This window comes from Aulonocara sp. 'chitande type north' Nkhata Bay, linkage group LG20 (assembly GCF_057382095.1).
Source record: "Aulonocara sp. 'chitande type north' Nkhata Bay isolate Kocher_YH1m ecotype deep benthic linkage group LG20, A_spYH_male_GT1.1, whole genome shotgun sequence".
NCBI lineage: Eukaryota > Metazoa > Chordata > Actinopteri > Cichliformes > Cichlidae > Aulonocara > Aulonocara sp. 'chitande type north' Nkhata Bay.
Genome location: NC_141363.1, coordinates 7,403,600 through 7,943,991, shown reverse-complemented (window position 1 = coordinate 7,943,991; position 540,392 = coordinate 7,403,600). Strand labels below are relative to the sequence as shown.

The window sequence follows — 540,392 nt, the reverse complement described above, 5'->3', positions numbered from 1 at the left end:
AGTGAGGTTATTAAAATAGGCTGTTCTCAGCTATTTTTAAAGCTACATTTTAGTTAGTTTTTAGTTAGCGAACCTTTAGTTACTGTGGCCAAATACATATTTCATTTTTTAAAGTAAACACATTCTCAGTCACTCGCAGTCAGACATTGAGCAAAAGCACATGTTCGGTAGCTAATCCTTGTATTTACCCTGACTAACAAAATATCTCTGCTGAAGTCACTGAGATGGTTTATATGAGAAACAGAAATCAGAATCAGAATCAGAATCAGAATACTTTATTGATCCCTGGGGGAAATTATTTTTTGTTACAGTGCTCCATTTTAAACCAACATTAAGACAAGACAGACAATACGCTGACTAAGAATAGTACAATATATACATATATATACATACATACATACATAAGTCACTTATAAATAAATATTTGGAAAAGAAACATGTGTAGTTGTAGCTGGCCTGATCAGTCACTAGGCAATGTTGCCGTTACTGTACCTTTAGGAGTTACACAGTCAGAGCAACATGCTGGACTCTTCTTTAGCTCCTCTGCAGAGCCCATTATTAAATGGGCTCTGTGAGGATGAAGCTGTGAGGATCATTGACCAGAATGCGTCCCTTTAACAAACTGATGAAACCAGCTGTAACACAGGACTTGTTGTTTTGTTTTTTTAATGCAGACCAGCAAATGCGTTCTAGGAAGAAAGAGTCAGCTGATTCATTTGCTACAATATAAGAGGTATTAGCAGTTCACCCTCCTTCTTAGCGTATGGCACAGTTTTTAAAAGTAGAGGCAGAGTTTCTGTTTAATGCTGTGCAAGCTCTGCCACACTCAGCTGTTATCCATCAGTATTTAGCAGCCCGACTGGGCTTTTTAACAGTCTTCACTTTTACAGAGTTTTTGTATAGTAGCAGTCTCTCTGTGGGGTGAGGTGGCAAGCGGTTCCTTTTTGCTTTCACAATGCACGCAGCCATCGGACTGAAACGGTCAAAACCTCCAGATGTGGCGGGCACCGCCAGCAGCTTCTTGGCGAGGCCTTGGAGCTTCGGGAATCGAGAAGCACATTTCCAGTACTGAAGAGTAGAGTTGCTTTCCCACAGCGGTTCAGACAGGTACACGTCGAACTCTGACATCTTTAGAGTCTTTGCAGGAGGCTGAAGGAAGTTGAAGATGGACTTCCTCTTGAGGTCGTTTTCACTGATTTCAGGACAGTTGTTGTCTGAGCTGCCAGCACAAGTGTCCATCACGCCATCTGTCTGGCTTTCTTCTTTCACATCGTGCTCCAGCCCACTGCCTGTCTGATCTTTCTCTGCCTCAACAGTAGGAAATGTTGAGGCTTCCATGTTTTCTAATGTGGACTCAACAATGCTGCGAGCCTCAGATTTTGACGGAGGTGTTAGGAAATCATTCTGTTCATCCTGGTTGTCATCAGAAAACGGCTGCAAAAAAAATGGTTGTTTTAAATGTACACACATTTTTTTCCTATATCTACTCAACACGCATATTCAATTAAATATAAATCTACAGAAGTCCGCTATGCTTCTGGCCTAATTTGGTACCTGCAGTTTGATCCTAGGATCCAGCACAGCAGCTAGTATCATGTCCTTCTGGTGAATCACTGGCTGGAAGTGTGTGTAGAGGCCTGTGCGCAGGGCCTTGCAGAAGTGGGTGTAGTTGGTGACACAATTCTCCAAGGTTTTATCAAGTCCAATGAGGGACGGTATGATGAGAGACATAGTCACACCATTTCCCTGCAGGACCTACGATAGATAAGACACAAACATGGCATCCACAGTGAAGACATCGTGGACAGCGGAGAATCTCCCGGTGGTGGAGCAGACTGGGACAGAGTTCCACTGATGAAAAAGAGAGTCACGATGGATATTATAAGAATTAAATAAAAAAAGATTCAGACCAAAAGATTTGTGATCTACACAATCCAAGCTGATCAACGATAAGCTCAGTATTTTCATTTAATATATTTTTCATCTGCTTGAATGTTTCCTGCTTCACACAGTGCTCAACCTGCTAGATTTTTGTTTGTTATTCATTTATTTTAAATGTCTAATCTTATCTTTGAATCAAACATTCATACATATATACACTGTGTTCATTATAATAACATACATATATACTGTCAGACACCACTCTGACATTCCATTCATGCTCAGCTGAATATTAAAATGGACAAATATGTGTCATCTCTGCATACGCTATGATCATTATAGAATGACATGAAATATTAAAACTGAGCTTAATCTTCAACATAAGCAGTAGTCATATAAATTCATATACTCTTAAGCACAAATGGTGAAAGTTTTTCTGCAGAATAAGTAGCCTATTAGTTGTATCTGTATTGCGGTGTTCTGATAGTATGGCTTCTTATACTGAAGAAATGGATCTAAATAAATAACTAAATAAATCCTCCAGCACTCGTTATTGTCACCTATTGCTAATGTTTTGACGCTGCCAACCTCTCATACGCTGTAAGAATTTAATTCAACTGTTTATCACAGAAAAAGTGTGACTTGTAGGACACGTAACACTAGCGGGCATAATGTTAGCTTAATAGTCAGCTCAACAGCTGTTGTTAGCTCCGGACAAGTGACTACAACAGTAGCGATGAGCCCCGATGAACGGATCCGGGGGCGGATGGGCTCGTACATAAATGGATCGATCGGGGCGGGATACGGTGGGAAACGACAGATACCTTAAACTTGAAGACAGCCCAAGTAGAAGGATCGCTAAAGTCTGCTAAAAAAAGAAATCGCAATGCAAGTTGAACAAACTTGCAAAGACACAATATCAAATTGAACCCATTCTGGTACAAAATGACATCATAATAGACTGTCCTTTGAATGTCACGACGTTCGGCGATAACGTCACTTGAACTCCTTTGAAGACAGTTCTGGGGGCGGAGTCAGAGCCTATAAATATCCCTCGAGTACATACCTTGAACCCATAGATCGCTATAGTTCTGAACTAACAGTTTCCACTTGCGAACACTTTGTCTCATTGAGTAGATCATTTTTCAAACACAGAATAACACGTCGTATAAACTAAACTAAATACATTCATTTCAAAATGAGCTCCCTAAGCTACTTTGATATGCAGATGCTCAGAAATGAGATAGAAAATTACAAACAAGCTGAAAAACTTCAGCTTGAGGAAATCCAAGAAAAGAATTGTAGGATTTCAAGTCTTGAGGCATCTTTGAAAGAAGAGCAGGGACTGGTTGCAAAGATGAAAGAGGAGTCCAAAGAAATGCAGGTGCTCAGAAATGAGATAGAAAAGTACAAACAAGCTGAAAAGCTTCAGTTGGAGGAAATCGATGAAAAGAATTGTAAGATTTCAAGTCTTGAGGCATCTTTGAAAGAAGAGCAGGAACTGGTTGCGAAGATGAAAGAGGAGTCCAAAGAAATGCAGGTGCTCAGATATGAGATAGAAAATTACAAACAAGCTGAAAAACTTCAGCTTGAGGAAATCGATGAAAAGAATTGTAAGATTTCAAGTCTTGAGGCATCTTTGAAAGAAGAACAGGAACTGGTTGCGAAGATGACAGAGGAATCCAAAGATGAAAAGATGGAAAAAATGGAAAATGTTTTGCTGGAAACCAAATCCCAGCTAAGGTCCGCAGAGTCACAGAATGTAGATCTCACAAACAAATATGAGGCAAAAATTCGGGCTCTTCATAAGGCAATCAAACACCTTGAAAATAAGTGTGCCACTGAAAAAACGATGCGGGACAAGAAAGAAAAGGAGGTGGAATCTCTGGTTGTCCTTAAAATCAAAAATGAGCAGGAAAAACAAGAACTCAAGATGAAGCTAAGCAAGACGACTGAGGAAAAAAATGAAACACTTAAAGAACTGCAGAAACAAAATGAGCAGCTTCAGACTGAGATTCAGAACAATGAGAAGTACATTCATCGTAATGACTTCCTTGAAAGAAGGATAGACGAGCTTCTTACACTACCTGGGGAGGTGTACTGCCGTCAACAGAAAGTTAAAAGTGTGGAAGAAGAAAAAGAGAAACTACAGGCTGAACTTAAAAAGTGTCAAAGACAAAATGAGGAGTATAAAGCGGGAAAGCGCTGGGCAATAGATGAGAAAAACCAACTGACAAAGAAAAATGATGAACTGAAAGTACGTCTTAGGGAGAAGGAATGTAACAACATAACGTTGAGGAAAGAGTTAAAAGCTAAAGTCCTGGAATCTGAAAGTCAGATAAAGGAGCTGGCAAGGCAACGTTTTACTATCGACCGTCTGGAAAACTGCCTTGAGGTTAAAACTAAGCAAATAATTATATTTGAAAATGAGACGCAGGAGTCTGGGAAGAAAATTTCATCCCAAGAAAATAACATAGCCCGTCTGAAAACTGCTCTTAGCAAAGCAGAAAACGATCTGGAACTGGAGATAAAGAGACGTGAAAATCTTAGGTCTGATAAAGTGCTCCTTTCTGAGACAAAGTTCTGCATTGAGAACGAACTCTATACAGCTAGAGACACTATAAAGACACTTCAGAATAAAATCAAAGAAAAGGCTCAAGAACTCCAAGAGACAAACGTAGACCTTGCCAATGCTAAGACCAGCTATAATGCTGTAAAGACTGAGCTGGACATTATCAAACTGCAGCAGGCAGAACAAAAGAAAGAACACGAGAAACAGCTTAGCTCTGCAAATGACAACCTCTTCACAGTGAAGTCAAAGTTGACGCAAACTGTGGAGGACAAAGAAGAGGTTGAGAAAGCTCTGACAAAGTCCAAACACACAGTATTTAAGCTTGAGCAAGTAATAGAAGAACTGGAAACTGACATTGGCATTCAACGACAAAAGAATGCAGTACAGAAAAAAGAAAATGACGATCTGCTGCAACAGCTGAAGGGACTTTATGACACGCTCGGCCGCACTGTGCAAGTCGAGAAAAAAGCCTCCCCAGAGCAGCAAAGAAAGGATGGGGATGAACAAATAGCCCGGAAAAAGGTGAGATTTGACCTGAGTAATGTGGAATACTTTCCATCCAAAGGCGACAATGAGCTGAAAGAACAACAGAAAGAAATTAGAGACCTTAAGGGTAAAAAGGGTAACAAGCTTACCACATATGACAGTAAGCTAAAAGCAGTGCATGGCCTGCTACCTCCTATTTCCACTAGGGCCCGGTCTAAAACTGTAGACAACTCAAAGAAGCAGTCTGAGTCTAGGAGCTCACTCAACCTCAAGTCCACTGTTACTCCCAAGGCAGAAGAAGAAATGTTTCATCCCCATTCACCTGAACTTACTTCCCAGTCAACTCTACGTAGAGTATACAATCCTGGTGCAAAACTACTCAAGCGCCGGCCTTCAGCCAAACCCAACCACATCTAAAAAATCCTCCTACCAGTTCTCACACTGACCCCAAAGAAATAATCAGCTTTTAAGCTGGTTAAAAAATATCTATTTCTTTGTTTCCAAAGTCAAAATAAATCACAAAGAGACAATATCAGAAAAAAATTTAATACCCGCCCATCCTGAGGGTATATTACATCCGTAGCCCAGGAGAGGCTGTATTTGCTATAACATCATAAATGTAAGACAATAAGGACATCTCTGCATGTGTGAGGAAGTGACATGCATTTCATCTATGTCGCTTCATCACCCCCAACCGGTCGAGGTAGATGGCCGCCCCTCACTGAGCCTGGTTCTACTGAAGGTTTCTTCCTATTAAAAGGGAGTTTTTCCTTCCCACTGTCGCCAAGTGCTTGCTCATAGGGGATCTTCGGATTGTTGGGTTTTCTCTGCATTATTGTAGGGATGTTAACTTGCAATATTATATAATATTGCAAGTTAACATCCCTACAATCTCTGCGTTATTGTAGGGATGTTACCCTAAAGTTTTAAAATTGGCACAAATAAAATTGATGTGAACTGAATTTTTCTTTTGATGTGTACAAGTGGTTGTATTTGAGTACTTTTGATCTGCTTTTATTCACTACTACGCACACACTGGCTTCAAAAATACAAAGTGATGGCAGTCCCCATGAAAAGGGAATTTTGGCTTCATTTTTGTACAGTGGCAGGAAGTGGAGTGAGGTTATTAAAATAGGCTGTTCTCAGCTATTTTTAAAGCTACATTTTAGTTAGTTTTTAGTTAGCGAACCTTTAGTTACTGTGGCCAAATACATATTTCATTTTTTAAAGTAAACACATTCTCAGTCACTCGCAGTCAGACATTGAGCAAAAGCACATGTTCGGTAGCTAATCCTTGTATTTACCCTGACTAACAAAATATCTCTGCTGAAGTCACTGAGATGGTTTATATGAGAAACAGAAATCAGAATCAGAATCAGAATCAGAATACTTTATTGATCCCTGGGGGAAATTATTTTTTGCTACAGTGCTCCATTTTAAACCAACATTAAGACAAGACAGACAATACGCTGACTAAGAATAGTACAATATATACATATATATACATACATACATACATAAGTCACTTATAAATAAATATTTGGAAAAGAAACATGTGTAGTTGTAGCTGGCCTGATCAGTCACTAGGCAATGTTGCCGTTACTGTACCTTTAGGAGTTACACAGTCAGAGCAACATGCTGGACTCTTCTTTAGCTCCTCTGCAGAGCCCATTATTAAATGGGCTCTGTGAGGATGAAGCTGTGAGGATCATTGACCAGAATGCGTCCCTTTAACAAACTGATGAAACCAGCTGTAACACAGGACTTGTTGTTTTGTTTTTTTAATGCAGACCAGCAAATGCGTTCTAGGAAGAAAGAGTCAGCTGATTCATTTGCTACAATATAAGAGGTATTAGCAGTTCACCCTCCTTCTTAGCGTATGGCACAGTTTTTAAAAGTAGAGGCAGAGTTTCTGTTTAATGCTGTGCAAGCTCTGCCACACTCAGCTGTTATCCATCAGTGTTTAGCAGCCCGACTGGGCTTTTTAACAGTCTTCACTTTTACAGAGTTTTTGTATAGTAGCAGTCTCTCTGTGGGGTGAGGTGGCAAGCGGTTCCTTTTTGCTTTCACAATGCACGCAGCCATCGGACTGAAACGGTCAAAACCTCCAGATGTGGCGGGCACCGCCAGCAGCTTCTTGGCGAGGCCTTGGAGCTTCGGGAATCGAGAAGCACATTTCCAGTACTGAAGAGTAGAGTTGCTTTCCCACAGCGGTTCAGACAGGTACACGTCGAACTCTGACATCTTTAGAGTCTTTGCAGGAGGCTGAAGGAAGTTGAAGATGGACTTCCTCTTGAGGTCGTTTTCACTGATTTCAGGACAGTTGTTGTCTGAGCTGCCAGCACAAGTGTCCATCACGCCATCTGTCTGGCTTTCTTCTTTCACATCGTGCTCCAGCCCACTGCCTGTCTGATCTTTCTCTGCCTCAACAGTAGGAAAAGTTGAGGCTTCCATGTTTTCTAATGTGGACTCAACAATGCTGCGAGCCTCAGATTTTGACGGAGGTGTTAGGAAATCATTCTGTTCATCCTGGTTGTCATCAGAAAACGGCTGCAAAAAAAATGGTTGTTTTAAATGTACACACATTTTTTTCCTATATCTACTCAACACGCATATTCAATTAAATATAAATCTACAGAAGTCCGCTATGCTTCTGGCCTAATTTGGTACCTGCAGTTTGATCCTAGGATCCAGCACAGCAGCTAGTATCATGTCCTTCTGGTGAATCACTGGCTGGAAGTGTGTGTAGAGGCCTGTGCGCAAGGCCTTGCAGAAGTGGGTGTAGTTGGTGACACAATTCTCCAAGGTTTTATCAAGTCCAATGAGGGACGGTATGATGAGAGACATAGTCACACCATTTCCCTGCAGGACCTACGATAGATAAGACACAAACATGGCATCCACAGTGAAGACATCGTGGACAGCGGAGAATCTCCCGGTGGTGGAGCAGACTGGGACAGAGTTCCACTGATGAAAAAGAGAGTCACGATGGATATTATAAAAATTAAATAAAAAAAGATTCAGACCAAAAGATTTGTGATCTACACAATCCAAGCTGATCAACGATAAGCTCAGTATTTTCATTTAATATATTTTTCATCTGCTTGAATGTTTCCTGCTTCACACAGTGCTCAACCTGCTAGATTTTTGTTTGTTATTCATTTATTTTAAATGTCTAATCTTATCTTTGAATCAAACATTCATACATATATACACTGTGTTCATTATAATAACATACATATATACTGTCAGACACCACTCTGACATTCCATTCATGCTCAGCTGAATATTAAAATGGACAAATATGTGTCATCTCTGCATACGCTATGATCATTATAGAATGACATGAAATATTAAAACTGAGCTTAATCTTCAACATAAGCAGTAGTCATATAAATTCATATACTCTTAAGCACAAATGGTGAAAGTTTTTCTGCAGAATAAGTAGCCTATTAGTTGTATCTGTATTGCGGTGTTCTGATAGTATGGCTTCTTATACTGAAGAAATGGATCTAAATAAATAACTAAATAAATCCTCCAGCACTCGTTATTGTCACCTATTGCTAATGTTTTGACGCTGCCAACCTCTCATACGCTGTAAGAATTTAATTCAACTGTTTATCACAGAAAAAGTGTGACTTGTAGGCAGTGTTGGGACTAACGCGTTATTAAGTAACGCGTTACAGTAACTACGTTATTATTGTGGTAACGAGCACGGTAACTAGTTATTATGCCAAAATCAGGAACGCGTTACTCGTTACTGGGATTTAGATAGGGTCGTTACTCGTTACTTCGTGTGGTGGCATCGCGGAGTTAGATTCAGTAACATTAGCAAGTGGTGGAGGCAGCAGGTGGATGAAGGAAAAGGGACGCAGAAGGAAAAGAGACCCGAGGCGGCCGCCGGTCCAAGTGTGAACTGAACTTCAGGTAAGAAGTTATGACCTGCAGTCTCTCTGGGTCAGATATAAACCAAGCTTAGGTGGAGTTTATTTTCGTTATTCTGACTTTTTCCGTACTGCGTGCTAGCTAGCATGACGGAGTTTCTATACAGCTGGGTGGTGCTATGAAGTTAATGATGTTGAACCTTATTTTGTTCATAAGTTATTAGAGTTGCCAACCGTCCCGTCTGGTATTCAGAGAAAATATTACGCGTTTCTTATTGAGGTGAAAAGGAACAGTTTGTCCCGTAATTCAGCTACAATGAAAAAGGCACAAAGCTGGAGTTATTCTGTGTCTTTACGCTGCACAGCTGCCTCTTCTTCTCTCATTCCCTCCCCCTCCCTCTCCCGTTTCTACTTCAATCATGAAAACTGATCAATGATCAGCTGATCGGCTCTCTTGTTTGTTTATCGCCCACTTTGCGCCGAAAGAGGAAACCAGCGGATGTCGCGCTAAACAACAGCAGCACGTTTAAGCTTGATCAGCTATTGTTAGAATTTATTTAATATTAATTTCTAGTATCAGCTGATGTTTGCTGGAGCCACAGCTGTAAAAAAAAGCTGCTGGTCATGATATGGTTTGGTTATCTGGTGAGAGGGAAACATGAAGATGAAACCAGGAGATGTCCTTACTGGATCATCAGAGCTGAGCAGGTGATGGAGAAACAGGTTTACCTTTTAGATGACATGAATGAGTTGAAGGGAAGTTATGAACTGTTTCTGAGAGACAAATAACCCCAGGATCCTTTTTTAGGTAGCTGACAGCTGGTAACTGTGCAGGTGCGGATCTAGCAAAGTGTGGCCAAGGGGGCATGTAGGGCATTAACAGGGAATGGGGGGCACAAAGAAATACTTTTCTTTCTTATTCTCATTTAAAATGTCTAGCTTTTAAAAAATAATTATCTGAATCTTACAACAAACGATTGATAGATTGATGCATATATACCATCAAAACAGTGTACATCACTGTCACAACAGTGTTTGTTTTCATTCAAAGGCTTTATGATTTTTCCTATAATGGTGGGCCAGTTTCTAGTCAAAATGCCCGGGCCAATTTTCTTTCCCAGTCCAGCCCTGTATGCAGCTCATCTGCAGTCTGGTGTTACCTACATCTTCCTATTCAGAAGGCAGAATTTCTGAGTTCTGAGTACAATCGAAAGCACCACGACTGCAGTTTTTGTGTTGGATGTAAAAGGCGCACATGACTCTGTGACGTAGGCTAGAATCATGGCAGCAGTCAATGACGGTCCAGGCGTGGGATTTCTCTCGTGGAAATATGCACGTTATCATATCCTTTCTATTGGTAGGTGGCACAGTGCACTTGTGGCAAGTAAGCAAGCTAGAAGACTGGCAAAGTTATGGAAGAAACACATTAACAAGAGAATTCTGAGTAAAACCAAAGTTACTTTCCCTAGTAACTAGTTACTTTGAAAGTAACGAGTAACTTGAAGTAACTGAGTTACTTTTGAGAGAAGTAACTAGTAATGTAACTAAGTTACTATTTTAAAGTAACTTACCCAACACTGCTTGTAGGACACGTAACACTAGCGGGCATAATGTTAGCTTAATAGTCAGCTCAACAGCTGTTGTTAGCTCCGGACAAGTGACTACAACAGTAGCGATGAGCCCCGATGAACGGATCCGGGGGCGGATGGGCTCGTACATAAATGGATCGATCGGGGCGGGATACGGTGGGAAACGACAGATACCTTAAACTTGAAGACAGCCCAAGTAGAAGGATCGCTAAAGTCTGCTAAAAAAAGAAATCGCAATGCAAGTTGAACAAACTTGCAAAGACACAATATCAAATTTAACCCATTCTGGTACAAAATGACATCATAATAGACTGTCCTTTGAATGTCACGACGTTCGGCGATAACGTCACTTGAACTCCTTTGAAGACAGTTCTGGGGGCGGAGTCAGATCCTATAAATATCCCTCGAACATACCTTGAACCCATAGATCGCTATAGTTCTGAACTAACAGTTTCCACTTGCGAACACTTTGTCTCATTGAGTAGATCATTTTTCAAACACAGAATAACACGTCGTATAAACTAAACTAAATACATTCATTTCAAAATGAGCTCCCTAAGCTACTTTGATATGCAGATGCTCAGAAATGAGATAGAAAATTACAAACAAGCTAAAAAACTTCAGCTTGAGGAAATCCAAGAAAAGAATTGTAGGATTTCAAGTCTTGAGGCATCTTTGAAAGAAGAGCAGGGACTGGTTGCAAAGATGAAAGAGGAGTCCAAAGAAATGCAGATGCTCAGAAATGAGATAGAAAAGTACAAACAAGCTGAAAAGCTTCAGTTGGAGGAAATCGATGAAAAGAATTGTAAGATTTCAAGTCTTGAGGCATCTTTGAAAGAAGAGCAGGAACTGGTTGCGAAGATGAAAGAGGAAACCAAATCCCAGCTAAGGTCCGCAGAGTCACAGAATGTAGATCTCACAAACAAATATGAGGCAAAAATTCGGGCTCTTCATAAGGCAATCAAACACCTTGAAAATAAGTGTGCCACTGAAAAAACGATGCGGGACAAGAAAGAAAAGGAGGTGGAATCTCTGGTTGTCCTTAAAATCAAACATGAGCAGGAAAGACAAGAACTCAAGATGAAGCTAAGCAAGACGACTGAGGAAAAAAATGAAACACTTAAAGAACTGCAGAAACAAAATGAGCAGCTTCAGACTGAGATTCAGAACAATGAGAAGTACATTCATTGTAATGACTTCCTTGAAAGAAGGATAGACGAGCTTCTTACACTACCTGGGGAGGTGTACTGCCGTCAACAGAAAGTTAAAAGTGTGGAAGAAGAAAAAGAGAAACTACAGGCTGAACTTAAAAAGTGTCAAAGACAAAATGAGGAGTATAAAGCGGGAAAGCGCTGGGCAATAGATGAGAAAAACCAACTGACAAAGAAAAATGATGAACTGAAAGTACGTCAAAGGGAGAAGGAATGTAACAACATAACGTTGAGGAAAGAGTTAAAAGCTAAAGTCCTGGAATCTGAAAGTCAGATAAAGGAGCTGGCAAGGCAACGTTTTACTATCGACCGTCTGGAAAACTGCCTTGAGGATAAAACTAAGCAAATAATTATATTTGAAAATGAGACGCAGGAACCTGGGAAGAAAATTTCATCCCAAAAAAATAACATAGCCCGTCTGAAAACTGCTCAACAGCTGAAGGGACTTTATGACACACTCGGCCACACTGTGCAAGTCGAGAAAAAAGCCTCCCCAGAGCAGCAAAGAAAGGATGGGGATGAACAAATAGCCCGGAAAAAGGTGAGATTTGACCTGAGTAATGTGGAATACTTTCCATCCAAAGGCGACAATGAGCTGAAAGAACAACAGAAAGAAATTAGAGACCTTAAGGGTAAAAAGGGTAACAAGCTTACCACATATGACAGTAAGCTAAAAGCAGTGCGTGGCCTGCTACCTCCTATTTCCACTAGGGCCCGGTCTAAAACTGTAGACAACTCAAAGAAGCAGTCTGAGTCTAGGAGCTCACTCAACCTCAAGTCCACTGTTACTCCCAAGGCAGAAGAAGAAATGTTTCATCCCCATTCACCTGAACTTACTTCCCAGTCAACTCTACGTAGAGTATACAATCCTGCTACAAAAATACTCAAGCGCCGGCTTTCAGCCAAACCCAACCACATCTAAAAAATCCTCCTACCAGTTCTCACACTGACTCCAAAGAAATAATCAGCTTTTAAGCTGGTTAAAAAATATCTATTTCTTTGTTTCCAAAGTCAAAATAAATCACAAAGAGACAATATCAGAAAAAAATTTAATACCCGCCCATCCTGAGGGTATATTACATCCGTAACCCAGGAGAGGCTGTATTTGCTATAACATCATAAATGTAAGACAATAAGGACATCTCTGCATGTGTGAGGAAGTGACATGCATTTCATCTATGTCGCTTCATCACCCCCAACCGGTCGAGGTAGATGGCCGCCCCTCACTGAGCCTGGTTCTACTGAAGGTTTCTTCCTATTAAAAGGGAGTTTTTCCTTCCCACTGTCGCCAAGTGCTTGCTCATAGGGGATCTTCGGATTGTTGGGTTTTCTCTGCATTATTGTAGGGATGTTAACTTGCAATATTATATAATATTGCAAGTTAACATCCCTACAATCTCTGCGTTATTGTAGGGATGTTACCCTAAAGTTTTAAAATTGGCACAAATAAAATTGATGTGAACTGAATTTTTCTTTTGATGTGTACAAGTGGTTGTATTTGAGTACTTTTGATCTGCTTTTATTCACTACTACGCACACACTGGCTTCAAAAATACAAAGTGATGGCAGTCCCCATGAAAAGGGAATTTTGGCTTCATTTTTGTACAGTGGCAGGAAGTGGAGTGAGGTTATTAAAATAGGCTGTTCTCAGCTATTTTTAAAGCTACATTTTAGTTAGTTTTTAGTTAGCGAACCTTTAGTTACTGTGGCCAAATACATATTTCATTTTTTAAAGTAAACACATTCTCAGTCACTCGCAGTCAGACATTGAGCAAAAGCACATGTTCGGTAGCTAATCCTTGTATTTACCCTGACTAACAAAATATCTCTGCTGAAGTCACTGAGATGGTTTATATGAGAAACAGAAATGTTACTGGCCTGATCAGTCACTAGGCAATGTTGCCGTTACTGTACCTTTAGGAGTTACACAGTCAGAGCAACATGCTGGACTCTTCTTTAGCTCCTCTGCAGAGCCCATTATTAAATATGTGCAAACAGCAGCATGTTTCTGGCTCCCTCCACACATGGTCAAGGTCAGGTTTATTGATCGAGCACATTTCCAACAGCCCATGCTGCACAACTTGCTTTACAAACTAGAATGCAACTAAAACAAGTAAAATGCACTACAATGACGCAATAAAATATAAATGAATAATAACACTAAAATAAAATAGAATGCATTTAAATTACTTATTGGCAGCTGATTTGACGCAGTTTCAACTGAAGATGAATCAATGAGAGGATTAAAAAAAAAATGTTCTCACAGTTTTCTTCAGTCGCAAACTGTCTTTAATATCAGACATATTCCAATATTCCAGTTTCTAGCAGATATCTCAGTTTCTTGATAACACAGCTGATACATACTCCAATGTTTAATGCAAGCAAAAACTTTTTGAATGCTTCTCAGAGGAGATCACAGCACTCATAACACTGGTTTTAATTTTCAACACATTATCGGTCTTTACCGCAGTAAAATCAGGTAGCTGTCATTCAATGCCAACATCAGCCTACCTGACAAAGCCAAACTAAATGAAGCTTTTCCATCAACTTCCATCAGACATTATAGTTTATCCAAGCAAAATGTTTTCTTTTTAAAAATCTATGGTTTTGAGGAAAACAACAGCATCTATGAAAGTACATGAATTATTGATTAGGCTATTTGAAAATGGTGAAAGACAAGTCTGATAAAAAGCTGAAAAGATGCTGACACTGTTGTGTTTCACGTTAGAATGAATGAAACAAAACTGTAATGCCTGAAAGAAATGTACAGTGGATTTCTCATTTGACTATAAAATATAAATGACTTTTGGGGTGGAGGGACTGAATAGCCAAATTCAATATAAAGATCTATTGTTCCATCACGTTTGGCAGCAAATATCTCATTTATCAGTGCATAGTGGAAATAAATAAGCATTCAACCTCTGATTTGACATTTTATTACTGTCTTAACAAAAGTTGCAGTCAGAAAACATGAAATTCTGCAAAAGAACGATACAAGCTGAACTCATTTTGGTTTGAAGTGAATCAGATGCCATTCATTCACCGACTCCATTTCTAATTTGCCATTTCCCAATCCAGTAGAGAGCTCTGACTTGAATCATGTGTGGAAGGGACAAAGTACAACTCTGAGCAGCACCGTACAGCACGCAGAGACAGTGTGCATCTCTATCGCTGCTGCAGGTATGAAGCTGTGAGGATCATTGACCAGAATGCGTCCTTTTAACAAACTGATGAAACCAGCTGTAACACAGGACTTGTTGTTTTGTTTTTTTAATGCAGACCAGCAAATGCGTTCTAGGAAGAAAGAGTCAGCTGATTCATTTGCTACAATATAAGAGGTATTAGCAGTTCACCCTCCTTCTTAGCGTATGGCACAGTTTTTAAAAGTAGAGGCAGAGTTTCTGTTTAATGCTGTGAAACCTCTGCCACACTCAGCTGTTATCCATCAGTGTTTAGCAGCCCGACTGGGCTTTTTAACAGTCTTCACTTTTACAGAGTTTTTGTATAGTAGCAGTCTCTCTGTGGGGTGAGGTGGCAAGCGGTTCCTTTTTGCTTTCACAATGCACGCAGCCATCGGACTGAAACGGTCAAAACCTCCAGATGTGGCGGGCACCGCCAGCAGCTTCTTGGCGAGGCCTTGGAGCTTCGGGAATCGAGAAGCACATTTCCAGTACTGAAGAGCAGAGTTGCTTTCCCACAGCGGTTCAGACAGGTACACGTCGAACTCTGACATCTTTAGAGTCTTTGCAGGAGGCTGAAGGAAGTTGAAGATGGACTTCCTCTTGAGGTCGTTTTCACTGATTTCAGGACAGTTGTTGTCTGAGCTGCCAGCACAAGTGTCCATCACGCCATCTGTCTGGCTTTCTTCTTTCACATCGTGCTCCAGCCCACTGCCTGTCTGATCTTTCTCTGCCTCAACAGTAGGAAATGTTGAGGCTTCCATGTTTTCTAATGTGGACTCAACAATGCTGCGAGCCTCAGATTTTGACGGAGGTGTTAGGAAATCATTCTGTTCATCCTGGTTGTCATCAGAAAACGGCTGCAAAAAAAATGGTTGTTTTAAATGTACACACATTTTTTTCCTATATCTACTCAACACGCATATTCAATTAAATATAAATCTACAGAAGTCCGCTATGCTTCTGGCCTAATTTGGTACCTGCAGTTTGATCCTAGGATCCAGCACAGCAGCTAGTATCATGTCCTTCTGGTGAATCACTGGCTGGAAGTGTGTGTAGAGGCCTGTGCGCAGGGCCTTGCAGAAGTGGGTGTAGTTGGTGACACAATTCTCCAAGGTTTTATCAAGTCCAATGAGGGACGGTATGATGAGAGACATAGTCACACCATTTCCCTGCAGGACCTACGATAGATAAGACACAAACATGGCATCCACAGTGAAGACATCGTGGACAGCGGAGAATCTCCCGGTGGTGGAGCAGACTGGGACATAGTTCCACTGATGAAAAAGAGAGTCACGATGGATATTATAAGAATTAAATAAAAAAAGATTCAGACCAAAAGATTTGTGATCTACACAATCCAAGCTGATCAACGATAAGCTCAGTATTTTCATTTAATATATTTTTCATCTGCTTGAATGTTTCCTGCTTCACACAGTGCTCAACCTGCTAGATTTTTGTTTGTTATTCATTTATTTTAAATGTCTAATCTTATCTTTGAATCAAACATTCATACATATATACACTGTGTTCATTATAATAACATACATATATACTGTCAGACACCACTCTGACATTCCATTCATGCTCAGCTGAATATTAAAATGGACAAATATGTGTCATCTCTGCATACGCTATGATCATTATAGAATGACATGAAATATTAAAACTGAGCTTAATCTTCAACATAAGCAGTAGTCATATAAATTCATATACTCTTAAGCACAAATGGTGAAAGTTTTTCTGCAGAATAAGTAGCCTATTAGTTGTATCTGTATTGCGGTGTTCTGATAGTATGGCTTCTTATACTGAAGAAATGGATCTAAATAAATAACTAAATAAATCCTCCAGCACTCGTTATTGTCACCTATTGCTAATGTTTTGACGCTGCCAACCTCTCATACGCTGTAAGAATTTAATTCAACTGTTTATCACAGAAAAAGTGTGACTTGTAGGACACGTAACACTAGCGGGCATAATGTTAGCTTAATAGTCAGCTCAACAGCTGTTGTTAGCTCCGGACAAGTGACTACAACAGTAGCGATGAGCCCCGATGAACGGATCCGGGGGCGGATGGGCTCGTACATAAATGGATCGATCGGGGCGGGATACGGTGGGAAACGACAGATACCTTAAACTTGAAGACAGCCCAAGTAGAAGGATCGCTAAAGTCTGCTAAAAAAAGAAATCGCAATGCAAGTTGAACAAACTTGCAAAGACACAATATCAAATTGAACCCATTCTGGTACAAAATGACATCATAATAGACTGTCCTTTGAATGTCACGACGTTCGGCGATAACGTCACTTGAACTCCTTTGAAGACAGTTCTGGGGGCGGAGTCAGATCCTATAAATATCCCTCGAGTACATACCTTGAACCCATAGATCGCTATAGTTCTGAACTAACAGTTTCCACTTGCGAACACTTTGTCTCATTGAGTAGATCATTTTTCAAACACAGAATAACACGTCGTATAAACTAAACTAAATACATTCATTTCAAAATGAGCTCCCTAAGCTACTTTGATATGCAGATGCTCAGAAATGAGATAGAAAATTACAAACAAGCTAAAAAACTTCAGCTTGAGGAAATCCAAGAAAAGAATTGTAGGATTTCAAGTCTTGAGGCATCTTTGAAAGAAGAGCAGGGACTGGTTGCAAAGATGAAAGAGGAGTCCAAAGAAATGCAGGTGCTCAGAAATGAGATAGAAAAGTACAAACAAGCTGAAAAGCTTCAGTTGGAGGAAATCGATGAAAAGAATTCTAAGATTTCAAGTCTTGAGGCATCTTTGAAAGAAGAGCAGGAACTGGTTGCGAAGATGACAGAGGAAACCAAATCCCAGCTAAGGTCCGCAGAGTCACAGAATGTAGATCTCACAAACAAATATGAGGCAAAAATTCGGGCTCTTCATAAGGCAATCAAACACCTTGAAAATAAGTGTGCCACTGAAAAAACGATGCGGGACAAGAAAGAAAAGGAGGTGGAATCTCTGGTTGTCCTTAAAATCAAACATGAGCAGGAAAAACAAGAACTCAAGATGAAGCTAAGCAAGACGACTGAGGAAAAAAATGAAACACTTAAAGAACTGCAGAAACAAAATGAGCAGCTTCAGACTGAGATTCAGAACAATGAGAAGTACATTCATCGTAATGACTTCCTTGAAAGAAGGATAGACGAGCTTCTTACACTACCTGGGGAGGTGTACTGCCGTCAACAGAAAGTTAAAAGTGTGGAAGAAGAAAAAGAGAAACTACAGGCTGAACTTAAAAAGTGTCAAAGACAAAATGAGGAGTATAAAGCGGGAAAGCGCTGGGCAATAGACGAGAAAAACCAACTGACAAAGAAAAATGATGAACTGAAAGTACGTCAAAGGGAGAAGGAATGTAACAACATAACGTTGAGGAAAGAGTTAAAAGCTAAAGTCCTGGAATCTGAAAGTCAGATAAAGGAGCTGGCAAGGCAACGTTTTACTATCGACCGTCTGGAAAACTGCCTTGAGGATAAAACTAAGCAAATAATTATATTTGAAAATGAGACGCAGGAACCTGGGAAGAAAATTTCATCCCAAAAAAATAACATAGCCCGTCTGAAAACTGCTCAACAGCTGAAGGGACTTTATGACACACTCGGCCACACTGTGCAAGTCGAGAAAAAAGCCTCCCCAGAGCAGCAAAGAAAGGATGGGGATGAACAAATAGCCCGGAAAAAGGTGAGATTTGACCTGAGTAATGTGGAATACTTTCCATCCAAAGGCGACAATGAGCTGAAAGAACAACAGAAAGAAATTAGAGACCTTAAGGGTAAAATGGGTAACAAGCTTACCACATATGACAGTAAGCTAAAAGCAGTGCATGGCCTGCTACCTCCTATTTCCACTAGGGCCCGGTCTAAAACTGTAGACAACTCAAAGAAGCAGTCTGAGTCTAGGAGCTCACTCAACCTCAAGTCCACTGTTACTCCCAAGGCAGAAGAAGAAATGTTTCATCCCCATTCACCTGAACTTACTTCCCAGTCAACTCTACGTAGAGTATACAATCCTGCTACAAAAATACTCAAGCGCCGGCTTTCAGCCAAACCCAACCACATCTAAAAAATCCTCCTACCAGTTCCCTACAATCTCTGCGTTATTGTAGGGATGTTACCTTGCAATATTATATTATATAATATAATAAAGGTTTAAAATTGGCACAAATAAAATTGATGTGAACTGAATTTTTCTTTTGATGTGTACAAGTGGTTGTATTTGAGTACTTTTGATCTGCTTTTATTCACTACTGGCTTCAAAAATACAAAGTGATGGCAGTCCCCATGAAAAGGGAATTTTGGCTTCATTTTTGTACAGTGGCAGGAAGTGGAGTGAGGTTATTAAAATAGGCTGTTCTCAGCTATTTTTAAAGCTACATTTTAGTTAGTTTTTAGTTAGCGAACCTTTAGTTACTGTGGCCAAATACATATTTCATTTTTTAAAGTAAACACATTCTCAGTCACTCGCAGTCAGACATTGAGCAAAAGCACATGTTCGGTAGCTAATCCTTGTATTTACCCTGACTAACAAAATATCTCTGCTGAAGTCACTGAGATGGTTTATATGAGAAACAGAAATGTTACTGGCCTGATCAGTCACTAGGCAATGTTGCCGTTACTGTACCTTTAGGAGTTACACAGTCAGAGCAACATGCTGGACTCTTCTTTAGCTCCTCTGCAGAGCCCATTATTAAATATGTGCAAACAGCAGCATGTTTCTGGCTCCCTCCACACATGGTCAAGGTCAGGTTTATTGATCGAGCACATTTCCAACAGCCCATGCTGCACAACTTGCTTTACAAACTAGAATGCAACTAAAACAAGTAAAATGCACTACAATGACGCAATAAAATATAAATGAATAATAACACTAAAATAAAATAGAATGCATTTAAATTACTTATTGGCAGCTGATTTGACGCAGTTTCAAATGAAGATGAATCAATGAGAGGATTAAAAAAAATGTTCTCACAGTTTTCTTCAGTCGCAAACTGTCTTTAATATCAGACATATTCCAATATTCCAGTTTCTAGCAGATATCTCAGTTTCTTGATAACACAGCTGATACATACTCCAATGTTTAATGCAAGCAAAAACTTTTTGAATGCTTCTCAGAGGAGATCACAGCACTCATAACACTGGTTTTAATTTTCAACACATTATCGGTCTTTACCGCAGTAAAATCAGGTAGCTGTCATTTAATGCCAACATCAGCCTACCTGACAAAGCCAAACTAAATGAAGCTTTTCCATCAACTTCCATCAGACATTATAGTTTATCCAAGCAAAATGTTTTCTTTTTAAAAATCTATGGTTTTGAGGAAAACAACAGCATCTATGAAAGTACATGAATTATTGATTAGGCTATTTGAAAATGGTGAAAGACAAGTCTGATAAAAAGCTGAAAAGATGCTGACACTGTTGTATTTCACGTTAGAATGAATGAAACAAAACTGTAATGCCTGAAAGAAATGTACAGTGGATTTCTCATTTGACTATAAAATATAAATGACTTTTGGGGTGGAGGGACTGAATAGCCAAATTCAATATAAAGATCTACTGTTCCATCACGTTTGGCAGCAAATATCTCATTTATCAGTGCATAGTGGAAATAAATAAGCATTCAACCTCTGATTTGACATTTTATTACTGTCTTAACAAAAGTTGCAGTCAGAAAACATGAAATTCTGCAAAAGAACGATACAAGCTGAACTCATTTTGGTTTGAAGTGAATCAGATGCCATTCATTCACCGACTCCATTTCTAATTTGCCATTTCCCAATCCAGTAGAGAGCTCTGACTTGAATCATGTGTGGAAGGGACAAAGTACAACTCTGAGCAGCACCGTACAGCACGCAGAGACAGTGTGCATCTCTATCGCTGCTGCAGGTATGAAGCTGTGAGGATCATTGACCAGAATGCGTCCTTTTAACAAACTGATGAAACCAGCTGTAACACAGGACTTGTTGTTTTGTTTTTTTAATGCAGACCAGCAAATGCGTTCTAGGAAGAAAGAGTCAGCTGATTCATTTGCTACAATATAAGAGGTATTAGCAGTTCACCCTCCTTCTTAGCGTATGGCACAGTTTTTAAAAGTAGAGGCAGAGTTTCTGTTTAATGCTGTGAAACCTCTGCCACACTCAGCTGTTATCCATCAGTGTTTAGCAGCCCGACTGGGCTTTTTAACAGTCTTCACTTTTACAGAGTTTTTGTATAGTAGCAGTCTCTCTGTAGTGTGAGGTGGCAAGCGGTTCCTTTTTGCTTTCACAATGCACGCAGCCATCGGACTGAAACGGTCAAAACCTCCAGATGTGGCGGGCACCGCCAGCAGCTTCTTGGCGAGGCCTTGGAGCTTCGGGAATCGAGAAGCACATTTCCAGTACTGAAGAGTAGAGTTGCTTTCCCACAGCGGTTCAGACAGGTACACGTCGAACTCTGACATCTTTAGAGTCTTTGCAGGCAGCTGAAGGAAGTTGAAGATGGACTTCCTCTTGAGGTCGTTTTCACTGATTTCAGGACAGTTGTTGTCTGAGCTGCCAGCACAAGTGTCCATCACGCCATCTGTCTGGCTTTCTTCTTTCACATCGTGCTCCAGCCCACTGCCTGTCTGATCTTTCTCTGCCTCAACAGTAGGAAATGTTGAGGCTTCCATGTTTTCTAATGTGGACTCAACAATGCTGCGAGCCTCAGATTTTGACGGAGGTGTTAGGAAATCATTCTGTTCATCCTGGTTGTCATCAGAAAACGGCTGCAAAAAAAATGGTTGTTTTAAATGTACACACATTTTTTTCCTATATCTACTCAACACGCATATTCAATTAAATATAAATCTACAGAAGTCCGCTATGCTTCTGGCCTAATTTGGTACCTGCAGTTTGATCCTAGGATCCAGCACAGCAGCTAGTATCATGTCCTTCTGGTGAATCACTGGCTGGAAGTGTGTGTAGAGGCCTGTGCGCAGGGCCTTGCAGAAGTGGGTGTAGTTGGTGACACAATTCTCCAAGGTTTTATCAAGTCCAATGAGGGACGGTATGATGAGAGACATAGTCACACCATTTCCCTGCAGGACCTACGATAGATAAGACACAAACATGGCATCCACAGTGAAGACATCGTGGACAGCGGAGAATCTCCCGGTGGTGGAGCAGACTGGGACAGAGTTCCACTGATGAAAAAGAGAGTCACGATGGATATTATAAGAATTAAATAAAAAAAGATTCAGACCAAAAGATTTGTGATCTACACAATCCAAGCTGATCAACGATAAGCTCAGTATTTTCATTTAATATATTTTTCATCTGCTTGAATGTTTCCTGCTTCACACAGTGCTCAACCTGCTAGATTTTTGTTTGTTATTCATTTATTTTAAATGTCTAATCTTATCTTTGAATCAAACATTCATACATATATACACTGTGTTCATTATAATAACATACATATATACTGTCAGACACCACTCTGACATTCCATTCATGCTCAGCTGAATATTAAAATGGACAAATATGTGTCATCTCTGCATACGCTATGATCATTATAGAATGACATGAAATATTAAAACTGAGCTTAATCTTCAACATAAGCAGTAGTCATATAAATTCATATACTCTTAAGCACAAATGGTGAAAGTTTTTCTGCAGAATAAGTAGCCTATTAGTTGTATCTGTATTGCGGTGTTCTGATAGTATGGCTTCTTATACTGAAGAAATGGATCTAAATAAATAACTAAATAAATCCTCCAGCACTCGTTATTGTCACCTATTGCTAATGTTTTGACGCTGCCAACCTCTCATACGCTGTAAGAATTTAATTCAACTGTTTATCACAGAAAAAGTGTGACTTGTAGGACACGTAACACTAGCGGGCATAATGTTAGCTTAATAGTCAGCTCAACAGCTGTTGTTAGCTCCGGACAAGTGACTACAACAGTAGCGATGAGCCCCGATGAACGGATCCGGGGGCGGATGGGCTCGTACATAAATGGATCGATCGGGGCGGGATACGGTGGGAAACGACAGATACCTTAAACTTGAAGACAGCCCAAGTAGAAGGATCGCTAAAGTCTGCTAAAAAAAGAAATCGCAATGCAAGTTGAACACACTTGCAAAGACACAATATCAAATTTAACCCATTCTGGTACAAAATGACATCATAATAGACTGTCCTTTGAATGTCACGACGTTCGGCGATAACGTCACTTGAACTCCTTTGAAGACAGTTCTGGGGGCGGAGTCAGAGCCTATAAATATCCCTCGAGTACATACCTTGAACCCATAGATCGCTATAGTTCTGAACTAACAGTTTCCACTTGCGAACACTTTGTCTCATTGAGTAGATCATTTTTCAAACACAGAATAACACGTCGTATAAACTAAACTAAATACATTCATTTCAAAATGAGCTCCCTAAGCTACTTTGATATGCAGATGCTCAGAAATGAGATAGAAAATTACAAACAAGCTGAAAAACTTCAGCTTGAGGAAATCCAAGAAAAGAATTGTAGGATTTCAAGTCTTGAGGCATCTTTGAAAGAAGAGCAGGGACTGGTTGCAAAGATGAAAGAGGAGTCCAAAGAAATGCAGGTGCTCAGAAATGAGATAGAAAAGTACAAACAAGCTGAAAAGCTTCAGTTGGAGGAAATCGATGAAAAGAATTGTAAGATTTCAAGTCTTGAGGCATCTTTGAAAGAAGAGCAGGAACTGGTTGCGAAGATGAAAGAGGAGTCCAAAGAAATGCAGGTGCTCAGATATGAGATAGAAAATTACAAACAAGCTGAAAAACTTCAGCTTGAGGAAATCGATGAAAAGAATTGTAAGATTTCAAGTCTTGAGGCATCTTTGAAAGAAGAACAGGAACTGGTTGCGAAGATGACAGAGGAATCCAAAGATGAAAAGATGGAAAAAATGGAAAATGTTTTGCTGGAAACCAAATCCCAGCTAAGGTCCGCAGAGTCACAGAATGTAGATCTCACAAACAAATATGAGGCAAAAATTCGGGCTCTTCATAAGGCAATCAAACACCTTGAAAATAAGTGTGCCACTGAAAAAACGATGCGGGACAAGAAAGAAAAGGAGGTGGAATCTCTGGTTGTCCTTAAAATCAAAAATGAGCAGGAAAAACAAGAACTCAAGATGAAGCTAAGCAAGACGACTGAGGAAAAAAATGAAACACTTAAAGAACTGCAGAAACAAAATGAGCAGCTTCAGACTGAGATTCAGAACAATGAGAAGTACATTCATCGTAATGACTTCCTTGAAAGAAGGATAGACGAGCTTCTTACACTACCTGGGGAGGTGTACTGCCGTCAACAGAAAGTTAAAAGTGTGGAAGAAGAAAAAGAGAAACTACAGGCTGAACTTAAAAAGTGTCAAAGACAAAATGAGGAGTATAAAGCGGGAAAGCGCTGGGCAATAGATGAGAAAAACCAACTGACAAAGAAAAATGATGAACTGAAAGTACGTCTTAGGGAGAAGGAATGTAACAACATAACGTTGAGGAAAGAGTTAAAAGCTAAAGTCCTGGAATCTGAAAGTCAGATAAAGGAGCTGGCAAGGCAACGTTTTACTATCGACCGTCTGGAAAACTGCCTTGAGGATAAAACTAAGCAAATAATTATATTTGAAAATGAGACGCAGGAACCTGGGAAGAAAATTTCATCCCAAGAAAATAACATAGCCCGTCTGAAAACTGCTCTTAGCAAAGCAGAAAACGATCTGGAACTGGAGATAAAGAGACGTGAAAATCTTAGGTCTGATAAAGTGCTCCTTTCTGAGACAAAGTTCTGCATTGAGAACGAACTCTATACAGCTAGAGACACTATAAAGACACTTCAGAATAAAATCAAAGAAAAGGCTCAAGAACTCCAAGAGACAAACGTAGACCTTGCCAATGCTAAGACCAGCTATAATGCTGTAAAGACTGAGCTGGACATTATCAAACTGCAGCAGGCAGAACAAAAGAAAGAACACGAGAAACAGCTTAGCTCTGCAAATGACAACCTCTTCACAGTGAAGTCAAAGTTGACGCAAACTGTGGAGGACAAAGAAGAGGTTGAGAAAGCTCTGACAAAGTCCAAACACACAGTATTTAAGCTTGAGCAAGTAATAGAAGAACTGGAAACTGACATTGGCATTCAACGACAAAAGAATGCAGTACAGAAAAAAGAAAATGACGATCTGCTGCAACAGCTGAAGGGACTTTATGACACGCTCGGCCGCACTGTGCAAGTCGAGAAAAAAGCCTCCCCAGAGCAGCAAAGAAAGGATGGGGATGAACAAATAGCCCGGAAAAAGGTGAGATTTGACCTGAGTAATGTGGAATACTTTCCATCCAAAGGCGACAATGAGCTGAAAGAACAACAGAAAGAAATTAGAGACCTTAAGGGTAAAAAGGGTAACAAGCTTACCACATATGACAGTAAGCTAAAAGCAGTGCATGGCCTGCTACCTCCTATTTCCACTAGGGCCTGGTCTAAAACTGTAGACAACTCAAAGAAGCAGTCTGAGTCTAGGAGCTCACTCAACCTCAAGTCCACTGTTACTCCCAAGGCAGAAGAAGAAATGTTTCATCCCCATTCACCTGAACTTACTTCCCAGTCAACTCTACGTAGAGTATACAATCCTGGTGCAAAACTACTCAAGCGCCGGCCTTCAGCCAAACCCAACCACATCTAAAAAATCCTCCTACCAGTTCTCACACTGACCCCAAAGAAATAATCAGCTTTTAAGCTGGTTAAAAAATATCTATTTCTTTGTTTCCAAAGTCAAAATAAATCACAAAGAGACAATATCAGAAAATAATTTAATACCCGCCCATCCTGAGGGTATATTACATCCGTAACCCAGGAGAGGCTGTATTTGCTATAACATCATAAATGTAAGACAATAAGGACATCTCTGCATGTGTGAGGAAGTGACATGCATTTCATCTATGTCGCTTCATCACCCCCAACCGGTCGAGGTAGATGGCCGCCCCTCACTGAGCCTGGTTCTACTGAAGGTTTCTTCCTATTAAAAGGGAGTTTTTCCTTCCCACTGTCGCCAAGTGCTTGCTCATAGGGGATCTTCGGATTGTTGGGTTTTCTCTGCATTATTGTAGGGATGTTAACTTGCAATATTATATAATATTGCAAGTTAACATCCCTACAATCTCTGCGTTATTGTAGGGATGTTACCCTAAAGTTTTAAAATTGGCACAAATAAAATTGATGTGAACTGAATTTTTCTTTTGATGTGTACAAGTGGTTGTATTTGAGTACTTTTGATCTGCTTTTATTCACTACTACGCACACACTGGCTTCAAAAATACAAAGTGATGGCAGTCCCCATGAAAAGGGAATTTTGGCTTCATTTTTGTACAGTGGCAGGAAGTGGAGTGAGGTTATTAAAATAGGCTGTTCTCAGCTATTTTTAAAGCTACATTTTAGTTAGTTTTTAGTTAGCGAACCTTTAGTTACTGTGGCCAAATACATATTTCATTTTTTAAAGTAAACACATTCTCAGTCACTCGCAGTCAGACATTGAGCAAAAGCACATGTTCGGTAGCTAATCCTTGTATTTACCCTGACTAACAAAATATCTCTGCTGAAGTCACTGAGATGGTTTATATGAGAAACAGAAATCAGAATCAGAATCAGAATCAGAATACTTTATTGATCCCTGGGGGAAATTATTTTTTGTTACAGTGCTCCATTTTAAACCAACATTAAGACAAGACAGACAATACGCTGACTAAGAATAGTACAATATATACATATATATACATACATACATACATAAGTCACTTATAAATAAATATTTGGAAAAGAAACATGTGTAGTTGTAGCTGGCCTGATCAGTCACTAGGCAATGTTGCCGTTACTGTACCTTTAGGAGTTACACAGTCAGAGCAACATGCTGGACTCTTCTTTAGCTCCTCTGCAGAGCCCATTATTAAATGGGCTCTGTGAGGATGAAGCTGTGAGGATCATTGACCAGAATGCGTCCCTTTAACAAACTGATGAAACCAGCTGTAACACAGGACTTGTTGTTTTGTTTTTTTAATGCAGACCAGCAAATGCGTTCTAGGAAGAAAGAGTCAGCTGATTCATTTGCTACAATATAAGAGGTATTAGCAGTTCACCCTCCTTCTTAGCGTATGGCACAGTTTTTAAAAGTAGAGGCAGAGTTTCTGTTTAATGCTGTGAAACCTCTGCCACACTCAGCTGTTATCCATCAGTGTTTAGCAGCCCGACTGGGCTTTTTAACAGTCTTCACTTTTACAGAGTTTTTGTATAGTAGCAGTCTCTCTGTGGGGTGAGGTGGCAAGCGGTTCCTTTTTGCTTTCACAATGCACGCAGCCATTGGACTGAAACGGTCAAAACCTCCAGATGTGGCGGGCACCGCCAGCAGCTTCTTGGCGAGGCCTTGGAGCTTCGGGAATCGAGAAGCACATTTCCAGTACTGAAGAGTAGAGTTGCTTTCCCACAGCGGTTCAGACAGGTACACGTCGAACTCTGACATCTTTAGAGTCTTTGCAGGAGGCTGAAGGAAGTTGAAGATGGACTTCCTCTTGAGGTCGTTTTCACTGATTTCAGGACAGTTGTTGTCTGAGCTGCCAGCACAAGTGTCCATCACGCCATCTGTCTGGCTTTCTTCTTTCACATCGTGCTCCAGCCCACTGCCTGTCTGATCTTTCTCTGCCTCAACAGTAGGAAATGTTGAGGCTTCCATGTTTTCTAATGTGGACTCAACAATGCTGCGAGCCTCAGATTTTGACGGAGGTGTTAGGAAATCATTCTGTTCATCCTGGTTGTCATCAGAAAACGGCTGCAAAAAAAATGGTTGTTTTAAATGTACACACATTTTTTTCCTATATCTACTCAACACGCATATTCAATTAAATATAAATCTACAGAAGTCCGCTATGCTTCTGGCCTAATTTGGTACCTGCAGTTTGATCCTAGGATCCAGCACAGCAGCTAGTATCATGTCCTTCTGGTGAATCACTGGCTGGAAGTGTGTGTAGAGGCCTGTGCGCAGGGCCTTGCAGAAGTGGGTGTAGTTGGTGACACAATTCTCCAAGGTTTTATCAAGTCCAATGAGGGACGGTATGATGAGAGACATAGTCACACCATTTCCCTGCAGGACCTACGATAGATAAGACACAAACATGGCATCCACAGTGAAGACATCGTGGACAGCGGAGAATCTCCCGGTGGTGGAGCAGACTGGGACAGAGTTCCACTGATGAAAAAGAGAGTCACGATGGATATTATAAGAATTAAATAAAAAAAGATTCAGACCAAAAGATTTGTGATCTACACAATCCAAGCTGATCAACGATAAGCTCAGTATTTTCATTTAATATATTTTTCATCTGCTTGAATGTTTCCTGCTTCACACAGTGCTCAACCTGCTAGATTTTTGTTTGTTATTCATTTATTTTAAATGTCTAATCTTATCTTTGAATCAAACATTCATACATATATACACTGTGTTCATTATAATAACATACATATATACTGTCAGACACCACTCTGACATTCCATTCATGCTCAGCTGAATATTAAAATGGACAAATATGTGTCATCTCTGCATACGCTATGATCATTATAGAATGACATGAAATATTAAAACTGAGCTTAATCTTCAACATAAGCAGTAGTCATATAAATTCATATACTCTTAAGCACAAATGGTGAAAGTTTTTCTGCAGAATAAGTAGCCTATTAGTTGTATCTGTATTGCGGTGTTCTGATAGTATGGCTTCTTATACTGAAGAAATGGATCTAAATAAATAACTAAATAAATCCTCCAGCACTCGTTATTGTCACCTATTGCTAATGTTTTGACGCTGCCAACCTCTCATACGCTGTAAGAATTTAATTCAACTGTTTATCACAGAAAAAGTGTGACTTGTAGGCAGTGTTGGGACTAACGCGTTATTAAGTAACGCGTTACAGTAACTACGTTATTATTGTGGTAACGAGCACGGTAACTAGTTATTATGCCAAAATCAGGAACGCGTTACTCGTTACTGGGATTTAGATAGGGTCGTTACTCGTTACTTCGTGTGGTGGCATCGCGGAGTTTCCACAGATTCAGTAACATTAGCAAGTGGTGGAGGCAGCAGGTGGATGAAGGAAAAGGGACGCAGAAGGAAAAGAGACCCGAGGCGGCCGCCGGTCCAAGTGTGAACTGAACTTCAGGTAAGAAGTTATGACCTGCAGTCTCTCTGGGTCAGATATAAACCAAGCTTAGGTGGAGTTTATTTTCGTTATTCTGACTTTTTCCGTACTGCGTGCTAGCTAGCATGACGGAGTTTCTATACAGCTGGGTGGTGCTATGAAGTTAATGATGTTGAACCTTATTTTGTTCATAAGTTATTAGAGTTGCCAACCGTCCCGTCTGGTATTCAGAGAAAATATTACGCGTTTCTTATTGAGGTGAAAAGGAACAGTTTGTCCCGTAATTCAGCTACAATGAAAAAGGCACAAAGCTGGAGTTATTCTGTGTCTTTACGCTGCACAGCTGCCTCTTCTTCTCTCATTCCCTCCCCCTCCCTCTCCCGTTTCTACTTCAATCATGAAAACTGATCAATGATCAGCTGATCGGCTCTCTTGTTTGTTTATCGCCCACTTTGCGCCGAAAGAGGAAACCAGCGGATGTCGCGCTAAACAACAGCAGCACGTTTAAGCTTGATCAGCTATTGTTAGAATTTATTTAATATTAATTTCTAGTATCAGCTGATGTTTGCTGGAGCCACAGCTGTAAAAAAAAGCTGCTGGTCATGATATGGTTTGGTTATCTGGTGAGAGGGAAACATGAAGATGAAACCAGGAGATGTCCTTACTGGATCATCAGAGCTGAGCAGGTGATGGAGAAACAGGTTTACCTTTTAGATGACATGAATGAGTTGAAGGGAAGTTATGAACTGTTTCTGAGAGACAAATAACCCCAGGATCCTTTTTTAGGTAGCTGACAGCTGGTAACTGTGCAGGTGCGGATCTAGCAAAGTGTGGCCAAGGGGGCATGTAGGGCATTAACAGGGAATGGGGGGCACAAAGAAATACTTTTCTTTCTTATTCTCATTTAAAATGTCTAGCTTTTAAAAAATAATTATCTGAATCTTACAACAAACGATTGATAGATTGATGCATATATACCATCAAAACAGTGAACATCACTGTCACAACAGTGTTTGTTTTCATTCAAAGGCTTTATGATTTTTCCTATAATGGTGGGCCAGTTTCTAGTCAAAATGCCCGGGCCAATTTTCTTTCCCAGTCCAGCCCTGTATGCAGCTCATCTGCAGTCTGGTGTTACCTACATCTTCCTATTCAGAAGGCAGAATTTCTGAGTTCTGAGTACAATCGAAAGCACCACGACTGCAGTTTTTGTGTTGGATGTAAAAGGCGCACATGACTCTGTGACGTAGGCTAGAATCATGGCAGCAGTCAATGACGGTCCAGGCGTGGGATTTCTCTCGTGGAAATATGCACGTTATCATATCCTTTCTATTGGTAGGTGGCACAGTGCACTTGTGGCAAGTAAGCAAGCTAGAAGACTGGCAAAGTTATGGAAGAAACACATTAACAAGAGAATTCTGAGTAAAACCAAAGTTACTTTCCCTAGTAACTAGTTACTTTGAAAGTAACGAGTAACTTGAAGTAACTGAGTTACTTTTGAGAGAAGTAACTAGTAATGTAACTAAGTTACTATTTTAAAGTAACTTACCCAACACTGCTTGTAGGACACGTAACACTAGCGGGCATAATGTTAGCTTAATAGTCAGCTCAACAGCTGTTGTTAGCTCCGGACAAGTGACTACAACAGTAGCGATGAGCCCCGATGAACGGATCCGGGGGCGGATGGGCTCGTACATAAATGGATCGATCGGGGCGGGATACGGTGGGAAACGACAGATACCTTAAACTTGAAGACAGCCCAAGTAGAAGGATCGCTAAAGTCTGCTAAAAAAAGAAATCGCAATGCAAGTTGAACAAACTTGCAAAGACACAATATCAAATTGAACCCATTCTGGTACAAAATGACATCATAATAGACTGTCCTTTGAATGTCACGACGTTCGGCGATAACGTCACTTGAACTCCTTTGAAGACAGTTCTGGGGGCGGAGTCAGAGCCTATAAATATCCCTCGAGTACATACCTTGAACCCATAGATCGCTATAGTTCTGAACTAACAGTTTCCACTTGCGAACACTTTGTCTCATTGAGTAGATCATTTTTCAAACACAGAATAACACGTCGTATAAACTAAACTAAATACATTCATTTCAAAATGAGCTCCCTAAGCTACTTTGATATGCAGATGCTCAGAAATGAGATAGAAAATTACAAACAAGCTAAAAAACTTCAGCTTGAGGAAATCCAAGAAAAGAATTGTAGGATTTCAAGTCTTGAGGCATCTTTGAAAGAAGAGCAGGGACTGGTTGCGAAGATGAAAGAGGAGTCCAAAGAAATGCAGGTGCTCAGATATGAGATAGAAAAGTACAAACAAGCTGAAAAACTTCAGCTTGAGGAAATCGATGAAAAGAATTGTAAGATTTCAAGTCTTGAGGCATCTTTGAAAGAAGAACAGGAACTGGTTGCGAAGATGACAGAGGAATCCAAAGATGAAAAGATGGAAAAAATGGAAAATGTTTTGCTGGAAACCAAATCCCAGCTAAGGTCCGCAGAGTCACAGAATGTAGATCTCACAAACAAATATGAGGCAAAAATTCGGGCTCTTCATAAGGCAATCAAACACCTTGAAAATAAGTGTGCCACTGAAAAAACGATGCGGGACAAGAAAGAAAAGGAGGTGGAATCTCTGGTTGTCCTTAAAATCAAAAATGAGCAGGAAAAACAAGAACTCAAGATGAAGCTAAGCAAGACGACTGAGGAAAAAAATGAAACACTTAAAGAACTGCAGAAACAAAATGAGCAGCTTCAGACTGAGATTCAGAACAATGAGAAGTACATTCATCGTAATGACTTCCTTGAAAGAAGGATAGACGAGCTTCTTACACTACCTGGGGAGGTGTACTGCCGTCAACAGAAAGTTAAAAGTGTGGAAGAAGAAAAAGAGAAACTACAGGCTGAACTTAAAAAGTGTCAAAGACAAAATGAGGAGTATAAAGCGGGAAAGCGCTGGGCAATAGATGAGAAAAACCAACTGACAAAGAAAAATGATGAACTGAAAGTACGTCTTAGGGAGAAGGAATGTAACAACATAACGTTGAGGAAAGAGTTAAAAGCTAAAGTCCTGGAATCTGAAAGTCAGATAAAGGAGCTGGCAAGGCAACGTTTTACTATCGACCGTCTGGAAAACTGCCTTGAGGTTAAAACTAAGCAAATAATTATATTTGAAAATGAGACGCAGGAACCTGGGAAGAAAATTTCATCCCAAGAAAATAACATAGCCCGTCTGAAAACTGCTCTTAGCAAAGCAGAAAACGATCTGGAACTGGAGATAAAGAGACGTGAAAATCTTAGGTCTGATAAAGTGCTCCTTTCTGAGACAAAGTTCTGCATTGAGAACGAACTCTATACAGCTAGAGACACTATAAAGACACTTCAGAATAAAATCAAAGAAAAGGCTCAAGAACTCCAAGAGACAAACGTAGACCTTGCCAATGCTAAGACCAGCTATAATGCTGTAAAGACTGAGCTGGACATTATCAAACTGCAGCAGGCAGAACAAAAGAAAGAACACGAGAAACAGCTTAGCTCTGCAAATGACAACCTCTTCACAGTGAAGTCAAAGTTGACGCAAACTGTGGAGGACAAAGAAGAGGTTGAGAAAGCTCTGACAAAGTCCAAACACACAGTATTTAAGCTTGAGCAAGTAATAGAAGAACTGGAAACTGACATTGGCATTCAACGACAAAAGAATGCAGTACAGAAAAAAGAAAATGACGATCTGCTGCAACAGCTGAAGGGACTTTATGACACGCTCGGCCGCACTGTGCAAGTCGAGAAAAAAGCCTCCCCAGAGCAGCAAAGAAAGGATGGGGATGAACAAATAGCCCGGAAAAAGGTGAGATTTGACCTGAGTAATGCGGAATACTTTCCATCCAAAGGCGACAATGAGCTGAAAGAACAACAGAAAGAAATTAGAGACCTTAAGGGTAAAAAGGGTAACAAGCTTACCACATATGACAGTAAGCTAAAAGCAGTGCATGGCCTGCTACCTCCTATTTCCACTAGGGCCCGGTCTAAAACTGTAGACAACTCAAAGAAGCAGTCTGAGTCTAGGAGCTCACTCAACCTCAAGTCCACTGTTACTCCCAAGGCAGAAGAAGAAATGTTTCATCCCCATTCACCTGAACTTACTTCCCAGTCAACTCTACGTAGAGTATACAATCCTGGTGCAAAACTACTCAAGCGCCGGCCTTCAGCCAAACCCAACCACATCTAAAAAATCCTCCTACCAGTTCTCACACTGACCCCAAAGAAATAATCAGCTTTTAAGCTGGTTAAAAAATATCTATTTCTTTGTTTCCAAAGTCAAAATAAATCACAAAGAGACAATATCAGAAAAAAATTTAATACCCGCCCATCCTGAGGGTATATTACATCCGTAACCCAGGAGCGGCTGTATTTGCTATAACATCATAAATGTAAGACAATAAGGACATCTCTGCATGTGTGAGGAAGTGACATGCATTTCATCTATGTCGCTTCATCACCCCCAACCGGTCGAGGTAGATGGCCGCCCCTCACTGAGCCTGGTTCTACTGAAGGTTTCTTCCTATTAAAAGGGAGTTTTTCCTTCCCACTGTCGCCAAGTGCTTGCTCATAGGGGATCTTCGGATTGTTGGGTTTTCTCTGCATTATTGTAGGGATGTTAACTTGCAATATTATATAATATTGCAAGTTAACATCCCTACAATCTCTGCGTTATTGTAGGGATGTTACCCTAAAGTTTTAAAATTGGCACAAATAAAATTGATGTGAACTGAATTTTTCTTTTGATGTGTACAAGTGGTTGTATTTGAGTACTTTTGATCTGCTTTTATTCACTACTACGCACACACTGGCTTCAAAAATACAAAGTGATGGCAGTCCCCATGAAAAGGGAATTTTGGCTTCATTTTTGTACAGTGGCAGGAAGTGGAGTGAGGTTATTAAAATAGGCTGTTCTCAGCTATTTTTAAAGCTACATTTTAGTTAGTTTTTAGTTAGCGAACCTTTAGTTACTGTGGCCAAATACATATTTCATTTTTTAAAGTAAACACATTCTCAGTCACTCGCAGTCAGACATTGAGCAAAAGCACATGTTCGGTAGCTAATCCTTGTATTTACCCTGACTAACAAAATATCTCTGCTGAAGTCACTGAGATGGTTTATATGAGAAACAGAAATCAGAATCAGAATCAGAATACTTTATTGATCCCTGGGGGAAATTATTTTTTGTTACAGTGCTCCATTTTAAACCAACATTAAGACAAGACAGACAATACGCTGACTAAGAATAGTACAATATATACATATATATACATACATACATACATAAGTCACTTATAAATAAATATTTGGAAAAGAAACATGTGTAGTTGTAGCTGGCCTGATCAGTCACTAGGCAATGTTGCCGTTACTGTACCTTTAGGAGTTACACAGTCAGAGCAACATGCTGGACTCTTCTTTAGCTCCTCTGCAGAGCCCATTATTAAATGGGCTCTGTGAGGATGAAGCTGTGAGGATCATTGACCAGAATGCGTCCCTTTAACAAACTGATGAAACCAGCTGTAACACAGGACTTGTTGTTTTGTTTTTTTAATGCAGACCAGCAAATGCGTTCTAGGAAGAAAGAGTCAGCTGATTCATTTGCTACAATATAAGAGGTATTAGCAGTTCACCCTCCTTCTTAGCGTATGGCACAGTTTTTAAAAGTAGAGGCAGAGTTTCTGTTTAATGCTGTGAAACCTCTGCCACACTCAGCTGTTATCCATCAGTGTTTAGCAGCCCGACTGGGCTTTTTAACAGTCTTCACTTTTACAGAGTTTTTGTATAGTAGCAGTCTCTCTGTGGGGTGAGGTGGCAAGCGGTTCCTTTTTGCTTTCACAATGCACGCAGCCATCGGACTGAAACGGTCAAAACCTCCAGATGTGGCGGGCACCGCCAGCAGCTTCTTGGCGAGGCCTTGGAGCTTCGGGAATCGAGAAGCACATTTCCAGTACTGAAGAGTAGAGTTGCTTTCCCACAGCGGTTCAGACAGGTACACGTCGAACTCTGACATCTTTAGAGTCTTTGCAGGAGGCTGAAGGAAGTTGAAGATGGACTTCCTCTTGAGGTCGTTTTCACTGATTTCAGGACAGTTGTTGTCTGAGCTGCCAGCACAAGTATCCATCACGCCATCTGTCTGGCTTTCTTCTTTCACATCGTGCTCCAGCCCACTGCCTGTCTGATCTTTCTCTGCCTCAACAGTAGGAAATGTTGAGGCTTCCATGTTTTCTAATGTGGACTCAACAATGCTGCGAGCCTCAGATTTTGACGGAGGTGTTAGGAAATCATTCTGTTCATCCTGGTTGTCATCAGAAAACGGCTGCAAAAAAAATGGTTGTTTTAAATGTACACACATTTTTTTCCTATATCTACTCAACACGCATATTCAATTAAATATAAATCTACAGAAGTCCGCTATGCTTCTGGCCTAATTTGGTACCTGCAGTTTGATCCTAGGATCCAGCACAGCAGCTAGTATCATGTCCTTCTGGTGAATCACTGGCTGGAAGTGTGTGTAGAGGCCTGTGCGCAGGGCCTTGCAGAAGTGGGTGTAGTTGGTGACACAATTCTCCAAGGTTTTATCAAGTCCAATGAGGGACGGTATGATGAGAGACATAGTCACACCATTTCCCTGCAGGACCTACGATAGATAAGACACAAACATGGCATCCACAGTGAAGACATCGTGGACAGCGGAGAATCTCCCGGTGGTGGAGCAGACTGGGACAGAGTTCCACTGATGAAAAAGAGAGTCACGATGGATATTATAAGAATTAAATAAAAAAAGATTCAGACCAAAAGATTTGTGATCTACACAATCCAAGCTGATCAACGATAAGCTCAGTATTTTCATTTAATATATTTTTCATCTGCTTGAATGTTTCCTGCTTCACACAGTGCTCAACCTGCTAGATTTTTGTTTGTTATTCATTTATTTTAAATGTCTAATCTTATCTTTGAATCAAACATTCATACATATATACACTGTGTTCATTATAATAACATACATATATACTGTCAGACACCACTCTGACATTCCATTCATGCTCAGCTGAATATTAAAATGGACAAATATGTGTCATCTCTGCATACGCTATGATCATTATAGAATGACATGAAATATTAAAACTGAGCTTAATCTTCAACATAAGCAGTAGTCATATAAATTCATATACTCTTAAGCACAAATGGTGAAAGTTTTTCTGCAGAATAAGTAGCCTATTAGTTGTATCTGTATTGCGGTGTTCTGATAGTATGGCTTCTTATACTGAAGAAATGGATCTAAATAAATAACTAAATAAATCCTCCAGCACTCGTTATTGTCACCTATTGCTAATGTTTTGACGCTGCCAACCTCTCATACGCTGTAAGAATTTAATTCAACTGTTTATCACAGAAAAAGTGTGACTTGTAGGACACGTAACACTAGCGGGCATAATGTTAGCTTAATAGTCAGCTCAACAGCTGTTGTTAGCTCCGGACAAGTGACTACAACAGTAGCGATGAGCCCCGATGAACGGATCCGGGGGCGGATGGGCTCGTACATAAATGGATCGATCGGGGCGGGATACGGTGGGAAACGACAGATACCTTAAACTTGAAGACAGCCCAAGTAGAAGGATCGCTAAAGTCTGCTAAAAAAAGAAATCGCAATGCAAGTTGAACAAACTTGCAAAGACACAATATCAAATTGAACCCATTCTGGTACAAAATGACATCATAATAGACTGTCCTTTGAATGTCACAACGTTCGGCGATAACGTCACTTGAACTCCTTTGAAGACAGTTCTGGGGGCGGAGTCAGAGCCTATAAATATCCCTCGAGTACATACCTTGAACCCATAGATCGCTATAGTTCTGAACTAACAGTTTCCACTTGCGAACACTTTGTCTCATTGAGTAGATCATTTTTCAAACACAGAATAACACGTCGTATAAACTAAACTAAATACATTCATTTCAAAATGAGCTCCCTAAGCTACTTTGATATGCAGATGCTCAGAAATGAGATAGAAAATTACAAACAAGCTGAAAAACTTCAGCTTGAGGAAATCCAAGAAAAGAATTGTAGGATTTCAAGTCTTGAGGCATCTTTGAAAGAAGAGCAGGGACTGGTTGCAAAGATGAAAGAGGAGTCCAAAGAAATGCAGGTGCTCGGAAATGAGATAGAAAAGTACAAACAAGCTGAAAAGCTTCAGTTGGAGGAAATCGATGAAAAGAATTGTAAGATTTCAAGTCTTGAGGCATCTTTGAAAGAAGAGCAGGAACTGGTTGCGAAGATGAAAGAGGAGTCCAAAGAAATGCAGGTGCTCAGATATGAGATAGAAAATTACAAACAAGCTGAAAAACTTCAGCTTGAGGAAATCGATGAAAAGAATTGTAAGATTTCAAGTCTTGAGGCATCTTTGAAAGAAGAACAGGAACTGGTTGCGAAGATGACAGAGGAATCCAAAGATGAAAAGATGGAAAAAATGGAAAATGTTTTGCTGGAAACCAAATCCCAGCTAAGGTCCGCAGAGTCACAGAATGTAGATCTCACAAACAAATATGAGGCAAAAATTCGGGCTCTTCATAAGGCAATCAAACACCTTGAAAATAAGTGTGCCACTGAAAAAACGATGCGGGACAAGAAAGAAAAGGAGGTGGAATCTCTGGTTGTCCTTAAAATCAAAAATGAGCAGGAAAAACAAGAACTCAAGATGAAGCTAAGCAAGACGACTGAGGAAAAAAATGAAACACTTAAAGAACTGCAGAAACAAAATGAGCAGCTTCAGACTGAGATTCAGAACAATGAGAAGTACATTCATCGTAATGACTTCCTTGAAAGAAGGATAGACGAGCTTCTTACACTACCTGGGGAGGTGTACTGCCGTCAACAGAAAGTTAAAAGTGTGGAAGAAGAAAAAGAGAAACTACAGGCTGAACTTAAAAAGTGTCAAAGACAAAATGAGGAGTATAAAGCGGGAAAGCGCTGGGCAATAGATGAGAAAAACCAACTGACAAAGAAAAATGATGAACTGAAAGTACGTCTTAGGGAGAAGGAATGTAACAACATAACGTTGAGGAAAGAGTTAAAAGCTAAAGTCCTGGAATCTGAAAGTCAGATAAAGGAGCTGGCAAGGCAACGTTTTACTATCGACCGTCTGGAAAACTGCCTTGAGGTTAAAACTAAGCAAATAATTATATTTGAAAATGAGACGCAGGAACCTGGGAAGAAAATTTCATCCCAAGAAAATAACATAGCCCGTCTGAAAACTGCTCTTAGCAAAGCAGAAAACGATCTGGAACTGGAGATAAAGAGACGTGAAAATCTTAGGTCTGATAAAGTGCTCCTTTCTGAGACAAAGTTCTGCATTGAGAACGAACTCTATACAGCTAGAGACACTATAAAGACACTTCAGAATAAAATCAAAGAAAAGGCTCAAGAACTCCAAGAGACAAACGTAGACCTTGCCAATGCTAAGACCAGCTATAATGCTGTAAAGACTGAGCTGGACATTATCAAACTGCAGCAGGCAGAACAAAAGAAAGAACACGAGAAACAGCTTAGCTCTGCAAATGACAACCTCTTCACAGTGAAGTCAAAGTTGACGCAAACTGTGGAGGACAAAGAAGAGGTTGAGAAAGCTCTGACAAAGTCCAAACACACAGTATTTAAGCTTGAGCAAGTAATAGAAGAACTGGAAACTGACATTGGCATTCAACGACAAAAGAATGCAGTACAGAAAAAAGAAAATGACGATCTGCTGCAACAGCTGAAGGGACTTTATGACACGCTCGGCCGCACTGTGCAAGTCGAGAAAAAAGCCTCCCCAGAGCAGCAAAGAAAGGATGGGGATGAACAAATAGCCCGGAAAAAGGTGAGATTTGACCTGAGTAATGTGGAATACTTTCCATCCAAAGGCGACAATGAGCTGAAAGAACAACAGAAAGAAATTAGAGACCTTAAGGGTAAAAAGGGTAACAAGCTTACCACATATGACAGTAAGCTAAAAGCAGTGCATGGCCTGCTACCTCCTATTTCCACTAGGGCCCGGTCTAAAACTGTAGACAACTCAAAGAAGCAGTCTGAGTCTAGGAGCTCACTCAACCTCAAGTCCACTGTTACTCCCAAGGCAGAAGAAGAAATGTTTCATCCCCATTCACCTGAACTTACTTCCCAGTCAACTCTACGTAGAGTATACAATCCTGGTGCAAAACTACTCAAGCGCCGGCCTTCAGCCAAACCCAACCACATCTAAAAAATCCTCCTACCAGTTCTCACACTGACCCCAAAGAAATAATCAGCTTTTAAGCTGGTTAAAAAATATCTATTTCTTTGTTTCCAAAGTCAAAATAAATCACAAAGAGACAATATCAGAAAAAAATTTAATACCCGCCCATCCTGAGGGTATATTACATCCGTAACCCAGGAGAGGCTGTATTTGCTATAACATCATAAATGTAAGACAATAAGGACATCTCTGCATGTGTGAGGAAGTGACATGCATTTCATCTATGTCGCTTCATCACCCCCAACCGGTCGAGGTAGATGGCCGCCCCTCACTGAGCCTGGTTCTACTGAAGGTTTCTTCCTATTAAAAGGGAGTTTTTCCTTCCCACTGTCGCCAAGTGCTTGCTCATAGGGGATCTTCGGATTGTTGGGTTTTCTCTGCATTATTGTAGGGATGTTAACTTGCAATATTATATAATATTGCAAGTTAACATCCCTACAATCTCTGCGTTATTGTAGGGATGTTACCCTAAAGTTTTAAAATTGGCACAAATAAAATTGATGTGAACTGAATTTTTCTTTTGATGTGTACAAGTGGTTGTATTTGAGTACTTTTGATCTGCTTTTATTCACTACTACGCACACACTGGCTTCAAAAATACAAAGTGATGGCAGTCCCCATGAAAAGGGAATTTTGGCTTCATTTTTGTACAGTGGCAGGAAGTGGAGTGAGGTTATTAAAATAGGCTGTTCTCAGCTATTTTTAAAGCTACATTTTAGTTAGTTTTTAGTTAGCGAACCTTTAGTTACTGTGGCCAAATACATATTTCATTTTTTAAAGTAAACACATTCTCAGTCACTCGCAGTCAGACATTGAGCAAAAGCACATGTTCGGTAGCTAATCCTTGTATTTACCCTGACTAACAAAATATCTCTGCTGAAGTCACTGAGATGGTTTATATGAGAAACAGAAATCAGAATCAGAATCAGAATACTTTATTGATCCCTGGGGGAAATTATTTTTTGTTACAGTGCTCCATTTTAAACCAACATTAAGACAAGACAGACAATACGCTGACTAAGAATAGTACAATATATACATATATATACATACATACATACATAAGTCACTTATAAATAAATATTTGGAAAAGAAACATGTGTAGTTGTAGCTGGCCTGATCAGTCACTAGGCAATGTTGCCGTTACTGTACCTTTAGGAGTTACACAGTCAGAGCAACATGCTGGACTCTTCTTTAGCTCCTCTGCAGAGCCCATTATTAAATGGGCTCTGTGAGGATGAAGCTGTGAGGATCATTGACCAGAATGCGTCCCTTTAACAAACTGATGAAACCAGCTGTAACACAGGACTTGTTGTTTTGTTTTTTTAATGCAGACCAGCAAATGCGTTCTAGGAAGAAAGAGTCAGCTGATTCATTTGCTACAATATAAGAGGTATTAGCAGTTCACCCTCCTTCTTAGCGTATGGCACAGTTTTTAAAAGTAGAGGCAGAGTTTCTGTTTAATGCTGTGCAAGCTCTGCCACACTCAGCTGTTATCCATCAGTGTTTAGCAGCCCGACTGGGCTTTTTAACAGTCTTCACTTTTACAGAGTTTTTGTATAGTAGCAGTCTCTCTGTGGGGTGAGGTGGCAAGCGGTTCCTTTTTGCTTTCACAATGCACGCAGCCATCGGACTGAAACGGTCAAAACCTCCAGATGTGGCGGGCACCGCCAGCAGCTTCTTGGCGAGGCCTTGGAGCTTCGGGAATCGAGAAGCACATTTCCAGTACTGAAGAGTAGAGTTGCTTTCCCACAGCGGTTCAGACAGGTACACGTCAAACTCTGACATCTTTAGAGTCTTTGCAGGAGGCTGAAGGAAGTTGAAGATGGACTTCCTCTTGAGGTCGTTTTCACTGATTTCAGGACAGTTGTTGTCTGAGCTGCCAGCACAAGTGTCCATCACGCCATCTGTCTGGCTTTCTTCTTTCACATCGTGCTCCAGCCCACTGCCTGTCTGATCTTTCTCTGCCTCAACAGTAGGAAATGTTGAGGCTTCCATGTTTTCTAATGTGGACTCAACAATGCTGCGAGCCTCAGATTTTGACGGAGGTGTTAGGAAATCATTCTGTTCATCCTGGTTGTCATCAGAAAACGGCTGCAAAAAAAATGGTTGTTTTAAATGTACACACATTTTTTTCCTATATCTACTCAACACGCATATTCAATTAAATATAAATCTACAGAAGTCCGCTATGCTTCTGGCCTAATTTGGTACCTGCAGTTTGATCCTAGGATCCAGCACAGCAGCTAGTATCATGTCCTTCTGGTGAATCACTGGCTGGAAGTGTGTGTAGAGGCCTGTGCGCAGGGCCTTGCAGAAGTGGGTGTAGTTGGTGACACAATTCTCCAAGGTTTTATCAAGTCCAATGAGGGACGGTATGATGAGAGACATAGTCACACCATTTCCCTGCAGGACCTACGATAGATAAGACACAAACATGGCATCCACAGTGAAGACATCGTGGACAGCGGAGAATCTCCCGGTGGTGGAGCAGACTGGGACAGAGTTCCACTGATGAAAAAGAGAGTCACGATGGATATTATAAGAATTAAATAAAAAAAGATTCAGACCAAAAGATTTGTGATCTACACAATCCAAGCTGATCAACGATAAGCTCAGTATTTTCATTTAATATATTTTTCATCTGCTTGAATGTTTCCTGCTTCACACAGTGCTCAACCTGCTAGATTTTTGTTTGTTATTCATTTATTTTAAATGTCTAATCTTATCTTTGAATCAAACATTCATACATATATACACTGTGTTCATTATAATAACATACATATATACTGTCAGACACCACTCTGACATTCCATTCATGCTCAGCTGAATATTAAAATGGACAAATATGTGTCATCTCTGCATACGCTATGATCATTATAGAATGACATGAAATATTAAAACTGAGCTTAATCTTCAACATAAGCAGTAGTCATATAAATTCATATACTCTTAAGCACAAATGGTGAAAGTTTTTCTGCAGAATAAGTAGCCTATTAGTTGTATCTGTATTGCGGTGTTCTGATAGTATGGCTTCTTATACTGAAGAAATGGATCTAAATAAATAACTAAATAAATCCTCCAGCACTCGTTATTGTCACCTATTGCTAATGTTTTGACGCTGCCAACCTCTCATACGCTGTAAGAATTTAATTCAACTGTTTATCACAGAAAAAGTGTGACTTGTAGGACACGTAACACTAGCGGGCATAATGTTAGCTTAATAGTCAGCTCAACAGCTGTTGTTAGCTCCGGACAAGTGACTACAACAGTAGCGATGAGCCCCGATGAACGGATCCGGGGGCGGATGGGCTCGTACATAAATGGATCGATCGGGGCGGGATACGGTGGGAAACGACAGATACCTTAAACTTGAAGACAGCCCAAGTAGAAGGATCGCTAAAGTCTGCTAAAAAAAGAAATCGCAATGCAAGTTGAACAAACTTGCAAAGACACAATATCAAATTGAACCCATTCTGGTACAAAATGACATCATAATAGACTGTCCTTTGAATGTCACAACGTTCGGCGATAACGTCACTTGAACTCCTTTGAAGACAGTTCTGGGGGCGGAGTCAGAGCCTATAAATATCCCTCGAGTACATACCTTGAACCCATAGATCGCTATAGTTCTGAACTAACAGTTTCCACTTGCGAACACTTTGTCTCATTGAGTAGATCATTTTTCAAACACAGAATAACACGTCGTATAAACTAAACTAAATACATTCATTTCAAAATGAGCTCCCTAAGCTACTTTGATATGCAGATGCTCAGAAATGAGATAGAAAATTACAAACAAGCTGAAAAACTTCAGCTTGAGGAAATCCAAGAAAAGAATTGTAGGATTTCAAGTCTTGAGGCATCTTTGAAAGAAGAGCAGGGACTGGTTGCAAAGATGAAAGAGGAGTCCAAAGAAATGCAGGTGCTCGGAAATGAGATAGAAAAGTACAAACAAGCTGAAAAGCTTCAGTTGGAGGAAATCGATGAAAAGAATTGTAAGATTTCAAGTCTTGAGGCATCTTTGAAAGAAGAGCAGGAACTGGTTGCGAAGATGAAAGAGGAGTCCAAAGAAATGCAGGTGCTCAGATATGAGATAGAAAATTACAAACAAGCTGAAAAACTTCAGCTTGAGGAAATCGATGAAAAGAATTGTAAGATTTCAAGTCTTGAGGCATCTTTGAAAGAAGAACAGGAACTGGTTGCGAAGATGACAGAGGAATCCAAAGATGAAAAGATGGAAAAAATGGAAAATGTTTTGCTGGAAACCAAATCCCAGCTAAGGTCCGCAGAGTCACAGAATGTAGATCTCACAAACAAATATGAGGCAAAAATTCGGGCTCTTCATAAGGCAATCAAACACCTTGAAAATAAGTGTGCCACTGAAAAAACGATGCGGGACAAGAAAGAAAAGGAGGTGGAATCTCTGGTTGTCCTTAAAATCAAAAATGAGCAGGAAAAACAAGAACTCAAGATGAAGCTAAGCAAGACGACTGAGGAAAAAAATGAAACACTTAAAGAACTGCAGAAACAAAATGAGCAGCTTCAGACTGAGATTCAGAACAATGAGAAGTACATTCATCGTAATGACTTCCTTGAAAGAAGGATAGACGAGCTTCTTACACTACCTGGGGAGGTGTACTGCCGTCAACAGAAAGTTAAAAGTGTGGAAGAAGAAAAAGAGAAACTACAGGCTGAACTTAAAAAGTGTCAAAGACAAAATGAGGAGTATAAAGCGGGAAAGCGCTGGGCAATAGATGAGAAAAACCAACTGACAAAGAAAAATGATGAACTGAAAGTACGTCTTAGGGAGAAGGAATGTAACAACATAACGTTGAGGAAAGAGTTAAAAGCTAAAGTCCTGGAATCTGAAAGTCAGATAAAGGAGCTGGCAAGGCAACGTTTTACTATCGACCGTCTGGAAAACTGCCTTGAGGTTAAAACTAAGCAAATAATTATATTTGAAAATGAGACGCAGGAACCTGGGAAGAAAATTTCATCCCAAGAAAATAACATAGCCCGTCTGAAAACTGCTCTTAGCAAAGCAGAAAACGATCTGGAACTGGAGATAAAGAGACGTGAAAATCTTAGGTCTGATAAAGTGCTCCTTTCTGAGACAAAGTTCTGCATTGAGAACGAACTCTATACAGCTAGAGACACTATAAAGACACTTCAGAATAAAATCAAAGAAAAGGCTCAAGAACTCCAAGAGACAAACGTAGACCTTGCCAATGCTAAGACCAGCTATAATGCTGTAAAGACTGAGCTGGACATTATCAAACTGCAGCAGGCAGAACAAAAGAAAGAACACGAGAAACAGCTTAGCTCTGCAAATGACAACCTCTTCACAGTGAAGTCAAAGTTGACGCAAACTGTGGAGGACAAAGAAGAGGTTGAGAAAGCTCTGACAAAGTCCAAACACACAGTATTTAAGCTTGAGCAAGTAATAGAAGAACTGGAAACTGACATTGGCATTCAACGACAAAAGAATGCAGTACAGAAAAAAGAAAATGACGATCTGCTGCAACAGCTGAAGGGACTTTATGACACGCTCGGCCGCACTGTGCAAGTCGAGAAAAAAGCCTCCCCAGAGCAGCAAAGAAAGGATGGGGATGAACAAATAGCCCGGAAAAAGGTGAGATTTGACCTGAGTAATGTGGAATACTTTCCATCCAAAGGCGACAATGAGCTGAAAGAACAACAGAAAGAAATTAGAGACCTTAAGGGTAAAAAGGGTAACAAGCTTACCACATATGACAGTAAGCTAAAAGCAGTGCATGGCCTGCTACCTCCTATTTCCACTAGGGCCCGGTCTAAAACTGTAGACAACTCAAAGAAGCAGTCTGAGTCTAGGAGCTCACTCAACCTCAAGTCCACTGTTACTCCCAAGGCAGAAGAAGAAATGTTTCATCCCCATTCACCTGAACTTACTTCCCAGTCAACTCTACGTAGAGTATACAATCCTGGTGCAAAACTACTCAAGCGCCGGCCTTCAGCCAAACCCAACCACATCTAAAAAATCCTCCTACCAGTTCTCACACTGACCCCAAAGAAATAATCAGCTTTTAAGCTGGTTAAAAAATATCTATTTCTTTGTTTCCAAAGTCAAAATAAATCACAAAGAGACAATATCAGAAAAAAATTTAATACCCGCCCATCCTGAGGGTATATTACATCCGTAACCCAGGAGAGGCTGTATTTGCTATAACATCATAAATGTAAGACAATAAGGACATCTCTGCATGTGTGAGGAAGTGACATGCATTTCATCTATGTCGCTTCATCACCCCCAACCGGTCGAGGTAGATGGCCGCCCCTCACTGAGCCTGGTTCTACTGAAGGTTTCTTCCTATTAAAAGGGAGTTTTTCCTTCCCACTGTCGCCAAGTGCTTGCTCATAGGGGATCTTCGGATTGTTGGGTTTTCTCTGCATTATTGTAGGGATGTTAACTTGCAATATTATATAATATTGCAAGTTAACATCCCTACAATCTCTGCGTTATTGTAGGGATGTTACCCTAAAGTTTTAAAATTGGCACAAATAAAATTGATGTGAACTGAATTTTTCTTTTGATGTGTACAAGTGGTTGTATTTGAGTACTTTTGATCTGCTTTTATTCACTACTACGCACACACTGGCTTCAAAAATACAAAGTGATGGCAGTCCCCATGAAAAGGGAATTTTGGCTTCATTTTTGTACAGTGGCAGGAAGTGGAGTGAGGTTATTAAAATAGGCTGTTCTCAGCTATTTTTAAAGCTACATTTTAGTTAGTTTTTAGTTAGCGAACCTTTAGTTACTGTGGCCAAATACATATTTCATTTTTTAAAGTAAACACATTCTCAGTCACTCGCAGTCAGACATTGAGCAAAAGCACATGTTCGGTAGCTAATCCTTGTATTTACCCTGACTAACAAAATATCTCTGCTGAAGTCACTGAGATGGTTTATATGAGAAACAGAAATCAGAATCAGAATCAGAATACTTTATTGATCCCTGGGGGAAATTATTTTTTGTTACAGTGCTCCATTTTAAACCAACATTAAGACAAGACAGACAATACGCTGACTAAGAATAGTACAATATATACATATATATACATACATACATACATAAGTCACTTATAAATAAATATTTGGAAAAGAAACATGTGTAGTTGTAGCTGGCCTGATCAGTCACTAGGCAATGTTGCCGTTACTGTACCTTTAGGAGTTACACAGTCAGAGCAACATGCTGGACTCTTCTTTAGCTCCTCTGCAGAGCCCATTATTAAATGGGCTCTGTGAGGATGAAGCTGTGAGGATCATTGACCAGAATGCGTCCCTTTAACAAACTGATGAAACCAGCTGTAACACAGGACTTGTTGTTTTGTTTTTTTAATGCAGACCAGCAAATGCGTTCTAGGAAGAAAGAGTCAGCTGATTCATTTGCTACAATATAAGAGGTATTAGCAGTTCACCCTCCTTCTTAGCGTATGGCACAGTTTTTAAAAGTAGAGGCAGAGTTTCTGTTTAATGCTGTGCAAGCTCTGCCACACTCAGCTGTTATCCATCAGTGTTTAGCAGCCCGACTGGGCTTTTTAACAGTCTTCACTTTTACAGAGTTTTTGTATAGTAGCAGTCTCTCTGTGGGGTGAGGTGGCAAGCGGTTCCTTTTTGCTTTCACAATGCACGCAGCCATCGGACTGAAACGGTCAAAACCTCCAGATGTGGCGGGCACCGCCAGCAGCTTCTTGGCGAGGCCTTGGAGCTTCGGGAATCGAGAAGCACATTTCCAGTACTGAAGAGTAGAGTTGCTTTCCCACAGCGGTTCAGACAGGTACACGTCAAACTCTGACATCTTTAGAGTCTTTGCAGGAGGCTGAAGGAAGTTGAAGATGGACTTCCTCTTGAGGTCGTTTTCACTGATTTCAGGACAGTTGTTGTCTGAGCTGCCAGCACAAGTGTCCATCACGCCATCTGTCTGGCTTTCTTCTTTCACATCGTGCTCCAGCCCACTGCCTGTCTGATCTTTCTCTGCCTCAACAGTAGGAAATGTTGAGGCTTCCATGTTTTCTAATGTGGACTCAACAATGCTGCGAGCCTCAGATTTTGACGGAGGTGTTAGGAAATCATTCTGTTCATCCTGGTTGTCATCAGAAAACGGCTGCAAAAAAAATGGTTGTTTTAAATGTACACACATTTTTTTCCTATATCTACTCAACACGCATATTCAATTAAATATAAATCTACAGAAGTCCGCTATGCTTCTGGCCTAATTTGGTACCTGCAGTTTGATCCTAGGATCCAGCACAGCAGCTAGTATCATGTCCTTCTGGTGAATCACTGGCTGGAAGTGTGTGTAGAGGCCTGTGCGCAGGGCCTTGCAGAAGTGGGTGTAGTTGGTGACACAATTCTCCAAGGTTTTATCAAGTCCAATGAGGGACGGTATGATGAGAGACATAGTCACACCATTTCCCTGCAGGACCTACGATAGATAAGACACAAACATGGCATCCACAGTGAAGACATCGTGGACAGCGGAGAATCTCCCGGTGGTGGAGCAGACTGGGACAGAGTTCCACTGATGAAAAAGAGAGTCACGATGGATATTATAAGAATTAAATAAAAAAAGATTCAGACCAAAAGATTTGTGATCTACACAATCCAAGCTGATCAACGATAAGCTCAGTATTTTCATTTAATATATTTTTCATCTGCTTGAATGTTTCCTGCTTCACACAGTGCTCAACCTGCTAGATTTTTGTTTGTTATTCATTTATTTTAAATGTCTAATCTTATCTTTGAATCAAACATTCATACATATATACACTGTGTTCATTATAATAACATACATATATACTGTCAGACACCACTCTGACATTCCATTCATGCTCAGCTGAATATTAAAATGGACAAATATGTGTCATCTCTGCATACGCTATGATCATTATAGAATGACATGAAATATTAAAACTGAGCTTAATCTTCAACATAAGCAGTAGTCATATAAATTCATATACTCTTAAGCACAAATGGTGAAAGTTTTTCTGCAGAATAAGTAGCCTATTAGTTGTATCTGTATTGCGGTGTTCTGATAGTATGGCTTCTTATACTGAAGAAATGGATCTAAATAAATAACTAAATAAATCCTCCAGCACTCGTTATTGTCACCTATTGCTAATGTTTTGACGCTGCCAACCTCTCATACGCTGTAAGAATTTAATTCAACTGTTTATCACAGAAAAAGTGTGACTTGTAGGACACGTAACACTAGCGGGCATAATGTTAGCTTAATAGTCAGCTCAACAGCTGTTGTTAGCTCCGGACAAGTGACTACAACAGTAGCGATGAGCCCCGATGAACGGATCCGGGGGCGGATGGGCTCGTACATAAATGGATCGATCGGGGCGGGATACGGTGGGAAACGACAGATACCTTAAACTTGAAGACAGCCCAAGTAGAAGGATCGCTAAAGTCTGCTAAAAAAAGAAATCGCAATGCAAGTTGAACAAACTTGCAAAGACACAATATCAAATTGAACCCATTCTGGTACAAAATGACATCATAATAGACTGTCCTTTGAATGTCACGACGTTCGGCGATAACGTCACTTGAACTCCTTTGAAGACAGTTCTGGGGGCGGAGTCAGAGCCTATAAATATCCCTCGAGTACATACCTTGAACCCATAGATCGCTATAGTTCTGAACTAACAGTTTCCACTTGCGAACACTTTGTCTCATTGAGTAGATCATTTTTCAAACACAGAATAACACGTCGTATAAACTAAACTAAATACATTCATTTCAAAATGAGCTCCCTAAGCTACTTTGATATGCAGATGCTCAGAAATGAGATAGAAAATTACAAACAAGCTGAAAAACGTCAGCTTGAGGAAATCCAAGAGAAGAATTGTAGGATTTCAAGTCTTGAGGCATCTTTGAAAGAAGAGCAGGGACTGGTTGCAAAGATGAAAGAGGAGTCCAAAGAAATGCAGATGCTCAGAAATGAGATAGAAAAGTACAAACAAGCTGAAAAGCTTCAGTTGGAGGAAATCGATGAAAAGAATTGTAAGATTTCAAGTCTTGAGGCATCTTTGAAAGAAGAGCAGGAACTGGTTGCGAAGATGAAAGAGGAGTCCAAAGAAATGCAGGTGCTCAGATATGAGATAGAAAATTACAAACAAGCTGAAAAACTTCAGCTTGAGGAAATCGATGAAAAGAATTGTAAGATTTCAAGTCTTGAGGCATCTTTGAAAGAAGAACAGGAACTGGTTGCGAAGATGACAGAGGAATCCAAAGATGAAAAGATGGAAAAAATGGAAAATGTTTTGCTGGAAACCAAATCCCAGCTAAGGTCCGCAGAGTCACAGAATGTAGATCTCACAAACAAATATGAGGCAAAAATTCGGGCTCTTCATAAGGCAATCAAACACCTTGAAAATAAGTGTGCCACTGAAAAAACGATGCGGGACAAGAAAGAAAAGGAGGTGGAATCTCTGGTTGTCCTTAAAATCAAAAATGAGCAGGAAAAACAAGAACTCAAGATGAAGCTAAGCAAGACGACTGAGGAAAAAAATGAAACACTTAAAGAACTGCAGAAACAAAATGAGCAGCTTCAGACTGAGATTCAGAACAATGAGAAGTACATTCATCGTAATGACTTCCTTGAAAGAAGGATAGACGAGCTTCTTACACTACCTGGGGAGGTGTACTGCCGTCAACAGAAAGTTAAAAGTGTGGAAGAAGAAAAAGAGAAACTACAGGCTGAACTTAAAAAGTGTCAAAGACAAAATGAGGAGTATAAAGCGGGAAAGCGCTGGGCAATAGATGAGAAAAACCAACTGACAAAGAAAAATGATGAACTGAAAGTACGTCTTAGGGAGAAGGAATGTAACAACATAACGTTGAGGAAAGAGTTAAAAGCTAAAGTCCTGGAATCTGAAAGTCAGATAAAGGAGCTGGCAAGGCAACGTTTTACTATCGACCGTCTGGAAAACTGCCTTGAGGTTAAAACTAAGCAAATAATTATATTTGAAAATGAGACGCAGGAGTCTGGGAAGAAAATTTCATCCCAAGAAAATAACATAGCCCGTCTGAAAACTGCTCTTAGCAAAGCAGAAAACGATCTGGAACTGGAGATAAAGAGACGTGAAAATCTTAGGTCTGATAAAGTGCTCCTTTCTGAGACAAAGTTCTGCATTGAGAACAAACTCTATACAGCTAGAGACACTATAAAGACACTTCAGAATAAAATCAAAGAAAAGGCTCAAGAACTCCAAGAGACAAACGTAGACCTTGCCAATGCTAAGACCAGCTATAATGCTGTAAAGACTGAGCTGGACATTATCAAACTGCAGCAGGCAGAACAAAAGAAAGAACACGAGAAACAGCTTAGCTCTGCAAATGACAACCTCTTCACAGTGAAGTCAAAGTTGACGCAAACTGTGGAGGACAAAGAAGAGGTTGAGAAAGCTCTGACAAAGTCCAAACACACAGTATTTAAGCTTGAGCAAGTAATAGAAGAACTGGAAACTGACATTGGCATTCAACGACAAAAGAATGCAGTACAGAAAAAAGAAAATGACGATCTGCTGCAACAGCTGAAGGGACTTTATGACACGCTCGGCCACACTGTGCAAGTCGAGAAAAAAGCCTCCCCAGAGCAGCAAAGAAAGGATGGGGATGAACAAATAGCCCGGAAAAAGGTGAGATTTGACCTGAGTAATGTGGAATACTTTCCATCCAAAGGCGACAATGAGCTGAAAGAACAACAGAAAGAAATTAGAGACCTTAAGGGTAAAAAGGGTAACAAGCTTACCACATATGACAGTAAGCTAAAAGCAGTGCGTGGCCTGCTACCTCCTATTTCCACTAGGGCCCGGTCTAAAACTGTAGACAACTCAAAGAAGCAGTCTGAGTCTAGGAGCTCACTCAACCTCAAGTCCACTGTTACTCCCAAGGCAGAAGAAGAAATGTTTCATCCCCATTCACCTGAACTTATTTCCCAGTCAACTCTACGTAGAGTATACAATCCTGGTGCAAAACTACTCAAGCGCCGGCCTTCAGCCAAACCCAACCACATCTAAAAAATCCTCCTACCAGTTCTCACACTGACCCCAAAGAAATAATCAGCTTTTAAGCTGGTTAAAAAATATCTATTTCTTTGTTTCCAAAGTCAAAATAAATCACAAAGAGACAATATCAGAAAAAAATTTAATACCCGCCCATCCTGAGGGTATATTACATCCGTAACCCAGGAGCGGCTGTATTTGCTATAACATCATAAATGTAAGACAATAAGGACATCTCTGCATGTGTGAGGAAGTGACATGCATTTCATCTATGTCGCTTCATCACCCCCAACCGGTCGAGGTAGATGGCCGCCCCTCACTGAGCCTGGTTCTACTGAAGGTTTCTTCCTATTAAAAGGGAGTTTTTCCTTCCCACTGTCGCCAAGTGCTTGCTCATAGGGGATCTTCGGATTGTTGGGTTTTCTCTGCATTATTGTAGGGATGTTAACTTGCAATATTATATAATATTGCAAGTTAACATCCCTACAATCTCTGCGTTATTGTAGGGATGTTACCCTAAAGTTTTAAAATTGGCACAAATAAAATTGATGTGAACTGAATTTTTCTTTTGATGTGTACAAGTGGTTGTATTTGAGTACTTTTGATCTGCTTTTATTCACTACTACGCACACACTGGCTTCAAAAATACAAAGTGATGGCAGTCCCCATGAAAAGGGAATTTTGGCTTCATTTTTGTACAGTGGCAGGAAGTGGAGTGAGGTTATTAAAATAGGCTGTTCTCAGCTATTTTTAAAGCTACATTTTAGTTAGTTTTTAGTTAGCGAACCTTTAGTTACTGTGGCCAAATACATATTTCATTTTTTAAAGTAAACACATTCTCAGTCACTCGCAGTCAGACATTGAGCAAAAGCACATGTTCGGTAGCTAATCCTTGTATTTACCCTGACTAACAAAATATCTCTGCTGAAGTCACTGAGATGGTTTATATGAGAAACAGAAATCAGAATCAGAATCAGAATCAGAATACTTTATTGATCCCTGGGGGAAATTATTTTTTGTTACAGTGCTCCATTTTAAACCAACATTAAGACAAGACAGACAATACGCTGACTAAGAATAGTACAATATATACATATATATACATACATACATACATAAGTCACTTATAAATAAATATTTGGAAAAGAAACATGTGTAGTTGTAGCTGGCCTGATCAGTCACTAGGCAATGTTGCCGTTACTGTACCTTTAGGAGTTACACAGTCAGAGCAACATGCTGGACTCTTCTTTAGCTCCTCTGCAGAGCCCATTATTAAATGGGCTCTGTGAGGATGAAGCTGTGAGGATCATTGACCAGAATGCGTCCCTTTAACAAACTGATGAAACCAGCTGTAACACAGGACTTGTTGTTTTGTTTTTTTAATGCAGACCAGCAAATGCGTTCTAGGAAGAAAGAGTCAGCTGATTCATTTGCTACAATATAAGAGGTATTAGCAGTTCACCCTCCTTCTTAGCGTATGGCACAGTTTTTAAAAGTAGAGGCAGAGTTTCTGTTTAATGCTGTGCAAGCTCTGCCACACTCAGCTGTTATCCATCAGTGTTTAGCAGCCCGACTGGGCTTTTTAACAGTCTTCACTTTTACAGAGTTTTTGTATAGTAGCAGTCTCTCTGTGGGGTGAGGTGGCAAGCGGTTCCTTTTTGCTTTCACAATGCACGCAGCCATCGGACTGAAACGGTCAAAACCTCCAGATGTGGCGGGCACCGCCAGCAGCTTCTTGGCGAGGCCTTGGAGCTTCGGGAATCGAGAAGCACATTTCCAGTACTGAAGAGTAGAGTTGCTTTCCCACAGCCGTTCAGACAGGTACACGTCGAACTCTGACATCTTTAGAGTCTTTGCAGGAGGCTGAAGGAAGTTGAAGATGGACTTCCTCTTGAGGTCGTTTTCACTGATTTCAGGACAGTTGTTGTCTGAGCTGCCAGCACAAGTGTCCATCACGCCATCTGTCTGGCTTTCTTCTTTCACATCGTGCTCCAGCCCACTGCCTGTCTGATCTTTCTCTGCCTCAACAGTAGGAAATGTTGAGGCTTCCATGTTTTCTAATGTGGACTCAACAATGCTGCGAGCCTCAGATTTTGACGGAGGTGTTAGGAAATCATTCTGTTCATCCTGGTTGTCATCAGAAAACGGCTGCAAAAAAAATGGTTGTTTTAAATGTACACACATTTTTTTCCTATATCTACTCAACACGCATATTCAATTAAATATAAATCTACAGAAGTCCGCTATGCTTCTGGCCTAATTTGGTACCTGCAGTTTGATCCTAGGATCCAGCACAGCAGCTAGTATCATGTTCTTCTGGTGAATCACTGGCGGGAAGTGTGTGTAGAGGCCTGTGCGCAGGGCCTTGCAGAAGTGGGTGTAGTTGGTGACACAATTCTCCAAGGTTTTATCAAGTCCAATGAGGGACGGTATGATGAGAGACATAGTCACACCATTTCCCTGCAGGACCTACGATAGATAAGACACAAACATGGCATCCACAGTGAAGACATCGTGGACAGCGGAGAATCTCCCGGTGGTGGAGCAGACTGGGACAGAGTTCCACTGATGAAAAAGAGAGTCACGATGGATATTATAAGAATTAAATAAAAAAAGATTCAGACCAAAAGATTTGTGATCTACACAATCCAAGCTGATCAACGATAAGCTCAGTATTTTCATTTAAGATGGCGCCGGTGAGGTCGGCTGCCGTCACGACTGCTCCGACCACTTTTTCTTTGTCTTTGTTTTTTAAGTTAGTTTTCAGCGTTTCTAAATCGGCAAAATCATCACCATTGGGTACATTAGGTATGACAGTGACACTCTTGTTTCTATTGGTATACAATGTACTCACAATTCGAAGTTTTTAACTCCGGATCCGAGCTGGCCGAGTGAGATCTCGAGGGAGAACAAAGGGAAGCGGCGGCGGCCTAGAGGGAAGCGAGCCGGCGTCAGGAACAGGCTGAGAGCTCGTGCACACCGCACACCTCTGCCTAGCATCCTGCTCGCCAACGTCCAGTCACTGGAGAACAAGCTTGACGACCTCAGGGCCAGGATAAAGTTCCAGAGAGACATTCGGGACTGCAATCTCCTCTGCTTCACCGAGACATGGCTGAACCCAGCGGTGCCGGACCACGCCATCCAGCCGGCCGAGTTCTTCTCGGTTCACCGCATGGACAGGACACGGGACTCGGGGAAGTCAAGGGGAGGCGGCGTGTGTTTAATGGTGAACAACAACTGGTGCAACAGTGCGAACGTTGTTCCTCTCACACGCTCCTGCACACCAAATCTGGAACTACTGTCCATCATGTGTCGTCCTTTTTATCTACCTCGGGAATTTACATCGGTCATTGTAAGTGCCGTTTATATTCCACCACAAGCGGACACGGTCACCGCCTTATGCGAGCTGCATGAGGCACTCACACAGCACCAGACACAACACCGGGACGCTGCGCTTATTGTGATGGGGGACTTTAATAGCGCCAACCTCAAACGCGCAGCGCCGAACTTTTATCAACACATCACCTGCCCCACCAGGGGTGAAAGGACACTGGACCACTGCTACACTACGGTCAAGGACGGCTACAAGGCACAATCCCGCCCCCCGTTTGGCAAATCTGATCACGCCGCCATCTTCCTCATGCCAAAATACAAACAAAGGCTGAAACAGGAAGTTCCGGTTCAGAGGAAGGTCGCGCGCTGGACGGATCAATCGGTGGCCGCGTTACAGGACGCACTCGATGACGCAGACTGGGGCATGTTCAGAAACAGCTCCGACGATGACGTCAACGTGTTTACGGAAGCGGTTGTGGGATTCATCGGGAAACTAGCGGATGATACCGTGGAGACAAAGACTATCACAACGTTTCCCAACCAGAAGCCGTGGGTGGATAAAACCATCCGCGACGCTCTGAGATCCCGCACCGCTGCCTACAACACGGGACTCATGACGGGGGACATGGACCCGTACAAAGCCGCGTCATATAACGTGCGGAGGGCGGTGAAAGAGGCGAAGCAGCGCTACGGGAGGAAACTAGAGTCACAACTCCAACAGAGTGACTCTAGGAGCCTGTGGCGTGGACTAAGGACAATAACGGACTATAAAGCACCAACAACCGGTATGACGAACGCGGCCGTGACTCTGGCAGACGAGCTGAACACTTTCTATGCTCGCTTCGAGGCTGCAGCTAAGGTCTCCAACAATGCTAGTGTTAGCGGCGCTAACGGCTGCAGACAGGAAGATACTGCCAGCACCGGAAACGTGCTTGTCATCTCCGAGCATGAAGTAAGGAGAGCCTTCAAGAGAGTGAACACCAGGAAAGCAGCAGGACCAGACGGCATCCCAGGTCATATCCTAAGAGACTGCGCATACCAGCTAGCTCCTGTGTTCACTGAGATATTCAACATCTCTTTATCTCAGTCGGTGATCCCCACATGCTTCAAAGAGTCCATCATTGTTCCTGTCCCGAAGAAACCCCACCCTGCTTCTCTCAATGACTATCGCCCTGTAGCCCTCACCTCAGTAGTGATGAAGTGCTTTGAACGCCTGGTCAGAGACTTCATCATTTCTTCACTACCAGACACACTGGACCCACTACAGTTCGCTTACCGTCCAAATCGTTCCACAGACGATGCCATCTCTCATCTCCTCCACACATCACTCACTCACTTGGACACTAGAAGGGGGAATTATGTTAAAATGCTCTTCATAGACTACAGCTCTGCATTTAATACCATAATTCCCTCCACACTCACCACCAAGCTGGAGCATCTGGGACTCAGCTCATCTATGTGTCAGTGGATCTCCAACTTCCTAACTGGCAGACCACAGGCAGTAAGGATGGGCGGACATGTCTCAGCCTCCACCACTCTCAGCACTGGAGCCCCCCAGGGGTGTGTTCTGAGCCCCCTGCTGTACTCTTTGTACACATATGACTGTGTGGCCACTACCAGCTCCACCACCATCATCAAGTTTGCTGACGACACCGTCGTGGTGGGCCTGATCTCTGATAACAACGAGACGGCCTACCTGAAGGAGATTAGGAATCTGGAGAACTGGTGCCAGAGGAACAACCTCCTTCTAAACGTCAGTAAGACAAAGGAGCTGATAGTGGACTTCAGCACTAAGCAGGAGAGGAACTACCAGACCCCCGTCATCAACGAGTGCCCAGTGGAGAGAGTGGACAGCTTCAAATACCTCGGAGTTCACATCACGCAGGACCTGTCATGGTCCTGTCACATCAACACCGTGGTGAAAAAGGCCCGACAGCGTCTCTACCACCTCAGACGCTTGAGAGACTTCCAACTGCCCTCCAAGGTGCTCAGGAACTTTTACTCGTGCACCATAGAGAGCATCCTGGCGGGAAACATCTTAACCTGGTTCGGGAACAGCACCATGCAGGACAGACGAGCTCTACAGAGGGTTGTGCGGTCAGCTGAGCGCACCATCCGCTCCGAGCTCCCTGACCTGCACTCAATCTACAGCAGGCGGTGCTGGACCAAGGCCAGGAAGATCGTGAAGGACCTCAGCCATCCCAACAACAGACTGTTCTCTCTGTTGAGGTCAGGAAAGCGATTCCGCTCCCTGAAGACCAACACAGAGAGACTGAGGAGGAGCTTCTTCCCGCAGGCGATACGGTCTCTCAATCACACCACCACACAGTACTGACCCACACATATGGTTCTTACACACACACTGGACTTTCTGGACATTGTTTTTGCACAACACTGGTCACTATATTCTTCATTTCCAGTTAATACTTGTACAGCTGCTGTTATTGTGTATATATTTATTTATATTTAGATTTCTTCATACATTCTTATATAGTTCTATATTGTGTATTGTGTATTTTGTTGTACAGTTATTTTATTTTCAACTTTAATTTATATATTTTATCTTATTCTTCCCAGTTAAATTTACCCTTCATTCTAATTTGTGTTGTACAGTTATTTCATTTTTAACCTTAATTTATATTTTATTCCTTCCTAGTTAAATTTACCCTTTTTAATTTTGCATATTTATTTCCTATCTTATTCATAGCCTTTCCTTTTTTTGTTTTCTTTAGGTCACGAGCAGTTGTCCAAGCATTTCACTACATATCGTACTGTGTATGACTGTGTACGTGACAAATAAAATTTGAATTTGAATTTGAATTTGAATTTAATATATTTTTCATCTGCTTGAATGTTTCCTGCTTCACACAGTGCTCAACCTGCTAGATTTTTGTTTGTTATTCATTTATTTTAAATGTCTAATCTTATCTTTGAATCAAACATTCATACATATATACACTGTGTTCATTATAATAACATACATATATACTGTCAGACACCACTCTGACATTCCATTCATGCTCAGCTGAATATTAAAATGGACAAATATGTGTCATCTCTGCATACGCTATGATCATTATAGAATGACATGAAATATTAAAACTGAGCTTAATCTTCAACATAAGCAGTAGTCATATAAATTCATATACTCTTAAGCACAAATGGTGAAAGTTTTTCTGCAGAATAAGTAGCCTATTAGTTGTATCTGTATTGCGGTGTTCTGATAGTATGGCTTCTTATACTGAAGAAATGGATCTAAATAAATAACTAAATAAATCCTCCAGCACTCGTTATTGTCACCTATTGCTAATGTTTTGACGCTGCCAACCTCTCATACGCTGTAAGAATTTAATTCAACTGTTTATCACAGAAAAAGTGTGACTTGTAGGCAGTGTTGGGACTAACGCGTTATTAAGTAACGCGTTACAGTAACTACGTTATTATTGTGGTAACGAGCACGGTAACTAGTTATTATGCCAAAATCAGGAACGCGTTACTCGTTACTGGGATTTAGATAGGGTCGTTACTCGTTACTTCGTGTGGTGGCATCGCGGAGTTTCCACAGATTCAGTAACATTAGCAAGTGGTGGAGGCAGCAGGTGGATGAAGGAAAAGGGACGCAGAAGGAAAAGAGACCCGAGGCGGCCGCCGGTCCAAGTGTGAACTGAACTTCAGGTAAGAAGTTATGACCTGCAGTCTCTCTGGGTCAGATATAAACCAAGCTTAGGTGGAGTTTATTTTCGTTATTCTGACTTTTTCCGTACTGCGTGCTAGCTAGCATGACGGAGTTTCTATACAGCTGGGTGGTGCTATGAAGTTAATGATGTTGAACCTTATTTTGTTCATAAGTTATTAGAGTTGCCAACCGTCCCGTCTGGTATTCAGAGAAAATATTACGCGTTTCTTATTGAGGTGAAAAGGAACAGTTTGTCCCGTAATTCAGCTACAATGAAAAAGGCACAAAGCTGGAGTTATTCTGTGTCTTTACGCTGCACAGCTGCCTCTTCTTCTCTCATTCCCTCCCCCTCCCTCTCCCGTTTCTACTTCAATCATGAAAACTGATCAATGATCAGCTGATCGGCTCTCTTGTTTGTTTATCGCCCACTTTGCGCCGAAAGAGGAAACCAGCGGATGTCGCGCTAAACAACAGCAGCACGTTTAAGCTTGATCAGCTATTGTTAGAATTTATTTAATATTAATTTCTAGTATCAGCTGATGTTTGCTGGAGCCACAGCTGTAAAAAAAAGCTGCTGGTCATGATATGGTTTGGTTATCTGGTGAGAGGGAAACATGAAGATGAAACCAGGAGATGTCCTTACTGGATCATCAGAGCTGAGCAGGTGATGGAGAAACAGGTTTACCTTTTAGATGACATGAATGAGTTGAAGGGAAGTTATGAACTGTTTCTGAGAGACAAATAACCCCAGGATCCTTTTTTAGGTAGCTGACAGCTGGTAACTGTGCAGGTGCGGATCTAGCAAAGTGTGGCCAAGGGGGCATGTAGGGCATTAACAGGGAATGGGGGGCACAAAGAAATACTTTTCTTTCTTATTCTCATTTAAAATGTCTAGCTTTTAAAAAATAATTATCTGAATCTTACAACAAACGATTGATAGATTGATGCATATATACCATCAAAACAGTGAACATCACTGTCACAACAGTGTTTGTTTTCATTCAAAGGCTTTATGATTTTTCCTATAATGGTGGGCCAGTTTCTAGTCAAAATGCCCGGGCCAATTTTCTTTCCCAGTCCAGCCCTGTATGCATCTCATCTGCAGTCTGGTGTTACCTACATCTTCCTATTCAGAAGGCAGAATTTCTGAGTTCTGAGTACAATCGAAAGCACCACGACTGCAGTTTTTGTGTTGGATGTAAAAGGCGCACATGACTCTGTGACGTAGGCTAGAATCATGGCAGCAGTCAATGACGGTCCAGGCGTGGGATTTCTCTCGTGGAAATATGCACGTTATCATATCCTTTCTATTGGTAGGTGGCACAGTGCACTTGTGGCAAGTAAGCAAGCTAGAAGACTGGCAAAGTTATGGAAGAAACACATTAACAAGAGAATTCTGAGTAAAACCAAAGTTACTTTCCCTAGTAACTAGTTACTTTGAAAGTAACGAGTAACTTGAAGTAACTGAGTTACTTTTGAGAGAAGTAACTAGTAATGTAACTAAGTTACTATTTTAAAGTAACTTACCCAACACTGCTTGTAGGACACGTAACACTAGCGGGCATAATGTTAGCTTAATAGTCAGCTCAACAGCTGTTGTTAGCTCCGGACAAGTGACTACAACAGTAGCGATGAGCCCCGATGAACGGATCCGGGGGCGGATGGGCTCGTACATAAATGGATCGATCGGGGCGGGATACGGTGGGAAACGACAGATACCTTAAACTTGAAGACAGCCCAAGTAGAAGGATCGCTAAAGTCTGCTAAAAAAAGAAATCGCAATGCAAGTTGAACAAACTTGCAAAGACACAATATCAAATTGAACCCATTCTGGTACAAAATGACATCATAATAGACTGTCCTTTGAATGTCACGACGTTCGGCGATAACGTCACTTGAACTCCTTTGAAGACAGTTCTGGGGGCGGAGTCAGATCCTATAAATATCCCTCGAGTACATACCTTGAACCCATAGATCGCTATAGTTCTGAACTAACAGTTTCCACTTGCGAACACTTTGTCTCATTGAGTAGATCATTTTTCAAACACAGAATAACACGTCGTATAAACTAAACTAAATACATTCATTTCAAAATGAGCTCCCTAAGCTACTTTGATATGCAGATGCTCAGAAATGAGATAGAAAATTACAAACAAGCTAAAAAACTTCAGCTTGAGGAAATCCAAGAAAAGAATTGTAGGATTTCAAGTCTTGAGGCATCTTTGAAAGAAGAGCAGGGACTGGTTGCGAAGATGAAAGAGGAGTCCAAAGAAATGCAGGTGCTCAGATATGAGATAGAAAATTACAAACAAGCTGAAAAACTTCAGCTTGAGGAAATCGATGAAAAGAATTGTAAGATTTCAAGTCTTGAGGCATCTTTGAAAGAAGAGCAGGAACTGGTTGCGAAGATGAAAGAGGAGTCCAAAGAAATGCAGGTGCTCAGATATGAGATAGAAAATTACAAACAAGCTGAAAAACTTCAGCTTGAGGAAATCGATGAAAAGAATTGTAAGATTTCAAGTCTTGAGGCATCTTTGAAAGAAGAACAGGAACTGGTTGCGAAGATGACAGAGGAATCCAAAGATGAAAAGATGGAAAAAATGGAAAATGTTTTGCTGGAAACCAAATCCCAGCTAAGGTCCGCAGAGTCACAGAATGTAGATCTCACAAACAAATATGAGGCAAAAATTCGGGCTCTTCATAAGGCAATCAAACACCTTGAAAATAAGTGTGCCACTGAAAAAACGATGCGGGACAAGAAAGAAAAGGAGGTGGAATCTCTGGTTGTCCTTAAAATCAAAAATGAGCAGGAAAAACAAGAACTCAAGATGAAGCTAAGCAAGACGACTGAGGAAAAAAATGAAACACTTAAAGAACTGCAGAAACAAAATGAGCAGCTTCAGACTGAGATTCAGAACAATGAGAAGTACATTCATCATAATGACTTCCTTGAAAGAAGGATAGACGAGCTTCTTACACTACCTGGGGAGGTGTACTGCCGTCAACAGAAAGTTAAAAGTGTGGAAGAAGAAAAAGAGAAACTACAGGCTGAACTTAAAAAGTGTCAAAGACAAAATGAGGAGTATAAAGCGGGAAAGCGCTGGGCAATAGATGAGAAAAACCAACTGACAAAGAAAAATGATGAACTGAAAGTACGTCTTAGGGAGAAGGAATGTAACAACATAACGTTGAGGAAAGAGTTAAAAGCTAAAGTCCTGGAATCTGAAAGTCAGATAAAGGAGCTGGCAAGGCAACGTTTTACTATCGACCGTCTGGAAAACTGCCTTGAGGTTAAAACTAAGCAAATAATTATATTTGAAAATGAGACGCAGGAGTCTGGGAAGAAAATTTCATCCCAAGAAAATAACATAGCCCGTCTGAAAACTGCTCAACAGCTGAGGGGACTTTATGACACACTCGGCCACACTGTGCAAGTCGAGAAAAAAGCCTCCCCAGAGCAGCAAAGAAAGGATGGGGATGAACAAATAGCCCGGAAAAAGGTGAGATTTGACCTGAGTAATGTGGAATACTTTCCATCCAAAGGCGACAATGAGCTGAAAGAACAACAGAAAGAAATTAGAGACCTTAAGGGTAAAAAGGGTAACAAGCTTACCACATATGACAGTAAGCTAAAAGCAGTGCATGGCCTGCTACCTCCTATTTCCACTAGGGCCCGGTCTAAAACTGTAGACAACTCAAAGAAGCAGTCTGAGTCTAGGAGCTCACTCAACCTCAAGTCCACTGTTACTCCCAAGGCAGAAGAAGAAATGTTTCATCCCCATTCACCTGAACTTACTTCCCAGTCAACTCTACGTAGAGTATACAATCCTGGTGCAAAACTACTCAAGCGCCGGCTTTCAGCCAAACCCAACCACATCTAAAAAATCCTCCTACCAGTTCTCACACTGACTCCAAAGAAATAATCAGCTTTTAAGCTGGTTAAAAAATATCTATTTCTTTGTTTCCAAAGTCAAAATAAATCACAAAGAGACAATATCAGAAAAAAATTTAATACCCGCCCATCCTGAGGGTATATTACATCCGTAACCCAGGAGAGGCTGTATTTGCTATAACATCATAAATGTAAGACAATAAGGACATCTCTGCATGTGTGAGGAAGTGACATGCATTTCATCTATGTCGCTTCATCACCCCCAACCGGTCGAGGTAGATGGCCGCTTCTCACTGAGCCTGGTTCTACTGAAGGTTTCTTCCTACTAAAAGGGAGTTTTTCCTTCCCACTGTCGCCAAGTGCTTGCTCATAGGGGATCTTCGGATTGTTGGGTTTTCTCTGCGTTATTGTAGGGATGTTACCTTGCAATATTATAATATTGCGAGGTAACATCCCTACAATCTCTGCGTTATTGTAGGGATGTTACCTTGCAATATTATATTATATAATATAATAAAGGTTTAAAATTAGCACAAATAAAATTGATGTGAACTGAATTTTTCTTTTGATGTGTACAAGTGGTTGTATTTGAGTACTTTTGATCTGCTTTTATTCACTACTACGCACACACTGGCTTCAAAAATACAAAGTGATGGCAGTCCCCATGAAAAGGGAATTTTGGCTTCATTTTTGTACAGTGGCAGGAAGTGGAGTGAGGTTATTAAAATAGGCTGTTCTCAGCTATTTTTAAAGCTACATTTTAGTTAGTTTTTAGTTAGCGAACCTTTAGTTACTGTGGCCAAATACATATTTCATTTTTTAAAGTAAACACATTCTCAGTCACTCGCAGTCAGACATTGAGCAAAAGCACATGTTCGGTAGCTAATCCTTGTATTTACCCTGACTAACAAAATATCTCTGCTGAAGTCACTGAGATGGTTTATATGAGAAACAGAAATGTTACTGGCCTGATCAGTCACTAGGCAATGTTGCCGTTACTATACCTTTAGGAGTTACACAGTCAGAGCAACATGCTGGACTCTTCTTTAGCTCCTCTGCAGAGCCCATTATTAAATATGTGCAAACAGCAGCATGTTTCTGGCTCCCTCCACACATGGTCAAGGTCAGGTTTATTGATCGAGCACATTTCCAACAGCCCATGCTGCACAACTTGCTTTACAAACTAGAATGCAACTAAAACAAGTAAAATGCACTACAATGACGCAATAAAATATAAATGAATAATAACACTAAAATAAAATAGAATGCATTTAAATTACTTATTGGCAGCTGATTTGACGCAGTTTCAACTGAAGATGAATCAATGAGAGGATTAAAAAAAATGTTCTCACAGTTTTCTTCAGTCGCAAACTGTCTTTAATATCAGACATATTCCAATATTCCAGTTTCTAGCAGATATCTCAGTTTCTTGATAACACAGCTGATACATACTCCAATGTTTAATGCAAGCAAAAACTTTTTGAATGCTTCTCAGAGGAGATCACAGCACTCATAACACTGGTTTTAATTTTCAACACATTATCGGTCTTTACTGCAGTAAAATCAGGTAGCTGTCATTCAATGCCAACATCAGCCTACCTGACAAAGCCAAACTAAATGAAGCTTTTCCATCAACTTCCATCAGACATTATAGTTTATCCAAGCAAAATGTTTTCTTTTTAAAAATCTATGGTTTTGAGGAAAACAACAGCATCTATGAAAGTACATGAATTATTGATTAGGCTATTTGAAAATGGTGAAAGACAAGTCTGATAAAAAGCTGAAAAGATGCTGACACTGTTGTATTTCACGTTAGAATGAATGAAACAAAACTGTAATGCCTGAAAGAAATGTACAGTGGATTTCTCATTTGACTATAAAATATAAATGACTTTTGGGGTGGAGGGACTGAATAGCCAAATTCAATATAAAGATCTACTGTTCCATCGCGTTTGGCAGCAAATATCTCATTTATCAGTGCATAGTGGAAATAAATAAGCATTCAACCTCTGATTTGACATTTTATTACTGTCTTAACAAAAGTTGCAGTCAGAAAACATGAAATTCTGCAAAAGAACGATACAAGCTGAACTCATTTTGGTTTGAAGTGAATCAGATGCCATTCATTCACCGACTCCATTTCTAATTTGCCATTTCCCAATCCAGTAGAGAGCTCTGACTTGAATCATGTGTGGAAGGGACAAAGTACAACTCTGAGCAGCACCGTACAGCACGCAGAGACAGTGTGCATCTCTATCGCTGCTGCAGGTATGAAGCTGTGAGGATCATTGACCAGAATGCGTCCTTTTAACAAACTGATGAAACCAGCTGTAACACAGGACTTGTTGTTTTGTTTTTTTAATGCAGACCAGCAAATGCGTTCTAGGAAGAAAGAGTCAGCTGATTCATTTGCTACAATATAAGAGGTATTAGCAGTTCACCCTCCTTCTTAGCGTATGGCACAGTTTTTAAAAGTAGAGGCAGAGTTTCTGTTTAATGCTGTGAAACCTCTGCCACACTCAGCTGTTATCCATCAGTGTTTAGCAGCCCGACTGGGCTTTTTAACAGTCTTCACTTTTACAGAGTTTTTGTATAGTAGCAGTCTCTCTGTGGTGTGAGGTGGCAAGCGGTTCCTTTTTGCTTTCACAATGCACGCAGCCATCGGACTGAAACGGTCAAAACCTCCAGATGTGGCGGGCACCGCCAGCAGCTTCTTGGCGAGGCCTTGGAGCTTCGGGAATCGAGAAGCACATTTCCAGTACTGAAGAGTAGAGTTGCTTTCCCACAGCGGTTCAGACAGGTACACGTCGAACTCTGACATCTTTAGAGTCTTTGCAGGCGGCTGAAGGAAGTTGAAGATGGACTTCCTCTTGAGGTCGTTTTCACTGATTTCAGGACAGTTGTTGTCTGAGCTGCCAGCACAAGTGTCCATCACGCCATCTGTCTGGCTTTCTTCTTTCACATCGTGCTCCAGCCCACTGCCTGTCTGATCTTTCTCTGCCTCAACAGTAGGAAATGTTGAGGCTTCCATGTTTTCTAATGTGGACTCAACAATGCTGCGAGCCTCAGATTTTGACGGAGGTGTTAGGAAATCATTCTGTTCATCCTGGTTGTCATCAGAAAACGGCTGCAAAAAAAATGGTTGTTTTAAATGTACACACATTTTTTTCCTATATCTACTCAACACGCATATTCAATTAAATATAAATCTACAGAAGTCCGCTATGCTTCTGGCCTAATTTGGTACCTGCAGTTTGATCCTAGGATCCAGCACAGCAGCTAGTATCATGTCCTTCTGGTGAATCACTGGCTGGAAGTGTGTGTAGAGGCCTGTGCGCAGGGCCTTGCAGAAGTGGGTGTAGTTGGTGACACAATTCTCCAAGGTTTTATCAAGTCCAATGAGGGACGGTATGATGAGAGACATAGTCACACCATTTCCCTGCAGGACCTACGATAGATAAGACACAAACATGGCATCCACAGTGAAGACATCGTGGACAGCGGAGAATCTCCCGGTGGTGGAGCAGACTGGGACAGAGTTCCACTGATGAAAAAGAGAGTCACGATGGATATTATAAGAATTAAATAAAAAAAGATTCAGACCAAAAGATTTGTGATCTACACAATCCAAGCTGATCAACGATAAGCTCAGTATTTTCATTTAATATATTTTTCATCTGCTTGAATGTTTCCTGCTTCACACAGTGCTCAACCTGCTAGATTTTTGTTTGTTATTCATTTATTTTAAATGTCTAATCTTATCTTTGAATCAAACATTCATACATATATACACTGTGTTCATTATAATAACATACATATATACTGTCAGACACCACTCTGACATTCCATTCATGCTCAGCTGAATATTAAAATGGACAAATATGTGTCATCTCTGCATACGCTATGATCATTATAGAATGACATGAAATATTAAAACTGAGCTTAATCTTCAACATAAGCAGTAGTCATATAAATTCATATACTCTTAAGCACAAATGGTGAAAGTTTTTCTGCAGAATAAGTAGCCTATTAGTTGTATCTGTATTGCGGTGTTCTGATAGTATGGCTTCTTATACTGAAGAAATGGATCTAAATAAATAACTAAATAAATCCTCCAGCACTCGTTATTGTCACCTATTGCTAATGTTTTGACGCTGCCAACCTCTCATACGCTGTAAGAATTTAATTCAACTGTTTATCACAGAAAAAGTGTGACTTGTAGGACACGTAACACTAGCGGGCATAATGTTAGCTTAATAGTCAGCTCAACAGCTGTTGTTAGCTCCGGACAAGTGACTACAACAGTAGCGATGAGCCCCGATGAACGGAACCGGGGGCGGATGGGCTCGTACATAAATGGATCGATCGGGGCGGGATACGGTGGGAAACGACAGATACCTTAAACTTGAAGACAGCCCAAGTAGAAGGATCGCTAAAGTCTGCTAAAAAAAGAAATCGCAATGCAAGTTGAACAAACTTGCAAAGACACAATATCAAATTGAACCCATTCTGGTACAAAATGACATCATAATAGACTGTCCTTTGAATGTCACGACGTTCGGCGATAACGTCACTTGAACTCCTTTGAAGACAGTTCTGGGGGCGGAGTCAGAGCCTATAAATATCCCTCGAGTACATACCTTGAACCCATAGATCGCTATAGTTCTGAACTAACAGTTTCCACTTGCGAACACTGTCTCATTGAGTAGATCATTTTTCAAACACAGAATAACACGTCGTATAAACTAAACTAAATACATTCATTTCAAAATGAGCTCCCTAAGCTACTTTGATATGCAGATGCTCAGAAATGAGATAGAAAATTACAAACAAGCTGAAAAACTTCAGCTTGAGGAAATCCAAGAAAAGAATTGTAGGATTTCAAGTCTTGAGGCATCTTTGAAAGAAGAGCAGGGACTGGTTGCAAAGATGAAAGAGGAGTCCAAAGAAATGCAGGTGCTCAGAAATGAGATAGAAAAGTACAAACAAGCTGAAAAGCTTCAGTTGGAGGAAATCGATGAAAAGAATTGTAAGATTTCAAGTCTTGAGGCATCTTTGAAAGAAGAGCAGGAACTGGTTGCGAAGATGAAAGAGGAGTCCAAAGAAATGCAGGTGCTCAGATATGAGATAGAAAATTACAAACAAGCTGAAAAACTTCAGCTTGAGGAAATCGATGAAAAGAATTCTAAGATTTCAAGTCTTGAGGCATCTTTGAAAGAAGAACAGGAACTGGTTGCGAAGATGACAGAGGAATCCAAAGATGAAAAGATGGAAAAAATGGAAAATGTTTTGCTGGAAACCAAATCCCAGCTAAGGTCCGCAGAGTCACAGAATGTAGATCTCACAAACAAATATGAGGCAAAAATTCGGGCTCTTCATAAGGCAATCAAACACCTTGAAAATAAGTGTGCCACTGAAAAAACGATGCGGGACAAGAAAGAAAAGGAGGTGGAATCTCTGGTTGTCCTTAAAATCAAAAATGAGCAGGAAAAACAAGAACTCAAGATGAAGCTAAGCAAGACGACTGAGGAAAAAAATGAAACACTTAAAGAACTGCAGAAACAAAATGAGCAGCTTCAGACTGAGATTCAGAACAATGAGAAGTACATTCATCGTAATGACTTCCTTGAAAGAAGGATAGACGAGCTTCTTACACTACCTGGGGAGGTGTACTGCCGTCAACAGAAAGTTAAAAGTGTGGAAGAAGAAAAAGAGAAACTACAGGCTGAACTTAAAAAGTGTCAAAGACAAAATGAGGAGTATAAAGCGGGAAAGCGCTGGGCAATAGACGAGAAAAACCAACTGACAAAGAAAAATGATGAACTGAAAGTACGTCTTAGGGAGAAGGAATGTAACAACATAACGTTGAGGAAAGAGTTAAAAGCTAAAGTCCTGGAATCTGAAAGTCAGATAAAGGAGCTGGCAAGGCAACGTTTTACTATCGACCGTCTGGAAAACTGCCTTGAGGTTAAAACTAAGCAAATAATTATATTTGAAAATGAGACGCAGGAGTCTGGGAAGAAAATTTCATCCCAAGAAAATAACATAGCCCGTCTGAAAACTGCTCTTAGCAAAGCAGAAAACGATCTGGAACTGGAGATAAAGAGACGTGAAAATCTTAGGTCTGATAAAGTGCTCCTTTCTGAGACAAAGTTCTGCATTGAGAACGAACTCTATACAGCTAGAGACACTATAAAGACACTTCAGAATAAAATCAAAGAAAAGGCTCAAGAACTCCAAGAGACAAACGTAGACCTTGCCAATGCTAAGACCAGCTATAATGCTGTAAAGACTGAGCTGGACATTATCAAACTGCAGCAGGCAGAACAAAAGAAAGAACACGAGAAACAGCTTAGCTCTGCAAATGACAACCTCTTCACAGTGAAGTCAAAGTTGACGCAAACTGTGGAGGACAAAGAAGAGGTTGAGAAAGCTCTGACAAAGTCCAAACACACAGTATTTAAGCTTGAGCAAGTAATAGAAGAACTGGAAACTGACATTGGCATTCAACGACAAAAGAATGCAGTACAGAAAAAAGAAAATGACGATCTGCTGCAACAGCTGAAGGGACTTTATGACACGCTCGGCCGCACTGTGCAAGTCGAGAAAAAAGCCTCCCCAGAGCAGCAAAGAAAGGATGGGGATGAACAAATAGCCCGGAAAAAGGTGAGATTTGACCTGAGTAATGCGGAATACTTTCCATCCAAAGGCGACAATGAGCTGAAAGAACAACAGAAAGAAATTAGAGACCTTAAGGGTAAAAAGGGTAACAAGCTTACCACATATGACAGTAAGCTAAAAGCAGTGCATGGCCTGCTACCTCCTATTTCCACTAGGGCCCGGTCTAAAACTGTAGACAACTCAAAGAAGCAGTCTGAGTCTAGGAGCTCACTCAACCTCAAGTCCACTGTTACTCCCAAGGCAGAAGAAGAAATGTTTCATCCCCATTCACCTGAACTTACTTCCCAGTCAACTCTACGTAGAGTATACAATCCTGGTGCAAAACTACTCAAGCGCCGGCCTTCAGCCAAACCCAACCACATCTAAAAAATCCTCCTACCAGTTCTCACACTGACCCCAAAGAAATAATCAGCTTTTAAGCTGGTTAAAAAATATCTATTTCTTTGTTTCCAAAGTCAAAATAAATCACAAAGAGACAATATCAGAAAAAAATTTAATACCCGCCCATCCTGAGGGTATATTACATCCGTAACCCAGGAGAGGCTGTATTTGCTATAACATCATAAATGTAAGACAATAAGGACATCTCTGCATGTGTGAGGAAGTGACATGCATTTCATCTATGTCGCTTCATCACCCCCAACCGGTCGAGGTAGATGGCCGCCCCTCACTGAGCCTGGTTCTACTGAAGGTTTCTTCCTATTAAAAGGGAGTTTTTCCTTCCCACTGTCGCCAAGTGCTTGCTCATAGGGGATCTTCGGATTGTTGGGTTTTCTCTGCATTATTGTAGGGATGTTAACTTGCAATATTATATAATATTGCAAGTTAACATCCCTACAATCTCTGCGTTATTGTAGGGATGTTACCCTAAAGTTTTAAAATTGGCACAAATAAAATTGATGTGAACTGAATTTTTCTTTTGATGTGTACAAGTGGTTGTATTTGAGTACTTTTGATCTGCTTTTATTCACTACTACGCACACACTGGCTTCAAAAATACAAAGTGATGGCAGTCCCCATGAAAAGGGAATTTTGGCTTCATTTTTGTACAGTGGCAGGAAGTGGAGTGAGGTTATTAAAATAGGCTGTTCTCAGCTATTTTTAAAGCTACATTTTAGTTAGTTTTTAGTTAGCGAACCTTTAGTTACTGTGGCCAAATACATATTTCATTTTTTAAAGTAAACACATTCTCAGTCACTTGCAGTCAGACATTGAGCAAAAGCACATGTTCGGTAGCTAATCCTTGTATTTACCCTGACTAACAAAATATCTCTGCTGAAGTCACTGAGATGGTTTATATGAGAAACAGAAATGTTACTGGCCTGATCAGTCACTAGGCAATGTTGCCGTTACTGTACCTTTAGGAGTTACACAGTCAGAGCAACATGCTGGACTCTTCTTTAGCTCCTCTGCAGAGCCCATTATTAAATATGTGCAAACAGCAGCATGTTTCTGGCTCCCTCCACACATGGTCAAGGTCAGGTTTATTGATCGAGCACATTTCCAACAGCCCATGCTGCACAACTTGCTTTACAAACTAGAATGCAACTAAAACAAGTAAAATGCACTACAATGACGCAATAAAATATAAATGAATAATAACACTAAAATAAAATAGAATGCATTTAAATTACTTATTGGCAGCTGATTTGACGCAGTTTCAACTGAAGATGAATCAATGAGAGGATTAAAAAAAATGTTCTCACAGTTTTCTTCAGTCGCAAACTGTCTTTAATATCAGACATATTCCAATATTCCAGTTTCTAGCAGATATCTCAGTTTCTTGATAACACAGCTGATACATACTCCAATGTTTAATGCAAGCAAAAACTTTTTGAATGCTTCTCAGAGGAGATCACAGCACTCATAACACTGGTTTTAATTTTCAACACATTATCGGTCTTTACCGCAGTAAAATCAGGTAGCTGTCATTCAATGCCAACATCAGCCTACCTGACAAAGCCAAACTAAATGAAGCTTTTCCATCAACTTCCATCAGACATTATAGTTTATCCAAGCAAAATGTTTTCTTTTTAAAAATCTATGGTTTTGAGGAAAACAACAGCATCTATGAAAGTACATGAATTATTGATTAGGCTATTTGAAAATGGTGAAAGACAAGTCTGATAAAAAGCTGAAAAGATGCTGACACTGTTGTATTTCACGTTAGAATGAATGAAACAAAACTGTAATGCCTGAAAGAAATGTACAGTGGATTTCTCATTTGACTATAAAATATAAATGACTTTTGGGGTGGAGGGACTGAATAGCCAAATTCAATATAAAGATCTACTGTTCCATCACGTTTGGCAGCAAATATCTCATTTATCAGTGCATAGTGGAAATAAATAAGCATTCAACCTCTGATTTGACATTTTATTACTGTCTTAACAAAAGTTGCAGTCAGAAAACATGAAATTCTGCAAAAGAACGATACAAGCTGAACTCATTTTGGTTTGAAGTGAATCAGATGCCATTCATTCACCGACTCCATTTCTAATTTGCCATTTCCCAATCCAGTAGAGAGCTCTGACTTGAATCATGTGTGGAAGGGACAAAGTACAACTCTGAGCAGCACCGTACAGCACGCAGAGACAGTGTGCATCTCTATCGCTGCTGCAGGTATGAAGCTGTGAGGATCATTGACCAGAATGCGTCCTTTTAACAAACTGATGAAACCAGCTGTAACACAGGACTTGTTGTTTTGTTTTTTTAATGCAGACCAGCAAATGCGTTCTAGGAAGAAAGAGTCAGCTGATTCATTTGCTACAATATAAGAGGTATTAGCAGTTCACCCTCCTTCTTAGCGTATGGCACAGTTTTTAAAAGTAGAGGCAGAGTTTCTGTTTAATGCTGTGCAAGCTCTGCCACACTCAGCTGTTATCCATCAGTGTTTAGCAGCCCGACTGGGCTTTTTAACAGTCTTCACTTTTACAGAGTTTTTGTATAGTAGCAGTCTCTCTGTGGTGTGAGGTGGCAAGCGGTTCCTTTTTGCTTTCACAATGCACGCAGCCATCGGACTGAAACGGTCAAAACCTCCAGATGTGGCGGGCACCGCCAGCAGCTTCTTGGCGAGGCCTTGGAGCTTCGGGAATCGAGAAGCACATTTCCAGTACTGAAGAGTAGAGTTGCTTTCCCACAGCGGTTCAGACAGGTACACGTCGAACTCTGACATCTTTAGAGTCTTTGCAGGCGGCTGAAGGAAGTTGAAGATGGACTTCCTCTTGAGGTCGTTTTCACTGATTTCAGGACAGTTGTTGTCTGAGCTGCCAGCACAAGTGTCCATCACGCCATCTGTCTGGCTTTCTTCTTTCACATCGTGCTCCAGCCCACTGCCTGTCTGATCTTTCTCTGCCTCAACAGTAGGAAATGTTGAGGCTTCCATGTTTTCTAATGTGGACTCAACAATGCTGCGAGCCTCAGATTTTGACGGAGGTGTTAGGAAATCATTCTGTTCATCCTGGTTGTCATCAGAAAACGGCTGCAAAAAAAATGGTTGTTTTAAATGTACACACATTTTTTTCCTATATCTACTCAACACGCATATTCAATTAAATATAAATCTACAGAAGTCCGCTATGCTTCTGGCCTAATTTGGTACCTGCAGTTTGATCCTAGGATCCAGCACAGCAGCTAGTATCATGTCCTTCTGGTGAATCACTGGCTGGAAGTGTGTGTAGAGGCCTGTGCGCAGGGCCTTGCAGAAGTGGGTGTAGTTGGTGACACAATTCTCCAAGGTTTTATCAAGTCCAATGAGGGACGGTATGATGAGAGACATAGTCACACCATTTCCCTGCAGGACCTACGATAGATAAGACACAAACATGGCATCCACAGTGAAGACATCGTGGACAGCGGAGAATCTCCCGGTGGTGGAGCAGACTGGGACAGAGTTCCACTGATGAAAAAGAGAGTCACGATGGATATTATAAGAATTAAATAAAAAAAGATTCAGACCAAAAGATTTGTGATCTACACAATCCAAGCTGATCAACGATAAGCTCAGTATTTTCATTTAATATATTTTTCATCTGCTTGAATGTTTCCTGCTTCACACAGTGCTCAACCTGCTAGATTTTTGTTTGTTATTCATTTATTTTAAATGTCTAATCTTATCTTTGAATCAAACATTCATACATATATACACTGTGTTCATTATAATAACATACATATATACTGTCAGACACCACTCTGACATTCCATTCATGCTCAGCTGAATATTAAAATGGACAAATATGTGTCATCTCTGCATACGCTATGATCATTATAGAATGACATGAAATATTAAAACTGAGCTTAATCTTCAACATAAGCAGTAGTCATATAAATTCATATACTCTTAAGCACAAATGGTGAAAGTTTTTCTGCAGAATAAGTAGCCTATTAGTTGTATCTGTATTGCGGTGTTCTGATAGTATGGCTTCTTATACTGAAGAAATGGATCTAAATAAATAACTAAATAAATCCTCCAGCACTCGTTATTGTCACCTATTGCTAATGTTTTGACGCTGCCAACCTCTCATACACTGTAAGAATTTAATTCAACTGTTTATCACAGAAAAAGTGTGACTTGTAGGACACGTAACACTAGCGGGCATAATGTTAGCTTAATAGTCAGCTCAACAGCTGTTGTTAGCTCCGGACAAGTGACTACAACAGTAGCGATGAGCCCCGATGAACGGATCCGGGGGCGGATGGGCTCGTACATAAATGGATCGATCGGGGCGGGATACGGTGGGAAACGACAGATACCTTAAACTTGAAGACAGCCCAAGTAGAAGGATCGCTAAAGTCTGCTAAAAAAAGAAATCGCAATGCAAGTTGAACAAACTTGCAAAGACACAATATCAAATTGAACCCATTCTGGTACAAAATGACATCATAATAGACTGTCCTTTGAATGTCACGACGTTCGGCGATAACGTCACTTGAACTCCTTTGAAGACAGTTCTGGGGGCGGAGTCAGAGCCTATAAATATCCCTCGAGTACATACCTTGAACCCATAGATCGCTATAGTTCTGAACTAACAGTTTCCACTTGCGAACACTGTCTCATTGAGTAGATCATTTTTCAAACACAGAATAACACGTCGTATAAACTAAACTAAATACATTCATTTCAAAATGAGCTCCCTAAGCTACTTTGATATGCAGATGCTCAGAAATGAGATAGAAAATTACAAACAAGCTGAAAAACTTCAGCTTGAGGAAATCCAAGAAAAGAATTGTAGGATTTCAAGTCTTGAGGCATCTTTGAAAGAAGAGCAGGGACTGGTTGCAAAGATGAAAGAGGAGTCCAAAGAAATGCAGGTGCTCAGAAATGAGATAGAAAAGTACAAACAAGCTGAAAAGCTTCAGTTGGAGGAAATCGATGAAAAGAATTGTAAGATTTCAAGTCTTGAGGCATCTTTGAAAGAAGAGCAGGAACTGGTTGCGAAGATGAAAGAGGAGTCCAAAGAAATGCAGGTGCTCAGATATGAGATAGAAAATTACAAACAAGCTGAAAAACTTCAGCTTGAGGAAATCGATGAAAAGAATTCTAAGATTTCAAGTCTTGAGGCATCTTTGAAAGAAGAACAGGAACTGGTTGCGAAGATGACAGAGGAATCCAAAGATGAAAAGATGGAAAAAATGGAAAATGTTTTGCTGGAAACCAAATCCCAGCTAAGGTCCGCAGAGTCACAGAATGTAGATCTCACAAACAAATATGAGGCAAAAATTCGGGCTCTTCATAAGGCAATCAAACACCTTGAAAATAAGTGTGCCACTGAAAAAACGATGCGGGACAAGAAAGAAAAGGAGGTGGAATCTCTGGTTGTCCTTAAAATCAAAAATGAGCAGGAAAAACAAGAACTCAAGATGAAGCTAAGCAAGACGACTGAGGAAAAAAATGAAACACTTAAAGAACTGCAGAAACAAAATGAGCAGCTTCAGACTGAGATTCAGAACAATGAGAAGTACATTCATCGTAATGACTTCCTTGAAAGAAGGATAGACGAGCTTCTTACACTACCTGGGGAGGTGTACTGCCGTCAACAGAAAGTTAAAAGTGTGGAAGAAGAAAAAGAGAAACTACAGGCTGAACTTAAAAAGTGTCAAAGACAAAATGAGGAGTATAAAGCGGGAAAGCGCTGGGCAATAGATGAGAAAAACCAACTGACAAAGAAAAATGATGAACTGAAAGTACGTCTTAGGGAGAAGGAATGTAACAACATAACGTTGAGGAAAGAGTTAAAAGCTAAAGTCCTGGAATCTGAAAGTCAGATAAAGGAGCTGGCAAGGCAACGTTTTACTATCGACCGTCTGGAAAACTGCCTTGAGGTTAAAACTAAGCAAATAATTATATTTGAAAATGAGACGCAGGAGTCTGGGAAGAAAATTTCATCCCAAGAAAATAACATAGCCCGTCTGAAAACTGCTCTTAGCAAAGCAGAAAACGATCTGGAACTGGAGATAAAGAGACGTGAAAATCTTAGGTCTGATAAAGTGCTCCTTTCTGAGACAAAGTTCTGCATTGAGAACGAACTCTATACAGCTAGAGACACTATAAAGACACTTCAGAATAAAATCAAAGAAAAGGCTCAAGAACTCCAAGAGACAAACGTAGACCTTGCCAATGCTAAGACCAGCTATAATGCTGTAAAGACTGAGCTGGACATTATCAAACTGCAGCAGGCAGAACAAAAGAAAGAACACGAGAAACAGCTTAGCTCTGCAAATGACAACCTCTTCACAGTGAAGTCAAAGTTGACGCAAACTGTGGAGGACAAAGAAGAGGTTGAGAAAGCTCTGACAAAGTCCAAACACACAGTATTTAAGCTTGAGCAAGTAATAGAAGAACTGGAAACTGACATTGGCATTCAACGACAAAAGAATGCAGTACAGAAAAAAGAAAATGACGATCTGCTGCAACAGCTGAAGGGACTTTATGACACGCTCGGCCGCACTGTGCAAGTCGAGAAAAAAGCCTCCCCAGAGCAGCAAAGAAAGGATGGGGATGAACAAATAGCCCGGAAAAAAGTGAGATTTGACCTGAGTAATGTGGAATACTTTCCATCCAAAGGCGACAATGAGCTGAAAGAACAACAGAAAGAAATTAGAGACCTTAAGGGTAAAAAGGGTAACAAGCTTACCACATATGACAGTAAGCTAAAAGCAGTGCATGGCCTGCTACCTCCTATTTCCACTAGGGCCCGGTCTAAAACTGTAGACAACTCAAAGAAGCAGTCTGAGTCTAGGAGCTCACTCAACCTCAAGTCCACTGTTACTCCCAAGGCAGAAGAAGAAATGTTTCATCCCCATTCACCTGAACTTACTTCCCAGTCAACTCTACGTAGAGTATACAATCCTGCTACAAAAATACTCAAGCGCCGGCTTTCAGCCAAACCCAACCACATCTAAAAAATCCTCCTACCAGTTCCCTACAATCTCTGCGTTATTGTAGGGATGTTACCTTGCAATATTATATTATATAATATAATAAAGTTTTAAAATTGGCACAAATAAAATTGATGTGAACTGAATTTTTCTTTTGATGTGTACAAGTGGTTGTATTTGAGTACTTTTGATCTGCTTTTATTCACTACTACGCACACACTGGCTTCAAAAATACAAAGTGATGGCAGTCCCCATGAAAAGGGAATTTTGGCTTCATTTTTGTACAGTGGCAGGAAGTGGAGTGAGGTTATTAAAATAGGCTGTTCTCAGCTATTTTTAAAGCTACATTTTAGTTAGTTTTTAGTTAGCGAACCTTTAGTTACTGTGGCCAAATACATATTTCATTTTTTAAAGTAAACACATTCTCAGTCACTCGCAGTCAGACATTGAGCAAAAGCACATGTTCGGTAGCTAATCCTTGTATTTACCCTGACTAACAAAATATCTCTGCTGAAGTCACTGAGATGGTTTATATGAGAAACAGAAATGTTACTGGCCTGATCAGTCACTAGGCAATGTTGCCGTTACTGTACCTTTAGGAGTTACACAGTCAGAGCAACATGCTGGACTCTTCTTTAGCTCCTCTGCAGAGCCCATTATTAAATATGTGCAAACAGCAGCATGTTTCTGGCTCCCTCCACACATGGTCAAGGTCAGGTTTATTGATCGAGCACATTTCCAACAGCCCATGCTGCACAACTTGCTTTACAAACTAGAATGCAACTAAAACAAGTAAAATGCACTACAATGACGCAATAAAATATAAATGAATAATAACACTAAAATAAAATAGAATGCATTTAAATTACTTATTGGCAGCTGATTTGACGCAGTTTCAAATGAAGATGAATCAATGAGAGGATTAAAAAAAATGTTCTCACAGTTTTCTTCAGTCGCAAACTGTCTTTAATATCAGACATATTCCAATATTCCAGTTTCTAGCAGATATCTCAGTTTCTTGATAACACAGCTGATACATACTCCAATGTTTAATGCAAGCAAAAACTTTTTGAATGCTTCTCAGAGGAGATCACAGCACTCATAACACTGGTTTTAATTTTCAACACATTATCGGTCTTTACCGCAGTAAAATCAGGTAGCTGTCATTCAATGCCAACATCAGCCTACCTGACAAAGCCAAACTAAATGAAGCTTTTCCATCAACTTCCATCAGACATTATAGTTTATCCAAGCAAAATGTTTTCTTTTTAAAAATCTATGGTTTTGAGGAAAACAACAGCATCTATGAAAGTACATGAATTATTGATTAGGCTATTTGAAAATGGTGAAAGACAAGTCTGATAAAAAGCTGAAAAGATGCTGACACTGTTGTATTTCACGTTAGAATGAATGAAACAAAACTGTAATGCCTGAAAGAAATGTACAGTGGATTTCTCATTTGACTATAAAATATAAATGACTTTTGGGGTGGAGGGACTGAATAGCCAAATTCAATATAAAGATCTACTGTTCCATCACGTTTGGCAGCAAATATCTCATTTATCAGTGCATAGTGGAAATAAATAAGCATTCAACCTCTGATTTGACATTTTATTACTGTCTTAACAAAAGTTGCAGTCAGAAAACATGAAATTCTGCAAAAGAACGATACAAGCTGAACTCATTTTGGTTTGAAGTGAATCAGATGCCATTCATTCACCGACTCCATTTCTAATTTGCCATTTCCCAATCCAGTAGAGAGCTCTGACTTGAATCATGTGTGGAAGGGACAAAGTACAACTCTGAGCAGCACCGTACAGCACGCAGAGACAGTGTGCATCTCTATCGCTGCTGCAGGTATGAAGCTGTGAGGATCATTGACCAGAATGCGTCCCTTTAACAAACTGATGAAACCAGCTGTAACACAGGACTTGTTGTTTTGTTTTTTTAATGCAGACCAGCAAATGCGTTCTAGGAAGAAAGAGTCAGCTGATTCATTTGCTACAATATAAGAGGTATTAGCAGTTCACCCTCCTTCTTAGCGTATGGCACAGTTTTTAAAAGTAGAGGCAGAGTTTCTGTTTAATGCTGTGAAACCTCTGCCACACTCAGCTGTTATCCATCAGTGTTTAGCAGCCCGACTGGGCTTTTTAACAGTCTTCACTTTTACAGAGTTTTTGTATAGTAGCAGTCTCTCTGTGGTGTGAGGTGGCAAGCGGTTCCTTTTTGCTTTCACAATGCACGCAGCCATCGGACTGAAACGGTCAAAACCTCCAGATGTGGCGGGCACCGCCAGCAGCTTCTTGGCGAGGCCTTGGAGCTTCGGGAATCGAGAAGCACATTTCCAGTACTGAAGAGTAGAGTTGCTTTCCCACAGCGGTTCAGACAGGTACACGTCAAACTCTGACATCTTTAGAGTCTTTGCAGGCGGCTGAAGGAAGTTGAAGATGGACTTCCTCTTGAGGTCGTTTTCACTGATTTCAGGACAGTTGTTGTCTGAGCTGCCAGCACAAGTGTCCATCACGCCATCTGTCTGGCTTTCTTCTTTCACATCGTGCTCCAGCCCACTGCCTGTCTGATCTTTCTCTGCCTCAACAGTAGGAAATGTTGAGGCTTCCATGTTTTCTAATGTGGACTCAACAATGCTGCGAGCCTCAGATTTTGACGGAGGTGTTAGGAAATCATTCTGTTCATCCTGGTTGTCATCAGAAAACGGCTGCAAAAAAAATGGTTGTTTTAAATGTACACACATTTTTTTCCTATATCTACTCAACACGCATATTCAATTAAATATAAATCTACAGAAGTCCGCTATGCTTCTGGCCTAATTTGGTACCTGCAGTTTGATCCTAGGATCCAGCACAGCAGCTAGTATCATGTCCTTCTGGTGAATCACTGGCTGGAAGTGTGTGTAGAGGCCTGTGCGCAGGGCCTTGCAGAAGTGGGTGTAGTTGGTGACACAATTCTCCAAGGTTTTATCAAGTCCAATGAGGGACGGTATGATGAGAGACATAGTCACACCATTTCCCTGCAGGACCTACGATAGATAAGACACAAACATGGCATCCACAGTGAAGACATCGTGGACAGCGGAGAATCTCCCGGTGGTGGAGCAGACTGGGACAGAGTTCCACTGATGAAAAAGAGAGTCACGATGGATATTATAAGAATTAAATAAAAAAAGATTCAGACCAAAAGATTTGTGATCTACACAATCCAAGCTGATCAACGATAAGCTCAGTATTTTCATTTAATATATTTTTCATCTGCTTGAATGTTTCCTGCTTCACACAGTGCTCAACCTGCTAGATTTTTGTTTGTTATTCATTTATTTTAAATGTCTAATCTTATCTTTGAATCAAACATTCATACATATATACACTGTGTTCATTATAATAACATACATATATACTGTCAGACACCACTCTGACATTCCATTCATGCTCAGCTGAATATTAAAATGGACAAATATGTGTCATCTCTGCATACGCTATGATCATTATAGAATGACATGAAATATTAAAACTGAGCTTAATCTTCAACATAAGCAGTAGTCATATAAATTCATATACTCTTAAGCACAAATGGTGAAAGTTTTTCTGCAGAATAAGTAGCCTATTAGTTGTATCTGTATTGCGGTGTTCTGATAGTATGGCTTCTTATACTGAAGAAATGGATCTAAATAAATAACTAAATAAATCCTCCAGCACTCGTTATTGTCACCTATTGCTAATGTTTTGACGCTGCCAACCTCTCATACGCTGTAAGAATTTAATTCAACTGTTTATCACAGAAAAAGTGTGACTTGTAGGACACGTAACACTAGCGGGCATAATGTTAGCTTAATAGTCAGCTCAACAGCTGTTGTTAGCTCCGGACAAGTGACTACAACAGTAGCGATGAGCCCCGATGAACGGATCCGGGGGCGGATGGGCTCGTACATAAATGGATCGATCGGGGCGGGATACGGTGGGAAACGACAGATACCTTAAACTTGAAGACAGCCCAAGTAGAAGGATCGCTAAAGTCTGCTAAAAAAAGAAATCGCAATGCAAGTTGAACAAACTTGCAAAGACACAATATCAAATTGAACCCATTCTGGTACAAAATGACATCATAATAGACTGTCCTTTGAATGTCACGACGTTCGGCGATAACGTCACTTGAACTCCTTTGAAGACAGTTCTGGGGGCGGAGTCAGAGCCTATAAATATCCCTCGAGTACATACCTTGAACCCATAGATCGCTATAGTTCTGAACTAACAGTTTCCACTTGCGAACACTGTCTCATTGAGTAGATCATTTTTCAAACACAGAATAACACGTCGTATAAACTAAACTAAATACATTCATTTCAAAATGAGCTCCCTAAGCTACTTTGATATGCAGATGCTCAGAAATGAGATAGAAAATTACAAACAAGCTGAAAAACTTCAGCTTGAGGAAATCCAAGAAAAGAATTGTAGGATTTCAAGTCTTGAGGCATCTTTGAAAGAAGAGCAGGGACTGGTTGCAAAGATGAAAGAGGAGTCCAAAGAAATGCAGGTGCTCAGAAATGAGATAGAAAAGTACAAACAAGCTGAAAAGCTTCAGTTGGAGGAAATCGATGAAAAGAATTGTAAGATTTCAAGTCTTGAGGCATCTTTGAAAGAAGAGCAGGAACTGGTTGCGAAGATGAAAGAGGAGTCCAAAGAAATGCAGGTGCTCAGATATGAGATAGAAAATTACAAACAAGCTGAAAAACTTCAGCTTGAGGAAATCGATGAAAAGAATTCTAAGATTTCAAGTCTTGAGGCATCTTTGAAAGAAGAACAGGAACTGGTTGCGAAGATGACAGAGGAATCCAAAGATGAAAAGATGGAAAAAATGGAAAATGTTTTGCTGGAAACCAAATCCCAGCTAAGGTCCGCAGAGTCACAGAATGTAGATCTCACAAACAAATATGAGGCAAAAATTCGGGCTCTTCATAAGGCAATCAAACACCTTGAAAATAAGTGTGCCACTGAAAAAACGATGCGGGACAAGAAAGAAAAGGAGGTGGAATCTCTGGTTGTCCTTAAAATCAAAAATGAGCAGGAAAAACAAGAACTCAAGATGAAGCTAAGCAAGACGACTGAGGAAAAAAATGAAACACTTAAAGAACTGCAGAAACAAAATGAGCAGCTTCAGACTGAGATTCAGAACAATGAGAAGTACATTCATCGTAATGACTTCCTTGAAAGAAGGATAGACGAGCTTCTTACACTACCTGGGGAGGTGTACTGCCGTCAACAGAAAGTTAAAAGTGTGGAAGAAGAAAAAGAGAAACTACAGGCTGAACTTAAAAAGTGTCAAAGACAAAATGAGGAGTATAAAGCGGGAAAGCGCTGGGCAATAGACGAGAAAAACCAACTGACAAAGAAAAATGATGAACTGAAAGTACGTCTTAGGGAGAAGGAATGTAACAACATAACGTTGAGGAAAGAGTTAAAAGCTAAAGTCCTGGAATCTGAAAGTCAGATAAAGGAGCTGGCAAGGCAACGTTTTACTATCGACCGTCTGGAAAACTGCCTTGAGGTTAAAACTAAGCAAATAATTATATTTGAAAATGAGACGCAGGAGTCTGGGAAGAAAATTTCATCCCAAGAAAATAACATAGCCCGTCTGAAAACTGCTCTTAGCAAAGCAGAAAACGATCTGGAACTGGAGATAAAGAGACGTGAAAATCTTAGGTCTGATAAAGTGCTCCTTTCTGAGACAAAGTTCTGCATTGAGAACGAACTCTATACAGCTAGAGACACTATAAAGACACTTCAGAATAAAATCAAAGAAAAGGCTCAAGAACTCCAAGAGACAAATGTAGACCTTGCCAATGCTAAGACCAGCTATAATGCTGTAAAGACTGAGCTGGACATTATCAAACTGCAGCAGGCAGAACAAAAGAAAGAACACGAGAAACAGCTTAGCTCTGCAAATGACAACCTCTTCACAGTGAAGTCAAAGTTGACGCAAACTGTGGAGGACAAAGAAGAGGTTGAGAAAGCTCTGACAAAGTCCAAACACACAGTATTTAAGCTTGAGCAAGTAATAGAAGAACTGGAAACTGACATTGGCATTCAACGACAAAAGAATGCAGTACAGAAAAAAGAAAATGACGATCTGCTGCAACAGCTGAAGGGACTTTATGACACGCTCGGCCGCACTGTGCAAGTCGAGAAAAAAGCCTCCCCAGAGCAGCAAAGAAAGGATGGGGATGAACAAATAGCCCGGAAAAAGGTGAGATTTGACCTGAGTAATGTGGAATACTTTCCATCCAAAGGCGACAATGAGCTGAAAGAACAACAGAAAGAAATTAGAGACCTTAAGGGTAAAAAGGGTAACAAGCTTACCACATATGACAGTAAGCTAAAAGCAGTGCATGGCCTGCTACCTCCTATTTCCACTAGGGCCCGGTCTAAAACTGTAGACAACTCAAAGAAGCAGTCTGAGTCTAGGAGCTCACTCAACCTCAAGTCCACTGTTACTCCCAAGGCAGAAGAAGAAATGTTTCATCCCCATTCACCTGAACTTATTTCCCAGTCAACTCTACGTAGAGTATACAATCCTGGTGCAAAACTACTCAAGCGCCGGCCTTCAGCCAAACCCAACCACATCTAAAAAATCCTCCTACCAGTTCTCACACTGACCCCAAAGAAATAATCAGCTTTTAAGCTGGTTAAAAAATATCTATTTCTTTGTTTCCAAAGTCAAAATAAATCACAAAGAGACAATACCAGAAAAAAATTTAATACCCGCCCATCCTGAGGGTATATTACATCCGTAACCCAGGAGAGGCTGTATTTGCTATAACATCATAAATGTAAGACAATAAGGACATCTCTGCATGTGTGAGGAAGTGACATGCATTTCATCTATGTCGCTTCATCACCCCCAACCGGTCGAGGTAGATGGCCGCCCCTCACTGAGCCTGGTTCTACTGAAGGTTTCTTCCTATTAAAAGGGAGTTTTTCCTTCCCACTGTCGCCAAGTGCTTGCTCATAGGGGATCTTCGGATTGTTGGGTTTTCTCTGCATTATTGTAGGGATGTTAACTTGCAATATTATATAATATTGCAAGTTAACATCCCTACAATCTCTGCGTTATTGTAGGGATGTTACCCTAAAGTTTTAAAATTGGCACAAATAAAATTGATGTGAACTGAATTTTTCTTTTGATGTGTACAAGTGGTTGTATTTGAGTACTTTTGATCTGCTTTTATTCACTACTACGCACACACTGGCTTCAAAAATACAAAGTGATGGCAGTCCCCATGAAAAGGGAATTTTGGCTTCATTTTTGTACAGTGGCAGGAAGTGGAGTGAGGTTATTAAAATAGGCTGTTCTCAGCTATTTTTAAAGCTACATTTTAGTTAGTTTTTAGTTAGCGAACCTTTAGTTACTGTGGCCAAATACATATTTCATTTTTTAAAGTAAACACATTCTCAGTCACTCGCAGTCAGACATTGAGCAAAAGCACATGTTCGGTAGCTAATCCTTGTATTTACCCTGACTAACAAAATATCTCTGCTGAAGTCACTGAGATGGTTTATATGAGAAACAGAAATGTTACTGGCCTGATCAGTCACTAGGCAATGTTGCCGTTACTGTACCTTTAGGAGTTACACAGTCAGAGCAACATGCTGGACTCTTCTTTAGCTCCTCTGCAGAGCCCATTATTAAATATGTGCAAACAGCAGCATGTTTCTGGCTCCCTCCACACATGGTCAAGGTCAGGTTTATTGATCGAGCACATTTCCAACAGCCCATGCTGCACAACTTGCTTTACAAACTAGAATGCAACTAAAACAAGTAAAATGCACTACAATGACGCAATAAAATATAAATGAATAATAACACTAAAATAAAATAGAATGCATTTAAATTACTTATTGGCAGCTGATTTGACGCAGTTTCAAATGAAGATGAATCAATGAGAGGATTAAAAAAAATGTTCTCACAGTTTTCTTCAGTCGCAAACTGTCTTTAATATCAGACATATTCCAATATTCCAGTTTCTAGCAGATATCTCAGTTTCTTGATAACACAGCTGATACATACTCCAATGTTTAATGCAAGCAAAAACTTTTTGAATGCTTCTCAGAGGAGATCACAGCACTCATAACACTGGTTTTAATTTTCAACACATTATCGGTCTTTACCGCAGTAAAATCAGGTAGCTGTCATTCAATGCCAACATCAGCCTACCTGACAAAGCCAAACTAAATGAAGCTTTTCCATCAACTTCCATCAGACATTATAGTTTATCCAAGCAAAATGTTTTCTTTTTAAAAATCTATGGTTTTGAGGAAAACAACAGCATCTATGAAAGTACATGAATTATTGATTAGGCTATTTGAAAATGGTGAAAGACAAGTCTGATAAAAAGCTGAAAAGATGCTGACACTGTTGTATTTCACGTTAGAATGAATGAAACAAAACTGTAATGCCTGAAAGAAATGTACAGTGGATTTCTCATTTGACTATAAAATATAAATGACTTTTGGGGTGGAGGGACTGAATAGCCAAATTCAATATAAAGATCTACTGTTCCATCACGTTTGGCAGCAAATATCTCATTTATCAGTGCATAGTGGAAATAAATAAGCATTCAACCTCTGATTTGACATTTTATTACTGTCTTAACAAAAGTTGCAGTCAGAAAACATGAAATTCTGCAAAAGAACGATACAAGCTGAACTCATTTTGGTTTGAAGTGAATCAGATGCCATTCATTCACCGACTCCATTTCTAATTTGCCATTTCCCAATCCAGTAGAGAGCTCTGACTTGAATCATGTGTGGAAGGGACAAAGTACAACTCTGAGCAGCACCGTACAGCACGCAGAGACAGTGTGCATCTCTATCGCTGCTGCAGGTATGAAGCTGTGAGGATCATTGACCAGAATGCGTCCCTTTAACAAACTGATGAAACCAGCTGTAACACAGGACTTGTTGTTTTGTTTTTTTAATGCAGACCAGCAAATGCGTTCTAGGAAGAAAGAGTCAGCTGATTCATTTGCTACAATATAAGAGGTATTAGCAGTTCACCCTCCTTCTTAGCGTATGGCACAGTTTTTAAAAGTAGAGGCAGAGTTTCTGTTTAATGCTGTGAAACCTCTGCCACACTCAGCTGTTATCCATCAGTGTTTAGCAGCCCGACTGGGCTTTTTAACAGTCTTCACTTTTACAGAGTTTTTGTATAGTAGCAGTCTCTCTGTGGTGTGAGGTGGCAAGCGGTTCCTTTTTGCTTTCACAATGCACGCAGCCATCGGACTGAAACGGTCAAAACCTCCAGATGTGGCGGGCACCGCCAGCAGCTTCTTGGCGAGGCCTTGGAGCTTCGGGAATCGAGAAGCACATTTCCAGTACTGAAGAGTAGAGTTGCTTTCCCACAGCGGTTCAGACAGGTACACGTCAAACTCTGACATCTTTAGAGTCTTTGCAGGCGGCTGAAGGAAGTTGAAGATGGACTTCCTCTTGAGGTCGTTTTCACTGATTTCAGGACAGTTGTTGTCTGAGCTGCCAGCACAAGTGTCCATCACGCCATCTGTCTGGCTTTCTTCTTTCACATCGTGCTCCAGCCCACTGCCTGTCTGATCTTTCTCTGCCTCAACAGTAGGAAATGTTGAGGCTTCCATGTTTTCTAATGTGGACTCAACAATGCTGCGAGCCTCAGATTTTGACGGAGGTGTTAGGAAATCATTCTGTTCATCCTGGTTGTCATCAGAAAACGGCTGCAAAAAAAATGGTTGTTTTAAATGTACACACATTTTTTTCCTATATCTACTCAACACGCATATTCAATTAAATATAAATCTACAGAAGTCCGCTATGCTTCTGGCCTAATTTGGTACCTGCAGTTTGATCCTAGGATCCAGCACAGCAGCTAGTATCATGTCCTTCTGGTGAATCACTGGCTGGAAGTGTGTGTAGAGGCCTGTGCGCAGGGCCTTGCAGAAGTGGGTGTAGTTGGTGACACAATTCTCCAAGGTTTTATCAAGTCCAATGAGGGACGGTATGATGAGAGACATAGTCACACCATTTCCCTGCAGGACCTACGATAGATAAGACACAAACATGGCATCCACAGTGAAGACATCGTGGACAGCGGAGAATCTCCCGGTGGTGGAGCAGACTGGGACAGAGTTCCACTGATGAAAAAGAGAGTCACGATGGATATTATAAGAATTAAATAAAAAAAGATTCAGACCAAAAGATTTGTGATCTACACAATCCAAGCTGATCAACGATAAGCTCAGTATTTTCATTTAATATATTTTTCATCTGCTTGAATGTTTCCTGCTTCACACAGTGCTCAACCTGCTAGATTTTTGTTTGTTATTCATTTATTTTAAATGTCTAATCTTATCTTTGAATCAAACATTCATACATATATACACTGTGTTCATTATAATAACATACATATATACTGTCAGACACCACTCTGACATTCCATTCATGCTCAGCTGAATATTAAAATGGACAAATATGTGTCATCTCTGCATACGCTATGATCATTATAGAATGACATGAAATATTAAAACTGAGCTTAATCTTCAACATAAGCAGTAGTCATATAAATTCATATACTCTTAAGCACAAATGGTGAAAGTTTTTCTGCAGAATAAGTAGCCTATTAGTTGTATCTGTATTGCGGTGTTCTGATAGTATGGCTTCTTATACTGAAGAAATGGATCTAAATAAATAACTAAATAAATCCTCCAGCACTCGTTATTGTCACCTATTGCTAATGTTTTGACGCTGCCAACCTCTCATACGCTGTAAGAATTTAATTCAACTGTTTATCACAGAAAAAGTGTGACTTGTAGGACACGTAACACTAGCGGGCATAATGTTAGCTTAATAGTCAGCTCAACAGCTGTTGTTAGCTCCGGACAAGTGACTACAACAGTAGCGATGAGCCCCGATGAACGGATCCGGGGGCGGATGGGCTCGTACATAAATGGATCGATCGGGGCGGGATACGGTGGGAAACGACAGATACCTTAAACTTGAAGACAGCCCAAGTAGAAGGATCGCTAAAGTCTGCTAAAAAAAGAAATCGCAATGCAAGTTGAACAAACTTGCAAAGACACAATATCAAATTGAACCCATTCTGGTACAAAATGACATCATAATAGACTGTCCTTTGAATGTCACGACGTTCGGCGATAACGTCACTTGAACTCCTTTGAAGACAGTTCTGGGGGCGGAGTCAGAGCCTATAAATATCCCTCGAGTACATACCTTGAACCCATAGATCGCTATAGTTCTGAACTAACAGTTTCCACTTGCGAACACTGTCTCATTGAGTAGATCATTTTTCAAACACAGAATAACACGTCGTATAAACTAAACTAAATACATTCATTTCAAAATGAGCTCCCTAAGCTACTTTGATATGCAGATGCTCAGAAATGAGATAGAAAATTACAAACAAGCTGAAAAACTTCAGCTTGAGGAAATCCAAGAAAAGAATTGTAGGATTTCAAGTCTTGAGGCATCTTTGAAAGAAGAGCAGGGACTGGTTGCAAAGATGAAAGAGGAGTCCAAAGAAATGCAGGTGCTCAGAAATGAGATAGAAAAGTACAAACAAGCTGAAAAGCTTCAGTTGGAGGAAATCGATGAAAAGAATTGTAAGATTTCAAGTCTTGAGGCATCTTTGAAAGAAGAGCAGGAACTGGTTGCGAAGATGAAAGAGGAGTCCAAAGAAATGCAGGTGCTCAGATATGAGATAGAAAATTACAAACAAGCTGAAAAACTTCAGCTTGAGGAAATCGATGAAAAGAATTGTAAGATTTCAAGTCTTGAGGCATCTTTGAAAGAAGAACAGGAACTGGTTGCGAAGATGACAGAGGAATCCAAAGATGAAAAGATGGAAAAAATGGAAAATGTTTTGCTGGAAACCAAATCCCAGCTAAGGTCCGCAGAGTCACAGAATGTAGATCTCACAAACAAATATGAGGCAAAAATTCGGGCTCTTCATAAGGCAATCAAACACCTTGAAAATAAGTGTGCCACTGAAAAAACGATGCGGGACAAGAAAGAAAAGGAGGTGGAATCTCTGGTTGTCCTTAAAATCAAAAATGAGCAGGAAAAACAAGAACTCAAGATGAAGCTAAGCAAGACGACTGAGGAAAAAAATGAAACACTTAAAGAACTGCAGAAACAAAATGAGCAGCTTCAGACTGAGATTCAGAACAATGAGAAGTACATTCATCGTAATGACTTCCTTGAAAGAAGGATAGACGAGCTTCTTACACTACCTGGGGAGGTGTACTGCCGTCAACAGAAAGTTAAAAGTGTGGAAGAAGAAAAAGAGAAACTACAGGCTGAACTTAAAAAGTGTCAAAGACAAAATGAGGAGTATAAAGCGGGAAAGCGCTGGGCAATAGACGAGAAAAACCAACTGACAAAGAAAAATGATGAACTGAAAGTACGTCTTAGGGAGAAGGAATGTAACAACATAACGTTGAGGAAAGAGTTAAAAGCTAAAGTCCTGGAATCTGAAAGTCAGATAAAGGAGCTGGCAAGGCAACGTTTTACTATCGACCGTCTGGAAAACTGCCTTGAGGTTAAAACTAAGCAAATAATTATATTTGAAAATGAGACGCAGGAGTCTGGGAAGAAAATTTCATCCCAAGAAAATAACATAGCCCGTCTGAAAACTGCTCTTAGCAAAGCAGAAAACGATCTGGAACTGGAGATAAAGAGACGTGAAAATCTTAGGTCTGATAAAGTGCTCCTTTCTGAGACAAAGTTCTGCATTGAGAACGAACTCTATACAGCTAGAGACACTATAAAGACACTTCAGAATAAAATCAAAGAAAAGGCTCAAGAACTCCAAGAGACAAACGTAGACCTTGCCAATGCTAAGACCAGCTATAATGCTGTAAAGACTGAGCTGGACATTATCAAACTGCAGCAGGCAGAACAAAAGAAAGAACACGAGAAACAGCTTAGCTCTGCAAATGACAACCTCTTCACAGTGAAGTCAAAGTTGACGCAAACTGTGGAGGACAAAGAAGAGGTTGAGAAAGCTCTGACAAAGTCCAAACACACAGTATTTAAGCTTGAGCAAGTAATAGAAGAACTGGAAACTGACATTGGCATTCAACGACAAAAGAATGCAGTACAGAAAAAAGAAAATGACGATCTGCTGCAACAGCTGAAGGGACTTTATGACACGCTCGGCCGCACTGTGCAAGTCGAGAAAAAAGCCTCCCCAGAGCAGCAAAGAAAGGATGGGGATGAACAAATAGCCCGGAAAAAGGTGAGATTTGACCTGAGTAATGCGGAATACTTTCCATCCAAAGGCGACAATGAGCTGAAAGAACAACAGAAAGAAATTAGAGACCTTAAGGGTAAAAAGGGTAACAAGCTTACCACATATGACAGTAAGCTAAAAGCAGTGCATGGCCTGCTACCTCCTATTTCCACTAGGGCCCGGTCTAAAACTGTAGACAACTCAAAGAAGCAGTCTGAGTCTAGGAGCTCACTCAACCTCAAGTCCACTGTTACTCCCAAGGCAGAAGAAGAAATGTTTCATCCCCATTCACCTGAACTTACTTCCCAGTCAACTCTACGTAGAGTATACAATCCTGGTGCAAAACTACTCAAGCGCCGGCCTTCAGCCAAACCCAACCACATCTAAAAAATCCTCCTACCAGTTCTCACACTGACCCCAAAGAAATAATCAGCTTTTAAGCTGGTTAAAAAATATCTATTTCTTTGTTTCCAAAGTCAAAATAAATCACAAAGAGACAATACCAGAAAAAAATTTAATACCCGCCCATCCTGAGGGTATATTACATCCGTAACCCAGGAGAGGCTGTATTTGCTATAACATCATAAATGTAAGACAATAAGGACATCTCTGCATGTGTGAGGAAGTGACATGCATTTCATCTATGTCGCTTCATCACCCCCAACCGGTCGAGGTAGATGGCCGCCCCTCACTGAGCCTGGTTCTACTGAAGGTTTCTTCCTATTAAAAGGGAGTTTTTCCTTCCCACTGTCGCCAAGTGCTTGCTCATAGGGGATCTTCGGATTGTTGGGTTTTCTCTGCATTATTGTAGGGATGTTAACTTGCAATATTATATAATATTGCAAGTTAACATCCCTACAATCTCTGCGTTATTGTAGGGATGTTACCCTAAAGTTTTAAAATTGGCACAAATAAAATTGATGTGAACTGAATTTTTCTTTTGATGTGTACAAGTGGTTGTATTTGAGTACTTTTGATCTGCTTTTATTCACTACTACGCACACACTGGCTTCAAAAATACAAAGTGATGGCAGTCCCCATGAAAAGGGAATTTTGGCTTCATTTTTGTACAGTGGCAGGAAGTGGAGTGAGGTTATTAAAATAGGCTGTTCTCAGCTATTTTTAAAGCTACATTTTAGTTAGTTTTTAGTTAGCGAACCTTTAGTTACTGTGGCCAAATACATATTTCATTTTTTAAAGTAAACACATTCTCAGTCACTTGCAGTCAGACATTGAGCAAAAGCACATGTTCGGTAGCTAATCCTTGTATTTACCCTGACTAACAAAATATCTCTGCTGAAGTCACTGAGATGGTTTATATGAGAAACAGAAATGTTACTGGCCTGATCAGTCACTAGGCAATGTTGCCGTTACTGTACCTTTAGGAGTTACACAGTCAGAGCAACATGCTGGACTCTTCTTTAGCTCCTCTGCAGAGCCCATTATTAAATATGTGCAAACAGCAGCATGTTTCTGGCTCCCTCCACACATGGTCAAGGTCAGGTTTATTGATCGAGCACATTTCCAACAGCCCATGCTGCACAACTTGCTTTACAAACTAGAATGCAACTAAAACAAGTAAAATGCACTACAATGACGCAATAAAATATAAATGAATAATAACACTAAAATAAAATAGAATGCATTTAAATTACTTATTGGCAGCTGATTTGACGCAGTTTCAAATGAAGATGAATCAATGAGAGGATTAAAAAAAATGTTCTCACAGTTTTCTTCAGTCGCAAACTGTCTTTAATATCAGACATATTCCAATATTCCAGTTTCTAGCAGATATCTCAGTTTCTTGATAACACAGCTGATACATACTCCAATGTTTAATGCAAGCAAAAACTTTTTGAATGCTTCTCAGAGGAGATCACAGCACTCATAACACTGGTTTTAATTTTCAACACATTATCGGTCTTTACCGCAGTAAAATCAGGTAGCTGTCATTCAATGCCAACATCAGCCTACCTGACAAAGCCAAACTAAATGAAGCTTTTCCATCAACTTCCATCAGACATTATAGTTTATCCAAGCAAAATGTTTTCTTTTTAAAAATCTATGGTTTTGAGGAAAACAACAGCATCTATGAAAGTACATGAATTATTGATTAGGCTATTTGAAAATGGTGAAAGACAAGTCTGATAAAAAGCTGAAAAGATGCTGACACTGTTGTATTTCACGTTAGAATGAATGAAACAAAACTGTAATGCCTGAAAGAAATGTACAGTGGATTTCTCATTTGACTATAAAATATAAATGACTTTTGGGGTGGAGGGACTGAATAGCCAAATTCAATATAAAGATCTACTGTTCCATCACGTTTGGCAGCAAATATCTCATTTATCAGTGCATAGTGGAAATAAATAAGCATTCAACCTCTGATTTGACATTTTATTACTGTCTTAACAAAAGTTGCAGTCAGAAAACATGAAATTCTGCAAAAGAACGATACAAGCTGAACTCATTTTGGTTTGAAGTGAATCAGATGCCATTCATTCACCGACTCCATTTCTAATTTGCCATTTCCCAATCCAGTAGAGAGCTCTGACTTGAATCATGTGTGGAAGGGACAAAGTACAACTCTGAGCAGCACCGTACAGCACGCAGAGACAGTGTGCATCTCTATCGCTGCTGCAGGTATGAAGCTGTGAGGATCATTGACCAGAATGCGTCCTTTTAACAAACTGATGAAACCAGCTGTAACACAGGACTTGTTGTTTTGTTTTTTTAATGCAGACCAGCAAATGCGTTCTAGGAAGAAAGAGTCAGCTGATTCATTTGCTACAATATAAGAGGTATTAGCAGTTCACCCTCCTTCTTAGCGTATGGCACAGTTTTTAAAAGTAGAGGCAGAGTTTCTGTTTAATGCTGTGCAAGCTCTGCCACACTCAGCTGTTATCCATCAGTGTTTAGCAGCCCGACTGGGCTTTTTAACAGTCTTCACTTTTACAGAGTTTTTGTATAGTAGCAGTCTCTCTGTGGTGTGAGGTGGCAAGCGGTTCCTTTTTGCTTTCACAATGCACGCAGCCATCGGACTGAAACGGTCAAAACCTCCAGATGTGGCGGGCACCGCCAGCAGCTTCTTGGCGAGGCCTTGGAGCTTCGGGAATCGAGAAGCACATTTCCAGTACTGAAGAGTAGAGTTGCTTTCCCACAGCGGTTCAGACAGGTACACGTCGAACTCTGACATCTTTAGAGTCTTTGCAGGCGGCTGAAGGAAGTTGAAGATGGACTTCCTCTTGAGGTCGTTTTCACTGATTTCAGGACAGTTGTTGTCTGAGCTGCCAGCACAAGTGTCCATCACGCCATCTGTCTGGCTTTCTTCTTTCACATCGTGCTCCAGCCCACTGCCTGTCTGATCTTTCTCTGCCTCAACAGTAGGAAATGTTGAGGCTTCCATGTTTTCTAATGTGGACTCAACAATGCTGCGAGCCTCAGATTTTGACGGAGGTGTTAGGAAATCATTCTGTTCATCCTGGTTGTCATCAGAAAACGGCTGCAAAAAAAATGGTTGTTTTAAATGTACACACATTTTTTTCCTATATCTACTCAACACGCATATTCAATTAAATATAAATCTACAGAAGTCCGCTATGCTTCTGGCCTAATTTGGTACCTGCAGTTTGATCCTAGGATCCAGCACAGCAGCTAGTATCATGTCCTTCTGGTGAATCACTGGCTGGAAGTGTGTGTAGAGGCCTGTGCGCAGGGCCTTGCAGAAGTGGGTGTAGTTGGTGACACAATTCTCCAAGGTTTTATCAAGTCCAATGAGGGACGGTATGATGAGAGACATAGTCACACCATTTCCCTGCAGGACCTACGATAGATAAGACACAAACATGGCATCCACAGTGAAGACATCGTGGACAGCGGAGAATCTCCCGGTGGTGGAGCAGACTGGGACAGAGTTCCACTGATGAAAAAGAGAGTCACGATGGATATTATAAGAATTAAATAAAAAAAGATTCAGACCAAAAGATTTGTGATCTACACAATCCAAGCTGATCAACGATAAGCTCAGTATTTTCATTTAATATATTTTTCATCTGCTTGAATGTTTCCTGCTTCACACAGTGCTCAACCTGCTAGATTTTTGTTTGTTATTCATTTATTTTAAATGTCTAATCTTATCTTTGAATCAAACATTCATACATATATACACTGTGTTCATTATAATAACATACATATATACTGTCAGACACCACTCTGACATTCCATTCATGCTCAGCTGAATATTAAAATGGACAAATATGTGTCATCTCTGCATACGCTATGATCATTATAGAATGACATGAAATATTAAAACTGAGCTTAATCTTCAACATAAGCAGTAGTCATATAAATTCATATACTCTTAAGCACAAATGGTGAAAGTTTTTCTGCAGAATAAGTAGCCTATTAGTTGTATCTGTATTGCGGTGTTCTGATAGTATGGCTTCTTATACTGAAGAAATGGATCTAAATAAATAACTAAATAAATCCTCCAGCACTCGTTATTGTCACCTATTGCTAATGTTTTGACGCTGCCAACCTCTCATACGCTGTAAGAATTTAATTCAACTGTTTATCACAGAAAAAGTGTGACTTGTAGGACACGTAACACTAGCGGGCATAATGTTAGCTTAATAGTCAGCTCAACAGCTGTTGTTAGCTCCGGACAAGTGACTACAACAGTAGCGATGAGCCCCGATGAACGGATCCGGGGGCGGATGGGCTCGTACATAAATGGATCGATCGGGGCGGGATACGGTGGGAAACGACAGATACCTTAAACTTGAAGACAGCCCAAGTAGAAGGATCGCTAAAGTCTGCTAAAAAAAGAAATCGCAATGCAAGTTGAACAAACTTGCAAAGACACAATATCAAATTGAACCCATTCTGGTACAAAATGACATCATAATAGACTGTCCTTTGAATGTCACGACGTTCGGCGATAACGTCACTTGAACTCCTTTGAAGACAGTTCTGGGGGCGGAGTCAGAGCCTATAAATATCCCTCGAGTACATACCTTGAACCCATAGATCGCTATAGTTCTGAACTAACAGTTTCCACTTGCGAACACTGTCTCATTGAGTAGATCATTTTTCAAACACAGAATAACACGTCGTATAAACTAAACTAAATACATTCATTTCAAAATGAGCTCCCTAAGCTACTTTGATATGCAGATGCTCAGAAATGAGATAGAAAATTACAAACAAGCTGAAAAACTTCAGCTTGAGGAAATCCAAGAAAAGAATTGTAGGATTTCAAGTCTTGAGGCATCTTTGAAAGAAGAGCAGGGACTGGTTGCAAAGATGAAAGAGGAGTCCAAAGAAATGCAGGTGCTCAGAAATGAGATAGAAAAGTACAAACAAGCTGAAAAGCTTCAGTTGGAGGAAATCGATGAAAAGAATTGTAAGATTTCAAGTCTTGAGGCATCTTTGAAAGAAGAGCAGGAACTGGTTGCGAAGATGAAAGAGGAGTCCAAAGAAATGCAGGTGCTCAGATATGAGATAGAAAATTACAAACAAGCTGAAAAACTTCAGCTTGAGGAAATCGATGAAAAGAATTCTAAGATTTCAAGTCTTGAGGCATCTTTGAAAGAAGAACAGGAACTGGTTGCGAAGATGACAGAGGAATCCAAAGATGAAAAGATGGAAAAAATGGAAAATGTTTTGCTGGAAACCAAATCCCAGCTAAGGTCCGCAGAGTCACAGAATGTAGATCTCACAAACAAATATGAGGCAAAAATTCGGGCTCTTCATAAGGCAATCAAACACCTTGAAAATAAGTGTGCCACTGAAAAAACGATGCGGGACAAGAAAGAAAAGGAGGTGGAATCTCTGGTTGTCCTTAAAATCAAAAATGAGCAGGAAAAACAAGAACTCAAGATGAAGCTAAGCAAGACGACTGAGGAAAAAAATGAAACACTTAAAGAACTGCAGAAACAAAATGAGCAGCTTCAGACTGAGATTCAGAACAATGAGAAGTACATTCATCGTAATGACTTCCTTGAAAGAAGGATAGACGAGCTTCTTACACTACCTGGGGAGGTGTACTGCCGTCAACAGAAAGTTAAAAGTGTGGAAGAAGAAAAAGAGAAACTACAGGCTGAACTTAAAAAGTGTCAAAGACAAAATGAGGAGTATAAAGCGGGAAAGCGCTGGGCAATAGACGAGAAAAACCAACTGACAAAGAAAAATGATGAACTGAAAGTACGTCTTAGGGAGAAGGAATGTAACAACATAACGTTGAGGAAAGAGTTAAAAGCTAAAGTCCTGGAATCTGAAAGTCAGATAAAGGAGCTGGCAAGGCAACGTTTTACTATCGACCGTCTGGAAAACTGCCTTGAGGTTAAAACTAAGCAAATAATTATATTTGAAAATGAGACGCAGGAGTCTGGGAAGAAAATTTCATCCCAAGAAAATAACATAGCCCGTCTGAAAACTGCTCTTAGCAAAGCAGAAAACGATCTGGAACTGGAGATAAAGAGACGTGAAAATCTTAGGTCTGATAAAGTGCTCCTTTCTGAGACAAAGTTCTGCATTGAGAACGAACTCTATACAGCTAGAGACACTATAAAGACACTTCAGAATAAAATCAAAGAAAAGGCTCAAGAACTCCAAGAGACAAACGTAGACCTTGCCAATGCTAAGACCAGCTATAATGCTGTAAAGACTGAGCTGGACATTATCAAACTGCAGCAGGCAGAACAAAAGAAAGAACACGAGAAACAGCTTAGCTCTGCAAATGACAACCTCTTCACAGTGAAGTCAAAGTTGACGCAAACTGTGGAGGACAAAGAAGAGGTTGAGAAAGCTCTGACAAAGTCCAAACACACAGTATTTAAGCTTGAGCAAGTAATAGAAGAACTGGAAACTGACATTGGCATTCAACGACAAAAGAATGCAGTACAGAAAAAAGAAAATGACGATCTGCTGCAACAGCTGAAGGGACTTTATGACACGCTCGGCCGCACTGTGCAAGTCGAGAAAAAAGCCTCCCCAGAGCAGCAAAGAAAGGATGGGGATGAACAAATAGCCCGGAAAAAGGTGAGATTTGACCTGAGTAATGTGGAATACTTTCCATCCAAAGGCGACAATGAGCTGAAAGAACAACAGAAAGAAATTAGAGACCTTAAGGGTAAAAAGGGTAACAAGCTTACCACATATGACAGTAAGCTAAAAGCAGTGCATGGCCTGCTACCTCCTATTTCCACTAGGGCCCGGTCTAAAACTGTAGACAACTCAAAGAAGCAGTCTGAGTCTAGGAGCTCACTCAACCTCAAGTCCACTGTTACTCCCAAGGCAGAAGAAGAAATGTTTCATCCCCATTCACCTGAACTTATTTCCCAGTCAACTCTACGTAGAGTATACAATCCTGGTGCAAAACTACTCAAGCGCCGGCCTTCAGCCAAACCCAACCACATCTAAAAAATCCTCCTACCAGTTCTCACACTGACCCCAAAGAAATAATCAGCTTTTAAGCTGGTTAAAAAATATCTATTTCTTTGTTTCCAAAGTCAAAATAAATCACAAAGAGACAATACCAGAAAAAAATTTAATACCCGCCCATCCTGAGGGTATATTACATCCGTAACCCAGGAGAGGCTGTATTTGCTATAACATCATAAATGTAAGACAATAAGGACATCTCTGCATGTGTGAGGAAGTGACATGCATTTCATCTATGTCGCTTCATCACCCCCAACCGGTCGAGGTAGATGGCCGCCCCTCACTGAGCCTGGTTCTACTGAAGGTTTCTTCCTATTAAAAGGGAGTTTTTCCTTCCCACTGTCGCCAAGTGCTTGCTCATAGGGGATCTTCGGATTGTTGGGTTTTCTCTGCATTATTGTAGGGATGTTAACTTGCAATATTATATAATATTGCAAGTTAACATCCCTACAATCTCTGCGTTATTGTAGGGATGTTACCCTAAAGTTTTAAAATTGGCACAAATAAAATTGATGTGAACTGAATTTTTCTTTTGATGTGTACAAGTGGTTGTATTTGAGTACTTTTGATCTGCTTTTATTCACTACTACGCACACACTGGCTTCAAAAATACAAAGTGATGGCAGTCCCCATGAAAAGGGAATTTTGGCTTCATTTTTGTACAGTGGCAGGAAGTGGAGTGAGGTTATTAAAATAGGCTGTTCTCAGCTATTTTTAAAGCTACATTTTAGTTCGTTTTTAGTTAGCGAACCTTTAGTTACTGTGGCCAAATACATATTTCATTTTTTAAAGTAAACACATTCTCAGTCACTTGCAGTCAGACATTGAGCAAAAGCACATGTTCGGTAGCTAATCCTTGTATTTACCCTGACTAACAAAATATCTCTGCTGAAGTCACTGAGATGGTTTATATGAGAAACAGAAATGTTACTGGCCTGATCAGTCACTAGGCAATGTTGCCGTTACTGTACCTTTAGGAGTTACACAGTCAGAGCAACATGCTGGACTCTTCTTTAGCTCCTCTGCAGAGCCCATTATTAAATATGTGCAAACAGCAGCATGTTTCTGGCTCCCTCCACACATGGTCAAGGTCAGGTTTATTGATCGAGCACATTTCCAACAGCCCATGCTGCACAACTTGCTTTACAAACTAGAATGCAACTAAAACAAGTAAAATGCACTACAATGACGCAATAAAATATAAATGAATAATAACACTAAAATAAAATAGAATGCATTTAAATTACTTATTGGCAGCTGATTTGACGCAGTTTCAACTGAAGATGAATCAATGAGAGGATTAAAAAAAATGTTCTCACAGTTTTCTTCAGTCGCAAACTGTCTTTAATATCAGACATATTCCAATATTCCAGTTTCTAGCAGATATCTCAGTTTCTTGATAACACAGCTGATACATACTCCAATGTTTAATGCAAGCAAAAACTTTTTGAATGCTTCTCAGAGGAGATCACAGCACTCATAACATTGGTTTTAATTTTCAACACATTATCGGTCTTTACCGCAGTAAAATCAGGTAGCTGTCATTCAATGCCAACATCAGCCTACCTGACAAAGCCAAACTAAATGAAGCTTTTCCATCAACTTCCATCAGACATTATAGTTTATCCAAGCAAAATGTTTTCTTTTTAAAAATCTATGGTTTTGAGGAAAACAACAGCATCTATGAAAGTACATGAATTATTGATTAGGCTATTTGAAAATGGTGAAAGACAAGTCTGATAAAAAGCTGAAAAGATGCTGACACTGTTGTATTTCACGTTAGAATGAATGAAACAAAACTGTAATGCCTGAAAGAAATGTACAGTGGATTTCTCATTTGACTATAAAATATAAATGACTTTTGGGGTGGAGGGACTGAATAGCCAAATTCAATATAAAGATCTACTGTTCCATCACGTTTGGCAGCAAATATCTCATTTATCAGTGCATAGTGGAAATAAATAAGCATTCAACCTCTGATTTGACATTTTATTACTGTCTTAACAAAAGTTGCAGTCAGAAAACATGAAATTCTGCAAAAGAACGATACAAGCTGAACTCATTTTGGTTTGAAGTGAATCAGATGCCATTCATTCACCGACTCCATTTCTAATTTGCCATTTCCCAATCCAGTAGAGAGCTCTGACTTGAATCATGTGTGGAAGGGACAAAGTACAACTCTGAGCAGCACCGTACAGCACGCAGAGACAGTGTGCATCTCTATCGCTGCTGCAGGTATGAAGCTGTGAGGATCATTGACCAGAATGCGTCCTTTTAACAAACTGATGAAACCAGCTGTAACACAGGACTTGTTGTTTTGTTTTTTTAATGCAGACCAGCAAATGCGTTCTAGGAAGAAAGAGTCAGCTGATTCATTTGCTACAATATAAGAGGTATTAGCAGTTCACCCTCCTTCTTAGCGTATGGCACAGTTTTTAAAAGTAGAGGCAGAGTTTCTGTTTAATGCTGTGAAACCTCTGCCACACTCAGCTGTTATCCATCAGTGTTTAGCAGCCCGACTGGGCTTTTTAACAGTCTTCACTTTTACAGAGTTTTTGTATAGTAGCAGTCTCTCTGTGGTGTGAGGTGGCAAGCGGTTCCTTTTTGCTTTCACAATGCACGCAGCCATCGGACTGAAACGGTCAAAACCTCCAGATGTGGCGGGCACCGCCAGCAGCTTCTTGGCGAGGCCTTGGAGCTTCGGGAATCGAGAAGCACATTTCCAGTACTGAAGAGTAGAGTTGCTTTCCCACAGCGGTTCAGACAGGTACACGTCGAACTCTGACATCTTTAGAGTCTTTGCAGGCGGCTGAAGGAAGTTGAAGATGGACTTCCTCTTGAGGTCATTTTCACTGATTTCAGGACAGTTGTTGTCTGAGCTGCCAGCACAAGTGTCCATCACGCCATCTGTCTGGCTTTCTTCTTTCACATCGTGCTCCAGCCCACTGCCTGTCTGATCTTTCTCTGCCTCAACAGTAGGAAAAGTTGAGGCTTCCATGTTTTCTAATGTGGACTCAACAATGCTGCGAGCCTCAGATTTTGACGGAGGTGTTAGGAAATCATTCTGTTCATCCTGGTTGTCATCAGAAAACGGCTGCAAAAAAAATGGTTGTTTTAAATGTACACACATTTTTTTCCTATATCTACTCAACACGCATATTCAGTTAAATATAAATCTACAGAAGTCCGCTATGCTTCTGGCCTAATTTGGTACCTGCAGTTTGATCCTAGGATCCAGCACAGCAGCTAGTATCATGTCCTTCTGGTGAATCACTGGCTGGAAGTGTGTGTAGAGGCCTGTGCGCAGGGCCTTGCAGAAGTGGGTGTAGTTGGTGACACAATTCTCCAAGGTTTTATCAAGTCCAATGAGGGACGGTATGATGAGAGACATAGTCACACCATTTCCCTGCAGGACCTACGATAGATAAGACACAAACATGGCATCCACAGTGAAGACATCGTGGACAGCGGAGAATCTTCCGGTGGTGGAGCAGACTGGGACAGAGTTCCACTGATGAAAAAGAGAGTCACGATGGATATTATAAAAATTAAATAAAAAAAGATTCAGACCAAAAGATTTGTGATCTACACAATCCAAGCTGATCAACGATAAGCTCAGTATTTTCATTTAATATATTTTTCATCTGCTTGAATGTTTCCTGCTTCACACAGTGCTCAACCTGCTAGATTTTTGTTTGTTATTCATTTATTTTAAATGTCTAATCTTATCTTTGAATCAAACATTCATACATATATACACTGTGTTCATTATAATAACATACATATATACTGTCAGACACCACTCTGACATTCCATTCATGCTCAGCTGAATATTAAAATGGACAAATATGTGTCATCTCTGCATACGCTATGATCATTATAGAATGACATGAAATATTAAAACTGAGCTTAATCTTCAACATAAGCAGTAGTCATATAAATTCATATACTCTTAAGCACAAATGGTGAAAGTTTTTCTGCAGAATAAGTAGCCTATTAGTTGTATCTGTATTGCGGTGTTCTGATAGTATGGCTTCTTATACTGAAGAAATGGATCTAAATAAATAACTAAATAAATCCTCCAGCACTCGTTATTGTCACCTATTGCTAATGTTTTGACGCTGCCAACCTCTCATACGCTGTAAGAATTTAATTCAACTGTTTATCACAGAAAAAGTGTGACTTGTAGGACACGTAACACTAGCGGGCATAATGTTAGCTTAATAGTCAGCTCAACAGCTGTTGTTAGCTCCGGACAAGTGACTACAACAGTAGCGATGAGCCCCGATGAACGGATCCGGGGGCGGATGGGCTCGTACATAAATGGATCGATCGGGGCCGGACACGGTGGGAAACGACAGATACCTTAAACTTGAAGACAGCCCAAGTAGAAGGATCGCTAAAGTCTGCTAAAAAAAGAAATCGCAATGCAAGTTGAACAAACTTGCAAAGACACAATATCAAATTGAACCCATTCTGGTACAAAATGACATCATAATAGACTGTCCTTTGAATGTCACGACGTTCGGCGATAACGTCACTTGAACTCCTTTGAAGACAGTTCTGGGGGCGGAGTCAGAGCCTATAAATATCCCTCGAGTACATACCTTGAACCCATAGATCGCTATAGTTCTGAACTAACAGTTTCCACTTGCGAACACTTTGTCTCATTGAGTAGATCATTTTTCAAACACAGAATAACACGTCGTATAAACTAAACTAAATACATTCATTTCAAAATGAGCTCCCTAAGCTACTTTGATATGCAGATGCTCAGAAATGAGATAGAAAATTACAAACAAGCTAAAAAACTTCAGCTTGAGGAAATCCAAGAAAAGAATTGTAGGATTTCAAGTCTTGAGGCATCTTTGAAAGAAGAGCAGGGACTGGTTGCAAAGATGAAAGAGGAGTCCAAAGAAATGCAGGTGCTCAGAAATGAGATAGAAAAGTACAAACAAGCTGAAAAGCTTCAGTTGGAGGAAATCGATGAAAAGAATTCTAAGATTTCAAGTCTTGAGGCATCTTTGAAAGAAGAGCAGGAACTGGTTGCGAAGATGACAGAGGAAACCAAATCCCAGCTAAGGTCCGCAGAGTCACAGAATGTAGATCTCACAAACAAATATGAGGCAAAAATTCGGGCTCTTCATAAGGCAATCAAACACCTTGAAAATAAGTGTGCCACTGAAAAAACGATGCGGGACAAGAAAGAAAAGGAGGTGGAATCTCTGGTTGTCCTTAAAATCAAACATGAGCAGGAAAAACAAGAACTCAAGATGAAGCTAAGCAAGACGACTGAGGAAAAAAATGAAACACTTAAAGAACTGCAGAAACAAAATGAGCAGCTTCAGACTGAGATTCAGAACAATGAGAAGTACATTCATCGTAATGACTTCCTTGAAAGAAGGATAGACGAGCTTCTTACACTACCTGGGGAGGTGTACTGCCGTCAACAGAAAGTTAAAAGTGTGGGGAAGAAAATTTCATCCCAAAAAAATAACATAGCCCGTCTGAAAACTGCTCAACAGCTGAAGGGACTTTATGACACACTCGGCCACACTGTGCAAGTCGAGAAAAAAGCCTCCCCAGAGCAGCAAAGAAAGGATGGGGATGAACAAATAGCCCGGAAAAAGGTGAGATTTGACCTGAGTAATGTGGAATACTTTCCATCCAAAGGCGACAATGAGCTGAAAGAACAACAGAAAGAAATTAGAGACCTTAAGGGTAAAACTGGTAACAAGCTTACCACATATGACAGTAAGCTAAAAGCAGTGCATGGCCTGCTACCTCCTATTTCCACTAGGGCCCGGTCTAAAACTGTAGACAACTCAAAGAAGCAGTCTGAGTCTAGGAGCTCACTCAACCTCAAGTCCACTGTTACTCCCAAGGCAGAAGAAGAAATGTTTCATCCCCATTCACCTGAACTTACTTCCCAGTCAACTCTACGTAGAGTATACAATCCTGCTACAAAACTACTCAAGCGCCGGCCTTCAGCCAAACCCAACCACATCTAAAAAATCCTCCTACCAGTTCTCACACTGACTCCAAAGAAATAATCAGCTTTTAAGCTGGTTAAAAAATATCTATTTCTTTGTTTCCAAAGTCAAAATAAATCACAAAGAGACAATATCAGAAAAAAATTTAATACCCGCCCATCCTGAGGGTATATTACATCCGTAACCCAGGAGAGGCTGTATTTGCTATAACATCATAAATGTAAGACAATAAGGACATCTCTGCATGTGTGAGGAAGTGACATGCATTTCATCTATGTCGCTTCATCACCCCCAACCGGTCGAGGTAGATGGCCGCCCCTCACTGAGCCTGGTTCTACTGAAGGTTTCTTCCTATTAAAAGGGAGTTTTTCCTTCCCACTGTCGCCAAGTGCTTGCTCATAGGGGATCTTCGGATTGTTGGGTTTTCTCTGCATTATTGTAGGGATGTTAACTTGCAATATTATATAATATTGCAAGTTAACATCCCTACAATCTCTGCGTTATTGTAGGGATGTTACCCTAAAGTTTTAAAATTGGCACAAATAAAATTGATGTGAACTGAATTTTTCTTTTGATGTGTACAAGTGGTTGTATTTGAGTACTTTTGATCTGCTTTTATTCACTACTACGCACACACTGGCTTCAAAAATACAAAGTGATGGCAGTCCCCATGAAAAGGGAATTTTGGCTTCATTTTTGTACAGTGGCAGGAAGTGGAGTGAGGTTATTAAAATAGGCTGTTCTCAGCTATTTTTAAAGCTACATTTTAGTTAGTTTTTAGTTAGCGAACCTTTAGTTACTGTGGCCAAATACATATTTCATTTTTTAAAGTAAACACATTCTCAGTCACTCGCAGTCAGACATTGAGCAAAAGCACATGTTCGGTAGCTAATCCTTGTATTTACCCTGACTAACAAAATATCTCTGCTGAAGTCACTGAGATGGTTTATATGAGAAACAGAAATGTTACTGGCCTGATCAGTCACTAGGCAATGTTGCCGTTACTGTACCTTTAGGAGTTACACAGTCAGAGCAACATGCTGGACTCTTCTTTAGCTCCTCTGCAGAGCCCATTATTAAATATGTGCAAACAGCAGCATGTTTCTGGCTCCCTCCACACATGGTCAAGGTCAGGTTTATTGATCGAGCACATTTCCAACAGCCCATGCTGCACAACTTGCTTTACAAACTAGAATGCAACTAAAACAAGTAAAATGCACTACAATGACGCAATAAAATATAAATGAATAATAACACTAAAATAAAATAGAATGCATTTAAATTACTTATTGGCAGCTGATTTGACGCAGTTTCAACTGAAGATGAATCAATGAGAGGATTAAAAAAAATGTTCTCACAGTTTTCTTCAGTCGCAAACTGTCTTTAATATCAGACATATTCCAATATTCCAGTTTCTAGCAGATATCTCAGTTTCTTGATAACACAGCTGATACATACTCCAATGTTTAATGCAAGCAAAAACTTTTTGAATGCTTCTCAGAGGAGATCACAGCACTCATAACACTGGTTTTAATTTTCAACACATTATCGGTCTTTACCGCAGTAAAATCAGGTAGCTGTCATTCAATGCCAACATCAGCCTACCTGACAAAGCCAAACTAAATGAAGCTTTTCCATCAGCTTCCATCAGACATTATAGTTTATCCAAGCAAAATGTTTTCTTTTTAAAAATCTATGGTTTTGAGGAAAACAACAGCATCTATGAAAGTACATGAATTATTGATTAGGCTATTTGAAAATGGTGAAAGACAAGTCTGATAAAAAGCTGAAAAGATGCTGACACTGTTGTATTTCACGTTAGAATGAATGAAACAAAACTGTAATGCCTGAAAGAAATGTACAGTGGATTTCTCATTTGACTATAAAATATAAATGACTTTTGGGGTGGAGGGACTGAATAGCCAAATTCAATATAAAGATCTACTGTTCCATCACGTTTGGCAGCAAATATCTCATTTATCAGTGCATAGTGGAAATAAATAAGCATTCAACCTCTGATTTGACATTTTATTACTGTCTTAACAAAAGTTGTAGTCAGAAAACATGAAATTCTGCAAAAGAACGATACAAGCTGAACTCATTTTGGTTTGAAGTGAATCAGATGCCATTCATTCACCGACTCCATTTCTAATTTGCCATTTCCCAATCCAGTAGAGAGCTCTGACTTGAATCATGTGTGGAAGGGACAAAGTACAACTCTGAGCAGCACCGTACAGCACGCAGAGACAGTGTGCATCTCTATCGCTGCTGCAGGTATGAAGCTGTGAGGATCATTGACCAGAATGCGTCCTTTTAACAAACTGATGAAACCAGCTGTAACACAGGACTTGTTGTTTTGTTTTTTTAATGCAGACCAGCAAATGCGTTCTAGGAAGAAAGAGTCAGCTGATTCATTTGCTACAATATAAGAGGTATTAGCAGTTCACCCTCCTTCTTAGCGTATGGCACAGTTTTTAAAAGTAGAGGCAGAGTTTCTGTTTAATGCTGTGAAACCTCTGCCACACTCAGCTGTTATCCATCAGTGTTTAGCAGCCCGACTGGGCTTTTTAACAGTCTTCACTTTTACAGAGTTTTTGTATAGTAGCAGTCTCTCTGTGGTGTGAGGTGGCAAGCGGTTCCTTTTTGCTTTCACAATGCACGCAGCCATCGGACTGAAACGGTCAAAACCTCCAGATGTGGCGGGCACCGCCAGCAGCTTCTTGGCGAGGCCTTGGAGCTTCGGGAATCGAGAAGCACATTTCCAGTACTGAAGAGTAGAGTTGCTTTCCCACAGCGGTTCAGACAGGTACACATCGAACTCTGACATCTTTAGAGTCTTTGCAGGCGGCTGAAGGAAGTTGAAGATGGACTTCCTCTTGAGGTCGTTTTCACTGATTTCAGGACAGTTGTTGTCTGAGCTGCCAGCACAAGTGTCCATCACGCCATCTGTCTGGCTTTCTTCTTTCACATCGTGCTCCAGCCCACTGCCTGTCTGATCTTTCTCTGCCTCAACAGTAGGAAATGTTGAGGCTTCCATGTTTTCTAATGTGGACTCAACAATGCTGCGAGCCTCAGATTTTGACGGAGGTGTTAGGAAATCATTCTGTTCATCCTGGTTGTCATCAGAAAACGGCTGCAAAAAAAATGGTTGTTTTAAATGTACACACATTTTTTTCCTATATCTACTCAACACGCATATTCAGTTAAATATAAATCTACAGAAGTCCGCTATGCTTCTGGCCTAATTTGGTACCTGCAGTTTGATCCTAGGATCCAGCACAGCAGCTAGTATCATGTCCTTCTGGTGAATCACTGGCTGGAAGTGTGTGTAGAGGCCTGTGCGCAGGGCCTTGCAGAAGTGGGTGTAGTTGGTGACACAATTCTCCAAGGTTTTATCAAGTCCAATGAGGGACGGTATGATGAGAGACATAGTCACACCATTTCCCTGCAGGACCTACGATAGATAAGACACAAACATGGCATCCACAGTGAAGACATCGTGGACAGCGGAGAATCTCCCGGTGGTGGAGCAGACTGGGACAGAGTTCCACTGATGAAAAAGAGAGTCACGATGGATATTATAAGAATTAAATAAAAAAAGATTCAGACCAAAAGATTTGTGATCTACACAATCCAAGCTGATCAACGATAAGCTCAGTATTTTCATTTAATATATTTTTCATCTGCTTGAATGTTTCCTGCTTCACACAGTGCTCAACCTGCTAGATTTTTGTTTGTTATTCATTTATTTTAAATGTCTAATCTTATCTTTGAATCAAACATTCATACATATATACACTGTGTTCATTATAATAACATACATATATACTGTCAGACACCACTCTGACATTCCATTCATGCTCAGCTGAATATTAAAATGGACAAATATGTGTCATCTCTGCATACGCTATGATCATTATAGAATGACATGAAATATTAAAACTGAGCTTAATCTTCAACATAAGCAGTAGTCATATAAATTCATATACTCTTAAGCACAAATGGTGAAAGTTTTTCTGCAGAATAAGTAGCCTATTAGTTGTATCTGTATTGCGGTGTTCTGATAGTATGGCTTCTTATACTGAAGAAATGGATCTAAATAAATAACTAAATAAATCCTCCAGCACTCGTTATTGTCACCTATTGCTAATGTTTTGACGCTGCCAACCTCTCATACGCTGTAAGAATTTAATTCAACTGTTTATCACAGAAAAAGTGTGACTTGTAGGACACGTAACACTAGCGGGCATAATGTTAGCTTAATAGTCAGCTCAACAGCTGTTGTTAGCTCCGGACAAGTGACTACAACAGTAGCGATGAGCCCCGATGAACGGATCCGGGGGCGGATGGGCTCGTACATAAATGGATCGATCGGGGCGGGATACGGTGGGAAACGACAGATACCTTAAACTTGAAGACAGCCCAAGTAGAAGGATCGCTAAAGTCTGCTAAAAAAAGAAATCGCAATGCAAGTTGAACAAACTTGCAAAGACACAATATCAAATTGAACCCATTCTGGTACAAAATGACATCATAATAGACTGTCCTTTGAATGTCACGACGTTCGGCGATAACGTCACTTGAACTCCTTTGAAGACAGTTCTGGGGGCGGAGTCAGAGCCTATAAATATCCCTCGAGTACATACCTTGAACCCATAGATCGCTATAGTTCTGAACTAACAGTTTCCACTTGCGAACACTTTGTCTCATTGAGTAGATCATTTTTCAAACACAGAATAACACGTCGTATAAACTAAACTAAATACATTCATTTCAAAATGAGCTCCCTAAGCTACTTTGATATGCAGATGCTCAGAAATGAGATAGAAAATTACAAACAAGCTAAAAAACTTCAGCTTGAGGAAATCCAAGAAAAGAATTGTAAGATTTCAAGTCTTGAGGCATCTTTGAAAGAAGAGCAGGGACTGGTTGCAAAGATGAAAGAGGAGTCCAAAGAAATGCAGGTGCTCAGAAATGAGATAGAAAAGTACAAACAAGCTGAAAAGCTTCAGTTGGAGGAAATCGATGAAAAGAATTCTAAGATTTCAAGTCTTGAGGCATCTTTGAAAGAAGAGCAGGAACTGGTTGCGAAGATGACAGAGGAAACCAAATCCCAGCTAAGGTCCGCAGAGTCACAGAATGTAGATCTCACAAACAAATATGAGGCAAAAATTCGGGCTCTTCATAAGGCAATCAAACACCTTGAAAATAAGTGTGCCACTGAAAAAACGATGCGGGACAAGAAAGAAAAGGAGGTGGAATCTCTGGTTGTCCTTAAAATCAAACATGAGCAGGAAAAACAAGAACTCAAGATGAAGCTAAGCAAGACGACTGAGGAAAAAAATGAAACACTTAAAGAACTGCAGAAACAAAATGAGCAGCTTCAGACTGAGATTCAGAACAATGAGAAGTACATTCATCGTAATGACTTCCTTGAAAGAAGGATAGACGAGCTTCTTACACTACCTGGGGAGGTGTACTGCCGTCAACAGAAAGTTAAAAGTGTGGGGAAGAAAATTTCATCCCAAAAAAATAACATAGCCCGTCTGAAAACTGCTCAACAGCTGAAGGGACTTTATGACACACTCGGCCACACTGTGCAAGTCGAGAAAAAAGCCTCCCCAGAGCAGCAAAGAAAGGATGGGGATGAACAAATAGCCCGGAAAAAGGTGAGATTTGACCTGAGTAATGTGGAATACTTTCCATCCAAAGGCGACAATGAGCTGAAAGAACAACAGAAAGAAATTAGAGACCTTAAGGGTAAAACTGGTAACAAGCTTACCACATATGACAGTAAGCTAAAAGCAGTGCATGGCCTGCTACCTCCTATTTCCACTAGGGCCCGGTCTAAAACTGTAGACAACTCAAAGAAGCAGTCTGAGTCTAGGAGCTCACTCAACCTCAAGTCCACTGTTACTCCCAAGGCAGAAGAAGAAATGTTTCATCCCCATTCACCTGAACTTACTTCCCAGTCAACTCTACGTAGAGTATACAATCCTGCTACAAAACTACTCAAGCGCCGGCCTTCAGCCAAACCCAACCACATCTAAAAAATCCTCCTACCAGTTCTCACACTGACTCCAAAGAAATAATCAGCTTTTAAGCTGGTTAAAAAATATCTATTTCTTTGTTTCCAAAGTCAAAATAAATCACAAAGAGACAATATCAGAAAAAAATTTAATACCCGCCCATCCTGAGGGTATATTACATCCGTAACCCAGGAGAGGCTGTATTTGCTATAACATCATAAATGTAAGACAATAAGGACATCTCTGCATGTGTGAGGAAGTGACATGCATTTCATCTATGTCGCTTCATCACCCCCAACCGGTCGAGGTAGATGGCCGCCCCTCACTGAGCCTGGTTCTACTGAAGGTTTCTTCCTATTAAAAGGGAGTTTTTCCTTCCCACTGTCGCCAAGTGCTTGCTCATAGGGGATCTTCGGATTGTTGGGTTTTCTCTGCATTATTGTAGGGATGTTAACTTGCAATATTATATAATATTGCAAGTTAACATCCCTACAATCTCTGCGTTATTGTAGGGATGTTACCCTAAAGTTTTAAAATTGGCACAAATAAAATTGATGTGAACTGAATTTTTCTTTTGATGTGTACAAGTGGTTGTATTTGAGTACTTTTGATCTGCTTTTATTCACTACTACGCACACACTGGCTTCAAAAATACAAAGTGATGGCAGTCCCCATGAAAAGGGAATTTTGGCTTCATTTTTGTACAGTGGCAGGAAGTGGAGTGAGGTTATTAAAATAGGCTGTTCTCAGCTATTTTTAAAGCTACATTTTAGTTAGTTTTTAGTTAGCGAACCTTTAGTTACTGTGGCCAAATACATATTTCATTTTTTAAAGTAAACACATTCTCAGTCACTCGCAGTCAGACATTGAGCAAAAGCACATGTTCGGTAGCTAATCCTTGTATTTACCCTGACTAACAAAATATCTCTGCTGAAGTCACTGAGATGGTTTATATGAGAAACAGAAATGTTACTGGCCTGATCAGTCACTAGGCAATGTTGCCGTTACTGTACCTTTAGGAGTTACACAGTCAGAGCAACATGCTGGACTCTTCTTTAGCTCCTCTGCAGAGCCCATTATTAAATATGTGCAAACAGCAGCATGTTTCTGGCTCCCTCCACACATGGTCAAGGTCAGGTTTATTGATCGAGCACATTTCCAACAGCCCATGCTGCACAACTTGCTTTACAAACTAGAATGCAACTAAAACAAGTAAAATGCACTACAATGACGCAATAAAATATAAATGAATAATAACACTAAAATAAAATAGAATGCATTTAAATTACTTATTGGCAGCTGATTTGACGCAGTTTCAACTGAAGATGAATCAATGAGAGGATTAAAAAAAATGTTCTCACAGTTTTCTTCAGTCGCAAACTGTCTTTAATATCAGACATATTCCAATATTCCAGTTTCTAGCAGATATCTCAGTTTCTTGATAACACAGCTGATACATACTCCAATGTTTAATGCAAGCAAAAACTTTTTGAATGCTTCTCAGAGGAGATCACAGCACTCATAACACTGGTTTTAATTTTCAACACATTATCGGTCTTTACCGCAGTAAAATCAGGTAGCTGTCATTCAATGCCAACATCAGCCTACCTGACAAAGCCAAACTAAATGAAGCTTTTCCATCAGCTTCCATCAGACATTATAGTTTATCCAAGCAAAATGTTTTCTTTTTAAAAATCTATGGTTTTGAGGAAAACAACAGCATCTATGAAAGTACATGAATTATTGATTAGGCTATTTGAAAATGGTGAAAGACAAGTCTGATAAAAAGCTGAAAAGATGCTGACACTGTTGTATTTCACGTTAGAATGAATGAAACAAAACTGTAATGCCTGAAAGAAATGTACAGTGGATTTCTCATTTGACTATAAAATATAAATGACTTTTGGGGTGGAGGGACTGAATAGCCAAATTCAATATAAAGATCTACTGTTCCATCACATTTGGCAGCAAATATCTCATTTATCAGTGCATAGTGGAAATAAATAAGCATTCAACCTCTGATTTGACATTTTATTACTGTCTTAACAAAAGTTGTAGTCAGAAAACATGAAATTCTGCAAAAGAACGATACAAGCTGAACTCATTTTGGTTTGAAGTGAATCAGATGCCATTCATTCACCGACTCCATTTCTAATTTGCCATTTCCCAATCCAGTAGAGAGCTCTGACTTGAATCATGTGTGGAAGGGACAAAGTACAACTCTGAGCAGCACCGTACAGCACGCAGAGACAGTGTGCATCTCTATCGCTGCTGCAGGTATGAAGCTGTGAGGATCATTGACCAGAATGCGTCCTTTTAACAAACTGATGAAACCAGCTGTAACACAGGACTTGTTGTTTTGTTTTTTTAATGCAGACCAGCAAATGCGTTCTAGGAAGAAAGAGTCAGCTGATTCATTTGCTACAATATAAGAGGTATTAGCAGTTCACCCTCCTTCTTAGCGTATGGCACAGTTTTTAAAAGTAGAGGCAGAGTTTCTGTTTAATGCTGTGAAACCTCTGCCACACTCAGCTGTTATCCATCAGTGTTTAGCAGCCCGACTGGGCTTTTTAACAGTCTTCACTTTTACAGAGTTTTTGTATAGTAGCAGTCTCTCTGTGGTGTGAGGTGGCAAGCGGTTCCTTTTTGCTTTCACAATGCACGCAGCCATCGGACTGAAACGGTCAAAACCTCCAGATGTGGCGGGCACCGCCAGCAGCTTCTTGGCGAGGCCTTGGAGCTTCGGGAATCGAGAAGCACATTTCCAGTACTGAAGAGTAGAGTTGCTTTCCCACAGCGGTTCAGACAGGTACACGTCGAACTCTGACATCTTTAGAGTCTTTGCAGGCGGCTGAAGGAAGTTGAAGATGGACTTCCTCTTGAGGTCGTTTTCACTGATTTCAGGACAGTTGTTGTCTGAGCTGCCAGCACAAGTGTCCATCACGCCATCTGTCTGGCTTTCTTCTTTCACATCGTGCTCCAGCCCACTGCCTGTCTGATCTTTCTCTGCCTCAACAGTAGGAAATGTTGAGGCTTCCATGTTTTCTAATGTGGACTCAACAATGCTGCGAGCCTCAGATTTTGACGGAGGTGTTAGGAAATCATTCTGTTCATCCTGGTTGTCATCAGAAAACGGCTGCAAAAAAAATGGTTGTTTTAAATGTACACACATTTTTTTCCTATATCTACTCAACACGCATATTCAGTTAAATATAAATCTACAGAAGTCCGCTATGCTTCTGGCCTAATTTGGTACCTGCAGTTTGATCCTAGGATCCAGCACAGCAGCTAGTATCATGTCCTTCTGGTGAATCACTGGCTGGAAGTGTGTGTAGAGGCCTGTGCGCAGGGCCTTGCAGAAGTGGGTGTAGTTGGTGACACAATTCTCCAAGGTTTTATCAAGTCCAATGAGGGACGGTATGATGAGAGACATAGTCACACCATTTCCCTGCAGGACCTACGATAGATAAGACACAAACATGGCATCCACAGTGAAGACATCGTGGACAGCGGAGAATCTCCCGGTGGTGGAGCAGACTGGGACAGAGTTCCACTGATGAAAAAGAGAGTCACGATGGATATTATAAGAATTAAATAAAAAAAGATTCAGACCAAAAGATTTGTGATCTACACAATCCAAGCTGATCAACGATAAGCTCAGTATTTTCATTTAATATATTTTTCATCTGCTTGAATGTTTCCTGCTTCACACAGTGCTCAACCTGCTAGATTTTTGTTTGTTATTCATTTATTTTAAATGTCTAATCTTATCTTTGAATCAAACATTCATACATATATACACTGTGTTCATTATAATAACATACATATATACTGTCAGACACCACTCTGACATTCCATTCATGCTCAGCTGAATATTAAAATGGACAAATATGTGTCATCTCTGCATACGCTATGATCATTATAGAATGACATGAAATATTAAAACTGAGCTTAATCTTCAACATAAGCAGTAGTCATATAAATTCATATACTCTTAAGCACAAATGGTGAAAGTTTTTCTGCAGAATAAGTAGCCTATTAGTTGTATCTGTATTGCGGTGTTCTGATAGTATGGCTTCTTATACTGAAGAAATGGATCTAAATAAATAACTAAATAAATCCTCCAGCACTCGTTATTGTCACCTATTGCTAATGTTTTGACGCTGCCAACCTCTCATACGCTGTAAGAATTTAATTCAACTGTTTATCACAGAAAAAGTGTGACTTGTAGGACACGTAACACTAGCGGGCATAATGTTAGCTTAATAGTCAGCTCAACAGCTGTTGTTAGCTCCGGACAAGTGACTACAACAGTAGCGATGAGCCCCGATGAACGGATCCGGGGGCGGATGGGCTCGTACATAAATGGATCGATCGGGGCGGGATACGGTGGGAAACGACAGATACCTTAAACTTGAAGACAGCCCAAGTAGAAGGATCGCTAAAGTCTGCTAAAAAAAGAAATCGCAATGCAAGTTGAACAAACTTGCAAAGACACAATATCAAATTTAACCCATTCTGGTACAAAATGACATCATAATAGACTGTCCTTTGAATGTCACGACGTTCGGCGATAACGTCACTTGAACTCCTTTGAAGACAGTTCTGGGGGCGGAGTCAGAGCCTATAAATATCCCTCGAGTACATACCTTGAACCCATAGATCGCTATAGTTCTGAACTAACAGTTTCCACTTGCGAACACTTTGTCTCATTGAGTAGATCATTTTTCAAACACAGAATAACACGTCGTATAAACTAAACTAAATACATTCATTTCAAAATGAGCTCCCTAAGCTACTTTGATATGCAGATGCTCAGAAATGAGATAGAAAATTACAAACAAGCTAAAAAACTTCAGCTTGAGGAAATCCAAGAAAAGAATTGTAGGATTTCAAGTCTTGAGGCATCTTTGAAAGAAGAGCAGGGACTGGTTGCAAAGATGAAAGAGGAGTCCAAAGAAATGCAGGTGCTCAGAAATGAGATAGAAAAGTACAAACAAGCTGAAAAGCTTCAGTTGGAGGAAATCGATGAAAAGAATTCTAAGATTTCAAGTCTTGAGGCATCTTTGAAAGAAGAGCAGGAACTGGTTGCGAAGATGACAGAGGAAACCAAATCCCAGCTAAGGTCCGCAGAGTCACAGAATGTAGATCTCACAAACAAATATGAGGCAAAAATTCGGGCTCTTCATAAGGCAATCAAACACCTTGAAAATAAGTGTGCCACTGAAAAAACGATGCGGGACAAGAAAGAAAAGGAGGTGGAATCTCTGGTTGTCCTTAAAATCAAACATGAGCAGGAAAAACAAGAACTCAAGATGAAGCTAAGCAAGACGACTGAGGAAAAAAATGAAACACTTAAAGAACTGCAGAAACAAAATGAGCAGCTTCAGACTGAGATTCAGAACAATGAGAAGTACATTCATCGTAATGACTTCCTTGAAAGAAGGATAGACGAGCTTCTTACACTACCTGGGGAGGTGTACTGCCGTCAACAGAAAGTTAAAAGTGTGGGGAAGAAAATTTCATCCCAAAAAAATAACATAGCCCGTCTGAAAACTGCTCAACAGCTGAAGGGACTTTATGACACACTCGGCCACACTGTGCAAGTCGAGAAAAAAGCCTCCCCAGAGCAGCAAAGAAAGGATGGGGATGAACAAATAGCCCGGAAAAAGGTGAGATTTGACCTGAGTAATGTGGAATACTTTCCATCCAAAGGCGACAATGAGCTGAAAGAACAACAGAAAGAAATTAGAGACCTTAAGGGTAAAACTGGTAACAAGCTTACCACATATGACAGTAAGCTAAAAGCAGTGCATGGCCTGCTACCTCCTATTTCCACTAGGGCCCGGTCTAAAACTGTAGACAACTCAAAGAAGCAGTCTGAGTCTAGGAGCTCACTCAACCTCAAGTCCACTGTTACTCCCAAGGCAGAAGAAGAAATGTTTCATCCCCATTCACCTGAACTTACTTCCCAGTCAACTCTACGTAGAGTATACAATCCTGCTACAAAACTACTCAAGCGCCGGCCTTCAGCCAAACCCAACCACATCTAAAAAATCCTCCTACCAGTTCTCACACTGACTCCAAAGAAATAATCAGCTTTTAAGCTGGTTAAAAAATATCTATTTCTTTGTTTCCAAAGTCAAAATAAATCACAAAGAGACAATATCAGAAAAAAATTTAATACCCGCCCATCCTGAGGGTATATTACATCCGTAACCCAGGAGAGGCTGTATTTGCTATAACATCATAAATGTAAGACAATAAGGACATCTCTGCATGTGTGAGGAAGTGACATGCATTTCATCTATGTCGCTTCATCACCCCCAACCGGTCGAGGTAGATGGCCGCCCCTCACTGAGCCTGGTTCTACTGAAGGTTTCTTCCTATTAAAAGGGAGTTTTTCCTTCCCACTGTCGCCAAGTGCTTGCTCATAGGGGATCTTCGGATTGTTGGGTTTTCTCTGCATTATTGTAGGGATGTTAACTTGCAATATTATATAATATTGCAAGTTAACATCCCTACAATCTCTGCGTTATTGTAGGGATGTTACCCTAAAGTTTTAAAATTGGCACAAATAAAATTGATGTGAACTGAATTTTTCTTTTGATGTGTACAAGTGGTTGTATTTGAGTACTTTTGATCTGCTTTTATTCACTACTACGCACACACTGGCTTCAAAAATACAAAGTGATGGCAGTCCCCATGAAAAGGGAATTTTGGCTTCATTTTTGTACAGTGGCAGGAAGTGGAGTGAGGTTATTAAAATAGGCTGTTCTCAGCTATTTTTAAAGCTACATTTTAGTTAGTTTTTAGTTAGCGAACCTTTAGTTACTGTGGCCAAATACATATTTCATTTTTTAAAGTAAACACATTCTCAGTCACTCGCAGTCAGACATTGAGCAAAAGCACATGTTCGGTAGCTAATCCTTGTATTTACCCTGACTAACAAAATATCTCTGCTGAAGTCACTGAGATGGTTTATATGAGAAACAGAAATGTTACTGGCCTGATCAGTCACTAGGCAATGTTGCCGTTACTGTACCTTTAGGAGTTACACAGTCAGAGCAACATGCTGGACTCTTCTTTAGCTCCTCTGCAGAGCCCATTATTAAATATGTGCAAACAGCAGCATGTTTCTGGCTCCCTCCACACATGGTCAAGGTCAGGTTTATTGATCGAGCACATTTCCAACAGCCCATGCTGCACAACTTGCTTTACAAACTAGAATGCAACTAAAACAAGTAAAATGCACTACAATGACGCAATAAAATATAAATGAATAATAACACTAAAATAAAATAGAATGCATTTAAATTACTTATTGGCAGCTGATTTGACGCAGTTTCAACTGAAGATGAATCAATGAGAGGATTAAAAAAAATGTTCTCACAGTTTTCTTCAGTCGCAAACTGTCTTTAATATCAGACATATTCCAATATTCCAGTTTCTAGCAGATATCTCAGTTTCTTGATAACACAGCTGATACATACTCCAATGTTTAATGCAAGCAAAAACTTTTTGAATGCTTCTCAGAGGAGATCACAGCACTCATAACACTGGTTTTAATTTTCAACACATTATCGGTCTTTACCGCAGTAAAATCAGGTAGCTGTCATTCAATGCCAACATCAGCCTACCTGACAAAGCCAAACTAAATGAAGCTTTTCCATCAGCTTCCATCAGACATTATAGTTTATCCAAGCAAAATGTTTTCTTTTTAAAAATCTATGGTTTTGAGGAAAACAACAGCATCTATGAAAGTACATGAATTATTGATTAGGCTATTTGAAAATGGTGAAAGACAAGTCTGATAAAAAGCTGAAAAGATGCTGACACTGTTGTATTTCACGTTAGAATGAATGAAACAAAACTGTAATGCCTGAAAGAAATGTACAGTGGATTTCTCATTTGACTATAAAATATAAATGACTTTTGGGGTGGAGGGACTGAATAGCCAAATTCAATATAAAGATCTACTGTTCCATCACGTTTGGCAGCAAATATCTCATTTATCAGTGCATAGTGGAAATAAATAAGCATTCAACCTCTGATTTGACATTTTATTACTGTCTTAACAAAAGTTGCAGTCAGAAAACATGAAATTCTGCAAAAGAACGATACAAGCTGAACTCATTTTGGTTTGAAGTGAATCAGATGCCATTCATTCACCGACTCCATTTCTAATTTGCCATTTCCCAATCCAGTAGAGAGCTCTGACTTGAATCATGTGTGGAAGGGACAAAGTACAACTCTGAGCAGCACCGTACAGCACGCAGAGACAGTGTGCATCTCTATCGCTGCTGCAGGTATGAAGCTGTGAGGATCATTGACCAGAATGCGTCCTTTTAACAAACTGATGAAACCAGCTGTAACACAGGACTTGTTGTTTTGTTTTTTTAATGCAGACCAGCAAATGCGTTCTAGGAAGAAAGAGTCAGCTGATTCATTTGCTACAATATAAGAGGTATTAGCAGTTCACCCTCCTTCTTAGCGTATGGCACAGTTTTTAAAAGTAGAGGCAGAGTTTCTGTTTAATGCTGTGAAACCTCTGCCACACTCAGCTGTTATCCATCAGTGTTTAGCAGCCCGACTGGGCTTTTTAACAGTCTTCACTTTTACAGAGTTTTTGTATAGTAGCAGTCTCTCTGTGGTGTGAGGTGGCAAGCGGTTCCTTTTTGCTTTCACAATGCACGCAGCCATCGGACTGAAACGGTCAAAACCTCCAGATGTGGCGGGCACCGCCAGCAGCTTCTTGGCGAGGCCTTGGAGCTTCGGGAATCGAGAAGCACATTTCCAGTACTGAAGAGTAGAGTTGCTTTCCCACAGCGGTTCAGACAGGTACACGTCGAACTCTGACATCTTTAGAGTCTTTGCAGGCGGCTGAAGGAAGTTGAAGATGGACTTCCTCTTGAGGTCGTTTTCACTGATTTCAGGACAGTTGTTGTCTGAGCTGCCAGCACAAGTGTCCATCACGCCATCTGTCTGGCTTTCTTCTTTCACATCGTGCTCCAGCCCACTGCCTGTCTGATCTTTCTCTGCCTCAACAGTAGGAAATGTTGAGGCTTCCATGTTTTCTAATGTGGACTCAACAATGCTGCGAGCCTCAGATTTTGACGGAGGTGTTAGGAAATCATTCTGTTCATCCTGGTTGTCATCAGAAAACGGCTGCAAAAAAAATGGTTGTTTTAAATGTACACACATTTTTTTCCTATATCTACTCAACACGCATATTCAGTTAAATATAAATCTACAGAAGTCCGCTATGCTTCTGGCCTAATTTGGTACCTGCAGTTTGATCCTAGGATCCAGCACAGCAGCTAGTATCATGTCCTTCTGGTGAATCACTGGCTGGAAGTGTGTGTAGAGGCCTGTGCGCAGGGCCTTGCAGAAGTGGGTGTAGTTGGTGACACAATTCTCCAAGGTTTTATCAAGTCCAATGAGGGACGGTATGATGAGAGACATAGTCACACCATTTCCCTGCAGGACCTACGATAGATAAGACACAAACATGGCATCCACAGTGAAGACATCGTGGACAGCGGAGAATCTCCCGGTGGTGGAGCAGACTGGGACAGAGTTCCACTGATGAAAAAGAGAGTCACGATGGATATTATAAGAATTAAATAAAAAAAGATTCAGACCAAAAGATTTGTGATCTACACAATCCAAGCTGATCAACGATAAGCTCAGTATTTTCATTTAATATATTTTTCATCTGCTTGAATGTTTCCTGCTTCACACAGTGCTCAACCTGCTAGATTTTTGTTTGTTATTCATTTATTTTAAATGTCTAATCTTATCTTTGAATCAAACATTCATACATATATACACTGTGTTCATTATAATAACATACATATATACTGTCAGACACCACTCTGACATTCCATTCATGCTCAGCTGAATATTAAAATGGACAAATATGTGTCATCTCTGCATACGCTATGATCATTATAGAATGACATGAAATATTAAAACTGAGCTTAATCTTCAACATAAGCAGTAGTCATATAAATTCATATACTCTTAAGCACAAATGGTGAAAGTTTTTCTGCAGAATAAGTAGCCTATTAGTTGTATCTGTATTGCGGTGTTCTGATAGTATGGCTTCTTATACTGAAGAAATGGATCTAAATAAATAACTAAATAAATCCTCCAGCACTCGTTATTGTCACCTATTGCTAATGTTTTGACGCTGCCAACCTCTCATACGCTGTAAGAATTTAATTCAACTGTTTATCACAGAAAAAGTGTGACTTGTAGGACACGTAACACTAGCGGGCATAATGTTAGCTTAATAGTCAGCTCAACAGCTGTTGTTAGCTCCGGACAAGTGACTACAACAGTAGCGATGAGCCCCGATGAACGGATCCGGGGGCGGATGGGCTCGTACATAAATGGATCGATCGGGGCGGGATACGGTGGGAAACGACAGATACCTTAAACTTGAAGACAGCCCAAGTAGAAGGATCGCTAAAGTCTGCTAAAAAAAGAAATCGCAATGCAAGTTGAACAAACTTGCAAAGACACAATATCAAATTTAACCCATTCTGGTACAAAATGACATCATAATAGACTGTCCTTTGAATGTCACGACGTTCGGCGATAACGTCACTTGAACTCCTTTGAAGACAGTTCTGGGGGCGGAGTCAGAGCCTATAAATATCCCTCGAGTACATACCTTGAACCCATAGATCGCTATAGTTCTGAACTAACAGTTTCCACTTGCGAACACTTTGTCTCATTGAGTAGATCATTTTTCAAACACAGAATAACACGTCGTATAAACTAAACTAAATACATTCATTTCAAAATGAGCTCCCTAAGCTACTTTGATATGCAGATGCTCAGAAATGAGATAGAAAATTACAAACAAGCTAAAAAACTTCAGCTTGAGGAAATCCAAGAAAAGAATTGTAGGATTTCAAGTCTTGAGGCATCTTTGAAAGAAGAGCAGGGACTGGTTGCAAAGATGAAAGAGGAGTCCAAAGAAATGCAGGTGCTCAGAAATGAGATAGAAAAGTACAAACAAGCTGAAAAGCTTCAGTTGGAGGAAATCGATGAAAAGAATTCTAAGATTTCAAGTCTTGAGGCATCTTTGAAAGAAGAGCAGGAACTGGTTGCGAAGATGACAGAGGAAACCAAATCCCAGCTAAGGTCCGCAGAGTCACAGAATGTAGATCTCACAAACAAATATGAGGCAAAAATTCGGGCTCTTCATAAGGCAATCAAACACCTTGAAAATAAGTGTGCCACTGAAAAAACGATGCGGGACAAGAAAGAAAAGGAGGTGGAATCTCTGGTTGTCCTTAAAATCAAACATGAGCAGGAAAAACAAGAACTCAAGATGAAGCTAAGCAAGACGACTGAGGAAAAAAATGAAACACTTAAAGAACTGCAGAAACAAAATGAGCAGCTTCAGACTGAGATTCAGAACAATGAGAAGTACATTCATCGTAATGACTTCCTTGAAAGAAGGATAGACGAGCTTCTTACACTACCTGGGGAGGTGTACTGCCGTCAACAGAAAGTTAAAAGTGTGGGGAAGAAAATTTCATCCCAAAAAAATAACATAGCCCGTCTGAAAACTGCTCAACAGCTGAAGGGACTTTATGACACACTCGGCCACACTGTGCAAGTCGAGAAAAAAGCCTCCCCAGAGCAGCAAAGAAAGGATGGGGATGAACAAATAGCCCGGAAAAAGGTGAGATTTGACCTGAGTAATGTGGAATACTTTCCATCCAAAGGCGACAATGAGCTGAAAGAACAACAGAAAGAAATTAGAGACCTTAAGGGTAAAAAGGGTAACAAGCTTACCACATATGACAGTAAGCTAAAAGCAGTGCATGGCCTGCTACCTCCTATTTCCACTAGGGCCCGGTCTAAAACTGTAGACAACTCAAAGAAGCAGTCTGAGTCTAGGAGCTCACTCAACCTCAAGTCCACTGTTACTCCCAAGGCAGAAGAAGAAATGTTTCATCCCCATTCACCTGAACTTACTTCCCAGTCAACTCTACGTAGAGTATACAATCCTGCTACAAAACTACTCAAGCGCCGGCCTTCAGCCAAACCCAACCACATCTAAAAAATCCTCCTACCAGTTCTCACACTGACTCCAAAGAAATAATCAGCTTTTAAGCTGGTTAAAAAATATCTATTTCTTTGTTTCCAAAGTCAAAATAAATCACAAAGAGACAATATCAGAAAAAAATTTAATACCCGCCCATCCTGAGGGTATATTACATCCGTAACCCAGGAGAGGCTGTATTTGCTATAACATCATAAATGTAAGACAATAAGGACATCTCTGCATGTGTGAGGAAGTGACATGCATTTCATCTATGTCGCTTCATCACCCCCAACCGGTCGAGGTAGATGGCCGCCCCTCACTGAGCCTGGTTCTACTGAAGGTTTCTTCCTATTAAAAGGGAGTTTTTCCTTCCCACTGTCGCCAAGTGCTTGCTCATAGGGGATCTTCGGATTGTTGGGTTTTCTCTGCATTATTGTAGGGATGTTAACTTGCAATATTATATAATATTGCAAGTTAACATCCCTACAATCTCTGCGTTATTGTAGGGATGTTACCCTAAAGTTTTAAAATTGGCACAAATAAAATTGATGTGAACTGAATTTTTCTTTTGATGTGTACAAGTGGTTGTATTTGAGTACTTTTGATCTGCTTTTATTCACTACTACGCACACACTGGCTTCAAAAATACAAAGTGATGGCAGTCCCCATGAAAAGGGAATTTTGGCTTCATTTTTGTACAGTGGCAGGAAGTGGAGTGAGGTTATTAAAATAGGCTGTTCTCAGCTATTTTTAAAGCTACATTTTAGTTAGTTTTTAGTTAGCGAACCTTTAGTTACTGTGGCCAAATACATATTTCATTTTTTAAAGTAAACACATTCTCAGTCACTCGCAGTCAGACATTGAGCAAAAGCACATGTTCGGTAGCTAATCCTTGTATTTACCCTGACTAACAAAATATCTCTGCTGAAGTCACTGAGATGGTTTATATGAGAAACAGAAATGTTACTGGCCTGATCAGTCACTAGGCAATGTTGCCGTTACTGTACCTTTAGGAGTTACACAGTCAGAGCAACATGCTGGACTCTTCTTTAGCTCCTCTGCAGAGCCCATTATTAAATATGTGCAAACAGCAGCATGTTTCTGGCTCCCTCCACACATGGTCAAGGTCAGGTTTATTGATCGAGCACATTTCCAACAGCCCATGCTGCACAACTTGCTTTACAAACTAGAATGCAACTAAAACAAGTAAAATGCACTACAATGACGCAATAAAATATAAATGAATAATAACACTAAAATAAAATAGAATGCATTTAAATTACTTATTGGCAGCTGATTTGACGCAGTTTCAAATGAAGATGAATCAATGAGAGGATTAAAAAAAATGTTCTCACAGTTTTCTTCAGTCGCAAACTGTCTTTAATATCAGACATATTCCAATATTCCAGTTTCTAGCAGATATCTCAGTTTCTTGATAACACAGCTGATACATACTCCAATGTTTAATGCAAGCAAAAACTTTTTGAATGCTTCTCAGAGGAGATCACAGCACTCATAACACTGGTTTTAATTTTCAACACATTATCGGTCTTTACCGCAGTAAAATCAGGTAGCTGTCATTCAATGCCAACATCAGCCTACCTGACAAAGCCAAACTAAATGAAGCTTTTCCATCAACTTCCATCAGACATTATAGTTTATCCAAGCAAAATGTTTTCTTTTTAAAAATCTATGGTTTTGAGGAAAACAACAGCATCTATGAAAGTACATGAATTATTGATTAGGCTATTTGAAAATGGTGAAAGACAAGTCTGATAAAAAGCTGAAAAGATGCTGACACTGTTGTATTTCACGTTAGAATGAATGAAACAAAACTGTAATGCCTGAAAGAAATGTACAGTGGATTTCTCATTTGACTATAAAATATAAATGACTTTTGGGGTGGAGGGACTGAATAGCCAAATTCAATATAAAGATCTACTGTTCCATCACGTTTGGCAGCAAATATCTCATTTATCAGTGCATAGTGGAAATAAATAAGCATTCAACCTCTGATTTGACATTTTATTACTGTCTTAACAAAAGTTGCAGTCAGAAAACATGAAATTCTGCAAAAGAACGATACAAGCTGAACTCATTTTGGTTTGAAGTGAATCAGATGCCATTCATTCACCGACTCCATTTCTAATTTGCCATTTCCCAATCCAGTAGAGAGCTCTGACTTGAATCATGTGTGGAAGGGACAAAGTACAACTCTGAGCAGCACCGTACAGCACGCAGAGACAGTGTGCATCTCTATCGCTGCTGCAGGTATGAAGCTGTGAGGATCATTGACCAGAATGCGTCCTTTTAACAAACTGATGAAACCAGCTGTAACACAGGACTTGTTGTTTTGTTTTTTTAATGCAGACCAGCAAATGCGTTCTAGGAAGAAAGAGTCAGCTGATTCATTTGCTACAATATAAGAGGTATTAGCAGTTCACCCTCCTTCTTAGCGTATGGCACAGTTTTTAAAAGTAGAGGCAGAGTTTCTGTTTAATGCTGTGAAACCTCTGCCACACTCAGCTGTTATCCATCAGTGTTTAGCAGCCCGACTGGGCTTTTTAACAGTCTTCACTTTTACAGAGTTTTTGTATAGTAGCAGTCTCTCTGTGGGGTGAGGTGGCAAGCGGTTCCTTTTTGCTTTCACAATGCACGCAGCCATCGGACTGAAACGGTCAAAACCTCCAGATGTGGCGGGCACCGCCAGCAGCTTCTTGGCGAGGCCTTGGAGCTTCGGGAATCGAGAAGCACATTTCCAGTACTGAAGAGTAGAGTTGCTTTCCCACAGCGGTTCAGACAGGTACACGTCGAACTCTGACATCTTTAGAGTCTTTGCAGGCGGCTGAAGGAAGTTGAAGATGGACTTCCTCTTGAGGTCGTTTTCACTGATTTCAGGACAGTTGTTGTCTGAGCTGCCAGCACAAGTGTCCATCACGCCATCTGTCTGGCTTTCTTCTTTCACATCGTGCTCCAGCCCACTGCCTGTCTGATCTTTCTCTGCCTCAACAGTAGGAAATGTTGAGGCTTCCATGTTTTCTAATGTGGACTCAACAATGCTGCGAGCCTCAGATTTTGACGGAGGTGTTAGGAAATCATTCTGTTCATCCTGGTTGTCATCAGAAAACGGCTGCAAAAAAAATGGTTGTTTTAAATGTACACACATTTTTTTCCTATATCTACTCAACACGCATATTCAGTTAAATATAAATCTACAGAAGTCCGCTATGCTTCTGGCCTAATTTGGTACCTGCAGTTTGATCCTAGGATCCAGCACAGCAGCTAGTATCATGTCCTTCTGGTGAATCACTGGCTGGAAGTGTGTGTAGAGGCCTGTGCGCAGGGCCTTGCAGAAGTGGGTGTAGTTGGTGACACAATTCTCCAAGGTTTTATCAAGTCCAATGAGGGACGGTATGATGAGAGACATAGTCACACCATTTCCCTGCAGGACCTACGATAGATAAGACACAAACATGGCATCCACAGTGAAGACATCGTGGACAGCGGAGAATCTCCCGGTGGTGGAGCAGACTGGGACAGAGTTCCACTGATGAAAAAGAGAGTCACGATGGATATTATAAGAATTAAATAAAAAAAGATTCAGACCAAAAGATTTGTGATCTACACAATCCAAGCTGATCAACGATAAGCTCAGTATTTTCATTTAATATATTTTTCATCTGCTTGAATGTTTCCTGCTTCACACAGTGCTCAACCTGCTAGATTTTTGTTTGTTATTCATTTATTTTAAATGTCTAATCTTATCTTTGAATCAAACATTCATACATATATACACTGTGTTCATTATAATAACATACATATATACTGTCAGACACCACTCTGACATTCCATTCATGCTCAGCTGAATATTAAAATGGACAAATATGTGTCATCTCTGCATACGCTATGATCATTATAGAATGACATGAAATATTAAAACTGAGCTTAATCTTCAACATAAGCAGTAGTCATATAAATTCATATACTCTTAAGCACAAATGGTGAAAGTTTTTCTGCAGAATAAGTAGCCTATTAGTTGTATCTGTATTGCGGTGTTCTGATAGTATGGCTTCTTATACTGAAGAAATGGATCTAAATAAATAACTAAATAAATCCTCCAGCACTCGTTATTGTCACCTATTGCTAATGTTTTGACGCTGCCAACCTCTCATACGCTGTAAGAATTTAATTCAACTGTTTATCACAGAAAAAGTGTGACTTGTAGGACACGTAACACTAGCGGGCATAATGTTAGCTTAATAGTCAGCTCAACAGCTGTTGTTAGCTCCGGACAAGTGACTACAACAGTAGCGATGAGCCCCGATGAACGGATCCGGGGGCGGATGGGCTCGTACATAAATGGATCGATCGGGGCGGGATACGGTGGGAAACGACAGATACCTTAAACTTGAAGACAGCCCAAGTAGAAGGATCGCTAAAGTCTGCTAAAAAAAGAAATCGCAATGCAAGTTGAACAAACTTGCAAAGACACAATATCAAATTGAACCCATTCTGGTACAAAATGACATCATAATAGACTGTCCTTTGAATGTCACGACGTTCGGCGATAACGTCACTTGAACTCCTTTGAAGACAGTTCTGGGGGCGGAGTCAGAGCCTATAAATATCCCTCGAGTACATACCTTGAACCCATAGATCGCTATAGTTCTGAACTAACAGTTTCCACTTGCGAACACTTTGTCTCATTGAGTAGATCATTTTTCAAACACAGAATAACACGTCGTATAAACTAAACTAAATACATTCATTTCAAAATGAGCTCCCTAAGCTACTTTGATATACAGATGCTCAGAAATGAGATAGAAAATTACAAACAAGCTAAAAAACTTCAGCTTGAGGAAATCCAAGAAAATTACAAACAAGCTAAAAAACTTCAGCTTGAGGAAATCCAAGAAAAGAATTGTAGGATTTCAAGTCTTGAGGCATCTTTGAAAGAAGAGCAGGGACTGGTTGCAAAGATGAAAGAGGAGTCCAAAGAAATGCAGGTGCTCAGAAATGAGATAGAAAAGTACAAACAAGCTGAAAAGCTTCAGTTGGAGGAAATCGATGAAAAGAATTGTAAGATTTCAAGTCTTGAGGCATCTTTGAAAGAAGAGCAGGAACTGGTTGCGAAGATGACAGAGGAAACCAAATCCCAGCTAAGGTCCGCAGAGTCACAGAATGTAGATCTCACAAACAAATATGAGGCAAAAATTCGGGCTCTTCATAAGGCAATCAAACACCTTGAAAATAAGTGTGCCACTGAAAAAACGATGCGGGACAAGAAAGAAAAGGAGGTGGAATCTCTGGTTGTCCTTAAAATCAAAAATGAGCAGGAAAAACAAGAACTCAAGATGAAGCTAAGCAAGACGACTGAGGAAAAAAATGAAACACTTAAAGAACTGCAGAAACAAAATGAGCAGCTTCAGACTGAGATTCAGAACAATGAGAAGTACATTCATCGTAATGACTTCCTTGAAAGAAGGATAGACGAGCTTCTTACACTACCTGGGGAGGTGTACTGCCGTCAACAGAAAGTTAAAAGTGTGGAAGAAGAAAAAGAGAAACTACAGGCTGAACTTAAAAAGTGTCAAAGACAAAATGAGGAGTATAAAGCGGGAAAGCGCTGGGCAATAGATGAGAAAAACCAACTGACAAAGAAAAATGATGAACTGAAAGTACGTCAAAGGGAGAAGGAATGTAACAACATAACGTTGAGGAAAGAGTTAAAAGCTAAAGTCCTGGAATCTGAAAGTCAGATAAAGGAGCTGGCAAGGCAACGTTTTACTATCGACCGTCTGGAAAACTGCCTTGAGGATAAAACTAAGCAAATAATTATATTTGAAAATGAGACGCAGGAACCTGGGAAGAAAATTTCATCCCAAAAAAATAACATAGCCCGTCTGAAAACTGCTCAACAGCTGAAGGGACTTTATGACACACTCGGCCACACTGTGCAAGTCGAGAAAAAAGCCTCCCCAGAGCAGCAAAGAAAGGATGGGGATGAACAAATAGCCCGGAAAAAGGTGAGATTTGACCTGAGTAATGTGGAATACTTTCCATCCAAAGGCGACAATGAGCTGAAAGAACAACAGAAAGAAATTAGAGACCTTAAGGGTAAAACTGGTAACAAGCTTACCACATATGACAGTAAGCTAAAAGCAGTGCATGGCCTGCTACCTCCTATTTCCACTAGGGCCCGGTCTAAAACTGTAGACAACTCAAAGAAGCAGTCTGAGTCTAGGAGCTCACTCAACCTCAAGTCCACTGTTACTCCCAAGGCAGAAGAAGAAATGTTTCATCCCCATTCACCTGAACTTATTTCCCAGTCAACTCTACGTAGAGTATACAATCCTGCTACAAAACTACTCAAGCGCCGGCCTTCAGCCAAACCCAACCACATCTAAAAAATCCTCCTACCAGTTCTCACACTGACTCCAAAGAAATAATCAGCTTTTAAGCTGGTTAAAAAAATATCTATTTCTTTGTTTCCAAAGTCAAAATAAATCACAAAGAGACAATATCAGAAAAAAATTTAATACCCGCCCATCCTGAGGGTATATTACATCCGTAACCCAGGAGAGGCTGTATTTGCTATAACATCATAAATGTAAGACAATAAGGACATCTCTGCATGTGTGAGGAAGTGACATGCATTTCATCTATGTCGCTTCATCACCCCCAACCGGTCGAGGTAGATGGCCGCCCCTCACTGAGCCTGGTTCTACTGAAGGTTTCTTCCTATTAAAAGGGAGTTTTTCCTTCCCACTGTCGCCAAGTGCTTGCTCATAGGGGATCTTCGGATTGTTGGGTTTTCTCTGCATTATTGTAGGGATGTTAACTTGCAATATTATATAATATTGCAAGTTAACATCCCTACAATCTCTGCGTTATTGTAGGGATGTTACCCTAAAGTTTTAAAATTGGCACAAATAAAATTGATGTGAACTGAATTTTTCTTTTGATGTGTACAAGTGGTTGTATTTGAGTACTTTTGATCTGCTTTTATTCACTACTACGCACACACTGGCTTCAAAAATACAAAGTGATGGCAGTCCCCATGAAAAGGGAATTTTGGCTTCATTTTTGTACAGTGGCAGGAAGTGGAGTGAGGTTATTAAAATAGGCTGTTCTCAGCTATTTTTAAAGCTACATTTTAGTTAGTTTTTAGTTAGCGAACCTTTAGTTACTGTGGCCAAATACATATTTCATTTTTTAAAGTAAACACATTCTCAGTCACTCGCAGTCAGACATTGAGCAAAAGCACATGTTCGGTAGCTAATCCTTGTATTTACCCTGACTAACAAAATATCTCTGCTGAAGTCACTGAGATGGTTTATATGAGAAACAGAAATGTTACTGGCCTGATCAGTCACTAGGCAATGTTGCCGTTACTGTACCTTTAGGAGTTACACAGTCAGAGCAACATGCTGGACTCTTCTTTAGCTCCTCTGCAGAGCCCATTATTAAATATGTGCAAACAGCAGCATGTTTCTGGCTCCCTCCACACATGGTCAAGGTCAGGTTTATTGATCGAGCACATTTCCAACAGCCCATGCTGCACAACTTGCTTTACAAACTAGAATGCAACTAAAACAAGTAAAATGCACTACAATGACGCAATAAAATATAAATGAATAATAACACTAAAATAAAATAGAATGCATTTAAATTACTTATTGGCAGCTGATTTGACGCAGTTTCAACTGAAGATGAATCAATGAGAGGATTAAAAAAAATGTTCTCACAGTTTTCTTCAGTCGCAAACTGTCTTTAATATCAGACATATTCCAATATTCCAGTTTCTAGCAGATATCTCAGTTTCTTGATAACACAGCTGATACATACTCCAATGTTTAATGCAAGCAAAAACTTTTTGAATGCTTCTCAGAGGAGATCACAGCACTCATAACACTGGTTTTAATTTTCAACACATTATCGGTCTTTACCGCAGTAAAATCAGGTAGCTGTCATTCAATGCCAACATCAGCCTACCTGACAAAGCCAAACTAAATGAAGCTTTTCCATCAACTTCCATCAGACATTATAGTTTATCCAAGCAAAATGTTTTCTTTTTAAAAATCTATGGTTTTGAGGAAAACAACAGCATCTATGAAAGTACATGAATTATTGATTAGGCTATTTGAAAATGGTGAAAGACAAGTCTGATAAAAAGCTGAAAAGATGCTGACACTGTTGTATTTCACGTTAGAATGAATGAAACAAAACTGTAATGCCTGAAAGAAATGTACAGTGGATTTCTCATTTGACTATAAAATATAAATGACTTTTGGGGTGGAGGGACTGAATAGCCAAATTCAATATAAAGATCTACTGTTCCATCACGTTTGGCAGCAAATATCTCATTTATCAGTGCATAGTGGAAATAAATAAGCATTCAACCTCTGATTTGACATTTTATTACTGTCTTAACAAAAGTTGCAGTCAGAAAACATGAAATTCTGCAAAAGAACGATACAAGCTGAACTCATTTTGGTTTGAAGTGAATCAGATGCCATTCATTCACCGACTCCATTTCTAATTTGCCATTTCCCAATCCAGTAGAGAGCTCTGACTTGAATCATGTGTGGAAGGGACAAAGTACAACTCTGAGCAGCACCGTACAGCACGCAGAGACAGTGTGCATCTCTATCGCTGCTGCAGGTATGAAGCTGTGAGGATCATTGACCAGAATGCGTCCTTTTAACAAACTGATGAAACCAGCTGTAACACAGGACTTGTTGTTTTGTTTTTTTAATGCAGACCAGCAAATGCGTTCTAGGAAGAAAGAGTCAGCTGATTCATTTGCTACAATATAAGAGGTATTAGCAGTTCACCCTCCTTCTTAGCGTATGGCACAGTTTTTAAAAGTAGAGGCAGAGTTTCTGTTTAATGCTGTGAAACCTCTGCCACACTCAGCTGTTATCCATCAGTGTTTAGCAGCCCGACTGGGCTTTTTAACAGTCTTCACTTTTACAGAGTTTTTGTATAGTAGCAGTCTCTCTGTGGTGTGAGGTGGCAAGCGGTTCCTTTTTGCTTTCACAATGCACGCAGCCATCGGACTGAAACGGTCAAAACCTCCAGATGTGGCGGGCACCGCCAGCAGCTTCTTGGCGAGGCCTTGGAGCTTCGGGAATCGAGAAGCACATTTCCAGTACTGAAGAGTAGAGTTGCTTTCCCACAGCGGTTCAGACAGGTACACGTCGAACTCTGACATCTTTAGAGTCTTTGCAGGCGGCTGAAGGAAGTTGAAGATGGACTTCCTCTTGAGGTCGTTTTCACTGATTTCAGGACAGTTGTTGTCTGAGCTGCCAGCACAAGTGTCCATCACGCCATCTGTCTGGCTTTCTTCTTTCACATCGTGCTCCAGCCCACTGCCTGTCTGATCTTTCTCTGCCTCAACAGTAGGAAATGTTGAGGCTTCCATGTTTTCTAATGTGGACTCAACAATGCTGCGAGCCTCAGATTTTGACGGAGGTGTTAGGAAATCATTCTGTTCATCCTGGTTGTCATCAGAAAACGGCTGCAAAAAAAATGGTTGTTTTAAATGTACACACATTTTTTTCCTATATCTACTCAACACGCATATTCAGTTAAATATAAATCTACAGAAGTCCGCTATGCTTCTGGCCTAATTTGGTACCTGCAGTTTGATCCTAGGATCCAGCACAGCAGCTAGTATCATGTCCTTCTGGTGAATCACTGGCTGGAAGTGTGTGTAGAGGCCTGTGCGCAGGGCCTTGCAGAAGTGGGTGTAGTTGGTGACACAATTCTCCAAGGTTTTATCAAGTCCAATGAGGGACGGTATGATGAGAGACATAGTCACACCATTTCCCTGCAGGACCTACGATAGATAAGACACAAACATGGCATCCACAGTGAAGACATCGTGGACAGCGGAGAATCTCCCGGTGGTGGAGCAGACTGGGACAGAGTTCCACTGATGAAAAAGAGAGTCACGATGGATATTATAAGAATTAAATAAAAAAAGATTCAGACCAAAAGATTTGTGATCTACACAATCCAAGCTGATCAACGATAAGCTCAGTATTTTCATTTAATATATTTTTCATCTGCTTGAATGTTTCCTGCTTCACACAGTGCTCAACCTGCTAGATTTTTGTTTGTTATTCATTTATTTTAAATGTCTAATCTTATCTTTGAATCAAACATTCATACATATATACACTGTGTTCATTATAATAACATACATATATACTGTCAGACACCACTCTGACATTCCATTCATGCTCAGCTGAATATTAAAATGGACAAATATGTGTCATCTCTGCATACGCTATGATCATTATAGAATGACATGAAATATTAAAACTGAGCTTAATCTTCAACATAAGCAGTAGTCATATAAATTCATATACTCTTAAGCACAAATGGTGAAAGTTTTTCTGCAGAATAAGTAGCCTATTAGTTGTATCTGTATTGCGGTGTTCTGATAGTATGGCTTCTTATACTGAAGAAATGGATCTAAATAAATAACTAAATAAATCCTCCAGCACTCGTTATTGTCACCTATTGCTAATGTTTTGACGCTGCCAACCTCTCATACGCTGTAAGAATTTAATTCAACTGTTTATCACAGAAAAAGTGTGACTTGTAGGACACGTAACACTAGCGGGCATAATGTTAGCTTAATAGTCAGCTCAACAGCTGTTGTTAGCTCCGGACAAGTGACTACAACAGTAGCGATGAGCCCCGATGAACGGATCCGGGGGCGGATGGGCTCGTACATAAATGGATCGATCGGGGCGGGATACGGTGGGAAACGACAGATACCTTAAACTTGAAGACAGCCCAAGTAGAAGGATCGCTAAAGTCTGCTAAAAAAAGAAATCGCAATGCAAGTTGAACAAACTTGCAAAGACACAATATCAAATTGAACCCATTCTGGTACAAAATGACATCATAATAGACTGTCCTTTGAATGTCACGACGTTCGGCGATAACGTCACTTGAACTCCTTTGAAGACAGTTCTGGGGGCGGAGTCAGAGCCTATAAATATCCCTCGAGTACATACCTTGAACCCATAGATCGCTATAGTTCTGAACTAACAGTTTCCACTTGCGAACACTGTCTCATTGAGTAGATCATTTTTCAAACACAGAATAACACGTCGTATAAACTAAACTAAATACATTCATTTCAAAATGAGCTCCCTAAGCTACTTTGATATGCAGATGCTCAGAAATGAGATAGAAAATTACAAACAAGCTAAAAAACTTCAGCTTGAGGAAATCCAAGAAAAGAATTGTAGGATTTCAAGTCTTGAGGCATCTTTGAAAGAAGAGCAGGGACTGGTTGCAAAGATGAAAGAGGAGTCCAAAGAAATGCAGGTGCTCAGAAATGAGATAGAAAAGTACAAACAAGCTGAAAAGCTTCAGTTGGAGGAAATCGATGAAAAGAATTCTAAGATTTCAAGTCTTGAGGCATCTTTGAAAGAAGAGCAGGAACTGGTTGCGAAGATGACAGAGGAAACCAAATCCCAGCTAAGGTCCGCAGAGTCACAGAATGTAGATCTCACAAACAAATATGAGGCAAAAATTCGGGCTCTTCATAAGGCAATCAAACACCTTGAAAATAAGTGTGCCACTGAAAAAACGATGCGGGACAAGAAAGAAAAGGAGGTGGAATCTCTGGTTGTCCTTAAAATCAAACATGAGCAGGAAAAACAAGAACTCAAGATGAAGCTAAGCAAGACGACTGAGGAAAAAAATGAAACACTTAAAGAACTGCAGAAACAAAATGAGCAGCTTCAGACTGAGATTCAGAACAATGAGAAGTACATTCATCGTAATGACTTCCTTGAAAGAAGGATAGACGAGCTTCTTACACTACCTGGGGAGGTGTACTGCCGTCAACAGAAAGTTAAAAGTGTGGGGAAGAAAATTTCATCCCAAAAAAATAACATAGCCCGTCTGAAAACTGCTCAACAGCTGAAGGGACTTTATGACACACTCGGCCACACTGTGCAAGTCGAGAAAAAAGCCTCCCCAGAGCAGCAAAGAAAGGATGGGGATGAACAAATAGCCCGGAAAAAGGTGAGATTTGACCTGAGTAATGTGGAATACTTTCCATCCAAAGGCGACAATGAGCTGAAAGAACAACAGAAAGAAATTAGAGACCTTAAGGGTAAAACTGGTAACAAGCTTACCACATATGACAGTAAGCTAAAAGCAGTGCATGGCCTGCTACCTCCTATTTCCACTAGGGCCCGGTCTAAAACTGTAGACAACTCAAAGAAGCAGTCTGAGTCTAGGAGCTCACTCAACCTCAAGTCCACTGTTACTCCCAAGGCAGAAGAAGAAATGTTTCATCCCCATTCACCTGAACTTACTTCCCAGTCAACTCTACGTAGAGTATACAATCCTGCTACAAAACTACTCAAGCGCCGGCCTTCAGCCAAACCCAACCACATCTAAAAAATCCTCCTACCAGTTCTCACACTGACTCCAAAGAAATAATCAGCTTTTAAGCTGGTTAAAAAATATCTATTTCTTTGTTTCCAAAGTCAAAATAAATCACAAAGAGACAATATCAGAAAAAAATTTAATACCCGCCCATCCTGAGGGTATATTACATCCGTAACCCAGGAGAGGCTGTATTTGCTATAACATCATAAATGTAAGACAATAAGGACATCTCTGCATGTGTGAGGAAGTGACATGCATTTCATCTATGTCGCTTCATCACCCCCAACCGGTCGAGGTAGATGGCCGCCCCTCACTGAGCCTGGTTCTACTGAAGGTTTCTTCCTATTAAAAGGGAGTTTTTCCTTCCCACTGTCACCAAGTGCTTGCTCATAGGGGATCTTCGGATTGTTGGGTTTTCTCTGCATTATTGTAGGGATGTTAACTTGCAATATTATATAATATTGCAAGTTAACATCCCTACAATCTCTGCGTTATTGTAGGGATGTTACCCTAAAGTTTTAAAATTGGCACAAATAAAATTGATGTGAACTGAATTTTTCTTTTGATGTGTACAAGTGGTTGTATTTGAGTACTTTTGATCTGCTTTTATTCACTACTACGCACACACTGGCTTCAAAAATACAAAGTGATGGCAGTCCCCATGAAAAGGGAATTTTGGCTTCATTTTTGTACAGTGGCAGGAAGTGGAGTGAGGTTATTAAAATAGGCTGTTCTCAGCTATTTTTAAAGCTACATTTTAGTTAGTTTTTAGTTAGCGAACCTTTAGTTACTGTGGCCAAATACATATTTCATTTTTTAAAGTAAACACATTCTCAGTCACTCGCAGTCAGACATTGAGCAAAAGCACATGTTCGGTAGCTAATCCTTGTATTTACCCTGACTAACAAAATATCTCTGCTGAAGTCACTGAGATGGTTTATATGAGAAACAGAAATGTTACTGGCCTGATCAGTCACTAGGCAATGTTGCCGTTACTGTACCTTTAGGAGTTACACAGTCAGAGCAACATGCTGGACTCTTCTTTAGCTCCTCTGCAGAGCCCATTATTAAATATGTGCAAACAGCAGCATGTTTCTGGCTCCCTCCACACATGGTCAAGGTCAGGTTTATTGATCGAGCACATTTCCAACAGCCCATGCTGCACAACTTGCTTTACAAACTAGAATGCAACTAAAACAAGTAAAATGCACTACAATGACGCAATAAAATATAAATGAATAATAACACTAAAATAAAATAGAATGCATTTAAATTACTTATTGGCAGCTGATTTGACGCAGTTTCAAATGAAGATGAATCAATGAGAGGATTAAAAAAAATGTTCTCACAGTTTTCTTCAGTCGCAAACTGTCTTTAATATCAGACATATTCCAATATTCCAGTTTCTAGCAGATATCTCAGTTTCTTGATAACACAGCTGATACATACTCCAATGTTTAATGCAAGCAAAAACTTTTTGAATGCTTCTCAGAGGAGATCACAGCACTCATAACACTGGTTTTAATTTTCAACACATTATCGGTCTTTACCGCAGTAAAATCAGGTAGCTGTCATTCAATGCCAACATCAGCCTACCTGACAAAGCCAAACTAAATGAAGCTTTTCCATCAGCTTCCATCAGACATTATAGTTTATCCAAGCAAAATGTTTTCTTTTTAAAAATCTATGGTTTTGAGGAAAACAACAGCATCTATGAAAGTACATGAATTATTGATTAGGCTATTTGAAAATGGTGAAAGACAAGTCTGATAAAAAGCTGAAAAGATGCTGACACTGTTGTATTTCACGTTAGAATGAATGAAACAAAACTGTAATGCCTGAAAGAAATGTACAGTGGATTTCTCATTTGACTATAAAATATAAATGACTTTTGGGGTGGAGGGACTGAATAGCCAAATTCAATATAAAGATCTACTGTTCCATCACGTTTGGCAGCAAATATCTCATTTATCAGTGCATAGTGGAAATAAATAAGCATTCAACCTCTGATTTGACATTTTATTACTGTCTTAACAAAAGTTGCAGTCAGAAAACATGAAATTCTGCAAAAGAACGATACAAGCTGAACTCATTTTGGTTTGAAGTGAATCAGATGCCATTCATTCACCGACTCCATTTCTAATTTGCCATTTCCCAATCCAGTAGAGAGCTCTGACTTGAATCATGTGTGGAAGGGACAAAGTACAACTCTGAGCAGCACCGTACAGCACGCAGAGACAGTGTGCATCTCTATCGCTGCTGCAGGTATGAAGCTGTGAGGATCATTGACCAGAATGCGTCCTTTTAACAAACTGATGAAACCAGCTGTAACACAGGACTTGTTGTTTTGTTTTTTTAATGCAGACCAGCAAATGCGTTCTAGGAAGAAAGAGTCAGCTGATTCATTTGCTACAATATAAGAGGTATTAGCAGTTCACCCTCCTTCTTAGCGTATGGCACAGTTTTTAAAAGTAGAGGCAGAGTTTCTGTTTAATGCTGTGAAACCTCTGCCACACTCAGCTGTTATCCATCAGTGTTTAGCAGCCCGACTGGGCTTTTTAACAGTCTTCACTTTTACAGAGTTTTTGTATAGTAGCAGTCTCTCTGTGGTGTGAGGTGGCAAGCGGTTCCTTTTTGCTTTCACAATGCACGCAGCCATCGGACTGAAACGGTCAAAACCTCCAGATGTGGCGGGCACCGCCAGCAGCTTCTTGGCGAGGCCTTGGAGCTTCGGGAATCGAGAAGCACATTTCCAGTACTGAAGAGTAGAGTTGCTTTCCCACAGCGGTTCAGACAGGTACACATCGAACTCTGACATCTTTAGAGTCTTTGCAGGCGGCTGAAGGAAGTTGAAGATGGACTTCCTCTTGAGGTCGTTTTCACTGATTTCAGGACAGTTGTTGTCTGAGCTGCCAGCACAAGTGTCCATCACGCCATCTGTCTGGCTTTCTTCTTTCACATCGTGCTCCAGCCCACTGCCTGTCTGATCTTTCTCTGCCTCAACAGTAGGAAATGTTGAGGCTTCCATGTTTTCTAATGTGGACTCAACAATGCTGCGAGCCTCAGATTTTGACGGAGGTGTTAGGAAATCATTCTGTTCATCCTGGTTGTCATCAGAAAACGGCTGCAAAAAAAATGGTTGTTTTAAATGTACACACATTTTTTTCCTATATCTACTCAACACGCATATTCAGTTAAATATAAATCTACAGAAGTCCGCTATGCTTCTGGCCTAATTTGGTACCTGCAGTTTGATCCTAGGATCCAGCACAGCAGCTAGTATCATGTCCTTCTGGTGAATCACTGGCTGGAAGTGTGTGTAGAGGCCTGTGCGCAGGGCCTTGCAGAAGTGGGTGTAGTTGGTGACACAATTCTCCAAGGTTTTATCAAGTCCAATGAGGGACGGTATGATGAGAGACATAGTCACACCATTTCCCTGCAGGACCTACGATAGATAAGACACAAACATGGCATCCACAGTGAAGACATCGTGGACAGCGGAGAATCTCCCGGTGGTGGAGCAGACTGGGACAGAGTTCCACTGATGAAAAAGAGAGTCACGATGGATATTATAAGAATTAAATAAAAAAAGATTCAGACCAAAAGATTTGTGATCTACACAATCCAAGCTGATCAACGATAAGCTCAGTATTTTCATTTAATATATTTTTCATCTGCTTGAATGTTTCCTGCTTCACACAGTGCTCAACCTGCTAGATTTTTGTTTGTTATTCATTTATTTTAAATGTCTAATCTTATCTTTGAATCAAACATTCATACATATATACACTGTGTTCATTATAATAACATACATATATACTGTCAGACACCACTCTGACATTCCATTCATGCTCAGCTGAATATTAAAATGGACAAATATGTGTCATCTCTGCATACGCTATGATCATTATAGAATGACATGAAATATTAAAACTGAGCTTAATCTTCAACATAAGCAGTAGTCATATAAATTCATATACTCTTAAGCACAAATGGTGAAAGTTTTTCTGCAGAATAAGTAGCCTATTAGTTGTATCTGTATTGCGGTGTTCTGATAGTATGGCTTCTTATACTGAAGAAATGGATCTAAATAAATAACTAAATAAATCCTCCAGCACTCGTTATTGTCACCTATTGCTAATGTTTTGACGCTGCCAACCTCTCATACGCTGTAAGAATTTAATTCAACTGTTTATCACAGAAAAAGTGTGACTTGTAGGACACGTAACACTAGCGGGCATAATGTTAGCTTAATAGTCAGCTCAACAGCTGTTGTTAGCTCCGGACAAGTGACTACAACAGTAGCGATGAGCCCCGATGAACGGATCCGGGGGCGGATGGGCTCGTACATAAATGGATCGATCGGGGCGGGATACGGTGGGAAACGACAGATACCTTAAACTTGAAGACAGCCCAAGTAGAAGGATCGCTAAAGTCTGCTAAAAAAAGAAATCGCAATGCAAGTTGAACAAACTTGCAAAGACACAATATCAAATTTAACCCATTCTGGTACAAAATGACATCATAATAGACTGTCCTTTGAATGTCACGACGTTCGGCGATAACGTCACTTGAACTCCTTTGAAGACAGTTCTGGGGGCGGAGTCAGAGCCTATAAATATCCCTCGAGTACATACCTTGAACCCATAGATCGCTATAGTTCTGAACTAACAGTTTCCACTTGCGAACACTGTCTCATTGAGTAGATCATTTTTCAAACACAGAATAACACGTCGTATAAACTAAACTAAATACATTCATTTCAAAATGAGCTCCCTAAGCTACTTTGATATACAGATGCTCAGAAATGAGATAGAAAATTACAAACAAGCTAAAAAACTTCAGCTTGAGGAAATCCAAGAAAAGAATTGTAGGATTTCAAGTCTTGAGGCATCTTTGAAAGAAGAGCAGGGACTGGTTGCAAAGATGAAAGAGGAGTCCAAAGAAATGCAGGTGCTCAGAAATGAGATAGAAAAGTACAAACAAGCTGAAAAGCTTCAGTTGGAGGAAATCGATGAAAAGAATTCTAAGATTTCAAGTCTTGAGGCATCTTTGAAAGAAGAGCAGGAACTGGTTGCGAAGATGACAGAGGAAACCAAATCCCAGCTAAGGTCCGCAGAGTCACAGAATGTAGATCTCACAAACAAATATGAGGCAAAAATTCGGGCTCTTCATAAGGCAATCAAACACCTTGAAAATAAGTGTGCCACTGAAAAAACGATGCGGGACAAGAAAGAAAAGGAGGTGGAATCTCTGGTTGTCCTTAAAATCAAACATGAGCAGGAAAAACAAGAACTCAAGATGAAGCTAAGCAAGACGACTGAGGAAAAAAATGAAACACTTAAAGAACTGCAGAAACAAAATGAGCAGCTTCAGACTGAGATTCAGAACAATGAGAAGTACATTCATCGTAATGACTTCCTTGAAAGAAGGATAGACGAGCTTCTTACACTACCTGGGGAGGTGTACTGCCGTCAACAGAAAGTTAAAAGTGTGGGGAAGAAAATTTCATCCCAAAAAAATAACATAGCCCGTCTGAAAACTGCTCAACAGCTGAAGGGACTTTATGACACACTCGGCCACACTGTGCAAGTCGAGAAAAAAGCCTCCCCAGAGCAGCAAAGAAAGGATGGGGATGAACAAATAGCCCGGAAAAAGGTGAGATTTGACCTGAGTAATGTGGAATACTTTCCATCCAAAGGCGACAATGAGCTGAAAGAACAACAGAAAGAAATTAGAGACCTTAAGGGTAAAAAGGGTAACAAGCTTACCACATATGACAGTAAGCTAAAAGCAGTGCATGGCCTGCTACCTCCTATTTCCACTAGGGCCCGGTCTAAAACTGTAGACAACTCAAAGAAGCAGTCTGAGTCTAGGAGCTCACTCAACCTCAAGTCCACTGTTACTCCCAAGGCAGAAGAAGAAATGTTTCATCCCCATTCACCTGAACTTATTTCCCAGTCAACTCTACGTAGAGTATACAATCCTGCTACAAAACTACTCAAGCGCCGGCCTTCAGCCAAACCCAACCACATCTAAAAAATCCTCCTACCAGTTCTCACACTGACTCCAAAGAAATAATCAGCTTTTAAGCTGGTTAAAAAATATCTATTTCTTTGTTTCCAAAGTCAAAATAAATCACAAAGAGACAATATCAGAAAAAAATTTAATACCCGCCCATCCTGAGGGTATATTACATCCGTAACCCAGGAGAGGCTGTATTTGCTATAACATCATAAATGTAAGACAATAAGGACATCTCTGCATGTGTGAGGAAGTGACATGCATTTCATCTATGTCGCTTCATCACCCCCAACCGGTCGAGGTAGATGGCCGCCCCTCACTGAGCCTGGTTCTACTGAAGGTTTCTTCCTATTAAAAGGGAGTTTTTCCTTCCCACTGTCGCCAAGTGCTTGCTCATAGGGGATCTTCGGATTGTTGGGTTTTCTCTGCATTATTGTAGGGATGTTAACTTGCAATATTATATAATATTGCAAGTTAACATCCCTACAATCTCTGCGTTATTGTAGGGATGTTACCCTAAAGTTTTAAAATTGGCACAAATAAAATTGATGTGAACTGAATTTTTCTTTTGATGTGTACAAGTGGTTGTATTTGAGTACTTTTGATCTGCTTTTATTCACTACTACGCACACACTGGCTTCAAAAATACAAAGTGATGGCAGTCCCCATGAAAAGGGAATTTTGGCTTCATTTTTGTACAGTGGCAGGAAGTGGAGTGAGGTTATTAAAATAGGCTGTTCTCAGCTATTTTTAAAGCTACATTTTAGTTAGTTTTTAGTTAGCGAACCTTTAGTTACTGTGGCCAAATACATATTTCATTTTTTAAAGTAAACACATTCTCAGTCACTTGCAGTCAGACATTGAGCAAAAGCACATGTTCGGTAGCTAATCCTTGTATTTACCCTGACTAACAAAATATCTCTGCTGAAGTCACTGAGATGGTTTATATGAGAAACAGAAATGTTACTGGCCTGATCAGTCACTAGGCAATGTTGCCGTTACTGTACCTTTAGGAGTTACACAGTCAGAGCAACATGCTGGACTCTTCTTTAGCTCCTCTGCAGAGCCCATTATTAAATATGTGCAAACAGCAGCATGTTTCTGGCTCCCTCCACACATGGTCAAGGTCAGGTTTATTGATCGAGCACATTTCCAACAGCCTATGCTGCACAACTTGCTTTACAAACTAGAATGCAACTAAAACAAGTAAAATGCACTACAATGACGCAATAAAATATAAATGAATAATAACACTAAAATAAAATAGAATGCATTTAAATTACTTATTGGCAGCTGATTTGACGCAGTTTCAACTGAAGATGAATCAATGAGAGGATTAAAAAAAAATGTTCTCACAGTTTTCTTCAGTCGCAAACTGTCTTTAATATCAGACATATTCCAATATTCCAGTTTCTAGCAGATATCTCAGTTTCTTGATAACACAGCTGATACATACTCCAATGTTTAATGCAAGCAAAAACTTTTTGAATGCTTCTCAGAGGAGATCACAGCACTCATAACACTGGTTTTAATTTTCAACACATTATCGGTCTTTACCGCAGTAAAATCAGGTAGCTGTCATTCAATGCCAACATCAGCCTACCTGACAAAGCCAAACTAAATGAAGCTTTTCCATCAACTTCCATCAGACATTATAGTTTATCCAAGCAAAATGTTTTCTTTTTAAAAATCTATGGTTTTGAGGAAAACAACAGCATCTATGAAAGTACATGAATTATTGATTAGGCTATTTGAAAATGGTGAAAGACAAGTCTGATAAAAAGCTGAAAAGATGCTGACACTGTTGTATTTCACGTTAGAATGAATGAAACAAAACTGTAATGCCTGAAAGAAATGTACAGTGGATTTCTCATTTGACTATAAAATATAAATGACTTTTGGGGTGGAGGGACTGAATAGCCAAATTCAATATAAAGATCTATTGTTCCATCACGTTTGGCAGCAAATATCTCATTTATCAGTGCATAGTGGAAATAAATAAGCATTCAACCTCTGATTTGACATTTTATTACTGTCTTAACAAAAGTTGCAGTCAGAAAACATGAAATTCTGCAAAAGAACGATACAAGCTGAACTCATTTTGGTTTGAAGTGAATCAGATGCCATTCATTCACCGACTCCATTTCTAATTTGCCATTTCCCAATCCAGTAGAGAGCTCTGACTTGAATCATGTGTGGAAGGGACAAAGTACAACTCTGAGCAGCACCGTACAGCACGCAGAGACAGTGTGCATCTCTATCGCTGCTGCAGGTATGAAGCTGTGAGGATCATTGACCAGAATGCGTCCTTTTAACAAACTGATGAAACCAGCTGTAACACAGGACTTGTTGTTTTGTTTTTTTAATGCAGACCAGCAAATGCGTTCTAGGAAGAAAGAGTCAGCTGATTCATTTGCTACAATATAAGAGGTATTAGCAGTTCACCCTCCTTCTTAGCGTATGGCACAGTTTTTAAAAGTAGAGGCAGAGTTTCTGTTTAATGCTGTGCAAGCTCTGCCACACTCAGCTGTTATCCATCAGTGTTTAGCAGCCCGACTGGGCTTTTTAACAGTCTTCACTTTTACAGAGTTTTTGTATAGTAGCAGTCTCTCTGTGGTGTGAGGTGGCAAGCGGTTCCTTTTTGCTTTCACAATGCACGCAGCCATCGGACTGAAACGGTCAAAACCTCCAGATGTGGCGGGCACCGCCAGCAGCTTCTTGGCGAGGCCTTGGAGCTTCGGGAATCGAGAAGCACATTTCCAGTACTGAAGAGTAGAGTTGCTTTCCCACAGCGGTTCAGACAGGTACACGTCGAACTCTGACATCTTTAGAGTCTTTGCAGGCGGCTGAAGGAAGTTGAAGATGGACTTCCTCTTGAGGTCGTTTTCACTGATTTCAGGACAGTTGTTGTCTGAGCTGCCAGCACAAGTGTCCATCACGCCATCTGTCTGGCTTTCTTCTTTCACATCGTGCTCCAGCCCACTGCCTGTCTGATCTTTCTCTGCCTCAACAGTAGGAAAAGTTGAGGCTTCCATGTTTTCTAATGTGGACTCAACAATGCTGCGAGCCTCAGATTTTGACGGAGGTGTTAGGAAATCATTCTGTTCATCCTGGTTGTCATCAGAAAACGGCTGCAAAAAAAATGGTTGTTTTAAATGTACACACATTTTTTTCCTATATCTACTCAACACGCATATTCAATTAAATATAAATCTACAGAAGTCCGCTATGCTTCTGGCCTAATTTGGTACCTGCAGTTTGATCCTAGGATCCAGCACAGCAGCTAGTATCATGTCCTTCTGGTGAATCACTGGCTGGAAGTGTGTGTAGAGGCCTGTGCGCAGGGCCTTGCAGAAGTGGGTGTAGTTGGTGACACAATTCTCCAAGGTTTTATCAAGTCCAATGAGGGACGGTATGATGAGAGACATAGTCACACCATTTCCTTGCAGGACCTACGATAGATAAGACACAAACATGTCTTCTATTAAAGACCCCGTTCACATTTCTTCTTAGCCTGATTATGGGATTACTGAACAAAAGGTTACACATGTAGATTTGGAAATTCCATTATAGAGAAACTTGCTCTGTTACCTGTAAAGCCTCCTCAAAGGGCTCAAGAAGACCTAGAATGTCAATCACTTGTTCCCTCTTAACCATGACCAGTGGTGGGGCGCTGGCTGTGTCACTAGCCTCTATGCGTGCCTGGGCCAGGAGAGTCATGATGGAGCTCCAGACAGACTCCTGGACCATTCGCCGTAATGATAGCATCATGGAGTTCCAACGACAGTTGCTAGAGGAAGGGCACAAAGACACATTGTACTCCTTCATCAAAACCTAATTTAAAAGAAAAAAGAGAAAAAGGGCAAAAATAATCTTGTTAACAGAGCTCAGGTCTGCATCTTTTCTGTAAAACATTTGCCACATTACACTAAATAATGTAAGCAAGAGGAAACATCTCTTAAATTCTGTTTTTCTCCCTCGCAATGAAAATGAATATATTGAAACCCAGCTTTAAATACCTTGGAAATAACATTTAAATCCTTTAGTCTCATACCTCGCTCCAGTAGGGGCTGCTCTTGAAGAAAGCCACCACATTGTGGACCTGTGAGAGCAGGTTCTCTACTACTCTTGAATTTCTTAAGGCATCCCTAATCACTATCTGCAGTGTCCTGGCAGCACATGTAGTCCTTGTCCCCATCTGCAGCTCGGAAAAAGGGGACTCTGCTTCAGACATTTGGTCTGACAGAAAGGCCAGCACTTCATCTCCATCCGGTTCTCCTCTATTGGACGTGCACATAATCTTGTAGTCGCAGAACAAGTTGTTTGTAGCTAGGGCTTCTTTAGCCTGGTTGGCAAGGACGTAGCCGATGCTGCGAGGAAAGATCCCGTAGCTGAGCAGCACACCTTCGAGCTCCCTGGACACACAAGTGCTGAGGTTTTTGTGGCTGACATGACGGAAGGCCACAATAGGACGGCGGAGCTGCCAGGAATCACTGATAAAGTGAAGCTGGACAACAACAATGGGATCCTCTACTGGCAGGGTTTGAGCCCCTGCCCAGAGATCAACGGTGACATGAATGGCACTTTCACCATCTTTCATTGTGGCAAGGCAGGATTTAAGATCACGGATGAGCTGAGGCTTGATGGCTCGTTCCACCTCGTCATAAAGCTGCAGGGCCACTGCGCGCTGGGATAGCTTGTTGTACTCAGGGCTGATCGTACTCATGAAAGACCTGAAGCCAGCCCCTTCAACAAAGCTGTGCGGAATAAAGTGAATCATACATTTAATGATATACAGTAAATATTAATTCAATATATAAAAGCCTTTACAAAGTTTTCAACATAACCACAGAGTGACAAGAAAATTGCATTGACTTAAGGATTACCAAACCTCCTTCAGTGAATCACAAACCAACACTATCTCAACTATCAGCAGAAGAACTCACCTGAGGGGCAACATGTCCTCAGCAATCATCCTTAGTGCTGCATCAGCAAACTTTTTCTGATCCACCTGCACGGCTGGTGGTGCGGTGCCAGAGCTGGGACTGGATTTTGAGCAGGGGAGAAAAGAATTGCTGAGGGAGGAAGACTCTCTCTTTGATGTAGACCTCTGCGGAGGTGGAGCAGCAGTCTTCTGCTTGGCTTTATGGTGCTCCTTGTCCTGCATTGACTTCTCAGGCCTGAGCTGCAGCAGAGCAAAACGCACAATAGGTAAACCAAACTTGTCGGATGAGAACAGCTTGTGTGAAATCCTGAAAGATTTAGGTATTTATGAATTCCTAAATCTTTTCTTCAGAAATACAGCTATAGCAAGCTCACCACTTCAGGAGTTACTGGTTCGGCATCTAAAACAACGTCACATTTGAAATCCACCTGTAACACATCATGTAATATTAATTCACAATTAACAATATCAAAGTTTACTGTAACTTAAAACTGCAGGAAAAATGGTAGTTTAGTGACATTAAAAACAAGCAGCTTTGAATTTTTTGAGCTGGCTATGTCCCAGTATAAAATCTATCTAACAATACTGGCATATCTCATCAGTTATAAATGAAAATGAAGCCTTAAAAAGTATGAACTACATCCAATAAGCACTGTACCTCTCCATCCACAAATTGCTGAATATCAATGGAAATGCTTTGAGCAGCATCTCTAAAGAAGCCCAGCTCTGCTTTACGTTTGATGGTCGAATTCCAATGATTCTTCACAGAATTGTCAGACCTGCCAGAAAAAAATAAATAAATTGCATTTTGACTGCTAACCATATTTTAAAAATTCAGTCATTGCTAGCTAACTGGCCCACCTTCCTGGGAGCAGCCTGGAAATCTCAGTCCACCGGTTTCCCAGAATGGAGTGGGCTTTATAGATGATGAGATCCTCTTCATCAGTCCAGCAGCTCTTACTGATCATTGGGTCGAGGTGATTGTGCCAGCGATCACGGCACTGCTTCCCCAATCGACCCTTTAGATGCTTTGAAATTAGAGTCCAGTGCTTGGTGCCATACTTGGCCACAAGCTCTACTATCTATCCAGAGAAAAATACAAAAGTAAAAACAGAATTTAAATAACAAAAAAAGGAAAATATCCAAACTAAAACCATGTTTTTCATTTTCCCACCTTTTCATCTTCCTCTTTGGACCAGAAGCCTTTAATTAAGTCAGGATCCAGATATTTTCGCCAGCGGTGCATACACTGGTATTCTGTTCGCCCCTGTACAAGGAACAAGACATGTCACGCTGTATTAAGTCAGAATTCACTGCTGTTATTCATCTTATTCTTGAACAATGTCTGCATGTACCAAAACTTACTGGTAAAAAACTAGCAATAGTTTTCCAATCTTTTTTTCCAATGTTGCAGACCAGAATTTTGAGATTTTCATCCTAAATGTCAGAGAAAATAAGTCCAAACACAGTACATGGGTTACCATCAAAACATTACAACGACATTTACAGATACTGAGTTAGCCAGGTAGTTAATTAATATGAGCCAAAAAACAACCAACAATATGACATTAGTAACAGTAACTGAATAAATTATGTGAAAATCAAGATGCTGTAGGAAGAGAAAAGGTTGTCCTGAGACTTCTTTCAACTTACCTCTTCCTGAGTCCATTTGACTTGACACCTGGTACCATCCTTATTTTCTACTAAATCTGAGTCAGTGTCAAAGCATAGATTATCATCTCCCTCATCGTCCATGCTGCAAACACAAAGATAACCAATAACTCAAACATAAATATTTTACTTTATTTAAATTTCCCAGTGCAAGTGCAAAGACACTGAGCTCAGATGTCTCAGCGATGAACACTGACTATGACATGGTTGACATTAAACCCAAACAAATAACTCCAGAGCCATCATTTACAATACACTCAGTACTGTCTGCAGCATATGCAGCAGAGTACAATTCACAGTTGAGCAGACTGTGATCTTAAGGACAAGTTAACAAACAATGACTTCATTGCCATTTTCAATAGATCTCTGAAATACTCCATGTAAATAGAGAATATGAATTCATATATAGATATCTGAATTTATGTTAATCCCTAAAGATCCAGTATCAACTGAGATCTACATTTTTGCAAGTCAATACCAAAATCTATTGTAAATGTAACAGATATTAAAAATGAAGGCACTAAGAATGAAGTATGCAAGTGTTGGCATATTTGTTGTTTGAACTTTAAAAATCACATAAGATGTGTCAAAGTTATTAAAGAAAATAAACTACAGAGCAAATTAACAGCAAAATCTTTTTCGAAATACATATCTAAGTCACGTCAGCTAAAGAGCTGTCTAATAACTATGGTTAAAAAAAAGAAAAGAAAAAATATCCAGTGAGCAATTGTTCTTAGAGCAAAATTGCCTTGTTGATACTAGAGGTTCAAGTAGAATAGCCAAACGGTTTCAAGCTGATAGGAAGGCAACATTAACTCAAGCACCCGCTACAATTGGGAATGCAAGCATATCAAACCTTGAAGCAGATGGGCTAAGGCAGCAGGCCACCACATGAGGTGCCACTCCTGAGAGCTAAGAACAGAAAACTGAGGCCAAAACTGGACAGAAAATTGGAACAATGTTGCAGCATTCAAAAATTATGGTCAGAATAAAGTATTCACATGAAATGATGCTTCCTGCTTTGTATTACCTAAGCCTTTTTCTCTTAGTACCTACTTGACTTCACTCAGTTAAGGTTGATTTCAATTACAATTGAGTACCACCTCAATGTGCTACGGGTCGTTGCAGTAATGTCACCGAAAGTCCCATGATGTTGTTTGTATGCAACACAAACACAATGCAATAATGGAGGACGTCGAGACAACGGTATATCTGCTGCTTGGTGTATGCCTTTTAAAAATGGCGGCTCTGTGAAAAAGTCGCGACACCACTGACTGACCGATCATTGGCATGCAGTCAGTTGCTGTTACATTTTCAGATCGACTCAGCTCACTTGGAACCCCAGCCGAGCAAGTACTAATAAAGTACCTGGTATCAGATACTACCACCTAATGGAAAACCCTAAAAACCAGGTCAAGTTAAGCTGAGTAGGTACTAGTGGAAAAGAGGCATTAGTACCAACTGAGAACTATTTAAATGCCACAGCCTACCTCTGTATTTCTGCTGACCATGGCCATCCCTTTATGAACACAGTCTACCCATCTTCTGATGGCTGCTTTCATAAAGATGACCAAAAAGCTCAAATCATCTCAAACTGTTTTCTTTTTTTCCTCTTAAAAAAAGGGAGTTTTTCTTTCCTAATGTCACCAAAGTGCTAGCTCATAGAGGGTCACATGACTGTTGCAGTTTTCTTCGTTTCTTCTGTATTATTGTATGGTCTTGACCTAACAATATAAAGTTCCTTGAGGCAACTGTTGTTGTGATTAAGGGCTATATAAATTAAACTGAAGTGCATTGAAATCAAATGGCCTCCACAATTTCCAGACATCAATCCAACAGACAACCTTTTGAATGTGGTGGAATGGGAACCTCGTCGATGTGCAGCAGACAAATATGCACTAACTGTGTGGTACTTTGTGCTTCCAATTCAATATAAACCAAAATCTCTGAGGAATGTTTCCAGCATCTTGTTGAATTTGTGCCAGAAGGAATTAAGGCAGCCGAGGAAAAAAGGGGGTCTAAACCAGGACTAGCAAGGTGTACTCAAAAAAGTGCCCTAGAAATTTCATTATCTGTCTCTAAAGCAAGCAACCCATCAGTGATATTTTGCAATTTAAATAGAGCAACTGTTTGATACAGAAGTAACCTTAATGTCAAAATTAATTAAAGAAAAAAGTAAGTAACACAATATAGTCGTCTGTAATGCTCTTAACCTAAGCAGTCACCATTGGGATATCTAATAATAACTACAGTGTAAATGGGTTGGAATGAATTTCATTCATTTATTGAGTACATTTCAAATATAACACACATTGAGTAATTATTTATTGACTGGTAAAGTTGATTTTTGAGTCTTAATTCTACCCTCTCTCTAAGGAAATTATCTGGATTACAGCTGCTCCAAGACAGTAACAGTAACAGACTACACTATTTAAATAATACAATATGTTACAGAGTTTACAAATTGAAGAAATAACACTAATATGTAAAATTGCTCAATTACACAATATCAAAATATCAGCACATTATCACAGATCTAACTGCTGTATTTCACCTGCTCTCCAGCAACCAGTTAAACAAGCATGCATGCTATTCAGCTAAGAGCTAACAACTTCCCACAGCTAAGTAGCTAACATTAGCTTCTGCCAACCCAACAATTAAATCGCCGTGAAAACAAATTGTTACCTTATATAGCTACAACAGTACATTGTGCGACTCTCGAAACAAAGTTATTGCAATTGATCGAACAAAAATATAACGCAAAGCTGCAGAACTTACATTTAAACTTGGTTGCAACTTCAAGCTAACTCTCTGATAGCAGATCCAGTGAGCACACTTGAGAAAACGTTAGCTGTTAATTTAGCAAGTAGAGCGCCTCTAGCGGCGCTTGTGCGGGATAAAAACAAGCCTGCCCAATGCAACGCTTTCATCAGGAGTGGAAGTCGTAACAGGCACATTTAGCCGACACGAAAGCAGAGATAACGCGGACATGTTTAAATAAATCTAACATTGTGTAAGTGCTTCTGGAAAACAGTCGCGTTCAGCCCTTCCAGCTCACAACTTGACGGCATTGGAGGAAATCACAGTTTCACTCACTGCCATAAACACAAACAAGCTCTGCAACTGCGTGATAAATATAACGACAAATAAAATATTCTTTTGTGAAACATTTCCAGCTATCGCAGAGTATCATATACCTATATATTGCTTGTTTGTTTATTTTTTAAAGACACCAAGAATATACACACACATGCACATTTCTCACACTTACCTGCGCGATATAACTCCTCTGTCCCTTCAGTCCCCCGGTCCCGATGAAGACCCGAAATTAGCAACCACAATAAATCATTGTTTCCATGTAATATATGCTTAATGCGGTTTGTATTGGTTATCTACAGACAGTAACAGGGAGCTGCTGGCGTTTTATCAGTTGAAATTTAGCCGGGACGATATACTAAAGGTCTGTTCAAGAGCACCACTGCTGCAGAGCTGCTACACACATTTCCCGGAAACGACCCATGTGAGCTGCTGCTAACGGCTGCTCAAAAGACAGGCTGGTTACACTGCATGCACGACTTCGGCTTTAACATTTGTAAAAGGACTTTAAGAAAATAAAAAGCCCACATCAAAACATTAATGTACCACTGAATATATTCTAACGTAATAATAACTTCCTCATAAAACCTTTAGTGGGGCACTTGGTAGGCTAATTGTTATGCAGCTGTTTCAATAACGTTCTGCCTGTAATGTCTTTAAAATGGCAAATACTACTTGTGCTTGCTAAAAATGGACATTTTAAGATAAGAAAGCCTCCTTTTAAAGTTATAATAACGTTTTGATGATTACCATTGCCATTTATGTAAATGTATATAACGCACATTGTTATCAAAAGATAGCGTCAAAATAATAAGAGATTAACTTCATCCATTATTAAATTAATTTCATTTTAAGATCCATGTAAATACCTTGTCTATGGCAAGAGTTTAAGTCCCCTATTTATGGGGATAATTGTTTTGTTTATGTCATGGCGTTGTATTATATCTTAAAATCTCTTATTCATTTTCAATTCAATTCAGTTTTATTTTGTAAGGTAAAGACTCTACAATATATATATATATTTTTTAAAACCCTCAACAATCACATGACCCTCTATGAGCAACCACCTGGTGACAGAGGGAAGGAAGAACTCCCTTTCAAACTACAAGCAGCACCAGAATCAGCCTGTCCTATGAATACATATCATGCAACTATGTTTTACTGTATGACCGGTTCTTATTTGTTTATACACCAGTTTCCACAGGAAGCATACAAGTGCTCCACAAATTCATGTTAAGCCTTTTCCTTATTTTTATCAAGTATGTGCTTTTACAAAGGTAGATGCTCAAAATAAACATGACCAAATTCTAAACCTTTGGCTTTGGCTGTCCTCAATATGTTTACCCCAGACAGCCAGGCAGATCTGGGAGAAGCACAGAAGCCCTATCCACCAACAGTTCGAATATTCTGCTTACTAGAGGTAGCCTATCCAAAGAAAGTTGGCTTAAAGGGAGAGTGAAGAGAGCTAAAATGATTTATTTCATAGCCCAGATGAACCCAGGACCTACACCAAAGCCCAGGATCAGATTAATAAAGATTATTTTGAATTGTGAACCAGGTAAACCGCTCTATAAGACTGGAACGAAGTAAAGATGGAGGCTGAAATTAGTGTTTTTATTTTTTAATTTAAAAAAAGGCGTGATAATAAATATCATTATTTACGGCATGTTTATGTTGTTTTATCCTCCCTAATATTTATTTATTGGTTATCAATTTACCTAAAGCAAGTTTGATGTCTACACCCTTATGAGGATGCCGGTGGATGATAAGGTGTCGTCCAAAATTCACCCTTTGCAGCAGTGTTGCTCAGGAACAACTGGCTCCTCATCGTTGGTGCAGTTTCACACTGTGTGTTTCCTATAATTTATAAAGTTTATATGTTTGCAGTGTTGAATTTAAAAAAAACTGTTTCAGTGTTTATGTTGGATCCTGTATTTTCAGCTTAAGGTCACACTGAAATCCAAAGAAGACTCTGGGACACGACAGGTTCTGTTGTCCACATAATGATACTGAGAACCATACAAGTTGCAAACATGTTTCTGTGTGTACACTGCACCCCTTTGACTTCTGCTTGAGTGAGCAGTGTTCACGTGCAGTGTTGGTGATTTTTGACCACTAAGTGGGGCACTTCTACCAAGGTGATGGCGAGCTGTTAATAACTCTCAACTTTCCTCAGTGAGGTGAACATGTTTCACTGTTGGATTAATAATTTATCTGTTAATCTCACCTGAAAAATTGAAAAAATAATGAGTCTCTGGTGGTTAATGTGACCACAGCTTGCAGCGCTTCACTTAGATAAGTTTGTGGTGATATAATAAAAAGCATAAAGTGATGAAATCTGAGAAGTTACGATCGGTGATGAAAAAGAGACAAAGCCTCCATCATATACAGATGACTCACCCAAGGCTGTCAGTTAAAGCTTGTTGTATATGAAATCTTTTGGAGAATAAATGAATATCCAGAATCAATGAAAGACTTCCTTTGCTCTTTTAATTATTCACTGTTATATCAGTTTGATAAACGCAGTTATTGTTTTATTATGTTACATTGCTTTGTTGATACCAATTGTTTATTGTGCAGCTTCTAACTGTGTTTTTAGTTTTTCTTGGAAAGCACTTTGTTAACTTGCTATAAAAGTGTAATATCTGGATTATCTGGATAACAGTATGTCGTATATTACATATCTATTACATAACCAGTTTTCCAACATGTCATCGCTTACACTGAAATTACAATACTATGGCATTTCCCTCTTTACAGTCATGGACATTCCCACTTTGAATACATGTGGAAGCTGAGTGCCGTTGTGGCTCAGTAGCAATAACCAGAAATAGGAAAGCACAGCAGAGTCTTTACTTTACCTATGAAGCCCAGGGATGGAACTGGAGACAATCCTATTCTATATTTAATTTTGTTTCCTGATTTTTTTGTCTTTTCCCAATGAAAACATTTTGACATGTCCACTTAGGTAGAAGCTATAGGCCTGTAAAAGCCATCTTCTTCTCCTGCTTTGCAAAGTGAGAAATGTCTCCAATCTATCTGCATCTCCTCAGTTCAACAACTGCAAGTTTGTTTGTTTGTTTGTTTGTTTTTCCACTGTCATAACTGCTCTCTCACAACTGAAAAAGAAAGCAGGCAAAAACAATCAACCAATGAGAATCATTGGATCGATGACGAGTTGAGCAGAGTTATGTTTATGTAATAAAATAAAATGTGGTGCCAAAAGGACTTTGAAGCAATTGTGTGGTGGCGCATGTCATTTCAAACGTGTTGCACAATAACTTCCAGTCTGTATGACTTTCACCTGTGCTTTGTCTTTATTCATGTCTAAGTAGAAGTAATATTGTATTTACCAATCCCAAACGTAAGAGATGTGGGCTTTTAAATTTAATTGCATGGAAAGATAATCAGAAATTATTATATTCGGACTTCAAAAATAGCAAAATTCCAAATCATATCCAAGCTGTTTATTAAAAAAATAATGTCTTCTGTATAAAACTTCAGTACTACCTGCTGAGTGTGTTTTCTGCTTCTGGATTTAGAGGTTGCCTTTAGGATCTCTTTATGGATGAATACATTTTGTTGAAATATAGTCGCACCAAAACATAAATTCAGCACAAGAAGCTATCACTGTCTTACAGTAAGGAAACTGTTGCTTTAAAGGAGGGTGACCATGACTGCTGATTGATTGCATCACAGACTCTGGTCCACTGAATCCCTCATTTGTTATACAGGTCTGTTCTACTTTTGACCTTTTTTTAAAGTCTTCAATCCCACGTTAACCTCTGATTCAATCTTTAGTAGATAAACCCTGTCGCAGGTCACCACCAGGAAGAGCTTGACATTTTTACATGCTGGTCGACGACTGAAGTGAATGATCAAAAACATAGTTCGGTCACGTTAAACGATGCAAGCAAAAGAACACGTAAATATTTTGGCAAATATTTGAGTTATTAACACGCATAGGTGGATTTTTGCTAATGTTGGTTTCGGTCACGTATGGCGCCGCTGCTGGCAGCGTGACCCAGCAGTTCCTGTGTTTACAAGATCTGATGGTGAGCGGCAGCTCGGCACACAGCTTTACAACTTTAAAGGTCTGACCAGAATTTGACCCCTACGAGCAATAGACCATTTGTAGATTTAGAGGAAAAAATGACAGCTGTCACTCCAGAAATCATGCGGGTACATGAGTGTATTTGGTTTCACAGTAAAGCATGTGATACACCATTTGTTAAGATGAAATATTGAACAAGATTAACAAGTTTTTAAGGAGGTAAATATCAGCGTGCTATGTTCAGAAACCAGAATACATACACAAACAAGACTTCAGGCGTATATGAATAGAATTATAAAAACAGAATGCAAGGACATGTTATTGACTGTACATTTTTAACTGTATCACCTACAACTGCCATCACCAACTTCACAGCCAAGTCAGAGAGGCACTTCACAGTTTACACTGATATAATCACAGTAGTACTGTAATAATCCTGCTGCAAAGCTGCTGCTGTATATTTACAGTACTCGACACCGTATTTCCACAAAGACATGGCAACTTTTTTAACCTGTTATATAAACCAGTGAAGCTAAACTTATATCTACAGACAAAAGAACAAATGAATACTTTGATCATGACTACTGTATAATCCTCATAATAAACGACTATATCGTGCACACAGAGCCATAGCTGACTGACTGACTGAAGTTAGTCAAAGGTACTGCATCAGTGCATCATTAGCAAATCAGTGTGGACATTTAGTACATTTGCAGCTATGATCACCGCTGCAATAACTAGTAGCCAGTGTTTCGCACCCAGCTATGCCACCTTCACTGTTTTATCACTGCGAATAGCATGGCTCGTATTACTTTTCAACATTTTTTTCTCCTTCTTTGGTCAAAGATTTTTTTTAATCCTTTTTTTGGTCTTTAAGGAGAAACATGCTGCATAGAATCATCAGTAGCACCGTGTGACAAAAAGATAAAAACAAATGAAGAAAACATGCCTTTGCTTAGGCTGCTGCCCCCGCGACCCGACCCCGGACAAAGCGGATGACGATGGATGGATGGATGGAAAACATGCCAAGTGTGCACTGATAACTGATGTTAAAAAGCAAAACACTGCACTAGAATTGTTACTATCTAACCTGTTAAGAGTAAGAAAGTTTTTTTTAAAAAATATATGAATTTCTTCTTGTAGTATTTTTTCTTTCTTTTTTTTATTATTCCCTGTTTTAACTCAGTGCTGGACTCCATGATTATTATCCGTTGCTAAATTTAAAAAAACATGTTCATCAGGATCTACTTTCTATAAAAACAGGCTCAGTGAGCAACAATGCTAAGTCTTGATATAGACACACAAAGATGGTGTTTTGTGCAGGTACAATATGCTAAAGCCTTTAAAAAAATACAAAGAAAAAGAAGTTTTGTCTTTATCCGGACTCATGTGTTCTTCATTTCTCTACAAATAACTGAAATAAAGGCACTTCTTGTTACATTTTAAGGACACTCCAACTGCATAACTTGTTTGTGTATATCCTAAACACGGGACCCCCCCAAACAAGACGTTTTACATATTTCGAACTTGAACTTATTTCGAACAGTGTCTGCATTGCAGACTTGCCCTTTCTGCTACATACTCGCTTCACTGCAGCGGTCAAACATGACCGATGTCATGTGGGATTCCTGCTGTGTTACATGAGGAACACTTATCTTTGTGAGAAAACTTTTAATAATAATGAACAAGATTTCTGCGCTAAAAAATCATTTAAACAGTTAGCTGCGATTCATCTGTCCGGATGTCACAGAAAGCTGTCCTCGGTGCCGACAAAGGAGAACCCATTAAAGGCGTTGCTGGAGCTGGTGCTGGGATTGAACTCTGGGGTCTGACTCACTGAGTTAGGAACCATTTCTCTGGTGAACTCAGGATCAATATGTTGAGTGTCAGCTGGGCCCCTCTGAAAGATGAAACAATTTTAAGCGTAAATAAGGATGACTGCTATTATATGCATTATATACAATGCATGACAAGGTGTCCTAAATGTAAAACTAATATACAGCGATGCACAGGCCCATTTGTCTAACTTAAGTCTAACTAGTGAACACTGATCTAGAGAAACTTCTGAAAGCTGGTGTTAAAACCAAGTTTAAATAGTAATCGATTAAATGATGCATGTGAGTAAATTCAGATCAGCTTACTCGTTGACATCAATATACTGAAAAAGCCTAGAAGCACAATAAATGATCCTTATTTTCATTAAAGATATAAAGTATAATATGTTTCTATTTCATATGTAAAGTGATTGAGAAGCAAAGCCACACCAGTCTTTGCAACAAGTAAAAGAGTTTCAACTACATAATGACTAAGAGTGCAAAAGGTCAGAGGGATTTCCTTGCATTAATCTTTAGCTAGATAATAACATAAGATGGGATAAAGAGATTCAGGGACAGATCTGAGAGGGTTTTACTGGCTGATCGCTCTGAAACATTTGTGGTGAGTGGAAAGAAAACAGAACACCAGCTAAGGTGGAGATAAGTGGTTAATAAAGTCACATATGACGAGGCAGGCACACAGAAAAGACACGAGCAGGCGGAGCAGCAACTCACCACATTAGGGTTGTAAGGAGGGGTGATTCTCTTGTGGTAAAGGTCGTCCCAGTTGATCGGAGTGAAAAAAGTGTGGTTCTTTATTTCTAACTATAAATAAAAGAAAGAAAAAACTTCACATGCTTAACTTTTTCATGCCTTTCATAAAAACAAAATCACACATATAGTGAATCATGTAGAACAAAGCCAATAGCTGCTACATGCAAGGTAAATGTTATCAGAGGGCTTGGGTGTGGAGCTCTCTTTAAAAGAAATCCAAAACTCTTAAATAAAGACTACACCCAGCTTTTATTTGCGCCAACATTTATTGCAGTTATCCCTATTCTAAGACTAGGCTTATATCCTGTCTGGGAAAGCATCTGTTTTAATATGGAGCAAAGACCGAAAGACTTACAAAGTCTGCGATGGCTCCCAGGCGTCTGTGCTGGTCTTTCTGGAGAAGACCCATCAGCAGAGAGCAGGCGGCCTCAGACTTTCCCGGAGGCAGCATCAGCGGCTTGTGAAGGATCCCATCGTACATTTCACCAATATCACGGCTGTAGAAAGGAGGCTGAAAAGAAGGGATGCAATAAATATCATTCATATGTAACATATCAAGTTTCTTTTTAAGGGAAACGAGAGAAAAAATGTTAGCAGTTTCTACCAGGAAGTCATCATGGCTGCGTGCCCAGTAAATGACAAAGGGAAAAGAATTCCTCATAAAATGTAACTCAAAATTCAATCAGTCTGTGTCTTTAAGATGTTTAACAAAACACACCTTGTCCAAAACCTTTCTTTGACCATTTACGACAAGGTCTACTAAAAACTGAGGTCAAATTTGGATCCACATATAGGAGGATGGTTTTAACCTTTAACTACTTTTTTCTGTGAGTACCACCAAAATAATGTGTCTTACTTTTGCGGAAGACTACTTCTTGGTAAAAAATTAACAACAGTACAGTACTGCCAAAACTCATAATCCATAAACCCTAAACAAATACGCATACCAGACTGAAGAGCATCTCATACAGCACGGCTCCCAGGCACCACCAGTCCACTGTCCTGTCATACGGTTCCTTACGAAGAATCTCTGGCGCCAAATACTTTAGACACATGATAGAGAAAAAAAATGAAACGATCCAAACTTTGGGTTATCAGGGAACATTTGCTTCCTACAAACTATTGTTCACCCATAGTCTGCATGCTTGTGTTTATATAATGCAATCTTCTTTATCTGGTCCACCTGTTCAACTGTTTGCTAATGCAAAGATCTTATCAGCCCACCAGTAACTCTTTGCCTTTAGGCATGTAGATATGGTCCACATGATCTGCTCACATTCAAACAGAGCACCAGAATGGGGAAGAAAGGTGATTTAAATGGCTTGACATGGTTGTTGGTGCCAGACAGGCTGATCTTTCAGAAACTGCTGATCTGCTGGGATTTTCATGCAAAACATCCAATGAGCTGCAGCTCTCTGGGTGAAAATGCTGTGTTGATGCTGGAGGTCAGAGGAAGGCTACGGTGAGTCCAATAACCGCTTGTTACGAGCAAATTACGCAAAAGAGCATCTCTGAACACACAACACATTCAAGCTGATGGGTTACAGTAGCAGAAGACCACACCCACCAGGTCCTGCTCCTGTTAGTAAAACTGAGCCTACACAGAAAAACCTTTTTTTTTTTTTTGCGACAAATTGATTTGGATTGTAAACAACATGAAAACATGAATCCATCCTGCCTTGTATCAGTGGTTCAGGCTGTTGGTGGTATAATGGTGTGGGGGATATTTTACTGGCACACCTTGCACACCTTAGTAGCAACTGAGCATCGTTTAAATAGCACAGCCTGCCTGAGGATTGCTGCCCACCATGTCCATCCCTTTATGACCACGTGTGTAGTCATCTTCTGATGGCTGCTTCCAACAAAATAGTGAGGCATGTGTCAGAGTCCAAATAATCTCAAACTGGTTTCTTGAACATGACAATGAGTTCACTCTATTCAAATGGCCTCCACAGACACCAGATCTCAGACCAGTAGAGTGCTTTTGGGATGTGGTGGAACAAGAAGATTCATGGATCATGGATGTGCAGCCGACAGATCAGCAGCAGCTATGTGATCAAGTCATGTCAATAAAGACCAAAGTCAGGGTGCAGGTTTAGCTCAGTGTGTTGAGCAGGCGACCACATCACAGCCATGCGGCTGAGAGCGACTGGCCCTTGTCCGACCCGCGGCCCTTTGCCGCATGCCCCCCCCCCCCCCCCCCTCTTTCTGTGCCTCTGCTTTCCTGTCTTTTCTTCACTGTGTCTATCAAATAAAGCTGAAAAAGGCCAAAAAATTAAATATACAAAAAGACCAAGCAATGTGAGTAATGTTTCCAGCACCATGTTGAATGCATGCCATGGAGATTTAAGCCAGTTCTGAGGGCAGAAAAAGGTGTCTAGCCCAACAATAGCAATGTGTAACTAATAAAGTGGCCAGTGAATGTGAATTTAAAATATGCTTCGTAAACGTTTACTGAAAAAGTTTTTTACTCACTTCTGGAGTGCCACAGAAAGTCGAGGTGGTTGCCTCTGGCTCCACACCCTCCTTGCACAGCCCAAAATCTGTCAGCACCACATGGCCCTGCGCACACAAAACAGTGAGTGACAAACACAAATAAAGCCTTTTTCCCCTTTAAAGTGTTAAAGCAAATGGGCTGATCCTGACTCACCTGACAGTCTAAAAGTATATTTTCTGGCTTCAGATCTCTACAATGAACAAGAACAAATCAGACCGTCAGTGCAAAAACATATTATTACTTTGTATTTTCAATTTTTGATAAACGATAGGTTTCAATAAACGTTCGAGCGTCTCTTTAACCTGTAAACAATGTTGAGAGAGTGAAGGTAGCCGATGGCGCTTGCTACCTCAGCCGTGTAGAATCTCGCTCTGGGTTCTGAGAAACACCGCTCTCTCTGCAAGTGGAAGAACAACTACACAAAGAGAAAGACGGGCGGAAAGAAGAAAATAAAATTATATTGAAAATTTTCAATGCATTGAGAGATGAGACACTTCCAAAGTCTCAGGAAAAAGCTCGGTATAAAAAAGGTTTTGACTTGCTTTGCTTTTTGAGTGCTGCAACAGCAAACAAGAGGAAAACAACAACATGACATCAACTATGTCTCATACCAGTTTCAGTTTAGGCTTCATCATTACAAATGTGGACAAATTTGCACAATAGGTGAAATAAAAACCATCTGATCAGTAGACGGAAATATGTTAAGATTTTAGATAAGACATTTTCTAATCTGTGGGCTTTTGTTTCAGTGACGGGAAGGTTCACTCTTGTACCTGTAGGCTGACTATGATAACACTATAAAACTAGCAAGAATTGAAAGCTTGTGGAAATCATCTGTTGTACTGCACTTTGTCTAATCTTTACTGTTTTAGCAAGAAAAAAGCGAATTTGTAGCAGTTACACAAAAGAGAACAAAAATAAGCTAGAGGTAGATTGTTTGTGATGACAGCAGTACTTCGTACACTGATGATGCTTGTTACAGTAAACAAATAAATCTAATTGCTTCCTGTCACCCAGGAAATTACTAATATATCCTGTACAAGTGGAAACAGTTTGTGTCATAAGTGTACTGAACACGCTATACGGGCTGCAAGGCATCGGTCTTGTTGACAGTGACCTAATTTATTACAGAGAGCATCTAATGTCATTGCTTTTTAACTTAGCACCTTTAATTGAAACAGTCCAACAAACCATGAAGCTACAGTCTACAATCTTTAATGTTAAATTCAGCTCATTTAAGAGACAACTCAAAACATTTTTATTTAAAAAAAAGATCCAGGTACTTTTTTAAAAAGAAATCTCTGAAAACTCTGATATTCACCACGCTCCAAGCCACTTTCTGACAAAGTCTAATGAACTATGTAAGTGGAAACGATTTATTTATGTATGTTAGCGCATGTACCTCTCCGCCATTTACATAGTCCAGGACAAAGTAGAGCTTCTCTACAGTCTGAAACGAGTAGTGAAGCCGAACCAGAAACGGGTGTTTGAGGCTCTTCAGCAGCACGTTTCTCTCTGCCATGATGTTCTTTTGCTAAAGAGGGAAAAGGAGAAAAATAAGTTCTGGAGCTTTTCTGCTCCATGTTTTTTGACAAAAAGGCCTTAAATCATTTTATTTCACTATAAAATTTGAAATGCACGTACGAACATAAATAAATATTGTTTATAATTCACAGAATATATTTGCAGTGATGATGCATAAATAATACAAAGAAAAAGGAAAATAAAGGAAACATGTTTAACACACATCCTGTGTAATTTATTTAAAAAATGGCTGTAATTCATAAACAGTTAATGTAAAGGTTTTGAAAACCCGAGAGTTTGCACTTTAATCACATTTTGATAGTCCAAATTAAAATCCAATGTGATGATGTAGATACTAAAAAAAAGCATGAATAACGTGATTGTTTTTTGCCCTGGAGTTACTGCGCTCACATGCTTCTGGACCAAAAGAAGCACATCAATGACTTCTTTTCATGCTGCTAACTGAAATCAGTTGAAATATGTGTACTTTTTTTTAAATTACTCATTAAACATTATTTGAGCCCCTTTTTAAAGTAATTAAATCAGTGATGTGCAAGTTATCTTTCACACTATGAAAAGCTTATTTCATTACATTATTTTATTTCATTTAATGTCACTTTATGACAAAAAGGGATGACTGAGGAAGAAGGTTGCCAGCGAGCATGGTCAGTAATAACAATCAGTTTGTCTAATCAGCAATTATGCTGTCTAACAAACACCTGGCCTGGCTTTTTTTTCTGGAGGCAATAAAATCTGTTCTTTGTACAGAGCTGTAGATTAGATAAGCCTGAGACCCTGTTGCTAGGTAAAAACTCTAACAACTATCAAAGATCCTCACTATCACAGAGGGAACCCTTGGACAGTTATTTTCCATTGTCACCACCTTATCCTGACACAATTCCAAAATGCATTTCAACTAAACGCGGATTACTGGACCTATAAAACACATTAACACAGTGACAGCAGAGCCCACCTCTTTTTTCTTCAGGATGATTTTCTTCTGCAGGACTTTGACAGCGTAGAATTTGCTGTCGGCTTTATGCTTGGCAAGCAGGACCTGTATGGAGGTTCACTTGTTAGTGCCTTGTTTAGCAAACAGTCTGCACCACCATCTCAGCATTCTGCTTTCAGGATATTACATGAAAGTAGCGCACGCAGCACAGATATGTCGTCTGTGGAACCAGATAATACCGAGAAATCTGATAAGTTTGTTGACACAAAGAGCAAAAAGGCCCGAGGTGGACATGAAGCCACAAAAACGCCTATTTTTTAAGATCTTTAGGAGTTGAATGTCCATATTTATTATGTTCCACTGGACGACGCTCAGGAGACCGAAAGAGGCCTCAGTGGATTGTACAGTTAATGATTCATGAAGAAAGGAGCACATTTCGATTAGACAGTAGTCAGCAGGTAGACTCTCACTGACCCCCGCTGCAATGTCAGCAACCGCACGCTATGTAGTCTCTCTCCTTCTTTCTAACGCCCTCTCACTTGTCTCACAAGGTCAGCACAGTAAAACCCTTATTCATTTGCATTAATACCATTAATACCTTCAACTGGATTTGTTATTTATTAATAAAAAAGGAAAAAATTTACTCGAGGAGCCGCTGCAGCCGCTGCACCTCCTTCAGTGAACTGAAGGAGGTAGAACAAGGAAATGACCGAGAGGAAAAAAAGCCAGGAGATGTATTAAACAGCAGAAAGATGGATCTATAAATAAGTAATTGTTTCAGTGTTACCTTTCCAAAGGTCCCTTTGCCAATGACAGCCAAGAAGTCAAAGTCAGTGGGCCTGGCACTGAAACAAGAAGGTAATGTATTAAAATTACATAATAACTTCTGAGATACTTTATTACTAACAGGATATAAATCGTGGATATAATGCTGGTAAGAGTTTCTCCTCATACAGCAACATCTCCTTAATAAAATACAGACTGTAGATAATTAAAGTTTCTGTTTGAGGTGCTTCGATCTGACATTAAGAAAGTTAATGGGGAGGTGGAGCTACATGCAGGTTAGTGAGTTACTGACTTTGGGTTTGCTGAAGGTCCCAGGTTAACATCATCTTGAGGAGAGGAAGGTGGTGTCCGCAGCTGGAAAAAAAAAAAAGATTGATTCAATTGATTTATAAATAGGCTTCAGCAGCAGGAAAAGGATACATGTCACGATGTATTCGATTATCGAATGAAAAATACAGAAACTAAGGAGTTCGCAGTAAAATCTCGACGAGGTAAGGTCATGTCTAGCACCTTTGAAACACCAGAGCCATTCAAAAAACTTTAGAAGATCAAATTAAAACCAAAAAGATGAAACGAAGAGAAGAAAAGGCAGAAATGATCCCAGTAGTAATATTAAAAATAAAAACAGCAAACACAATGTTGGCACAGCTACCTGCTGGTTAAAAGCAATCATGAATAAAGGGGCTAGCTGGTTGTGGCATTAAGCACCATAGCAGCTGTGCATTTAGCTGCTATGGTGCTTAATGCTCATCCTGCTTAGTTTAAGATCTGTGCAGTGCACTAGCTGACCGGATCTACTGGGTTTGTATCCATTAAACATCTCAGATATGTATTTAGGGCCCCAAGCCTTTTAATGATTTATTAACAACCAGTAATACTTGTAATTCAGTTCTATATGTTACTGGAAGCCAGTTCAGGGAGCCGAAAATAGGTGTGGGCAATTTACAATTTTCAGGAGCTCAGGAGCAAAGCTGCTCAAACGTATTTTAAGGAAACTTGTGGGATATATCTAGAGAGCAGTTATTACAAAAAAAGTTTTGTAATCCATCCAAATTCTTCCGCTTATCCAACTCAGGTTGAGAGGCGGGGTACACCCTCGACAGGTTGCTAGTCTGTCGCAGGGCTAACACAGAGAGATAGACGACCGCTCACACTCATATTCACACCTACTGGTAGATTTTTTACCACTTAACCTAACCCCCACTCACTGCATGTCTTTGGACTGTGGGAGGAAGCTGGAGTAATTGAAGAGAACCCACACAGACACAAGGAGAACGTGCAACACTCCACACAGAGATGCTGGATTCAAACCCATAGTCCTTCTTGCAGTGAGGCAACAGTGCTAACCACTGTGCTGCCAGACACCGTTAAATTACTGCTAATTATTGAGTATAATACATATTTTCTCTGGTATGAATTTTGTTCTTGAAAAAACTTATTGCACTTTTTGGTTGAGACAAACTCTTGAAGTGGCAGTGCTGGAGGGCTTGTTAGTTTGTCTACAGCAGCAAACAGAGTCTGAGTATTTCAGGTGTTTTCATTAATAATGTTAGTAAAGTAGGATTAACTCAAAGATGTAGATACAGACACTGATTAAAAATGTCATTGTCAGTCTGAAGACTGCTTCTGCTCAGTTTTCTTGTAGTTTCTCTTTTGATCTGCTACCATTATAACATTTTTCCACAGTGCTTTCTGTTTACCAGAAACAGTGTTAACCTTGACAGGTGCAATGTTGTCAAGAACCCTGAGAATGTTAGAGTTACTGCTTGAGCTGGTCATCCACAGACTCTGCTATTGCACTATTACATCATACCAATGGTTTGCATAAATAAAGTACTAGTGTTTTCATTGAAATTCCTCTTTCTAATAGTTTTGAATGTGGCTTGGTGGACTGGGGTGACCATCAAAGAAGACACAAAAATGGTCAGACAGAACTACATCCAAAGCATTAGGATCAGACTCGTAACGGAGCTGATCTTAAGCCCAGACACTACAATTTTCAGGTCTTTTTGATGATTTTGTATATGAACACTGAAATACCAGAAAAATGTAAAAGGATCAAGATATGTTCAACATTATGCACCACCATTTAGTAAAGAAGAGAAAATATAATTCTCTGTAAGCCGTATGTTTGATCTGGTCAAGATTTCATGCCCTTCCTGATGCAACACTCCCCAGTTACCCAGGCTTGGGACCAGCACTGGGAGTACTGTGGCTTGTGGACTCCTGGACAGAATTAACAATGAGTAGATCAGAAGGAAAGCTCAGGTTCAGTGGTGTGAAAACAAAGTTAGAGAGGCAAGGCTGACTCTGGACATGTGCATAGGAGGGATAGTGGGTATATCAGATTAAGGATTAAGTGGAGCTGATGAGCAGGAGGAAAAGAGGAAGACCACAGAGGAGGCTCATGCATGCATTGAGGAAGGATATGCAGAGGGTTGGTGAGACAGGGGAGAATGCTAGGGATGGGGTGAGACTGCGGTAAAGGGAGCAGCCGAAAGTTATAGTAAAGAGGAAGATTGACACTTGGGTCTTGCGCTCTTTTAAATAGCAGTCTATTCAAGTCTGATCTATTCAGGTTTAAATTATGTGGATTAGGATTTTGTGAAAATCTACTCTGGAAATTAAAAATCCAGAACCAGAGGAAAAGACATACGTGAGGTTTGCCTCATTTAAACAGGGAAACCCATCAAAGGTTAAGAGCAACACAACAAATGCATAGATTTGTCTCGTCCTAAGTGATCACATCAAACAAATGGCACTGCTAGAGATCATGTGCTGAATCTCTAAAATATTGATTCAGTGTGACCTGATCAAATACGACGCGACATGAAAGCCAAAGACACTCCAGATGTCGATATCAGTTCACTCATTAGACATCTGCTAAACAAAGCAGGACTGGACTGCAGGCGCGTTTCCCTTTCACCCAACAGAGTAAAATAAAAGCATCATGATAAAATTACACTCACATTACAGTGTGCCATGGTTACTATACTCCACTCCCATCAGTGTTTGACAGACCTGCTAGGAGAGGAGAAATATTCACATTCAGTGGGCTCAGCAGCTTTTGTAGGGGTAAAACATATTCAATATTTATAGGTAAAAAAAAATCTACTCATCTGCTCTGACTCAGAGGAACGTGGTCATCTAACCTCCGTAACCTGCGCAGGTGTTAACTCACCTCATGTGACAACAGCCTGAGGATCAAGAGGAGCTGGTAGTTCTGGTTTGTACTGAAGAGGATGCTGGAACAACAGAAAGACTGTGATGGGCCTCGTGTTTGTGTAGTGTGTGTCTGTGTGTGTGCTTGCATTACTAATGTTATGAAGGGAACACATTTTTACAGCGTTAGGAGACGCAAAAATAAAATCTGTAAATTTTACTCTTAACATTAGGGTGAGGGTTATGTTTCGTAAACTAGAGGTTATGGCAAGTTTTCAGAAAGTTATTGAAAGTCGGTGCGATGTCCTCTAAAGTGATGGAAACATGACCCTGTGTGTGTGTGTGTGTGTGTGTGTGTGTGTGTGTGTGTGTGTGTGTGTGTGTGCGTGTAGCGTGTCGGTGAACATGTTTATATGCTAAATATTGTTGTGTCTTTTTTCATATCTGTCAAAACATATGGGATGACCAAGATCTCTCTCACTCACACACACACACACACACACACAAGCACATCCATCTAAACACACACACATAAAACAAAAGTCCCATTGATCTGAGGTCATGCTTTTCCTAGGAACCCTAGGCCTGTTTATCTATTTATAGGCAAATGAGGTGCTGAATGTCACATTACATTTGTGCAGATGCATTTATTGTAGTTTGTATATAATAATATTTTAAGGCCAGTTAGTAACCGAATCCGTGCAGTTTCACACCCCAAAAAATAACGATTTTATGCTACATTAAATAATCTACAACTAATGAAGAACTCTCATAGACACAGACTGTCACTTACATAATGCCTTTCTAGTCAGTTTGAGCACTAAAAAAAGCTTCTTACCACAAGTCTTTAAACTTGATCACACACATTCACACGGTGCTTTTACTAACATTAACGCACTCGAACATTTCGACATGCAGAGTGGACGAGCCGGAGTTCGACCCAAAAGTTTTCCAATTGGCCTGATCCACATCCAGCTCAAAATTTTAGCTGTTAAAAAGTGTCCAGTTTGCCAAATTTTAACTTTAAGAGTGTGTTTCCACATTAAGATTGATATGAAGAAAGCACTCTATTGTTCATTTAAATGTAACCCAAAAAAAGTGAATAAATAGACTGCAGTTTGGCTATAACAGCGAACTTAATGCATTATTTAATAATGACACATTTGGTAAGGACGTGACAGGAGGTTAAAATGATGCACATTGACAGTTATGATAACCTCTTAATCTGCCACTAAAGCTACACTCAGCAAAACTACAACTCTGTTCAGAGATTAATCCTCAGAGCAAACCAGAAACTAACTCACAGAAAGACTCGTGTTCGCAAAACTAAAAGCTGGATAGAAAACTGAATCATACAAGAATAAAAACCTATTACAGAGCCTTCTTAGAAAACTGTGACTTTCCTTTAAAGAAGGGAAAAGCTCAGCTACAAGTCAGTGATCTGAGTGAGAGTTGGGACTAAAGACAACATGTAGAGACTTCCTAACGGGGCTATCAGTACAGTATCATCAGTAACCTTGATCGATCACACAGATCACATATGGACGTGTCTAAATATCCAGCAGGCTGAGGTTGTTAGCAAGTTTTACAAGCAGACCTGTGCAATAATGATGAGCACCACAGTGACGCTCCACACTATCTGTGCACCTGTTATTATTACCCCGGATATAGAAAATGACCCGAGGAATAAATCACGCAGAATAGGTCAGAAATGATCAGCTCACCTGTGTGAAGGATGAGGTGATCCGTGCTCTGCGCGCTTCACACTGACAGGACTCCAAACAGAGCGCAGTCACAGTGGCAGCTTGAGGCTGATCTCAGGTCAGCGCATCTGCTTTTCACACGTCATGAGGGGACGTGGGCAGGACTCCACAGAGTGAATCATTGATGAAATGTTAGCGAGCTTAAAATAACAAGGCGGTGCAAGGGCGCAAACTTTCAGCGACCCTGCGTGCGTGTGCGTGTGCGCAAATAGCAAAATTTCCGGAAATTGCTGTGTGGTTTCAAAATAAGGTATGTAAGATATAAAATAATGTAAGACTGATATGTTTTTTAACCTTCCAAAGTTATTTGTCAAGAAAAAAGGTGAAACAGCGGTCACATTGTTATAGATACTTCACGTATGTGGTTACATGAGTACATGAACCCTAACTTTAGCGTCATGTAAAGCATGCGTACTAGGGGTGCCAAAAAGGGATTTCCGATTTTTCTGTGTGGGTTTTTGTTTGTTTGTTTTCTCATGTGTAATTTCTGCGCACGCACTGTTAAATAAACTGTGTTTTAAAACTCATTTGTTTTGTAAGCATCTATCACAGATTGTAGGCCAATAAAATCATTTCGTTTAATTAGGGGTAGATATTTTTAGCGCAACACAACTCTTGTACATGGCTTGCTGGGCTATAATCTGTCAAACATATCTCTCACGAATGATATCAAGTCATTTTGAGCCTGAAAGAACATCGATGTCACAAGGTACACGTTGCAATCCATTTTTGCTCAGGTGACTTTTATATATCCTTAGTGTATCAGCAGCATTAAAAAATGTATTTTTCAAGAGAGATGTGGCCAAGAGGGCAGCAGAAAGTGCAACAAATACAACATCACAGTTCCATAAAGATATCTTAAGTGGGCAAAAATTGCTGTAATGATTATTATGAAAGTGCCATGACGCAGAGTCATAAAGACACTTGCCAGATATGTCAGTTGTGTATTTTATAACACCTTCATAAATGCTGTTGACTACAGTCTGTTTACTGTATGAGTAAATATATTCCTTATTTAAAAAAAACCCACTTTGAAACATGAGGAATCGCTTCTTGTCAGTCAGCCGACAGAAGCTCAAATTCAGTCCATGGGAATCAGTTATAAAAACTCATCAGTTAACTGCAAATCCAAGTTAAATATATTAAAAAAGTTAAATATATAGACAGTCAAGTCTCTTGGTTTCTAACAATGAAAGTGCTATAGTTTTGTCCTTACAAGGACTTTTAAAGCTTTGCTATTAACTTTTTTATTTATATGTAGCCATAGTAAAGTCAGTGAATGTGGTCAAACTGACACATAATGTTAAAACTACACAGATTTTTCTTATGTTCATCATCTCTTTTGAACGTTTTGAAAATATACTAAAAAAAAATGCCAGTTCCAAACAGGTTGGGACAGGGCAGGGGTGACTCAATTTGAAATGGTGGAACAATTTCAGAATAATGGTCCTCAGCATAAAATTGCAAAGGCTTTGAATATCTCATCATCAACATCATCATCAAATATCGATTTTCTGGTTTGTCCCTTCCACACAGAGATTTTTCCATGTTTTGATGTTATTATATACTGTAGATGATGAGAAAAGATCTTTGGTTCCTCAGACACCCACAAATGCAGGTAATAGCTCTGTGATGCAAAGAAGAAGGCATGGAAACACTGGGCCAAAGATCTGAGGCAAAGAGGAAAACTGTTGTTAAAAGAAGCGGGGATGCTGTACACTGATAATCATGGCCCCATTTAAATTTACTGCACTCATATGTGACCTGTGACCCATTAAGATAATCTAGCTTCTGAAACAGCCCCATATAGTTCATAGACTGGTAACACTTTGGCCGTTACCTCATTTTTTGAGGTTGTCGAGTGGCTCTATGCCCGGTTAGTGGGGCATAGTCACACAGTCCCACAGTTTGAGAACAACTAAAAACAATGAAACTTCGACAGACTGCAGAATAAGTCAGTAGACTCTACTCCCAGCAAGGTTTGTCACTTTAGATGTGTTTTAACACACGTGAAAGAACATTTGAATAAAAGTGTGTCATCTTCCCCCCAAAACACTATGTTATATAAAGATGTTACATGACAAACTAAACTAAAAAAGTATTTATGAAGTATTCATTGAACTCCCCGGGCTTTATAAATATCCAAGTCATTTTCTTTTAAGGTTTTATGATAGTGGTTTCAAACTCATTCTACATTGTGGGCTGGGCCAGAGCGATTAAATGATACATGTGTAAAGTTCATCGCTCTGACTGCCCTGTAATTAAATATTTAGATTATAAAGTTTTCATTAATTACCAGAAAATGTACTTGTACTTTTGTGTGGTATGGATGGTGGGTGAAGTCTGTATTAATCAGAAAAGCTGACTTAAAATACAGTAAAAAGTTTGAAATATACTCAAAATATATCCTTCAAATTTTCTAAAGCTGTCCAGTGGGAGACATTGGAGTGTTTGCCGGGCTGATTTGAACACCCGGGCCTTATGTTTGACACTCCTGATTTATCATATCTTTTTTTTTTTTTTTTTACTGTACTGTGGGTTCAGGTTTCCATATCATGCTTCTGAATACTGAACTGCAACAAGCTTTCAATATTAAAATGCGCACAGAGCTGAACGTTTAACACAGCTCAACACTAGTTTCAGTGTAATGGGACTTTTCTTTTGTTTAACTCTGCTGCTCGTACAGAAAACATGGGTTAATGTTAAAACCAAAAGTCCTGACTTTGCTTAGCGCCATCTTCTGATATTATTAAGAAAAAAATAAGACCTGGTCAACTGCTGCTCCTTCCTGTATGAAACATTTGTTACCCAGCAGTCAACTGAGTGCTTTGTTTGTTGTCTTGCTGCTGCAGGTTATCAGCAGCGCCTGCTTTCTGGCCTCTGCAGTGGAACAAGAAGATAAGTAGTGAAAGCAGAAAGGGCGTGGAGGGAGTTATCGCCACCATGGCCAAGTGCTGACAACAATACGATCAACAGGGGGATGTGCCTGTAGGCATAGTCAGTTTATAGTCAGTACTGTGCACACAGAATACCTGCACACACACAGGAAATGCAGGATTTATCATCTGTAGCAGGAGGCAAGAGACAGAGACATTAATCAGACAAGACAGGTGTGGATGTTTATTAATTCATATGGTTTAAATGACATTTGTGACCCAAGATTATCTTGACACGCACACACACGCACACAAATCCCACCAGAGAGACATACAAAGAAGTGATATTTAAGATTCCAGGAGCCCTTAAAACATTCAGCTTTCGTCTCACAATATCAACTCCATACAGTGTTTTAAACAAACCCTGACATCAAATGTAAACATTTCTGAGAACACAGTTCGCCCGGCGCTTCCTTCACATGTAAACTGCAAGAGCGCTCCATTGGCTAGATACCAAATACGTGTTTATAGTGCAAAAGGTGGATTTTTTGCACTCTCTAGTGACCGAGTGTGGGAATATCCATGTGTAAAATCCATTTGAATTTCACAGTTGTGCTAAAATCCCAATGCAAAGAGTCCGTTTCATCTATTTATAACAGCTAAAAAATAATTTCAGACGTTTTGCATATAGAGATAAAAATTCAAACACTGTCGTTTGTTTTCTCTGCCTCGGATTCGAGAGCTGAGGGTCGACGTTTTAAAAGTTACATTTCGTCCTTCACTCGAGCGCTCACATTTTCGGTGCAGCGCGCAGAATTTTGAGGCAGTGAACATAAAGAACTAATACTCAGGAATAATCAGTGAAATGAGCAAAGGCTTCCTCTGCGACTCAATCACAAATCTAAACAGTCTGAACAAAGCAGCTCATTTGATTTCCTTTTTTTTAACATTACAGTGCAACAATTTGTCTAATATATAAGGAACTGTAATATTAACTGTTGCTGAATACAGCACTTCTGTATCAGCTTCTTTATTGCACAAAACATGAAGCCTATAAGAGCCTCACAGACCAGCCTCACTTACTGCATCAAAATCCTTTTACTTACTTTTTTTTTAATGTGGAACCCTTTCTTGTCTTTTACCCAACCTTTTTTTTTTTTTCCCTTCATTTCCATTAGTTGATACAGTATTTCAGGATGATTTCTTTTCAACCTTGATACATGTTCCTTTCACTTTTACTCGTCAGACATTGCAAACTGATGGGTTTTGTCACAATCCAGGTAAGAGTTCTCATCACATCTGGCCACGTGTGAACTTCATCTTAAGGTAAGTTGACCTCTTTGGAGGTTTCAACTATCCTTGTACATCAATAGGAACTATTCTAACTTAGGAAGTAAACGTACAGTATCAGTACTTATATCAGCTGCATTGGTGTAGGCAGGAACTGGATGTTAATCTTCCTTGTACAGGAAAACAAATAAAACAGTATGTCTGTTTAACAAACATCTGTTACATGACATCACCTATTTTTTCCCCTTCACACCACTGAGAGCAGCGGGTGTCTGCAGTTCTCTGCCCATCCATGTGTCCATAAGTTTGTATACCTTAAGATGGACAACTTTGTTCATCTTAATCAAGGACATGATACCTTTTGAAGGTTTTCGGGGATTGTCTTTAAATTTGGAAGTTCAAGCACGAACTGATTAGAATTTGGTAGTCGGTGTTTAAAAGTCGCTGAGAGCTTTTGGCTTAATTCACACTGTGATATCATTTCTCACAATAGCTTAAAAGGATATGTTATTTATAAAATTATAACATTTTTATGTTCAAATAGTAAAAAAGTTACCCGCAGAGAGACATGGATGTAAAGTGCGCTTTGGTAGGCAGAGAAATGCAACTGTGGGGTTTCCAGCCGTTCCCGCTGGCTTATAATTCAAATTCAGTATAAAGTATGTGGGTTGAAATGTTGAGATTTAGCACAGCACACACAGACGTACTGTGGCTAAGGGATATTTTTTGAGGGGTTTTGGGTGAACCAAACCCATCAGTTTCTGTTTTCCTACATGTGCTCCATCCTCATATCCATGACAGTCCTCCATTACTCTCCAAAAGTATTCATATTTTCTAATCAACCTGAATCTTCTAATCTCAGCTCTGTTTCTCTTTACCCTGATTGGACCTCACCCCCCCACCCACCCCCCTCCCTCCTCCCTCTCTCTGATGGGTACAGGACACCGAACACATGGAAAAAGGGGTCAGGGTCTTTTTCCCTGCAACAGAATGAATTTGGCACATGATGATTGGCGGCACAGCGCTGCCGCTGAGTGAGGGCGGGATTCACTTCAGTCCCTCGTCTGTGCTCTTGAACATGAGGATGGCGTTGGAGATCTTGAGGGCGGGGCCTAGCTTAATGCTCATGATCTTCACAATGTCGGTCTGGGTCAGCAGCAGGAAAGCCTCCCCGTCGATCATCTAGAGAGACACAAATGTGGAGATAGTAAGTGGAGAAGAGTTTGTTCCATCTGGTCAAATATCAAATTATAGTAGCCCCTAGCAGTGAAATCCACTCAGAAATATTATACAGCTGCAAACATGTAAGAGTGCAAGACAGTCTAAACAGCATCAGTAATGAATGACATGTTTACACGTCACCAGTAAAGACTGCAAATCTTTATTCATCCTTCAGTTATTAATCCACCTCTGGTCTCACCTCTTCTTTGAAGAGACGAGCCTGTTCTTCACAGCCAATTAAATTCTGGACAAATCTGAAGACCTGCGGCACAGATGCAGCGGATTTCAGGTAATCGTATAAGTCAGAGAAAGAATGTAAATAATTATAGAGGCGAACGACATTTTCCCACCTCCTCGACGCTCCATGCAGCCACCTGGCTGGCGTGAATGCCCTGAACGCCGGGCAGCAGCTTGCAGTGCTGTTCCCAGCACAAAGACAGAGTGCGGTCTGATTGGTTGCTCAAAGCTGACATGAACAGTGATGGATACACTCCCTGTGAGGACATGTCTGTGCACAGAAACATACATACACATGATGAAACACGTGATTGTACAAACATGGAAATTTGAGGGGAATACGAGATACATGAGCTGACTGGATGTTTGTTGCAACTGTTGCCTGTCTAAATACTGTATCTAGAATCTTATAAAGACAACGTGATTGTAAAATTATCTTAAAAGCATTAAGTAATTATATAAGATAAATACGTTGACAACCATTTAATTTTGGGTATCATAGCAGAAAAAGCAACGGTTAATTCATTTCTATTAGATTGCAAGGCTCAGTGGAAGCTCTAAAAACTTCACCGGTGAGTTACAAAAGGTCTGCCGGCCTTTTCACAGTAACAAATACAGCATATCAAACAATTAACATGCAAATCTTCTGATTAGATTATTAGTATTTCTTGTTTTGAGGTGAGGTGCTGCGAAAACAAAAAAACAAACAGTGCAACTTACTCTGGTAGTCCCTCTGTTGATTCTTTCTGTATTTGGGAGGACGACCAATCCTGAAAATACAGAAAATGAATGCGAGAAAAAACAAACATGCACACAAATACATGGACACCACTTTACCTGCCACGGTAATGAGTCTTCTTAGTCCTCTGACCAAAGAAGAGGTTTCTCTTGCACTCTGAGTCTGATAGGTCAGCCTTCAGCCTACCCTGGTTACGCTCAGCCAACGGGCAGCCGGATATGCAGTGATGGGCGGTGAAACGACCGGTGACATGGCCTGAGCCGTCACACCCTGGAGTTGGACACTTCCTGTTTCAAAGACAAAAATGGAGATATGCTTTCTGTGCATTTTAGCATCTAAAAAAATTCTAATTTAAAAAAAAAAAAAGTTGGGACTCTGTGTAAAATGTCAACAAAAACATGGCCCCGTCCCAACTTTTTTTAGATCATTGACTGATAATGTCAAATTCAAAATGATGATCCACTTTCTCAGTTCAAATATTTGACTTTTTTTATTCTGTTTTCATTTAGGTTTTACACATCATCCCAAGTTTTTGGAAAAATCATGCATTTAATGACAGAATGACAGAGCTGAGTTCAGGATTTACCTGTTGTGGAAGCTGTATTTGTTGGTTCTGGGCTGACTGATGGGTTTACAGGGAACAGAGGAGGTGTAGGTGGACTGGCCTGTAGCAGGAGGCTCCCTCACACCTACATATATACAAACACAGAGGAGAACATTCACATACACTCATAGGCTGACATTCACAATCACGGCATTGATTATGCCTTAAAGAAATCATGTAAATAACAAGTGGAAAACCGTGAGGCTTTAAAAAGATCCACTAATGTCCACATGAGACTGGCTTTACAACAGAAAAAAACCATTTGGTCTATAAAGTCACCCATTTAACTTGTATTAAATCTTAAAGTTATGGATATGCCTGACAATGTAGATTAAATCATTACCTAAGAACAGTTTCTGTTAATCCAGTTTTCTTATTGTTAGGTAAAGTTAGCATGCCATTAAATATCACAGTGAATTACACTTGCTATGTAAGCTAGCTTGTCAGTGCTAGCATTAGCCAATATCGTAGCAGCACTGCCTTCAAAGTTCAACAAAATATTAAAATAAAGTTTCAGAACAGTCCGTAACACAATACTGATGTCACTGTGGCCACTTCTATCTTTTATATACAGTCTATAGAAGATAGCAATAGGCTTAGAATTTTTGACCTCCAGTTTTAAGTGAAGAAAAAGGAGTCACATGAGGCTGGTTGCTACCATGCGGTTGCTGTGTTTTAGTGTCCCGTGGAGGGATTTTAAGCGGGTGACCGGTGGCCTCGCACCAGCCTGCTGGATGGATGTCTGGGTGATCTGAGTCTACCCACTCATCATAGACGTGACTCCAGCCATCATAATGGATCTGAACAAGAAGAAGAGAGCGGGCTGTAATAGATATAAATACTCCACATGTACTTGAGCTCAAAATGTACAGAAATCAACAGTCAACTGCAAAGACGTATGACACAGTAATTGGACATGGAAGATCTTATTCCTGCAGACCTATCCAAACTGACAGGCACACATTAAACATACTTTATTGTTTCTTCTGTTTACTTCTCTTAGTCGTTGTGCTGTTATTTCTGATGACTGATCCGATCATCTACACACACACAATCCACTTTATTGATCTAGTCTTTTATCTCTGTTTGTCTTCTTCACCTCTGCAAAATCCTTGTTCAAGCTGTTCCTGACGAGGCAAGATGGTTTAACCCATGAGACTGGCACCTTCTGCTTGTTTTCCAGGTTTGATTCACTGCATCAGTTAGATTGCAGGTTGCGCGAGCAGCACCTTGGTTTATCTGGATGCTGATGGTCAGACCGAAGGGATCATATGCTTGATTGTCAGGATGGTCGGTCTTTGAAAGCGGAGCTCAGAGAGGTTGAAAAGTGGTCCACCAAGATGATATTTGATCTCCAGACTTGTTTATTGTTTTATTTATTGAAGCACAGCTGCTGAGCATAAGGAAAAAGTACTGGAGCAGGAATCTATATCTAATTTACTCTGATGATTGATGAAACTTGATTTCTTTTATTGTCATCAAACCAGTCTTGACTCCTTTTTTTATAAAGCTGATACTGGGATTATGTTTAATTGTGTTGCTTCCAGCTCTTTGACTGATTCTTGGGATCTTTTAATCTTTAGGAATCGATCAATCAATTAATTTTCTTCAAGAAAATGGGTTCAAGTAATCATTCCACAACATTAAAGAACTATACAAAGTTGTACCTTAATGCGATGCGTGTCCACCTCCTCAACTGTAGCCACTCTTATGAGACCGGGACTTCTTTTGTCCACGGCCTCCAGTTTCATCTGAGGCTGAAAGCTGTGAGGTGACCGCTGGAGCAGAGGATGATGGGATTTCACATTCACGTTGACAACAAAACAAACTAGACATATTTTCCATTAATCTGTGACTTTACTGTTCGTAATGCTAGCTCTTCTTTACTTTTTATCTGCATTCTCACCACTTTAAAGGCATCAGCAGCCACTGCTTTGGATCCTGTCTCCTCCAAGTATCGAGACCAGGAGAACCGGCCCTGGTCTGGATAATCTGGTGCAGGAAAAAACTTTCACCAACGTAAACAGCCATAAAACCTTACACGGTTTTGCCTGACTTTATATATCACTTATTAAAAAACAGCTTTTGTAAGTTTTAAGCATAGATACATATGTCAGGTACTAACTTTTAACTGTCACATGTTCATCCTCAGTTTAACGGTAATGAAAGAAAAAAAAAAGAGGGCAAGTGTACAAAAAAGTAACTGAGCAGAACTCATGATGAACCCATGATATGACAATGAGCACGGATAAACTACTGATTAACAGGGATCACATTCCTCACCTTGGGGTGGTGTTAGAGGGAGGTTCCTTTCTTGGCACCAACCAATAGGATGAATGTACGGACTGCTGGAATCACACCTGCATGTTGTGACACACAACAATATGCACAATTTAGGTTCAATAGAAATTTCTGTGAACTTACAGGAAAATTAAGACTGAACTGATGAGAGATTATGCTGCAGGAAATAAATCAGCATCTAGCTGTTGAAGAAAGTGAAACTTTTAAATCCTGAAAGATTTGTGTTTCTCTCTGTTGAAGTGATCTAAAGACACTTGTTTAGTAGTATTGTATCCATAGTGACATTGATGTAAAGGTGGATTTGTTGTACTGCTCTGAATCTCTGTGAAGATTGTGTTACAGCAATGTCAGTGTTTGCACGACACTTTTTTTCTGCATTGCTCTGTAAACAATCTGAGCTGACTGTGTTGAATATTGAACAACAGTTACTTTTACTGAAACACAGGAGCGAGAAAAGAGAGAGGTGAAAAAACGAGAAAGCAGCACGCATCTGCTGTGTGCTGGGAGAAAACTGGCACATGCGCTGAAACGAGTGAGCCAGATAAAAGTCCAGCTTGTTACGCTTTGTTTAATGGAGGCATTATCTTTATGCTAATCAATACACCGTGCTTATGCAGCTCGGCTGCTGTAGTCTGAATTGCTGCGATATGTACTGAAAAAGAAATCGGATACATGGAAAACATATTAGATGTTCACACTGAGAAAAGTCCAAGGGTTTTGGATTTTTTTTGCAGACAGACGAACCTTTACTTCTGAGCAAGGTTGCCACTCTAAAATGTTCTGAAATGAACATTTCACAAACGTAATTTTATAATCTGAAATGGTCACATATCACCTATGACACAGCATCAAACAGCTGTACAGTCCTAATAAAGGTATGAATTTCGTTCCACGGGATTCAGAACTTTTTGCAAACTCTAGCAGCCATCATTAATCTGCCTTAACAATGCCAACTGCTCCCCTCTTGATTAAACTCAAACCTCCAGCTACACCAGCAGAATAGAGATATTATAATTACCCTTTTGTATGACAGCACGAAATATCTAAATAGCTGTATTCTCACCGATACTGCTTCAGATTTATATGAACATATCAAAAGCCCAATCACAGTATCATTTTAGAAATCCTTTAAATCATTTCCCAAAAGCATTCAGATAGATGCTACGACTCACCAGTAGTCATATGTGTCATCCCAGTTGTCAAAATGAACCAGGAAGCGGTCATCCACCACATCGGTGATGGTTGCTACACAGATCAGGGAGGGGTTCATACGATCGACGGCCTCCAGCTTCATTCCTATCTCGAAACCACACTTCACATCGATCTGGAAAACCAGGGGAAGCGTTACCTTCTTTGGTGTGCTGTTGAGCCACTTGTCAAGATTTTTAGATTATGATCTCCATGCATTTGGTATTTACATAAAAATTATCCAGGACCTTATTAAACAAAACAGTTCAGTTTGTCTTCAGTGCTGCACGATCATGATCTAAGGTGCACATTTCTTAAAATAAGCTTTTCATTATAATAGCTGAAGTTGGGAATTTTCCTTGCACTGAATCAGTCACCTCATCCAATATGTGTGTGTGTGGTTAAAACAGCCAGCATATATTATACTGCACAGAGATGGTTACCCTTCCGGGACTGGCAAAAAGTTCTTTGGGAGCCACTTGTGCTTTAGTCATTCTCAGATAGTTGGTCCAAGTAAACTCCTCCTCTTTACAGCCTGCAGGAAGCACAGAAATACAGAAAGGAGTCACATGTTGGAAGATTTAGAGGATTTAGAGGAATTGTTTTCACATCTGTGTGCTTTAAATGTAAAAATGCCAGGAGAGACTCAGCCGAGCTCAGTAAAAACACTAGATCTCATTACTTAATCTGCACCAAAAGAAACCATGCGCTCTAAACTTCTTGTGTCAATAAAACACACACTGGGATGGCAAATATTTTTTAAGAATTTATTTAGTGTAAGAATAAGTATGACCTCTGACCTTTGGGGGTGTGCAATTTGTGCCCTGTGCTCTCACACCAGCCTGCAGCGTGGATGTCGGGAGAGTTGGCATTCACCCAGAAGTCATGACAGTCAGAGTAGCCATCAAAATGAAGCCGCAGCCGGTAACCGCAGACCTGACATGACATATCAGAAGAGGAGACACCTCAGTGAACTCATTCTGCATCCAAAGCATTCTGTGAATACATGAAAATGATCCTAAATAAGAAGCCTGGCGGCGACGGTCAACTGGCTCACCTCAGCCACAGTGAGGACAAAGTACATGGACGGATGCTGCGGGTCGATGCCTTCCAGCTTCATCCCCTGTTTGAAGCCGTTCTTCACTGTCGGCACTCTCTGGGACTGGAACATGAAACAACAGCAAAAGTTTCCGTACAACAAGGAGATGGAAGCAAAGTCTGCATAAAAGATTTTTCTGGGGAAACTGAGTGACAGCAAAGAACAGAGAAACCATCCGAAAAACGCTAGAAAAAATAATAAAATAACAGGGATTATGTCTTCATCTTAATGTTTTTTACTCTTTTATTCCAAGATTAGGTTTTTCATCACTGTTATACAAACCTTTAGATTATTTTAAAATCAAACTCCAACATTTAGTACAGAGGTGTCAAACGTAAGGCCCGGGGGTCAGAATCGGTCCGACAAACACTCTAAGACTCCAATCCAGTCTGCTTAGACAGGTTTGGAAAATGGCATAAATTTTGGACTTTTAACTGTATTTTTAAACATTTTATAACTTAACCGATGAAGACCATGGACATTTATACCACATCAACATAACTACGTAGTAGGTAAACTATTCTGCTGGATACACTCACAGCTCAAAAAAAAGAAGCAAGTTCTTTGAATTAACATACACTTTCTGTTTTGGAATAGTCTCAGCAATGAGCTTTCTTTTGTGTAATTTTCAGCACTTATTTCTTACAATTTAAGCCCAACGAGCTGCGCTGACAGATTTCTTTCATTTGATACAGCAGCGTTTCTTTATTGTGTAGAAAAACGGAGACGTACTGCTGAAATTGCACTTGTTTTCTTACACTGAGATACTTCAGAGATTAAAAGTGTAACTAAAGTTCTTTACACTTACAGAAAGGAGAGTTTCATTGATTTGGCCCGCTTCACTTCAAAGTGGGCACAATGTGAAATTAGTTTTAAATCCTTGATTTAATATATGAACATATGGCTTTGGCGACATAAATTACTTTGTCCCTCTCTTGAGAGTGCTACACTCAATTTTGCTCCGAGCAATAGATTTGATTGCCTACTACGGTTACTACGGATGTGTGTGTGTGTGTGTGTGTGTGTGTGTGTGTGTGTACATACCTCTTGGAAAAGCTTGTTAGGAGCAGCAACAGCTTTGGTCTCCTCCAGGTACTGAGCCCACGTCCACTGCTCTGTCTTACTGTCTCCACCTTCAGCAAACAGACACCATCATTTATTACATTTATAAAATTATTTATTACAATTTACAACTAATGGAAACAGTCAGAAGAAGATAATTTAATGGCATGTCAGCTGCAGCGGAATTTAAAAAATCTAAGCCTGCTGTGAAACTCCAACATTATGTCTTCTATACACTCGATACATTTTCGACCTTGCATGTTTTTTTTTTTCAAATAAATTGAAACAGGAAAGGGTATGTAATGAAAGGATAAAGAAGGACACACAGCTTCTGGATGAAGTAAAGAGATGATGTGATTTTATGTGATGTAGTGTTGCAGCTTAGTAGTAATAGTATCCAGTGAAAGATGATATGCGTCCAACAAAACCACTGATGCAAGAAATAAATGCTCCAACCTCCTCTGATGTGTCGGCCATCTGCTTTAGAATCATCCATTTTCTCATCCTTAAAAAGAAAACACGAGAAAGCACACAACAGGAAACGGTGAGATGGTAGTCACGCATAAAAGCAACTTTAAAACTGAAATAGCAACGCGGTTCCACCGTGCCCTCGATGTCCGAGTCTTCCTCAGATGGACTCAGGTACTCCTTCCTTTTCCTCTTCCTCATGGGCTTCAGGTGATCGGGGTTGAGGGAGACTCTCCCGCCTGCCGGCACTTTCTCCACGCCAATGCTCCTCCTGAGGCGCGGGGAACGAAAGATGAGCTTATGCATGTGGAGCGAGGCGCGTAAACATAAAGGCCGAGCAGCGGGGCACATACTTGTCAGTGATGGGGTCTCTGCGGAGCTCTTCTGTGTAGGTCCGCTGAGCTCTGGGATTATGGTTCTGTTGTCCTGGATCAACCTGGACTTCAGCTTTGATCGGCACCAACCTCTCTGGCTCCAGGGCCACGCCCCTCCCAGAGCTGGCAGGAGTCGACGCATCTGTCACAGACAGGGCTGCAGGTGAAAACACGCCCGTCTGCATCTTTATTGAATATTCTTTGACTTTTCAAAGTTTCTCAGCTGGATTTTAAATGTCTACAAAGAAATCTGCAGCTGCAACCTCTTCACTTGTAAAGAGAAGCTCTGCTACAGCTGATGTAATTACCACTCATTTATGCTTAATACACACACACACACACACACACACACACACACACACACACACACACACACTGATGACTGAGCCCATGCTGTTTAGTACTTCAAATAAAAGTGCAGGCTGTTTAAACACGTGTAACACAAGAACTAGTTTAACTCACTGTTATATTTGAAATATCACATATAAAAGCTGCTTTGGTTATCAAATATGTGCTAAAATATAACAAACACATGTGGCTAAGTAGTATAAAAATCTGTTATCCTAGAGGTGACCGGTTCCAAACTGTTTTCTGCTCTGTGTGTGCAAAATGTAAATGATTCACCAGAGTGCAGTATTTGTGTGTCTGTGCCTGATATTACTATGACCTTACGTAACCACGAGTCTACCTGGCTTGTCTGGAACTCTTTCTGCGTCAGTGGATCTCCCAGAAGTCCCTGCTGCAGGTTCAGCAGTGCTGCTGGCAGTGCCCGGGGTGATCAATGTGCTCAGAGCTCCTAAGTCACTCACACAGAACTACAAGACAAATACACACACACACATGCATCAGTGCACCATCTGTCAAAATGTGTCCGTGTCTTTACAAACTGTATGCTGCTTTAAAAAAAAAAAAAAAGTATATACATGTATATGTGTATATATATATATATATATATATATGTGTTATTCAGGACTTTGTCAAAAAAGAAATAAAAACAACTTTCAATGACTTTTTTTAAACCACAGCAAAGCTTAATATCGCTTTACCTTAAGGTTGCTACTGGGCAGGATGGCCATTCCCTCCTTCAACTCTAGGACATGGACAATGCTACAAGCTCCGCCCACCTGTGCTGTCAGTGCAGGCGTTGCCATCTCATTGGCTCTGCTTCCTTTACCTGGGTTACCCACTGCAACAGCTGGAGTCACCTCCACCTTCTGATGGGCAGGAGCTGAGTAAAAAGATGCACTCGGAATAATAAAGCACAAAGTGATGTAGTTCATTGTCATCTGCTTTACTCACTATAAATGGTAAAGGAAAAACAGCGCTCTGTTGCCGTGACAACCAGGCAAATAGTATTTGTTTGTTTCTGTAGATTTGCAGACAGGCTTGGTTATCAGCACTCTTCACAAAACTGTTAAACAGCTGCTAATATCGTCACTCAGTTTTCACACTCAGTATTACTGCACATTTCTCTGACATGAGAAACTGCAATAGAAATCAGGATCTGCTGGTTATTAGTGTTATATTATTGTTATTAGTGATTAACACGTTTGTAAAAGACCCGGGGGCACAGACCCGGCCTCAGAGAGGGTCACAAGCTAATGTGCGTCTAACGCCAAGTCAGATAAATGGGAGGATTGTGTCGGGAAATAAATTGTGTCTGTTTTTTATTTTTATATCAGTTCATTAAAGTATTTTTTCCCCCAAAACTTTGTTATGGTTTTTATTTCAGTAAGTTTTTATTTTAAGTAACAACAACAGTCTTGGTTTATCTAATACAGAGCAGAGATTTTGGAAGCAATCAAACTGTTTTCTTAATGTTGTTGTTATTTTGGACAAACACAGTTTTAATTACCTGATTATCTCTTTTGTTAATAAAATTAAAAAAGTAAAAAACTTCCACGGCTTTGGTGAGCTAGAGCTAACGTCTCAGAAAGTGTTGCTCTGTCCGGCCAACACATCAAAACTTAAAGGTTTAATATTGAACATGGAAACTCTGAATTAAAAATTATGCATTAAAACTTATTAATTATGAACAGGCACTGGAAGATTTGTCAGGATTTGCACATGCAGTGAGGAGTGGCTGAGTGAACTCTATGTACTACCAGTCAAAAGTTTGTACACACCTTCTCATTTAATGTTTTTTCTTTATTTTCATGACTATTTAAACTGTAGATTCTCACTGAAGGGATCACAACTAAGAATGAACACATATGGAGTTATGTAGTAAACAAAAACGTGTGAAATAACTTGTGTTTTATATTTTAGATTCTTCAAAATAACCGCCCTTTGCTTCCATTACTGCTTTGCACACTCTTGGCCTTCTCTCAATGAGTTTCATGAAATGGTTTTCCAATAGTTTTGAAGAAGTTCCCAGAGATGCTCAGCATCTTGTTGGTCCTTTTGCCTTCACTCTGCGGTTCATCTAATCCCAAACCATCTCCTGTGCCTTCAGTTTTGAATAAGTTCCCCAACAGTGTCACCAGCACAACACCCCCACACCATCACACCTCCTCAATGCTTCACAGTGGGAACCATACATCTAGAGACCATCAGTTCACCTTTTCTGCGTTGCACAAAAACACGGCAGGTGGAACCAAAGATCTTAAATTTGGACAATGAGACCAAAGCACTGGTCTAATGTGTTTTGTGCTAATTTTGATAATTGTATTTCAAACAAATCTCTTCTGCTTGTTGTTGCTGCTTGTATTAGTTTCTTAGCAGCTATTTGACCATAAAGGCCTGATTTGCGAAGTCTCCTCTGAACAGTTGATGTACAGATCTGTCTGCTACTGGAACTCTGTGTGGCATTTATCTGGGCTCTAATCTGGGTTGCTGTTAACTTGTGATTTCTGAGGCTGGTCAGATGAATTTATCCTCAGCAGCAGAGGTAACTCTTGGTCTTCCTTTCCTGGGCCGGTCCTCATGTAAGCCAGTTTCATTGTAGCGCTTGATGGTTTTTGCAACTGCACTGCATTCAAAGTTTAGTTATTTTCCGGACTGTCTGACCTTCAGTTCTTAAAGTAATGAGAAGGTGTGTCCAAACTTTTGACTGGTAGTGGATGTAGCATCTTTAACAATCCTTAAACCATCAGCTGGGCCCGATTCCAAGAAGCAGGCTTAGTAAACAACTTTGAATTTGTTAACCCTAAATTGAAGGAAACACTGTTTTCCCCCCCTGAACGACAGGTAACTTCAACTCTGAGTAGTTACCATGGTTACCAAGTTTCTCTCTCTGACTCCTCCCCTCTTGATATGCACAGTTTAATTTCTCCTTCATAAAGTCGCTGTCAAAGTGCACAACGCAGCAAATTCATTCACAGAAGAGGGCATGGTTAGTTCACTGTTTTCTGTACGTAACATAACAGCGATTACATCTTAGACTTATTGTCAGTTCAGATTTAAATCTATAGACTCGGTCTTTCTAAAGCTGAATCTCTGTGAACAGTAATGCAGCTGTCACACTGTCAGTCAGTTTGCCCACACTTTAAACATTTGCTGCAGCAATCACTGTTTAAGTTATCAATCATGTGTTGTTCTGTAATCAGTCACATTGATGGAAAAATGGCTGAGAATATCTGATTGAAGATGAGCGTGAAATGACTAAAACTGAGTTCAATGGTTTTTTTACAGTGACGTTTAAGGATGCACTCAGATAACCATCATGGATTCAGACTGGATCAGGTCTGGATCCAGCTCATCTCCTCCAGATCCATTCATTGTGGCTTAATTTGTCCCGATACAATCTGTATTCCTTATTTAAAGAGCCTCACCCTCCCAGAATTACACTAAAATATCTCAAATCTATCTGAACATCATGTAAACAGCTCTATAAAAGCTGAGACATTTCTAAAAACGTGTTTGTCCATGCTAACATGCAAAGTCTTACTATCAGGCTACCAGTAACTGAGTAAAACATCTCTACTGTTGCCGTAAGAGAGCCATCATCTATCACTGAAGGCTGATATTACATAAAATTACGAACGCTTACACTGGGGAACATTAAAGCACAGTTTTTCCTCTAAATTTAATTAAAAACTTTTATCCAGTAATGGCAGACATAATGAAATCCTCTGTGAAAAATGAAATTCTTACAGCGCATCAGTACATTAAATTTTTACTGAATAATTATTGGGGAAAAATGTAATGATTATAAACTGCTGCAATAACTGTTTTTTTTACTGAACCAAAACTGACTTGAGGGCAGACTGTCTGTTGCCGTCTGGGTTACTAATCTCACAGGTCCATCAGTAAAGTGTGGCTCGTCTGTTTCTCCAGATTTTTATCTTCCCGGACATCTCCTAGATTTTGTCCCTGTCAGGTTACAGCTGAATCATTAGGGTTAAAAATCAGAACTATAGCTTCATCTAATGAAAGTTTGCTAAATAAACACCGCAGTCAGTACAGAGAAGTTAGATATTTCATATCGAACATTTATATTGTGCATGATGATGACAGAACGGCCCGTGGCTCAATAAAATGACTCTTTCCGCACTTCTAAAAGGACTAAAAGGAGGCTCTCTTGTTTACCTGTTGCCGTGGTGAATCTGCCCTCCTAAAGTAAAAGAGGTCAATTTTAACATTTTCATTTAAATGTATCCAGCTAATGATTTTATTAGACTGAGATTTAAAGCGGATGACTTGTTCAATGAAAAGAAAAGATAAGTTTTTAATTAACAATTCAATTTTCATGGGGGGGGGGGTGTATCACAAATGCATCAATAAACCTGACCTGAATTACTGACAGAATGATCTGAAGCCATTTAGTAAGTCTATGAAGGTTTTCTGGAAATGAAGACTCAGAGTTGATTATTAAACTCACAGCTTTGTGAACAGTGACCTAATAAGATGAGTTGCATCTTTTGTGTATATATTTCTATGTGATGTTATTAAGTCAACCATTAAAATGACCCTTGTTTTGTAATGTGATGCCTGTGAATTAGGTTAAACATTGCAGGTGTAAATTCTGAACTATGACCTTACAATTTGCCTGGTAAATTATTACACTGCTGGTTACTTAAAGGCTCACTTCTCAATTCGTTTTTCAGTCTAATGAGATCAGAAGACACGATCAGTGTTTTCCCCAACAGTGCTTTAGTAGAGTATGTATCTGTGAACATGCTTACATATGAGTTCACCTGGTAGCAGGAGAGCAGTGGTGGTGTGGGGCTGAGGCCGAGCCTTCTTGGTCACACCATCACCCCCGCAGATGAGGATTGTCTCTGTGGGAGGCGAAGATGACGGATCCATAGGGGTGCAGTCCGGTTCTTTGGCTGGAGCCTCCATGTTCACTTTGGCACTCATGACGGCGTCCCAGTGTGTTGTGCTGGAGCACTGGGAGACACAGCGTGAGAAATAGCACAAAGTAATGCTGTCTGGTTATCGGGTAACAGCTTTAACATTGTGTGTTAAAGATTTATAGAGGAGACTGTACCCAAAACCTGAGGAGGGAGTGCCACAGTATGGACGGGAGAGTAATCCCGCCAATTTAAGCTTTCATTTTTATGTTGTTTCTTGTTTTTAAATATATTTCTTTATTGGAATATGTCAGATTTAGAGGCATATGCAAAATTCAAATCTTAAATTATTATAATATTATTTTCTGCTGTCTTGAAACATCTCTTTTTAATTTACCACATTAGCACCGCTTTTATCATTCAACAAAATACTATTTATCCAAAGTACAGGACAGAGTTTAAATTTTACTTTAAAATTTAACTACATTTCACCCTCCAAAAAATCTTCCTCTAAAAGTGTTTCCAATAAGGCAAAACAGCCATGAACTTTTATAAGCCATGCATTCCTTTCAATAATAAAAGAATAATGGTGACACACCAATATTTACGCGCAAGCTCCCAAGTCTACACACACACACACACACCGACAGAGACTAAAATACAGCATTTCAGTTAAAATGGCGGAGGATCTGAAATCCTTGAGGCAAAAAATGTGCTAAAGCAGAGGCTCAATTCCTGTGAAAATCCCATTTAATGAAAAAAGCAACCTTATCGCCCATTCCGGCAATATCTTTAATGAATGAGCAACATTTTCTCCTCATAACAGCGTTAAGTGTGCCGGGTATTTTTTAAACCTTGGCGCAACTGCTTTAAATTTAAAATTAGTATTTAAACCTGCTACGTCAAAGATCCGCGAGCCATTATCAAATGTATATATTAAAGATGATAAGCTTTGTGCTTGATTACATCTCTGACGCCAAAAACGGTTTACCTCGGTGAGGGGAGAAAAAAAAGAAACAACAGACTGGCGGGTTTCTTTTTAAACCCAGTGTGACTAAAATATGCTTCTGCCTTCTATAATTAGAGGAAAGTTCTAAAATTTGATTTTAATTCGTGTTTTCAGATTTCAGGAACTGAAATTTGGCTTACCAGCTCTGATCTCCTGCGGCTCCGGGGCTTGGACTGCGCATGCGCGGGACCACAGTACAGTCACCGCTCGTTGGCTATAATTTAACGCCAAAAGAAAGACTTCCAGTGCGTCGCTCCACTTTCAGTAATGGTCGATAGGTGGAAAAAAAAAGTGCTCCCTCGATTAGCTGCAAAAGCGTAAAATAGCTGCTGTAACGATTTTTATTTAGCATGCGAGCGAAATGTTCCCGCTTACATCCATAAATACGCGCTCTGCTCATTTCCTCCACAACTGCAGCCTATAATGAGCGAGCGTTTATTATATAATTAGCAGGATATAGGTCATGTCAATACTGCAGTCAAGGTTTTTATAATCCAGACAACAACGTCAGGCAGCAAGTTTATTTTTTAATGAAGATCTTTTATTGAACATAGCATAAAAAAGGACTTTTTCCCCATTAGATCTCATACATGTTGGGGGAGAAAAAAAAGTCAGTTCCACAAGATGGAGAATGTGGCTGAGTTCAGCAAGTCTGATGTTTACAGACTCACAGGAGTTCTGAACACATGGACCTTTCAAGCACAAAAACAGTACTAGCTGCAAACTTTAAATAAGGCTTTCCAAAACCCTTAAGTCTGTTCTGAAGCTGGGGAGGGAAAACATTACCAGGGAAGCAATCGGCGCAATGGAAGAATCTGAGGAAAAACAGGACGCTGCAAAGGAGTCTAGTCAAACTGAAAATCAAAAACTAAAATAAAGGCCCTTAATAGATTACCTGCTTAATGTTACCAACCTCCTCCCCCCAAAAAGCTACCAAAAGATTGCTTTGTGCTGATTACTCTATGTACAAGTAGTTAAAAGGGATCAAAATAATCCATCTACAATGCAAGTTACTCAAAAGTGAAGTCCAAACCCTCATCTTTAAATTAAGAAGTTCTGCACTACAAGCTCTTACATCCTGAATATGCATCGTTTAACACGAAGACAGACTGATTCCTCGAAGAATGTGACCGAATGTGCAGGTCAACTCAACTGCTCCAGTCCTGGAGCCTACTCTTCAACAATCATGCGAGCTTGAAAGAGTACGACACAAAATAATTACCAATCAAAGATGGATGCTTCAGACATAAGAGGCCTGGAGACACAAGGAAAGCAAACTGTCAGACTACCAACCAAAACAAACAGCTGCAAACTGAATAAAAGAACATTTAAGACAACTTAATATTCACTGACCAAACAAACAACTTGAAATGAAAGCAGAACAGTAAGAAACCTAAATTTTACCAAATCAGGCACCAGTCACAGAGACATCAACTTCCTCAGGCTATAGTTGTAGAGCCCAGCACCCATTTTCATTAATCCAAAATTCTTAATTTTATTTGTAAACTTTATTTTTTTAATTTTTATTTTTTTAAAGGGAGCAGATCATCTGAAACAAGTTCAAAAAGCATCGGCTGTATTGTGGTTGATGGTCTAATAAACTCCTGCTTTAACAAGTTAAAAGACAAATGTACATTTGAAGGGGGGCGTCAGAAGCATAAACCAGTTATTAAACACTGCTCAGTATGTACAGCATAATGATCAAGCTAAACAATAAGAAAACCTCTCCCTTCTCTACACCCACTAATCCTGAGAAGCTGATCTAGACCGTGAACGAGACCTGGAGCGAGACTTGGAGCGAGACCTGGAGCGAGACTTGGAGCGAGACCTGGAGCGAGATCTGGAGCGAGACTTGGAGCGAGACCTGGAGCGAGACCTGGAGCGCTTTTCTCTGGACTGGGATCGGCACTCTTCCTCTTGTGGAGATGGGGAGCGAGAGGCAGATTTGGCCACATGCTCTTCTTTTCCATTCTCTACTGGAGAGGGTGAGCGGCTGCGGGACTTCTTCTCAGCAGACCGTTCCTTTGATCGGCTACGAGAATCCCTCTCCGACTTTACCTTAGAGCGGCTCTTTGAACGAGACTTGGACTTGTGCTCGGGGGAGTGAGACCGAGATTTGCGAGAGCGTGAACGAGATTTGGATTTGTTGGATCTGTTGGATCTAGAACGAGATCTGCGAGAACGTGATTTGCGGTCTCCTGACTTGGAGCGAGACTTTCTCTCAGACCTGGAGCGGGAATGATGCCGTCTCTTATTGCTGCGGGAACGAGACCTATAGGAACAGAAGCAAAGCTCAGTACAGCCCCACCTTACATGACAGCAATGTCATGACAAAATGTCATACTGAACATACAGAACTTATCAATACCAATAATTTAATTTAAATCTCCATGTTACGGTTCCAAGATTACATTGATCCTAACCTCGAGTGGGATCTGGAGCGACTCTTTGAGCTCCTGTGGCTTCTGCTTCTCCTGCTACGGGAGCGACGACGACTGCGAGATCTGAAGATGACACAGCACGATTTAAAATTTATTTATTTTTTACATCAGTTTCTTGTTAAATAAACAAAATGTACCAAAGCGAGGCTCATCTTAAAGCAGTCAGCAGTAAGAAATTTGCTTACCTGGAGCGACTGCCAGAGTAAGACCGACGTCTGCGAGGACGGTCTTCCACCAGGCGAATTTTCCGCCCGTTGATGTCAGTACCATCCAGCTTGTCCAGAGCCCTCTTCATGTCGGAATAAGTCCGGAACTCAATCACTCCCTCATTGGTGCGTTCCTTGTGGGCATCTGCATAGGTCACCTCTCCTGCCTGACGCATGAAGTCCTGGTGGACAGGAAGAGGATGAGGTGCCGATTATTGATTTCATTCCAAGCACTTCTACAATACACTTTCCCTTTATCTGAAGATTCCCCTCTCTTATTTTCAAATATTTACCTTGAGGTCCTGCCAACTACAGCGGCTGGATAAGTTCTCCACAACGAGGCGGTACTCTGTGCGGACTGGCGGTCCATATTTGTCCCTGCCAGAGCGGCTGCGGCTGCTGTAACCGCTACCTTTATAAAAAAACAACAAAAAAAAAAAACGACAGCACACACAAATAGTTAGAACCCACTAAACCAAACAAGATTCAAAGTACTACTGCTCTGGGCTATCAAATGCACTCAAGGCAGTGAGTTTCCAGATTATTGTCCTTGGGGTGGGGGTGGGGGGGGTTAAATTTGTACAAATAGTCAAAGGGGTTTCTTTGATCTCATTTTCAAACAGCTTCAGTTAAGTGCTCTACAAGCAACTGCATGGGCTCTTTAAAGTTTGTATTTTTCAACATTTGGAAGCTGTTTTCTGCTGCAAAGAACACCACTGCATCTGTTTCCGGCAATACAAAAAACACAAATCAGCATCTGTCTTACTCCAGTACATCACTGTGATGCTATAGCTGCATAAAACAAATGGACAGTGATGTTCTTTCAAGACCTGTGTATCCTGTAACACAAACAGAAAGGAGGCATCCACAAAGGCTGCAGTCAGGGACACTGTTCAAATTGATTACGGTGTTAAAAACACACCGATCTTTTGAAAATTGGCATCTTTTTATTTAACCGGATGTCAGTCTGAAATTCTTTTTTCCAGTTTTGATCTTACAACATTTCTTTAGATTGTAAGGTCTGTAAAGGTGCCGATCCACTTATGTTTGCTGTCAACATAAAAACCAATGGCAATCCTCACCATCACCCCTGGTCTATTGGCAAAAGGCTGCTGTCATCATGGCTTCCGGTTAGGTCAGCCAAGGATCAAGGGGGGGCAAAGGTCACACACACATTGTAAGGTGAAAGCCAAGGCCAAACGGGACAGGCAGTCATCTTAGCCAGTCATCTTTAGCCTCAATGGACTCTCAGCCTCAGCCCGCAACTGGACTCTTTCAAATTGAAACATCAAGGACTTTTGTTAATGTTGAATATAAAAAAAAATTTATATATAGACCAAAGTTAAAACACATTTCACATGAAAACGTTAGTCTACTCCTAATGACTACACTAACTAGGTAGCTATGTATGTGGTGATTTGTGTTCAGCTTGTTTTTTTCCCCCTCTGGTGCAAACAAACAAAAATAAAAATAAAAAAAGACACCTTCACATGGCTCGCCCAAATGACAGTTATGGTTCAAGTGAATTTTACAATGTATGAAAAGAAAACTATGTTATTTAACAACACTAAACTCTAGACTCAAAACTGCTCTTTAAATCTCACAGATTGTTGCCCCTTGCAATCAAATAGCATGTAGCTCGTGATGATAATCACTATGGAGGAGCAAAAACCTGCAGGTCACTACCCCTTGGGTGACAGACTGAGAACTGTTCAGCAGGGTGATATAAAATTAAACTGGACTCCCTGATTTGTAAGAATGAAGATAAACCATGGTTGCATGTAATGAAGTTACTGCGTGATATAATGAACAACATCTCTACTGACAGTCCTACAACTTTGCATGCAACCTGCGCCTTAAAGAGCTACCCACGTGGCTGGCTATAACCCATGAGGGGTACCTGGAAAAACCTGATCGAGGGCCAGCTGAGTATCTAAACCTATGCGGCAAGTCTGTTAAAATTAGCGTAACCATGAATCATTCAAACAGCTGTCTGTGCAGTCCACGTCGACACCTCACCCCAAGGGGAAGGGGAAGAGAGGGTATCTTGTAATAGACTGCACTTACTGCGCCCACCACCCCAGTAACCCCCACCGTAGCCATCTCGGTCTCGTCGCGGGCCCCGGGCATGCTCGACGATCACCCGCTCCCCACACAGCTCCTTCCCGTTTAGCTCGTAAACGGCGTCGTCGGCGTCCCTATTATCTTCGAACTCCACGAATCCATACCTGCAAAAAGAAAGGGTTTAAAAGCATGAGTATGAAATGAGCGTTACCCGCTTACTTCCACGAATTAGCGTTAGCATACGTTAGCACAGCGACGTGCAAAGTATAAAGACGCCATGTTGGCCACGCGACATTTGCTAAACGTTCATGAATGAAGTTAAAGAAACAAAACGTTTTACATTTATAAGGACAATACTAAATGTCATACATCGACATATTGCGTTTTAGAATCAAACTTAACTTCTAAAAAATATATATCTATCTGCGTAAAAGAGTGAAATGCCCCCCGAGTCCGTGCGTCGTTCGCATGAATGGCTAGCTTTAATGCTAACTACGACATGCTCGTTGGACTCTGGCTTACAAAATTCCGCCGAAAACTTACCCGTTCTTTAAATCAATCTCCATTAGCTTCCCATAGCCGCTGAAAAACCGCTGAATATCTTTTTCGCGGACATGATAGCTTAGTCGTCCGATATAAACTCGAGGCATTGTGATTCGCCTAGAGTGACTGTTCTTCACTACTGCTCCGAAATTGCTGAATGCTACTGCCGTTAGCTCTCCGCCAGCAACCGGTCGGCTGTTTCGCCAAACCCAGCCAATAAGCGTGAAGCTAACGATGATCAATTTCCGGAACAGAACTCCAAATTAAAAGCTACCGTTTATCACAAAACCGCAGACATTACGCGCACGAGAGGAAAATACTAGTTAAATCCTATGTAAAATCTGCCCTAGTCATTTCCAACTAGAGGCATTTTGTAACTGTAGTTTGCAGTGGGTACATACAGAGATCATCTTAACTAATTCAAAAAAGGGTACAATTTTACTTGTAAAAAAAAACAAAGAAAAAGAAAACACCCGCAGTCACAAAAACTAGGTAGTTAAAAAACACATGCAACTAAACAGTAAATTGTTGGAATAGTAAAGTCTCTATTGCAATAAAGTTGAATTAGAAAAATTCCCGTTAACAGCCAGACACAGAACCAGCCTTACTGATCAGTTTATTCACTCCGTTGGTATTACAATTTCTGATGCATATGGTCCACAGCTGCGTGACGGAATATCTCTATCATTTATAATTTCTGTTTAAAGCCTCTGTGTTGGCCTTCCATGTGGATGCCCAGGTAGTCATAGTCCTCCACCACATCAGTAGCCTGTCCCAGGATACACACGGTTCGTGTCCTTCTGAAAGTCAAGTCACCAACTTCTTTGGTCTTATTCACATTCAGAAGTCAATACTTTCTCAATGACCACTCCACAAAACCATTAACCTCTGCTCCTCATCACTTAAACATCCAGCTGCTGCAGAATCTGAGTATTTCTTTAGGCGACATCACCTGGAGTTGCACTGATTGAAAGTCCGAGTTGTACAAAGTGAAGCAGAACTGAGACAGCATAGCCTCAATGGTTTGATAACTATTGGATAAATTGGCCAACTATATCTATAGCATCCATATTCTGACTCCAAATGATAGTATAAGTGCAAAGTTTGTGAATTTAAATTAAACATTCATGGTTTGGCTGTATAAAATTGTTGAAACACATTTAGAATATGGCAAGTGGTAGAGATTAATGAGTGCTTATCTGATAGGCTATGTGCTTAAGTCTGGCTGATTTATGTGACTTATACATCAGTGATTGATGCATTTGCCTGCATACTGGTAGTTTAAGCACAGCTAAAAACAAAAAACAATTATATAATATAGTGACATTTGGGCCTGCAGAGGAAACCTAACTATGGCACCAACCTGACATATTATCCTGCAGTCAGGTTCAAAATAAATCTGCAACTCGACATGTAATCACCAAACTCAAGGACATTGTCTTCAGTTACCATGGTTATCAGCTGCTCATGTTTTAACCTTGTGGGTCTGTGTTTGTATCATTACAGCAAACCGTAGGCCTCACAAGGACTGTCAATCACATCTGAGCAAGTCACACAAATAAGACTTAAATATTTTAATGGGACTTGAAACAATGGCCATATTTAGAAATGGGAGGGGGCCATAATGACGAGAGCCAAGGCCGTTCACTGATCATTACGACCTTTTTCCATTGTGACAGTGAAAACATGACGTCATTATCATGACTGACAATTACTAAACGGGCACCGTCATTAATGCAAGCAGAGAAAGTAGTGGAGAGAGAGAGAGTAGAATATTTTATTTTTGTAAAAACCAGGTTTTAAAATGATTCCAGCGAGACCTTTATATTCACATTCCTCTCAAAACAATTAGATTGACACTCCTTGATAGACTCTGTTAACCACACTGCAAAATAGGAACCTGAAGGAGGAAACGATCTGAGGTGCCTGCTCAGAAGTTGTAGTTTATTATTACTTTATTATTTTAGTGACTGGCATTAGCTCATGAATCCTGCTCATCGGAGAAAAAAAAAGAAAAAAAAAAGAGAAAAATCGAATCTTTATTTTCAAATTGACTTCATCAAACCTCAAGTGGCTGACAAAATGTTCTAATCAAATAGGTACACAAACTGCTCATCAGTGCCACAAAAGCACTCACAAACATACTGTATAATAATTTCTACTCATCTCATAAACAGCCTCCTTTATTAGAGTACTCTTAATGTTGCTCTCCCCTTCATTAGCCCCCAAGTCTTCTAGTTTTGTGTCTCCTGCTACAAAATGATCAAAAGCAGGTCCTGTGTTAGGAGCCTCACACACTAGTTTCAGTGACATGTTCCTGTATGTACTCCAGCCCGGTGACTGGTTTGTCTCTATAAGCTTGAGTAGAAAATCCTGGACTGACAGTTTTTTGTATATATCATTTAGGACCAGACCAGAAACAAGAACACACCCTTTAGTTGAGTTCAAGAAAAAAAGAAAAAAACCCAGAAGTGACCAAGTCAACAATTCGTTGGTTCTGTTACTGTAGATGAACTTAGCTTATCTACAATTTGGCTAATCTGAAGAAATATTAACGTCTGGCGCATGTAAAGTGGAAAAATAAACAAAAACTAAACTTCAAGCTGTGTTAAATCAAGGGTTTTTTGGAGGAATCAAGAATCACAGCAAATAGGAAACAGGAAAAAAAAAAACCCTAAGAGCTGGAGGGTCCATCAACCAAACAAATCAAATGCATCCAGCAGTGTATGTGTCAAACATCTGTTGCTTATCAGGTGCCTGAACCCTATCTTTCATCTTTAGACACTCTCACTCCCTGTCAGGTCAGGCCATGACACAACCAAAATGACAGCCAAACCCTCCCGCAGTTCAATTCAGAGAGTCCTTTTAGCAGATCAAGCGGGCGCCCGACCCCAGCTTCGGCCCTTCTGATGGGGAAAGATTGGACCGTGAGAAGAGGTGGGGGAAGCCCAGTTTTAATGGCCTTTAGTTAGCTTTGGCGCGGAGCTGCGCCCTCTTGCCCGTCACAGCCTGGAAACCGGTCTTGATACTGGCGACGGAGCAGCGGGAGTGGCACGTCTCACACTGCAGGAAATAGAGACGAGTGTCCTTCTGCAGGATGGTCTCCGGTGAGCGGCAGGTGTGACACGTCACATATTCCTCTGCAGGGGTGAGAACAGTCCACTCAACATTACTGTTCACAAGCAGGGGCTGTTTAATTTTACCCCCATCAATGGAACTTCACTGTAAAGAACACGTCGTTCCTACTTACTGATATATCTTCTCAACACATTTTCTATCTGTTTCTGTTGAAATCTGCCTTTGATCACAAGCTGGTTATTTCCGTCAATGGAGCCGCTGTTGACAGAGAAAAACGCTAATTAAACTTTTACTTAAAGTGAACACACAAAAACAAAACGTGCCACAAACTTAGCTTGAGAACTGACATCACTTAAAATACAAAAAGCGTACCTCGTTCCCAGCTCAGCCAATAGAAAAGCGAGGAGATGTTTAGGCTGACGATGCAACCTGTGATTAATCGCATGAAAAAAGAAAAAAAAGAAATCAGTTTGTGGATTACACATACTACAAGTGTCACTGAAATGCGTCTGTCAGTAAATATAAAAAGCTACACGAGGCTCACAGTTTGCAGATGTCTGTGAAATTGACAAAGGAGGTTTTCTTGGTTCCCACTCGGACCACCTGGGGAGGCTTCATCACAAACTTCCTCTTCTCCCCAGCCACCATGTCGGGGTTCTTCTCCCTCATGATGTTGAAGACTCTGTTCAGGAGCTGGAATAGAGACGATACTGTGACTTTGTTTTGTTTTTGTCTATGTTCATAAAGTTTTCAACACAGAATATAAAAGGACAGAAATTGAGAGCCCTGTGGGATCAGCTGAGGATAAAAATAAATAAAAAAGGAAAGCAGTGTGTAAATCTGTGCTTTTTATAAACACTGTTCTCAGACCGGTAAATCCAACTTTGTAATTTTACAAACCGTTTCACTCATTTCCTCATAGAACAATAAGTGGGGGATTTTAACAACTCTATTCAAAAAGTACATTTAATGCCGTTAAATATTCAGTGCAAAACTTCAACATAAATGTAGATCAAAGCACCAAATTAGTGGACACTAACTTGGTGCTTTGTCCTACATTATCAGGCCATATTTCACTTTGTTGCAATCCTGACTAAGGAATTTTCATTTTCTGACGTGAACCTTTGAAAGTAAACAAATACCAAAATGAACACATTCATAAAGAATGTGGTCCAGTGTTTCACTATCTGTTTGACAAAATAAACAGGAAATATTAAATGTTGAACTGCTGTCTTAGAAAATCATTGCAATCAAAAAAATAATTTATCATTTTGAAGTGTTTCTTTTGCCTCTTAGGAAGGTTGGCAGGGATAGGTATCCGTTTATAACCCCGCCAGTCTCAGGTAATGTTTCATCAGATTTTTTAACCCTGCTAGTCTCAGGTAATGTTTCATCAGACTTTCCTTTTGGACACAGGCTCTATTCAGGCAGAAACGGTTTGCAAAGTAATTCCAGTTTAACAAATCTGTGGGGATGGAGCTCACAAAACCAAATGGGCTGAGGTCTTAATATCAGGACATTTATTAATGAGAGAGAGAGAAATACAACAATCTATTATGTCTATGTGTACACAGCCTCACACAGTACAAAACAACCGAAAACAGTCTAATATTTATCCCACTTTACAGGAAATAACTTCACAAACAACTATGATAACTCTTTTTCTGCCTTTCCTGAATTGTTTCTAACTTTCTCATTTCACGTATCATCCTACCTCGTCGTAGGTGTAGTCTCTTTCCGAACCAGCCCAGGCCGGTCCTGTGGAAGAGCTGAAGGAGATCCCATCACCATTCTTGCCATCATCATCATCCACTGCTGGGAGAAGAAAAAGAAAAATGACATTATGGGTCAAACATTATGATCCATGTCCCTTTTTTCAGTCCCTAGTTTCAAAACCATGTGATTTCATCGTACCGTCGTCTTTATCACCGGAGTCGTTTTCATCAAAATCTACTTTCTTTGGCTTCTTCTTTTTGTTAGGGAGCATCAGATCCAGGTTGTCCTCCTCCATAGCTTCCGTCTGCTCGCCTTCAATTTTCAGCTCCTGGTTTGGACAAGCGAGAAGTGAAACTCAGCACGTGAAAGTTATTGGTAAGCCAATCAAAATCAGTAGAAGCAAAAAGTTAAAAGTAATGCAAAATCAGCAAATGTTTAATCAATGGCTGACCTTCAATCCCTCCTCCATATCATTTTCAAACACTTTCTTGGGTTTCTTCTTCTTTTTCTTCTGGTTGAAGAAGTTTAGGTCGTTCAAGTCATCCGACGGCTCTGGAAAAAAAGAAAAAAAAAAAAACCCTCTTCGAGCTCATAACTCTACACAACATAGTTGCGAACTGATACCGCACCTTAAATAGATCTAACCTTTCTTCCTGCCTTCATCTTCATCTAGATCCACCTCCTTGTCATCTCCAGCCTCTGGTTCTGCCTCCTTTGTCTCCACCTCCTTAGCTTCTTCTCCCCCCGTCCCTTCTCCTCCGTCCTCCTCCAGCATGAAGGGCTTCTTCTTCTTCTTTTTCTTCTTAGTCATGTTGGGATCGAAAATCATCTGAAAAAAAGAGTGAAGGAAAAAAATCAAATCAAAATAAATATTGAAATGCTGTCCAGCTTCATTTAGTACGGACACTTTATGGCTGCTTTAAATATACATAACATTGACTAATCCAGCATAAGTACAATTACCAGTGAGAATTACAAGATATATATATTTATGAAAGTCATGTTTCATCAGATTTTTCTTTTGAGTGGCAGTGGGAGTTTGTTTGAACATTTTACGCTTGTGAAATTTAGTTTTCAGTTATGAAAACTGGACTGTGGAAAGACGCTATTTTTTCCATTTTAGGCCAAAAAAAAGTAACATGAAGTCATATCAAGGATTGAACAAAGAAAACAACTTAACAGATAACAAAATGTTGCATATCATCTTTACAGACAGAGGCTGGACTCTTGAGTTGATCCAGTGTACACTGAGTGTGTCAGTACACTATTAAGAAACCCTACCTACTGCTGTAGGTTTCTTAATAAGGCTTGAGGTAAAGTAACCCTCCAGAATTTTTAACTAACATATTGCACAGACTGCCCCCATTCAGTTAGAAAAATAATAATAAAAATGTCGTACTATTAACATTAAGCAGCGGTAATTCTGGTATTTTGGTTTTATTTTACAGCCAGAGGAGCTGTCCTTAAGGACAAACCGAGGTACAGATAGCTTTTGGTCTCCAGCAGAAAACGTTAACAGTTAGCTCCGCAGCTCTGGTAACGGGAAGCTAAGGCTACATAGCTAGCTTCCACTCTTCTCTGAGAGTCCGGCGGAAGCTTCGACAGCTCGAATTGATGAGCCACGCTCAGAATATATAACGTATATGCTCCGATAAATAGCTGTATATCAATATACTTGATGACTTTCTTGATATTCCGGCTGGCTCGGGCCGTGCTAGCCCGACTGCAGCAGCCATGTGAGCGCTACTGCGGACAGAAAGGGAGGGAGCAGGAGAGTCGAGGCCCAAAGTCATCCCCAGCACCGATATGCGCCTGAAACTCAACGAATTCCGTCCAGCAGTTCTTCACACCTACACGGATTAAACAGCATCTGACTCGGAGTGCCTTACCTCGTCTCCTGACATGTTTGCGTGCTGAACAATGAAATAAAAATGCCTCTTCTTTCTTCTTCGATCAGTCCCACACCGCTTCGCCCAAAATTTCTTGCATCAGCGTATGACTACAGTGCGCAAGCGTGAAGTCGCCAAATCCCGACGTGCTCGTGGTGACACCCCTTTCTGCGCTTGCGCATTGACAGTTTTTAAGGAACGTTCAAGATCGTGACTCAGAAATAATAAACTGGTGCTAAATATGCACGTTGTCGTTTTTATATAGTTCATTTTTTACAATTATAATAGTAAAAACTTTCATTTGTCAACAACAAACTAGTCATTATAACATTACGATAGAAAATAATATTTAAGTAAAAAAAGGACAGAACATCAGCGAGAATAGTACCAGAAAAAAGGAAAGAAAATCAACTTAAATACAATTAAATAATACAGTAAAAATAAACTTGCAAAACAAATTAAAGAATTGTAAACAGCATTTCCTACATTATCAGGCCATATTTCACTTTGTTGCAATCCTGACTAAGGAATTTTCATTTTCTGACGTGAACCTTTGAAAGTAAACTAATACCAAAATGAACACATTCATAAAGAATGTGGTCCAGTGTTTCACTATGGGAACGGGAAATATTAAATGTTAAATTGCCGTCTTAGAAAATGATTGCAATCAAAAAAACAATTTATCATTTTGAAGTGTGTTTCTTTTGCCTCTTAGGAAGGTTGGCAGGAGGTATCTGTTTATAACCCTGCCAGTCACAGGTAATCTTTCATCAGATTTTCCTTTTGAGTGGCAGTGGGAGTTTGTTTGAACATTTCCTCTTGTCAAATTTAGACAACTGATATAAAGCATAGGTAAACTTGGCTATAACACCTGCTATCAACACTGTATAGTCGATTCTTTCTTTACAACCTGGAGCATATCTTGTATTATGTATTTCCCCTTCTGATCTCATAATGATTGTCATAAAGTCACAATGACTGTATACAGCCACTGATTATTATGTAAATATTTGCCGCTATGTAGCTAATGTGCTTTATCCAGAATAATAGTTGTACTTTAAGGGAAAATCATTGAGATCTGATAAACAGGCACCATTTTTCAAAACTACAAAAGATCAGTGAAACGGCAAATTGATTTTCCCTTTAGTTAAACTTTGTTGAATGAATATAAAAGCTGCAAATTTTAAGATTTAGTGCCTTTGGAACAGACCAGTTACTTCTCTCGTCTTTGTCTTTAAATCGCCTTTAAAAAGATTTTGTTAATATTTGTTTTTTGGTGTTATTGTGATGCAGAAAGAAAAGAAAAAAGCTCCAGCTACACAACCCGGAACAAGATGCTGATGTGGTGGAGGACTATAAGTACCTGGGAGTCCACATGAACAGCTGAAGAGAAGATCAGCACAGATCTCAGTTTCCAAAGGAAGCTGAGATGCTGCAATATGCGATGCGACATCATGGAGATTTTCATCACGTAGATGTGACGAGCACAGTGGACTTTACTTTGTTCTGCTGGGGGAGCTGGCGACACCAAAAGAATGAGCAAACTGATCAGGAAGGCTGGCTCAGTGACTGGCCATCCTCTCCTATACTTACCGAACGGCCGCTCCCTCAAGAGACAGATACAGGAAATATTTCATGCCACCACAAGATATCTGAATGGTAGTAAGGCATCTGCCAGAAAATAATAAATTATTATTGTTCATTTTGTCTGTTAAAAAAGATTCTGTCTTCATTGTTTTATTTATGGAGTGATTTTAGAAATACTCTGTAGCAAAGCTTTAGTTACCAATTTAATATTAAACTAAAAGTGTACTTGCTGAGGTTTTTCTTCACTCACACTTTGTTTCTTTCTCTGGTGATCTGCTTAACTTAGTCATTTGACCAAAAACCAAAACAAAACGCATGAACAGACAATGCTTCCACCACAATGAAAGAATTGAAAACCATTTAATGATTCGCAAATAATATTCTCATCTGGATAAATAAAACATAGAAATGCAAACATGCTTATCCATTTGTCCTCGTGTTACGTTTTCTATGTAAAAAATGTACATCATGTTGCTGAAAAACTAAAGGAATTCAACTCTTTTAAACTCTGAAATGCATGTGTTGCAGATTGGCTATAATCTAATCTTTTATAAACCACCATCTCCCTCTGGATGCAGTTAATAAGGTGTGACAATAGTTTAATATTACTAGTTTCTTTTTTTTTCCTTTTTCTTTTTAACATACATTTTGAAATGAAAACCTTTATGAGTGGGACACAGACAGAGGAGGATGAAAGTGGTAGGTTAAACATCTCTCTTACTAGCCCTGCGGTGTGACCTGTGTCGTGATTTCCCCACCGTTGCATGCTTCACGCAGCATCAACCAAAGCGCTCAATGGCAGCAGTAATGCAGTGTACTTAAAAAAACAAAACAAACAAAAAAACCAAAACACACACAGTCAGCTGGGATATTTACACCAAAGAACGAGAACCACTGATGGGGTTGGGAGGGTAAGGGGAGAGGCAAAGAAGGAGTGAGCGGCAGTAGGTCGAAGAACCCAACCTGAAATGAAAGAAGAGGTTTGGATTCTGGCAAACACACACAGCTCAAAGCTTCTTCAGCCAGCACACACTCAGCTGCACCTCCATTTCCAGAGCAGTTAACAAGACGAGGAAGCAACGGGTTATTTTGTCAAGGAAAACAAAAAAACAAACAAACAAAAACACAAAAAAAAAATTGCCACAAATAGGTAAACGGGAGAGTGAGAAATCGATTTTTTAAGCATTAATCATCCTTGAAAATCCCCCCCAAAATCATCCAGCGATGTTAACAATGACAACAGCTTGGTGAATAACTCCATCTACTGCACCATCCAGCTTATAACACCACCCTGCAACATGAAATCTGTGGCCACCAGCATGGCACACGACAAGGACCACAAAGTGCTGCATTAAAGTTGAGGGTAAAAATATTAGGTGACTTTGTCCAGTATAGCAGACCCTCACGGACTCATTTGTACTGAGCACCTTGGGGGTCTCTAAAGGGGAAAAGGAAAAGAAAGACTACAGCATTGTTGCTTTTTTTTGTTTTGTAGTGTTACACATAAAGTAGACAGTCCACTCTTCTCAGACACACAGAAACACTCAGACACAACATCCCATCAGTCCATTCGTTTCCCTCTTGTTCCTTTCCTCTCCGATGCAGGTGTGATGTGGCGGATGCTGCATTTACATGGCTTCCATCGCCCAGCGCTGCAGGTCCTCCATGTCGTCCTCGTCCTCCTCTTTCCTGGCTGTGGGAGGGAGGACAGAAATAAAAGATGTGATCTGAGGATCCTATCGAGATCTCATCAAATCCTCATTCAGCATTAATCACTATTAAGTACTATTGTAATTCATTATTACCCAATACTGCTGCAAGAACACTGACGGGGACTAGAAAGAGACAACACATTTCTCCCATACTGGCTTATCTCCACTGGCTTCCTGATAAATCCAGGATTGAATTTAAAATCTTCTCCTCATGTTCAAGGTCTTGTATAATAATTCCATTCGAGCACTTTGCTCTGAGACACTATCTCTACTTTTAATATTAGGCTTAAAACTTTCTTTTTGATAATGCATACAGTTAGGGCTGGATAAGCTAACTATGAAACCTTTGGGGCAAGTGCCTGCTCATAAGGGATCATCTGATTGAGGGTTTTTTTCTTTATTATAGCAGCACCTTTAGCTGACGATAAAGATAAAGATCCTATGAAATAAAGCTCCTTGAGGAAACTGCTGTTGTGATTCGGTGCTATATAACTAAAAATAAAACTATAGCAGTCACATCACTGAAAGTTAGTAATTAACAGTTTGTACATCCTGCGAACAGCGTAAAAATGCAATGCAAATGGTTACACCCCAGAGTTCTTACCAGGTCTGGAAGGTAATGAAGTCGAAGGCACATTGGGGAGAGGGGCGGTCTCTGGTCCACCGATCTCGAGCAGATTTTTGTCCAGCTCTTCCTGTTCCAGCTCGTCCAGCTCGGCAAGCAGCTCATCCTGAGAAGCAAAGAAATTCACCCCAAGGATGAAGACCAGCAACAACGTATTCATACCAGCAAAAGCAAAAAGATAATAACTAATAATTAGACTCGGCTATACTGGGTTAACCCAACATCATTATCAGTGCAACATTCATATGCCAAACACAGGATAATAGCAACTGTCTAAGAGATAAGTAATGATATTTCTGAGTCAGGCGTATGAAAACATGCTTATGTCATGTACAGTAAAATCCCATCATCATTAAGAAGGAAGCCTTAGATAAGCAAAGATGCAAAAGACATTCTGATGGACTGCTGCCCCAGTCCTGTGCTCCAATCAAGCTCCAGATGATTACAGAAGCTGTCTTAAAAAAATTGTTAATTTCATGTATCTCAGGCTTCTTGTTCGGCTCCACACACAGGTGCTTGCTTGTTTCTGGCTTAGTAACTTGTTTTGTTTCCATCTGGGACACTTGCCTCACCCTGACGACTGTGGCAGGTTTAGTAGAAACTGCACCATGCATAGACTACTCTGTGTACAAACAACAGATCTCGAGGTGGTACCAAAGGTTGAGGTTTTTTTTCTTTTAAATGAGGGTGTAGTCGTTTTTTGTCTCCTGTGCTGTTTTGTGAAAAAAGACATTAAAAAAATGTTTAAAAAGAATCTATTAAAACCTTTTAGGTGCAACTCCACCTTCTCCATCCTGGTTAAAGCACACTTTAACGTGCCTACAAGCCAGGGTCATAACAGTGTGTATCTGCAGTTATCAATACGTTACTGTGGATGCAAGTACAGATTAACCCTCCTGCACCATTTCATTTTTTTTGATTTAAGCTTAGAATTGAGTCTTTTTTCTTTAATCATCACTACCCGTTTTATTTGGGTACGCTCTCAATTTATGTATTTTTGGTAATAAAATCTGTGAATAAAATGAGGCACTTGCACACTTAGAATCAGATATACCACACAAATGTAAACATAAAACAGCTGAAGAGCTTCACCTACCTCATCAAACTCCTCACCAAAGCCCACAGGTTTAGAGATGGCGTCAGAGATTTCTTGGGCCAGTTCCTGCTGCTCTGTAATGTCCTGCATCAGTTCATCCACTTTGTCAATGTCCCTGAAATAAGAAGGAAAGACTGTGAGCAAAAGAGAATTCACTCATATAGGTTTTATAAAAGAGGCTATTTAATCTAAATATGACGATTAGATGTCTGAGTAGTTCTACGGCAAAAACTAAGGAGGATGTCAGGCATCTAATATACATGGCAGTGAAACCCACATACACTTTTTTATGGTTACATTTTACAGATACTGACTGAAATAAATGCATAAAAGAAAGGATTACTGCATCTTGGTGAAATTATATGCATTTCATTATCAGCAAAACCTCCTTGTAATATTTCTGATCATTTCAGAACTGACTGAATCTTCTTTACGCTTGCTTTAGTCTCAGTAACAAAAAGGAAGTTGCAAAAATAATCTGTGCAGAGAGGTTTCGTCCCAGTCCAATCGATCACGCCTTGGTGCTCGCTCTTACATGTTTTCATGAGCAGACTTCATGGCCTTGGCAGCGAAGCCCATGTTTTTGAGCACTTCAGTGTTGGTGTTGGCGTTCTCCAGAGCCTCCCGCTGGAATTCAATGGTGGACAGCGTCCCATCGATCTGCTCGAGCTGCTTCTCGTACCGCTTCTTTCTTTTCAAGGCCTGAAGTGCCGCTGAGGATCCAAAGACAGGGAGTGGGGTGGGGAGAGTCAGAATGAACAAATTGGCCTTGAAACACCATTTAGTGACAATGGAGAGAAACAGTGAATAATGGTACTTTAACACAGCAAATATTTGTGATACTACCCAATCAGGCTGTCATTCCTGTTAGTCAGCACTACTCTGTGAACCTAGATAATTCACTGCTAATTATTCGACCACATTAGTGACACTTTTAGCAATACGAAAGACAGTCAAATATAGCCGGCGTGAAGACTAATGGAAAACCTGGAGAGTAATTAATCAGATAAAGAGGTCAGATGACAACAACCCCTGAAACCTGATAGGCTATACTGATCTTGTCAGAGAAGGTTGTGCTACGCTGAGTCATTCTGTGAACTTTTTTTTTTAGTCTTTTTTTTAATTTTTTTTACTTAATACATCTGGTGGCTCCATTAACTGTTCATCCATTTTTCTTCTTCCACTTATTCAATTTAGGTGTTGCGAGGAGGGGACTGCGGGCTGGCTGGAACTTATCCCAGCTACCTTAGAATGAGAAGCAGGGGTACACCCTGGACAGGTTGCCAGTCTATTACCGAGCTAACACAGACAACCATAAATCATCAATTGACCTAATATCATGCATGTCTTTGGACTGTGGGAAGCGATGGAGAACCCGGAGAGAACATGGAAACTCCACACTGGCTGGATTTGAACCTGCGATCTTCTCGTTGGGAAGCGACACCGCTAACCATCCTGATCTAAATTAAATTTACTCTGATCCCTAGAAATGTGCTCGATGTCAACAAGAACAATACACATGTACAAATCTATATGGTTGGCTCCACGTTGTGGTAGAACATGGTCAACTTGTATTACAGTTAACGTATAATGAGCCCCAAGCTGTGATCGGCTCACGTAATCATCTGTAAGGAGACTGTGGGACCTGCTGGAGGTCCACAGGTCTCTATACGGACATCTGATCAAGATGCAAACACGCCCACCTCTCTGACACTTATAACACGTGCTCAACCCTTGTCCTGGCTAACTGGGTCGATATCTTTATTGCCGCTATATTTGCAACATCATACCTAACAGTCTATATACACACACCACACCTTCAACCAGGTCTCCTGATTTTTAAACAACCACCTATGAGTCAAAAGAAAACTCGAATATCAGCAAAGGCCAAGGCTAGCGTCCCCGCGGGGCCATAAGTTAACGGTGATCACATAATGAAGTCAGTCACACAGCTAGACAGCCGCCCATCCAGACTGGCAGCCATGGCCGTGGTAAAGACGCTGGATGAGGCTGCCAGCAGTTACGACACCTCGGGAAAGTTAGCCAACTCAGCTAACGGGCTAGCTAACGGTTAGCTTGAGGTTGCTGACAACAAAAATCTAACAAGCAAGAGAAGAAACTACGGGGGAAAAAAACCCCTCGCGGCGTCTCACCTCTTTTGTTCTTTGTGCCGTTTTTCTTTGCGGTCTGCAGCTCCTGTTCGATCTTCTTCTCTAAAAATTCCTGTTTCTTGGTTAGCATCTCCTCCGTCTCCCGGAGTTTTTGGATCGCCTCCTGTGGACTCGGTCCCTTTCCCGATTTTCCTCCTCCTCCAAATATCTTGCCAAACACCGACATGTCTGGGATATTACACAGCGCTTACTATAAAGACAAAACACAAATGCGAGATATCTTATAAAATAAAGCTAAAGCTACGTCTCTGCTAAGCTACTCGGACACTTCGCCTTAACCTGGACCCTGGAAGGGTTGTTGATGTTTTTCCACTTCCTGGATTAGGCCCACTGACGTCATTCTGCCCGGCGAATGAGGGGCGTTGCCTGTTGGTTCTCTGTCGCCATCTGCCTGACAACTGCTTTTAATCCTCTTTAATTCTTCAATCACTCTTCTTTAACAAGGAATATATTAATAATAATAACAATAGTTTTTCCTCTTTCGAGTTTAGCAGCTGTTGTGCTTTCGTACTTAATGAAACGTCCCAAAATAACAAGTAAAGGCAGTATTTTTGCAGCTGTATAGATTTTTTGTCCTGCTATTCAAGTATCAAAGTATTAGCAGTTACAGGGATATGCACACCATGCTTCCCAGATTGCATTCTTAACTGAAAGGGAAAAAAACAGAAACCTTTCACAGAGCCAGACAGTTGGGGGGGGGTTATGTATTTTAATTCATTATGATGCTACATCATCCATGGTGGCTGTTTATTTTCTTCCTTTAGTACAGTATGTTAATAACTTTGCCAGTTATCCTTTGAGTCTTTTTTAATTTTTATTTACATACAAAAAGAGTATCCAATTACTGTGTGATTACATTGTTGTGACTGTATCTGCAGGTGTGGTCTGAAGCGCTGATGCCTTTGTTGTTTTTAAATCCTTTAATGTAGTGTGTATTCACAGGTCAGTCCTCTCACAGCTGCCCACATCCAGACATATCTGACCCCCTCCCCTCCCCATGCAAATAAGCAGATATTCATTGTTTTTTTTTTAACTTTTGAGGAAATGAATCAGCCGAGACGGTCATGTGATGGCCAAGATAATACAGCTGTGTTATCTCACAACCACCAGAACTCAACAGGACAAACGGAAAAGGTGACAGCAAAGGAAACAAAAAAAACACACACACACACACAAACTGATAACCAGACTCAAGATGGTCCCTTTTGGAAAAGACAGTATTTTTTTGTTTGTTGGTTTTGCTAACATGGATTTTTCAACACTCAAAAAAATAAAATAATCATAATAAATTCAGGTCATTCCATGCAAACTACAGAGTGCACAAGTGAGAATAGCGCATTTGAATATTTTAAACAACAGAAGCAAAGTGTCTACACGACAACACAAGAGAGGAAGAAGAGAAACAAACAAAAAAGGCAAACAACTGCTGTAATACACCAGAGGGCGCAAAGTCAATGCACCATGGGCAAAATTCAATAGAGTGGTCAGAACTTGTGTTACATACTCTGATGTGCATGGATAAGTAAGAGTCTGTTTTGCATGACCTGTCCAGAGCTTTGTAGCCAGACATTAGCCTTTTTATTTATTTTTTTCCTGTTCAGCGTAACTCTGTGTGCAAACCTGAGGAAGTAATTAACAAACAAACAAAAAAACAAAACAAGAACCAAGCATGAAGATGTAAATTACAGCTTTGTTTCTGAAACAAACAAACCAAAAAAAAAAAAAAAAAAAAAAAAGCCAAAAAATAAAATATAAATCACCATACAGAACACTTTCTCTGAAGTCATAATTGTGAATTTACTGAGTCATGATTTTAATGAATTTCTACAGATTCCTTGGTCTGGATTACACCAAATCATCCAATTCAATCATTCAATTAGATTTTCAACAAACACCCCCATTTTTGCTGAATACAAGAAATCCGTTTGGATTATTTATTTATTTATTTTTAAACCAGCCCTCTTCACAGCCTGTGAGCCTCACCGTCTGTGGTCTCCTCGCATAAAAACAGTCACACAGTCCGACACATCATTGCTCCTGCAGGAGGCAAAATAAACACACACACACACACACACACACACACAGACATGCTTTTTCTTTTCTTTTTAAAACCCCAAACTCTTTAGAGGACAATACATGAAGCTTGAGTCTAGAAAGGGGGGAAAAAAAAAAAAAAAAAAAAAAAAAAAAAACAGTCTTTCACTGATCAACTGTGTTCACCTCTCCTTGCAGATTAATAAGTGGAAGAGATTATCAGAAGAGGGTTAGAGCTTTTAAACGGACAACGTGTGTGAGCAACTTATGAAAACTTGCGAATCAATGAAAGACTAGACATTCAGCCAGCGTGAAGCCACTTAAACACACGACTAACTGTTACCTGTGCAAGTTAGGGAAGATCATTTAAGGAAGAGAGATGGACGGAAAGAACAGATCAAAGAAAAAAAAAAAAGAAAAAAAAAAAGGACCTGTGACAAAAATGCTCGCACTCATGGTTTAACTTGGGATAGCCTTCTTTCGTTTTCTTTTTACACCAAACCATCATGATATTGCCTTAAATGTTTAAAAGAAGGAAAGAAACAGATCAACATAAACCCAGAAGACATCCCAGTCGCCGTTGCTGACACGCGTCCTCCCAAGCACGCGGTCTATCCGTCCGTCTGTCACTGTGCTCTGTCCGTCTGTGTCCCTACAGGGCCAGCTTGCCAATGATGACTCCAATCACAAAGAAGAGCACGCAGAACGCCAGCACGCGGGTGCTTAGGCCTTCGTCCCTCACGGCTGTGGTGGCCATGGTGGAGGAGGAGTGAGCGGGGGCCAACGGTGTCACCTTTCTCTTCCGCAGACCGTCATCCTCCTGTGATGAAGACAAGGAGTCAGAAATACAAATACGCGCTTATAAGTTAACTTTTAATTTGTTAGAATTTGTCACTCCGCTTCTCAATGATAGCTTATCAAAAATCTGATATTTATTTTTATATGTCATTACTGGATTTTTAAACAATGTTTACACCAGGATCATTTTCCATCATTTAACAAAGAGCCAGCATAGTGAACAGTTTTGCTTTTCTGTTGCAAGCAGCTATAACACTGCTGCCTTCAAGTGCTGTCAGAATTTTTTAATTATTATCAAACTACAGAAAACAAAACAAACAAACAAATGAAGAAAAAAAAAAAATCACGGATAACAACAATACAGATATCAAAAGGACAAGGAAGCTTGCGGGAAATTTTATGCCTGAATATAAAGCTTTACATACAAAACATACAATTTTCACAAATGCGCAATGTGTCCCCCTCTCCATGCATGGCATTTGTCCATAACATAGCCAAACTTGTCCCATACTTTTGCAAGCGTGTCTGGAGTCACTGCAGCCACTGCTGTTGCTATGATACACCCAGTATGATGATTGTATATCATATATGACTGTATGTTTGTTCCCACACTCCTCCTAGACGACTGATTTAATTTTCCTGAAACTACCTATGGTTTGTAGTATGTTGAGTGATTAAAACTACAACATCAAATAAAAATTACTTTTTCTTTTTCAGTGTATTTGTATTTGGAAACTTCGTGACCAAGGCCGGTTCATAAATGTATGTTGTTTTTACGCATCTAAATAAAACATAATGTTTAGGTTTATATCCATGTTACAAGGACACTTTAATGGTCACCAGAGGGTCTAAGTTCTAAGAACTGGCAAGACTTTACTTGCCATCTGGTGTGTCTATACGATTGGACAGCATTATTTGAGAGAGAGGGAAATCTTCCTGGATATTTGCATTGCTGGGAATGGCAGGTGTGGTTGTTCATTCCTTTAAGGTAAAGTACTGACTTGCCTCCGGAGTAATTCCATTTTAATTTCTGTTTCCAATTAAAATCCCCTATTATTTATATTAAAGAGAGGGTTAAAGTGTAACTTCTAGCAAAACTTTGCTACAGTGATCGTGTAGAAGTGTAGTTTTAAACATTTCTCAAAATCACCTTTACTCGCAATTTTGTAGTAATTAACCTATTCAGGTTTATGATTTATAAGCTGGTAAACATTTACACATAACAGAAAAGACATTCATAAGAATCAGCGTAACGAGCTGACAATGATATGAGCCATACCACATACAGGATGGGGTCACTGCTGTCTAGGGACAATTCTCTGGACTCGAGCAATGACAAAAATACTTTGAGAAAACTCAGGCAGTCATTGAGTCATTTCATTCTCTGCTTCACGTTAATGTAGTGCAGCACTAGTTGCACTAGTCAAAATATATTTCCTGGAATAAAACATTTTATTTCAGTGTTTTGTTTTGTTTTTTATTTCAGACTTGGTCTTGTTCCTCCTATATTTAAGAGTAAACTCCACAGCAATGCTTCTTCTGTTAGCACAAGAGAAGACGAGCTAGAGCAGAAAATACAAGTCTGACTGGAATATGAGACAGACACACAGGCTCTTATTTGTTTTAGCGCGTCTCACCCTGATCTGTTTGTTTTCTTCCCGTAGCCTCTGCACTTCCATCTGCAGTCGCTTGCACTCCTCCATGATCTTCTTCACTTCTCCATCATCCAGCGAAGCACTGGCTGACTTGGGCAGGACAGAGTGCTCAGTCTTAACAGAGGCAGAGGAAGACACAGTTTTGATGATTTCACTCTCATGCTGTGGAGAGAGAGTGAAGATGGGGAGTGGTCGGTGGGATGAGAGTGGAAGAAAAAAAAGGAACGAGGGGACATGCAAAGACAAAGCATGGAGATTAAAGTGGAAACAAATCACAAAACAAAATAAATCACGAGATGGGTGATACAGTGATGTGTAGCTGATGAATACAAGACAAAAAAAAAAAAAAAAATGCTGACAGAAGGAAAAAAACTAAAAACTACTACTCCACTGAAACAGAAATTAAATGGTTTAGTCTGATTTTATTCTTTGAAGGGGACCTATTGTGCTTGTTTTCAGCTCCATACTGTTATTCATTGTTGCTGCTAGAGCTCGACATGATTTACAAATTGAAATATTTCTTATTCATCTTATACTTGGCCTTGGCACAGTCAAACAGTTGATCCAGTCTGAAACGAGCCCTTTTAGTTCCTCACCTTTTAACGCTGCACTCTGTTTTAGCTAACCTTCTTTTGATTGGCTGCCTCCTCTCAAACAGAAGGTTTGGGCAGCTTGGTGGGGTTCCCGTGCTTTCAGCCAGATTACTGCTTACAACTTTTCTGTCACAACAGGTCCCACTAAATACTCAGTCAGCATATAATCTGTTACTACAGACAGCTATTATTATGTACTTAAATCAATGAAGTACACAGTGGAACAACCGTTTGTGGAGCTCATTTGGGGTGTGAAAAAATGTGATTGAATGTTTAAAGTGATGTGGCAAATGTTGAAGTGAAGAGAAACACTTACAGTTTTGTCATTTTCTAGAGGCATCTCAAATGCACATCTCAACTTTGAATCCATCAGCTCTTCAGGCTTTGCCTCCTTCCACTGTTGACAAGAAAATGAAAAAGGGAACCTTTAGATTTTTCTTTTCTTTTGTATCACAACTTCATTTTTCACTAATATCCATACTTCAAAGTAAATTCTCAACAGAAATGACCAACTTTACATTTTCAGGCTTAGGGAGCTGCATAAAAATGTATACATTTGTCAAACAGTTTTAAAAAAAGCTTTTGCGGAATGAGACAAATACATTGAGTGAGCTACACTATTCAAGTGTTCAGCTGAAGATAGACTTTTGGAAGACACAGATGCCACTAACGCAACTAAACAAAACAAAACTCAGGGCCGAGAGGCAATGTAAGAAATTTAAACCCTTCAGATTCTCCAGTAATAAAGCACCCCCCCCCCCGAAAAAAAAAAAAAAAAAAAAAAAAAGGAAAATAGTATGCTCAGGTACTCACAACTCCTTCCATGTCAGTCATGTCATATGGAGCCAGCATGGACTGCACCATGAATTTGTGTTTACTCTTTTCATTGGGGTCATAGTCAAAAGGCTGTAGCATAACTGTGGGCAAAAACAAAGACAGAATGAAGAAACCAGGATTTGCCTGTCTCATAAACCAATAGAACACAGAACACATTACATGTTGAAAATGGAAAAAAATGTACAATGTCAAGAAAAATATTAGCCATTTTGAATTTGAAGAAAATCGCTGAATTTGAAGAATTTGTAGCAACATGTCTCAAAAAAAGTTGGGACAGAGCCATGTTTACTGTGGTTTACCATTCCCTCTTTTTTTAACAACAGCCCATAAAAACCAGAGGAAATGGGACCAGTTGCTGGACTTTCAGGGGAGTAATAGTGTCCCATTCTTGTCTGTTATAAGCTTCTTGCTGTTTTTGGCTGGTAAAAGGTCTGGACTGCAGACAGGCTAGTTCAGCACTTGGACTCTTTTACTAGAAAGTTATGCTGTTATGATAGCTGCAGTATGCTGTGTTTTATTGTCTCGCTGAAATATTCAAGGCCTTCCTTGAAAAAGACGACCTCTAGATGAATATGTTGCTCTAAAGCTTGTATGTACCTTTCAGGACTTATTGTGTCTTTCAAGTAGTACAAGCTAGAGCAGGGTGATAAGACCAAAAATATTTATCACGATATACTAGGGCTGCTCGATTATGGCAAAAATGATCATCACGATTATTTTCACTGAAACTGAGATCTCGATTATTTGACGATATTTATTTAACCCTTTAAGACCTACCATAGAACCAAGTCCGCCAGAGCTTATATTATTATTTTATTTTTTTTATTTATTTTTTTTTACATGCTGTAGTGCCATTTGTGGGAGCATTTCAAGTTGCTATACATCAATACAACTGTTATAGCCCATATTTTAATAATATGTATGCATTAAGTCCATAGTAACTACATTAATTGCAAAAAAGTGCAATAAACTACAAAAAAATTGAAAATCGTTTTTGTTTGTTTTTTAACATATATTTCTACTTGGGGAAATTTAAGAGGTTTATCCCTCAAAAAGTTAAATACAAAAAAGTTGCAAAAAATAGTTTACAACAACAGGAAATTTATTTTGAGTGTCTTCATAGTTTTATTTTGGAGATACAGCAATTTTTATATATTGCAGGAAAAACAAAAAACAATCCTATGATGCAAATTTGCAAAGAAAACAGCATGTGCATCAAAATAAACTATTTCCAGCAGTGCAATTCGAGTTCTAAGCATCCCAGAAACTACCGTAAATGTCGGGCTATAAGCCGCTACTTTTTGCACAAGCTTTGAACCCTGCGGCTTTTAGTCAGGTGCGGCTTTTCTATGGATTGTCCATGATTTTTGTCATATCGTAAGACGATTTGTTTTGTTTGTTCCGCTGTTGTACGGCACTACGTTGCCTGGCGGAAGGATCGGGGTTCAAGAGTGGTATGTTAGTCACATGTCCGTCCGCCAGGCAACGTAGTGCCGTACGAAGTAGCGCGAAAAACAAACTTCAAAGTAGTGCTACGCGTTCAGCGGGAGTCGTGGATGATGAGCGGCGATAAACTTGCGAAAAGCAAGTTATGCCCAACTCCACCGGTGGATTCTGACAGCGTGGAAAAGTGTGAAAACATCCATGATCACCAACGGATTTTGAAGGGCTGGACTGCTGCATGATGGAGAGGAGGACACCGCCACGGCCCTTCAGAGGGTGTTAGACTCTGACACTGACAATGAGGATTTCTTTGGTTTTGAAAGTGACAACGAAGGAGAGAAGCGGAGAGTGGATGACGAAGCCATCCTGAGCCTGTTTGTATCCGACACTGGAGGAGAGGACTTTGGTGGTTTTAGTGCGCAGGAAGAAGAGAAAGATGGTGGTGAATGACTGACTTTTCTTTTTGTCAAAGCTGTGTCACTGCACCTGAGCCTAAAAGGTAGTCCGAATCTATTTTTCTGGTGTGCTGTAAGCTACTGTTATGTACTACATGTGCAAATATGTACCCATAACTTGTTTTTCAAAATATTAATAAAAGTGATGTCTCCAAACAGCCATCTCTTTCCTGACAATTCCCTTTGTGCATATTCTCTTACATATGATAAGTCAACATTGAAACACCTGCGGCTTTTAGTCAGGTACAAAACAGGATTTTCCCCTGATTTTAGCTTGTGCGGCTAATATTCAGGTGCGCTTTGTAGTCCGGGAAATACGGTATTCAGAAAAGTATAGAGTCAAACATGACTTATAAAAACACCAGTATAGGCTTTTAAGGCCTACAAGTAAAAAACTACATTTTCCGCGAAAATGATGTCACTTCCGGTTTCGGACAGGAAATGGCGGATATGCGATAGTTCGCGTTGACGTCTTTTTCAATGTGGGAAGTGTTACGAACAGCTGATCGGATCGGCAAAGCCTGTTTCTGGAATATTATGTTTTTGTTCCTGCAAGTGCTTTTTATGCAATTTTTGCAAAGCTATATGTAGAAGGAAACTGTGACCTAGGACAAGCTGATGACATAAGATATAAGTACAAGTCCTCCGGTTTCATATGCAAAACAAATTATTGCGTTAGCTTACGCGGTTCTACAGGGATTTAAAGGGTTAACAATAACAATGTATTGAATAATGACTTTAAAAAATAATATAAAATAGTGTGCAAATACTGATAACAGTGCAAATGTTTGCAATATAAAAAAAATAAATGAAAAATGTAAACATCTATGTTTAGTGAACTTTGCAGTGTTGCTCTGTGGTGCAGCTATGACACCGTAGCAAAGTTTACACACTATGTCTACTTGATCCACGTCTGACTCCGCAAATCCATAATGTTTCCACACCACTGAAGTTTTTTTTACCTCTTTTCAACCAACGGCAGTCACTCTCCTCTCCAAATAAATGCTGCTTAGCTTTCCAAGCTTTCCTCGGGTCCTCTTAATTGTTGTGATGCTGTTCGAAATGCAGAGAGGTGCGCTCGATTTGCCACACAGAGCAGCGCGAGAGTAAAGCACGAGGGAGGGGCTAATAATCGGCTCAGTCATTTTTAATGATCGTTGAAAGCCCAGATCGTAATCGTGATTAAAATTCGATTCATTGAGCAGCCCTACGATATACATTTGAAAATTTGCGATAATGATATAACTGACGATATAATTGACACTAGACAAAATACTTTACAACTCCACAACTTAATAATGCAAAAAAAAAAAAAAAATCCCATCAATGTATTTTCACTTAAAGCAGCTGTTTTTTTGCATTTAAGTTATATAAAAATTGCAAATTCTTTGCTGACAGTTTAACCAAAAGGCATTTCCAGGGGAAATTGGCCGACATATCCTCAGCATAACCATGCATAATATCCAGAAAACTTAAAAAGAGGTTATACACACACACACACAATACGGTAATATTATGTTGAAGCACAGTACGTATCACTCCGCGAGGCTCCTGCCTACGGTAGCCGTAATGCTCCGACAATCCATCAAGCAGTGCGGCTTCGTAGCTTAGCAAAGTCGTACTAAAACATTTGACAGATTTTCGAGCGCCGTGTAGCACACAAAATCATTTCGAGGTGAGTAAACACAACCCGAATTCATACATACGGCACACGGGATTATAAGGGGCACTCTCGATTTTCAGAAAAATCAAAGGATTGATTTTAAGTGTGCCGTATTTTCCAAAAAACACGGTAATAACGATGGCCCGCTAGCATGCTCTACCAAAAATAGTGCTTTGTTGTGTATCTGATGGACGAAAGTTAAACCAGTTCCACACCACTGAAGTTGCAGCATTTTTACAAACCAATTCTGGTTCATCCGTTTCATTAAATGATCCGCTTTCACCCTTCTCATTCTCTGTCGCCGCCGTGCTTTTTCCGCCATGTGCGTATGAAAACAAAGGCACTGCGCATGCGTGTTTTACCCATATTCTATCGGGAGATTTCATTTTCTTATCGTTGCCCAACATTATACCGGTATTACCGTGAACAGTATAATATGGCACAGCCCTAGTACAAGCTTCCAATTTTATAGGGACAAATACACCCCATATACCAGTAGAGCCTTATATAAGCACTTTTTGCTTTAGTTCAAAGGACGTGATGTCTTTAAAAAAAAAAAAAAAAAAAAAAAAAAAAAGATTTATGTGTTGCTGCCATCAAATTCGAACTTAACTCATCTTATTCATGAGGTAGTAAAATGTCTCATGTCTAAACATTTGACACTTTTCCATCTTATGCTGTGGATAAAATGTTTTCAAAAATTTTAACTTTGAGTACCACCCTCCAAAAAAATAAGAAACAAAAATGAAAGAATAAAAAAAGAAAATGATGCAGGAGACAGAAACCACTTTAGTTGTCAGAAACAAGTCTTTTTTTTTTTTTTTTTTAATTTAAATATAATAGTTATGTGCAGATTAGACAGATTATTGGGAAAGTCATAAGGAGGCATGTGTGTAAAATGTCTCCAAGCATGATGTAATTATAAACTCAGGTAGTGACTGCAGTATCCATTACAGGTAGTGCAGGCGCGACCCTTTATTTGCGTGCTGCAACACAATACATGGTTGCTGCTAGTTCAGCACTACGGTTCCATATCTGACGCTGTTAAATGTAAGTATATTACACTTTATCTAGCACTTAAATTATGACAACTCAATATAGTTTTACTTCTATTAAGCCCAATAAGCTAACATTAATTACAGAGTTAGGCAAAAATGGATCAGTATAAGCCTTTGAACTTCTACATTAGGTTCACAGCTTTACCAACTTTTCTGGATGGCAAAAAGATGCAAAGATCCTTACCAAAAACATTTATGGAGGTTCCAGCGTCAATGATGCCACTGTTTGGGCGCACACAGTATCTGCGAGGTGCGGTCGTCTTGACTTTGAAACACACATTTCTGTCTGTGGGGTTGGTCAGCTTCAGGGTGGCGGTGACAACATCTGTAAATGGGCCTGAGGATGAGAAAGAAAGAAATGCAGTGACTTGAGTGTGTGTGCAAGCATGTGGGTGAATTTACACGTCTCGTAGTTTGGGTATAGATGCAGCATTTGTTTGTTACTTGGGCTCCTAAGAAGAAAGAAAACAGGGTGGGTGCACAAAGATTCTCCCAGGTAAAAGTGCAAATATACACAATGTAAAAATCCATTTCTGCAAACATCAATATCAGAGCAGATTTTTTTTAGCGGTTTTACAGAGCCTGCCACAAACAGAGCAAATTAAACATTAAAACAGTGGTGAGATCAGCAAAGTGTGCACGTGTTTATAATTCATACCACGCCCTCAGCCAAACGTTGGATGCTGCAGAAAAATTACTAGATGGGTGTCTTAAGTGCTAATGTTTTCCTTTTGTCTCTGTAGCAATTAGGTCTCTCACACGTTTCTTGACAGCTTAAGCATGGTTTTGGAAACTGATGTTGATGCAAGTGTGCATCAGTAACAGAGTGGGTGTATGGATCTTCTCCAAAGCCCTGCAACAATCAATCAGTGAACAGCCCACTTCAAACTGATACCACCACCCTAGGCCCTCACTTGACCCATTTCTGCAGCAAAAATGACACACCAAGGTAATTATCCAAGAAAATAATCATTACCGCTGGCACTGCAGCTCAGTCCGTAATTTCATAATCATTGTGCTTGGATACAGAAAAGCTGTAAAGGAATTCGGGTTGCACAGTGGGAGAAAACGCCAAATCTCCTGCCGGCTAGCTTATAATATTGTGAAATAGCATGGTAATAAGGATAAGCAATGACACCCTGATCGTGGAAAATGCTAGAATAGGGAATTCTTTGCAGTCGGGCAGTAGAAACGACACCGAAGGGGAGGTTAACTGAACCATTAGATCAAATCGAGGTGTTTCCAATGCTGTCAGAGTATAAAAGAGAACGTATGACAAGCAAATGAGAGAATTAGAGAAACGGTGCGGCGGGCCTGCCCTGACGCTGCAATGACAGCTAGCAGTTTGCCTTGTTGCTAGTGAGATTAGCTGGATGCTACTCCGGCGAGCTAGTTAGCACCGTCGCACAGTGTCGTTTCACCTGTCACCGCACAACTGTCGTACACACAATGTAGACTACAGCTAACAGCTATATCCCTCACGTTTTACCACAGCATATACAACGAATGGCACATTCAACTACTCAGTAGTGCAGAAATCGAAATACTGGCTCTCATTTACAACGTCTCCTGTGTTAGCTACCTAAGCTCGGCCCTGCCCTCCGCTTCTTCGGTTACCTCTGAATTTCAGTTCGTGTTGTGGCTCCAGCAACAGGACTTGTTCTGGTCTGGCCATGTCCCAGGGCTTCTTCCTGTCGTGACGGCGAGGACAACAATATTTTTTTTTTATCGCAGTTGGCCCGCAGAGGTGAAGCAAGCTGGCTCCCGAAGAAACAACCCGGCCGCCCTCGGTTTTTCTACGGGAGGGTAAATAAAGAGGGGGGATTTATACACGCACAAACACACACCGCCACTCGAACTGACAGGCTGGCTGACTGACTGCCACCGACAGCTGCTGGAGGCTAAAAGGTGCTACTGCTAACTTTACTAGCAGCGGAGACGAGGAAGGAAAAGGCTACGTCACGCTGTGGGCGGGACTAGCAGGTGACGTGAGCTGGTTTTTGTTAGTGCTGTCAAAGAAAGTCCAACGTTTAACAGCTCAGGACTGAGATAAGACAGCACTATGAACACTTCAGCCACAATAAAGATTTTACATTAAGGCCTAAAGCACTGCTACACATTCCTTAAAATGTTATGTTTTAATCTTATATAGTTTTAATAGTGAAAAATACAAACCATACCAGTATATGGAAGAAATTTCAGATCCTTTTTGCCATAGACCTTTAAAGAGTCCTCTTCTGGTTGCTCCCAGTAGGGGCCACCACAGCAGATCATCTGTCTTCATCTCGCTGTCTCCCTTGAATTCTTTCTCATACCAGCCATCTGCATTTCCTCCTTCACTTCATCCATGAATCTTCTCTGTGGTCTTCCTCTTTTCCTCCTGCCTGGTAGCTCCATATTCAGCATCCTTTGCATTAATACATATTTATACCTTCTCTGCACATATCTAAACCATCTCAACTTGCCTCTCGTTAGTGTCATATCTTCAAACCATGCAGTATAACAAGTCTCACAGCCACCTTTGAAAATAATGCCAACCAAATTCCTCCAATAGGTCTGCGTAACCCCTCACCATAGGTAGACTTTGAATTAGGTAACACCAATTAATTCAGCCAGATTTGACAACCCACAGGAAAAATATGGAGAGGCTGGTCTGTGTTTTTCTTGGCTTGGTTTTTTTCCCCCTCCACATTTGTGTCCTATGTTTTTCCAAATAAAGTTCTTGCTGAGGGCCCCAGTTAGACTTATTCCAGCTCCTATTTTATATCTGTATCTGAATGGACTTAATTTAGCTCAAATTCAGATCCATCAGATATGAGTTTTCCCTTGCTGTGATTTTCTACCACCTTATCACATCCATTCTCATTACATCATGCTCTGCAACACCTTTCTTGTAGAAAATAACCAGCATATGGTTTTGGAAGCTGCTTTCACTCCATACTTGCTCCGACGGTGACTTTGGCATCAGCTTAAACTTTGCTTAGGTTGGTGAGACCAGCAGAAAAATATTAGTCCTTTATTTATCCAGGTAAAAAAAAAAAAAAAAAAAAAAATCAAAAAAAAATCTCATTGAGATTAAAAATCTAATTTCCAAGAGAGTCCTGAAAAAAAAAAATAGGAGAAAAAAAAAAGCAAACTCTGCTAATGTCAAAGCTTAAAATTAATAAAAAGAAATTTTCACTAAGTAAAATGTTGAGTTTTTGGATACGGAGAGCTGGAGAAAACTTTTTTTTTTTTTTTTTTAAAAAGAGTACAAACAACAAACATGTACTAGAAAAGTCTTGTGCATTGCTTCCATACACACCGCTTCAAAACACACCTGGTAAGTTCTGAAAATATAGAATCAACATGTCAAGTTTAAGTTTAGGTGCTTAATGATTAAAAAAAAATATATATATAGTTTTTAAATTATCAGGGCACTCATTAGGAGGCTGCAATATTTCCTTTTTGACTGAGACCATGGAAACTGAGCTGAGTAGGCTTGGGAGTTACTTAATCCAGAATAAAACTAGGTAATTTTACCTTTAGATACTCACATCGGTGATACATGCAGGAAAATCATTTACACCAGGAGTGTCAAACATAAGGCCAGGGGACCAGAATCTGCTCAGCAAAGACTCCAACCTGGCCTGCTGGAAGTCTTTGAAAATTGTGCAGGAGGGCATAAATCCTGCACTTAAATGTATTCTCAGAAATTTTCTTTTTCCTACCGAAGACGACCTCCTCCACAGCCACACTCTAAGTAATAGATAAGTGCCAAAGTTAAGAGGTTGTCTGAATTAAAAAAAAAAAAAAAAAAATCAATGTGTCCACAGTCAAATAATAAAAATCGAAAGTTTTTAACTGAATTTTCTATTTCATAATTACAGGCCCGTCTAGGCAATGAGCTACCAGAACTTTGTAATTTTACACATTTGAGTCCGAAGAGTCATGTTGACACATTTCTTTATCACGTATAAGATATCTCAAGCAGTAAATATGCATTTAAGTTATTTTTATGGGCTAAAAGATTCTCTCAAGTACAGCCCTTTTAAGATCAAAGTGGGCGCACAGTTGGCGACCCATTGTGCTTTTCTACTTGTGCTACATCCTTTCATATTCTTTTCTTCCTGCCAGTCACTCTTTGAGATCATTATATTACACATGTACTTTGAGTAGCAGTAGCAATAAATGAATAAAGAGATAAAAAAAAACCCAAAAGGAGCTAAAGAATTTATAGAGCTAAACTTGAAATAGCAAATATGTTTGATACAACAGTGCATTCAGATCATACTTCTGATTGTAAAAGCTGCAAGACAAAGCATCTCTAATTTTTTTTTGCTGCGGTGGGGGCAGGAGTAGGGGGGCGGGAATAAATAAATAAATAAATATCAGCACTGTTAAAGATTAAGCGATTTGGTCCGATACGTTACTGATTTTCACAACGAATGTAGATCAGTTTTTGGTTGGGAGCTAGAGACACAGGTAGATGTGCAAAATGTTCACTGCCATGAGGATTGTTGTTTTGCGAAGCACAACAGTCATAAGAATCGATAAGCTTGGATGCACTTTTGTCTAATAGGGTTGTTGATTTCTATCCCCTGAGTTGCGTAGAGTGTAATGACAAAAACATGACAAAGCAGTTGCTGTTTGCACCAAAAAAAAAAAAAAAAAAAGAAAAAAAAAAAGAAAAAAAAATTCTTTATTTCATAGAGCTCCTTTTCAGAAAGTAGACCCATATTTGATGTACACATTAAATGAGACTAGGGCACTGAAATGAGAGATGCTAATACTGTACAGGCTGCCTCTGCTGTGCAAGGCTAGGCAGGAGGACCCCCTCCCCCCTCAGCAGAAAAGAAAAACAAATTGTTCTTTTTTTGGCCATTTTTTCTTTTTTTTGCAAAAACAAGAACGATTTGTGTAGAAACAAGCAATGTTTTGCATCTGTCACCTCCCACTTATAACCCTTCAGTGTGTGGAAGAAAAAAAAAAAAAAATCCCAAACAACTTCAGTTGAAAGGATTAAGTTATAGCAATATGCACACCATCAAGTGTACAATTTGTCAAGGTTCATTTGATTCTAATAAAATACTTTAGAACCCATATAGATTTCATATTTATCTTTTTGGGGGTATATGGATCAAAAAAAAAAAGAAAAAAAAAGACATTAAATCATAAAGATGGGCTGGAAGGTAAAGGGTGGAAAAAAACCCCAAAAATAACCCAAGGAAAAAAAAAAAAAAAAAAAAAAAAAAAAAAAAAAAACCAACCAAAAAACAAAAACCCAACCACCCCAAAAAACAAAACTCTACTAAAGCTACAAATGGTCATCCACCATCTCCAAGGAAAGGAGAGGCGAAAGAAATAGACTGAGAAAGAGAGAGGTGGGGATAAAGAAAGGGAGAGAATGTAAGAGCGAGGGAGGCAGGGAGAGGATTGGCCAAGCTATACAGCGCAGTATGACACCCACTTTAGCTCATTACACACGTACAGTCGTGATCAAGGCACAGGGATCTTCTAAAAGTTTTTTCCTCAATAAAGTTGTACAAAATAATACATTTTACAGTCTGTACAAGAATAATAGTTCAGCAGTAAAGTAAAGACAGACATACAAGGGAGGAGAGGAGGAATGGTGGAGGGAGGAATGGCAGGGAGGTGCAAGCACACAGGTGGGGGCAGAAAAAAAAAAAGTCCCATTTTGTTGTGTTTTTAATATTCCAAGATTAATATATCTTATTTTCTCTTTAAAATGAAAGACCACTGCCAGGAAGGTAAAAGTGCAAATGGAAAAGGTGGCGGTGAAGAGGGTGGGCGAAAGATGGAGAACGTGTAGAGAACGGGTGACAAAAGGATGACAAAGAGTTGAGATAAAGAAAGAGCGCACAGGGCACAATGGCACAAAAGTCTACACAGAGAAAAACAGCTGTGGAGACTGTATAACAGGATGAGAGTTCTCTTTAACTTATATGGTACTGTACTGTTGAAGGATGCCCGTCGCCCTCTATTGAAAGTCCCATAGAAGTTGGCATTTCTGGTTCTTTTTGTTTTAAACTCAATATATCCTCCTCACGTGATGCTCCGATACCAACAAGACAAAGTCAGGTGGCTAAACAGTTCTGTAGAGAAGCCGCTGGCGCCCCGGTCAATCACGGCCGACACCTCCCATCAGAGAAACTCAAATCGCAGTTGGCTCCCATCCCGTTTTAGTGAACACCTGCTCGAGTGACGTCTCACCAACACACCCGTGGTCTGGTTAAGTCTGTGGTAACGCTGCTCCTCTGGGCTCGGCTGAGCTTCGCCCGTTTAATCTCAAAAAGCACCGACCCAGATAAATAGCCGGCATCTCAACGAAATGCGAGCAGGTACGTGCGTTGCCAGATTGACCCCCCTGTTGTGCAGTCCAGTAAAAAGCAGGTGAGATGTGTTGTGTGTGCGCAAGCAGAGCCACTGGATTTAAAGATGTCTCTAAGTGAAAGGAAGGTTTGGTGTACATGGTTTGAGTCAAAGTCCTGAGCACAGTGCTTGTTTTTTTTGTTTTTTGTCTCTCTTAAATACAGTGTTCAGTTGATCTGCTGTGATATATTCATTCTCCATTTGCAGTAATTCATCTCTTTCCCAATTGCACTGAAGTAGTAGCTCTTAGTTTTCAGCCCAATCAGGGGAGAAAACCCCCCCCCCAAAAAAAACCAAAACGAACAAAACTCAAGCTGCAGCTCCAACCCTCGCTGCAGGAAACTCAGTCCGGACTGGGCCACTTTTTTTCTGTTTTTAGGAAGGTGAAGGTAACGTGACGATAACATTATGTCGAAAGGTGAGGAGCTGGGAGTATGGCTGAAAGTCAAGACTGAAGTCTGTTTTACGTGTAAGCCCCTCAAACCCATCCGTCAAAAATTCTGCATCAGGTAGAGAGTTTGCATCAGGGGAATTTCTGGGTTCACGGCGTGTTTACTATAAGTGTGTGTTTTGGCCCCTGTTGTGTCACAAGAGCTCTCATACTTCTGCAGAAGAGTTCAGAGACGCAGGTTCAGGGATTTCTTTTACGTCTTCCATAGTCCGATCTGGTTTTATCTTTTTGGCCTAACACCTTTCCTCTCCCATCACAACAGCTCGTACTGCCGCAGGTGCATCCGCTGGATGATGTCTCGACAGTCATTAAAGACGCGGCGGATGTTCTCTGTGTCGACGGCGCAGGTGAAATGGGGGTAACAGTAGTGCCTTCCATCTCCACTTGCTGTGCTGATCCTCTGTAGAAGAAAGGAAAAGTTACAAAGCAGCTAAACAACTTTTGTGCAGCAGAAATGTCTCCAAATTTTATTAAAGCATAACCCCCGCCCCTCCACTGCATACATTTAAAAACAAATCCCATGAAAGACAGCTACGCACTTACCAGGAACTCATCTCTGATGAAGTACTTTGCCCTTGTAACACGCGGATCTTCTCCAGGTTCTGGCGTCGCTGTAAGAGGAGACAGAGGCCAGTGACTAACTTCTCACCATATGCAATTTCACAGGTAGACAATTTAAACATGACAATGCAACAACTAGTAAGGAGGCACTACAACTCTATAGCAGAATGTGTAAGACGTAAAAAGAAGCTTTCCACCTCACAGAGCAAGCGCTTCACTACAAAAATCTTCTAGGTGTATCCAGGATGACCCCTTGTGGTGAATGATATCAAAGGTATCCTTTCAAATTTCTGGATGAGTTGTTGCATCGAATTTTCCATTTTTTTAAATGATAAATTTCATTGATGAAAATAAAAACGTGTTTTCACGTCGGTATAATTTATTGTACTTAATCTTAACACACACACACACACACACACACACACACACACACAGCTCAAAATCAGATGCTGTAATAAGGCAGCTCACCATCATCAGGTGTGGTGTAGCGAGCAAATTCTGGGAAGTATTCTTCGATTTTGGACTTCCCTGCCAACACCTTCTCTGCAAGCAGGTCCTGTTTATTTAGGAACAAGATGACAGAAATGGTCCGCAGCCACCTGAGGAAGACGAGAGACTGAAATAAGATCACACTGAAATATAAAACTGTTTCCAAGTGTGAAAAGACAAAGTTCAGTCAGCCAAAATAAGCCATAACAGGGGCCAGCAGATAACAGTTCGCTTAGGACTTGCTCAAAGTGTTCTAGCTTCGAAACCATGTTTGATAAATAACTTGCCTACCCTTGAGAGGCTGAAGTGCTGCGAAGGCTTTCTGATTTCCTATGCTGTCAACTTAATCTCGGGATTCAATACAAAACAAACCACAAGTCCACAGGATGACAGGTTTGGCGTCTTTCCTCACCTGTTGTTCCAGATATTCTTGAAGAGGTTGAGGGCCTCCTGTAAACGGTTGGTCTGATTGTCCTCTCGGATCACCATGTTGTAACTGCTACTGGCCACCACAAAGATGATGGCTGTTACGTCTGAGGAAGAGGGAGGAACAGCGATAAATCAGACACCGTGAGAGAAAAGGATACGAGTCAAGGGAAGTGAGAGGAAATAAACACCACTTACCATTAAAGCACTGAATCCATTTCCTGCGCTCATCCCTTTGACCGCCGACATCAAACATACTGTACAGATATAAATGTAAACATGGAAAATGCTGCCATCATGTGGAGAAAATGCATATGTACAGCTGATTTGTGTTTATATCCTCAGACACTGTAGATTACCTTTGAAAGAAACTGTTACTCTCCACCCTTTTTTACTTACTGGAAATTAACTTTGTCCACTTGGAATCTCGTCTCAAAGATCCCTGAAGTCAGTACTCTGCACCTCAGCAAATCCTGGTGAACAGGAGTGACACAATGTAACAACAAGGCTTTTATGTGCCAGATTAGAGTGACAAACCTGGAGAAACACTCACAAGATACAAATCCAACATATGGAATATTTGGACAATATACTGAATTTCAAAGTGAAAAATAAGAGGATATAACACATTTGAGTTTGGCACCAAAGGAGCAAAAGCATAACTTTAATATGTGACAGGGACCAAAATGTTAAAGTCCCTTCCTCATAAAATACTATTCAGGGGAAATAGTTGTATAGTTAAATGTAGGATATTATTAACTTTGTAGTGGAAGAAGTTCACCCACCTGATCTGTTGGAGTGTAGTCACTCTGTTTCACAATGTCGATCTTGTCTAGAAAGCTGAAAAGACGAGAGACACAAAAGGCAAGAGAACAGTTACCGAAGTAATACTATAGACCACACAGTGGTTTCATATTTGTAAGACTTGTACAGGTGTGCTCAAGGAGTCAAATGAGACAAAAAAAAAAAAAACAAAAAAAAACAAAAACACAAAAAAAAAAAAAAAAAACCACTGGTATAATACCAGGCATGACTGTGCACTTTTTCCTCCAGCAACACTTAAGTATCATCTCTCATGTACATCGCCACAGCTGTGGTATTATATGAAATACAAAACCAGTTTGCCAGAGAGGCTGTCCGTGTGGTTTTGAGCCCGACATACTGAGACTTAAAGTCTCCAATAGAGAGAGATACCAATAAAACCAACTTTTGAATTTAATTGTATTTTTCTACAGCAGATGACCTTGAAGGTAGAAGCATCCTCACTGCTCACTCAATATGCAGGGAAAACACTGAAGCTGTTGTCCAGTATGCCAAAATGAGTCAATGTGAAAGCAGGGAGTGAGCATAGCTACAAGTGATCATGACAACTCAAAGGGCAGAAGACGATAGATTCAGGTTACACCCAGCTTGAGGAAACTAAGATCTTATGGAGAAGAGTACAGTGCATTCAGTAGTTTTAATATGTATAGTATTTAATGTAGCTTTTTCCTCATTTGCAAGAGAAGGTGGGCCTCCTGCAACATCTGCAATTATTTCACATTTGAGTAAAAAGGATGACCAAGAAGTGCTATGTTAAAGATCAGAACAAGCCGCAGGCAGCATTCAAACATCTTGCCAATGACAGCAGGTCATCAATATATCATGGAAGACATGGATGAACTAGGAAACAGGAAGAGGAAGTGGACAGTGAGAGAATCTTTGGGATTCTTTGAAGGTCCGAGCAACCACCAGCCCCATCCGGAGAGGGAAGAAAGAAAGAGAGAAAAAAAAAAAAAAAAAAAAAAAGTGTCCAGAAGGTAAGATGAGAGCACACACACAAGAGTGGAAGAGGTAAAGAAACAGAAGGAGAGAGACAGAATGAAGGTGTAGTGGCGTCTGTCTGACATTACAGAGCAGATTTCAAAAATAGCTCCCCAGCGCCCTGGCCTGCAGCACGGTTACCATGGAGACCCAACCACAGGCACTATTAATAGTCTATCAGCACCCAATCTCGTGCAGCTGGAGTAGCACCAGAAAGAAGACAGACTGATGGAGAAAGGGGGAAAAAAGGAGGAGAGAAGGAAAGAAAGAGCAGGATGAGTTTGTGTTGTGTGCAAGGAGGAAGGAGGAGGGATCACAGACTGGACTGTACCACTTGAGTGAGGAAATCAACTTTTTAAAGATCAAACCGATCTAAAGTTCTCAATGACCGGATGCATTATTCACCAGGATGGATTTATTAGTAAAAAACAGTCAAGACTACAGGGTCATAGTCAAGAGCTGAGCAGCGAAGGTATCCTCCTCAACCATCACCCCCCCCCTCCTCTAAGCATCCTCTGATCTGTAGATGACTCAGCCTCCGCCATGTTTGCTCCCAAACCCTGCAAACTGCAGCTGTTACACGACTCCTTCACTATACATTTTCTTTGTGGTTTTACCTGCTTTTGTTTGGAAAAAAAATATAAACTGGACAACTCTGACCCATAAAAAGTACATTTAGGACCCCCCTTAATCACTTAACGTATGCACATCCAGATTTTAAGATTTCAACCAGTGACTCCTGTCTCAGCTCCCTTTTAAAAGTCATCCACCTTTGTTAGGATGACTCCATACTCCTGACAGGTTATGATAACTTTGCTGTTTTTATTTGTAGCAGATGCAGAGTGCTCCAAGTCTCGTCAGTGATTTTTAGAAGTCCGCAGGTATTTAATGTATCCCAAAAATATGACCCTTTAAGTTTTATTTCAGTGTTTACCAGGACATGAAAACTGCATGTTTAGAAACACCACTCGAAGACTAAGCTGTTTTAATAATAGTGATGCACTGTATCAGTCTTAATTCAGCAAGAGACTCGTTTCCCTTTATGCTGAAGAGCTTTGATATTGTCGGACTTACTCCTAATCGAGATGATTTCTAGCTAGTTTTCCCTCATTAATGCACTGAATCAGCATCGTCAAATCTAATCTTCTCCACTACACAATTGCATGCCAGCATTTTCACATACGACCACACTCGTCATTTACATGTGTAAGGGTGCGTTGGTGCCTGCACATTGGGAAAATGAGAGGAAACAGAAGGAGGGCGTTTCTATCTGCTGGGTTGATTTTAAATTAGAGCTTCATGCAACTTTGTTTATAGACTAGCTACTTTACCTCTTTTCCTGAACTTTGAGTCAGTGTGTGTTGTTGAAAACATGCAGTGTGTGGTGAGGGTATGGAGAAGGGTTCAGAAAAACAGAATCAAGTCTTTGTTAAGACTCAAAACAAACGTGTCACAGTCAAGTCAAAACATTTGGTTGAGTTGCTCATCTCAAACTCGAGTATGAGCACCGGTTACAGTATTGAAGTCCATAACTGTATGTAGAGGTGGTATATGCCGATATTACCTATGAGCTTTCTCCTCTTGATGGGAAATAAACTCTGGATCTCATTGCATTTAGTTTTTAAATCTTTTTTAAAGCACAGTTAATATTATGTAGGGTGCATAGTGCTTCCCTAACGAGTAGATTTTTTGGCAATCTCTTAGGGAGCTAGAGCATTCATACTATCCGGTCTTCAAGTCTGATATTATTAGCCGTTTCTGGGTCCAAGCTACACTTTAAACAAATATAGCAGCATCACAGAGTTACAATTTTGCCTAAATTCTTTCCTCTTTAATAAAATGATCAATGTGACTGCTCTACCAGGTGTAACAATTAGGTTTAACATCCAGGCATTCACCATAACAGAGCTAGCAGGGAGCTACAGATGGAAACCATGGATTGAGATTTCTGAAAAAATTAAAACTTACAGCTCTGCTATCACAGCCGACAAAAATGAAGACAGAAAACTAAACAACAATGTTTGCAGGGTTACTGAAGTTGGGCTAGCTGGTATATAATGTTGTTCTATGTCACTGCTAGCTACACAGCTATGATTTGCATAATATAAACACATTAGTACACTAAAGTTGGAAGATGAATGCCAACTTTTTTCCACTCAATAGAAGATCATGTGATGGTTCCCGATGGTTAGGGATAAATGCAATTGCATATCAGGAAGGTGTAAACAGACTAAACTTCAGTCAGGAGAACAACTGAGATAATCCATTCAAAATATGAGGTTGGTCATTAATATACTACTGCATGGGGCTTTAGTTACATCATAAGGTTTTAAAAGCTGAGCTTTAAAAATGAATAGTGGTAATAAAAGTGACAGAGGTCGACAGTGATCACTGAATTTTTTGTTTTGGGGGGCTTGCTCAGATGACATTGAATAAGATACAAACCAAAACCCAAACCAAAAATAGCCTTAATAAACGCAGAGTAGTTTGGACCTGGAAGCAGGGTTCATACATCATCACTTAACAACCGGATTGACGAGGCTAGGGCTCACATTGCTATCATCTAGTTTTGAGTCCTTAGTTGTCATTTAATCTAAGGAAATAATTTAGCCAGATTTAAGGAAATTAAGGTAAAATGCACTTTTCTATAATACACGGTCTCATTGCCATATAGGAGTCATGAATTGAAAAAACCCAACTAGTATGCCTTACCTGCCATGAAACCGCTTAGTAGCGCACATGCTGGGATCAGGATGAGCATGTCTACCCCAGATTTCACCCTACTTATGCTTTAGTCATAAAACCGGAAGTATTAGAACAAATACGAAAACATACTTCAGTCTCTACTTCTTTGTCAATAATGCAACTGTTCATCCTGCTTGTAACCGGCTTCCAGCAGGACCTGACACCATCTCAAGCTGAAAGGAGCCGCTCTGCTATGCAACTTCTAGGATGCCCCAAGTACACAACATTTGCCTCAGATTACTAGTAATAAGCTTCTGTAACTCAAAGCAAACAAAACAATAAATAAAAAAAAAAGACAATTAAAACTACACCAACTATAAGATAACCACACAAAATGGCACCACATGCACAGTATCAATAAAAACTAGAAGTTATCCCTCACAGAATCCTCACATTTATAAATCACGTCACCATGAAGTTGAACTTAAGTTACTTACTACTGTGCACAGTCGATTAGCTGGTACTCATTGGATCTCTCATAGCAAGCCCGGACACCTTCGTCTTGCCACAGTGTCTTTGCGTGATCGTAAAACTCCTGAGAACAAGAAGATTTGGGGAGGGGGGGGGGGGGAGATGAATCATACAGGCAGAACAGGAGAATTGAAGCATCAGCAAAAGTTGGACATTGTTAGTAATCATGTTTATCATGAAATTACAAAAAACAAGTTCTGTGTCACTGCAGTGGAAATGCGAGACAACATTAGAACCACTGCATGATTAAACAGGATTGAGCAACAGCTCATGTGCTTAAACATGTTTCAAAGTAGGCGATTGTGTGTATTCCTTGTGCATGTTACACTGAACATGACATGAAACGGGGGGGGGGGGGGGGGATGTGTATGTGAGGGCACCTCCTGCCCAGCGTTTCTGTTGACACCATATGCAGTGTACGTTGTGCCTGGGCGATGTCTGTGTGCACATCTTTAAAAAGGTAAATAAGGGTGCAGATTCCTCACAGCAGACAGACTTTGTGACATGCAGATATCAAATCAATGAAGCATTTATCTTTTTTGCACTCTTAACACCTTTGCCGATTTCATTTTAAGGAAGTAAAAAGTTGCAGAAACAACACCACCTCTGTGTGTCACTCACTGACCACTTTGAGCACACCCGTTAAACCTGACTTGAACTGTCCGGAGCATTGTACATGCATGCTTCTTAACTGGCTTCATGGTGGCTGGTGGTGTGCTGGATTGCATTACACGGCATGTTCCCAATATTTTGTCCACTCCATTAACATACATGAAGAAACATTAGGCAATGTCAAGCACTCCGGTACACCACCAGCCACTATGTGAAGCCAGTAACAAAGCTGACTTGTCGCTTCTTTAATAACATCAAAAACTGAAAGGGTGCAAGCTTTGTGAAGGTGGAGTTGATGTTTGAACTGTTGCTCAGGCTTACAGTAGATTTTACGAAATGAAGTGGCAACACTATGAGAATCATTGTGATAAAAAGGACCATTTTATAACTGCAGCATCCAAACCCTTCATCCTTAAAAAACACGCAATACATATTTAGCACAGTTTTTAAAAATGGATCATTCGGTCTGCTGCTCCTGAACCTCTCATCAATGTCACAGAAACATGGCCATTAGTCAGGTGACTCTGCTCCTAGATTTAAAAAGGAACAAGTTTGATTTCCTTAGAGTCTTCCAATCCCTATGAGCACACTGTTGAGCATTTTGACAAAACCCTGTGTCTCCACATTCCTGATCAGGGAGGTTTTCCTCATGTACAACAGCATGTTCCCCGTGTGTGTGTGTAGCTATATGCACTGAAGCTACTGAAATTTACTTGTGGCTGTAAGGTGGTAACACCTGTTATTGCTGACATATCACCCCAAAATAACTTAACACAAACAGCACAACTAGTTTTTCTGCCGATTTAGATGCCCACTCTAAACACATATAGTATATTCTCCTTCATTACAGCCAAATTCATTATATTGCTCATTTACATTTTTTTTTTTTTTTTTTTTTTTTTTAAATACCAGCATCTGTGCTGTGATATTGACATTTAATATGAGAGATGCTGCTTCTCTTACTGCAGATTTCTAGGCATCACTAGATTGTGATATGAAATATGTGACTGTTTGATCAATAACTGCAGCTAGTTGCTAAACTAAGAAAAAAAAAATCAAATTTGATGCACTCATTTAATGAAAATAAAAAAGTTGGGGGGGGGGAATTAAGAGCAGACCAACTGCAGTGACTCAAAAGGTATTTTCTATGTGCAGAGCCATTTTTAGCTCATCTATAAACTAAACAAATGCAGGTCAAATATATCTGGTTTCTCCTACACTACAGGAACAAAGGTATTGAGTCACCTACACTTTACACCTACAGGAGCTGTTCAGCCTTGGAAACCCATGCCATGTAGCTCCTGGTGCACAGTTTGTGTGCTGATGTTAATGCCAGAGTTTGGCTGTTACTGAGTCAGCGGAGTGTTAGAGCCTCAGGACTTGACGACCCTGCTCTGCCACTTTGAAGCAGAGTTGCTGTGGTTTCTAAACACTTTGACTTTGCAATAATACTACTTCGAGTTCATGGTGGAATATCTAGGAGGGAAGAGATTTCATGAACTGATTTGCTGCAACAGTACTATCCCTAATATAGCACCATGCTCGAATTCAGCAAACTCTTTAGACTGGCTCTTTCAGCAGTGTTTATAAAGTCAGACTGCATGGCTAGGTGCTTGATTTATACATTTGGGGCGATTGTGGCTCAAGAGTTGGGAGTTCGCCTTGTAATCGGAAGGTTGCCGGTTCGAGCCCCGGCTTGGGCAGTCTCGGTCATTGTGTCCTTGGGCAAGACACTTCACCCGTTGCCTACTGGTGGTGGTCAGAGGGCCCGGTGGCGCCAGTGTCCGGCAGCCTCGCCTCTATCAGTGCGCCCCAGGGTGGCTGTGGCTACAATGTGGCTTGCCATCACCAGTGTGTGAATGTGTGTGTGTGAATGGGTGGATGACTGGATATGTAAAGCGCTTTGGGGTCCTTAGGGACTAGTAAAGCGCTATATAAATACAGGCCATTTACCATTTGAATTTGAAATTTAAAGTGTTTACCAAAATCTACATAGTGTACTAGAGTGGGCAATAGACAAATGGCTGTGTTGCACATAAACACTGGAATTTGCTGTGCGTAGCCATATGTAGGAAGTCATCCAATATTTACTTAGACAGCAAGTCAACGGCACATTCCTCTATTAATTTACACTATGGGCTGCAGAGATGAGACATTAACAAATGTGTGATTCAAATTGCAAACAAAATTTGCTCTTCACATTTTACAAATGAAACACTCATTCCATAAACTCAGTTAAAGTTAAGAAATCTGACTTGGTAACAATTAGTGCAGCCCTCAAGTCATCATGTAATGGAAAAGTAAATGGGTTGGACTTATCTTATCCCAATCATCCAGCAGGCAGTCTACAATAATGTACCTGACAAAAATAAGGATCTCCAATCATTTTCAATCTGCACTGGATTCAATTCCTCGTCTCCATTAAAGTCCTAAACCGGTTTGACCGTGGTAAACGGCTTTAAACTATTAATGTTGGAATTCACCTGTTCACAAACCTGCATGCGTCACGTGTGGGCACGTCCGTCCTCGTAGCTCTTTACAACTTTACCAGCACTCTGCTTGCTGAATTAACTGTAATACTCCCTCCTTTAAATTAAAAATGAAATCTAACCTAAACATTTATAGTGGCAGGCGCACAAGGGCACTGTTAAAGCCAGTTTAAAAGCAACTGACTTCCTGCAAACTGATTCCCGTTTCATCCTGATTTACCATTAGTCTTCATTTCGAGATAAATTAATAATGTCACAGTCCTGACTGGAAGTGATGATGTGCCTATGACGCTCACCACCACACACACTTTTCACCATCATGTTTTATAACTTGGAAACTATGCCATGCTTGTCATAAACAAGTCATCCAACCAAACAAGTAAAACGACCATAAACAAATAATTGCTTCCCAACAGCTCAGAATGCATGGAATTCATTGGGCAGCGGGGTGATTTAGTGGTTGACGAGAGTGGCTCGTAGGTTAAATCTCTCAGATTTGAGTCCTCTGACAGCTGATTTGTCTTAATGAATTGTTGCAGAGTTAGATTTGCTGTCTGCTTACAAACTACAAATCACTCAGGGTAAGAGTGTGAGCTCAGTGCCACTATGTAAATAAATGGGTGTCTGGTGAGGATCGTTACTTGACTGAAACACAGCTGCCCCTTTAGTTTCAATATTTCCCACCCCTATTTATCATTTATGAACTTTATTCAAAATAAACAGAAGTAAAAAAAGCTTCTTCTTGAAAAAGTCATACAAGACTGAGTGACCTTAAACCTCAAGCCCAACAGGTGGCTGTAGATAAACACTGACTAATGTCCACACTAACATTTTAGTGTTGAGTGCATAACTTACTTCCCATGCATTGCACTAGCCCTCAGACTTTTGCAAATGCTGCTGAGCTCCAGCACTGCAGTGCAGTGCTAACTACTACACCACCAGTGCATGGCGGCATACCAAGTGTCAGTTGTCTTAACATACACATTTTCAAGACGGACAAAGACTCCCAAAAATAATACCACTGTTTCACCTTAAACTGCTATAATCATATTAGTGTAGGTATTGTGCAAACCTTCATCTCTTGGGATAGACAATTAGTCAATGGAAATATCCCGCTGAGAATACCAAACCCACACAGACATTACCAGTGGATTCATTAGTAAACCCCAGTGTCTATAACAGTCTCTGGACACAGTCTTTACCTGTTTCAAGAGATCCTCACCTGTGACACTGGGAGTAATTCCTACCATGATCTACTGAAGTACAAACACACAGCTGAAAAGGCCATGGCCCTGCTACAGATCCATTATACAGACTTTAAAAATAATAACACAAATTTAAATAATAAAAGTCCTAAAATGTACCTTACACATCTATCCCAATTTCTGAAGCAACCCAACAAACTCAAACAAGTATATAAGGTCAACTCTACAATTCTTAGTAGAACATAAACTGGGGCAATGAACTATGAAAACGTGAGCCATGAGTTCAATTTGAAAGAGTAAAGCTGGAAAATTACTGTCATTATAAAACAGTTCTGAAGATCAAAGCAAGGCAAACAAGAAAAACCGCTAAATAAATTACTTAAAGAAAGCTACATGTCAAAGTGTGGGTTGATATGTATTTGGTGATATATTGCTACTCACAGATGGAAAATCAAAGTCTTTCTGATTGACAAAGTTGAGGATGTATTCAATCCGGCACTGGTTTTCAGGACATGCCAACTGGACAGGTGGGGTTAGGGTACTCATAGCTGTTACTATGGTCTGTAGAAAAGAAACCCAAAGAAAAACGATAAGACAACACGACAGGTTACGGCCGCATTTGTCTAAGCTGCTACTAAACCACCAACAGCACACTTACCTCGATAGCCTCTTTAATATTATTCTTAATGTCCTGGATTTTCTGCTTCTTCTCTCTGAAACAGAAAATGTTCAATGAGAAGCAGTAAATCGCAGAAATACTGCAAATGTCTTCAGAACAGGAAAAAAAGTGCATGCATATAAAAACTGTTTGACTGAGATGAAGTGCTCAAAACATGTAAAACGAGTTCTACTTTTGTCTGCAGGTGATTTGTTATATATAGAAAAAGTTAATATCCTAAAGATTTTGGATATTAATGTTTAGCATTTAACCTGCAATACATTGAGACCACAAATTAACCATAAAACAGCAATAATCTGAAACTGTTAAGAGGGAGCAAAATAGAGTAAATAAAAAGACAAGACGTAATTTAGCGTTAAAAAATAATTTAAGGCTAATGGTGACAGAATGATTACATTTGTTTTTTGAACCAGTCGGTGACATTTTGTCAAACAGACAAAACTGCATGATACAAAAGCAACTTCACATCCACTGAAAGAAAACAGCCATTCTCACAGCTTGCACTGCAACTCTGCCTCTCTTCAAACCACTATATTTACATCAAAAACATGTTTAGTTTTGCTATAAAGTATCATTTTAATGAAGCTTGGAGAAAAAAAAAGAAAAAAAGAGTTAGAGGTCCCTCTTACCCTGACCGGGTGCATTACAGTCCACTGTATTAGGTTTGTTTTTGGTCTGTATGGGTAAACAGACCTTCATTGACATGCATGCTAGCGAAATTATGTCTGTCTGCTGTAAATGATAGCTGTGTGTTTGAGACATTTGGACTGACAAAAAAAATGTTTCTAATAAAAGGCAACCAGAGAGCCAGTTAGTCTATCTTTCACCTTGAGCCTGCCAGGACAACAGTACATTGTGTTTACAATAGCTCCATGTCAGTGACAAGGGTGAAACGGTCCCCTTTACAAACTTATCTACACTTAACAGCCACAAATGTATGTATACAGCCAAAGCCATGACACCAAAAGCTAACGTCTGTTCACTAGCTTCAGTAACTTGGCATTTCTGGCACTCAGTTTTTGTGGTGAAAGAAAAACAAAAACATATTTTACAACAAACCACATGTGAGGTAACTGGGAAGAAAAGAAAAATAAAATGGGGGGGGGGGGGGGGGGGGGGGGAAGAGGAAGAGGTTATGAGGGGAACTGGGAAGGCACATTTACATTTTTAAACTGATAGTCAATGAAGACTGTCACATGGTTGTGTGATCTCTCCAGAGAGACTGCTTCCCTCTGTATGGTTAGAGAGAGATGGACTTAAAGATGTAACATATATGCAATATGTGCTACAGTGATTGCATCCAAAAAACATGTGTTCAACAAAAAAGAAAAGCGTTTAGGTGGATGATAGCCCATCTAAAGAGGGTTTGAAATCAATATCAATAACATTCTGTACTCTAGTGTGTTGCATAACATGGATTAATTAATAATCAACTGGCCATCTATACCAGGGGTGTCAAACATGAGGGGTGGTGGCCAGAACGGGGCCAGCAAAGTCCCCCCCCAAAAAAGAGAAAAAAAAAAAACAGACTTGTATGAAACTGAAATTCAGTAAGTTGTAAGAAGCCACATTAAGTTAACATGAAGACTGTATAGAAGTCTCACTTCAGCCCATTTTTAAGCTTGCTGTGTTGGTTTCATGGCCAAGGGGGTGGGGGGATAATAATAAAATGAACTGCTTTGATTCAACTTTAAGGCCCATCATCTGCCCCTCCCCCTCAATAAAAATGTCCCAAATACCCCAGTCCTCATTTTTGCCTACTTTCCAGTTCCAAATGCCTTGCCCAAGGGCAGCTAAGTCACGTTTGTTCAAAGAATATGGAGAGATGAGTCATCCATTCATCTATTTCCCAAATCACGCCGGCAATTGGAACTGCCAGTCTTCCGGTCACGAGACAATTACTCTGACATTACCATGATGCCACAACACTCAATCCATTCACCCCAAAATTCTTTTTATCACAGGCCTTATTGAACCCTTTAAGGCTCAAATCAGTATATTATGTCCTGCCTGAGGATGCAGGCAAATTAAAGCACATTATGCTTGTCATGTGAAGTCCGTTCTGGAACACCGTTTTGGTTTAAAGAGACCTTCATTGATGAAGGTGATTAATTCCAAAGGTGACGTCTGATCAGACATACACAGACAATAAACCTAACATGAAAATCCTCCAGTTTACTGCATCTGAGGACAGGAATGAGCCATACAGGTCTCAATAAACACGAGTCACATTTATGACTCCAATGGCACTCTACGGATTTGTTTCTTAATGAAGACAGATCTCACCCATGCAAGCAGAGACAGACACACTGACACACACTGTTCTGTGTTGTGGAGTCACACACTGGGTCATATGCCCAAGTTCGCCTTAAGTGCTGAAAATCTAGCCTAACCTCGCAAAGATACTTCCATCTTATCAATACATGACCACCACCAGACCAATACAAACATCTTATTTTACTCCTGAAACTGGTTAAGCAAAAGTTAAAGATGTGCTCCCAAAAACACTGAGGAGGGGGGGGAAGAAATGCAACACAAGGGTAGTCTTTAGAGTTTTCACACAGAGGGTTTAATTTGTTAGACCACTCCGCTAGATTAACCCTCAACCAAGTATGCTTGGTGATTCAGTTCAATCCCCCACCCCCACTCCAATCCATCAGAGGGAACAACTATCAGTTATATTGTTGGTCACCGTTGGAGTGACCTTAGGAGACCCTGACAGAAACTTGTGCAAGTACTATAAAAGTTCAGCTGCTGGCTAGCTAGCTCCAACTCCCATCTCATGTTCTCCTATCGGAAAGCTGACCAGGACACTGATCTAGTGGTCTTTCATATCATTCAGCCTTCTCTCTATTTTGTCTGGTGTTCAGACGGACTTCTGCCCTGGAGATCTCTTGCAAGAGTGCCACTACCCTGATCTTAAAATGAGCAGCATTGCTAACTACTCTTCAACATGGTGGCGCTAGCAGTTGAGGCACTGGAGAACAGCAAATTATTGGAATCATTTATCACAAAGCTGGCTTAATTTTACTTGTAGGTGAGCAGTTTTTAGGGTACTGACTGTCAGTTCTTTAAGCCGGCTTGGAGCACCTTACCCTTACATGCACGCTTCTCCTTACCTGGGCAGATTTCAAAACTTAAACTAGGCCCAGTCATAGCAGTCAATTTAGCTTCGACCAGAGGTGGTCAACAATGAGTGAGCTAAGTGGCATCATAATGTCTTTACAGAGAATTAGCTCACTAAATAATCGCTTTTAACCAAATCAAAAAATGTCTAATTTCTGCCAATACTAGCATATCAATAAATTAATAAATAAATTACTTCAATGCTCTAGGGCTATATAGTAGAAGATGAAACTACCTTTAGGATTCTATTGCACCATTTTACAACTGAATCAATACAAGTTAGGTCTACTAAAAGTTGACAAAGTATCCCACTATATAGTCAGTTCTCTTCACAGTGAAAAGCCTGCAGGCTGGTCAGCGACCCCTTGGAAACCTCCAGTTGGTAGCAAAAAGTGTAAATTTGCCAAATGGTTGGCAAGTGGTTGCTGGCTGTTGCTAGGTCAAAGTAGTTGCAAAGAGGTATACTTGTTTCATTAGAAACTTATGACCATTGACAGAAACTCTTACAGGGGTCTCTGTGGCGCTGAGGAGGAGATGTAGATTCAGCCTGGGATAAAAGTCTTCAAACCCACAAGCCAACATGAGCCTCAGACTTAAAAGAGCACTCAGCAGAATGCTGCTCATTCTCAGCCTCACTCTAGTACTCACTCTGCATTGAAGCCGTTGACATGTAGGATCCTCATCTGTTTCACTATGGTGCTCTTTCCCGACTCTCCAGCTCCTGAGAGAGAAAAAGTGAAAATGGATTATGTACCTTACTGATACACTTACATGCACTCAGTGTTGGGATAAAATGGGTGTTTATCTGAAATACCAGTTTACAGTGTAAGTACAACTTCCTTTATGTGGACACAAGCACTGTAGCTCACTACAAGGTTAAAGGTCCCAAACTGTTATGGGTTTGACTGAATAAGTTGCCTGCAAACTGACAATTAGTGCAGTGCCCGCTGTTACAGGCATGTTCGCACCAGTGACATTACTATGAGGTCACAGAGGTGTGAGAACAAGTGCAAATAAGGCCACCAATAAAGCACAACACTAGATTATTATCCAAGGGGCCAGAGAACAAAAGAAGACCTTGAGATTCCTTTTTAAACTACTTCAAATAATGGTTTAATTTTGAATAAAGTATAACATCTTGTTGTGTCTGCCCCTACAATCTCTTACCCTTTAAGCAACTATGACAAAATACAGAAAAAAAAAAGCAAAAAAAAAAAAAAAAAAAAAAAAAGCCCCAAAACAATTCGAAAGCCCATTTGTGTGTCCTGGGGAGAAAACATGTTAAGGTGTGCACAAAAGAGGAATATTCTGATCATTCAATATCACCCGGGATGGGAGACTTCATTCTGCAGCATCACAATGAGTCCCCCCCCCAAAAAAAAAGCCAGCACCAAGAACCATCTGACAAGAACAAGGGGTCCATCAACAGATGCTGTAACCCCCCACAGAGTCCTGATCTCGACACCATGCTCTCAGTTAGACTAAGACTAGCTAAAAGTATAACATATCACAATTCTCCTAAGATACTGCATGAAAAATTTGAATTGTTAAAAAATAAATACATAAATTAAATCCAATTAGGGTTTTTTGTGTTTGTATTCAGATGTCAACAATACGCTTGTCGTCACTTTATCTGAGCCTGAACCTTACTGTGTAATATTGTATATGTGTGTTATTCATTTTCGTTTCTCATTTCTATTTTAACAGACTGAAATTGATAGCATGCAGCACTACCGGGCCGTTAGTGGTAAGCTGCAGGTTGCCAGATGAATTGCTTGGAACTGCTATAAGAATGAAACTCAGTTTTTGCCCTGTAATGTCAAACCTACAGCATGCAAGGCTACATGAGGAATGAGCAAATTTAGTTACAAGACCCAATGTACACCAAGATGTATGCTTTTCCCGTTTCAGGCCTATTTATATAAATTTAAAAAAAAAAAAAAAAAAAAAAAAAAAAAAAAAAAAAAAGAGGCCTGAAACAGCAGTCTTGTCTTTGTCATCTTAGTTATTTCTGGTGTTCACTTACATTAAGGTAAAATTAAATTTACCTTGAATTAAATAAAGACAAATGTAAGTTACACCCCCCCCAAAAAAACAAACAAACAAAAAACCTAACGTACTTAAGGTAAAGCTTAAAACAGACTGAAGCACAAAGCCACAAGTACATCAGTTTGTTTGATTATTTAATATCTAGAAGATTAAATATTTATTAGGTGATTTTTTTTAACTATTGCTTGACATGATGAGTGACTGTTGAAGTAAATGTCTAAATACATAATTACATGTAAAACTTATTTTGGCATTCTACAGTATTACAGCAATACTGAATATTTCAAAGTAAAGTTAAAGGCGTAATAAGTGGCATGTTTGTACAGATGTCATTTATCTTAGGGCTCTTTTCTCCCTTTCTGTCCTACTTTGGACGAATGAAAAAAAAGTTAACTAAATACATTTCCAAGGTAAAAAGACGAAGTCTAAAGTAAAAAAAAAAAAATAACTTAGTCAGCTTTACATTAGCATCATCTGACAGTTTGCACCAGTTTAGGCTGCGATTCCCAGCAATGAAGTGCAACTGTTAGTCAAGCACATCAGAGAAGCCACACAAGTCTGGGACTTGTGCATTTTGATGGCTCAGCTTGCTACAGTATATATCATGAACTCGTAACATCATGAGCTCGACGATAACTGATGACCTCGTGTCACAGTGCTCCCTCCTTCTCTGCCCATTACCCGTCTTTTACCAGACTACATTGTGAAGCAATAAAATAAGGACAAATAAAGTACACTTTAGTTTGGAGAATGTTAACCACACAAATGATTTTAAAAAGTAGGTCATATATAGCCAAATGAGTATTATCCAAAATGAAAATCCCGACTGACTTTAACACCTTAACAATGGCCTTAAAAAAAAAAAAAAAAAAAAAAAAGGAACTTTTGCCGCCACATGTCCACAGTGAGCATATCTGCTAGTAGACCCTTTAACATTGGCAGTTCTATCACATTAAATCAGAGAAGATACACCAGAATGTCAGACATCAACCAGCCAGAAACAGAATGATAGAACAATACTTTGGTCCATTATGTGGCAGGATTGTTGAAGAAAATCAAGATTTTGCTCCAAACATAACATCCCAGTGCACTTCAAGCTGAGTAACACCCTCAGACCAAAACTGGTTCATCCCTAGGACAACACACACACACACACACACACACACACACACACACACACACACGCTAAACAGCATAGTGTATGCAGTGCAGTCAGGAATACTTGGACCTTTAAACAGGACAAACCAAACAACCACCTTACAAATGTTTAACACAACATAGGAGAGCCAGCTCAAGACTCAGCTGTACACTTGTACCTAAAGGAGAAGGACACCAGGGTTCACATTTTCATCCAAGACGGACGGTTTGACAGGGGAGTGAAAGAGGCCACCTAGGTCCACTTTGATTTGTTCATTGTTGAACACCAGCTATCACGACCTACAACACAGTCTCAACAGTCCTTCCCAGGCATTACAATCCCCACTCACACTTTGCCTCAGGTGACCTCAATAGCTCACATGATGGTGGGGTGGGAGATATGATATAAGAAATTTCATACCATGCCCCCAGTGACAGAATGACCCATGCCCTTTTATTTTTTTTAACACTACTGATCATGCGAGATTCCACATGATCAACGTTGGGTCAAGGACCATCTCCAAAGAGACAACCCCAACTAAGGGTTCAATACCTGGGACTGTCAGTCATTTTGGAAGTAAAGAAGCCTCTTGGATAAACTTAAAGCCCAGTTATGTTCTTTTCAAGCATTCAAGACAACCATGATCTGGATGACAGAGAACCTGCAGAAACATGAAATCTAAACTGCCATTAGGCCCTTCACAGCCACAGAAGTCATCAGCACTGAAACTCTTGCAACATTGCTTAAACTAAAACATCAGATTAGCTGCTAATATAGTTGTACGCTAACACAGCATTTAAAAAAACAAAACAAAAAACCAAACAAACAAAAAACAACAAAAAGAAAATGCTTGTTCCTTTGTTTTGCAAATACTGTGGTAGCATTAAAGATGCAATTGTTTTTGTCATGGCAAACTCATTAAATATTGCTTCACATGCAATGTGGCATCTAAAACCTGTTTACATTAACACCCTGAGAATTTAGGATGCTTTTTATAATGAAGTCTGACAAAGATGCCAAATTAAAATGTAGTAATTTACAGGATTAATGGTGTGCAGCAAAATGTGGTGGGTTCCACGTCAGGAAGCATGACTGTTCATCTGATGTAGTATCATGATGGACAAGAGCTGAACTGCATCTGGGGCACCCTGCAGTGTTCTGACAGAAAAGCTAGCTTGTGGGGTTGACCAGTATAAGCACAGAGCAATCCAGTAGTCTTTTTGTACTGCTACCCTTCACCCATTGTGTCTTATTTAACAGGTCTCGTTAACATGGACCTATTAAGGCTTTAATTAGACTGGGTGGTTAATCCAATCAAAAGCATACTGAGCAAAACACATAAATGATCTGCAAATTTAAACCTTGTGGGCACGCATGCTCAAAATTTTGCTCTGCCAATAGATGGTCAACATTTGTGTTTTAGCTAGGCTACAATACAAACCGACACTACAAATGCTGAAGAATCGGTTAGGTTGTGTGTCCAGCTTTAACTCGTAGACTCTTTTTGGTCAATTTACTGCCTGTCAAGCTGCAGAGATCATCTTATTACCAACAAAGCTAACACAAGGTCTAGTAGCAGGTGTGAACTGAGTGTCCCTTTTTTTATGCTTACTTACCTTTGCTCACCCTTAAAAAAAAAAAAAAAAAGTTTCCTTTAAGGGTCGCATTTAAATCAAGCTGATATTTTAGATCTGAAAGACCTAAAAATTACAGAAGGTATATTTGTTTTGTCCTTCTCCTTTCCAAAAGTCATCACAACTTCCTCCCTAATGCAAGTAGTGACATGTCATACAATATCCACCCTCAATAGTGATATGTTCAAAACAAATTGACCCCCTCCCCCAAGGGTCCGCCGCAAATTCTTAGAAGTCAAAACCCTGTGAATGGATATACGAGGAGGGTACAGATGAGAGCTTTGCAGGAAACAAAAAACACTCTTATATAATGAAAGAGACCCAGCCCACCTAAATTTCACTCACACAACCACATGTTGAGTCTTACACATATTCATTTCTTCATTAACCAAGTTTTGGTGTGCTTTTCTTTGAGTCACATTATCTTATGTTTGGGCAACACACCCACAAACTGGCATGTGATGTAAAGCTTCTGTTAGTTTGGCAAATTTGAGGCCTGCATGCATGCTTAGTGCTAGAAATGAGCACTGTTCAGCATGCTGCAAAGTCCCAGTTTAATACAACTGAAAAAGAAAAAGTGTTAAAGAACAAACATACATTACTTAATGATCAATTAGGACAGGCTGGTTCTGATTGATGTTGGTGCTCGTTAATCCTTTAACCACTGCAAGCAGTTTACCCCACCTTACAGGTTTGCCTCACTGCATACTCTAAAACCAGCCAATGGGCTGTGCTACAGCAGGTTTGGGGAGTTAGCATTGCAGAATGACAGTCTGACAGCAACATGCCAAAAACCCAGCACCGTATTGCATTTTTGGCCTTATGCAAGAGCAAAGTCACTGTTGACAATGTTTCCCAAAACAACATCCCAGAAAGTTTTGCAGGGAGGAAGCAGGGTCTCAACCGTCCAAACAGAGGCCTTGTCTGTAAAGCAGCAAGCACATAAGATCTGTAAAAATGTGTCAAACTCACCTAGAAGTAGTAGTCTGTGTGTTGCTCTGTAGATCTGTTTGTCCTTTTGGAGCTGCTTCTCTATCTTTTTGTTTGCTTCTCTTTGAGCCTTCTCCTCATTTCTCTGGTCTTCGGTCTTACTGTTGCCCAAACAACCCATCTTCCCGCAAGAAAAAAGAAAAAAGGGGGTCCAGGGGAGGAGGAAGAGGTGGTGGAAGAAGAAGTAGAGGAGGTGGTAGTGGAGGGGGAAGGGAAGGTGGGGGGGTAATGTAGAAAGAAAAATAAATCAGATAAACTAGTCTAGATGCCTCGTTTGACCCGCGGATTTGGCAGCAACGTTACCCACATTTACACCGTTTAAGGTCCGTGGCGCCCCTGTGTAGAGATTTAAAGTCCGTAACGCGTATTTTGCTGTCAGAGAAAGGGCAGGATACTGTTGCTGACGACACGGAGGCCGCCTTCTCAGTTTGCTGAATCCGGCTCGGGCTTTTCCCTTTTATATGCAGTAGTTTGTGTTTCGTTTTTCCAAACTCTTTCCCCCCCCCTTCAGCCGTGTAAGATAAAGACTTGTAATCCACAATGTCCACTATAAGACCCAAAAACGGCGGTTCACCTCAAACGGAGGCAGAAAAAAACAGCCTAATTTGCATCTCCAAAAGCCCGGGTCTTGCGTCTCACAGCTGCCCGTGACAAGGAGCCGAACTCGGCGTGTCCGCAAAGCTCGCCTGTGCTGTAGCGCCGCTCGTTACCACGTCGCTTTTCATGACAAACATTTCCATGGGTGTATACTTAGACTCTATATCTATTTTTCTGTCTCCCCGACGGCTGTCTTCGTCGGGGACCCAGCAGGACAGCTGTAAGGAAAATAATATTTACACCCAAACGAGCTACATGTGTGGCATTCTCGCTTCTTCCGTCGTCACCCGGCTCTTTTTCATTCTCTGCATCAAATCAGCCCCAAACTCACTGCGGTTGTCTTTTCGTCTTGATCCCTCGCCACCTCCAAATCCGAAATGATCCAGTATCCCCCCTCCGATTTGTCCTCCTTATATGTGATGGCTGTTCCTTGCTGTTTTCTCCTCCAAAGGGCCTTCTCTCTCTCTGCCCCTCGCTTTTGTTGCTGAAATGTTTTATCAGCCCCTCACATCACCACCAAGCCTCCAAAACTGCGCACCGATAGACTTTTTTTCTTAATTTCTGGCTCGACTCCGATGAATCCCTTCAAAAGAGAGAGGGGGGAAATAATTACAAAAAAAAAAAATAGGAGGGGGACAAAATAACAGAAAAAGAAAACGTGACCAAAGACGTGAAAATCCCTCGAAATGTATCCACGTTTCTTGCAGGTGAAAAAGCTACACCCGCTGTCAGGCTCGGCTTTTATAACCTACATACGGCCTATACATGTGCACACACGCTGTCATACAAACATACATTTATATACACATATGTAGATTCCTCTTGAATCCTAGGTGGGTAAACAGGCTACAGACTTGACACTACATGTGCATTTACATTCACAAAAAGTAGGACGCGGGGCTGTTGTAGCAGCACATTCCCACCGTGAAGGCCGCTCCCCTCCTGGCCGCTGGTCGAGGAAGGTGAAAGACGGGAATACCCGATTCTTGGAGGTTATTATTTTCTCCCTTTCTCTCTTGCTTTCTCTCTCCGAGAATAGTAGCCTACATTGAACAGATAGACAGCGCTTTTAGAGAGACGGGGTGGGGCCACACAACGCTCATTGAACCCTGGGAAGGAAGGACCGAGAGAGGAGGAGGAGGAGGAGGAGGAGGAGAGGCCGCTTCGCCTGGTCACGTGATCCGGGTGCGGAGCCGCGTTAGCGGCGTGGCTGTGCGGAGAGAGAAAAAGGCGCCCTCTTCAAGGAAAAAAGACCTGAGGTGGTTTGTATGCAGGAATAACAGCACAAGACCCCTCTGAGCAGGGCTACTCAAATCTTAGAAGACCACTAGATATGTTCTGTTACAGACATTTATTCACGGAAAAGTACAAGCACATCAGCAGCGGATTATACTGAGTTATACTATTAGGAAGACTGGTGCATTAAGTTACTTTCAAGACATAGGCTTAACACTATTATACCCATTTCTTAAAATCTGCTAAAATAGTTTTCCATAACTCACGATTTAAATAATCATTCTTTATCTTGTGAAATAAGCTGCCCTCACTTTAAGCTAATTCTGACTGGCTTTCTCTTGTAAAGCACGTGAGTGCAACAGGCGCATTCAGAATTTTTTTCATAGGGGTGGCCATATGGGGGCCACTAAAAATATTGGGGTGGCACACCAAAAACAGAAGAGTGCCGGGCGCAGTGGTGGGGAGAGGGTGACATCGTAAGGGACATACAAATGACAAAAATAATGCTCCAGCTCACTGTAGGGCACAGGTGTCGAACTCCAGGCCTTGAGGGCCGGTGTCCTGCAGGTTTTAGATGTGCCCTTGAGCCAACACAGCTGTTTTAAATGGCTAAATGACCTCCTCAACATGGCTTGAAGTTCTCCAGAAGCCTGATAATGAACTAATCATTTGATTCAGGTGTGTTGGCCCAGGGTGATATCTAAAACCTGCAGAAGACCAGCCCATGAGGCCTGGAATTCGACACCCCTGCTGTAAGGTGTCTTCCTCTCTCTTGCGCTCACATTTATTAAAATTATTACCAACACAGGACCCACCCTAGGGGGGGGGGGGGTAACAAATCTTGGGGGGTGGCCAGTGCTGCCCCCTGGCTCCCCATTGGCACACAGCTGTCTGCCTGAGATGACTATATTAAAGATATCTGTTCTTACTGACATCATATAAAGCCACAAGCAGAAGAAAACTGCGACTGCTTTTGACTTTGCACACACAATGACCTATTTTTTTTTAAACTGAGTATTTATTGTTTTAATAGTACTACACGTCAGAGAAAATAAGGGTCTCCTTTAATAACGCAGGTGGTGGAACTGTTTGACTACTTAGTGTCACTCCATAAATTCATGAGAAAAATAAAACAGCCACGTGCAATATTTTTTTTCCTATAAAATATTGTGAAATATAAGTATCAAGTGGCATACCATGCAAATCTTTAGTGAGGGATGAGGAGTCCCATAGTGTCCTCCAGATAAAAAAAACTAAAATCCACGTTTTTTTTTATTTAGAAATCGAAGATAATAAAGCCACAGATAAAAGTCACCTGTGGCAGAAGCTGTATTTTCAAACACAAATGAGTAGAGCCAGCTGTGCTGACATTAGCACTCTCTACTCCTAAAAGCTCTGACTGATACATACCAAAGTGTTCAGCTTCCTCTAAATATCCATTATTTATTGTATAACCTGTAACCAAACCTACACATGTATTCACTTCATATAATATCCCGATCGAGTCCTGGGCGGAGTCTTTATCCCTTCTCCATCTAGATCTAGAGATATCAAATAAAATGTGCTATAGCCTGTGATAGTGGATGTAATCTATCAGTTCTCTGCCATTGGAGCAACACGGCTCTCCTTTACCAATATTAAACACAATACTAAAATACCACAAGTCACAGCCAGCTAATCTAAAGGCTAAAAGACTTGGTTAAACCATGGCTTTGAACTTTTATGTCCTGGTGAACTTTGAAAAGTTAATGTACATGCTTCAAAACAAATGTCCAGAATCCAAACTGCAGTTAGGACTTTTAGACACTGGGTGGCAGCAGTTTTCAAAATCAGCAGGCAGGTTTGGGTTTAAGTCAATTGCTTCTGAGTTATCCCCATGACATTCATACACATTTGACTGTAGAGCACACCACACCAAATCAATTAACAATATTTACAACATTTTTGAGTTTTGGATTGTTAATTGCTGTTCATTTTGTATTCTCTGTTTGCTTTTGTTCCTTGAGTTTTGCTTTGAACCCTCATTTTAGAGTTCAGATTTTCTTTACCTCTTACTTTGCATTATTTATTTTTGTTACTTTATTCTAGTGCAGTCTAGGCTCCCTAGTTACATCTTGAACCTTTTTAAGTGTTTGTCTCTATTCTGTTCCCTTTCATCTACTTCCTGTTTTACTTCCAAGTCACAATTTTATTGTACACATTTTTAAAAAACTGCTATTTTTTGAGTAAGTGAATCATATTAAACATACTGAAAAATATCTAAGCCGTTTTCACTGGCTTCCTTCTTTCTACTGATTTAAAACTAGAACCATGAAACTTTACCAAGATGTACTCCATGACCATGTGGTAGCCTTTGGTAGTGAGTCCGTTGCAGACTGGGAGCTCTTTAAAAATATTTTGTCAAATTCCCTGAGGAGAAGTCTACCATCTGTTCAAGTACAATACAAAAAAAAAAAAAAAAAAGCCGCGCCACACCTTTTTGTTTTGACAACCATCTCTTTGAATATGCTAAAAGTCTAAAAGATGTGAAATCAAGTTGTGACTTCAAACTTGAAATCAATCACAATCTCCTGTTAACTGTGTCCCCATTCATTTGAGTCACTAACTGCAAACTAATAGTATATATACCACATGTTGTTAGTGTTTAGTGTTAAAACTGGGGTAGGCATATTGCTTTGCATGTCACTGGACAAAGAACTCACAATAACTTTTGTCATATTGTAATACAAATAGTCTAAAAGAGAACTAGACTCCTCCACCTTTTCTCTGTCCAGTTTTTCACACCATATCATGCGGGGAATATAAACTAGAATAAAGGCAGGATCTGCACGGTCCTATAGGTCCATTAGTCCTTGGACAAATGCACAGTTTCTTGTAGTTTTTTCTCCCTGCACCACCACCCTGATTTTAGATCAAACAATCAAGATATGATCTAACTACAGCGTTTCAATTTTAATTCAAGGGATTGAACAAAAGCATTGAGCTAACTTTTAAGGTGCTAAAGTATTTTTATACATAGTCACCAATTTTCAGAGGCTCAATACTATTTGGACAGTTGACTGACAAGCAACTGGTTGATAAAACATCTGGAAATGATACAGATTCAAACTTGTATTTGTTAGTTGTTCACTGGAATTCTCAATATTTGACTTACAAAGAGATGTCAGTGCAAGTGCCCATCCTCATGTGGGCTGAAACAAGTAAACCTATCAGAGAGACAGCAAAAACCTTCAGGAATAACCAAATCATGATCTAGTACATTATTTAAAAGAAGGAAGCCAAGCAAAGTATAGAGAAGGAAAGAAATAGCCCCTGATGCTAAGCATGTGACCAAACATGGTGGAGGTAATGTTGAATGGAACCAGGTCACTACTATGTATTGATGGTGTGACTGCAGATAGAGGTAGCAAGATGAATTATGTAATTAAGTGTACAGGGTTACACTTTCTACTCAGATTCAGCCACAAAACTGGCCAGAGAGCGCTTCACAATGGAAATGGATAATGATCCAAAAAGCATACTGTACAAGCAACACAAGAGCCTCTCAAAACAAACAAATAACAAAAAATGGGCTGGTCTTTAATAGCCAAGTCAGTCACCTGATTTCAAGCAAAAAGACAAAACTGAAGCAGACAGACCTACAAACAAAGGCCTAGTCTGTCAAAATCAGCATTTGGTGATGTCCATAGTTTCTAAACTTCAGGTAGTCATTGACTGGAATAGATTTTCATCCAAATTCTTATATTTAAAATGAATGTAGCTTGTTTACTTAATTTTGACCCTCTGATAATATGTGACTATGTATAAAAATGACTATAGCTGCTAACCAGTTAATACACCATATCTTTTAAATCCCCTTGAATTAAAGCTGAAAGTCCACACTTCAACCAGATCCTGATTCCTTTATTTAAAATCCACAGTCATACTGTACTGAAGCAAAAGTACAAACACTGCTTCACTGTCCAAAAACCGAAATGTCTCTGTATAATGCAGCCTTAATATCAAGGCAGGTGTGGGTTTATTTGTATTTTTAAGGCGGTAGAGTGAAGTGCATCAGTGATGTATGCTGGCAAATGATCTGTAAATGTTAGAGGAACTGAAGTGAGACTGTTCCCGGCAACAGATCAATATTGGCTCAACACCCATCGAAACCAGGGTGCTAAACTCAGAGAGTAAAACTCACTTTGAGTCAGAGTGCCATTTCTACCGATTTCTGTGCACGTCCTCTTGCGCACATGCTGAGCATGAATTATTATTCTGATCTTAAAACTAAAACCTAAGAAAGGTGAGAACATCTCAAATATATTTTCCTATCTCTTAAATAGCTAAAGACACATGCACACTCACATGCACTCACATCCCCACCCATGAACCTTCTAGGGCATGTCCGATGGCATCTCTTTCTAACTGCACTGTCATGAAATGTTAGCTGCACACTCAGCACTCATTGTCATCATGATCAATTTAGATTTACTGCTGAGGAGTAATTCAACCTTTTTTTTCTTTCTTTCTTTCTTTTTTCTTTTTTTTTACACTGTGTGCTTATCTGCACACATCTAAATATCTATAAACATACACAAAAGGGATTTATTACTATAGCTTGGTGTTGTAATGTAACGACAATTTAAAAGTTAGATGTTAAGCATTAACTGTAAGCATAGTCAAAAATCCCTCCACCATTCTCCTGTCTGGCTGCAAGAGATCCCACTACCACATTGTTAACAAAACATTTCATTTTATACAGCTGATATTTTCATTATTGGTTATTGCTTAGTCCATAAATTTTTAAAAAAAAAGGTCCAATACAATTTCCTAGAGAGGTGGCATCTCTTTTGTCTGAACACTCAAATGCCCTTATTTGAATCTTTACCATGTAAAATAAAGAAAAGGAAAGTTTAAAGTTTGCTTGAAAAAACAACTTGAGTGATTATTTAAAGACCAAAATGTGACCTCTATTCACAAATATCATTTCTGCTGCTTTGCTTTACACGGAGAAAATAAGATTCACACTCAGTACCCCGCTAAAACTCAGAGGATGCTGTATGAATTTGATTAAAATATCACACATAGATTGACCTGCTATACAAAGTGTTGATTCCTTGCAATATATAAACAAGAAGAAAACTGTGACATTTTAGGACAACAACTACTACTTTTAATGTTTTAAGTTATCTTTTTTTATTTAAGAAGCTGGTATTTCTTTTTTTTCCTGTTCTTATACACAGCAAATTCCTGCATTCCTGCAAATCCTTAAACTTTACAATACTGCAATTTAAATTAAATGAACATAATTTTACACTACATAATGCATAAACGCTGTTGCTTCCTCAAACCTGTGCCACGGTTAATTAAATGCTAATAAAGTGCTTTTCCAGTCTCACTCTACTAATAGTCCTGGAAGAGGCTATTTTAACACATTTACATTATTTATGTTGCCAAAACTATCATTTGAAACACAAAAAGATCATACTGGATTTTTCTCCCCCAGCCTTTCTCTTATATTTAGAACAAAGTTAATGTTATTGCATTGTAAGTCCTTGCATTGATCATCCCTCTGTAGTCACACCAGCTCTTTAATGGCCTCACATCCATGAATATTAGATACACTTCCCTTCACCCCTCAGTGCAAATATGATGAGCCAGCCTGACGCGGCTTTAAGGAAACAAACAACGAGATATGAGAGTATCTGTATGGGTTTCACATATATCAGATAGAGAAGATTCTGGGATACACTAGTTCGAATACAATGCAAGAATGAAGGCATGGATGCAACTTGCACATGCAGAAACTTATAATACTCCCCAATGACATCTTTCAGCAGAGTCACACAAAAATCACTGCTGCACTTTGGTGTTCGTCTGCTTTTGTGTAATTCTGCAAGCGTGTTTTACAGTGAAGCAACGATAGTGGATATTCTCCTGAGTGAGATTAGCTACAATATGAGGATAGTAACAGAGATGCTGGGTTACAACCCATTATGTCTGGGAGAGAGACAGAGAGAGAGAAAGGGAAAGAAGAGGGAGGTGAGGAGGAGGCGGAAAGGAGGGTGTGACAGAAACACAAGCGAAGAGCAAAGGGAGTCATTATCCGCACACAATATTTGAATCTGCTGTGTTTTTTAATCGCACTGCTTCTCGTCCTCGTGTTATTTTTTTCTTTGCTGTACTATAAGATACTTTGATTGAGGCAACATGAGTTCTCTTCTGACAAATATGTGAGCGGGCTGGAATTTCCCTCCACATAACTAAGTCACTTACTTATTTATGCGGACATCCAGCGAGTGAGAGCATCTGAAGGAGCAGTTTGGGTGTCTCTGACACACGGAGGAGGACATGGCGGGGGACCTTGTGGTTGGGATGCTGTATAACTTGTTACTACCCCTGCTCCTGCTCACTGGTGAGTTGATGTCTGTATGTTTATTTAATTTTTATTTATTTTTACTGCTGGTGTTGGTGGTTTTGTCCGGAGATGGTGGGGTTTATAGGGATATGTAATAGACGCGGTTTCAGATTTTTGGGTGTAAAAGTTTACATGGCAAGAATCTTCAGGTGTTTACTAAAGGTTGCATATCTGTTAACACAGCATAAGTTGGGTAAAAGCTACTGGTGAACCCTTGTTGCAGCATATTATCGAGACACAAAAACAATTTGTGAGAAGCAATGTGCTGCCAGATTAAACCTGAGGTAGACCGTGCTGATGAAAAACAGTTACTCCTATCTGAGCAGTATTTCTGTACCCACCATCGTGTAAACTGTTTAAGTGAAACATGCACATAACGGCCCTATGTGCTACAGGGTAAGGTTAACACTTAACCTGTGCTTGCTGCTTAGGAGCATTTTGATTATCATTTGTTGGTATTTCTGCTGGCATAAATGTTCTCATTTTGCTGTTATAATGTTGTTTAAAATGAATGTATCATATTTGAGGTTAGGTATGAGGTAGTCAGTATTAAGCAATATTCTTTAAGATTCTAACAAATCATCCAGCAGCAGTACCAAAATATTAGCTGAATTGTAGGGCTTTTTTAAATTAGTCAACTAAATTAATATTTATTCCTGTTCCAAAATATTTTAGGTCTACTTGTTGAACTCAGGTCTTTTCCAGCATAGAGCAAACCAATCGAAAACCATCAGCATCTTTAACCAGCTTTGTTAACTAAGGTTTCCTTGCTAAAACAAATATAATGGCTTATATTAATGGTAATAACAGCTTACCAGGGATTTTTCCTACACATAAGAAATCACCCCAGAAGTGTGTAACCTTTTTTTTTAAAACAACTTTAGGTTGGGGTTAATTTAATTATGCATAAAGTGCACCTTTGCTTATCAAATGGGCAAGAATAACAGGAAAATGATAGGGCTTCTGTTAAGTAGTATACACTCAGTGCTGTTACTATAAGCAGAGTAGTCATACTGATGTGGATAGACAACCCAGAACAACCCTTTCAGCCAGGTTTTATAAATTGTTATACTATAAAAAAAAAATCAAAGGTATACTAGACACAGTTTATTCTTTTAGCCTTTGTTTCATTATGTGTGTTTTACTGTTGTGATGTGTACCTGCTACCTTAGATGAAACATTACGAGTATTTTAGAGTTTACATAATAATTAACATTAAAAAGAAGCATGCTGTGCCTTATAAAAAATACTCTTTTTCTTTGAATTTCTCTCAGACCCATTGTGTTTTTTCCCCTCTGCTTCTCAGCTTCATCTTTCCGCTATAATGGTCTGTCACTGGTATATTTCCTGTTTTTGCTCATCTTACCGCTGCTGCCGAACCCGAGTCTGGTCACCATGAAAGGTGAGAGGGGCTCCAGAGGCTAATGATGTCATCTGGCATGTTGTTGCTCTGAATCATAATGTAAAGGTCTTGGTTCAAACTTGATTCAAATCTAAACAACATCAGTGATTCAGTCTTTTTTGCCTGAACTTTAAGCTTATAAGATTATTCCAGCATGTACCAGGTAATTGTAGAAAAACAATGTTCATTTCCTACAATCGTGGGTTAGAGAAAATGCTTTCACTTTAAGAAACATTTCTTGTGATGTGTTGTATAAAATTTGCGGTTCCACATATTTGTACACCAAATGCTCTGTGGCATTCAAACCTAATATTGATCTGGCATCTTATTTTAACGATTAAAATGTTTGGTTAAAACTGATAAAAATTAAGATACATTTTTAGAAATTTAGAATTAGCTTCATGACCCTGACGTCATTCACTCACCTTCTTTCTTGTGGCTTCTTTTAATTTTGGCATGTTGAGGCCGTTTAGTCAGTTCATGCTTCTGTTCAGTTCAGGCGATGATTCGATGGAACAGGACATCCACAGTTATACAGTCTCTGTGTGACAAATCATACTCCAAACAATTAGCAGTGCTTTGAGGTTTGGGCAAATACTTTTTTGTTTTCGCAAGGTCAGGCTGGTATTACTTGATCATTATATATAAATTCATATAACTAGGAATTTATATATTTGCTTATTTTAGTTTAGTCTCTATCTTAACTGCTTTTTGCATTGTTTTTTATGCCATTTAATTTTTTTAATTTATTTTACGCTAATTTATGTACAGTTTTGTGATGTTACTTACCTACTTATCATTTCAAACTTGTATTTTGTGTTTTCGCTGGTTGCCTTTCCCTTTTTTTTAAACTTAGTTTAAAGAGCAGACACAGTTTCACATGACGTATGTGCAAAAGTAGGAGAAATCAAGTAATCTGATGTGAAGTAAAAGAAATGTAAAGACCAGCGCAAGTAAATCAACCTGTGTGCGATGTATATATGTCTACAGCATGTGTGTGTGTCTGCCTTCTCTGTATTGATCACAGCATTCTGATGAATTAAAGTATATGTATCCCTCCCTCAAAGTACTTTGTAAAGGGGAAGTGGTTTGAATGGTCAAATCAATTATACATAGCCTGGTAATTACAGCAAGGAATTAAAAGATGTAATGTCAGCATTTTCACAGCATTTCTTCTTTCGCTCTTTTTCTATGCCTCCATATAAAAACTGTTTACCCTTCAGCTTCATAAATCCCCCTGCTATAATCTTACTGCGCTTGGACTAAGTGGTGAAGCCTGTGTACATCGTGTGTGTACGGCTCATGCGTTTCTGTGCACCCACCTATGCTGGAGAGAGTGTGTACGTGTGTGTTTTATGAAACAATGCTTTTAGTAAAAAGCGTGAACATCGACAACGCATTTGCTGGCTCAGCTAATGCTAAGCCACGTCAGCTATTAATGCTTTGTATCTCCAACCTTTTGATTACAAGAACTCTAGCCCTGAGACTATGAACTGTTTTATTTATTTGAATATACAGCCAAAATCGCAACACAGCAACTCACTTTTAGACTGTCATTAATATCTTTAATGACAGTCTAAAAGATAATAAATTCGGAACTTGTGCAAATAATGTTGTGACACGAATGTGATTTCAAAAATAGTGCCACAAAGCGATTTCATTGGATAAATAGCTGTACTAGACCAGTTGTGACAGAGCCAGGCGTTTCTTTGAGACTTGAGTGTCCAGTTTCTTTTAAAGAAACTGAAGTATGGACAGAACCAGTCCAATTTACTGCCAAGTGTCTGGGAGACAATATTCTGCTGAACAATGTCTGAAGAGAACCACAGGATGCATCCATTACTGTGTGTTTTTGTGTATATGTGTCCCAGAACTCAGAGAGTAACATGCCGGCTTTATTTAAGGGGAATAAAAATGATTATTGAGTTGAACAGGAGACAACAAAACACGTGGTGTACAGCAAAGATAAAAGCAACTTCTATTTTTATTGAAACCTACTTTTCTCTGCAACTACACCTGTGGAATTAATCCTACTTAATTTCAGATACAATTCTGGCTTCCAACAATTATAGAACAATATAATAGATTTAAAAAACTATTGCATAATATTCTGTTTTGCAACAGTTTGCTTGCTTTGCCTTTCAGGACATCTCTTTCTTTGACTTTTGTTTCTCTATAAATTTTATACCAGGGTGTCACAAATTTTGTCCTGCTCACATTTTATTTACATATTCATCTTTTATATTTGAATTACGGTTAAAGTTTGAAGAAAGTTGAATTGACTCAGTATTTTCAGTCTATGAGTAATTGTGTTAGTTATTTGTGATTTCATAAAAGATAAAAATAATAGATTTTGTCCTAATTTCATAAAGTTTTCTTGGTAACATTTAGAGGGAGAGAAATTGCTAATTATTAAAGATTAAAACATCAAAGTCACACCTCGGGACCTTTTCTATCAACATATATAGTGAAATACATCATTTGTTTCCTCGAGAGACAAATTTTGTATTTTTCCCTCTGTAATTCACCACAATGGATTTTAAATCAAACAATCACGATGCGATTGAAGATTTTCACCTTCAATTCAAAGGGTTGGAAAAAACGTGTATAGTTGTATCATTGTTGAGGTCCGCAATAAAGAGACACCTTCATAAATGGAAATACAAAGAATTTACAAAAAGATGCAAACCACAGGTTACAATGAAGAATAAGAGGGCAATGTTGCAAGAAAACATCTAAAACAGCCTGAACAGCTCTGGGGAAACAAAATCCTCGGACAGATGAAGCCAAGATTAACTTGTACCAGAATGATGGGGAGAGTAAGACGTGGAGCAGAAGACAAACTGCTCCAGCATACCACATTACAGTGGCTTGCAAAAGTATTTGCCCCCCTTGAACTTTTCCACATTTTGTCACATTACAGCCACAAACATGAATCAATTTTATTGGAATTCCACGTGAAAGACCAAAACAAAGTGGTGCACACGTGAGAAGAGGAACAAAAATCATACATGATTCCAAACATTTTTTACAAATAAATAACTGCAAAGTGGGGTGTGCGTAATTATTCAGCCCCCTGAGTCAATACTTTGTAGAACCACCTTTTGCTGCAATTACAGCTGCCAGTCTTTTAGGGTATGTCTCTACCAGCTTTACACATTTACAGACTGAAATCCTTGCCCATTCTTCTTTGCAAAACAGCTGCAGCTCAGTCAGATTAGATGAACAGCATTTGTGAACAGCAGTTTTCAGATCTTGCCACAGATTCTCAATTGGATTTAGATCTGGACTTTGACTGGGCCATTCTAACACATGGATATGTTTTGTTTTAAACCATTGCATTGTTGCCCTGGCTTTATGTTTAGGGTCATTGTCCTGCTGGAAGGTGAACCTCCGCCCCAGTTTCAAGTCTTTTGCAGACTCCAAGAGGTTTTCTTCCAAGATTGCCGTGCATTTGGCTCCATCCATCTTCCCATCAACTCTGACCAGCTTCCCTGTCCCTGCTAAAGAGAAGCACCCCCAGAGTATGATGCTGCCACCACCATATCTGACAGTGGGGATGGTGTGTTCAGAGTGATGTGCAGTGTTAGTTTTCCGCCACACATAGCGTTTTGCATTTTGGCCAAAAAGTTCCATTTTGGTCTCATCTGACCAGAGCACCTTCTTCCACATGTTTGCTGTGTCCCCCACATGGCTTGTGGTTGTGTACACAGGTGTTAAACTACAAACTATGTGATGGTCAAATAAATTATGGGCGTAACTGTTTGCACTACGGTAAACCATAAACCATTTCTAGCTCATTACACAGAACAAAAGACTTTGTTCTGAATTCTGTAATTGCACTTACTTTTGCTTCCTGCTTGCTACTGGTCTTAGGTCAAACTGGGCAGTTCCTGCGGCTGATCATCTACACGAGTTTGATGTTCCTGACCCTGCAGTGCTTCTTGCAGATCCCCTTCGCATACATTCCTCCACAAGGTGAAAACAAAACTCTGGTCACAATAAATGAGCAATTTTTATAATAAAATGTCACCAATCCTCCGAGCAGACCTCAAAGACAGCCAAAAAAATAATTTGACTATAAAACAGTGCAAAGAAATACCCAATTAAAACAGGAATAATGCTTTTTAACTTGATGGCTGTTTGGTTTTCCCCTTTTCTAACAGTTAGTGGCTTCTGGGATGGATTTCTCTACCATTTGGGAATTGTAAGGTGGGTAGCCTGTGTTGTTTTTTTTAAATGTGCTTATAAACAAATTGATGTATCATCTATTGGAGATCAGTGAAGATCAAATGTTAATGTATGTGTATTTTCAGATTTAGCTCGGTTGATCCTGGGAATATTGTACGTCTCCTGCTCCCAGACGTGGGCCTCTTGGTCTCTACGTTGTTCATACTGAGGCTCTGCAGGAAACTGCTACGCCCCGTGCCTCAGGTCAACCTCCATGAAAACGGAATCCCGCCCTCTGACCCTCAGGTAACCACTCGCTTGTCAACAGCTATAGTCACTATGACACAACATTACCCTTGGGGTATCAATCATAAGGCCCAGGGACCAGAATCAGCCCAGCAAAGACTCCAGTCTAGTCTGCTGGAAAGTTTTGGATAATATGAAGGAGTACAAAGATTTTGAACTGTATTTTAATACATTTTACAGCTTTTTCTGTTGATAAAGATGACTCACTTTGCCATTCAGTGAGTCATCAGTCAAAAAACATTATTACAAATACGGGGCAGTCTGGGGAATGAGCAACTAGACCTTTTTCTGTAATTTTACACATTTATTGTGTGCTTCTTTTTTCTTATATTAAGACATCTCAGGGATTAAATGTTTAGCTAAATGTCTTTACAATGACAGAATGGTGAGTTTCAGTGGTCTGAACCACTTCAGATCAAAGCAGGCTGTATGTGGCCCACAATGTTCTATTGGTTTGACTTCCCTGCATTAAGCTAACAAAGCGCTGATTGTTTCATGGATCTTTCAGGATGTGGAAACCTCTGACACGGAGTCAGAGGATGGAAGTGAAATCGAGGGTTCATCCTTTGACAGCTCAGAAGAGACTACTACCCTGCCGGTACAGTCGGGTCCACCACAATTTGTCCAGAAGCTCATAGTGTTTGCAGCTGGACTGAGGCTGCTGCTGTCAGCTATCATGAACACAGCAGGGAAGGTGGTGGTGACTCTGCTGCTGGGGTTGGCAGGTACAATACAGCAGCAGCTTTGTGCATGCCAGCTTACTATAGCTTAAAAATGGTGAGTATTGCCTAAATCACCTTTTTCTTCATGGCTTGTCATCTTTTATGTGTGTACAGGTATCATACTGCCCTCCCTTACCTCAGGAGTGTACTTCGGGGTGTTCCTGGGGCTGGTGTGGTGGTGGGTGTTTGGCCGCTCCATCAGCATGCTGCTCTTCAGCTCCCTGTGTGTGATGATGGCCATTTTCAGCGGAGGACACCTGCTGGTTCTGTATCTCTATCAGCTGCCACTTTCCCAGGAGCTTATACCACCAGAAGATGTTTATCCCAGGTATAGAAATAAGAGTAGATATTTAAATTATATCAGTCTGGTTCTTCTATTTCTTTATTTAAATTCTTTTTACTAAAAATATGCCTTACGTGGCACTTTTCTCTCTCTCCCTTTACTCTTCCCATTCATCTCCAGATTGTTTGGTATGATAGGAGTCATCAGATCCGACACTTCAAACCTGCACTCTCTTAGCGTGCACACAAACGTCAGCTGGCCAGACTTCCTCAACCCGTTGGTTCTTCTACTCCTCTACTACACACTAGTGGCTTTGCTGCACAAATGGGTTCATGTCACAGAGAAGGTGCGCGTGTGTGTGTCAGACTAAATATGTTTAGAGTCAAAAGTCATATGGGATAGGTTCGAAATGACAAACATGGGTTTTTTGTTAATTAAAATGAGAAAAATACACGCTCACACACATCAGAACTCGTGCAGGTTCCTGGGCAGAAGACAAGCCAGTGACAAAACACACACACAGACAATAATGCAGACAGCTGGGTTATTTTAAGTCACACAAGATCCAGTCACATGGGTGTAAAGTCCAATGAGGTTAAAAAAAATGTTTCTGGCTGGTGGATTTTAATAAGCAACACTTGCCTTTGCTGACGAGGGGAGAAGTTGCTTTTAAACACTAGAGTTGTGCATACATTATCTGCTCTTCAGCTATTGCAGTGACTTGAGCTTAGAAAACTACTGCTTTTATCATACCAGTAACACATCTCTGCCCCAACTTCCACAACTGTGTTGCCCAAGGAAGCAGATTTCCAGGTTCTACCAGCTTATCTTGGAAGGTTGCCACTCCCAACAGTACTACAAGTAGAAGTGCAAGTTTTACTATTACTTTGAGCGCTACTCTGCCATTGCTGGTCCGCATGGTTTTCACTTACTTGGCAGACTTTTGATAGTGATTGTGCTTCTCAGGATGAAGCAGATGAGGGTGAGAGTCCAGTAGAAAGTCCAGACGCTCCTCCAAGCTTCTCCAGGGTCATCTACATCTCAGGAGATAAGCAAGAGGTAACTTCATTATTGAATTTTGCATCCAACTATCGTTCTGGTTGGTACTTATATCAGTGATCCTGAATTCATGCTGAAAGCTTAATGGCTGTTAAATAAATTATTGGACATCACATAGTTTTATTACTACAAGTTGGTATTTAAACGCCTATTAAAGTCGAGATTTCCCTTTTTAGCTTTTAAGTAGCACAGATGAGGAAACCTATCTACCTGACGAGGTGAGGATGTTTTAGCATTTTCTATTTAGTACACTGAATTCTCAATCAGATGTGGACTCACTTAAAATTTCTTAGAGATTATCCTACAGTTTTGTTGTAACACACAGCATAATTTGCTCTCTTTCTTCAGCCAATGATTTTGATCAAAGGAAACTCCTGGCAAGATCTCCACACTGACAGTCTTGGATGTCCATTAGGAGGGGCAGATTACACAAACGGTTACCCTCTACCACATTATGAGGGCAAGGACTCACTGTCTCATGGTAATCACAGAAAACTTAAATACATATTTAATTAACTAAAACTATACGGTACACAAACTTGATAAAAAAGCAGAAGCTACTTTCAGCTGCTCTCTTATTCATAAGGGGTCACTGCATATAGATTTGGCAGATTTTTTAATGACAGATGTCCTTCTTCACACAACCCCAAAAAAGATTTGTGTGTCCTCCTTGGTATGGAACCAGGGAACTTTTTGTTTGTTAGGTAAATATGTAAACCACTATGATATAGAGTCAACTTTTATTTTTCACTAAACCCTTTCATTTCATTCTTTACTTTCCCTCCCTCTTTTGCCAGACACAGAAAGCGAGGAAGATGTGGAGGAGCAGACTGAGGAGGTCCATGAGAGTCTGACAGAGACCTTGCCTCCACCTTCAGGCCCAAGTGGTCTGGTCATTTTTGGTCAGCAGGTGCAAAAGCACAGCTACGTCAGCGGCCTTATCATCATGATGGTAGAGTACAAATAATCATGCTGGTTCATAAATGTGTTCTGTGTGGTGACTTTTTTTTAGCAGCCACAACCAGTATCATCACAGTGTTGAACAGGTGAAGACATTAGGTATAGGTCACATTATATTACAAGCAAAGATAAGGAGAATTTACACATTAGCTATGAAGTTTCAACCTTTAAAGAAACTGGTTTATTTGTTTTTTGAAACCACTTTTTTATACAGTTACAATACTTTAGACAACTGCAAGACTAATTTATATATACCCAGAGTCTACAGGTATTTTCTTTATTTTCTACCAAGGTTATTATAGTTAACTGTAACTAAGATAAAAATTAAATCTAGATGTGAAAGGCATTTTAGTTAGCTAAAATAAAATGAAAAACATGACTTTTGAAAAAATTTTTTTTACTATTACTATATTACTAGATCTTAGTAGTATTGTTAGTTTTCGTACGAGTTTTATCACAAATTGACTAATTAACATCTGACCAGTTGAAGCTAAAGCAGCCATATTTGGGTGAGTAAAGATTAGCAAGCAACTTTGCATAGTTAATAGCAGGCTCACTATGTCGTTATGAAGTTAACTATAACTATTATTCACAACATTAACAATATTAGCTAACTCACCCTAAGCGGCTAAAAAAGTTGTTTTTGTTATGATATCCACTGCATACAGATTTGGAGTATCACCTACAACAACTGGCTGACTTTCGCCATGCTTGTGTGGTCCTGTATAATTTGGATGATGAGAGACAGAAGGCGGTATGCCATGATGTCCGCCCCTTTCCTCGCCATCTATGGCACCGTGCTGGTGGTGCTGGGCTTCTTGAGCGGGCTCCGGCTGAGCCGGGCCGAGTTGTACCCGGGTCTGCCCCCGGCGGTCATAGTGGACTTTGACCTGAACAGCTATCACCCTGCACCCTGTGTCCACCTGGGAGCAAAGGTTAGCCATGACAGGGTAATAAGGAGCAGGAATGGACCTGATAAACTATTGTAATTTCCTTCTGTGGTTCTCGCTTCCATTAAAAACAATAAAGCTGTATTTAGACCTACCTTAGCTTGTAGGTTATATTGTTTTTTGTGTGTGTTACCGTTCAGTCATTTAAGAAACACGAGCCTTACTGTATACAGTAACCTTATGTACTTAGTAAAAATTACTATTGTATAGTAGTTTGGCTTTTTTTTTGTACACATTTATTATCTAATATAACTCTAATTCACTTTTTCTTCCTGACATTTATTTATCAGTGTGTTCATGTATTCCATCTAAAGTTTATTACCATAAGGAAATTTGTGTTTTTTTTAACCAGACAGTCTGAAGTCACTGAATTCAGTTTAAATCTTTCTTAAACAAGAATTTTCCAACAGTATTCACAGACTAGTGTACTTTGAAAACTTTTGACAGATTTTTTTAAAATAATTTTTTGTTCCCAACACAGGTCTGCTTCAGCTTAATATTTACTAAGTACACAAACTTGTGTATTTTGTGTTTATGATAAACTATTTTCACTGCAGGTCTTCTACACCTTCAGCTTTTGGTTGATGTTTCGTCAGCAGCTGAAGGAGAGACAGGAGGGGCAGAGCATGAAGGCAGAATCTCTGGATGAAGTCAAAGTCGTGCCACGTAATTTATCTTTTCATTGATTTTCTCGAGATTATATGTCAGAAGATGTTGGAGTAATGTAACTCCTACCTGGGCACTAATGAAAATCATCCTGACATCAACAAGACAAGTTTAATCATCAAGCTGTCTCTGTAATGCCCTCCCTTACCTCCTTCTCTTTCTCACTGTGTTTCTGCCTCCTTGTTTTGCACCTTGCCAGCGGAGGAAAATCAGCCATCTCCTCTGGTAGCGAAACTGATCTCAGGTGTAAAGGGGTTTCTGGTGAAGTACTGGATCCTCTTCTGCTGCTCTATGTTCTTTGTGGTCAGCTTCTCTGGAAAGGTATCTAATGACAGACTTAAACATCGTAGCATTGGCTAAGGCAGATTTTTACTAACAGAGGCCCTAAATATCACAGGAAGAAGTTTTTTAACAACTATTTTTTGCTTTGCTTCTCAATATGTTTTTTGCATTCTCATTACATGTAGTGCCCAGTGCTCACCAGATACTGGCTGTGAGCACTCTGGCTAACATGGTTATTGTAAGAACTCATCTTGCTACTGTTTCAGCCCATGGTGCTACATACGGCAACGTACAGCAGCTTTAGTAATGCTCATCTAACAGAGTTGTGAGATGAAGTCCCAGTTACATCCTGTAAAAATGAAGATGTTGTTACAGCGGCTTTCAGTAAAGGCTGCACAATCTTAATCTGCAGACATAGTCACAGAGAGTCTGTCTGTGATCAGTGAGGGAGCGGAACCAGCGCTTCCAGTCACCTTTGTAACTGCAACTCCTCCGACTTCCCCGAACATCAATGCACTCTCACCTCGTCCTTGAATGCACTGAAAATGCACCATACTGTATCATTATAAAGCAGAGCCTTTCTCTATAAGTCGGATATAATGCAAACAAAAATGTATTGCAAAAAGAGTTTTCCAAAAATATTTTCAAACTGATCTTTAGGAGCCTCTGTATGGTCAAAAACGAATATTATTATGATTAGTAGTAGTATTAGAAGTAATAGGTTTAAAAGTAGTTTTATTGTTATTCTTGTTGTTGTTTTTTCACATGTATTTCCTTCTTCAGTACTGTTGAATATCAGCATGTGTTTTGTCTTCTGCTAGTAAAACCTTATTTACGAAAAAGAAGATGAAAATGCTCCTTCCCATAGTCCCACACGTCATTGGATCCGTCTGTTTCTATAATCTCAGTCTGAATTGTTTCTGAGCCGTGCAAATAATAAGTAAATACTATTGTTTCATTCATTGTATCATGTTTCACTCATTCAGGTGGTCGTATACAAAATCCTCTACATTGTCCTCTTCCTCTTCTGTGTTGTTCTTTACCAGGTTAGTAACTTAGTTTTCTGTCCTCTAACTTAAAGTAGACTTATATCAGAGTATAGTTACTCAGCTCACAAAATATCTATCTATCTATCTATCTATCTATCTATCTATCTATCTATCTATCTATCTATCTATCTATCTATCTATCTATCTATCTATCTATCTATCTATCTATCTATCTATCTATCTATCTATCTATCTATCTATCTATCTATCTATCTATCTATGATTTTGAAATGGGTCACTAAGTGGAAAGTTAATCCACTTTTATAGTTAAAATGTTGTTGTAGAACACATAAAGCCAATATATTTTAGGTTCATCTTACACTATAATGTGTTGACTCCTAAACTAACATCAGTGAACCATTCAGCTGTTGTTTGTGCGTAAAAATGTTCGGAGTGGGTGTAGATCTTCCATAAAATGTAGAAAAGCTCACAAAGGCAGACTGTTTACTCTTCATCCATACTCTTTTCCAGTTAAAAGTATTGATTATGACTAATAAGCACATACACAGCCACTTTTTTTGCTCCAGTTTTACTGTTTTTTCTTGCCCATATTATGTTTCTGCTGACCTTTTAGAAAGATGGTAGGCACTTACAGGAAGGCCTAATGGCTTTGGACATGACATGTCTATTTAGACAACATCAGCAACGCCCGGTGTTTTACATACCAAGGCGATTCGAAGGATAAATGCAACACTGTCATTTTTAATGAAGATCTAATTTGGCTGTTCTGAACTATTTTGTTTAATTTTTATATATTAAATATATATATATATATGTATATATTTATTGTCCAGGTACACCCTGGACAGACTGGCAACCTGTCCAAGGTGTACCCTGCCTCTCGCCCTATGGTGGCTGGAATAGGCTCCATCCGTCCCTTACCCTGAAAAGGATAAGGGAAAGAGGATCGATGGATGGATATTTAATTGGTAATTATAAGACTTACAGGAGAAATTATAAACTGTGTTTTTTCTCTCAGATCCGTTATGATGTGTGGCGTCGACTCCTGAAGACGTTCTGGGCAGTGGTTGTTGGTTACTCCATGGTGGTGTTGATAGCTATCTACATGTACCAGTTCAGAAGCGTGTCTGGGCTATTCAGACAAATCATGGGGATGTCAGAGGAAGGGTGAGTCTCATACAGTATTGTGCAGAAGTCTTTAGAAACTTCTTGATTCTTTATATTTTGTTAGGTAAATGGGATAATAGATGCTGCAATTTATGGAAACATGTGCAAGCACATATGTAAATACAGTGAAAGACAGTCTCTGACGTGCTGAAACACTATCCGCTCAAAACACGTGAGGGCTATAGGTTTGAGCCTGCTGTCGGGGGTTATGGGGGGGGGGGGGGGGGGGGGGGGGGGGGGGGCTCTGGCATTTGTAGTTGTTGAGGGCTTGGATGCCTCTTCACACCTTCTGGCAGCTGGTCTGTGAGGAAGTTCTCTTTCCTCTTCCTGTAGGCCTCCTTGGCCTGTTTGATGCCCCTCCTTAGGTTGGCTCTGGCACAGAGAGCTGTCCCTCATGCTGAAGGCGCAATTACTAGTTTTGATCAGAGCCTGTACTTCACCCATCATCCTGAGTTTTTGGTTAGAAAAAACCTGGATGGTTTTGGTCACTGTCATATTCTCTACCCAACACTTGATGTAGAAAAGGATAGATTGAGTTTTTCCATAGTTATGTGTAGACACGACACTGGTTTATACCTTGAGTTTGGTCCTTTTTATGTTTGTATGATTCTTACGTCAGTGGCTTAATAAAGAGAAAACTTTCCTCTGAAATGGTCAGGTACAAGGAGTGGACCAAAAATGAATGAAAAAGCAGGCAATGTCCAAAGAAAAACATTGAAAGACCTTGAGAAAGCCCTGAGAACTATTGCTCAAGAGCACTTTAAAACATTGCAAGAAGGCCTGACTCCTAGAAAGCAAATATAAAGAAATGAGGGGTGTAGACTCGAGTCTTTTGTCTTGTACTATATACTCGTGGTAGGTCGTGAATTGTTACTCATTAATTTATTTTTGTTAGTGTTAGGAGCCATTTTGATATGAAGCAAGAAGCTTCTTTATATCTGTTTAATTTGTCTTTGTAGCAGACTTGGCTGTTTGTTATAAGGTTGTGTGTTTTTCTCCCATGTGATTCTCCAGTCTTCGTGACCTGGGTCTGGAACGGTACGACACGGTGGAGCTGTTTGCACGCATTCTGCTTCCTGCTACGTTCCTTTTGGCTTGTATCCTCCAGCTTCATTATTTTAACTTTGACTTTCTGACTCTCACTGACCTGGACAACGTACCTGTCAGAGAGACTTCAAGGTGAGACAGCAGGAATGTATGGAGGGAAAGATCCTGCTCAGAAAAAACATTCTGTCCTTTGATATCGATATGAACAAGAACATGTGGTGCGTTATATTAAAAGAAACTTAAAGAAATGAGGCAGTCATGTATGTCAAAATAGGATAAATCTACTTAGAAAATATAAAAAATACATTATTTTTATTATATTTTAAAAGTAATTATAGGTTTCCCCCTCTCTAGATAAATGAAATAACAATTTTTGTGGCTTTTTTGTATGAGGTGCAATAAAAAAGCTCTATGACTCCTTGAAAACACCTTAACAGATTTAAATTCTTCCCTTCAGGGTTGTCTTCCTGCACACCTGAGCCATTGTTGAATTGTAGCCAGAGACCTAACTCATTACCACGAATGATACTTGATGTAAAAGTCAGGTCAGTTTGGCACAGAAGTTAATGATTGTGTTCTGCAAGATTTTGAGGTTCAAGGTGAATTCGCAGCTGCTCAAGTGCTACTCGTCATAAGAGGATGTTAAAATTGTAGCATCACTGGGTACAGTCAGAAGATGCACAACAAAACAACTTTGAAGGGGAGTTTTTAGGTTTTTTGTTAAGGGAAATTTTAATAAGTCGTATGAAATGTTTACGTTTTGATTGCCTACTGACTATACTACATACTATGTGTCTCGTTTGTCCTTTTCTTCGTACAGAGAGGAAGAGCTCATGAATTCAGTCAATGAGATATCTGACACGTAAGTGTAGCAATTATCCTATTATAAATTTTTAATTGTACTCGCAGTTCAAATACTTTGATTGTTTGTACAAAGATCCACCACATTTGACCGCATCTCACACGGCTTATTCACTGCCTGTGGATAAAATCTGCATTTGAATCAAAATGAACTTTCTTTATGTGGTGAGAGCATTACATTATGTTTCAGTTACATAAAAATATTAAAAGTCGGGCAATAATAAAATAGTCTCTGGCTGTGCTTTGAGGTAACTGAAATATTACAAGTATTGTCATTATTCTCATTTTGTCCCAGGATTAAAGAAAACATTCAAAAGCTCCAGAAACGGTAAAACTTTTCATTGTTGTTTTATTATCTTCATTCTGTATTGTATTAATTTGGAACATAATTTGTTTGGATGAAAAGTTACTACGTATACTTGGATATATAACAACCTGTAAAACTGCCGATGGATTTGTTACTGAATTCCTGCAGTTTTTTAGTTAAATGGAACACCCTCATTGTGGTTGTCAGGCTTGTGAAGGAGCAGATGGGAAATGGTAAAAGTCAGGAGACTCTGGCCAGCATTGGACAGCAAAGCTCCTCAGAAAAAGGGGCAGAAGAGCAGGAGGAGGAGACAGGAGAAGGTAGTATCTGTAACAACAATGTTTTTCATTAACAAGCTGGCACAGGTTGTTGTTGTTTTTTCAATTTTACTCTCTGAAACTCGTTGGCTTCCTTTAACACATGCAAACACATGCAAACATTACTCTTTCAGTTTAGAGCATTTGGAGTCTATTCACATGTTCTGATGTTTCCTCTTCAGATAACTGAGATTGTACTGTTACTGTCTGCGGCTGCAGCATTGATATAATCCAGTGTTAATGATCAAATTATGTCTGATGCCCTTTCCTACCCTTGGTATCATCCCCTCTTCTTAGAAACAGTGCACAGCAGCAGTGAGGACAAGTGGATTGTGATTGTGGATCGGGCGAGCCTGCTGCTCATCCAGGGTCTGTCGGGGTTTCGAAGGCTCCAGGAGCTGAGCTGGAGGCTGATGGAGCTCCACAGCCTCAAAATTGTGTCGTCTGGCATCATCTGGGTATCGCTGCAAGAGGTGGGATGTTGGCTCTGATCATGCATGCATAAATTCTATAGGTGTGTAAATACAAGTTATTAAAGCAGCAACAAAAAAAATATGTCCAACAGTATTGATTTACTTAGTGCTGATGTTGATGAGGGTACATTTAACCTCCAGCTCTTCTTCTTCTCTGTACATAAATATGTTAATATATTTTGCACAGGTTTCACTGATGAACTTGCTTTTCCTGGTTCTGTGGGCATTTGCACTCCCATTCCCACGGTTACGACCTTTAGCATCAAACATCTCTGCTGTGTGGGCATGCGTCATGGTGGTGTGCAAGATGTTTTACCAGCTCAAAGTCATCAAACCTCTTGATTACTCCTCTAACTGCACTGCTGTGAGTTTTCTGTAATTATAAGTCTCTGGAGGTTGGATTAAGTGGCTCGTTTCTGTGTTATTGGGGTTTTTTGCGCTTGTATTCTGTGGTAGTGCAGTTATACTCACCTCACAGCAAGAAGGTTCTCTGGTCAAACCTGCTAATGCATGTTAAGTTAATTTGTGAATGTAACTGCCACTGTGTCACTCAGGATTGTAGTTATGTGGGATGCTATTTCTTCTACTATGCACAAACATTACAAACTTCAGTCACATGGTCCTGATGTCATCTCTGATACTGAGGTAGAAACAGGCTTTGATAATGAGTCTGACTACCTTGTCTAGGGTTTACTTCCCTCCAACAGCTCGGGCCTGGATGATGGAGCAGAGCTGAAGGGAAACATGGTGGAGTTGCTGAGGAGGTCTATTCTCTACATCGAGCCCGTTGACCCCGTCTACTGGTGTGGAGCACTGCGCAAGTGTGAGGGCAGGATCCTCCCCTGTCTCAGGGTGAGCTGATACATGTCAAAGTTTGGTATCTTAAAAAAATTGTGATGTGTTTCCAACATTTAGAAAAGAGTGCACCTGCTTTTAAAAGCTCTTTTAAAGTTGTCCAGATGAACAGAATCAACTTTTGGAGATTTACTTACCTGGATGATTGAGCATCTTTTAAAGTCATTTACTAGTCATGAAACTTCATTAGGGCAAAAATCTTTAAGAAATTTAGATTTCAGTTACTTAGCAGTAGTTTTGTTTAGAGAAAATAATACTTTGATATCCATACTATTATTATAGCATTAAAGTAATTATTGGTTGTTGTTTTTTTACTGTGGTAGAACCATCTGATGGTCCTGGGTCTGCTGGTGTTCGAGTCTACTGTCCACCGCCACCAGCTCTACTTTCGTCTCAATAACAGCCTGAAGCCTCCACCCTTCAGCATTATCTTCCAAGGCATCACCAGGCAGCACCTGGATCATGGCATCCTGCCATGCATCAAGTACTTCATCAACTTCTTTTTCTACAAATTTGGACTCGAGGTACTTCTTCAGGCTTGCAGTATTCATTCTGTTTCTCTTTAACTGAAAGTGCACATCTCTGACTTCTTACCATGCTTGTACTGCTTCTTAGATCAGTTTAATCGTTGCAGTCAATGTGATTGGTCAGAGGATGGATTTCTACGCCCTGCTCCATTCCTGCGCCTTGCTAGCCGTCCTGTCTCGGCGACGCAGGAAGGCGATTGGTGAAGTGTGGTCTAAATACTGCACGTTTACAGCGGGCCTCATGGTGCTGCAGTATCTGCTCTGCATCGGCATCCCTCCTGCTTTCTGTGTTGGTAAGGATCTTTCTAATAGTTTGTAGCAGTTTTGCTTCCATGTCTTGAAAAAAATATAAAAAAAGTTTCTAAGATAAAAAATGTAATCACCTAAATCACTTCAAAGGAAATATAAATATATATAAATGAAAATAATCTGTGCTATGCCTTTTATTCCATTTGCTTGGTAGATTACCCCTGGAGAACAGCTGTTCACCCTTTGTCTTCTAATGTGATTAAGTGGTTTTACATACCGGACTTTGCCATGAGACCCAATCCTTTATTCATATTCTGTGAGTTGATCTTCTAAGTTCTTATTTTGTTGATCTTCTTTTCCTCTTCTGGGTTAGGGTCTCCCATTTTTGTCCTTTTCCGTCTGCAGATGACTACCTCCTGCTGCTCTGCTCGTCTCTGCAGTGGCACGTATTTGAGGAGGAGAACCGAGCTGCAGTGCGACTGCTGGCCGGGGACAATGTCGAGATCAGCCGCAGTTTGGATCCTTGCTCCTTCAACCAGTTCATACCTGTTGACAACTTTCTTCACTGCAGGTCAGAATGTGTGATTCTTAATTGTTGTAGGGTTGATATGTCTGTTATCAGTATACTGACACTGTGTAATTCTGTTGTTCAGTTTATTTTCTTCTTATCTTTAACATGACTCACCCTCCAAATCTAAATTTAGTGTTGATCAGAGCAGGAAATAGCCTGAACTCCATAATCCAGCACTCTCATCAAACCGCTTTTTGTATTGTGGGTTAAACTGCATATGGAGAGTTGGGAGCCCATCACTCTGGTCTGTGGTCATTTTAGGAGCATTAAAGGGTTGAATTAGATTATTAATTTATGCGTGTCTCATTTCCAGGAACTTTTGTTAATGGGCTTTATTTCAGTCTTCAGATTTCTTGCTGTCCATAAAATATATTTCTGAAAATTCTCAGACAAAACCAAAAAAATTCCATGTGGAAAACACATTTGGAATTAGTAATTTATGTACAATTTTATATTAAAATAAATACAAGAAATTCGACTCCCTGTCAGCTTAGAAGATTGCAGATACAAGTGGCGGAAACAAGCTGGCCTGCCCCTTAGTGATAGGTTTTAGGCATTCAGGGGCTCAGATTAGAGCCGCCATTCCTCCACATTGAAAGGAGCCAGCTGAGGTGGTTCAGGCATCTGACAAGGATGCTTTTTGGTGCCTCCTGGATGAGGTGTTTTCCCCTACCGTGAGCAGGCTCCAAGGTAGACCCAGGACACGCTGGGGAGATAATCTCTCTGAGTTCGGCTGGAAATGCCTCGATGCTCCCCTGGATGAACTGAAGGAGGTGGCTTGAAAGAGGAAGGTATGGGCTTCTCTGCTTATGCTGCTGCCCCCAGGACTCAGTGCCGTGTATGTAGAAGTCTGAATTTTCTGATTATGATGACTACAAAATACATGAAGTAAGATTGAAGTCTTTGAACAAGTTCAGATTTAATCTAAATGATTGTCCTCCTTGCTCTGCACCGTTCTCTCACATACACTCTTCCTGGTCCTCTTCTCTGATTGTTGTAATCCAACTAATCATCCCTGCCACCTATATTATTGATTCATTAATTAATTATTCCCTATTTGTAAAATTGCAAGCAAGCCACATGAGCGATGATTTTGAGGCTCGGGCTCCTTTGTTTCAACACATATTAGGGACGACAAAATTATTATTTATATCTCTACTTATTTCTCTGATGAACTTTTGGGCTATTCGCAGACGACTGATCGCCTAATCAGAGGGAAAACCGTTTTAAAGCCCCGTCTGCCAACTTAAGAAATAAAGCCGTCATTACACATGTACTTTGGACAATGCTGGAAGATTGGATTCAGTTCGATTCTATGGAGCCGCCAGAAAAGTGTGCACAGAAGGCAGGAAACCTGATTTTGACTTACTGTAAATTCACCAGACAGACTTTGTACTAAGGAGCTAGCAGGTTAATGACTGATAAAAGAAAGAACTTGCTTATTTGTTTACACATAATAACACCACATCATGTTCCATTATGTTGATGTGCGTGAGTGATGTCAATGACCACAGGGAGCATCTGAGGCCTCGCTTCCAGACAGAAGCAACATTTAGTAAAGAGCTCATGATTTTTATTAAACATATAAACAGAAAACAAAACATAAATCATTGAATTCTCCCCTGTCTGTTCACATCCATGCATTTATTCATTGTACTACAACTGCACTGAATACTTTCTTATTGTCTGCAGTGCAAGTGTTAGTGTTATAACTAACTCTGTTTAGGCATGTGGTGTTCCCATGCTAAACTACATTAATTTTGTAAGTTACTATTAAATGTCCTTGTTTCCTTGGTGAGCTGAAAAGCCTGAAAATATAGAATACAAAATCTCTAATTTCCCCAGTCAAATTTTTGTACCACTCTGGATAGATAAGTATAAATAACTTGAAATGAGACAGCATAATCTCTAAACGTTAATGGTTATGAGTTTCCAAAGTGTCAGCCTGCACTTCAGAGCCTGTTGTTTAGATAGAGGGGATGAAGAGGTGGCAAAGTTCATGGTAGAAGTGCAAGGTGAAACGTAGTTATGCAAAGGCAGATCGCTCCTTCAAAAAGGCTGTAAAGAACACTAAATACTTTTAAAACGTTTCTAATTGTCTAGAGTTCTTGGACATTAAGTGTTTTTGTGTGCATTATAAGATAAACAATCGCTACCTCCGAGAAAAACGCTTTCCCTGGAAGTGGTTGAAGAGATTACATTGTTTTTAACTGTTAAACTACAAACCCGTTTATTCAGTTCATTCTTTTGTTAAAATCTTTAACAGTTTTCATCTAATTTTCTTTTCTTATTTACTTTTTCTACAAAATTTAAAAAACATTCTCTCAAACATTTGAAAAAGTAAGAAATGCATTCAATTAAATCCATAAGCCTGGACAATTACATCATAAGCCTGTACATTAAATATGGATAACGTGCACTTTAATAATAATTTTTTTGCTGTATCTTAATGTAAATACAGAGAAGGAATAAACTACTTGAAGAGTTTTAAATATGTGCTTTCCAAGGTTTAGTATAGTTTACTAAAACTAAAGTAAAAGCTGGAATTAGAAGGATTTTTTTTTATTAACTTAAATAAAAATAGAAACTAGACTCTTGAAAGATATCAAAACTAACTAAAACATTTCGTGAACTTGGAAATCAAATTAAAATAAAAAAAATAGTGAAAGTTTTAATATTTATTATTTTAATATAATTGATAATTTGATTTTATCACAATTTGCTTAATGAAGCAGTCATGGATGTGTTTATTGGGAGTCTGGATGTTGTGTTTTTATTGTATTGCCTGTACTGATTTTCCTAAATCCTGCCTCTAAAATATGCCCTCCTCTATGTGGCGTCTAAAAATAAAAACTAATAGAAAATACAAAACTAGATTAACTGTAGTGCTTACATATTTTTTATAGCGATGGTTTAGCTTTGTAATATTTGGCAGTATGATTTGCTTTCTTTTTAAACTGAAGATGTGGTCTCTGTTTTGTCCTCAGGTGCTATCTTGATATGGTGAAGGTGTTTGTTTTCAGCTACTTCTTTTGGCTGGTGCTTTGTCTCATTTTCATCACTGGCACGACACGCATCAACATCTTCTGTCTCGGCTACCTGGTGGCCTGTTTCTACTTCATGCTGTTTGGAGGCAGTGTGCTGATGCAGCCAGTCAGATACATCCTGCGGCTATGGGACTGGCTCATTGGGTACACCTGCTTTGTGATCGCCATGAAGAACCTGGTGTCTGTAAGCGACCATACCATAAAGAAGTTCAGAAGTTGTACAATTGTACAGAATAATTCAAGACATGCAGCTATTTTTTTTAAAATCATGCATTACTGATTAATGCCTCTTTTTCCTTCTTTCAGCTGGGTTCTTGTGCCTACCTGGACAGCCTGGTGAAGAACAGCTGCTGGCTAATTCAGGCATTTAGCATGTTTTGCACCATCAAAGGTTATGATGTCCGTAAGTGTCTGTAACAAGGATATTTAGTCACGATTTGTGTTAGGGAGAAAAGAATGTGCCAGAATTTCCGATGGTATATTTACACTCAAAGCCACTTTATTAGGTACTCCTGTTAAACTGCTCATGAATGCAAATATCTAATCAGCCAATCACATTGCAGCAACTCAGTGCATGACCTGCTGAAGTACAAACTGAAATTGTCACAGTGCTGAAACAATAATTATAAGCATCATTAAAAAAAAGAAAAAAAAAACACAACAGAAATACATGATGGAAAATTAGAGTTTTTATATTGACATTCAACATTTTTTAGATGTTTTACAACACTTTTTTACAGCTGTGTTATATTTTACTTTTTTTTTTATAGTTGCACTTTATTTGGAAGGTTAAAATTATCATTTTAATTAGCCAAAATAAAATGCAGAATTAAATATCCATTGGTATACATTAAAATTAAAATCAAAGTCATTATTCTACACAACACATGATGCAGAAATGTTTTCTGTCATGTAAAAGTTTGTTAAAATCTGCTGTAAATTCTTCAGACATATTTCTCCTACCCTGTGTGCCTTTCAGCTGATCCCGATGATGAATGTGAGCTGCCTGCAGGTGAAGCCGGCATCGTCTGGGATGCGATCTGTTTCACTGTCCTCTTGGCACAAAGGAGGGTCTTCCTCAGCTACTACTTCCTCTATGTGGTGTCTGACCTCAAGTCTTCTAAGATATTGGCCTCTAGGTCAGTGCTTCATTTTCAGGTTTAGCTCTATAACATACAGTAGTCTTAAAGCTTTACACATAAGGTCAGTGAGGTTTGAAAACTTGAAAGTTTTATATGTTTTGTTGGATAAATCTAGATTGAGTGTAACACTTAAAAAATAAAAGAAAACCAAAGACACAAGAATTCATGCGAAAGCTGTTTACGAGAGGTTTTTGGTAGCTCTCTCTTTCATGGATAAATCATTACACAGAATTCCTAATAATAATTTCCAGTAATTTTCCTGGAAAGAACAACGTGATTTGGTCCTAACTGCATGAAAATGTATTTCGGCATGTTTGTTTGAGTTGCTGTGGATTTACTAAGGCTTACAAGGCTATTCTAGAATGACCAAACTACAGTTTATTTTTTCTGTTTTTTTCTGTTCTGTTTTTACAACATAGTAGCTGTAAAAAGACATCACTAATCTCTTACTCTAACTCATTTTACATGGTGGGTCAGATACAACCCACTTTCATCCTGAGAGGGCCAGACCAGTGAAACTTTCTTTTCTTTGTGTTTGTATACAGAAGTTTATTTGCACATTTAATTGCTGAAATATCTCAATATAAGTAAAAAGAGCAGTTTCAACAGTATGTCTCAGTTTTGCTGCATAACTAAGAAGTGTTACTCTACTAAATGAAAGAAATCTGTTGCCAAGATCTGTATGATGTGTAAAACAAAATGTGTAAAGCATTGCCCAGACTGTCCTGTAATAATTGGACCGCACTGGAGTCTGCGCCAGGCCAATTTTGTCACACATTTTGGGCCTTATGTTTGACACCCCTGCTTTAGAGTCACAATGTAAACTTAGCTTGTTAATGTAAAAACAAACAAAGTAAAAGCTAAAACAGCAGTTAATGTCCCTGTCCATCTCGACCTTGAAGGGGCGCTGAATTGTTTGAGGCCAGAGTGAAAAAACAGGTAGCAGCCCGACTGGAGATGGAGAAGAAATCAGTGGAGGCTCTGAAGAAACAGTAAGAACACTTACACTGAAACCATTAATGGATCAGGTTTACAGTAAAGACCATCACACTTCCCCTCTTCCTAAGCAGCGAGTTATAAACTAACCTTTCAGCCTTCTTCCTATAGGATGGAGAAGATCAAATCTAAACAGAAGAGTCGACCTGCACCACCAGAAGAACCTCTTGCTGATCAGGAGCAGGTGACACCTGGTAACACAAGTGACTCTTTTTCAGTTTCTAATGTTAGCAAGGAAAACAGGCCAAATTCATACAGTAGAGTAGAGAGAGTATGGTGAGGGATGTTTGAGGAGGGGGTTTAGTCTGCTTGTTCTTTTTCTCTGTGATGGATGTGTTTACTTTATGGAAGCCAGTAAATATCATCAACACATAAACAAAACGAACTGTAAATTCCAGGTGATGACGAGAAGGCAAAGAGAGATGCAGGAAAATGGTGGAAGCCCTGGGTCTCTCAGCCTGGAGGTGAGCAGGATCCTTAATCAGTGTGAAAGAAAGAGAGTATTGGCAGAGGAAAGAGTGAAGACAATGCTGTTTCCTATCATTAGGTTGTGTGCTTCACTTCTTTTCAATTTAATCAGAGAAATGTTTTTAACCTGACAGTAAATGCAGCACCAGATTTTAGCCACTGACCTGCTTCTTTAGAGCAGATCAGATGCCAGTGGTATGTCTGTGTGTGCATGTAGTTTTGACACTGTTTTGTTTAACACAGTGGAAAACAATTGTGGCTACCACCTGTTTGAGAGTGACAGTGAGGAGGAGGAAGAGGAAGTTCCTGAGAAGACAGAGGAAGAGCAACCACCAAAGAAGAAATCTGCTTTTCAGGTTAGAGCCAGAATGATCTGAGCCAAAACTAAAAGCAATGGAGATACAGTTAAAGTATTTCACAATTTCCCCTTAAAGTGTTCGTTTTGAGTTTTGTAGCTGCAAAAACAATCTATGTTGTAAGATCAGTGGGTGATCTGTGCATCTTTGTCTTTAATTCTAGTTGGCCTATGAGGCCTGGGTCACGAGCTCAAAGAAGGCCTTGAAGGACCTGAAGAAGGAGAAGACAAAAATAAAGAAAGAAGAGAAGAAGAAAGCAAAGAGAGAGCTGCAGAGGCAGCAGGGTGAGAACGGATCATGTTGTGTTTACTAGTGCTACTCTTACTAGTAGACATGTATGGTAAAGGGGACTGTAACTATAAAGACATGCTGTATCACAAACAGTTTGATGATGGCTCTTGTTCTCCAGGCATTGATAAAGCAGAATCCAGTGAGGACGAACCAGATGAAAGTGTTGTGGAGGAGGAGGGAGAGGAGAAAAAAGGTATACACTTCTAAGGGATGGGAATGCCCTAGTTCCAAATGACCCTCTGCTTGTTGTTGCAATGAAAACAGGAAGAATTAAAAGCATGGAAAACCTTCACTCTAATTGGCTTACTGTGCTTTTACACATAACCTCTTACAGAAAACATCCTGCAGCGCATCATCAGCACGATAAAGTTCAGCTGGGTGTTCCTTCAGTCTCTTCTTGATGACCTGACGGAGGGATTGAACTCATTTTGTAAAGACAACCTGGGCATTTCCAAAGTGCTGCGCTTCGAGCGAGCCTTACTCAACCAGCAGCAAAAGAAGGTCAGCTGAGAGGATAAACACTTGATTTTAGTCAATAAGCAATGTAATTATAACAGAACAAGTTTCACAATTAGTCTCAAGGCTGATATTTATATTTAACACAGTTTTATGGGGGAAAAAACAACAACATTATCTGCTATTAGCAAGTTCAGTACATTCCAGGCAATCCCATAAGATGAACACTAAACACAAATGTCTTTAAATTTGTCTTTAAAGTGTTTTTGATACATCTTCAGTTTATTTAACCAGGATCCTTTATCCTAATGCACCTTTTAGCACTCTGTCTGTATTATCTGGCTCTGCAGGGTAAAGAGGTGAGTCAGGAGAGTGTGAAGCAGTTTTATGAAAACTGGAAGTCCCGTCAGAACACACTGTCGTCTCAGGACAATCTAGATAAATCCCTGTCAGCTCCCGGCTCTCCACCTGCCAGCCCTTCTTCACAACACGCGTACAAGAAGCTGAAGAACCAAGCCTCCAAAATTTCCTGGGGCAGCAGTGTTTCCAGGTACACACAGACAACATAGTCATAGTTTACCTTTCAGGCACACACACTGAGTCTCTCCCTCCTGCTTAACTTCAGCTGCATGACAGACGAGACGATGCTGGTGTCCCGGCAGCCAACGCAGGAGGAGCTGGATGAGCCTCCTGCTGTGTCACCTGCTGCTGACCAGCTCAGACGAAGGCTCTTTAAAGAGGCCAATATTGACATGACATCTTTTGACACTGAGGAACTTTCACCCAGGTGAATGGATGAGTGAACGACGTTTTAGACACATCCTTTAATCCTGTTGTTAGCTGTGATCTCTAACAGACAAATCTATCAGACAAAAACTCCAGTGCAGAATTCATAAAATTATTATTTTCCATTGAGAATAACTTCTTCCTGTTCTTCATCCCAGTCAGTAAAACTGCAAACACCACATAAATAACACGCATAATTGCAGGAAAGGTTTCATTTACCAGAAACAGCTTCAGATACAAGAATTGTCTTTCAAGATGTGATTCTATGATTCCTGAAAGTAAGATTTCTGATTCGCTTGTTTCTTAAAAGCTGTGAAGAACCAAAAGAACTTCATGAACAAGAGGAGGATGATGAGAAACAAACAGAAGTTGAGATGAAATGTGAAGAAGAACAAGAACAACGAGAAGATCCTGAGGTGGAGAAAGAGGAGCGGGATGAGGAATCGCTGCAAAGAGAAGAGGAAGAAGGTGTCAAATACCCAGAATGGACCTCGCTGGATCTCAGGGATAGCGATGGAGAGAAGAGTCTTGACCTCACAGAGTCTCCCAGACCTCTGAGTCAAGAAACGAGGAACCTCACTGCCAGTGAGCTGCTACTCAACAAGTTAGTAGACACAAAAAAATTTAGTATGCAGGACAAAAGAGATATAAGCTCCATCTCTTAAGAACTTTAATCTCCATCATTGTGTTTTTCCTCTTCCTCTCTTCTCTGTCCTTTCTGATTCTGAAGCATGTTTGAAAATGATGAGATCTCCGAGTCCGACAAGTTTTTCGTGACCTTGCCGAGGCCGCTGAAGCTGCTGTTTGCCCTCTATAACACCATGGTGTCCAAGTCAGAGATGCTATGCTACTTTGTGATCATTCTAAACCACATTGTGTCAGCTTCGCTCCTCTCCCTCATCCTGCCGATTCTCATATTCCTCTGGGCCATGCTGTCTGTGCCTCGGCCGACCAAACGCTTCTGGATGACAGCCATCATTTACACCGAAGTAGGTTTTCTTGTAAATACGTCAGATAAAATCTAAATGAAGCAAAGGTGTGTTTTTAGTTTCTTAATGCAAATACTAGATACACATATAATGCTTTTAATGGTTGATTTGTTGAGTAGTTTAATGTGCGTGCTGCAAACAGAACTCACTCACATCTCTTGTGTCTCTCTTGTTTGTCTCAGCTGACTGTTGTGGTGAAGTACTTTTTCCAGTTTGGTTTCTTCCCCTGGACCACCTCTGCCTACCGAGGCATCAACGCTGACCGGCCCTTCGCCCTGCCCAACATCATTGGGGTGGAGAAGAAGGACGGCTATGTCCTCTTCGACCTAATTCAGCTGCTCGCGCTGTTCTTCCACCGATCTATCCTAAAGGTAATGTGAAAACTAACCACTGTAAATCGTTTTTAAGCAGCTACTTTGAAATGTTCAAGTGCTGCCTGTGTCTATGTCTCTGCAGTGCCACGGGCTGTGGGACAACAAGGAGGTTGAGATGCCCGATTTCTTCAAGAAGCTGAAGAAGAAAGTGGACAAGAAGAAGACCGGAGCAGAGAAGATGGGCAGCAGGGAGCAACCACCACGCCGTCTGAGGTTCCTCCCCCTCCAGGCGTCCACCACCTCCTTATTCTGTAGACTGAAAAAAGGCGAATCTGCAGAATCTGGTGGTGAATATTCAGAAGATCCCTACATGTCTTGAATAAAGAGTCTCCATGTTCATTATCTCATTTTTGGAAGTTGTCATGTTGAATTCATTACCAGCAAATGGCTAGTTTTTCTCAATTTCTTTTAATTTGTTTATTTTTTAAACTGGAGAGATGAAGCCCAAAAAGCAGCAAAGCAAGAAAAAGAGACGGGAACGACATAAGGCTCCGCTGACAAGGAAGCAGAGGATCAGACAGCAGATCAGAGAGAGGATGCTACAAGCCAAAGCTGCCGCCATAGAAGTGTGAGTTGTCTGCAGTCCACTAAGTCTGTTTTCTGAGATGTTAGTCATTACTTTATTTTGGTAGATAATATTTTTCCATAGATTTATTTTTAGTGGAGAGGAGCTTCCCGTTTCTGTCTTACTCTGCAGTCTCTTCTCTTTCTGCAGCGGCCTTCACATCTACTTACCTATAAGGCAGTTTTTCTATGACATCATTCACCCAGATTACAGCCCTGTGTGTGACGTCTACGCCCTCATGTTTCTCATTGATGTCGTCAACTTCATTGTCACCATATACGGATACTGGGCTTTTGGGGTAAGACTACACAAACATATTAATATTTCTTATTATTTAAATCATAAATAAAATTTACTTGACATGTATGATTTATGACAATGAGGCTAATTTTCATCGCTCTGTAGAAATACTCTGCAGCGGCTGACATCACAGAATCACTGTCAGAAGACCAGGTTCCAGAGGCCTTTCTGGTCATGCTACTGATCCAGTTTGGTACCATGATAGTGGACCGAGCCCTTTACTTGAAGAAGTCTCTGCTGGGAAAGTGCGTTTTCCAGGTGGTGCTGGTGTTTGGCATACACTTCTGGATGTTCTTCATTCTCCCTGGTGTCACAGAGAGGTCATTGTTCAATAAATTCTTCTTCTTCTCATTTTTTACTCAGTAAAATAAAGTCAAACTCAATGAAGTGCTTTGTAAATAAAGTTGGCATTGTATGACTGACCTTTTCAAACATTCAACCACCAAAACAAATTTTTCTGTTCAGGGCTGGATAACTGTAATCTGGCATCGTAATCAAAAAATAATAAAGCTTTATTATTTTTTTCAGCTTTTTTGTAAAACAGTAAATCTTAGAATTTCATGGATAACAACAATACTTATATTTTATCATTAAAAAATTGATTTCAGTTTAAGAGCTTGCACATACTGGTGGATTAATGTCACATAAATCTTACATTCGACAGAGGCCTATTAAATTTGTTAAGCACAGTATATAAAAATAAAAATAAACAAATCTGATCCATGACAATAAAAGGAGCAAAGATCGATATCTCTTCTGTTTATTTGCTCCAGGAGGTTCAACAGAAACCCAGTTGCTCAGCTGTGGTACTTTGTAAAGTGCATCTACTTCGGCCTGTCTGCGTACCAGATCAAGTGTGGCTACCCAAACCGCATCCTGGGCAACTTCCTCACCAAGAACTACAACTACCTGAACCTCTTCCTCTTTCAGGGGTACAAAAACCGGCTAAACTGTAACTAAATAACCGCCAACATAAATACTTCAGACACGTTTTACACTGTGACTGGTTTGTTTGTAGCATGATCAAATTTTTATTTTAATTCAAAACGTTTTTCTCTCTCTCTCTTCTCCTCTTTCAGTTTTCGGATGGTTCCCTTCCTGACAGAGCTGAGGGCGGTGATGGATTGGGTTTGGACCGACACCACGCTGTCTCTCTCCAGTTGGATTTGCGTTGAAGACATCTACGCTAACATATTCGTCCTCAAGTGCTGGAGGGAGTCTGAGAAAGTAAGCAGGAGTGCTTAAGAAAGTAGTTGAAATTACTTTTAAAATCATTTTAGTCCCTGAACAAGTACAAAATAAACAATTAAATTACAGAAAAATGTGTGTTTTTCAGTGTAGACTATAGAAATTTCCATTAAATATATGAGAGAGTCTGGGCTGTGAGCTACCAGAACTCTTTGCTTACCTTTATAAATTTATGATGCAGGAAAATTGAGACGAGCTGTTGAAATGGCACGTCTTTATCCAGTGGACTGAATAACTTTTGATGGTAATCTATTCGTAATTCTTCCAGAAATTCCCCCACCCTCCGGGGCAGAAGAAGAAGAAGGTGGTGAAATATGGAATGGGAGGTTTCATCATCTTTGCTCTCATCAGCATCATCTGGTTCCCACTGCTCTTCATGTCACTGGTCCAGTCAGCAGCCGGAGTGACCAATCAGCCTTTAGACGTCTCCATCCAGCTCAGCATCGCAGGATACGAGGTCAGAATCGATACATCATATTTTGTGTTCATTATACTTTTTCTCCACAAAAAAATGTTATGGTTACTAATATTATTTATAAAGTTTGTGCTTCCTTCTAAGGTGAAACGGCAAAGTCACGGTGCATGGAAAACTAAATTCATATTTGCTATCATTAAACACAAGAAACATGACTTCCCTGCAATAGTGTCATGGTTTATGTGTATGTGTGTGGACATGTGTTAATTCTCTGCTGCATCTTTGTGTGTTCTCACAGCCTTTGTTCACTATGAGCGCCCAGGAGCAGAACTTGGTGCCTTACACAGAAGCAAAATTCAACAGGCTCACCAAAGTTTATGCGACTCATCCAGTGAGACACAGTTTATTCTACTGTAAATAGAAACAAATACATAAAGCATCAAAACTCCACTCAATCTGGTTTTTTAACAGAATACATTAACCTCGAAAACTATAAAACAAATTCATGAGCTCAGTCCTAGCTGTAATAATACCATCTATGACCACAGGAGGGAGCAGTCATTTCGGGTATTAGAGCAGAAAACCAGAACACCTGTAGAAATACATTACTGTCCAGCATTTCTTACACAATATCCATTACAAGAAGATATAACTTCGGGTGGTCAGATGACACTACACTTATTACATTCATTATTCATTATTAACTCTCTACATGGACTCACTGTGCCATATTGAAATAGAGTTTATGCTGTGTTTGTATTATATAACACTAGTTGATGTTGAAATATCATTATCCAAATTCACCAGAACACTGCAGCGGCATTTGCTGAAATAACCTAGGAAATCTAATCATCTCTCAATCACTCTCTCAGTCTGCCATGCAGTTCATCATGAACTATGAAGCTGAGGACATTCTTGTTGCTAAGATCAAGAGCGATGCCAGTTTACTGTGGACCATCAGCCCAGCCAGTCGAGCGGCCATGATCCAGGAGCTCAGCAACTCGTCTCACATATACATGACCTTACGCTGGACACTGCTCAGGTCAGGCTGTGTGTGTGTGTATCTTTCACCTTCAGATCATTTCTGCTTAGTATTTTTGTCAGCTAGTTGAGACAAAGAAAGAAAATTTATTTTTCTTAAAAGTAATTTAACCATCAAAGATATGGACACCGTCATAGCAAATTCACCCCAAAGTCAGAGCATGCAATGCTCAGGGAAGAAAAAAAAACCAATGACTACATCTCAAACTCTACAGACCTCAGTTAGCATGTTAGATGTTAAAGTTCATGACAGTAAAAATACAAATAGACTGAACAAGTATGGCTTGTTTGGAAGCATCTACTCTCTAAAAAGAACAAGGCGCCACAGTAAGAAGACTTCTGCAACAATGTCCTTTATTGTTACAATGAGAGAAAACCAAATGCATCAGCAAAAACTCCTCATACTAACTGTCAAGCATAGAGGAGGGGTGATGATTTGGGCTTGTTTTACAGACACAATCATTGAGCAAACCATTAACTCCTTTGTATACTTTGCTATCCAGAGGACTTCATGGTAGATTCAAATGTAAGGCTATTGTCCCAAACTGGGTTGTGCAATAGGACAATGATCCCAAGCACAGTAGCTAATCTACAAAATAAAAGAATTAGGTTGTTACAGTGGCCCAGTCAGTGGCTTCATAGTGTAGTGGTTAACTAAATTGTCGGACACATGTAAGATGGGAGGAGACATGTCTGTGTTGGTTTTCAGTAATGCAGGTCATGTTAGTAATAGCAGCCTTAAGACAGTGGGAGCAGACACAAATCCATGAGAGGAGCGCTTGTTGCAATGGGCCATTCAAAGTCCAGATTTCAGATTGAAATACTACGATAGGACCGTGAATGAGCTCAATAGAATACTTATTAACCTCAATATACTGAAGCAATGTTTACATTAAAAGAGTCAACCATAATTCCTCCACATGTGAAAGACCGCTAAAGTCATAGAGAAAATGAACTTGCTGCTAAAGGTGGGTTATACAAAGTACTGAACCAGAGGGTGTACTTACTTTTTCACATGACTGTAGTTATACTGTCATATCAACTTCAAAAATCTGGGAAACTAGCCCATTGTTTCTTATTACTTGATATTTTCTGCTAACTTTATTTAAGCACTTGCAATTTCACATCATTTGCCTGCACTTTGCACCAGTGCAAATAACACTTAAAATGACACCGGCAAATATGTTCCTCTCCTAAGGAATGCGTCCATATCAATGAATGCAGAGACCGTGGGAGAGCACACTGTGAAGTTTGACGACAAAACCTTGAGGGAAGGGATTGTGCGAATGCTTAAAGGCAACAGCAGCAGACCTGTGTGAGTCTCAGTCAAAACACAATCAGATGGTTTATGCATGCTTTATTATTGTGTTTTATTCAGGTGATGAAGTATTTGTAAATGTAAATCAAACAGAAATGTAGAAAATGTGGCTCTGCTGCTCTTCTTGTCCCTATAGCACATAGAAGGTTAAACATCAAACTAAATTTAATGTAAGGGAACTCAGGCAGCCCTGGAGAGCTCCAGTGTACAACATTAGTGAATGTTTTGAAATTTTTATGGTGTTAATCTGAGTTTTCTTGTCTCTCTAGGATTATTGATTCTCTGCTGCCTAAATTCATCAGGGGTCCCAAAGGACCTGAGTCCAAAATGGGAACCAGGATGAAAGTAGGTTAGTTACTCTTTGTATTTTTTACCTGATCAAAGCAGGTCAGTCTCATTCCTTGTTGTTGGTGTATAAAACATGCACTTTGCTTTAAACCCATATCATCTCTTAGACTTGACAGACCGTCCAGACCTTCAGGCGCTGGCTTTCTTCAGGCCCATGTCAATCCAGCTTCAGCAGGTCAATGGGACGTCAAAGAAGGAGGCAGATCAGTGGTGGGTGGTGGAAGAGTGCTCCCCAGTTGTCACGTCCTCCGAGCACAAATGTCAAAGCATCGAGTTAGTGGTGTTCAGCGATAAAGTCAGCCCCTCCAGTCTGGGGTTTTTGGCCGGACACGGGTAGGTAACAAGACATTTTAACTGCATCCTGACAGGAAATCTTTCTCATAGCTGTGGATTCATTTACACACAAAACCTGTCCTCTTTCCCTCTTCACGACAGCATCGTGGGTCTTTACATGTCAGTGGTGCTAGTCATCGGAAAGTTTGTCAGGGAATTCTTCAATGGGATATCCAGGTCCATCATGTTTGAGGAGCTACCATGTGTCGACAGAGTCCTGAAGCTTTGCACAGACATTTTTGTGGTTCGTGAAACGGGAGAGATGGAGCTAGAAGAGACACTGTTTGAGAAGCTCATCTTCCTCTATCGATCACCAGAGACCATGATCAAGATGACCAGAGAGAAGAAAGACAGCTAGGGCTCAGTGGCTTGTCAGAATGCCCATGCTTTACGCTTGTAACTTATGAAGGATGATTTCAAGTAAATAAAAAGAAAAGTACAAACGAAACATCAGCATGAATCTATTATTAGAAAATGGTCTGGCTTTATCATTAAGCTACCCTGCGTGTCCTTTCAATCATGGCCTCTGACGTTAAGTGACAGGACAAGTTGAGAAGTGTTTTTAAGCAGCTCAGTAAATCATTGCTAAAGATATGAAAGGTCAGACATCAAGATGTACCACAGCCAAAAACCTCTCATGTGACCATAAACTAGAGGTCATTAATGAGAGAGCTGCACTGTTCACTAACACTTCAATTCCTATCCAGAAAGCAAATTTGATGAATTTAAATGACCACCTACATGAAAATCTAAAAAATTAAGTGACCAAAGATCTATTATATTACCTGCCAGAAAAAAAACGTTACCCTATGATCTTAACTGCATTTAAGAGTAAAAAGCCCTATTGATTTCTTTTTAATGCAATTTGTTTTCATACCATTGGTTAACGCATGCTTTCGAATTACATTTTTTACTGGTATAAAAGATGGCATCCCCATCTGACTTCTAATGACTAATATACTCATGGATCCACACACATATACCTCTGTAAATACTACATTTCTGTGTATAACTATGAAGAGTACTCCATTGCTTTATATCAAAATAAAGTGTTTGACAAAAATCATGGTCTTATTGTGCAGTACTGTAAATACCACAATAGATTCACTACAACACTACAAGGGCAAGAACACAAGGAGACAAAAGAATTCCAACATCCATCTTTAATACAATTTTGATTACAAATGAAAAGGGGGCGGGGGGTGCAGTGTCATTCAGGTCCCCAGTCTAACACATCATCTTGATGTTAACCAGCTTTTATTTTTCTTCTCCACGGTGTGCAGGACAGGTAAGCTGCAGGACCTCACAACCCATGAGAAAAAAAAATATCTACATCATGGTCAAACATCCTGGAAGGAAAGCAAAGCAGAATGGAAACATTAATGAAAAGATCCTCATAAAATGTCTTCGTAAATCTAAAACATTCAGTGACTGTAAGGTTATAGTTAAACAAATTTGAGATCTTAAACTTAAGCTGTCAGCCACAAAGGACAGTACCCATGTTAGGAGCATGCCACGTGCTCCTAAACTCTCCACGCCTGATAAAACATCTACATTTCCCCTTCAGCAGAGTTTGTCACATTTGTTAAATGCTCCTGGAGCTCACCTCACCACAATAAAACAAGTTGGTGAAATGTTGCACCAAGTCATCTAGTTCAGAGTCCTGATAAGAATGGAAACCACCACAGCACATTAGCAATACGAGCTAATAGTGACCACTACTGAAACAACCAAATAAATGCACTCAAATGCTGAATTTTAATACTCAAAAAAACTTGTGTATTATAAATCTCAATGCATACTCACGTTTCCTAAACCAATATATTCCTTTATATTTTTGATTTATTTGTTGAGAGCATTTGACTTTGTCTGAATAAAATGAACGCTAAACTGATGCACTGTTAAATTGTTATGCATTCGACAATTCAAATACGAGGCCAGCTTCACCATAACTAGACAGGACAACGATATGGAGCTTAAATGTGTGTGCAACAGTAATAATAACCCAGTACACCACTATTTGAAGGAGACACTGAAAGCACCGTCACAGCCGCCTCTCCCTGACATTCACTCTATCAGAGGGCATGAGCTGTGATCAGAACAGCGTTGGTACCTTTAAAGCTGATGAACTTACATGCTGTTTTATTTTGAGGTTTGAGGACTCTGACGTTGGACTCTGCGGCCTTTATCGCCTCGGCTTTGAACTGCGGCTTGAGGGCAGCCCGCACCGCGTTAGCGCAGATAGCGGAGAAGCGGATGTAGCTGCAGAGAGGACACACAGGTTAGCCACATGCTAAATGCTACCGACAATGATTTGTCTGTAGAGGACAAGAACAACCTCTTCTTCATTAAGAAACCACATACTATCAGAGGAAGTCCCACCTGACTCGGTATTGAGGTAATGCTACTGCCATAAATTAAACGCATACGGTGGGGAACACTAACGTTAGTAAACTTAGTATATTAGCTATGTAGCTAAATTGAGAATTTAACACTAAAAACCAACATTTTCTTTGACAGAGCATTCTGTTCTCATTTTAAACCCCGTTAAAATAAAGCAATCAACATTTACCACAAGCCATTTCATTGTAACTACATATTTATTTTTATTTTAATACCTCAGGCCTGCCTGTCTCCAGTATGCGACCATCTTGGCTGTGTTGTAGCTTCAAGGACAGGTCGGATGTCTGCGTGATGACGTATTTGACAGGCGCAAGACGTTTTTCCTCCCAGCCAATAAAACAGTTTTTGGTCGTGATTGACAGCTGGTACTTTTATTTGTCCCGCCTTCCGTGGATGAACAAAGTACCTGGCTTTTTATTGTTTACTTTGAGTCGACAGTAAATTATAAAGTTAAATTTCAATAAAATAAATAAATAAGTGGTATGGTCTGTGAATTAACAAACCCTGTTTAAAAAAGTAATTATGGGACAGCTTGCCAGGGATTTTTCTGTAATTTCACACATTTATTTCTTTTTAAGCCTAAATATTGATAGATAGTTTATTGATCCCAGAGGGGAAAATACTGTGTTACAGCAGCTGGCAGGATAAAAACCAACAACAATAATGACAACCCCCCCAATAGTGCAGCCTTGAATAAATAACTAATATAGTTCATGTAAAAGCATCACGGGTGCATAGTCAGGGCCTCATACTATGAAGGAGCAAAGACTTTACATTTACAACTGTAAAAAACCCCACAAAATATAATAATAAAAAAAGAAGTTAAATAATGAACACTAAAAAGTAAGACAGAAAATGTGCAAGGGACTAGTAAAAATTACATTAATAATTAATATGTACACAATTAAGAAAACAGCTTCAAGAAGGTATAATACAGAAAGAGTCACACTCATAGATTTATTTCATTTACTGCAGCAGCATTTCTTTATCATGGAGAAAAATGGCAGACGTACAGTTGAAATTGCACTTCAGAAAAACTTTATTAATCCAAGAGTTAAATCATCGGTTATCATAGCAGCAAATATACAAAAAACAAGAAGCACTCATATAAATGTGTGTAGAAACAGAGTTATGATAGATAAACATTAAGATAAGTGGATAAACATAGAGATATATGTGTAAATATAAATATACATATAACTATAAAAGGACAAGTACGTGTGCAAATATATGTTGTGGTGTACAAAAGTGACAAGGTGCATTGAGGTGTGATTAATTCTGCTAAACATGTGTGGATCTGACCCAAGTGGATGAAATAAAGAGTCTGAAAGCAGCGGGAAGGGACAACCTCTTCTAACGTTCCCTCAGACTGCGAGGTTAAAGTAACTTGTTGCTGAAACTGCTCTTCAGATTGTCCAGTGTGTTATGGAGGGGCCTGGAGTCATTGTCCAAGATCGCCAGCAGTCTTGCCAGCATGCCATCACTGATCACCTCCTCCAGGGTGGTGAGCTTCATGCCAACAACAGACTCTGCCTTCCTGATGAGTTTGTTCAGTCTGTTTGCGTCCTTTGCTTTGATGCCTGCATCCCAGCATGCCACAGGAAAGAAGATGGTGCTCGAAACAACAGACTGATAAAACATGTAGAGCAGCCTGCTGCATACATAGAAGAATCTGAGCCTTGGTAGAAAGTAAAGCCGGCTCAGACCCTTTTTGTAGGCAGCGTCCGTGTAGGCGGACCACTCCAGCTTGTGATCCAGCTGAACTTGTTGGATGTGACTATTTCGGCATCAGTCCCACCAATGCAGATGGGGGAGGGTCGGGATCTGTTTCTGCCAAACTCCACCACCAGCTCCTTTTTTTGGCCACATTCAGCTGCAGGTGGTTTACCTCAACCACCTCATGAAGCGGTCAATCAGTCGATATTAAGCTATCTATATTATAACGCTATATTAAGTTGATATATTAAACTATCTCAGGGATTAAATGTGCAGTTAAAGTTCTTTACACTGACAGAAAGAGGAGTTTCACTGGTCACACCTATTTAATATCAAAGCGGGCTGTTTGTGGCCTATGTTATAAATGAGTTAGACATCCCTGCCTAAATGCTCTAAACTGAAATGTATGTGTTATGTAGTTTTAAACCACTGCATATCTACACAATGTGAATGAATGCAGTGAGTTTATAGGGTGCTGATTTTAATTAAAAACAACAAGTAGAATACATTTTCCTGCACAATGAATAAAAAAGAACAAGGTCAAGCAACTTGTGGGAAAATGTGAATCTTTGACTTGAAATAATTTTGCTACTAACAAATGTTTCCCACTAACAGGTCTGACTGATGGAGAATTCCAACTCAACTACAGATAAAAATGCTTCTCTTTCTTATATCAGCTGTGCAGCCAACAGTTTCAATTTCAATCTGAAGATTTTGCCACTGTTACCATAGCAACAGACAGTAGGACTTTTCTTCATAGGAACTGTGAATATTTGGGTTATTTTTGTGAATCTTTGTACTTCATATTATTCACATAATGATGTGACTGCATGGACAGTTAATCTATTAATTAAGTCCATAGTAAATGACGATGTATGCTGTAATATCAAGTTACACAAATCTTTGAAATTATACATTTACACAATATTGGATCTAAAATCGCTGATGGCTGACCTGGAATTTATGACCTGGAATTTTTTTCTTTTAAATAATAAGATGGAAAAACCAATTAAAAAATGCAAACATTTCTTATATTTGTTGTTAATGTTCACCCAAAGTGACAAAGGAATTTGACAAAGGAACTTAAAAAAATCACAGACAATGTCTTGAATAATCAGGCCACTTTCTTCAAACTGCTGGCATACTTGTGGTTCCTAGGCTATTTAAAAGTAGAATGGGGGTCAAAGCCTTTAGCTTTTAGGCACCTGTTCTGTGGAACTAGCTCCCATTTGGATCCTGGGGACAAACACCATCTGAGTGCTTCTTCTTCACTCACCTTTTTTCAGTTGCTATGTGTTTTTACACCACTCTGCAATTAATCACGAGTTATTACTTCCTGTTAAAAGGGAGCTTTTCCTTCCCACTGTTGCTGTGATTTGATGCCATATGAATAAAATTGAATTGAACCATTACATATATATACACTTATATTTCATACATGGACCATTCATAGAAAATTATATAACGATCACTCTCTCTGGTGGCATAATCTCTTGCCATCCCTAGTACCACCATAGATTTGTACATGAAAATGTTGTTTATTAAATTAAGTTTGCATTAGCCTAGCTAAAATTGACACTGAATATAAGTTCTAAAACTAAATATACCGCAAAATGTTACCCCCCAATAAAAAATAGTTAAACATAGCATCAAATGGCTTGATTTGTTGTTGTCTGTAGCAACTAACAGTGCAGACTTCTGATATTTTGTGCAAATTTAAGCATGTAAAACTTTGATTATTTTTAATAAAAAGTGTGTGAAACTGAACTTAGACTTGTATTTCTAACTCATCCACTTCCTGTTGTGTAGCTTTCTGTGTAGCTTTTTTTTCTTTTATACTTCTTGGGCATAGTGCTTATTTATTATATAGACTACACAGTACACAACATCAAAATTCACATTTTTTATGTAACTGAAATATGTAATAATTTGGGCTTAAGCCAGTAAGAAAGTTGCAGACTATGTTTATATGAAAAATGTATAAACATGTTTATTAAAATACATCAAATTCAGAATCAGAAAGACTTTATTTATCCTGCATTTGATGTATTTTATTACAGAATTTAACACCTGCATAAGTGTAAAGAAATGGCTTTGATTTTTCCACCCTAAATTTTTTATGCCACCCTAAGAACATTTCTCTAGATCCGCCCCTGCTGCTGAGGGTCTCAGAGGTGTTTAACAAATGGATTATTCTGGAAGGGGTGCAGCAGCTCTGTCTGCCAGCAGGGGGAGCATCGCGGCTAAGACTGTTAAAGGTTTCTCACTCAGCCCCTCATTCCTTCCTTCCTCTCTCAGTGGTCACGCTGTCATTTGTCGCCGGCTCCCGTGCTCTGACAGAAAAACGGTAAAAATGAAGATTTGGACGTCAGAGCACATTTTCAAGTGAGTATTTCTTTTTTTTTTGCGGTAGTGTTTTATAAAGTATGGTTGTTAAGTTGGCTATTTCTTCTTATATAATCAGTTTTCGTGGCTCCGTGTGCAGTCTGGGCGAAGCTGCGAAGGTTGCAGATAAGTTAGATAACACGAAGGCACGCCGCTTTAGTCGAGTTACCCAACGCTTTTAGTTTATATTAGTTATGTTTAGAAATGACTTTTGACTTCCCACCGCGTTTGATGTTTACAGCTGAAGCCTGTATTTGCTACATGTATTGGTATTTGAAATTAAAGTGCCCTTTACCCGAGTTAACTTTTGTCGTTAGCTTTGTGCTGCTAACATTAAAGCTAATTTTTTCGCCTTGAATACTATGACTGTAATGATGTTTAGGTTTATTGTAACATTTCAGCCTTGGAGGACTGTTTTCAAATGCTTTCCCCGAGCCTTGGTATTTGTTACGGGATAAAGAAAAATTTAATTACCCGCGTGTTTGACATTATCGACGGGGAACGTTACATAACGACCGGTCTGTCGTTTAAACACAATAAACGGTATATAATCAGAGCATTTCTGCTCGTTTTACAGCGACTGATAAATAAAATCAGTCTGGTTGCTTAAACCCTCTACTAGAAGTTTCCAGAGAAAAGCCGTGGGTGCTGCTGCTGTGAGTCTGCGCTGTGCAGAGGGGGCGTTTCTTCTCCCGCCTGTCTGCAAACACAGACGCTATTGTGATTCACCATCAGCGATGTTGTTACATTCAAATGTCCCCATATTTGCAGAAAATAATTTTCTCCTATATTATTACCTCCTAAATTGGGTTGGGAGTTAAGCGGGTCGTCTGCTAACTTGAATGTTTGAGACAAAGCGCTGCATGAATGGATCTGACTGTTCGGAGCCACAAATGCACCACATCTTCTGCTTGCATTGCAAGATACTAAATGCACTAAACCTTTTCTCCAGCCAAACAAGTCAAATCAAGCGATGTCTATTAAATATCTGTTCTAGTTCACTTGTACACTTGTTCTGATGGAGGTAGAGATGCACAATAACGCAACTGGTCCTTTTTGTTGCTTGTAAGATGAGTGAAATACAGGCATGGTGGATTTTTAAGTAGTGTTTACCTTAGTAACCTCAGAATCTAAGATGTTTTTCCACACTGAAGAGCACACTCTCAGCAGCAAGCATTGAGTCATCTTCAGAATGTTAAATTGCCCGTTTCTAACGTTGATATCGATTCAAACAGCCACCCATGGGAGACGGTGACCAAGGCTGCGATGCAGAAGTATCCCAATCCCATGAATCCCAGTGTCTTTGGTGTGGATGTTCTGGACAGAAGTGTGGACACTGAGGGACGGTTACACAGCACCAGACTGCTCAGCACAGAGTGGGGGCTCCCTGCTTTGGCCAAGTCGGTGAGTTAAAAGGATAAGAGAAATGATCGACGTGTTTTGTTCAGACTGGGTAATGTTAAGTTGTTTTTCCTTGTATCATTTCAGAATTGTATTATTTTTTTTATTTTATTGTTTCCTGCAGATGTTTGGGGTCACAAGAACATGCACGTATGTCCAGGAACATTCAGTAGTGGACCCTAAACAGCAGACGTTTGAGCTGCAGTCTACAAACGTGAGTAGGATTGACAAATACTTTTATTATGCTTCATCAATACAGACATGAAAGCCGAATTGTTATGGAAGGATGTAACTGTAACCTGATCTCTGCAGTTGTATTTACTTGTCTAATCAGCATTTCTGTCACTATAGATTTGATGTGGTTGCTATGTGTCACCTTGTGGCAGATGCTGATATAAAAAGACTGATTTCAGGTGTGTTTTGTTCTTACAGATTTCCTTTACCAACCTGGTGTCTGTGGATGAGAAGTTGACATACAAGCCACATCCACAGGACCCAGAAAAGTAAGGGACTCATTTTTATCTTTCTCATCAGTTAAATTGGAGTTAAAAAGCACAACATTAAAAAAACCCTTAATATTATTGCAAAAAGGTTTTGAATGTTTAACTCCAAGATTTTTAAAAACAAAAAACTACAAAGAAAAAACTTGTTTCAGCTGTGTTTGTGACTTTTCTATGCTTGCATATTCAGGACAGTACTGACACAGGAGGCTTTGATCAGTGTGAAAGGCGTCAGTCTGAGCAACCACCTCGAGGGTCTCATGGCCAAGACCATATCTGTCAATGCCAGCAAGGTAAAGCTGCCTTTAAAATCCTCCTTAAACTCACCTTGATAATATAGTTACTCTTCTGATTTTAAAATCCTCATCACTGCGCGTTATAATGTGAGGCATTTGTGTCTGTTTTAGGGTCGGGAGGCGATGGAGTGGGTAATCAGACGGTTAAACACAGAAATCGAGGAGCTGACTGCCACTGCTCGCGGTACCATGCGATCCCCCATGGCGGCAGCAGTTGCAGATAAATGATCTGGATCTTCCCGGTTTGTTACTCCACCATCATGAACCGATGGGCTTCTCTGTAATTTTCCCCTCAAAGGGGACCCTCACCTCATCTGCCAACACAGCCTATTAACCACAGCCCCATCCTTCGGCCCTGCGTTTGTTTGTCATGAGATCATTGTTAGTCCTTCCTCAGCAGTCTGCGCCAACAGACTTTTACACCAGTCAGGTAGTGACGAGGAAGCATTGAGCTGATGACGGTTTAAAAACAAAAACAAAACACCACTTAAATCGGACTGCACTTGAAGCTCATATGACTTGGTTTTGTGATATGGAAACTTTTTTTAGAATTGAATTCACAGCGTGCCTCTGAATCATCTCACCAGGTTCTTCCTTTTGTCTCTCACATTTCATCATCGCTTTCAAATCTTCATAAACAAGCAGAGGATGGCTCGATTGGAGCAACTTTAATGTCAACCTTTGGATTGATTGACCATGCCGTGCACAGCAAAGCTGACTGAAATGTCTCAAAACCAAATGCTGCCATGCACACAGACTATAAAAGAATATGAAAGTAAAGGGGAAACTGTAAGTTACAAACTGCATCAGCTTTCTGTCAGGTGGGTGGATCAGATTCCGTGTACCTTTGGGTGATGTTTTCACCATAGCAGAAACACTTTGAAGAAGTGCAACTTCCCTCAGAACATGGGTTAGACTTTGAGGTCTGATACTGATACTGCATCATAACTGTGTCAGGGGTCACAGGAGAGTGAGAGAAGGTGTTGTAGAGCAATGAAGGCAGCTTAGACTTGTTATTTAACAAACGTCTCAGTGCATTTAAACCAAGTGGAGCAGACTGTTGTTTGTGTTACTAATGCATGACTACTGGTATATATGCTACAGCTGTCAGCACAGTGGACCGGACTTTTTTTTTTTTTTTTGGTTCTTTTTCTTCACCCACTTATGGGTCACTGTGGTCGAGTTTTGCTTCAAGAATACTTGATTTCTGAATTCAGTTTTTTCTTACAGTGATGTGCTGTATAGTTAAGTGTTACAGTATGAGAATGTAAATACTTGAATGTTTAACTTAATTTCAGCATATATACTTTAAGTGGCGGCAAGTCCTCGAAGGGTGCAAATTAAAAAGAAGGAAAAGAAGAGTGGGCACTGAGCAATGTCAGGATTCACCAGTGTTTAGTGTGTTGTTGACGCTCACCAGTGTTGTGGTGCAGCCCTGCAGGGTTACGTTCAGGGTCACATTCTGTGCCTACATGAGAAATAGAAATAACCAGTTTTACACCCCAGAACGCTTTATTCTAACTTTATTTGTGGCAAACGAGCTCTGTTTTATTTGATTGTTATTTATTTTGTATTTGTAACATTTACAAAGGCTGAACTGACCAACTAAGAACTGTTGGCTTGTGATGTTGTGCAAATTTGGTGCAGTCCCTCCACCTCTTTAAATCTTTCTTGTTTGTGTCATAGAGAACTCTCAGGTGCTACATTGTTAACAATGGCTAGTGTCCCTAATAAGTTTTTCAAAGACCACAAGGAGATGAAAGAAATGTTACATCCCTTTTTTTCTTTTCTTTTTTTGTACTTACTATAAAATGTACAAAGCTACAAATAAAGTTTACATGAGAAGGGTTGGTGGTACATCTTAAGCTTTGTACAGTGTTAAAGTGTCCCTTCTTGGATCTCAGCAGCATCACAGGTCTTCCAAGATGCTCCATGGTTAGCTTTCTGTTTCGACAGCATTACATGCATACTTCCAGTTTGACTCATCATTTAAAACAGTAACTGTCTGGTTTTCAGTTTCATCATGTGCAACCCACCTCTTGATCATTTTGTCTAAAACCTGACCCGTCCACACAGTCTCATTTCATGAAATGTGATGTGTTTTTCTATGGGGTACATTTTGAGAACAGTGGCTGTAAATAGGCTTTTATTGATACTTTGGTGGTGTTACATTCCAAGAATGTGAACGTGGAACAAAATCTAAAGTGTGCACACTGAAATGTTACAAAATAAAGAGATGTCATTGTTTCATGAACATGGTGTTGAGGATTTGTGTCAAAGATTAAATGGTTTTAAATTCTGTTCACTGCTGTCTGACTTTATGAATCAAACACCTCTTTTGGAATTTTCCTTTTAAAGACATTGCCCTCTGGTGGTAGAATAAATAATGCACAGTGTACTGTCACCAGCTACAATAGGATTGTCTATTAGGGTGCTTTTTTTTTTTTTAACTCTATTGGTATACTCAACAGTAGTTCACCTGCTAGTTAATGCAAAAATCCAATCAGCCAACCTCAGGTAACACCTAGATGGATTTACACACGTAGATGGGCTCAAGGTGACCTGCTGAAGCTCAAACTGAGCATCATAATGAAGAAGAAAGGTGATTTAAGTGACTTTAAACAGCGTGGTTGGTGCCGGATGTGTTGATCTGAGTATTTCAGAAACTGCTGATCTGGGATTTTTCTCCACACAACGGTCTATAAGGTTTACAGAGACCGGTCCAAAAAAAGAGTTCAGAGGAGAACGACAGACTGCTTCAAGCTGATTTGGAAGGCAACAGTAACTCAAAACACCGCTTGTTACAACAAAGTATGTAGGAGAGGATCTCTGAATGCACATCAAGGTTTTTATAGTTAACTAAAACTAAACCTAACATAAAAACGAAGAACTGAAAAGAATTAGAAGTATTTTCCTTACTGTTAGTATCTGAGTTTAGTACAAATGTTATTAGAGCTGGACTAATGAGGACACTTTTGGGTGTCTACAAAAGTCAATGAGTTAACTGCTTTAAAGAAATTCTGTGTTTTTATTGTAATATCTGTACTAGTTTTCCTAGAGCTTGCCTCTGACATATGCACTTTGTGTTATAATAATTAAAAAGACCCAAACTAACGCTGAACATTTTTAAACAATAAAAACTAAGGTGAAACAAGAAAATCCTCCCTGGAGGCAAACTGAAGCTAAACTGAACTAAAAACAAAATAATCAAAATGAAATAAAAATAAAAAACTAATTAGAAAATACAAAACTACAATAACTATGACGCACATCGCATTGAACCTTAAAACGGAAAGCTACAGCGGCAGACAAGCACACTGGGTGCATCTCCCGTCAGTGTGCCTCTTCTGATAATGCACCATGCCAAAAAGTCATCTCAGTTGGTTTCTTGAACATGAAAATGAGTTCACTGTACTCAGATGAACTCCACAGACACCAGACCTCTGTCCAGTAACCACAAATCTATTTTTGTTTTTACAGGGAATTGGCACAGCGAACAAATCATGTCAACATGGACCAAAACATCTGAGGAAAGTTTCCAGCACCTCGATGAAGGATTATAAGAGGCAGTTCTGAAAGTAAAAGAGGGTCCATGAGGGTGTGCCTAATAAAGTGACCGGTGAGTCTATAAAGTCCTCTAAAGTTATGACAGAAGTTGTTTTTAATCCTTTATTCACTCGTCTTCACATCATTATTTTCATCAGAGAATCTAAAAGAAGTTTTAAAAATAGATGTTGTCACTAAGAGAAAAGAAGTCTGGCAGCTCCACTTAGGAAACGTTTCAAAAGTTGCAAATAAGATGTGCAAATTTCAAGCCAAGTTTTTTTTGATTATGTACTTCAAAGCATGATTTTCAATCCAGACATGAGGAGACAGCATTAGGGCTGTTACTACAGATTCATCCATTCACATTCATTTTGATTGGTGGTCGGAGGTTTGATGAGGAACTGTGACGAGGAGCAGCCATGTTTGGTGTTTGTCAGTTGAAGCGTCTCTACGTTAGCGACACCTGCACGTCTGAAGAGATTAATATGAATCCCTGTTTGGGACAAAGACAGTGGTCAGCCCGAAGATGAATTCTGCTCTGAGTTACAGATTCATTCAAAGACCAAAGCATTGTGTGTTCTCCTAAAAGTACCGACCTTCTCCTTCTTCAGAACCGAGTTGACCAGCTGTGCATGTTTTGTCCCGAGGACAAGAAATCCTTCTCCCAGTTTCTCTGTCACAGAAAAAAACAAGTCAGGAAAGGAGCAACACTGTTTCCACACAGCGAGCCTCCCCCTTTGTTAGATTGAAGAGAAGGGGAAGTACTTCGTATCTGCCCTGCGTCGCTCTAGTTTACGGAAACTGCTTGACATAATACACATTGTTTTTTAGATAAATGTCATGAAGAAGTGGAAGTAGCACAAAGTGGCAAAAATGAAGTATCTAAGACTCACGGTTCACTCTAATCAGTACAATTTCCCCCCCCTTCCTCGCCAGGAATTCAAGAGAGTCAGTCTGCAAAGAGAAAAACACGCTGTTGACCTGTGACCAACAGAAAATCTGCTGTTTTTACTTGTTTATTTAATTTTGGGGACATTTACCTTGAAAGTCCCCACTTCACTCGACGCAAGGGTCAGCGTCAGACTGGAAGAAAACAGTGTCATTATTTTTAGAATGAAGTTTAAGAAGTTGAGCTCAGTTTTGCAGTTTAACACTTGCTTATGCTTACTTATCCATCTTCACAGAGCCTTTCAGTTTTCCGTCATCGATCCACAATTCGCTACTGAATTTGGAGTCCTGGAACCAAAAAAAAGGATTATATTTCAGTAGCAACAAATGTTAATTTCTGTTACCATTAATCTGTCATATTTTGTAGTCGATCAGTGCTGCTAAAAAAATGTCAGAAATCGTAAAGAATGCATGCTGCAGTTTAAGTTGGTCCAAACAACCCTAAAGATAATATAGTGAGTACAGCGAAGGTCCAACAAACAAAAGTACTCACAACATTGATGGTGAACACCGGGATCTGGGTACCATTGGGTAGGATGACGGAGGCCTTCGCAACAGCCTTGATGGTGACGTTAACGGCATCAGGCTGGATGGAAAACTTTGGAGCCTCTTGGGCATAAACCAGAACACTCATCAGCATATCTGGATACATCTCGGCAAGCTGCAAAGTGAACAAGTAACAAGTGTAAACACTTTATTCTTGACTGTATCGAACTTAAAGAGAAAGTAGTATAAATTAAGCAAACTACTGCTAAGTAAGTGAGGTAACGGAGTCCTGATGAAACCAAATGAGTCCCAGATGAAGATAAAGACACAAAGCTAATCATATGAACTGAATTAAAGTGGGGTTTTTTTAATACGTGCAAAGACAAAACACACAAGAGGCCACAGAGTGTTTCATCGACTTCTCCCGGAGGTCATACTAGAAAAGGGATGTTTACCTAAGTACTTGAGACAGGCATGGAAGACATACTTCCTCTCTTAGCCCATTTGTAAAATACTTTCACTTCCACGATAGCAAAACTTAGCTGTCTTGATTTTTTAAATAGTTTTTGTGACTAGTTATCGGCATAGTGTGTGTTTGTTTTTCAAGCTGGTTGGTTTTATCATGCTTGTCATTTTGTATGCAAAGATATTTTAACATATCTGTTAAAACATCTTTACATACAAGCTTCTGAATGAATGACAAATGTAACGTGATCGTTGGTGTTAGACGGATCGGTCTGAGGATTTCATAAACTGCTGATCTGCAGGGATTTTCCAGCGTAACCATGTCGAGGGTTTACGTGAATGAGGTGAAAAAATGGTCGGAAAAAGAGGAAATATCCAGTGAACAGAGAACAGTGAACTGTCCTCACAGTCACCCAACAGAACTGTTGGGTTTAACACTTAAACCCCGCTGACTCAGAGACCAATCACTTGTGTACAAAAGCAAGACCACAGCGCTTTCTGTCTTTTACTTGCTGCAAGGGGAGATCTTCTCTGATCTGATCTTAGCCCAACTCCAACTCCCGCCTTCCTTCGCAGCTAAAACACTCATATGTGAACATGCGTCGTGTGTGTCTGCAACAGTGAACATGTGATGTGTGTGTGAATGTGTGTGTGTGTCTGTGAGCATGTCAGTGATATGTGAGTGTAGGTGACACACAAAATTAACTCTATACATTTTAATTTTATTTTAGTTGGGTTTAAAAATGTTTACAAAATTAGCTTATAGGTTTTTTTTATGTTAGCCTAGTAAAATCTTTTTCTAGCTTTAATTTTTCATTTAGTTTTATTTAACCATATCAACCTTGGTCAGGGTGCTTTGAAAACATTAAACGTGAAAACGAATTGAAAAATAAATCTGAGAGAATGCAATGATGTTTGAAGTATCGCTGTTTTGCAGGGTGAACATCATGTAGTGTACTTTTCAGTGTTGCCAAATGTAACCCTGACACAAACAGACTTACCTTTGGAATGAATTTTCCCAATGAGGTGGTATTCAAGTGCACTGGAGATATCGCAGGGATCTGAGAGGATAAAATAACGTCTGTTAACCACACACTTCACCTCAAACTTGAACTGTTTTGCTTTTAACTGTCTTTTATTTTTAGTATGTGTGTTCACTTACCATGCTGTCATTGATGAGGAGCTGAAGCAATTTAGCTGAGAAGTATGCATAGGAGGCAGAGTTCAGAGTGAAATCAGACATGCCCACTGACAGCATGTAGCTCGGCTTGTCCGGCATGGTGAAAGGCTGGGCCTCAAAGGGAGGCTCGACCGGAGCTTTGATATTGTAAAACTCCCCCTTTAATAAAAAAAATTGATCAAATAAAACTAAATATCATTATTTTGAAATTCTTATTCCTTTCTCAATGTTTTTTCATAAGCTTTCATTATAAAATATAGTTGCATATGTTGGCTTGTAGATGGACTGTTATCAGAAGCCCGGGACATTAACATAGAAACTGGAAAATGTGTATCCTTACCTTAAGGCCCACATTCATACTTGAAGCACCGATGATAGGGATGTCAGTGAGAGGAAGGGCAAGAGAGAGAACTTCATTCACATCGACTGAAACTGAGCAGAGTGAGAAAAAAGCATTATTCCTTTATACATTTAAAATGCTGTTATTTTATTATTCTGTTCACTAATTTGTGGCCCACGGTTTTCCTCTTTGTAATTAGGAGCTGCAGTACCGTTCATGACATGCAGGAGGTTCTCAAAGCTTTCAATGTTTTCTTCCACACCGGGACACAGCTAGGGAGAAAACACAGCAAAGTCCTGGTGTTTTAACAGCACATTTCAGTGAACATTATGTGACGATCATACAGAAAAGCTCAAGCATCCACTAACACATGCGATGAAGCTGTAGAGAAGCACTCACTCTTTTCTGTATTTCATCTCTGATCCGTCCCTTGAAGTGTTCCACAAACGGTTGGAAGATGAAACTGTTCACAAATAGAAAGCCAAGGTTTACATCATACATGAAATCCCCACCACCTCCCCGTGTCTCCCTCTTTCTGCTCTACTGTACCTTGCTCCACCATGAAATTCTATGTCCACATCTCCAACCTGAGCGTCACAGCTGATGCTGCTGACAGACAGATGCCCGTCAGCTTCTTTCCCCAGCTGCACCACAGAGGTCACATCTACGTTAAATATAGCCATATCAAACGTCCCGCCATCGTTTCTGGATATACAAAATACAAACACAGTGCATTGTTGGTGCTGGTGAACACTTATTCACACAACATCTGCTTTCAAAGGCGCTGAAACATCTGTCACTTGTGCATATGTGGCGTATCTTACAACAGGCATCTGATAGAGTTTACAAATTAGGTCTCATGTTTAATATAGATGTGAAATGTTCCCTCTTTACTTCTCTGCTTAGAGAACATTCAAATGTGTTACATGGAAACTAAGTTTGGAAAAGCATCAGTAGATTAAAGCTGTAATTAATATTTGGGTTTAGCGCTGAAAGTTACTCTAACCCCCTGTTGTTAGATGATAAAACAGAAAATATCACAGGTTTTGTAAACAGCTTAAAATACAGGTGATAAGCTTTCAGGTTTAACATAACTCAGATGCCAGCTGTGTTAGAAAAGGCGAGCGGAACCTCACCTCGCCAGAGACTATCTTTAAAAACACACTATAGCTTCAAACACTTACTATCACTATCACTAACACTTCCTCATTTATACTTCACGTCTGCTTCTGTACATTACAGATTTAAATCACACTATAGTCAGTGGTTTTTTTTTAAAAAAAAAGGATGTGTTAAAAGGGATGATCAGATTGTCTCACGTGTTTTATTTTTTTTGTTTTTTGGATGATGATTTGTTTTGTACCCAAATGGAACATGTTAAGAAATTACACCCTATAATCCTACTGTACAAAAGCTTGTATTTTACACGTAGAAAACTCACATTAAGCCAAAATGTGTTCTCCAACCGCCTGTTATTGCAATAGAGAGGTCTGAGATGGTTGTCTTGAATCCTGGGGGATTCTGAAGGAACTCGACAGAAGGCTCTGGTAAGTCACATTTTACTATGGTGATGCTAGAACGCAAAGGGAGAGCAGAGACAAACCAGAGGTTACAAAGCTGAGGAATATCAGTCATGTGAGTGAAATAAAGACTCCTGCTGGCTAACATGCATGTGCTGAAATTTTCATAACAAATGCTGATTCCTTCTATAGAGGATATTTTAGATTCTTAGATTTTGTACTTGTAGAACATGGAATGCAATCCTACCTTGTTAGAGTGTAGTCAACGTCCCCGAATATGATGTGAACACTGCCGGTGATGTCAGGGAAAGTGATTGTACTCAACCTTTCCTGAATCCAGTCTGCAGCTGCATGCTTCCCTGGGACAAACAGCACTTGCATAAAATTTCAGTTGTTGTGAATAAAACGGATCATTTATTAACAGACTTGTGTTTACACAACCTTAACAGCTAAGTGAAAACAAGCGCCGATCCAACATGTCCTTACCGTACTGAAGCCCCTTGTTGGTCAGGACAACTTGCACTGCAGGATTTTCTCCACAAACGCAGGAGAGGAGGCTGAGCACTACTGTCACAGATAGAAGCATTTTCCTCTGCCGTTTGTGGTGCAAACAAACAGTGCTGCTGTCAAAGACATTTACATTTTGGTGTGGGAAAGTAAACTCTTAACTCAAACGTGCACAGCAAACCTGTTGAGATAAATCACACAGGTATCATACCTGAAATGCGGGATGAACTTGCCAAATTCAGCTCTTCAGAGTTGCTCAGCATGTGCAAACATGTCGCCTCAGCCTCTCCGTGCTGTTTTTCTTCTTTAATTTCCTGTGTCACTGAGAAGTGAAACTCACAGACATCTAACAATACCCCAGGCCCCTCCTGCAGTCGTTCTCTGTTTATGTCGGTGTGACAAAGAGGAAGCAGTTGTTTGATTCTGCCCTGTCTGCATTGAACACATGGGTGGTATCACTTCTAAGAAAACCAATTTAGTTAAGCCAAATAGGACTGATGAGCAGAAAGAAAATTTCCCCTCCATCTGCACTGGAAGCACAGCAGCCATAACCAGTAATTTTTGGAGGTAGATTAAAAGTATTCTTTAAAAAAAAAAGTCACTGTACCAACATCCTCATTCTCAGAATAAATGCAAATCATAGCTGTATGCTTATAAAAGGAAGTGAAATTTATCTGTTTACTTTTAGATTATTTAACTTTTTTAAAAGTTAAACAGCAATTGTGCTCAGATTGATCACATCTACAATAGGATTAATAACAAATGTGCTATGTTTTCCCACTGTTTGCCACTTGCAGTTTTATAGGTTTATGCTGTCTGTCATGAACTGATTATACTGGAAAATGTAGAAATGTACCTCCACCCCACTTTCAGTGCCTCCACTTCACATTGTGAAAAGGCGAAGTGGCAACAACTTATTCTTAATGAGGAAGTTTAGCAGAGGTTAAGCTAAATAAAGAAGAGAAAAGGTAAGAAAAGATTGAAATCACCAGCCATAAAATATCTCATTTATTTATCTCTTGATTCAACAAATACTCTTTTGTCTCACATACCATGATTAGTTCCATTAATTCACAACTGACAAGTTCAATAGGAACAGAATATTATCAGACATTTTTTTTTTGTTCTCCATATATAACACAGTTAGGACCCACTTGCTTGCACTTGAATTCACGTCATCCAGAATGACACTTGAAACACCAAGAAAACAAACAGCAAGGACTACTATAGGCATAAAAATGAAAAGAAACAACAAAAAAAGAAACACAAAACCAAAAACCGACTGGAAAAAAAATCATTCTGTTCAAACCACTACACACAAGTTATTCATGGTTTATGGTGCACCATCTGATCGGATGGGTGCTTTAGTCTTGTATTTTCTCTGAAGTGGGGGGATACTGATATCTAGCAGTTCAACAAACCAGCAAGAACATAATCACTCCATTGTTTTTCCACATATTTCATTCCCCAGATATAAACACTACACGCACACAGTTAGACCCGTGTCGGGCTTTTTAACTGGATCTTTGCATGAAGACTGACACTTGACAGGCTTTTTAAAATGCCTGCATATTCATTCACCCCCTATCATGCAGGAGGTTGTGTTCCTCTGTCCAGTTAAAGAAACACGTTTTCTGGAATGAGTAGACTACTTTACACTATGACTGTAGAGTTTATTATTGCACATTATCACGAAGGCAAAAATAATAAAATAAAAAAAGATGTACATTTCACACAAATAATCCTCGTCAAGTGATTATGCCAAGTCCTCAGTGCGGTGTTTTCGTCAGGAGTGCGTTATTTTAGGACAATTGCCCTTCACAGGCCCTCTCTGAAGTTCTCAGTCATGGATGTCATACCTGTACGCCTCTATGAGACCTTCAATGGAATGGATGAAGCCAGATATGGCACATATGCCCCCAATGATGAAAATGGAAACGTCGAAGAAGACGTGGTGCCACAGGAGGTTTCTCCATTGGAGCTTTAGGTGGAAGAGGCTTGGCAAGAGGAAGCACAGGCCAGCACCGGTGAGGCTCCCAGTTAAGCCCATAAGAAGGGCGAAATGGGGGACAAAGACAGCCATAAGCAAGGTAAAGACCACCAGGGCGACTCTGAGGCCCAGGCCCCATGATTTCAACTGCCCTCCGGGGCCGTAGCAGTCTGGAAAGAGGGCTCTCCCGCCATCCTGGAACAAAGATTTCTCTAGAACTTCAACTGCGGCGAAGAACGGCAGAGGGTAAGAAAGCAACGCCTTGGAGACGAGGAAGAGATTCACCACAGCCCGGATCGTTGAAGGCAGGTTATCCGTAATGACCTCTTTGGTGGCATCTGCCCATGTCAAGTAGGCCACCAGGGCGAAGAGGCCCTTGAGGACGCAGGCCGCAATGTGAGTCCAGTCCATCATGCAGTGGAACTCACTGGGCTTCTGCATGTTTCCCTCCAGCGATGGGAGGAAGATCTGGGAGGTGTAGCTGAACACGATGATGCCGATGGAAATGGGGAATTTTTTCACATCGATGTAAAACTTGACCTTCTCCCAGGCCCACTCTCGAGCCCTGGAGAGGCAGTAGGCAATCACCAGGATGTTGATGACGAAGTGGGCCAGCGTGCAGAGCAAGCTGAACTTGGACACGGCCTTGAGGTTCTTCAGGAACGCGCATGGCAGGAGCGCGGCCGTGGCCACCACAGACCAGGCTTTCTGTGAAACCGGAAACCCCGGGAAGCTGTTGTACATCAGGTTTCCGCTGACCACCACGTAAAGAATGCACGTCATGACCAGCTCGATGATCTGAGCCACGTTCACGACGTGGCCGCCCAGGGCCGGGAAGCGGGGCGCGCAGCAGGCGTTCGCGATGTCCACGTAAGAGTCCCTCACGCGCACTTTAATGCCGTCCTCGTTCTCTTCGTACAGACACGCGATGAGGATTTTGCCAGTGTAGCAGCACACCACAGCCGCGAAGATGATTAGGAAGAGGCCGAGGTAGCCGCCGTGGAGGATGGCGTACGGCAGGCCGAGGACAAACATGCCCTGCGGAAAGAGAAGCGCAGTTAAGTGGTAATGGACGAGACCCACATCGCAGTGACAGGCCGAGCTAACCCAGGCATGCAAGGACCAGCTCGTCTTATATAATAACAGCCTAAATTTATATTTAAAAATAACGCAACAGGAAAAATTGTCACCACGGATTATTTTAAATTAAACTGCAATAATATGTCCGATACCTGATCTGTACTAAATAATAGATCGAATTAAAGCGTTTAAGGAAAATTCCAAAACGAATTTTCAAATTCATTTGATTGAGCTTTTTAATTTGATGGAGGCTCTGATAAGCACGTGGGTGCTATTCAGCCTCCAGGCTATCAAAGTCAAGCAGATCCCGCCTGCAGCTCCACTGATAAAAAGATTTGAATAAATACATTTTAAGACCCACTCACTGCAACGGATTTACGCTCAAACCAATTCGAGGTGAAGCCAAAGCTTGGATCTAACTGATAAAATGTAGCTTAACGGGCCCTTTACATTTGAAACCTTTTATAGTTTCATCGCACAAAATTAAAGGTGACTAACTCTAATTTTGGCTTGTGTGGAATTATTTGCATCCCATGAGCATCATCCTATTTTCCAGCTTAAATATTAAATGTGAAAATATGAAGTCTTCAAGGTGACTTTATGTGCGGTTGCAGGCCTAATATGGCCGTGCAGCACATGGTACTTTTGCACTCACGCGTGCAGGATGACAGTAATCATGGCCTACCTGAATGGCGTTGGTGACGTTCCAGCCAGCTTCCCATGACGTGATTTTTGGCTTGTCTTCTTCCAGAGAGCCTGCTGTCTTCAGGGACGAGGGCCTCGGCCCGGTGCCGTCTCTCTGGTAGTGGCTGTCTCCCTCCAGCTCCCCATCTCCCTCCATCTGCCCCCCTTCTTCTTCTCCTTGAAGGACATCCATCTGCATACCTTGCCTGTAGTCATAATCCAAGTCGTCGCACTCCGCGAAACCCAAACCCTCCTCGTCCGTGGCGGCCTGGAAGCCCAGTCTGGCGAACACCCCACTGACCTTGGCCTGAGATTTGTTGGACACCGTGTGGGCCGCATTGGTCAGTTTGTTGGTGAGCTTGTGTCGGATTAGGTGAGCCATCTCTTTCCGAAAGAAAATCCGTTCTACAGTTAAATAGGACGCGTAAAAAGCGCAGATTCAGGTGTATGCAGGGCAATTTCTTTGATTGTTTTACTTTTTTTACCCGCTACAGTGAAACCATGCCTGTTGCCTCTTCGATGTGACTGCAAAATAAACTAACCAGCATTCTAACGGCTGCCTAACCGATTTACTCAAAGCTTAAAAAATATCCTCAGCTGCTTTTCTTGGCTTGTTTATCCATATTACCTCCCTTAATAAAAACACTCCTTGGCATCTGCCTCCACGAAGAAGCGCCTGAGATCAGACACAAAACGAAAAAATATTTCCATTCGTCGTTAAAAATGTCAATTTTGCATTTTTTCCTCCCCACATACACAAAGCAATCCTCTCAGTTTGGAGTCTTGTAGGCGACAACGTGAGCGCAGGAATCTCCGCATCACCCAGAGAGGGAGAGAGGGAGCGAGAGGGGCGTGCACGTGTCCGCACAGAGTGCCAGTGTAAGGCTCGCGCGCAGCGGAACCGTCACGGGTGGCGTGGAGAGACATAGATAGAGAGAGATCTCATCTGGGGTTGACCGACCGAACGATCACGAAAATAAAAGCGTTCAGGCCATTTAAATACATCAGTGTCACAGAAGTGCGTCTGACATCACGCATGAATGAAAACACCAGACATTTCACCTGCTCATCCTGTCAACAGGTCCACGGACACCGATACCAACAAACGGCGGGTGTGATGTGATGAAACAAACCTCCACCCTTTATCCAAACCTGCTGCTGTGTGGCTGTGTAAAAATAACTGAACTGGAAAGGCTATTTTTGAGTTTCCGAGTGCTCGTCTGGACGTCTGGAATACCTCAAATACGCCGATATGACAAATAAACAATGTCGTCTACAAAGGCGTGAATAATCGCGATATTCTTCTTTAAAAAGGAAAATTAAATAAAAAAAATTCTCTTCCAACACTTGAAATCTATCCTAATTTTGTGAAATGAAGCACGATGACTGCGCCATATCTCGCTATATCAATCGACACAGCGCACAGCGAATTTTCTCTGTTTTCTGTAAAAGACAAAAGGCCCCAGCGTGCCACCTTTAAAAATTTTTATGTTCCTACATAAAACATGTTTTGTTAACAACAAAAAATATCGATGAATATTACACATTTCCATGTGTAATATTTTATGTAATGAAAACAGAAGAGGTGAGAGAAACGAAGCATGTTAATTTGAGGCAAATATTGAAATGAGTCAAACTTAAATTTATCTCAGGGTTTATTTGTGTGTTACGTGCACGCAAACAGCAACAGACTTTGCGTTTCCTGCCAGCAGCTCTACTCCAGATGAGCGTGATCAGCAGGTTGGGGGAAGGATGCAACTCGTTGCGCATCCTGCTGCAGGCCAGTTGCTGAATGCGCACCACGGACAGTTCCGAGGACAGCTCCGCGGACAGCTCCACAGTCACACAGAAAATATGTACCAAAGAAGCAGTCGTTAAAATGCAACACAAAACGGGCAACATCGAATCTATACAATAATTATTTTCTCTCGTTGAGCTGCTTTCATCTAAAGACGAGATTGAAAATCTCAGTTTAAGGGAATATTTCTTCTCCACCTCAGATGTGATCAAGCGCCCTTAGGCGACTGTTGTTGTGATTTGGCGCTGTATAAATAAAATTGAATTGAATTGAATCCTTGCGAATACGAAGCATCTCATTTGTCCCTCCGTAATTTGCTGTGACAAGACAGCAAAACTGTCATCACATTTTTGCCTCTGTGGCAAAAACGTAGCGCTCCGTGGCAGGAAGGCTGAAAAATACAGACATTCTCCCTGAGCAGTGATTTTTGAGCTTCTAAAATATGAACAATCTTTGTGACGCCTGTTTACAACTGTGATTAAATTGATTGCAATTGTGATGATCTGAAAAGAACAAACCATTGCGAAACACAGGCCCAAATGTTTTAACGAGCATCATTACAAGAAAAAAAAACAAAAAACGGGCGAGAGATCTAAATTTAGAAACGAGCCAGAGGACAGTAAAAGTTCCGCATATTTTCATGCTTGGCTTGAGCTGCTTTGCCAGCTGCTATTTGTGTTCAGGCCAACACAGTTTTTGTTAGTGAGTGTGTGTCATCATGTCTGAGTGTGTGTGTGTGTAGGACGGTGAGGAGCTGGGATGAGACCTTGAGGCGCTTCTCCCTCCCCCATGACACGCGCAGTCCCCGGGCTAACGCCGGGACAGGATCGCTGCAAATGTCACACACACGGGCGCGCACACGACTGCAAACACGCAGCTCTGGTACATTCAGCTCCATCCGACATAAAAACTCGCTGCTTCCACTCGAAAATAATATCAGTAACAGTGAAACAGATTAAAAAGGGAAATAAAAGTGATAAAATAAAAGCCCGGATTAAATCCTGTCGAACAGAATAGATTTATATTTCGCTTCCCCTTGAAGAAAATAAATCGATTTTCAGTTTGACTTTTTTTTTCTTTCAAACTGAGCTACTTTAGCACTGGCTTCTGGGGCGAGCAGTTTAGCTTCCAGGCTACAAAGAGAAGGATTAATTCAGACTCCGTGTGTGTGTGTGTGTGTGTGTGTGTGTGTGTGTGTAGGCCTGAAATAGGAGAGGCTCACAGCCCCGTCTAACAGCCGTGCAGTGCTGACTGGGAGCAATAATCTCTGATAGTTGCCATGGCCACAGTAATTGGACAGGGTGTGCGCGCGTGTGCTTTGAGATTTCGGAGAAAAGAGTTTTTGTTTCAGCACCGGTCGGGTTTTTTTTTTCTGTCTGAAGGCTTAAATCGAACCTTTCCCTTCATTAATGTATAAATTAAAGCTGCACTGTTGAGAAACAAACAGACATTTTTATATGCAGCTGCATAAACCCATATCAAGCAACACCGATGCACTGATTAGTTAAATAGAAATCATAAAATAGAGGGGGAAAAAAATCAGAAATAAACACAAAAAAATCATGAATATTATTAATATGTGACTGTAAATATATTTTATTGTAAATCCAGTGTCTCACATGTTGTTTCGAGTCCACCTCGGGTAAGTAGAGGAGTGAGGGAATGTAGGCAGTGGATCAAACCACTGTGAGGCAGTGCATTTTATTTTATTTTGTAACATTGTGGATTTCATTGCTCACAATGATGATTTGCAGCAATGGAGGCGAAAAATACAGTTTCACTGTTTGTGTTTTGGGGTTTTTTTTGTCCCCCCCAAAAGTCGGATCTTGTTCCCTTCTATGACTGTAATTTCTGCACATGGCTCCACTAAAAATTACATTCATTACTACTTGATTTTGTTACACACCTCACTTAAACCCCAGCAACTCACTCATGCTTATGTCAAGGTTTTTATTCTACAATGACACACTGGCAGATTCGTCTGAAAGAACAGAGTTTGCTGCAGTTATTCGACCACACTATTTGTGTATCTATGAAGCGCCTTGAGGCGACTTATGTTGTGATTTGGCGCTATATAAATAAAATTGAATTGAATTGAATATTTTGGCCTGTGTGGAAATACAAAGTTGGATGGGCCTATCGTGACTAATTCTGGTGGCTGTGAATGGACAGGTGCTTTTCAGGGCGGGGTTTGTGAATGAGCACGTCCTTCTACAGCTTTGCTCAACCGGATGAGAAGTTGGATTAGCCAGGCTAGTGAGAACACCTGTATGGCTGGAAGGCCCAAACGTGTATTATTTTTCTTAAATACCCAGCGGATGAAATAACCAATAACAAATTAAAATTTTAGAAATACCTTTTTTCACAGTCTCTCTCTCTCATACACACATATCTGATGCATGGATAGTGACAGGTGCACAAACACATTCATCACTCTGTGGCCCAAAAAGATCTGCTAGGCTTACAGGGCCAGGCACTGAAGAGAGCGGTAGTGACAAACCCTGTGTGTGTGTGTGTTTTGGTATGTGATGAGAGAGAGAGACAGAGAGACAAAGGAGTGCAGTTTACTGTGTATGCGTCTCAGCGTGTGTGCTTGAATGCGCAGACGTGACAGGGCGCAGAGGAGAGTCACAGAGGTTGCAGCGTGCCTCTGCTATATCAGAAGTGTTCAGAGTCAGAGTCGTTACATAAACTGGTCTCCCTTCCTGCTTTCTTCGTTTCTTAACACTACCACAAACGCAGCAGTTACTGACAGTATTATCTGATTTTCTCTAATCGCAGTAATTCTTTCCCAAACCTTATCCTCAGCCGAATCTTATCCCAACCTTAAACCGAGTTTTCAATCAGAAATCTAGTTACATTACATTTGATTTGATCTCAAAATACGCGAAGACACATGACTCTGTCCAAACCAGTGCAAACGAACATTTTTAAATACTGTAGTAATTTAAAATGTATATACTACATTCTGTAGTATGGATTATAAACCATCCAACTAGGGGTTCATTGGAAATCACTGAAAATGTGTGTGTGTGATCAAATGATCAGTTAAACAGGTCTGTAAAATGACGGTTTTCAGCGAGTAACACTCGAATTTAAAAAAGAAAAGAAAAGAGAAAAAAGAAAAAAAAGAAAAAACAAATGAGGAAAAATGCACTTATTGGCTTTGGCACTGCTGCAGGCTTCTTAATTGTGCTCCTGCCATAAATGACACAAACCTAAACAAACGACCAAGGATGGTTAAAGCTGCCTCCTCAATTACAAAAAGAAAAGCGATAAAAGGAGGGATGTCTCCTAATTCCGTGCTGATGTGGGCCAAAAGAAAGTTCTGTGTTGCCATGACAACGGAATTAAAATGAGTTCAGAATGCTGTGACTCACGGTCACACACTTAATCCACACTGACGGATGTTTTTCCTCCCAAAACTGTGTGCGGGGGAAAAAAAAACAAAAATATTCTGAAGGAGAAACTGTAGTCACGTCCTGCTGTAAGGAGGTGAAGCCCTGCCCATTACCCACTACCCACTGACTAACTGCATCTCATCATAGTGAGACTTATCGTCGCTGATAAATCACCGATGTATTCATAAACATTTTTAATGAAACAGGACCTTTATAACACGCCCCCTCTCTTTCAGTGGGGACTGTCTGTTCATTCTTCCACAAAATGGAGGCTGCCTGGCATCACGCGTGGCACTCCCATAGTGCTTGTAGCCTATCAGTTGCCCCCTCCTCATCACTGCTGCCTGGATGACAAGCACAACAAGCATAAAGCTGCAAGCGCTGTGCACAGACAGCAGCACAAAGTCACGTATCGCCTCCTAGGAGGAATGGACGCCAGTGTGTGTGTGTGTGTGTGTGTGTGTGTGTGTGTGTGTGTGTGTGTGTGTGTGTGTGTGTGTGTGTGTTTTTGAAAGGACAGAATGTAGGAAGGGGATGAATTTTTCTCTGTGTGTGGATAGTATGGATGCGGTTGTGTGTGTTGTGTGTGTTTGTGTCTTACCAGTGGTATGTAGTCATGTGTGTGTGTGTGTGTCTGAGAGGGTGATGTGACCCAGATCTGCTTATTAGCATCAGGAGGAAGGGGGCGGCAGTCACTTAGAGCTTTGTGCCTGAGCAGTGAACTGTGCTCGTGCTTTAGTGACACGCCATCATACTGTAACCCCCCCCCCCCACCTCTCTCTCTCTCTCTCTCTCTCTCTCACACACACACACACACACACACACACACACACACACACCTTTATCTTCCTCCCCAACGTGTCTCTGCTATCCAGGAAATAATGCTGCCCCCAAAAAACATGTTATCTGATTATCTGTATAAGTGTCCGTTTATTTGAGAGAAAAGCTAAATAAAAAGTGTATCATAATCATAATAATAATAATAATAATAATAATCAGCAGAGCTCCTTTGCTGGATTTGCACAATACTGGCCCTTCAGTCTTGTATTTCAGTCTTCAGTATTTTAATGGTTTAACTGAGTGTGTTTGCCTTTTGTGTGCATTCGCTGTGTTTCAGTTTCACAGGATGTGAAGTAGATGAAGTGTACATTTGCACATGGTGGGCATAATGGTTATAAAAACAAAGAATAAGAAACTGCAAGAAGAAAAGATGAAGATAAAGAAACGATTCTTCCATTTTAATACTTGACATAACATCTTTTTTTGCATCTCGTGTCTCATTTTTTGCCACAGTGGGTTCCATTTCCATTAAGATAATGCAGCGGATGGCTGATCTGAATGGAAGCCGACTGGGACGTACAGTAGCTCTCATGTGCAGGTGCCCCACATATCCAGCTGAGGCTTTGCCTGGTCAGCTGAGAGTAACAGGATGGCAGACGGAAACAATCCAGGAATTTTACTGGTGAAATAACAGATTGAATGGCTTCAGCTTATACTGCGTGTGTAAAAAATAAAACAAAACAACAATTGTAACATGCATTTTAGTTTGCACACAGACTGAAATGGCTCCAGTGGTTAGAGCCAGAGCTTCAGACTAGAGGGAAAAATCTTGTGAAAGGCAATTATATTATTCTAGAGAGGAGTTAATATTCTTGTATTACGAGATTGAAGATATAGACTTACCAAAAAAAATCTGTATGTTTAATAACAGATCTAATCCGAGAATCTGGCTATAATAACTCAAATATGAACTATGAATGAAAATATGAGCACATAAATTACCCTCACACGGTGACATACGACCTCTAGTGGTGAAAGGCAGGTATATTTATGTCACTTTTTCTATAAATGTGGATACAAATCGTGGTAATGTGCGTCTCTTTCTGCCCCTGCGTTCCAGCACAAGTTTCCAACATTAGAACATTTTAAACATCTACGATTGTCTGCTACCACATTCCCACACATTTTACCCTCTGTTTTTCGGGACCCATTTCCAAGGGCGTAGATTTGGTTTTGGCATTGTTGGGAACGGATGATTCAACCACCGAACCCTGTCCTGTTTCTCTCTCTCTCCCCCCCCCCCCCCCCCCCTTCTTGATAAAAAAAGGAGAATATACTTGCGTACATATGCTACTCTACATGCTTTTAAACCATTTAATTTATATTTATATAATTTATATAACCATTTATATGTGAATATATAATGTTGAATTACTATTAAACAAATGACTAAGTAATTTAGATTTTAGTTTATTTCAGCCATATTCCATATAAATCAGGTAAAAATAAATAAATAAATAGAGTCATGACAATAAAAGAATATGACTTTAAGAACTTAACAACATTACTTCAGTTATACTGCACCAACATCTCTTACACATTAGCACTAAGGGAACACTGAATGACCTGCTGGTTTTTGTCCATAAAACCACCAGGTCTCTCAGCAGAATTACGCAACATTTTAGCCACACTATTGCCCCGATCAAATCAGTGAGCTGGGATTTTTTATTCTGAACATGAACTACTGTTACAGCAACAGACATGGACTACTGGTGCCCCACACAACAACTCAATGTCCACTATGTGAAGGAGGCAAACACATGCCTGCTCCTCTCGTTAACTGAGATAAACTGCTGGCATACTTGTTTTACATCTATACTGTTCAGTCTCTCCTGGTGGACATGGCATACAGCAGCATTGTTTAATCTCATTTGAGTCATTGTTAACTTTAGCCATGCTTTTAGTCTTCTGAGAGCACTGAAGCTTCTTTAGCTTCAGTGCTCTCAGTCTCAGTACATGCGTTTTATCCTCAGATTAAAATTATTATTATGTGCTTGATGTGCCTCACCTTTGGCCCTGGCTCTTCCCCTCTGACTGCACTAGGACATACTGCCACCTGATAAAATAACACATTGATTCACCTGACAAATAGGACATACATGACAATAAGAGTAAAATGTGTAGCTGCTTCAGTGTTTCTGTCAATTTGTGCAGATCTTGACTCATCAGTAATGTTTGTACGGTGAGTGCATTTTTAAAACAATTTGTGCAAGCTGCACTACAAGGTGGAATATTTGACTACCTCATGATATTTTGTCTCAAAAATATGAATATGTCAGTACCACTAGGAGGAAATTATTGTGTCACCAACATTTTAACATTAGACATATAATTTTAACAGCCTCTGTAAACTAATATCCTGGCTTGCTCGAGGCTGCCGTTTTCCCCAGACAGTTTCAATCAAAATTAGAAATGAGACTGAGAGAACTAATAGTGCTGCATGTTGTGCAGTTAGTTTCCAAAACACGTTATTCATGGTTACATACAATTTTAGACTGATGTGGGCCAAACCCTAGCATAGCCTGTAACGTTATTATGACGGACACATTTTATGAGTGAACTTGACTTTAAGTGACTTACAGGTTTCTTTGAAAATAACTTTCTTATACCCAGGTTCTTCCTTTTTGCTGCCATCCTCCTCTCTTCCTCCAGGTTCTCGCAGCGCAGGCTTGGCGCTGCTAAAACTAAACAGAGCTCCCTGAAAGGCACAGCCAATCACATTGGCCATATTTGTCACATGCGGTAGGACTCCAGTGGAGGACGTAATTTAACTCTTTCTGCACCGCTGGGTGAATGAGACGTTGACAGATCGTTTTTTCTTTCTGTCTGGCTTGTTTTTCTTTACTCGAAGAGATCAAATTATTGGTGGGGACAATTCAATAATCGCCGGATATTGGTGAGGACATATCCCTTCCGTCCATGCCAAATCTACGCCCTTGCCCATTTCTCATTCCCAGCTGGAAATTAGGGATGGGACATAACAAATACAGCTTTACATATGCGGATTATTATCAATGATGAGGTCAAAAAGACTCTCCGCTCAGGGAGCATCGGTTACATTAGAAGACAGGACGTTTTGGAAGATGATGAAACGTTTCAGAACATGATCCCTTTTGGCTTTATTGGACAGGACAGTGCTGACAGGAGACAGGAGGGTGGGGAGAGAGCAAACGCGGGATGACATACAAGAAATGGCTAATAGATCTAATAGTAACAGAAGAGAAGACCTGTAGAGTGTGTGGACCCAAGAGGGATTGGAGGACACAGTAGACATAAAGTTAAAAATGCAACACAGAGAGCAAAATTGTGCAGTCTAAACCCGAAAACGTTAGCAGAACTTAAAAAATAATGCAAAAGATTGCCTCAGTTGCATTCGGTACTGCTAAATTTAAAAGCTTAAGTAGATTCGTTCAGTTCAACAGCATTTTCTTGGCCTTCACCAAAAACGCACTGCACTATTATATTCAAGAAATATTAAAATAATTCTCTCAAAAAGAATATAAAATGCTAAAGACATGATATGTACTTTTGAATATCTCAGTTGCAGATTTGATTAATCAAACTGTAAACTGTTAAAACTGTAAAATTCTAAATTGTACATATACCACTGTCCTGGTTCTGTTGTTGTTAACGTTTATATTCCAAACAATGACTATCAGAAATTTCTTGTAGTCCAGTTATTGCATCAAAAAATGATATAAAACAACAGCCCAAAACAAAACTAGACACTGTGCTCTGATACAGTTATCCAGACTCTTGAGTTTCTAAGTTAGGGAACAGTTGACCAGCTCCAGACTTCTGTACTCTAAATGAATACAGTGTTATTCAGTCCTTTGCTAATAACTGAAGTAGCAGATGTAGAGCATAGATCACTCTAAATACTACCAAGAAGTTCATCAGCAGTTCTTGCGAGGTCACTTTAAAGGATTTCAAAAAGGAAGGAAGGAAGTCACATGATAGCGTGAGGCAAGGTCTCACCCGAAACCTCTGCTGATAATGATCCACACCCCTTTTCACACCTTGGCTCATGTCATGAGGCACATGGTCAATAGTGGGTCAATGACCATCTTAAGGGACAACTCCCACTAGGGCTTAAATACCTGGGAATCTCCATTATTTGTTCTTAGAGCTGAAGAAGCTGTTTGGATGAGAGGTGAAAATTCTTCAAGAAACTCAAAGAAGTCCAGTTTCTTTCCAAGCTCCTTAGATTACTGTGACCTGGAACTGAGAACCTACACAGATGTGATGGGTCTTGGTGTTTACCATACAGCTCTCTGAAACTCTATACGGGGTCTTTTTTGTAGATAAAATAACTGCATTTCAAAAATAAATTGGTGATCAGGAATTAAAAATAATTTAAATGTTTTAATTGTATTTTGTTTAAATTAGCTAGACCAGCCGTTTTCAAAGTTAAGAGTGCTGGGGCTCACCCAATCTTAAATCTTCACTCTAAAAAGAAATACAAGAAAACGTGATGAATTTACTTGAACATTTTATTCAAAATATATAACTAATATAGGGTTTTGGCTATAAATTGCTCATACTACCCAGTCATATACACAGTTTTAAGGCTAAAGTGTGACCCACCTGCCACTGGGACACGAACTTCGAAACAAGAGCAGTAAAGAAGAGTAAAGAGTAATATCGCAAACTAACCACGGCCTATTCTCAGATTTAATTAACTTTGTATATAAATACAATGGATAGATGGAATGTAACTGTACATAAATGGGGCCCACCTGCAGTACCTTGCTAGCCCACCAGGGGGGTCGTCTCATATTTAGGGAATCACTTAGCTGGAATATTAGTCTTATGCTTATGCTTTTCTCCATTCGGATTTGTCATGTATAGTGTGCGTGTGTGTGTGTGTTTTAATCAATGTTTGTTTCCAGTATTGCTAAAATCACACACATCAAGGTTATATGATAAAAGTGATTTAAAAATCTGTCAGGAACTGTAAATCTGCGACACCGAGCCTCCAGTCGGCTGTATTTTGCAGTTACACATTTTCAAAATGGCTTCCAAAGAAGGACCGGTGTGTCAGATTTTCTCGTTCCAGGACTGGAAAGCCTCCCCTGATCCAATTCTTGAGCTCCCCGTACAGTATCTGACCCATACACCCTCTCCTATAGTGATAGATAACGGCTCCTTCCAGACCCGGGCCGGCTGGGCGGCTCCGGGGGCCGAGCTCGACCCTCCGCGGCTCCTGTTCAAGTCTGTGGCGGCGCGAAGCAGAGGCGCTGCCCGCAGTGAGACCCAGATCGGTAACGACATCCCCAATTTGGAGCCGCTGCGGTGGCTGCTGAAGAGCCAGTTTGACCGAAACGTGGTGGTCAACTTTGAAATCCAAGAGCTCATCTTCGACTATGTGTTTACACACCTGGGCATCACGTCAGAGGTGAGCGGAAGTTAAATCAGTCATTTGTAAGTGAAACGTTGGTCGGTTTGAAGGTTTTGTATCTGGAGTTCAGGATTAATTGAACAACTTAACTCCCGGGATATTTTCTGCTAGCTGTTTATAGTCATGTAAGTCACCTGGACACCCAGACAATACATCAACACCACTTTATTATTATTATTATTATTTTTGCAGGGTAGTGTGGATCACCCCATTGTGCTGACAGAGGCGCCCTGCAACCCACTGCACTGCCGCCAGATGATGTCAGAGCTGCTTTTTGAGTGCTACAGCGTCCCATACGTCTCCTATGGTGTGGATTCCTTGTACAGTTTCTACCACAATAACAATCAAAGGAAGCTCCAGTCACCACACACGGGAATCATTCTGTCCTCAGGTTACCACTGCTCACACATCCTGCCGGTTATTAATGGCAGGTGAGGATCAACATGCACAAACGAATGATTTATATACCGCTTTTACCGTTTGCTCTGTTTTCCTGATTTTTATCACACACCGTAGTTTTAGTTCTTATCTGGTTTTTGTTCGAGGTTGGATGCTGTGAATTGTAAGCGTGTGAATGTGGCTGGGAGTCAGGCAGCGTCCTACCTGCAGCGCCTCCTGCAGCTGAAATACCCAGGTCACCTTGCTGCCATCACACTCAGCCGCATGGAGGAGCTGCTGCATGAGCACAGCTACACTGCTGTGGATTATCATGAAGGTACAAATATATCCATGGACATGTAACTACGCATTTGTTTTTTTTATGGGACAGCAATTAAATGCTTTAGATTTATGATAGCTGAAGAATATTTTAGTAACATCGGTAGATTGCACACAGTGAGTTCCTCCTCAGAACTACTAGAGAAACAGATGACTGTGAATAAAAGGAGTGAGGAGTCAGCACAGAGGTGCATGCATGTGCTCTCTCCTCCCCTTGACTTTGCATTTCCTCTATGCTGTGTTTTCCGCAGAGCTGGAAAAGTGGCGCAGCCCAGAGTTTTATGAGCGGGAAGTTCACCGTATGCAGCTTCCGTTTTCGAGTAAGGTGCCGGGCGGCTGTGTGAGTGTAGAGGAGCGGCAAGAGAGACGAGCTCAGCAACTTCGACGACTTCAAGAGATTAATGCTCGCCGCCGAGAGGAGAAGCTGCAGCAGGACCAAGAGAGGCTGGACAGACTCTTAGCAGTACAGGCAAGGACCTTATTGGACCTTTTAAAGTTCACAAGCACAAGAGTTGTCTCTCTGATGGCGGATTCCTGTCTTATCAGTTAGCCTGTTTGTTTCTCTCATCTTTTTCCATTTTTTTAAACGCCTACCTTTCTATATTTCAATGGAACTGTCATCAGGAGGTTTGGATCTTGTTTTTAGGCCGGTACATGCATGCATACTTATAGTAGTTGTAACGGTAGTGCAGTGTTGACAAACAACATGATTTCTAACATAGCACCTGATTGGCAGATAAAATTTAATTAATTTAATGCACTTCCACTGGGATTGCGGGAATCATTTGCAACACTATGGGTGACCAAGCAAGAGCGAAAGAGAGTCGCAGAAAAGAAATGCATAATTTATATGTTGGCAGTTACACTGCGAGTCAAAGACGATTGATTGATTGTTCCAGCTGAGGACGGAAGACAAGATGGAAATTGGCACTCGGTAATAAACACATAAAACAGTATTTCACCTACTGATCATAGAGTTGTGTGTGTGTGTGTGTGTGTGTGTGTGTGTGTGTGTGTGTGTGTGTGTGTGTGCAGGAGCTGCTGGAGGACGGCCTGCTGGATCAGTTTCACAAGAGTCTGGTGGAGCTTAACATGGATTCAGCCGAGGAGCTGCAGTCGTACATCAACAAATTGCAGCTCGCTGTAGAGCAGGGTAGACAGAAGCTGCTGCACAGTGATGGAGCAGAGGGAAAGGCGGAGGTAGGTGTTCTGCCATCAAGTTTAAAAAATAGAATTCGGTTGTACTGACTTGTTTTTGCATGTGCTGTGCCCACATTTCCAGGCTCTGTGTCTGAATCAGTATTTGGATAAACAAATCTGCAACTGCTTTTTGGTAGAAAACAGTTAATAGAAGAATGCTGAGGATATGACAGTGTTAGCACTGTATCTATAATGAGATGGTTATCTAAATAATAAGAGCTCAAGTTGTCAAATTACAGTGAAAATGACTACAGAGCACAAGTGAAATTGAAATGATCCAATAATTAATTAGGTGTAAATGTCATTATCACGACTGTGCTGCGAGGCTCTACAGCATCTATGCTTGATTGCTGCGGTGGATGTAGTGCTCCTGACACAAAGCCTGAGGCTGTTCTGTGGCTCTGTCAGGTGTCAGAGCTGGAACAGCCGATGGACGAGACAGATGGAGTGGCACTGATGGATTCTGACTTCCCCGAGGACTCGCTGCCAGAAAAACCTGCTAATGTGGTTCAGGTAATGGCACAGGATACCTGAATGTCTCAGAGACATGTAGAGCCTCATTAATGCTGTGCAGGGAAATACCTGCTGCGGTCATGTGTGGCAAAATGTGTAGAAAAACTTCCAGTAGTTTTTGAGCATAACTTTGCTATTGCAACATTTGAAACATGTGGTGGTGTCAGTACTGTCATAACTTCACGTTAATGAAGGAGAACTTTTTTTTCCCCGCTCCTCCTCCTCCAGCCCGTGTTTAACATGGCGGAGTACCACCAGCTCTTTGTGGGGACGGAGCGTCTGCGGTGTCCAGAGATTTTGTTCCAGCCTTCGCTGACTGGAGAGGAGCAGATGGGACTGATGGAGACTCTGCAATATGTTTTGGCCAGGTAATGATGGGATGTAACGGTTGTACACAAAAGCACGAATATGCAGAGAAGTTGTATAAACACATAACCTCATCCTGATGAAGTTATTACAAGGAGCCAGAAAATGCTATGTTATATAAACATTCTTTTATTATTATTTTTTTATTAGTTTTTTACTGATGGTATTTATTTTTTTGTTAATGATGTGAACTTTGATGCTTTAATCACAAATAGGTACACTCCAGAGCAGCAGGAGGCGCTAGTGAGCAATGTATTTCTGACCGGAGGGAACATGCAGTATCCTGGGATGAAAGAGAGGGTAGAGCGAGAACTGCTGGCCATGAGACCCTTCCAGTCACAATTCAAGGTACAGCCTGTGCTCTCCTAAAACGCTGTTATGTTTACTTTGTCAAAAAATCTGAAATCTTTTTTTGATAAGGACAAAAAAATCTAATATAGTTCAAACAGTAACCACAAAAAACAGAAAACAAGAGCTTTCAGGTAGACGTAAAACCCTGGACTTTAAGCTTTTGTGTTTTCTCTGGAAAAAATCTTGAACATAGTAACGGAACGCAAAACGCCACAAAAAGGTTGTATCGTCTCTTTAAAGCACAGGTGTCGAACTCCAGGCCTCGAGGGCCGGTGTCCTGCAGGCTTTAGATGTGTCCTTGATCCAACACAGCTGATTTAAATGGCTAAATTACCTCCTCAATATGTCTTGAAGTTCTCCAGAGGCCTGGTAATGAACTAATCACTTGATTCAGGTGTGTTGACCCAGGGTGATATCTAAAACCTGCAGGAGACCGGCCCTCGAGGCCTGGAGTTCAACACTCCTGCTTTAAAGTCATCAGCTCAAATATTTTTCTAAAGTTCAACATGGGATGTGACATAAATATAAATGATCTAATGTACACTCACCATATACTTTGTTAGGTGCACCTGTTCAACTGCTTGTTAGTGCAAATATCTAATCAGCCAATCACATGGCAGCTACTCGGTGCATGCAGGCACTGAAGTTCAAACCTAGAATTAGAATGGAGAAAAAAAGTTTAAGTGATTTTGAAGATTGTCCCACCCAGCCATCACTAGAGTTTACAGAGAATGGTCTGAAAAATAAAACATATCCAGTGAACGCCCCCACAGCCGACAAATCATGTCATTATGGACCAAACTGTCCTGAGGAATGTTTCCAGCACTTGGTTGAAGAATTAAGGCAGCTCTAAAGGGGAAAACGAATCCAACCCAGTACTAGCAAGGTGTACCTAATAAAGTGTCCAGTGAGTAGCCAGCCATGTAAATAGTGCATATAGTTAGATATGAAGCAACAGAGCTTGTTTCAAAATAAAGAAGTGAGTTATGGGAACCGTTATGGGATAAATGACTCCAGCTAAACTTTCCGGTCCTTTCAGATGTTTTGATTAGTGTTGATATCATCTGAAGGTAACCTAAAACTTCTTCATAGGTGACCATGGCGTCTTGTCCGGCCTTGGATGCCTGGCATGGAGCACGAGGCTGGGCGTTGGAGCACCCTCCTGGAGCAGTGTCGGAGGGATGGATCAGCAGACAGGACTACGAGGAGAAAGGAGGCGAGTATCTGAGCGAGCACTGCGCCTCCAACGCTTTCGTTCCCATGAAGATCGCTAAACCCGCTCGCCCTGCTGAGCCACCCGTTACAATGCAAGCATCTACAGAAGGTCCTGCTGCCATCACCATGGTTACGACAGATCCGACCCCCTCCTCCTCTACTAGTGCTGTTGCTGATGTTACCATGGTTACCACGTGAAGCAAAGCTCTCTGATATCCCCCCCCGACGTGTCCGAAGTTCAGGAATGATTTCAGGATGAAGTGAAGGGTTTCACTTTGTCCTCTTTCGTTCAGCTCGACTCGGATCGTGCTTTTTCAACAACCGCCAGAAAGCTGCTGTCACTCCTGCTGAACGCTTTGGTCTTTGAATTCCAGGCGCTGGGAAAAAACCCCTAAAATGAGCTTGAGAGAGACGGGAAATGCATAACTGTAACTGAATCAGGAGTATTGTACACTGCTGTTCTTGGTGAAATCACAAGAGTTCATATTGAACAGGGATCAAATGAATGTTGTTAAAGGCCAAGAGTATTTTTTTGTATTATTGTGTAAATATAATTTTATTTTGTATGTCTGTGTTTTTAAAAAACAAAACAAAAACATTTCCCCTCTTGGAGACCGTTGTCTGTCTTTTGATTGTCAAAGAAATCTGATATTTCGTGTCTTCTGTCCCTTCTTCTTCTCTCCTTTCTTTTCCTGTTTTCTAGTTAAATGTTCAGTTTGCTGAATGCTCACACACATTCCCTCAAACACCTCTAGTGCTATTTATACATGCAGCTAGCCTTTGTTTTCACTAAAGTTAGGGAAAAGAAACTTTCTTTCATGCCAGCTTTAATTCTTTGTCCTGTAGGTTTTTATCAGAGGAATCCTTTTTGAGCTCTAAGTCACAGATTACAGAAAATCTGACCAGTAATTTGACCCTGGAACATGTAATTACTGTTGTGGGTGTTAAAGTGATTAGAGAGCATGAGACCACATAACATTCTTATTTTGAACTAATGCCCTCAGGAAGACTTCACAGGGCGCCTTTAGGTAGGCAAAAGGTGCACAAGGGATCATTTGTGCCAAAAGCAATTAGCATACTGAGTTATAAGACTCTGTGATGTATTTGTACTGAAGTTTTATGTATGCATTTGTGTGACTGTGGGCTGAGTGCTGCCAGTATTTTTTTTATGAATTGATTTATGACTTGATGACTCACACACAATTTTCTGCTAATGTGGAGAATAAAGTTATTCTGTTCTAAATGCCACCAGAACAATGTAATAAAATATTTTTGGGTAAAAGTAGATGGGCTCTTTAAATGCAAAAATAAATAAATAAATAAAATTGTGTGCTGCAGTATATCGTTCTACCACTAGATGGCACAAATGAACACAAAATCTTACTCTGGCTTCACTATTATTCAGTTACAAGCAGTATTTAGTGTTTTGTACTAATAGTTTATGTAAGTCGACTTATCAGCCAGACTGAAGGAGACATATTCTTACCACAGTTTTAGCATTCTTCCTTTAATGCTAAAACTGATTGGACTTTATTCTCATGGAGTCGTTGGACAGCAGGTGAATCTGGTCTGCTGTTGACAGAGTATACGTCTATACCTCCACACTCATCTGAAAATTTTGAATCTTGTCTGACACACCGTGAGTTGCCTTGGAGGGTGTGTGCATTGCATTGTTTCTCAGTCCTCTGAAGTCTAATAGCATCATGTGGCGTTAAACTGTGCTCAAGGTTCAGAACGTTCTGCTTTTCCCAAAACAACTGTGTGGCGACCCCACTCATAAAATAGCCCCCGGTTTCCACAGCAGGGCTGCACTTGGCTAATCGGAGCCAACACAGGCCAGTGACTGCAGGTTAATTGGCTCAAATGTAACTAGAGGGATTAAAGGGCAAAAACAAGGCAATCTTTTATGTGTGAAAATTAGTAACCAGGATTTATTTCTATGGCTACGCTGCAGTCCAGCCAGGCTTTCCTAATGATTTTGAGGGGAAAAAACCCAGCAGATGTTCTCTACCTTCTCCTTACCATTCAGTGCACAGCATTCACAGCAGGTGAATAATGTCTGACTAAGTTGAGATTCTAAAAAATGCAAAAAACTCTTTAATCCTAACCGTTTTCTGAGGTCAGGATCTCCAGTGGCCTTATTCTTCTCGCTGCTGTGATGCAGTTATTGTACACCCTACACACAGCTGTGATGCACAAGTCAAGCACTGCTGCTGATACTGTAGGTACACCATGCAGATCTTGTGTATTCTTAAACAAGCCTGCTCTGTCTTGCACCCTGTTTGTGCCACCAAGTTGGCCAGTGTCCAATTAGGAGGATTTATTTGTGAGCTCCAGTGTTGTAGGTCAGCAGGAACGCCAGGCAGCTCAGAGCACATGTCACAGTCCTGTTGTAAAGGGGAGGAAAAAATAATGACCTGGAGTTGGAGCTGTGACAGATGCCCAAAAGGTATTATTTTTCTTAATGGATGGCCAATATCAGTTATGTTATTGCTTCTGTGTAAAACTTGTTGTATTGCAGACAGATCCTCAGTGAAATTATCCACTTCCCTGCCAGTTCAAAGTTCAAAGAGGTCTTCATGGTTGCGATATATGTAATAGCCTGTCAGCAGAGTGTCTTGTTGGCATAGTTACGGATGATGTAAACCGGGTTACAGTGAGTCTGGGATGCTTTCTTGCTCCTCCATCTCTCCTCCTGCCTTCTCTCTCGTCAGTCATGGCGTTTTTTTTTAAAACTGTAAACACACATGCAAACATGAAGGTGACTCCAGCTTTAAACCTGCTGATTTAGAGACACGTAATGACTGAAATCATTAAATGAATCTAAAAATATGGGATCTGATGGATTATTGTAAATAGAAGTTTCACATAATCATTACATGTTCATGTACTTCTTTATCATTTTAAAGTCCAACTACATTTAAATAGGGCTTGTTTTTTTTGCCTGCAAATGTCACTTCAGTATCTCATCCCCCTCCCGGAGCTCACCGTGCCAGCTGCTGTCAGTCTGACTCTGACATGCTGCTCCAGTGGCTGTCTTGAATAAGACTTCCCCTCCATTAATGCAAGCTCCTATAAGCACCCACAGTTACGGTTTACAATTAAAATTCACTTTGGTTTTCTGCAGAAACCTTTTAAAATTCAGTTAACATTGCAAAAGGTGATTTAAATGAGCCTAAAAGGGTAAAAAAAGAAGTGATATGATTGTTCCAACATGATGATCTAACCCTGGTTTTCTGGCTGATAGTTCAGAGGCTTCCCACAGATGCTTGATTAGATGTCACCTGGGCAGTTTGGAGTCAAAGTCTACAACCTGATTTTTGCCGTGTTCCTTGATCCTTTCTTGAGCACTTCCTGCAGTGTAACAGGATTCCCTAGTGGATCCCCGTCTACTTGATCTGCAAGTTTAGATGGTGTGTGTCAAAAATATGAATGCAAAGACTCAAGGTTTCCCTGCAGACGATTGCACTATAAGAAAGTGACCTGTCTGCGCTTATAATCTGTGGGTATGACTCATATTTTTGCTAAATAAACATTTAATGTGGTCAATCAAAGTAAAAACACATTGACATCATGAATTTAAATCCATTACTCCATTAAAAATTCTATCATGTACCACTGTCTCGAGTTTCCTGACTCCCAGAACGGGACTTCAATGATTCAGCTTCAACGGACATGTTGGCTGCCGTCCAACCAGAGAAGCTTTATGTAGATGCTATACAATAACATCAACATTTGGAGCTGACTGACCCTGACACAGCTGGTATTTCCTGCACTGACAGAGAACATGGACAGTCTGTGAGTAGATAAAATTACTGTAAGGATAGTGTACTAAAAATCATTTGGAGTATTTATGCACAAGAACAGAGGCTATTGCAAGCTCATATTCATACTATTGACAAAGGAGCCATATAGTAACCGACTTCAAAAGCACAAATAAGTAACCTTTAAAGAAGATTCCAGCTGTTTAAGCCACTTCTCTGTTGCCCGTGAATATGTTATTCAAGGAACTGTGTGATGCAAAAGTAGAATTTTTATCTACTTAAAAATCTTAAAGGCTTTTTTTGTTTGAAAATACTATATATTTTTCACAGAGGAAAGTTGGCTGTGCTGCAGGAACACTTTGAGAAGTTTGTGGATGTTTTAAAACAGTTTTTTGCTCAGTGAAAACCTGTCACTTTTTTCACACCTTTGTAAGTGACTTGAACTGAACTACAAACTTTCCAGAGTCGCCTTTGAAGGCAAAAGTAGGCCATGCTTTTATACTAAAAAAGGTATTTGGAATCTGTCTCCTCATCAGCTGTAAAACGCTCGCTGGGTATATACTGATTATCGTTGTCATTTGCCTCTCTGACTGCGCAGCCTTGAAGGGAAATATTAACACAGACATAAAAGCTTTATCTCAGTGCGAACACGTAATCTCACATGGATCAGAAAAGAGGTCAGAGACACACTTTTATCCCTCGGGGCTGTACCCTGCATCCTCGGGGTGTGGACGGCCAGAAAACTAGTTCCAGCTGATCCCTATAGCTGTTTATCTTTAAGAAACAGAAATGACAGTTACGGCTATACGTCAGCAACACTCAGCACTTTTACATCAGACAAGCACAACATGTCACAGAGTCACAAATGAAGTGTGAAAACAAAAATAGTGTGAGCCTCACTACTGAAGCAGTTTTTAACAGTTTTGAAAGTTTGCTCATCTGCAGCCATTATGTTTATTTTAACACAATGCCAAAGAGGAAAGGAGTCAACAACAATGTTTAAAAAGCAATTGTTGCTCATCAATCAGGAAAGGGTTTTAAGTCAATTTCCAAACAGTGGGAAGTCTGTCATTCTACAGTGAGAATGCTCAGCATATTCTCCCCAAGGTCAGGCTGTTCAACCCCAAACCAAAACCAACAAACCAACCAACTAACCAACTAACCAACCAACCAACCAACCAACCAACCAATACCAACCCAACCCAACCCAACCCAGCCAATCAATCAATCAATCAATCAATCAATCAATCAATCAATCAATCAATCAATCAATCAATCAATCAAACAGACCCAAGAGATACATCTCTGACTCTACAGGGCTCAGTTTGCATTTTAAATATTAAAGTTTGTGACAGCATAATTAGAAAAACACTGAATAAGTGTGGTTTGCTTGGAAGGGTTGTCAGGAGAAAGTCTCTACTCTCCAAATCAACTTCTGGAACAATGTCTTAATAATAAACAGCACCATTTTTGTCAAAAACCAAATAACATGTCAGCACAAACACCTCATATCAACAGCCAAGCATGGTGGTGGAGGGGTGATGATTTAGGCTTGTTTTGCAGCCACTGGATCTTGGGCACCTTGCAGTCATTGCACCTCTGTATACAATATATATATTGTATATAATATATAAGTATTCTACAGTCAGATGTGAGGCTATCTGTCCAACAGCTAAAGCTAAAGAAGCAATAAAGGTGCTGCAATGATCCAGTCAAAGTCCAGACCTCAACATGACTGAAATGCTGTACCGGGACCTTAAGAGAGATGTGTATAAAAGAATGAGGATATATTTAAAAAACCCAACACAGTCATATTTCTCATTTTTAACCCCCTTTTAGCATTTACAATTTAAAACCCCAAACCTAATTTAGACGCTTTCATTATTATAAAGCTGTTGTTGGAGAGTTTTTCAGATATTAGCCGTCTGGCTTCTCCTAATTATAATTCAACTAAAAGAGATTTGCATTGCGATACTCAAAACACCAAAACACCAAAAAATAAATAAATAAAAAATACATTTGATAAACTCTCTTCCAAATCTTGATGTGAGCAGATTTATACAGGTTCATTTGTGTTATACAGTCCAAATCAACTAGCTGGAGAACTGTGCTAGACACTAAAACCATTGAAGTTTTTTCAAAAATTATTTATTCATAATTAATTTATATTCTACAGTTTTTTGTTTGTTAACCACTTAACTTTTGCCCCCGAAAGGAAGACAAGTCCACAGAGTGTGAAAAGATTGATGTTTCCACAACATCAGCAGCACAGGCACTGAACGCACAGTCTCTTTGAGAGTAGTTCCAGGCACTCATTTGCAATTTGCAAAAGGTCTGACTACCACACACACACACACACACACACACACACACACACACACACACACACACACACAGACAGGAGGGACCATGGCCCTGTCTCACTCTGGGATTCATTACCTTTTGCAGGCACCTTGTCTGAGGCCGATGAAGTCATTATAATGAATCTCTGCTGTTATGAAAAACCTTGTCGGTCTGGCTGTGCAAATGATCCATTTTCATTTGTAAGAAGAAAAAAAAGGCTAAAATAGTATTTAAAAAATTAAAACGTGTAGACAGAAAATTATTTAAACCTGTTTTAACCACAGCACTCATCATGTCGACTTTTATTATGCTGCTTTATTATCTAGCACAGACATCTGGGACAACACATCTGTGGAGTTGAAAGTGAGGCCATCGTTTATTAAATTGAGTTGTATTTGTTTTCACTTCTAATTAAATTGAAGTGCAGTGAATCAGAGACACGGGTCCATTAGGCAGACTGGGACTGGGACATTTTCTTTTGATGACCAAAGGCAGCGTGCATTTTACGCGAGCGAGCACGTACGTTAGCGGCTCTACTTCTATCATCGTCAATCAGTGCAATAACCCTTTAAAACGCAACAGTGTAGCTGATAAGCGTTGTCACCCTGACCTCTGCTCATTGATGGTTTTACCTTTATTTAATCACAGCAACGGCCGTAATGTGAAGGGTACGTGTTACTTCTGGTGTTCAGACTAAACTGGGTTATGTTTGCTTTTTAGATTTTCCTTTTTTTTTTAGATGGCTTAAACTGTGTTGCCACATTTCACACACTTGGTGTGCATCTAGCTCTCTGACTGTGCTGAAATAAAGCAAACATGCTGGTTGAGCATCCTTGACTTTGGTTGCCAAGTCAAGCCCAGAGAATCTGCTGCTAAAGAGCACGCAATATGGACACATCGCAAAAGCGCATTTCATTAAGATTGTGTAAATTGTATTTTAGCAACAATCAAACGAACATTTGGTTAACTTAATTATTCAGGATCAAAACACGCTCACGCAAGAATGATCCTCATTCAGGACTTGGGTCTTCTCTTTGTGGATCTGACAAGGGTCCATATTCCCTAATGGCATTTAAAAGGACACAGCGTTCAAATGGTTTTCCATTTCCTTTAGTCAGCTCCCAAATGACCGACAAGTCTTTAAACACAGTGAGGGAAATGGTAGAGAAAACGCCTCTGAGGTCTGAGACAACCCTACTTCTTTTAATTGAATGGCCTGATAGCATCAAATGTCTCTTTTCTGGATATCAAATAACGGTTTACTGGGGCGAAACTTTTCCGTTTAAATACAAACTATTAACCAGTGTCCAGCACAGTGTAATTACCCAACAGGGGAACAGCAGTGGCTGTAATCAGATGTAAAATGACCTCCTCCTCTCTCTCCTCCTTCTCCCGCCTCTCCCAGCAACAGGTCTACATCCCGTCTGGGCTCGGCTGTGCAAAGCTTGTGTTTGCTGTGAACAAAGGCCTGAATTCATTTCTTTTCATGCATTGTTCCTGATTTACTGTAAACTGGAGCAATGATGTTTCGGGCAGCAGTCGAGCATGCTAAGAAGCACCCCGGTGTAAGTAATCTTTTAAATTCTCGATCAGTTTTTAGGTGTTTCAAATTTTGATAAGCCATGTCCAGCTTCTTTTAACATGTAACTTACATTTTAATAGAAATCCATCAACTGCTCTGCATTTCTGAAATTTTGCTTAGTGTGTTGAAATTATTCAAACATGCTTCACTGAATGAAACAAAACCAAAGCTGCACTAGAAACTCAGTTTGTCACTAGCGAGGTTGGATAAACACTTGAATCCTAGGATGGTTCTTTTTTTTCAGCTCGTTAAAATAGTATTAAACCCACAGGTTTATATATATATTGGTTTAGACTATGCTCAAAGAAAATATTGCCCAATGTTAACAATTGCTGCACATAACTGATTTGATTCTAGTGCCTGTATTAACGCAAACTTCATGACATCCTAAGTAGTGTATGTATGTAACAGGTAAATGAACTGGTTAAAGCAGCAGGTCTGTTTAGAAGTCTAATTTTGTCTCATCTAATCTTATCTTAGCTCTGTTTCAGTCTGTTAAATTGCTCCAGTTGCTCGTTTCAAAATCAAGCTGAACTGAGAAGCTTAAGACATCAAAAACACATCAGCGACTTCCGCAAACCCCTTAAATCTAAACTGACAAAAATCTAAGCAGTTCACAAATGTTTAGTAAGAAATTTTTAAATTTGAGTTGTCCCTACAGGGCAGGGGATTATTTTTGCAGTTTTTAACCGGCTCTGCTGTCAGAGAGGGGAGTGACAGAGTTTTAAATTCTTCTCACTGGCCTCCCAGGAGAAGGGAAGAGAGAGAGAAGCAGCGGGGAAGAAATCCGTATGAGACTCTACCAGCGCTCCGTGATGTGGTCTATCATCCTGACAGGCAGAGATACTGAGAGACAGACTCTAAGGGAGAGCGGGAGTGAGGGAAGAGCTGCAGGAGGCAAATCCCTGTGAGACTCTACAACCCTCCTTGATCAAGTTACAACAAACAGAAAGAAGGAGAGACTGAAAGGCTGTTAGAGAGAGTCCGAAACTCTGAGCCCCACAGACAGAGAATGAGCCAGATGAATGCATCGTTGGTCAGATGGGAAAGTAGATCGAGAGTCAGGGAGACAGACAGAGAGGAGATGGAACCAGTGATTAAAACCAGAATGAGACAGACAGATAGGTGGTGGCAGCACTAAGACAAAGACAGACTGAGGGTCAGTTATACAGACTGTGTCCAAAAATACACTTTTCACAAGTGTGTGAATGTCAGAAAATTCTTGTACCCGAAAAAAAATGGCACATGGAAATCCAGCATGTGAAGTTCCTTAGAATCAGTGATCACTAACCTCTTAATAAATACCTTTGTGCATCTGTGGCTCCGAAAAAGTGAAAAACACTTTCAGCAGTGCTAATGTGGACCAGGAAGACAAGGCACAGTTGCCATATTGGAAATAAATAATATGGCATGCTGCACACTATTTCTTTCAACTATCCAAAAAATAAGCAGGCAAGTGCTTCTTACTTAAGATTAACTGTGAAAATTGGTGTTTCAGTGACGGCTCAGGCAGTGTAAAGCTCATTGCATAAAGTCAGTCTCCACGGGGGATGTCAGAGCAGAAAAATCGCTGCTTGCAAAGTAAAGCTTTTCCAGAGGACTTGGAATTAGGTCTAATCAACAGTGGCAGCACATTGTTTTGGTGGAGTGAACCAAAACACATTGTTTTATTGGACCAGATGGAGTTCAGCAGGTTTGGTGTGCCAGCTGTAAAACACGGAGGTGAGGGTGGGTTTATGTAGTACTAAATCACACATTATGAAAATAATAATAAAAAAATACAGAAACTTTTCTTCTTTTACTGTATTTTTTGTGTTGTTTTACACTCAGTGCATCAAATTTGAATTTTATTTACAGCATTAAACTAGAATTAAACAGTTTTATCTTAAACAAATATTTATTTGTTTGTCATTTTATTTACGTCATATAATTTGAAATAACAAGAAAATTCTGTAAAAGCAGCAGCAAAAGTTTTTTTTTTAAAGAAGTTACTGACAGAGAAGTCAGAAGTACAAAATTTCCCTCTGAGATTTAATTATATAAAACACGCACAGACATGCGCCAGATGTGTGTCAGCACGTTCACTGGGATGATGCAGGGTGACGGAGCAACAGCAGGCCAAGACTCAATCCCCTGAGCTTCAGTGGGCCAGCTGCTCAGATCACCTCTGTTACAGCAGATATTAAGTATAGACTCAGTTTTAAATCGAGTGTCTGTTTTTGAATAAATGATGCTATTGCTTAAGGCTGACAGCTAATTTAGAAGAAAGTTTCTCACAGCTGAATAAGTTGGCTCACATCGCGCCTCACTTTAGCTTAAAAAAAAGATGTGCCGCATCTGTCTTGAAATTCAAGGAATGTGCTTTTTCTTACTGAGACATTCGACTTGCAGACTGTCAGGAGTCACGAGGCTGAAGATGATGCAGTGCTGGAAAGGACTAACAGCTTCCCATCGTGATAATAGTTATTTAACAACCTTTAACATTTCTGTTTTTTGTGACCGACAAATCTGGATTTTCTTTTTTATTCTCAGTCATGGAGGTGGGGATTTAACACACTTGGATGCTGTGATGACAAATCTGAAAATGACAGGTTAGCTGAAGTGTAAAATAAATAAATAAATGAATAAGAAGATTTGGCTTCACCAAGAAGAATCATCAAGCGTCACCAGTGAACTTCTATGCCAAAAGAAAGAACAACGCAGCCCACATGTTCCCTAAAAGTAACATACAAAGAGACAAGTTATACTACCCTTCCTGTTATTGTGCACATGGTAACAATGGATTTTTGTGAATATATTCAGGGTGGTATGAGTTTATCTTGAATAAGGACTGCAGAATGACAAATAAATAAAAATGAAAAATCAGCCGAAATAGAAATAATGCTCCAAACGATCATTTGAAGGGAGTAAATGCCAGCTCTGTTTTTCTAAATCACATAAGACAAACAAACTGCTGCTGGCAGAAAAATATCCAGATTACTTCTCTGTATATCAGCCCTGGATGTGGCAGTCCCTGGGGTCTTCATCTGTCTTCAGGGTGGTCTACGATGCATCTGGCTGAAATGTATTTTATCAGCTTTCCTGAGTTTCCTGAGCTCTTTCTTTTTAAGTCAAACGTCCATTATGTTAAAACAAAACAGCATCTTGGCCTTGCAGCAAAAGGTACAGCTGCCAATACACCAGTGAAGAGTGTGGTGCAGATTAGCATGTAGGCGTAAATGTGTTGTCTTTTATGGTTTAAGTGTAAAATATGTGTAGAAGCCTAATTCTTATTTTTCTGTAGCTCATCCCCCAGTTCTTCTTCATTTGTTTGGGAATGGGCGGAGCATCCGTGTATCTGATCCGGCTGGCCAGAGGACCCCATGTTACGTAAGCACACATAAATTTCTGACTTTTGATCACGAGTGAGAACTTTTTAAAAACATAATTTAATTGTTCGTTATCATTACTGTTTTTCAACTGACAAAAAACAACAAGCTAAAAGTCATTATCCCACCATCTTTTAATGAAATGTGTCACAGCTGGGAGACCCTGTGTTTCCTCAGGTTCGCACATCTGTTTAGTTTTGTTTTCACTTTAATTGCATGCAACTTCCAAAGAGCAACCAGTCCCCACCTACTGGATGATCACAGATGGACTCCAAACAGAGAAAGGACTTAGCCGTCCTTCTGTGATAGGCTTGATTTCACCCTGAAATGCACATTTGTTAAAATTTATTCAAAGGCGTGCGGAGAGGAGATGAATAAATGTTTCACATTCTAAGTGGAGGGATTTGTTTCAGGATGGTTTCTGTCACACGGAGTCCTGCCTACTCTTATCCTTTTTGCTTGGACTTTCTCTTCTCCTGCTGTTTCCCAAGCGCTTGATATAAGAAACTCCAACAACAGCAGACATGGCTAAATGCTTTTTACAAGACCTCACGGGATGGAGCACTGTCTTGTTGTTTCTTTAGCTTCTTTCTTATTCTATTTACCAGTTGAACAAAGCGGGGATGAAACAAAAAAGCTCTCAGGAGAGAGCTTGATTAACTTTTCATCAGATTTAATCATTTAATTTTCTCTGTGTCTTCAGCTGGGACAAGACCAACAACCCAGAGCCATGGAATAAACTTGACCCGACTTACCAGTACAAGGTAAGGCAGCACATGAACTCTAATCTGACTGTGTTTTACTGTTGATTGATTGTTAAATCAACGTACACAAACACAGTCTTTTTCTACTTTCCCCCCCAGTTTGTGGCCATCACCACAGACTACAAAAACCTGAAGAAAGAGGGACCTGACTTCTGAGTCTCACAAACCAGAGTGTAATTAAAAAACAAAAAAAACCCATAAAGGATGACAGATCCTGATCTTGGGTCAGACTCATCCCCCCTGCCCTTCCTATACTCAAGAAAAAAAAATTCTTTGGCCTCATAAAAATGAATAATTTTGTGTAAAATGCATCTGAAATAATCATTAAGAAAACATACTTGGTATAAACTGATAAACTGAATGTAAATAAATCAAGAATCCAGAAATAATTACTTGTGTAATAAAATCACATGGAATATTTACATCTAGTCAAGTTACTTATAGTTAGCATTTTGGACATAAATATTATAAATACGCTGCAGACGGGGGAAACAGAGTCCAGATCAGGATGCGCCTTTAGTGTCTCTGATTCTGTGTGATGTTTGCAGAGCTGCTGGTGACCTGGTTAATGTGACCGGGATTGTCGGTCAATCAATCCTGAAGGCCCATATGCATGATAGAAAAACAGGCTTGTTTCCACATATATGCACAAACTCAGCCTTTATCATATGTCTGGCAACACATTGCTGGCACCGGAACAATGGTTTTGCATGTTCAGACAATTGTAATCACAAATACAAGCCCATCATATTGGTCTGTTTGAGAAGGTTTCATGGTATTCAAATATTTATATGTAAACACACGAGTAGTATATGAAAATATAGTCAGGGTTGGGTAGATCTGTTTTATGTGTTGGACAGAAATCAACTGAGTTGCCTTTAATAAGAAGAAAAAGTCAACTATTCTATATCTAGAAATGATTGATCATAAAAGTAAAATGAGGAGATGAAGCCTGTAAATGCTTTGTACTGCTTTTTGCTGTGGTTTTCACTTCCTGAAGGTTGTATTTCAAACTTCTGTATACACTCTTCCTCTGTTGCTGATTTTTTTGTTTTCCTCATTATTTGTGCAAGTGAGGAGCTTTAATTGCACCAGCTTTTCATAACATGACACTGGCCTGCTGTGCTGCATCACAGTGAAGGTCATATTAGTGTGACCAGACTGCATGTATTCCTTCATAACTGTCACATGATTGTAGGTTTAGCAGCCACTAAATTCAGCGATGACTGTGTAAGTTATGAAAAAAGATGAGATGCATCAACTTTGCTGAATTCTTTCAATAAATAAAGTGTTATTTGTGTTTAGAAGAGCCTTTGTTGTCACTCTGCACTTTCCAGCGCATACACAGGTGACTTTCCTCAAACACCTGCACCGAACGGAGCCAGATACCGATCTTTTTCCACACCTACGCATTCAGTAACTCTGATGGAACCAATCCATCTGTTGGCAATGCAGCTGTCACTCTGCAGCCTGATTAGTGTTTTTACAACTGCATTTAATGTGTGTGGTTGCATTTTGTATTTGTGTTTATCCGTGTGTACCAGTGTGTGTGACAGGAGCTCACCGTCTTTGATGAATGACAGCCAAGGCAGGACGCTCAACAGTCCTCCCCCTGAAAGACTTTGATGTATAACCTGTGCACGTGTCCTACACACACCATCTTATTTTCCATTAATATATAGGACATGAAAAAGTCTTAATTTACCTCTCGTTTCTTTGTGTTTTGCTGGGAATAGGTGCAAACATACATAAAATATAAAAACAGTCTGCACAGTTCTTCCAAGCTAGTCAATATCTGGTATGACCACCTTTGTTCTTCAACACAGACTGAACTGTTTTAGGCAGCTTTCCAATAATTTCTTTTAGTAGTCTTCAGGAATCGTTCTCTCCTTCTCTTGAAGGGCATCCAAAGCTCTTCTTTGGATGGTTGGTCCCTTTTGGTTTGTTCTCTGTCAAGATGATTGGCCTCCCCAGATACCTTCAGTAATGTTGAGGTCAATGGGGAGGCCAATACATTGTGTGTTTTTCTATCCAGGTATGCTTTTACTGTACTGGCAACATATTTGGGATCATGCTGAAAAATGAAGCTGCTGACAATCAGGTGGGTTCTACATTGTACTGCATGATAGACCAAAATCTGACGATACCTTTCTTGTACAAGATCCCCCAAAACTCTGACTGATATGCATCTCCAAACTATAACAGAGCTCCACTGTTTTTTACAGATGGCTGTAAACACTCACTGTTGTCGTTCAGGTCCTGTGCCAGGTCTTTGCTGGATTTACTTTCCTGTTTTTTAAGGACATGACTATCAGATACTGTTTACCTGCCGACCACTTCTTCTTTTGTCCTCCTCTTGTCCATTTCCTTCACAATTTTGAAGGCATATCGCACAGCAGGCTGAGATATTCCAAGTTTTCAGCTAATAGCTATTTTTGAATCACCTCGTTGGTGCAGAAATACTATTTTATGCCTGTCAAACTTTGAGAAATGGGAACAAATTAGTTGTTTCTGAGACAGGCTGCTAGTAAAGTTCCTAACAATTGCCAAGTTTCCTGTTATGTGTAGATACAACATTGGTTCATCCTGTGAGTTAGGTGCATTTTTTACACATGAATAATTCATATGTCAGTATTAAGTCACTTAATAAATAGAAGACTGGACTAAAACTGAGTGAAAAAGCAGCCAATGTCCAAAGAAAAAATCTGAAAGACCTTCAGAAAGCTTGGAGCACTGTTGCTCAAGACAACTTTAAAAGATTACAGGAAAGCCTGGCTCTTTGGAAGCAAAATATAAAGAAATTAAATTACATTAGCTTACACATAAATCACAATGACTTAATCTAAAACAAGGTAATACATTTAGTATGCTTTCCATATTGCAAACAGAAGCAATTTTTGTTCAGTTAAATAAACTTTCTTGGGCTTCTGCATCACCGAATATGCTAAATATGCTAAAACAAAACCAAGTAATCTTACAATCAACAAGAACAATGAAAAAAAAAAGGAATAAACACACAATAAAACCACAATTTTCACATTTAATTGGAATATTGGATGTTTTTGCACAGTGTAAAGTGCAGCATTAAAGTATTAAGAATATTCATATTCACATCTGTCTCCTAAAGTAGTGGATGGTGGGTGAACAAACATACAGACTGAAATATAAACAGGAAAAAAACAAATTCAGATTTTAGGCTCATGCGGAACGCCTCTTCTTCTCTACTTTATGTATGTTTGTTGTTTTTTATAAGCAGAGAAAAGTAAAATGAACACAAACTGAAGGAACGTTTAGGAGAACGCCCTTCTTACTCAAGCGTACACGAATTACAAACGTGATCGTTTTTGGGGGCGGATCTCTTGGTGTTTTGGCTGAAGGTCAGTCTCATTTATAAAAAAGATAATTTTACAAACAGTCAAACAAACAAAAAAATACCATCTGAAAGAAGAATAGTGAACATCAAAAAATTCTCCTCCTTGTGAACATCACAAGGACGGCTGTGGCAGTAAGGAGAGCTAGGACGACAGAACATGAGGGGGTCAAACGGTTTCGCGCAAACCCACAGGAGCTGTCAGGTCATGAGAAAGAGGCACGGAGATGAAGCAGATGAGCTGTTATTTTTGTGTTGTGGTCCTCCGTGTGTGCATGTGTCTGTGCGTCCTTGGGTTTGTTTGTGTGTCTTTTCTGACGACAGAGCTGAGAACATCCCTGACCTTTAACCTGTGAATCTGCTGCCTGGTCTCTGTGGAGGGCACACATTCCTCTGGCAGAAACTGAAGCAATGAACTTCATCCAAAACACTGGAAGACACGACTGACTCAAAACAAAAGTCCATTCAGTTTGTTGGTAAATTAAATATTTAATGCTCCAATAGGCAGCAGCAGCGCTTCGTGTTTGATGCTAATTTAGTGCTGCTTTACAAAGCACTCAGTGTCTCAGGGGAAATCCTCACAGAATAATAAATAAATACATCAAAAATGAAATATCCTCTCAGCCCAGAGAGACAGAAAGAGGAGGCAAGCTCTTTTTATGTGTCTATGGGGGGTAAAGATGTTACTGCAGAGAAACAGTGGGAGAGGAAGCTTTTAAATAAACAAAAATGGAAGGTCTGAAGGTTTAATAAAGATAGTCAAGGATTCTGGTGTTACATAATGCTCTCATCTTGTCAAGTATTTTATAAGGTGTCAGTGTTTACTAGAATTATGCAACGACATAAGGCAACAGTATTTCTAAAATAAATAACAATGATAATAATATATATTTTTATAGGTGCCTTTAAAACACTCAATGACGCCTTAATATAAATTAAATAACAACTTTTATGTTTATCTATGTTAACATCCTGGTTGCTTTTGTCACGAGCAGCTATGGTGATGTGTCCAGCACCTTGTGAGTCTGTGTGTAACGCTGTTAAACACGGTTCTGTGGGAATACAAAAAGTAAAAGGAACTACTAGTTTTGGATGCTGTGGCAGGGGTTAATGGACACAGACCGTGTGTAAAAACTGGATGTAGTGTCTGATTCGAAGAGGCTGCATACCTGAGGGATGCTGCTCTACTGCTCCTTTGATCCATGTCCTCAGTAAATAATTTCCTGATGAGTTTATGGTTTCAACTGCTAATTTCAGGTCTTAATTATTAAAACATAAACTTTCTTTTTTAATTCACGGTCCCACAATAAGGCTTTTAGGATGACCCTAATCTGTAATTCACCTGTCACTGTCATATAGGCCTACAGTTTCACTCAGTTTCCCAGTCACGTTCCGTGCCATGCTCATTATGTCAAATTTCCAAAAGCTAGGATAGGACTTCAAAATTGCTGCTTTACTGCAAGATCTGTTGAACCAAGAAATCACTTAAATAGAAACTGTTTGACAAAGTGAAGTAAGCTAAAAGATTTTGCAGATTTCTTTTTTTTTTTGACGATTCATCCAGGAGGTCAAAAAAGAACCTAGAACAACATCTAAAGATCTGCAGGCCTCACTTGTCTGAGTTAAGATCAGAGTGCATGATTCAACAATAAGAAAAAGACTGGGGACAACAAATTAGGTGAAAATCCAGGCTCAAATTGAGATGCTTTTGCCAACTTCCAAAAGGCGTGACGTGAACAGGGCTATACTTGCTGCTCAAGTGCTGCAAAACTGATGGCACAGCACCTCACGGTGCAAATGGATAATGATCCAAAGCAAGAAGCTGCACAGGTTTCACAAAATAAATAAATGGGATATTCTTCAATGACCAAGTCAGTCACCTGAAGGCAAAGCTGAAGGCAGAGAAACCCTCAAACTAGCTGTCGCTGAAGGCAGCTGCAGTAAACACGTAGGAGAGCATCTCAAGGGAGGAAACACAGTATTCTGTGATGTCAGCTTCAAGACTTCATGCAGTCACTGACTGCAAAAGATTTTCATCCCAATATATAAAACAATTCTTGTATTTAAAATTATGTTAGTTTGTCCTAGTACTTTTGAGCTTCAGAAAATGGGCTGTAATGTTCTATAAAAATAGTAGCATGTTAATGTGATACTTCTGTTATTTATTTGAAAGTCTGAACTGCACAGTCAAACCTTAATTTGCTCAGTTGTGGTTTACGGAGACAAAACTACAAAAATAATTTTTGTTCCTCCAACAAATTTTGGACCCAATCATATCATGAAATACCTTATTCAATAGAAAAAATATCAACGTCCAACTGAGAGAGGAAGTCAAACCAAACAATTCAGACATCTAAAGTACTACGGAAACAAATCAAATGATCCAAAGTTGTTTTTTCCTTTTGTGAACCTGAAGCTGTGATCCGCTGACACTGTTTGGGGACTACTTTTTATTTTCTTTTTCTTGACTATTCCCAGAAGTAAACAGTGAGAGGACATGAGCAGAGGAAATTCCAGCAGCTTAACATGGATCAGTGTTTACAGAATCTGAAGATGCTCCTCCCTCTTGGGATAACACACATAAATCATCAACTGCTCGGTGACATGCAACTCAGCAGCAGGTAAAAAAAATACATGCAAAAAAAAACCATAGAAAATTTAACATGTAAATATTCAGCATCAGTTTTATTGCAGTTTAAAAGATGCATATTCATGTTATACATTCCTCAGAAATGATTTCTATAGAAGTCAAAGTAAAACTACAAAAGCTACTATTACATTAGACACACACACATACACACAAATCTGAAGCCTTGTTTTGAAACGCCTGTGCTACTTTACTGTTTTCTATTCATGTTAGTGGATCTGTGGATGTAAACTGAACCTGTGCTCAATTCCCAACACAGCTGCTGCAAGTTTCCCAGAGTGCAGAACAAAGCCTGAAGTCAGTAAAAGCTCTAAAGCAGACTTAGCAACCAAATGCCAAAAATACCCGAAAGCATAAGGGTCCTTCTTGTGTTTGGGCAGCAAACAACAGTCCTGACAAGAAGGCGAAAGCAAATTCCAGAGTGCTGTTAACTCACAATTTAGGTCCATTGCTGTGTACCATTTACACTCTAGTCCTATTGAATACCATTTTTATGAATATAATCACTACTATCCACCTATCACTGCAAGCTAGTAACAAATCAAATCACTTTAGATCCTTTATAGTCAATGTATATAATAAATTGTTCCACTAAATTGATCGCTGATACAATGAAACAGAAGTTAATAGTATCCACTTGAATGTAACTTAGCACAGATTAGCTATAAACTGCAGTGTATGTAGTAGTTATTTATAACACTCTATAAGAACACTGCAGTAGTTTACATTACCTTTTAAAACATACACATTCTCCTATGAAGACATTTTAAATGTCTGCATTAGTACAATGTTATACATAATGAATGTTTACATGCTACTTAGAAATGCAGAGTTAGAACTGAAGAAGTCTCTTGGAGCTGAGCTGAGAAGCTGAGTTGCTTTCTTTCCAACCTCCTTAGAGTCATTTTTTAACGAGTTGTGACTTTTATCATTTATTTTTAATGCATTCACCTCACCTGGCATTTCTGTCCATATCAATATCTGTTACTATGTTACATTTTTCAGCTCAGCTGGTAATTTTAATGCTTCCAGTTAATGTAGAAATGCCATGCTGTATTGTTGCACTCTGATCAATTTAAACTGATGTTTGTTTGTTTTTTACCAAATTATTATATTATTATATGCATTATATGTATGTCTAAAAAACAAAACAAAGTGTAACACTCTGCATTACAGCTTGTTTGTCTGAGTTTTTTCTAATGGTCAGTAAATCCCGGCATGGGGAAGGGCCTGGCGAATAGCTCCACCCGCTGGCGGAGCTCTGTGATGCGTGACACTGTATCTTGGTCCTCCAGCAGAAATGACTTGAAGCTAGCCAGGTTTCCTGTTTGGAGACAGAAAGGCAAAAAAATTGCATTTATTCTTTTTGCTTGTTTCCTGAACCCTACTCACAGCTAATAAATGATCCACAGTCCTTAGCTGCAAGAGAAATAATGAATGCTGAACACATATTCGAGCACTAGTAATCTATGTAAGCAAACAACATGTCAGCATGGTGAATCTGCTGTACACAAAACCCCAAACACCACCACTCCCACTGGATGAATCACAGGTTTAGACGAAACTCCCTCACCGGTCTTCTTCTTCACGTCCAGTGCAATCTGAATCCCTTCATCAATCAACTCCACAACTTTTTCAAAATCTGCCTCCTTAAACTGCCGAGAGGTCAGAGCTGGAGCTCCTGTAAGAAAGTGACAGATAAAACAATCGTTGGATTAAATGGTTTGATTGTTGTCAATAGTTCATAAAGAGAGGGTTGGTTTGAGGTACATGGTGACATACTGAATGATGGTCTGGTGATAAGAACTACAGATACAGTGACATGTAGCAGGAAACACAGACACATCACAGAGTCAGACACTCCGAGAGAGAAGAAAGGGTCTGCTGCCATACGGGCAGAATGACAGAGTGGCTGACAGAGTCTGTCCAAAGTAGCTCCACTCCTGTAACTCTTTCCTAGATTACTAAATTTTGCAACACATTCTGCACAAGCTGCACTTCTATTAAAGCGAGTACCAAGTCGAAGTCCTCCTGGAGTGAGGGCGCTCTTATCTCCAGGACAGGTGTTCTTGTTGGCCGTGATTGACACCAGCTCTAGGACCCTCTCAGCTCGAGCACCATCCATACCACGAGGTCGAAGATCAACCAAAACCAGGTGGTTGTCTGTTCCACCTGAGAAACGGAAGAGGAGGACAGATCTATAAGATCTGTATTTGAGGAAATGTTTCTGATGGTGAAATTCTCATCAAGTCTTTCCTGGAGACAATGAGGAGACGTGCAGCTGCTACAGTAAAATATTACTCACTGTTTTTTTTCCATTCAACTGTCAAGTGAAGCTTAAGTGAACTTTTCCAAAGTTTTAAAAACAGAATGCAAATGAGGCTGAAGCAAATGCAAAGTGATCCAAAAGCAATTGCATCAGGCACTGGAGAGGTAGAAATGCACTGCTCGTATAAATGCTGAGTCTAATTTCATAGTCAGAGAAAGAAAACAAAAGCATTTGTCATTTATTTTAATTTGTATGAAATAATTTGTTTTTAATGCAAAAATATACAATTTCAACATCATAGACTCACTCAGCACCTGACACCAAAGTGTAGCCTTTCTTAAACAAAGCATTGGCCATGGCTTTGGTGTTCAGCAGCACTTGATGGATGTATCTCTTGAACATGGGAGTGGAAGCCTGCAGAAGCAGAAATCATGTCGTGTGAGAGAATAAGATTGTATTCAGATACTCCAAATCCAGACCTACTCGACCTACGCTGATGTTCTGTCTGAGGATTTCCCCTTTAATTGAATTTGTGGGCTATTATTGAACATTAAAGATTAAAATACACATCTTGACCTGTTTGAGGGCGACAGCCACCCCAGCAATGGCATGGTTGTGAGGTCCTCCCTGAAGTGATGGAAACACAGCAAAGTTCACTCTGTCCTGGAGGTCATAAAGGACTTCCCTGCCTTTCTTATCCACGGACCTCACACCTTTCCGGTAGAAGATCAGGCCAGCCCTGCAGAGCAGAGAAAGGACACCAAATGTGCTTAGCTGGACATGTGCAGAATCACATGTATAAAGCTCTTACCTGAATAGGCAACTATCAACACACTTATTAAAATTAATTCATATTAGGGCTCAGATCCTAACCTTGCTCCACGCAAGGACTTATGGGTGGTGGAAGTCACAAGGTCAGCGTGCTCAAAAGGAGAGGGAACAGCTCCTGCAGCCACCAGGCCACTAATATGAGCCATATCTGCCAGCAGGTAGGCACTCAGCTCCGCACACAACTAAAAGACACACAGCTCAACATGAACCCCACAAACCTGAAATCCTGTTACTTTCTCAGCTTTTCTTTAAATGTCCAAGTATCTCATCACGCTTCAGTAACTCAGTAATCTGATTTGTGGTAGAGTTAACAGCTGTTGGAAGTTTCTGAGACACCTTCTCGTAAACATTATTAAATGAAGCACCTTCTTCATGCGAGAGTAGTCGATGAGACGAGCGTAGGCGCTGGTTCCTGCTATGATAAGTCTGGGTCTAAAAAGGCGAGCAGTCTTCTCCAGCTGGTCATAATCTATGAGACCTGTTTGGGGCTGAGGGGGATTCAGGAACAGGGGGTAGAGAGAACAGCTTACACTTTCTTATGTCTTTAAATGGATCACAGGTTTGAAACCTTAATTCTGTTTGAATACTACTTACATCCACTTTGTAAGGCATCGATTCAAAGTAAATAGAGGTGGCTGAGACTCTTTTGTTGTCTGACATGTAGCCGTGGGTAAGGCTGAAATGTGAAGGACAAAATATATAATTATAACAGAGCGCACGTGGGCAGAAGATGAGCAGGTGCAGGGTGGACAAAAAGCTCTGTATAAAATGTTATTATGGGAATGGAAATATCCTCTGCTTGAGCATGTCTAGCATGAATGAACTTTGACATATTGACTCACTGTCCCCCATCAGGCAGATCCAGGCCCATGATGCGGTCATGAGGCTGCAGCACAGAGGTGTAGGCTGCAAAGTTAGCAGGGGATCCAGAGTATGGCTGAACATTAACGCCCCACAGATTGGGATCCAGACCAAAGACCGAGAGCGCTCGCTTCTGACACAGCAGCTCGATCTGGTCGACAATCTCTGCACCTCCGTAGTATCTGACAAAAACAAAAAAAGAAACATAGAATCATCTCATGTTATTGTAACGCACACACTTCATATTGTAATTTATCATATTGTACGATAACTGTATAATTTTGCAACAAATCATGTGTACTGAATCATGCAGTACCCTTATGTATCCTATCACATCTTCAAACTTTGTATTCTGTCATATCATGGGGTGTCGTAATGTATTGTTCCATTTATTTGGCTATATGTTATTGTTTCTTACTGAAACTGTACTATGATGGATAACACTGATCACTGTTGTGTATCACATCAGATTTTATTACATCGTATAGTATCATAGTATTGCTTTCTTTTGCATTCAATCATATCATATTCAACAGACTGTATTGCATCGTATGCTGTCATATCACTCTATATCATGTCACTGTCCTTTAATATACTTTGTGCACTTTTAGTTTGTGTTGAGCTGGATTATATTGCTATATGCTATGTGAACAGCCCTGAATTATGCTGGGAAAAGAAATGCAAACCTTTTTGTTTTAAAGTCCATTTGCCTTTAAATGAAATTTTATAAGCTTCATGTGCTGGCTTCTGAAAATAGTTTTAATGACTAAATCAATATATGTTTAAAGTAGGCGATGCTTATTACCTTTGTCCTGGGTATCCCTCAGAGTATTTGTTGTTCAGACAGGAGCCCTGTGCCTCCAAAGCTGCACGACTGCAGAAGTTCTGGAGGGACAAACAAAAAAGCATCAAAACCTGCAGTAAATTTTTATCTTACTTATATTTTCAGAAGTCTGTCACCAAATATAACCTGTTTTTTTTTTTTAACCAGATATAGCTTTTATTTATCTTCAGAAGGACGACTGTTTTGCAAATACTTATTGCAACAAAAATGGAGCAGATGCTTTTAACAGCCTATTGTATAAGCTACAAATGAGCCATATTTGATTATTTAAAGAAATCAGAGTGCATTAGAGGTACTATAGTGATGCTGAGGGCTGAATATAGAAGAATCTAACTAGTACTGAATCCTTGCAAAGTTCAGCACGGTGTCAAATGTCAGAAAAGAGATGGAGCTGCGGAAAAAGGAAATGAATGTAAATGAATTTTTTTCCCTGTCTCAGTCTTTTTTTCTCCCACTCACATTTCAGCTTATCTTCTCTCACTGTCTTTCGCTTTCTCTTTCTCTGTCCTCCTCAGCCGCCCCCTCTGGGTTGTTATTTTACTAAACCTGTCACTGTTCAGGGATCCCTCAATCATTCCAGTGGGGTTTAAAACTAGTCCCCCAAGTGACATAAATCTCTTTCCATGACATTTTGAAACACTATCTTGACACACACAAACACACACAAACACACACATACACGATCGCTCCTCCTTCTCTGTCTCAGCTTTAAATGTGGGGATCAGTGAAAGAAATCAGTGGGGGGAACCTAATGGGATCATTTGACTATGTTCTTGAAGATGAAAAAAAAGCAGGGTCTCTCCTCTGGGAGTTGGCTCAGAGCGGCAAATGACTGATAGCACATGTAAAAGAAGTTTAAACCTTTCAGATGTCATCGTGAGTGATAGTTCTGTGGATGCATAATTGGTGGAGAATAAAAGAATAAAAGCTCCCGTCTTTTCCCACAGCTTCCACTTAGTCAAAATAACTGACTTAAAAGGAGTTGGTGGGGTGCATCGGAAATCTCGGTGAATGCTGAAGAAAACAGTAAAATTCTGGAAACTACAACTCTGATGACTTGAGATTTCACTGCTGACAAATGTGCTCCTCTGTGAAGAACAAAACATCTTTCAGCCCAAACTCAGTGGAGTATTTTACTGTAAGTCTGTGGAGTCTGCAGCTCTTTCATGAATTTTGCGTCGCAAAACCGATTTTTATCCTGGCTGACCAAAAAATGAGGTCTTAACGTTAAATGTAAGCCTATAGACTCATTACCCCGGTATTTATTTTTGACTGACATCATCTATTGAACAATCAAGTAGGAGGAAAATTAAAATTCTTATTTTTTAAATATTGTTCACTATATAAAAAAAGCTGTAAAAATACAGGAAATTCGCATATGACTGTAGTGTTCTTTGAGCTCTGTAAATGCCGGTGCCTTTGATGCCGGTGCCGGTGCTAAACTAGATTATCACCACTAATTTTTTGTCTCTGTTGAACATAAATACACACAGGACTTTTAATATTTTAGTTCATATCAATAAGTTATATTTTGATTGCTGGCTGTGCATGAGTGATGTGGTTATTGAGCCACCATGACCAAAACTCTAGCAGTGAGTGATTTTCTGGGTGTTTTGAGATTTTTTAACGCACCAGGATTTTTATAAATGTGTTTCTAGGAGTAGAATAGCAACAAGTTACATAATAATTTTATGCTAGTCAAACAGCTGACAGTATTTCACTGTAAAGCTTGTATTTTACAGTGAACAGCACATTTCCATAAGACTTGCACTTGAAACTGTCATTCTAGATTACAGCAGGTACTCTGTGAAATCACAGTTTAATGCTGGCAATTCTAGTTGCTTTTATTTTATTTTAATTTAACAATGAACAGCACAGTTTACCTGTCACACCTCTTTTTTCCAGAACTAATTTTGCACAGAGATTATGTGTGACGCAATACACAGAGCAAACATTTAAACAGCCACTTTTGATTCCCCTCAGCAGCAGGCTGCTGAGGGGAATCATACATATAACGTGTTGTTTTTCCAATCAAGATTTACTGAAGATTTAGCTTTCATGTTTTTCCTCTTTTATTTAATCTCCTTATGGTACTTTGATCACATTTTCTTCTCTTTCATCTAAATGGGGTCTGACCTCTGATGCGATGAGCTCCAGTCCCCGACACTGCCTGTCCTTCTCCTGCTGCAGGAGTCTCCACATCTCTGGGTCATCCTGAGCCAGGCTCTCCTGTCCTGTCCACCCATCGCTGCTGCTGCTGTTGCTGAGGTGTCTTCTGCAAGATTTTGCAGTCATCTGCCTCTGTTGGCCCAAACATGCTGAAGCACTGAGAAAAAGGGGCTGCAGCGTGGGGGTAGTGGATGAACACACAGGAATGATTTCAGTCACTGAATAAATGTACACTTTTTGAATAATGATTTTAAAGCTGTTCACTAGTAAGCAGCCTGGGGCGACTGTGTTACATTTCTTGCGACCTGCTGTTCTAAACTGCTCAGAGAAGTTAATAAAAACCTCTTGAAGGCACAAATACCAAGTCACGGGGTGCGATGCAACTCTCCATTGTGCTTTAAATGCTCTGCAGAGTGTAAAAAAAAAAGTTTCTGGTGGGGGGTTCTTTTTCATCCTTTGGTGTCTTTTGAAACCCTGATGAAGAGTAAGCCTGTGCACAAATACTTTCATCCCTCAAAATGATAATACTTTGCACTTGGGGTTTGTAAACAAGGGAGTTAGAATAATGTGGCTTTTGATGTTCTAAACAACCCATTAAATGAAAGGCAGTAAAAAAAAAACCCCACAAAACCCCCCCAAATGTGTTATTCAATGGAGCAGTTATGGAAAACCTTGGACTTGAAAAATGTACTGCGTGTGGGCTGGTCAGACATGGAGGGGCTTGTTTGTTGAAACCAGCTTGTGCCTGCATGATAGTTATGCAACTATGTGTTACTTTGGCCTAATAGACAGATTACTGTTGAAGCATAAATATATGTTAAAGTAAGTCTCCTTTCATCTTTTGTATTCGCTGTGTTGAGTATAGTAAGTCTTGCATAAAGTGCAGACTGTGCAGTCAACTTTCTTTCAGCAAAATAAATAAATAAACTGGGACAGCAGTGTGTGTTTCTCTTTTGGACCGAAAAATACAAAGAAAAAATCTTCAAACCAGACATTTTTATCAGGGTTGACGTTTAGTGACAAGCTGGCCTACTTACAGTTATAAGTGACTTATTTACAACTACTCTTACATGCAGAAAAAGGGTCTCCTGAAGCAGATATAAGTGCACGTAATTTAAAAAAACAAAACGTACTCACCTGTAATCTTTGCCTTAACGTCAGAGAGAGCATGTCTGCAACAGCTGAGGGAAAAACAGAAAACTTCCCAGGTGCAAAGGGTGAAAGTAAAATCAGTACTGGATGTAGCCAGATACCGGACGTGTACTTTGTGTCACTGATAATAATGACTACAGTAAATAATCCCTTTCATCTCGCTCTGTGAGTTCTTTGAATAGGAAACTTCCATAAAACAAACAGGCATAGAAACATTTTCATAGTAAAAACATTAGCTGAAGTCAGTCTGTGCTTTAAAAGAAAACCTACATGTGATTCTGTCCTTAAACATAGATACATATACAATATTATCATTATTTTTTAAGTAAAAAAAAAATAAGAATACAAGTCAAATTTTGGATGGAAACCTTAATTAATGCATAATCGTGAGGCAAAAGTTTTAAACACAAATTCAAAATCAGCGTTAATGTTTTAATGAGTGTGCTTTCAGACAACACAAAGCTTACACAAAACTTAAATCCTTAAAAAAGACAATACAAGTTTTGACTCAATCTGCATTCACTGACAGGCTGACGATGTATCTTTATGTTGAAGGTGTTTGGAAAACTGAACATATGATTCTGAAGGATGTTTGAAGGACAAGTGAGAAGTCAGTGTATCATATCTCAGAATTTGTCACCCAAAGTGTTGCTGGTTCTGCTCAGGGCAAACTTTCTGCACCAGTCTGTAATCTGTGCCAGTGAAGGCGATGAAGATGCATATAACCTTAAATGGTTTGGCACAGATCCAGGCTGCCTGGGACTGGGTGTTTTCTGAGTAGCATGTCTGGCCTGGGTCGTACATGCAGGGCTTGGTCTTCTTGGACCGGTTGGTTCTCTGGTACTCGATCCGGCAGTTGAGTTCAGTCACCATCATCATGTCCTGCTGCTGCTTCTGCTGTTCGGGAGGAGTGGAGCTGGTGGACTGAGGAGGGCTTGGCAACTGGGACATCAGATCTGGGAGCAGTACTGAGTTTTTAGTGTGAACACTCTGAGATGCAGGATCAAGAACCTCCCATCCCACAGCTTTGGAAGGTGGAACGATGCTGACAGATATGTTCCCCAGACGGGATGAATTGTGGCGGAAGTAGACGCTGAATGTTCCATTGATGTGATCCACAATCTTCCCTGTCACCAAGAGGCTAAATTTCACTGTTTTCACATTAAAGTAAAAATCCCCCCAGCCCAGGATCTTTTTGGCCTTTGGGGAAGTTTTAGCTGGAGGTTTGGATTTGGGAGGAGGACGATACAGATACTGATCCAGGGCTTGTGAGAAGTTCTGAGGCCAACCGTATGGGCCAAGCGAGCCATAAGCAGGTGTTTTATGTTTGGTGGAGATGATCTGTAAATCTTTGGAGATATGTTTAACTTTCAGTGCTGCTCCACCAGCACCTTCTCTTCCTCCTTCCGCCTCACCCCACTCTTGGCTTTGGAATTCCAGTTTCTTGGATATCTCTTGGACCTGTGGAAAAAAAGTATAAAATAGTGAATTTTGAAAATGTTCTTCATCCATTGTTGCAAGATATAGCTTATTTGTCAGCTTACATACAGCTGTGCTCAGAAGTTAACAGTCACTATGGGCATAAATGTCATGGGGCTTTGGGGTTTTAGTGAACTGTTCTTTTTCCAGGGATTGTACAACATACATATTTAATGACTTAAAAAAATAAAACAAGAATTAGCTTCACAAGTCTGAAATGTTTTGGATTTTATCTAAGCTCAAAAGCATGCATAAACCCCACTAACATTTGGTTAAATGTCTTAGTAAGTTTCACCTAGACCAAACATTATTGGTAGCCACCAACATGTATCTGGCATCATTCTTGCAGGATATTTGAACACTCTACTTGGCTTCTTTGAAGCATAGTCCACAAATTCCCAATAGGATTGAGATTTGTACTTTGGGAATGCCATTCCAGAAGCTTATTGTTAGCCTGCTTAATCATGTTTTTGAGATGTTTGAAATCATTGTCCAACTCGGACATGCAGTTGTGTCCAAGCTGTTGATTTGAGGTGAAGTTGAAGTATTCGGAGAGACCCCTTCTTCATTATTCCATCTACCGTGTGCAATATACCAGTACCAATGGGAGCAGAACAGACCCAGGGCATTATGTGACCACCACCATGCTTGACAACAGGTACAGTGGTCTTAGAACCTCGCCCTTACTCCTCCAACAACCTCTTGTCATTGTAACCACACAGGTCAATCTTTGAATTATCGACCATTAAAATTTTCTCCAGAAGCCATTTGACTTGTCTGTGTGAGTATCTGCAATCTTAGTCAAGCCTAAAAGTGGAAATGTAAAATTTCCATGGTGGTTACCTGGTTATTCCTGAACATCCTAACCAATTTCATCTCATCTGAGGGGACAGCTTGGGTGTTCTTTCACACTTTGACAAAGTGGTAACACATCCTAATAATTTTTCTTACATTAAACCGATTATCCTCAAATTTGTAGCTGTTTAGAAATGGCCCATTATGTTTCTGGAATGGCCGTGCCAAAGCCACAACCTCAGTCCCGTTTAAAATGTGTAGACCCTGCTTAAAAGCTCCATGCCATTAAACAACCTTGTTTAAATGAAGATTGGTCAAATATCCAGCCAGAATTATGCTAGAAGCTTGTTGTCCAAAATAAATTAAAACTTGTGTACATACTTATTTATTTTTCTTAAACCATTACAGATGTTTGCTGTACGATCATTCCACCCTGGAAAAAGAACAGTTCAAAGAAATCATTACAAGCCCCACATTACCATGACATTTATGCCCATGATGAGTCTAAACATCTCACCACAACTGTGTATCCACAGGGGTAATATATATATATATATGTATGTGTGTGTTTATATATATATATATATATATGCATTTTACTTTGCATTAAACACTGAGATGCCAGTTTTTGAGATCTCCGGTGCAGTTTCAAAACAATGGAGACAAATGGAATTTGGCCACAGTGTTGTGCTTTTGCACACCATTTTTCCATAAACACTACAGAATATAACATTTTGTAGATTGTTTTAACTGAAGAAACAGTCCCTGTTAGGAAAAAAATCCCCCAAATTTGTGTTGTAATTGGCCGATTTGCCAAGTAGTGAAAAGACACGTTGCCTTGTTTTTTATTTATCTTTTTATTTATTTTGAATTCAGTAAGCACCACATGTAAAATTTCATCCAGCTTTTTGATACTGGCGTAGATACTGATATATCAAAGAGAGGCAGAAAAAGAAAGAGAGACCCAAATCCTAAAATCGAACCTCTTTGATTAGCCGCAAACTACTTTTGTGTTTTGTTATACTAATAAAACAACTCTTAAAAGCACCAAATGAAACTCATATCCACCAATGCTCACAGACAACTACAAGAACTTTATAATATCGACTGTAACCCAAAACAACTCTGGGGTTGTCAACATTGTCACCATTAACTACAGTAAAAAAAACGACAGTAAAAAAGTCACACGATTTTGTTGTTGGACTGCAGAAAGTGACAAGAAAGATGAAGAGCAAAACTGCCCTTGACCACCTGGATGACCACAAAGGAAGGACAGCTTGACTGTAGCTGCACTATAAGGCAGCACATAATCGATTTAAATAATTATTCTTGAGTGTTGCGGGCCCTCGCACTGAGAACGTCTTGAAATTGACTGTGATCAATAGGTTATCTCCTTCAGGCAAGGACTACAGTAATGAGGAACATGCACACACCCACACCACAAACAAACACAGTCCCGTTCTTGTTGCCATTAACACGTTTTAATTTGCCCGTCCGTTCGTCCTCTCTCACTCCCCCTTTAAAACTTTCAATCGTCGTTTCTGCACGACCTTGGTAATGGACCGTCTATAGGCTGATTAATCAATATGCTTGAGATAGAGAGAAACGTGGCTGCTGAAGAATCAATAAAATAATAAATGTATGAAAATATGAAAAATATGCATCTGTTTCAGGCACATTTCCATATTGAGCTCCTTCTGTGCCAAATATGTCTCAGTGGTCTCAAAAAGACTAAAAAATCTTTAACCTTTTTCCTCCTCCTCCTCTTCATTACCTTAAATATCCCAGCTTCTAATCTTGGATTGATTTGGACAGCTTCTTGAAATGAATAAGGGATTAAGCTTTCACCTGAATGCATCTTGTTAGGTAAGAGCTTACGACTTCATGTTTTGTTCGTTGTATTCATCACTTCCACCCACATTGTCCTCCTTCCTTCTACTGTCCTATTTTGTCCCTTTTTCGGGAAATAGATTGTATAAAGGTATCTACGCTCCCTGGCCTTTCCCCTGAAGTCAAATCTGATGAAACAGTATGGGTGAACAGCCTGCAGATTATATGAAAAAAATACACCACATCAAAATGATACATTAAGCTGCCTCTTACAGTGTTGACTCCACTGTACCGGAGAAACACTCCAAATATATTTTACAGGAACTAAAAACCAATCTGTTGCCACTAATTGCTTTAATGTTAAATATTTTGGCTTCTGTGATAGCGCCACATTTCATGCACAGCTCACGCAGAACTGAAGACATCATTAACACAGAGAAATACGGTAATTAACTCCACTTGAATGTCCCTCTTGGGTTTAAAAAAGAAATAGCACTCCAAAAATATAAGAGTGTGACCATGAAAACTAAATACGTCTTCATACTGATGAAGCAGCTTATCATAAGCCAGGCAACCACCTGCTGTTGTGTCTATTAAAATACACAAATCCCAATAAATCAAGTGATGTTTATGTAACATATTTGCTCTGCATGGCTGACACGTGAAGCTACGTCTCAGTATGCAAACTGTATATACAAAAAGTATATAACACCAATTTTGCTCAATGAGTTTAGGATAAAAACTAATTGGACACTTCTCTTTTTATATAAACACTTACTTTAGCTTAGGTGTAATGGTGGATGCTCTGTGGGTGATGGGACAAGATTTTTTTACGCCTCTAGGGACATGAGTTGTTCACATTCACTGTTTGGGACTTGATTTCTGTTTTTGCCATAATGTGTCAGAGGCAGATGGAGGTTTAGGGCTAATCTCACCTAGATTTCTGAATAAACAGCTCCCAGGATATCATTATTTTACTCAAACAAGCAGGATTCTCATCCCCCCCCCAACCACCTCATCCCTGTGTGCCAATCTCTGCCTTCCTCCCCTAACCAAGTGCGCTCCAGCTGCGCCTATTGTTACAAACCCAAAGCTCCAGCTACGTGCTGTTCTCACCTGCCCTAATTGGAGCCCACAGTGTGACAGCAATGTCACTGGCTCAGTGACTGCAACTGAGCAACAGCAGTGGAGGGGATACAAGCACAACACGTGTGTAAAAGTACCTGCAGAAGCAAAAAAAAAAGTAAAAACTGAAAAGCAACTGAAAAGCCTGGGAGGAGTGTTTGCTTTTTTTAAGGACAGAGAGATAGAATTCTTGCCACTGGCTAAAAAGTTCCTTAATGTGTCAGTTTTTTGGATTGTTTTTTTTTAACGGCTTAACCAAGAAGAAAAAAAGAAAAGAAAAATAAGTTTGAATGTTTTTAAGCCCCAGGGTGATGAAACTTCTTCAGACTGACAAAGCCCGTGCACTCATTTAGTTCAAGCAATAAAGCACAAAATGAGGTTGCTTTGAGGGTTTGCACTTGACATCTTAAATACCAGAGATGCAGATGATGCAGTCTGCTGCTCGTGCAGCATGAGAAAGTTGAATTAAAGAAAGGGGCGCAGATTAAATTACAACTACGCTTGAAAGAGAATTAGACACCATGGGACTGGAACAAATTTAAAATGTGAAAGCGGTATATATATTCATCCTTCCTGAACTTTATCTAACAAAAGATTCCACTTTAATCAAGTCCTAGTACAATTTCACACAATGAAAACGTCTTCGGTCTTAAGTTTGAAAGTAACAAAGCGAATCACATCAGAGCAAGACACCGTTTCTCATTCCTAAAAATGAACAGGTCTCTGATTTTTTTTTTCTCACAATATTCTCAAAACAGCAAATCCCATGAAGTCTTTACCAAGTCATTTAAACTATTTTCTACTTCTTAAAATCCCATGGCAAGTTACTTGTTACCTTTTAAAACTACAGTGATGTTTGGGATAATTTTGACAGTCCATGTCTTATTCTGCAACAGTGCTGTAATCTCAGAATGAGTGGCAGAAATCAAGCAGCACATAAATTTGATTATAACGTACTGATCGCTAATAATCAATGGTACACATTTACAGGAAATCTGAATGGAAGTAACTCTTCATGCACTTGGTGCAAAGGCTGTCTGCAGTCTACTCACTGATGAAGGAAGAAGCCACAGACAGGTGATGGCAAAGTTCAAACACAAAGCCCTCATTTTGCAGCAGCCTTTCTCCATCCAGAGAGTGGGACTTTGTTACAGGCAATCTGCCCGAATGATTAACGGAGTTAAAGTCGACTTTCACTTCTAAAGAAGAGGAGACAATCCGCAGTGAGAGACTCGAAAATCCCCAAGAAATGGAGTGAACACTCCGCTCTGCTCGCCTCTCCTCTCCCTCCCACTGACTCCTGTTCTCTCTCTCTCTCTTACTCTGTTTTTCCTTCTCTCTCTAGCCCCCAAGACACACACACACATATGTACAACTGACTTGACGTGATCAAAAATTTATAATAAAGTATAGCATCCATAAGAGGAGAACAAATTTAATGTACTGTAAATGTACACACACACACACACACACACTCACACAGCCTCATTTTCACCACCTGGACAGCCCTTATTATGACTCATCAACCCAGGCGCTCTCGGGCAGGCACAGTTTGACAGCCCTCCCTGTCCCCGCACAGCCACAGGGAGGCTGACAGAAATGACGAGGGCGCTCTCCGGGGATTGTGAAAAATTACTGACAACTGATGAGATTCAGTGCCGCAGTGAAACTTTAAGCCACAGAATCACTGCGAGCAGTAACCAGCTACCTAAACTGAATAAAGAACCAAAATTAGATTTTGTATAAATGCACAAACCCACCGCGCTCCATCTGTTCGAGCACCTCCACACTAGTTCTTCCACTTGACAGATAACGATGAGTGTGAAAGAGCACCTGCATTTTAAACTGGTTTAACTTTGAAAGCATATGTTCGCTTGCTGCTTTGAGTGTGAGTTAAATCAACTTAGGTTTAATAGTTAGTTTAAAGTAATTTTGTGATTTGACATAAAAATCTCACTAAAGCAGGTAGGATTAGAGAAAATGTAAGCCATGAAGATTGAGCCACTGCTTTCCTTGAGGGCATTTCTACAGCCGGTGTTTGTGTCGTATTCACAGTTAGTGAGTTTTTACATGTGGTCAGTGTTTCTGTGGCAGCAAAAAATGTGGTAATGTGAAGGGGATTAGCATTCTGAAGTATTTTAAATATAGTCCCTAAGCTGACCTTTACATGTATCTTTTTGTTTTGTAGACAAAGATAAGAAGTTACAATTGCTCACAAAACACACACACACACACACACACACACACACACACACACACACACACACACACACACATGCAAATAGGCTTTGCATGACATAAAACTCATCATAGGTAAAATGTGTTTTTCAGCAACATGTTCTCCACAAATTAAAGCCACATTTTTCTTTCTTTCTTTTTCCTCAAAATCCATTTACCGGAAATAAACTGCTAACTATCAGCATTTTAATGACTTCAAAATTTACAAGTGAGATATTTACTTACTAGATAAGTGAAAGAAAATGGAAGGATGGATATTTAATGATTTACCGCACCAATGTATTTTATTTTGTAGGAGATAAAGTTTGTGTTAACCACAGGCATCTAACTGAAAATCCAGTGACTTTGGACCAATGTAACCAGAAGTGCCAATTCTTAGTAGTTTTATGACTCCAAGTCTGAAAAATAAAACAATAAATCAGCTTTGGGGGTGTCAAACATAAGGCCCGGGGGCTAAACTTGGCCAGGTGAAGAATCTGGCCCAACTTTAGAAAATGTGAAGGAGAGCATACATTGTTAAACTTTAACTACAATTTCATTCATTTGTACAGCTTTTTCTATTGATAAAGACTGCCCACCCCCACTACCTTCCATTCTACATCAAAGCAATAATTAACAGATAAATTATTAAATGAATGGTCAGAAAGTTTTTCAGCTATACTATTAATAACTATGCTTGGCTATTTATCATCGTAATTATAGCATAGTCTGTTATTTTTAAACTTTAAAGTAAATTAACAATTTTTCTAACTGTAATTTTACACATTGATCATGCAGTTTAGCTCACTTTAGCTCAAAGTGAACTGTATGTGGCCCACTATGCAAAATGACCCTGATCTACCTTCTTTATAACGGCCAGCAGGGGGCGAATTCACTGGTTGCAAAAGAAGTTTGATTGTATTGAAGTCGACGAGAAAATGTCCCGATTTCACATTTGATTTCGGATCGATCAGAAGAAAAACTTTGCCGGAGAGCTCATGGGGACAGTCACTGTTCTCAAGTGTTGTTCAGCGCAGGATGATTTGACATATGATGGTCCCACGTGCATGTAAAATGAGCATGCAATCAGTTTTATATCTCTGTCGATCATCACGTCCAGTTTTAAAAACCCAAGATGGAAGCCAAAGAGTTGAACTCAGGGCTTCAAGACAGTTTGTGACATAGGCTATGTTTTTATCTTTTAAAAAAATATATACAGTATATGGCTGCTAGAAAATATGTATGTGTATTACTTTTGAAGTGTTGAGGATTAAAGTAGCTGTTTTGTTTTAATTATAATGTCTATGAGAGATCCCTTCTCTCACTGACCACGTGAGATCGAAGTCATCATTGCTCCTTAGAGACAAGCAAAAGGTTTGGGGAAAAATGTTGGAAAAAAACATTTCTGATGCTGTCTGTTACAGGGATGTTTCTGTGTGCACTGATTGCCAAGACTTGGAAGGGTCAACTTTAGATAAACAAACAAATAAATAAATAGGTTATAGGTTCGGGTTAGCGTTAGGATCATGTAGATGATAACATAGATGTCTTAAAAATGTGGATGCCGTCAAAATGAGATATCATACCGCCATCTAGTGGACAATTCAGAGATTGCTCTTATTGCTTGCCCTGTAACAAAATGTTTGTCCATATTTCCCACAATGCCATGCGCGCAAAGCCACTTTAAAATAAGTAGTTCACATTTATCTGTGACCCACAACAGCTTTGTGGTGCATATGTTAGTGATGTTTGTAGTAAAACTTTACCTTTTTTCATCAAATAAAATGTCGGGTTTTTGGGTTGTTTTTTTGCGTAAACCATAAGTGATCATACCAGTGGGAGAAATGGGGTCATTCTCTTAGCCCTGCACTCGTCAGCACTCTTGTTTCTCTTCAGATCGTATAAATCTTTCGCCTTTTACTAAAGATTTCCGTGGAGCGGAACAACAAGAGTTTTACTCAATTTTTTGATGCCCCATATTTGTGGGGCTTCTTTTTCAATGTTAAAAGAAGTAAATGTAATATCTGAAACTCGTTGCATTACTCCCAATGTAAACTGTCAGTAAGGCCTTTTATCGTGTGCCTCTTTATGCCGACCGTATTTATGTACCAATCCTCCAATATGGACTTTATTGAAACTCGGCAGCAGTTTCACGATGGACTAAGATAAACATGGAAATTCGTGTTACACCATTCAGAGACTGCTGATTCTTTTATTCAAGAGTCACGTCATGTTTTAAAGGAAAACCCAGATAAATTTTCACCGTTGAGGCGTCTAACAAAACGCAGGAGGCGGGGTCTCCGTATTCCCACAATGCCATGCGCGCAAAGCAGTTAGTGTAAGTAGTTCACATGCATCTTGTCACAACACCTATGTGCTGCTTGTGCTGGTGATATTTGTAGTAAAAGTTTATCTTCGCGTATCAATGATAAATTCAACTTTTTTTTTTTTTGCGTAAACCGTAAGTGATCATACCAGTGGGAGAAATGGGGTCATTCTCTTAGCCATGTACTCGCCAGCACTCTTGTTTCTCTTCAGATCGTATAAATCTTTCGCCTTTTACTAAAGATTTCCGTGGAGAGGAACAACAAGAGTTTTACTCAATTTTTTGATGCCCTGCGTTTGTGGGGCTTGTGATCTGTTTAAAAAACAAATAATTAATTGCACCGTAGACAGAGAATTCTTGGCTAGTGCACTGTTGTGATTTCTGAGAATAGGTGCATGCATTATATACTTATGACATTTTAATACATTTAGCAGCTTTTCTGACTTATTGAGACTGCCAAACCTCATTGCCTTTCATACCACATCAAAGTGATTAATTAGCAGATAAACAATCAGGGAAGTTGATATTTTTCAAATATTAAGTAAATTAAGCAAGTACTTATTATATTTTACAACTACAGAACAATCTGTGCAATGAGCATGTAAAAGTTTTGAGTTAAAGTTTTGACATTCATCAGTCACCCAAACGTTTTATGCACTTTTTTTGATCTTAAGTGGGCTGTATGTGGCCCACAATCTAAAACGAGTTTGAATCTCTGATATATAACACTGAAGCAAACAGCAGTATCTAGTGCAGTGAAGTATGCTAGATCGGGCTTGGTTGTCACAATTTTCACTCTTTGTGTGAACTAATGATCACTGAAACATCTTTCAATAACCACTCCTTCATTAAATTGAAGTTGAAGGTATAGCTCAAAACACCTATACCTTCTATTTTTGCAGTTAATTGTTACAAAAATAATTAACTATTAACAACACACTGACACTTTGTGACAGGCCATGTTGGTGGTCCCTATAATTATCAGTTGGGTTTCAGTAGAGATTGAAGAGAAATTATGCGTAACTTTGTATTTCATTTTTTCAGATAGAGACATCAGAAAGTTTAGAAATGGACTCCACCTAATGTTACTTAAATTAAACTATGACTATAAATCAGTGAATTATTCGATGTATGTGCAGTGAAATTAGGAATTTACAGTGCTTTAAAATGCAGTTACAAATTCTACTGAGAAGCGATTCCACATTCATGTCTCAGTGTTGATGAGATGTATCACTGACATCATTAAAAATAGAGAGAGGTTTCCTGCATCTTTAAGAAGACAAGCAGTGTTTTGTGCAAGATTTTCTAACTTGAGCAATAGCCAGCAAGCCAGTGCAAACAGATCAGTCTAAAAATCCACGACATCAATATCAAACTGACTCTGAACTCTTGTACTTTTTAAGGTTGATCCATGCTCGATCATCCAGGTAAGGAAACTAACTGAGATTTCCATTTTGAGGTTGCGAGTCTTTAGCTAGCAGTCCTATACCTCAGAGTCACACAAGTCAGTTATGTATGCCCCTGAAATGCCAGAGATACAGAGATAAGTAACTTAAAGAAGTCCAGACACTTTTCTTTGCAAGCTCCTTTGACTACGATGACCTGGATGACTGAGAACCTTCACAGACACAAGCTTTGTGAGCTTAGTTTGGGCAGACAACACAACAAAACCATACTTTCTTGAGCTGGCTATTGATGAATGACTCAAAACAAACCATTCAGAGAACAAAGAAACAAAAATATCACTGCTTTTAAATGCCTACCCGCAAAATCATTTGTCATACTCAGAGGCTTGTTAGTCACGTGTGACAACCAATCCAAAAACTAGTAAGACAACTATCTCAGACTGACCTCTTGTTAAACATTACCACATGGCTTTAACCAGATAGTGAGAGGTAGATTAATATCAAAGCAATTAATATCAGCTTTTTAATAAGTGTCTATATTTTAAAGGACTAAAATTGTGTCTTGTCTTTCGATACAAAAACAGCATGAAATGTTTTTTTTTCACCCATCAAAATAACAAAATACTTCCTTCCTCCAAAGTTTTGTCTGTTTTCCACAAATTGACCACTGCAAACGTGTGAAATCCACAACAACAAGCAATGTGACAACCAACCCTGGTCTACACTATCGGTCCAATCGTGCTAGTATTAGTCTGATACTATAACAGTGTTGTTATAGTATGCCCCTCAAAATGTATTTTATATATACAATTGACTCAACCATCAACACAAAAAGGTTATTATGTCCAGACACTTTTCATATTTAATTTCTGAGGTAGCCTATATTTAGTTTCATTTCCAATAAAATTAAAATTGAACACAATTCAGTGGGCTGGCCATAAAGCATCTGTCCTCTCATGCATGCATGCATTGATCGGACACCGATTCCAGCATTGGTTTTAAAATTCTCAGGATTTGGATTGATTCCCTCCAGCTCTACTTGGTGAGTGTTAGACATTTGCATCCATAAGAAAATGATAAATACAACAGGGACTGCAATATTGGATAAATATGTAATTTTAAGTGAAAAATCCTCATATTTTTTAAATTCCTCATTAGTTATTTGTGGGACCCAGATAAATATAGAAATCTACTTTACACTATTCAGAGACTGTTGATTCACGCTTTTATTCAAGAATCACGTCATGTTTTATTTTATTTTTTTAAAAAGCTGCCTACTTATCTGGGGTACAGCTCCACAGACCTCCATTCATTTTTGCAACAGTGAGAGACAGCTCTGTCCTAGTTAACAAGTCTCCCAAGTTTCCCACAATGCCATGCGCACATAGCAGTTTTAGAATAAGTAGTTCACATTTATCTGTCACGCACAACAGCTTTGTGGTGCATATGTCAGTGATGTTTGTAGTAAAACTTTACCTTTTTTCATCAAATAAAATGTCGGGTTTTTGGGTTGTTTTTTTGCGTAAACCATAAGTGATCATACCAGTGGGAGAAATGGGGTCATTCTCTTAGCCCTGCACTCGCCGGCACTCTTGTTTCTCTTCAGATCGTATAAATCTTTCGCCTTTTACTAAAGATTTCCGTGGAGCGGAACAACAAGAGTTTTACTCAATTTTTTGATGCCCCATATTTGTGGGGCTTCTTTTTCAATGTTAAAAGAAGTAAATGTAATATCTGAAACTTGTTGCATTACTCCCAATGTAAACTGTCAGTAAGGCCTTTTATCGTGTGCCTCTTTATGCCGACCGTATTTATGTACCAATCCTCCAATATGGACTTTATTGAAACTCAGCAGCAGTTTCACGATGGACTAAAATAAACATGGAAGTTCGTGTTACACCATTCAGAGACTGCTGATTCTTTTATTCAAGAGTCACGTCATGTTTTAAAGGAAAACCCAGATAAATTTTCACCGTTGAGGCGTCTAACAAAACGCAGGAGGCGGGGTCTCCGTATTTCCACAATGCCATGCGCGCAAAGCAGTTAGTGTAAGTAGTTCACATGCATCTTGTCTTCCACAACACCTATGTGCTGCTTGTGCTGGTGATATTTGTAGTAAAAGTTTATCTTCGCGTATCAATGATAAATTCAACTTTTTTTTTTTTGCGTAAACCGTAAGTGATCATACCAGTGGGAGAAATGGGGTCATTCTCTTAGCCATGTACTCGCCAGCACTCTTGTTTCTCTTCAGATCGTATAAATCTTTCGCCTTTTACTAAAGATTTCCGTGGAGAGGAACAACAAGAGTTTTACTCAATTTTTTGATGCCCTGCGTTTGTGGGGCTTGTGATCTGTTTAAAAAACAAATAATTAATTGCACCGTAGACAGAGAATTCTTGGCTAGTGCACTGTTGTGATTTCTGAGAATAGGTGCATGCATTATATACTTATGACATTTTAATACATTTAGCAGCTTTTCTGACTTATTGAGACTGCCAAACCTCATTGCCTTTCATACCACATCAAAGTGATTAATTAGCAGATAAACAATCAGGGAAGTTGATATTTTTCAAATATTAAGTAAATTAAGCAAGTACTTATTATATTTTACAACTACAGAACAATCTGTGCAATGAGCATGTAAAAGTTTTGAGTTAAAGTTTTGACATTCATCAGTCACCCAAACGTTTTATGCACTTTTTTGATCTTAAGTGGGCTGTATGTGGCCCACAATCTAAAACGAGTTTGAATCTCTGATATATAACACTGAAGCAAACAGCAGTATCTAGTGCAGTGAAGTATGCTAGATCGGGCTTGGTTGTCACAATTTTCACTCTTTGTGTGAACTAATGATCACTGAAACATCTTTCAATAACCACTCCTTCATTAAATTGAAGTTGAAGGTATAGCTCAAAACACCTATACCTTCTATTTTTGCAGTTAATTGTTACAAAAATAATTAACTATTAACAACACACTGACACTTTGTGACAGGCCATGTTGGTGGTCCCTATAATTATCAGTTGGGTTTCAGTAGAGATTGAAAAGAAATTATGCGTAACTTTGTATTTCATTTTTTCAGATAGAGACATCAGAAAGTTTAGAAATGGACTCCACCTAATGTTACTTAAATTAAACTATGACTATAAATCAGTGAATTATTCGATGTATGAGCAGTGAAATTAGGAATTTACAGTGCTTTAAAATGCAGTTACAAATTCTACTGAGAAGCGATTCCACATTCATGTCTCAGTGTTGATGAGATGTATCACTGACATCATTAAAAATAGAGAGAGGTTTCCTGCATCTTTAAGAAGACAAGCAGTGTTTTGTGCAAGATTTTCTAACTTGAGCAATAGCCAGCAAGCCAGTGCAAACAGATCAGTCTAAAAATCCACAACATCAATATCAAACTGACTCTGAACTCTTGTACTTTTTAAGGTTGATCCATGCTCGATCATCCAGGTAAGGAAACTAACTGAGATTTCCATTTTGAGGTTGCGAGTCTTTAGCTAGCAGTCCTATACCTCAGAGTCACACAAGTCAGTTATGTATGCCCCTGAAATGCCAGAGATACAGAGATAAGTAACTTAAAGAAGTCCAGACACTTTTCTTTGCAAGCTCCTTTGACTACGATGACCTGGATGACTGAGAACCTTCACAGACACAAGCTTTGTGAGCTTAGTTTGGGCAGACAACACAACAAAACCATACTTTCTTGAGCTGGCTATTGATGAATGACTCAAAACAAACCATTCAGAGAACAAAGAAACAAAAATATCACTGCTTTTAAATGCCTACCCGCAAAATCATTTGTCATGCTCAGAGGCTTGTTAGTCACGTGTGACAACCAATCCAAAAACTAGTAAGACAACTATCTCAGACTGACCTCTTGTTAAACATTACCACATGGCTTTAACCAGATAGTGAGAGGTAGATTAATATCAAAGCAATTAATATCAGCTTTTTAATAAGTGTCTATATTTTAAAGGACTAAAATTGTGTCTTGTCTTTCGATACAAAAACAGCATGAAATGTTTTTTTCACCCATCAAAATAACAAAATACTTCCTTCCTCCAAAGTTTTGTCTGTTTTCCACAAATTGACCACTGCAAACATGTGTGAAATCCACAACAACAAGCAATGTGACAGCCAACCCTGGTCTACACTATCGGTCCAATCGTGCTAGTATTAGTCTGATACTATAACAGTGTTGTTATAGTATGCCCCTCAAAATGTATTTTATATATACAATTGACTCAACCATCAACACAAAAAGGTTATTATGTCCAGACACTTTTCATATTTAATTTCTGAGGTAGCCTATATTTAGTTTCATTTCCAATAAAATTAAAATTGAACACAATTCAGTGGGCTGGCCATAAAGCATCTGTCCTCTCATGCATGCATGCATTGATCGGACACCGATTCCAGCATTGGTTTTAAAATTCTCAGGATTTGGATTGATTCCCTCCAGCTCTACTTGGTGAGTGTTAGACATTTGCATCCATAAGAAAATGATAAATACAACAGGGACTGGAATATTGGATAAATATGTAATTTTAAGTGAAAAATCCTCATATTTTTTAAATTCCTCATTAGTTATTTGTGGGACCCAGATAAATATAGAAATCTACTTTACACTATTCAGAGACTGTTGATTCACGCTTTTATTCAAGAATCACGTCATGTTTTAATTTTTTTTTTAAAAGCTGCCTACTTATCTGGGGTACAGCTCCACAGACCTCCATTCATTTTTGCAACAGTGAGAGACAGCTCTGTCCTAGTTAACAAGTCTCCCAAGTTTCCCACAATGCCATGCGCACATAGCAGTTTTAGAATAAGTAGTTCACATTTATCTGTCACGCACAACAGCTTTGTGGTGCATATGTTAGTGATGTTTGTAGTAAAACTTTACCTTTTTTCATCAAATAAAATGTCGGGTTTTTGGGTTGTTTTTTGCGTAAACCATAAGTGATCATACCAGTGGGAGAAATGGGGTCATTCTCTTAGCCATCCACTCGCCAGCACTCTTGTTTCTCTTCAGATCGTATAAATCTTTCGCCTTTTACTAAAGATTTCCGTGGAGCGGAACAACAAGAGTTTTACTCAATTTTTTGATGCCCCATATTTGTGGGGCTTCTTTTTCAATGTTAAAAGAAGTAAATGTAATATCTGAAACTTGTTGCATTACTCCCAATGTAAACTGTCAGTAAGGCCTTTTATCGTGTGCCTCTTTATGCCGACCGTATTTATGTACCAATCCTCCAATATGGACTTTATTGAAACTCGGCAGCAGTTTCACGATGAACTAAAATAAACATGGAAATTCGTGTTACACCATTCAGAGACTGCTGATTCTTTTATTCAAGAGTCACGTCATGTTTTAAAGGAAAACCCAGATAAATTTTCACCGTTGAGGCGTCTAACAAAACGCAGGAGGCGGGGTCTCCGTATTCCCACAATGCCATGCGCGCAAAGCAGTTAGTGTAAGTAGTTCACATGCATCTTGTCTTCCACAACACCTATGTGGTGCTTGTGCTGGTGATATTTGTAGTAAAAGTTCATCTTCGCGTATCAATGATAAGGTCAACTTTTTTTTTTTTTGCGTAAACCGTAAGTGATCATACCAGTGGGAGAAATGGGGTCATTCTCTTAGCCATGTACTCGCCAGCACTCTTGTTTCTCTTCAGATCGTATAAATCTTTCGCCTTTTACTAAAGATTTCCGTGGAGAGGAACAACAAGAGTTTTACTCAATTTTTTGATGCCCTGCGTTTGTGGGGCTTGTTTTCCATGTTAAAAAAAAAAAAGTAAATCCTACATAAGTAAGACTTGGGTTTCTACAGTAGTTGGACGAAGGTCATTCCCAGGAACGCCCACGTGATACGGGAAGTAACGACAACGGTAGCTCTCCTCTATTTATAAAACTTGAAACTCGGTAGCAGTTTCACGATAGTCAGACAAACATGGAACTCAATATTACACCATTCAGAGACCGTTGATTATTTTATTCAAGAGTCCCATCATGTTTTAAACTGAAGAAGCGTTTAAAAGACACAGGGGGCGGGGTCTCCATATTCCCACAATGCCATGCACGCAGAGCAGCTTTATTTGTCACCCCCAATAACTTTGTAGTGCATGTATTATGGATATTAAAGGTTTGTCTTTACGTATCAAAGATAAACTCAATTTTTTTGAGTAAACTTTAAGTGATCATACCATTGCGCGAAATGGCGTCATTCTCTTAGCCGTGGTTTTGTTGGCAATTTTATTTATCTTCAGATTGTGTAGATATTTTGCGTATTATTAAAATTTTCTGTGCAGTGGAACAATAACAGTCCGAATTAATTTAACGATGCTTTGCATTAGTGCGATTCTCTTATAATGTTAAAGGAGAGAGCCATAGTTATAAGGTTAAGCAGTCACTGTGTCAGCTGTAATGCACCACTATGACCACTAGGATAAACACTAAGTAAAGCAATGATGTGGCATAATGCACACACTGCACAGTTTTGCAAGTATGCGTCTTTCAGAGCCGACACAAAGCCCTGTTCGCTCCGTGTCTACTGTAGCGCAAAGTCTACAGTGGCTGTAGACGGTTACGTCTTTTCATTGGCCCGGGGTCTGAGGTGAAGCGCTGAATCCCACTGTAGACTACCAATCTTCTGTCGACGGAAGTTGCGTCACCAAAATAACAACCCGCAGCGGGATAGCGAAGCAGCCGGCAACTCCGGAGTTTTTCTGGAAACTGGCATTTCTTTTACGTTTACGGTGAATTATTAACTCTAAGACGCTACTGGATTTAACTGAAATTACACGAGGCTGAATAGCTCATTTAAGCCTTTTACTTTATGGTAAATGTTAGCTGCGCGCTAACCAACATCTAATGTATTACGCCCATTTCTAGTCTTTTCAGTGGCTACAACTGATGATGGCGACACTAGAATATCGTGTTATAAATCCACATGCCCCTGCACCTCGTCAGCAGGCCGGGTGAGAAGTATGGTCTTCACCAAACCTCCACAGGACCTGCTCAGCCGAGTCGCTGCCTTCACTCACGCACAAAAGCTTCTTCGAGCAGAGGGTGGTGCTTTCGGCGTCTCGTTACAAACGATGTGAGATATATGAAGTAGTAAGTGTATCGTATATTTAATGTCATACTAGGCAGGTTTACTGCATTTCCATTTACAACACATTTACCCGTGTATGGCTATTGTCAGTATATGTTGCTCGTTGTACAGTTTCTTTAAGTGACATTCATTTAACATTCACAATGATATTGTTGATGGTAACGTGTATGATTACAGCATACCTGACAGGCACTTTTGACTGTACACAGTTGATTTTGTAAAGCCCCTTGCATTGCGTTCATAATCAAGTTCACTGATTGACTGTCCTGCAGTGCTGTTTTCATGTATTCCTGTTTCATCCACTTTAATAAAGTGTCATGTGTTACAGTAACAGTGAGTTGTGGAATCACTTAAAGAATCCCTAAGTTGGGCTTTAATCTGCCTTCAGCATCACAATAGTCCTAAGGTCACTGACAAAACATACAAGTACAAATAAATAAATCAGTTGGTCACCCCCAGAAACGCCCCTGTGATACAGGAAGTTGTGTCAAGGGCAGCTCTTCTCTATTTATAAAACTGTACTTTATTGAAACTCAGCAGCAGTTTCATAATAGACTCCGATAAACATATAAATAAATGTTACACCATTCAGAGACTATTGATTCTTTTATTCAAGAGTCACCTCATGTTTTAAAAGAAAAACAAGATATTTAGCCATTGTTGAGATGCTTAACAAAACACAGGGGGCGGGGTCTCCACAATGCGCGTGGCATTGTGGGAATACCACAATGCCACGCGCAAAGCAGCTTTAGAATAAGTATTTCACATTTATCTGTCGCCCTCAATAACTTTCTGGTGCATGTATTAGGGATATTTACAGTAAAGGTTTATCTTTGCGCATCAAAGATAAACTCAGTAGTTTGTTTGAGTAAACCGTAAGTGATTATGCCAGTGGGAGAAATGAGGTCATTCACGTAGCCGAAATCTCGTCAGCACTCTTGTTTCTCTTCAGATCGTATAAATCTTTCGCCTTTTACTAAAGATTTCCGTGGAGAGGAACAACAAGAGTTTTACTCAATTTTTTGATGCCCTGCGTTTGCGGGGCTTCTTCTATATGTTAAAAAAAATACTTTGTCACTTCAGCGTAATGTTCCAGAAACTCAAAGCGTGTCTTCAGAATTACCAATATGCGACGAATGCACCAATTACAGAGTTTGTTTGTCGCGCACACAACCTCACATTGTGACATGTGGTGAAATGCTTATTACTGTGCAATGCTGAAAAGTGCAACTGAAAGTTGTTGTTTCTCATTTTGTTTTTGTACTCAGGAAAAATGCCGCTGTGTTCAGACACCAAATAAAGAGTTTTGCACTTTTGTGACTTAGTGTTCTATCAAAATTTAAAAAGAATGTCCTCATATGTGGATATCATTTTTCTCAGAAACTATATCAGGTGAAAGATAATTCTTTGTTTTTCCATTCATCGGGTCCCAATCAGCACAAATAGCAACGAGAAATTAAAAATGCATGCCATGAAAGAGTTCGGAAGAGAAAAAACAAACTATCCGCTTCTTTCTCTCTCCGTCCGCTGGTCGGCAGCAGTGCGCATAGAAGCGGGTTTCCAACAACAAATAAAATCCGAAGAAAGGGGACGGCAAACGGAACTAAATGGCTGCTCCCTTATAAGCACAAGTTAACGAGAGTACATTTATTTAAATCTGTTTGTAGATTAAATGTAAACAGTGCGCGACGTAAAAGAGCGCGAGCGTCTACACGCGGACCTTTATTCCTGCTGTTGAGAAGTTTGAATCCCTCAGCCGAGGACAGTCATGGTTGCAACTGATACTGTAAAAGCTGAAGTTTTTAATGACTGTGACAGTTGTGCTGATTTCACACACAGCACGCGGGGCAGCGGAATAATGAGAGCGCCATCTGGAAAGATTTTACTAGAACTAATATTGATGCAGGGTTTATAAGAGGACTGAGCAGAGGTGAGGGAGTCACAGTGTTGTGCAAAACGTGACTTCCGGTGTTTGTTTTTACGTCTCATATAGCTGCTTACATTGGTAGATAGTAGGGCTGAACGATTATGGAAAATAATCTAATTGCGATTTTTTGCCCCAATATTGCGATTGCGATGCGATATGCGATTATTTTTTAAGGTCTTTGTCTTCTGTATTATTAAACAAAGACAAGCAATACATCATATAGTATGGCCAATACTATATTACATTAATTTTAAACTGTTCTTTCCTGGAAGACAGACCTCTGTTATGATGACATGAGGTGATGCATGAATTGATGACTGACATTTTTATTTAACTTCTTCAATCACAACAGTATATTTGAACATACACAATAGTTTATTTTTAGCTTACAAACATCTGAGCATAAAGTGCTGACAAGGAACCCTGGTGTAAACATTAAAATGAAAGTCAGTACAATGTGCAGATTGCAGAAATATACATTAAAAAAAATCAGTGGCTTTACCACACTCAGTTTTTCGACATCTGTGAACTACTAGACAGTCATTCAATTAAAAAATAATATTAAATAAATAAAACTAATAAATAAAAAATACACACATCTTACTGATCTCTGCAGTCAGTAACATTACACATAAAGTGCAAACATAATAGCAATTGTATAAACACACACACAAACACGCCTTTAAAGTTTAAAGGCGTGAAATTGGACGGTCTAGCCTTCTGATTAGCTAATCAGAAGGCTAGTTCTGATTAGCGTCACCGCTGTCTCGGTGGAGTTTAATAAACTCGGCCGTCTGCTTCTTGCTATCTAAAATATAACCAGACACTGGTGTAAATTCTCGACTGTCTCATACTTCTGTTTAATAAGTTTTCTGTTTGACGTTTAGTCAGCTGTGTGAAAACCAAGGAGGAACCCAAAAGTCTTTATCTGTAAAAATATTTATTTTTATATGTAAAAGTTAGGCTTTCTGTCTTGAAGTATAACGCTCTCTTTAACTTATGTGCCACCAAAAAGCTTCCTTTTAGTAATTGTGATTAAATGATATGATGCAGTAAATATAAATAAAAAAATAATATTTTCACTGAGGAAAAAAGTTTCTTTATGAAACTGCTTATAAAAAATTTTGATTGATGGATTTTTAATGGCACATGACTTCAGGGAAGAGTCATTGCTGCTGACTACCCCTTGTTTTCGGAAATGGTCACTTCACGGCAAACTAATACAGAATACAAGCCATAGAAAAAATAAATATACCATTTATTCTCAGATGAGGTTTTATTTTCTACATTTTAAAGAAAGCATCACAGACAGTTCTTAAGAGCATTTTTGGTTTAATTCTTTAGGCACTACAAGCATTACACCCACTTAATTGTATTAAATGGTGCAAACACACTAAACAATTTAATGTATAGCACTGATGTTTTTTTACACAGATTTTTTCTTATCTTGGTTAAGGTTTTCAGAGTCATACATGTGAAATTATTTACAAATCCAATCAAAGAAAATTTTGCTCTTTTCAAACTTTAAATTAAATCAAACACTTGCATAACTACGCCGTTCACAGCAAAACCAATAAATCAGCTAAATGTTTCTTCATTGCAGGCATTAGTGAAAATGACTTTTAAACCATTATGTCAAAGGCACAGCTATATTTAGCTTTTCTATTAGTAGTAAATGTAGAAAATCAGGACCTCCAGTTCTCGCTAATACTTTTCGTTATTATGCAATGGATTTTCCATTTCATATCAGGTTGATTAAGTCACAGTGATCTCCTGCAGCAGATCGGCAGGGAAGTAGCCCAGCTTGCGTCCAGTGCTGACCTTCAAGTAGCCGCCTTTCTCATCTCCTTTCTTCACCACAATCTGAAACACAGAGTGACAACAGATTAAGCAACCTTTTTATTATAAAGACAAAGAACTTTGATTTACAATTTGGGTCATAATTTATAAAAGACACATCTTTGTACAAAAACACAGTGGATTTCAAATCAAACAATAGAAATGTATTGAAGTGCAGACTTTTGACTTTAATTCAAGTGGTTTTACACACTTTTTTGCAGAAAAGAAAATGCACTATCTTATGTGTGTGCACACACACACACACACACACACACACACACACACACACACACACACACACACACACACACACACACCTGTCTGTGAAGGTTCTCAGTCATCCAGGTCATCGTAGTCTAAAGAGGTTGGAAAGGAAAGCGTTCCAGATTTTAAGCCCTATGGGAGTGTCCCCAAGAGGGTCACAGACCCCCTGTTGATTCTAAAATCTGGGACTCCATACCAATTGCTCTTAGAACTGAAGAAGCTTCTCAGATGAGAGGTGTAACATCTTCAAGGAAACTTAAAGATCCCAGATGCTTTTCTTTCCAAGCTCCTTAAACCACACACACACACACACACATACTGAAGTTACCTGGTCTTTCTTAAGTGTAATTTGTCCCATCTCTCTGTTTCCCACAAAGGAGCGCGTCACCTTGTAAACTCTTTCTGATGCTCGGACTTTTATGAGGTAGTTGGCGGGGAAGTAGCCGGACTTCTCTCCCATCTTTCCCTGACAACACAGAGCAGAATTTGTGTACTCATCATCAATAGCACAAACTGAAACAGCATTTGTAAACCTCTAAGAACTTTAACTCACTCTCCACCACTCTTCATTGGAGTCATCCAACACTGTGATCCGATCACCAGGGCTAGTAAACACATTCTCAGTAAGTGCTTTTGTCACTGGCTTTATATTAAAACTGAAAGTTGATTAAATTTAACAAAATAGAAATAATTATTCATTAGTGTTCAGATTTGATTGTGATTTTCTTACTGAAAGTCAAGGTCATCTTTCTCAATGGCCTTGAAGCGGTAGAGAGCCAGGTAATAGTGGGACTGGGAGAAAGTGCCTTTAGTCTAGGGACAAAAAAAGCATGGATGCTAATTTATATGGCAAATGTTATTAAATTTAAATTAAAAACAAAACATGCACGTATGGTGCTACTTAGCAACAAAGCGTTACATGTATGAAATAATCGACTGCTTACCTTGTCATCTGCTTTGTCTCCTCCTTTCTCTTTTTTATCATCAGGCTTCCCTGTTTGAGTATCAGACATCACACAATCATATCTTTTATGACTAACTTGCATATTTTACACCACAGAGATAAGCTCTTGCTTTAACTCTACCTTCTCCTCCCTCCTCATTCTCTTTGGGCTGTTGGTTCTCCTCTTCCTCCTCTTCCATCATCATCATCATCTAGAGGACACAGCAGTGTTAAAACAGCACTGATCACTGATTCCCCTCTTCCACAGATTAGGTGTCCTTTATTTCTTTTAGTTTGTTTCTTTTGTGTTCTTTTTTCATATTTTTGTTTGCATGTACTATAAAATTGGAAATAGTACAAAATAAAAAGTTTAAAAAAAACCAGCACTGATCTCATATTTTATATATAAAACATGAAATCTGTTCTTAAAATGATTTCAAACACTGCATTTTCTTGATTACATAAATTGTATTTATTTTGTTTGTAGTGAGTCAGTCCCTGAAAACTGTTGAAATTCATAGATTTTATGTTTTGATTAAGATTATTATAAATGCTTACATTTTTCTTATCATTTTCATTCTTCTTACGCTCCTTATTTGCCATGATGACGCCAACCCGCAGGGTGTCGAAAACTGGGTCGTTCCGGTTTGGGTTGTCTGGTTAAGGACAGGGATAAACACAAAATCAACATGGAGTATAAGAATTGCTACACTGCACTAGATTGACTAGTCTATGTTTTCAAGATCCCGAAGAGTTAATCTAAAAAGGAAAACTATATTTACTCATTCAGATATTTCTAAACATATGCAGATTCCAAGATCATCAGTTCAAACAATTGTACATAAGTTATTCAAATGTGTCACCAGATTGCCGAGATCTGGAAGAAGACTCGAATGTCACCTGCAGAAGAGTGAAGGAACCCAGGAACCACTAAGATTCAAGCCTGCCATGAACTTGAAACTGTTCAAATACCAGTGTCACTGTCCACAGTGTAGTAACTTTTACATCACTCTGGACGGAGTGGGTGTTGACCAAGAAAGAAACCTCTGCTCCAAAAACACCACTTTCAAGCTTGGTCAAGATTTGCAGCAGCCCACATGGACAAGTCAAATGCCTCCTGGAGAAAAATGTTATGATCAGACAAGACAAAGATATAACTATTTGGCCACAATGACAAGTGGTATTTTTGGAGGAGTAAAGGTGAAGCTTTCAGACCTAAGGACACTGTACCAACTGTTAAGCATGGTGGTAGTAGCATCATGCTTTGGGGCTGTTTTGCTGCCAGTGGTACTGTTATAGTGTACAAAGCGGCCGGAATAATGAACAAGGAGGACCTACAAATTCTTCAAATTCACCTCAAATCAACAGCTAGATGGTTGAAACATGGCTGGTTGGATAGCAGGAAGCCAACAAATTTATACTAATTCTGCCAAGATGAATGGTCAAGTGTATCATTATGTCAGAAGCTCGTTGATGACTACCATTTTTTCTGGTCAGGTTATACCTTGCTGAGAGACACTGAACCAATTTTTAGTGGGGTTGTATGTATATATTTGAGACCACATGTATACTTTTGACCCCTGTATAGATTATAAATTATAAACTTGTGTACACAATTATTGTTTTTTTCAAGTCACTAAGGGTGTATACTGTACAATCATTTCCCCCTGGAACAAGAACAAACCAAAGAATTAAAATGCTAAAATTACCGTGACCATCGTGATAAATTCTTCTTCTTATTAAATCACTGATATTTAGTAGTTGGAGCCACTTCAGTTGCTGCACGGAGGACCAGGGGAAATAACAAAGTGAAGGTAAGTGAATGTGAATTATGGAGGGAAAATAACCAAACAAGTGTTTGCTGTTTCACTTTACTTGTTTTTTTTAATTTTATTTTAGTGTTAACTAAATGTATGACGCACTGGGATAAAAGGATCAGGGTTATAGTGACACAACACATTCTGCTGTTTTTCTAAGAAATATTATTTCCCAACACAAAGGTCAGAATGTTGCTTGAACGTCTGCTTTGCACTGTCCTTTAAAAATGTTTTTCTTTTTAAATTTTGCTGTCATTAAATTAATCATTTCAAGCACATTTAAGTTTAAAAATCTTTAAATGCAGCTTGTTAAATATATTGACTGCAAGTGTTGCTAAAGAGAAAATGCAGACACCGTGCTTAGTTTCCTTTGCGATAGCAGCCTTGAATTTAAGGTTAAGAAATTTATATACACAAGAGATATATTGCCGTTCCAGATTCAGTGGACTCACTTGGGTCTGGTTGGTCACTGCTGTACAGAGGGGAGCTGTAGGCCCTTCTGAATCCAGGCGGCTACAGGAAAGAAGAAAAAAAGTTTTTTAAAAAAGTTTTAAAAAATATATCTCTCTCACTCTCAAGGGCAGTAAAAGGAAACTGCAGATGTTACAAATATAGTTTCATATTCAGTGCACATCAGCAAACTCACAATTTTGCCAAAACACCTCTGAAACTCAACATACGACTGACATGAGTGGTGGATGTTGGTCTTACAGTTTTTGCATCTCAGGCAAAATTTGTTGTTCACTGAAAGATGAGGAACCAAAATTAACAGTCTCAATTTTTAGAACAAATACCTATGGGATTATATGATGATTGATTATTTATATCATTAATATAAAAAAACAGCACTTACAGACTATCATGCGAGCGCAGACGTCACAAAACTTGGGCTTCTTGCAGTAGTGGTCCTTGAATTTGTGGGGTTTGTCATTGACCCGGACAAGCTCTGAAGGAGGTTCTGGTTCCTTCTCCTCCACCTCCACTTCCTCCTCATATATGAAATAGACCTACAGACCCAAGGGACATATGTCAGACAAAAAAACCCAACAACAAAGATGTGATAGAGTTGTTATATAAGTTGTTATTAAAGTTTTTAAATGTTAAACATACTGAGCTGCCAGTGTCAATGTCACACAGTGTTGTAAAGTATTACATTAGTGTCTTGCCTTGTTTGTTTATCAGCTGGTACCTGATCTCTGTCTTACATTTAGCTTTTCAGGACCTAGTGAATAACATTTCGATGACTAATCCAGATCAGCCAGCAGTGCTCAGTTTTTTTCCATAAGGTTGTATAAGACAGGGACACTTAAGCTCATATTGTTTCCAGCTGATGCTGCACTGCAACCATGTCCCAGTTGGTGGCTATTTTAAACAGCCCAAGAATTGCACTGCTAATGGCGGGGGGTTGACATGGTGCTGTCACTCACAGTGTCTCCGTCCTCCCTCACTACATTGTCAGGAGCTGGGGGGTTGTCATGGATATCCACAGAGTTTTTGTCATCGTCCCTAACACACACACACACACAAAGAAAAAACACACTCAGCCATGAGTGAGGTTAACTGGTGCGGCTATAGATAGTTATTTTGTTTATTCTCAACATTATGATCACTTTTAATTCTAAAGGAACATGTAAGCATATAAAGTGAGGAACAAGGTTTTGCATAAACAATCTTTAAAAAAACCAAACACAAGTAAAAGTGAAACTGCCATTCCACCTTAAAATAGTAGAATCATGGCAATTTAATATAAGACTCAATTTGTTTAAGGATATCCTTGCCGCACATTCTTTCAAGTGGACATAGAGCTGCTTTAGACATGATGCTCTAGAATATTTTTATGGCATGGGCTAGTGCAGTATTTAGTAAACAGGAAATGGAATTAAGACTTAAATGGTAAACAAGTGCTACAACTAAGCCAATAAAATGAGTATCAAGAGGCGAGTATATTGATTTTAAGAATTATACTTACGGCTCCATGGTTTGATGTAGACAGCGTTAGTTCACCTCCACCTAGAAAGTAAAGAGTTAGGTGTTGTTTTTTCCCCCCAAAAGATTATGAGACAATTTAATAAAAGTTATATCATGAGAGAATGTATTACTAATTATTTGTTTACTCAAAACTTTGAAATACTTAGCCCATATCCACTATTATGTCAAATTGTTTTCAAAGTAGGTGCTACTGAAAAGTTAAATACACATTTCGGAACTTCTTAGAGGGAAGTTGAAAGAAATATCAGAAAATAAGCCTGCATTTGGTTTTGATTAAAAATGTATTTAAGAAGTATCAAATGTGGTAATACAATAGAAAATATATTCCTGTGTCTGTGTGAACGCTACATGCACTTGCATATCCACGCAGTGTTAGAATGTGCTCGTCTTCTATACTATTCTAGGGTTGTGAAATTTAATCTCATCACAGCTAAATTTGGCTGCCTCTGTCAGCCTGGAAAAAAGCAACAAAAAATAAAAAAAATGTTATGGAAATAAAAAAAATCTGAGTTTGTAAAGTGACAGAGATAATCTCAGAGTTGGGGTTGTTTAGCTCGTGTTTTAAAACTAATGGAACTTCACTCAAATTAATTCAAATAAACTGAGTGATTATAACACAGGTCATGCACAAACATTTTTTCATTAAAAACATTCTTTAAACTACAGTATTGGCCTACCTTTTGTCTAAATTTGTACAGATCGCACTGAAGAAATCATAAATCCGTTGTGCTGGCAAAATCTCAGTGAATGGGTTTTCACCTGCTGGCAATGACCAGAGCCCTGTATGGTCAGTATGTTACAAAGCAGCTTCACTTCAGGCCCTCGGGATGCTGGGCTGTCAAAAAGTCTGGTCCCTCTGTGTTTTTTAGATATTTTCCAAAGTGACTTTAGGTTGTAGTTTGAGTGTATATCTGGAGATGTGTATCTATGATTTTGGGTGTGTGCTTGTGTGCATGCCAGGCTTAGCGGTCCTATGTCAAGCTGACACTTTGCAACAGCTGAGGACCTTGGACTGAGCACCGATGACAGGGGGAAATCAGATACAATTTCTCCTTCTGTCTTCAATACATCTCTTTCCCCTTGTCCCACTTGTTCAAATTAACAATGCCGGTGGCCTTTATAATAAACATATTTTTTTCATATCATGCTGTATCTGTGTGCATATGAATTATTACTTACTTACTATGTTTTACTATATATATATATGTATGTATATATATATATATATATATATATATATATATATATATATATATATATATATATATATATATATGCCTAGAGTATGTTTAACTTTTCATATAAAATTCGTGATGTGGGCCACAAATGCAGTGTAGACAGGCGGAAGTGAATCCACTATTGTCAAGTGAACACATGTTATTATTCTGTCATTATCATGTCCTCTGTCAAGGAGCTGAACACAGCTTCATTCAGGTCTGTCTGGAACACTACAAAGGTCCCGTTGCATGTCGGGTACAATATTCCTTAAGCGTCTAATGCGCATGCTCAACAGTAAAAACTCCATTATTTTTTGCTCGGAATTTGTGAGAAAAAAAAAACAGTGGGCAACTGTGAATTGGGGATTACATGGGCCGTTATGGTTGTGGGAATATACCTGAAAGCTCCACGGTTTAGCAGAAGAGAAAGCAAAGCAACGGCTGGATAGCTGCAGACCGGGAGCGGGACAGCCTTCAGTCTTGTCGGGACACTCCACAATCAAGTAAATTTCAGTCAGTTAGCTGACTGGCTAGCTAGCCTAGCTGGTTGCAGCGTTAGCTCCGAGATCCCAGGCGCAGTAAAATGAAGCGTTATTGCCCTTTGTTTTTAAGTCGGACTGGCAGACGTTGTATGAATGCTGAGAGCTGAATGCGCACACCGCTACGGGAATTGGATTACACAGTGACTTATTTTGCGCTCATTTATTAAAGTATCAGCCGTTTTCAAAACATTATCTGGCTAGCCCGTTTGCTAGCCAGCTAACTCTTGATTCTCCCGCGAGCCAGAAAAGCCAAGACTCCAAAACTTCGCCAACACAGAGCCTGACGCAGAGAAAAGGTTGGTAGGACCTGCTAATATTGACGTTAGCTAACGGATATCAATAAGTAAAGTGTGATGTAGGTATCCGATTTATAAGAGGTTTTTTCACAACGCGGTATTGTGCATGGGTCGTGTGTTGTTACTGCAGCTAACGGGCAAGAGTTTTGTATTGGAGTGTTTTGTGCGCCTGACAGCTGTCACGACAACACAGTACAAAGTAGGGTGGCTTGCTAGCTTAGCTGTTAGCCTGGACGCTAGCTGCCGTGTATGAGCCGTGTACTTTGTGGGATGTTTTTTTTTCATACTTTACGCTATTTATGATACAAAATTAAGAAAAAAAGGATACTTCAGTTCAGAGCTATATTAATTGCTCTTTCATGTGCCAGCGTGTTCGCTTCGGAGTTGGTTGTTGCAGCTGCTTATACTGTCGCTAAACACTGAGTAAACTACGGGCCTAGGCAAACACACCCTTCTACTTCAAAGCAGCCAGAGCTTACTCTGAAGTTCTTCTGGGGAAGACTAATACATCTGATGTCGTCGTTTTTCAAACACGCTTAGATCATATCAGTTACAGAATAGGTTTGTTGCACGATGTCTTTACCGCGGGGGTCGCTGCCAGATTACATAATCCACCTCCACCTTTCTTTGCAGGCTCTCCACCTTCACCCACATCCCTACTCTGATGTGAACTGAACTAATAAATCTGCAGAAGTCATCCTTCAAGAGAGGGATCTGCCTCATAGCTGAAGAAAGTCGAGGTGTTTGGGCAAGTCAGGTTTTACTGGCAGTGTGCTTCTAACCCACCAGCATGTACACTGGACAGTGGATACTCTAGCCAAAACAGATCCTGGCTTCCCAAAGATGACAAGGTATGCAACTTTCTTTTTGTTTGTCTTGGTATTACTTTTACATTGATAATAAACCAAAAACCGTTCTTTTGCTGTGGCCACTCCCCCTTTTCAACATGTTTACATCACATTCATTCTCTAGGGGCTTGTATTATCTTCATCACAGACATAAGAAAAGAAACTGCTGGGTACTTTCCCAGAACTTTTCGACACACAGATGACAGCTAAAAAGTAAAGGAAATGATGCTGAATTAGTAGAGTGGAATTAATTTGCAGTGCTTCCCATGTTCATGCTGCTTACTTTAGTTCAGATCTTGGCTGATTTCATCACCATGCATAGGGTACATTTTGTAATGTTTGATATCCGAGATTGATATTTGATGTTGTGTAATAAGCTGAATGTGACCTCAACATTAAGCATGCAGGTTGCTTGAAATAAAACATTAATGATTGCAAAATCTTTACTGCAGAAAGATTCACTCATCTTTTGTGTGTTTACTTTTTTCAGTGACTCACTCAGGCTTAGTGAACTTCCCTGATACGTGCACAATATACAGTTAAATGAGGAAAGCTCTTTCAGAAGAGATGAGCAAAATTTATTGTAGCATAAGCATGAAAAATTGAACTATTTTTCTGGTTAGACTCCAACAAGTCCCAGATGAAAGGGTTGGGGATGAGTAAGCATCTGGTTCATAGAGGCTTTAGTATAGACACCCTTGACAACCCGTATAATGTAGAGATAGCAGGATGAGGGGGGAGGATAGATGGCTTGAAACCTAAAGTAGATGCTGAGACTAAACAACTGTTTCCCCCCTATAAGAGTATTTAGCATTGGATTTCTCTTTGTGTTTAAGTAAAGTTGTGCAGTAGGGGATACCACAATGGTTAAAATTTCGTTAGCAGCACAGTCCCTGGGTCCACTCTCGACAGGCTGAACTGTTACTACATGATACCTTCATGTTACCCCCCTCCTTATGTTAAAAGACAAGATGTGTTAACACTTCCTGCTTTTCAAGGTGCTGGCAGGCTACAAAATGATGGGAGGCAGTGATACTGTCAGTGGGGACAAGGATGGGGTCCACACCACTGCAATACACGTCCCCATCGGCTGGCAGAGGAGAGTGGAAGGAGGGCAGGTACTCTATGTCAGGTACGTTGGTTCCACACACATGAACTTGCTGATTTTTAATAGTTGGGCAACAGGTTTTGAAAGCACACCACTGAATAATTGTTACATAATGTATTCTTGAAAAATGACAGTACTGGTTTTGCAAACATATTTTGGGGGATGTTACCTGGCAGGATGACTGCGGTTTTGGATTAGTTTTTTTGAAGTTTGTTTCTAGCTATAGACAACAAAGAAGACAAGAAAATGTTTTATGCACTTTTAGGCAGTGCAAAGTGAGTAAAATTAAATGTGTTAATTATAATGTTCTATTTATTCTGGTGAGCACTTATTCTGGTTCTATTTATTCTTATTCTGGTGGTTTTAAATACTTGTGTTTTCAAGCATACTAGGTCTTAGTGGGGGCTCAAAAGCAAGTGACAGATTTAGGCTTTTTATATATATTATGTTGTTTCTACCAAAGAGAAACATACTTTTTTCTTTGTTATCAGTCGTTCATCCTGAAGATCACCTAAAGACTTCTTAGATTTACTGCAGTTGTGCTCCACTCCACACTTGCCCTCTTCTTTTGCTGTGAAAGGATTCCCTTTGCCTTAAAATACTGGGCAGCTGAGGCAGAGAAAAAAGTATTTCCATTTGGATAACAATATTTTTGTTGAGCAGTGGTTTGGATCACGCTTGAATTTAGACATAAAATGTGACATTGTAAATATGAAATTTTGTATTACTCATTATTAGCCACTGAGTTGGAAAGAAACTTGGCTGAAATTAACTGTTCATTTTTTATTTATTTTTTAAACTGTTCATTTTAATGTTAGCCATAACCTGCATTACTAACTAGTAACCTATCTAATGCCAGACACCCCAGCCCTGGAGCAAGACTCTGAAACTTTGCTTTTTGTTAGATATACCCTGATTGAGACTTGACGCTTCAGAGGAGGTTGTGCTATATGTTGCCAATTCTCCATGGAATATTTTTTAATTATTGGGCCAGTTTGTGCATTTTACAGGTGTAGAAGCACCACAGGAGTGGATTTGTGTCCTTCAGACTCTCGTATGGGTCAGCAGTGTTTGCAAATGACACTAGTGGTTTCTCTCATTGAACTGGATTGAATCAAACCTTTTTTCATAATTATCTTCTGCACATTTGTACAGTCAGCAGGGAAACTTTTACTCATTGACTGGGAGTCTCAAGCATGTAGCTCTCTTGCCCTTCTCCATTAGCTCCCCATGGCTCTAACCAGGAAAAAAAACACAAACTGCATGAATGTTATGATGGAATTGAAAAATGCACAAGTAGTTTATGTTTATCAGCTGAGACCTTACTCCTAGTTTTGCTGAACCTCACTACCAGTGGCTAGTATGGATGTAGACCCATAAATGGCTGGTCTCCCATAAGTTGTTCATGAATGACTTTGTTGATATTAAAGGTTGGCAAACGCTTTCCTAGAATGAACAGTATACATGTCTCTGCTCTGAGAGCTGCAGCTTTAGCTTGAGCTCAAATTGATTTGGCTCAGTTGCACCATAATGCTGCCTACAAATGATTCTTGAAAGGAAAAATTCCTTCTGTGGCTGCTATGCCTTGCGATTATGTGTCACGCTCAATTTTCTTCTGGCCTTGAACAACTCCTGTCATACATCATTGTCCACCCCTTTACACCCTACGCATAGTTGCATTTTTCTGACATTTTGCACTGGCTGGTGTTAGGTTCAGAGCCAGGGCAGAGTTTGTGCTTTAACTGTGTCTCATTTGTTACAGTTTCTCTCTGCCTTCTTCCTGTAGTCCCAGTGGCACAACCCTGTCCAATCTGGAAGAGGTCAAGACCTATCTGATGACTGATGGCACCTGCAAATGTGGCCTCGAGTGTCCTCTCATCATCAACAAGGTGTTGTCAGTCTGTCAGTTTGTTTGTGCTGTTGATTTGTGTGTTTCTAGTAAGGTTTGGCAATACACAACAGAGTTTTAGATTCAGTAAGCTCTGTGGTGTTAATCTCACTCTCATTCTTGTGTCACAAATATACTTGTGGATCACAGCTAAGCAGCTGTTGTACATTTTTCCTAGTCGGCATGGAGAATACTTATAGGAAGCATGTCTAGTTAGATTTGTCTGTTCAAGTAGTCACAACAAATTGATTGGAACACAGATGTCTGCACAGGGTCTCGCTTTCACCCTCTGATAACAAAATTTACGTCATCCTGACCAAAACAGAACCTCACATACTTAAGAGAAGCAAAAACTACTGTGTAACAGTTACATAAAAGTACAGAGAAAATCTATTTACATATTCTCCATAAAGTTTTGTCTGAATTTGTTCTAATCCTCCTTTTTGCTGTTGTGCAGGTTTTCAACTTCACAGTGGGTGTGAAGGTGGAACAGCACAGCCAGCCACTGGGCAAAGCAGAGCAGGACATGACCAAACTCTGTAATCATCGCAGGAAAGTGGTGGCAATGGCTGCCCTGTGTCGGAGTATGCAGGCTTCACAGCTGCCCTTTGCCAGCTTTCATCATCCAGGTAACCAAGGTGAGCAATGACATGCAGTAGGTTTGAGACATGGTACTCATTTATCAGTTTGCTCTTAGATAATATCTAATAAAAAAACATAAACATTTGAGTGATACTTTTTTCTTAATTTCTACATATTTCCTTAAAAAGAAAAGCTGAAAATCAGAAAATGCTGGGTTTTAATTTTTCTTTGAATAAAGTCTCTATGGACGATGTTGACAGGTTCCCCTCACAGCCTTTAATGTTGACAGTGTTGTGTGCACGGCAGTAACATCAGGTAAAGGACTTTGCACACATTTCTACATGAGAATACATGATAAGTATTACCATGATCGTAGAACCAATTAAAGATGAAATTTCATTTATGAAATTAAGAGGCTGTTATTAATAAAGTGTCTTCAAGTCAGCCTTCAAATCCAGTTCCTTCTAGCTCACCATTCTACTCTCTTGCACTCTGTTTCGATTAGTAGAATATCAGAGAAACTCTAACAGAATCCACAATGTTTCGATGCAATTTATTACACTTTAAGCCACAGACTTACACACATAATTTTGCATCCATATTATGGATCACATGTGTTTGACTGTGAGATGCATGTGGGAGTGGATTTGACCATCTGCATGAGTAGCCAGTGACTGCCGGAAATCCTGTGGGGGCTGGTAGGTGTAGTTTGAAAGGAAATTTGTTTCTTGTAGATCTGCATTTGTGTTGTTGAATGCAGCAGCTGTCAGCCACACAGAATTCAAACTGCTGTAGTATTGATGTCCTTTCACCCTAAGAACAGAAGAGATTTAGGAAAATGAAGATTTCCAGTTCTGGCGTGCTTTGTTTCCTCGAGTTTATTGTATCTTATTTCCACCCAAAAACTGTTTGTATTTTGGTAAAAATCAGTGTTGAGACACAACTCTCTTCAATTCTGTTAAAAATTTGGGTAAAATAGGAATTATTTGAATGGGTAGAGCTGCTCTGACTCAAGTCATGTGAACTGGATATTTTAGTATGGTGTTATTAGTGTTACCACTCCTTGTATACACGACAAGTTGGAGAGCCACATGGGGTGGTGAGGAGCAACTGTTGAACCAGGCCTTTCCTATGCACTCTGTGCAGTTATATTCCTTCATTAATGCACATCTGTGCATAATTCTCTCATTTTGGTTGGTTAGATAACTGCTCGCTTTTCTCTAGATTATTATTAATTTTAATTGGTTTTGGGATATTTTTGTATTGCATAGCTTGGCCTCCATTCCGATTATTCAGCAACCATTGGATAACAAAAGTAAAATGTTCTTTTTCACATATTAGTTATAATTTCAATGTTTGATTTTTAGAAAAAAACAAATTTCACACCATTTACCTCAATTACTAAAAATTGGTTGTTTAAATGCTTCTTACAGCCTTTAACAACAAATGTATCGAAAAACCTAAATAAATCTCACAATACTTTTTTAAGCAATTAAATTGCACAAAATTGACAGATGTAAAAAATTTACGAATTAAAAGTGATGCAAATTTATATATATATATTTTTTTTTTTGTCAGACTGTTCAATAAACATTCCTTAAAAAAGAATTTTCTGGCAATTATATCACAGTTCAGACATTAAAGGGACAAGAAATTATGCCAGACTTGTCTTTCACAATAATTACTCTGTAAACCATTTAGTGGGCTCGGGAAAATTGAGTAACAAGCTGTATTTTTTGTTCCCACTTCCAGAGATGAGCAATCGGGTGGACGGTCGTGATACAAAGGGCGAATCCACAGAGCGTGAAGAAGAGGACCGTGGCATTTTCTGTCCCAAACTCCATCCAGTCCCAGCTCGACCCCAGAACAACCTTCACCCAAACCCCTGCACCAGTCCTAAATCCTCTCACCATTTTATTTATCCTTACAATGGCTCCTCCTCTGTCCTTCACCCAGCCACAAACTCTCACTATCCACTAGATGCCTTGAGAAGACTTCACCATCCTGCTTTCTCAGCATCCTCCAGTTCTTCCTCCAGCTCATTTCCAGCGTACAGCACCCCCCAGAGGTCACCCTGTACTCCCACTCCTCAAAGCAAAAGTCAAAGTCAAAGAACACCTAAAACCCCAGAGACTCCTGTTTCTCCTCGGCTAGGACCCCTCTCTTCACCTCCCCCCTCGTCCCCTGTTACCCTTGGTGGAGGAGGAAGAGGAACACAGACTCACCCTCATCATCCTCATGTTGTAATTGTGGGAGGTTCTACCCCACCCTCCCTCTCTCCCTCTGTCCATAACATGTCTATGTCTCCACACCAGCGCTCCTGCCACCCATCAGCTTCTCCATCCTCTCTGTCTGAGCAGGGAGGAGGCTTACCAGCAGCAGGAGGAACGCTGATGGGAAATAACTTGCCTCAGAGAAGGAAATCCACCTCTTCCTCTCCACACTCCCCACTTCCCAGTGGCTCTCCAAACCCCAGCCCCCAGCTTCCCAAATACAAGCTGGAAGACATCTTGGAGCAGTTCAAGAACTCAGGCAATAGCAGCACTAATAATCACCACCTCCTAAACCCTAATAATCCCTCCTTACTGACCAACCAAAGCAGTAGTAACCCTCATGGTCTTTCCTCAAAGTCCTCAAAGACTCCAACCTCCACTGCAGGATCACAAGTGTTTGGGTTGAACTCTGCAGGGCCCTCTAGTTTACCTCTGGGGCCATATCTGAACCACCACCATAGCCATCAGGGCAAGCTGCCACATCCAGCTTCTTTCCCTGCGAGTAGCCTCCTCTCTGCAGCTGCCAAGGCTCAGCTGGCTAACCAGATAACCCAGGGCCAGAGGTCAAATGTGGCCAGCAATGCAGTGAGCTTGGCCTCTTCTCTGGAGGTCCTGAAAGAGGCACAGCAGCAACAGGCATCAAAGGTAACAAACAGCACTTTACATAACAGCCACTCTCCCTCCTCCATTGCTTCTTCTAGGCTTCCCCATCCCTCCCTTGCAGCAGCCTCGACTGTTTTCTTTCCTCCATCCCACTCTCTGGTCCAGTCCCTGGCTTCCTCCTCGTCCCATCTGCCACAATCAGCAGAGCGTAACACATCGTATAGGAAGCGGCAGCGTCGATCTCCCACAGTCCTCAGCATGCTAACAGACACCAAGCAGCTCTGTAATGGGCTGCGGAAGACCCCACCAGAAGATGCTGTTTCTGCTACAGTTATCAATCTTTCCTCCTCGTCCACTTCATTCCCCTCCTCCTCCTTGCATTCTTCCTCTACCTCAGCTGTGCAGAATCAGAATGCCATCATGTTGGATAACCATCATCAACTCCTCTCTGGGCAGATGCCCAGGTTCCCTGCTCCTCGACAGACGGCACAGCTTTCCAGGCCTCTGCGCCCAAATGAGGCCCTGGACTTCACTACAGGACCGACACCCACAGCCACCCCTCTTGGCTTGGATCCTCCAACCCAGCCTTTGTCTGCCCTGTTACACCTGCTCAGTTTGCAGAATGCGCAGGCCACAGTCTCAGCATCCAGCTCTGCCTTAGCTCAGTCTGGATCTGTGTCTGTTGAAGGAGGTGGACACACTAATAAACAGAGCCCCAAGCAGTCACCTTCATCTCCAACCCATCAGTCTAATGTCAGGGACTCGTCGACTCGGTCACCTTGCCGAACAGATAACACTAATTCTCCCCCGTTGAGTCCACAGCCACTGTCTCCTCCTCCCCCCTCCTCTCAGTTCACATCAGCGCAGTCTCATCTTCATCGTCAGTCCACTAAGTCAACTCCTCTTCAAAAAGATTCTTCGTGCAAAGTGTTACCAAACTCAGATTTCCACAACAGCAGCAGCCCATCTCAGCAGACACCCCCATCTCCCTTTGGCAAGCATCAACGAACCGATAATCACATTCCTTCAGTAGATCCTGCTTCCCATTCATCTTTACAGGTTGCCTCACCTCAGGGCACTGTCACAAGAGAGATTATTAGTAAGAACGAACCTACGTCAGTGGACCTTAGTCATCCTCAAGGCAGTGTTCCTGTAGGGGTATCCACTTCCCCAAAGCCTCTAGATCTTAGCAACCACGTCCTGGCCATTCTCGCAGCATCTTCTAATGTTCCCCAAGGGGAGGGCAACTCTTCCAGCCATACCTCTGATGTTGAGACGGCTTCCCCAGGAAATCAAACTGCAGGTGAGGATGTTATTCATGGTTTTAGTTTTACAAGTACAGCCTAAACTTGTAATTTTTATTGAATTAATTTGGTTGTCTACACATATAGACATCAGCTTTGTTTTTGTCATTCTTATTTTTAATGTGAGTTGTATTTGTAGCTGAATTCCCCCTTTAAATGGGCTTTACAGATTATTCTACACAAGATAATAAATACACAAATAAGGGAGCATCACAGTAAAACATGCCGGTTAAACTTCAGGAATATCAATCTGTCCAGTTAAGAAGTGGCAACCATTGTGAAAAGAAAATGGCACCAGTGGCAGGTCTGCCAGTTGTCGTGTTCTCTGGTGGTCCTGCTAAAGGATGGTAGGGACCTCATGCTTCTAGAGTCTCTTTCTGACAGTCTGTGGGGCACTGGACTTGGTCCTTTTGTTCCTCCATTGGTTTATGCTGTCTAACTGGAGAGATTGATATCCCTAAATTTTAACCGCTTGGTTATACTGTGATAAACAAATGGTTCCTTATTTTTTTGAGCAATATATGTCAAGAACAAGGGGTGCATTATTTTTTTTTCTTGTTGCTCTGAATCAGAGTGATAACTGATATAACTGATGCATACCATCCAGCACGAGATCCATATAAAAATGTGTTGAATGATTAGTCACTTTAAACAGATTTAAATAATTGTTGTTTTTCCCACAGGAACGGAGGAGTCTGAATTTGGGGACCCAAAGATCTTCACATTGACCAAACCTCCAGCCACCAGTCCCGGGCTCACTAGCTCCTCTCGTCAAGGAGAGAATCACAGTCCTCCTAACCCTTCAGCTGTAGGTGACTCAGCCACTCCTTTAAGTCTGGCAGAGGCCTTTCCCTTCATGAACCAAGAGCAGCTGCTCCAGCTGCTGTCGTCTACAGGAGGAGTACCATCTGTCCTGGACCCCACAGTCCTGGCTTCATTGCCCCTAGGGGGCCTTTGGTTGGGAGGACAACATGCACAAGTACCTCCTGCCAGTGTTGCACCGCAGCCACCACATAATCTGTCAGACCAGCAGTCAGAGCAGCAACAGCAGCAGTTACTGATAACACAGCAAGAAGATGCACAGCAGCAACACCAAGACCAACAACAAAAGCAACTGCAGATTAACAACAATCATCTGTTTCCCTTGTTGCCCCTGTTGAGTGGTGCCCAAGGGGAGTTCCCTCTGAACCTTTTAGGGCTGCTGAATCCACTTCCAGCCCCAGCGTCAGCCCCTTCTGCAGTGCAGGAGGCTGATTTGACAGAAAAACCCAACCTTCATGCTCTGCTAATGGCCTCCTTGTTGCAACAGCAGGCTTCCTTGTTACCTCTATCTGCGCTGGGTCAGTTGAGCCAGGTCAGCTTGGAAGTTCCTATTCAGCAGTCACAGCAGATCTCTACTACATTAGAGGGCCTCAGTCTGGATAAGACCTCTGGCCTGCTGGACCCATCAACCCTAACTGGGCCAGGGCTCTTGGAGGTCACTCAGGGCCTCCTTCCTATTCCTGCAGGAGCTGAAGGCTCTATCCAAGCCCTTCAGTCTCTACTCATTCCCGCCACTCTTCCTCCTCCCTCTGCAGCCTTCCTGCCCCTCAGCCCTGCCTTGCTCACTGCTGCCCTGAGCTCTGCTGAGCTCCACCCGCCTCCCAATACCCAATTAGCTCCTGCACAGCAAACCCAACATACCCAACCTCAGGTACGCTCCCGATTTCCTATAGCTCTTTCCTCTGAGGTCATCCTAGTTTCCCTTGGAAAAACTAAACTCATTTCCTTAACTCCTCCATTGTTTTTTACTGTATTAGTTTCCCAAATTTCTTTCCTTTTTTGCTACCCTGCTTTATAATAAAACCCTCACACTTTACAATTGGTTTTGGTTACTGTTTTAATGTACCCATTGGCATGTGGCATGAATGGATAGTTTTTCATCCTGTTTATAGTTCAAATATATGAACATAGAAAAAACACTCAACAGTAACTAAAAGAAGAAACGCAATAATGATGATGATGATGATAATGTGTGAGGAGTGGGAGGTGTTCCTTTCAGCCTTTGCAAAAATGCAATGTGTGCATTCTCCAAAACTTTTTTTGTTTAGTTTTTTTTTTATACTGAAATACTAAGTTAATATATGTGAAGAATTTATGTCTCCTGGTTTTTTCAGCCATACTTTATTTATTTTATAATTCATTGTCTGAAACCCCCAAACCTTTATATTCACTTCAGGTACCCACAGATGCTGGTGTTGACACGCTCATACCCGTATCTCTTCAAAGCAAGGACAACCCCATCCTCCAACAGTTACTCCCCACTTTGCTGAACTCTGCTATATTAGGTGAGTTCGCACACACCCTGTGTTATATGTCTTTCTCATTGTTTTAGGAATAAATATTATTTGCCTTTCAGTGTTAAACTTTAAACTCTGCAGGGACTCTATTGCAGTATTTTTTATACACTGTGTATTAGTGTATTTTTTGCTTTATAGGAGATCTTCCTGGCCTCACAGGCCTCCATAACATTGTGGGGATTGGAGCTGGTTCCATTCTTCTACCACCAGTCCAGGCCTCTGCTTTGGGGATGCCACTGCTACAGGGCCATGATGGAGCAATCAACTTACTCAACAACATACAGGTACATACCTAGCATGAAGTCTGGAGAACACAGCATTTTTATCCTTTCTTTACTGTACATACTAGTGTTAAGGATTTGCTGTTTTCCATAATAACCTTCCTCTGGCTGCAAACACCATGTTGCATTTGTTAAGAAAATCCTAAGTGGGTGAATGTGAATGCATATGTGCTGCACAAAATAATGTGCCACAATTTGAGAAATGGTGTTTCCTAGATTCACTAAAAATATGTTGTTTTTTTTTCTTTTCTTCAGTGAACTATGGTGTCCAAAAAGTTAAGACACTAACTTTTCTCTGGGAATGGCTGTAATGTTTCAGTTATAGCAGCTGCAGATTATATCCGCTGCAACATCTGTGTCATAAAGCTTCACATCTGAGTTCTTCTCATATTGCATCAATACTTTACAGATGTTATCATTTATTTTAAAAAAGCCCTGTTGTGTTTTGATCTGGAAGCGTGTAAAAATAGTTTGTTTTTTTGGGGGGGGGGGGTTGTAAGTGAAAAATTAAATCCACGCTCAGACAAGTGTTACATTGTACTGACTGAATTCAGCATCATCAGATGTTGAAAGATTTAGATTTGTTTTCCTCCTGGATGCTTTAAGGAAATATAAAGACAATCTAAAGTTGAATGTTCATATATAAATGGAGGATTATATAATTTTAGGCAATTTTGCAACAAAGAGAAAACACATTTTTAATTCTCTAATACTTTCTGGATCTTTGAAAGTTACTTAACATATCTTTTTCTTTTTGCTCCTCTAGCTGAACCTTGCTCCAGCCTCAGAGGGAGAGAAGCCAGTATCCTTGCAGGAAGTGCAAAGCCCTGCCCCACAGGAAGACATACCAGCCAGTCAAATCACTCCTGAAGTGATCCCAAGTCCTGTTCCAGCTCTAGCTCCAGCTCCTGCCCAAGAATCCACTCCAGGCTCTCAGCGAGGATCTGAGGGCAGATCTGTCATTGATCCTTATACTTCTTTTATGGACACGATTTATACCTCTTTTCTTCAAGTCAGTGCTAAAGAGCAGGAAGATGGGGCCCATTTGGGGCCATCTGACCCCACTTCACCCTTCTGTGCCTTACCTCCAGTTTCTTTTCCTGTGGAGCACCATACACCGTCCACAACTGTCCCAACTCTGCCACAGGCAAGTGCCCCAGTTTCCCTTAGCCCACGGCGGGCTTGTTCCCTACGCAACCCAGACTTATCCCGACTTAGTCTGGAAGCAGCAGCCCATTCTCCAGCCCAAGGGACACCCAAACCCACTGAAGATGGGTCTGTGTCCCCCTTACAAAGGAAACCAGTTATGGTAGAGGGACATACTCACCCAGAACCTCCTCTTCCACCTATATACTTGGAGGAGGCCAAAACAGACTGTGCTGGGCCTGCTGCATCTATGTGCCCTTATGTAGATCCAGGTGTGGATAGGCAGGGGCATCTTCCCCAAGTAGGGTATCTCAGTCCTGGGGATGGATGCAATAGTAGGCCCACTGAAGAGACAACTGGGACATTGCTGCACTCTGAACAGGGAATGGTGAGTGCCCAAGTCTTCTGTTTCCTTTATACTCAAAGGCAAAAATGTTTTTGCTTCTTTTAGACACCAGAATGTGGACTTTAACAATGGTTGGTTATAGGCTTTTGATGAATTTAAGTAGCTGAAATGTAAAACAATGATGCATGATTTAATCATAATAACCTTGTAACATGATTTCTGGTTACACAAAGGACCAAGCAGGAGCAGCGGCTGGAGCCAGAAGAGGAAGGAAAAGGAAACAAACGTAAGACTCCTTTTAAGATGGTTAATTTCTCAGTTGTACTCGATACAGAAAGTTGCCTGGATAATTCAATTTCCAGTAAAAATCAGAGTGTCTCCCACATGCAGTTCTATAATAACTGTCCTGTCAGGTGTATTTGGCATACTGTAGTGCATACTAATGCGTTTCTTACTTTATCAGGCTTCAGAATGTGTTAGAAGACTTCAGAGACGTGGATGCTACAGCACTAGAGGAAACCAAGGCTACAGTAAGACTTGTCTCCCTCTCGATGACTTATGGATTTATTGTTCTTTAGCAGAAGGGCTGGTTGTTGTTTACCTCTCACCAGTTCTATTCAAATGTTCTTAGTCAGACTCTTTGCAGTCTTAAAGACGGCCCTTGTTTTCCCCCAGCTGTTGGTATTTGCTGTTGCTGTTACTTTTCCACAGTTTGGCATGTTTTAATTGACTATATGTGACTTGCATGTTAACACACTTTGAGGTTAACATGCATGGCTTCTGGTGAAAATCCATCAACAGCTGTTGAGTTGGCAGCACTGACACATGTACTTGTTAAAACAGTCTGTAGGGAAACCTGAAACCGGGTAACAAGTGGGTCCAGAGGCCTAATCAGACCCAAGTATCAACAAGGTGTTATATTTTTATTTCTTCTCTGAGTACTGCAGAAACAAAGTAATAGATTTCCTGTTTATTGATGCTATCTTAGACATTTGATCTCACAAACTGATCTCCACGAACATTAAGTCATTTACTTTGAAGTGAGATTTGACTTCAATAGAGTTTATGGTAACAGTGCTCGTTGCCAAACATCATTTGTATGTAAGGCTGGAAACACAAACAATCTTTCGACACCTCGAATAAAACTTAATCATACACTATATCTTTTCTTGCCTAAAGTCTGTATACTGTGGAATAGGCACTCAAAACCACACAGAAGAAATGGCATAAAAGTAAATCATGTATTCAGTTTTGTTTTGTTAGGTAAAGAATGGAAGAGAGGCACTATAATATGAGTGAATACAAAATGTAATAAAGTAAAACTATATAATGAGTAAAGAACCATTGATCGATAAGCATTCATCACAGAGTCATGGTACCCAGGGCTGTTCGATATAACGATATATCGGATGACAATATGAAAATCTTTCATATTACGCTATTGTTTGTTTCGTGGTGTCGCAAAATAAGCTGTTTACGACAATGTTTTTTCATCGTTTTGATAGTCACTGTAGTGGCTATATTAATTTCGTCAAATGTTCTCTTTCTCTTATATTTAATATAACCACACTACGGACAGACAGGCAACTGTTTTTATGCGTTGTTGTTAGCAACAACAACGGTAAAACCATCGCGTGGCTCCGCCGTCCGCTTGTTTATTTTCCACATAAACCTTTCACAATAAAGCTCAAGATCCTGTTGAGACGTTTCAATATAAAGTGAATCATGTGAAAGAGTATGCAAAGTGTTTACGGATGAGAAGCAACAAAGAGCCGTCAGGTGCTAAAAAATAAACCTTAGACTCAAACGTTAGAACAGGCTTTTCCCCGCAGCACGCTGTGTAATAAATACACAGAACTTATGTCTAAAAATGTATAGATTCATGCATTGGTTCAAACATTTGACTTCAGGTACATGACTCCCAGCTAAAAACACTTTACGTAAGTCGAGCTGCCCGAGATTCACAGACTTTACAGAAAATTTTTACATTTTTGTGATTTATATCGTTGTCGGAACAATGGATGTGTTAAATCGGGATATGAGATTTTGGTCATATCACACAGACCTAATGGTACCGTTAAAATCCTTTGACTCCTCTCAAAGCTGCTAGCTTGGGTGTAAAGAACAATGAAGCTAATATAATGCTATTTGACATCTTCATAGCATCAGATAGGTGGTGTGCAGTGAATCGAAGTATTTTAATTTTTTCATCCTTGAAGTGTAGAAATACCACATTAATGACAATGCGGCACAAGAAATGCCACTAACAACCAGCATTTAAGAAAAATATTCAGCACTCTGGTGTTAGGGCCTTTTAATGATATCACATTATGTCATATAATATCAGATAATATAATGTCAAGACATGAGGGGGGCTTGGGTTGTGCAAGCTTGCTGTGCAGGATTCAGTGTAAAGGATTTGCTGAAGGGAGCAGTTTCTGTTTGGTGCTGTGAGTCTTCTCAATGATTGTGCAGTTCTGACTGCAGTGCAAAGTCATTCCACCACTGGCAGCTGCAAAGATATGAGCCTGATGTGACTCTTCTCTCACACTCTCTCTCGTTCCAGACAGCACTGCTGAAGCCTGAGAGGTCAGTGCGCGGCAGGCGGCGACGAGGCGCCAGGTCTCAAAGGCAGTGATTGGTGGAGGGTGCCATCATTCAGAGCTGTTCACCAATGAAAGGCAACCAGATGCCTCTGTATACCCCTCCATCTCTCCAACCTCATCACTACTGTTTTAGACCTTAAAAAAAAAAATCAACTGCACTAATATGATGCTGTCATGTCAACCATTGTTATGGCAACCACTATGAACAGATAGGAGAAAGATCTAGTCTGAGTTTATTTCAAAAGGTGAAAAACATGAAGAGAGATTTTGTGGATACTTTTTTCACTTGTGTTTTCTCTTAGGTCACAAAATAATGGTTGCGTTACATTGTGAACAATGATCTTTCAATTAGGTTTGTGTTAGAATTATATTAATGAGAAAACATGAAAATAACAAACGAGTAATGTTTTCTTCTCATCAGTGTGTTACTGTGAGTCAGGACGAAGCCCATCTACTTGAACGATGCTCTCTGTTGAAAGTGTGTGTGTGTGTGTGTGTGTGTGTGTGTGTGTGTGTGTGTGTGTGTGTGTGTGTGTGTGTGTGTGTGTGTGTGTGTGTGTGTGTGTGTGTGTGTGTGTGTGTGTGTTGGACAACAGTGCTGTTGCTGAGCCCCCCACTGTCAGGACGTTTTTCATTTCAGTGAGACTTTGTCTTTTTAGTAAGATGAACGTCTCTTTGTGCTTGTATTTTAGAGAAATGTTCCAGGTTTTCAGGCGGTGCTGAAAGAGACTACAGGAAGGAAAGAAACTTGACTTTTTCTCCCCCTTTTTTCAAAGTATGATATAATCTTTATGTGGGATAAACCAAGGAACTAGTGTGGTTTACTCAATCAGGTTTCTTAGGTAGTTTATATCAGTGGCTGATTACAAACAGGAAAGTTTTTCATTGAATATAATTTCACATATCATGTGAGATGTATTGGTTTCCATGTTAAACCAACAGAAAACGTTAATTTGAAGTTGTTTTGTACAACCTTGAATCATTTTGCAATGCTCCAGGGTTCCCAGTGACTAACCATACTGATGTTTGTAAAAATTGCAAAACCGGCAACAAATCTAGTGCAACTCACGAGTGTCGTTTGTCATAATTTGACAACCCATTTACATTTCAGATGCTGTGTTACTTGACGCTGTGAAGAATTACATGTAGCTCTGGTGACTTACATGGGATGAGACCCAGGCAAGAGATAAGTCTATTTAAAAAAAATAAAAAAATAAAGAGGCTTAATTTTGAAGTTCAACAGGAACCAGGTGTTTACAGAAAGTACTGTATGTCCTTTGATTGGATGAATGGATGGCTGGAATACTTATAACACAGAGAGCGATAATGTCTTATGTGGATCTGTTGAGTCCATGTGTTACTGTGGATTTGGAGTGATATCCTTGCTCTGTCTCCCCCGTCACTGTTTGAACTCTCCTCCACACACTGCCCTGCCCCTGAGAGTACTGGCATCTCTAGCTGTATTTAAAATAAAATAACAAAAAAAGAATAAAGAAAAGTGAAAAAGAAAGCAGATTATGCAATTTCTACACTTGGAGATTTGTACATATGTACAGTTAATGTGTTTTATTTTGATTTTATATTGTTAGAGACAGATGAGAGAAAACAATGAATTGTGAATTTTTTCTGGGAATTGTAATTAAGTATTTTTCTCATTCTACCCCTTGCTTTCAATACTTATGTTAAAAAAAGACGATTAAATTGTGGACTGTAGCTTTCTTTTTTTTATATGGGAGTCGTTTTTTATTTAATATTAAACTATTTACAAAAAATACATGTACCTTGTGCTGATTTGTGTTCTGAATATTTGAATATGATATGTGTTTAAATATTCCTTCAGGTCGCACACACAGTCCTGCCCTCGTTATAGTGAGAAATCAGAATTTTTTGCTGAATTTTTTGGAAAGACTTTCTTAATGTCCTTTAAAAAATTCTAGAGATAGATAGATGTAACATAAACATAGAAAAAAAAAATATATATATATATACATAAGCAACATACGTGACCACTCTAAAAGAAAACCCACAGTTCAATTTCAGTCTGTTTGCACAATACCAGAACCCTGCAAATAGCTCATATAGATGGTTCCTGTGTTTCTGCAGACAGCCCATATTTTATGATACTAAAACCCAACTCCATAGTAGTTGTATTTTCAGTGTTAATTACAGGTTTCTGACATTCAATGTGCTGTCTTGACATATTGCTGCATCACCCTGGCCTGTAATGCCACTTTAAGATGAAGCCTAATCATCCCTTAATCAATAATCTCTCTTCCCCAAATGGTTTCATATGGCTTTCCAAGCAGTACAGTCATTCCTTGGATGAGAGCCAACGACTATTTGTGATGTATATGATAACAAAGTTATTCCTCGATCCTCTGTTCAGATGTGACGCCTCACCTTGGGCCTTGGTGATGCTGAGGCTGTGGGTACCACTTTAAAGAGGCGGATGCAGACCACGCCCTTCCTCGGATTACAGATAGGAGGCGCTGTGGCGACCAAAGGAGGGCGATCAAGCAGCAGCTTTACCTCACTGCCCTTCCAGCAGCATCTCACCTTCAACCGGCCAGACGCACACCCACCGCCGCCCCTGCACGGGAAAGGACGAAACAACACAAAAGGAACCGACGAGCGAGAAACAAACAAGCAGGGGCAATCGATTCGCTTCAGAGCTCATTGTTTTAATGATGTAGGGGGTTGTTTTGCGCCTTGACATCCAATTTAGCTTGGCCGCCTCACTGCGACACGAAAACCCGTCCAGCTGCGCATAAATTTATTATCGTCTCTCTGAGGGTAAGAAACAGGCCGACCTATCCGCCATCCTCAGAGCCGCCTCGATATAAAAGGACCGGATCCTGCGCGCATCACTCAGAGCTTATTCAGACGCACAGATCAGGCCCAAGATCTAATCGCCTCCAGCGTCAGCAGCATCTTTCCTCTCAGCAGAAAGCAGCATCCTCCACCTTGAATCTGCGCAATGGCCGATGCCCCAGCGGAATGCAACATAAAAGTGCTGTGTCGCTTTCGTCCTCTAAATCAGTCGGAGATTTTACGTGGGGACCAGTTCCTACCCAAATTCCAAGGAGATGACACCGTCGTCGTCGGGGTGAGTAAAAAGAAGCCGCTTTGTTGTGCAGGAAGGCCCTCCATCAATAAATCATCAGCCCGGCCCATCTGTTTGGGTTGTAGATCAGCAGGAAAACACAATATTCAGGGGAGGAACGGGGACCCCCCTCCTTTTTTACCCTTAAATTGTCTTTTCACCTAGCATAACAAGTACACATGGCTTTTATGTAGCTAATATTGATTAAATGCGCACTCTGGCCTCCTACATCAGCTGACTGAGGACTGCACCGTGCAGCTTATGAATGACACACATCAGGCCCATCATCATGCTTACTTTAGTTTACCATCATTAAACATTTTATGGTACATTTATAAAGAGGCATAGATGGTTATATGACATGTTCCAAACTGTATATGACATACACATTTTAGTTATTTTCCTATATACCGGTAGTTATTTTCCTGCATGGGAGATATAAGAGCCCTTAATTGTTAAACTGTTACCTGTATATAAATGGGAAATAAATGTAAAGTATTGCCCAGAATCATCTTTGCTTTTCATTTTATTTATTGATTTAAAATGTTTCTATTCTTATTTTTTATCATTTTTTTCTTTTGCTGTGCTGAAGTAGAAAACGTGGCCTGTTTATATGCAAAACACAAGACTGAATTAATTTCTGTTGTGTTTATTACTCAGCAGATGCTCAAAGCAGTAGATGTTTCAGCTTAGAAGACAGATGAAGGGTTGTTGGGTGGAACCAAACCTGAACAAGCCGCATATCTCTCATTTGCTGTTTTCAATTTTTTTTTATTGAGGTTAAACAAACAAAAAATATGTCCTAAAATTATTTTTTATATCCAACAATGTCATCTTATGCCTTGTGCCTGCAACAACACTGCTTGAATGTCTAATGAAAATTACATAGTTTAAAGAAACCACTGGAAACTAGAAAGTTAACTGTCTGCCATATTCAGTATACGAGACGCTGACTTCAAAGAAATATTTGTGCTTTTTCAATGTATTTATGTAGTTTTAGTATTTTAATTAAAGTACAAATGACGTATCTAATATGCAGAGGGAGGAATCATGTTGAAATCATGTCTACCAGTAATGGAAATATCTCATCCTGACCTTCCTCTCTCCCCTCAGCATGATGCAGTAGAGCCAGAAACTGATCCCTCTAATTGCCCATAGAGATGATCAATAATCATTCAGTGAGCTCAGGCATCTCTGACTGACCTGCTTTATCTCCTTTCTGGCTGCACCTTTTTTTGTGCCTCCCATTCTGGCTTTATCAACTATCTCATCCCGCTTTGGTGTTTTTCTCTCAGTCTTTTGTCGTTACTGTCTCAATGCTCATCTCCATTTGTCCTCCCATCTCCATTTTTATGCCTCTTTGTGTGCCTCCTTCATCCCTCCCAACCTCCCTCATCCCGGGACTGAATTGTCTCTCTGTTCAATCATGCTGGCGTGGGGGTGGTCTGCAGATGAGTCAATTTGTTAATGACATTTTCTACGGCTCATGTTCTGGCAGCATCATTCTGCGTTGCTTTGTGGACTCTGCCTCAGATGGGATGGTGACATTCAGGGTTTTATTAGCCTGGTTTCTGCAGCCGTGCCTGTCTGGGCTGAGTCACTCGTCAGTGTCTCACACAGTGACTGTGGATTTTAGGAGGAACCGATCTATCATGAGGACAACATTTAAAAAATACAAAATACAGACTCAATTTTAGACTTGTATAAACAGGATATGAGCTTCATTTGGATGATTTTTGTCCCTTGTTTTTTTACATTGTGTCCAGCTACCTGTTCATCATTAGATTTTATGCTTGCATTTATTTAATACCTTTATAATAAGCCATAAGATATGCTCCTGTTTTCTGTTTCAGAGTGTGATGAATCTCTGTTACCGGGCAGCAAACTCTGAGCATTTATCACTTTCAGCAATTAAACTGGAATTATTAACTAGAGTTTTGTTCCATTTAGCAGGTCGATGCTGAGGCTGGAGGCGAAACAGCTAGCCTTGGTCTGTTCAAACATTAAACTGTCAACTGTAATCGTCAGCTGTTAAGAAATTTGCTGTATCCAACCAAGAATTAATTTAGTACTTAACCCACTTAGAAGTTTTCATATTTACATTTTAGTTTTCGTATGTAGTACAATATACAGCATGATGCTAGAAATGAAGCATTTCAGTACGCCCAGCCAGTAATATGAAGATGCTACATCAAGGATGAAATATGTCTCTGACTATTTTACATCCACCAAGAGGCATTTTTACACAATTGCATTTCAGACTCTGTTTCACCTTTGATTTACACACGTACACCTACAGGACCTGATCGGCCAATGGAAACCCACGAAGCTCCTGGCACACAGTTTTGTGCTGATATTAATGACTTAGTAACTGCTCCAAACCTCCAGAGTGTTAGAGACTTTTAAGCACTATGCACCTCAGCACTCGGTGACTCTGTTATCTAATTTGTACGTGAGTAATTTAGAACATTCCTTCACAGATGTGGCCCAGTTATAGTATGGATAATGTCATGGAAAAAGCAACTCTTATTAAAGTTTTGATGTTTTAATGCACCATCATTCTTCCTTAATGCTTGGTCGGGAACAAAGGATGCATTCATTTGAACCATTAGTTGTACTTCAGTAGGATTTTATGATCTGTTTGTTCTTGTTCCTTGTCTATGCAGGGAAAGTCCTATGCGTTTGATCGGGTGTTTCCAACCAACACCACCCAGGAGCAAGTCTACAACACCTGTGCCAAGCAGATCGTGAAAGGTATGGATGAGCTGCTAAATAAATTACAATTCTTCAAATTAGTGAACGCATGTTGCGTAACCTCATTTTCTTGTTTTTTCTTGCTTATAGATGTGCTGTGTGGATACAATGGCACTATCTTCGCATATGGACAAACCTCCTCCGGGAAGACTCACACTATGGAGGTAAATTTTCTTTTAATGTTCATTTTTTTTGAGCATTGGGCTATTATGCTGATTCTTTGTTACATACCCATTTTCCCTCTTATGGATGGTGATTTACCAGAGAATTTATGGAAATTTAAAGGCATTATTATAATGAAGGAAATATATCAAACTAGAATTTACTGTGTGGCTGTGTCTCACATGTAATTACATGCACAATTTCCTGTTGCAGGGCAAGCTGCACGACCCTCACCAGATGGGTATCATTCCTCGCATCGCCGAGGACATTTTCAATCACATCTTTGCCATGGATGAAAACCTTGAATTCCACATCAAGGTGTCACATTTGTTACATGCGTTGATGTCTTATCTTGTATTATGTTTATGTTTTTGTTTCACTGTGCTATGCTTTGTTTGGACATGCCTTCTTTTAATAAGTGATTTTCTGCAGGGTGAAAACCCGCTTCAAACAATAATTCACTTAAAGGTTTTTTTTTCCCATATGAGGAAACTTTTTTTTCTTCTCCAACAGGTTTCCTACTTTGAGATCTATATGGATAAAATCCGTGATCTCCTGGACGGTTAGTATTAGAATAAATAACTCACGTCAATTTATTTTGATTTACCACTGTGATTAACCAGTGCAGCATTTTTTGTTTGCTCTAAAAGATCCTCCAAAAAAGTCATTGATTTTCCTTTATTTACTTTTTAGTGACAAAGACCAACCTGTCTGTTCATGAGGATAAGAACAGGGTGCCATATGTGAAGGTAGGTGTCCTACCTGAATATCTGTTCATGGGCTGCATCAGGTAAATGATAATATGCTTGTCTCCTATTCCTCTCCTCTCCTGTCCTTAGGGATGCACTGAGCGCTTCGTTTCAAGCCCTGATGAAGTTATGGATGTGATTGATGAAGGCAAAAATAACCGCCACGTTGCTGTGACTAGTGAGTCTTTATCTTTGCGTTACAGATGAGTAGTACAGTCCTGACTGATGTTTTCCCCCCATAATTTTTATATATAATACTGTAACAAAAAGACAAATCTGAATGTTTACTCTGTAACGTTTCTGATTTCTTACTGCTCCGTACCAGAATACCAGTTCTAGTTTCTCACTGTTGCTAATATTAGCTCTCAGGACTTGTTAGTGATGCATGAGATGGCAGCTGAGTTCATGTGGCCTGTTAATGTGTTATGTAATCAGCATGTTATTGTGCATTATCACAAAAAGCCTCACTCATTTTCGCAGAAATGAGGTTCTGTTATATGCATTTCATAATGTGATGCAATTGTGAGAGATGAAGTGGTTTGTATGACAATAACAAATTGGGAAAGAAAAAATTTATTTTAATAAAGTCATAACAAGCATCAGGAGCTGCTGCACTTTGCTCCTCCTGTAAATTTAATTGGTTTTCTGCAGGATTGTAAGTATGTCTTAAATATTTAGCAGTATAGATTTTTACCGAGCAATATTACAATAATAAAGAAACCCTGCTGATAAATATCGCTCCAAAAAATCACAACTGTGTGTGTGTGTGTGTGTGTGTGTGTGTGTGTGTGTGTGTGTGTGTGTGTGTGTGTGTGTGGGTTGTGTGCTGACTCAGAGCTGAACTCCACTGCAGACTAAAAAAAAAGAATGAGGTCAGATCTGCTTTGGGATTCTGTGTCAAACAAAAAACATCAGCACTGCTTCACACTTATAAATCTCAGCCTGCACAGATCTCCGCCATTCAGAGTTAATGCATTTCGTGCCTCAGTGTGTGTGTGTGTGTGTGTGTGTGTGTGTGTGTGTGTGTGTGTTAGTACACACAAAGTCTTTCTGTGAAATCTTTTGAAAATGGGCTTTTCTGCAAAGTGATTGAAATGGATTTTTAAGCTACCACCTACTGCAGATCGTCTGTAGTTCAGAAATAAAGCAGTACCTTTGTATGTTGATCCATTAGTTTGCTGTAACTGTGAAAAAATCTGGGAGACAGCGTGGACTAAAAAAGCAGCCATCTTGTCTTGTTAAAATGGAATACTTGAAGTTTAGAAGTGATCATTTCCAACTTTTCAGGAGAACATTTGCCAACATTTTTCCAATCTTAGTGCTTTTTTTTTTTAAAACAGAGAATATCAGTTAAACCAATATTATAAAGTTAATTGAGCTGTACTCTGGTCAAAAACACTTTATCTAGTGATGTGGAAGAATACAAATTCGTTCACATTTTAATCTGCTGTTCTGTCTTTTTTTAACATTCCTCCTTCCTAGTGTGTGCCTTTAATTAACTGCAGTCAGCCTTCTTTTAAATAGTAATCTGATGATCTCAGCATGTAGGTAGTGTAGCAAGAATATGAAAATAGGTCAGAGTAAAAAGTCCCATTCATCATAAAATAAATTAAATATGCCATGTGATAAAACAAATGAAAAAAAAAGGGTAAAAAAAACAGACTTTCTATCATCTAACTGAAAAAATTCAGTTAAATGATAATTCCTGTAAAAACAGTAATATAAGAGGTCTGTGTATGCAGTTATCACAGATTGCAAACATGGTAAAATATTCCAGAAATCTAATTCACTCATTTTCAATGCTAATACAGAGGTAAGCATCTTGGGCCACTTTATAGAGCCCTGAGACGTCCAAAGCTTCTGGAAAGTCAATAAAGCTGAAGGCTGTTTGTTGGGGTGATAATGTAGCAAATGGACTTAAAAACCTCCATGAAAAAACAAATCAATAGTCTGATGCAGAACAAAAAGTTGTGCTGCCCTGCTCTATAAGCCTTTTCTCATCCTTTGTTTCAAAATGCAAAGTCTCTCCATTCAAACGGTTTAAATCATTTTAAGCTGCCAATATAAAAACAGGGAGTACATGTCAAAAAGCTAGTTTCTTGCTTTTTCCATAGTATCGACGGCTTCAGTCATCCATCCTTTGAGCTGATCTGTGAGCAGTCTCTTAGCAGACAGGCTAATAAAACACTGTCTGACCCGACACACACACTTTCCACTGACCTGCAGCTTGCGCTCTGTCAGAAGAGTTCCTCCACTCAAACAAAAAGTGACAAAAACTTGTTTTTTCCTCATTTTTTAAATCTTATCTATGTAGCATCCTCAAGCAGCTTAATAACAGCAGTACATAGTACAAGTTAAAATAGTGTGTGGACTTTCTATTGTTGTTTATTATTGGTTGTTTGAGGGAGAGATAATCAGCAAATTTCCTTATGAGGCACTTTAAATGAAAAGAATGTAGACATCAGTCATAGCAAAATATAGTGTGTCCACTAGTCTTAAAGGGTAAAAATGATCATTTATACCAATTTGTCCTGTAAAACAGCCTGGGTGGAAACAGCAGTGGACAGGACTTACTATAGCCTGTGATGCTGAGCACCACAGTGTTGTCTGCTTCCTGTCGATGGCTGCTGACTCACTGTGCTGCAGAACGGTGTGCTGATAACAGTTGGATGGGCCGACACTCAGCACTGCGCTGAGCTCATGCCCTCAGATATCATCTGCAGAGAAACCTGAACTCCGTCTGAGAGGCGAGAAGCTTTTAGATCAGTGCTGTTTGATGCCTGTTCTCTGTGAAATGCTGATACCACTGTCCTGCAGTGATGGCTGGTCTGGTTGACAAAATGTGAAAGATTTAAGATCCACCCCTGAATTACTCTTTATTGATTGGTTATTTAAAAAATAAAGAGATGAGCCCTAGAGAATGAAATGTATTGAAATGCCTGAAGCGAAGTCAGCCTGAGAAGACAATATACAAATTTAGTATACAGTATACAAAATTACCAGAACTTTTTTGCCCATTGTTTGTAAATTCGGGCTATATTAATTATCACCAACAAATTCTTGACTCAGCAGTCAGTGATGAGCTTGGGTTCTGGGTCATGCTTGGTTTTGACAAGGTAGTTTTTAAATAACTGTTCATTCTTAGTCCTGCAGTGTTACTGATGGGTTCCTTTGCGGTGACTTTAGTGGCACTCAGTTGTCTAAAATGGGGTTTATATCATAGTAGCCATCGTGTAAAACACAAAAGTATTATTCCTTGACTGAGTTGCTGTGTTATAATAACATATAGCACATAATACACATTTTTTCTTGGTACAAAGACAACTTTTGAACAAAATGTTGGATAAAAATCTAGAAGCCACATTTTTTAAATTCATGTTGTTGGTCATTAAAGCATGATTAGGACTGAAGTGTAATAGTCTTCCATCAGCAGAAAGGATGAGTCACAGTATTGTAGTTATTAAATAGATAAAAAAAAATCAATTCTAGGACCTTTGTTTATTCCATTTTCTGCATTTCTACTTAATAGACTCAGTTAGTTGTAGTTAGTGTAGTTTGGTTAACTGTTGATTCTCAGTTGGTCGTAGTTGTGAGTGTGACTGGTTGGCTGTCTCTCTGTGTTAGGCTCTAGCCCTCCTGTGACTCTGAATTGGATAAGCGGAAGAAAATGGATGTTTCTCTGAATGTTGTGTTGTCGTTGTTTGTGTAGACATGAATGAGCACAGCTCTCGTAGCCACAGCATCTTCCTGATCAACATCAAGCAGGAGCACGTGGAGACGGAGCAGAAGCTGTGTGGAAAACTGTACCTGGTGGATCTGGCTGGCAGTGAGAAGGTATGAAAGACTTGTAAATGCTTGTAATGACTATTGTGTGATTATTTTACATTATTCTTTGTTTACATTGCAGTTTTAGGTAATGAGTAAGCCTGTTTTTCCATCACATTCTCCGTTCTTTGATTTCATTCGCTCCCTGTTTTTCTTTAATCCAGGTCAGTAAGACCGGAGCTGCAGGTGCCGTCCTGGATGAGGCTAAAAACATCAACAAGTCTCTCTCGGCTCTCGGAAATGTCATCTCTGCCTTGGCTGAGGGCACGGTGAGCTACTTTCACTCTTTCCACTATCTCCATGGGACGGTGTGCCTCAAAAATAACAGTTTGTGATTTACAGTAAAGGATTTGTATTTTTAAGCTGGGCTCCTGCTCCTTTGACTTCGATGTTAAACTTTTTTAGGAACATAGAAGAACGATTTATATTTAAGGAGTAAATTAAACTGAAATTTAAATACAGAGAAGAATAATTAGGTTTTCCACCAGTGAACCTTATTTTTATTCTAGAATTTAGTGACTTTAAATAAACTGAAACATGTGTAATTCACTCTCTACATTATAAAGTGTTTTGTTTACCTCATTTCTAACACACATGGACACCAACTGTCTGCCTGTTGACCTGCTCAGTACCCACACTCATGATTTTTCTCTTTCATTCCTGCCAGCTCACCAGATTTGGCCATGAAATGCCAAAACTATGCCTGCTAATTTTCAGAGTAGTTGGATATGGCACAACCAATCTGGCACGTTAAAAAGCAGTTCCAGTCCTGGTTAAGAATCCAAAAGCTGAGGGGCAATGTTTGCTGAATTTATGCTGATGAATTTTTGCACGATTAAAATTAAATCAAGAAGCAAAAGTAAATGAAGCAGTGTTCTGGCAGTTCCTTTGCTTTATGTTGCTCGGTTTTCTCTTGATCTTTTTCTCTTTTCTTCTAATCACCCTTTCTCATCATCCCTACTCTGTCCTGTAGAAAACTCACGTGCCGTACCGTGACAGCAAAATGACCCGCATCCTGCAGGACTCCCTCGGCGGTAACTGTCGCACCACCATGTTCATCTGCTGCTCTCCCTCCAGCTACAACGATACTGAGACCAAGTCAACTCTGATGTTTGGACAACGGTAGATGCCTCTGTGGATTTAAATCACACGTCATGTTAGATGTTTATTTCTAAACCACTAAAATGTGTTTTGCTTCTTCACATGCAGACATATTTTTTAGCATGAAGTAGTGTAGTTATACAACATTAACCCTTCAAAAGCAGCGCTGGAAAACATGATTTCAGCAACATGTTTTTATCTTAACCTACTTGATATGATATTCATGCTTGACTTCAAATGTAGATTTACACATGATAGTTAAATAGTCCAATCTCAGGTTCAGCAAGGAGTAGAGGGACAGATAAAATAACAGGTAAATATGATAATTTAACTCCTAAAATAGCAGGTAAACTAGGAAATGTGTTTATACTGTGTTTATGTGTTGTCACATTTTTCAGCAGGGAAGATTATCCTTTAAAATCAGGGCAACAAACTATTTTGAGCATGACCTAAAAAAACAATACAGTCTCAGATACCTACTGATGTGGCTCTTGTACATTTGTTTTTATTCCACAAAGCCAAGGAAGGATCTGAAGACCAAATTATTACCTGATATTTTAAAAAAATGTGAAGCATTATTTGCTTTTTGTGACTGTTAAGTTTCATGTTACCTTGGGGTCATATTACAACGGTAAAGCTGAGTTTTTGGACAGTTTTTGGACTCAGTAGGACTGTTGAACATAACATAATCAGCCCTTTCTTTCTCACAGTGCCAAGACCATCAGGAACACCGCCTCAATCAACCTGGAGCTGACAGCAGAGCAGTGGAAGAGGAAATATGAGAAGGAGAAGGAGAAGAACAAGACCCTGAAGGAGACCATTCAGAAGCTCGAGTCGGAGCTCAACCGCTGGAGAAACGGTTAGAACAAATATAGGTGTTGGTGGGTCACGGGTGGGGTGTGGGGGTGTGTGTGTGGGGTGGGGACTTCAAGGCTGCGTACCTCCAACTCTTCTGTGCTGACATTACAAACTAAAGTGCAACATTGTAATGTGTCTTCTTTGTTCACTTTTTCCTACCATTTAGGAGAAGATGTGCCCGAGACTGAGAGGACTACATCGGAAATAGTGACCCGTATCGAGTCTGTGGAGGAGCGTCCCATTTTGGACAATGACACCTCCTCCATTGTGGTTCGCATTTCTGAGGAGGAGCGGCAGAAGTATGAGGAGGAGATACGCAAGCTGTATAAGCAGCTGGATGATAAGGTTCTTGCATACATTCCTCACACAGTGCCTTCATTCTGTTGCTTGTTGTTACTACCTGCATGGTAAAAACAATGGTGTACATTTTATAATTGAAACAAAATGTTTTCGGGGTCCTGTTCACTTCCATTTAATGTTTAATTATTGATTTATATATTGGAGACATCCAAGTGACAGAGTATGGACTTTTTGTGTTTATGATACCATCATGTGTGTGCAGGATGATGAGATCAACCTTCAGTGCCAGCTGGTGGAGAAACTGAAGCAGCAGATGCTGGACCAGGATGAGGTGAGATCACACAAACTCAGTCACACAAACATATCCACACTGTATGAGTGCGCATGCTGTGAGTGTGAGGATACTTGTTAATTCTAAAATTTAAGCTTTAAGCAGCTTGTTTTCTTTCTAAGATCTTACCTTAATGCCCACATTTGCCTCTATCTTCCTTGTTATCTCCCATTCTTTTTATTACCTCCCATTCTTCAGCTTCTGGCCTCATCCAGGGGTGATGGGGACAAAGTCCAGGCTGAACTCGGCAGGCTGCAGGTGGAGAGCGACTGCGCCAAGGCTGAAGTGAAGGAGGTGCTGCAAGCTCTGGAGGAACTAGCCATCAACTATGACCAGAAGAGCCAGGAAGTGGAGGAGAAGGGGCTGCAAAACCAGCTGCTGGCTGAGCAACTGTCCCAGAAAATGGTAAATGTTTGGAGTGCGACAGATTTACTGAGACAAACAGAACGGTGTCTGAATTCAGAGACAGGAGGTGGACCAGAAGGATCCGCTTGCTTCCTCATTGCACTGCAGAGACAAGCACCTGTTGTAGCAGCACTGTGAGGGGAAAACACTGCAGTTGTATAGGAGTCAAAAATGGTTTGATTTCTAAATCTAAAAGATTTTGAACAGTGAAATTATTTTTGTAATTATTCTCTGTACATCACCATAGTAGATGTAAAATTAAATAACCTAGTTGGCACTAAAGTGCAGACTTTCAACTTCAATGCCAAGAGTTTAAAAAAACTAACAGTACCCCCTTTTCAAAGCCTAGTCCCTCATTATTCACTTTTCTGATTAAATATATGGCGCTGATTCCAAGTGTTGAATTACATTTTATAGCTTTTCACTGGAACTCTCAATACGAGGTCCCGAGAGCTTTTAGTGCAAGTAAAGAAGGCCATAATTAGGCTGAAAACCCATGAAATTAACCATCAGTTAAAGTATGAAGGAGAGAAACAAACTTGTGATTCAGGCCACATCATATTCTCTCTGAGGCCAATGCTATGACTGCCAGTGGAACCAGGTCGCTAGTGTTTATTGATCATGTGACTGCTGATATCTGTAGCAGAATGAATCCAAAAGTCTACAGGCCTATACTCTCTGGTGATTGGACAGCCTTTCACAATACAAATGGATAATGACCCGAAGCAGCAGCTGAAGGTGAAGCTGCAGTAAAGACCTGACAGAGCATCTCAAGGAAGGAAACACAGCATTTGGTGATTGGCTGGAAATGATTTTCATCCAATTATTAAAAACAATGCTTTGGTTTAAAATGATTTTAGTTTGTCCAATTACTTCTGAGCCTCTGAAAGTGGGGGACTGGATAAAAATGGCTGTAATTCCTAAAAAGTAAACGCAATGCTTTTGTTGAACTAGGTAAATTTAAGCTGAAAGCCTGCACTTCAATCACATCCTGATCATAATAACATTGAGTCATTATCCAAGTATTTATGGACCTTAATGTATCTCACACTAAACGGTAGGCGGCACCACAGCAATACGATAAGTTTAGAGCTCTGTGGTCTTGAGTATGACTCATTAGTATTCCTCTCATACAGTAAATCTTAATCTTAATCTTGACTTTCTCCCAAAGTTTTTCAGCCAGTCTGCTGATTTTTCATTTGTGTATTTTTAATGAAGGTCCAGATGCAATTAAAAGGCTTTAGTTCTCCTTAGGTGCTCACCTTCTTTTATTTTACAGGCCAGTCTGATGGAGCTGGAGGCAGAGCTGTCTCGTATGCAGGAGGTGAGCGGTCAGCAGCGCAAACGCATAGCTGAGGTCCTCAACGGGCTGATGAGGGACCTCAGCGAGTTCAGCTCCATCGTGGGTAATGGGGAGATAAAGCTGGTGAGCACGATCACAGAGGTTTCATTTAGAGTATCAAGCACCGATGGAGAAATTCTTGTTAACAAAAAAAATATTGCTTTCATTTTCACTCTTAGCCAGTGGAGATCAGTGGTGCAATCGAGGAGGAGTTCACTGTGGCCCGCCTCTACATCAGCAAGATCAAGTCGGAGGTGAAGAGCATGGTGAAGCGTTGCCGTCAGCTGGAGAACATGCAGCTGGAGTGCCACCGCAAGATGGAAGAGACTGGAAGGGAGCTTTCCTCCTGCCAGCTCCTTATCTCTCAGGTAAGAGATAGGCTATGATGAGGCATCACAAAATAGAATGAAATTGATGATTTATGAGAACATATGTGGGCGTGAGATAAAAAGAAACAGACAGAATGTAGAAAATAATATATCTAAGATATCTGTTCTTGTTAGCAGAGATTGAGTTATTATGTCTCTGATGTCCTGGGGTGGGGCGACACTTGTCTTTTTACAGCATGAGGCAAAGATCCGCTCTCTGACAGAGTACATGCAGAGTGTGGAGCAGAAGAAGAGACAGCTGGAGGAGAGCCACGACTCCCTGAGCGAGGAGCTGGCCAAGCTGCAAGACCAGGGTAACACAGAAACACACACACAGAAAATCATGGTGTAAAAATATTAATATGTGACTAAAACCTTTGCTGAAATTGCTCATACTGGTTGAATTTGTTATTTTATGCTTCTATAAGATAACTCCCTGCTTGAGGAGAAGGATGGAGAGAAGGGTGAGACTGAGGATGGAAATGTGAAGGTAAGAAGCCTCCTTAGAAAAGAATTTAATGCAGAGCAGTGAGTACATTTCTGACATTGGGTCCAGTACACATTCAAAGTATTATTCCAGTCTGACCTGGTATTTTGGGACTTTTAGTGGGATCTATTATGGTGACCGCACTCACTGTGCTTAACAGAGACTTTTTGCTCATTTTCAGTTTTTAATGCAAAGGTGATTGAAGTAAATATTGCACTCTCAGAACAGATGTGTTACTTTTTGTCCTTAATCATCAGCATATCTAGTTAAGGGCAATGATGTCCCAATTGAAGACAGCAGCACAATAATGACAATATAACACATGTTGTTTGTCAGTGGTCTCATTTCCTTCTTTCTTTCTTTCTTTCTTTCTTTCTTTCTTTCTTTCTTTCTTTCTTTCTTTCTTTCTTTCTTACTTTCTTTCTTTCTTTCTTTCTTTCTGTCTTTTATTTAAACCATATTTAGGGCACAGTTTAACACAACATGTGTGAATGACACAAACAGTGTGTGCAGGATTTTAACACATTCTTTTTGAAAGTGTGAGATTTTATAGGTCAGCATCTTTAAAGAGGCGCTCTTCCTTTTTTGTTTTTCCTTTTCCAGAAAGCTCCTCGTCATCAGGGAGAGTCCCACCGTGGTCTCCACCACAAGCAGCTGGCCCGCCTGCGGGATGAGATCAATGAGAAGCAGAGGATTATTGATGATCTCAATGAGTCTGTAGTCCTCTTTATTTGTTTTACATACATGTTTTTTATTTCTTATTCCTTACATGCTAACACTGTTAAAGATGACAGTTAAAACAATTCAGTTTGGTGTGTATTGATGAAGTATTTTAATGCTGTTTCCTGTTTGTCTTGCTGTCTCTGAACATGTGTTTTTTTTTCTTGTTTGTGTTTTTATACCTCATGCATGCAGTCGTAACTCCAAACTGGAACTGGAGCTGGCTCAGATCCGCGCTGACTTCGAACGCCTGAAGAGCCAGGACAGTACCAAGAGCGAACGCCTGGAGGAGCTCTCGTAAGTGTTCAGGGGTCATTTTGTTCTCAGATTCCTATAAAGTGCACTCAAAACAATACATCAATATGATTTGTTATGATAAAGATAAGACTTATTCTTATCTTTAATGATGCTTCTGCTTTTTCTGTCAGATTCCTGCACGAGCGCCATGAGCAGACCAAACAGGACTTGAAGGGTCTGGAGGAGACTGTCGTGAGTAAAACAGACTATCACTACCTCTCTGCTTCATATTTCACATCATCCACAGATGTCTACCTATCTAACCTCCTCTCCATCTGTCTGTCATCCAGGCCCGCGAACTCCAGACCCTCCACAACCTGCGCAAGCTGTTCGTTCAAGACCTCACGTCGCGAGTTAAAAAAGTAAGGCATCGAGTAATAAATGAAAGGAATTCTTTTTTTAAAAACACGCTAAGAGGGTTTTAAGAGGTCTGTGACCTTAATATTGCCTGCTAAACCTGAGTAGGAAAAACAATAGCATCCTTAATCCCTCTAATCCCCTTCAATATTTGATATGTTGCATGAAGAAATGTCCTTTCTGGGTAAAACTAGACACAAGCATTTAGTCAAACAATCAATATTGGGTGTCGCCATACGGAATGAACTGTTCATGTTTTTGGTCAGATCATGTAAATTTTCCGACTAAAGTTTGTACTGATTAAAAAAAATTCTTAAGCTTTTAAAAAAGCAGAACAGCTGGGACAAAAGGCCTGCAGAGAGCTGAGATCAGACAGCTTCAAACCCAATTTTAAGCTCTTCTTTTAGCAGTAGATTAACTAAAATTTAAATGAAAAACTTCTGTCAGCCTGCCTTAACCCCTGCAGGTATTACAGCCATTTGGGACAAAATAAAATCTCACCCTTTGCCTCCATTTTTTGTTTTCCTCTGCAGAGTTCCGAAATGGAACCTGATGATAGCGGGGGGTCTTGCACCCAGAAGCAGAAGATTTCCTTTCTTGAGAATAACTTGGACCAGCTTACAAAGGTTCACAAACAGGTGAATGACCCAGAAATGAGAGCAGTTACAAGTTTTACTGATGCAAACCTGCGCTGCAGACGGGCTTGGATTAGATCTCAGTTGCGGTTGTGGTGGTTTGATTCTTAGCCACAAAGCAGTTTTGGAAGATAATTAAAATCCTGCACAAGCTGCACATTCTTGTACAGAAACTTAATGCATATAGCATAGAATGCGATTTTGAATACACAGAACTGTGTTATGTCCAAAAGGCACAGTTTGTGAATGAATTAATCAGACTGAAAATTCTCTCCAGCTGGTTCGTGACAATGCAGATCTGCGCTGTGAGCTTCCAAAGCTGGAGAAACGTCTTCGGTCTACTGCTGAGAGAGTTAAGGCCCTGGAGACTGCACTGAGGGATGCCAAAGAGGGCGCCATGATGGACCGCCGTCGCTACCAGCAGGAGGTTGACCGCATCAAAGATGCAATGAGGGCAAAGAATGCCATGAGGCGTCCCCATGCAGCACAGATCGGTACTGCACTTCTTGATGCTTAATTCTGCAGCCCAGTGACCCAGTTTCCTTGCAGCTGTACCCTGTCTTACATCGTTTTTTCATCCCGACAGCTAAGCCAGTGAGACCAAAACAGCTGACCGTTTGCTCTCCCACCAACCCGTTCTACGCCTACATCCGTGCTACTGAACACGCCAACACCTACAGCAATGCCCTCTTCCAGAGTAACGTGACACCACAGCAGTCCACCAGTGTCAGCTGCAATCCCAACTCTGTCCAGAACAACACGTGGGTTTAAATCAGTTTTCTTCATCTTTTCCAGGCAGATAGTAGATAGTAAACACACATTATTATGATTGATTTTTAAGGTCACTGAGAATCTGCATTGATCTTAAAAATGAAGCATCCTGTTTTGTTCAAGTTTGCTGCTGAATGTGTGGCCAAATGTATAATTGTGCATCTCTATGGTTTCTTCTGTGGGGTTTTCCACAGAGTTTCCACAGCACTGGGCTACAGAGCAGGAAGATATAATGGGGACATACTGGAATCCTACCCACTCAACATTGACAACGGTAAGTACAATCTAAATGTGTGTGTGTGTGTGTGTTTGCCTGCACCTACTATGGCACTTCTGGTAGTTGTGCTTTAACACAATACAAATATTGTCAGCAGCTCAGTTTTTCTTATTTTTTATGCTACTGCAAACAAACTGATAAAACTATGTCTTGTTTCCAACAGGTAACAGCATCAGTGAAGGCAGAGACATTAATGATAACAGGTGAGGACATCAGTCGCAGTTTCTCTTGTTAGTTTGGCTGCTTTACTTATTTTTATTTAATTGTGTGTGCAGTTTGAGTGCAATCCATTTTCTTAACCTCTTATCGAGTACAGGATGGCTACTGTGCATCCCAGCTTTACACTGGGCCAGAATCACAAATTAACTTAATGTGGATTTTTGTGGATTGTTAGAGGAACCAGTTGGAGTGATAAATGGTACATAAGGATGATATATATTTGGTTATGCAGTGTTGTTTTTGTGTATCTGCGTTAACAGGAGTGAAGTTCACTGTGGCAGCGAGGTGGATGATTCAAACAGGCACTACATGATTCAGCAGGAGACTGCTGCAAGTTAATACCTTGGTAACTAACAAAGTCTACTGAGTCATAAACACAATTTTCTGCAGACACTCGCTGACACTTCATTCTCAAATCCCCTACCTTAACAGTCATAACTCAAAGCCTCATCAGTATACTGTATTTTTGAGGGATTATGATAAAATAATCCTAGAAAAAGGAGGAAATGTCAGCATATGGCCTCCTTGCTACAACTGCACGTGCTTCCTAACTAGTCCACCACTGTAGATAGGGTAAAACCTGAGTATCATAGCTGAGAAAATCAGTCTACAAGTTTATTTTACTGTTTGTATAATAGGTTGCAGATGCACAATAGATGATAATCATATTGATCTAATGTGTTCAAACAAACACAACAAATGTGCTTTAATGGCAAAAATTCCTAAAAGTTAGTTCCTAATCATCAGTAGAGCTTTGAATTGACTTCTGTTTCTCTGAACTCTAACTTCCTGTTACTGTCTCTTTGCAGAAGATGACCAAACACTGTACCCGTCCACCGGACCCTCCCCCTCCCATTTGCATGCAGCCTGGCCCCCTCAACCCTGCACTGCATCACCGATAATGATGACAACCAAGATCTGTAGCCCTGTAGTCTTCTAATTAGTTGAAGCCCTTTCCTGCTCCAATGGTGAACACTTGCCCTCAGGTTTGGGGTCCGGTCCTTTTCAGTTCAATCAGGATTAAATCCGATATTTTTAATCAAGGAACGCCCCCAGGCAATCAATTTTTCAACACATGCCACTGATGCTGATCACCTCTCGGGGTGGTTGAACTGAAACGGGGCTGACCCCATATCTGATCAGTTAGTACACACATGTTGTAAATAATAGTGCCGTATACTCCAGTAGAGGTTTTTGACCAGCAACTGTTTGTGTGAATGCACAGCCTTCCCCACTCCCTGCACACATCTTCTTAAGGGCATCATATGGATGACATACTGTAGGCAGACATGACCTTTTTCTCTGTCATAAATAAGAGTATAGTATGCAACACCAGCTTGTAACAGAAGACTCACACACTGCGTGCATGTCACTTAGCGGGTTAGCTTTCCAATCTTTGCCTGTGTCATGAGTCCATTCGGGGAGCTGGTATGCTGCGAGTCAAGTCTGATCAACTTCGACAGATGTCAGAAAGAGAGAGCGGGTTTCCATTAATCCTGATTGTGGTTTCAGAGCTTTAGGTTATCTTTTGATAACAAAATCTGAGTCCAAGACGTTTTTTTGATGTTGTCATTGTGTTTTAAACACATTATATTGCAAAAATGATACCTGGATCCTTTCTTTTAAGGTAAGAGATGAGTAGAGAAAAAATACGTGAGGGGAAACCCAGCTCAATCAAACCGTCTGTAGTGAGAAATCCTTTTGTAAATGCTTGGATACAATGAGGTTGGAGTCTTTTGATGCACTTTTTCATTCTGGATAATGATGCCCACGTTCCATTTAATGTGGCCCCTTCCCCACGTCAAACTTTATGAGTCTTCTAACCAAGCCTTAATATGAATTGACTTCTCATGATCAAACTCACACACATTCTCTGCAAACATTTGTAACTACTACCTCTAGAGCTGCTTATTATATAAACTTATAACTTTATGATAAGATATCATCCTTGCAAATGCAGAATGAGGACAGATCTTAGAGTTTCTACAGAAAGTTGCAACTTTAGAAAACCCCACCTGTAAGTAGATTGAAATGTCTGATCAGAGCTGTCGTTATCTCTTCCATTCATGCCCATTTTCTGTCTCCATCTTGTCACAGGATCAGAGCTGGGCTAAAATAGGGGCTCGCAAAAATCATTTAGATTAAGATGCTGTTTACATCTTCTAATTTAAAGTTCTACAGGCCTTGTTTGAATTCGGATCTCTAAACGTGATGTGAAAACATATCAACATTTGGCAAATCCATGGATTCTATTTAGTGGTTCATTTTTGTTTCAAAAATCCAGCGGTTGGGGAGGTTTTGCAGGTGAGTCTCCAGCTGAGCAGCCACCAGTCTGGAGCACTTTGACAGGTTGTGCTGTTAGTCTTCTGTGAGAAATCCTGACCAGCCAATCAGGATGGAAGAAAGCAGCGTTGCTTTGGCGTGTAACGGACAAGTGGATGTTTTTGCATGAAGGTGAATCGCTGAATAAAACCAGTAAAAACTGAAAATGTTAGTTTGATTTTATGCTTTTAGCAGAATAAAAGGGATTAAAGTGAATCTGGTGTCACACTTTACAGGGTAATTAATCCTACATTTTATTTTAATTTATTTATGTTTTTTTTTTTGTTTTTTTTAATATAACCAGATTTATTCCCAATGTAAAATATCCAAGCAGGAGTGTTCTCATTTATGCGATCCCTAATCTTTCTCATGTTTGTGATCATTCGTGACAGCACCACTCAGCCTGATGCTTTTACCGGCATTAACAACATCTCAGGGCTTCACATTCCCAATCATAGCTACCGTGGTCCAGCCCCATTGTCTTCCTCCTAACCCTAGACTTAAAACTATATGACTGCTGATAAACAATCAGATCCGTTTGTCCTAGTGAAAGCTAAGCAAAGGAAGGGGATTAAAAGATAAATCTTACTCTAACATAACAGAATTGTACATACAACATCTCTTTTCTCACACATTACATTCAAAATGTAATAATCTCCTGGTCAGACCCTACTGTGGACCCTCTATTGGACATCATGTTTTAAGTGTAATAAATCAGAATTTAGAGGGGAGTGTGTACTATATTGTTACCTGTTATCTGATTTGAACATATCTAAATACATGTGCTATATATTGTTAATCCTGTAAGTACAATAGCGTGCAGATGACATAGTAAGATGCAAAAGAAATGCGCACGCTCTTTGTTCAGACAAATGTTTGTTTTATTTATTTCTGTATGCCTATAGTGTAGCGTCAACATGAATATGTGAAGAATCACCGGGCAAACATCTCTGTATATATCGACTCATCACTATGCTATATTGTATGTGTTGTAGTAAAAAGTTCAATAAACTTGTAGAAAGGAGTGTGTCGGAGCGAGTCATTTGGGTTTGGGAAGCGTGTGAGGCAGTCCCACACTGACAGACGAAAATGGCGCCACCTAGTGGGTGGAAACGGATCTTTAAAGGGGAATGAAAAGCAACTTGTTTTTTCACTGTTCTGTGTGAAAACTGAGATGGGTTGATGTGACTTTGAGTTGTTTCTGACCTGAAGAGGAAATGAAGTCACTGTGGAAGGATCCTCTGCCAAAAACAATGATATGAAAATGACGTTTGGAAGTTGGAAAAAAGTGGAGAAGCACTGATATCCTCTAACACCAAAACCATGCTCAGTGGAGTCATGGTAAAGTCAGTATAGATCAATTCGCTAACGACTGTATTGTCGTTTAGATGATATTCTCCGTATGAACCCGGCTTCACACACATTTGTCAAATTCTGTTCAAGTGATGGAAGCTCACTGTGCAGAGAAACTTCCTTTGTGGACTCCTATAATAAGCTGCTGTTCATCTTTCCCACGAGAAAGGAAGCAGTGATGTAAACAGCAGTGGCATGTGAAGCATCTTCAGACTGTACTGCGGGGTGCGTGAGAGAGAGAGAGAGAGAGAGAGAGAGAGAGAGAGAGAGAGAGAGAGAGAGAGAGAGAGATGTCCTTATAATAATACACCTTCAGTTGATGGTGAAGTGACTTTTATCTGCACCAGATCACATAAGATTAAAGTGCACTTTAATCTGGGAAATCCAATGGTAAACAATTACTCAGTGCGCTTTTTACTTGTTTCAGTTTGTGGAATAAAGGTTTTTTTTTATTGTTATTATCATTTGTGATATTTTCACCGTTTAGTGGGAAAACTAATGGGTGAATGACTGAATGTAGTGTAAAGCGCTTTGGGGTCCTTAGGGACTGAGTAAAGCGCTATACAAATGCAGGCCATTTACCAAAACTGTGGGGGGAGTGCTGCTGTTGGTGTGTGCATGCGTGCTGGGTCCTCTACAACCTCTGACCTAAAGAGGAAATGAATTTTCAAATGACATCACGAAAGGGACTTACCACAGCACATAGTGGGATAAGGGAGAGAGAGAGAGAAAAGATCGGGATTAGTATTATACACGATCTATAAATCGCCTTGTGAAATAAAAAGATAAATTCTCATGTTAATTGAAGGTATTTCATTAAATGCTTGTTTTGCATTTCATTTCTCTTTTTTGACGACTGCTTGTGTGCATGAAAAATAAAATCAATTCTAAATTTCATCGATTGATTATCCTTATAAGGACTAAAACCATCCACAGCCATTGTGGACAAGTGCTGCGCAGAGAATCTTTTTTTTCCTTCCCACTTCTCATTCCCAGCTACCCTGTGCGCGTGCCCGCTGCGTGTTCTCGCTCCCCTGTGGATCAGTTGAGATTGAAGCACCAGGAGGACCGTGCGCTACTGACCCGGTCAACAGGAACCGGCAGGAACCCTCCACACCTCCAGGAGGATACGCAGAGACACCGACAGAGAGACAACTCACAGGTTCAACACCGCAGGCTGGACAAGCTGAGCGACCCCGACCCACAAGGTACAAAGCACCACATTCGTTAAGTTATTTTTTTTCTCTGGTTAATAGCCTGGTTAATATATCCTGTTAGTAATTTAGTTAATCTCAAAATGAAGAAGCAGACAGAATGCCACAATGAAATGAATTGGTTGAACTCTGAAGTTAGCACAGTAGTGACTAATGGACTTTTCGCCTGATGGTGTCAAGCTGAGTAAATACTATTTTACCCTTTGGCGAGCAGCATTCACACGCGCAATAAAACTTCAGTTTCAGATACAGTCAGAGCTCAAATTCATAATGTTAGCTATGTTCTACGTTATAGGTCTGGGTGACTTTACCTAAATCTGCACGTATCACAATTTTGATTCCAAAATCGTCTAAATAGTTTGAAGATTTATTTGACCTAAGCAGATGTTTGCATGGAGTGCAGTGTGTTGCTCTTCGAGGGTCACCAAGAAGACGTTTGAGTTTGAGCTCAGTCAATAATTGGGTATAATTTAATCACACAGAAACAGGTTAAGCTTATAAGCACTGCTCATAAATGCATAGGCTACGTCTTATTTTTGAACATACTTAAGTACTAGAGGTGAACCGCTCGATCCAAGTATTGATAGTATAGATACCAACAGTGCCTTTGGTATGGATCGATATTAGCGCAATAGGATCCATACTTTCTTTCAAGATCAGTATATAGCCGACTGAAGTGTGTTAAACAAATTATTATTATTATTATTATTATTATTATTATTATTATTATTTTGAATTCTTTGAATCAGAAGCTCAGGAGGCACTGATAACCTCCCTAGCTGTTTGTTCTGGGGGTGCAGTTACATAAGCTTAAAACTGATGGTGTGATGACACACAGACACAGGATGAGTGTCACTCATGAATCAAAATTAGCATCTTAGAAGACTACTCCTCTTCAAAGGGCTGATACTCGATAGTAGCCTTTGCAACTCAAGTTTAGGCAGATTTGTTACTAAAGAAGTGATTTGTGAAAAGCCTGAACTCTTACATACACATTATTTTAAAATTTTTAATAAATGCATTTGTTGCATTTTCATCATCTTTGTCACTCGTCAAAGCAACGTAAAGATGATGAAACGGGGCCCAATGAAATTTTTCACTATCAATACCAAATATTTCAGTTACTTGGATCAGCCTGCATTTGTTTATCATCTGGTGTAAGCCAGCTGAACTGAACTAAAGAACTGAACAAAGAATTAATTTAAATTAAATCGCAATCATTCGCACAGAAGATCTTTGCTTTCATTCAGAACATTATTTTGTTGAACTGCAAATCTGCAGTGGATGCTAATCATTATTTTTCGATGGAAAACTTTTTCACAGCATACATTTTCACATAAAATAGTAGTTACCAGTGATATTATAGGTACAGGGATTTGTACCAAAATAGTGCAAACCTTCATTAACATCATTAGTAACACGTGTGTTTATCTACTTTTCATATTAAAATCACTGCTGTGGAATAGGCCTGTTATAGGTTAAACATTCAGTAACCACTAACCAGCTCTCTCAGTGTTACTCCAACTCCAACCTGAACGCTGTGGCCTGTAACCAGCTGTTACTGTCTGTCTGCGTGGCTGCGTCTTCCCTGCTCGGGGTCTTCTTCTTTGCTGTGTGGGCGAGGTTATAAATAAGAGGCCGGAGGTTTTTGAGTGCTCGTGTGTTGTTTAACCAGCTGCTGTGGAGGTTTGTTTGTCTCCTCCGAGTGCAGGTGTACTCCCTGTACTGACCTCTAGATGCTGTTCTCGGGCCTGTTTCAAGGTTCTCCGCCACCCTGCTAGCACTTACCACCTGGCTCCTACCTCAAGGGTTTCAGTTTGTTTGTGTTGGGTCAGCGTCACCTGTCTCATGTGTTTAATCTCTGTGTGTGTCTTTGTACCACTCTGTGGCATTTACCCTTTAAGTGCTTCCAAGGAAAGCAGAAAAAAGCTTGAAATGTGATGCACTCTTGTTTGCTTTTACTTTTGATATATAGTAGATATTTGGGGTTGTAAATTGTCCTTTATTATTGCGATGACTTGTAGAAATCTCGGTTTTGGAGGTTTTTCTCCTGAGTGAGTGCTGGACCCAGAGTAAAAAAGTATTTCCAGATATACTAACCCATATTTTGAGGTTTTTATGCTATTTCTGATCTTTGGGTATGTGAGATGAATTATACCCTATAAACATCTATGTATGTGCTGGCCTAGTCAAAAAGGAGCATGGGAAATTTCCCTTGTCTTTACAAGGATGACCACCAGCAGTTACAATTGCATACAGAGCTCAACTTGCACAGTTTTTACAGTGCAGTGAAAAAGTATTTGTCCCTTCCTTATTTCTTTGTTATTTAGTTTGTTTGCATATTTGTCACAGGTTTTAATATTAGACCAATGTAGCCCAAGTAAATACACAATGCAGTTTTTAAATTATTAATTTTTTGAGGGGACAAAAACTGTACAACTTGGCCCAATGTGAAAAAGTAATTACACTCTTGTTAAATTCCGAATTAACTGTGATTAACCAGATTCTTTTTTGGAAGCAGAGTTTATTTTCATAATCTACATCCTGGCTTGATTACTGCAACAAAAGCAGTAATCAAGCCTGGGCCAGCAAAAGCATCACACCATGTCACAATATAAAGAAACTCAAGAACAGCTGACAAAAATAGTTATTGATGTCTGTCAGTCTGGAAAGCCTTATAAAGCCATTTCTAATGCTTTGGGACTCCAGCGAAGAGCCATTATCTACAAATGGAGAAAACTTGGAACAATGGTGACCCTTCCCAGCTGATACACCAAAATTACTCCAGGAACACATCAACGACTCATTCAGGAGGTCACAAAAGAACCCTGAACAAACTCTACAGAAGTGTAGGCCTCATTGTCTCAGTTTAGGTCAGAGTTCATGATTGAATAAAGAGACTGGGCAAAAATGGCATCCATGGAAGAGATGCAAGGAGAAAACCAGTGCTGCCCAAAAAAAACACAAAAGCTCGGCTCACCTTTGCGCAAAACATCTTGGTGATTTTCAAGACTTTTGGCAAAAAATTCTGTGGACTGACGAGACAAGAGCCTCTTCTGAGTACTCAAAGCGCTTTACACAACTTGTGCATTCACCCATTTACACCAGCACATTTTCTTAGTGCTTTCTAACTAATATTCACACACACATTCATACTGCATGGATGGATGCATCAGAGAGCAACTTGGGGTTGGTATCCTGCCCAAGGATATTTGCCATGCAGACTAGGAGAAGCCAGGAATTGAACCACCAACCTTCCGATCAGTAGATGGCCTGCTCATTAGTTTATCCCCTGAAGCTCAAGCACAGTTGGGTTCTGGTGCAGGACAATGATCTCAAACACAGCAGCAAGTCCACCTGTGAAGGACTCAAAAAGAATGAAATGAAGATTTCAGAGTGGTCTAGTCAAAGTCCTGACAGAAATCTGAGATGCTTTGGCATGGCCTTAAAAAGGCAGTTCATGCCTTAAAACCCTCTGATGTGACCCCTTAATAAATGAAATCATCATTTAAAAACTGCATTTTGCATGCAGTTTGTATTTATTTGAGTCATCTTTGTCTAATATTAAAATTTGTTTGATGATCTGAAAAGGTGAATATCCTAAATTCACAGCTGTTTTTTTATTTTTATTTTGTTTTTTGAATCACACAGAGATCTTGATACCATCACTGGGAGTTAATGTGTGTTTTATCTGATAGTGATGTCACTCATATTGTTTTTTCTCCCAGTTGTTGCATTAACATTGATTAAATTTTGGCATATTACTAAAATAAAATAAAAATAATCCTCTATACAAGTTATTTGATAATAAGAAAGAATTGAACAACAATCATGATGAAATCACACAGTTATATACAATTAAAGAAAAGCTGGTTGTTTCTATACAAACCTGTGCAGCTGAAAACACATCAACAATAAGACAAAACAAGAAGAATACAAAAAAAAGCTTTAAATGATTTCCTTTAGTTCTTTTTTCCTTCTAAGGATCCCAGACCAGAAAGTCATCTGTAACTTGCACATGACTTTACAAAACTCTGACTTGTTGCTCCTTATTGGGGAAGTCGCAGATGCTATATAAATTACATTGTCTATATTTTAGTATAATTTACACTTCTGTGCTGTCTTACAAAGAAATGCTGTATTTGACGAGCTCAGTACCCCTCTTGTGTGTAATCAGCTGCTGTTTGGTGGAAACTAGCAGGCTCTGCTGAAAGCAGGAAACAAAGAAAGAAAATGATTTTTCCTTTTGATTTTGACATTAATGACAAACGACTGCACCAAGTCCATTAGGCGTTTCTTAAGTGAAGCTTCAGAAAAATGCACAACAGGTACGTGTCCATCTGCATCTCAGCTGTGTGTCATTGGTGACTTAACAGTGAAAGTCAGCACAGTATGTGAATCATGTGGAAGTCAGTATTAGAGCAAGGTTGGGGGACGTGTACCGCATGACTAGATGTAAAGTCCTTAAAACGTTGCCAAGCAGGAAAGCTAAGTCAAGGCTGTACACTGATCTTGTTTAGTTTGGAGATTACAAATTTACTAACAGAATAGGAAGAATATGAACCCCCTTTTCCCCTTTTCATTGCTTTTATTTTCCTTTGTTGATTATTTTCTTTAATTTTCCAGCTTCTTATGCCATGCTGGCTTTTTTGTTTGGTTGTTCTGCTGCTATGTAAACAATAAGAAAAAAAAGTCCTCACAGTTCATTGTGACTGACACTAACAGCTCGTGGTAATTTGTGTCATTTCATGGTGACTGATGGGGTCGGCTCCAGAGGACACAGAGAGGAGTCACACAGTCAGAGGGATGACAAAGACGATGGAGATTTTTCTCTCCCCAACTGGGTCACTCCATCTGTCTCAGCCCAGAGCAGTCTCTTGCAAGCAATTGTTGAATTAACCTAGATCTCTGAGGCTTTTCAGTTTTTCTGTAGCTCAGTGTTTTGCATGGTTTAGACTTTAACATGGTTGAGGTGCTACAACATTAGCATCCAGTAGAAAACAGACCAGTTTTTGTGATACAAGCACCTCATAACAGTAAAATCTGTCCTCCTGTTGAACCTTTCTGCACCATCTTTGTCTAGCACACCTCTAGAGTTGTTTTACCAAGAAGAACTGACCTAAAGCTAGAAAATGCATGGGCCTCAAGTACTACAGTACTCAGAAATATGCAAATATAAAGGTAAGCACAAAATACCCCTCTGTTGAAGCATTTATGGTACATCTAAGTGAAATAATCAATACAAAAGGGAAGTGAACCAAATAATTGGGATTTCAGCTTGTAAAGAGATCAGGGATTTTATTTTTGTTTCCAATGGTTTATGTTTCGGATGCTTCATCTTAAGGCCCTTGCACTTTGGATTCAATAATCTGTTTTGGTGGTTAAGTGAGCTTTTGCAGCCGATAAACCATAGGGTTTTTTGCCAGTTTGTTGCTGCTCCACCAACCACAGAATACAGATGAAAACACACCCAAGGAATGAAAGCAGTCTGAATGTGAGTTTCAGTCTCATGTTTTTTCTTTTCTTTTCTTATATCAGCTTTACTCATAGAGCTGAGAGACTATAATAGCATTTCGTGTGATGCTGTGGGTACTTTAGTTCTGTCGTCATATCTTCAATAATACTGCTAAACTGAAACATGAAGAAATTGGGAGCCTGGTAAGTTATAACTTGCGTAATTTTGGTGACAGGTGTTCAGTTGCTTGCTCAGACTGTGTTGTGAGAATAAAACTTCCAGATTCTTCATTTCACTTCAGAGATAGTTTTTTTTAGTGCCTTTTACTGATGCACATATGTTTTTGATCATTAGATGTAATAAAGTGTGTTTAAATAGCTTAAAAAAGAAAAAAAATAGAAAACTTCAGTGTCTAAAATATGAAAGCTCAATGTATTCACCTGACAAAAATTCCCCTTTTTTTCTGAATTAACAAGATATATTTATATCCTAAAAGAACATCTGCTAAATTAAACGCCTCATTTGATGATTATAAATGCACTCCCTCTTTAGCTTAACACACTTTATTTTTGTTTTACGTTTGTTTTAGTCACCAAAAAATTTAGTTTATACGAACCTCTGACCCCGACTTACTCATTGGAGGAAATCCATGTCCAGCGATGTTAACTGCTTTACAGAATGGTAATGAGGTGTTAGCTGCCCAAGCCAGAGCCTGGGACGATGCATGTTTGAAGTGCTGAGGATACTGGAGGCAAAAATAGAAGGCTAAAGCTTGAGGTACATTTGTTTCCGTCCCTGCTTGGGATTAGCGGCCTCTAAACACGGCATTCCATTCTGAACACACACACGTTTAAAAAATTGTTTTTTTCAAATATGCTGACACTGATAGCGCTGCTTCCAAGTACAGAAAACGAGCGTTACATTTGGAGTGACAAGCTTGTTTGATTTTGTGTGTGCAGCTGTTAGTATTGCACAGACATTTGCAGTGAGGATGACTGAGTAGAAAGATGTCAGGCTAAACCAAGTACAAGGTGCAAATGCTCTTTGTGGTATGTCTTATCTCATGGGAGATGTCACACATCAAACCTTGAATATCCAGCCCACATATTACAAGCTCACTATAAACTATGAAAGTCTGTCAAATGAAAATATCTACTAACTCTAGTTCAGACTCACCTGCCATTTCCTGGTTGCAAACGCTATGCACTTGATGTAGAATTTTATTTTAAAGCCGGTTCTGTTATTCTAATTCACAATGGTGCCCTGACAAAGAAGCCCGGGAGGAGGGGGAGAGATTCAGGATTAAGTAAAATGTCCTGTTTGTAATATGCATTGCTGAATGAGCGGAGGGGATTTTGAGGGAGAGAGTGAGGAAAAAGAGAGAGAGGGAGACGGAGAGATGAGGACAAGGGCGACAAGGCCTTGGTTGCGACCAGTTGATTCAACGACTTCTCTCCTCTGGCTAGGACATGCTCACTCTGTTCAAGCCTAATGCCACAGACATGCTGACACACACACATGTACACACGCATGTTTTTTTTTATCCCTCATAGCTCCTCTGTGCCACTTCCCCCCATTCTGCCTATCTTTCTTTCAGTGTCCTTTTTTGACTTTTGCACATTCCTTCTGTCTCCCAGTAGAGTGGGTGCATTAATGGAGCTGGAAGGAACAGCAGAGGGAGCGAGACAGAGAGCAAGGGGTAGATCATGAGGACAACAATGATAGCTCAAATGTACGACAACAAAAACAAAATAACATCACAACACTTGATCTGTTGGAGCTGAAGCACAGGGCACGCTGCACTCCGATAGCTATGGTGAACAAGCTGTTCTGTTGCAGGCTAAGATACAGCCGATGTTCTCTTAGATTCCTGTGGTTACGCATTGGCACTCTTTGCTTCTGAGCAGTGTATCCGCTTGCATTGCATACATGAGGACTGGTTTGACAATTTTTAAGACAGTGAAGATGACGCCCTGCTTTTAGTACAGCTTGTGCTAAATGTTTTTCACTTAATTTGACATAAAATGAATAACTGTTCCACTGAAGTCACGTGTGAGGATTTGTTGCTTCTCTTTGCTTTCTACATGTTGGAATTCAGTGTGCTGGAGTTCTGATTAAAAAAAACAAACAAAAAAAAAAACTATATATATATATATATATATATATATATATATAGATATATATATATATATATATATATATATATATATATATATATATATATATATATATATACATATATATATATATATATACATATATATATTCATGTCCACTTTTTTAGGTACACCTGTTTAACTCCTCATCAATACAAATATTTAATTAGCCAATCAAATGGCAGCAACTCAATGCATTTAGTTATGTTTACAGGGAAATGTACAAAAAAGACAAAATATCCAGTGAGCACCAGTTCTCTGGGTGAACAGGACAAGACTGGGACAAAAAAAAATCGTCCCACCATGATTACTCAAACTAGCTGCTGGATAGCACTGTGGTAGCGCTATTCACCTTTGAAACTTCACGTCTATGATTTGACTCTTGATTATATATAAAGCGTACGCATACTCTGTATTTATCTCCTTTTGTTGGATTATAGATATTGAAACAGGGTTTAATCAGGTTGATACAGTTGTTGTTGGATCATTTCTTAGTTACACCTCAGCGTGTGACAATAATTAAAAGCTACACTTTAGCTATTAACAGTGGCTCATAGTTAAATCAGTCATTTGTGTTACCTGATTTGTTGAACCTCTCCCTTTTTAATTATGTTCCTCCATCATTTTCTTACCATGTTAATTTAATCTTCCTCACTGCTCCACAGCTGGTGCTAGCAGCAGCAGCAGCCTCTTGTGAGTGTGAGGAGTTGTGGCTGTTCACAGTGCAGCAGTACTGGCAGCTAACATGTCGGTTAATTTGACTATTGTTTCCTCTCAGCTTTTCGGCTCCATTTTTTGCCACTTCTTCCACACTAAACTTTTTCTACAAGCTGCCTGAGCAAACAGAGGTGTAGCCTGTTGCATTAAGAGATCTGATTGGGCAATCCAGTGTCAGTAATGAAAATGAACAAATGGGCTGCTGCCAGAGCACAGCGGCTCTTCAGGCCGATCGATCAGCCCAAAAGTGTGTCGGCCCACAGGGAAAATGTCCAGTATGACAGATTGCCAGTCCATCCCTGTGGGCGAATATGCCTCGTTGATGCTTCGAGCTGATAGGAAGGAAACAGTATCTCAAATAACCACTTGTTACAGAAGAGCATCTCTAAATCCACAAAATGCAAACCTTGAAGCAGAGGGGGGCAACAGCAGTGTCAGCTAAGAACAGGAAACTGAGGCGATATTCCACCTGGGCTCATCAAAATTGGACAGTTGTAGAAATATTGCCAGGTCTGATGAGTGGTGGTGGTGCAGCTGACATCTGTGTTATACTGTTGTATCCATTGGACCAACATTTGTGAGAATGTCTTATTTAATCTGCTCCATGAAAAATGAAAATGATTCTGAAGACTAAAGGAGGTTCAACCTGGTGCTATCAAGGTGTAACTAATGAAGTGGCCGCAAGTGTATAGCGAAGCAAACAACATTTCACTGAGTGAGTGAGTCCTTTGTCTGTGCTGCACACTAATTGTAACCCAGGTTGTGGCCTTCTGATGAAGTGAGCCAAGTGCTGAAAAAGGAATGCGCTGCCTCACACTCTGGGTGAGACAGCGAGAGAGAGATTTCACTGTCCCCGTCTCTCTCTGTCACTCTTTGTCTCAGCTTTGACAAGCAGGTCAGACATACACGTGTGAGATATTCTTGCTACCATTTCCCGACAGCTGCTGCCAACATGGTATGTCACCTAGTAGCATTGCCTTTTCCACTTTCCTCCTCATGTCTTCACTGTTCTCTGTTCTCTGTCTTGTTAGTTTCAACTCCCCTCGCCAAAATGTCTCGGTACTATATGAGTCTGAAGATCCACATGAGTGTCTCAGTGTAAACTGTGGTTTAAGCTGTGTGTTGTGATTTGCCTTTGAATGCAATGACATGTTTTTAAATATCCATTAATCACAATGTTGTATTTATCTCCCTGATCTCAAAGAGCAATCATTGTTGTCACCTTCCGTTGTTGCACTAATTGAAATTTTTCTTATCTTCCTATATTTTTCATTTCACATTGTCACATCTTATCTCGTAGTTTGTCCTTAGGATGGTCTTGTCATATGTGGAGTGAGGCGGTGGTGATTCAGCGGCCACAGGCAAAGCGTTGTGTACATCTGACTGACGTTATATAAGAGAGTAGCGAAAACTGCATTAATAAATGATTTGCATACTTTAAATCTATAAATCTAAGAAACACTGCTGCATGAAGATATAATACAAAATGATGTACAGAGAACGGTAGGAATGATTTTTCCTCAAAAGATAAGCTGAAAGCCCCACCAGCGTCTTATAATTGATCTTAATGCTTTTGTTACTGTATCAGTATTAATCATATGATATCAAGTGTAAGGTTTCCAAGAGTTATTAGGTGATTTTGCTCTTCTTAAAATAAAAGTAATATCAGTAATAAAAGTACTATCAGCTTTTAGTCTCCCAGTGAGTACTTACAGAAGTGTATTTCGCACACAGACACACACATGCACACACATGCACACATGTCCCGTGTCTTTTGGTTTCGACTGACAGTGGCTGGGTGGCATCAAGGATCAAGTTCCTCTTTGGTATTATAAGCCAATTATGACTGTGATATTGAGCCCTCTCTTGCTCACTCTCTCTTTCTGTCTGTGTGTGTTAGTGAGTGTGTGTCACAAATACCACAGAGGAAAAGTAGGAAACAGCAACTCGCTCTTGCTCTCTCACCGCTTCTCGTGTTTGGCCATGTTTCCTCACGCAGACTAACCTGGAACATAACGGCCAGCACTTGAGGTGCCGCAAGAGGCAGAGAACAAACACAGAGACGGAAAAACAGATGCAGAAAACACAGTTTGCGCTGAGAGAGAGAGAGAGGGAGCGATAACAGGACAAATCACAGGCTGCGTGTGGACCAGCTGAATACTTGACCAATGCTCATCCAGCTTGCTTGAGGTTGTCCTGAGCCACTCAGCTGTGAACGAGTGTCTGTGCAGAATGGATTTTATTTTGGTTCAGCAGACAGCGTGCGGGAGCAGCAGCTTTGTAGACGATTCCCGTTCCTTTTGGATTATCTCAGAAATTGCCGATGTTGTGACAACCAGAAAAGGCAGAACCCAGAAAGGAAGATGGTAATGTGAGAGTCTGCTGTGTGTGCTGTTTCTCATCCAGAGTGAACATGTGAAGAATTAATCTTAAATGTTTTATGCACTCTACCTAAGCGCTGATGAAGATGAGTTGTTTCCAGGGTCTAATATGTGAAGATTTGCTGCGTTTCTCAATTTTTCACTTGTAAATCTTTGGATTATAAATTGGTTATCAAAAGATTTAATCAGCTAAATGACTGCTGGTAGCAACTCTAGTATATTTTCCTTTTTAACAGAGTTGAAATGAAACACATACGGTTTTCTCTCCTCACATATAGATAGACATGTAGATAGGTAGAGCAATGTCTCGTTTTTAAGTAGTATCGCCAAGTTACATATTTATTATGTCCTGACAAGTAGCCCTTTATGCTGTAACATGCATGTGCTCTGAGTGTGTCTAACGTATAGCATAGCTCCCATAGCATGCACTGGCTGCCGCTCTGCCTCCGTGTTTCGACTCAAGGTGAAGGTCTCAGGTTACTGAGCATTAAGGCAGATTTCACAAACCAGCCACTGTATCTGCCTCCTTCCACTCACTGGTATGTGAGATGTGAGTCATGCGAGCACCGAGAGAGCAGACAGCAGATCTTTTGAACCTCAGAGGTGCGATGGGATAATGTAAGAGTCTCAGCTTGCATGTCTTGTAAGCAGAAGTAAATGAATGAGCGTTGTCACGTCTCTACCTGGGCTGGAGAGAGGGTGTGTCCAGTTTCTAAAGTGGATTTAGTTTGGCACAGACCAACAGCACGGATGTTATGCAGAGAGCTGAATTTTAAAATGCCCGCCCAGCTCTCCTGTAGGTTTTATTTGGCAGGCCTCTGCATATATGTGTGTGTGTACTACTGTGATTTTCCCGCCCTCTTTCCTGCATTTTTGCCATGTCGTTGAAGCCAGAGTCCATTAACCCGACTATTCCTGTTTAAGGAGTGACCTCAATGTTTGGGTATTTGTTCCTGTGTTGACCAGGTTACACAGAGCATCTTTTTTCTCTCAGCTGAAAGACGTCTTGTCCTGTCCTGGTGACTCAATGGAAAATACGTAACAGTCAGTTCAACAACTCTGTTTGCAAAACTACAAATCAGCACCACACCTTTACCTGGGTAGCCCACTTGTATGTGTTGCTTTGGCTATAAACACAAAAACATTACTGATGATACTAAAAGACCACTAACTGACAGAAACTCTGAGCATGTTGCCCCAAATTTGTCTGAACATCGGCAGAGCTGCACACACACACACACACACACACACACACACACACACACACACACACACACACATTAAGTCCCATTAAGTCTTCAGATGTTTGTTCTGCATATGTGAAAGAAATCTTTGGGTTTAATTTGGCATTGTGTGTTTTAATGTTCAGTGTGGTTCATCCATGTTTTCACCTGTTTTAGAATAGAACAGAATAGAATAGAATAGAATTCAACTTTATTGTCATTGCATATGTCACAGGTACAGGGCAACAAAATGCAGTTTGCATCCATCCAGAAGTGCTTTAGTGATATAGATATATTACAATATATATTAGCAATAATATAGATATGTAAGTATATTACAGAAATGGGTCTATTATGGTATGTAATATGTACATGGTATGAAGTATGTGATGAATATGCTATAACTATAAGTATGTACAGGCTATAGTGAGTACAAGCTATGTACAGGCTATGAACAGGATATAAATATGAAAAACTATACAGAATATGAGATATACAGCTATACAGAAATGGGAACTATGCAAGTTGTAAACACTTGTAGAATTAAAAATTATCGTATGATTATTTACACAGAACTATACAGTAGTGCAGTTAAGAGGCTATATAAAGTGCTAGTGGTTGTGAGTGGTGGTTCAGTCCATGTTATTATTGTGTGTTTGAGGGTACAGTTGTCCATTGTGTGTGTGTGTGTGTGTGTGTGTGTGTGTAGGTGGTTGTGGGTGTGTGTATGTCCAGTCCATGTGTTAACGTGGGTCAGATGTCAGGAGGCAGAGTTCAGGAGTCTGACAGCTTTGGGGAAGAAGCTGTTCCGGTACCTGGTGGTCTTAGTCCGGAGGCTCCTGTAGCGCCTCCCAGAGGGCAGGAGGGTGAAGAGTCCATGTGATGGGTGACTGGGGTCTTTGATGATTTTCCCAGCCCTTTTCAGACACCGCTTCCTGTAGATGTCCTTTATGGCAGGAAGTGGTGCTCCAGCGATGCGCTGGGCAGTTTTCACAACCCTCTGCAATGCCTTCCGGTCCGAGGCAGAGCAGTTCCCGTACCAGACTGTTATACAGTTGGTCAGGATGCTCTCGATGGTGCAGCGATAGAAGTTCACCAGGATGTCTGAGGACAGGTGGTTCTTTCTCTGTGTGGTCATTTCTGGATGTTTGTTATGAAATCTGCTGGTGTGAGTTACATTAAGCGCAGCTGTGAGCTAATTACAGATGAGACGAGTGTGTCAGTGAATGCTAAGCCACACTTTGATATAATAACACACCTCATGTGCACACAGCACAGACACGTCAACTCACTTGCGATGAGTTTAAGGACATGCTTAAAGTCTCAGCTCATTCATAAACCCCTGACGTGTTTTTAATGACTTAAACACAGGTCTCGCTGCCTCCTGACTGCTACTTTTACAGCCACCTTCATGCCATCCTGCTTATCAAGGCTGTCATGATTGGTGTTTGCCCTCCACAAGGTCCGATTTGCTGATCCCGGTGAGGGCTAGTAAATATGATGTCTGGCCATCTCGATGCCGTAGTGGTCGTGTATTGTGATTCCTTTAAGGCTGTGTTTTTCTCATTAATCTCATTGTGCTTCAGCTCAGGTGTCACTGTGTGTTGAGGTAGAGAGGAACGATATGTCACACTAGGTAAAAGAACCTGTGTGTGTGTGTGTGTGTGTATATATATATATATATATATATATATATATATATATAATAAAAAAGTTAGCTTTTCTTTTCCTTGTACCTTTTAGTGTCAAGGTGCAGCTTTTACACTAAAAGGTTCAACAGTTTACCTTTTAGGTACGTCCATTTACTCCTAAAAGTCAGGCTGCTCTGACAAAGGATGGAATTTGGTACATTTTCTCTGAGTAAACTCTTTTTCTGCTTCAGATTCCCAAGCTGTAAATAGCATCAGATAATAAATTATTAATGCAAACAAATGTTCTAAAAAAGACCAAGAGATGCTTTTGTGCAGCAGGAATAACTTCCTGTTTTGTACGAGACAACAGCAGTCCAGAGCAGCTACAGTCTAAACGTGAGCATCCAATTATTTAAAAAGCAAAGACATGCTCTTCAGACTTTTGGCAGATTTACGTGCATCGGTAATTTCAAATGGAGACGTTGTCAACAGTCAATTTCAGTTTCACAGATTTGCAAGATTTTCAGTTGCAGGTCATTGCTGAAAGATAAAAGTTAATTTATCATAATTTAAAAAACAAAGAAAGAAAATAGTTCTATTTAAAGGGAACTGCTTTCACAAGGACACTTACATTCATGACCTCACATTTTGTCCCATGGCTGGTTTGAGCCTCTGCTGTGTGCCATCGATTGTTCTGGTGGTGTGTCACGGCACAGCTTCTGCGTCAGCGCTAATCTATTTACAGCACAATTGAATTGTCCTTAAAATGACTAAATATGTCAGCTTGCCTTTCTTTAAAAGCATCTGTTGGTCAGCCTGAGTGTTTTTGTCATCATTCACTGGTTTGTTATTTTCAGTGAATGGGTCAACAGAGCTGCAGACTGAAGACAATTTTATCATAGCGTGACGTGAGCAAGGGAGCCCTTCCTGCTGTAAAGAAACACACAGAAAGCACACAACTACATACAATGAGAAAGAAATCCAAGAAAATTCCCCTCCTGATGGACGGTCAGCTGACAACCAGATAGACAGGATTCAGCTGCCTGGAGAGTTGGAAATTTCTAAAATTACGAATGGTGAGGTGAAAAGCTTTTCTTTGTGAACCATTGGTAAATGTTTATTGTTAAATACACCCATCCATCTTCTTCTGCTTATCCGGGGCTGCGTTGCGTGGGCAGCAGCCTAAGCAGAGAAGCCCAGACCTCCCTCTCCCCGGCCACCTCCTCCAGTTTTGTCTGGGGTAACACCAAGGCGTTCCCAGGCCAACCGAGAGATAAAATCTCTGGGTCTGCCCCGGGGCCTCCTACCAGTGGGACATGCCTGGAAAACCTCACCCAAGAGGATTCCAGGAGGCATCCTCGTCAGATACCCGAACCATCTCAACTGACTCCTTTCGATTTGGAGTAGTGGCCTCTGAGTCTCTCCCGGATGGCCGACCTCCTCACCCTATCTCTAGGGGAGAGGCCAGCCACCCCTCAGAAAGCTAATTTCCAGGGCTTGTATCTGCAATCTTGTTCTTTCATTTAATTTCGGCATCAATCCATCTGTCGATCTCCCACTCTCCTCTCTCCTCAACCATGAACAAGACTCCGAAATACTTAAACTCCTCAACTTGGGCCAATAACTCGTCCCTAACCTGGAGTGGAGAGTCCCCCCTTTTCCGTCGGTCAAGTACACGCTTAAATGTTGTCAATTCTCCACAGCAAGTCACAGACTATGTACAGGAGAATATGACTGTGGTGTCAATAAGAATTTACTGACCTCAGTTTGTCACTGATTCAGCATCTAGTATCACTTAAGATTGTTCCAGCTGGTTAAAGATCCCATTACTGAGCTTTCCTGCTTTCTCAGCTTTGTCCTCTGCTGAGGCATAACACGAGGACACTTTCAGCTAGCCCAAATGTTTTCTCCACAGAGTGGACTCAGTGCATATCAATGCTTTGTACTGCAGAAGATGCAACAGAAGGTAAACATTGCATATTAAAGCATAATAATAATAATGAAGTTGTGCAGTAATTAATTTTTCCCTGTAGGCATAATTAACTGAGCTGCCAAATTTTGATTTAATTTTCACTTTCAAACACAGTTTAAGGTGTGACAGAAATGTTTTCTTGGCATATTACATGAATGTGGCCCACTGTATCAGGGGGGGGAAAAATCCCCTGTGATGATATAGAAGTCTCAAAAACTCATGTATCAAATATGATACACTTACACTTAGCCATGAATGGAGCCACACATGACTCGTTCTGACCGCTGCTTAGGCAGCTGGAAAATTATATGTTTAGTTATCTGTTGTAGTGGTGACGCCTCTTTAAAAAACACAGTTTCACAGCATCTCCAGGAGCTCTAATAATGAATTGGAATGAAAGATCTCCTTCTTGTTGGGAATAGACAGGAATCCACATTTCTCCCACAGCACTTCTTATAACTGGCAGCACTAAAACCATTTTAAATAGTTCGTGCAATCCAGAAGAGAATCTGTGTATATCAGCTTCGATGAATAACCGCAGACATAAACACAGGAAATTGATTCTTTTAATGCTTATTTAGAGGTCGTGTCAGTGTCTGCAGAGACTTTGAGGTTTTGCTATCAGAGACGCCGGACTTGTTGGGATTCACATAGTTCTCAGGCTCTTTGCTTATAATGTATCACAAAAAAATTTATATTTGAGTGGATAATGATAATAGTGTTAATGGTTGACTGTGTTAATAACAAGAAAAGATTCAAATAAATTTTCCAAGGATGTCAGTGTTCACAAATACAACATTTTCTTGTTGATTTTCAATTTCTGTATTCCTTAAAGTCATTGCGCTGAACCTAAGAATAAATATCTGCATGTTTTCATTCATTCCAAGAAATAGTTTGTTTATGTCAGTCAGCAGGAATAATGGATATTAATGATCCAATCTAGACACTCTTTTTTTTAAACTGGATTTTCATACAATGGCACAGTTGGGATCATGCTGGTGTCCTAGTTTAGGGATCAAAGAGGGACAGCATGTAATCGCATTGTCCTTGGTTCAAATCCAATCCTAGACCTTTGGTGCATTGTATTCCCTTGTTCTTCATTTCTTGTCCCTTGCCACCAGAGACTACTGATGAAAAAGGAAAAATTCCCCAAGAAGCACATGGACTACAGGGATGTCACTGTGCACTCTTTTCATTCTTTAGTGTTAAGTATCTTCTTTTTGTCCAGACAGGAACCTCCTTGACATCAGGAATGTTCAAGGACTATTTCTGCTTCATAATGATACTGGACATAAATATTCAAACTGTCCTCAGCTCCAGCACTGGGACATCTTATCCACAGTAATGTGAGCCTCGTTATTTATTTCAGTGGCTGAGTGAGAAAGATCCGGGTGTGTATATAGAGCCATGTGAATCTGCCTAGCCAGAGAGACATGCCTGCGCAGTCCGCTAATACGCCGCATACTGGTGGCAGGCTAACCAGTAAACACATAAGTTAAAAAACACGCATTTTAAAAATTGCTTAAATAGGCATCTTTGTTGGTGCACATGCAGTAAATGGTGATTTGTCCTGCTTCTCACAGCTTACCCATCACCAGCAGTGCAGGCACAGCTTGAATCAGAGGCTTGTATATAGACCTCCACACCAGCATACCCTTTCACTGGCATCATTTAAGAGTTGATGAAGCTGGTGTGCTTTTCTTGGTGATTAAGACAGGAAAACCCTTCATTTAAAATGTATGTGCTATGAGCTGAATTTGCTTACACTTCATAAAGCGCTTCAGTCTGTACCCATCCATATCTTCTCTCATTTAGCACCCACCACCACTTTTTTTAAACACCCCCTTATCCTTTTCTTTCTTTTTACCCCAGTAGCCATTGTTGTGTTGTATCCCAGCAGGATGTGTCAAAGCTGACTAAACAGCTCTGAGTCACAGTGTTGTTTCTGAAGCTGTAGGCGCTATGGACTGGTGGAGATTCCAGCGTTCCTTGGATGATAATGTAAGGGGATGAGATGAAGAGGGTAGATGGCCACATGGTAAATGAGAACAGGCAGCAGCAAAAAAATAAAATAAGATGAAACCTTTAGGCACGTTATGCATAGAACTGAAAAAGTCACTTTTGAGAAAATGCAAATATGAATGCGTTAAACTGCTTAATGAAGACCAAAAGTGCCGCACAGCCCTTCATAGAAGTGGCAAGAAAAAGATACAGAACACATGATATCTCTTGCCTGTTCTCATTTACATGGTGGCCAATCCCCGAGCCTCATTCTGGTGGAGGTTTCTTCCTGTTAAAAGGGAGATTTTCCTTCCCACTGTTAAGTGCTTCCTCATGGTAGGTCATCTAATTTTGGGGGGATTTTCTGTATTATTGTAGGGTCTTTACTTTACAACTTAAAGGGCCTTGAGGCCACTGTTGTTGTGATTTGGCACTATATAAAAATACAACTGAACTGAATTGGTTTGAACACGAGACAGCGAGCAAGTATCAGTGTCAGAGGCGCTAATTCATCACACCAAAACACGTCTATGTCTCCATCTCTGCTTATCCATGTCTGTCACTCCAGCTTTGAATCTTTGAGCTGAGTGGTAAATAATCTTAATGAAAATATGCAGTGGACAGTGACTTTTACATTCTGGTTTGGCATGTATGAAAATGTGCTTTTTTCTTTCTGGCAAAACAACTATGCTCACTATATCCAGCTGTAATAAGATCCAACTTCTGCATGGAGATTCACACATCACTTTTCTTCTAAGCCATATAGCCCCCATGTACGTGTATATACTGTATGTGAACCCCAGAGGTCTGGTGCTGTGGCCTTTGCTGGTCTAAATAAAGAAGGGCCTAAAAGTGGGTAGTGGGCCATGAGTTCAGGTCAAAGGGAATGTGAAACTATAAACCAGGAGGCCTGTGAACCTCGGGACCAGGCATCACACACTATGTTTGCTTGGATGTTTGTTGTCAGGCCGGCTGCCTCGATATTCATTGATGAGCCTGAGGTGTTTGTGTGTTTGTGAAGCTGTTCTGTGAGCATGAGGACAAGGCCTCTGTAATTTACTGTGGACAACAGGCAGATGGAAGCAGCTGACTCCTGCTTTACTGCTGTTTAGTATTACTTTGCACTGCACTAAGTAAATATTTTATGCGGTTAACGTGAAGTCACAGTTTCGATACCTGATAAATTGATCAGTTGACTGTCAGAATATTTTATTAATCAGTTATCAAGCAAGAATCCCAGCATCTCAAAGGTTAGAAATACTGGCTAGCACAGATTTAGTCTAAATATGATTTCAGATGATAAAAATCAAAAAAGTTTAAAATTTTATTTTTAAATTGAGAATGAAATATTGATTGCCTGCACTAAGGTTCAACTTCTAAGCAGCTGAATGAATATATGTAAAAATGATGGAGGTGTTTGATTATTTTTTTTGTCACTGACATCATGATGTAATTCGGGAAATCAGTGGTATGAAGTTTCAAAAACTTGTTGCTAAGTAACATCTGTAGCTTTCTGCTCTCTCTTATGTTTCCAGAACTTTGATTCTCTCGAGGGATCCATCCAAAACCTTCTGTCTGTGCTGTTCCCGCCCTTTGAGGCCACCGCCCCCACGCTTCTCAGCCAGCTCTTCCAAGTCATCGACAATCATTATCAGGGAGACGCCCTTCGGTGCTTGCTGGACTTTCTGGTCCCAGCCAAGCACATCTTAGACACCGTGCAGCAGGCTGCATGTGTAAGTCATTGTTTGTAAACCCCAGTGGGATGCTAAGCTAAAGAGACTTTTATGTACATTCAGCACTTTTGTTAATATAGAGCAGAATACTGAGTACACTTCTTTCTGTTGCCCATGTCCTGTCCCCTTTAGGCTCCATACTCTGGTGTTCTTTTCGTCTATGAGGGCTGGCCTCTGTGCTTATGTGACCAAGTTGTCGTCCATCTTGCTCCCATCGACCCAGTGCTACTTCAGCCGGGTGATTTTTATCTCCAGGTGGCACCATTCTGTGACCAATCAGCTCGCATCGTGGTTTGCAGCCTCCTGGAAGACGAGGACTTATTGGAGGAATTAGTAGAGGAAACCCCAATTCCTGAAACTTCCTATCCTTGCATATTCAGCCTCGACTGGTTAGATGAGCTCAACAACGGCCGCCAGGGAACGCCTCTCAGCCGATGCCTGCTTGCCACAGAGCAGGGTGTGGTGAGGTTACCATGGGAACGGGTGGCCGTGCCTGAATTTGCCGACAGGCCACACAGTGCTAGGAGTAGTATGGCCTCTGCTCCTCGCTCATATCCTGCTTTGCCATCTCCGCTTCCTCTCCTTTCACCTCTTCCTAATTCTTCATCTAATCAATCTTTACCACTTATTCCTTCAAAGGAATCTGCACTCAAACTGCTTCCTCTAACCATTCAAAATTCAGTTTTAACATCTTCTTCACATCCCTCTCCCTTCTCCGTGGAGACCAGAATATGTCCAGCAAAGCACGGTATTGCTGTGTCGCTTTGCTTGGTTGATGTTAGTGCTGCTTCTTCGTCAAGGCTGATCAGAGTTACAGAGACTGAATCAGAGCCTAAGCCTTTAGGTTGGGTGTCCCCTAACACGTGGGATAGCCGCTTTACTGGGAAAGGTACAAGCACAAGACCAAGCACTGTTTCAGATACGTGGACCCCTACGAATACTGATCTAATTGTATGCAAAGGTCAAGATAAGGGTGCTGAAATCACAGCGCAAGATAAAGGTAAAGATAGAAACCTTCAAGATACCAGTAGAGGTGAGCCAGCACCCATTGTTGGTGCAGAAGGGGAATATATTGATATCCTTCAAGCCACTATGCTTTTCGGTAGAGCTCAGTCAATTAAAGAAGAAAAACAAAAATCAGAGGCACAAATCCAACCACATGCACAAATTCAGGGACAAATGCAGAGATATCTGCAGAGACCTGCACAAATCCAGCCACAGGATTCACACAGGCAAACACAAGGGCAGACGGCAACACGGATGCCACCTCCCACACAGTGGCAAGCACCAGTGCAGCTACCTGCAAAACCTCAAACGCAAAGTCATCTTAGACCCAACGAGTCTGCAGAAAAAGGACCTCCATCCACTTTCAGTCCTTCCCAGCCTCACCACCCTCACTCTGACTTCACTGATCCCTCTGAGTGTATCCGGACTGTGCATTTCTCAGAGAAACCCTGTACTCCATGCATGAGAAGAAAACAGGGCGGAAAGGTTTCCAGGGCTCAGGAGCTGAGGTGTCGATACAGGGACTCCTACCAGGCTGCGCTGCAAAATCCCGTCACATTTGGAAAGGAGAAAGAGAAAGGAGCTGCATTAGCTGTGGTGGAGGAGGATGGTGATTTCTCACTGTGTAAAAACAGACAGGGGCCACTTGAGAATGAAACAAGGGATCTGTGTTTTAATTTTCAAAGAATGTATGGTGACTCTGGGATGCAAAACCACCGTCCTCAAGCTGTTTGTAAGGAGTCGGGAGAATATGACACAGCTCCGTATTGGAAACCAGGAGATATAAACATCACCCCCTGTATGGATTACAGGGGAATAAATGCTTGTCACTTTGGTGAGCTACCAGAGCAGACATATGATAGGACCACAGTGCCATTTAGGGAACCACTGGATGTAAACTCTGCCTATGGCAGTACACACAATGTGAATGGAACAAATTCAACAGTAGAAACACAGATGACTAACGCTAAAGCTCAGTCGAGCTCAAATGGACAGTCACGTGTCTCCACCAAACACCACGGATTACTATTTAGTTCGAATGAAATTTCTGGGAAGCACGTGACCCTCAAACCCTGCGAGCAGCTGCCAAACAGAACAAGTTCTGCGGGGAGCCCTTTCACAGCATCACAAAACACACAAGTATGCACATCGAATAAAAGGTGTTCATCCCTCTCCACTGCTGTTGTGGACACCTCAGAGAAGTGTGAACTGGTTATCGTCGATGGTAAAAATGTCAGGAGGAAAGAAAATAGCAACTCCTGTGCAGAGATTCCCCAGCTGCATGTGGTTAAATGTAAAAACAGCACCGCCTTCAGATTAGTTTCACCAAAGATCAACAGGAGGAACATGGCTGTTCTAGGTACATACTTAAGTCATTCTTCTCTGTAGTTGTCTTTGCGGTCATTTTGGTGTTGTTAGGTTCATTTTATTTTGTTTTCAAACTTTGTTCAGATGGTGATCAGCCTGGCAGCGCTTCCATAACTAGTAGAAACAGCCAGCAAACACAGAAACCATCACAGACAGATACACCTCTAGTGGCAGGGACACAGAAGACCTCCCGGCCTCCCTCTGTTCGTCCTAGACCTGACCACTTACCTCTAGGATCTCCAGACCCCGGAGCCCACCCCCTCTATCTGGGAGTAGCATCACTTACAGGTAATCAATTTGATATACAATAAATAAAATAAAAAGCTATCCATTAATATCCATGTGCACTGATTGAAGAATCATCTTGGAACATTGTTGCTCTTTCTCACAAATACCACTGTAAAAAATACTCCACTGGCCTTATGCAAGTATGCTCTCTGAGTACAGCATGCAGTATGCGGCACACCAGAAGTCCAGTAGCTAGCTGTGGCTTTACTAGACTGTTGGGTGCAGTTACACATCAGACTGCTTAATGACCTGACTGCACCTCTGTTGGATAAAGTCTAGAAAGGTTCAGAGCTGCAGTGTAAAAGCATCAATATAAAAATCTCATCTGCTATCTAATATATGACATTATTTCAGTGTGAGAGTCTGTATCTGTGATTTTATTTATTTATGAAAATAAATATTTTATTGTTTTTGCGCTCATAGAAAACATTTGCTTTGCAACATTTGCTGTGAAATTCACTTATAAAGTGTTGTGTTTAACTTGGAGGCATCTAACAGTGTGGTTTCAGAATTCAACCAAGTGAATTCTACAGGAAAATGTGAATGACCTTGCTCGGGTCTAGTTTGTTTGTCTTTGGTTGCTGCAATGTGTTGTTGGACTCCTCATGTAAATGTGAAGCAGGCGACTCTACTGACCTGTAGTTAGAGGTCATTATGCAATGATGAAATCTTAAATATGAACACTGCTGCGTAACCCATTACTCCTAATAGAAGCCTTCACTACTATGCATTGTACCTAGAAAACATTGAACCATCTGTTTGCTTCTCTCTTTTTTGATTATTATTATTCTAGACTTTGGTCCTCACTATTTTGTCAGCTGCAGTATTATTTTGCAAAGTTTTTCTCACTTTTAAACTTTTGAAAATATATCAGCTCGTTTGTGAAAACCCTCCTGCGTATGCAACATATTTTATTTTTATTTTTATCCTCATCTCTCCTTTCTCTTACCCCTCCAGGCAGCAGAGACAGGACGGGCAGGGCAGTAGTTGAACTGTATGGTGACCACCCGGGATGGCGAACAGCTGTAACAAGCCAGGAGATCTTCCAGATGCTGCTCTACTTCCACTCTATTACCAGGTAAGAAATGAATAAATCATTCAACCAAACACTTAAAATAGACCCTCTCTGCATTCACAGACCTGCTGGAAAGCAGGAGTTTTCTCATTTATGTGGTTGTCTCTGTTTTATTTGTGGAAATACTGTGTGCTAGTTGGAATGTTTGTTTTTGTAGGACAGAAATCAGAGACAGTGGGATGACACTAGTGTTCGATGCGAGGAAAACTAATCCTCAGCCGCACCTCTATAAAGCTTTGATGACTCTTCAGGTATGAAGCAAACAAACTTTCCTTATTACAGCTTGCTACAGCTGATCACAGGTAATTGATGTTTTATGTGTTAATCTCTGGCTGAGTGCTCCTGTTTGCAGATCATAAATACTGGGTGAAAGATCAAGTCCTAAAATGCATCAGCACCCTGCTTGTTTGCAAGAGAGCAAGAGATGACATTAGTTTTCAGTATACATCTGTTGATTTATTTGTCATGATTAGCTCAGTGGAGTGTTAAATCCTTGCAGGAGCAGCGCCCTCAAGCAGTGAGCAGTTTGGTTATGCTGGTGGACAAAGAGAACAACTTCAGACCAGAAAGGTGTCCAGGGATACAGGTCAGCTTTTTCACTCTTTACATCCATTTTTAAAAGAAAGCCCTCGTAAAGCAGGGGAGTTAAACATTAGGCCCAGGGGGCAGAATCAGCTCAGCACAAACGCTAATCCAGCTCACTGAACATCTGTGTGTATGTATTACATGCCATATATGTATATATTATGCATTATTTCTAAGAGTGCAAAAGCATGTGTGTCTAGCCATGCAAATATCTTACATCTTGAGACTCTTTGCATTTACAGTCCTGTTCCCCAGAAGACAATTTCTTTCTTTTGTGAATGAAATCTAATCTCCTATATGTGTTTGCAACTAGCAACAGCTAAATATTTTGTTAAGAGAGTAAAATATGTCATATTGCATGACTATCAGCTGTTGAAGGAAAGAACAGGTCTTTAATCAAAGATAAGTTTTCTTTATCAGATGTTTTGTTTTCAACGGTGTATAAGATGAACTAATTACAAAACTAAATAGATCAAAACGATCTGCTGTTGATCTTATAAGGACAATCATCTAAATCAAATACCAGCAAACACACCGAGAGGTCCAAAGTTCCAGTTTTGTCCGTGCACTAATTAGTTAAAATGAAAGCAAAAAATGTAGAATTTGAAGGATTTAATAAACCAGATTACATAAAGATCTACAATGTGTCTGCTAAAGGTGATAAGTGAACAATCTCCTGTGGTTAAATACTGAGTAATGACTTAAATATGTTCCTGGTAATTTGACAGACTGATATAGTGACATCAGTTAAATCGTTGCTGAAGCTGGTGGAGGTGAGTCAGCTGAGTTCACACCTGGATGGGACACTGTCTCGTGGTAACGTTGACTGGAAGGAGCTACATCAGGTGAGGCCGTCACATTATGATATTAACTGTTTCCATTTGTCCATGCCTGTCTGCCTTTTCACTGCTTAGCCACATCTTTTGTTCTGCAGAAACTCTTCCCATTTGTCTACGATCTGCATGTGGCCTCCAGCCTGCTCCTGAGAGCCATCAGCAAGCTCGAGGAGCCCCGCAGGACAGATACTGTACAGGTACTTGAACACTTGCCTTTGACTGGTTTTTCATTTTGTTATTTGGACCTTGGAAATTGAGGTTACCTTCTCCTCAGTAACTACTTCTTTGTTTGGTCTTTATGTAACAGGGTGTGCAGCAGTGCATGATAGACCAGAGGACTCTGATGAGGGATGTTCTGGAGGACAGCCGATTGGTCAGCCTGCAGAGAGAGGGTGGAGCTATCCTGGCTAGGCTAAGGAAGCAGAGCGACCTCAAATACCCCCACTGTGAGGACTTTAGGTAACCACGAATCATCCTAATGCTATGTTTGCAAGTGTAGAAAATCCCAGCTGTTGTCCTACAGTCTGATTCAGGTTTTGCTGTGAAACAACAAGTGTCAGTATCTTTCTATAACTGGCAATTAAACATTGTTAGAATAGCAAAGTGTCATCTTAACATCACATTTGCCGTAGTTTATTGAATATGAAACAACAGGTACAGGAAAGAACATGAGGCCAGACACACTGATTCATTTATAAGTAAGTGTTTTCCTACACTTTGAGTAGGTGCTGGCCTTTATCTTTTCAGGTAAGTTACATTAAAAGTGTGGTCTCATCTTCAGTGGGGGTGCTGGAGTACACTGAAATGTTTAAAATGACATTCACTACTTTTATCAACTTCTTTGTGAAGCCTTTGATGTTACGTTTTCCTCAATACAGTGATGCAGTGGACTCAGTGACAGGTCTGTACAACCACGTTGAGGAGCAGGCTCACGTCCTCGTGCAGCGGTCCAACGTGTCGCTGGAGCACCTGGAGTACCTGCTCCAACTCAGAGAGATGGAGGGGCACTTCACACAGGTACGTTGACTGATGTTCTGTTTACTAAGGTTAAAGGTTTCTTATTTGAAAAGGTATTTTTAGACTAAAGTTGGTGTAGGTCCTGTGATCCTGACATCACAAAAGGCCACTGATTCAGCAAGGAATTAGGTGGCTGTATTGAAGTGTAGAATTTCAGGATTTTTGTGTGTAAATAAATTGAAAGTATAATTTAGCTGTAATTGATCATATAGAATATAGTGTTAAAAAGAAAAAACGAGGGCTTGTGCAAGATTTCCTCTAGTTTGTGGCTTTTAATATCACTTCATTACAAATTTAAATCAGGCACTGATGGTAACTTATTTATGCTCTAAGTTGATATATATATATATATATATACACACACACACCTCAGTGTGTATATATATATATATGTATATATGCATACATATTATATATACATATATATATATTTATATAAACAGGTAATATGCAAACAGTTTATATTTTATTCCTGCTCTCTTTGTGTTATAATGCGAATGAACAACAAAAAAAAACTAGACACTAAAACATTTTAATTAACTCAGTGCTGCTTTTAACTGAGAAATGAAAAGCAGCACATTCAGTTTAGTTGCAGCTGAATATGCATATGCATATGCACACACTGGAGTCTGCACATATTCAGTTTTCTTATATGCTACATTACCAAATACATAACTTTTGTGTCTCCACCCCTATGTAGATTCAGCAGTGGTTTAATGAGGAGGGAGAGCACCATTTGTTGGAGGCAGAGTCAGTGGAGGACTCTGGAGACAGAATGGAGCAGATCCTCAACATCTTCACTGGTTTCCTAATTGAAGCTAATGTCAGTCTAAGATTTTATTTGTGATTGCCACTCTCCCTGTATTTGTGTTTGTTTGTGCAGCTCTCTGAGTCTCTCTTTCTGTCCCCCTGCAGGACCGACGGCACCACGCCATGTCTTTGGTGTCAGAGGCCGAGCGGCTTCAGCAGAGAGGGATCTCCTACCCAGAGACTGAGGCGTTCAGGGATTTTGTCTGTACCTTCAAGTCAGGCCTGGAGGACTTCCTATGCCGAGCAGAGGCGTGTGGCAGAGAGCTGCAGATCATGGTCAACGTGTGCGATTTTTGTGAGCAGGTTTGTATTTGATACTTGTCGCTTGTTGCTCTCATACTGCATGTTTTGCCTGTTTGGGAACCCCAAACTTTCATACTTTTTATCCTGTACTTTGCATTTTTTAACATCTGACTTTCTAGGTTAGAACTACTCGTTTTTTAAAAAGTAGTAAGAAGTCTTTTTCATTTACTTTTATTTAAATAGACATTTCTTTTATAAACAGGCTACAGCACTGTCCAGTGAATGCATTGATTACCTGGACCAGTGTCAGTCCAGAATCCATGCAGTGCAGGACCTTGAAAGCGCCTCACAGGTTAAACAAAGAGACACTCTGCTCCAAAACCAAGACTCTAGTCCAAACATTGCATCCCTTTGTCAGTTTGACATCCATACAGAGCAAGGCTCACATCCAACCACCACCGGTGTTTCCCCCTCATGCACCGACAGCTCCATCCTCCAGGCTTTCCATGACAGGTTCCAACAGTTCAGCCCGGAGAAATTCCAGGAGGTAAAGGCACAGGCCAGCTTCCTGCAGGGCTCCCGGGGGATGCGTGTCTGGAACTTTGCCTGGCTGAGAAGTCAGGAAGCCCGGCAACAGCTTCAGGAGAGGATGCAGAATGTGGATGAGGTTTATCACCAGCAACCAGATTCTAGCAGCTGGTGTGAAGGTCATTTTGTTGACGTGGTGAGCACTAATGTTCAGACAGCTTCTCCCGGCAGCCATAATTTGGTGGTACAATCAACCCCTGGGCCTCGGCATCCGCAGTGGGAAAGCATCATGTCAGGAGCGGTGGATTTAGGAAAGAGAAGACCGATCCTGGGCAACAACTGCGCTAATTCAACAGCTGTAGCCTGCTGTAACATCATCGTTAAACCTGAGGATTACAGTGAGGCTGGAATTTACCAGGGGTCAAAGGTCGCTCCACAATCTCCTCATAGGTAAAATAATTTCTTTGGTTGTCTATCCATCCCTCTTATTAAATATTTAACTCACTTTGATTTCCAAAGCAAGTCTCACACTCTTCTGTTAGATAATATTTGTAATATTTGGGAGAATTTCTCTGTGTAATAATAATTATAATCCAATTATAGTAATTGTAGATGCCCTGTGCATTATGTCATGGTATACAAAATTTAAACAAAAAATACAAAAAGTGTTTTGGATCTCCGCTGGCATAAAAAATAAAGATTTATGGATCTGAATAAACATTTAAGATGATTAAGAACCTTAAAGGCAGTTTTGAGTTGGTTTTCTGTAGCATGGCTGTGCTACAGAAGTAGTAACAGTGTCTCTGTGTCATTTTTATACAGGTCAGAAAGGAGAACAGAAAGAGAGGTGAAGAGGAGACAAATAAGCAGAGCTAGGAGCGAGAGAGACACTGCCGCTCTGTCTCAATCCCACACTGTCGGCTGCCAATGGTTTCCATGGGGACGGGGTTTTGGGGTGAGGTCAGCGAGTCAGGACTCATGTACCACACGAGTGGCAAAAGCAGGATCATCTACTCCTCCAGAGCAGCGAGTTCGAACCCCATCATCTTGTTCCCACCATGGTCAGCCGTCTTGTCGAATCCTCCAAGAAGCTCAGAAGTTTCAGATCTCCCGCCATGGGAGCTTCTGCTCAGAAGACTCCTGCATGAGCGACCACGGGACTGTGGGGGGTAAAGGGACTTCATGCTGCAAACACTCCAGCCTGCCCACTGGGAGGAATGAGGGGACCTGTTGTTTAGAGAGTCCACATGGGAGTGCCAGCCGCGCCCTGTAAGTCTTCTGTGTGTGGGTGAAATCATTATGGCCTATAGAGAATAAGTAATATTTGATGATTAACTTTAATTTGGCTCATCTTATGTGGCTCATGTGAGTCTTTCATGCACTCTTTTCTGTCTCTAAGCTGGCAATGAAGAGCTACAGGTACTGTCTGTTCACTTTCCCTCTGTTTTTTCCATCTTTGTGTCATGGATTGATGGAACGGTCTTACTGAGCACAGACTATCAGTGCTGCTATTACCTCACTGGAAATTTCGAATATCTTAAATACTGTGCTGAGAAACTTTGTTTGCAATAAATTTACATTTAACCCAATGCAGAAGAAGTTGGGGGGAAAATGTAGGTTCGTGGTGTAAATATTTATCTGTGCCCAGCGGGTTGTTTCCATAATTCACAAATGCTGGCTTTTTTTTTCTTACTATATACGTGACGGAAGCAAAATAATAATGTATCTATCTGAAATGGGAAAGATAGCTGATGATAAGCGTAACAACGAGAATGTACAGTACTGTGAAAAAGTCTTGGACCACCTCTCATTTCTTTGTATTTTTCTTCAAAGAAGTTTGTTGTATTTTTTTAATAACTAACACACTGGTACACAATCATTCATTATGATAACTCAACATTATTGAAGCAGTGTGAGGTCATCTTGACAGAGAATAAAACAAAAGGCAGCCAACATCCGAAAAAGAAAACACTTTCAACCTTTCAACCTCAGAACTGTACACACAGATTTTGCCTTATATACTGTATTCCCATTTATGTTTGCACATTACAATAAACCGCTGCACCTTTACCTATATTTGTAGGAAAATATAAAAAAAATAAGGGCCGGTCAAAGACTTTTACACAGTACTGTAGTTATCAGAAGATGTCTGCACTTTTTTTTTACCTGAGCATGTTAACATTTGTTTAGAATATTTTGTATGATTATATCCTCCTGTCACCAGGAGGCTGCAGCGTGTCATGGAGGAGTTGGTGTTCACAGAGAGGGAGTATGTCCGCTCCTTAGGCTACATCCTCACCCACTACCTCCCCCTAATGGACAGACTAGACATCCCCCAGGACCTCAGGGGCAAGCGAGGGGTCATCTTTGGCAACCTGGAGAAGCTTTATGATTTCCACAGCCACTATTTCCTGCCAGAGCTGGAGGCCTGTCCAAGGGAGCCTGCGATGATGGCCCGCTGCTTTCTCAGACACGTGAGTAACAACTCTGTGACTGCGTTATACTTTTTCATACAATATTTATTCTACATAATGTTTTTACTTCTTCTCAGAAAAAATTTTCACTTTACATTAAACTGTATTTTTCCACAGAGTGAGAGTTTTGGTCTATATGCTTTGTACAGCAAGAACAAACCTCAATCAGATGCCCTGATCCTGCACCGTCCCCATGACATCTTCAAGGTTAATTTACGTCTTCCTGTCAATGAAAAACTTTTAAAGCAGTTTTCTAACTTAATGATGTAAAGGAGATTTACTGTATTTATTATAACTCTAACTTACAACTCTAAAAGAGCTGAGTGACTAAAAGTATTCCACAGACAACGTTTTACCCCTCAGCTGAAGGGGCTGATGGGCTATTGTTGTTACCCACTTACCCCGTTACTGGCAGGTGGAAGGGAGGTGTGGAGACCCAACTATGTGAACATGATAAATCAAGAATGAGGCACTGTAGGATTTTCAAATCGATACGATTAGGGATGGGTATCGTTTAGGTTTTATCCGATACCGGTGCCAAATCGGTACTTTTGAAACGGTGCCGGTGCTTAAACGGTGCTCGAACCGGTGCTTAAAGAATGGAGAACACAAACTTTGTCCAAAAACCTCTCATGTTCAGCTGGTTTTTTTTGTAAAAAGATAACAATGTGTGCCTTTTCTGCAGCTATGTGGCATATATGGTATCACTCTTGGCTGGAAGCAGTGCTTAATCAATGGAAAAAACACAAACTTTGTCCAAAAACCTCTCATGTTTAACTGTTTTCCACTTTTTCTTTAGTCATTTTAGCCTTTTTGGCCAGGGTGAAGGGAGTATCTGCCATCAAACAAGAAGACAGCCGCATGTAGCTATGATGATGTTTGCTAGTTCACCTTACATGCATTAATGTAATAACGTGGTTAGCCTACTCAACGTAAATTACACACGAACAACATTAAGCTACTCATGCAGAGAAGAACGGCTGCTGCTGCATCATCATCCTCATCATTTCTGCTACACTGGCAGGGCTAGGGGCCAGGACTCTATTCTTCGGGTTTTTGGGGGATGTTGCTCCGGGTCCGATAACTGGCAACCCACCCGACGTGCACGGTGTGAGGTCTCGCAGCAAGCTATCAAATACCGCGCATTTCTCGGCTTTTAAAAAAAAAACGCTATGCGTCGCCAGCTGTTTAATCGGATTCTTGGTGTTACCTCCTTTGACAGTATCAGCTTAAAGCACTTGTTGCAAGCTGCTGAGTTTGCATATTTTGCTGTGAAGTACAGCCAGACTTTTGACCGCTTTGCCTTGGGCATTTTTAATCTGTAGCTCTGCTCTAACAGAACGTACGTACCTGGCCCCGCCTACTATCCTCGGAAACGTAAAATGATTGGCTAGAAGTGTATCACAGCTCAGGAAAAAAAAAGCACCGAAATAAAGCACCGAAATGTGCGCTGCTTTTCGGTCTGGTTACTACCGTTTATGTCAGAACCGGTGCCATCATGGCACCGGACACCGGTACCCATCCCTAGATACGATAGATGCACCTGGTAAAAACAAATTCTAATCTGTGTGACCTCGATCTCACGATCGGGGCTTTTGAAAGTTTCAGAGTTTTCTGAAAATCTGGTGTTTGCGGTAACTCAAGAAGGAACCTAGGCACCTAGGATGTTCAAACTTGTACCATAAGTGCATTTTCTAGGAAGCGTAGGGGTAGCAGTATGTTTAATAATGCACCCTTCCAAGGTATATAAGAACAGCTCCCACCATTGTCCAACAGCTACAGTAGGAGTGTTTGTGCCATGCTTTTACTTTTTAGACTTACGCTCTACCTTTTTTGTTCCTTCACAGAAGAAGCAGCAGGAGCTGGGAGACATGATGGACCTTTCATCCTACCTTCTGCGCCCTATCCAGAGAATTAGCAAGTACAGCCTTCTGCTCCAGGACATGTTAGCTTTGGCTGGCTCATACAGGCCAAAAGATATAATCCAGGATGCACTGTGCACTTCTAATATATGCGCGCAAAGCGTGTCCGGCCCAGCTGTGTATGTGCCTGACCTGACGAGCAGTGAGAGGGAGAGGGCCGAGATCCAGGCTGCCGCAGCTCTGATTCGATTTCAGATGCGTCATGGCAACGATTTACTCACCATGGATGCCATTCAGGATTGTGATGTAAGATTTTAAAACGGGAGGCCGGGTCAACTTAAATTACAGTTGTTGCATGACAGTGACAGTTGCGTCCCCTTTTTTCTGTCAGGTGAATTTGAAAGAACAAGGCCAGCTGATTCGCCAGGATGAGTTCACGGTTTTCTTCAGGAAGAAGAAATGTGTCCGCCGCGTCTTCCTCTTTGAAGATCTGATTCTCTTCAGCAAGACCAAGAAGACGGACATCGGAAACGACGTGTACATCTACAAGCAGTCATTCAAGGTCTGCACATGTCCTTGCTCATCAAAGGGTTGTCAGAACCTAAACAGTCAACCCTTTTTGAACCTTAAAACACAATTTACAAGGAATTACATGTCAATGCTGCTTGAATCCTCCAGGATGAGAAATTTCTACATCTCTTTCTATTTTCTTCTTCAGACAAATGACATTGGGATGACTCATAACTCTGCTATGAGCGCTCTGTGTTTTGAGATCTGGTTCCGGAGGAGAAAAAGTGAGGACACCTACACTCTGAGAGCCTCAAGCGTGGAGGTGAAGAAAGCCTGGACCACAGACCTGGAGAGGATACTCTGGGATCAGGCTGCTCATAGTAGAGGTTGTGACAACATACTGTCTTTATTTAGCATTTGACCCAGTGCACGGTGCTTCACAGGTTTAAAAACATATTGTGAATCTACGTTTTGTTCCAGAAATGCGCATGCAGGAGAGGGTATTCATGGGAATGGACCGCAAGCCATTCATGGATATTCAACCCAGTGATGCTGCAATTTGTGACCGAGCTGTCAGCTGTGTTGTTACCGACAGAAGTAAGGAGCTGCACATACAACATTTTAAACTAAATTCCACTTCATCTATCAGATATAACATAACAATTCAGAGTTCTCTTGCAGTCTTGGTGTTATTTCCACCCTTTGTACTATAGTTTTAGTTTTTTCAGTTAATTAAAAGTTTAACATTTAATTCATCCATTTAACCCTCCCAAAAGGCTTGAGGTTGACATTAGGTTGTAATTATTATTGTGTCATGGCTCTGGGGATGGTTAGGAATTAATTGAGTTGAAAATCACTATAATCCATTGCAAAAAAAACAAAAAACATCATTCCTTTTCCACAGCTGATATGCTTGCAATTGGTGTAACACCACCAAAGTGTAACATTCCAATTGGAATCTTTACACTAGTAAAGATCCCCTGGATACAGGAAATCTGATCAAGGGCTGTGTCCTGAAACATATTTAAGTTAAATGTGACAATAAAGGCACTTTACGTGTTATTTGAAAAACTTTAACTTACAGTGGGGGAAATAATTAATTGATCCCTTGCTGAATTTGTAAGAATTTGTAAGTGAACAGTCTCATGTCATGTCATTGAATAAAATAAGTATTTGATCCCCAAGCAAAGCTTTAGCACTTGCTGGAGAAACCTTTGTTGGCAACCACAGCAGTAAGATGGTAGTTGGTCACCAAGTTTGCACACATATCAGGATTTTGGCCCAATCCTCTTTACAGAAACTCTTAATCCTTTATCTTTCTTGGCTGTCAACAGATTTTGTATATGGCTGAGGTCTGTGACTGGCTAGGCCACTCCACGACCTTAACATGCTTCTTTAGCCCGACAGTATGGGTATGGTATGGGGTGTGTCAAAGATTTTACGCCCATTGAGTCATTTACATAAAATGGGCTTGTTCTGCCCAACTGCCTTCAGATCCTCCATTGTAGTTTGGACTAATCCACCACCTTTCTCATTATCACTCCCACCTAATGAAGCAAGATCCTGCATGGAGCTGCAGACTAAGCGCAACTGATTGTCATTTGTATTTCTTCCATTTCCAAACAGTCACACCAGCAGTTGTCATCTTCTCACTAAGATTCTTGTTGATTGTCTTGTAGTCCATTCCAGCCAGCAGGCCTGCAATCTTGTCCCTGATGTCCTTTGCCAGCTCTTTGGTCTCGCCCATGGTGGGAGAGCTTTATACACATAACAATTTGAGATCAGGAGTATCTGTAATTAACTGATGAATACACTGATTGTAATCTGTGGGAACCACAAATCTGGCTGGTTTGTAGTGGATCAAATGATTATTTCCTCCACTGTGCATGTATCACTTACAAAGAGCACATCAAACAAAAGCTATTATAATTGAGGAAGCGCTGAAATACTCTCAAAAACTACTTTTTTGTATTTTTATAAAATTCTTTAATGAATTGTTTTTAATCAATTGCATATCATTTCATTCTTCTTGTTCTATCACATCACAGATAATTTTGGGGAATGGGGGGCTGTGCATCAGTTTGGTCTTTGTTGTACTAAACGTGTTATAAAGCGCTTTGAGGGTCTCGAAAAGCGGTATATAAATGCAATCCATTATTATTATAAACAAATTTTTATAGCACTGATTTTATTGATTGCCCTGACATTTGGTAAAGCCCACTAATCCAGCTACGGAGAGAATACTTTTTCATGTGCATGTACTTCAACAGTCCTCATTGCTCACTAATCAAGCCCATTATTGTCTCATTAATATCTATGTATGTCGTCAGTCCCTGTGGCGTGTTGTTCACACAGGGGTTTAGACTATCCCCGACCTCACTCCATTGGCTCTGGCAGCACCACCTCCACCACCCTCAGCCAATCGTCTTCCTCATCCGGCCGTGGCTCACTGCCCCCTGCCGGACATCCCGGGAACCTGTCGCAGGGCGTGGATGCCAATCCAGCTGTCTGCTCCTCCCCTGACGCTGTGACTGACAATGAACTCAACAATCATCACCTACATCAACATCAACTTAACTATGAGCAGTGCAATGATCGCCATCCACTGAGTGAGTTTATTTTAAGGTTTTTTGTTCCCTATAGAGAGACGTGTTTGTTTGCTGCTGACTTTTTAACTTACTAGTATTCAAACAGTAAATGACTAAATGATAAATCAGAACTAATCATATGGTGATTATCCTAACATAGAGCAGTAGTTATATTTAAATCCACTGGAGGGTTTAAGTTTATCTTTTAGTTTGGCCCAATCTAGTGGCACAGCAGTGTGAAAAACTGCAGTGCGATCTTTACTAGGTTTCTATTTTTTTCTTGAACATCACTATGAAATGTTAACTTATATCAGTTTGATGTCAAAAAACCTGTTTTCTTTCCGTGTAGTGGACAGCACCGAGTCTTCTGAGGAGTGCACGAATCTCTTCAGCAGCTCGGAGCACAGCTGTCTGTCTGCCATCAGTGGCGAAATAGTGGACGACTCCTCCTGTGTATCTCAGAATTCACAGACCCACCCACAGACCTGTCGGACACCCAGCCTGAGGCGAAGCAGCTCACCGACAGCTACCAGAAAGAAGCCAGGTGTAGCTCCCAAACCTCCTCATCTGGCTAATTCTCAAGTGCAGGTGAAGGTGTAACAAGGCAACCTGGTGAATTAGTAAATGAGCTGAAAATTATGGTCTCAGCGTTTCTCAGGTTGTTTTTGTAGCTCAGTTCATTAGCAGGTCTGATGCAGCAGTTTTCCAACATGACGATTCAGTGTCATTAAGAACTTAAGTTATGCAGTTATGTTTTGACTTTTTTATTACATGCTAATATATTTGAGTGGTTTCTTGTTTTGCAGGGTGATGCACTTATAATTGGAAAATCAACAGAAGTTTAATATTGAATCCCCAGCAGAAGAAAGGCAGGTTAAATTCTACATGTCATTTTTCTGTGTTTTTTTATATTAAAAAAGGATACTATTCATGTGTATGTGGTAGTGCATATACACGGGGGGGACAGCATTTAAAATTCCTTAAAAAATTACGAAACCAAGCCCTAGCTTGAAAGACATACACCATAAAACTTTCTGTTGTTAAACCTTTAAATTTGAATAACAGCAGCTAACCTTATGTTGGTCATTTAATAGTCTTTGAAGCCTAAGGACACTTCTTAAAGAAATAGTGACAGATGTGGTTATATCAGTGGCACAGCATTCAGAATAATATGTGCTTTTAATATTTTTACAGATTGGACTTCAACTCAGGCTGGTCAGTCCTGCTGCAGTCACCCAGCAGAGATGGATGAACTATCAGAATGAAAAATATTATGTACAACCAGACTTTGTCATTTTAGAGGCGTTTGGGGTTTGCTTTTGCATGTGTCATACCTCAGTCACTCAAATGTGGTAAATTTGATCATATGAAGAAGATAAGGCTGTGATGCTGATGTCACACATTCATCATGAAGTGTGAAACGTAGCGCCATCAGTGGGAGTTTTTTAATAAACACAATCAGATATGTGATACGAGGTGTGCCTAGTCTTTTTGCCCATCAGAGTCGTCCTAATGCCCCCCAATGCAGGTTTTACCTTTATAAAGAACCAGGTATCTGCTGTTACAGCTGTGGTGGATTAAAACCATAGCAAAAATATGCAGTTGAATAGGAATAATTATACCTGCTGCCTCACATTAGGTCACCAAAAATTCCAGAAAAACATTCTCATGTCATGAAATATAACTAATATATATTTTAAAGTGTGATTTGTCTTTTCTGCTGATGTCTGGAGGCTGTGTTATAAAAGAGCCCCTTGGGGTGACCAGATAGCAAGGAGGCATTCTATGACTGCATACTTTTTAAAATATGATTTGTATGATCTTCTATCCTGTACAGCTTGTACAATTGTTGATTAACAGGGATCATAGAGTTAATGTTTTATTTATGGCTGTCTTGAAAGGTAGCAGCTCATGTGAGACAAACACCAGAGCAGCATGTATAAACCACTCCAATCTAGAGTATTTAATGCTTTTTTTTTTCTTTTGTCAAAGTCAAAGCATTGCTTAGGAAGTAAATCGCAATCATGTATTTTTGCCAGCTTAACCACATTGTTCTGCCAATACGCTCGCACATAGCCCAGTACTACTTGGAAACTCAGGCTTAACATGAATGGGGATAAACTGAGAAATGTGGATACTGTATGGATTGAAATATAAAATTAATTTAATTAATCTACAGTAAATAACACTCGTAAATACATTTCTGTTTCTTCTGTACTGTAACCTTTTGAGGGTCCTTTTACTGCCACTGTATTTTTAAACTGATGCTTTTTACCTGTATGCCTCTAAGTTTCTTAGTAATCCTCCACCCACCGATGTATCTGTACGGAGAGACTAGTCACTCGTGTGTTTTCATATCTTGATTTAAATGACTGTGTGTGTGCAGGGAAGCAAGAAAAGCTACTTCATAATAAGCAGTGAATAGAATAAGGCCTTAATCTTGCAAGCAGAAACCACTTACCGTCTAGGGTCCACTAAGCGTTACATCTGCTCCATGTACCAAGTTTCTCTTTATGAAAACGACCATTAAAACACATTTTTAAATGTGTTTTCTTTAAAGGTACCGGTGATGAGTGTCATGATTTTCTAAGTTTTGTTATTCTATGTAAATATAAAGAGTATACAAATCATGACAGGAAAAGCTAAGGCAGTAACACAGTAGCCTTTGGTTTGCATGTTTGTTTTTCATGGCACTCACCTTTTGTGCATCTGTATCCCTTTCCTTTGTGCTGACTTGCTTTCTTTTATACTTTTTATTTGTTGATGTAAATTAGTTCTGTTTCTTAATTTTTCCTATTCAAGGTCAGTAGGGTTGTGTTGTTTCTTTCCACCCTGAATTAAGGTCTAAACGACTCAGTCATGTGAGGAGCAAAGAGAGGAAATGCAGCCCTTCCTTATTACACACACAACATCCTCACAGATACAGACACTTACTGTGCTACCTACATACGTGCATGATATATTCTGATGACAGTATAATTTTGCAAAAACTAGATTTTTTTTAATGTTATGTTTCAGCCGTGGTCTTCTGTTTTGTCTGTTTGTTGTTTTTACAAAAGCCATTTCATATTGACCATCTGACCTGTAAGCAACATGAGGAAAACCTCATCAGTGCTTTTATATAACCTAATGTTACTGAGCTAAAAACAAACAAACAAAAGTTGGTGTTGTAATTACCTACCCTTAATTTGAAAAGTCAGTGGGATGTGTTCCTGTTTTACATTGTAAAATGTAATTTATACTTTTATGTTCAACAATAAATTAATATATGATGTAAATGATTTGGGGAAAACTTGTTTTTGTTTTTATCTTTAAATTTAGTGAGTAAGTAGTAGTGTAATTATTTACTCACATCAACTGAGCCTAATTGCTATTACTTTGCTGAGTTAGCACTGTTTGTTTTAACACATGATTTACTGGTTTAGGTCGTGAAGAGAGTCTGTCACAATGCTAGATGCAGAATGAAAGTTCACAAAAAAGGAAGGAGTGTTGTCTCTCTGACCTTCATAACTAAAAACAGAGTTACTGATGTGAGGAGCAGACAGATGGGGGCGTCCCGATTAAGTTACACATGCTACAAATATCCCTCAGGAGCTGTTACACTGTGCAGTCTTTAACCAATAAGCAGCAGCAGCTGAAGTGTGATTTTGCAGAGTGAAAGGACACGAAACCTGCTGCAGATATGAGCCAAGGTAGGGCAGAAGGAAAAAAAAAAGGGTTTTAACACCTGCAGATTAAGATGCAACTTTGTCATCATTTTAGGTGGGGGAACTTACACAATCGGTGGCTGACTAAATACTTTTTTGCCCCACTGTATTTCCAGTCTCGCTGACCAAAGTCCTTAAACACATTCAGAAATTCACACACCTCTTTTGTTACTAAACTACTGTAGAGCCCTTTTCCTTTCACACACACGTTCATGTCACTACTTTGTCTGCAGCAGCTTTATTGTTTTCCGCCTGTATTGTGAGTTTAATCTCTTAAGATTTTTCGGGTAGTATAGTTTTATCTTCCTTTGAAAAATCAACTGCTCTGCTGCCACTACACTCTTTCATGTTTGTGATTGGTCAGATGCTACCAATGCCACTCCTTACATGGAAACGTGCAGGGGAAACCCTGGATTTACTCAACAAGCTGTTAACTAGCTTTGTGATCACTTTTTTTTGTTGCAGATGTTAGGGTAAGTGAATCCAGATAACAGAGAGACACCCTGAGTATATTGAAGGGAGGCAGGCAGTGTTGGACCCTTTAATAACTCTGCTGGAAAACTGAACTCATATTTTCCAGCAAAGATTTCACATGTAGAAACTGTTTCTTCTCCATCAGTAGTGCATACAGCTCCCCCTTCAACTCACCATTCTTGGTTATCAGGCTATTTAAGCACTGGCAAGCCTTAAGTTAAAAAACATCTTAGCGTTTGTTTTTAAAAGGATTCCAACATCAAGGGGACCTAATACCAAGCACAACAGATATCTATTACTTTAGAAGTTGGCAAAATCACAGTGAAACTGACAGTAAAGTGTATTCTCTGTGCAACACTAACCCTGAAACACTTGTCTTCAGTATGCTGCATAGTTTTTAGAAATTTCCTGTTATCAAATTTATCAGATTTGTCAGGTGTGGTTGCCCTGATAGTCCTCAATTCCGCAAACTTCTCTCCCATTCAAGGATCTGAAAACCAAATCAACAATGAGGGACAATTTTATTAAGAAAGGTGGACTCAAATGTGCATTTAAAAGAAAAATATAATGGACAAAATAATGACCACTGCTAGTGCTAGTTCAGCCTCTTAGTAGATGAATTTAAAAATCCTTAGTGTCTTCCTTCTTGCGTGATTCACTGGAAGAAAACTTGACCTCTGATTTTAAACCTTGAGATCAAGGTCAGCAAATTGTACTTAGATTTTTAGTAGATGTACCTATGGTATTAATTTGAAAATCCTACATCTTCTCATTCTTGAGTCATCACAAAGTTGGATGTCCATGCCGAACGTGTGGCCATCCACCACCCGCCTGGTGGGGTGACAACAATACCCTATCAACCGTTTATGACTGAAGGGAGAAAAGCAGCAAAGGATTCACAAAAGATGCCAACATTTAAATTTGAGAAAAAAATTATTTAAAAAAAAATGAAAAAACAAAAGTCTCTGTAACTGACAGGTTTTTAACTCCATCCATCCATCCATCATCCATCCATCATCCATCCATCCATCATCCATCCATCATCCATCCATCCATCATCCACCCATCCATCCATCCATCCATCATCCATCCATCCATCCATCATCCATCCATCCATCATCCATCCATCCATCCATCATCCATCCATCCATCCATCCATCCATCCATCATCCATCCATCCATCATCCATCCATCCATCCATCCACCCATCCATCCATCCATCCATCCATCCATCTTCTTCTCCGTATCCAGAGCCAGGTCTCGAGGTTTTTAACTCAATATGTGAAATCTGTTTCTATCATATTTAGAATTTTAATGTAAGGGGTCAAAATATCATCCAGCCTCTGTAAAATGTCTCTAGAGCAGGCAAACAGGTACAGCCCCAGTCAAATATATGCACACACCCGAAGACAGGGAAGTTTCTCATTATCCGAGACAAGTCATAATAAAAACCAACACGAAACTCTTTGACTGTTTACACAATGAACATGAAGTCAGTGCAGGAAGCTTACTGCATCAATTCGGTTGATGTTCTTTTGTTGAGTGTTTCATTATAAAATATGGGAAATAATGAAAAATAAAGAAATACTCCTTTTTAAAAATATATTTGTTATCCTTTTAACAGCTTTATTTGACAGAAACAGTGAAGATCGACAGGAAAGGCATGCGGCAAAGGGCCACAGGTTGGACTAGTACCCAGGCCCGCCACTTTCAGCCATGCGGCATATGGTCACCTGCTCATCCAGCCGAGCTAAACCGGCATCCAAGAAGTACTCCATTTTGACTGAGTGTGTCCAAACCTTTGACTGATACTGTAAAAAAACAAAACAAAAAAACAACTTACTCGTCTCTGCTGGTGATATCTTTGAATTTCTCAGTGCATGGCTGCTTGGCTGCCTTGGCTTTGTGACGCTGCCACTGCAGGTTTTTCAGGTCTGCTTCAGCCACATTAAAAGTATACTTCAGCAATGAGTCTTTTCATAATTACAGTGTAATGAATTGTGATCGCTGATATGTGAAAGATGTCTGTGTAATCAGGATTTACTGGTTATTATTTTGTGTTGCATCTTACAAGCAGCTTTCAACTAAAATTATTTAAGGAAAAACAAATGTATTTTTATTCTCAGTTAACTTACTCACAAAAATTATTCATCAGTCAGCATAGACACTTGAAGAACAAAAGCTGGAGCTGCATACCTGTGTGATGTGTTCTCATATATATCATACATTACAGTCACAGGCATTAGTGTGTGGAACACCTGTACAGATGAAGTTAAGAAAGGTACATCTATACAAAAATGTACACAATTGTTTAAAAACAATAAATTTTATGAATATAGGAAATGTTCCTCTTAGTGACTGAGATGTCCTATTGTGTTATAATAAAGCTTTGTCCTGATTTTTATTGATTAAGCAAAGCGTAACCCAAACGTAAAGTATTCATTAAGGTGTTTGTCACATAGGCATAATTCCATATGAAGCAAATTACAAACATCATAGGGTGTTTAGCTTAGGTAAAAATGTAGTTTGTTGTTGTTTTGGTTTATGAGCTTAAATTGTTTCATGTGTGTATTGTATATGAGTTTAGACTTGTATACAGTTAAAAATGTATGGATCGTTTAATGTCGAATTTGGAATATTGATTTGTAAACAATGGAATTTGAAATAAGAGGGTAGGAACAGAAAATGTGAAACTTCATCTTACTTCTTTTTGAGCATAAACATTGTGTAGACATAGAAATATTCATGAAAATATAATGTTTTCAAGTTTTTCATTCCTCTTGTAAATCTTGAAATATCTATGTATCATTTTCAGAGCTTCCTTGTTCTTGTTAGACTTCAGTCTCTCCAACCATGCAGCAATACACAGAAAGTCAGAATTGACACTTCAGATTCAACTGGTGTAAACACTTGAAACTTTTATGCACTGATTTACAAACGTAAACAATTCGTAAACCGGTGCATAAAAGTCAAGTTTTTATAACGCAGCTATATCTATATATGTATTCATGTAGTATTCATGATTAATGGAAATAAATAAATAAATAAAAAATTTTATTTGCCCCTTAAATTGAGTATTTGTTGAACTCTACTTCGAGTCACATGCAGTTTTCTGAAGTCAGGACTCTTCCTCCACCCTTACAGCTTCTAAGGAGCATGAGAAAGGGTCTGTTCCCCTTTCATCTTCCTGTGATTTTTTACTGACATCCACCATCATATCTGTAATATAATATTTAAAGTAGGGAATTTCTTAGATAGAGGATACACCAAACCCAATGAAAAGATCCTAGAAGGATAAGGTCCACTACTTAAATAACTTAAAATTATGACAGAAATGTAATTCATGGTCTCTAAATTGTGAAAAGGCCCGAGTTTCCTCACTGCATTAAATGAAAGGCTGGAAAACTCTGATTTGCACATATGACTTTATTATTATTATTATTATTTTTGTGTTATTATGTATTATAATTAAAACCCATTTTTAATTTAAGTAAGTATATTCGCATTATACTGAAATTATGTAAAATACACACAGAATTTGTTCAAATGGTTCCAGTTTATTGGCATCCACTGAATCACTTTCATTACAGAAAAAACATTACCCCTAGTGGCAGAGTCCTGGTAGTACAGACTGATTCTATAGAGAAACACATACCACACAGCAAGTCAGTAAGAAAATATCTAAGTGTTATCTACAGTCAAGCATATCTGGGTTAAAATTTTACTGAAATCTTTCCTGGTTTTGGTTTTTATCAGATGAACATGAATTAATGAAATAATGGCTCCGCTTTAATGTTCGACATCCAAAGTCCAAAGGTTTACTTTGATATTAGGGATCATGTTAAAGCCCAAACATCTGTTTTATGACCCCAGTAATGACTCTGACGAATGCATCCACACCTTTGGTTGAACAAACGCTGCAGAAAACTGCTAATTTTCACCTGCTCTTTGAAAGATTTCGTGGTTTCAGGCTTCCGGGAGAGGCCAATCATTTTACTGCAACGGTTTTCCATGAACAGCATGTCTCAGCTGAGCGTTTGGAATCAGCAGATAAGCTACAGCTTCTACAATCTTTCTTTTATATAAGGAAAAAAAATCACCTCAGCTGTAGCAGCAGGAGTCGCTACGTGTTTCTGAAGACGCTAATGAAATGAGCAGTTTGTTAAACGTCTCTGATCTTTTTATCATAAACTTTTTCAATAAATGTTTTTTTTTTTTGTGTGTATCAGACAACTGAAAATTAAATATCAGTTAAGCAAAATGACAAAATGGCCTTCTCGCAGAACTGCTCCTAAAAGGCTCGTACCAAAATAATGACTTTGGTAATTACAACTTTTCCTGACCTCAATATCTAAATAAACACATTTGTTACAGGATGGATCAAACATGAAAAGAGAAAACAAAAACAAATATGAAGGGGATGCAGGCGTGAACCTGTTGAATACTTAAATCGATACAGGCAGTTAGAACTGTGGAATATTTAATAATTATTTTTGATCAGTCCAATGTGTCTATTAATGTTGCTAAAGTAGAGAATGGTCAGTTCATTTCGCAATAACATATAATCTAATTAATGCAACTACGCTACCCTTTTATTTAACTTTTCCAAACATGTTGTGATCAGTATATCAGCAAATGTCGTTTTCTGACTCGTTTATCTTGACACTTCTTTTAATAACGGCTCAATCCTCCTGATGTCTTCATTTATTTTTATTTTTGCCTTCTTATCAATTACCTTTTCAAAAGATACAGCAATAGTATTTTTAGTTTTAGCATTTAGATGATCTTTTTTCAAACGTGCAGGATTTCATTAGCAAAACTCAAACTGTGCCTCTTTTCCACTAACGAACATAATGAGCTTCATCATATTTCAAATGAAAGCATGACAACAGTTCTTTTGAACCTTGTGCACCTTTGTATCAAAATAAGGAAAATCCTTACATACAGGAAAATAAAAAGTCCCTTGTCTTTAAAATTGCTGCCTGAATGATTGTATCCCACAAATCCCATTTTTCAGACTCTACCAAGTGTTACTTTAATGAAAGCGCTGTGTGTGGCGTCCGGTGAAACAACCAAAAAAGCAACACATACTGAAGTGGCCTGATATTTTTTCTAACTATACAAACACACACTTACACACCGTAAATCAACAATCTCTCTAATTTGTCGATAAAAACCAAGCAAATAAAAGTCAAAAAGTAAACCTAATGAATGGTACATCCTCTTCACAGTGTAGCCACAGCCTTTAGGAATTAAGAGAGCGGACAGACAGCCTTTGCTCACTGAATCCGAACTATAACTTACAGCCAGATGCTTCGACTGACATGTCCTGATAACCAGGTTTACGTCTAAGCTCCTCTTCCTAAATCACTGAAACTTCCAGCATTTAAAACAAAATAAAAGCAACAGGAAACTTGTTCCAAGCTGGTGAAGTGGAATCCTTGACGATCGAGAGGGTACGGGGGAAAAAAACTAACAAAATAAACAGGCTGACAGAGTCTTTATTCTCCTCTGCAGAGCATTCTCATTTTACCAAAAGCCTTCCTCGTCCTCGTCCTGCAGGTTTGAGTTAGCAGGTAGGCTGGCGACTGTTAAGAGGATTGACCACACGTGTCCTCTGGCTGGAGACACAGTTGGGAGTATTTCTGTAAATCCAACGTGGAGCTGAGATTGTCTGGGGAGGAGCATACGGGAGACTTCGTCGAGGCAAAGGGTTCTCAATCGGTGGAGAAGAGGTCGCCTGCTGAGGGGAGCGGGGCCAGACCCCCAGTTACGTTGGGCAGCAGCGAAAGGTCAGGGAGACTCTGGATGTGGGACTTGAGCTCCTTCCTCACCTGAGTCACTCTCGCCAGTTTCTGCTTATACTCCTACCGAAAAAATGACGATACGCACAGGTATGAGCAAATTACATCTTTTTTTAATATGAAAACATGTGAGGCAGGAAACAGAAGAGCAAGGCAGTAAAGAAGGGAGATGACCTCTAAAGCTAGATGCACCAAAATGTCAGTAATAAACGTCAAAATTGTATTTAAACATCCAAGAATAAACGTCTGCCAACTGTGATAACCAGATCTGCTTTTTACAGTGTGCTGACCTTCTGACCTCTTTTATTTCTTGTCATGTCAGACATGCTCCCAGCTATGTGGGCATGTTTTTAGCCAATGAGTGCTTTCAGGGCTGAAGCATTAGCTGTAAACTGCTTCTAAACTTCTAAACAGCAGAAATAAACATGTTTGCAGCTGTTTTTATCTCCTCAGCTAATCTGAGTCACTGAACATGACCTCAAAAAGATGGGGGTGTTGTTACCTTTAGGTATTTTTCCTGCAGTTATCTGTGAAATAATATGGCATGCTGTATGGTAACTGCTATAATGAGTTCAGACATCTGTACTTAACTCTACAAAGTGTATTACAGGTATTACAGCTCCCTTTATTAATGAGACAAACACAAGCATTCAAACATCCTTTTCTAATGACTGTTGCGTCTGTCAAGTGCCTTACCTCCAGTTTCTTCTCTCTCTCCATGAGTGCCTCCTTCTGGCTGCTGATGTATTCAGTGAGCATACGTGCTAACTGCCGCCGGTCCTCCAGCTCTGCGGCCAGACGCCCGTTATATTCTGCCAGCAGCAAGCAGGCTTCATCCACAGTTTTTGAGAGCTTGTCTGCGGCTTCTTTGTCTAGAGTTGAGCCAAAGTGTGTTGTTAATCTCAGAGCCTTAATTTAAACTGAGGTTACTCCAGATAAACATGCTCCTCTGCATGCAGTGCTTGATTGCTGTATATATGTTCTGTCCTAACATTTATTGATTGAGTGCGAGTCTTTTTGGAAGGAACAATTCTATCACACTGAAAGCAGAGATAAAACAATCTAAGCTCAAGCTCTACAAAAAGATCTCCTGAGGCTGCTCTCTCCTTAGCTTTCTGTGGTCAGTGTGGTACACACCATAGAAGACACCTGTGATGCTAATTACAGGGCACAATCTAGTTTACCTTGGCTCTTTTCCACTAGTACCGGTACCTACTCGGATCAACTCTACTCGTTTTGTCTCATTTTTCATTATAATCAACTACCATCTAATGTGGATGGGATCATTACAGCAATTTGGCTGAAACTGCAGGGTTTAAAGAAAGTCTGTTTTGAATTTTGTGAAGGAGTCACTCTCATGACTCACCGAGTGACACCACTGACTTGCCAATTGGCAGCATGCCGTCTGTTAGCATGACATTTTTGGATCGATTCAGCTCGCTTGGTACCAGGTCTTACTATCAAAAACCATAAAAGCCGAGTCGAATTGAGCTCAGTAGGCACTAGTGGAATCAGTCTTTTCTAGGGGTACCATCATTTATAGCAAGGCCAATTTCATTAGTTGTTTAAAAAAAGGATTCTGCTGAACGACAATTTAAAAGCAATGTCTGATTTTCTTGAAGTTTTTTGTTTTAGTGTTATTACTTATCTCAGTTTCAAGTTATTATTTTAGTGACCACTGTAGGTTGTTCTTTCTTTGACAGAAGGTTACCAACAATTTTGTCCAAAACCGAGCTGAGCTGTCCAAGCCTTACCTGTGATCTTCTCCAGCAGGGAAACATCCTGGACTTCCTGCGGCAGCGAGGCAATCTTCTGACGAACAGCTGCGTCACCTGATGCAGCGTTCTCTAAGTCCTGCAGGGCTTTTACCAGCTCCTCTGTCTGCACGTGTGCCAGAGTGTGTTTAAAGACAGGAGACAAGGGAAAAAAAGGAAGTGGGGGAAACAGTAATAAGAGATCAGTAAGGAGGCCAGTCAAAAATACCACCATTTTAACATTATCTGGATTAAACGTTGGCATCTTCACCAGCTGAGTTGCCGTGGAATCTGCGTTGCGAGGAGAAGTGTGGCTTCTATAGTCGTTGTCATCATCGTCCTCATCTTCCTGGATCTTTTGATAGCTTCTTTTCACTGGCTTTTTTTCTTCTGCAGAGTGATGTTTGGAGATAACAGAACAGAAAAAACACATCATGAGGTCACTAATGTGTTTCCTTTAACACCTATGATGGCATACTGATGTCGACAGGATAAACCCGAAAATGTATTTACTGTTAGATAACATTTTGGGTACTTGAACGCTGCTCTTTCTGTTGTTCTGTGATACAAACTCAGTAAAAACCTGCCATTTACCTGCAAATGCAGGTGTGTCGACACACATGTTGTTAACAGTGAAAGAGTGAAAAGAAAGGCTTCCTGTTTGGAGAATTATTCAGTCGTAATCAGTGTATTTACTCAGACGCAGCCCACTGATACAGTCACCTCATAAATCATGACAGCTCTCTAACAAACGTCCACAAAATGTGACTTCTTTCAGTATTGGTGATCCCGGCCACGGTTTTAAAGTGAAATGCTGTGATGTCAAACGCATCGTATACATTTACATACACCTGTGACAACATGTTATGTAATAGTCATCTAACCTGAAGGCCTGGGGCTGTTTGAGTCTTCTATGGCGAGTTTGAGCTGCTGGATGAAGTCGCTTCTGTAGAGGTTCCTCTCCTTCCAGATGTTCAGCAGTCTTTCCATGTGCTTTTTACAGTTCTCGTCTGCATCACTGCAGGGCGACGAGAGGAGCAACAGATTTCAGCAGACAATAAGGGAGTAACGAGTTACATAAAAATTTTAAATTTAAAGACGCACAGGAAGGCTATAAAAAGATCAAAGCACATCCAGAGTTTTTATGACATATTTTCTAAAAAACAAAAGATAACGGGGGCTGCAGACGTCCAGATAGGATCTGCTGTGCTTAATAGATAAGCAAAAACACAAAACAAAATTCAAACAAATGACTTCCCATGCATCTACTTCCCCACACAGACTCACACACATTTACTACATTCAGGAGAGTCTAATTTGGAGCAGACTTAGAGAACACGGTGGTCACCGTTAAAATATACCTGGCAACATGGGAGCAGGCATCGACGAGCACAGACTCAAAGTCTTTGGTGAACTCGGGGCCTTTCTTCTTGCTGTTCTGGATGACATCATTAGCCAGATACAGGAATGTCAGCTTCCTGCTGCTTTTAGCTGCAACGTACATGAAAAATATCTCTTTTTAAACGTTAGCTTTAACAAAATTAACAAGGAAAATTCACAGAGTGATTATCAGTTTCTCACATTCAAATTATTTTGAGTTTGAGTTGCAGTTTGAGTTTTAATTGGCATATTTTCCCTTCATCATGCCCATCTCCTTTACTTACTGCATAAGAATGAGGAAAAATACACTGTTAGTCGCAATAAAACTGGATTTACTAGTATTTCTATTCTTTCACACCCATGTAAGCTGACCATCTATAAGGTCTTAGGGCAGGGGTGTCAAACATAAAGCCCAAGGACCAGAATCAGCCTAGCACAGATTCCAATTCAGCCCACTAAACAGCTTTGGAAAATGTAGAAAGGTGCATAAATTTTGGATTACAGCTTTTCCTACTGAGAAAGACCTCCCCCTTGACTGTTCATACTGCACCAAAGTAATTAAGCAACAGATAAACAATTAACTGAGAGAAAAATAGTTTTTTCCCCCGTACAATGCAGTATAACAGTTTAGGTTTTTGGGTTTGTTTGTTTTTTACAATAGGTCCACAGTTTTAAGAAAGGCTATTTCCTATTAACAAAAACAAAAACAAAAAACAAAAACAAAACAGTACAGGACAGACTGGGCTGTAAGATACCAGAAGTCATCCTACACATTTATTTCCTGAAACTAAAATAATGTCATGGATTAAATGCACAGTTAAACTTCTTTGCACTGACAGAAAGGGGCTTTGCAGTGTGCTGTACGTGGCTCACAGCGTAAAATGAGTTTACAGTCTGTGTACAGTGTCCTTTACTTGTTAGTTACCGGCTCTCTCTTTGGCTGCAACATACACACAAATGTGTGGGGTTTTTTTCAGGAGGGCAGTCAGGTCTCACCTTTTTTCAGCTCTCTGTGCCACACTTTGACGATGAGGGCCGAGTGTTTGCGGTGGTGGATGATCCACAGAGACAGAGTCTGGACGCTCTGCTGCGAGCTGCTCAGCTCCGACAGCTTCTTCTCCAGGGCGGACTCAGAGAAGGACGACATGCCGGTGAGTAAGTGGGCGCTTCCCTTGTGACCGGACCGACTCCGACCAGCGTTAACGCGACTGAGCCCCGAGCTATTTTGGAGAGACTCGCACTGTCATCAAAACTGAAGTTGTGCTGCTAACTTACTGACAAGTAGCATCAAACTGTTTCCCGCTCCTCCCAAACGTTACCTTAGCTCACAGCTTCCTGAATTATCGACCAAATCCGCTAAAGCAAGCCTGCGATGAAGATGAGCTCCTTTATCAGCAGCTGCTTCTTCACTCAGTCCAGTGTTTGTTTACAGCACCAGCTAACGTTAGCCAACCGAGCTAAGCAGCCATCTGCAGAGCAGTGCAGCCCTGTGCTAGCCTGCTCTCCAAACAGACTCTGGATACACAGAACTTCTGTAACAAGCCCGATTAATACGTGTCAACCCACCAGCATAAAAAACCCAACGACGAAGCGCTAACGGCGAAACTCACACTTTGACTTTGGTCGCCTAACTCATCAAAAAGACTTCTTTCAAAAAATGGCAGCTTGCACTTTCACCTCGATGTTCGCGTCGCATGGTAGTGACGCAAGCAGACCGGGCATCACCATCATCATCTTTATCCGGGGATGAAGGCTATTTTGTTCATATCGCCACTGCTTAAATAACACAGATTTTTTTAAAGACAGTCAGTATCATCTATAATTTCACGAGAATTTTGGGAAATATATCTCAGTATTTTTGATGATTTAGACTATATATGTATATACTAGAACATGTAATAAGGCTACAAGGCTAAAAGTAATTCACTAAAGTTTTGTATTTTTGTTTATTTTTCACTGCAGTTCAAATGCATTAAAACATGCAATTTTACACTATCAGATCAATATTTTGATTAGATTGATAGGCCAAAAACAACGGGAAGAGGAGAAGATGATTGGAGCTTTAGTTATAGGCCAAACAGCCCATTGTTTTGCTATGTTATGTCCAAAATGCCTCTCTTCAAATTTGCAGTTTGACCGGCTGATCTTTTAAAAGCTGTAAGACCCGAACACTTATGTGTTATTGGTCCAGTTCAACACAAAGACATTACAAACAGTTGTTATATAGGAATATAGTTAAATGTTGTACTACTTTTCTTTCTTTGTGTACCAAATGATTAATCAAAACGTTGCCCAACTTCAGTCTATGCTTAGCTGTTTGCAGTTCACTTTGTGTAATGTTATAATATTAAAGAAGCATAAGAGTACATTAATAATGGCTGCTTTACACGTTTTTGGAAGGCTGAGAGGAAGAATTACACAGAGAGGAGTCACGTTGGTAAAGGTCAGAGTCTTACTCATAAACCTTTTGTCATGAGTAGATTTTTCTTGTGACTGTTTTCAAGCTATGATTGCTTTAACTTGGATCTATTACTCATGCAGCTCTGTTATTAATCTGACTGCAATATGTCATCAAAGGACAAAACAAAGAGAATTTATCCAACTTCCTGGCTCATACGGACATGTTAACAAATTACCTTTCTGTTAAAAGTCTGCATATTGTGTGCATGCCATCAAATCTTTGTGTTTGTACAGGCATTTGAATTTACATGGCTATTTGACTGCATAATACAGCGGATAATAAAATGCACCGTATTCCTGTTCAAACAATGGTTTTTCCCTGGATCTAAGCAAATTACATGTTAGTACAACAGGTGTGTTTGACAAAATACAGGTCAAATATCAACCAAAATGCAAATTCTGGCACACCTGTACAGCCCTCATGAAGGATTTGCACATTACAAAATAAGTGTAGCTAATAAGACTAGTGTAACATGTAACATTATATACATTTAGAAATTCGTTATTTGTTTTTTTATTTGCTTTTAAAGCACCCTTGAGTGTTTTGAAAGAGCCAATTAATAAAATGTATTACTGTTGTTGTTGTTGTTATTATTATTATTATTAGTGGTAGTATTGTTAGTATTATTATTATTATTGGCTTTTACATTTTCTAAAATGTCCTTCTGAGTAGGACATCACTTTCAAATTATGCCTTTACAAGCTAACCTCCTGAGACCCTGAATCCTCATCTGGTGACATTAAATTTTGGCTTTCAGCATCTTATACTTGATTCTGCTCAATAAACCGTTTTTATATTATATTTATTAAGCATTGATGACTTTATTTTTCATTCTATTTTTTTAAGGAAAAATACTTTCTCTTCAAAGTAGATTCTTAGTTTTTGTGCTGACTCAGACACACTTTTGAGACACATTATTTCTATGTAAAGTTTAACAGATATTTCCTGTTTTATGGGCAGCTGCTTTTTACTAAACACACATCATGTGGAATTTAACAAAAATAATATCATAAAATGTACTTACAAAAAGTATCCAGCAGCATCAGGTTAACATTTAACTCCCAAAACCTGTAATGTTGCCTTCATTTGTTGATAAATTCACTTTGTATCTATGTACGTAATGTATGTACATCACACTGAAATTGCAATATCATCTATAAGATTAAGATTTAAAATCCTTGAAAGCAAAGTCTTATATTGGAAAAGACTATCAGCCCTAATAAATGTGTTAAAAAGTGAATCTGCACTCACTCCATGTTAGTGGTCAAAGATTTATGAAAAAATCACTGCCTCTTCATGACTTTCATTTATGCAAATCATTTCAACGGGAGGAAAACTCTAATGACACCAACAAATTCCACATGCAAAGTACCTTCACTCAGTAAACATTTTTCAGAAGAATGGAAAATCCTCCCCTCTGCCAGCCCACACTTTTAAGAAGAGTTCCTGATCTGTTTTTGCACAACACACTGAGCTTCCACATGCAGATGTGCATAAGCTGACGCTAAAATACGAGCATGTCTGTTACTGTGCTGCTTTCCTTGGGCTGGTTAGTGCTGCAGTCAGCTGATGGGAATCTAGATCACACCACTCACAGCCAGGGGATGTATCTGCAGGGGGACTTCTCCTTCGCTGGACTCTTTCCTCTCTTCTATACTAATGGGCTGAGTGGTTTGCCTGCTCTGGTTCCATGCAGAGAGTGAGTGTTTCTGTTTTATTAGACAGAAACCTGATAGATGCATTTCACTTGTGGACCAGTTAATATTGTCAGTTTTTTCAAACTTAACACTCTTTTTTTTTCTTCTCCAGAGGCAGGCCCAACAAACATGGTTTTCATCTGTTGCAAGCTATGAGATTTGCTGTGGAAGAAATCAACAGCAAAACAGGGGTGCTTTCTCTCCTACCAGGAGTGAAACTCGGCTACCAGATGTACGATATTTGCTCAGTACCGGCCAGTATCCTGGCCACCCTGGACCTGCTCGACCAACAGTACAGGAACATTTCTACACCTGGGGCACAGAACAACACAGCCCTTAATTCCAGTGATGCTCAAACAGCTGTGGCTGTGATTGGGCCGGACAGCAGCAGCAAGTCTTTCACCCCTGCTGCTTTACTGGGGACCTCTCTTGTACCACAGGTAAGTTAATATTTGGAAGTCTTTGCTCGTGTCCATGAATTATTTTATATTCCACATTCACATCTTAAAAGAAACTCATTGCTCATTGCTCATTGTAGATCTCTTATGAAGCATCAAGTGAGCAGCTGAGCAACAAGATATACTATCCATCTTTTTTCCGCACAATTTCCAGTGACAAGAACCAGGTAGCTGCTATGATCCAACTCCTGGTTCGTTTCAACTGGACCTGGATCGCTCTCTTAGGCAGTGACAATGACTATGGGCTTCAGGCCATGAAGAGTCTGTCCCAACAAGCATCCAGCTACGGCATCTGCATCGCCTACCAAGGAGTCATCCCCTCAGCCACAGATGAAACAGTCCAGATCATGAGGAACATGGTAACGGACATACTGACAACCCACGTCAATACCATTGTGGTCTTCTCCAGCAAGACGAAACTCAGTGGCTTCTTCCCATTTGTACTCGAGCGCAACATAACAGATAAAGTGTGGATCGGGACGGAGGACTGGTCAGTGGCAACTCTTATATCAGGCATAAGTGGAATCAACACAATCGGTACTGTGATCGGTGTGGCCGTCAAACCTATATCCATTCCCGGATTTGAGGAGTTTGAGAAAAAGATAGTCGAGGCTTCAATGCAACGCGCCAACGCTAATGTTACCATGAGCTATGGAAATGACTGCCTACAGAGCACAGACCTGTACAGCCTCGCCAGAAATAATTACTCTCTGGAGGAATATGACATCGCCTCTGCCTTCAATGTGTATAAAGCTGTGTATGCTTTGGCTCATGCTCTGCACACTACACTTGGTTGTGATGCCGAAAAGTGCAACAAGAGAACCGTGCATCCATGGGAGGTGAGTTGATTTAAACTGATGTTTTGGTTTGGTTTGATTTGGGTTTATTCTTTACATAATTCTCATTTTCTGTCCTCCCCAGCTTTTTCAGCAGCTAAAGCATGTGCGATTTTCCCTGGAGAACACCTCTGTGTACTTTGATGCAAATGGAGATCCACCCACAGGATATGATATTGTTACCTGGATTTGGAGGGGCACTGACTGGTCCCTGAGAGTAGTGGGCTCCTTTACCCCAGACCCAATTACACTGACAATTGATGCAGATCAAATTGAGTGGTGCGGAAAAGAAGGTTCAAGAGCAGTAAGAGCAACATGGTGTTTGGGTTTGTTTTATAGTTTTAAAAAAAATTAAATATCACAAAAAGACCCACAGAAAATTAACCCTAACCCTAAAAAGGATCATTTTCATTTCTCATTTAAAAAGGTTAAACAAATATGCTTTTGATGTTGTGGTTTATGTGCATCTGTTGTATAGCATTTATTTCTTCTGTTATTCTCTGCTCTCCCTTCCAACCAAGAGCTAGATCTATTAGAGATGACCTGTTTAAATAAAAGCTAATCTATAATATGTCTTTTTCTTTGACTGTGTATAGGTGCCACTGTCCATCTGTTCACCACCCTGCCCAACTGGCCACAAGAAGTTGCTGACAGGGCAGCATAAGTGCTGCTTCGACTGCCAGGCCTGTCCTGCTGCCACATTCCTCAATAAAAGTGGTAAACAAAGAAAAAGGAAAAAGGAGCAGAGATAAATAGAAAACAGAGAGGCGGGCGGTGGAAAAGGGTTTCCTTGATCACATATTATCTCTATGTAGCAAAATGAGACTGAAAAGTGAATCTGAGATTTTATGATCTCATAACAAAGATTATATAAAATCTATCTTTTTATTATAAAAGCCAGTAATAAATATGTGTCGTTTATCGGCATCGTCAGAGGTGCTGATTGTATGTAATGCAAATACAAATCCCCCAAAATCATAAAGATATCCAAGAAATAAAAGTTAAGTTGTTGTGCTCCAGAACTCAATATAGAGTTCAGCTATTTAAGATTTCTTCCAGTGAACAAAGTGATCCACGTTGCAACAGAGCGCCATTACATTGTTGTGTGTAAAATTGTCCAATAGGTGGTGCTGAATGCACATTCTGACGCTGGAGCCAAACGACCTGAAAAAACCAAACAAGGGCCACAATGTTGAATAATAACAAATCACATATTATATGATTTCCAGCAAATGCTGTGTGTTTGACTTTAAGTTTCAGACTTGGGCTGGTGAATCTGAGCTCAACCAACAGTGGACACAACTGCTGTCCAGCTTTTATATCCCAGGTTTTCTTCAAGCTCTGCTTTTTCTCTTCCTTAGATCCTGTAATTTGCCAGCCGTGTCTGCCAGAGCAGTGGGCGCCCCCGAGCAGTGAGCAGTGCCTGAACAGGACTGTCCTGCTGCTGGAATGGGACGCCCCTCTCTCCATTGCCCTGCTCTTCTTTTTCGCCACCTGCCTTCTCATGATCTTTGGCACTGCAATAATCCTCCTGCTCAACCTGAACACACCCGTAGCCAAGTCTGCCGGGGGCCGCACCTGCCTCCTGATGCTGGCAGCCCTGACTGCAGCCACCATAAGCTCTTTGTGCCACTTTGGCCAGCCATCGCCTCTGGCCTGCATCTTCAAGCAGTCTCTATTCATGGACAGCTTCACTGTGTGCCTGGCCTGCATCACTATGCGCGCCCTTCAGGTTGTCTGCATTTTTAAATTTGCATCCAAGCTGCCGCCAGCCTATGACAAGTGGGCAAAAAAACACGGGCCAGAGTTCACAATTTTCCTAGTGTCTGCCATCATGCTGATCATTTCCGTGCTCCGTGTGGCCCTCGACACCCCCAGGCCTTCCATGGATCTTGAATTCTACGAGGATCGCATCGTGCTCGAGTGCAGCAAGACCCTCTCGGTCGGCTCTGGTGTTGAACTTGCTTATGTGTCCATGGTCAGCGTTCTCTGCTTCACTTTCAGTTACATGGGCAAAGACCTGCCAGCCAATTACAACGAGGCCAAGTGCGTGACCTTCAGCCTCATGGTGTACATGATCTCCTGGATCAGCTTCTTCACCCTCTACCTCATCAGCAGAGATTCGTTCACCATGGCCGCACAAGTGTTTGCCACACTCTTCAGTGTCCTAGCCTTCCTCGGGGGATACTTTGTACCCAAAATTTATATTATTGTGCTGAGACCGCAAATGAACACAACTGCACATTTCCAGAATTGTATTCAAATGTATACCATGAAAAAATGAGTAGTGTGGTGATTTCATTACATTAACAGCACTTATATTCAAGGCAGCGCAAAATAATAGCTTTAAATGCATTTTATTTAAACAATGTTTATCTTGTGAGTGTATTTGTGTGTTATTAGATTGTGCATTCTTTTGCTTAGATGTCCTATAATTTAATTTCAGTGTAATTTAATTGTCAAGTTCAAGTTTCAAGTGAGTCAATAGCAAAAAGCAGCTGGTTACAGAATAAAAGTTTGTTACAGCAAGTTGCAGAATGATACAACAACTCATTGCATGTCAAAGAAATCCCTAACTGCTTTGTCTCTCTCTCTCTCTCTCTCTCTCTCACACACACACACACACACACACACACACACACACACACACACTGCTGCTGTTAGCTGTTGTTTGAGAGGATAGATGAAAAGGCCTTTTGTGGCTGGGAGGTCAGCGCTATTGACCAGTAGATGTGTGAGTAGAGTCGGAGGTTGGCTTTCCCACAGTCTCTCTGTCCACTCACAGGCTAATACCCTCGGTCAACAATCGAAGTGTGCCATGGGTGAACAAGCAGGAGTTTTATTGTCTGTACACAAAGAAAAGGCGCGAGAATAAAAATTCAGGAATTTCATTTCAACATCGCCCAACATACAAACTATCCGTTTGAATCCATGCAAAGGCACGTTTACACCTCTACCTGCAAACTGCTGTGGCCAACGTTTCACTGTGCTCTTGGCCGTGTTTGTCTTTCGTTACACTAAAATCAACAAACCATTAAAGTCACCCGAATACCAGCAGAGTCGAGGTTTCATTTGGGATGTGGCTATCCACACATTAATGATATTTTGCCATGAAGTCAAAGGGACAAAAATGTGCACAAAAAAACTATGTAAATCATTGTGGTGTGAAAACTAAGAATTTGCCTTTTCCACACTAGCAATTAAATCTATAATAACATGTTTTCTTTCAGCATCTTTTCCCCTGACACCACCAGTGCAATGATGCATCCTGTTTAATTATTCCCTGGGTGCATATCAGGAGCTTTTGCCCACGTTCCCCAGAGTAAATGCAGGCTGAGATAAGCAGCAGCTCCTGATAAGAGATGGACGGCACTCCATTCTCAGTCTGGAATGGTTTTATCTCCACTGAGCCAGCCTCTGATTGCTTCACTTCTCAGTTATTGATACATCTTCATCTGACACAAACCCCAATACGGCTTAATTAACGTGCCTTTGTCATGCTAATGACACGCTATAAAGTGAAGAGCAGCTTCAGAGCTGATAGTGTCATCCAAAATGAATCTGATCGCTTCACCTACACACCCACGTCTCCATGCATCACCAACCACGCCTCCTTTCACTACATCACAACCTGTGAGGGGAGATAACAAAGTTAGCACCTCTGAGATTTAAACAGAGAGATGTGAATGAAATGCTTGAACAACAAAACCACCAAGACTAAAAATCATCCACAGTTAACATAAAATGTTCACATAAGAACATGAGCGTCCTTTTTTTATTTTAGGGAAGAAATTATTTGATAAAATACTAAAATAAAATAGAGGTAGCAGCAAACAGTGGCTTTGATTTTTCATTTCCAAGCATTACACTGTGCTGTTAGGAATACTGAGTGTTGGAAGCATGAATTTACAGTAAAACACAAGCTAGGAAAATGCTATTGCGGTCTATACTTGATTATAAGTAAGTATATGTGTACACGTGTGAGTAATTGTGAATACAATATGTAGGCCATAAATCTGGGCACTGTGGAGAATGTGTGATTGTTTTACTTAGTAACATGGGGGACTGCTTTAGTTTCTAACATGCCAAGGTCAGCTGATTGTTTATTGTGCCTTTGCATTGCAAATAAAATACATCTTGTCGTGTGTAACTGACAAGATGCTGGCTGCAAATGCCAGCAACTAGATGCAATTTGCTGGATTTTTTAATGTGTTTTTCTGTTCACGTTGCTTAGCATAAATCAAAGAAATCCTATCACATTTCCTGATTATGAAATCTACAAACCAAACGAGGAAAATGTGTGTACAGCAGTGTTGTCAAAACCCATTTTAAGTTCGCTGTTTAGATATGTACAGACCCAAACATCCTTATATCTGTTGCCTTGTAGATCAAACCATTAATGACCATCCCTACATTCATTGTTGAAAAGAGGTGTTAAAATAAAAAGGCACTAAAAGAGGCAAAAATAAAGTGGTATTTTTTTATATATATATATATATATAGTACCAATGTGGACTTTTTTCATGAAATATATATAAATGTAAAAGAAGTCAGCAAGCATTTTTAATGATTGTTTCTTTTTATTTTTAATTGTCGTACAAATGTTAGGAATGAGTTTTAAGAACCTTTACACAATAGCAGAACAGCAATATAAACATCTCAGTACAACATGTTAAAAATGTAAACCCATCTACACGCAAAACACACGCTTTGTAATCATACTGACACATCGAGTTTGGCATAGATACATCAAAACAGATGAGAAATATTCTCCACAGCAGCTGTCCATAAACACAGTATGGCAGACACATATACAGTAACATCGAGTAGTCCAAAGATAAAACTCCACTGGAGTAAACAACAAAACTATCAATACTCAAAATCAAAATCAACCTCCAGCTTTAAACGCAAAGGGAAAGTACGTATTAAGAGTCACAGCGGGATCTTCAGCTACGTGACAGCCGGTGCTTTTACTTGTCCATCAATGTGATGAGACGCTAAGGAAACCCATCAGGAATGAGCAGGCTGGAAAAATATATTTCCTACATAGTGAGGGAGAGTTCAGCACCCCTCATGTCTCAGTCTCTGCCTCTACCAAGGCCTCCACACGGGGCCTCTGCTCCCGCTGTCCTGCACTGTGGTGGGCCTGAGTGTGAAGCAGACTGGGGAGGAGCTGCTGGCTGTCTGGGCTTGAAGGAGTTTCTGGTCTTGCTGCTGCTGGAGTCCCTGCAGAGGGGCGAGAGAAGCCTCTGAGCCAGCTGAAAGGAAGTGCACAGGGTCCCTCCAACACTGAGAGTAGGCCTGGTTGTAGTCACTCTGACAGAGGCCTGTCTGCAGCTGCTGCCTCAGGAAGCTCACAGTCATCTCCAAGATGTCAGCCTTCTCTAGCTTGGAGTTGGGCTCTTGCTTGTGAAACTCCTTCTCCAGAATGACTTTCAGCTGCTCGATGCAGCTGTTGATGCGATCCCTGCGCATTTTCTCCACAATGGGTTTCCTCATCTGAGAAAGAGAAGGCAGACAAGTAAGTTCACATTTCAAGTCAGCAATGCACAAGCCAATCTAAAAATCTCCTGTGGTACTCACTTTAATGTTATCTTTCTCAGAGATCCTGATGTGGTGAACAGAGGAGTAGTTTGTTGAGTAAGGAGCCATGTCTCTGCAGAGGTGAAGTGAGCAGTGATGTCTCTGGAGGAGCCGCTCCTCATTTTATACTGGGAGATTAGCATAACAAAGTCATGTGGCTGAGGCAGGGCTGGGGTTCCCACACTCTGACCAGTGGGACTCCCAACAACAACAATGGAGGAGATGTCAATAACTCAGAGAGCATTTATCTCTGCTGGGCATGTTTCCCAAGATAAGCAACAGGCAATTAAGAGTTAATCAGAAGTGCTATCTCCGAATTTACATCAGCTGGATTGATCAGATTTTTTTTCTGTTTTTTAATTCTGATCAGAGGGAGTAAAATACACAAAAGAGAGAATCTCTCCAGGGGGAGGGGGTGACTGCAGTTAAGGACCAAATGAGTTACTGCAATAAAACAATATAAATGCCCCTTCAAAGAACACTTGAGCACTTTACTGCTCAGATAGCAAAGTGTGGAGAGGACAGAAAATGTTGTTTTTGGAATAATAAAGGCCTCGGGTATGACTCCAGGCAGTCCCATCAAAGTTGAGGACAGGACAATCAAAGAAGTCTTAGATGAAACTTATTCGTCTACCACCTGTTGCTTTTCCAACTCCGCCCCACTCAAGCCTTGACATTAAGGTTTCCCACGGGGATCGCGAGTGAGGGAAAGCTTCAGCAGTGTATCTCGCGCATATTCAAAGCTACAGACGACCCAGGTGTGAAAGGAGGTGAGTGGCGTAAGTTGTCTGGCCCGAGCCGGGCCGACCAACGCGTGCGCTTCAAAATGCCCAACAAGCGATTTTTTTTGCGCTTGTGTTGACGCACAGCGTGAGGCGTTTACTCAGCCTCTTGTTCCTCTTATTAAAGACAAACAGGGGCGGGAGCGCATATTAGCCATGTTTATATTTGCCCCCATATAGAAAGACAAACAAAGAAAGACCCAAAAGTGCCACCCTGCTGGAGAGAGTCACCGAGTCATGAATTTATTACGAAACTAATAAATTTAGCATATTTTGCAGATATCTTTATTACTGGTCATGACTTCTTTTGAAAAATTGTTGGCAGCCTTTAGTCAAAAGTCCTTGCCTCGCTTCCCCCGAGGGTCTGCAGACTCTGCTGTAAATGAACTGTGTCAAATTAGTGTCAAGTTAATGGCATTATGAGCGGGGCTGGCAGTGTGCCTCTGAGGGCCTCCATCATTGGCTGGCCCCAGATGTGAAGCTGGCCTTGTGGGCGCAGTGTGAGTAGTCCCATCTCCCCAGTTTCCCACCAGCCCCCAACATCAGGCTAAATGGGCTCCAAAAGCCATGCCGCTCCTCCACGCTCTGAGGAATGTTAATTGATCTTTTGTTGCAGCTCAAACAGAAACTCTGTGTCCTGGTCCATCTGGGAAAAATCAAGTCAACTGGCTTCACTGCCTGTCTGTATGGAGGTTTTGGTCTGTGCTTTCAGTTACCCATGTATAGTGCTGATAGAAGAACTAAAGGTTTCATCACAAAGGAAGAACTGCAGAGATGCAGTACTGTTAAAAGTCTTGGGCCGCCCCTTGATTTCTTTAGACTTTGCTTCCGAGGAGCCAGACCTTTCCTTTGTAATATTTCAAAGTGTCAATAGTTCTCCAGGCTCTCTGAAGGTTTTGGGACGTGCATCTTTGTAACCAATTTTGTTTTTGATTCTTGTTTGTTTGTTAAGCTAAACTATGAGTCATTCAATAATAAAAAGGCCCCTAATTCAAGTGATGAACCAGTGTTGTGTCTACACATAAAAGACACAACACTGGCACAACACATAGGCACTTTGTTACTAGGAGCCTGTTGCAAAAACATATAATATAATATAATTTAAACCTACTTCTTTATTGAAATGTATGAAAATTGCTAAAAAATAACACAGCTTGAGAGTCATAAAATAGTATATTTACACGAACAAGGTGATTCCCAAAGAGGTCTTAGTAGCCAACTTGGCATATCTCTGCCCATTTTGAAGTGTGTCTCTGCAGTGTCTTTACATCTATTTACATCAGGTGTACAGTATCTGAAAGTCATGTCTTTAAGAAATAGGAAAAATTTAAGAAAAGCTTTAACACCAGATCTGATGGATGTATCTGTCCCTTCAGTTGATTCATCTACTATTCATAAGCCTCATCAGAAGTGGTCTCAGTGGAAGGTTGGTCATAAAGAGGGGAAACAGAGAGAAGGCTGAGGTATGAAAAATTACACCAGAACTGGACTGAAAGTCAGACACAACAGGTCTGGTAGAGTGATGAATTCAAAGTCGACATTTATAGTTTGAGTCATGATCAATGTGTACAGAGGAGGTAAGGAGAGGGGTAAAGCTGGGTGAGCATACAGCCATCTGTGCAGTCAGGTGGTGGTGTTTGAGAGCTTGTCAAAACTGATGAAGTTATGAACACAGAAAAGTTCAGGCTGTGTTGTCACACCAAATATTGGAACTCACTAGATTATACAATTGTCTGTTTTTGTCTTATACACTATATTTCCATTTTTTCTTGCACATTTTTCAATGCCCATATTTCCCATTTTCATAGAAAAATCTAAAATAAATAAATGAGGAGAGTCTCAAGACTTTTGTACAGCAGTGAGTCCAGTCAGTGGCAGCATCCCCACCACAAGTCATGTAAAAGCAGCATCGGCACAGTAGAAAATGCTCAAAAAGTGCTACAGGTATTGAACAATAATTCACAATAAATCTGATATGAGAGAGATTAAAGCAGGTAAAAAAGGAAATCTCGGATCTCTGGAGGTAATGAGATAATTAAAATTCACTGTAATGGAGCCCTGTTTTTTTTCTCTCTCTTTCTCCTCTTACATCTGTGTGGCCCATATCAGCAGTACTACTTAAAACTGTTGTCATTACTGAAAAATCAAAAAAATCCAGTAACTTTCAATGAGCCCAGCGCTTTTTAAATCTCTTTTTTTCTCTTTGTCATCATGTCAGTGCGAAGTTCTCCTCCTTTGGAAGTTGGTGTGCACTACATGGCTGCCGGGGGTCTTTGTCTACAAGTGTGTGGGAAGACGAGTCCCCCTCCCACCAGCCGCCTGAGAGCGCTGAATTCATGCCATAAAGTCTCGGCCATTGCTCAGACCTGCGGCGGCACAGAGCTGCTTCCCGTCAGCCATCTCTCTGTGAGTGTGGTATCTCCCGTTTCCCACACTCTGTGCCTATTCACTGGTCCCAAGATGGGAACAATAGAAGTGTGTCTTGTTACACATCACATTAGCTATGGTGTTTGATCTCCTGTTGAAGGGGGGGGGGCAGCTTCAGCCAGACCATCTGGCCTGGCAAACTAGACCCTGAGAAAGTCCCACATTCTCCACAACTTCAGCGCACACAAATAATTGTGAAAGACTTTTGTGGCACTTGAGAGATAACTCAAGCACTGCACAACATACCAAGACAATCACAACAGAGAAAAGCGGCATATGTGGCCTGCTGGGGCGTCTACATACTGATTTTTGATTTTTTTTAAGCACCTGTTGATGATTACCAGGTCGGATAAGATGACATGTTAATGATACCTGTGGTAAATCTCAAATCAAAATTTAGCTAAACAAGACACTCTCCTGAATCAGTAAATTAACATTAACGATTCAAACTCTTTAGTTGCATTCTGCTCAAATTACTGTCACTTAAACTGACTTGAAAATGTAGTAATTTTGTAAGAATTATAATTTAATTTAAGCACTTGTAGAGTGCCACCATTCAGCTCCACCAGACCTGTGCAAACAGATGTATTATACACCTGGCACTATGGCAAGAAAAAAAGACAGACTTGTACATTTTAATCGGCATCACTCTTTAAATGGTGAAAACTTGCGTCTAGTTGGAGTTTCTGTTATATCGCCATTTTATTTTCCCCATTTCCTAAGTCTTTACAATGTTTAGAAGGTTTGTAGTGATGTAAGTGACTAATTACTGGAGCCATAGATGCATAAATGGTGATCAAACCACCAAATATTTAGCACTAACCTAATGAATCTTTACAAGAACCAGAGCTCAATTCTTACACTGAACTAAAGCTGCTGTCAGTTCTGACTGGATTTAAGTTTTTAGTCCCCCACTCCACCAGCTCCCTTCTCTGTCTCTCACTCTGGTGTACAGAAATGAATCAATCAGTAATAAGTCAAGACATATTTAGCACTGTAGTTTTCTTTAAAAGAAAGCACATTGCGATTACTTATATTTGCAGAACTTCATCAGAAGTTTCTCATTTATTTTTTTTCAATATCAAACTCCTCAAGGAAGCAATAAATCAGATTCTTTTTTACAAAGATTGATATCAGCGCAAAAGGCCTTTATAAAAGGCATTGTTATGAAGATTTTAAAAATCCATTATGAACATTACAAGTGGACAGGTAATGGTTACAGTATCAGTATCCTTCATACACAGGCCAAATGATGGTTACAAATAGAACAAAGTATAATCGTTATAAGATTTACAGTACAGATGGATCCATGGGATCTCTCTATGGCTTGTTTTTGATTCATCAACAGCAAACTGATGAAACACGTCAATCAGTGACACTCAGCATCAGGGACAAACAGTAAACACATCGATCAGTGTCTCGGACACTTAAATAGTTTCAAACCAACGTGGTTAATATAATTCAATGATGTTTGCAAAACAAACAAAAAGTCAGGAGCAGTTTTCCCACAGGGACAATTAACGCATTCACAGAATGAGCACTCCAAATAATAAAGCGTGTATCATATATAATACACTAAATCATTTCAGTCCTTCCAAAGGGGTACCGGCACATCGTGCTGATTTCACCACAAAATAAAACACTTGACAGTATTGAATCTTCTGCTAAAGCAGAAGAAAGCAGACTTCTCTATAAGTCCTTAACTCTCTGTCCATGACGTTCACAGACGTAGTTCTCTCTCGGTTCACAGGTGATCCCGCCTCCATGTTACCAGGGCCTCCACAGAGCACAGCTGACCTGGCTTACGCCCTTGCTGGAGCTGACCTGATGGAGTGGGGAGCCAGGAGGGGAGGGGAGGTTGCAGGGACTGTGACTGGTCCCGCTGGATGCCTGCAGGCCGTGAAAGTGGCTGAGTAGCAGCCTGTGGGCTTGAGTCTGGACCTGGCAGTGGGACAGGAAGCTGACAGCCTCCTGCACGCAGTGGGAGTAACCGTCGCTAGCCACCATCGGGCTAGAGGTCAAGCCGGCCTGCTTCTGCTGCTGGTGCCAGTTTCTCAGATATGACACAGCCATCTCCAGGATGTCAGCCTTCTCCTGCTTGGAGTCAGGCTGCTGCCTGAGGAACTCGGGCCCCAGCAGGGATTTCAGCTGCTCGATGCTGGTGTTGATGCGGTCTCTGCGTAGTTTCTCTACCATTGGCTTTCTCAGCTGAAGAAAAGAAGGAGAAAAAAAAGGTATTTTAATCAAATTGAACATTGCTTTTAATTGAATTATTTGTACCAACACAAATCCAGTTATGAGACTTTTCTGAAAAAAGTATTTACCTTGTGAGCAGGGGTCAGGTGTTCCTTGTTTGCTTGTCCAAAAACAGAGGGAGCCATTGCTGTGGAGTCAGGGTCTCTACTCGGATTGAAGAGCTGGTTGGATCTGAGCTGCGTTCTCCTCTCCTCTGCCACTGCCCTGTATTTATACACCCAAATCTCCATATGAATGTGTGAGTCTTAGGCTTGATGGAGTTTCTCACAGTCCCCGGGCCAATGGGAGTGCTGGGAAGGGCTTTGAGGAAAGCAGGGCTGCCACATGCTCAATGAAGTGTTTATAGCCGTGGGGACAATGAGTGTGTCTCTGGGGAGCAGGTGGAGGAATAGACTGCAAGAGAAAGCCCGGGGTGGAGTGGGCAGAGGGAGGGGGGCTGAGTGGGGGTAGATGGGAGACTGACCCGGTGCTTGTGCTGATATGGGAAAGTGGTGACCCCAGAGGGAAGCATGCCGCTGTCTCATGTCATCTTCACCGCCACGTAATTGAAGACAAAGTGCCTCTGCCACCAGGCACACGTGGGTGTTACAGAGGGCCAAGCATTAGAGAAAGACCAACATGCAGCCACTTCCACCAGTGTGAAATGGCAGACTTTCAGAGCTGTGCAACAGGTTGAGGTTCCTCAAAGATTCAAAGAGAAAGAAAGCAACAGATTTGCAACTCAAACCTATTCAGCTGAAAAAGAAAAGAGAATATTTAGACTATGAATATTTAACCCTTTTTTCAGATAATCTGATTAAACTGTTATATGTTTATAAGGTGTTTCCTCATTCAAGGTTTAGTACAATCCTTGAGAGACAGCTGTATAATCTGACCAAATCACTCTCACAATATCCAGCCCTGATGAAGCTGAAGTATTAGTGATTAATCGCAGCTAATTTTCATTACGTTCACCAATCTCAAGCATTTTCATAGAGATTTGTGTGACATCTAAAGACTGTAGAGCTGATGCAAAGTGTACTCTCTCAGTTACAAAAAAGTACTGCCATTCAAAATTTGCCTGTTATAACTCATTAGCGACACGTTTGGTTTTCAGTTTGTCAGCTTTAATCTGATGAACGTGATTAGAGCTGTGTGTGAATTGTAAAGTGCTTCAGCTTTAAGCTTTCACGCTCCCAGCACATGCTGACACATCAGGCAACCCCCCACAAACTCATGCAGACAGCCACACTCTCATTCACTTTCCCTACCCCACACACACACTCACACACCCACACAGCTGGCTGACCTGCATGCCGCTGGCCACGTCTCAGTCACACGCTCCCTTCCTGCCTGTGTGGAACGTGGGAGCCGCTGTGGTCCCAGGCTTCCCACACTTCAGTGTTTAATGACTCTGAGGCCGCCTGCACAAAGGAAGTGTGCCCCATTGCACAAAGATTGAGTGACCAACCCCCCCTTCGAGCCCCACTAACAACACATGCACACACACACCCAGGAAAACAGGGCTGTCAACAGGGCTTCCAGGCACACCATCTGGATGGATTGTATGCCATTGTCGGCCGATCAAGCGCGGGAGATGTTTACCGTGAGAATTGGAGAGGCTGAAATAGAGACAGAAAGTTAAATAAGAAGAATAGGGAGTGTGTGTGTGGAGGGTGGGAAACTTTCTGGATAGGATGATGAACTTTTTTTAAGAATCTGTGAATAAAAAGGTGCAAAACTCTTACACTGTTTGACACGAAAAGTTTAAGAAATTGAGAAAAAAGTGAAAACCACTTCACTTTCTCAGCTTGTTGCAACAGAAAAGGGATTATTCTATATTAAAGACTAATATAACAGGTACTAACAACACTTAGATGCAGATCCAGTCTGTGATGATGCTTTTTGTTGCCCTCACATAGATCACATTTCCAAAAATGTATCTAAATATTTAGGTTGCCTATCTGGAAACTCTGCCCACCAATGGACGACTTTCTCCTCCAGGAAGAACGTCCTCAGACAGATGTTGTCCTCCACGTTCCCACCACATATCATCCCAGTGGATACAATAACAAGGAAATCTCCCTCAACAAGGGGCAAGCAATGGGCCCCTCCCACCTGTTTGTTTGGATTGGGGCCATTGTACCCCAATGAATTCAACTAATTCATTCACATCCTATTGTCATAATGCTGCTTTGTGATTGGCCAAACACTGTGAGAACCAACATCACATTAAATCAGTGGGAAAGTTGGCATAAGTATATAAATGAGGGAGGTCTCTGTGGGTAAAATCATAACCCTGAACGTTTTCTTGTAACCCACACGGGTCTGGACTCACGGGACGCCATCCGACTGCATATTCGCCATGAGGGATCAACACACAACGTAAGCTCGAATACAAGAAACTTCATTGTAGATCATCCTAGGCTTGATCCTAGTTTTGAACAGGCATCACAGCAATGTTTCTTCCACTATCTGTGAATTTGACTCAAAAGTGATTGAAAGTTTTTCCTTTTTTTTTTTTTTTATGTTGAATGAATGTTACCAAAACCATTTCTACATGTGCCGTCAATATTTAAGCATGCTGGTATTTTCTCCTGGAAACAACCCAATTCTCTGCATCTACCATTAATTTGATGTTTCTCCATCTCCTTCCACAGCCTGTGTAAGATGATGATTTTGGAAAGGAAGTGCACAGACAGAGCAGTGAGGCTCCGCTCCACGTTAGAGAGCCATCTAAGCACTGGAATGAGCAGCTCTGACGTGTGGGACAAGACTGTCTCCTTTTTCACAGTGAAGAAGGCCTTCATTTTCCATAATGGCTACACCAAATCCTCCAGAGAGGCCATGAGGCTGTTCCCCTCACCTTCTGAGGATGTGTCGCCTTTGTGTTGCCAGTAAGAAGTGCACCGAAAGAGGGTTGAAATACGAAGAGGAAAACAAAATCTAGGCATTTTTATAAACTTTTTTCTCCAAATGTCTTCTTAAGCACAAATGGTGGAAAAGATGGGAGTTCTCATTAACTGTGACTACCTGCACCGTGATCCTATTGGTCATTGCACAGGCCCTAGAACTGTGCATGTTATGCCTTAAATCTAAGTACTTCTTAGAACTTTAAGATCATGTTATTACAGTTTTATTAAACTGAAAGTCATATTCCTTTGTATAAAGGGTAAAAGTTAATTTTATGCCAATGCATATTTTGTAAATGTTTAAGATATTGTCAGTCATGTATAAAATTTGTTGCTGAAAGCCATAAGTGAAAAGTGCAATGTGCTTTCCTGTGCAATTTTAAGTAAAATGACATGTTTTCCCATCATGTGCTGCTTGTTTTGTTTTCTAAAAAAATGGATTAAATATATACATTTCTTTATTTTGTTTGCTCCGGCACTTTCAAAATGTAAATGATTAAATTATGATTCTGTGTTGAGCCCCGAAAGGTTCAACTTCCATATCTTGCACTTTAGTGTCATAATCAATGTCACCCTCTAGTGTGCATTAATGCAACAACACTTCACATGTGATCCACAATTATTCAACCATAAATTCTCAGAGCTCTGCTTTAAAGCTGCAAACTTTTATAAAAGTGTTCTTAAATACATTTCTGGAGTTTTAACCCTCTGTGCATGAAAAGAGGAAGTAATCAGACTGGGGACTTACCATCTTACACCACTACGCACATGCCTGCATTTTTAATGAAAAGTATACTGATTGATGTAAAGTGCTGCGCAAAAGGTCTCTAGCCACCCTTCATTTCTTTACATTATGCTTGAAAAACTTGGAAGTAGGTGCAGCAGTTAGTTGAAATGTGCAAATATATAAAGAGGAAAAACAGTGCAGTTGTAACAGTCTTCCTATTCTTCGTCTAAACTATTAGGGAGCATTCTTGTGATATACTTTAAGTAGTCTTCAGGAACAGCTCTCCAGGCTTCTCGAAGCATCCAGGATCCAGACCTTCAGAGAGCCTGGGGAACTATTTCTCAAGACCACCTAAAGAAGTTCTAAGAAAATGTCGCCTTTGAAGCAAAATGTGAAGAAATTAATTTTAATGAAACCGTCAAAGACTAAATCAATCCAATAGATATGAGATCCAATTTAAACTACACTTTCCACATTATTTAGAGTTCATTTGTATTCTGTGCATGTTTACAGACAGCAGTGTTATGAGCACTGTCAAAAGATTAAAGGAAACAAAGGTGCAGGTTTTAATATTTTTTCCCCCCAAATCTAGAAACCAGCCGGAACAGAAGAGGTTACCCTGAATCAGATTTGGAATTATTACGGCTTTATTAATCATAGGCTAAATTCAAAAAGCAGACATTCAGCAACAGTTAAACATCGTATAGCAGCGGGAATAGGTGAATTGACGAGAAACTGGGTGAACTCCACACCATGCATTCAACTCTTGAGTACAAGGGTTCTGTAATAACTGTAAGTTCAAAGTTTGCTCAACTGTTGAGGGTAAAAGTGAGACTTTGCTTTCCAGAAATCTGTTCTGGAAACTGACGTGTGTGTTTCCAGAAATTCTGAGGAAAACCAAAACCTAAATTAAAGAGTGCAGAGAGGCTCAAGAGGGAAAAAAATAAAAATAATTAGTCAAAAGAGAAAAAGTGTAAAGGATATAATGTAGGTCTATGTTTATTATTCATTTAGACAAGTCTGGTGTTTCATTGCAACAGATGGAAATGTTTTCATCAATCCAAAGTTTACTTCATCACCAAGGCATAGCTTTGTGGAAGAAAATAAAACACTTCATTGTTCTTTCCCCCTCTTTGCTTCCAAGGTCGATACAAGAAAAAAATAAAACCAAACTGCTTTTTTGTTTCCCTGTCCGTCACTCAAATTCCAGTTAGACTCTACATGAAGATCAAACAGCAAAAGCCCAGAAGAAAAGGACAGGTTAGCTTGCAACCATGTGACAGTGAAACCTTCTGCCATTTTAAAAAACCCTTACCAAAAAAAAACTTAAAGCACAACAAAAATGGAAAGAAAAAAAAAACAAAAAAAAGGAAAAGGAGTTAAAATCAAATGCCGCTCTTCATAGGTGGTGGGTCAAATACCCAAAACATTTTAGTTATTGTACCCCAAAGAGAGGGGGAGGAGTTTAAAGCCAAAAGATAGGATCACAACAAAACAGAATTCGTAGGCTGTTCCCATCAACAAAAAAAAACTATTATTTCTTCTTTTCACATGAATCATTAAATTCAGCTGGCCTTTTTTTGATCATCTATGGCATCATAAAGAGACAGATGCCTTGATGGTGACAGATGTGAATGGTTGTGGCTGGGTGGTCGGCAGAGCCCTGCTTCATTTTTCCCTCAAGCTTCCTGAAACAAAACAAGTTGTGATCTCAACTCTAGTCTGAAAGAGTTTGAATCAAAGTGTAAATTCTGTTTTGTGTGCCCTCCCCAACCTTTGACAGCATGGTGTTTCTGTGTTAAACTTTACAGAGATGGATCTTTTCTCTTTTTCTTTGTTTTTTTTAAACTACACATAGTTTCTGCTTAAAGATCATTTGAAGATGTCATATGGGAGTGGGAGTTAAGTAGGAAGCGTGGTGTATACACTGTGTGAATATCAGTGTGTAAAAAGTAAATTTTTGTTCAGCTGGTAGGTGTCCAGATGATAATTGCAGGGGCGTTTTGTGTTTGAGGGGTTGTGGTTTGAGGTTGGCCATTAGGGCAAAGAGTTCAACAAATCCTGCAGGAAGAGGTCCGGGTCTGGAATTTCAGAGAGGAGACCTGAAAAACAAAGTTTAATAGTAACATTCGACCAACACCACAGTTTATTATTCACACCAGAAAAGAAGTGTCGTAAATTAAAAGAAAAATGGCACAAGAGAAGACGAAAATAAACTGTGAAGCTTGTTTATACTTCTGCACTGAATAATGCAAATCCCCTATTCACTGACGGCATTTATTTGAGATGGATTTCACTGAAATTTCACTACCAAAACGTTCTTTTTTGTGGGCTTTCTCTATCTGAGATGATTTATTTTGTCTAAAAAGAAGTAGTATCAGAATAGTATCAGCCAGAAACATAGGTGTGTGTGTGTGCATACTGACCTACAACATCAAAGAACTCTGACAGGGATTCAGCGGGCATGAGTTCATCCTGGAAAGCCCTGAGCACACGCTCGGAGGCCTCATAGATGGGCATGTCATTGTGACGGACATATTCTGCCAGTGAGAAGGACCAGCCGCCCTCTGTGTTGCTGGTTGGTACCTTCTGTAAAAACAAAATCAAGAGCAGAAGAGGGAATTACAGTATATTATCTATTTGTCTAATGTCAATGTTCCCATTAGATTGAAAATGTCCCTAAACACCCACCCCCCAAACAAACAAACAACATTCTGAATTCTGTATTTACAGGTAATGACTCCTATTTTTACAAAGCATCCCCAAAATTGAAAGAGCATAATACCATCGTTTTACAGTATCGACAGGCAAAATACTTTACCCTGAACATGTCGTAGACCAGGTCCACCAGGCCCCAGAAAAGAAGAGGTGAGCGATACACTGCATATTCCTTTGGTGTTTTATCTGTGAGCCTGAGAATAGATAAGAGAAGATGTGGATGAAGACCTTCTGAGATAAATAATGGACACAACATTCAATGGTTATTCCTTTTTCTTTTTAAATTTATAACTCTGACCTGCTTCACTGGTCAATACTCACATGTCTTAGATGTATTCAAAATAAAATTACACTAGTGTAAAAGTTTCCTGTTGGAATTATTGGCAAACAAATTAATAATTTGGTACTGAACCTGCTCCCTGCTTGAAGGATTTAATTAATATCACAGACAAAGGTGCCCTGCATTGAGTGTAAAACAAATGGAGACAGGAAAGGAAAGGTCTCATACTTGTTTGCACAGGCTGCCGAGACTTTACGGGCATGCGCAGTGCCCAGAAGTCTCCGCAGGAAGTACAGACGAGAACTTCTCCACCGTTCGGGTGGCATGATGTGCATGGCCAGGATGGTGTAATAGTGGGGCCCTTCAACTTCATATGAGCTTTCAACCCATTTCTCACATGGTTGCTCCTGGAAACTCTGCAGGTTCTTCTCCTCTCGGGACGTAGCCCTTGTACTACAGTGACAGAATTTGCAAAGTGAAATAAGGTGAGATGGGAATGAGAACTATGAGCTGTAAAATCAAACTTTGGATTTGTGTTTTATTTTAAGCCTCAACAGTCCCACACATGTATCACCTCAGCATCAATATTGAGTAAATGTCAGCAAGTGTTTTCTGTGCACATCAAAAATGTACATACGTGTTGAGGACATAGAGAACAGTGTGGATGATATAGGGGATGAGGTGGATGTTGCTCTCCCGACCTCCACCTCCTGTGTCCACGCTGAATGACTGCTCAGTAGCAAAGCGGAGGAACAGCAGTTTGGTATCGTGGATGTTGAGTTGGTATGTGGGCTCTCGCTGGCCTGTGCACTCCTGAAGATATGTGTTGTGCCTGTGCAGTAAAAGAGTTTGGTTGAAGAAATTGTGCCACATGAAGAAAATGTTCTCTCTAATTTATGCTGATTTTTTCTTTTAACCTTGCTAGGCATGTAGCAAAAGCTGATTCTGGCACATGTGGCCCCCACACAGGAAGCAGACCATTGCACTTGGTGTTAGCATTCTGGAGAGCAGCACTGTCCCATTCCTCTCGCCCACGAGCCAGCCTAAAATAAGTAAAAATAACAGGCATGTATTACAAAAAAAATGAAAAGTGGGGCTGCAGAAAGAATGTAAGGGGTACTCTAAACATCACCACAGAGTAAATGCTGGTGTTTGTAGCTACCTGACTGCTGCCAGATGGCAGTCATAGTGGACTATGTTAAAGTGCGACACAGTGCTGTAACCCTGCTGCTTGCGAGGCTTGTTTTCAAATTCCTCCAAGGCTACACGCTTTGTGAAAGTGTAAATACCCAGGACTTTGGTTGGCTAGTGAAAGAGAAACCAGAATGAAAATGAGAACTGAAAACAACAACAAATTTCAGCATGCCAAGAAAACCAGCAAATCAGACTGATAAGAGTGTCATTTTAATTATCTACAATTTGGCTACTGATACTTTAAATAGGATTCCAAAACCAGATGTCTTCAGTGTTAAATAATGTCAAACTTCCCTCAATCCTGTATGTGCTTTTATACCTGGAACTTGTAACCTTCTCTACAGATACAGCAGGTCAAGCCTGGTTCCTCTATCAGCTCTTCCATTTGCTTCAAGAGTGAAGTCTTTGTCACCACCTGCCCCTTTTCATTGGTCTGAAAGACAAACATAAAGCTTACAATAAAATCCACATTTCAATTCAAGTCTGTGGTAATAAAAAAAAAAAAAAAAATACCGTCATGCCAAGAGTTCCCAGAGCCTTCTGCCTCATAGCCATAGCCATACGCTTTTTCTCAGCTCTGGTTTCTCTGCGGGCTGCTTCAATCTTCAAGTTGACGTCACTGTGTTCCCTCAGAGCCTCTAGAAGGTTCTCTGCTAGAGTTCCTATGCCTTCATCACTGGATACCTGCTCCAGCTTGTGCAAGTTTGTTATCGAATCTGTGCCTATGAGCACCTAGACAAAAGAAGATGACACTCAGCTATATTAGGGAGACAGGTTCATGTGTTTACAAAAAGAACTGTCTGAGTTGACTCCAGTTTAGTCTAATATTCAAAGCATTCTGTACCTGTGTGGGGGGATGCTGGGTAGCCAAACCACGGAGAAGTCTGAGAATAAAGGGTAGAGCAGGTCTAGAGAGGAATTTCTTCCAAACATCCGCATCCAGACTGATGAGAGATTTCAGAAAAACAAAAAAGAGGTTTAAAAACAAAAAATCTTGCATTTGTACTTGTATACAAAATATTTACCTACAAGAGACCTACTTTTTGGCATTTGGGATATGCTTCTTCATGTAGTCCAGTGCACTCTGTGTGATTCCTATTTGCAGAATAAGATCTTTCAGTTGATGGCCGTTGCTGTTATTTTTGATTCCAGCAGCGATTTTACAGAAGCAGTCCAAAAACACTTTGTCATCAGCACTATGCTCCTCGTCGTACCTTAAAGAAACACAACACAAACACAAAAATAAGAGTCAATTTCACTAAATTAACTATAAAAGTGCCCATAGGAGCATGGTTCTCCTACAAAGATTAGCCCGATTTATCCATTAAAATGTAAAATAATAGCCCCTTTAAAGTCTTCATGTGCTTATTAGTAAGTAAAAGCTGAGTGCTCACTTGTCAAAGTTGCAACACGGTTTGAAGCGTTCCACCAGAATCCTCATCTTCTCTAGTTCGCCAAAAGACAGGTATGGAATAATGCGCAGAAGACCCTGGAGCACGCTGGGGTTGGAGCGCACAAACAGGGTGTTGATCTGGTCTAACAACATGACAAGCTGATCCTTGTCTCCTGTAAGGAGAAGGTTACCCTGCAAAGGACAAGACAGTTTCTAATTAAAAAAACTAAACAAAACACAAAAACGGAATTAAAAGGTCTTTTTGAGGGTATGATTTTATGATTGTAGCAGAAGATAAAATTAGCTTCAGATTGTTACCTTGTCCTCTGAAATCTCAGCATTGGCCTCATCCAGAATGATCTCCATGATGCTCAGGACTTGCTCTGCTATAGAGGCTCCACCACTATCCTTACTCTCTTGTTCTGCCACTAAGGCCTGAAGGAAAAATAACATAAAAAAATATTTCCCTCTCTCTCTCTATCCATCTCCATCTCTCCATCTATATCTATATATCTATATCTATATATTAGGGGTGCAACAATACTTGTATCGATATTGAACCATTCGATACAGTGCTTTAGGTTCAGTACGCATATGTATCGAACAATACAAATTTTTTTATTTATTTTATCAACTTTTCTTCTGATGATGCTGTCTGTGTTGAGCGCTCAGTGGATCTGCGTTTGACTACTCTGCCTAGGCTGCACTGTCGAGCGCAGATCCACTGAGCGCAGCGCAAGCTAGCAAGACAAAAGTTAAGCTCGTTGCAACATGGCAACTGCCTCAACGCTAGCCGAATTTGAACCTCCCCCACCCTCATTCAGATCTGGCGTTTGGAACTATTTTGGTTTTCATGTGAAGTATGACCCTGATGGTAAGCGCGTCATGGACAAAAGTAAAACAGTATGTCGGATGTGCCACGCAATGCTCAATTGGTGGGAACTAGCGCGTTAGCACAGTTAGCTTGTTAACGTGTTGATGCCATCCAGCCCCACACACGGGGCGATCCGCGGTAACTCGTTAACGGAGATCTGCCGTGTTGTGGCGTTAAGGTCATTTCAACGAGATTAACGCTGACAGCACTAGTGGGAACACAACGAATATGACTGCACATTTACGCCGACATCATCCTAGTGCAAAGACAAGTGGAAGCAGACAAAAACAACAAGCACGCAAACTTTACCCAAATCATTTAGACAGCCGTTAGCACATGATTCTCCTTATGGGGACCTGATATGTTTAATATGCTGCTGAGAATATAGCCCAGAAGAAGCGTATAGTATAGCTTTTATTTTGGAAAGAGCCATTTCTCTGTAATAAACTCTTTTACAAAGATGAGTGATTTCTCAATCAGATAGATTTATTTATTTTTTATTATTTTGTTGTTTTGGCAACATTAAATTTAAAAACTGTACTTTTGAGTTAAAATATACATTTGTCATTTATTAAAATTATAAATTAAAAAAGGCATGAACATTTTTTGTATCGAAAAAATATCGAACCGTGACACCAAAGTGTGTGTGTGTGTGTGTGTGTACACACACACACACACACACACACACACACACACACACACACACACAAAAATACAATCTAGAAACTGAATCACAACAATCAGCATAAGACTCACCAAGTTTAGAGTTCCCAGCATGACATTGAGTGTGTTCATCTCTGGTTTGACAAGCTGTTGCCTATTGATCTTCACTTTCACACAGTAACTGAACAACTTCAGCAAAACCTGGGGGAGAAAAAAAAAAGTTTTAATTCTAATTTAGGGCACTATATGAATTTAATTCTAAATAATAATGACATATATATTCTAGATAACCAGCATTCGTTTTTACTAATTCAAAGAAGAATTCAAAATTACAAATAAATTACAGTTTACATTGATGACTGGAGAATAAAGAATGGTATTATTTCAAAACGCTTTCTGACACAAAAATACTGTCTTACGGTGAGCAGATGTCTTCCTTGTTTAAAGTCTTTGATTCCAGACAGCCGGTTGAGCATACACTCGAGTCCTCCACACTGTGCCATCACTCCTGCCATCTTGTACACTTCTTCATCATCCTCCTCCTCATCTGTAACGAGGTCAATTAAAACATTTGCATCTCATTCTGTGCATACAGGTACATATGATGGCCAAGAATACATACAGCAATAATTATATTAAGGGCAAAACCTGGTAGATGTCACATAAACGAGAACAAGCTTGACCCTAGGGCTGCTCGATTATGGCAAAAATGATAATCACGATTATTTTCACTGAAATTGAGATCACGATTATTTGACGATATTTATTTAACCCTTTAAGACCTACCATAGAACCAAGTCCACCAGAGCTTATATATATATATTTTTTTACATGTTGTAGTGCCATTTGTGGGAGCATTTCAAGTTGCTATACATCAATACAACTGTTATAGCCCATATTTTAATAATATGTATGCATTAAGTCCATAGTAATTACATAAATTGCAAAAAAGTGCAATAAACTACAAAAAAATTGAAAATCGCTTTTGTTTTGTTTACATATATTTCTACTTGGAGAAATTTAAGAGGTTTATCCCTCAAAACTTTAAATACAATAAAGTTGCAAAAAAATAGTTTCCCACCACAGGAAATTTATTTTGAGTGTCTTCATAGTTTTATTTTGGAGATACAGCAATTTTTATATACTGCAGGAAAAACAAAAAACAATCCTATGATGCAAATTTGCAAAGAAAACAGCAGGTGCATCATTTCACTGTGGGAAGTGTTACGAACAGCTGATAGGAACGGCGAAGCGTGTTTCTGGAATATTATGTTTTTGTTCCTGCAAGCGCTTTTTATGCAATTTTTGCAAAGCTATATGTGGAACGAAACCGTGACCGAGGACAAGCTGATGGCATCAGATGTAAGTACAACTCCTCCGGTTTCATATGCAAAACAAATTATTGCGCTAGCTTACACGGTTCAGGTTCTACAGGGATTTAAAAATAGTTACGCAAAACGGAGCGTGCTGCTCTGACCGGCTTTAAAGGGTTAACAATAACTTTAAAAAAATATATATAAAATAGTGTGCAACGGCAGTCACTCTCCAAATAACTTCTGCTTAGCTTTCCGAGCTTCCCTCGGGTCCTCTTAATCAGCGGTCTCCACCCTTTTTTGCGCCACGGACCGGTTTATGCCCGACAATATTTTCACAGACGGCCTTTAAGGTGTCGCGGATAAATGAGGGAGGGGCTAATAATCGGCTCAGTCATTTTTAATGATCGTTGAAAGCCCAGATCGTAATCGTGATTAAAATTCGATTAATTGAGCAGCCCTACTTGACCCTAATTATGAAGACACACCAAGTTAAAAGCAAATCAAACCTGTAGTTGAATCCAGTGACTCTATGAACTCCTCAGTAGCATCTCCAAGTAGTCCTCTCATACGATAGATGATTCTCATTGGCTCACCCTTTTTGGGGGGGGTGGGGAGACAAGGTCAGTGGGCTCTCAGTACCATTAATTCTTTAAAGGACTGTAAGCATTTCATGACAATTTGTATGATTCCAAATGTTTGTAAAAGTGTAACTAATTCATAGAAAATGTGAGTCTCACCTCATTTGTAGGACACCACACCTTCTTATAGACCTCTGCCACTGACAAATCCAAACTAATGATTTTGTTGTTTACCAGAAGCTGAAAAACAAAAAAAACCCAAAACAAAACAAAAAACACATCTGGTAATTTTTTCTTGAACTGTGTCACCTTTTATAATTTCACAAGAAAAGGAAACCTTCAAAGCAACTCAAATGTAAGGTTACTTTACCTCCATGCCACTGTCATCTTCAAGAAGAGCCACCAGGTCGCAGTCTTGGCAGATCTTGTTTTTGATGTCCCTCATCAGAGGACCGATGCCGGGCTCGTTGCTGCTGTAGGGGTTTCCTGGCATGCGACCCTGCAAGAAGTCCTCTTGCTGAGGATCCTTTTCCAGCGTCACAAAGAACTCTGTCACCTCATTCTCTTCCTAGATAGTGAATGAAACAAATGCTCCAGATTAGGGCAGGGCAATATGGCCAAAAATATTTATCACGATATATATTTGAAAATTTGCGATAACGATATAATTGACACTAGACAAAATACTTTACAACTCCACAACTTTATTAGCGCAAAAAAAAAGAAAAAAAAAGTATTTTCACTTAAACAAGCGAGGGCTGGGCTATATCATACCGTTCACGGTAATACCAGTGTAATGTTGGGCAACGATAGGAAAATGAAATATCGCGATAGAACATGGGTAAAACGCGCATGCGCAGTGCCTTTGTTTACATACGCACATGGCGGCAACGCAGAATGAGAAGAGCAAAAGGGGATCGTTAAATGAAACTGATGAGCCAGAATTGGTTTGTAAAAATGCTGCAACTTCAGTGGTGTGGAACTGGTTTGGCTTTCATCCGTCAGATACACAACAAAGCACAAAATCGACAGTGCCCCTTATAATCCCGTGTGCCTTATGTATGAATTCTGGTTGTGTTTACTGACCTCAAAATGATTTTATGTGGCACACGGCGCTCGAAAATCTGTCAAATGTTTCAGTACGACTTTGCTAAGCTACGAAGCCGCACCACTTGATGGATTGTCGGAGCATTACGGCTATCGTAGTCAGGAGCCTCGCGGAGTGATACGTACTGCGCTTCAACATAATATTACCGTATTGTGTGTGTATATAACCTCTTTCAAGTTTTGTGGATATTATACATGGTTATGCTGAGGATATGTCGGCCAATTTCCACTGGAAATGCCTTTTGGTTAAACTGTCAGCAAGGAATTTGCATTTGCACTGTTAATTTTTTATATAACTTTAATGCACTTAAAAAAAGCTGTTTGTTTAAGTGAAAATACATTGATTTTTTTTTTTTTTGCACTAATAAAGTTGTGGAGTTGTAAAGTATTTTGTCTAGTGTCAATTATATCGTCAGTTATATCGTTATCGCAAATTTTCAAATGTATATCGTGATAAATATTTTTGGTCATATCGCCCTGCTCTGAAACAAGCAGCTGTTTTTTTTATGTGCATTAAAGTTATATATAAAAATTTAACAGTGCAAATGCAAATCCTTGCTGACAGTTTAACCAAAAGGCATTTCCAGTGGAAATTGGCCGACATATCCACAAAACTTAAAAAGAGGTTATACACACAATACAGTAATATTATGTTGAAGCGCAGTACATATCACTCCGGGAGACTCCTGACTACGGTAGCTGTAATGCTCCGACAATCTGTCAAGCGGTGCAGCTCTGTAGCTTAGTACTAAAACTGTACTAAAACATTTTTTGACAGGTTTTCGAGCGCCGTGTAGCACATAAATCAGTTCGAGGTCAGTAAGCACAACCAGAATTCATACATAAGAATTATATTGGGCACTGTCAATTTTTCAGAAAAATCAAAGGATTTTAAGAGCGACTTATTTACCGAAAAACACGTTAATAACAACGGCCTGCTTGCATGCTCTACAAAATAGTGCTTTGGTGTGCATCTGACAGACGAAAGCCAAACCAGTTCCACACCACTGAAGTTGCACCTATAAACCAATTCTGGTTCATCTGTCATTCAACGATCCGCTTTCGCCCTTCTCATTCTCCGTAGCCGCCATGCTTTTTCTGCCATGTGGGTATGAAAACAAAGGCACTGCGCATGCGCGTTTTACCCGTATTCTACTGCGATATTTCATTTTCTTATCATTGCCTAACATTACACTGGTATTACCTGAACGGTATGATATGGCCCAGCCCTACTCCAGATTAAAACAAATTCTGCTTCAAAACTGTTTCCAAAATTACACAAGCACGTCACTTCTTCATCTTTACTCACAACTCAAAGAATGAACGTTAAAACACAAACTACACTCAATCTAAATATATCTGTATATAATACAAATACTTGTATATAATATAACAATTTGTATATAATTACTTCTTATTACTTGATCATTAATCTCAAATGTCAAGAAAGCAGCAGGATGTTGCACTTGAAAGCCTTCAGTCAAATGAAAATTACTTGTATGACTTAGTGAAAATTAGTGAACATTATATTAAAATTTAAGACATTATTTGTTGCAGCTCTAATCGAGGTAAAGGCAACTCACAGGGTAGATGATGCTGCAAAGTCTCTCAAAAATGAACACAGGTGTTCTGTAGTCATCCAGGTTGTACCGCTTTGCAGTCTCTATGCACACTGCCATGAAAGCTTTGGTTTCAGACTCGGTTCCTATAAACAATACAAGACATACAAATAAAAAAAAATATTAAGCACAATTTGTACAATATTCAGTTGACCAAATAAGAATATTATTATCTTTTTAAAAACATAATTAAATTTATAATTATTGTCAATGCCCACCTGTCGTCATGTCTTCCAGCATCTCAAGTAGCATATCCTGAGTTTCATCAATGAGTTTGGTTCGCTGAACCACCAACTTCCTCAGGCACAGATAACCATTAAGAACCGTGCCGACCAACCTACTTTTGAAATGCCGCTTAATGGACTCCACTTCGACAAAAGATGACAGCAAACCTAAAAAACACACACAGAACCAAAAAAAGAAGATTCAGGAAAGTCTGAATTAGCTGCAACTTTACTTGTGATATAAAAGTAATTTGTACCACTCAATCTGTATATATGCTGAAAATCTAAAGATGGAAACTAACATACCAGTCAAGCTCTTCAGGGCGTAGCCTTGCTGCAAGTCTGTGCTCAGTGTAGCCTCCTCTAGAGCCAACAGATTGGCTATTTCCTGATCATAGCAATAAACAAGATAAGATACTGAAATAGGAGCACTTCTAATGGATCTAGTGACACTTCAGTTGTTTGAAATTGGGAAAGGAACAGGACTATGAAGATACTAACTTAAAAACACCAGTGTTTATCTGACTATAAAATTACATTCTTTGAACGTTAAAATAATACCTTGGTGATCAGGTTGCCAATGTAGGGCAGGACTCCCCGGGCAGCCAGATAAATCTTCCAGTGTGTTGGCTTAATCAGCTTCTGGTACAGACCCAGATACTCCACTGCACACTCTCCAGCGACACTCAGTTCATCCAGATAACTTAAAGAAGGACAGTTTTTTAATCACTTTAACAGTTTTCATCCTTTTGCTTGAGAAACTATGCAATAAGTGAGCTGCCTGAGATGCATTTTCTTTCATTATTAAGCACAGAATTATATTTTTCTTTAACACTTTATCTGTAAAGTATTTAAAATAATATTATTTTTCTGCCCGATAATTCATTTTCCAGCAAATATAAAATCATGGAAATACATGATAAGAGCTATTCATCTTTAACTAGTTATGCTATATTGCTAAGCATATCCAAATTCATTGGAATTATCAACCTAATTTATGTATATGAAATTCAAAATAGAGCATGTCATGATTTTATGGCTTTCTGTTGAGACTCGTACCTGGTGAGCAGGTCCAGGACCTGTTGCTTGCGGCTAGGGATTGTGGTAAGTGCCTCCACAATAGTGCAAGCTGCCTGTCTTGCAGCCTGGGTGGCAGGTGTGAAAAGAACCTGCAAAAAGTAGAGCTAAAGTTAGCATTTTTTTAAGAAATTGCATTTACCGGTTTGTGAACTAACCAACAAAGCAAACAACATTTTTCTGATTTTTTATTTTTTAATTATTACCTGTCGCAGCCAGTTGTTGTGGCTCAGTTTAAGCAGGCGCGGGAAAAGGCCTTCTCCTTTTCTAGACCTCATGAACTGTTTCCACTTCCACACATACTTCTCAAGTAGATACTGTTTCCGTAACTCAGCCTTCCCCTGAGGTTTTGACATCGTTTCCTGACCTGCGATAGACAACAATGAGAAGTTTATTGAGTGCTCCTATTTCATTAAATACAATAAATGAATAAACCTGTGACACTCAGATAATGTAAACCGTTCAGACATGATACTTACATCTTGCTGGAAGACACTTTTTCCAGGCCTCATAAGATGCTTTGGGATCTTTTTTGAGCCAGAGTTGGGCCTGGGCGTGGATTTCATTACTGTAGGGCCTGACTGTAGTCAGAGACTCAATGGCAGCATCCTTTAAACAGAAAACACACATAACTTTGTTAGGTGGCATAATACAACCAAGTGGTAACCGACACAACAGATATGCTTATATTTATCTATTTTAAACATGCAGCAAATTTTTTTTTTACCTTGTTCTTCTTGCTAGTGGGAGCAGGGGGCTTAATCAGCTTTTGCAGGATTCTCAGGCACATCAGTGTGATGTTTTCCACCACTACCGGTGTCTTTATGTTGACAGACATGAGGAACAGGCTGAGGGCTACATATGGGGAAGGAGTGAGGGAAAACAAAACAAAAGATACAACACTATTAGTCGAAGACTCTTAACTGCTTTAATCCAACAAAACCTCTTTCAAAATAATATTAGAGGAAAAAAGAAGAAGCGATAGTTCCAGGTGTCTAATCAATACCACCCTATGTAGACCGAGACTGATTTGGTCAGACAAAAATAACCAAACCTAAATAAATAAATAAATAAATAAATAAATTGTTCTCTCAAAATTTCTGGCCAGGATTGACCGAGCTGGATGAACTGTTTATAAATTTAGAGTCCCTTAGCCCAGTGGTCCCCAACCCCCGGGCCATCGACCAGTCGTTTGGTACCGAGAGTTGAGGCTCGGGTGTGAAATTTATGGTTTTCAGGGTTTCTATCTGTTTTTAGCGTTAGTTTTTTTTAAATAGTTTCCCTGGGTCTTTTTCTGTGTGTTATGAAAAAATCTTTTTTTGGGGGGGGGGTGGGGGGGGGGGGTGGGGGGGTGGTACCGGTACTGGTTTTATTTTGTTGTATTTATCCGCGACACCTGTCCGTCCGCCAGTCCGTGAAAATATTGTCGGACATAAACTGGTCCGTGGCGCAAAAAAGGCTGGGGACCGCTGCCTTATCCATACAAATGATCCATCAATAGAATATATCATATGCATATTTTATTAATTTAATTTATTAATTGTTATAGACAAACAATGCACGGCATAATTGAAGTATATTATTAATGCTTACCACAACGCAACCGTAATTCCCAGCATCCACCCTCTTTTGAAATGGAGTCCGTTAGCAGCAGCATTTCATACTGCAAATTACTAACCTGATGGGGGAAAAACAAAAAACAGTGTGTGTATTTTAAAATCGGAGCTCTTTATAGTAAAGTTCATAGTCACAGCGACTCTGGAAAAAAAAAAAAAACAACCCCCCCACAAAAACAATGTTTGTTGGGTTTAAATTATTTTCAGTATGACCTCTGAGACCTACCAGATCAGGATTGGCCCAGTGACCTTTGAGGGCAGCTGACACCTTGGCAATGATCAGATCGTTCATCTGCTGAGTGGCTTCTGGGTGATCTCTGAAGCAAAAGATAGAGAGGCAAGGAAAAAAAACAAAAACATGTAAGGATACAGGAGACCAAATGACAATGAAACACCATTATATACAGCGTGTATTAACATAGAAAGTTAAAAAGCAAAAAGCTGAGATTTCAATGTTATCGTTCCAACAACTTACAATACTATCATTGCTTATATGTGGAACTGAAGTCAGGCAATTAATTGTCACATGAAAATATGTGAAGGAAAGGACATACCTAGTGAGGAGACAGACCAGCTGGCGCACCTCCTCCCTCATGGCTGCTGTACCTCGACGCAAGTTATACTCAAACAGCTCACGGATGAGACCCTGAAGGACTAGGATCTGCCGAAGGGCTGGATTGGTGGCCAGTGCGCGGAGCAGTGTGATGCAGTGACCTGTAACAGCTGAAGCACAGCCGTAACACTTGGTTGAGGATGTATGGCCGCAGCCCAGCACAGAGAGGGCGCGGTACTGACTGGCGGTGAAGGTGGGCTGGTGGCTACTGCTGCTCCGAGATGACTTAGTGGCAGCCTCTCTCTGTTGTAGGTCATACTCCAAGAGCTCTTTACGAGATGCAAGCACTTTCTGTAAACAAAGAAGGAAGGGGCACAATTGTATGAGAGCAGGAAGAAAACAAGGGTACAGATATCAGGAAAGTTAACTGCATTTTCTTCCTAACCTGTATAATCTTGGAGAGTTCATCAAACGAGGTCTTGCAATCTCCACTGTATTCCTGAGCCAGCTGCTGAATGTATCTGTTCACATTAGCAGAGGATGCACCAAGTCCTGCTCCTGCTCCAGTGTCATCCTGAAAGAAATAAAAGACAAGAGAAAATACTGTTAGATAAAACTGTAGAAATAGAGCTAAAATAGAGACTGAAGAAAAACATAAATGATCTCTGCAGCATGTGCAGGTTGCATTAGTACAAGCTGTGCTTATTTAGGTCAAGTGCTCTTTCAGTCCCTCTTGACTGACCTGGGGCTTCTCCGGTGCTGCCTCATTGACTTTAGACAAGAGACTCTCCAACTGAGGCCGGTGACCCATCAGCTGGTGGTAGACCCGGTCAGCTTTGTCCAACAGGGTGTTAATGTTGGTCACAGCCTATGCAAAAAGGGACAAAACATTTTGTAGTCTGACTTTTAGGAATGGTAAGCCTATTTTTAACCAATTCCTTTAAATGTTTTTCTTGTCCTAGAAGAGGCTTCTTTTTTTTTTTTCTACCTTTTTCCTGTCTTCCTCATTTTCAATAGGATCCACAGCACAGCATGGTTTAGCATACAGCATGAAGTCAAATCGGGCATATTTGCAGAAACCACAGGCGTTGCACAGGAAGGGGTCTTTTTCGTCATAATTGATAGACCTGAAAAGTGTCGACCATATAGTAAAAATCCAATAAATCTAAAAGTGTCTTCAATTCTTTAAGAACCGCAGAGGAAACACAGGGCTCACCTGCACTTGTGGCACTGATACACATTCTCACCGCAGTTGCCACACACACCGGGGTTGGCCGGTACGGAAGCACTGCAGCGTGGACATTGCAGGGTCTCAGTGGAAGCCTGGTAGTTCTCGTAGAAATCGGAAAACTCAATCATCAAGTTGGAAGCGACGATAGGTAAGGGAAGGTCAATCTTCACTTCTGTTTGTCCCGGGGTGAGCTGAACTTTCTTGGCTTTGTGCCAACGAGCAGGCCTAAAAAGAAAAGAAAAAAGACAGTAAAGTTAAGGACTCCTAATTAATGCCAAAAAAGTAAATTAAAATGAAACTTCCAAGTTGATACTACATCTTTGCACCTTAAAATTTACCATAATAATATGAAAACTAAAAGCAAGAAAGAACAGCAGCTCTTTGCTGACATACTTATTCTTCAGCTCCACGATCGCCTGGACTGTCCTGTTGTTGTAATAGAGATTGATGGTGCGGACCATTTTGGTGCGTTTGAGGTCACCAATCTTCACTGTGACTTTGCTGATGGTGTGGCTACCAATGAGCTTGACAACCTGTTGTGTGGTCGTATAGCGGGTGTCTACTTTGATGGATGACAGTTTTATATTCTGGTGGATGAAAATAAAATAAAAATAAAAACTATGCTTAAAACAATACTGAGAACTGTTTATACCTACGTTTAGAGGATGTTTCTATCAACATAACTGTATTTCATCATTGTTTAACTAACCAGCTATGTTACACAGTTAATACTAAGAGTTTTGCATTTCGCAGGGGGTTTTCAAATTCTGAAACCAATACCATCTCTCTTTAAGCCTTCCCCTGTGAAATTTACTAGTATGTAAAAATTATTTTAATTAGCTTGACTGCCTGTGCACTTTTTAAAAGAATATGCCTGTTGTGTGAGGGTGTGTTTCACTCACGGAGAAGGGAACTTCTGGATTGTTGCACACCAAGCAGGGGTCACTTTCCAGATAAAAGCCATCAAACTCCACTAATCCAGAGAGTGTGCTGCAGAAAAAAAACACATGTAATTTTATGTAGATGATGCCCAATAGTTGCATTCTCACTGTTATAAGATTGAATGTTTCGATTTCAGTATCTATCAACATACTTGTATATATTGGAGTTGGGGTGATTTGTCAGGATATGGTTCTGTGCTCTCAGGATTTCCACAGCCTTTTGGGAATACTCCTTCAGCTGGAGAAAAATACATAAATAAATAAGAGAAACAAAACAATTTCATCTTCTATCATAATGAAAGTGGTGTCTATGGTCTGTGGAGACAAATAAAAACACAAGCATCAGGATATGAACCCTTGTGTAATACTTTAAGAACAAAAACTAAACGTTTAATTGTAAATACTGAATTATTCCTCTTTGAATTGATATAGAAAATAGCCAAACTATAATTTTATTTAAAAAAAAAAAAAAAACTGCATGAAATACAGAAAAGGATTTTAAAGAAAGAAAAAAAGAAAAGAAAAAAATCTAACCTTTTTCTCAGTTTGAGGGGTTTTGAGTGAGAAGTAACCAAGTAGGTCGACAAACTGGGCAGCTTTACGGCCATATGCAGGAAGCTCTGGCCAGATGGCCCAAGTCAGTTCAAGCAGCAGCTCCTGCTGAGATTTACTAGAGTTCCTGCGGAAGTACAAACAATATCAGGTTGTCCATACATGTATTCAATTGTTAAAAAGTGATGCAATAAGCCTAAGCTTTTGTTAAATAGACTAATCTTTAGACCAAACTACCCAATGTACTAGGTGTATGTTTCTACAATACCTGTAGATATGCAGCGCCAAGCAGTGGGCTTGCCAGCGCACAGCAGATGAGTTTGACTCCAGCAAGAAACAGCGTAGGAACTGAATGAGCGTTTCCTTGTCTGCAAATTTGTTAAGCTGACTGACCAGAGCCATACAAAGCTGATCCTCCTGGCTACCAACACCATCCCCTGTGGTCAGTTGACAATATACAATTAAATTCAGGATACTCTCATCGACCAATCATTTTACACCACTTTTACATCTTGTTCAGGTTCAAAGGAGCACTGGAGCCCAGTTCAGTACCCAATATGTGTTTCTACGCTAGTTGATTTTCGAAGAAGTACAACTAGTCATTTTTTATTTTCTCACCATCTTTTTCTTTCTCTTTGTCTTCTTTTTTGCTCTTTTTACTAGAAGACTTGCTCTGAGAGGACTGAGAGGCTCCTGTCTGTCCAGCACTACCAGACCCTCCGCCTGAGAATGAGGATGAAGTAGAGGAGGAGCTGGCCAGCACCTTGCTGCCACACAGAGCACAGGAGAGGAGTTGCAGCAAAACTGGGGAAACGCCCTCATCCACCAAGAAACTGACTTGGAGCAAGAAGTACAAGACAGCTGTATGGAAAAAAAGAAAAGCAAAGACAGAGACATAAATAGTTAGTACTTGTGTAAAACATTTGTTGCTTCAAAAATAAATAAGTAATCACAAACAACTTACAGTCATCCTTCATGCAGAACTTCTGCCAGTTGATTGTCCTTTGAGTGGCAATTTCAGCACAAGCTTTCAGGTGTTCCATCTACAAAAATAAATAAAGCAATTTACAGCAAAGCATAGCAAAGAAAAAAAAAAAAACATATACATATATATATATATATATATATACATATATATATATATATATATATATATATATACATATATATATATATATATATATATATATATATATATATATATATATATATATATATATATATATATATATATATATATATATATATACATATATACATACATATATATACACACATATATATACATATATATACATACATACACACACACACACACACACACACACACACACACAAATAAATTCAACACAGCACTGCAGCTTACTAAGACACAAAAAAGGATAAAAACACAAATAAACAAGTTCTAACTAAACCTGTTTTATACATAATGGATCCAGAGTAATGCAGGAGTGGTACACTGTCTTATCAAGACACTCACCAGATTGATGAGTGTGTCATACTGTAGGGCTGAGCCAGATGAGGCAGTGACTACACCAGCCCGGAGGAAGATGCCCTGTTCCTCTAGAAGCTTTTTGATGCTGCGCACATGAGAGTCAAGAGTGTGCAGGTCTCGTAGCTGACGATATTTTTCCTTTGAGCCGCAAATGAACAACAACAGTTTTCTGACTTGCCTCCTGACGAATGGTGTCTGTTGTATCATCAGATACTGGGAAAAATGGGGGGGGGGGGGGAAATGAGGAGATCAATTTCTCTCTTTTGGAAAGACAAAAGAAAAAAAACATTTATATGATGGCTTACTTCAGATAGATAGTAGAACCAGGAATGATCAAATACAGGAGGTGGGATACGTGGGTTGGCGTCAGCAATTTTCTTTATCTGATATGGCAGCCGAAGCACCATTTCAGTCAACAACTGGGAGTAGGCTTCAAACACATCAGCAGCATGCCCCTGATTGCAAAAACAATATATTGAGTTAATGTTAAAATTTGAGAGATATAAATAGTCTTTTACGTTTTTTATGTTGAGATTATCTTACCTTAACATATTGGCGAAGGAAGAAAGGACTCATGTCAGGGGGAGAGGAAGCTGTGTGTGTGCGGAGGAGCTGGCTGGCAGTCACTGGCTCTTCTTCACCCTGTTGGCTCTTCCAAAACTCCAGGAGTGACTTGAGCACTTGGAGGCAGTAGTCAATAGAACCCAGGCTGAGCAAGGCGGTTGCTGTGGCATTGGAAATGAGGGAGGATGACTAGAAGACAAAAAGAGGGAAAACAGCTGACTTCAAAATTCATGATGTACAAAGTATAATCAAGTTGCATGATAGCCATGAAACTGTGAGCTTCATGGCACAAGTTATGTTAATAATAATATGAAACTTGAGCAAAAATGAGATGTGATGAATGACTGCAATCAATTTTGAGCAGTTGTTGAGAGAGGTGCAAACCTGGCTACACACTACATAGTGATTATAGTACAACTGTACCTCAGAGGAAGATTTGGATCCAGACTTTGTTCGAGACATGAAGACACTAAGCAGCCTCATGATGACCAAATGAACTTCATTTATGGAACTACGCTCATTCTTCTTGGAAACATCCTGCAGAGATATAACACGATTCAGTAAAACAAAAATATTCTGAGCCTGATACAAAATGAGGAAAGGACAAAACAGTAGTTACCTTCTTGTGCATGCCAAGCTCGGCAATGAGCTGTGCAAGCAGGTCATCCAAAGCACCTTTATCCTTTTCATCCTCGCCGTCAAGGTCAGAGGTCAACATGAGGATAACTTGCATGTAAGGGATAGCTTGGACTCCACCTACATTGTGGAGCTGAGAAAGGTGCTGAAGCAAACGCTCCAGTAGCATAAGACGAACCATGTGCAACCTAATGAAAAACATAATGACATTTTTTTACTGGTTAAACTATTAAGCATAAATCACTTTTCATGACAATGTAATAAAAAGTAAATATTATTATCTGTCTTTCTTATGGTCATGTTGGTATCCATAGATAGTATAAATGAGTCTTCAGCACATCACATGGCAGATGTTCATTATCATGGAGCCTTAAGTTAACCTAAAATAATCCAAATTCATGAATCTGACCTGTTGCTTGTATGAATGTCTCCTTCAGTCTCTCCTTCACCTTCTGAGCCTTCACATTCCTGCTGGGCTGTGGTGGTACTAATGGCTCCAGTGCTGGAACTCACGCTGCCTGGACCAGCGGGGTGGCCTTCCGCTGTTGTGTCTCCATATGCACTGCTGCGACCTGACACTATACAAATGCATGAATGAAAGCAACTAAGCAATATGGAAATCTGGTAATGTAACACAGGGAAGGATTAGGTTTTATTTTAAACTGAAGAGTCACGTTTGCCCCTCAGGACTTTAAAGCGCAACAAAATGAGGCATGGGAAAAGGGAAGGACAGGAAAGGTGACACACTATATTATAATCTGTAAACTTAGAGCTACCTTTCTCAGAAGGTTATTGGGAATTAGAGAAAATTAATGTCTAAAGAAGTTTAAAGTCTAATACTTACTACGGGGCTGAAAAGAATTGGATATAGAAGTTCCTACATATTTGAGATACTACCACTAATTCGGGGCATGCATATATAATGTTTTTAATATTAAACTGGCCTGTTTTACTTAAATCACCCACCACTGTGCTCCCCTGCTACAGAGTCGATAGCAGAACCTCCACTCTCTGAGCCCACGCTGCCGCCGTGCTCAGCTGGGGAGGTCCGCAATGTGGAACCATCAGTAGCAGCTGTGCTGCCCTCATCATCTGATGCCGGGGCTGAAATCATAGCAATAGCTGTAACAGTAAATACACCGCGGTCATCTGGCCAGGATACATGATCTTAGTTTATACTTGTGCACCAACAATGCAAAGAGCATGCAGTACAATCAAAAATAAGTGCTACCGAACCCATTGTGACCAGTGTGGCATTAAATTATAGGGGTTAATTTGACATTGGCCAGCTTACAGATATGAGCAGTACAACTACATGCTGTATCACTGATGAGCTTATGAGCTTCAAGTTAGAATAAAATTATTTAATGATAATAATTTCCTTTTATTTAATTTAAAAATAAAAAGTTATTTTATTTTTGGAACTTTAAAAAAAAGGTTTGTTTAACTGACTTGCAACAGTGACTTTGCAAGCATTAAAAACTAGCTTCCGGTTGAACGTGAAGATGGTCTTATTACCTGATGCAGTGGTGTCTGACAGGGTGCCAGCATCAAGTGAAGAGGAGCTTGGGGCCTGGCCAGACAGGCCTAGACTCTGAAGCCCAAGAGCACTGCTGCTACTGCCTAAAAATGTCAAAAATTGTGTTTAAGGACGGACTTCTAGGAGTGCCCAAACTTCCATTAAAATGTGTCAGGGTGAAACATTAAGTTTTGCAGATCAGAACAATTCAAATAACGTAATCTGGGGGGGGGGGGGGGGGGAAGAAAAAAAAATTGTATTTTGTTGAATAACTTATGAGGGTTTAAATCACTCTGAAGGGTGGCAACTGATATAGACACACACACATACACACACACACACACACAACAAAAAAGCTTCGAAACAATTATGTAAAAGAAAAATTGTAAGGCTCTATGAATTTCAAGGTTTAAAGAAATTTAGAATAGTTTCAGCATAGACAGGAAAGACTAATGCTGAGTAGGACTAGTAATAAGTCACAGTCACACTAGTCACAAAATTATTACTTTATTTAGGATTTTCTGGTCACTTACCCTGTTGATCCTGCTGCAGGCTTAGAGCAATTGCCAACTCTACCATGGTTTCATCATCTGCATCAGGAGGTATGTCAAGCATGGGGGGGAAACCTTCAGCTCCAGCAAGCAGAGCCTCGAGGGGAGATGGATTTCCATTGTTGACATTTTCTGCTGTCTCCAGGACCATAGACTCGGACTGTGAAGCACAAAAACAGGCATGTTTTACCAAATTTTAACAAGCATATGTAATTTATAGATAACTAAGATTTAAATTTGAAGATGGTCATACAAGCCAAAGAAAGGAATATAAGTGGCTTTTAAAAATGTTACTCCAGTGTATATTTATTGTCTATGTAGTGTGAGCTCAGAAAAACAATTTAGTCATAATATAAATGAACAGAAGTGAATTACAAACTTTTTGACATCGTCAGAGCTAGTTAGTTACTTTAAATATATCTTTGCGATGTTACAACATTATACTCTGCATCCAGAATAATTCAGGAACAGGAAGATCATTTATACTTTTGCGATGAGTGTCTCTAAACAGTCTAAAAAAAATGCTAGTCCAATGTCAGAAACAGCCTACAGCAGGGGTGTCCAACTCCAGGCTTCAAGGGCCGGTGTTCTGCAAGTTTTAGATCTCACTCTGGGTCAACACACTTGAATCATGATTAGTTCATTACCAGGTCTCTAGAGAACTTCAAGACATGTTGAGGAGGTAATTTAGCCATTTAAAACAGCTGTATTGGATCAAGGACACTTCTAAAACCTTCAGGACACTGTCCCTCGAGGCCTGGAGTTGGACACCCCTGGCCTACAGACTGCTGCTCTTTGTCTCACCACCATCTCAAAGTCGCCATGGTCCACTTCATTTTGTTCTTGGCTCTCCTGTCGACCCTCTTCTCCACCAGTCAACACTGATGACTGCATTTTGTCATCTGCATCGTCGTCGTCATCATCATCCTTGTCTCCTGATAAAGGAGATCAACCGCAAACATTTAGAGGATCCCTAAAGCCTTGTTAAAATGATAACTAATATGAGAAATCATATTTAATATTGCCCCCAAAAAACTATCAAATATTCATGTACATCTAGTAACATTCAATTAATACTTTGAATTAATTAATAAACATACCCATAGGTGTGTTGGAACGTGGGGGAGATGGAAGGGTCACATGGCGTCGCTTGTTTCTTGGTCTAAGCACTCTGATCAGAGCCTGCTTGCAAGAAAAGCTGACAGCAGTGTCCTGTGAATTGTTAAATATAGACTGGTTACCTCATGACTTTGACAGTGATCCATGCAAGAGCTCCTTCTAATTGCCTAAAATCTTTAATATAGGCATGCTGCTTATTATCACCCTTGTAAAGCCATGTAAAAAAAAATCTACTGACAAGGTACAAACTACAGTAGTTAAAATGCTGTTCAAGGAGAAGAAGATAAATAAAAATGACTGATCAATAAAACTGATATACTTACAGGACACAGTAACATCTGCATGTAGATTTTGGAGGCTACATTGACGTAATCCAGCTCACATGTGCAGTATGCATGGATGATGTCTACCAAGGCATTTACTGTTGCTTCCACATGAGTTAGACCTTAAATTTAAAATAAATAACTCATTTCCAGACTAGGGTTTCAGAATAGAAGACAAATGTACTCGTGCTGTTGGGCATTACAATACGTGTAAATTGTTTACATAAGATTTAAGTGAATCAACATTACTCACAACACATATGTATAAATGCATATACATTTAACAATAAATGTTCTTGCAAAATGTTGGGGACCCACAGGGTAGAACTTACCAGGCAAGCAAGCAGGAGCAAGAAAGGCATTCTTTGGTTTTAGGGCATGAAGTTTCCAGAAGTTATTCATCAGTTGTGCAATAAAATTACAGTTCTCACTATCCACATGCTTTTGTCCATCCTCTGTCACCTCTGAGTTAGTAAGAGAAGAACACCAGTAAGTGTGAGAATTATAAGTCAGTTAACTTCCAAGCTGTTTCATTGTAAGTGAAAAGTAAAAAGTATCTTTTTCTGACTTTGACTCCAAATGACAAAAATCAAGTTTATTTGTTATATGCTCACACAAGAATACATATAAAACATTCTATTCTATGCCAACATTCTTCATAACAAGAAAAGCTTCTTACCCGAGTCATGGTGCAATGATTTTGTTTCTGTGAAATGCACCAAGTTGTTGGGTCTCATGATCGCAATGGAGCGGGCAGTGATTACAAGTCTTTGGAAGACATCAGGGTCTAGCTCTTTCCCTTCCCGGCTGCAACTATTCAGACACTGCACAGCATTGCTCAGCAAGGACTGGTCCTGAGGAGAACAGAGGGAGGGATAGTGGTTCGCGAGAGTATTAAGGTGTTTGGCTGTTAATGAAAATCAATACAACATTTTTCAGATTATAATGAGCTAAACATTGTATGAATTTGGCCTCTTTTATTACCTTGTGATTGTGGTAGGCAGTACGGCTTGTGTGCAGACTGGCAAGAAGCCCCTTTGTCTGCTGCTGCACACCTACAGGTGTTGGCATCGACAGAAGTAAAGTTGCCAACTCCAGTGCTGCAGCCTTGTTTTTCTCCTATAGAGTTGACATGAATTAAAAATGCATCCTGAACACAAGCATGTAGATAACAGGGATTCATTTATACAGAATTATGCTTTTAAAAGTCAATAAAAAAATAAAGTCTTCACAGGTTTACCTTTTCACTGGATGAACCAACTGCAAAACAGCTTTCCAAAGCTTCAAGGGAGCTGACCACCAACCTGAAATCGAGAAAGAACATCAATTCTGCATCTCCTGTGAATTATTCTTTAAATAACCAATCATACAGGGGGAAAAAGCACTATTATTCTGCTGCTACTCTAAACGCCAAACAAAATTGAGTGCAAGAATAAATGTCAGGGGAAAAATGTTTCTGTTGCTGCACAGGTGTGGAAATGGTGCATGGCATGTTCGGTTGCAGGCAAAGACAAACAAGCTGGCACACATGCACAAAACCATACAAACAAGCAGAGAAAAGGCAGTTACTAACCGGTCCAATGTTGATAAGGACTCAGTTTCACAACTTTTTATTGTAATTTTGGGAGCAAAAGAAAAAGAACAAAAATAAGTGTGAGGATCACGGAAAGAAACAAGTGGAAATAAATGATTCAGTTGAACAAAAGACACATGCAAGAAAAGATGATCACAAGAGCCATGCACTAAAACACACTAAAGAGAGCTCACTGCTACTGCTCAAATTTCAGGATTGTGTCCAACAACCCATACTACACAGCTGTATTCAATACATGCTTATAAAATGTAGTACGAGTTAAAATAATTTTTAAAAAACATCACATCTATGGTAATATATGTATTGCGCTTTTCACAAAATATACATCTTCACACAAAACTGAGGAAATGTAGATAAAACAATGTTTTAGAAAACATTTCGTTGTCAAGTGAATGGACCAAAAAACAGTTATGATGAAACACTGAACCCAACAAATCTACCGAGAGGTTTTATATAAAGGTACTAGAGATGGACCGATCCGATATTACGTATCGGTCCGATACTGACCTAAATTACTGAATCGGATATCGGAGAAAAATAAAAAATGTAATCCGATCCATTAAATATCACGAAAGCATCTCACAAAACTTGCAACACGCCGTAACTCGCCTCAGAATGTTAGCACGTCGGAGCAGTATGCATCACGTGATAGAGCGGCTGTGACATGCGGGACCTGTCGGTGGTCTGGATAGCATGTGGAGCTTCGCTAGCAACCCGGCATTTCATCTCCGACAAAGTTATCCCCGAGAGAAGTAAAGCAAGTGTGTAAGTCCATCTCTGAATGTAAAGCATTCCTGCATTAAGCTTAACAAGCGACTGCCTCTTCTTGCTGCTACTTCAATCATGAAACTGCTTAATGATCAGCTGGTTGGCTTTTCTGTCGCGAGTACGTCTCTCTTGTTTGTTTTTGGCCCACTTTGCACCAGAAAGAGGAAACCAGCGGCTGAACAACAGCAGCACGTTTAAGCTTGATAAGCTGTTGTTAGAATTTATTTAATATTACTTTCTACTCGAGGATCTTTTTCTACGTAGCTGACGGCTGGTAACTGTGCAGGGGCGGATCTAGCAAAGTTTAGCCAGGGGGGCCGATAGGGCATTAACAGGGAAAAGGGGGCACAAAGACATACTTTTCTTTCTTATTCTCATTTAAAATGTCTAGCTTTTAATAAATAATTATCTGACACCCAAAGTTTTAATTTGATGTAAAATGAATAGAAGTCAATTACTGTATATAGTAACTATTAAGTCTAATATATATACCCTAGTAAGCTATAGTACTTTTTCCTTTGGGAAGGTACCATCTGTGCAGTCTGCAATTTTGTTGAAGAAAGATGTTGAATCTATTTAATATTTCTTGAAAAACAATTCATTTCTGTGCATTTTTTTTTTTCACACTGCATCAAATTAAGGTTGATTACGTCGATTAAGCATCATGAGGTGGAGGGTGGTTCCCTATTTTTTATTTATTTATTTTGTTGCTGGGAGTTGGAACCCTATTAGTAAGGTTGCTTAATATTTACGCTAAGCACTCTTTAAAATACCAGAATAGGGAGGATGGTGTAGGTTTGAGTTTATTAGATTGATCAGTATTGCTGAACTATGAAATATTTTTTTTTGCATATAGGTATAACAGAATAGCTTTAGTGTAGTTGTTGTTTTAAACTTGAGTATGAACTTATACAAAATGCAGCAAGATATTTAAAAAAACAGTTTTGTTGATTAAAAAACACTATATCGGATTCATATCGGTATCGGCAGATATCCAAATTTATGATATCGGTATCGGACATAAAAAAGTGGTATCGTGCCATCTCTAAAAGGTACTTAATAGATGATGGTCAACTTGCTCATCAGTTCATTAGGAGTGGTTTATTCAACCCTGGGGATAAAAAATGAATGCCAACAACTTGGGTTGACCTTTTCGCAGCCCAAATTGAAAAGCTCATACCTCTCTAATACAGTGCCATTAGTTGTTGTTGGGGTGGCTATGTCTCCATCAGAGGTCCCATTGCCCTGGTTGAGGCTGGGACTGCAGACATTGTTAACTGAGGCAGATGAGAAGTCTTCTGGTGGATCCTCAGGCCAGCCAAACTGCTCCTTGGTTTTTCCATAGATCTTAATTGAATCAAGCATGGTGACTCCAGCTGGGTCAACAGATGCTCCAACTTAAAAATTAGCAAGACAGTGTATTAGAAGATCTATCTAAACAGACTGAAGCATATGACCATATGACCAAATAATATGAACAGGTCAGCGCAAATTATTTAAACACGTGTATTGGAATATCAATACAGGCAACAAGAAAAACCATTAAGTAGTAAAAAAAAAAAAAAACGTATAACCACTGCACAGTCTTGATCTTACTAAATATAGACAGCTTCTTGTCAGCCTGCAGGGCCTCCTCTCTCGTGAAGGGGAAGTCAAACCAGCGAGCTCTTGTCAGATTTATCTGCATGGTGCGTCCAAAGACCTCCACATAAGAAGGAGCCCTTTCAATGGCCTGGGTGCCCACCTGAACCCGCATACCTGTCATCACCATTGAACTGTTGTTGTTTACTGCCTCTACAGTGAACCCTCCAGGCTAGGATGAAGGAAAAGAGAAAGGAAAGCAAAAAGAAACATGACATTTGTTATTTTACATCTTTTTTTCTTGACTACAGCTGAAAAACATGTTTAGAATAGGTGTCTTCACTGTTTTTATTTAAAGCAGGGTCACTTGGATTTAGACTGGACATATACTAATGTACTCTGGTATAGTAAACTGCACAAATGTAGATGGCAAAGACAGCAAAGTCTCAACACAAGTGATGGCAGATAACATTAAACTACATTTACATAAAATTTAATTAACAAAGATCCCTCTGCTGCACCATGGTTATCAACTCAAGCACTGCTGACGCAGCAATAACCTGCATTACAAGAGAGAAGCAGAGCAATGTTTTTACACCTTTTCTAACACAGAACATTAAGGTACAATGCCTCTACCTTTGTGTTGGCCACATACATCCCTGTGGAGTTGAGCCTGTGTTTGATCTGCTGTCCGTTGTAGACCTGCAGCAAGTCATTACCCCCAAACTCCACCTCTGTCAGTTGCTGGTTGTGTTCAAAGAAATCCACTGGGAATGTCACCTGACTGGAAGTCCGGGTGGCTTAAAGTAAAATCATTACATTCAAATTAGCTCCCCAAAATTTTAGATTAGTTGCTTTTATTATTGTGTATGTCTGGCTACATGGAGAATGAACACAAGAAACATGATCTGAAAATGTGAATGAATTACACTTTGAATTTTAAGAAAAATTTAAAATAAGCAAACTTAAATCAGAAAACATACGGGCATTTATGGAAAAGGTTACAAATCTGTGTCATCAGTAACATATCAGCAAATATTAAGTAAGCAATAAACAGGTTAGTACAAGCTGTTCATTCATCATACATAACTGGCATTTACAAAATAACCCTTGTCCACAAACTTACTGGCAGCAGCGGCCTTGCGCTTGCGGACTGGCTTCATGATGCTTATGCCACAGCTGGGCTGCAATGAGGGCTGGAGCCAGTAGGAGGTGTTGTCCACATTTGCCATGTAGATTCGCAAGCTGCCATCCTCACATAGAAGAATCATGGTAGTGCGCTGCTGCTCATTACTGGCAGTGTGTCGGATAGCTACCATATCTTGAATCTGACAGAAACCGACAAATAAATGTTAACCTTAGAAAACAGTAAAATTAGGTAAACTCATGGGAAATAACTTCGCTTAGTAAACAAGACAACCGGAAAAGCTTTGTGTTTATACAGTTCTGTACTCCAAAATGGAATTTCCTTTTTTTCCTCCAATTACTGTTTTCATGGTATCCTAACCAGTTTCATGTCACAATAGTAAATGGTATTTACCTTAGCTTTGGCTGGCAGGGTTTTAATCTCTTGGATGAGGAAGGTGTCAGGTTTGACCATGATAACCAGAGGTATGCCTGTTGTCTGTTGCACACAGCACACAAGGCCTGGATGGTTCATGACCTCAGACCACTGGCACAGTGCAGGAGACATCTTACTGCTGCCACCATTGGAGCTTTAAAGACAAAATGGGAAAAAAAATATTTCTGTTCATAATTTTCTTTTCCAGTTACGATTATATTTGATAGGGTTTTACAGACTATTTTATTGTGTTACCCTTTCACATTGATGGCAAAGAGCCTCTGCACATCAGTTGTGCTGCGGCTCACTGTGGCAGCGAATGACTTCCCCTGGCTGTAGCTGAAGAAAAGCATCTGAAGGACATGGGAGTAATAGACAGAAACACCACCGCCAGCTACCTGTCCATTGCTATCCTGTGTTTACAAAGAAAGAATTTACCTCAAAACTGCTTTCTTTAATGTAGTTTCAAAAACACCTGAACACTGAATAAAGGTATGATGTACACATCAACCAAACATTCCCCCAAAAGAAATGAGAGCTGGAAAGTATGACAGAAATACTGTAGACCAGGGGTGTCAAACTCATTTTACATCGTGGGCCACATGCAGCCCACTTTGACTTTAAGCAGGCCGGACCAGTGAAACTCCCCTTTTTAGAATAGAGTAGAATAGCCTTTATTGTCATTGTACAGAGTACAACGAAATTGGTCAGTGTAAAGAAGTTACAAAATTAGCCTGTAGTTAGCCTTTAATTAGCCTGTAGTTAGCCTTTAATTAGCCTGTAGCCCCCACCCCTGATAATTCTATAGCAGAAGGTGAAAAACAGAAACATTTCTATTTTTCACAAAGTTACAGAGGTCGCAGTCTGTCTTTGCATGTGATTAGCAGCATGGTGTGCCCATCAAAATAAAGTCCCACCCCTGCTTGCATGGATTCTCAGCAGGGCTGAAGATTTAGCTCCCCCATGCTGACGAGCCATTAATAACTGACGTATGAAAATACCTTGCAGGCCAGATATAATTGTATTGTGGGCCGAATGTGGCCCGAAGGTCGTACATTTGACACCCCTGTTGGAGACCATTAAGACAGCAACCTTGTCACAACATCAACTCATGTCAAATCCTAGTTACCTTCAAGTCTTCGTGGGTTATCTCCAATACATTTGTAACATAAAAAGGGCCATGCTGAGCACTGCTAGATTCATCCATGACCTGGGTGTACATGTAACCTGCTGATGACATGATGACAATAATGTTCTTCCCCTCTTCATTGAAAAGGAATGTAGCATCACGAATCTTGGAACTTGGGAGCAGGAAATAGTACATTGGACTCAGGGCATCCACTGACAAGTCATAGATCTGTTTTCCAAAGGGAACAAGCATTAAAAGGCAGTATTAAGCAATCTTTTGTTTTCCTAGGGCAGAAAGGTATATGTATAGTATCTATGGTTGTTTTCATAAAGAAATTGCAGAAACAAAATCAATTATGTTGCTTTAAGTGCAAAATATGTTTATTATTTTAATATATACCTTGACAAAGTCAGCAGTGATGATGGCAAGTTCAGTCTGTGAGCCTGGTAACCAGATAGCTTTGATGATAAAGTTGCCAGTGGCCAGTTGTGGATGCAACACCAGGTGGTCAGACACAGAACCTGTGCTGCTGAAAGTTAGTACATGGCAGTCCTGGGAAGAGATGAAAGGAAAAAAAACAAGATAGTTAAATTTAACGAATTCCTACAGCAACTGTTCTTTTGACTCTACAAGTTGTTTTACAAGAAGCAGCTCGTTTCTGACCTTAAGGCCACACACAGCCAGGTAGTCTTCATTACAGGGATTTCCTGTAAGACTAAGGACAGTGAATGGGACTGGGGCTGAAGCCAAACGGGTCAGTGTCAACTTCCTTTTGCTTGAGTCAGCTTGTTTCAGGAGAGTAGACAGCTGAAGGACTGTTATCTGCCAGATAGGAAATGGAGAAAAAGTCAGGTTGAGACATTTTAACAGTGAAAACACAGATTTCCCTATCTGTTCTTATTTCATAGTTTGCAAAGTATCTTGATAACATACCAAACAACTTAAAGAAAACTTAAAGAAAAAAGTCAAAGAGAAAAAACACAAAAACATAATAACATAGAAAGAGGAATGTTTTTTATTCTATTATTCATTTGAGTGTAGATTTTTTTCCTTGTCATGATGCTCCGTTTCACAGGCAAGTCTGAATCAATAACAATGCATATATTTTAAATAAGAATTCAATGAAAGCCCTTCTAATTGGACAAAGGAACTTAAATTGTTTAGTTTACCTTCCCCTTTTCATGGCTGACTGCCAGGTGCTGACGCCGTCCATGGGGGGAAGACAGAACACACATGGCAACACGGCGCAGGACATGTGCACTGATGAGCTGGCGTATAGTTTGCCCCTGGTCACCGCTGTAGTTCATTCGCACATTCTCAAAAGCTCCTTCCTGGGAGCCAAGTGTGGGGACCTGAAGGGAAAAAGTAGCCGTTAACAATGAAATGCAGCAGGTAAATAATAGAATTCTATTTTAATTAAGTTTTAATAACTTATCAATGAATTAAGTGTTTTACTGGAACAGGCAATCTATTTGGGTCATGATACCATTAACTGGTCCGTCATCTCCACAATTTTGTCCTGAGTATGCAGTTCATTGAGGGCTTGCTGTGCCCGGCTGCTGCTTCCCACTGCTGATGCTTGCTGGAAGTTGGTCTGGATAGCTTCCATGAGAAACATGAGCATTTCCAGTATGACTGCAGCAGTAGATGACCCCATCTAGCATGATAAAAGAGGGGCAAAAACATAAGTCTCACAACATCTTTTCACATAAAAAAGAAGAACTCTTAACGGTTTTAGGAGATGACAGATAAAAATAAATTAATATGTTCTCTCTAACCACTTGTGCTAGCAGCTCTTCTTGACAGCCTTCAATGCTCTTGCACACGCTGCTCTTCTTAGGTCTGTCTTCATCACTGGATTTGCCATCACAGATGGTGACCTTGCCCTTGTCAGACGGTGAGGAATTTTGGTGGCGAATAGCACTCTCAGGAATACGCAGCTCACTCTGGAAAGCTGAAGACTCTTTAAGAGTAGAGCCCATGCCGCTGCTGGGACTGCGTTTGACCAGGGCCTGTGAATGATGCAACACACAAAGTAAGAAGTGGAGAAAGTTGATATTAATATAAATGTATACTTAAATGATTCTTTATGCTCCCCTTTATGCATTGTAAATGTCAACCGATAATACGTATAAGTGCAGAAGTGGAACAAACATTTATAAAAAAGTGAACCAAACTGTTATGAGCAAATGTTATCACAACACTGATAGTGAGGAAAACATCGCATTAACAAAACAAAACAAAAAAGCTAAAAGCCTATCGTACTTATTACGCCGTAAACTAAAGGTAAGATGTAATTGATGGCTTGCTCATCACATGCACATAAAAAAATTAAAAAAATTTGTTAAAGTCCGTGTAAAGTGGTTACAAACATGTTTGTCACATCATAAAAAATATTTTATAAACCACACAGATAAAAAATATTATACGACACCTACAAAATTCAGTAAAAGATGGTTCAAAGACTTTTATATTTATACAAAGTAAACCTTGAATTATCTCTTTACACGGACTTTAAGATTAACTAGGGAAGCTGACCTGTTCAGTACACAAAAAGTTGACAAAAAGACATTCCTAACATGATTTTGCTCATTTTCTGGCCAAATGTGTGGGCTAGCTATAACCCTAATCAAATGAAATGACTGGATGGAGGTCAATGGGGGAATGACTTGCAAGCTAAAGTTACCGCTGTTGTTCTCTTCCCATGATGACCTGAGGTATTCGGTCTCACCTGGCAGCTGCCATCCTCTTTGGCACCGCAGTCACAGAAGAAAGAGCCATATTTGGCATAGGAGATCTCATGGTCTTTGTGACAGACCTTGGCGCACACTGTGCACACACCTACCCCATCCACCATCTTACAGGTGTGACAGTGGTACCTGCAGAATGAAAAGTATAGGCAATACTATATATAGCATGGCACATCACATCATGTGAGAAACTAAAGAATGACACTGTATTTCTCCATGTCTAAATGGATATATCACAAGAGAAGGCTATTTGATCATGCTACCACCTAAATATTCCCAGATAAATTAATTAAAAATTACTCATATTCCAGAGCTAACCAAGGAGATTATTTTCCAGAAGATTAACTCAGCTCAGACAAGCTTTAAATATGTTGCTGCCCGGTTAGATTTACACACCACAGAGGCTCTAGATGAATTAAGGCATTTTTAACCTTTTATAGCTGCCCTCTGTATCCTTAAATATTCACAGCAAGTCAAAAAACAAATAAAAATTCACATAGAAAATATTACATGTTGCTAACACACTGTTACTTTTTCCAGGTACATAACACTAATTACATTACAAATGTTACAAATGTATGCAATTTTGTCTTCCATCGTAATTCAGCAGTGTGGAGTCCTCCCGTTTCCACAGATTCGAGAAACACCATCAGCTTTTCTGATTCATAAAGGCAATCTACTAAATATATGAGTTTCTGTTTTTTGTTTATTCTTAGTAAAAAATGAATAATAACAAATGAAATAATCAAACGTGTACTGTATGACAAATCCATTTTTAGGTGTAATGCGGATGTATTTGGAACCAAAGGCTGCACTTAAGATTAGAACAAAATCACAATAAACAAACTTTTCTTTACCAGTGCTGGTTCATGAATTCCTTCTGAGTGATGGTAAAAGTGCAAAGTTTGTTGCAAAGTGAGTCTTCATCCTGTCAAACAATGACATACATGTTAAAAAGGATTGTTTCATATAGCAAACTGACAGAGATAAAAGCTAAGCCCAAAAACAGCACTGATGTATGTCTGTAAGTCCATACACACAGAGACAGACGAGAATAAAAGAACAACTTCTTACAGAGTCCTCTGCCTGGGAATCATCCTCCTCTACTACAAGTTCCTCCACCCAGTCTGAGTCTACTTCCATGGCCTTTTCCTCTCCCTCCATCAGCACTGCTGAGTTGCCTTGACCGCTGCTTTGACGCAAAGCGTTCATCACATCAGCTAGATAGGAGATGATGTGACATGAGCATTCCAGCATGCTGGCATGCTGAAATCAAAGAAGAAGTGCATATCAGTTGATATTTAGATATGTTAATATCTGAACTGCAGGGGACACATTTTGGGCCATTTTTCAAAATGTAATATATCACAGAAAAATACTTTGGCAAATTGGTACTTTTACAGTGTTTTCCTTTAATTGCCTAAAGCCAGTTTCATTATCATTCATTCTGATTGTCCAATATGGGGTATGAGAAGCACACAGACAACCAGAGGACATGATGTACAACTATGTGGTAGTAAATTCATAATCAAATCAGAATAGTATGATTTACACTTGATTTTAACCTTGAAGAGATTTTACATTTTCTTAATATAAAATGTGACAAAGAAGGACATCCTTTCTTTTTCCACAGAGAAAGTCCACAGATTGCAATACACTCCCAAAACAAAGAATACGTAAGGTCTTTAACCTTTAGAGAGGTGACGATATTATTCTCAAATAACAAGGCTGATCATAGGTCTACAACAAGTGTGGCATAATTAAAATCTCATTCTGTGGAAATGTCCAAAATTCACTTCAGTGTGTGAAAAACCCACCTTTCCATGAGACAAGTTTGTGCTCACTTTTTCCACGACATTCTTCTGTGTTAAATACTTTTTGCTGCAAAACAAAAAATAAGCTTTTAGGTCACAAGTTCTCCATTTAAATTTCTACCTAGATTTATACTCCCACACTGAATCTACAGAGAGCTTTCACTATAACATGTAATAACACAGCCAAAATGCTACTTGAGGCTCAGATTTCTGTGCTACTGAGCTAAATTTATTTGAATACTCCTACCAATGGAAATTGAACAACATCAGATTTAAGCTTAAATAATTAAAAAGAAATACAGTTACAAAAAGAAGATGACATTGCAATCAGCAGGAAAACCAATCAGACATGTGGAGATGTGTACATAAAGCCACACCCTAGGGTGTAGCTGCTGTCATAGCTGCTGGATAGATTCGTAGCAGAAGTATAAATTGAGCTTAAACCAAGCATTTCTTCCTAGCGAGTTTGGCTGTAGCAACTATATAATTCCACCCTTTAGATTTCTTTAGTGATGCGACTGAAACTTAGATCTCCATGCCTGTAAAATTAATTTCTTACCATCTAGTCAGCCAGTCTATAGCTGCCCTGTGCAGCTGGAGGTGGCCTGCACCCTGTCCCGCACTGGCAAGTGTGGCCATGATGACCATGAGCTCAGGAAAACCTGTTCCATCACCATTGGCCAGCATGTCTGTTGCCATGGGAATAAGTGTGCTGAGGAGTACAGTGCACACTCCTTCGCCCACCTGGCTATTGTCACGCACAATATGAGTGGTTAGCAGCTGCAGAAGCTGTCTGTTTTCTTGCACAATTTCCAGTTGTTCTGAGTCCTTTGGTGGGGTAGCAGTCATACGTGTCAGCCAGGACTGCAGACGAGAGGGCTCCACACAGGCCAGCTGGGCCAAAGAGCCACACAGGCCTAACAGGCTTGGGTTTGGGTTCTTCTCCGCTGGAGAAAAATGCATGATGAAACTTAGAGGGATCTACTCCAGCTTTAGCTCAAAGAGCTCTGCCTTGAAAAGCTTGAATATAACCAAACTTGGACAGTATAGTTTTAAAATTATTACAGACTTACTGAGCTGGAAAAGCTTGGTGAAGAATTTCAGCACTCTGTTACAAAACTTTGGAGACAGGTTTTCATTGGCCGTTGCCATCATAATTTGGACAAGCTCACCACTGAAAAAGAAGAAACCCAAAATATGTGAGGTGACTGAATGAATGAGAAGCCAGATTGTGTCATCAGCAGAGACAATACCTGAATGAAAAGAATTCTTCCATTGCCTTTCGGACCTGACTGCTTTCAAGTTGTTTTTCAAGGTACTGAAGGCATTCCTCAAGGATGGACTCATCCAAACCACTAAGTAATATTAAAAAAAAAAAAAAAATGGGATAGATAAATGTTGAAGAGCAGCCCACAAAACAAACAAACAAACAAACAAAAAAAAGCATAAAAAGTAATGTTTTGATTGAATTTTAATATTTAACATGGTTCATTAAAGGTTAATGAAATCTGATACATATTAAAAATACCTGTTGGGATCTGAGTGATTGGCAATAATGTTGTAACATCCGGTCACCAAACGCTCGTAGATGCGGGCTAGAAAGGCCTCAGACTCTGATGGGCCAAGGATGCGCTCCAGTGAAGTGGTGCTGATCTCAGCTACACTCTCCGTGCTGCTCTCCAAGAGCAGAGGCAGCAGGGTGCTCACAACCTGTGAGGGGTTCAGCTCCTCAGTACTGAAGAGACAATAATGCAGCATTATTCACAAGACAATAACAGGTTTTTCGTGAGTAAAAACTATGCATGCAAAAGAGTTTATCAGTAGACGTTTTTTTAACTTACACAATGAGGTCTCCAATCAGGCGAACCAGTGAGAGAAGGATGTGTTTAAGAGAAGAGGCCAGAGGCAAGGACTGACAACTCAGTGTGCCCAGGTGAGCTGCTTGGATGGCACTGATGTAGCTCTCTGATGGAATGGTATCATTTGCAAATGCATTGCGCTGAAAAGATACCACCAGTTTTGTTATTTATGGTGTGGGAAAATACAGGCAAAAGCCAAGTCTTCAATGTTTTTTAAAATTATGCCATGTGTAACAAATGTTTTAATAATTTCCAACTTTAACCACATACCCATGAGCCAATGTTGGGAAATTCAGTGGTGTGGACACCATTCCAAGACTCACAAACTGTCTGCACAGCTGTTGGCAAGTTCTGCATAATATTATGACCTGTAGAAATTTAAAGTCTTGTTAGACCACTGCATAAAAGCTATTAAAGTAATCATATTCACTGCATTGTAAAATATTATTTTTCAGTATTTCATTTGGATACCAAGTATGTTGGCCTTGCATCGGGTGGAACCTATGGCCAGAACTGCAGCATAACCTTGGAGCTTGGCATCGGTCAGTTTGTTCTCCCCTTCCTCTGGGATGTTCATTAATAGGTAAGATCTGTTCAAGACAAGTTTCGTTTAATGATTAGATCAGGATGAGTTGTCATAAAGAACATCATCCACAAGTCTTATTTCTTAGACATGAAGTAGGCTACATTCCAAATCTAAACAAATAATTAGAAAAACTATCAAAGGATTTAGAAATATTTAAAAACATGTTATGATATATAAATTAAAGAAGGAATATTTAAGGTTCCTTAAGTTGTATTCCTTAAATTGAAGCACACATGCATTCTGAAGGTAACGGAGGGGTTTTGTTTTTTGGGGGTTTTTTTTACTAAAGCTTTCACTAAAACTAAACTTTAAAAACAGCTTACATTAGCAATTACAGTCAATTCTAAATAAATTCAACATTTAAATATCCACATGCCAGTGGTGTTAGAATACTGATAAACTGTAAAAGATATATAAAGTAACAGATATATGGATACTAGAATTATGTAGCGTGCATGTAGTAGATGTGTGCTTTGCAAAATGTTGGCTTTGACGAATATGGTGGAATTAAAAATAATAATAATAATAATAATAATAGTAATAATTTAAATGTAACTTAAGTCACCAAAGCTATGACCTCTGGATTTTGTCAATATTTTGAGTATCTGTAACCAAAGAACTGGCCATGTGATTGGCCACATGATCATGTGATCTATCAAGCATTTCAATCACATTATTGCATTCCAGTCTACTAGATATAACAAGAGCTTATAACAACATTACCCTCTCACCTTGTGAAAGCTGAGTAAATGTCAGTGAGCTGTAGTGTGGCAGGCAGCAGATTTTTTGCGATCTCAGAGGATTTGTGGGTGTCAGCCTCAATGGCAACCTTGGACAAATGCTCATCTAAAGAAACCTGAATTTTAGAGATGACTGCATCCAGCGTATAGATGGCTTGTAGAGAGGGCAACTGATGAAGTGGTAGGATGACATGTGGGTCTACACTTGAGAATGTGGAAATCTGCAACAAAATAAAGTTGTCAGGAGGTGTCAATTGATTTCAAAACTCTGAACACCACCAACACAAGTTACTAATGTATCTGTCGTAACCATTACCTGTCTGGCAATGTACTCTTCTGCTAGCTCCACATCATATTTCACAGTGCTGCATTTAGCAGCAGTCACTTCAACCAGAGAAGCAGCTTGGTCTGTTTTCATTCCTTGCTTTACCAAGTGTTCCTGTGAGTGATGACACACAAAAAACACCCATCAAAGACTTGAAATTGCAGAAATAATACAAAATATAAATTTTTCTGAAAAAGCAAACAATTTCCAGACCCCCCCCCCTATGAATTAATCAAGTACATTATTCTAAGGTTTGACCAACAACAACAAACCCATCACACTGATAATACATTTGTAGGACTTTCAAGCATCAACTGACCTTGATCCAGTTTACATACGTAGCTACGCGGAGACGTGATGACCATCGCAGTGTGTGTAGGATGTCGCTCTCACTGGGGTCACTGCAGCCAGTCTTTAGCTGCTCCATGAAGCCTTTGGAAGGTGGTAAAACGCCAAGGATCCTCCACAGTATCAGGAAGTAGTACTGAAGGGAGCAGGCCTCCTGTATGGGGCCCAACAGTTTGCTGCCATTAAGCTAGTATCATTATGTATACAAGTCTCTAATGTTTCAGAAACTGAAGCTTAGCTCTTCAAATTACTTACACAACAATATAGCAGTTTAGAATAACATTTATTGTAGGTCCTGCCTTACTGCAGTGATGATATTAACTTTGTTTTTGGCCAATATTGTTAGCATGTGTTTATCTTTTTTTTTTGTCTCTAGAATTGCAGATAAACATTTCCAATGTGGCTTATTCTTGTTTATTTTGTTTTATTCTTATTGGTCTATTTTCAAAAATGTAATATGCATTTTCCTCTATCACCTGAACCAACTAAACCAGTCACTGAAGTCAACAGTAGCAGTGAACAATTAGAAAAAGGACTGCATCATTATAGAAAGGGTTTTTATATCACGTTTCTGTTTGCAGATCAATTTCTAAGTTAACCAGAAAGACGCACCAAAACACAAGCCCTGCAGCACGTGGGTGTTTAATGCCTTTTAGATAAACCACTAAAGCCATATGCTCAGTGGGCTTATTTCAGCTGTTCTATTTCTTCATTTGGTGCTCTCACCATAGGAGTGATGGACTTGTTCTCTTGTCTTCTTGCTGTGTCAAACTGAGAGCCTGCAGCCAGGAGTGAGATGAGCCATATATACAGCTCATCATATTTCACTGCTCCATTAAAAAGCTTTGGAAAGACCTATGAGGACATGTTTAACAGTTAGGCATGGCAATAATTTTAATATTGTGATAAAATATTGTGATTAAAAACAGAAATACTGGTATTTACTAGCGGTGCAACGATACACAAAATTCACGGTTCGGTTCGATACTTTGGTGTCACGGTTCGATGTTTTTTCGATGCAAAAGATGTTCATGCCTTTTTAATTTGTCATTTATTAAAATTATAAATATATATTTTAACTCAAAAGTACAGTTTTTAAATTTACTGTTGCAGAAACAACAAAATAATTAAAAAAGATCTGATCAAGAAATCACTCATCTTTGGAAATGAGAGTTTATTACAAATGGCTCTTTCCAAAATAAAAGCTATACTATACGCTTCTTCTGGGCTATATTCTCAGCAGCATATTAAACATATCAGGTCCCCATAAGGAGAATCATGTGCTAACGGCTGTCTAAATGACTCGGGTAAAGTTTGTAGCATGCGTGCTTGTTGTTTTTGTCTGCTTCCACTTGTCTTTGCACTAGGATGATGTCGGCGCAAATGTGCAGTCAAATTCATTGTGTTCCCACTAGTGCTGTCAGCGTTAATCTCGTTAAAATGACATTAACGCCATAATGCGGCAAATCTCCATTAATGAGTTACCGCGGATCGCCCCGTGTGTGGGGCTGGATGGCGTCAACACGTTAACGAGCTAACGCACGCACTAGTTCCCACCAATGTAATTGAGCATTGCGTGGCACATCCGACATACTGTTTTACTTTTGTCCATGACGCGCTTACCATCAGGGTCATACTTCACATGAAAACCAAACTAGTTCCAAACGCCAGATCTGAATGAGGGTGGGGGAGGTTCAAATTCGGCTAGCGTTGAGGCAGTTGCCATGTTGCAACGAGCTTAGCTGTCTTGCTAGCTTGCGCTGTGCTCAGCGGATCTGCGCTCGACAGTGCAGCCTAGGAGGAGTAGTCGAACGCAGATTCACTGAGTTCTCAACACAGACAGCATCGTCAGAAGAAAAGTTGATAAAATAAAGAAAAAATTTTGTATTGTTCGATACATATGCGTACTGAACCGAAAGCACTGTATCGAACGGTTCAATACCGATACGAGTATTGTTGCACCCCTAGTATTTATATACAAAAAAATAAAATAAAAAGCATGTTTTAAGACACATTTAAACTGTATTGTCAAAAATTCATTTAAGACCACATAAAACAGAGTCCATGCCTCACCTTGCTATCTAGTCTGCTGATATCATCTTCAGACACCTCAGGAGACAGAACGCAGTAGAACTTGGGCTGGACATTGGAATCTAAAACAGTTGCATTTAATCAAAGATAAAATTCAATTTTCATATACTACAAACAGATTAAACTGAAATTTAGTTAAAAAAATATTTGGGTTTACCTGTCGAACAGTGTTTAGCCCAGTTCTCCTCCACCTCTTTGAATCCATAGTAAAGTGGGATGTTGCTGCGTTTTCCACCTTCCTGAACAGAACTTGCCCCAGTAGATGGTGGGGTAAGAAGGTTGTACTGCACCTATTTATAGCACACAGAGTAAACACTGTTATTGAGTCCCAAACACAATACTGTGTTATTAGAATGTTTAGCAAAAATTTACTAGGTATAGGACTTGGTATGTTTTATACTAAACTAGCCTTATATTACAATCATAATGACATCTTTATGTTACTCTGAACCCAGATTAATGCACTTGCAGGACGATATTTTACCTAATGAATGGAAATCAAATAACAAAGAAAAGAAAAAAGAAAAAGCTTTATTGTTCAATTTACCATATAAATAACAATTTGAAAGAAAGCATTAACCTGTTCAAAAAGATATAAAGGAGCCTTGGAGTAGTGGCGCAGCAGGTAGTCAAAAACCAGCAACAGGCGGGCCAAATTGAGGGGCACAGCTTTCAGCTGGGAGTCTCTGCTCTGTGCCACCTCTGTAATAGCCTGTGTGACTAAGGTGAGGACTGATCGACGACCACGCTCTGACAGATTGTGGAAAAGGAGCAGCAGCAGCTGGAGGTGTTCCACATTAAGGTCATCTTCGCCATGAATAGAACCCTGGATGGCGTGTTGCTTTAAGGTTCCCAAAAATCTGAGAAAGTACAGGCAGCAAAAGGGAAAAAAAAATCCAGATTAAAGAGAAATGTATGGAAGACTAAGCTAGACTACAACTGTGATGTTTTTGCAAACAATAATTCCATTGTTATTGACTACAATATTGGATATTTATACAAGTCGCCCCCATCAAGCCACCACCATTTTTTTTCATAAATGCCAACAACCATACTATCTAAGTTCGATTGCAGCGTCAAGGCATTTAAACAATTTGATCATAATAATAAATATTCAGATAAGAAAAACTGAATTTTTCTACCTTTCCCAAACTTTCATACACTCAGGAACATCCGGTTCTCCCTGCAGAGTAGCTTTGTGCTGCCATATGAGGAGAAGTCTGGAGAGCACTGATAATGATTGAGGGTGAATGTACAGAGGCCATGGACCCTCCGAAAAGGGTGCAACACCTAATTGCTGTAAAAGGGTGCTCTGCAAATAGTTAAGAGAAACAATATGAGAATTGAGATAATAAAAAAAAAATCAATTTTAAGTTTGTTGTAGAAAGTAGTTGTTAAAAGATTTTTTCATATAGTGGCAAAGAAACGAAAGCAAAGCAAAACCTCTTACCTGCAGTGCTGGGGAGGGAAGATCTGAGGTCACTAGGGTGTGGTTGAAGTGATACAGTGCTAAAGAAAAGACTTCATCTGAAGACCCTGTGGGGTAAAAGAAACAACAACGCATAACTATAGATGTTCACTGTTGTCAAAATACTCAAGTCTGCAGGGCTGCAAAGCAAATTATTATGAATTTAGGTAAATATTCTTATATTTGAATAACTGCAATTTTTTTTGTTTGTTTTGGGTTTTTTTTGTTAAGCATACCTTTGATATCCTTGTCCACATCTTTGATGATACTGGCAAGCGTAGCCATGTGTTGTTCTGTGAGAGACACACTCAGGTAGTTACGGATAAAGTTGTTTCTGGATTTTAGCATCGAGGTGGTGATGAAATTCAGAATACTGGATGCTAAGCTGAGGAACTGCAGAAACAAAGATTTGAGATGATACAATGTCATAAGCCCTATTAAAAAAGAAAAAAAAGAAGAAGTATTGTATGCATTGTAACAGCAACAATCTATATGTTGTCTTCACCAGTTCGGGATCTTTACGGCCAGCTAAAATGTTGCCGTTCTCGCTTGGATTTTGCTTGCTGGGGCTCTTCAGTCTGGGAGAAGTCTCCAAAGGTGGTGGAGGGGGAGGGGGTGGAGGAGCCACTTTGTCCTTGCTTGGTGAAATTGTCTCTTCAAACCAAAGCCCCAGGATAGGTTCACTGTCATCATCTGTAAAGAATAGTTAATTATTTACATAAACATCTTGAGGTAAAATGCTCACACATTCATGAAAGTATTTGTGATGTAGCAGTGGTGTCACCAATAAAAGGAAAACAAAGCTTCACAATAGTTCATGGCAACTACACTCACTGGACACTGGCCATCAGTTACCATTTGTTTAAACAAACTTCAACCGCTCACACGGTAGAACTTAAAACGCATTTCAGTATTACCCCGAGGTTGACTGCTTTAGGTTAACTTGAGTAACACTATCCTCTCCCCATGGCCAATTTGCTAGTGTGCTCGCAGTGTATTTATTGACCATTTGGTCCTTTTGTGGTGGTATAATGGCCTTCTTTTAACCACACTATGAGCCCCTGTGTACTTGGAATTGTCATGATCTTAAAAATATGCTGCCTGACAACAATGTCATGTTGTTTGCCAGTTGCTTTAAAACAAACAAACAAAACATTACTACCCTGCAAAGAAGCAGTAAAACGTGTAGCCAGGCATGAAAAAGTTATGTGGAATTATATGATGCCATGTCAATATGGACTAAAATTTTTAGCAAGTTGCTGTTTCCATGTCACAAACAATGAGGAAATTTTCAACTTATTACTAGCAAGACGTAACTAATAAAGTGGCCAGTGAGTGTACAACACAGTGAAGGTGGTGAACAAGATCCAAAGACTGCAGTAAGAAGCAAACAATAACCAGTTCCCTCTTGATGAATATCTACATAAGGATGTTACACAATTTATCTTCAAAGACATGCACTTTTCATTGCTGTCACTGAGAATACATGAACATATTAATTTGTATTGATTTATATTTTTATCTTTGTATAAGACAAGTGCAATCCAAAGTGGAAGTAAATCTGCTAGTAACAAAAGACATGCTGCAGTTTGTCAGCTACCATAGATGGTGGAGAGGAAAGCCACAATCATTCCTTTAAATTAATTTATATTATTATGAGCTCCAAGTTGTGCTGCATTAGAATTTTTACACATTTTATACATTCTTGTGTGTTTCTAGCAAAAATAAGAAACAATGCTAGAATTAGCTGAACATAAAGCACACGTTATTCTCAGATTGCTTAGAATCTGAATGTGCTGAACAGAGCGTGAGGATGCATTATTACACCTTCTGCAGAAAACACTGCTACAATCAACATGTCAGTCGGTCAAAAATATGATAAAATATAAAATGTGCACACTTCTCTTTAAATGTTTTGGTGCAAAAATATAAGACTGACTGTCACACAGCCTAGAACTACATAATACTGTACATTAATTTACAGTGATAGCTTGAAAAATTCATATTCTACCAAATAAAAATTCACAGTAAGAATTTAGAAAAAAAAAGCACCTATATAACAAACATTGAATTTAAATATGAGGGGAAAAAACTCATTTAAATCTTGTGTTTCTAATAGGTCGCCAACTCAAGCTCAACTGCTTCCCTCACCTGCTGAAAAATTGTTTCACAGGCATTTTGATTCTGTGTGCTCAGCCTGCAGTACGATACAGGAGTAATTTCTTTGAAAGCAGGTTTTTAAGACCTATTGATAATAGTTTCAGTCCAACGCTTTCAGCTTAACCACAAAGAAAGTTAGAGTCTCTATGGCTTCCTTACTCGCCATCTGATTTAACTCAGGTGACAGCTATGTTATTCCTTGTAGGATATGTAAACAGATGTGATCTGTTGATGACAAATGCAATCAATCTTCTTTTTTGAAGTGCACTGCTGTCAAGTTCGTGGCTCTTATTTATTGATACAGCATGCTTGTCAAGGACAAACCACAACTAACAGATGTCACAAGGTTCCACTAAGGTTCAGAATAGGCACGGCATTGCTCATAATAGTCCCCACTGGGTTTTCATTCCACTTTGTCAATGTGCGTTTAACGTCTTGATGCATTCTCAATCATCCAGGGAAGTAAATCTCCAAAAAGTTGATTCTGTTCATCTGGACGTAGCGTTTTGTGGGAGAAACGTTTCGTCACTCATCCAAGTGACTTCTTCAGAATAAATAAACAGGGTGCACCTTTAAGACCGATTGTCTGCATGATCAACTCGGTCACCTATAACATCTCCAAGTTTCTGGCTTCGATCCTCAACCCGCTGGTGGGCAGTTCTGAACACCACATCCAGAACACCCTGGATTTTGTTGAGAAGGTGAGAGATGTCATTATGGAGGCAGATGAAACCATGGTAAATGGCCTGTATTTGTATAGCGCTTTACTAGTCCCTAAGGACCCCAAAGCGCTTTACACATCCAGTCATCCACCCATTCACACACTGGTGATGGTAAGCTACACTGTAGCCACAGCCACAGCCACCCTCGCCTCAGCCACCCTCGCCTCAGCCACCCTCGCCTCAGCCACCCTCGCCTCTGTCAGTGCGCCCTGGGGCGCACTGACAGAGGCGAGGCTGCCGGACACTGGCGCCACCGGGCCCTCTGACCACCACCAGTAGGCAGGGTGGAGTGTCTTGCCCAAGGACACAACGGCCGAGACTGTCCAAGCCGAGGCTCGAACCGGCAACCTTCCGATTACAAGGCGAACTCCCAACTCTTGAGCCACGCCCTGCGACGTTACATCTCTCTTCACTTGCATCCCAGTCATGGAAGCATTGGAGGTAGTACGTAAGAGATTACTGGATGACTCCAACCTCAGGGCCAGGATCTCAGCATCGACCAAGTGTGTTTGCTTTTGGAACTGTGTCTTCATTCCACCTACTTAACATACAAGGGTCAATTCTACAGGCAGAAACATGGGAGTGCCATGGGCTCCCCAGTTTCACCCATCGTGGCCAATTTGTACATGGAAGAAGTGGAAAAGAGGGCTTTGCTATCCTACCCTGGAACATCACCAAGCCATTGGTTCAGATATGTGGATGACAACTGGGTGAAAATCAAATCTCAGGACATACCACATTTCACGGATCACATTAACTCGGTGGACCGACACATCAAATTCACCAGGGAGGATATGAAGAGTGGCAGGTTAGCCTTCATAGACTGTGAGATTTCCATCAGGAATGGGGGACATCTAAAAGCTGACGTTTACCGTAAACCTACACATACGGATCAGTATTTAAGGTTTGACTCTCATCATCCGCTGGAGCACAAACTGGGTGTCATTAGGACGCTACAACACAGAGCGAACACCATCCCCACAGACACAGCGGCCAGGGAGGCAGAAGAACATCACATCAAAAAGGCCCTGAGTAAATGTGGTTATCCCAGCTGGACGTTTGTCAAAGCTGGAAAGGCACCTAAAGAAAGCGCCAGTCGATCCAGGAGAGAAGGACAACCGCTGCCCAAGGGAAAACCTGTAGTGATCTCATATGTGTCAGCAGTATCGGAGCAGTTGAGACGCATTTTTTCTAAACACCGGGTCTCTGTGGCTTTCAAACCCCAAAACACGCTGCGCCAAAAACTGGTCCAGCCCAAGGATCGGGTCCCCCAACACAAACAGAGTAACATAGTGTACGCTGTTAAGTGCCAGGAGGATTGCCAGGATTTATACATCGGGGAAACCAAACAACCTCTGGCGAAGCGGATGGCACAACACAGAAGAGCTACCTCGTCAGGCCAGGACTCTGCAGTCTATTTACACCTATAGGCCAGTGGACACTCTTTCAATGATGAGGATGTACACATCCTGGACAGGGAGGAACGCTGGTTTGAGAGTGGAGTCAAGGAGGCCATTTACGTGAAAAGGGAAAGACCATCTCTGAATCGAGGAGGGGGCCTAAGGGTATATCTTACAATGCTGTGATTGCAGCCATTCCCCAACTGTCTGTGAATGGTACTCATGGCCATTAATCAGTGGTCTTTGATCAGTGGGTTTTGGTCAGTGGTTGTTGATCAATGGTTATGAGAATTTGCATAATTAAGATTAAGGAACTGACCTCCCAGCCCATTGTTCCTTCAGTGGGCTGGTTTCAGTCATTATGCAAATGCACTGTTTATAAGATTGGGGAAACCTGCAGTCAGCTGAGACTGAAGAAGTCACTTGGATGAGTGACGAAACGTTTCTCCCACAAAACGCTAGGTCCAGATGAACAGAATCAACTTTTTGGAGAATGTGCGTTTAAGTTAACAAAACAAATTACAAATTTGACCAGTCTCTCCTAGACCCTGCCTTGGAGGAAAAAATTAGTTCATGAATAGAATAAGACGCATTCATCTTTGTAAAACTCTTCTGCTTAGCTATGGAGGAAAAAAAAAAAAATTCCTAACAGAGCAGCATTGACCTGGCTGGTTTCAGTGAACACTAATAGGTGTCTGACACCAACCAGCTCTAGCTAGGAGACAAATTAATAGCACCAATCTAGAGAGATGGTACTGCCTGGTTTAGTTTACATGGGTGTACCATCTATATTAGCTCTGGATCCTTCCCCATAATGTTTTTAAATTTATAGCCACAAATTTCATTGATTCATTGTGCTCTGTGCACTTACCATGCACAAAACATTCATATTCTTTAAAAAGGTGATATCACTCAACTACACTGAAAGTTTTCAAATACAAAAACAAGACAACTTTAGTGTTTCAAAAGAATATCACAATAATTTGATATTCACATCTGCATGCAACATACAAAAATGAACTTTTCAGGTGACAGCAAGATGTAGCATTGTGTGTTTAAGCTCATTAAGCACAACTTGAATTTATTGTATTTAAGAATGATACCACTGCTTTGATGTGGGTCTTGATTATTTTTGCATCAAGAGTTTTTCACTTTTTTTTTTTTTTTTAAATAAGTTTTCTAACAATTTTATCCTCATTTGTGTTAAAATAGATTCAAGAGTCGGGGGTAAAATGGATTTTATCATTTTGTAGTATCACAGCCAATTTCAAAAATAATTTTATACCATACTGAAAATTGTTTAATTTTAATTTCAACCACGACCTGAAAAGTCATTAGGCCAGCAATAAATGTTATACTTTTAAAGCATTACTATTAGCAGCTATCTTATAACAAACTTCTTTCTTTGGAGTCGCTGTTGAAAAAGGAAAGAGGCAGAAACTGGAAGACAAAAGGATGATAAAGTAATAGAGGTAAAGCTCTTAAAATAAATCACTGAGAAATGTTTTATGACTTCTGTCAGTAACTGTTAGTGTAATTATTCAGATAATTAACTAGTTTTAATGAAAGCTTCAGTAGTTAATAGTTTAAATAATATCCCACATATCAACACCACTGGTATTATTCTTTAAAACAACAAGCCACAGATGAACCTCTTTGATAAAACAAGTTTAATTTAGTTCATATGAATTATAAGGCAGAGCAACTCTGATAACAGGGAGTATTTTGTCAAAGACTTCATCTGTGGCTTTATCATTTTCTAGGCCGTTAGGATCAAGGCTCAGAGTCTAAATTGTGAGACATACAATAACAAAAATGAATTTAGGACAGCGGACACCAAGTCTTTGACCTGAGGACAGAAAACTGCTAACCTGAGACACAAGCTGCACTTGTCTTCTCCTGTCTTCTCTCTGCTGAAATAGTAGACACTGTCAACTACACTGGTATTATTGTGATGGGCAAAATTTTTTTAAATCACATCACTGTGAGCGTATGTATGAGTTTACCCTTCGCACTGCTGTCATTACCTCACTGACTTAACCACTGACAGCACACTTGTTTCACTCCTTCAATTAAACCAATTTAAAAATGTTCCCAAATACTGAAAATACTGCATTTGTTATCTTATCCAGCTCAGCACTGACAGAAACTCAGATCAAATGGAAATGTGTAAAAATATATGTGACTTTACTTTCACCAATTGAATCCCCACTGTGATGCAGAGAAACCTGAAGCATACCTTGTAGGAATGAAACAACACTTCTTGGTCACTATGTTAAAACAGAATTGAGTCCTTAAATGGTGAGTTCATGTGTCTCCCCTTTACCTTTAAAGCTAGATGACAACATCTTTGTTTTTAATTGTCCATAAATGCAAGAAAGTTTGACCCTAAATTATCAATATATTTTAATAAATTGCATTTTTGTATATATTAATTGCAAAAGTAGAGTGCTTCATAATTACAATATAGATACATATGGTCATGCTAATGTAATCCCCTGTTTTTCAGTGGATTGTCTGTATTTTTTAAGTTGTTGCTTTTTTATTAATCAATCCAGGAGTAGCATAACAATGTCTGAATTGTTGAGAGTATCATCTGCATTCCTAAACCCAGGATTTAAGAAAAAACTGTCTGCAGCACACAGGGAGCAGTATGTCTCTTTATTTGCATAACTGAGCTGCTATGTAAATGCATACTTTATGTAACAAACAATTGTTTGAATCCAAAGAAAATAAATACCCTGGCTGCTGTCCTCCTCTGTACTGCTGAAATCATCCTCATAGTAGGTGTTTGAATCTGTAGAAGCACTGGCATCACTGCTGACTGAGCCCTTTCTCTGACGCTGGAGAACACAAGCCTAACAGCAGATAAATGAAATAAAAGTCAACGTTTAAAAGTTTGGTTGGGACACAGAAAGTTTCCAGGATTCACCCGAGAAGTCAGCTGCAGTATACCTACATTTGAAAATGGCTGGTTTCAATAAATAATCATCTAGACATCCACTAATTTTGTAAGGGATAAAAAAGGATAAACTACAAAGATAAAAATGAACCAGACAAAATCTGTTGCTTGTTTCTTTTGTATCACAATATCACAATTAATGTTCAAATCAATAAAACAGCATAACTGCAAATGCAAATTACAAATACAACTGACAGCACCTTTTTGTAGGAGGTGGAGAGAAGTGTGAAGAGCAGATTTGTCAAGGGAACAGAGTCAATGAGTCTTTGAACCCTCTGGCTGGAAGTGCTCTGTGCCATGATGTTGAGCTCAGCCGGTGGTCCATCACTTGCCCAACCCTTTAGATTTGGCAGAAGGGGGGAAACGGCTTTTAAGGAACACAAAATACTTTCAGTAATTACTGACGCATACTTGGATGCTTTTGAATTTTTTATTAATTGAATTCATTTCCTACCCTGAAAGGGTAACAAAGAATGAAAATGCTAAAAAAAAACCAAAAAAAAAAAAAAAAAAAAAAAAAAACCAAAACAAACCCAAACAAACAAACAAAAAATACAACAACTTTCAAATCTGTGCGTCTAATTTTAAATAAACATGCAATCTTGTAAAACAACAAGGAACTTATACTAAATATGAAGCCATGAAGATTTAACTGAGGTACAGTAATTTAAAAAAAAATTCTTTTGGTTCCTCAAACAAGAGATGAAGGCTTGAATGTAACTAGCTACATTAGTATTTAATTCAATTTTACAGTAGAGGGTTTAAACCTACAAACGATTGTGACATCTGAAACCAGCGATAGCGGTGGCAAGTACAGTATGGCTACAATGGCAGTTTTGTTTTAATGCAGCCACGTTTTTTTGTTGCTTCACTTACTCTGTGCAGAGCTTCAACCTGCAGATCCTGGAAAAGTGAAGTCAAAAGTTTGATTGCATGGTTGGCCAGGATAACAGACAAAACCCCAAAGCCTTGGTGTCTTGAGAGGGAAAACAAAAAAGATCAAAACAGAAAAAGGCAAAACATTAATGCACACAAATGACCTTTTATGCATAAGCATACCTACTGAACTAAAATTGTCTTTATTAAGATTTAAAAATACCCTTTGCCAGGACCAAGTTTAGGTGACCCTGCGCCATCCTTGGTGCGACTTGCAATATCACGGACACGCAAAGCAGCCAGGGGATCCTTCTCTTTTCCTTTATCTGCCAACGCTGTCGGGCTCAGGTTAAGAATCAGATACAGGCTGTTTAAGAGGCACCAGGCTCCAAGCAGTTGGAAGTTCTGATAATGCTGCAGAACAGAGAAGAGAGAATTTTAAAAATATCAGTCATAATACTTAACTTATAACTGACAGTCTAGGACTGTCAATTATAAATATATATTTATTCTTCTATTTGCGCAATATATCAATCAAAATTGGTACTCACCTCTCCTCCAGCTCTGCGAGAGTTGCTGATGGCTTGTCCGATCATTTCATAAATCTCCAGCTGTTGTGAAGACAAATATATGTCATCTTTTTAAATCTTGTTAAAATATACATGTTAGTAAGACAGTAATTAAAGACTTTTTAAAAGTGATTAGTTATAATACTTACACATTTCTGGACAATTGTGGCTGCATCATTTTCATAGTCCTCTTCTTTGGTACCAGTGGAGGCAGAGCGAAGTTGCAAGCCACTACCCACCTGTAGAATGGCCATGCAAGTGGCCACACTTACACCTAAACAAGTAAAAACGCATTGTAGATGGGTTTTTTTTTTTTCCTTAGTTTGGTTTTTGAATGTTATAGCAGCCTGAATCACATGGTATGTTTTATTTTAACCAAAAATGTAACCACCTACCAGCATAGAGACAGCTTAGAGCCAGCACAGTCATATCCAGTAGTCGTCCTGGTGTCAAGGGCTCCAGTACAGGCAAGGAAAGTGTGTCCAAAGCCATGGTCACATCTATCACCAGTGAGTGAAATCTATGTATTTTAAGTACAGGATAACAACTTAATGTTGGGGCCAGTGGTGAAATGGCCAGATGCCAAAATTAAACACAATTTCTTATTAGCCCAGTAGATTTAAAGAAGAAAAAAAAAAAAGAATACCCGTTGCGAACAGCAGTGGCATCAGCCACTGTGGCTGGCATGATAAAGAATGAGTTGGCTGATACAGCATCCTGGAAGCGGTTGATGTAGCGTAGAAAGTAGGGCAGGTTGAGGCACACTCGTAACAACTTCTCAGACCCACCTGGAAAAATTACATTAAATCAAAAATTTAATCAAATAATAACTCATTAAGTTTCATTTTAAATTAATTAATGGCAGGATTACTAAAGAAACTAAATTTTCATTGCAATTTGTAAAGGAAAAAGTGCTTTTACAAGGTTACGTATAATTTAGAGCTCAAGCGTGCTTTCAAGAGTGAAAAGTAAACAAGGGACCATCTGACATTTTGAATCAATAGGGGGGAAAAAATGTACATTTTCCACATGGATGTGTGGGGGAAAAAACAAACTCAATTCTGGATTACAGCCACTCACAGTGTATATATACACTCCTGTATGGAAAATCAATTATTGAAGTATATTCATCATAGTGTGACTTAATGGTGACATTTACTAAACAGATATTTTTCAAAAAAAAAAAAAAAAAAAAAAAACAACCCAAGATTTCTAGTCTCCCATCTTTCAACAGCTGCGATAAAACTTTTAAACCCTGACCTGTATATAGTAGTGTCAAAGGTCCAGTCTCTTGGAACAACTACTTACCTAGTTCCTGTAAGCTTGACACATTCTGGGACACAAAGGCATTTTTCATTTTGGTCTGAACAGCTTGATCTGTATTTTGTTCATCGCAATCACTTTCAGCCTGTAATTAACAAGAGATGCAATGATTACAAAAGATAATTTTCAACAATACAGTGACAGAATATTATTTTAAATGCAGCTAACAAAATTAATTTAAAAGGAAAGGGGAACAAAAGCAGAAGCTGCGTAACTTCTGCTAATAGCAATCGAGAGTAGCTGGGTCATTAATACTTGCCTGCATGTGTGCTGCTGATGGAGAGGCCAAGATGGTGGTAAGGTCAGGGTTAAAAACTGATGTCAGCTGATTAAAGAAGTTCATTTGTACTTCTTTTTGTCGAAGCTCTGGGTTCACAGCACTGGGTAACTCCTTCTGATCTTCCACTATTAAATGAAAAAAAAATGGCACAAGAGTTTCACCACATGTCAAGGCTGTTAATCAAAAGGGCCTCTGTGACAGCCCAGGCAGATAAATACTCACAGCTTCATTGAATAATTATAGTATATAGAAAACTAATAGACCAAAAATGTCCAAATCCTTCCAGTGAATGCAGTGAATTTCCAGTTTTGGCCATATAACTTATTCATGTTGTCTACCAGGACAGTGAAGCATTTTTCAGTTTTGTCCTTTATGGAGTCTTACCATCTGAAAGTGTCTTGACGGTTTGAGGCAACTTGGCAGATTTCATCATAGCAGTGAAAGTAATGATTTCTGTGCGATCTAGTCTGCTGCAGCCAGTGCACAGTCCCTTTATTAAAAGGATCAGGTGTTTCTAAAGAAAAACAATTTTTTTTTTATTTCAATACATAATTCCATACAAATAGAAAGCAGAAAACCACCAGAAAATGCAAATCAGTGATAACTAGAAATGACTACACTAATGTATTACAATTGACTACACCCACCCTGCTGACTGTCTCACTTACCTGTGAAACTGCACATGCCTCATCAGGGTTCTCCAAGCGCAGCAATGAGAATTCGATCAATACTTTGCACGCTGCAGCAACTGACAGCAATTGATTTCTTGGTACTGGGGAAACAAAGAAAAGAACAAAAATAACATCTAGCAACAAAACAGTTTTCACTGAAAGATTCTGGCTCATTGTCAGTGAGTGGCAGTAATTTGTCTATTACTCTTAGGAGAAAATGAAATACACATACTTTGTCCACATACTGTGGTGATGTAATGTGCTGAGAGTGCCACGAATGATGAGTAGAAAGGTTCATACTGCTTGTCGTGGTGAAGAATGTCTGATTCACTGCAAACAAAGGAAATATGACTTTTTACACAACATTTATAGTGGGTTGTTTTAGTTTGTTTGGGGGGAGGGGGTAGAGAATACAGATAGGACAGTGACACAGAGTGGATTTGATCTAACTCCTCCTCCTTTCCTCAACTAGTGTCTTAATTCTTCCATGCAAATAAGAGTAAGAGGTGCAAAGATGGGAGTTAAAGTGTTCACGGGACAATCTCATGTTCTGCTGTGTCACATTAAACAGATGGCAACTTCTCATGATGTACATCAAATCAACTGCCATACTAAATGTCCAAGTAACAATAAAGAAAACAGCTGCTGACTGCAGCCTTACTTTTAAAATATAGACAGAATCAGCTCCATCTGTTGCTATGGTGACATTACATTGTGAATTGTGAAATTGATTCCTCTGAGGCACTGCAATTATGTAAACTTTGCTTACCTACAGTTTGTCCAATGTGTTTGTGCAAGAATTCAGTCTTAAAAATTAATTCAACTTTTTAAAACAGACTTCTTATAATTATAATTTATTATCATCCATCCATTAACATTTCTTACACATTTTGTCAACACAACCCTTTAATAAAATAAAAGAATAAAATGGTTTAATGGTTATTAAATGGTTTATAATCTGGTTAAAAGTTAGCATCAAAATAATTACTGTTCTTCAGTATACACCACCTCAGTGACTTAACTAATTAACATTTCTGATACATCTCCCAGGAGCATTAGTTTGTCTCAGTTAAAAAAACTTTTTAAAAAAAAGAAGATAAATTTCATATATCAAACCACAATCAATTGCAATATATATGCAACAAATAGTCAATATTATCAATAATTAATTGAACCTTCACAAAAAACAATCATGACCTTCACAAAAAAGCATTAAAATAGTAAAATGAATGCTATTGCTAACATGCTATTGACAAGTTGCAATAGCATGGCCATTCTGGTATCTGTGCTAGAGTGTGCTACAGTGAGAACACAAAATTTATAAACCTATCACCCAGCTTTACCAAACTCAGTGTGGTCAAACTCGTGGTATGCCATTTAAGCTTTAGCAATTCAAGCCTACTTCTTCAATGTTGTCTTCACAGAATGAAATAGTTCTTTAGGACTTGAGATGTAAGGAAACAAGGTGTGTTTATGCTGTTGGTATTGGAACTGGCTTTTGGTGTGGTTGGAATTTTTTAAGTACTTTTACATAAGCACCTGGGGCCTCTAATAAGCAGGCTTGTTACAATTACATAACTGAAAGAAAGAAACATTTTATCCAATACTTACATAGATAATGGAGTCTTATTTTATTTTAATTTTTTTTATTATAGTAAACTGCACAATAGGATAATTCAACTACACAACACTACTTTCAATCCTCGTAATAGTTATGTTTGCATACAGCCTGTTGCACTGGAAAACGAAACCAACAGACATACTAGGAAGCTTTTTATTTCAGTGTACTAGCTTATGTTACGCCACAAACAGAGAATCAAGGGAAAACTACGGAATCAAATAAATCATTCAACAATACTTGCAAAGCACTAATATCACATATTCCTACTTTTATGAGAACATAAATAGGTGGGAATGTTGTAACGAGATAACAAGTTCATTCTGCACCAGCATCTTTGTGGTTAAGCAGAACCATTCAGCATTACCTAAAGTACAAGTCTTAGAAGCAATAACCCTAAATAACAATTTTACTAACAACAAGTTGACGGTAACCCACCATCACCTGATCAAAAATGAGTGGAGAGATAAGGTCCCCCGCCTACTTCCAGCCTAACCACAAGCAGATGACGTTAGGCAGACTGGCTATTTTTGCCACCCATATAATGCGTGATTTGGCTAATGACATGCCCAGATTACGCCTCATAATGCAAGTGTTGCTGAATTTAGCCCAATTAAGTCAGCTGACGTAGTCAAATATTACTCTGGCTGGGGCGTTTGAGGGTTAGCCAGTCCAGTTGGAAGGCCCCCCGAGTTAGCCTGTCGGCTAATGTTTGTGTTAGCTAGCTAATGATGAAGCAATTTTGTTAAAGCTTACACTGCGACACCGTTTAACGTTTGCACAGCGCTGACATTACGTTAAAGATAAATGTCCATCAGTCATAAGACGTGCGTTGTTTCAAACTCTGTAGTCAGCAGAAAGGAAACGCTAAATAGCATTTTGAGTAAGTTAGCTGTCATTAGCATATCAGCTAACGTCTGGAGCTGACTCCATGCCAGTGCAAGTTAAGCTTAAATAGCTTGCTAGCCGCTAACGTTAGCAAAATGGGTATCGTTTCCCATCCAACTATACTAACCAAGCTAGGGTTAGCAATTTAGCTAGCTAGCCTACGCCTAGGTGGACACAGGCAGTATTCAAGCAAATATGAACCTGCAATTTATTGACAATTAACCGGTTACCTGTTGATTATAGACCCAATAAGCTGAGGTAGCTCCTTCGTCTCAAAAGCAGTGTACGAAGCTGATAAAAGCGGCCGAACTGCCGCTGTCCATTCGTGTTCCCCATCTCCTCCGCTCGACGCCATCTTGAAATCCTAACAGAAAAAACTAGTTACTGGAAGAAGAAACTGTGGTGTAAGTAAATCTTGGGGGCGCTCTCACTCTGATACCAGCCCTGCCAACATTTCACTCGAAATGTTTACTGGTTTACTGTTTCTAAACCCATTTTAAATTATGTATAATAATATAGTTCCCATTTTACAGGAACGAATAAAGCGATGTTTTCCCCTTCATTCATTTGTGATATAATTACATATACAAGTAGTAAAACTTACATATTGGTTGTTTTGTTTTGTTTTGTTTTACCGCGTTTAACTTATCTTTTTATTGTTTTAATATTAACTTCATCAACAAACCAATAATCAAGTTTTTGACTTTATGTGA

The 540,392-nt window shown here is 39.9% G+C and overlaps 65 protein-coding genes and 7 non-coding genes across 101 annotated transcripts; 33 read left to right on the top strand and 39 right to left on the bottom strand.

Annotated features, from left to right (window-relative positions):
- Positions 1 to 840: 840 nt before the first annotated feature.
- On the bottom strand, positions 841 to 1,749 carry LOC147305116 (uncharacterized). Its single transcript, XM_086279037.1, has 2 exons — positions 1,555 to 1,749; positions 841 to 1,434 (listed from the first exon to the last, which is right to left on the bottom strand). The coding sequence occupies exons 1-2, from the start codon at positions 1,729 to 1,731 to the stop codon at positions 841 to 843; spliced, it is 771 nt and encodes a 256-aa protein (XP_086135163.1). The 5' UTR covers positions 1,732 to 1,749.
- A 1,253-nt stretch (positions 1,750 to 3,002) lies between these two features.
- On the top strand, positions 3,003 to 5,789 carry LOC147305115 (uncharacterized). Its single transcript, XM_086277477.1, has one exon. It carries the CDS (start codon positions 3,080 to 3,082, stop codon positions 5,354 to 5,356), a length of 2,277 nt encoding a protein of 758 aa, XP_086133603.1. The 5' UTR covers positions 3,003 to 3,079; the 3' UTR covers positions 5,357 to 5,789.
- Positions 5,790 to 6,895: 1,106 nt separating this feature from the next.
- Positions 6,896 to 7,804, bottom strand: LOC147305114 (uncharacterized). Its single transcript, XM_086279022.1, has 2 exons — positions 7,610 to 7,804; positions 6,896 to 7,489 (listed from the first exon to the last, which is right to left on the bottom strand). The coding sequence occupies exons 1-2, from the start codon at positions 7,784 to 7,786 to the stop codon at positions 6,896 to 6,898; spliced, it is 771 nt and encodes a 256-aa protein (XP_086135148.1). The 5' UTR covers positions 7,787 to 7,804.
- Positions 7,805 to 10,881: 3,077 nt separating this feature from the next.
- LOC147305113 (uncharacterized) lies at positions 10,882 to 12,545 on the top strand. The gene has a single exon (XM_086277621.1). It carries the CDS (start codon positions 10,959 to 10,961, stop codon positions 12,543 to 12,545), a length of 1,587 nt encoding a protein of 528 aa, XP_086133747.1. The 5' UTR covers positions 10,882 to 10,958.
- A 2,523-nt stretch (positions 12,546 to 15,068) lies between these two features.
- LOC147305112 (uncharacterized) lies at positions 15,069 to 15,977 on the bottom strand. Its single transcript, XM_086279039.1, has 2 exons — positions 15,783 to 15,977; positions 15,069 to 15,662 (listed from the first exon to the last, which is right to left on the bottom strand). Exons 1-2 carry the CDS (start codon positions 15,957 to 15,959, stop codon positions 15,069 to 15,071), a joined length of 771 nt encoding a protein of 256 aa, XP_086135165.1. The 5' UTR covers positions 15,960 to 15,977.
- Positions 15,978 to 17,230: 1,253 nt separating this feature from the next.
- LOC147305111 (uncharacterized) lies at positions 17,231 to 18,985 on the top strand. Its single transcript, XM_086277620.1, has one exon. It carries the CDS (start codon positions 17,308 to 17,310, stop codon positions 18,892 to 18,894), a length of 1,587 nt encoding a protein of 528 aa, XP_086133746.1. The 5' UTR covers positions 17,231 to 17,307; the 3' UTR covers positions 18,895 to 18,985.
- A 1,996-nt stretch (positions 18,986 to 20,981) lies between these two features.
- Positions 20,982 to 21,890, bottom strand: LOC147305110 (uncharacterized). Its single transcript, XM_086279023.1, has 2 exons — positions 21,696 to 21,890; positions 20,982 to 21,575 (listed from the first exon to the last, which is right to left on the bottom strand). The coding sequence occupies exons 1-2, from the start codon at positions 21,870 to 21,872 to the stop codon at positions 20,982 to 20,984; spliced, it is 771 nt and encodes a 256-aa protein (XP_086135149.1). The 5' UTR covers positions 21,873 to 21,890.
- Positions 21,891 to 23,143: 1,253 nt separating this feature from the next.
- Positions 23,144 to 25,583, top strand: LOC147305109 (uncharacterized). Its single transcript, XM_086277652.1, has one exon. It carries the CDS (start codon positions 23,221 to 23,223, stop codon positions 25,495 to 25,497), a length of 2,277 nt encoding a protein of 758 aa, XP_086133778.1. The 5' UTR covers positions 23,144 to 23,220; the 3' UTR covers positions 25,498 to 25,583.
- Positions 25,584 to 27,036: 1,453 nt separating this feature from the next.
- On the bottom strand, positions 27,037 to 27,945 carry LOC147305108 (uncharacterized). The gene is made up of 2 exons (XM_086279024.1): positions 27,751 to 27,945; positions 27,037 to 27,630 (listed from the first exon to the last, which is right to left on the bottom strand). Exons 1-2 carry the CDS (start codon positions 27,925 to 27,927, stop codon positions 27,037 to 27,039), a joined length of 771 nt encoding a protein of 256 aa, XP_086135150.1. The 5' UTR covers positions 27,928 to 27,945.
- Positions 27,946 to 31,029: 3,084 nt separating this feature from the next.
- On the top strand, positions 31,030 to 33,660 carry LOC147305107 (uncharacterized). Its single transcript, XM_086277531.1, has one exon. The coding sequence runs from the start codon at positions 31,107 to 31,109 to the stop codon at positions 33,225 to 33,227; it is 2,121 nt and encodes a 706-aa protein (XP_086133657.1). The 5' UTR covers positions 31,030 to 31,106; the 3' UTR covers positions 33,228 to 33,660.
- A 1,100-nt stretch (positions 33,661 to 34,760) lies between these two features.
- On the bottom strand, positions 34,761 to 35,669 carry LOC147305106 (uncharacterized). The gene is made up of 2 exons (XM_086279025.1): positions 35,475 to 35,669; positions 34,761 to 35,354 (listed from the first exon to the last, which is right to left on the bottom strand). The coding sequence occupies exons 1-2, from the start codon at positions 35,649 to 35,651 to the stop codon at positions 34,761 to 34,763; spliced, it is 771 nt and encodes a 256-aa protein (XP_086135151.1). The 5' UTR covers positions 35,652 to 35,669.
- A 1,253-nt stretch (positions 35,670 to 36,922) lies between these two features.
- Positions 36,923 to 39,362, top strand: LOC147305105 (uncharacterized). The gene has a single exon (XM_086277614.1). It carries the CDS (start codon positions 37,000 to 37,002, stop codon positions 39,274 to 39,276), a length of 2,277 nt encoding a protein of 758 aa, XP_086133740.1. The 5' UTR covers positions 36,923 to 36,999; the 3' UTR covers positions 39,277 to 39,362.
- A 1,447-nt stretch (positions 39,363 to 40,809) lies between these two features.
- LOC147305104 (uncharacterized) lies at positions 40,810 to 41,718 on the bottom strand. The gene is made up of 2 exons (XM_086279026.1): positions 41,524 to 41,718; positions 40,810 to 41,403 (listed from the first exon to the last, which is right to left on the bottom strand). The coding sequence occupies exons 1-2, from the start codon at positions 41,698 to 41,700 to the stop codon at positions 40,810 to 40,812; spliced, it is 771 nt and encodes a 256-aa protein (XP_086135152.1). The 5' UTR covers positions 41,701 to 41,718.
- Positions 41,719 to 42,971: 1,253 nt separating this feature from the next.
- On the top strand, positions 42,972 to 45,411 carry LOC147305103 (uncharacterized). Its single transcript, XM_086277613.1, has one exon. The coding sequence runs from the start codon at positions 43,049 to 43,051 to the stop codon at positions 45,323 to 45,325; it is 2,277 nt and encodes a 758-aa protein (XP_086133739.1). The 5' UTR covers positions 42,972 to 43,048; the 3' UTR covers positions 45,326 to 45,411.
- Positions 45,412 to 46,858: 1,447 nt separating this feature from the next.
- LOC147305102 (uncharacterized) lies at positions 46,859 to 47,767 on the bottom strand. The gene is made up of 2 exons (XM_086279027.1): positions 47,573 to 47,767; positions 46,859 to 47,452 (listed from the first exon to the last, which is right to left on the bottom strand). Exons 1-2 carry the CDS (start codon positions 47,747 to 47,749, stop codon positions 46,859 to 46,861), a joined length of 771 nt encoding a protein of 256 aa, XP_086135153.1. The 5' UTR covers positions 47,750 to 47,767.
- Positions 47,768 to 49,020: 1,253 nt separating this feature from the next.
- LOC147305101 (uncharacterized) lies at positions 49,021 to 51,807 on the top strand. Its single transcript, XM_086277596.1, has one exon. It carries the CDS (start codon positions 49,098 to 49,100, stop codon positions 51,372 to 51,374), a length of 2,277 nt encoding a protein of 758 aa, XP_086133722.1. The 5' UTR covers positions 49,021 to 49,097; the 3' UTR covers positions 51,375 to 51,807.
- A 1,106-nt stretch (positions 51,808 to 52,913) lies between these two features.
- On the bottom strand, positions 52,914 to 53,804 carry LOC147305100 (uncharacterized). Its single transcript, XM_086279036.1, has 2 exons — positions 53,628 to 53,804; positions 52,914 to 53,507 (listed from the first exon to the last, which is right to left on the bottom strand). Exons 1-2 carry the CDS (start codon positions 53,802 to 53,804, stop codon positions 52,914 to 52,916), a joined length of 771 nt encoding a protein of 256 aa, XP_086135162.1.
- A 6,580-nt stretch (positions 53,805 to 60,384) lies between these two features.
- LOC147305099 (uncharacterized) lies at positions 60,385 to 62,249 on the top strand. The gene has a single exon (XM_086278149.1). The coding sequence runs from the start codon at positions 60,462 to 60,464 to the stop codon at positions 62,247 to 62,249; it is 1,788 nt and encodes a 595-aa protein (XP_086134275.1). The 5' UTR covers positions 60,385 to 60,461.
- A 2,544-nt stretch (positions 62,250 to 64,793) lies between these two features.
- LOC147305098 (uncharacterized) lies at positions 64,794 to 65,684 on the bottom strand. The gene is made up of 2 exons (XM_086279029.1): positions 65,508 to 65,684; positions 64,794 to 65,387 (listed from the first exon to the last, which is right to left on the bottom strand). Exons 1-2 carry the CDS (start codon positions 65,682 to 65,684, stop codon positions 64,794 to 64,796), a joined length of 771 nt encoding a protein of 256 aa, XP_086135155.1.
- A 1,346-nt stretch (positions 65,685 to 67,030) lies between these two features.
- Positions 67,031 to 69,393, top strand: LOC147305097 (uncharacterized). The gene has a single exon (XM_086277532.1). The coding sequence runs from the start codon at positions 67,031 to 67,033 to the stop codon at positions 69,305 to 69,307; it is 2,277 nt and encodes a 758-aa protein (XP_086133658.1). The 3' UTR covers positions 69,308 to 69,393.
- A 2,435-nt stretch (positions 69,394 to 71,828) lies between these two features.
- Positions 71,829 to 72,719, bottom strand: LOC147305096 (uncharacterized). The gene is made up of 2 exons (XM_086279030.1): positions 72,543 to 72,719; positions 71,829 to 72,422 (listed from the first exon to the last, which is right to left on the bottom strand). The coding sequence occupies exons 1-2, from the start codon at positions 72,717 to 72,719 to the stop codon at positions 71,829 to 71,831; spliced, it is 771 nt and encodes a 256-aa protein (XP_086135156.1).
- Positions 72,720 to 74,065: 1,346 nt separating this feature from the next.
- On the top strand, positions 74,066 to 76,342 carry LOC147305095 (uncharacterized). The gene has a single exon (XM_086277558.1). The coding sequence runs from the start codon at positions 74,066 to 74,068 to the stop codon at positions 76,340 to 76,342; it is 2,277 nt and encodes a 758-aa protein (XP_086133684.1).
- Positions 76,343 to 78,440: 2,098 nt separating this feature from the next.
- LOC147305094 (uncharacterized) lies at positions 78,441 to 79,331 on the bottom strand. The gene is made up of 2 exons (XM_086279032.1): positions 79,155 to 79,331; positions 78,441 to 79,034 (listed from the first exon to the last, which is right to left on the bottom strand). The coding sequence occupies exons 1-2, from the start codon at positions 79,329 to 79,331 to the stop codon at positions 78,441 to 78,443; spliced, it is 771 nt and encodes a 256-aa protein (XP_086135158.1).
- Positions 79,332 to 80,677: 1,346 nt separating this feature from the next.
- Positions 80,678 to 83,387, top strand: LOC147305093 (uncharacterized). Its single transcript, XM_086277493.1, has one exon. It carries the CDS (start codon positions 80,678 to 80,680, stop codon positions 82,952 to 82,954), a length of 2,277 nt encoding a protein of 758 aa, XP_086133619.1. The 3' UTR covers positions 82,955 to 83,387.
- A 2,088-nt stretch (positions 83,388 to 85,475) lies between these two features.
- On the bottom strand, positions 85,476 to 86,366 carry LOC147305092 (uncharacterized). The gene is made up of 2 exons (XM_086279033.1): positions 86,190 to 86,366; positions 85,476 to 86,069 (listed from the first exon to the last, which is right to left on the bottom strand). The coding sequence occupies exons 1-2, from the start codon at positions 86,364 to 86,366 to the stop codon at positions 85,476 to 85,478; spliced, it is 771 nt and encodes a 256-aa protein (XP_086135159.1).
- Positions 86,367 to 87,712: 1,346 nt separating this feature from the next.
- LOC147305091 (uncharacterized) lies at positions 87,713 to 90,422 on the top strand. The gene has a single exon (XM_086277435.1). It carries the CDS (start codon positions 87,713 to 87,715, stop codon positions 89,987 to 89,989), a length of 2,277 nt encoding a protein of 758 aa, XP_086133561.1. The 3' UTR covers positions 89,990 to 90,422.
- Positions 90,423 to 92,510: 2,088 nt separating this feature from the next.
- LOC147305090 (uncharacterized) lies at positions 92,511 to 93,401 on the bottom strand. The gene is made up of 2 exons (XM_086279034.1): positions 93,225 to 93,401; positions 92,511 to 93,104 (listed from the first exon to the last, which is right to left on the bottom strand). The coding sequence occupies exons 1-2, from the start codon at positions 93,399 to 93,401 to the stop codon at positions 92,511 to 92,513; spliced, it is 771 nt and encodes a 256-aa protein (XP_086135160.1).
- Positions 93,402 to 94,747: 1,346 nt separating this feature from the next.
- LOC147305089 (uncharacterized) lies at positions 94,748 to 97,457 on the top strand. Its single transcript, XM_086277409.1, has one exon. The coding sequence runs from the start codon at positions 94,748 to 94,750 to the stop codon at positions 97,022 to 97,024; it is 2,277 nt and encodes a 758-aa protein (XP_086133535.1). The 3' UTR covers positions 97,025 to 97,457.
- A 2,088-nt stretch (positions 97,458 to 99,545) lies between these two features.
- On the bottom strand, positions 99,546 to 100,436 carry LOC147305088 (uncharacterized). The gene is made up of 2 exons (XM_086278969.1): positions 100,260 to 100,436; positions 99,546 to 100,139 (listed from the first exon to the last, which is right to left on the bottom strand). The coding sequence occupies exons 1-2, from the start codon at positions 100,434 to 100,436 to the stop codon at positions 99,546 to 99,548; spliced, it is 771 nt and encodes a 256-aa protein (XP_086135095.1).
- A 1,271-nt stretch (positions 100,437 to 101,707) lies between these two features.
- On the top strand, positions 101,708 to 109,521 carry LOC147305086 (uncharacterized). Its single transcript, XM_086277937.1, has 2 exons — positions 101,708 to 102,993; positions 107,847 to 109,521. Exons 1-2 carry the CDS (start codon positions 101,785 to 101,787, stop codon positions 109,086 to 109,088), a joined length of 2,451 nt encoding a protein of 816 aa, XP_086134063.1. The 5' UTR covers positions 101,708 to 101,784; the 3' UTR covers positions 109,089 to 109,521.
- On the bottom strand, positions 105,578 to 106,468 carry LOC147305087 (uncharacterized). Its single transcript, XM_086277233.1, has 2 exons — positions 106,292 to 106,468; positions 105,578 to 106,171 (listed from the first exon to the last, which is right to left on the bottom strand). The coding sequence occupies exons 1-2, from the start codon at positions 106,466 to 106,468 to the stop codon at positions 105,578 to 105,580; spliced, it is 771 nt and encodes a 256-aa protein (XP_086133359.1).
- Positions 109,522 to 111,609: 2,088 nt separating the features above from the next.
- On the bottom strand, positions 111,610 to 112,500 carry LOC147305085 (uncharacterized). The gene is made up of 2 exons (XM_086278970.1): positions 112,324 to 112,500; positions 111,610 to 112,203 (listed from the first exon to the last, which is right to left on the bottom strand). The coding sequence occupies exons 1-2, from the start codon at positions 112,498 to 112,500 to the stop codon at positions 111,610 to 111,612; spliced, it is 771 nt and encodes a 256-aa protein (XP_086135096.1).
- A 1,271-nt stretch (positions 112,501 to 113,771) lies between these two features.
- LOC147305083 (uncharacterized) lies at positions 113,772 to 121,585 on the top strand. Its single transcript, XM_086277932.1, has 2 exons — positions 113,772 to 115,057; positions 119,911 to 121,585. The coding sequence occupies exons 1-2, from the start codon at positions 113,849 to 113,851 to the stop codon at positions 121,150 to 121,152; spliced, it is 2,451 nt and encodes an 816-aa protein (XP_086134058.1). The 5' UTR covers positions 113,772 to 113,848; the 3' UTR covers positions 121,153 to 121,585.
- On the bottom strand, positions 117,642 to 118,532 carry LOC147305084 (uncharacterized). The gene is made up of 2 exons (XM_086277185.1): positions 118,356 to 118,532; positions 117,642 to 118,235 (listed from the first exon to the last, which is right to left on the bottom strand). Exons 1-2 carry the CDS (start codon positions 118,530 to 118,532, stop codon positions 117,642 to 117,644), a joined length of 771 nt encoding a protein of 256 aa, XP_086133311.1.
- Positions 121,586 to 123,673: 2,088 nt separating the features above from the next.
- LOC147305082 (uncharacterized) lies at positions 123,674 to 124,564 on the bottom strand. Its single transcript, XM_086278968.1, has 2 exons — positions 124,388 to 124,564; positions 123,674 to 124,267 (listed from the first exon to the last, which is right to left on the bottom strand). The coding sequence occupies exons 1-2, from the start codon at positions 124,562 to 124,564 to the stop codon at positions 123,674 to 123,676; spliced, it is 771 nt and encodes a 256-aa protein (XP_086135094.1).
- Positions 124,565 to 125,912: 1,348 nt separating this feature from the next.
- LOC147305081 (uncharacterized) lies at positions 125,913 to 127,614 on the top strand. The gene has a single exon (XM_086278050.1). The coding sequence runs from the start codon at positions 125,913 to 125,915 to the stop codon at positions 127,542 to 127,544; it is 1,632 nt and encodes a 543-aa protein (XP_086134176.1). The 3' UTR covers positions 127,545 to 127,614.
- A 2,452-nt stretch (positions 127,615 to 130,066) lies between these two features.
- On the bottom strand, positions 130,067 to 130,957 carry LOC147305080 (uncharacterized). Its single transcript, XM_086278972.1, has 2 exons — positions 130,781 to 130,957; positions 130,067 to 130,660 (listed from the first exon to the last, which is right to left on the bottom strand). Exons 1-2 carry the CDS (start codon positions 130,955 to 130,957, stop codon positions 130,067 to 130,069), a joined length of 771 nt encoding a protein of 256 aa, XP_086135098.1.
- Positions 130,958 to 132,303: 1,346 nt separating this feature from the next.
- On the top strand, positions 132,304 to 140,038 carry LOC147305078 (uncharacterized). The gene is made up of 2 exons (XM_086277931.1): positions 132,304 to 133,512; positions 138,364 to 140,038. Exons 1-2 carry the CDS (start codon positions 132,304 to 132,306, stop codon positions 139,603 to 139,605), a joined length of 2,451 nt encoding a protein of 816 aa, XP_086134057.1. The 3' UTR covers positions 139,606 to 140,038.
- Positions 136,097 to 136,987, bottom strand: LOC147305079 (uncharacterized). Its single transcript, XM_086277213.1, has 2 exons — positions 136,811 to 136,987; positions 136,097 to 136,690 (listed from the first exon to the last, which is right to left on the bottom strand). Exons 1-2 carry the CDS (start codon positions 136,985 to 136,987, stop codon positions 136,097 to 136,099), a joined length of 771 nt encoding a protein of 256 aa, XP_086133339.1.
- A 2,089-nt stretch (positions 140,039 to 142,127) lies between the features above and the next one.
- On the bottom strand, positions 142,128 to 149,738 carry mybl2a (MYB proto-oncogene like 2a). Its single transcript, XM_086278379.1, has 12 exons — positions 149,478 to 149,738; positions 146,189 to 146,291; positions 145,901 to 145,972; positions 145,710 to 145,802; positions 145,397 to 145,617; positions 145,194 to 145,314; positions 144,910 to 144,963; positions 144,537 to 144,775; positions 143,645 to 144,347; positions 143,182 to 143,424; positions 142,842 to 143,042; positions 142,128 to 142,721 (listed from the first exon to the last, which is right to left on the bottom strand). Exons 2-12 carry the CDS (start codon positions 146,288 to 146,290, stop codon positions 142,128 to 142,130), a joined length of 2,643 nt encoding a protein of 880 aa, XP_086134505.1. The 5' UTR covers position 146,291; positions 149,478 to 149,738.
- Positions 149,739 to 153,457: 3,719 nt separating this feature from the next.
- sgk2a (serum/glucocorticoid regulated kinase 2a) lies at positions 153,458 to 166,706 on the bottom strand. 3 transcript variants are annotated; one of them, XM_086277653.1, is made up of 14 exons: positions 166,590 to 166,706; positions 164,885 to 164,948; positions 164,673 to 164,727; positions 161,996 to 162,057; positions 161,705 to 161,762; positions 160,939 to 161,022; positions 159,844 to 159,975; positions 158,744 to 158,856; positions 158,595 to 158,631; positions 158,420 to 158,506; positions 156,892 to 156,987; positions 156,300 to 156,455; positions 155,906 to 155,995; positions 153,458 to 155,256 (listed from the first exon to the last, which is right to left on the bottom strand). In XM_086277653.1, the coding sequence occupies exons 3-14, from the start codon at positions 164,685 to 164,687 to the stop codon at positions 155,101 to 155,103; spliced, it is 1,086 nt and encodes a 361-aa protein (XP_086133779.1). In that variant the 5' UTR covers positions 164,688 to 164,727; positions 164,885 to 164,948; positions 166,590 to 166,706; the 3' UTR covers positions 153,458 to 155,100. The 3 variants fall into 3 exon arrangements, with proteins under 3 accessions (XP_086133779.1, XP_086133781.1, XP_086133780.1); XM_086277655.1 differs by having other exon boundaries at positions 164,673 to 164,724; XM_086277654.1 differs by having other exon boundaries at positions 164,673 to 164,948.
- A 5,010-nt stretch (positions 166,707 to 171,716) lies between these two features.
- On the bottom strand, positions 171,717 to 186,706 carry l3mbtl1 (L3MBTL histone methyl-lysine binding protein 1). 6 transcript variants are annotated; one of them, XM_086276396.1, is made up of 22 exons: positions 186,474 to 186,706; positions 185,214 to 185,421; positions 181,134 to 181,315; positions 180,776 to 180,902; positions 180,067 to 180,244; positions 179,849 to 179,984; positions 179,702 to 179,750; positions 179,228 to 179,316; positions 178,142 to 178,246; positions 177,885 to 178,020; positions 177,528 to 177,619; positions 177,069 to 177,220; positions 175,879 to 175,955; positions 175,502 to 175,587; positions 175,263 to 175,373; positions 174,206 to 174,395; positions 173,578 to 173,680; positions 173,090 to 173,278; positions 172,973 to 173,022; positions 172,366 to 172,523; positions 172,215 to 172,277; positions 171,717 to 171,976 (listed from the first exon to the last, which is right to left on the bottom strand). In XM_086276396.1, exons 2-22 carry the CDS (start codon positions 185,389 to 185,391, stop codon positions 171,842 to 171,844), a joined length of 2,586 nt encoding a protein of 861 aa, XP_086132522.1. In that variant the 5' UTR covers positions 185,392 to 185,421; positions 186,474 to 186,706; the 3' UTR covers positions 171,717 to 171,841. The 6 variants fall into 6 exon arrangements, with proteins under 6 accessions (XP_086132522.1, XP_086132525.1, XP_086132526.1 ...); XM_086276399.1 differs by having other exon boundaries at positions 172,973 to 172,998; XM_086276400.1 differs by having other exon boundaries at positions 174,254 to 174,395.
- Positions 186,707 to 186,852: 146 nt separating this feature from the next.
- On the bottom strand, positions 186,853 to 191,808 carry LOC147305074 (uncharacterized). Of its 2 annotated transcripts, none has more exons than XM_086276402.1 (6): positions 191,588 to 191,808; positions 191,075 to 191,208; positions 189,274 to 189,392; positions 188,960 to 189,162; positions 188,757 to 188,837; positions 186,853 to 188,605 (listed from the first exon to the last, which is right to left on the bottom strand). In XM_086276402.1, the coding sequence occupies exons 1-6, from the start codon at positions 191,692 to 191,694 to the stop codon at positions 188,077 to 188,079; spliced, it is 1,173 nt and encodes a 390-aa protein (XP_086132528.1). In that variant the 5' UTR covers positions 191,695 to 191,808; the 3' UTR covers positions 186,853 to 188,076. The 2 variants fall into 2 exon arrangements, with proteins under 2 accessions (XP_086132528.1, XP_086132529.1); XM_086276403.1 differs by having other exon boundaries at positions 191,048 to 191,208; positions 191,588 to 191,802.
- Positions 191,809 to 193,340: 1,532 nt separating this feature from the next.
- Positions 193,341 to 198,427, bottom strand: eif2s2 (eukaryotic translation initiation factor 2, subunit 2 beta). 2 transcript variants are annotated; one of them, XM_086277856.1, is made up of 9 exons: positions 198,271 to 198,427; positions 197,027 to 197,210; positions 196,833 to 196,933; positions 196,580 to 196,709; positions 196,380 to 196,480; positions 195,210 to 195,358; positions 195,038 to 195,094; positions 194,838 to 194,923; positions 193,341 to 194,727 (listed from the first exon to the last, which is right to left on the bottom strand). In XM_086277856.1, the coding sequence occupies exons 1-9, from the start codon at positions 198,283 to 198,285 to the stop codon at positions 194,552 to 194,554; spliced, it is 999 nt and encodes a 332-aa protein (XP_086133982.1). In that variant the 5' UTR covers positions 198,286 to 198,427; the 3' UTR covers positions 193,341 to 194,551. The 2 variants fall into 2 exon arrangements, with proteins under 2 accessions (XP_086133982.1, XP_086133983.1); XM_086277857.1 differs by having other exon boundaries at positions 196,380 to 196,477.
- A 1,773-nt stretch (positions 198,428 to 200,200) lies between these two features.
- Positions 200,201 to 205,795, bottom strand: LOC147305072 (charged multivesicular body protein 4c-like). Its single transcript, XM_086278400.1, has 5 exons — positions 205,444 to 205,795; positions 203,826 to 204,003; positions 203,291 to 203,405; positions 202,174 to 202,300; positions 200,201 to 201,550 (listed from the first exon to the last, which is right to left on the bottom strand). Exons 1-5 carry the CDS (start codon positions 205,625 to 205,627, stop codon positions 201,486 to 201,488), a joined length of 669 nt encoding a protein of 222 aa, XP_086134526.1. The 5' UTR covers positions 205,628 to 205,795; the 3' UTR covers positions 200,201 to 201,485.
- A 467-nt stretch (positions 205,796 to 206,262) lies between these two features.
- LOC147305071 (vesicle-associated membrane protein-associated protein B-like) lies at positions 206,263 to 217,958 on the bottom strand. 2 transcript variants are annotated; one of them, XM_086278399.1, is made up of 6 exons: positions 217,615 to 217,958; positions 216,182 to 216,334; positions 211,355 to 211,458; positions 210,858 to 210,938; positions 209,931 to 210,062; positions 206,263 to 208,315 (listed from the first exon to the last, which is right to left on the bottom strand). In XM_086278399.1, exons 1-6 carry the CDS (start codon positions 217,670 to 217,672, stop codon positions 208,148 to 208,150), a joined length of 696 nt encoding a protein of 231 aa, XP_086134525.1. In that variant the 5' UTR covers positions 217,673 to 217,958; the 3' UTR covers positions 206,263 to 208,147. The 2 variants fall into 2 exon arrangements, with proteins under 2 accessions (XP_086134525.1, XP_086134524.1); XM_086278398.1 differs by having other exon boundaries at positions 209,931 to 210,110; positions 217,615 to 217,957.
- Positions 217,959 to 220,619: 2,661 nt separating this feature from the next.
- Positions 220,620 to 244,945, bottom strand: gnas (GNAS complex locus). Of its 4 annotated transcripts, none has more exons than XM_086278394.1 (14): positions 244,758 to 244,945; positions 243,545 to 244,417; positions 243,220 to 243,358; positions 238,075 to 238,147; positions 234,280 to 234,334; positions 234,063 to 234,182; positions 229,282 to 229,379; positions 225,082 to 225,136; positions 224,696 to 224,769; positions 224,495 to 224,553; positions 224,283 to 224,403; positions 223,850 to 223,980; positions 223,364 to 223,431; positions 220,620 to 223,220 (listed from the first exon to the last, which is right to left on the bottom strand). In XM_086278394.1, the coding sequence occupies exons 3-14, from the start codon at positions 243,356 to 243,358 to the stop codon at positions 223,074 to 223,076; spliced, it is 1,140 nt and encodes a 379-aa protein (XP_086134520.1). In that variant the 5' UTR covers positions 243,545 to 244,417; positions 244,758 to 244,945; the 3' UTR covers positions 220,620 to 223,073. The 4 variants fall into 4 exon arrangements, with proteins under 4 accessions (XP_086134520.1, XP_086134523.1, XP_086134521.1 ...); XM_086278397.1 differs by having other exon boundaries at positions 244,166 to 244,417; XM_086278395.1 differs by having other exon boundaries at positions 243,220 to 244,417; positions 244,711 to 244,945.
- Positions 244,946 to 251,403: 6,458 nt separating this feature from the next.
- On the top strand, positions 251,404 to 285,149 carry LOC147305069 (piezo-type mechanosensitive ion channel component 2). The gene is made up of 56 exons (XM_086276744.1): positions 251,404 to 251,467; positions 252,777 to 252,872; positions 256,749 to 256,850; positions 257,039 to 257,084; positions 257,189 to 257,348; positions 257,857 to 258,073; positions 258,185 to 258,398; positions 258,534 to 258,705; positions 259,320 to 259,412; positions 259,589 to 259,630; positions 259,761 to 259,893; positions 260,210 to 260,364; positions 261,041 to 261,307; positions 261,880 to 261,988; positions 262,188 to 262,309; positions 263,257 to 263,316; positions 264,299 to 264,447; positions 265,462 to 265,626; positions 266,315 to 266,356; positions 266,651 to 266,683; positions 266,870 to 266,982; positions 267,277 to 267,452; positions 267,640 to 267,816; positions 268,140 to 268,304; positions 268,631 to 268,831; positions 268,923 to 269,127; positions 269,298 to 269,399; positions 269,489 to 269,654; positions 272,642 to 272,885; positions 273,008 to 273,104; positions 273,681 to 273,840; positions 274,746 to 274,835; positions 274,951 to 275,033; positions 275,238 to 275,303; positions 275,551 to 275,663; positions 275,827 to 275,947; positions 276,073 to 276,147; positions 276,289 to 276,455; positions 276,761 to 276,960; positions 277,036 to 277,197; positions 277,507 to 277,800; positions 277,927 to 278,185; positions 278,368 to 278,556; positions 278,642 to 278,846; positions 278,995 to 279,127; positions 279,275 to 279,422; positions 279,530 to 279,744; positions 280,198 to 280,356; positions 280,504 to 280,651; positions 280,941 to 281,129; positions 281,386 to 281,478; positions 281,960 to 282,129; positions 283,327 to 283,443; positions 283,716 to 283,795; positions 283,902 to 284,127; positions 284,230 to 285,149. Exons 1-56 carry the CDS (start codon positions 251,404 to 251,406, stop codon positions 284,483 to 284,485), a joined length of 8,205 nt encoding a protein of 2,734 aa, XP_086132870.1. The 3' UTR covers positions 284,486 to 285,149.
- Positions 285,150 to 285,275: 126 nt separating this feature from the next.
- Positions 285,276 to 286,875, bottom strand: atp5f1e (ATP synthase F1 subunit epsilon). Its single transcript, XM_086278623.1, has 3 exons — positions 286,746 to 286,875; positions 286,262 to 286,389; positions 285,276 to 285,476 (listed from the first exon to the last, which is right to left on the bottom strand). Coding segments are annotated over exons 1-3 (162 nt in total). The 5' UTR covers positions 286,778 to 286,875; the 3' UTR covers positions 285,276 to 285,474.
- Positions 286,876 to 290,431: 3,556 nt separating this feature from the next.
- On the top strand, positions 290,432 to 295,129 carry LOC147305067 (PRELI domain containing protein 3B-like). Its single transcript, XM_086277229.1, has 6 exons — positions 290,432 to 290,631; positions 291,867 to 292,035; positions 292,157 to 292,246; positions 292,465 to 292,535; positions 292,723 to 292,825; positions 292,940 to 295,129. The coding sequence occupies exons 1-6, from the start codon at positions 290,432 to 290,434 to the stop codon at positions 293,054 to 293,056; spliced, it is 750 nt and encodes a 249-aa protein (XP_086133355.1). The 3' UTR covers positions 293,057 to 295,129.
- A 1,065-nt stretch (positions 295,130 to 296,194) lies between these two features.
- Positions 296,195 to 302,176, bottom strand: bpifcl (BPI fold containing family C, like). Its single transcript, XM_086277228.1, has 16 exons — positions 302,032 to 302,176; positions 301,800 to 301,936; positions 301,561 to 301,672; positions 301,235 to 301,366; positions 300,343 to 300,498; positions 300,193 to 300,256; positions 300,005 to 300,065; positions 299,794 to 299,885; positions 299,436 to 299,612; positions 299,275 to 299,334; positions 297,816 to 297,983; positions 297,543 to 297,610; positions 297,415 to 297,457; positions 297,268 to 297,328; positions 296,971 to 297,047; positions 296,195 to 296,867 (listed from the first exon to the last, which is right to left on the bottom strand). The coding sequence occupies exons 2-16, from the start codon at positions 301,897 to 301,899 to the stop codon at positions 296,823 to 296,825; spliced, it is 1,416 nt and encodes a 471-aa protein (XP_086133354.1). The 5' UTR covers positions 301,900 to 301,936; positions 302,032 to 302,176; the 3' UTR covers positions 296,195 to 296,822.
- A 637-nt stretch (positions 302,177 to 302,813) lies between these two features.
- Positions 302,814 to 306,661, bottom strand: LOC147305065 (vesicular inhibitory amino acid transporter-like). Its single transcript, XM_086278374.1, has 2 exons — positions 305,576 to 306,661; positions 302,814 to 304,848 (listed from the first exon to the last, which is right to left on the bottom strand). The coding sequence occupies exons 1-2, from the start codon at positions 305,954 to 305,956 to the stop codon at positions 303,661 to 303,663; spliced, it is 1,569 nt and encodes a 522-aa protein (XP_086134500.1). The 5' UTR covers positions 305,957 to 306,661; the 3' UTR covers positions 302,814 to 303,660.
- Positions 306,662 to 316,583: 9,922 nt separating this feature from the next.
- Positions 316,584 to 322,701, top strand: actr5 (actin related protein 5). Its single transcript, XM_086278434.1, has 9 exons — positions 316,584 to 317,011; positions 317,207 to 317,445; positions 317,560 to 317,729; positions 317,983 to 318,200; positions 318,767 to 318,931; positions 319,340 to 319,444; positions 319,673 to 319,812; positions 320,026 to 320,158; positions 321,254 to 322,701. Exons 1-9 carry the CDS (start codon positions 316,628 to 316,630, stop codon positions 321,572 to 321,574), a joined length of 1,875 nt encoding a protein of 624 aa, XP_086134560.1. The 5' UTR covers positions 316,584 to 316,627; the 3' UTR covers positions 321,575 to 322,701.
- A 6,172-nt stretch (positions 322,702 to 328,873) lies between these two features.
- ndufa4l2a (NDUFA4 mitochondrial complex associated like 2a) lies at positions 328,874 to 334,506 on the top strand. The gene is made up of 4 exons (XM_086278249.1): positions 328,874 to 329,048; positions 332,349 to 332,434; positions 333,137 to 333,197; positions 333,297 to 334,506. The coding sequence occupies exons 1-4, from the start codon at positions 329,004 to 329,006 to the stop codon at positions 333,351 to 333,353; spliced, it is 249 nt and encodes an 82-aa protein (XP_086134375.1). The 5' UTR covers positions 328,874 to 329,003; the 3' UTR covers positions 333,354 to 334,506.
- A 4,727-nt stretch (positions 334,507 to 339,233) lies between these two features.
- Positions 339,234 to 347,493, bottom strand: shmt2 (serine hydroxymethyltransferase 2 (mitochondrial)). The gene is made up of 12 exons (XM_086277395.1): positions 347,326 to 347,493; positions 346,156 to 346,359; positions 343,981 to 344,060; positions 343,157 to 343,357; positions 342,909 to 342,990; positions 342,680 to 342,802; positions 342,357 to 342,496; positions 342,060 to 342,222; positions 341,798 to 341,897; positions 341,231 to 341,386; positions 340,788 to 340,895; positions 339,234 to 340,538 (listed from the first exon to the last, which is right to left on the bottom strand). The coding sequence occupies exons 1-12, from the start codon at positions 347,356 to 347,358 to the stop codon at positions 340,411 to 340,413; spliced, it is 1,518 nt and encodes a 505-aa protein (XP_086133521.1). The 5' UTR covers positions 347,359 to 347,493; the 3' UTR covers positions 339,234 to 340,410.
- Positions 347,494 to 347,969: 476 nt separating this feature from the next.
- On the bottom strand, positions 347,970 to 353,838 carry LOC147305061 (neurexophilin-2-like). The gene is made up of 2 exons (XM_086277396.1): positions 353,622 to 353,838; positions 347,970 to 348,801 (listed from the first exon to the last, which is right to left on the bottom strand). Exons 1-2 carry the CDS (start codon positions 353,697 to 353,699, stop codon positions 347,977 to 347,979), a joined length of 903 nt encoding a protein of 300 aa, XP_086133522.1. The 5' UTR covers positions 353,700 to 353,838; the 3' UTR covers positions 347,970 to 347,976.
- A 2,824-nt stretch (positions 353,839 to 356,662) lies between these two features.
- Positions 356,663 to 356,776, top strand: LOC147305060 (U5 spliceosomal RNA). Its single transcript, XR_015126755.1, has one exon. It is a non-coding gene; the product is annotated as a U5 spliceosomal RNA (small nuclear RNA).
- A 528-nt stretch (positions 356,777 to 357,304) lies between these two features.
- Positions 357,305 to 357,418, top strand: LOC147305059 (U5 spliceosomal RNA). Its single transcript, XR_015126759.1, has one exon. It is a non-coding gene; the product is annotated as a U5 spliceosomal RNA (small nuclear RNA).
- Positions 357,419 to 360,104: 2,686 nt separating this feature from the next.
- On the top strand, positions 360,105 to 360,218 carry LOC147305058 (U5 spliceosomal RNA). The gene has a single exon (XR_015126754.1). It is a non-coding gene; the product is annotated as a U5 spliceosomal RNA (small nuclear RNA).
- A 531-nt stretch (positions 360,219 to 360,749) lies between these two features.
- Positions 360,750 to 360,863, top strand: LOC147305057 (U5 spliceosomal RNA). The gene has a single exon (XR_015126758.1). It is a non-coding gene; the product is annotated as a U5 spliceosomal RNA (small nuclear RNA).
- Positions 360,864 to 363,545: 2,682 nt separating this feature from the next.
- Positions 363,546 to 363,659, top strand: LOC147305056 (U5 spliceosomal RNA). Its single transcript, XR_015126753.1, has one exon. It is a non-coding gene; the product is annotated as a U5 spliceosomal RNA (small nuclear RNA).
- A 532-nt stretch (positions 363,660 to 364,191) lies between these two features.
- On the top strand, positions 364,192 to 364,305 carry LOC147305055 (U5 spliceosomal RNA). Its single transcript, XR_015126757.1, has one exon. It is a non-coding gene; the product is annotated as a U5 spliceosomal RNA (small nuclear RNA).
- A 2,277-nt stretch (positions 364,306 to 366,582) lies between these two features.
- Positions 366,583 to 366,696, top strand: LOC147305054 (U5 spliceosomal RNA). Its single transcript, XR_015126752.1, has one exon. It is a non-coding gene; the product is annotated as a U5 spliceosomal RNA (small nuclear RNA).
- A 2,150-nt stretch (positions 366,697 to 368,846) lies between these two features.
- On the bottom strand, positions 368,847 to 375,393 carry stac3 (SH3 and cysteine rich domain 3). Its single transcript, XM_086278390.1, has 13 exons — positions 375,107 to 375,393; positions 374,410 to 374,450; positions 373,868 to 373,946; positions 373,294 to 373,447; positions 373,087 to 373,184; positions 372,893 to 372,953; positions 371,182 to 371,279; positions 370,766 to 370,835; positions 370,625 to 370,674; positions 370,411 to 370,493; positions 370,234 to 370,285; positions 370,009 to 370,146; positions 368,847 to 369,440 (listed from the first exon to the last, which is right to left on the bottom strand). The coding sequence occupies exons 2-13, from the start codon at positions 374,415 to 374,417 to the stop codon at positions 369,333 to 369,335; spliced, it is 999 nt and encodes a 332-aa protein (XP_086134516.1). The 5' UTR covers positions 374,418 to 374,450; positions 375,107 to 375,393; the 3' UTR covers positions 368,847 to 369,332.
- Positions 375,394 to 375,931: 538 nt separating this feature from the next.
- On the top strand, positions 375,932 to 393,003 carry mbd6 (methyl-CpG binding domain protein 6). 2 transcript variants are annotated; one of them, XM_086278683.1, is made up of 13 exons: positions 375,932 to 376,149; positions 377,118 to 377,335; positions 378,331 to 378,464; positions 380,227 to 380,329; positions 380,786 to 380,966; positions 382,663 to 385,089; positions 385,774 to 386,783; positions 387,309 to 387,417; positions 387,568 to 387,713; positions 388,477 to 389,244; positions 389,436 to 389,488; positions 389,666 to 389,732; positions 391,769 to 393,003. In XM_086278683.1, the coding sequence occupies exons 3-13, from the start codon at positions 378,349 to 378,351 to the stop codon at positions 391,838 to 391,840; spliced, it is 5,052 nt and encodes a 1,683-aa protein (XP_086134809.1). In that variant the 5' UTR covers positions 375,932 to 376,149; positions 377,118 to 377,335; positions 378,331 to 378,348; the 3' UTR covers positions 391,841 to 393,003. The 2 variants fall into 2 exon arrangements, with proteins under 2 accessions (XP_086134809.1, XP_086134808.1); XM_086278682.1 differs by having other exon boundaries at positions 375,932 to 376,484.
- Positions 393,004 to 394,299: 1,296 nt separating this feature from the next.
- kif5aa (kinesin family member 5A, a) lies at positions 394,300 to 414,215 on the top strand. 2 transcript variants are annotated; one of them, XM_086278685.1, is made up of 29 exons: positions 394,301 to 394,914; positions 397,578 to 397,665; positions 397,756 to 397,829; positions 398,041 to 398,145; positions 398,341 to 398,389; positions 398,521 to 398,576; positions 398,667 to 398,754; positions 402,286 to 402,410; positions 402,566 to 402,670; positions 403,375 to 403,523; positions 404,213 to 404,361; positions 404,527 to 404,705; positions 404,923 to 404,991; positions 405,190 to 405,396; positions 406,676 to 406,822; positions 406,918 to 407,106; positions 407,303 to 407,420; positions 407,535 to 407,596; positions 408,197 to 408,306; positions 408,509 to 408,610; positions 408,742 to 408,802; positions 408,901 to 408,972; positions 409,501 to 409,605; positions 409,880 to 410,096; positions 410,189 to 410,363; positions 410,568 to 410,647; positions 410,814 to 410,853; positions 411,130 to 411,215; positions 411,679 to 414,215. In XM_086278685.1, the coding sequence occupies exons 1-28, from the start codon at positions 394,786 to 394,788 to the stop codon at positions 411,206 to 411,208; spliced, it is 3,129 nt and encodes a 1,042-aa protein (XP_086134811.1). In that variant the 5' UTR covers positions 394,301 to 394,785; the 3' UTR covers positions 411,209 to 411,215; positions 411,679 to 414,215. The 2 variants fall into 2 exon arrangements, with proteins under 2 accessions (XP_086134810.1, XP_086134811.1); XM_086278684.1 differs by having other exon boundaries at positions 394,300 to 394,914; positions 397,578 to 397,829.
- A 12,047-nt stretch (positions 414,216 to 426,262) lies between these two features.
- On the top strand, positions 426,263 to 453,497 carry LOC147305050 (pleckstrin homology domain-containing family G member 4B-like). 3 transcript variants are annotated; one of them, XR_015126622.1, is made up of 25 exons: positions 426,263 to 426,452; positions 434,830 to 435,027; positions 435,160 to 437,392; positions 437,485 to 437,688; positions 438,646 to 438,766; positions 438,921 to 439,014; positions 439,263 to 439,349; positions 440,077 to 440,193; positions 440,283 to 440,381; positions 440,492 to 440,643; positions 441,063 to 441,201; positions 441,902 to 442,024; positions 442,117 to 442,314; positions 442,517 to 443,232; positions 443,605 to 444,051; positions 445,007 to 445,256; positions 445,374 to 445,463; positions 447,104 to 447,424; positions 447,510 to 447,680; positions 447,837 to 448,014; positions 448,109 to 448,225; positions 449,959 to 450,237; positions 450,566 to 450,760; positions 451,023 to 451,085; positions 451,411 to 453,497. XR_015126622.1 is itself a non-coding variant. In XM_086277508.1 (25 exons), the coding sequence occupies exons 1-24, from the start codon at positions 426,450 to 426,452 to the stop codon at positions 451,059 to 451,061; spliced, it is 6,615 nt and encodes a 2,204-aa protein (XP_086133634.1). In that variant the 5' UTR covers positions 426,263 to 426,449; the 3' UTR covers positions 451,062 to 451,085; positions 451,411 to 453,497. The 3 variants fall into 3 exon arrangements, 2 of the variants coding, with proteins under 2 accessions (XP_086133634.1, XP_086133635.1); XM_086277508.1 differs by having other exon boundaries at positions 450,566 to 450,804; XM_086277509.1 differs by lacking the exons at positions 450,566 to 450,760; positions 451,023 to 451,085; positions 451,411 to 453,497 and having other exon boundaries at positions 449,984 to 450,117.
- Positions 453,498 to 457,895: 4,398 nt separating this feature from the next.
- On the bottom strand, positions 457,896 to 465,044 carry rprd1b (regulation of nuclear pre-mRNA domain containing 1B). The gene is made up of 8 exons (XM_086278066.1): positions 464,655 to 465,044; positions 464,332 to 464,555; positions 463,317 to 463,446; positions 462,840 to 462,973; positions 462,227 to 462,345; positions 461,956 to 462,082; positions 460,898 to 461,073; positions 457,896 to 460,264 (listed from the first exon to the last, which is right to left on the bottom strand). The coding sequence occupies exons 2-8, from the start codon at positions 464,480 to 464,482 to the stop codon at positions 460,115 to 460,117; spliced, it is 987 nt and encodes a 328-aa protein (XP_086134192.1). The 5' UTR covers positions 464,483 to 464,555; positions 464,655 to 465,044; the 3' UTR covers positions 457,896 to 460,114.
- Positions 465,045 to 467,313: 2,269 nt separating this feature from the next.
- On the top strand, positions 467,314 to 471,112 carry tas1r1 (taste receptor, type 1, member 1). The gene is made up of 6 exons (XM_086277600.1): positions 467,314 to 467,495; positions 467,606 to 467,933; positions 468,032 to 468,790; positions 468,873 to 469,091; positions 469,384 to 469,504; positions 470,149 to 471,112. The coding sequence occupies exons 1-6, from the start codon at positions 467,314 to 467,316 to the stop codon at positions 471,069 to 471,071; spliced, it is 2,532 nt and encodes an 843-aa protein (XP_086133726.1). The 3' UTR covers positions 471,072 to 471,112.
- A 2,277-nt stretch (positions 471,113 to 473,389) lies between these two features.
- On the bottom strand, positions 473,390 to 474,474 carry her12 (hairy-related 12). The gene is made up of 2 exons (XM_086277667.1): positions 474,371 to 474,474; positions 473,390 to 474,286 (listed from the first exon to the last, which is right to left on the bottom strand). The coding sequence occupies exons 1-2, from the start codon at positions 474,437 to 474,439 to the stop codon at positions 473,879 to 473,881; spliced, it is 477 nt and encodes a 158-aa protein (XP_086133793.1). The 5' UTR covers positions 474,440 to 474,474; the 3' UTR covers positions 473,390 to 473,878.
- A 4,216-nt stretch (positions 474,475 to 478,690) lies between these two features.
- On the bottom strand, positions 478,691 to 482,334 carry LOC147305046 (transcription factor HES-5-like). The gene is made up of 2 exons (XM_086278483.1): positions 479,904 to 482,334; positions 478,691 to 479,787 (listed from the first exon to the last, which is right to left on the bottom strand). The coding sequence occupies exons 1-2, from the start codon at positions 480,063 to 480,065 to the stop codon at positions 479,347 to 479,349; spliced, it is 603 nt and encodes a 200-aa protein (XP_086134609.1). The 5' UTR covers positions 480,066 to 482,334; the 3' UTR covers positions 478,691 to 479,346.
- A 1,743-nt stretch (positions 482,335 to 484,077) lies between these two features.
- ubr4 (ubiquitin protein ligase E3 component n-recognin 4) lies at positions 484,078 to 540,060 on the bottom strand. 13 transcript variants are annotated; one of them, XM_086278468.1, is made up of 106 exons: positions 539,910 to 540,060; positions 537,406 to 537,503; positions 537,171 to 537,274; positions 536,887 to 537,016; positions 536,482 to 536,627; positions 536,208 to 536,307; positions 535,546 to 535,687; positions 535,295 to 535,419; positions 535,049 to 535,173; positions 534,882 to 534,941; positions 534,554 to 534,744; positions 534,331 to 534,430; positions 533,655 to 533,792; positions 533,233 to 533,350; positions 532,364 to 532,405; positions 526,716 to 526,903; positions 526,447 to 526,603; positions 526,193 to 526,278; positions 525,885 to 526,054; positions 525,323 to 525,602; positions 524,900 to 525,032; positions 524,725 to 524,804; positions 523,378 to 523,506; positions 522,623 to 522,805; positions 522,295 to 522,417; positions 521,970 to 522,199; positions 521,124 to 521,242; positions 520,923 to 521,020; positions 520,635 to 520,792; positions 520,322 to 520,528; positions 520,047 to 520,148; positions 519,867 to 519,967; positions 519,353 to 519,740; positions 518,797 to 518,860; positions 518,054 to 518,245; positions 517,837 to 517,907; positions 516,916 to 517,108; positions 516,008 to 516,241; positions 515,716 to 515,886; positions 515,399 to 515,581; positions 514,893 to 515,051; positions 514,629 to 514,781; positions 514,230 to 514,457; positions 513,356 to 513,513; positions 513,080 to 513,254; positions 512,666 to 512,867; positions 512,176 to 512,339; positions 511,555 to 511,771; positions 511,139 to 511,355; positions 509,170 to 509,202; positions 508,837 to 508,900; positions 508,581 to 508,715; positions 508,276 to 508,450; positions 507,929 to 508,060; positions 507,597 to 507,718; positions 507,255 to 507,366; positions 506,959 to 507,089; positions 506,137 to 506,314; positions 505,603 to 505,707; positions 505,051 to 505,206; positions 504,494 to 504,662; positions 504,068 to 504,272; positions 503,872 to 503,985; positions 503,428 to 503,637; positions 503,190 to 503,339; positions 502,870 to 503,097; positions 502,354 to 502,432; positions 502,008 to 502,250; positions 501,658 to 501,826; positions 501,372 to 501,516; positions 500,990 to 501,075; positions 500,799 to 500,886; positions 500,290 to 500,483; positions 499,882 to 500,121; positions 499,654 to 499,792; positions 499,408 to 499,533; positions 499,111 to 499,239; positions 498,667 to 499,016; positions 498,339 to 498,429; positions 498,090 to 498,174; positions 497,224 to 497,351; positions 496,976 to 497,105; positions 496,703 to 496,863; positions 496,479 to 496,588; positions 495,981 to 496,122; positions 495,726 to 495,807; positions 495,414 to 495,587; positions 495,160 to 495,281; positions 492,840 to 493,037; positions 492,629 to 492,709; positions 492,398 to 492,485; positions 490,995 to 491,122; positions 490,669 to 490,776; positions 489,357 to 489,473; positions 489,040 to 489,230; positions 488,686 to 488,859; positions 488,490 to 488,589; positions 488,159 to 488,377; positions 487,965 to 488,078; positions 487,614 to 487,756; positions 487,369 to 487,494; positions 487,089 to 487,283; positions 486,680 to 486,904; positions 486,275 to 486,365; positions 485,880 to 486,042; positions 484,078 to 485,555 (listed from the first exon to the last, which is right to left on the bottom strand). In XM_086278468.1, exons 1-106 carry the CDS (start codon positions 540,032 to 540,034, stop codon positions 485,491 to 485,493), a joined length of 15,615 nt encoding a protein of 5,204 aa, XP_086134594.1. In that variant the 5' UTR covers positions 540,035 to 540,060; the 3' UTR covers positions 484,078 to 485,490. The 13 variants fall into 13 exon arrangements, with proteins under 13 accessions (XP_086134594.1, XP_086134598.1, XP_086134596.1 ...); XM_086278472.1 differs by having other exon boundaries at positions 505,051 to 505,188; XM_086278470.1 differs by having other exon boundaries at positions 506,962 to 507,089.
- Positions 540,061 to 540,392: the final 332 nt, after the last annotated feature.

Excerpts from the sequence above, each read along its gene's own strand:
- LOC147305116 (XM_086279037.1), bottom strand. The coding sequence starts at position 1,731 with ATGTCTCTCATCATACCGTCCCTCATTGGACTTGATAAAACCTTGGAG. Across the intron at positions 1,435-1,554 it reads ATCCTAGGATCAAACTGCAG|CCGTTTTCTGATGACAACCA; the intron begins GTACCAAATTAG and ends TTTTTTTTGCAG.
- LOC147305115 (XM_086277477.1), top strand. The coding sequence starts at position 3,080 with ATGAGCTCCCTAAGCTACTTTGATATGCAGATGCTCAGAAATGAGATA.
- LOC147305114 (XM_086279022.1), bottom strand. The coding sequence starts at position 7,786 with ATGTCTCTCATCATACCGTCCCTCATTGGACTTGATAAAACCTTGGAG. Across the intron at positions 7,490-7,609 it reads ATCCTAGGATCAAACTGCAG|CCGTTTTCTGATGACAACCA; the intron begins GTACCAAATTAG and ends TTTTTTTTGCAG.
- LOC147305113 (XM_086277621.1), top strand. The coding sequence starts at position 10,959 with ATGAGCTCCCTAAGCTACTTTGATATGCAGATGCTCAGAAATGAGATA.
- LOC147305112 (XM_086279039.1), bottom strand. The coding sequence starts at position 15,959 with ATGTCTCTCATCATACCGTCCCTCATTGGACTTGATAAAACCTTGGAG. Across the intron at positions 15,663-15,782 it reads ATCCTAGGATCAAACTGCAG|CCGTTTTCTGATGACAACCA; the intron begins GTACCAAATTAG and ends TTTTTTTTGCAG.
- LOC147305111 (XM_086277620.1), top strand. The coding sequence starts at position 17,308 with ATGAGCTCCCTAAGCTACTTTGATATGCAGATGCTCAGAAATGAGATA.
- LOC147305110 (XM_086279023.1), bottom strand. The coding sequence starts at position 21,872 with ATGTCTCTCATCATACCGTCCCTCATTGGACTTGATAAAACCTTGGAG. Across the intron at positions 21,576-21,695 it reads ATCCTAGGATCAAACTGCAG|CCGTTTTCTGATGACAACCA; the intron begins GTACCAAATTAG and ends TTTTTTTTGCAG.
- LOC147305109 (XM_086277652.1), top strand. The coding sequence starts at position 23,221 with ATGAGCTCCCTAAGCTACTTTGATATGCAGATGCTCAGAAATGAGATA.
- LOC147305108 (XM_086279024.1), bottom strand. The coding sequence starts at position 27,927 with ATGTCTCTCATCATACCGTCCCTCATTGGACTTGATAAAACCTTGGAG. Across the intron at positions 27,631-27,750 it reads ATCCTAGGATCAAACTGCAG|CCGTTTTCTGATGACAACCA; the intron begins GTACCAAATTAG and ends TTTTTTTTGCAG.
- LOC147305107 (XM_086277531.1), top strand. The coding sequence starts at position 31,107 with ATGAGCTCCCTAAGCTACTTTGATATGCAGATGCTCAGAAATGAGATA.
- LOC147305106 (XM_086279025.1), bottom strand. The coding sequence starts at position 35,651 with ATGTCTCTCATCATACCGTCCCTCATTGGACTTGATAAAACCTTGGAG. Across the intron at positions 35,355-35,474 it reads ATCCTAGGATCAAACTGCAG|CCGTTTTCTGATGACAACCA; the intron begins GTACCAAATTAG and ends TTTTTTTTGCAG.
- LOC147305105 (XM_086277614.1), top strand. The coding sequence starts at position 37,000 with ATGAGCTCCCTAAGCTACTTTGATATGCAGATGCTCAGAAATGAGATA.
- LOC147305104 (XM_086279026.1), bottom strand. The coding sequence starts at position 41,700 with ATGTCTCTCATCATACCGTCCCTCATTGGACTTGATAAAACCTTGGAG. Across the intron at positions 41,404-41,523 it reads ATCCTAGGATCAAACTGCAG|CCGTTTTCTGATGACAACCA; the intron begins GTACCAAATTAG and ends TTTTTTTTGCAG.
- LOC147305103 (XM_086277613.1), top strand. The coding sequence starts at position 43,049 with ATGAGCTCCCTAAGCTACTTTGATATGCAGATGCTCAGAAATGAGATA.
- LOC147305102 (XM_086279027.1), bottom strand. The coding sequence starts at position 47,749 with ATGTCTCTCATCATACCGTCCCTCATTGGACTTGATAAAACCTTGGAG. Across the intron at positions 47,453-47,572 it reads ATCCTAGGATCAAACTGCAG|CCGTTTTCTGATGACAACCA; the intron begins GTACCAAATTAG and ends TTTTTTTTGCAG.
- LOC147305101 (XM_086277596.1), top strand. The coding sequence starts at position 49,098 with ATGAGCTCCCTAAGCTACTTTGATATGCAGATGCTCAGAAATGAGATA.
- LOC147305100 (XM_086279036.1), bottom strand. The coding sequence starts at position 53,804 with ATGTCTCTCATCATACCGTCCCTCATTGGACTTGATAAAACCTTGGAG. Across the intron at positions 53,508-53,627 it reads ATCCTAGGATCAAACTGCAG|CCGTTTTCTGATGACAACCA; the intron begins GTACCAAATTAG and ends TTTTTTTTGCAG.
- LOC147305099 (XM_086278149.1), top strand. The coding sequence starts at position 60,462 with ATGAGCTCCCTAAGCTACTTTGATATGCAGATGCTCAGAAATGAGATA.
- LOC147305098 (XM_086279029.1), bottom strand. The coding sequence starts at position 65,684 with ATGTCTCTCATCATACCGTCCCTCATTGGACTTGATAAAACCTTGGAG. Across the intron at positions 65,388-65,507 it reads ATCCTAGGATCAAACTGCAG|CCGTTTTCTGATGACAACCA; the intron begins GTACCAAATTAG and ends TTTTTTTTGCAG.
- LOC147305097 (XM_086277532.1), top strand. The coding sequence starts at position 67,031 with ATGAGCTCCCTAAGCTACTTTGATATGCAGATGCTCAGAAATGAGATA.
- LOC147305096 (XM_086279030.1), bottom strand. The coding sequence starts at position 72,719 with ATGTCTCTCATCATACCGTCCCTCATTGGACTTGATAAAACCTTGGAG. Across the intron at positions 72,423-72,542 it reads ATCCTAGGATCAAACTGCAG|CCGTTTTCTGATGACAACCA; the intron begins GTACCAAATTAG and ends TTTTTTTTGCAG.
- LOC147305095 (XM_086277558.1), top strand. The coding sequence starts at position 74,066 with ATGAGCTCCCTAAGCTACTTTGATATGCAGATGCTCAGAAATGAGATA.
- LOC147305094 (XM_086279032.1), bottom strand. The coding sequence starts at position 79,331 with ATGTCTCTCATCATACCGTCCCTCATTGGACTTGATAAAACCTTGGAG. Across the intron at positions 79,035-79,154 it reads ATCCTAGGATCAAACTGCAG|CCGTTTTCTGATGACAACCA; the intron begins GTACCAAATTAG and ends TTTTTTTTGCAG.
- LOC147305093 (XM_086277493.1), top strand. The coding sequence starts at position 80,678 with ATGAGCTCCCTAAGCTACTTTGATATGCAGATGCTCAGAAATGAGATA.
- LOC147305092 (XM_086279033.1), bottom strand. The coding sequence starts at position 86,366 with ATGTCTCTCATCATACCGTCCCTCATTGGACTTGATAAAACCTTGGAG. Across the intron at positions 86,070-86,189 it reads ATCCTAGGATCAAACTGCAG|CCGTTTTCTGATGACAACCA; the intron begins GTACCAAATTAG and ends TTTTTTTTGCAG.
- LOC147305091 (XM_086277435.1), top strand. The coding sequence starts at position 87,713 with ATGAGCTCCCTAAGCTACTTTGATATGCAGATGCTCAGAAATGAGATA.
- LOC147305090 (XM_086279034.1), bottom strand. The coding sequence starts at position 93,401 with ATGTCTCTCATCATACCGTCCCTCATTGGACTTGATAAAACCTTGGAG. Across the intron at positions 93,105-93,224 it reads ATCCTAGGATCAAACTGCAG|CCGTTTTCTGATGACAACCA; the intron begins GTACCAAATTAG and ends TTTTTTTTGCAG.
- LOC147305089 (XM_086277409.1), top strand. The coding sequence starts at position 94,748 with ATGAGCTCCCTAAGCTACTTTGATATGCAGATGCTCAGAAATGAGATA.
- LOC147305088 (XM_086278969.1), bottom strand. The coding sequence starts at position 100,436 with ATGTCTCTCATCATACCGTCCCTCATTGGACTTGATAAAACCTTGGAG. Across the intron at positions 100,140-100,259 it reads ATCCTAGGATCAAACTGCAG|CCGTTTTCTGATGACAACCA; the intron begins GTACCAAATTAG and ends TTTTTTTTGCAG.
- LOC147305086 (XM_086277937.1), top strand. The coding sequence starts at position 101,785 with ATGAGCTCCCTAAGCTACTTTGATATGCAGATGCTCAGAAATGAGATA. Across the intron at positions 102,994-107,846 it reads CCCAGTCAACTCTACGTAGA|ATGCTCAGAAATGAGATAGA; the intron begins GTATACAATCCT and ends TTTGATATGCAG.
- LOC147305087 (XM_086277233.1), bottom strand. The coding sequence starts at position 106,468 with ATGTCTCTCATCATACCGTCCCTCATTGGACTTGATAAAACCTTGGAG. Across the intron at positions 106,172-106,291 it reads ATCCTAGGATCAAACTGCAG|CCGTTTTCTGATGACAACCA; the intron begins GTACCAAATTAG and ends TTTTTTTTGCAG.
- LOC147305085 (XM_086278970.1), bottom strand. The coding sequence starts at position 112,500 with ATGTCTCTCATCATACCGTCCCTCATTGGACTTGATAAAACCTTGGAG. Across the intron at positions 112,204-112,323 it reads ATCCTAGGATCAAACTGCAG|CCGTTTTCTGATGACAACCA; the intron begins GTACCAAATTAG and ends TTTTTTTTGCAG.
- LOC147305083 (XM_086277932.1), top strand. The coding sequence starts at position 113,849 with ATGAGCTCCCTAAGCTACTTTGATATGCAGATGCTCAGAAATGAGATA. Across the intron at positions 115,058-119,910 it reads CCCAGTCAACTCTACGTAGA|ATGCTCAGAAATGAGATAGA; the intron begins GTATACAATCCT and ends TTTGATATGCAG.
- LOC147305084 (XM_086277185.1), bottom strand. The coding sequence starts at position 118,532 with ATGTCTCTCATCATACCGTCCCTCATTGGACTTGATAAAACCTTGGAG. Across the intron at positions 118,236-118,355 it reads ATCCTAGGATCAAACTGCAG|CCGTTTTCTGATGACAACCA; the intron begins GTACCAAATTAG and ends TTTTTTTTGCAG.
- LOC147305082 (XM_086278968.1), bottom strand. The coding sequence starts at position 124,564 with ATGTCTCTCATCATACCGTCCCTCATTGGACTTGATAAAACCTTGGAG. Across the intron at positions 124,268-124,387 it reads ATCCTAGGATCAAACTGCAG|CCGTTTTCTGATGACAACCA; the intron begins GTACCAAATTAG and ends TTTTTTTTGCAG.
- LOC147305081 (XM_086278050.1), top strand. The coding sequence starts at position 125,913 with ATGAGCTCCCTAAGCTACTTTGATATACAGATGCTCAGAAATGAGATA.
- LOC147305080 (XM_086278972.1), bottom strand. The coding sequence starts at position 130,957 with ATGTCTCTCATCATACCGTCCCTCATTGGACTTGATAAAACCTTGGAG. Across the intron at positions 130,661-130,780 it reads ATCCTAGGATCAAACTGCAG|CCGTTTTCTGATGACAACCA; the intron begins GTACCAAATTAG and ends TTTTTTTTGCAG.
- LOC147305078 (XM_086277931.1), top strand. The coding sequence starts at position 132,304 with ATGAGCTCCCTAAGCTACTTTGATATGCAGATGCTCAGAAATGAGATA. Across the intron at positions 133,513-138,363 it reads CCCAGTCAACTCTACGTAGA|ATGCTCAGAAATGAGATAGA; the intron begins GTATACAATCCT and ends TTTGATATACAG.
- LOC147305079 (XM_086277213.1), bottom strand. The coding sequence starts at position 136,987 with ATGTCTCTCATCATACCGTCCCTCATTGGACTTGATAAAACCTTGGAG. Across the intron at positions 136,691-136,810 it reads ATCCTAGGATCAAACTGCAG|CCGTTTTCTGATGACAACCA; the intron begins GTACCAAATTAG and ends TTTTTTTTGCAG.
- mybl2a (XM_086278379.1), bottom strand. The coding sequence starts at position 146,290 with ATGGACGATGAGGGAGATGATAATCTATGCTTTGACACTGACTCAGAT. Across the intron at positions 144,776-144,909 it reads AACCAGTAACTCCTGAAGTG|CTCAGGCCTGAGAAGTCAAT; the intron begins GTGAGCTTGCTA and ends GCTCTGCTGCAG. Across the intron at positions 143,425-143,644 it reads GCAGCCCCTACTGGAGCGAG|GTTTTGATGAAGGAGTACAA; the intron begins GTATGAGACTAA and ends CTTTTAAATTAG.
- sgk2a (XM_086277654.1), bottom strand. Across the intron at positions 158,507-158,594 it reads ATATACTTTTAGACTGTCAG|GGCCATGTGGTGCTGACAGA; the intron begins GTGAGTCAGGAT and ends TTGTGTGCGCAG. Across the intron at positions 156,456-156,891 it reads ATGAGATGCTCTTCAGTCTG|CCTCCTTTCTACAGCCGTGA; the intron begins GTATGCGTATTT and ends CCTTCTTTTCAG.
- l3mbtl1 (XM_086276396.1), bottom strand. The coding sequence starts at position 185,391 with ATGAGTGCCAAAGTGAACATGGAGGCTCCAGCCAAAGAACCGGACTGC. Across the intron at positions 180,245-180,775 it reads AAGAGTTCCAGACAAGCCAG|CCCTGTCTGTGACAGATGCG; the intron begins GTAGACTCGTGG and ends TTTCACCTGCAG. Across the intron at positions 172,278-172,365 it reads CTGCATGGAGCGTCGAGGAG|GTCTTCAGATTTGTCCAGAA; the intron begins GTGGGAAAATGT and ends TCTGTGCCGCAG.
- LOC147305074 (XM_086276403.1), bottom strand. The coding sequence starts at position 191,694 with ATGCCTCGAGTTTATATCGGACGACTAAGCTATCATGTCCGCGAAAAA. Across the intron at positions 191,209-191,587 it reads GAGATTGATTTAAAGAACGG|GTATGGATTCGTGGAGTTCG; the intron begins GTAAGTTTTCGG and ends TTCTTTTTGCAG. Across the intron at positions 188,606-188,756 it reads CGCTCCAGATCCCACTCGAG|GTCTCGTTCCCGCAGCAATA; the intron begins GTTAGGATCAAT and ends CTGTTCCTATAG.
- eif2s2 (XM_086277856.1), bottom strand. Across the intron at positions 195,359-196,379 it reads GAGACTACACCTACGACGAG|CTCCTGAACAGAGTCTTCAA; the intron begins GTAGGATGATAC and ends TCTCTATTCCAG. Across the intron at positions 194,728-194,837 it reads TGTGTTGAGAAGATATATCA|AGGAATATGTGACGTGTCAC; the intron begins GTAAGTAGGAAC and ends TCACCCCTGCAG.
- LOC147305072 (XM_086278400.1), bottom strand. The coding sequence starts at position 205,627 with ATGTCGGTGTTTGGCAAGATATTTGGAGGAGGAGGAAAATCGGGAAAG. Across the intron at positions 204,004-205,443 it reads CGGCACAAAGAACAAAAGAG|CGGCACTTCAGGCCTTGAAA; the intron begins GTGAGACGCCGC and ends TTGGATCCTCAG. Across the intron at positions 201,551-202,173 it reads TTCATTACCTTCCAGACCTG|CCAGGAAAGAGGAGGACGAG; the intron begins GTAAGAACTCTG and ends TCCCTCCCACAG.
- LOC147305071 (XM_086278398.1), bottom strand. The coding sequence starts at position 217,672 with ATGGCCAGACCAGAACAAGTCCTGTTGCTGGAGCCACAACACGAACTG. Across the intron at positions 210,939-211,354 it reads TGACTGACATGGAAGGAGTT|TGGAAGGAGGCAAAGCCTGA; the intron begins GTGAGTACCTGA and ends TCTTGTCAACAG. Across the intron at positions 210,111-210,857 it reads CTCTAGAAAATGACAAAACT|CATGAGAGTGAAATCATCAA; the intron begins GTAAGTGTTTCT and ends CTCTCTCCACAG.
- gnas (XM_086278395.1), bottom strand. The coding sequence starts at position 243,358 with ATGGGTTGTTTGGGCAACAGTAAGACCGAAGACCAGAGAAATGAGGAG. Across the intron at positions 234,335-238,074 it reads GTCAACGGCTTCAATGCAGA|AGAGAAGAAGCAGAAAATCC; the intron begins GTGAGTACTAGA and ends TTTCTGTTTCAG. Across the intron at positions 223,981-224,282 it reads AAGAATATCTGGAACAACAG|GTGGCTGCGGACCATTTCTG; the intron begins GTGAGGAAAGAC and ends CGTCTTCCTCAG.
- LOC147305069 (XM_086276744.1), top strand. The coding sequence starts at position 251,404 with ATGGCGGGGGACCTTGTGGTTGGGATGCTGTATAACTTGTTACTACCC. Across the intron at positions 260,365-261,040 it reads GCGGCCTTATCATCATGATG|ATTTGGAGTATCACCTACAA; the intron begins GTAGAGTACAAA and ends CACTGCATACAG. Across the intron at positions 275,948-276,072 it reads AGAGCTGCAGAGGCAGCAGG|GCATTGATAAAGCAGAATCC; the intron begins GTGAGAACGGAT and ends CTTGTTCTCCAG.
- atp5f1e (XM_086278623.1), bottom strand. The coding sequence starts at position 286,777 with ATGGTCGCATACTGGAGACAGGCAGGCCTGAG. Across the intron at positions 286,390-286,745 it reads TGGAGACAGGCAGGCCTGAG|CTACATCCGCTTCTCCGCTA; the intron begins GTATTAAAATAA and ends TCCTCTCTGCAG.
- LOC147305067 (XM_086277229.1), top strand. The coding sequence starts at position 290,432 with ATGGATTATTCTGGAAGGGGTGCAGCAGCTCTGTCTGCCAGCAGGGGG. Across the intron at positions 292,536-292,722 it reads CATCCACAGGACCCAGAAAA|GACAGTACTGACACAGGAGG; the intron begins GTAAGGGACTCA and ends TTGCATATTCAG. Across the intron at positions 292,826-292,939 it reads TATCTGTCAATGCCAGCAAG|GGTCGGGAGGCGATGGAGTG; the intron begins GTAAAGCTGCCT and ends TGTCTGTTTTAG.
- bpifcl (XM_086277228.1), bottom strand. The coding sequence starts at position 301,899 with ATGCTTCTATCTGTGACAGTAGTGCTCAGCCTCCTCTCCTGCGTTTGT. Across the intron at positions 301,367-301,560 it reads GTTGACTACACTCTAACAAG|CATCACCATAGTAAAATGTG; the intron begins GTAGGATTGCAT and ends TTTGCGTTCTAG. Across the intron at positions 297,458-297,542 it reads GGCTCTGTGAAGATGGATAA|TCTGACGCTGACCCTTGCGT; the intron begins GTAAGCATAAGC and ends GTTTTCTTCCAG.
- LOC147305065 (XM_086278374.1), bottom strand. The coding sequence starts at position 305,956 with ATGGCTCACCTAATCCGACACAAGCTCACCAACAAACTGACCAATGCG. Across the intron at positions 304,849-305,575 it reads ACGTCACCAACGCCATTCAG|GGCATGTTTGTCCTCGGCCT; the intron begins GTAGGCCATGAT and ends CTCTTTCCGCAG.
- actr5 (XM_086278434.1), top strand. The coding sequence starts at position 316,628 with ATGGCTTCCAAAGAAGGACCGGTGTGTCAGATTTTCTCGTTCCAGGAC. Across the intron at positions 318,201-318,766 it reads ACAGACTCTTAGCAGTACAG|GAGCTGCTGGAGGACGGCCT; the intron begins GCAAGGACCTTA and ends GTGTGTGTGCAG. Across the intron at positions 318,932-319,339 it reads GAGCAGAGGGAAAGGCGGAG|GTGTCAGAGCTGGAACAGCC; the intron begins GTAGGTGTTCTG and ends TGGCTCTGTCAG.
- ndufa4l2a (XM_086278249.1), top strand. The coding sequence starts at position 329,004 with ATGATGTTTCGGGCAGCAGTCGAGCATGCTAAGAAGCACCCCGGT. Across the intron at positions 329,049-332,348 it reads ATGCTAAGAAGCACCCCGGT|CTCATCCCCCAGTTCTTCTT; the intron begins GTAAGTAATCTT and ends ATTTTTCTGTAG. Across the intron at positions 333,198-333,296 it reads ACCCGACTTACCAGTACAAG|TTTGTGGCCATCACCACAGA; the intron begins GTAAGGCAGCAC and ends TTTCCCCCCCAG.
- shmt2 (XM_086277395.1), bottom strand. The coding sequence starts at position 347,358 with ATGCTCTCTCTGACGTTAAGGCAAAGATTACAG. Across the intron at positions 342,497-342,679 it reads ACTACTCTCGCATGAAGAAG|TTGTGTGCGGAGCTGAGTGC; the intron begins GTGCTTCATTTA and ends TGTGTCTTTTAG. Across the intron at positions 341,387-341,797 it reads AGGCTACACTTTGGTGTCAG|GTGGAACAGACAACCACCTG; the intron begins GTGCTGAGTGAG and ends TCCGTTTCTCAG.
- LOC147305061 (XM_086277396.1), bottom strand. The coding sequence starts at position 353,699 with ATGGAGAAAGGCTGCTGCAAAATGAGGGCTTTGTGTTTGAACTTTGCC. Across the intron at positions 348,802-353,621 it reads TGTGGCTTCTTCCTTCATCA|GTCCAAGAGATATCCAAGAA; the intron begins GTGAGTAGACTG and ends TTTTTTCCACAG.
- stac3 (XM_086278390.1), bottom strand. Across the intron at positions 373,448-373,867 it reads TGAGGGAGGACGGAGACACT|GTCTATTTCATATATGAGGA; the intron begins GTGAGTGACAGC and ends TTGGGTCTGTAG. Across the intron at positions 370,494-370,624 it reads GAGACAAAGCAGATGACAAG|ACTAAAGGCACTTTCTCCCA; the intron begins GTAAGCAGTCGA and ends TTTTGTCCCTAG.
- mbd6 (XM_086278683.1), top strand. The coding sequence starts at position 378,349 with ATGATGGGAGGCAGTGATACTGTCAGTGGGGACAAGGATGGGGTCCAC. Across the intron at positions 387,418-387,567 it reads GCTGAACTCTGCTATATTAG|GAGATCTTCCTGGCCTCACA; the intron begins GTGAGTTCGCAC and ends TTTGCTTTATAG. Across the intron at positions 389,733-391,768 it reads TAGAGGAAACCAAGGCTACA|ACAGCACTGCTGAAGCCTGA; the intron begins GTAAGACTTGTC and ends CTCTCGTTCCAG.
- kif5aa (XM_086278684.1), top strand. The coding sequence starts at position 394,786 with ATGGCCGATGCCCCAGCGGAATGCAACATAAAAGTGCTGTGTCGCTTT. Across the intron at positions 406,823-406,917 it reads GTAATGGGGAGATAAAGCTG|CCAGTGGAGATCAGTGGTGC; the intron begins GTGAGCACGATC and ends TTTCACTCTTAG. Across the intron at positions 410,364-410,567 it reads AACTCTGTCCAGAACAACAC|AGTTTCCACAGCACTGGGCT; the intron begins GTGGGTTTAAAT and ends GGTTTTCCACAG.
- LOC147305050 (XM_086277508.1), top strand. Across the intron at positions 438,767-438,920 it reads TACTTCCACTCTATTACCAG|GACAGAAATCAGAGACAGTG; the intron begins GTAAGAAATGAA and ends TTGTTTTTGTAG. Across the intron at positions 447,681-447,836 it reads TCTACAAGCAGTCATTCAAG|ACAAATGACATTGGGATGAC; the intron begins GTCTGCACATGT and ends TTTCTTCTTCAG.
- rprd1b (XM_086278066.1), bottom strand. The coding sequence starts at position 464,482 with ATGTCGTCCTTCTCTGAGTCCGCCCTGGAGAAGAAGCTGTCGGAGCTG. Across the intron at positions 462,083-462,226 it reads ATTCCACGGCAACTCAGCTG|ACAGAGGAGCTGGTAAAAGC; the intron begins GTGAAGATGCCA and ends GCACACGTGCAG. Across the intron at positions 461,074-461,955 it reads CCTGCTGGAGAAGATCACAG|ACAAAGAAGCCGCAGACAAG; the intron begins GTAAGGCTTGGA and ends GCTCAACTCTAG.
- tas1r1 (XM_086277600.1), top strand. The coding sequence starts at position 467,314 with ATGTCTGTTACTGTGCTGCTTTCCTTGGGCTGGTTAGTGCTGCAGTCA. Across the intron at positions 468,791-468,872 it reads GAACCGTGCATCCATGGGAG|CTTTTTCAGCAGCTAAAGCA; the intron begins GTGAGTTGATTT and ends TGTCCTCCCCAG. Across the intron at positions 469,092-469,383 it reads GAAAAGAAGGTTCAAGAGCA|GTGCCACTGTCCATCTGTTC; the intron begins GTAAGAGCAACA and ends GACTGTGTATAG.
- her12 (XM_086277667.1), bottom strand. The coding sequence starts at position 474,439 with ATGGCTCCTTACTCAACAAACTACTCCTCTGTTCACCACATCAGGATC. Across the intron at positions 474,287-474,370 it reads CTGAGAAAGATAACATTAAA|ATGAGGAAACCCATTGTGGA; the intron begins GTGAGTACCACA and ends TCTCTTTCTCAG.
- LOC147305046 (XM_086278483.1), bottom strand. The coding sequence starts at position 480,065 with ATGGAGATTTGGGTGTATAAATACAGGGCAGTGGCAGAGGAGAGGAGA. Across the intron at positions 479,788-479,903 it reads ACCTGACCCCTGCTCACAAG|CTGAGAAAGCCAATGGTAGA; the intron begins GTAAATACTTTT and ends TCTTTTCTTCAG.
- ubr4 (XM_086278468.1), bottom strand. The coding sequence starts at position 540,034 with ATGGCGTCGAGCGGAGGAGATGGGGAACACGAATGGACAGCGGCAGTT. Across the intron at positions 504,663-505,050 it reads TGTAGCAGGGGAGCACAGTG|TGTCAGGTCGCAGCAGTGCA; the intron begins GTGGGTGATTTA and ends GCATTTGTATAG. Across the intron at positions 495,282-495,413 it reads GCTGGAAGACATGACGACAG|GAACCGAGTCTGAAACCAAA; the intron begins GTGGGCATTGAC and ends TATTGTTTATAG.